This window comes from Pseudophryne corroboree, chromosome 3 (genome assembly GCF_028390025.1).
Source record: "Pseudophryne corroboree isolate aPseCor3 chromosome 3, aPseCor3.hap2, whole genome shotgun sequence".
Taxonomy (NCBI): domain Eukaryota; kingdom Metazoa; phylum Chordata; class Amphibia; order Anura; family Myobatrachidae; genus Pseudophryne; species Pseudophryne corroboree.
Window position 1 is genome coordinate 96,084,672 of NC_086446.1, and position 576,716 is coordinate 96,661,387.

The window sequence follows — 576,716 nt, forward strand, 5'->3', positions numbered from 1 at the left end:
AGGACTTTCTTTTGTTCCTACAAACAGACCGGACCGCTTTAAATGGATAGTTGACATGTATAAATTAAACAGATCCCTTAAGTTGAATGAACATTTTTTTCAAACATCCTGCTGCCACAACATGCCCACCAGGATACGTGGCTGGGCCAGAGATCAAAGTTCGAACACCAGTCGTCCAGCGCTTGGTTAAAAACTTTTCACAGGCTGCTGGAGGACAGTATTGATACGGGTGAAGTGTTCACTAGACACAACTTATCCTGGGAAGAGCGAGGAGCCCTCACTAAGCTACAAAGTCGTAAAGACATTATCTTGAGATCAACCGACAAGGGGGTCTCTATTCTAATACAGGACACAGCATTGTACATTGCAGAATGTAATCATTTAGTAAATGATTCTGCAACATATTGTAAGCTAGATCAAGATCCTACATACGCTTACAAACAGAAACTGGATGCCATCTTAAAACAGGCAAAAGATAATGGTTTGTTGCCTCAGGTAGTATGTGAAAAATTATCTACAGCCTACCCTATTCTACACGCTGCCCAAGATACACAAAAACGCGCACAGCCCCCCAGGCAGACCTATCATTTCTGCCCGGGGGTCTCTGTGCGAGCCGGTAGTGGTGTATTTGGATACATTTTTGCAACCATGCATTCAAAATACGTTCACATATCTTAAAGATTCAGGCACATTATTAGAGAAACTAAGGTTGATGCAAACGGTTCCCAAGGACATAACACTGGTTACGTTGGATGTAACCAGTTTGTATACGTCTATTCCACATAAAGCGGGGTTGGAAGCAGTGAGACGGTTCATTACAGGGAACTGTTTGTATCAGGGCCCAGATATTGATCTATTTCTCACATTGCTAGCTTTTACATTGGAACACAATTTTTTTTATGTTCTATGGTATTTATTACCAACAGCTAACTCATTCTCATTAACTCTGATTTTTTGCCACCGAATCCAGTCATGGACAATCCACCATCAACAAAGAGGACCTTCTTCAGAGAAAGGTTCAAAGCCCAACTTTCCACAAAAAGAAGCTACCCAGAAGAAGAGGCACTAGGGGCAGCGGCAGGACAAAACAACACAAACAAAAAGAGGTACCTACAGTAGATCCAAAGGAAAAAGGAATATTTAACTTGTCCAAACACACACTAAACACAGCAGAAATTTCATTACTAAGTAAAGGTTTAAAATTCACACCTTCCAACCAGATGAATAAATTTGATACTTTCATCGATCTCAACAAATTTGTAAGATCACTAACACTAAAAAGACACTTCGCGAGGAAAGATTCAGAAGCATTTAGTCCTCAACAGTCCAAATCAGGCCTAAAAAGAAAATCTAAATTTTATCCCTTGGAGTCAAAGGGCAACTATATCAACGTGTTCTACGAACTAGTGAAAAAGGATCTTTGTGAAGAGAACTTTGAGAAAAACAAATCATCCAACCTTAAAAACGCAAAAAAAGAAGCAATAAAACTTCTACAAGAAAATAAGGACATTGTCATAAAGCAGGCGGATAAAGGAGGGGGCCTCGTAATAATGGACAAAGTTGCCTATGTGAAAGAAGCTCTTCGCCTTCTGAACGATGATTCATCCTATAAAAAACTTCAAAGTGATCCAACAAATATGTTTGTGGATGAATTGAGAACATTACTAGTACACTACCTGCATAACAACGTACTCGAGAAAGATGAATTTCAATATCTGATGACATCATGTCCGGTTATTCCCATATTTTACTTCTTACCAAAGATCCACAAATCACTCGAAAATCCACCAGGCAGACCTATCATTGCTGGAATAGACTCACTGACTGCACACATGTCAGAGTATATAGATCTTTTTTTACAAAAATATGTGACACAGCTACCATCATACCTTAAAGACACAAGCAATGTGCTGGATATTATATCTAACATACAGTGGAAGGATTCTTACATCTGGGTCACCATAGATGTCCAAAGCCTATATACTTGTATTGTACACAAGAAAGGGATTGATGCATGTCGGAGATTTTTGGACAGAGATCCAGACTTATCTACATCTCATAAGAATGCCATCTGTGATTTCATTAAGTTCATCCTTCATCATAACTACTTCAAATTTCAGGACACCTTTTTTCTACAAACATGTGGGACGGCGATGGGGACAATTTTTGCGCCCAGTTTCGCAAATCTCCTGATGGGAAGCTGGGAAGAAGATTACATCTATTTCAATAACCCATGCATCAAACAGCTGATCCTATACAAGCGCTATATTGATGACATCCTCATAATCTGGGAAGGTAAAGAGGAAGACTTTAGGATATTTTTTGATCATCTATCAAAGAACGAATACAATTTGAAGTTCACACATCATGTAGACATATCCAAAATTGACTTTCTGGACCTCACCTTGTCAAGCGGTGATCAACAAATCAGCACTTGCAACTATATAAAAAAGGTAGACACAAATAGCTACCTACACTTTAAAAGTTGCCATGCAAAAAATTGGAAAAGTAACATCCCGTATTCCCAACTTCATCGGATCAAACGAAACTGTAGCAATCAAGAGGAATGCGACAGGCAACTCGAACTTTATGCAGGAAGATTCAGGGACAGACAGTATCCGGAGAACACCATCCAAAAGGCATTAGACAAAACACGTGGCACTAATATGTTGACTAAATCCAACAAAGACAGCCAAAATAAAAAAGAGAACTTTGTCGCCTTTATTACCACGTACAATTGTCAGGAACAAATCATCAAGAATTCATTCAACAAACATTGGAATCTTTTACTACTCGATCCTGTCCTCAAAGAAATCATCCCACCACGCCCAAAGATTGTCTTCAGAAAAACCAGAAGCCTAAAAGACATTCTAGCTCCAAGTCTCCTCAGAAAAGAAGAACCAACAAATAGAACAAGTTTGCCAAAGTGTAAAGGAAATTATAAATGTGGAAACTGCAACATGTGCAGGTTTGTACATCCGGTCAGAAGATCTTTCTCCAACTTTAATAATTCCAAGGAATATTCAATAAAGGATTTTATGAACTGTAATTCAACTATGGTGATATATCTTCTGGAGTGCACCTGCGGCCTTAAATATGTGGGTAAAACCAAACGAGTCCTTAAAATTCGACTACAGGAACATGTCCGTAACATAAAAAATAAGGTTGAAAACCACGCAGTGTCAAAACATTTCAAAGAAAAACACAACTCAAATCCCGAGGACCTGACATTTAAGGCCATTGAACAAGTAAAATCGGGTGAAAGAGGAGGAGACATACTGAATAAACTTTCCAGAAGAGAAATGTTCTGGATTTTCGAGCTTCAAACAATGGCACCTTTGGGATTCAACGAGTCATTTGAAATCGCTCCATTTTTATAAGAGTTTTTTTGCACAGATATTTATACCCCTTTTTTTATATAAAATATTTTTATAAAATACTTTTTACTATTTATCTCTCTCATATAAGCACTTTAATCACTACTTTTAATCATCACTTCTTGTTCACTAACCTAATACCTTATAATATAAGGCACTTTGGTCCACTATATTAATAAATTAATATTAAAAAAGATTCTTTTATTGTCCTGTTTTACATTTCACGATTAGTCCTGCATGATTCTACACAAATTACTATAGCACTTGTTTTAGTAAGGTTATACAGACAGATGCGATAGTGATCACACTATCATTCTCCCCTTTTCATCAATTTTTATTTTATTTTTATTTGTAATATTTAGTTATTTTTCAGTAGGTCCAGATTCTAGCCACTCGGCATTACAAGATCTTCATCCAGCCTCCATGGACACTATAGACTCAAGATAAAGTGTCCATGAATCTTAACGAACTTTTATGAACTTTGAAAACTTGGGACTATAGATTATTTACTGCCTGCCTATGGACTCCAGCATGACACCAAGTGTTTAAAATATTTAAAATATTTAAAATATTTATGTACACTATATTATTTTATGCATTTATGGTGCAATTCACACTATGCATTTTGATATCTATTGGTTTCTTGTATATGTACATTTTTATACATTTTTGATAACTGAATTTTTTTTTATAACTGATGTTCTTATATTTATATATCTATTTATAACTGGTAATGGTACTAGAATTTACGTCTTTTAAGATCCCTATACTAAGGGTATGATACAGTGTATATATTTCCCCTCTTTATGGAGCTCCTTTTACATTTCCCTATTGTGCGCTCCACCAGCTGTTTTTACATGTGCATCGTCATTAAGATGACGATGCGGTCCAGAATGCGCTCCACGAGCCGGCGGAAGTGATGTCCGGGAAACCGGATGTCGCGTAACGGAGCACACCAGGAAGTAGTGTGCGTTCCAGCATGCGGTCCACGAGCAGGCATAAGCGTGGCTCGTAATACCGGAAGTGACGTCGCGCGATGGAGCACACCAGGAAATAGTGTGCGTTCCAGCACGCATTACGGCGCTTCCTGGACAAACAATCTGCTTTTTAATAAAACTAAGCTAATAAGCACTTTTTAGTTTTAAATAAGACAGCAATTTTAAGCACATGCTATTGATTAAAGCCCCATACATTAGCCGAAATTGCTTTTACTGAAATTTTTCCTAACAGGAAGTGATGTCATCAATCACTTGGCCATGTGCTAGGTTCCCATTTTCTGTAGGTATAAATTGAGCTCCCTAGCCCACTGATCTTATCCCCATGATGAAGTCTGAATAGTGACGAAACGCGTTGGAATTGCTGCACCTGAACCTCCTACAAGGACAGATAAGCCTAATATATATCTATTTCTTGTACGTTTGCATTGCTACTATTTGTATGATCTATATGAAAAATATTTGACGTACCAGTTTTCCATGTGGACAGATAAGCCTGATTGAATTTTATATATTGTACGCTCACACTTCTACCATTTGTTTTTATGTGTTGTATTAAAATCTGTAAAAACCTTTTATCCCTGGCTGTGGATTTTAAATTACGGGGTTCATCCCTGTAAGGTTTTTTATATACAACCATATTTTTGCTGATTAATGGTATAAAAACGGTACGCGCTATGTTATATTTCCTTTATCTCTTTTATGTACCATTATTGGTCTTGTGACCGAAGAGAAATACATGCCCCAGATAAGTAGTGTCCACTTTTTCTTTCACATTGGGTATACACTATATTTATTTATCTAGACACTAGAAGGCGCCCTTATCTCTATTTTTTAAATATATATATATATATATATATATATATATATTGTGACAAGAACACTGGGATAGTGTTTGAGGGCAGGTATATTTGTCCCAGGTTCTTGTCTTACATGTTTTAGAAAATGTTAACTTCTAGGAAAAATGCTTTTTGTTTTGTCTGAACCTTTTCAGTTTGCTGTAAAAGCTGGGTAAAGGCTCTGAGAGAGAGATAAGGCGAGTTCTAGACATTGGGCCCAGTTCGGGTCTTTGGCCTCACAGAGGGCTAATCAGGGTTTCAGCTGTGTAAGAGTGTTATAGTGCTTCTAACCTGATTAGTATGGGCAGACTGCCTGGGAAGGCTGCAGGATCTGTGTGTGAGAGACACGCTTTCTGATGCAAGTAAGCTATACAGTATGTACTGAAGAACTCTGTGTTTTGTTTAGTGACAGTTAGGAATATCTTATGTTTAGTTAGTGCCGGACAGGCAAGGTATTTTTATTTTTGGGTTTTGTTTTATTTTCTGTTTCAATAAAACTGGCCGGGGTCAGTTGTACCAGAAACTGGACTTGTGTTGTTCCTCAGCTGCTGCGTGCGGCCATATTCCCCAGGAAAAGGCGCCTTGCACCCCTACAGTGTTACAACTTGGTGGAGAATGCGAGCACACCGTTCTGCGCATAAGTGAAAGCAGCAGCTTTGTGAGGCCTGCAGAAAACGGTGGTTTATGCAGATACAGCCCAGTGTGAAGTTACTGAGACTCACCCCTGAGGGTTTGATATATGTCCTGGGTGAAAGCAGCTACAAAGCCGCCTGAAAAATCTGTCGACATGGAGGATCTGCTTAAAGCCTTGCTGCAAGCTACAGCGGCTCAGCAGGAGGCCAACCGACAGCAGCAGGTGGCAATGGAAGAAAATAGGAGACAACAGCAGGTGGCAATGGAGGAAAATTGGAGACTACAGCAGGAGGCCAACAGACAGCAGCAGGTGGCAATGGAGGAAAATATAAGACAGCAGCAGGTGGCAATGGAGGAAAATAAGAGACAACAGCAGGCAGTTGTTGATTAACTTTACAGGCAACAGCGTCAGGATAGAGAGGCCTTAACAGAAGTGGTGCAGAGCCTTGCAGCCCGGATTGGAGATGTGGCCGTCAGTGCTCCGACCAGCTCTAGTTCTATACGGGCCAGTCACTTCCTGCAGAAAATGACAGAGGCTGATGATGTGGAGGCCTACTTGACCACGTTTGAAAGGACTGCAGAGCGTGAGAACTGGCCAAAAGCACAGTGGGCCAGTCTGCTGGCACCTTTCCTGTCAGGTGAGCCCCAAAAAGCTTACTTTGATTTAAGCCCTGCTGAGGCTCGGGACTATGATAAACTAAAGACTGAGATCCTGACCCGCCTGGGAGTCACGCTGTCAGTACGAGCACAACGGGTGCACCGTTGGCTGTACGCCATGGAGAAGCCTCCGCGCTCCCAGATGCACGACCTTATTCAGCTAACAAAAAAATGGCTACAGCCAGAGACATTAACTGGTCCCCAGATGGTGGAAAGAGTCGTCATGGACCGCTACTTGAGATCTTTGCCCATGGTCCTGCGCAAGTGGGTGAGCCATGGAAACCCGGGTACTGCTGACCAATTAGTGGACATGGTAGAGAGGTATTTGGCAGCAGAAGAACTACTGATGACCACCCAGCAACCCATAGATCCTCGACAGCGCCCTTCAGTAAAGACTGGTAAGACTGTTCCGTGGGAAAACGTTGCTGGGCGGTTAAGAGAACGCAAGGCTGGAGAGACTGTAAACACTGGCCCTGGAGACAGGCCAATGGGGCTAGAACGGTCTATGCTGCCCAAACGGGTTGATAATCGTGTGGTTAAATGTTTTAGGTGTGGTATGCCAGGTCATGTTATTGCCAATTGCCCAGTCACGCAAGAACCCATGCAATGTGATGCTGCCTTTGAATGTCGCAGAATGTCTTTCTTTGCTAGGTTAGCCTGTACTGTGGTACCTTCACCTGAGCTGGAAAAACAAAATGTGTGATGTGTTCTTAGAGGGTAACCGGGTAGAGGCCTTGCTAGATTCAGGAAGTTTAGTTACCCTCGTGAAAGCTGGGTTAGTGAACCCCTTAAAGGTCCAGCAAATACCTATTGGGGTAACTTGCATACATGGGGATACCCAACATTATGCCACTGCTGAGGTGAATATAGAAACTTGTTGTGGGTCAGCAATGGTTAAAGTGGGACTGGTCCCTACCTTGGTGCATGAGGCCATAATAGGGAGGGATTTTCCTCATTTTTGGAAACTGTGGGAATCACGGTTATCAACAGATGTGAGAAGTAAAAAGCCAGTTGATAATACCGGTGATTTTATGGATGTACGTGGGTCTTCGGAACTTTCTGGCCCTTTGCCTTTTGCTAGTTTGGCTGGGGAAGTGACAGATGGGGAGTCCAGTGAGGACCCTCTTGCCGGGAACAGAGACATAGTAGTTAGAACTGAAAGCGTGCCTGACCTGGAGGTAAAGAAGGATCTGTTTGCGTCTGAACAGTTAAAGGATCCTACCTTAATAAAGGCTAGAGAGAATGTTAAGATTGTTAATGGGGAACCTGTGGTACCAGGTGACAGGGTTACGTATCCCCACATGGCCATCTGTAATGAGCTCTTGTACCACATTGTCAAAAGGGGTGAGGATGTGGTGGAACAGCTGGTAGTTCCCCAGCCTTATCGGAGAACGGTACTAGATTTAGCTCATAGTCACGTTACCGCAGGACATTTAGGGGCAGAAAAAACCACTGAAAGAGTTTTACAAAGGTTCTTTTGGCCAGGGGTTTATAAAGAAGTGTCTGAATATTGTTCTTCCTGTCCTGAATGCCAGTATCATGCCCCTAGACCCCATTTCAGGAGCCCACTAGTTCCCATGCCTATTATAGAGGTCCCGTTTGACAGAATAGCCATGGATCTCGTGGGGCCCTTGTTAAAGTCTGCTCGGGGCCATCAGTATATCCTGGTAATTATGGACTATGCCACTCGATATCCTGAGGCTGTCCCTTTACGCACTATCACAACCAAGGCGATAGCTAGGGAGCTGGTGCAGGTATTTAGTAGAGTGGGAATACCAAAAGAAATTTTGACTGACCAAGGTACTCCATTTATGTCAAGGATCATGAAAGAGTTGTGCAAGTTATTTAAGGTCACTCACCTCAGGACGTCCATCTACCATCCCCAAACTGACGGGTTGGTGGAAAGGTTTAATAAAACATTAAAAAGTATGTTAAAAAAGGTTGTTGAGAGAGATGGGAAAAACTGGGATTGTTTGTTGCCCTACTTGTTAATGGCCATCAGAGAAGTTCCTCAGTCCTCTACGGGGTATTCTCCATTTGATTTGTTGTATGGTAGACACCCCAGAGGGCTGTTGGATATTGCCAAAGAGACGTGGGAAGGACAGCCCACTCCTTATAGAAGCGTTATTGAGCATGTAACACAAATGCAGGATAGGATTGCAGCCGTGGTACCTGTTGTCAGAGAGCACATGGAACAGGCCCAAAGTGCTCAACAGAGGGTCTATAACCGGAGTGCCAAGATACGGGAATTTGCTCCTGGCGATAGAGTTCTTGTTTTGGTACCCACTGTGGAAAGCAAATTCCTAGCTAAATGGCAGGGTCCATTTGAGATTAGGGAAAAAGTGAATGAGGTTAATTACAAAGTATACCAGCCAGGAAAGAGAAAACCCGAACAGATCTACCATGTTAACTTAATCAAACCCTGGAAAGATAGGTTGTCTCTGTCAGCGGAGCCTTGCCCTTCGGTGTCTTCACCCCGGTTGCTTCCCGCAGTGAAGGTGTCAGAGACATTATCAGCTGATCAGAACAATCAGGTTAAAGAATTTCTCATCCAAAATAGGGAGGTATTTTCAGAGCTGCCTGGCCGAACGACCATAATAAAACATGACATTGTCACAGAACCAGGGGTCAGGGTTCATTTAAAGCCATATAGGATTCCTGAAGCTCAGCGAGAAGCTATTTCTAAGGAAGTTAAAACCATGTTAGAACTGGGAGTCATAGAGGAGTCTAACAGTGAGTGGTCCAGTCCCATAGTGCTCATCCCGAAGCCCGACGGTAGCATACGCTTCTGTAGTGACTTTCGTAAGTTAAATGAGGTGTCCAAGTTTGACGCATACCCCATGCCCCGTGTGGATGAGCTTGTAGAAAGGCTGGGAACAGCCAGGTTTCTCACCACATTGGACCTGACCAAAGGTTACTGGCAAATACCTTTATCTGATAGCGCCAAAGAAAAAACAGCCTTTTCGGTTCCGGAGGGGCTGTACCAGTATAAGATGTTACCCTTTGGGTTGCATGGGGCTCCAGCAACCTTTCAACGGGCGATGGATAAAATTTTGAGGCCCCATAGAAAATATGCAGCTGCCTATTTGGATGATGTGGTAATTCACAGTACAGACTGGGGGTCCCATTTGGTTAAAGTACAAGCAGTACTGGACTCAATCAGAGAGGCAGGGTTAACTGCTAACCCAAAGAAGTGCTGCCTCGCAATGGAGGAGGTCAAATACTTGGGCTTCACCATAGGCAGAGGTCTGATTAGGCCCCAATTGAATAAAGTTGATGCTATTCAAAACTGGCCTCGTCCAGTGAATAAAAAACAGGTAAGGGCTTTTTTGGGAATTACTGGGTACTATAGACGGTTTATTCCTAATTTTGCGACCACAGCGGTGCCGTTGTCAGACCTTACCAAAGGGAAGCAGTCAAATGTGGTGAAATGGAACCCTGATGCAGAAAAGGCGTTCCAAGCGTTAAAAGTGGCTTTGTGTTCACAACCGGTGTTGATAACACCAGATTTTTCAAAAGAATTTGTGGTACAGACAGATGCCTCAGAGGTAGGGATAGGTGCTGTGCTGTCCCAAACCAGAGATGGGGACGAACACCCTATCATTTATTTGAGTAGGAAACTCAATGAGCATGAAAAAAGGTATGCCATTGTGGAAAAGGAGGCTTTGGCCATTAAGTGGGCACTAGATACCTTGAGATATTACCTCTTGGGTAGACAATTCAGACTAGTGACAGACCATGCCCCTTTAAAATGGATGTATGTAAATAGAGGCAAGAATGCTCGTGTAACTAGATGGTTTCTAGCGTTGCAGGACTTTAAGTTTACTGTCGAACATAGACCGGGAACACAATTGGCCAACGCAGATGCATTGTCTCGCATCTTCTGTTTGGGGGCTACAAGTGTTCCGGCCCCTAGGTCGAAACAGGGGAGGGGGATATGTGACAAGAACACTGGGATAGTGTTTGAGGGCAGGTATATTTGTCCCAGGTTCTTGTCTTACATGTTTTAGAAAATGTTAACTTCTAGGAAAAATGCTTTTTGTTTTGTCTGAACCTTTTCAGTTTGCTGTAAAAGCTGGGTAAAGGCTCTGAGAGAGAGATAAGGCAAGTTCTAGACATTGGGCCCAGTTCGGGTCTTTGGCCTCACAGAGGGCTAATCAGGGTTTCAGCTGTGTAAGAGTGTTATAGTGCTTCTAACCTGATTAGTATGGGCAGACTGCCTGGGAAGGCTGCAGGATCTGTGTGTGAGAGACACGCTTTCTGATGCAAGTAAGCTATACAGTATGTACTGAAGAACTCTGTGTTTTGTTTAGTGACAGTTAGGAATATCTTATGTTTAGTTAGTGCCGGACAGGCAAGGTATTTTTATTTTTGGGTTTTGTTTTATTTTCTGTTTCAATAAAACTGGCCGGGGTCAGTTGTACCAGAAACTGGACTTGTGTTGTTCCTCAGCTGCTGCGTGCGGCCATATTCCCCAGGAAAAGGCGCCTTGCACCCCTACAGTGTTACAACTTGTATATATACACACACATACATATACTCCAAATGTGCCGGCACTCTGTGCTAATTGAACAGCTGGTCCCGGTGCCAAAGTGCAGTGAATATTAGCATATTTCTATCAGCAGTTTTTTGTATATACCTGGACTTAACCATTTCATACTATTTCACTTATTACTGTGTGTGTGGTTTTTATTATGGAACCTAACCCTGAAGTATCAGTTACTCAAGATCCAGCTGGCTGTCAAGGTCTGAAAACACTCACTAGTCAGATCTTCAGTTTTACAACTGACCAAATAGAAGACATTCTGTTTAAGGAGACAGAAACTATTAATGATCCTGTCCATAATTTGGATGATTTACATCACCAATTGTTCAAACTGAAGCGGCGTGAGATCGACTATTTGATGCATGGATCCTCTTTTTCAGATTATTTTCGCGAACGGAAAATTCCACGGGGTTTTAGAGTTAATAACTCCTCGACTATTGGAAGACAGAATCCAGATTTTGTTCGCAAATGGATATGTATCTTGAATAAATGTGCCCTGGATCTGATGATCCTCATTATCGAGGAAGTTGGACGTGAGCTCCAGATTGCACGTACTAAGATACATAATCTTGAAAGAGAACACCAGAGTATCTTGGAAGATGAGGTGAATGCTGGCTAGGTCTCCAAATTACAACAATGTGAACAATACAGGAAGAATCTCATCAAGTTCAAAAAGAACAAAAAGCATACTGTAGATGCAGATTATGAAGAGAACCGCGTTTACAAGTGGTTATCTGGAGGTGGATCCGAAAGTCGCAGTAGGGCCTTGGAAAGGCGTAGAAGGCCATGGCAACAGAGATGTCCCCGAGTCGTAATAGAAACAGGGCTTTACATAATAACAATGATAGCGAATTTGCTACATCGGAGCCTGAGGAATCATCTACTTCAGCAGATGTCCCTTTAGACAAGGTGCCCGTTGCTTAAGCACATGAAGGAAGGCCACCCGCAGGGGCAAGCAATGTAAAAAGGTATGCAAAGTCAGGAGAAATCCATCTCACAAGAAAATAACCTAATCTTCAACCTGTCTAATAGGACTCTTTCTGATATGGAGCTGCAGGTGCTACGTAGAGGACTTTCGTTTGTCCCTACTAATTTTTTTGATGACTTTACCTGGCGTATGGATCATCATAGATTTGCAAGAAATCTTCGCCTGAAAGAACATTTCCAATATCAAAATAGTATACCTGACTCAACTTCACTTGAAAGCTTCTTGAGAGGTAAATCAAAATTTAGGTTTGATCCCGTCTCTACCAATCCATCACTCAAGACCTTCAATCGCCTATTAGATGAATCTGTTATGAGATTTACAGCTGCTCTGGGTATTGTTCATAAAAATCTTACGAATCGGGAATCCATGGCATTACGTGATTTAGGCTCCTATGATGATATAATTCGCCCCGCCGATAAAGGTGGAGCAATTGTGATACAAGATATACATAAGTACCGTATTGAAATTAATCACCAGTTGTCTGAGGAAGGAGTTTACTCACGGCTGCATGGTAATCCCACTAATCAATAACAGAAAGAATTAAATGGTATTCTCTCAACAGCTGTACATCAAAATCTTATTACAGCTAAAATAGCTAAAGCGTTACAGGTGGACCATCCCAAGGTTCTGGTATTATATACCCTGCCCAATCTGCATAAAAACTGTAGTGACCCTCCGGGCCACCCCATAATAGCAGCTTGTGGTTCTTTGTATCAACCTACTGCTCAACTTGTGGACCATCTTTTGCAGCCTCTGCTTTCAAACAGTTTTTTCTTAAAGACACTACTGATTTTTTGAAATTGCTTAATGGTGTTGGGGATATACCAGAAGGCACACTCATGTGCTGTCTCGATGTATGTAATTTATACACATTGATTCTGCACATGGGTGGATTGGCCTCTATGAAAAATTTCTTGTCACAATTACTGGACCCTAGTTTATTTAATCATGATCTGTTCTTGAGGTTACTTGAATTGACCTTGTATCGTAATTACTTTCTTCATGATGGTTGCTATTATTTACAGGAATGCGGGTGTGCGATGGGGTCAGTAGTGGCGCCGTCATATGCCAACGTGTTTATGTTTAACCAATAGGACAGTATGTTCTTGAATCGCTATGATGTCATTCAGTATATCAAATTATACACTAGGTATATAGACGACATATTTTTGTTGTGGACGGGGGGCGCTGACAGGTTTAATACCCTCATGCAGGAAGTTAACAATATGAATTCCTCTATTAAATTCACTTACTCTAGTAGTGAAGAGACAGATAATTTCCTGGATGTACGTGTAACCTTGAAAGAGGGTGTTATTTTGACAGAGGTATTCAATAAAGATGTTGACCGCAATACCTTCTTGTTAGCATGCAGTCATCATCCGGGCCCTCTTAAACGAGGGTTCCGTTATCTCAGATGATGAGGGTTGCCAAGATTTCTAGTGATCCCTCACATGCGTTGATAGCTATAGATGAGCTTATTTTGAAGTTTGTAGCAAGAGGATATGATCTTAAGGTCCTGGAAGAACAAAAATTACAGGTCTTACAAATGTCCAGGTCACAATTGCTTCAGCCTCATACCCGTCAGTCAGAACAAATTTTGCCTTGGGTGAGCTAGTCCGGTTATCAATCGTGCGACTAAAGCACTATGGCCAATTGTAGCCACAGAAAAAGATTTACCGGGGCTTAGTACTATGCGTCCTATGGCAGCATTTGGAAGAGGACGCAATTTAAGGGATAGATTAATGATTACTGATATTACTGGTAGAGGTATTCCCCGACAGCCTAACGTTTATTTTAAGCCACCAGGTTGCTACAGCTGTTATAATTGCACCACTTGTAAATTTATGGTCACTTGTAAATCATTTAGACATCCTCATCTGCCAAAAACTAATGATATTCGGTTTGTTCTGACTTGTACTTCATCCTTTGTGGTTTACGTTATTGTATGTCCGTGTGGCCTGTATTATGTGGGCCAGACGACACGTAAATTTCGTGAATGGATGGCCTTACATAGGTCAGCTATTCAGTTGTCATCTAGAGATAGATTGGTTGACCAGCCAGTGGCCCGTAATTTCGAGATGATGGGCCACCCATTAACATCTTTAAAGTATTTTATAATTGATCAGGTGCCGGAATCCCCCCGTGGTGGCGATAGAGCTAAACATCTATTGCTCACCGAATCTAGGTAGATTTTCTGCCTTAATTCTATCTCCCCGCAGTGTTTAAACGATAAGATTAATTGGTACAGTTTAATGTAATACACTACTATCCGCTGGTTTTATTTTTGGGTAATTAGGTCTGTTTTAATTTTCATATTAATTGTTGTAATAGCTTGTTGAGATACATGTCTTAGTATTAGTATGTTTGTAGTTATGTCTTTTCCGTATATTATTTATGTTTACTTTTGCTTTTTGTTTCTTTTGCAGCCCCTGCTCTACTGCACTGCCATCATCAGATGTGACACCGGGACTCCTCCACTGGGACGCAAGCTGAGTGGTGCTTGGCAACACCAGCCAACAGGTTACCAGAAAGTGAGCGGCCTGCGGACATCCGGCGGCGGTGACGCGTGGGGCTGTGGGCAGCGGCGGGAGCAGCTCGATGGAGCACAGGTATTTAAACTGTTTAAGTGTTTTATATTTTTTGTTACTGGTATTTCCTGAGGAAGAGGCTGGTGCCTCGAAACATGTTGAATTTTCTGCACCATTAAAAGACGTTTATATCGTGTCCCTGGAGTGACGTGCATCTTTGGAGGATCTATATATATATATATATTGTACACTACCCATTTGCTTTGAGTATCCTCCTTTGAGCTCACACCGTACGGTGAGGAGGTTATTCTTCAACACCATCTAAGCAATTTGGTGTGTATCCAATCGATTATGTGCTTTTAAAAAGTTATTATGTTATACAAGATCATGTATTAAAAACTCTTTTTTTACCAAGATTCTGTTATTAATCAGTTGTTTTTGTCGTGGGATTATCTTTCTCTGGTGAGTGGGTTTCTCTGTAGGCACAAATTGGGGAGCCACTAAGACGAATGGATTCCAAGAGAACCTTCGATTACGATTTGTGAAACTGAATAATATTCAATCATTGTGTATGGTATAGCGCACTCTATTTTGTATTGTGTTCATCTATTTTCAAGTTCCCACTAACAGGGGGATTTTCAGTAGTGCTGCTTACCTTCAGCGCAGGAAAAGTAGTTCTCTTTTTTTGCTTTCTATCTATATTAGTTAGATACCTAGTACTGCTGCTGTAATGCCGTTGTTCAAAGATAGATCTACGAGGTCTGCTAAATGTAGAAACATATTCTCAGAAGAGTCAACGTTAATTGAAATGGAAGGGAATGAGGAGGAAATTGCTTAATGGTGTTGGGGATATACCAGAAGGCACACTCATGTGCTGTCTCGATGTATGTAGTTTAGTTCTTTAAAATTAATGAATTTGTTAATCACAGAACGTAAAAAATAACTAATCCTTTTAGAGGAAGAATTGGGGAAACTAGAGGTAAAAGTAACCAAATACGAAAATGATGAGGACTTTAAAAGGGATGTTAATGACCTACAGTCCAAATTGGATAGAGAAGAGGACGATATAATACTAAGAAAGCAGAAAAAATTCATTAGGGATAAAAATGATTACCTAAATGGGAGAATTCATAATTGGTCAAATCAGTAGCCTGCTCGAGCTGAATCGAGACAAGTAGCCAAACGTGAACAATTCTCAGAATTTGTAGAACAACCTTTTAGAGGCAGAAGGCAAACCAGGCCCCAATACAATAGAGAACAAAGTATAGGGTGGCAACCAACCTATTATAGACAAAGAAGGAAGTCCTCCTATTATACACCCTACCCGCAACGTCAAACAAATAGATATACTGTACTGGCTATAGAGGGCAACAATTAAACAAACGTCAGTTTACACAAAACCGATATAAGGTATTTAGATCACCATCTCTGCCATCTAGACATCAACGTCAGCATTTTTTAGAATTCGCTCCCCATCCAGAATCCCCACATGGCCTAAAGAGAGGTTTCCTCATAGAAGACGAAAAAGAGGGTGGAGAAAAATCTCCAAAAAAAAGGAGACTATTGTTCCACCAACAGGACAACCTAAAACAAGTATCATCAATCTCACAGAGAGAGAGCTATCCAACCAATAGATCAAAGTTTTAGAAAAGGGGTTGAAATTTGCCCCAGACCAGCATGCTAATAACTTTGATCTGTTCGTTGACTTAAATAAATTTGTGAGAAATCTCACTGTTCAGAGACACTTTTTAAAGAATCCGGTCCCTCAGTCTCTAGTATTGTCTAAACCTAAACCTTTAGTGGCACCTCCCTCAAATTTTTACCCAGTCGAATCAAGGGGGAGATTTATTGATATCTTCTATAATTCAGTGAAGGAAGACCTTAGAAGTATTAAAGTCTCCCATAACAAATATAATACTAATTTGGATCCACTTGAAAAGAAAGCCCTTAAGCAATTGGTAAAGGATGAGGATCTAATTATTAGAAGCGCCGACAAAGGCGGCAGTGGTCTTACAGGATATATCTGCATATCTTCAGGAAGCTTACAATATTTTAAATGATACTCATACATATAAAAGATTATCAGTTAACCCCACGCCACTGTTTCAGGATGAACTCCAGGTCTTACTCTATGATGCAAAACGTAAAGAAATCATTTGCGAAAAAGAGTATGAATACCTTTTTGTAAAACATCAACCATAGCAATCTTTTACCATCTCCCTAAAGTCCACAAGGACAGAAATCGACCGCCTGGTAGACCAATAATTTCAGGAGTTGACTCCCTGATGGCTAATCTTTCCCACTACATAGATTTAAAGCTACAACCGTATGTAAAAAAAACAGTTATCATATCTAAGAGACTCCACTAGTCTATTGCAGGAACTTAAAGATTATATCTGGTTACCGGGAGACAAATGGTTATCCATTGATGTACAGGCCTTGTATTCTTCCATCCCGCATGAAGCTAGCTTGGAATCAGTGCAAAAAATTCTAAATCTTGATAAGAGTAAATCCTGTGAGGAGACCACCTTCATTCTGGACAGTATTAAATTTATACTACAGCATAACTTCTTCTAGTTTGAGGATGAGTTTTTCCTCCAACAACAAGGAACAGTGATGGGGACAAAATGTACCCCTTCGTACACGAACTTGTTCATGGGGGAATGGGAGGAGTCTTTTGTTTATAGTTCCAAGTTCAGATCAAAACACATCATGTTCTACCACCGGTATATAGATGACTTAATCTTTATATGGACTGGCGATTTAATAGGGGTGGAACTCTTTATGGCAGAAATTCATAAGAACACCATCAACCTAAAATTTACCCATGAAGTCCATGAGACAACTATGGACTATCTTGATTTGAAATTAGAAAGCACTGTATCAGAGAAAATTAAAAACTTCAACATTTTTTAAAGAGGTGGATGCAAACAGCTTCATACCTTCGGAAAGTTGTCATCATCCGACTTGGTTGAACAGCCTTCCTTATGCGCAATTTCTGCATTTATGCAGGAACTGCAGTGACATGGAGGATTTCCACTCTCAAGCAGTAGTACTGAAAGCTAGGTTCTTAACAAGGGGCTACAATAAATCTTAGACTGATGAGGCAGTATCAAGAGCTGCAGCCAGAAATTGGGATGATTTTTTGACCCCAAATCCCAAACCTAAGAAAGAGTTTGGGAGCAGACAATTTATCACTCAATTCAATAAAGAAAATTTCAAAATAAGAAGGGTCATTAAACGTCACTGGAACATTTTGCTTAAGGATCCCATTTTGGATCCAAATCTCCCCAAAAAAACTCAAATTATTTTTAAAAGAGCCAATAACCTTAAAAGTATCCTAGCACCAAGCAAGCTGAAACGAAAAAATTATCCGAGCGATTCCCATAAAAAAGACACTTTTCTACAACCCAAAACTGGATGCTGTCCATGCAACAAATGCATCTGTTGCAAACATCTAGAGAAAATTCCCTTTGTCTACACTTTAGACAATGGTTATATCTATAGGTTGAGAGATACTGTGAACTGCGACTCAAATTTTGTTGTTTACAGAATCACCTGTGGTTGTAAACTGTCATACGTTGGGAAAACCAAGAGGACTTTGAAATTGCGTATACAAGAGCATTTACGTAATATAAAAAACAAAATCATAACTCACAGCTTACCCAGGCATTTTGCCGAGTGTCATAATTCAGAAATTAGGGAGTTTTCATACACCATTCTAGAACAAATTAATCCTAACCCTAGGAGAGGGGAGGGGATAGGGAATTGACATTGTCAAGGAGGGAATCCTTTTGGATTTTTACCTTTGATACCCTTTCCCCAAAAGGTCTTAATGAGAGTATCGATATTGTTTATTTTTTATAAACATTTAATTACTGTATTAGTCATCCAAATGGCATTTTTTGTTGAATTTACTATGTAAAACTACAGGTGAGTTCAAATTTTCAAGTGGATTATTGGTTTCCCTTTATAAGCACTTAACCACTGTAATTGTCTTTTAAAAGATATTTACTGTTAAATTCCCAATGCTGTGTATCTTTATATGAAACTATGAGTTAGATTGAATTTCTTTTACTGTTCTAGATGCATTAGATGTTTCAACAAGAAAGAGAGATTAGATTTTTTTTTTAAATAAACAAATTCATATAATATCTGCAGCTGGGTTACTTTCATCTCAATATAGAATATATACTGCAGATCTGGATGAGCCAGTTAAAACTCTGGGGGCCCGTCGACTTTTTAATAATTCGAATTTGTGCCACTGTCTGGTGGCCTATCAATATCCTCTGACAACTATGTTCTGGTTGCTTAGCAACATGATGCCTATTAGGTTCAACCATCCGTAAATGACGAATATATTCCATCAAATACTTTAGGATTATCCCATGTGCCCTAATTGTTATGAACCACAAGCAGTGGTTCATTCCTGTTACTTTCTGTTCGTGTATTTTGTATTATAGTTCTGTTTACATGCCAGGATTTCCCCTGTACCTGTTTAGAAGACTCTTGCTGGCCGCCCGTGGTGAGTCGGTGTAATTGCAGCCTGTTTCTGTGTTTAGACTCACCTGCAGGTGTTTGTGCAATTACCTTGTGCCTGGCTTCCAGCCATCCTGATTGGAGTGTGTTCCCTTATTACCTAGCTGCCTCTGCAGTTCTGAGCTGGTGATAGATGTTCTGTTAAGATGCCAGTATGTTCCTGATTAGTGTCTTGTCCAGTATTGCATATGTGTTCAGGCCCTGTCTGATACTGGAATCCTGTGTACTCAGCTCTGTCAGAGTCCGGAGCTTCTTCTGAGCTGCTTTCTGTCCTGGAATCATAAGTTACAGTCTACCTTTGATCCTGTAAACCGGAGTCCTGGTTTCCTGTGGCCTGTTGTTGGAATTCTTCCAGCTTTCCATTCCTGTGAGCCTGTGCCTGCGGTCTCGGGGTTTCCGTTCACCTGCCTGTATTAGCACCGGTGTTGTGAGTAGCGGCTTTGCCGCACCTTACGGCCTTGGCCATATCTGTCCGTTATTTTCCTTTGGTATTTTCTGCAAAGGGTTCTGCGTACGCTGTCACTGCCGGTACACAACAGTATTGTGTCAGCGTGTGGACAGCATTTCCTTTGTTGTTGTTTGTCTTGGCGGCTGAGCCGCACATACTTTTGAGTTCTGTAGTTGCCCCTAATTCGGGTTTCTGTTTAGTTACAGGTTCCCCTTGTTCTTGCCCCGTCTCAGTTTACGCCTTGTCTCCAACTAAGACCGGGGGCATCGGAGTTGGGCAGACATAATCCGCCCTTCAAACGTGGCTGCCGTGGGCCCAAGCAAACATAGTCTCACAGGCGTAGACTGACCAGGCGGGTGGAACAACAGAGTCATGGTTCTGTAGGGGTTGCTGCAGAACTCCGTTCCCACTCCAGCATTACATTCCTGGTACTTGGGGCTCATCCGCCCAGTTCCAGGAGTTCCAAGTACAGTGAACGTAACACTAATCTAGTAGGATTATATTATATATCACGGGTCTGCGCGTCTCCCGCTGTGGGATGTGTTGTAGTTCCAAAGATATGTTAAGTGCGTGCTCTGTTTACATTGGGGCGTACACGATCATTGGGCTAGTGTGGCTGTGATGTTTGGCCTCCATTTGGCAGGATGCGCACGCACACACTGGGGGAGCGATTGCTCTCCGGGGCTGTGCGCGCATCCCATCATGACTAGAACGCACATGTCATCCGTAGGTGGAAAGCAAACAGGAAGCGTGTTCCCATGCTCCTGCTGGACGCCCACCAATCGTTTATATAGTTTAGGGGATATTCCGTCCTCACAGGACTAATGAATCAGCCCACTAAAGTGGGGGAGATTTATACACCCTAATAAAGTTTATGGGATGGCATGACTAACATTATTAGAAACCCATTGTTCACTAATTACCTATCAAACAGGAAGTGATGTAATGCAATAATTCAGATAAGGAGCCTGCTTTGAGCCCCTAGATTACTTCTCTCTTCCTGACTGACATGAGCAGATGACCCAGGAATAGGTGCAGTGAAAGTAAGTTCTCTGAAAGTTTTCCTCTCCACTTCTATACTTTGACCTCACTCATAGTTACTTATATCATATATGGCTGCATATGTTTGTGCTAGGTGACTGATATAACTCTGTTCAGATATAATCCCTTGTAAATACCAGATTTTTTGCATCCCACTAATTTGATGTGAAACATTGTGGCCACCATTTGTGATTTTTTTTTCATTTAGTTATGTAAAAAAGACTTTTCTAAAATGTATGTTTATACAATCTTTACATCATAAAAGAGGGTGTAATTCGATCATCTTTTGATGGGGAATGATGTAGTTATGTCTATATATAATGGCTATGTTGCATTTATAGATTAATATAGGCTCCCTCTATTTATTTTTAAAATTCAGGGGTGCCATAGTCGGTGCATGTTTGTAGATTATTAACCGTTTACAGACGGTTAGGTATTATTATGGATCTTAATGTATTATAAGAGATTGTGTAAAAAATACCATTATAAATTCATGTAACTTAAGAAATATTATTTCTGTTATTGAAGGTGTTAGCCATTGGACCTTTTTTGTACATATTCCTGTATGCAAATCAGTTATTCTTGCTGTGGTATGTATGTTTATGAATTTAGTTTTTACATATTTTAATAGTTTATAATATATCGATAAATCTTACATATATTCCCGTCTCTTATTATAGAGAAGAGGGATTTGCTTCAGATTTCGTGTAGGGTCCACTGCTGACTTTTTTTATTTTCCACTTTGTCTGAATCTGACTAACGTTTGGTGATATTTAGTGCGGCTCACTTATGGGTATGAATTATCAATTCCTGTTTACCCCAGGTATATATTAGGTAATGCACTGCTCAAAAAAATTAAGGGAACACTTAAACAACACAATGTAACTCCAAGTCAATCACACTTCTGTGAAATCAAACTGTCCACTTAGGAAGCAACACTGATTGACAATCAATTTCACATGCTGTTGTGCAAATGGAATAGACAACAGGTGGAAATTATAGGCAATTAGCAAGACACCCCCAATAAATTGTTCTGCAGGTGGTGACCACCGACCACTTCTCAGCTCCTATGCTTTCTGGCTAATGTTTTGGTCACTTTTGAAAGCTGGTGGTGCTTTCACTCTAGTGGTAGCATGAGACGGAGTCTACAACCCACACAAGTGGCTCAGGTAGTGCAGCTCATCCAGGATGGCACATCAATGCGAGCTGTGGCAAGAAGGTTTGCTGTGTCTGTCAGCGTAGTGTCCAGAGCATGGAGGCGCTACCAGGAGACAGGCCAGTACATCAGGAGACATGGAGGAGGCCATAGGAGGGCAACAACCCAGCAGCAGGACCGCTACCTCCGCCTTTGTGCAAGGAGGAACAGGAAGAGCACTGCCAGAGCCCTGCAAAATGACCTCCAGCAAGCCACAAATGTGCATGTGTCTACTCAAACGATCAGAAACAGACTCCATGAGGGTGGTATAAGGGGCCGACATCCACAGGTGGGGGTTGTGCTTGCAGCCCAACACCGTGCAGGATGTTTGGCATTTGCCAGAGAACACCAAGATTGGCAAATTCACCACTGGTGCCCTGTGCTCTTCACAGATGAAAGCAGGTTCTCACTGAGCACATGTGACAGACGTGACAGAGTCTGGAGATGCCAAGGAGAACGTTCTGCTGCCTGCAAAATCCTCCAGCATGACCGGTTTGGCATTGCGTCAGTTATGGTGTGGGGTGGAATTTCTTTGGGGGGCCGCACAGCCCTCCATCTGCTCTCTAGAGGTAGCCTGACTGCCATTAGGTACCAAGATGAGATCCTCAGACCCCTTGTGAGACCATATGCTGGTGCGGTTGGCCCTGGGTTCCTCCTAATGCAAGACAATGCTAGACCTCATGTGGCTGGAGTGTGTCAGCAGTTCCTGCAAGACAAAGGCATTGATGCTATGGACTGGCCCGCCCGTTCCCCAGACCTGAATCCAATTGAGCACATCTGGGACATCATGTCTCGCTCCATCCACCAACACCACAGACTGTCCAGGAGTTGGCAGATGCTTTAGTCCAGGTCTGGGAGGAATCCCTCAGGAGACCATCTGCCACCTCATCAGGAGCATGTCCAGGCGTTGTAGGGAGGTCATTCAGGCATGTGGAGGCCACACACACTACTGAGCCTCATTTTGACTTGTTTTAAGGACATTACATCAAAGTTGGATCAGCCTGTAGTGTGTTTTTCCACTTTAATTTTGAGTGCGACTCCAAATCCAGACCTCCATGGGTTAATAAATTTGATTTCCATTTATAATTTTTGTGTGATTTTGTTGTCAGCACATTTAACTATGTAAAGAACAAATTATTTAACAAGAATATTTCATTCATTCAGATCTAGGATGTTATTTTAGTGTTCCCTTTATTTTTTTTGAGCAGTGTATATTCACTTATATACAATTCTACCTCTCTTACAGGAGGTGGAAAAGTTTTTTTCATCACTACGATTCAAGTCTCACACTTGTTCATATTAATCTTGAGCATTCCTCAAATTTTTAGGTTAGTAAAAATCTTTTTATTTTCACATGATACTACTATATGTGAATTTATTTTTAAAATTCACTCATATATGTGTCTTTATTACAGAGGTGATAATCAGCCTCTTAAATCACTAAGGTTTGAATAATAGAACTGACTGTATTGAACACAATTAATCCATATTGGAAATCTAGGTCAGTATAAATTTCCTAACCATTGTAGAACTCATTTTTTAAGATTACACATTTAATAACTACCAATCTGTATCCAAAAGATTCAGCAATAGGCATCCTATTGGTCTTCTGTGAATCCTTTTTGAAAAAATCTGGGTAGCTCTCCATGTGGATCCCAGCTTGCTAACTTTTTAGGTGGGTACTTATTCCACAGTCCAAGTTAGTCCCAATCTTTGTATAATTCCCTCAGTTATTAATATACATTCTTATACATTTTTCCACCCAGACATCACATTATTTTATCCCCTGAAGAAGTCCATCAGGATGAAATGCGTAGGGTTTATCGATTATTGTACACTACCCGTTTGCTTTGAGTATCCTCCTTTGAGCTCACACTGTAAGGTGAGGAGGTTATTCTTCTATACCATCTAAGCAATTTGGTGTGTATCCAATTGATTATGTGTTTTTAAAAAGTTATTATGTTATACAAGATCATGTATTAAAAACTCTTACCAAGATTCTGTTATTAATCAGTTGTTTTTGTCAGGTGATTATCTTTCTCTGGTGAGTGGGTTTCTCTGTAGGCCCAAATTGGGGAGCCACTAAGAGGAACGGATTCCAAGAGAACCTTCGATTACGATTTGTGACACTGAATAATATTCAATCATTGTGTATGCTATAGCGCACTCTGTTTTGTGTTGCGTATATATATATATATATACACACACACACACATATACATACATACATACACACATACACACACACAAATATAAAACCACAGTACTCACCACCCCAGAAGCAGGGTGAAATGTCTGCACTCACCACTCATAGGGTGGGGTGCATGCAGCCCACGGCCAGCTACTTAAATATATACAAACAGAAAGTTGAGCACTCACCATAGCAAGCACACATATCCTCACAACATCAATAAATAAATGATGGGGGTTTAGTTAGTGAATTGGCCAATGCACGGAAGCCTGCAAACCAATCGCCAAGGTACCCCACCTTCATGCAGGTCCTACGCTATCACAGAGTCTTAAAAATTAAAACCTGGCAACTGTATCACACATAATATATCCATATATATGTGAGTGGTGCAAAATTTATGTGATTACCATTCTGAGATCATGGTCAATTATCGGAGCCAAAAAAGAAGGTTTGTTCTGAACTGTTCGCCCGTGTGGCGCAGTGCAGCCGTCCACTACAAATGCCAAAGTAAAAATCACCAATTTTACAAGATCAGTATATAATACGAGATGTGGGGTGGTATCTGTCTATGTACAGGGCGCATACAAAATATTTATAACGTGGAATACATCCCTTTTATTATTGAGAAGATGGTATATCCTTCGTATGACAACTTGATGGTTTCTTTGATTTCTCCTTCCTCCTCTCGTAGAGTCATATAATGATCCCAATGTTCATAAAAGACAGAAGTAAAGAGAAAATGTGTAGAACAGTTTTTCACCAATTGGTTATTTCCACAAATTTAGGAAATAAAAGGGCGTACCCCACTCACACAGAGACAAGTGAGTGGAAACCCATAAAGGTATCTTTCAACCAGATACATTTCTTTAGAGTGTTGAAGACTAAATTTCAGGAGCGTACCCAAAACTCACAATAGTGAAATGGTAAGAAATCATATAAAGGTATCTTTAAAATCTTTTGATCTGTCAGATGCGTACCCCAACCCGAGTTCTTGATAAAGGTCCTGCTATAGACCGAAACGCGTTGAACAAACAGTACTGTGAGTAGCCTGGGACGACCAGAATTGGATTCATTTTTTAATTTTTATTTTTTTATTTTTGCTATTTGTATTTCGACATCTGTTCTTAAGAAGAAATGTTTTTGACTTTTTAATGTATTTTGGAAATAAACCCTCCGTTTTAACTAAACAAAGAGGAATCCTTCCCTGTTTTCTTCGTGTATCTTGTGTGGATTAATTTCCTGAGACCGTGGATAAAGATACCATGATAGGAGTTGAACACCTCCATATCCAGTGAGTTGTGGTACGCATTTTCCTTGGTGGTAGAAAACTTAAAAGATACCTTTATGTATATGCTCCAACTGCAAATTGTGTAAGTTGGGGTACGCATCTGACAGTTCAAAAGATTTTAAAGATACCTTTATGTGATTTCTTACCATTTCACTATTGTGAGTTTTGGGTACGCTCCTGAAATTTAGTCTTCAACACTCTAAAGAAATTTATCTGGTTGAAAGATACCTTTATGGGTTTCCACTCACTTTTCTGTGTGTGAGTGGGGTACGCCCTTTTATTTCCTAAATTTGTGGAAATAACCAATTGGTGAAAAACTGTTCTACACATTTTCTCTTTACTTCTGTCTTTTATGAACATTGGGATCATTATATGACTCTACGAGAGGAGGAAGGAGAAATCAAAGAAACCATCAAGTTGTCATACGAAGGATATACCATCTTCTCAATAATAAAAGGGATGTAATCCACGTTATAAATATTTTATATGCGCCCTGTACATAGACAATTATCGGAGCCAGCCACTTATGAGGTGTTACAATCAGATCCGTCTGCGGAGTATAAAATGGAGTTGGATTCCATCCTTGACTAAGCTTACCAATGTGAATTGATTTAATCAAAAACTATGCCAAGCCCTGAAGCAAGGATTTCAAATAGCACCCTTACTTTTCACAGTACCTAAGATTAACAAGAATTTGATCAGGCCTCCGGGCAGGCCCATCATATCGGCCAACAAGTCATTATACCAGCCGATTTCCATATTTTTAAATAGTGTCCTCCAACCTTTAGTTCTGGAGTAACCTAACTTCATTAAAGACACCACAGCCTTTCTGAACAACTTGAGGTTGGTTGGTCCATTACCGGAGAACACATTAATTTGTACTATAGATATATGCAGCCTATACACCAGCATTCCACATTCATTGGGACTCAAATCCATCGAGAGTTTCCTCTGTAAGGAGAATGGAGTCCTTTAATTTGGATATCTTTCATTCTTCTTAATCTCACCCTCACTAGAAACTATTTCTTAGACGATGGCAAGTTTTACCATCAAAGGAATGGCTGTGCAATGGGCAGTAATGTCTCTCCATCATTTGTCAACATATTTATGCTGCAAGAGGAACAGGCCATGTTTTTTTCAAATTCCAACATCAGCCATCACATCATCCATTACTCATGCTATATAGACAATGTCTTTTTGTTGTGGACTGGTGGACAAACGGAATTTGACAAACTAGTAATGTCCATAAATAACCAGGACCTCTATCAAAATCACTGCATTGTGCAACAAAGAATCACTCAATTATCTCAATGTCAAGATCATTATCTTGAATGGCATTGAGGTTTATGATAAACCAAAGTTTATCATAAACCTACAGACAAAAAAACTTTGTTACGATTCAATATTCATCACCCGAGAGCATTGAAGAGGGGCATTCCAAGGTCACAGATTATGAGGAGTACAAGGATTACTAGTGATGTCAATCAGCTCGATAAGGCTCTTACCCAAACCATAGCATGGTTCGTTGCCAGAGGCTATAATCACAACATGCTCCTGAATATTAAGAAAGAGGCTGTAACCATACTTAGGGAAAATCTATTAGAGAAGACTAATAAGGATCTAAAGCCTATCATACCTTTTATCAGCAGGTATAATACCACCAGTCCAGTACTACCTAGGGAATTGAAGGCCTTATGGCGGATTGTCTCATCCGACAAGAGTTTGATGACCTTCAAGAACACGAGACCTATGATGTGCTATACCAGGGGCAGAAGTATTAAAGACATAGTATTTCACGCTGACATCATGGGATTCAGTGAACACACGACATTGACATCCTCTTTTTTTGAGTAAACCACCAGTATGTTATCGATGTCTCGATTGCAAAACCTGTATCAACATGTGCACAGGTTCCTCTTTTACGTATAGTTCTACTGGGAGAGTGTTAAAAATTAAACACATTCTGACTTGTACAACCACACACGTGGTATATGTGATCATGCGTCCATGCAACATTCAATATGTTGGAAAAACTATATGCACAGCCAGAGAAAGACTGACTATGCAAAGATCTGCGGTTAAAGCAGCACACTACTGGGTAAACCTTCAGATCAGCCTGTCACTAGACATTATGACAAAGTAAAACATTCCATCAATTACTTAAAGTTCCAGTTGATTGACTGTGTCCCCAAGACTTTGAGAGGAGGGGATTGTGCAGGAAAACTACTGCAGACAGAGGCACGATGGATTTTTCTGTTGGACTCCATGAGTCCAAATGGTCTCAACGAGAAGTTTCCATGGAATGTTTTTTGAGCATAGGTTTTCAGGAATTGAATTTACTGATATATGAGTGTTTATGGCACAGGTGACTTGAGTATGAGCCTAGTGGTTTTCAATATATGATAGGGTACAACAGTCATTTATTTGGTAATATATCTTACATCAGTAATAAGTATTTGGTTTAACCACTTACTGGTGTAGTCTCATAGTATATATAGTCATGTAGCCACAATAAGCATTTTTATGTATATTTATTTTTTACAGCATAATTCATATATCTATTAATTCATTACTGGTTTTTAATTAATTATTAGTTTATTGGACTTTGTGTATACATCACAGCGCCATGGCTGGGGCTTCTGGCGTCCAGTTGCTTGGTAACAAGGGCAGCAGTGACGTCCAAGGGCATTCACGTCATCACACACATGACACGGGAAGGAGGATGTTCCCTCCCATCCCCCGGTCTTCGTGCTTCTTCCCGCACCGTATTTAAGGTATGTCTTCACATTGTATTCTCACTCACTTTGACAAAGGGGCATTTTGGCCCCGAAACGCTGGCCCACAAGATGAATTAAATCTACACGTTTGTATCACATTAATGCCTGTGTCATATCTTGCAGTGCCGCCGCTTGTTTGTACGTATTGGAAAATATATATACATACACACATATACATATATACATACTGTGTATATGATATGGAATATTATTCAGCCCTAGATTGACCACCAGTAGGATGGGGAATAACCAACTTCTTATTTGGTTGCTTTTAACTTTGTATCTGTAATAGAGAGTCACAGTGGACCTACGAAACCACAGAATTAGCATAAATATTAAGAACAGAAGTTTTTACACTGGAAATGACAACGACCATTTCCACTTTATATTTAAATATTAGTGTGACAGAGGGCATGTAATATGAGGGTGAGTAAGCCAACACTGGAAAAACAGGGTTAATGTTTTTTCAGTAGCCTAGCTAGTTATGTTAGTTCATTGTTTAGGATTTTGGTGGGATGAGTTAAGGGTGTGTTCAGTGTAGCTTTGTGCTGGCTGGAATTTCTGGTTTCTCTTTGATTTCTGTTTGAGAACTGCAGGAAAGAATGGCTTCTGTGACTACATCATTAGATCTTGTGGTGCTAAACCTGTACAGGTTAGGCTGATTCTACCCTACTGGGATCAGCAGCTCTACTGGTCCAAGTTGGCCTTGTGAGTAGTGTCATTGGGAGGGAAGAGGGATACCTCAACTGTAGTATGATGGAAGGGCAAAAGGCCCTCATCCAGGCCTGATGTATTGTTTGAGGAGTTTTGGCTTATTGAGAGGAGTCAGGCCCTTCTTTCACCACCATATTATCCCATTTCATAAAAATGCTGTGGGTACATACTTTGTTCCCAGTTATGCTAACCTTTTTGTAGCGAAGTGGGAAGATGACATGATCTGAGAAAATAACATCTACAGAATGAATCACATCTATTGGCACAGATATATAGATGTTTTATTCTTCACATGGAACAGCTCCAAACATGATTTAAAGCATTTTATAGACTATATGAATGACAACACAATCAATTTAGAGTTCATCGCCACACAAGTAAGGAAATTGTGTTTTTGTTTTTGGACCTGGAATCTTCAGAAAGTAAAACACGATTCATACAAGACCATACATAAAGGAGGTTAATGGTAATAAAATGCTGCAAACAACTGGCAATCACTAGAAACAGATAAGAAATATTATGGGAGGTCAGTTTTGAAGAGTAAAAAGAAACAGCACAGAAGATGATTAAACATTTAAAAAACAGGGTCAAGCTATGAAAGAGAAATTCCTACAGAAACAAGGAACCATTTTTACAGGAAAAGATTATTAAAGTGATGCAATTAAATATAATACAAAAAGTGAAAAGAGAATGAAGACTTAAAAACATCATGCAATATAATAGTAATCATAAATCTATAGAAGAAATAAGTCAGAAACACAGGCATTCCACATAAACCAAAAATTGTTTATAGGACCGCAAAGAATCTCAAACAAGAACTCAAAACAAGTTTAACCCCCATAGAAGAGGGTGCTACATCAACAAGTAGGGGTTTCACTCCTGTCTCAATTGTACAGCATGTAAAAACTATGGAATATACAATACAAAAACCTATTTTGGAATTTCAGTCAAACCAATAAAGAAAATATATCAAATAAAAGAACAGACACTTGTAACATGAAAGGCGCAATTTATCTTCTTGAATGTCCATGTGGTCTTCAATATGTTGGCCAGAGGAAAAGAAAAGAGCAGAACAGAATTTCTGAACATGTATACAATATTGTAAAGAACATAAGTACCCAGTGTGTCACAACATTTCATTGAGGTCCACATCAAAGACCCAACAGGACTTATGTTTTTGGCTATGCAAAAAAATCATCCCTAATTGGAGAGGAGATATAGTTACACCCCATAAAAAGAATTAAACTAAACGGATCTACAACTTAAATAATCAAACCATTGGATCTCAATGTAGACAGAGTTGAATGCATTTTTATAGTCTTTTATTCAATAAACAGACTTATCAAATACTTTACACAATTTATCATTGAATAACTATTGCTTTTTTAAAATATTTTTCATATAACACATAAATAATGGTATCAAAAGTAAGAAGCAATTTGTACACTAACTTTCAATATACAATTGTCCGCATCAGCTTACAGCTTTTTTTTAAGTCATTTCCAGTTCAGTACTTAGTTTTATATTGTAAACAAAGTTTTTTGTGTATAAAAGAACTAACTCCTTGGTCACATTTTATCCTTAAAAGTACTGCAATAAGTGCAAAATGCATTGGAGACCAGCAACAGGAGACCGCCAGGACCATCACATTGGAAGTGTCCATCCCTAGGTGACATCAATGGCCGCTGGTGGCCAGTCACACCCACTCTGGCAGCCGGAAGTCCAGGGATAAACAGTGAACTCAGACTGTTGGGAACAAGGTAGTGTTATCTAGGAAAAGCTAGACACTGGCACACTTGTGCCCCATCACATGGAACTGGAGTCTACTGGACATCATCTGTAACAGGCTCCAACCAGAAAGTCTTAAATAGAAAAACTTTACTGTTTTTCGTTAACCATTGCTTTTAGTTTTACAGGTGCCACTATAATTTTAGCACTCGTTTTTTACTTATACAATCAGTTACCTTGACTAAGCAGCTACATTGACTCTTACACAGGGTTATGTATGCACATTTAATGTTTTGTTAACTGTCTGGGAAGTGTGGCTGACATCAGCCGATAAGTAGTTCAATAATTGGTTATGCTGTTTTCCACTAAGACAGTTTACAAGATTGAAAAGAGATTGATCAGAGTCAGTAGTTTTAGATCAACAAGTAGAAGAAATAAATGAGTATTCAAACAAAAAGGTTATTCAAAGGACAACTGAATAAGTCAAAAAATCAAAATGTAAATTGTGGTTAGATTAGACTTCCTAATCCAGAAGAAATACTCGAACCACCAAACAGATTTTTTAATGGATATTTGTCATCCAATATGACTCACACCATTCTAAATTAGAGTTGGTGAGGATTCTACTCCATCTAAAAATCACATTATCCACAATTTATAGGAGGGTGTCACAACTGAGGGCTGGTGACCCTGACTGGGAGCCTCAGCTGTAGGGGCTGACCGGGACTTGAACTTAGGAGGAGCCATGGGACTCCTGGACATGCGTAAAGACAGTAGCAAGGATGCCCGAAGGCGTGACCACGACAACTGGAAATATCTTTCAGTGATTTTATTAAATGAAAAGTCATAAAACTTGCAAAAACAATCGAAAGTCACAAGTGGAAATTTAGGCGTGCAACTGGTTAATACCAGTAACCTGGAATGTAGAGAAAAGTTCTGTAAACTGTAAATGAACTAGGGTTCGCTGAAAAACTGTAGTTGTTGAAGAGTGGCTGCTGGAAAGCCAAAGTTCAAACACAGGAATCAAAGGAGACTGTAAAGAGTTAACACTGGAGTGTCGGGTTACACTGCAGAGTGTAACACAGAGGAGTCAGGCTTGAATGCAGGAGAGTTCACTGGAGAATCTGTAGAAGACCGCACACAGGAACCACTGGAGACAAATGAAGCACTGCAGAGAAAGTCCATGGGAGAACTGTTCACTGGAAACACTGAAGACCATTGAAGCACTGACATCCTTCAATGCTGGGACAGGCTATTTAAACCCACAGGTTAGCAGGGATTGGTGGGCAATTAACCAGAGACCAGAGTGCAGCTGCTGTGTAATCAGGCTGGGAGCAGAGTGCAGCTGATTGGCTGAAAAGTAACATGTGATGAAAACAAACATGGCTGCGCCCATGTTTGAACTTGGAGGGAAAGACTGTTTGTAACTTGCATGTGAGTTTTAACCATGAAGCAGCCAGAATCACAGTAAAGAGATTTGAGACAATGAGATGCAGAATGCTGCACACAGACAGCGCAGATGGAATCCAGGCTTGGGACACTGGGACAGTCTCAGGAGGCATTTGGAAGGTAAATACTAATAAGGAATTACCTGGATCATGACAGTACCCTCCCCTTTAGGAGTGGCCCCAGGACACTTCTTAGGCTTGAGGAGGAAATCTGGCGTGGAAAGCCTGAAGCAACTGGATTGCTAGAAGTCCTCCCAATCTTCTTCATCTGAAAGGACTGAGGAATAACATGTAGAAGGTCCCTTTCCTGGATTAGAAGTACGAGAAAATCGTGCTTTTGAAGCTAGCACTCCAATAAGTCTTAAATTAAATCTTGTTCTAGAACGAGGACTTTTCATACAGAGACCTGTAGAGCTTTTTGGTAATTCTGGAACCTCTTCATGCGTGAAAGCGTAACAGGAAAGAGCAGGACCTCCCATAATGTAGCTTGAGTCATCAACAAATTCACCTTCGGAACCTGAATTGAATCCTGATGAACTTGAACTGGCTGGAACCAGAGGAGTCTTTGGACTGACGGATAGGACTTGATTAGATTCGAAGGTGCTGGAATCGGCTGGAACTGAAGGAGGCTTACTGGAATCGGCTGGAACCGAAGGAGTGTGAATCCGGTTGGAACCGGAATGAGTGGTATCTGAGTGTTCAGTTAGACCATCCTGGACCTGGTCCATGCTGGATGCCAACATGGTGGTGCTTTCTGAAGACGGCAAACAGGAGTTCATAACTGCATCTGTAGCACAAAAATTTCCATCTGGGAACTTGGCTCTGGATACTTCCCTTGGGGCTGAAACTTTGGTGACCCCTCCTGGGGTTGACGAATCAGACACCTCTCTCAGGGTTGTTTTCTCCAGCACCCCTCCTGGGGTTGACAGATCAGAAACTCCTTTTTGAGAAGACTCATATGCCCCTACTAGAGCTTGAACATTGGATACCCCTCCTGCGGTTGCAGAAACAGACGCCCCTTCTTGGGCTGTAGACACAGACGCCCCATCTTGGGCTGAGTAAAGAGCGTCATCATTCCAGGAAAATACAGACGCTAGTATCTGGAACTGTACCAGATATTTACCGACTGTTCGTGTCCCCTGACGTAGCCTGAGGATATCAGAGGAGGCAGAGGTCACACGACCTGGTTCATCAAAGATGCGCCTGAAGGTTGCCACGAAGTCTGCATATGAAGAGAGCAGGGCATCAGACTTCTCCCATAGAGGTGATACCCAATCAAGGGCGGAGCCACTGAGGAGGGAGATGATGTAAGCAACCTTGGTGCGGTCAGTTGGGAAACTGCCAGGCTGTAACTCAAAATATATCTCACACTGATTTAGGAAACCCCGACAGGCTTTTGGGGAACCATCAAACTTGGCAGGTGAATTTTAACCATGAAGCTGCCAGAATCACAGTAAAGAGATTTGAGACAATGAGATGCAGAATGCTGCACACAGACAGCGCAGATGGAATCCAGGCTTGGGACACTGGGACAGTCTCAGGAGGCATTTGGAAGGTAAATACTAATAAGGAATTACCTGGATCATGACAGAGGGCACCTACGGTAATTACAAAAAATTAGATAGAAGTACCCTGGAGCATACTAAAAAAAAAAGATACAGACCAAAGTTTTCTATAGGATGGTGTTGTATTTTATGTGTAAAACAGTGAAAATTAATAAAAGTAAATATACTGAATTTTTGTAGTGACACTCAGAGGATCTGGTCCAGTGGGTAGATTTTTGCAGCATTAATTCAACCTATCCAGAATATGTGTTCTAAATTAATGCGTCAACTTGAAGTGTCTAATACCGCTTTTCCACTGACTACAAAATCCCAGGTTTTTGCATGTCCCAGGATTTTTGCCAGTGCAAACACAACCGACCGGGACTAACTCCAGGATCGCCGACCCTGCTCCCGACCCTGCTCCTGGAGCAAAGACCCAATAAATTGTCAGAATAATAGACCCGACAATTTCCTGGGTTGCAGTGGAAAAGTGGTATTAGACAAGGTAGGAAAAGTAATAGCATAGCATTTATACTGCAGGTTTTTTGTAGTAGTATATATACAGCCTTATTATTTATTTGCTGGAAGATTGGAGTTGATGTGATCTAAATAGCAGGAAGAGGTGTAGATACAATGAAGCATCAAGGTATCTAGGAATATAGTATGGAAGTGGTGAGTCTATAATAACATATTTAAAGTAGAGATGAGCGCCGGAAATTTTTCGGGTTTTGTGTTTTGGTTTTGGGTTCGGTTCCGCGGCCGTGTTTTGGGTTCGACCGCGTTTTGGCAAAACCTCACCGAATTTTTTTTGTCGGATTCGGGTGTGTTTTGGATTCGGGTGTTTTTTTCAAAAAACCCTAAAAAACAGCTTAAATCATAGAATTTGGGGGTCATTTTGATCCCAAAGTATTATTAACCTCAAAAACCATAATTTCCACTCATTTTCAGTCTATTCTGAATACCTCACACCTCACAATATTATTTTTAGTCCTAAAATTTGCACCGAGGTCGCTGTGTGAGTAAGATAAGCGACCCTAGTGGCCGACACAAACACTGGGCCCATCTAGGAGTGGCACTGCAGTGTCACGCAGGATGTCCCTTCCAAAAAACCCTCCCCAAACAGCACATGACGCAAAGAAAAAAAGAGGCGCAATGAGGTAGCTGTGTGAGTAAGATAAGCGACCCTAGTGGCCGACACAAACACCGGGCCCATCTAGGAGTGGCACTGCAGTGTCACGCAGGATGTCCCTTCCAAAAAACCCTCCCCAAACAGCACATGACGCAAAGAAAAAAAGAGGCGCAATGAGGTAGCTGACTGTGTGAGTAAGATAAGCGACCCTAGTGGCCGACACAAACACCGGGCCCATCTAGGAGTGGCACTGCAGTGTCACGCAGGATGTCCCTTCCAAAAAACCCTCCCCAAACAGCACATGACGCAAAGAAAAAAAGAGGCGCAATGAGGTAGCTGACTGTGTGAGTAAGATAAGCGACCCTAGTGGCCGACACAAACACCGGGCCCATCTAGGAGTGGCACTGCAGTGTCACGCAGGATGTCCCTTCCAAAAAACCCTCCCCAAACAGCACATGACGCAAAGAAAAAAAGAGGCGCAATGAGGTAGCTGACTGTGTGAGTAAGATAAGCGACCCTAGTGGCCGACACAAACACCGGGCCCATCTAGGAGTGGCACTGCAGTGTCACGCAGGATGGCCCTTCCAAAGAACCCTCCCCAAACAGCACATGACGCAAAGAAAAATAAAAGAAAAAAAAGAGGTGCAAGATGGAATTGTCCTTGGGCCCTCCCACCCACCCTTATGTTGTATAAACAAAACAGGACATGCACACTTTAACCAACCCATCATTTCAGTGACAGGGTCTGCCACACGACTGTGACTGATATGACGGGTTGGTTTGGACCCCCCCAAAAAAAGAAGCAATTAATCTCTCCTTGCACAAACTGGCTCTACAGAGGCAAGATGTCCACCTCATCATCATCCTCCGATATATCACCGTGTACATCCCCCTCCTCACAGATTATCAATTCGTCCCCACTGGAATCCACCATCTCAGCTCCCTGTGTACTTTGTGGAGGCAATTGCTGCTGGTCAATGTCTCCGCGGAGGAATTGATTATAATTCATTTTAATGAACATCATCTTCTCCACATTTTCTGGATGTAACCTCGTATGCCGATTGCTGACAAGGTGAGCGGCGGCACTAAACACTCTTTCGGAGTACACACTTGTGGGAGGGCAACTTAGGTAGAATAAAGCCAGTTTGTGCAAGGGCCTCCAAATTGCCTCTTTTTCCTGCCAGTATAAGTACGGACTGTGTGACGTGCCTACTTGGATGCGGTCACTCATATAATCCTCCACCATTCTTTCAATGTTGAGAGAATCATATGCAGTGACAGTAGACGACATGTCCGTAATCGTTGTCAGGTCCTTCAGTCCGGACCAGATGTCAGCATCAGCAGTCGCTCCAGACTGCCCTGCATCACCGCCAGCGGGTGGGCTCGGAATTCTGAGCCTTTTCCTCGCACGCCCAGTTGCGGGAGAATGTGAAGGAGGAGATGTTGACAGGTCGCGTTCCGCTTGACTTGACAATTTTCTCACCAGCAGGTCTTTCAACCCCAGCAGACTTGTGTCTGCCGGAAAGAGAGATCCAAGGTAGGCTTTAAATCTAGGATCGAGCATGGTGGCCAAAATGTAGTGCTCTGATTTCAACAGATTGACCACCCGTGAATCCTTGTTAAGCGAATTAAGGGCTCCATCCACAAGTCCCACATGCCTAGCGGAATCGCTCCGTGTTAGCTCCTCCTTCAATGTCTCCAGCTTCTTCTGCAAAAGCCTGATGAGGGGAATGACCTGACTCAGGCTGGCAGTGTCTGAACTGACTTCACGTGTGGCAAGTTCAAAGGGCATCAGAACCTTGCACAACGTTGAAATCATTCTCCACTGCGCTTGAGACAGGTGCATTCCACCTCCTATATCGTGCTCAATTGTATAGGCTTGAATGGCCTTTTGCTGCTCCTCCAACCTCTGAAGCATATAGAGGGTTGAATTCCACCTCGTTACCACTTCTTGCTTCAGATGATGGCAGGGCAGGTTCAGTAGTTTTTGGTGGTGCTCCAGTCTTCTGTACGTGGTGCCTGTACGCCGAAAGTGTCCCGCAATTCTTCTGGCCACCGACAGCATCTCTTGCATGCCCCTGTCGTTTTTTTAAAAATTCTGCACCACCAAATTCAAGGTATGTGCAAAACATGGGACGTGCTGGAATTTGCCCATATTTAATGCACACACAATATTGCTGGCGTTGTCCGATGCCACAAATCCACAGGAGAGTCCAATTGGGGTAAGCCATTCCGCGATGATCTTCCTCAGTTGCCGTAAGAGGTTTTCAGCTGTGTGCGTATTCTGGAAACCGGTGATACAAAGCGTAGCCTGCCTAGGAAAGAGTTGGCGTTTGCGAGATGCTGCTACTGGTGCCGCCGCTGCTGTTCTTGCGGCGGGAGTCCATACATCTACCCAGTGGGCTGTCACAGTCATATAGTCCTGACCCTGCCCTGCTCCACTTGTCCACATGTCCGTGGTTAAGTGGACATTGGGTACAGCTGCATTTTTTAGGACACTGGTGACTCTTTTTCTGAGGTCTGTGTACATTTTCGGTATCGCCTGCCTAGAGAAATGGAACCTAGATGGTATTTGGTACCGGGGACACAGTACCTCCAACAAGTCTCTAGTTGGCTCTGCAGTAATGATGGATACCGGAACCACGTTTCTCACCACCCAGGATGCCAAGGCCTCAGTTATCCGCTTTGCAGCAGGATGACTGCTGTGATATTTCATCTTCCTCGCAAAGGACTGTTGAACAGTCAATTGCTTACTGGAAGTAGTACAAGTGGGCTTACGACTTCCCCTCTGGGATGACCATCGACTCCCAGCAGCAACAACAGCAGCGCCAGCAGCAGTAGGCGTTACACGCAAGGATGCATCGGAGGAATCCCAGGCAGGAGAGGAATCATCAGAATTGCCAGTGACATGGCCTGCAGGACTATTGGCATTCCTGGGGAAGGAGGAAATTGACACTGAGGGAGTTGGTGGGGTGGTTTGCGTGAGCTTGGTTACAAGAGGAAGGGATTTACTGGTCAGTGGACTGCTTCCGCTGTCGGCCAAAGTTTTTGAACTTGTCACTGACTTATTATGAATGCGCTGCAGGTGACGTATAAGGGAGGATGTTCCGAGGTGGTTAACGTCCTTACCCCTACTTATTACAGCTTGACAAAGGGAACACACGGCTTGACAAATGTTGTCCGCATTTCTGGTGAAATACTTCCACACCGAAGAGCTGATTTTTTTGGTATTTTCACCAGGCATGTCAACGGCCATATTCCTCCCACGGACAACAGGTGTCTCCCCGGGTGCCTGACTTAAACAAACCACCTCACCATCAGAATCCTCCTGGTCAATTTCATCCCCAGCGCCAGCAACACCCATATCCTCCTCATCCTGGTGTACTTCAACACTGACATCTTCAATCTGACTATCAGGAACTGGACTGCGGGTGCTCCTTCCAGCACTTGCAGGGGGCATGCAAATGGTGGAAGGCGCATGCTCTTCACGTCCAGTGTTGGGAAGGTCAGGCATCGCAACCGACACAATTGGACTCTCCTTGTGGATTTGGGATTTCGAAGAACGCACACTTCTTTGCTGTGCTTTTTCCAGCTTGAGTCTTTTCATTTTTCTAGCGAGAGGCTGAGTGCTTCCATCCTCATGTGAAGCTGAACCACTAGCCATGAACATAGGCCAGGGCCTCAGCCGTTCCTTGCCACTCCGTGTGGTAAATGGCATATTGGCAAGTTTACGCTTCTCCTCCGACAATTTTATTTTAGGTTTTGGAGTCCTTTTTTTACTGATATTTGGTGTTTTGGATTTGACATGCTCTGTACTATGACATTGGGCATCGGCCTTGGCAGACGATGTTGCTGGCATTTGATCGTCTCGGCCATGACTAGTGGCAGCAGCTTCAGCACGAGGTGGAAGTGGATCTTGATCTTTCCCTAATTTTGGAACCTCAACATTTTTGTTCTCCATATTTTAATAGGCACAACTAAAAGGCACCTCAGGTAAACAATGGAGATGGATGGATACTAGTATACAATTATGGATGGACTGCCGAGTGCCGACACAGAGGTAGCTACAGCCGTGGACTACCATACTGTACTGTGTCTGCTGCTAATATAGACTGGTTGATAAAGAGATGTAGTATGTATGTATAAAGAAGAAAGAAAAAAAAACCACGGGTAGGTGGTATACAATTATGGACGGACTGCCGAGTGCCGACACAGAGGTAGCTACAGCCGTGGACTACCGTACTGTGTCTGCTGCTAATATAGACTGGTTGATAAAGAGATGTAGTATGTATGTATAAAGAAGAAAGAAAAAAAAACCACGGGTAGGTGGTATACAATTATGGACGGACTGCCGAGTGCCGACACAGAGGTAGCTACAGCCGTGGACTACCGTACTGTACTGTGTCTGCTGCTAATATAGACTGGATGATAATGAGATGTAGTATGTATAAAGAAGAAAGAAAAAAAAACCACGGGTAGGTGGTATACAATTATGGATGGACTGCCGAGTGCCGACACAGAGGTAGCTACAGCCGTGGACTACCGTACTGTACTGTGTCTGCTGCTAATATAGACTGGATGATAATGAGATGTAGTATGTATAAAGAAGAAAGAAAAAAAAACCACGGGTATGTGGTATACAATTATGGACGGACTGCCGAGTGCCGACACAGAGGTAGCTACAGCCGTGGACTACCGTACTGTACTGTGTCTGCTGCTAATATAGACTGGATGATAATGAGATGTAGTATGTATAAAGAAGAAAGAAAAAAAAACCACGGGTAGGTGGTATACAATTATGGATGGACTGCCGAGTGCCGACACAGAGGTAGCTACAGCCGTGGACTACCGTACTGTACTGTGTCTGCTGCTAATATAGACTGGATGATAATGAGATGTAGTATGTATAAAGAAGAAAAAAAAAACCACGGGTAGGTGGTATACAATTATGGATGGACTGCCGAGTGCCGACACAGAGGTAGCTACAGCCGTGGACTACCGTACTGTACTGTGTCTGCTGCTAATATAGACTGGATGATAATGAGATGTAGTATGTATAAAGAAGAAAGAAAAAAAAACCACGGGTAGGTGGTATACAATTATGGACGGACTGCCGAGTGCCGACACAGAGGTAGCTACAGCCGTGGACTACCGTACTGTACTGTGTCTGCTGCTAATATAGACTGGTTGATAATGAGATGTAGTATGTATAAAGAAGAAAGAAAAAAAAACCACGGGTAGGTGGTATACAATTATGGATGGACTGCCGAGTGCCGACACAGAGGTAGCTACAGCCGTGGACTACCGTACTGTACTGTGTCTGCTGCTAATATAGACTGGATGATAATGAGATGTAGTATGTATAAAGAAGAAAAAAAAAACCACGGGTAGGTGGTATACAATTATGGACGGACTGCCGAGTGCCGACACAGAGGTAGCTACAGCCGTGGACTACCGTACTGTACTGTGTCTGCTGCTAATATAGACTGGATGATAATGAGATGTAGTATGTATAAAGAAGAAAAAAAAAACACGGGTAGGTGGTATACAATTATGGACGGACTGCCGAGTGCCGACACAGAGGTAGCTACAGCCGTGGACTACCGTACTGTACTGTGTCTGCTGCTAATATAGACTGGATGATAATGAGATGTAGTATGTATAAAGAAGAAAGAAAAAAAAATCCACGGGTAGGTGGTATACAATTATGGATGGACTGACGAGTGCCGACACAGAGGTAGCTACAGCCGTGAACTACCGTACTGTGTCTGCTGCGACTGGATGATAAATAAGGATATAAAAATTATATATATATCACTACTGCAGCCGGACAGGTATATATTATATAATGACGGACCTGCTGGACACTGTCAGCAGAATGAGTTTTTTATAGAATAAAAAAACACCACACAAGTCACACGACGAGTGTTTAACTTTTTCAGGCAATCACAATATAGTATACTATACTGGTGGTCAGTGTGGTCAGGTCACTGGTCACGTCAGTGGCAGTGGCACTCCTGCAGCAAAAGTGTGCACTGTTTAATTTTAATAATATGTACTCCTGGCTCCTGCTATAACCTATAACTGCTCCCCAGTCTCCCCCACAATTAAGCTGTGTGAGCACAGTCAGATATTATACATAGATGATGCAGCACACTGGGCTGAGCACAGATATGGTATGTGACTGAGTCACTGTGTATCGTTTTTTTCAGGCAGAGAACGGATTATATTAAATAAAACTGCACTGGTGGTCACTGGTCAGTGGTCAGTCACTAGTAAACTCTGCACTCTCTAGTACTCCTAAGCTCCAGTAAATCAAGTGTCTCTGTCTCAATCTCACTCTCTCTCTTCTAATCTAAATGGAGAGGACGCCAGCCACGTCCTCTCCCTATCAATCTCAATGCACGTGTGAAAAATGGCGGCGACGCGCGGCTCCTTATATAGAATCCGAGTCTCGCGATAGAATCCGAGCCTCGCGAGAATCCGACAGCGTCATGATGACGTTCGGGCGCGCTCGGGTTAACCGAGCAAGGCGGGAAGATCCGAGTCGCTCGGATCCGTGTAAAAAAAGCTGAAGTTCGGGCGGGTTCGGATTCCGAGGAACCGAACCCGCTCATCTCTAATTTAAAGCACTCTTATTGCTACTACTTCATTGGCAAGTAATGGCCCAATTGTTTTAATTGCAATCTTTATACTAAGATACAGTACTGTATGTTGGTGTTATTTGTGTTAATTACAAGCCTGAGTAATACTATAAATAGAGAGATGGGGACTAGAAATTCAATATATTCTAAATACTGTAGGGTAGTGACATGGTCATGTGAAGAAGTAGTGAAATCTCAGACTGAAATTTTCTTCTTGATATTACCCCTGACCTCCTTAATGTATATTCACAATCCCAGCCCCATGTGCTGGGGTTAATTAGACTGCGGAAATGTGACCAGGTTCTAAAGGTCTGCCAGCTGATGAACTGAGTGACATGCTGGATCAGGACTTCTGGACTGACTGCCTAATTAAACATTACAGTATTTGCGCTCTTTAGCAAGGACCACTTGTCTGATAAGGGATCGAATCCTCTTTGAGAAACTGTATTCTTCTCAGGTTGTGACGATTGCAGTCTAAATTGCTTGGCCAAAACTTGTTTTTGTGCATTAGGATTGTATACCGTCCTTTACCTGTATTGATGTAATGGTACTTAAACACGGAACACTAAATAAAAAATGTTTAAAAAAACTCAACCTGGGTTAATTTTTCAAGGACCATTTTACACCAAGCTGTGACCTGGGTAGATCCAGCAATAATCCAGGTCAAAATCTCAGTGTAAAAGGGGTATAAGGGTATTTTTTCACACATCTTTTATACTTGTAACACTGATCAGCTAACCTCACTTTCTAACACTGACACCTTACTGCTGTTCTCTAACACTCAGCAGCTTCCCTCACTTGCCCAACACTGATTTCTCACTTCTGTCCCTCATTTGTGTGAAGCCCTGGGGTGGTATGGCTGGGGAGTTTTGGGGTGCTCTGTGCCCCAGAGGTTAACTCCTATTATGTTAGGGACCTGTCCGATGAGGTCACCGCGAAGAAGGTGGACAGGCTCATATACTGGCCAATATATGCCAAGAACCTCGGATATGATGGTTGTTATATTTTTTAATGGTGTATGATGCCCCTGTACTCTTGTTTCTATATTGCAGTACTAAGTCCAAGCAAGGTAGCACATCCCATTATAAGAAGCTAGGGTGTGCAGTCCAGGCCCCCTCTCCACAATATATTCTATATTATGTTTGTGTGTGTATACACACCTGAGGGCATGGGACACCCTCAGTCTGGATTAGCACCCCACACACTGCCTCTTAGACTTTTAAACAGGGAACTAGCATATGCTGACTGTACAAAGGCTATAAGTAAGATCCTTTCAATTATATAGAAAGTCAGTTTGGGGGTGAACTTTTGGGGCGTGGGGCTCCTTTGATTACTCTGGCTGGGCCACTTTGGGGCATCACCACCTTACATTTATTTCTAACACATATCACCCTGGGTTTGTTTTTATTTATGTAGCATTTTTCACACATCTTTTACACTTGTAACACTGATCAGCTAACCTCACTTTCTAACACTGACACCTTACTGATGCCCTCTTCCTAACACTCAGCAGCTTCCCTCACTTGCCTAACACTGATTTCTCACTTCTATCCCTCATTTGTGTGATGCCCTGGGATGGTATGGCTGGGGTGGTTTGGGGGTGCTCTGTGCCCCAGAGGCGAACCCATATAAATGTTTGGGACCTGTCCGATGAGGTCACCATGAAGAAGGTGGACAGGCTCATATATTGGCCAATATACACCAAGAACCTCTGATATGATGGTTGTTATAATTTTTAATGGCGTATGGTGCACCTGCACTCTTCTTCCTATATTGCAGTAATAGGGGTATAAGGAATGTTGTGGTAAGAAGAGTACAGAGATCAGGGTTTCGTCATTATAATATAACGGTTTGTGGAAGCAGAGGGGGGGGGCGCCTCATTTGAGAAGTAGTTCATAGTGTGTGGAGGAATATTATATTTTGCCAATAAATGGTAACAGATCTCTCTTAAGGTTAAACCTGTGTGTGAGATATATACAAATATTCATAAAGAGGTGAATAATGTAGAATAACTGAAACCCACAGGTAATAGATTGTATGTGTGTACATTAAGTAGGGAACATAGACTCTATGCTCCAAAGGGGCAGGCACCGATGTGAATTACTAAATATTCTCTAAAGTGCAGCAGAGCTAGTTCAGCACAGGTGATGACAATCATAAATTAAGAGGAAAGCCCAGGAACAGAGCATTGTGTCCCTCCTGGAGAGGGTCATGCTGGGAGGTATGGAATGTGCCTGCACTATGTAAATAACTGGTAGTAATAATAATAAAGTGCAAGAAGGAATTAGTACAAGAATGAAATATGGCAAATCACACCTAGTAAAGGGAACATTGATTTGTTACATTGCTATTGGTATAAAGAAGTCTCAAGTCAGAAATAATTGCATTAAGTCACTATCATTTATTCATTAGTGCTACAAGTTGTAATAGCTGTACAGTATATTATTTATTACTTAGGCCTGATTAGTGTCCCACAGATAACATACGGTATACACCTGTCTTGCACTGTGTAAGAATGTTGCTGTAAACATCACAGTATAGAGAGGGAAAATGGAGGTTGATATTTTATTTTCAGATCTCTGAAAATGGTTTATAGTTAGTGCATTGATTGCAAACCAGTTACTTAGTATTGCCAGGTGATAGCAGACATGTCCTAAGTCCAGGACGGGAAACACAGGTGATAATACATGTCATATACCCGAGAATACTAGTACAACAAATTCCAGAGCCGCAAAACTTAGAAAAATGTAAAAAGTCAGATTTTAAGACTCCACAAAAGTAATGTATCCTCTCCATTAAAAGTTAATGGAATTATGTCTAAATAATTGACATATATTTTAGTAGAGAACAGTAAATGAAGATAGAACAATAACCGCCGATATTAGATAATATCAGTGGAGAATTTCCCATTAGGCACGTGCCTTTCCCATTACAGTTGTGCCTAGGGGCACCCTCATCCCTAAATCTGCCCCTGGATAATGTGTTTTATCTACCAGGAACAGAGGGACTGGGTCGTAGCTCATAAGATTAAAAACTTCTTAAAAAGTTTTTAAATAGACACAAAGATTTAGCTATATTGTTACTATGTCATAGAACACAACATGATAATTCCCACAACTTTATCTAGACTAAAAAATAAACTAGGGGCTTTCACATGTTTAACGGGTATTGATTAATAATTCAAGTTATGCTGTGGATACAGGGACCTACCACCCAGCAGGGGTGGCAATGCATATAACAATTGATGCATGTTACAATTTTTCATCTTTTAGAAAAAGGACTTAAACAGTAAAGCACTAAAGGGGATACTGCTGAGATGATAGTTGTAGTGTTATTTTGAAATGACTAAAATAAAAATAGTTATTAGTTTATATAAAAAAGAGAAAGGGATAAAGTAGTGAATTATTATTCAAACCCAGCCTGCAAAAACTATATTTACAAAAATACATAGATAAGAAAAACATTAGTGTGTAAAGCAGGCTGACAGATGTGCGCCCAATAAGCCTGACGGGGTTTAGACATGGAGGCTGAGATTGTAGGGGAGGGTGTAGGTGCTGGGTCACTGTTGGTTTGGTCTAATGGGTAATGGACATTTGGGTGGTTTTATGAAATACAGTAGCTTTGTGGGTTATTTGCCGTTTGATTTTCCCCCTCCTGATTCCCTAATGGATTTTATTGGGTTGTTATGACTGGGTTGTTTTGGTGCAACAGCTGGGTTTGACCCTCCTTCATAGTAAAGGCTGGCAGCTGCCATCCAGGGATCAGCTTCATCACATTTCCAGGTGGAACACAGTTTGTATATGATATGATATTAATAAGTGCCTGAAATCCTGATAATAGGCACCTGGGGTGTTCTGTTGCTTCCCCCCTTTTAGCCCCCTTTTCCCTCCAATGCATGTGATAGTTGAATAGGTCCCAAATAGGCAGGGCTGCTCCTTCCCCTGTTATCCCAATGCATGTCATTGTTGCGCTCAGGGCAGGATTAAGGGCCACATATGGCGGGGTCTGAAAATGATCAAGGGCCGATTTTGAGAAGCAGAGGAGGCGTGGCCATCTACACCACCTATATATTATCAGCATCAATGTTTCCCTAAATACATAAGAATGGAAACATTACATAATTATGTGAGAAAAATAGAAATACAATATTAGAAGTTATGATTTATGGGCGACCATGTGGCCAGCTGGTCACTATCATGCTGTCATGATGAAGGGCCTATTTTTATGTGGGACCCTGGAGCTGTAATCTCATTGTTAATATGACCCTGATTGACTCCTAATTTCAATGCTTGGAATAGTTACACTAATATATGCATTCCTTGTAGTTGATCTGATTCTGCAGCACTTTCTTCGCCAACATAGATAGAGGTAAATATTATATATAATATATATATATTTTTTAATCACAAGATGGCCTTAATCGCTATCCATCCTTGTCTTGTCATTTTATTTAGGGTTAATGCTGTATAAGTAGTTCAATAATCATCAGCCAGTAAGTAGCTTACAAAATATTTTATTCCTTTGTATTACTAGAACCAACATAATTCTATGTCATTGTGAATCCTACAGATATCAGGTGTGACACCAGGTTAGAGAGTACCTCTCTCAATATATAAACCACTAAGGTTTCTGTGTTTGCGTACAATTATAATAAAGAACTGCATATCCCTGAAAACAATTAAGCTTAAATATGGATACAGAATCCTATATGTACATTGCTGTGAACCACGTGGGGTGGGGGGGAGGGTTGCATGTTAATGGTGAGTGGCAATAAAATAATCATTCCTCCTGTAAAACTGAGCGTCTCAAATGTTGTACAGTAAAACATTCCTTCAGTTTACCCAATGTAGATACTTATACTGGGTATCAGGCTAATACACTAGCAGTTGTTTATATGCCTGGCTGTAACTGATCACTGATAAAACTATAATCCTGCACCATGGTACACCCAGTGAGTCAGCTGCACGGATATACACACATAGGATTGTTCTATGCAGCATCGAATTTATACCTGCGTACATGAGATCTTCATTTTAAAACAATCATAAAAGGATTATTTAGGTTTGCACACTGATCTTTCTCCTGTGTGAATGATAGAATCCATTCGGTAATGAATGTTATCAGATAGGTAGAGGTTCATCTTTGCACCAAAGCTGCTTCTCTTACGCCAGCTTTGGTGTATTTTCGGCTCATTTGTGCCGATTTTGGCTTTTCAACAGTTCAAAAGTGGCGTATGTACATTTCAAGTGTTTGGGATACATCACCAGTGGCTGCATTTTGAAACATTAGGTTTTAAATTCATGTTTGGTCCACTGTATAAAGTAAGTACAATGAATTTTACTGTATAGAGAATTTCTGTATTTTTCATTTTACTTTCTGTGTAACTAGACTTTAGCATTGAAATAAAAAAAAAATCTGCTAATTTCTCAAAAACAAATATAAATGTAATATTAAAACAATTTTTTTTAAATGTGTACACAAACATGGCTATCATTATATATATATATATATATATATATATATATATATATATTTTTTTTTTTTATTTATTTTTTAAAACCCAAGTAATTGCCCATACACATGGTGAGATTCGGGCTATGCCCGATTCTCATTATGCGACAGGGGCTAGGTCGGCACATAGTCAGTATCGCAAGCACACTCGGTATGTGCTTGCGATATTGGCTATGTGTGATTTTGGCTAAGTGTCAATTTTGACTATCTTTTCTATAGAGATAGTCAAAATTGACTTGCCTGCATAGTCTATCTATTCTTGCGATGCCGACCGCACGGGACCACGCATTGGCATGGCAAGGTGACTTTCACCTTGCGATCTGCTCTAACTTTTCTTACAATTTTGACTATATAGTCAAAATCGTAAGAAAAATGCTCATCGTGTTTACACGCCATAATTCTTGTACACAAACTTTTTCATAGCAGAAAGCAGATTATTATTTTTAACAAACCTTAGGTCTAGTCACTAAATAAAATATAAGCAAAAATACATTTCAGTGTATTATATACAGATATACAGTAGAGTCGTAGACCAAACATTGAATTAAAACAATTTCCAAAATACAAATACATAAATATTTTCCTTTCCTGGAAATGATGAGCTTGCTGCTAACATTGTGCTTCAGTTTGTAACTAAAGGCCCATATACACGGGAGAGATGTGTGCTGAGCGAACCGCTCAGCACACATCTCTCTCCCGCCGCTCAGCACAGCGCGATGTGTGCCGAGCGATGCGGGGGAGGACGGGGGGGCGCTCATTTCACCCAGCGGATGAAATGAGCGACGTGCTAGATTGGCTTGCATGCAGGCTCAATCTAGCACCGGCGATAGCGATGTGCAGGGCCGCGCATCGCTATCGCTGAGGGGGGTTACACACGAGTGATCTGTGCTTAAAATCTAAGCAATCTAGTCAGATTGCTTAGATTTTAAGCATGGATCTCTCCGTGAGTACCCCCTTAACAAAATGTGTCCCTTGTAGGAATGCTCACATCCCCCTAACAGAGGCTAACCTAGTTAGCATAGATTACACATAGATTACACATGCCACACTACATTTAGGTGGAGTATAACATGTAGACAGTAGATGGCAGTATCAGCACAGAAAACACAAAACACATATCCTGGTTAGCAATGAATATAGATGCACTGACCTGTTCTAAAATCATGTGTTATTATAGTGACCTTTGGTACTAAAACTTTATATAGTGGATGTCGGATTGCACGTGTTTGCAAAAGAACACTTTTAGTTGAAAGAAATAAAACACTATGTCAAATTCTTTGCCCAATCACTAACCACATAATGATCCGCAGATATAGTCCAGACAATGCTTACATCCCCCCAAATAGCCAACCTTCCTACATGAGAGATAATATATCAGTCACCTTTGGTACTAATGAACTCTGCAAACTAACAATTTTAGTTGAAATAAATAAAACACTATCATACCTCCCAACTGTCCCAATTTTTGCAGGACAGTCCTGTTTTTCAGGGTCTGTTCCGCTGTCCCGCCCGCGGGCCGCAGTGTCCCGCAGGCGGGGGGAGGTTGGGAGATAGCTCCGTCACTGTGCCTCTCTGCGTGTAGTGCGCATGCACGCACCATCCTAACGCTGCAGGAGAAACCACGGGCAGTCTCTGCAGCTCTGACCACTTTGGCCAAGCACCCTGTTCGCTGTTGGGAAGAGCTGATCATGCTGTAACGCTGGGGCTGGTTGGCAATCGGGGTACTAGTGCACTGTTGTTTTCAAACACACCACAATTTACACAGTACTAGGCTGTGTTATATAAGACCAGGATTGATTTTGCATATATATATATATATATAGATATAGATATAGATAGAGAGATACATCTATTAAATATATATGTATATTGATAATACATATATATGTAGTATATGTTCTATATTTATTTCATGCTATGATTATATATATATATATATATATATATATATATTTTCATATATATTCCCTTGTGGCAGCACTCCTGGGGCTTTAAGATTACTAAAAAGACCTACTTTTGGCCTAGACAACCCAGAATTCATCTCAAAATGGGATGAGATTCTACATAACTGTTCAATCAACCTTATGAAGCTAATTATTCTAGAGAAGCAGAAAGTTCTTACCAAAATTGAGGATGAGCTCAAAGCAAAAGAACAACAACTTGCCATACACAAAGATAAGTAAGAGTTCAAAGCAAACGATCTGACATTGACAAAAAAACTTGAACATATTGAGGAAGACGTCATTAAAGGTAAACAAAAGAAATTTTTCAGGGACAAACAAGACTATCTTCACAACAAAATACAGAATTGGAGTAGATTCCAGGATACCAAGTATCAACATATTCCTGTATATCAGGACCAAAGACAAAGAAAATGGAAAACAACACCCTATCGGAATAAAAACTCTCGCCCTCAAAATCGACAACAAATGTACCAAGAATAAGACAAAACTAAAATGCCGACCTCAAGATTTATCACTACAAACAATAGATTTTCAGCTCTCCAAAGATTAGAGTCTAATAGTGACTCCGATTTTTTATCGCCGGATCCAACAACAGAGAATCTATTCTTGACAAGGAAAACATTCTTCAGAGAGAGACTAAAAGGGACTTCCCCCATGAAAAGAGGCTTTCAAGAAGAAGAGGTACAAGGGGCGGGCATAGGAAGAACAAACAAACGACGGTATCTACCGTAACGAACCCCGTGGTACAAGGCATCTTTCATTTATCTAAGCATACCCTTAATGAGATAGAAATATCGCTATTAAGTAAGGGTCTTAAATTTGCTCCAGACAAACAAATGAATAGATTCGACACATTCATAGATATCAACAAATTCTCAAGAACCCTTACTCTAAAAAGACATTTTGCAAAACAAGAAAAGTCAATTGACCCAATTGAACCATCTAAATCAGGACTGAAACGGAAATCAACATACTACCCCCTGGAATCCAAAGGTAATTACATCAATGTATTCCAGGAATTGGTAAAAAAGGACCTTTGTGACATCGAACTAAAGAAACCATGCCATTCGAACCTGAAGAATAAGGAGAAAGAAGCATTGAAACAGCTACAAGAAAACAATGAAATTGTCATCAAGCAAGCAGATAAAGGAGGAGGGATTGTACTCATCGACAGAGATGCATATGAAATCGAAGCATTACGTCTTCTTCATGATACATTCTCCTATAAGTAGCTTCAACATGACCCTACTACCCATTTTGTAGAAGAACTTAGAGTTCTGTTGGTACATTACTTTCATAATAATACCTTGGATAAAAACGAATTCCAATACCTTATGATGGCAACACCAGTAATACCAACATTTTATTATCTCTCAAAAATACATAAAAATCTCACACAACCGCCGGGCAGACCAATCATCGCAGGAATTGATTCACTCACCAGTCATTTATCAGAATACGTTGACTTCTTTTTGTGCAAATACGTGATTTGCTTACTGTCTTTTCTGAAAGATACTAGCAGCATTATCAACATATCCTCAGTGGAATGGAAGGACTCCTATCTTTGGATCACAATAGACGTACAAAGCCTCTACACATCCATTATCCATGAAAAAGGAATAGAGGCCTGCAGGAGGTTCCTGGACAAAGACCCTGAACTATCTACAACTCATAAGAATGCAATCTGCGATTTCATGCAATTCATTTTGGGCCATAACTACTTCATGTTCCAACAGATATTCTATTTACAAACTTGTGGAACAGCCATGGGTACATCATTTGCGCCTAGTTTCGCAAATTTACTAATGGGTGCATGGGAAGAAGACTGCATTTACAATAACAACCCGTACATGAGTAATCTGATCATTTACAAGCGTTATATAGATGATATTCTAATCATCTGGGAAGGAGATGAAGAATCATTCAAGTCATTTTTTTCAATACTCACCACGAACCAATACAATCTAAAATTTACGTACAAGACCAGCAAAGAAAATGTACATTATCTGGACTTGACTCTTTCAAACGCTTCATCCAAGATCATAACGAGCAACTACATAAAAGAAGTAGATACTAATAGTTATCTTCATTTCGATAGCGGTCATGCTCAGAACTGGAAAACCAATATCCCATATTCTCAGTTTTACCGGATGAAACGCAACTGTAGTGATGAACAAGATTGTCAAAAACAGCTCACAACATATGCCACCAGATTCGAAGACAGGAAATATCCAGAACATGTGATCAATAAAGCATTGGAAAAAACTGCCAACAAACAAAGATCTGATTTATTCAATAAACAGGTACAAAAGAAATCCGACAACTTCACTCCCTTCATTACCACATTCAGTAACCAAGAACAAATTATTAGGAAATCCATCAATCAACACTGGAATATTTTGCTGATGGACGCAATACTAAGAGAAATCCTTCCACCAAAACCTGGCATCGTATTCCAAAAACCAGCAACTTGAAAGATATCCTGGCACCTAGTCATTTACGAAGCAAGAACAAACCTGGAAACAGTACCTTTATTAATTGTAAAGGTTGCTTTAAATGTGGAAAATGTAACATTTGTAAATACCTTCACCCAATCAGGAAAAAATTCAGTAATCACAACACAAAAGAATATAGCATCAAAGACTACCTTAATTGCAATTCAACAATGGTAATTTATTTGCTTGAATGTACATGTGGACTTAAATATGTTGGAAAAACCAAAAGGGTCCTAAAGCTAAGAATCCAAGAGCACATTCGGAACATCAAAAACAAGATTGACAACCATACGGTCCCCAAACACTTCATAGAAAAACATCAATCGAATCCTGAAAACCTCTCTTTCAAAGCAATAGAACTTGTCAAATCTGGAGAAAGAGGGGGTGATATCTTGAACAAACTCTCCAAAAGAGAAATGTTCTGGATCCATGAACTCAAGACCTTATCACCATTCGGACTAAATGAAGCCTTCGAGATTGCTCCTTTCCTTTAATTAATTTTTTTCCCCTCTCTCCTTTTTCCACACAATTCCTATTTTACACAATTTCCGTTTCTTTTTAAATCACTTAGATCTAGCACTCTTTATAGTAACTCTACTTTTATTTCAAATTAGACATCAATAGCCAATTTATGATTCCTTTCAGCAAATTACCAACCCCTTGCCTGATGTGGATAATAAACAAGACCGTCCTTAAAGAAGAATACACGATGCGCATTTAAAATGCGATAAGACTATGCACCTTTGCCGTAGGAAACGACTAATAATTACAACGCTGCTACTCTAAATATTCCCCTTGGGTCAGGTTTTAATCAGTTTATATCAGGTCTATTATGATCATCTTTTTTATGATATTGATTAACCTATTAACCTTTTAATTGCACTCAAAAATTATATGCACAATATCACCACCTTTCACGGTCTCTTATTAATTATTAACTAATTAATAAATTTTTTGTTTTTTAAAAGAATTTTATAAATATGCATACTTTATTTATTTACCCTGTTATACTCCATTCAGAAATTAACCCTATGGTGATATTTTCCAATCATTCACAATGGCGGTGCGTTCCACCGCTATTTGTCACGTAAATCCAACTCGTCACAGTAGTCTGCGTGACGTAATTCGCATTATAGCTGTGCGTTACACACAGCTACATTAGCATAAACCTCCTTTTTTTAAACGGAGGTTTAACTCTCTTTTTTAGATGCTTTTCACTGTCTCCCTATCTTTTTGCTTCCGTTTTCAGCGGAAGTTACGTCACGTATTTGCGTTCCACTCATAATTTACTTCCTTGTTTATAACGGAAGTCACGTGACCGTCATACTAGATGGACCACAATATCTTCTAACTCCACCATTAGTAACTCTCTAGCCCGGTAATCCATAATAACAAGGGCACATATGTAAATTCACTTTTACTAAATAGTTTAGACTCCTTTAACATCGGAATACGCCGACCGGAAATTACGTCAGCGCCGGTTACGGAAATGACGCATGCGTTCCACATGCGTTCCATAGACAATTCCGGACGCTCTTTTTGCCGATCATGTCACCTCTCCACCTTGTTTTTTCTTCCTCTTATTCCCTACTTCACTATATTATATTGTCACCCTTATTTTGAGTGCAAATTAAAACCTTTTTTAAAGTTTTCATAAATGCTCCAGCTAAAAGGCATCACAGGAAGTGATGTCATCATAAATTGCCCAAGGAGGGTATAAATAAAGCATGCCTGCTCTGTTTGTCTATCCCCTTGATGAAGTCCTGTTGATGACGGACGAAACGCGTTGGGACTACCTGCTGACATTTCCTCTCATGGACAGTTAAGCCATCTATAATTTTGAATTCTGTACGCATGCATTCCAGCCATTTATGGACAGATAAGCTTGATATAATCTTTTATTCTGTACGCATGATATACAGCTATTAATATTTTTATGTATTTTTATGTATTTTTATGTCATTACGTGTATTAAATAATTTTATCTTTTATATATACACTGCCCAGGCTATATATTGATTGCATACTTGGGAATATGCTGTTTCCCTAATTGAGCCTAATGATTCCTAGCCAGTGATATATTTCGATATTTGTTTTAAAAAAAAAAACAGTACACACTATGTTTGCTTTTCTTTTTTTCAACATGTATTAAGCGTCAAAGAAGCATTGCCTGAATTAAGCTTCTCTGGTTTTCAGTTAAGTTTTTTCTAACTGGTTTTAATATACCCCTTCTTGATACCTTCATTTTTATTCACCTTGTTATACAATTTACACTCTTGGGCGCTTATTTTCACCAATTCCTTTAAATCCTTATGTGTGCATGCCAAGCACATATGTATGTATTATAAGCTGCCACTAGCTTAATATATTGAGAAGTGTTTTTATTCTTTATTTATACTCTATTTTTACAAAAGGTTATTTTAAACTCAAGGTATAGACAACACAAAGCTGCACCTAAGCGCCGTAGTCTTTATTTATATATATATATATATATATATATATATATATATTAGTAGAAAGAAGAGGCGGCACTCCCAGCGCTTTAAAGTGAAAAAAATCTTTTAGTCAAGAACTTCAGAGTTCGGTTCCGAGCCCAGACCGTGTTTTCCCGCCTGACTTGGAAACCCGAACGCGGCAAAACGTAATCATTTCGCTGTTGGATTCTCGTGGAATTTGGATTCCATATAAGGAGCTGCGCGTCGTAGCCATTTTCACTCCAGTCTCAGAGAGTGTATTGAGAGGACGTGTCCTCAGTGTTCAGTGTCTGTGTGGGGGCGGGAAAGTGGGGTGGCGAGTCTTGTGCTGTGTTGTGCTGCTCAGTCCAGTCCAGTGTAGTCACAGTGTTGGTGTCCTCTGCTGCCATATATCCAGTGTAGCTGTATAAAGTGGTGCTGTGCTGTGCTGTCCAGTCCAGTGTAGTCAGTGTATTGTTGTGCGGCATCAGTACAGCCAGTCACAGTGTTGGTGTCCTCTGCTGCCACATATCCAGTGTAGCTGTATAAAGTGGTGCTGTGTTGTGCTGTCCAGTCCAGTGTAGTCAGTGTATTGTGCTGCATCTGTCCAGTTTAGTCAGTGTATTGTGCTGCATCAGTCCAGCCAGTCACAGTGTTGGTGTCCTGTGTTGCTATATATCCAGTGTAGCTGTATAAAGTGGTGTGGTGTGGTGTGGTGTTGTGTTGTGCTTTATCAGACCAGTGGTAGTGTCCTGTCTCATCAGTCATTCCAGTGACGATATACGCTGCTGCTATATGTCCACTGCTGCCGTATACTAATTATAACAACAACCACAAGTCCCTTACAGTGTTGCTTTGTTTGTGCTGCATCAGACCAGTGGTAGTGTCCAGTCTTATCAGTCATTCCAGTGATGAGGCAGTCACAGTGGCATACGCTGCTGCTATATGTCCACTGCTGCCGTATAATAATTAAAACCACCAACACAAGTACCTTACAGTGTTGCTGTATTTGTGCTGCATCAGACCAGTGGTAGCGTCCTGTCTCAGTCATTCCAGTGATGATATATGCTGCTGCTATATGTCCACTGCTGCCATATAATAATTATAAATACCACAAGTCCCTTACAGTGTTGCTGTGTTTGTGCTGCATCAGACCAGTGGTAGTGTCCTGTCTAATCAGTCATTCCAGTGACGAGGCAGTCACAGTGGTATACGCTGCTGCTAGATGTCCACTGCTGCCTAATAATAACAACAACAACAAGTCCCTTGCAGTGTTGTGTTGTGCTGCATCAGACCAGTGGTAGTGTTCTGTCTCATCAGTCATTTCAGTGATGATATACGGTGCTGCTATATGTCCACTGCTGCCGTATAATAATTATAACAACAACCACAAGTCCCTTACAGTGTTGTTGTGTTGCGCGGCATCAGATCAGTGGTAGTGTCCTTTCCATCAGTCATTCCAGTGCCGCATAATGTATCATATAAATGGAGAACCAAAATCGAGGCTAAAATAGGGAAAGATCAAGAAGAACCACTTCCTCCTAGTGCTGAGGCTGCTGCCACTAGTCATGACATAGACGAGGAAATGCCATCAATGTCGTTTGTCAAGGCCGATGCCCAATGTGATAGTAGAGGGCATGTAAAATCCAAAGAGCCAAAGTTCAGTAAAAAGAACCAAAAAAATAAATTTAAATCATCTGAGGAGAAACGTAAACTTGCCAATATGCCATTTACGACACGGAGTGGCAAGGAACGGGCAAGGCCCTGGCCTATGTTCATGGCTAGTGGTTCAGCTTCACATGACGATGGAAGCCCTCATCCTCCAGCTAGAAAAGTTAAAAGAGTTAAGTTGGAAAGAGCACAGAAAAGATCTGTGCATTCCGAGATGGTATCACAAATCCCCAAGGAGAGTCCAAGTGTGTTGGCAGTTGCGATGCCTGACATTCCCAACACTGGACGGGAAGAGGTGGCTCCTTCCACCATTTGCATGCCCCCTCAAAAGTGCAGGAAGGGGCACCCACAGTCCAGTTCCTGATATTCAAATTGAAGATGTCACTGTTGAAGTACACCAGGATGAGGATATGGGTGTTGCTGGCGCTGAGAAGGAAGGGGACGATGAGGATTCTGATGGTGATGTGGTTTGTTTAAGTCAGGCACTGGGGGAGACACCTGTTATCTTTGGGACGAAGAAACCCATTGTGATGCCTGGGCAAACTACCAAAAAAGCCACCTCTTCGGTGTGGAATTATTTCTCCACAAATCCGGACATCAGGTGTCAAGCCATCTGTTGCCTCTGTCAATCTGTAATAAGTAGGGGTAAGGATGTTAACAACCTAGGAACATCCTCCCTTATATGTCACCTGCTGCGCATTCATCAGAAGTCAGTGTCAAGTTGTGAAACTTTGGGTAAGAGCGTAAGCAGTCCACTGACACCTAAATCCCTTCTTCCTCCTGTACCCAAGCTCCTGCAAGGCACCACCAACTACCTCAACTTCAACTTCCTCCTCAGTCAGGAACATCTGTAGTCCTGCAGGCCATGTCACTGTCAAGACTGAGGAGTCCTCTCCTAACCGGGATTCCTCCGTAGGATCCTTGAGTGGTACGCCTGCTGTTGCTGCCGTTGATGCTGCTGTGAGTTGATCGTCATCCCAGAGGGGAAGTCAGAGGACCACTTGTACTACTTCCAGTAAGCAATTGACTGTCCAAAAGTCCTTTGTGAGGAAGATGAAATATGACAGCAGTCATCCTTTTGCAAAGCGGATAACTGAGGCCTTGACAGCTATGTTGGTGTTAGACGTGCGTCCGGTATCCGTCCATTAGTTCAGTGGGACATAGAGAATTGTTTGAGGTATTGTGTCCCCAGTTTCAAATCCCATCTAGATTCCACTTTTCTAGGCAGGCGATACCGAGAATGTACATAGACGTCAGAAAGAGTCACCAGTGTCCTACAAAATGCGATTGTATCCAGTGTCCACTTAACCATGGACATGTGGACAAGTGGAACAGGGCATACTCAGGACTATATGACTGTGATAGCCCACTGGGTAGATGTATGGCCTCCCGCAGCAACAACAGCAGCAGCAGCACCTGTAGCAGCATCTCGCAAACGCCAACTCATTCCTAGGCAGGCTACGCTATATATCACTGCTTTCCTTAATAGGCACACAGCTGACAACCTTTTACGGAAACTGAGGAATATCATCGCAGAATGGCTTACCCCAATTGGACTCTCCTGGGGATTTGTGATATCGGAAAATGCCACCAATATTGTGCGTGCATTACATCTGGGCAAATTACAGCATGTCCCATGTTTTACACATACAATTAATTTGGTTGTGCAGAATTTTTTGAAAAATGACATGGGTGTGCAGGAGATGCTGTCAGTGGCCAAAAAAATTGTGGCCCACTTTTGGCATTCTGCCACTGCGTGCCGAAGATTGGAACACCAGCAAACACTCCTGAACCTGCCCCACCATCAACGGAAGCAAGATGTGGTAACGAGGTGGAATTCAACCCTCTATATGCTTCAGAGGATGGAGGAGCAGCAAAATGCCATTCAAGCCTATACATCCACCTACGATATAGGCAAAGGAGGGGTAATGCACCTGACTCAAGCGCAGTGGAGAATGGTTTCCGTCTTGTGCAAGGTTCTCCAACCCTTCAAACTTGCCACACGTGAAGTCAGTTCAGACACTGCCAGCTTAAGTCAGGTCATTCCCCTCATCAGGCTTTTGCAGAAGCAGCTGGATAAATTGGAGCAGGAGCTAAGACGGACTGATTCCGCAAAGTATGTGGTACTTGTGGATGGAGCCGCCCTTCATTTGCTTTGCCAGGATTCAAGGGTGGTCAATCTGTTGAAATCAGAGGACTACATTTTGGCCACCGTGCTCGATCCTAGGTTTAAAGCATATGTTGTATCTCTCTTTCCAGCAGACACAAGTGTGCAGAGGTGCAAAGACCTGCTGGTTAGTAAATTGTCAACTCAAGCGGAAAGTGACCCGTCAACAGCTCCTTCTTCAATTTCTCCCACCACTGGGGCTGCAAGGAAAAGGATAATATTTCCTAGCCCACCCGCTGGCGGTGATGCAGGGCAGTCTGGAGCGAGTGCTGACATCTGGTCCGGACTGAAGGACCTGCCAATGATTACTGAAATGTCGTCTACTGTCACTGCATATGATTCTCTCACCATTGAAAGAATGGTGGAGGATTATATGAGTAACAGCATCCAAGTAGGCATGTCAGATAGTCCATATGTATACTGGCAGGAAAGAGAGGAAATTTGGATGCCCTTGCACAAACTGGCTTTATTTTATCTAAGTTGCCCCCCTCCAGTGTGTACTCTGAAAGAGTGTTTAGTGCAGCTGGTAACCTTGTCAGCGATCGGCGTAGGAGGTTACTTCCACTAAATGTGGAGAAGATGATGTTCATCAAAATGAATTATATATTCCTCTGGGAAGACTTTACTAGCATTTGCCTAGAGAAAGTACACAGGAACCTGTGATGGTGGATTCCAGTGGGGACGAATTAATACTCTGTGAGGAGGAGGAGGATGTACACAGTGAAAGGGGTGAGGAATCGGAGGATGAGTTGGACATCTTGCCTCTGTAGAGCCAGTTTGTACAAGGAGAAATTGATTGCTTCTTTTTTGGTGGGGGCCCAAAAAAAACAGTCATTTCAGCCACAGTCATGTGGTAGACCCTGTCGCTGAAATGATTGGTTTGTTAAAGGTTGCATATCCTGTTTATACAACATAAGGGTGAGTGGGAGGACCCAAGGACAATTCCATCTTGCACCTCTTTTTCTTCTTTGCATCATGTGCTGTTTAGGGACTAGTTGTTTTTTTTTTTTAAGTGCTATCCTGATCCTGTCTGTAACTGCAGTGCCACTCCTAGATGGGCCAGGTGTTTGTGCCACCCACTTGTGTCATTTAGCTTAGTCATGCAGCCACCGCGGTGCAACTTTTAGGCCTAAAAACAATATTGTGTGGTGTTCAGAATAGACTGAAAATGAATATTTTTGAGGTTAATAATACCGCAGGAGCAAAATTACCCCCAAATTCTGTGATTTTAGCGGTTTCTATGGGGTTTTTTCAAAAATCATCCAGATCCAAAACACGAAAGGGTGTTTTGGCAAAACCAAAACATGAAAATGGAATTAGAACTAAAACACGGAAAGTGCCAGCCGCACATCTCTTCATCTCTCTCTCTGTGTGTGTGTATAATATATATATATATATATATATATATATATATATATATATAACCAAACAAGCCGCACTCTCCACTAAAATGTTCTTAGAACTCTTTCATCACATCACCTCTCCTACATAGCAGAGAGATTATTCATTGATTTACATACATCACAATATTATCTCAGCAATACAGATTTTTTCACATATAGGTTACATTGGATATTGCATGGCTTTTACACGTCATATGGCAACAACATGATTAATCTGCCTCGCAAAGCAAAGCTTATGCTCCTCCGGAACAAAAGTCCTCAGTATCCACCCAAGTAACATGTGACCTCTGTTGCTGTTTTACAAAAATTATCTATCACAGTATATAGTTATGGTGCCTTTAATTTTTATACACCTCGCGCTGTGTGTCGGTCGACTTCGGCTGTCATCCGCGCCATTCAAGACAAAACACCTACTCGCAAAAAGACCGCGTGGCTGCCCCGTGTATGGACGCAGCTGTCAACCACATTGCGGCCGCATCCTTCCTTCATAAGATAGTGCTTTTGCACCGTGCAATCTATCTTACCACTAGAAATGGAACCCTACCCGGATCGGCTGATCATACAGTATGTGCAGCACATTTATTCCTCCAAGACACCTATTCATTCAATCCTTATCTGGAGTGGTGATGAGTGAATTGGGGTAAAAATAGAACAGACATTTTAAAACCTCCCTCCATTCTGACTGCTGTCACTTTATGCTTGTTTTTTAATTCACAGCTGGTTCTATTCCATTTTACGGTTGGCAATACTGGTCACTGTGTGACCAACAACCAACCACCTAGTGTTTCTGGAGGATAGGCTATCTTCGGCAGCAGCTCCTACTTCTGGACAGGAGGAAAATTACCAGACCTAAAGGCAAGATTCTAATTCAAGTATTGTGGACACTATTCAGGTGAGTGACCCTAGCTTGTCATACTGTCTTTGTACATCACCATTATACCCCTTTTACACCGCCAGCATATAACACGGGTTATTGCACATGAACGTGCATAACTCGTGTTGCTGGTTGGTGTAAAAGGGTCGAGTTGGAATAATCAGGGTCGAGTGACCCGATATTCCAACTCGGATAGTTTGCAGGGTTGAACACGAGTTCAACCCAGCAAACTGTGCAGTATAAATGGGAGCCGGGACGCATCGACCTGGCTTCCCATTCACTGTGATGTACCGCCCCCGCCACGTCATCAGCAACGTCACCGACCTGGCAATATGCCGGATTGGTGACTGCAGTGAGAAAGGGGGCTGATGTGGGTCGCAGCCAGGTAGCACCCGTGTCAGGCTCCCTTCTGCGACCTGCTATTTTAGTCTAAAAGTGGTATTACTTTCTTCTGGCTAAGGTATCTATCTATTAAAGGGAAAATATCCCTAAGTCTGGGGAAATCTATTCTTGCAGCCGGTAATGGCCAAATGGGTTGTCACTGGTGGAGGCGATCACAGTTGCATAGGGAAGCTGTTTTATGCATATTTCACAATGGCAGTAGCAGTTTCTCCACTGCCTTCTCTCCTCCTATTATATTGCCATCTCAGAATGCAGACAACAGACGTGAGAAAAAAAAATACATTATGATGAAAATATATTTATTGTTTACAGTAGATAAAAAAATTAGTTTTCTATTTTATCATTTTTTTTTAAAGTTCTTATAATCCACACCTCAAAGCCTGGGTACAAGGTACTGAGGGGGAGATGTATGAAGCAGGGATAACAGTGGAGCAGTTGCCCATGGCAACCAATCAGCTTCTACCTATCATTTTATAGAATGTACTTGATAAATGCTACCTCAAACCTGATTGTTTGATATAGGCAACTTGTCCACTGGCATACTTACACACTCTTACCACTGCTTCATCCATCTCTCCCACTGAGTTTGACAGATCTCACTGATTTCAGCATACTGCACATGCACCATAGAAAGAAATCCCTAACTCTCATGCGCCGGACTAAGCATTCAGTATGCTCCTGGGTCGAGAGTGGAAATGCAATTGCATTGATTAGTTCAATGGAGCACAGTCTCTGTTAAGCGGGGGTGTTTCTGGGTGGCAACTGAGCAGCAACCATATGATCGCACTAAACTGATCCATCTGATGACAGTGTGATTAGAGTGCCAGGAGCATGTAAGCTGACTTCCATGCTCGCTCATGGCATGCAGATGAGGATGGGACACCTGTCTCAGACAGATCCTTTGCACTCAACATGGAGTGGGTACAAGAACATATATTGAGGGCAACTGTGGACAACCAGGGGTGGGATACATGGGTATATTTATCATTCATCAGCAGATTATAGCATTCTAGCATAAAGAAGAAAGTACCGTAGGCTGCTGCAGCCATACCGAAAGGTGGCTGCAAATGTATCCGACTCAGAATCAGGCTGTAAATGTACATGATTAAAAGAACACAGCCGTCACTATAACTGAAAATGGAATACATGTGTGTGTGAGAGTATTTACTATAATTAAGTGTTGTGTTTGTGCTTTTGTTTCCACGATGATAGCTATCAGAGTATAAAGCAGGCATTTGTGATGAGTATCAGCCATGGCAGATGCGAATGAAAAAGCTTCAGTAAAGAAAAAAGAAAAAAGACTTCGCTTATATAAAGATTCTTGGCGAAAAAAGCACCCTTTCCTTCAAAAATCAAGGCAAGGGTCATCAATTGCTTTTTGTGAATTTTGCACATCTGATTTTTCTGTAGGTCATGGGGATATAATGATATCACCAAACATATAGCTACAGAAAAACATGGAGCTTCTGCTAGGGCAGTCACCCAAAACACACCCTTAATCTCTTTCTTCTCACCTCCAGAATCCAGATTAGCAGATAATGTAACAAAAGCAGAGGTTTTATTCACAGGGTTCTTGGTAGAACATAATATTTTCGATTGCTAGCAGTGATCATGTGAAGCACTTATTTAAAAAAAAGTTTCCAGACTCAAAAATTTCAGATAATTATGCATGTGCATCCACAAAAACAACCCACATCATTCAGGGTGCAATAGCACCTGAAGCACTTAAAAACATTAGAGCAGTTATTTCAGGATGTAACAAATATTTTGGCATTTCACTAGATGCTAGTTCTGAGAAATTTGATAAATATTTCCCTGTTCTAATTACTTACGAACACCCTTATACAAGACTTATAGCCAATGAATTTCGAGACATGGTATCTTGCAAATCAAACAAATCTCAAGAGCTGTTTGATGTTTTGAATATGATACTTAAAAAACACATCACTTGGAATAAGTGTGTCACCTACTCAGCTGACAATGCAGCAAATATGCAGGGGAAACATAACAGTGTTTTGACCAGAATAAGAGGAAAACTGACATCAGAACATAAAGTGTATGCTGCTGGGTGTCCCTGCCATCTGATTCATTTAATGGCCGAACATTCAGCTAAAATGCTTGCAATAAATGCTGAGGATTTAATAATAGATATTTATCATTTCCAAGAAAGTGCCAAAAGAGTGGCACCACTGCATGAATACATGGCATTTTGTAACACAAGTGTAAAAAAAATTGTAAAACACGTGAAAACTGAAAACACGCTGGTTGTCATTAGAAAAATCAGTTGAGTGCACTTTATTGGCTTGGGATGGGCTATGCTCTTACTTTGTGAGCACCTTTTGAAGTAGTGATGAGCGGGTTCGGTTCCTCGGAATCCGAACAGCCCCGAATTTCACCTATTTTACACGGGTCCGAGGCATACTCGGATACTCCAGTATTGCTCGGTTAACCCGAGCGCGCCCGAACGTCATCATCCCGCTGTCGGATTCTCGCGAGATTCGGATTCTATATAAGGAGCCGCGTGTCGCCGCCATTTTTCACTCGTGCATTGGAAATGATAGTGAGAGGACGTGGCTGGCGTCCTCTCACTTTGTTTCAGAACTTTCAGGGGGCTGCAAATATCTTTATTCTGGGGACCAGCAGTATTATAGGAGGAGTACAGTGCAGAGTTTTGCTGACCAGTGACCACCAGTATTATACGTTCTCTGCCTGAAAAACGCTCCATATCTGTGCTCAGTGTGCTGCATATATCTGTGCTCACACTGCTTTATTGTGGGGACTGGGGACCAGCAGTATTATATAGGAGGAGTACAGTGCAGAGTTTTGCTGACCAGTGACCACCAGTATTATACGTTCTCTGCCTGAAAAACGCTCCATATCTGTGCTCAGTGTGCTGCATATATCTGTGCTCACACTGCTTTATTGTGGGGACTGGGGACCAGCAGTATTATATAGGAGGAGTACAGTGCAGAGTTTTGCTGACCAGTGACCACCAGTATTATACGTTCTCTGCCTGAAAAATGCTCCATATCTGTGCTCAGTGTGCTGCATATATCTGTGCTCACACTGCTTTATTGTGGGGACTGGGGACCACCAGTATTATATAGGAGGAGTACAGTGCAGAGTTTTGCTGACCAGTGACCACCAGTATTATACGTTCTCTGCCTGAAAAACGCTCCATATCTGTGCTCAGTGTGCTGTATATATCTGTGCTCACACTGCTTTATTGTGGGGACTGGGGACCAGCAGTATTATATAGGAGGAATACAGTGCAGAGTTTTGCTGACCAGTGACCACCAGTATTATACGTTCTCTGCCTTAAAAACGCTCCATATCTGTGCTGCATTGTAGTATATAGTAGGAGTACAGTGCATAATTTTGCTGACCACCAGTATATAATATATAGGAGTACGGTACAGAAGGCCACTGCTCTACCTACCTCTGTGTCGTCAAGTATACTATCCATCCATACCTGTGGTGCATTTCAGTTGTGCGCAGTATATATAGTAGTAGGCCATTGCTATTGATATATTACTGGCATATAATTCCACACATTAAAAAATGGAGAACAAAAATGTGGAGGGTAAAATAGGGAAAGATCAAGATCCACTTCCACCTCGTGCTGAAGCTGCTGCCACTAGTCATGGCCGAGACGCTGAAATGCCATCAACGTCATCTGCCAAGGCCGATGCCCAATGTCATAGTAGAGAGCATGTAAAATCCAAAAAAATAAAGCTCAGTAAAATGACCCAAAAATCTAAATCAAAATCGTCTGAGGAGAAGCGTAAACTTGCCAATGTGCCATTTATGACACGAAGTGGCAAGGAACGGCTGAGGGCCTGGCCTATGTTCATGGCTAGTGGTTCAGCTTCACATGAGGATGGAAGCACTCATCCTCCTGCTAGAAAACTTAAGAGTTAAGATGGCAAAAGCACAGCAAAGAACTGTGCGTTCTTCTAAATCACAAATCCCCAAGGAGAGTCCAATTGTGTCGGTTGCGATGCCTGACCTTCCCAACACTGGACGGGAAGAGGTTGCGCCTTCCACCATTTGCACGCCCCCTGCAAGTGCTGGAAGGAGCACCCACAGTCCAGTTCCTGATAGTCAAATTGAAGATGTCACTGTTGAAGTACACCAGGATGAGGATATGGGTGTTGCTGGCGCTGGGGAGGAAATTGACAAGGAGGATTCTGATGGTGAGGTGGTTTGTTTAAGTCAGGCACCTTTTTTTTTCTTTGCATCATGTGCTGCTTGGGGACTATTTTTTAAATCTGCCATCCTGTCTGACACTGCAGTGCCACTCCTAGATGGGCCAGGTGTTTGTGTCGGCCACTTGGGTCGCTTAGCTTAGCCATCCAGCGACCTTGGTGCACCTCTTTTTTTTCTTTGCATCGTGTGCTGTTTGGGGACTATTTTTTTGAAGTGCCATCCTGTCTGACACTGCAGTGCCGCTCTAGATGGGCCAGGTGTTTGTGTCGGCCACTTGGGTCACTTAGCTTAGTCACACAGCTACCTCATTGCGCCTCTTTTTTTCTTTGCATCATGTGCTGTTTGGGGACTATTTTTTTTAAGTGCCATCCTGCCTGACACTGCAGTGCCACTCCTAGATGGGCCAGGTGTTTGTGTCGGCCACTTGGGTCGCTTAGCTTAGTCATCCAGCGACCTCGGTGCAAATTTTAGGACTAAAAATAATATTGTGAGGTGTGAGGTGTTCAGAATAGACTGGAAATGAGTGTAAATTATGGTTATTGAGGTTAATAATACTATGGGATCAAAATGACCCCCAAATTCTATGATTTAAGCTGTTTTTGAGTGTTTTTTGTAAAAAAATACCAGAATCCAAAACACACCCGAATCCGTCAAAAAATTTTCAGGGAGGTTTTGCCAAAATGCGTCCGAATCCAAAACACGGCCGTGGAACCGAATCCAAAACCAAAACCCGAAAAATGTCCGGTGCACATCACTACTTTGAAGATGAGCAAAGTGCTCAACTTGGCCCTAGAGAACAAAGAATTTCAAATACACTTAAAAATCCTTTGTCAAAAGTGTACCTCCTTTTCTTACACATAGTCTTGCCTATATTTACAAAGGTTAATGAACTGTTACAAACTGAGGCGCCTATGATCTATGTTTTGCACCCAGCCATGTTATCATTATATAGAGAAATAGTACTGAGATTTGTGCAGCCTGCAGTACTTGCTGGAGCTAACCACATAACAGACATCAATTACAGAGATCCTTCTGTACACTTAGCACCCAAAGAGCTTCTTCTGGACTTTGAAACAACAAATTATGCACAAAGGGAAAACTTAATAGACACAGATGGTTATAGAGGATTTCTGACAGAGGCTGTACAGTTCTTTTGCAAAGGCCTTGATTATATGAAGAAGGCAATGCCTTTGGAGGACGAAGTCCTCAAAAGCATGCAATTTGTAAATCCCAACAGTCGTTTGTCTTCAAACCTTGATGATGTTCAAGCCATCATTGCTAGATTTCCTGGTGTTATATGTGCTCATGAGATGGACACCTTGTTTTCAGAATTCAGGGATTATCAGACCTGCGATGTTCTACCTTCATTTGAAACTAGCATGAGGATAGATCAATTCTGGAAACAAGTTTCAGAAATAAAAGATCCTGTGAGTGGGCAATTCCGATTTTTGGTTCTTTCCAGGCTGTCTAAGTTTATTTGCCTTATTCCTCATAGCAATGCATCCTGTGAAAGGCTCTTCAGCATTGTGAGGAAAATAGTAACAGACCAGCGTACCTCTTTAAGCAAAAATCCACTTACCCAGCACCCTGGGTCCAATGTATATGAAGAGGCAAATTCAGTCAGAAACAACCTTTGCGCAAAATTAAACTTATTTTCACAGATGAAGTGCCACCAATGGCAGCCTTCACCGCTGTTACTGAAACAGGCAAAATCTGCCACATATGTTTATCCAGCAGGAGAGATCCTACTCCTGGTGCTAGTGAGGAATCACATTCCTCTGATATAGAGATAATGGAGAAAAAAGTTTCACTCCTTATTTTCAGAGCTAATTATACAGTATAGCAAGATAGTTCATGACCAAGATTCACTTTCTGTATGTTAATTTATGATGTAAATATGTTTAATAAAAGCCTTTATATAATAAATGTTTTTGCGTTACTTGTGTAGCCTAATCCTTTTAATCAGACCAACTTGACAGTATGACCAGATATGAAAAAAAGGTTTTGTAATACTGCTCACTTTATCAGACCACCCACTGGGTGTTACAAGACATGCCCAGTGGGTGTTACAAGACACACCCAGATGACAGGCCACACACCCCTCGGCGCGCCGTAGCTTTGCCGGGGCGCATTGTCCCTTTTTCCACTTTTCAAATTTTCGGAGGCATGCACTATGTCAAATTCTTTGCCCAATCACTTACTTTTTAAAAACATAATGATTGTGGCTTGTGTAGTGCCAACAGAGGTGGGATCATTTTTTTCTCATGTATATTATTTTTATCTGTATGTGTATGTGGATTGTTTATTGTCTGGTGTGCTGCACATTCCATTGTCTATGCTGTTTCTCTGTGGAGGCACTGGACCCAGTTACATGACTTTAATCAGGATTGCCGGACCATCTATATGTAATACATTACATCCATTGAAACCTGGTCATTTTCTGATGCTGATGCTGAATCAATCAGATTCAAGGAAGACTCGTGACCATAAGTGGCACTGACAGCAATGAACAACTCTTCAATAAACTTCTCAGAATGAAAAAGAAACATTTTGATTTCTACATGTACGGAGCAACGTTATCAGATTATCACCGACAGAAACAAATTCCTCGAGGATTCCGTGTACGGAATATGCAAACCCTAGGCAAGTACAATGTTGAGTTTTGCCGCAAATGGGTTGGCATACTGAATAAATGCAGTTTCGACCTTATCCTTTTGGTTATTGAGGAGGTAACTAGAGAAATTAACCTTCTGAAGGAGTATTTCTGGTTTTGAGGAACAACACATCGCAACCCTCCGCTTAGATACGGATAACAACTGGATGGAAAAACTGTCGACACAGGTCGACAAATATAAGCAAGAATTGATCCAGTTCAAGAAACACAAACTTGAACTGGTACAAAAAGACTATCAGGAGGGTCGCGTCTATTCTTGGGTGAACAACCCAGAGGGTAAACCTCAATTTAGACGGCATCCACGATCCCGCACTAGACAACGAGGCGGCCTAGATTCCTCCAGTGGCGGTTACACTTCTCAAAGTGAGGGGGAATATTCCGCGGGCACACAAGTGGGAAAACCCCCTTTAGGGGTGAATACCCGCGCAAAGCGCGCTGCCCACAAGGAAGATCCACCCGCCGCGGCCAGCAGCACACCAGAATCTTAAAAAAAAAATAATACAAAAAAAGCGTCAAAAACCAAACAAAAAACGTAGTCTTCAACTTATCCAATCGGCCTTTGACAACTGACGAAATGGCTGTTCTCAATAAAGGCCTCACGTTTATTCCTTCCAGAGGATTTGACGAGTTCCAATGGAAAGTGGACTCTTACCAATTGAACAGGAAACTACGTCTGCGGGAACATTTTGCCAACCATCCATCACGAGAGGAGCCCGATCTACCTATTACCAAATTAAAAAAATCATCCACTTTTGATCCACACACCAATAACACTGCCCTTAAATGCTTTGCACGCACCCTAGAGATGAGAGTACTACAAAAAGCTAAAGTATGTGGTCGACCACATAATAACTTGACTCAGGGTGAAAGAACAGCAATTAACACACTAAGACAAGATCCTTCTATTGTAATTCGTCCAGCCGACAAAGGCGGAGGAGTAGTGGTGCAGGACATACAGCAATACAGAACTGAAATATATAGTCAATTATCCGATGACACTGTCTACAAACAAGTGGCCATGGACCCGACTACTGCGTTTAATAAGGAGCTACGCTGCATTTTACACCAGGTAGTCCAGGACAATATCATTCCATCAAAAACTGCGGAAGCATTGCTACAAGAGTATCCTGTGGCTCCAGTCCTATACACTATCCCCAAAATCCACAAGGACCCCGTGGCACCCCCAGGACGGCCCATCATTGCGGCACGGGATTCCATCTATTACAAAGTTTCGCAATATCTGGACAGTCTCTTTCAACCAGTGATCCAAGCCCAGCCAACACACCTGAAGGACACTACAGAGTTCATCAATAGATTGAACCAATTGCCTGCCCTCACAGCAGATTGTATACTTTGTACTTTAGATGTGGTTAGCCTTTTATACGAACATTCCCCATGCGAAAGGAATTGAGGCGGCTCGTCGATTGTTATCCAATAACCTGGCGTATGTAGGTCCGGATATTTCATTTTTTCTGGAACTATTGGAATTGACATTATCCAGGAACTATTTCTTATTTGACAACAAACGGTATGTACAACTGCAGGGGTGTGCTATGGGGTCTTGTGTATCACCATCCTTAGCAAATTGTTTTATGTTTGAAATAGAAAAAGATCTGTTTTTCACAAATCCAGATATAGCCAGCAAAATTAAATTCTTTGTACGTTATATAGATGACCTGTTCCTCATTTGGCAGGGGTCGGTGCAGGATTTCAACGAATTGGTTGATGTGGTGAATACGTTAGATTCAACCATCAAGTTTACAGCACAAACCAGTACCACTCACATCAACTTTCTTGATGTTACTGTATCTATCAGTGATGGTCACTTACACACCAATTTGTACACAAAACCGACAGATAAAAATACCCTGTTACACGCAACCAGCTATCATCCACCTGCTAGCAAATACAGTCTCCCTTTCTCACAATTTCTCAGAATACATCGTACCTCTGACAATATAGTCAATACCACAAGGGAAATAGATAAAATGGCCATACAATTTAGAGAACGTGGATATAATTGGGAGAAATTAATGGCTGCTAAGAATAGGGTATTGGACATACCGAGGGCTGAAACTCTTAAAATTAAACCTAAATCATCTATGGGAAATAAGAAAATTCCGTTTGTACAACGGTACAGCCACATGTCCAAAAACATATCCCGCATCTCAAAGGAGACCTGGCCGATAGTTACCTCTGATAAGGATTTACAGATGTTAGCTCAACACTCGCTGATGGCCAGCTACACTCGCAACAAAAGTATCAAGGACCTCTTGGTCCGTAACGATATTTCAAATATAAAACCTGCTCCAATTCAAAATTTTCTATCTAAAAAACCTGGCTGCTACAAGTGCACGGGATGCACGACTTGCAGTTATTTAGAAACTGGCTCAAGTTTTGCACATCCACATTCGGGGAAACAGATTAAAATTGACAAAATACTTACATGTACCAGCACATGTTATTTATTTCATCAGATGCCCCTGTGGCTTATTTTACGTTGGCAAGACCAACCGCCAGTTCCGTGAGCGTATGGCTATGCACAGGTCAGCCATACGCTCAGCATTAGAAGGTGAGACTCAGTCTCAACCTGTAGCCAAGCATTTTCAAGTTTATAAACACCAATTGAACACATTGAAATATATAATCATCGATCAACAACCCCACAACATCAGAGGGGGGGATCGCAACAAAGCATTGCTACAGAGAGAGGCCAGGTGGATCAATAGACTCAGCACAATAGCACCTAGAGGGTTAAATGAACAATTTAGCCTTAATTGCTTTCTGTAATTGTATTATTGCTATTTGCTTTAACCAGGATGTATTGAACAATTGTTGCCATGTTTTCTGTGGATAAGTAATTTGCTCGTTATTATGTCCTTTGTTGTAAATGACACCCCGTATAAGCGCGTTCAATAATGTAACTTAAGCAGCAATATGTCATGAACATGCAGGTGGCGGTTTTCTTCTTTTTGTACAGGATATGTACAGCTTTTGTTTTGTTTATGTGTTTCTACGGCAGCCGGGAGTCTAGCGGGGCGAGCGTTCACAGACGTCACGAGTGAAGCTGTGACGTCATCTATCCCCGACCCGACCCCGTGGCCAGAAACAGAGTGCACATGTTTTAGGTGAGGGTATAAAGGTATGTCTTTTTGTATTGTATCATTTGTTCTGAAGAAAGTTAATCCAACTGAAACGTTAACATCAGCAGCTTGTCTGTGGAGTCGTAATTTCATTCGCTAAGTCCTGAGTGAGTGCCGCCACACTTTGCTTTCTAAATAGACCATTTGGTAACAGGAGGGCACCCGGGCATACTGGTGAGAGGGATTGAGTGCCGAGCCTACACTTCTTTATATATATATATATATATATATATAGTCACTGTGGTTCCTAGGGAGAAATGGCAGTCTCCCAAACCGAAAAAGAACCAGGCGGCACTCAGGGGACTTACTGCAAAAAGTATCCAAATTTAGTGAGAAAATCACATCTTAAAATGGCATAGCTTTGCCAACGTTTCAGCGCCGCGCAGGACGCTTTTGTCAAGGCTGTATGCTGTGCAAAGAACAAAACCCACAGTGTAAAGCACTTTACCTTTATGTGTACACACACCTGTAAGACCGCAGCGTCAATACAGAACCAATATTACACAATATACATCCAGTCATCAAGTGTTTCTGGATGATGCACAATATGCAAGCTACTGGGACAAATTGAATTCCCAACTCAGTAATTATAGACGTAATCTCATCGCCTTTAAAAAATCAAAGTTACAAACGGTTAATGCGGATTATGAGGACAATCGAGTATATAGCTGGCTTCATGGTGTTTCGGACAATCCCAGCATTAGGGGTTCCAGATGGCGTCCATCTTGGAGGGACAAACGGGCTCGATCAACGAGACGGACATACTCATCCAATTCGGACAGTGATTTCGTATGCCATGATTCTGAGGGAAGCAAATCACCCAGGAATGTCCCTTTAGGGGCAAACACCAGGGCACGAGCAGAAGTGCCAGGCCCTGGCCCACAAGGAGAGGTGGACAAAACCAGAGGCTCCAAAAAGCCGCCAACCAACCCCAAGGAGAAGAAAAAGAACTAATCTTTAATTTGTCATCTAGAGTACTTACTGACCCTGAGACGCAGGTCCTTAGCAAAGGCCTATCCTTTGTCCCCACCAATCCGCATAACAAGTTTAAATGGACAGTAGAACAATATCGCTTTTCCAGAAATTTACGTCTTAAGGAATTCTTTCAGCATCACCCCACATCCACTGAGCAGGAGTAGCGTGAGATACTTCCTTCCAGGTCAACGTTCGACCCTCAATCCAATAATGCCGCCATCAAGTCCTTCTCTAGACTTCTGGATACATCTATTTGTAAGTATGACAGTGCACAACCACACATATACCGCAATCTATCCAGGCAAGAACAGTCAGCGCTTAAGGATTTGGCTTCGTACAGCGACATCACTATCCGGCCGGCGGACAAAGGGGGTGCCATTGTCATTCAGGACAAAACCACATACATTCAGGAAATCGATCGACAATTGGCAGATACCACCACTTATAAAAAATTACGATACAATCCTACCACAGCATTTAAGACAGAAATTGATGCTATCCTGAAAAGAGCAGTACACGACGGACACATTAGTTCCAAATTGGCCAATTCATTGATGCAACCACATCCTGTTATTCCCATTCTTTATACGGTACCTAAGGTACACAAGGATAGTGTGAATCCTCCGGGGCGTCCCATTACATCAGCTAGGGGATCTCTTATACAGCCGATTTCACAATTCCTCGATCTTCTCATACAGCCCCTGGTCATCAAACAAAGTACTTACTTAAAAGATACATCACATCTACTCCGTCTGCTTCAGGAACTAGCAGTGGTTCCACAGAACATCATCATGTGCACCATGGACGTGCAGAGTTTGTATACTGTGATCCCCACGCTGATGGACTACTGGCCATGCAACAATTTCTACAGTCCGAAAATTTTCAGGGTCTTCACATTCCGTTATTTTTACAACTATTGGAGTATACACTTACGCATAACTACTTTCTTCATAATGGTGATTTCTACGTCCAGCTCACAGGCTGCGCCATGGGATCGAATGTAGCGCCAAGCTACGCAAACGTATACATGTTTGCTCAGGAACGCCAAATTTTTGGCACAGATGCCATACAGGCTAACATCTTATTATACAAGCATTACATTGACGATCTCTTACTGTTCTGGACGGGGGGTGCTTCTGCACTGGCCAGTATGTGTGATAACATCAATAGCAGGGACTCTCCGATCAAACTTAGCATTGAATCCAGCCAGACGTCGATACATTTCCTGGATGTACAAATAGATATCATTGACCACAGTATATGCACGTCTGTATATTACAAGCCGACTGATCGTAACACTCTACTGATACACAATAGTTTCCACCCTCCGGCACTCAAGAAGGGCCTACCCTGGTCCCAGGTGCTCAGAGTCGCCAGAATCACGAGTTACAGTCAACAATTGGAATCAGCACTGAATCACGTGATAACACAATTTGCATCACGAGGGTATGACAAGTGACAACTTGAACTTACTAAACAGGAAATCATGCTCATTTCACGTACAACACTTCTTAAGCCGGTGACAAGAAACAACATGAAAAAGGTCCCCCTGATCACTGAGTATACTACAGCTAGCTCAGTAGTAACTAGGGCTACACGAGCTTTGTGGCCCATAGTCAACACTGATCCTTCACTGCCGTGTTTCAAGCACACGGCAATTATGCCATGTTACAAGAGGGGACGCAGCTTACGGGACATTCTAGTAAAAACGGACGTCACGCAGATCAAGAAACCTATGCTGAAGCCGGGATGCCAGCGTTGTCTCTCTTGTACAACATGCAAATTCATGGATACGGGCTCCAGTTTCCAACATCCAAAAACAAAACAATTGTACAGCATTAAGCATCACGTAACATGTACATCTCAGTTTATCATTTATGTCATCACGTGCCCGTGTGGCTTGGTCTACGTGGGACAAACTATTCGGACTTTCCGTGAAAGGATGGCACTCCATCGTTCAGCTATCAAGGCAGCATTGGAGGGGAAACCTAACGAACAGCCGGTCCCCCGACACTTTAAGAACGCACAGCACCGGTTACAACAGCTACATTATATGATAGTCGACCACATTCCCCCACACAATAGAGGTGGTGATCGGTCCAAGTTGTTATCACAAAGGGAGATCGAATGGATCCATCGTCTGTCAGCATTAGCACTTGATGGACTCAATGAACACATTGCTTGGAGTGTGTTTTTATAATAGCAGCAGCATTTGTCGTCATGTTTGCCTCTCTACAATTGGGTCATGTGGGCCTTAACATCTTATTATATTTTCTTCCTTTCAGTCGACACCATATGCACGGCTTATAGCATGTGAGGGCTTAGTCAGTTGCTGGCATTATTTACATACATGTTCTATTATGGGCATGTTATCGATATAACATGTCTATTTACTCATCTCTTGCCCTGACTGATCTGTCTGCATGATGGCTCACAACCGCACACACTTTTTAACCTTTTTAATATTTCTCAGCTTTTATTTTTCATCTCTCTCACCTTTGCATTGGTGGTCTGGCCATCACACTCTGGTTACATCACGTAAAAATTGGGGTAGTAACTGATTGCACATTCTGGTATGACCATTCACTATATCCGTATCACCACCAGGTGGGTACACATGTTTCACGTTGCTATTAATTTGTGCTCTCATGGCCAGCAACACTTTGATATGTTTCTTATTTCTCTCCTTTTTTTCCACTATCTTTTTCTGACAGCTCCAGCGGGTTACCAGGGGCGGCCGGGACGCTCAGGGTCACCATGGATACCGGAGGATGTCACTTCCTGGCAACCGGAGGACGTCACTTCCTAGTAACCACAACCATGGACTTCCGGGAGCCCGGCCCCACGCCAGCACCCGCTGTATGACGCTGCGGTCTTACAGGTGTGTGTACACATAAAGGTAAGGTGCTTTACACTGTGGGTTTTGTTCTTTGCACATCATACAGCCTTGACAAAAGCGTCCTGCGCGGCGCTGAAACGTTGGCAAAGCTATGCCATTTTGAGATGTGATTTTCTCACTAAATTTGGATACTTTTTGCAGTAAGTCCCCTGAGTGCCGCCTGGTTCTTTTTCGGTTTGGGAGAGTGCCATTTCTCCCTAGGAACCACAGTGACTATATTATTTACATAGGAGGGCACCGGGGCAGTTGACTCTGATAACACGGAGTGCCGACCTACCGGAATTTCTATATATATATATATATATATATATATATATATACACACACACATACATACATACATACATACATACATATATATACACACACACAGTATATATATATATATATATATATATATATATATTGTCAAAGTCGAAAAATGTCATGATGCACACCCCTTGTACTCACCTCTCATGCACATGCACGCTGCTCGTGCACCTGTTCCCCCGTGCGTACACATACCCGCAAGTTGCGTAGGGGACGCTCCAGCATCTCGTGCGCATAAGATGTGTATTTACGGCGGAGTTTGTGAGCGTGTGACTCGATCATAGCATATTTAACCCAAATAGTGCATTTTGTAGTTAATATTCCCCTAGACCATGTCAGCGAGTATGATTAGTTTAAACTGTTCCTGGACAGAGAGATTCCTCTTTGCATGATAGGAAGGGTCAGATAAAGGTTGAAAGGTGGTGTCTAGTATCCAGCTGTAGGGTATTTTAAGGGTAACATTCCGATGTTAGTTAGGAAAGGATCGCTCGCTCCTGCGTATAGTTATGTACAGAAGTAGATTATGAACATTAACTGTATTTGCTGTAAATTACACATGCGGCGGGAATCCGGAGGATACCTCCCACCAGAGCAGTTGGGGAAAGACACAGCCCACCTGTTCAACTCCACCTATGACCTTTGCTATAATGTAGAGACACATCCCGGTGTCCAATGAACATTGAGATTACAGGGACCATTGTATTGTGAATGTATGTTGTGTATATAAAGACCACTGTTGCCTGGCCAGCCTAAGACTCTGAAGGCTTTCTACCTGAATAGCTGAGGACTGGATCCAGGTTGCGCTTGCGAATGATTTCCCACGTATGTATATTCTCTGTAGCCATTGTTCGTCTTATTCTCTGTTATTATGTTAGATTTCTGTGTTAGCTTGTAGTGTATAACTTGTACTGTTTTCCCCTTTTTCTCTGAATAATCCACGGCAGTGTTAGAGCTGCTGTGGTTTTAACTAAACCCGGTGTTGTGTTTTCACTTTCCTGCAAAGGGCTCTCTTAGCGTCTCAATCGCTCAAACAGCATACACATTGTTAAGGTTTTTAAGCGTTACATCATTACAGTATTTGACTACTAAGGTTTAGAGTATAAGCATATTCTTACTATGTTTTATTAACAAGGTTTAAAGGTTATCAACTGTGTGTGCGCCCGCTGTGTGTATTCCGTACACTCAGCGTAGCGTGTGTACGCCAAGTGCATACCACGTGCGGGACTCTGTACGCAAATAGCATACAAGGTGCGTAGCACGTGCACGTGGTCTAGCGGCCATAGCGGCTCCACGGAAATAGTGTATAGCTTTATGTTTGAAGATAATAATTGACATTATCAATTGGGAGCTCGTCCGGTTCTCCTCATATCCGCAGCCTAGCAGGACAAGGCAGACTTTTATCTATCAGCAAAGGGCGGGAAGGTAGTATCCCCTGTTAGCCGTTTTGTGGTCGGGGATACATTAGTGCTGATTAGATAAGCGTCTGCTCCGCTTGGTTTGAGGGGATGCTGGTGGGATCCGGAAGGTAAGAACGTAAAGCTATTGTTTGTTTTTTTTAATCTGTTTAATTTCTGTTTGGTGCCAACTGCGCACGCAACACACGTAACACACGCACACACCTGTATTTCATTTGTGTATTTTGCATATCTACTCTCTTGTTTGCCATTAGCATTGATCACGTGCTAAGAAAATTTGTTGCTATTTTAGTTAAAAATATTTTTTTAACTAAAAAAATAGTTAAAAATATATTTAAGGGAGTAATTGTAAAACACACACGCAGCCTGACCCAGTTATAAAGGTTTATACAGGAGATACTGTGTGGTGTTAGTAAGCGATTATAGTTGAATATCGTTTACATTTATAGAAGCGTGTTATTTGTGTTACTGTGGGTGTATCCGGCCTTTGTACACGTGTCTCGGACAGCGTGCGAGACTGCGTACGCAACGCAAAGGCCTACACACGTGGCGTATATTACGCAACGTGCGTACAGATACGCCCACTAAATACAAATCACACGATAGCATTGTTTTAGTTTAGGCAATACGGTAGCCACGCGATAATAGCACAAATTTGTTCAGTTTCCAAAATTTTAGTTTAAAAGATCCTTCTCTTATTGTGACACCTCTGGGATTAGCCTGTTTCACCTGAATGAAAGTAATTTTCTGTACAGAAAAATCGAAGTGTATATGAGTGAGCAAGAGTGAGTGTGCAAACAATAAAGGTTTTGGACCCTAGGGGATCCGGGATCCCAGAGAACACCAGTGAAGTGAACACTTGGTGGCGTGAGATTGGCTTGCTCACGTTAACGTTGAAAAGGTATAAAGGAGCAGAGTAGCAAGTAACAGCAGACCAAGAGGTCGGCGAAGTCAGAAATCCGCTGACTAGGTCAAGCGAAGCTCTGAAAACCCTGGCCTGAGAAAGGTCAGCGGTGAGAGCGCAGCCCCGGGGGTTTGCATAGTACCCATATAGGACCGTTAATACGCTCCGGCTGAGGTTTCGCAGCCTAAACAACCGATTCCATTGGTCATGCAACGGATAAGTAATAGTTACTTATACGCAGTGTGACTGTACCGCACGTTACTGTGTGCATTAGTTAGTTCCCCTTGATACCCATTACGCAATTTGCGTACAATCGCGGGGTCATAGACGCTAATTGTACACGTAACGTGATTTGTGTAACAGTTTTTTTATTTTAAGGGAGTTTCGCTGTTTACTCAGGAAATCTCCAGCAACTGATATTTACTGGGAGGGGTAGCATACTCCCACACGCTCTCAGTAAATAGAGGTTACACAGGGGCCCTAGGTCGGGTACGACCAGCACTGCGGACAGTGTGTAGGTGTATTGGCCGACGTGGGCGAAAGTGAGTGAGAGCACTTGTTGGACTTTCACCGTTGCCTTACCTCTGAGTAACTTGGTTTTTGTAGGAATTTGCTGAGAAGGCAATACCTGCAAAGAATGGGGGCCAGTTGCTCAAGTAAGGGACGATCAACCAGGGTTCAGGTTGATATCATTCCGTGGCCCCAAGGGTCGTCGAGGTACATAATGTGTGAAAAATCACACGCAGAGGTCAATGAATGGGAACGAATGACTGTGGATGATAGGGAACCGTTCCCTAGGGTAGGCAGTTTTAATCCTGAGGTGTTGCAAAAAATAAGGAGAAGGATATGTCTGATAAAATTCAAGAGACAAAGGATTAGACATTATGATTGTTTACAGTTATGGCAACAGGAGGGTGAGATACAGCGGGGATTAGCTCAAGCAGCTGGTTCCAACCCTAGCAGGAAACTGATAGCAACTGCACCACCGTACATAACTGGAGAGAAAATGGCTACAGAGAATGGCATACTGGTATAAGATAAAAGTACACTTAATAAATGTATTAATGGTGATAAGAGTAAAGTAGATAAGTGTATTGATGCTAATGCTAACCCGTGCAAGTTGTATCCCATCTTAAACTTCCCTCAGGACTGCGACCAAGAAGATGAGCCCAGCACGATATCGGCTCTCTCTTTAGCAGCCACCATACAAGATACTCAAGTGGGCACAGCCCAACCAGTAAGAGCAGTAGCAAAGGCCCCTGGTGGAGGGACAGGTGAGGTCGTGTCCACAGGTAAGTACGGTACTGTACATTATGCACAGACAATTGCACCTCACATTGTAGAGTAAGGATAATGTATATCATAGAGAGGTAGCGGTGTCCGTATTAATGGACGGGTTAAAGGAAGTGTTGAGAACCAGGGTACAAACCACTCAACCTAGCTGGAGAGGTATCTCTGTGGCTGCCTTGAGAGAGTCCGCTATTGAGCATGATCGGAACATCATTAGGCACAGGGAGTCACAGGGGGGACAAGCTGATAACAGTAAGTATACAGGCCCTTACAACAAGGCCTCATCAGCCTAAACCCCAGACCCCTGATGGTAAGTCGTATGTAGTCAAATGTTATAACTGCCATAAGGAAGGACATATTGCACGGAATTGCAGATTAAGAGACCCACATAAGGTATATCGACCCCCTAGACAAGAAAACGACCAAAGTTATGACGCATGTAATTGGAATCAGGGATCACATAGGGTAAATTTTGGGCTGCACCTGTAGTCTACAGCCAGTGAAATTAATTGCGAGCCTTGGAAGTAAACCTGAGGTCCCAAGTTGATGTAATTGGTAGGTCATTCCTTGTGGATACAGGGGCGGCCAGGTAAACTCTGTGATTTATCTTTAAATGTTTCCTCTTCATCTCTGATGTTCACCAGCAGAACTATATAGCTCAAACGTCACATGTCTACTTGGTCTTTTCAGAGGTCTGCCCAACCCCAGTATATCTTACCAGCATCATTGTGCCTGGCCATGCACAGAGGGTGGAGAGTGGAAATACAGGTGGGGGAGACTGTGCAGAGATACCAATAGACATGTTGGTGTGACAGCCTGATGGTGAACGGAAATCTGACAATTTTTCTCTTTTCTATTATTAACTCTCTTTTTGTTTTTTCATGTTCTACGGATGGTATGTCACACATCAGTTAAACAAATGGTAATGCAAGATTTATGCTCCCTACAGAAAGGTCGCTGACCCGGAGAGAACATCGTATCACTGGAGTGTCTGTTCCGGGAGGACTGGGAGACAGCACTGTTGAGACGGCATCTGAGCACAGAGAACAAAAAGACTAGAGGCGGTTGTCGCGCCAGTTTTCTTTCCCTTCTATTATTTTCTTTACCTCCCATTACCACTCTTTCTTTCTACTCCTGCAAGATGGACTTACCCCGAGAGACTGCATTCCGGGTTTTCCTGTTGACCCTGTTGACCAGAACAGTCTGTTTCGGTGAGAGTACCAGAGAGGTCGAGAAAGGATCTGGAATGGGTTCTGATGACAAGGACGGATTCGTAGAATTCCAAGAGCAACACAGTCACCGAGCAAAGGCGAGTATCAGAAAACGATCTGGTAGTCATGACACTAGGAGACATTGTGAAGGATTGTTAGCTGAAGAGAATTGTATCTGTAGGAATTGTGAAAACATAGTTGAGGACGGGTGCATCCAGAGATGTCAGTCCAGCCTTAATATCAACATGGACCGTCATCCATTGAGTGACTATCACTCATTAGTGGGAAAGGTTTTAAACCAAACGCAATGCTGGGTGTGCTCACAAGTTCCTCAAGGTCATAGAAAGTCAGGACTAGTGCCATACTCTTTAACAATAGATGAGGTACTTGAATTAAGGGGTGGGAGACCGGTGTACAAGAAATGTAATATTTCTAGGCCTCCTAGTTTGAAGCTCCACCAATATCATGTGGATAGGTCCTTAGTATGTTTTAACATTTCCAATCCCCGAAAGCCAGGAAATTGAGTAGTGACATGGAACAACCAAACCATGGCATTTTCACACAGAGCCGATAGAATGCCCGTAGACTCAGAACTTATACGCCAAATAGCCGACGGTGGGAGATATTTTCAGTATAGGTACACTCTAGGAAGTAGGACCATGCGGGTTGGAGAAGTATCTCCAGGGTACTGCGTGCATATCATACAGCCTGATACGTGTACTGAACAAATGAGAGAGTTAGGGATAGGATTTTTCACCTGGAAGGTTTGCAATATGGTGATGTCATATTCTGTCCCATATGTCCTCCCCGATGATGCATATTTCATATGTGGGAGGAAGGCTTATAAGTGGGTTGCCCCAAACTCAGAGGGATTGTGTTACATTGGAAGAGTGTTGCCAGAAGTAATGACCATTACCCATGATAAGATGAAAGACATTCACCGCAATGCTCAAGCTCCTTACACTCACACTCACTACGAACACATTGTTAAGAGACACCTTATAGATAGGACAGAGCACGCAGCCTCTGATTTGATCCACGAATCCACGGGGATTCAATTCCTACTCGCGTTAGATATCACCCATACCGCCAGAGGAATTATAAATTTTAGGTATATTAATGCGCTAGCGAACCTGATAGACAATATCACCGAGATGTATGATGACACCTTCAGGTATACTGGGAGGGAATTGCAAGCTTACAAAACGGAACTGATCCAGCACAGGATGGTTCTCAATTACATCACAGCAGTGACAGGAGGGTATTGTGTCACCCTAGCAACTCAGTATGGTGTGAAGTGCTGTACATATATCACAAACAGCACTGATGACCCAACCGAGGTCATAGATCAAAAGATGGACGATATCTTGCAATTGAAGTGGGAGTTCCGAAGGAGACACAACCTTACCCTTACTGCTGTGAGTAATGAACTGACTGGCTGGGTTTCATGGTTGAACCCACGCAATTGGTTCTCAGGTTTAGGAGAATGGGCTCAAAATGTTATTGTGAATGTAGGGAAATTTCTCCTTTGTATCCTGGGAGTTGTCATAATGATTGGTTTGATATTTAGATGTGTTCGGATTTTAATGCATTGCAAGCGCAGTACCAGAGTGATGAGTTTGAGGAGCGAGGGCATTGTTACAACAACTGGTTTAATTTATGACCCATCAATCGAGACAATGTTGTGATAAGACGTGATTCCACGGTCCGTTTCTTTCACCCATTTCTCCTTTGTATTTCTCCAAGGTAAAAAGACATCCACTCGGAAGAAGATTTTGAGGCACATTTCTACAGACCGATGATGAACATTTCTACAGACATTTGATGAACTTTTTCACAGACTTTGCGAGACACTTTAGAGACTTTAAAAGACTTTGTATGGACACTTCAAAAAAAATTTGCTTATCACCCACAGCAAAGATACACCTATCCGGACAAGACTTCGACAGACATCCAAGGACAATTACACACATCATATGAATGTATTTGTGACATATGGTTCTTATCTTCATCTCTACGATCTTCAGGTAGTGACACACATAGTCGACAGGTGATATAGGTAAATATATTAGCACTCACATATTTTCCCCCTCCATGTATCATCAACTAATGTGCACCCCATTTTTTGGAACAAGAAGCCGAAAAGAGCTCGGTAGTGTTTGGTAGCCCACTTACAGACCCTTAATACGGGATAAGAAGGATTTAATGTATACTTCGCAATACCTCGAAGCTTATCTAGAACACGTACGGCACGATGATACATGACCCCTCAGACATGAATTTCATACATACATGCTTTTACTATCCCACTAGGTCATACATTTCCCACCTTCTCCTCTCTCCACCCAATCATTTATAGGTATTTCATTGTATTGTATATTTTTCTGCTCAAGTGTTTGGATAGTGGCAGTTATTGTTGACTGCCAAAGGGTGGACTGTCAAAGTCGAAAAATATCATGATGCACACCCCTTGTACTAACCCCTCATGCACATGCACGCTGCTTGTGCACCTGTTCCCCCGTGCGTACACATACCCGCAAGTTGCGTAGGGGACGCTCCAGCATCTCGTGCGCATAAGATGTGTATTTACGGCGGAGTTTGTGAGCGTGTAGCGTGCGACTCGATCGTAGCATATTTAACCCAAATAGTGCATTTTGTAGTTAATATTCCCCTAGACCATGTCAGCGAGTATGATTAGTTTAAACTGTTCCTGGACAGAGAGATTCCTCTTTGCATGATAGGAAGGGTCAGATAAAGGTTGAAAGGTGGTGTCTAGTATCCAGCTGTAGGGTATTTTAAGGGTAACATTCCGATGTTAGTTAGGAAAGGATCGCTCGCTCCTGCGTATAGTTATGTACAGAAGTAGATTATGAACATTAACTGTATTTGCAGTAAATTACACATGCGGCGGGAATCCTGAGGATACCTCCCACCAGAGCAGTTGGGGAAAGACACAGCCCACCTGTTCAACTCCACTTATGACCTTTGCTGTAATGTAGAGACACATCCCTGTGTCCAATGAACAATGAGATTACAGGGACCATTGTATTGTGATATGTATGTTGTGTATATAAAGACCACTGTTGCCTGGCCAGCCTAAGACTCTGAAGGCTTTCTACCTGAATAGCTGAGGACTGGATCCAGGTCGCGCTTGCGAATGATTTCCCACGTATGTATATTCTCTGTAGCCATTGTTCGTCTTATTCTCTGTTATTATGTTAGATTTCTGTGTTAGCTTGTAGTGTATAACTTGTACTGTTTTCCCCTTTTTCTCTGAATAATCCACGGCAGTGTTAGAGCTGCTGTGGTTTTAACCAAACCCGGTGTTGTGTTTTCACTTTCCTGCAAAGGGCTCTCTTAGCGTCTCAATCGCTCAAACAGCATACACATTGTTAAGGTTTTTAAGCGTTACATCATTACAGTATTTGACTACTAAGGTTTAGAGTATAAGCATATTCTTACTGTGTTTTATTAACAAGGTTTAAGGGTTATCAACTGTGTGTGCGCCCGCTGTGTGTATTCCGTACACTCAGCGTAGCGTGTGTACGCCAAGTGCATACCACGTGCGGGACTCTGTACGCAAATAGCGTACAAAGTGCGTAGCATGTGCACATGGTCTAGCGGCCATAGCGGCTCCACGGAAATAGTGTATAGCTTTATGTTTGAAGATAATAATTGACATTATCAATATATATATATATAGATATATAGAGTACAATTTCGGACGTAAACCCTATTACCGCGCTAGCTATGTGGATAAGCTACAACCTCGGGAATTACCCCCTGTTAGGTGGGGTACAGAACAAAGATAATAAAAGGAATTTCTCAAAGGAGCTAGGACTAGTGCTCTGGTATATAACGGTATAATTGTACACTTAAATATTCTTCTTAAAAAAAAAAAAATTATTTTATAAAATACAACAAATAAAACTGTTTGAAATCATCAAATGACAGTCAATGATGCTTTATACATGCGATGATTAAGAACAATGTTCCATTCTAGTCATACAGCATTATGACAATAACTATTCTTTGAAGAAATGACAAGATCGTTGTCTCAGAAACCCAACACGTTTCGTCCTACGGACTTCATCAGGGGCTTTACAATCTAAGCAGTATGAAAAACATTTAAAAGCATCCAACTCTCATGTTTATGGTGTCATTATGCCACCTCACAGAGACATATATACATACCAAGAGACTTCAATACAGATATTCATCATAGCAAATCTTCGATAAGTAGACTAATTATCAGAATGGTATCAGATTATATTTCACCTCATGGGTTATCTATAAAATCATTGTATATATCATAAATATATCATAAATGAAAACACCATAAAAAGTAACAAATAAAAGTTCTATTAGGGCCAAGATACATTGGTAGGGAGGAGGAAAGGAAAATAAAAATAAAAAAAATACTGAGAAGGACTCACTTGAGCCTATATAGGCTCAAGATGTATATCATTTTAATTAACAAAAAATACACATCCTTAATTATATAATGACTGAATAGAATGTATTTATACATAAAATGATGCCAGGTATAATGTGAACTTCTTAAATGTATAATCACTACTCCTAGTGTATGCTAAAAAATGGTGGCTGATATTAATATTTCCACAATGATTTTACTTATATTAACACATATTATACATACCAATTAGCTTTTCAAAAGCTCATACGACAATTATTTCCCAGGATTGGGCCAAAATGATTTTACAAAGAGTTAGTACAAATTAGTGATGAGCGGGTTCGGTTTCTCGGAAACCGAACCCCCCCCCCGAACTTCACCCTTTTTACACGGGTCTGAGCCATACTCGGATTCTCCCGTATGCCTCGGGTAACCCGAGCGCGCCCGAACGTCATCATCCCGCTGTCGGATTCTTGCGAGATTCGGATTCTATATAAGCAGCCGCGCGTCGCCGCCATTTTCACTTGTGCATTGGAAATGTTAGGGAGAGGACGTGGCTGGCGTCCTCTCCGTTTATGTTGATGCATTGCAAATATTTTGTGCTTGCTTATTACTTAATTGTGGGGACTGGGGAGCAGCTGTATATAGGAGGAGTACAGTGCAGAGATTTGCTGACAGTGACCACCAGTAATACGTTGTCTGCCTGAAAAACACTCCATATCTGTGCTCAGTGTGCTGCATATATCTGTGCTCACACTGCTTAATTGTGGGGACTGGGGAGCAGCTGTATTATATAGCAGGAGTACAGTGCAGAGTTTTGCTGACAGTGACCACCAGTATACGTTGTCTGCCTGAAAAACACTCCATATCTGTGCTCAGTGTGCTGCTTAATTGTGGGGACTGGGGACCACCAGTATAATATTATATAGGAGGAGTACAGTGCAGAGTTTTGCTGACCAGTGACCACCAGTATATAATATATAGCATTACGGTACAGTAGGCCACTGCTGTACCTACCTCTGTGTCGTCATTAAGTATACTATCCATCTACATTCTATACCTGTGGTGCATTTCAGTTGTGCAGTTTGCTGACACAGTGACCACCAGTATATATAGCAGTACGGTACGGAAGGCCACTGCTGTACCTACCTCTGTGTCATCATTAAGTATACTATCCATCTACATTCTATACCTGTGGTGCATTTTAGTTTTGCAGTTTGCTGACACAGTGACCACCAGTATACTATATATAGTAGTACGGTACGGAAGGCCACTGCTGTACCTACCTCTGTGTCATCATTAAGTATACTATCCATCTACATTCTATACCTGTGGTGCATTTTAGTTTTGCAGTTTGCTGACACAGTGACCACCAGTATACTATATATAGCAGTACGGTACGGAAGGCCACTGCTGTACCTACCTCTGTGTCGTCATTAAGTATACTATCCATCTACATTCTAGACCTGCGGTGCATTTTAGTTGTGCGCAGTATATATAGTAGTAGGCCATTGCTATTGAAACTGGCATATAATTCCACACATTAAAAAACGGAGAACAAAAATGTGGAGGTTAAAATAGGGAAAGATCAAGATCCACTTCCACCTCGTGCTGAAGCTGCTGCCACTAGTCATGGCCGAGACGATGAAATGCCATCAACAACGTCTGCCAAGGCCGATGCCCAATGTCATAGTAGAGAGCATGTAAAATCCAAAAAACAAAAGTTCAGTAAAATGACCCAAAAATCAAAATTGAAAGCGTCTGATGAGAAGCGTAAACTTGCCAATATGCCATTTACGACACGGAGTGGCAAGGAACGGCTGTGGCCCTGGCCTATGTTCATGGCTAGTGGTTCAGCTTCACATGAGGATGGAAGCACTCATCCTCCTGCTAGAAAACTTAAAAGAGTTAAGATGGCAAAAGCACAGCAAAGAACTGTGCGTTCTTCTAAATCACAAATCCCCAAGGAGAGTCCAATTGTGTCGTTTGCGATGCCTGACCTTCCCAACACTGGACGGGAAGAGGTTGCGCCTTCCACCATTTGCACGCCCCCTGCAAGTGCTGGAAGGAGCACCCGCAGTCCAGTTCCTGATAGTCAAATTGAAGATGTCAGTGTTGAAGTACACCAGGATGAGGATATGGGTGTTGCTGGCGCTGGGGAGGAAATTGACAAGGAGGATTCTGATGGTGAGGTGGTTTGTTTAAGTCAGGCACCCGGGGAGACACTTGTTGTCCGTGGGACGAATATAGCCATTGACATGCCTGGTCAAAATACAAAAAAAATCAGCTCTTCGGTGTGGAATTATTTCAACACAAATGCGGACAACAGGTGTCAAGCCGTGTGTTGCCTTTGTCAAGCTGTAATAAGTAGGGGTAAGGACGTTAACCACCTTGGAACATCCTCCCTTATACGTCACCTGCAGCGCATTCATCATAAGTCAGTGACAAGTTCAAAAACTTTGGGTGACAGCGGAAGCAGTCCACTGACCACTAAATCCCTTCCTCTTGTAACCAAGCTCCTGCAAACCACACCACCAACTCCCTCAGTGTCAATTTCCTCCTAACCCAGGAAAGCCAATAGTCCTGCAGGCCATGTCACTGTCAAGTCTGACGAGTCCTCTCCTGCCTGGGATTCCTCCGATGCATCCTTGAGTGTAACGCCTACTGCTGCTGCTGGCGCTGCTGTTGTAGCTGCTGGGAGTCGATCGTCATCCCAGAGGGGAAGTCGGAAGACCACTTGTACTACTTCCAGTAAGCAGTTGACTGTCCAACAGTCCTTTGCGAGGAAGATGAAATATCACAGCAGTCATCCTGCTGCAAAGCAGATAACTCAGGCCTTGGCAGCCTGGGCGGGGAGAAACGTGGTTCCGGTATCCACCGTTAATTCAGAGGCAACTAGAGACTTGATTGAGGTACTGTGTCCCCGGTACCAAATACCATCTAGGTTCCATTTCTCTAGGCAGGCGATACCGAAAATGTACACAGACCTCAGAAAAAGAGTCACCAGTGTCCTAAAAAATGCAGTTGTACCCAATGTCTACTTAACCACGGACATGTGGACAAGTGGAGCAGGGCAGACTCAGGACTATATGACTGTGACAGCCCACTGGGTAGATGTATTGCCTCCCGCAGCAAGAACAGCAGCGGCGGCACCATTAGCAGCATCTCGCAAATGCCAACTCGTTCCTAGGCAGGCTACGCTTTGTATCACCGCTTTCCAGAAGAGGCACACAGCTGACAACCTCTTACGGAAACTGAGGAAGATCATCGCAGAATGGCTTACCCCAATTGGACCCTCCTGGGGATTTGTGACATCGGACAACGCCAGCAATATTGTGCGTGCATTACATCTGGGCAAATTCCAGCAGGTCCCATGTTTTGCACATACATTGAATTTGGTGGTGCAGAATTATTTAAAAAACGACAGGGGCGTGCAAGAGATGCTGTCGGTGGCCCGAAGAATTGCGGGCCACTTTCGGCATTCAGCCACCACGTACAGAAGACTGGAGCACCACCAAACAATCCTGAACCTGCCCTGCCATCATCTGAAGCAAGAGGTGGTAACGAGGTGGAATTCAACCCTCTATATGCTTCAGAGGATGGAGGAGCAGCAAAAGGCCATTCAAGCCTATACATCTGCCCACGATATAGGCAAAGAAGGGGGAATGCACCTGACTCAAGCGCAGTGGAGAATGATTTCAACGTTGTGCAAGGTTGTGCAACCCTTTGAACTTGCCACACGTGAAGTCAGTTCAGACACTGCCAGCCTGAGTCAGGTCATTCCCCTCATCAGGCTTTTGCAGAAGAATCTGGAGACATTGAAGGAGGAGCTAAAACAGAGCGTTTCCGCTAGGCGTGTGGGACTTGTGGATGGAGCCCTTAATTCGCTTAACCAGGATTCACAGGTGGTCAATCCGTTGAAATCAGAGCACTACGTTTTGGCTACCGTGCTCGATCCTAGATTTAAAACCTACGTTGTATCTCTCTTTCCGGCAGACACAAGTCTGCAGAGGTTCAAAGACCTGCTGGTGAGAAAATTGTCAAGTCAAGCGGAACGTGACCCATCAACATCTCCTCCTTCACATTCTCCCGCAACTGGGGGTGCGAGGAAAAGGCTAAGAATTCCGAGCCCACCCGCTGGCGGTGATGGAGGGCAGTCTGGAGCGAGTGCTGACATCTGGTCCGGACTGAAGGACCTGCCAACGATTACTGACATGTCGTTTACTGTCACTTCATATGATTCTCTCACCATTGAAAGAATGGTGGAGGATTATATGAGTGACCGCATCCAAGTAGGCACGTCAGACAGTCCGTACGTATACTGGCAGGAAAAAGAGGCAATTTGGAGGCCCTTGCACAAACTGGCTTTATTCTACCTAAGTTGCCCTCCCTCCAGTGTGTACTCCGAAAGAGTGTTTAGTGCAGCCGCTCACCTTGTCAGCAATCGGCGTACGAGGTTACTTCCAGAAAATGTGGAGAAGATGATGTTCATCAAAATGAATTACAATCAATTCCTCCGTGGAGACATTCACCAGCAGCAATTGCCTCCACAAGGAGGGGGATGTACACAGTGAAAGGGGTGAGGAATCGGAGGATGATGATGAGGTGGACATCTTGCCTCTGTAGAGCCAGTTTGTGCAAGGAGAAATTGATTGCTTCTTTTTTGGGTGGGGGCCCAAACCAACCAGTCATTTCAGTCACAGTCGTGTGGCAGACCCTGTCGCTGAAATTATGGGTTCGTTAAAGTGTGCATGTCCTGTTTATACAACATAAGGGTGGGTGAGAGGGCCCAAGGACAATTCCATCTTGCACCTCTTTTTTCTTTCATTTTTCTTTGCATCATGTGCTGTTTGGGGACAATTTTTTTGAAGTGCCATCCTGCCTGACACTGCAGTGCCACTCCTAGATGGGCCAAGTGTTTGTGTCGGCCACTTGTGTCGCTTAGCTTAGTCACACAGCGACCTTGGTGTGCCTCTTTTTTTCTTTGCATCATGTGCTGTTTGGGGACAATTTTTTTGAAGTGCCATCCTGCCTGACACTGCAGTGCCACTCCTAGATGGGCCAGGTGTTTGTGTCGGCCACTTGTGTCGCTTAGCTTAGCCATCCAGCGACCTCGGTGCAAATTTTAGGACTAAAAATAATATTGTGAGGTGTGAGGTGTTCAGAATAGACTGGAAATGAGTGCAAATTATGGTTATTGAGGTTAATAATACTATGGGATCAAAATGACCCCCAAATTATATGATTTAAGCTGTTTTTTAGGGTTTTTTGAAAAAAACACCCGAATCCAAAACACACCCGAATCCGACAAAAAAATTTCGGTGAGGTTTTGCCAAAACGCGTCCGAATCCAAAACACTGCCGCAGAACCGAATCCAAAACCAAAACACAAAACCCGAAAAATGTCCGGTGCACATCACTAGACTACAAATGGCTGTAGCAGTGCCTATGACAGAGAAAAGTATAATCATAAATTCAACACTAGTCATGATATATATTTCTTGTATAAACTCATAATCAGAATCAGAACTTAGGTGTCAATAATAGAATAAAAAATAGGGATAACTGTATTTTAAGGAGTTCTTTAAAAAATATATACAGAATAATTTTAGTGCAGATAGACTGACATCCATTACAGCATAGTAAAGGAATATGGGGGACCATGGAAAAAGCGTGCTTACCTCTCTGTAGTTCACAATGCTTCTAACAGCTGCATGAACTAAGGTCTAACCCTCTGGGTTTATAAACCCCTTGATACATGACATCACTTCCTGTGTAATTATCTACTTATATCTAGCCTAAACATAGGTAATATATATATATATACACATACACACACATACACACACAAAGTTCGGCACTCAGTAAAGCAAGCTCACTTATTTTCACAACATCAATAAATAAATGATGGGGGTTTAGTTAGCGAATTGGCCAATGCACGGAAACCTGCAAACCGCTCACCAAGGTACCCCATCTTCATGCAGGTCCTACACTATCACAAAGTCTCAAAAATTAAAACCTAGCAACTGTATCACACATAATATAACTGCAAATATGCCCACTTGGTTTACTGTGTATCTGCCACATACTCCATGGCTTTTAAAGGTACACTAGTGCATTGGCCAATTCACTAACTAAACCCCCATCATTTATTTATTAATGTTGTGAAAATAAGTGAGCTTGCTTTGGTGAGTGCTGAACTTTGTTTGTATATATTCAAGTAGGTGGCCATGGGCTACATGCACCCCACCCTATGAGTGGTGAGTGCAGACACTGCACCCCGTTTCTGGGGTGGTGAGTGCTGTGGTTTTATATTAGTTGGTATATATATATTAGTTCATTGATGAACCACTGTGTGCACTGTTATGTGATGGAGGGCACCGGGGCAATCCAGGTCTAGAGGTACTGAGTGCCGGTAACTACATGTGTGTATATATATATATATATATATATATATATATAGTAAGCTTATGAGCAGGGTCTTCCTACCTCTGTCTGTTTTGTTCCATCACTGTTGTTCTAATTGTAAAGCACAACGGAATATGCTGCACTATATAAGAAACTTAATAAATAAATATATTGATAGGGGGTCCCACATTTTTGTTGCCCTGGGGCCCCCACACATCAATACATGTTTGCAACCTACCACTTTGATTTAAAAAAAATTGATCTACAATTCTTTGCCCAATCATTCACTTTTTAAATACATAATAATCCCATCGCTAATCAATAACTGTGCATGCAAACATTGTGTCTTGTGTAGTGCCAGCAGAGGTGGGATTATTTGTTTCTCTTGTAGGAGGTTGTATGCTATTTTGGGGATGGGGGATGGGGCAATTCTCTGAAAAATAGCAACAAAGAATTTAACTACAGATAAGTATAAAGAGCTGTTCAGCCTGCACGTGCTTTTCTGAACTCATATGTGCCTCAGAATTTCACAGATTTTACTTTTATCATGGAGCATATCAAACATGTTTAAGTACTAATTAATTAATCTGTCTTTGTATTTTTGGACCAGTCTACATTAAAAAGTATTTCTATTTTTCACTTTGTTTCAGTGTAACTGGGCAGATAAATTCCCAGGGTACTGTGCTTCTTTATCTCTGTGTGTGTGTGTGTGTGTGTGTGTGTGTGTGTGTGTGTGTGTGTGTGTGTGTGTGTGTGTGTGTGTGTGTGTGTGTTAACCTTGACTTTAAATGAATTACTTTCCCTTAACAGTATAAAAAGAACACCTCTGGTCTGTGAGTTTTGCCTCAAAATATATACAACCCTGAGCACACATCTCAGGAGTGAATGCAGAAGAGGAGCTTCATTTACAGAAATTGCACAAATTTCTGATAAAGCCCGCTGCAGCGCAATTTCATTCCTGAGGAATGGACAAAGTCTTGATTATGAAGAATTGGTGAGATTACAGAGCACGGACAGCAAGGTCAGCTATATAGAGGCAAAGGGCAACGTTGTCAGGAATAAGCACATAGTAACACCAAGGTAATCATGATTTATATATGTGGTTATAGACGCAATTATGTATTTATAATATTATTTAACTTTTATTCTTTAGACCACCTGCATTTGTATCCAGTTCAACATCTATGATAGCCCATAAAGAAGAATCGGCTTTGGAAGTACCTGCTAACACCTGTGATGAAGAAGAGGGAAGGTCTCTACAATCGCATGATGTAGAAAGAAGACAGCAAGCCATGGAAGGCAATGATAAATTATCCATGTAGGTACTTGTTTAAAGCAATAAGAAAAATTAATCAATTAGAAACTTTTGGCCTAGGGGTGCCGTGAAAACAAAACCTTACACTCTAGGGTCCCATGATCCAAGGAAGTTTTGAAATCACTGTTTTAAACTGTTTCTACTATTTATTATACAAATCTCTATAGCAGATGTATCAATGAAACAGTAAAAAAGTCAGTGTGAGGGAGGAGGATGCCCATGTGTCCCTTCTCTGACAGTAATATCATGCCCTTGCAGGGGCATTTTCAGAGATGAGGGGGCCCATGAGCACCAGACACCCCGCGGTCATTATAAATATGGCAAAGGATGAAACATTTATGGATAATAATGCCAAACAGAATGGAAAGAAAGAGATGAGCTCCAAATTCATCGGTTTGAGAAGTGCATTCATTCATATAAGTGATACATCAAATAAAGAACACCGCAAAGCACAACAATATTAACAGATGAGTGAACATAGAGTTAAGTTAACATTCTTCATAATTACTAAAAATATTGATGTTGGTAGAGCAAAAAGTAATGGTGGCTATTAACCGATTATGCTTTTACCAGCTAATATTCCTAACCTATTCCCACACCAAACCATTAGGTCTAAATGGACGGTGATATGTCAGCAGAATATGTTTGTAAAACTCATTTCCACCCCTGTGTGTATACAGGCAGAAAATGTTGCACGATATTTACATTTCATGGACCCACAAAAAGCATCAATGGATTTTGTGAAAAACATAGAAAAAACTAATCTCTACATCACAAAGCTGAGGGAACTTGGTCTCTGTAGCCAAACAGTATTTAATTATTTAAAAAATATAAGAAGATTTGTACAATGTCAAACTACGGCCACCAATCTAGGAGCAAGTGACCCTGACCTATTTCAAGCCTGTCACCATTTTCTTCATGTCACTGATGCCATTCAGAAAAAAAACTGAGTAAAGGTGTATCACGGGAAACGGTCATCAAAAAGTAAGACCAATTCTTTAAGATTATTTGTGGGTTTTCATTTTAATGAGATCATTGTGAGTGAACATTTATCATCATCGTATGATTTGCAGGTACAAAAAATTGACAGATCACTTGCAGCACAGGAATGTCGTCAGCTGCTAGAAGTGACAATCAGATTTCCTGAATTGCATCAACAGGGCTGATATTTGTGAAAGACTGGCGGCCAAAGATAAGATCTGTATTCTGCATTATCTTGAGGCTTTGCTTATCCTAAAGCACCTCTAAAGTCCTGAAGTGGTTGCCAATATGACTAAGTACTGTTTATTATTATTACATTTTATTTATTAGGCGCCACAAGTGGCTCGCAGTGCCGTACATACAGCCCACATTAGAAGAATACAGGAAGTAAGTGAGGCACAGATGGCCAAGGAATAAACACGGAATTGGGAAATCTGCCTCAAGATAAGGTTATGTGGAAGGGTAGAATTTGATGAACAGGTGGATTTTTAGTGCCCATTTAAAGCTTTGCATGGTCAGGAGAGTCTATTGTAGTGAGGGAGCTCGTTCCAATGAAGGGGGCCGTACGGACAAAACCTTATACTACGTTAACAACTTGTTAATCTGAAAATATTATTGTGATATTTAATGTTGATATTGTATCTTCATATTCATAGGTTGAGGAATGGCATGAGAGGGTTCGTCACACATTCACATCAGACTGTATATCCGAAATCCGTGTTGTTGTAGGAGTTAAACACAAAACGGAAACCCATCAAGTGGTAAAATTTGCACTCACAGAAGAAGAAAAGGTTTATTGTAGATGTCTCATGATATACTCTGTGCTGCTGTCCCCCACAGGGGTGAAAGGTATTTCTAATTGTTTTAGTTGCCTCGGCCGTGTTTTAATACGCTCGTATGTAAAATTTCACGATCTTCGCTTGTATACTGTGGATTTGTATAGAAAGACAGAAGAACTAATTTTCGCTTTTATATAGTAGATTACAAAGAGCAGAGGCAGAACTAGGCCTATTGTGGGCCCCAAGGCTAATGTTTGTAATGCCCCTAAGTAACTCGGTTTTAAATATTTTCACCAGCGTCTGATTATGCCCAATGTCACTTGCAGTAACACTTAATTAGCCATTGCAATGTACACCAGTCCCAATAATGACATCTAACCATAAGTGTCGCAGGAAATCTGTCTTTTGTCTATCTATGCAAACCCTTCTACAACATGACAACAGCCTACAACAGTTCTGTGTAATTCTTACTTATGTTTATTTACATATCATTGATACAAAGTGTTTTTTTTTCTGTTTGCAGCACCACAAAATGACGTCCAGTTTAAGATTGACCTGAATTCCTGGATCTTGGTTTCTTGTATGGAGTTAAGACACTGGTTCTTCACTAGGACACCGAGTACTTTGGCGCCATTTGCAGTTTTACTGTACCGGCCATGTGTACTTACATGTGCATGGCTTAATCTTTGAGACAAGCGTATGCTACTGGCAGGATCAACCAGGTAGATCTCGGTGTCGGCCGGCTCCGCACAAGTCTTTCATCAGTCGCGGTGAATGTGAAATACAGTTCCGCATACAGCCAAATGTCAGAATCATGCTCTTTTAAAGAAGATTATATGCAGTATACTACATAGCAGTGGTTACACTGCTGTGTATTAAAGTGTTTCGGGCATAACAAGGAAATAAAATATATTATACAGCTCAGGGATTACATTGGTGTGTATGACCGTATCATACCTCCCAACATGACCCATTCCAGGAGGGGAAAAAAACCTTTGCTCCTGGACTTTCCTCTTAATCTATGACTGCCGGCACCTGTTTTGAACAGGTTAATGGATAAGAAACGTGTTTCAACACAGGTGATGGCAATCATAACTTAAGAAGGAAGTCCTGGAACAGAGCATTCTGTCCCTCCTGGAGTATGTCACGTTGGGAGGTATGCAGTATGGTAGGTGTAACAGTGATATAATATACAAAGAGGGAGGATACACTTGCAAATGAAATAATTAGTTTCACTTACGAATATTTTAAAATGTGTCACTAATGAGTTGACCTGTGTGACCTGGAAAACGTGAACTATTTGGGGTCCTGAGGACTGAGTTTAAGAAACACTTGCTTAGAGTATACAGGCTTTCACAACCTCAGTTCTCAAGGCACACTAACAGTCCAGGTTTTAGTGATATTCATGCTTGAGCACAGGTGACTTCATTAGTTATTCATATGTATTAAGGTCAGGAGGTTTATATTGGACCTGTTATTTATCTGAAATAGGTCATAGGCATGACACAAGAGACAGCAAGCACTGTAGTTGGCATCTGACAGATGTCTAATTATGGACAGCCTTCGAGGAGTGTTCAGCAGGCCCAGCACTCAGGCACATTTGTTGGGCCCTCTTTGACTCACTGGGCAATAAGCAGATGCTTGTCATATTATGACAGTGCCATAAGTCATATGTCATCACATTATAAAGCCCTCCACTTTATTGTATACCTCATTACAAAGAGCAGAGGCAGAACTAGGCCTATTGTGAGCCCCAAGGCTAATGATTGTAAGTGCCCCTAAGTAACTCAGTTTTAAATATTTTCACCAGTGTCCGATTATGCCTAATGTCACTTGCAGTAACACTTAATTAGCCATTGCAATGTACGTCAGTCCCAATAATGACATCTAAAATGAGTGTCCAGGATCCAGATTCCAGTCAACAGTAACTAGGACGACACTCTATGGAGTAAAGACACTGGTTCCTCACTAGGACACCCAGAGTACTTTGGCGGCATTCGCAGTTTCACTGTATCGGCCATGTGTACTTACACGTGCATGGCTTAATCTTTGAGACAAGCGTATGCTACTGGCAGGATCAACCAGGTAGATCTCTGTGTTGGCTGGCGCTGCACAAGTCTTTCGTCAGTCGCGATGAATTTGAGATACAGTTCAGCATACAGCCAAATGTCAGAATCATGCTCTTCTAAAGAAGATTATATGCAGTATAATACAGGGCTGTGGTTACACTACTGTGTATTAAAGTGTTTCGGGCATAACAAGGATATAAAATACAGTATTATACAGCTCAGGGATTACATTGGTGTGTATTACAGTATGGGAGGTGTAACAGTGATATAATATACAGGGAGGGAGGCATACACTTGCAAATGAAATAATTAGTTTCACTTATAGATATTTTCAAATGTGTCACTAATGAATTGACCTGTGTGACCTGGAAAAATTTAACTTATTGGGGTTCTGAGGACTGAGTTTAAGAAACACTTGCTTAGAGTATACAGGCTTTCACAACCTCAGTTCTCAAGGTACACTAACAGTCCAGGTTTCAGTGATATTCATGCTTGAGCACAGGTGACTTCATTAGTTATTCATATGTATTAAGGTCAGGAGGTTTATATTGGACCTGTTATTTATCTAAAATAGGTCATATGCATGGCACAAGAGACAGCAAGCGCTGTAGTTGGCACTTGGCAGATGTCTAATTGCGGACAGCCTTCCAGGAGTGTTCAGCAGGCCCAGCAGTCAGGCATTTTTGGTGGGCCCTCTTTGACTCGCTAGGCAATAAGCAGATGCTTGTCATATTATGACAGTGCCATCAGTCATATGATGTTACATTATAAAGCCCTCCACTTCATTGAATACCACATTACAAAGAGCAGAGGCAGAACTAGGCCTATTGTGTGCCCCAAGGCTAATGATTGTAAGGGCCCCTAAGTAACTTAGTTTTAAATATTTTCACAAGTGTCTGATTATGCCTAATATCACTTGCAGTAACACTTAATTAGTCATTGCAATGTACGCCAGTCCCAATAACGACATCTAACCATAAGTGTCCAGGATCCGGTCTCCAGTTGACAGTAACTAGGTCGACCACTATTGGTTGACAGGATTTCTATGTTGACAGGGTCTCTAGGTTGACGAGTCTAAAGGTCAACATGAGTTTTTCACAATTTTTTTATTTTTTTGAACAATTTCATACTTAACGATCCACGTAGACTACAATTGGGAACGGTAACCTGTGATGAGCGAAGCAAGCCATGTGAGGGGACACTGTGCACTGATTGGGGATCCCGGTCACTCTAAGAAGAAAACACAAAAAAATCATAAACTCATGTCAACCTTTTGACATGTCGACCTAGAACATGTCAACCTAGAGACCCTGTCAACCAATAGTGGTCCACCTAGACATTGTCAACCTAGTTACTACCTACCATCCATACCACCCCAAGTGTCCCAGGAAATCTGTCTTTTGTCTATCTATGCAAACCCTTCTACAACTATGATAACAGCCTACAACAGTTCTGTGTAATTCTTACTTATGTTTATTTACATATCATTGATACAAAGTGTTTTTTTTTCTGTTTGCAGTACCACAAAATTACGTCTAGTTTAAGATATACCCGACTTCCTTGATCTTGTATGGAGTAAAGACACTGGTTCTTCACTAGGACATCCGGAGTACTTTGGCGTCATTCGCAGTTTCACTGTACTGGCCATGTGTACTTACACGTGCATGGCTTAATCTTTGAGACAAGTGTATTCTACTGGCAGGATCAACCAGGTAGATCTTGGTGTTGGCTGGCACCGCGCAAGTCTTTTTCATCAGTCATGGTGAATGCGAGATACAGTTCAGCATACAGCCAAATGTCAAAATCATGCTCTTTTAAAGAAGCCACTTCAACCATAATTAGAGCATCTTCAAAATTACACATCTTATGTTTGAAACTCCCATTTACCTGATATATTTGCATATTTATAATTGAGGGGACTTCTTGCTAATCCCAGATTTGCTCACCCCCAATGTTTTGCTTTTCAAAATCATGACATTGAATAGATATACTGTAGTACTATGTTAAACGCAAGTCATCTTCACTCACTTTTGGTGGAATATTGATAGGTCATTGGCAGCATTATATATTTCTCCCATTGAGATGAAAAATATATACGGTCCTGTGCATTGTTTTGGGAAAACATGGACCTGAAAAAAGACATCAAACCACTGAAAGATAAGAGAAATGTTAGGGGATATTTCAATAGGAATGCTGAAAATATCTGTATTTCTTGGAGATTGTGGTACTTCATCACCATCTTCACACTCATCCCTGGTCCTTTTTTCTTACTGCTACATTCTCTGGGAAAGCAAATGTTTATACGTAGTAGTAATACTGTAGAAGTGACCCTATCAGAAAGGAGAAAACATGAGGTCTTAATGTTGGATTATTTTCTTGATTTTGTTCTATTTCCTCATAATATTTTTTGGTTGCTGTGGCTTCTAATTGGCTATGTTGCACATTCTAGGGATATTTTGTGTCTATCCCTGATGTTCAACATATCTGTCAACTTGGCTTTGCTCTGGAACCCTTGTCTGGAAATTTCCTGTAGAATAAAAAAAACAAGCCATAAAGCAAATAGAAGAGCATGACTATGAAACACATAGTACAAACTACAGCCAATCTTCTACAGGTGTGAAGAAAAGAAATCCATAAACTGAATTTGCTTATTTGGGGAAACCCCTTATAGGCCATACACACTGAGCGATTGGACTGCAAGATATGAATGATCGCGTTCATTAATGAATGAGAACGTTCATATCATGCAGTGTGGAGGCACCAGCGATGAACGATGCGCGGCCCCGTGCTCGTTCATCGTTGGTGTCCCGTCAGCTGTGCATGCAGGCCAATATGGACGACCTGTCCATATTTGCCTGCACTTATATGGAGCCGTGTGACGTGGGGAGTGAAGTAAATTCACTCCCCCCGTCACTGCCCCCCCGCCGTCGGGCAGCTCGGCAGCAGACCTTTAAATGTGTAGGGCCCTTTAGTCTATTTTGCTATGCAATGTAAAATTTCTTACCAATGATAACCTCCATTCGCATCTCTATGTCTTCCGCCACTTATCATGGCAATAACGACCACCTTCGGGAAGTTGCAGGCACTCTTGAAGTGATGGAGGTTCTCGGTCAAGGTGGAGGGGATATTTCAATAGGAATTTCGAAGAGATATGCATTTATTTCTTGTTAAATGAGCCAAATTTTGCATCTTCCTGTAAGGAACTCACAATTCTGAGAACTTATAATTAAGTCATCTGATTGTAAACCACAGGCATTAATAGTTGCATCACAATAATTTTTAGTCACCAGAGGGGGTAGCGGGAGGTCAAGGCTGTCCTGCCGGGAACCCCCAGATTGGTCTTGGACTGATAAATGCATGCATCCCTAGGGGTAAGCGCTCATCAGCAGGTATTTACTCTAGAATTACCATAGTTATCCAAGTACATTTTCTGTAGCCGATACTTGTTCAATGCAAAATGGAAAGTCAGAGTAAAAAATATTACAGACACACAACATACAAACTCCAAACAGAGTGGCCTCTGTGCGCATTACCGCCATGCGTACGCATACATGCAAGTTACGTACACAGGTTCACACGCCTTGCATATTAACGCATGGCAAGAGTATATACAGTAGCAAACGCATGCGCACAGTAAAGCTACAAAGACATATCCAATTTCTTATTCACATAGTGCATAATTTACACAGTCTTCATATACTGTACATGGTCAGCGACTTGCATATATGTTAAAGGTAAAGCAATGAAGCTAATCAGCTCTACATGGTGTGATGGGATGGAGCAGTCTTAGGACTTAGTGATTGGTATCCAGATGTGCAGTATTTTATGATCTACATTCCGGCGGCTGTTTCAAGTATATCACATACTTCTGCATATAGATATATGCAGAATGGGAATATTCACAAACTGCTATTATACTGTACTCATGATATTCGGCAGGAAACCAGATGCGAACATCTGCAAGTGCACCCTGGACCAAGCATCGCACACTGATTCAAACCAACCTATGACCCCTCATGTACTGTAAATAACTTGCCCTCTGACCTATGAAAGAAGAGCTTACATTTCCCATTGTACTGCATTTGGACAAACTGTATAAAAGAGAGTTCTCCTGATCCAGGATCCAAGTCCTTATACTCGGAGGTCATCTTGCCAAGACTTACTGAGTTCTGGATCCAGGAGCGCTCGTGTAAATGTATGTATTATTGGTTGTAGCCCTTCTCTGTATATTGTTGTACCTTTTATCTGTATATTCTCAAGTAAATACTGTTGATGCATTGGACCACAACATTACATTTCACTACTGGTGTCGCATTCCTTTCTGTTTGTGGTAAAGTGTATACATTCACACGCATCGCTATATTGTGCGCATAATGTATCTAAGTGTATACGCATGTATATAAACAGTGATTAAATGTATATGATTAGCGGCTGTAGCAGCGCAAACCACGTATGTGTTGCTTTCTGTTGTAATTTAAATGAACTTAACAGTTGGGGGCTCTGTCCGGTTCATCTCACACTTGCAGGGCCTTGCAGATGTTTGTCCAACAACAAAGGGTGGAGGACGCGTCTAAAATAAAACAATTTTGTTTTGTGTGAAAACTACCTAATGTTGTTAAACCACGTCCGTCTTGTATAGTCTCAGAGGTGCTTGTGCGAACCGAGGGACACCAAAGAAAAACTATTTTCTTTGGGTCTGGGTCTGTTAGCGCGATAATAAAATTGGATAGTTACTTGTTAATGTATAACTATAAGTGTACTACCTCTGGGGCAAGTAATCAATCAAAGGGAATTACTTTTTTTCTGTACAGAAAATATAAAAGTGTGGGTTGTTGAAAATTAAGTGTGAGTGTATTGAACCCCGGAAAACGGGATCCCATAGAGTGACACTCAGCAAGGAGATGCTCGAGTGCTGTGGTGGCTCGCAACCACACATTTAGTATAGAACAAAGTAAGGTTCCATTCGGACGAGGTATGGTAAACCGTCAAGTGGGTAAATTTACTAAGATGGGAGTTCTATTTAAGATGGGATGTTGCCCATAGCAACCAATCAGATTTCAGGTATTATCTTCTAGAAGGTGCTAGATAAATGAGAAGCAAAATCTGATTGGTTGCTATGGGCAACATCCCATCTTAAATAGAACTCCCATCTTAGTAAATTTACCCTCAGGTGTGGAGTTAGCCCATTTAAAAAAACACTCCAGGTGACAGTCATAGCCTACTGTAAAAAGTAAAATTGTCTTCATAATCGTAAGGCACACAAATAACAAGTATTTGTGAGTCTGCTTGTGTGATACGCATCGCAACGTGATACGGTTTTTGTGTCATTTTGCGCAAATAGCGTCATCATATGCGCGATGTTAGCATACACAGGGCTGATTGAGTATAGAGTTAAGAAAATTTGCTGCTCTCTCAGGAAGATTCTTGGTGGACATTCATTGGAATGGTGTGGCGACACTTCCCATATGGAATTCCAGTGGTAGAAACCCAAAAGTAGCAGTCCTGTAACCTCCACTGGAAAGTCATGGTATTACTCTGTTAATACATTTCATTCTCCCAGTGCCTGAGGGGCCTGATAGGGTCCTCTCTGATATATGCGTGTCATCAGTCAGTGGGGCGTGGCATACTCGGTAGAGAAGTAGTTGGTGAAAGAACTCTGAGGACTTTCACCATTTGCTCGTGTTGTCCATTTGGTGATTTTGTTAAAAGGTCCATGATGGGAGCCAAATGCACAAGTGAGAAACGTTCTGTAGCCAGGGTTCAGGCTGGAGGACAGGGGCCGAAAGGGTCCGCTGGTTATATTATGTGTAGGAAGTATGGTCCTTACACGGAGGCTTTTTGTGATGAATGGGTGCGAATGACTGTTGAAGATAGGGCATCATTTCCTAGGGTTGGTAGTTTTGACCCAGAGATGCTGCAAAATGTTAGAAATAGAATATGCCTGATCAAATCCAGGAAACGGAGGATCAGACATAACGACTGTTTAAACATATGGCAACAGGAAGGAGAAACGTAAAGGGAACTTGCTCGCATAGCGAGGTCAAAACCAGACAGGAATGTGAATGTGAGTGCACCACCACCGCCATATGTTGATGGAGAGAAGATTGCTACAACCAATAGCATACTAGAAAATGGTAGAAATGCAATTGTAACATGTATTAACCCTACCCCTTGCATATTGTACCCTGTCCTAAGTTCTTTCAAGGATCATAGTTCAGAGGAGGATGACAAACCTAGTCTGATCTCAGGTGGGACAAGCCGAAACGGTGAGAGTGACAACTTCTTCCTCTTCAGGTGAGATGGCCAGGATCAGAGCTACCGGTAAGTATGGGTCCATCCATTATGAAGAGACCGTGTATCCCCATGTTGATTCAGAAAGGAGTGATATAGCTGGGCTACACCCTGTCCACATAATAGCTGTCCCCAATTGGAGAACTGAAAGGGACGGGGTAACCCCCATAAGGAATATTGCAATGTATTACCTGTGGACCAGGTCTGAACTACAGTCATTACAGAATTCCCCCATCCTAGAAAGAACTTAGCCAAATGTCAAAAGTTCATTAGGGATCTGGGTAATGCCCATGAACCCACAAAGATTGGTGGACTGTGTTGCGAGCGTGCCTTCCCCCAAATATTGACCACCAAAAATTCATAAATGATTGCAAAATAGATAAAGATGAACCTCTAACTGATGAATATAACCAAGAGAATGCTAAACAAATGAATGTTCAATTGGGATTATATTTTCCAGTAGTGATGAATTGGGGTAAAATATTTACAATCAAACAAAAGGAAAGTGAAACGACAGCAGACTATTTCCACAGGGCAATAGTAGAAATGGCTAAGTACACTGGGATTGAGAATATTAAAAATGAGGCGAATCATATGGAGGTGGCTGTCTCGGAGTTAATGGACTTACTCAGAGAGGCATTAAAAGTCAGGGTACAGACTTCTCTGTGCAATTGGAGAGGGGTTACAGTGGATGCCCTTAGGGAATCCGCAGTGGAACATGTCAAAAACATTCAAACGGAAGGAGACACAGGGGGAGAGGTTGATGGTGGTGAGTATACAGGCACTCCAAGGGATATCCACCCAACCAAAACCCCAGACATTTGAATAGAACAGGAAAAAAGTTATCAAAAATGTTATATTTGCCAGATGGAGGAACATTTTGCCAGAGAGTGTAGGAACACAGGGACACATAGTAAGTATAGACCCCTAGACAAGAACACAAGCCACATTATCAGACATATAGATGGGACCAGAGAACATAAATGAGGGATAATGAGCCACACAGAGGGGAAACACAGAGGTACCCACCAAGGAAGGACTGGCAGGTCTCCGAAACTTTACAGATATTTTCCCCACACATAAAAGCTGCCAATATCCAGAATAGGGTCAGGTCATATCTTTGTTCTGCAGCCAGTAAGATTGACTACTGGCCTTAGAGATGAACCTGAGGTCATGGTCAATGTAGCTGGCACAAGACAACCCTTCCTTGTAGATACAGGGGCGGCCAAATCTGTATTAACCTCTTCAAAAGGAATAATGACCACGGGCAAAACTGTTTCAGCAATGGGAGTAATGGGAAAAGTGCAGCAGTATCCTTTGACTAGACCTGCAGAGGTTATATAATAGGGCCCTTGCATACCACACATTCATTCTTGTTGGCTGCAGCAGCTCTGATGAACCTACTTGGCAGAGACTTATTATGTAAGATGTGGTGTGTTTTATATATATATATATATATATATATTGTACCAATGAGGGTGTGTTTTTAGATATCCCTGAAAACCATGCACAGGAAGTACAAGATATGTTAGACACCCCTCAAAGGCTAATGTTGCACTCTACCATTCTAGACACATGTCCATCGCAGGTAGAGGAAATGATCTCGTAAATACCAGGTTCCTATGGACTAAAGATGGACAGGGCACTGGATTGATGGCAAATATAACCCCAGTAGTTGTGCAAATAAAAAATGTCAGGATAGCTCCAAAAATCCCCCAGTACCCTCTGAAGCCAGAGGTGGAATTAGTAGTATACCCTGTCATAGAACGGATGCTACAGCAGGGCATCCTAGTCAGGACATCCAGCACAGCCAATAATCCCATCTTCCCTGTGAAAAAGAGTGGGGAAGGGGTAACAGGCTAGTGCAGGATTTAAGGGGAATAAACAAAATAGTCGAGAGCCAATTTCCCTTACTGCCCAATCCAGCTGTCATTCTCATGCAGATTCACTCTACCTCTACCTACTTCACTGTAATTGACCTCTGCTCGGCTTTCTTTTCTGTTCCTCTTTACTCCGACAGCCAGTACCTCTCTGCTTTCTCTTACAGGGGAACCCAAGTATTTTCTCATAGGCCCTACATGACTGTTTGCAATCCTTTCAGCCTGAGAATGGGTCGGTGCGGATACAATATGTTGATGATTTGTTGTTGAGCTCTGATACATTTGAGTCCTCCCTGGCAGATACTAAACAGCTTCTGTTTCACCTCTCCCAGACAGGACACAGGGTTTCTAAGGATAAAATACACTTGTGCCGGACAAGGGTTAAATACTTAGGACATTGCTTGACACAAGGACTAAGACACCTGACCACAGACAGGATACAGGCCATCCATGACATGACTCTGCCGCAGACTCAGCAACAAATTCGCACATTCTAGGAATGTGTGGATATTGTCAGAATTGGATTCCGGGTTTCTCTATTTTGACACTACCACTGCAAGAAATGGTCTCTTCAAGAAAGCCAGAATGGGTTTCTCATTCTGAGGAGTGCAAACTGGCATGAGAGACTGAAAGAGTGTTTGTCAAAAGCACCAGCATTGGGGATGCCAGATTATGTGAAACCTTTTGAATTATATGGTAATGAAAGTGCTGGGTGCCCGAAAGGGGCCCTAACACAAAAATATGGTGTTGCCAGCAGACCGGTAGCCTACTACAGTGCACAGTTGGACACTATAGCACGGTCTCTCCCCACTTGCCTATGAAGTGTTGCAGCAATAGCTTTGTTGGTAAGTTAGAGTGAAGACGTAATGCTAGGGCATGACCTGACGATCCACACACCTCATGCAGTGTCAGCCTTGCTAAATTCTGCCCAAACCAGACATGTCTCATCAGCTCAGTTTACAAAATGGGAACTGTCAGGGATGTCCCCTGTAAACATCACCATAAAAATGTGTAACATCCTAAATCCTGCAACATGTTTGCCAAGTGTGCCTTGTCATGCACAAAGGGTGGAGGATGAGAATGATGGTAAAGGAGGATTTGGTACAGACGCTTATACACAACTGTATGGCATACTTGAACAAGACCTGCACTGCGAGACGTGACAGCCCACTAGAAGATGTAGACCTTACTGTTTACACGGACGGTAGTTGTCACAGACAGATGGAGTCAGGAGACCTGTGCACCGGATATACAGTTGTAGATGATGAAGGTATTATAAAAGCTGAACCCTTTGCCCCACCCCACTCCGCACAAGTCGCTGAGCTAATGGCACGGACCAGAGCATGTGAGTTGGCAAAGGGTAAATCAGCTAATATACACACGGACTCTAGATATGCTTTCAGATTAGTGCATGATTTTGGGGTCCTGTGGCGCCTCAGAAATTTTATGACGGCAGCTGACACACCTGTGGTGCATGTGTCACACATCAGAAGACTACTGACGGCCATACAGGATCCTGACAGAGTGGCTATTATCAAGTGTAAAGTATACACTTACAACCAAGACCCAATTTCACTTGGTAACAGCCAGGCGGACAAAGCTGCTAAAAGGGCAGTAAGCAGTATGAATGTATGACATGACCATGATGTTTCCAGTTTATGAATTAACAGTATCTGTATATATAAAAGGGTTTGGTAGATCAGATTTTAGTGACCCCATCAGAGGAGGGGATATTTTAATAGGAATGTTAAAAATATCTATTTCTTTTTTCTTCTTACTGCTACAATCTCTGGAAAAGCAAAAAGACAATGTTTATATGCAGTAGTAATGTAGAAGTGGCCCTATCAGAAAGCAGAAAATATGAGGGCTTAATGTTAGATTATTTTCTTGATTTTCTTCTATTTCCTCATGATTAATATTTCTTGTTTGCTGTGGCTTCCAAATGGCTGATATGTCGCACATTCTCTGGATGTTTCGTATCATCCCCGATGTTCAGCATGTCGGTCAATTTGGCTTTGCTCTGGAATCCTTGTCTGGAAATTTCCTGTAGAATAAGAAGTCCATTTTGCTATGTAGTAATGTAGAATTTCTTACCAATGATAGTCTCCATTTGCATCTTTTTCTGTGTCTTCTGCAACTTATCATAGCAATAACGGCCACCTTTGGAACAATATATGCATTTTTCCACCTTTTGAAAAGCTAAATCCTCAGCATATTGGATGAACTGATTCAGCTTTTCACAAATATCAAATAAGGTAAGAAGTGTTCTGTTTTAGTTTTTGGTTACTGTAATGTTAAGGTCTGTGCTTCCCTGTATTCTTGTGTGCTTTATGACTCTCGGTGTGTGGGTTTGTGCTACCTGCATTCCCCTCCTCACACCATGTCACTGGCCCTGTCACAAGCAGCCTGTCATCACGACATACATGCATGTACTAATATAGTCTGTGCTGCTGGAACACCCCTAGGAGTGCTAGTGGTGTGTTACCCCACAGAGTGTAAGTCATTTGTTTAGCAAGTTTGGTGTAAAATGCTCCAGGCATTCAGTAGCTATGCTGTCTCCACAAATACTCTGTGCTGCTGTCACACCCCTAGGGGGTGTCTAACCCCCACAGAGTTTAATCCCAGAGTGCAAGGTAAATGTGTACCAATTTTTGAGTACATTGCTCTAGCAATTCTGGAGTTATGCTGTATCCTGATATACTCTGTGATGCTGCCCCCCCCCCCCCCAGGGGTGCTAGGGATTTTTAATTGTGGATTTGTATAGAAAGACAGAAGGACAAACTTTTGCTTTTATATAATACAGATGTAGCCACCTTTATCTTGACTGGCTGAGGCGTTTGTCCCGATCGAGCATACGCAGCGTAGGGAGGCGCGCCTAGTCACAGAGAGGCGTACCTAATCGCACAGAGGCAGACAGAGCGTTTGGCGTTACCTTTACGTGTAATACCTGCGATCATCCACCAGATGTCGCTTTTTACAATCACCACTGAGCATGCGTGTGGTCTCCCGTAAAATACAATACTGAAATATATAATATGGACTACTTTACTAAGGCGTCTCATTACGCTGCATACAGTAAATACTCATTACGCTGCATTATTTAATACAGTATATACGATACAGACACAGATAGTACAGCATACAGTATATGATCCATCTACAGTACTTTATGAATATGTGAGCGTCCAAGTCCCGCAGACAAAACAACAGAAAACCAGTAGTGTACACTGTCGCAAATGGACGTGTTAGAAGTTCACTATTGCCTCTTGAGATTAGGAATTTTGTACAGTATGTTAGCGTCCTAATCCTGTAGTCATTACAGCATAATCAAAACCAATGGATTTATTCATCTGTCTGCGGCGAAGTGGTGAAGTGTTCCGCTTCCTATACTCAGAGTGCTGAGTTCGATTCCTAAAGTACAAATGCATGTTAGTTTTTTCCAGACACTTTATTATTTTTTTTATTCACATAAACCAGGGCAAAGCTGCATGAGCGGTTTTACTGTTAAGGTTCTATGCACCGTACAGTACACATACAATTCTGTAGCTGGGCAGACTCAATAGAAATGGCTACCACCTATGACTCCATGCCCCACAGAGGCCCTAGGCTACGGAGCAAGTAACAGTCCAGATTTTACAGGCTATGGGGCAATGCTGAAGGAGCGTCACAATCCCCTAGCTAAAATACACAGGGGCGATAGGGATAAGCTAGGTCTGCACATTACGGTACACCGGACTCACTAGTAGAACATAGAGTACAGAGATACTAAGGACAGTAATTTGGCATCCAGGAATTTAGGGAGGAGCTTTTACCTTGGTTACAATGGAGAGATTAAAGCTCCTCCCTAAGTTTGTGGATGCCAAATCACTGTACTTAGTATCTCTGTACAGTATGTTCTACTAGTGTACTAATTAGCACGAACAGCTTGTAACATACAGTGGCAATTTTAATCTTTCTATGTATAATATAGAGAGATAAAAGCTCCTCCCTAAGCTCCTGGTTGCCAAATCACCATCCTTAGTATCTTTGCATAGTATTTTCTATTAGGGTACTAATTAGCACAAACAGCTAATTAGTACACTAGTAGAACATAGAGTACAGAGATACTAAGGACAGTAATTTGGCATCCAGGAATTTAGGGAGGAGCTTTTATCTCTCTCCATTATACTTAGTATCTCTGCATAGTATTTTCTATTAGGGTACTAATTAGCACAAACAGCTAATTGGTACCCTAATAGAACATACTGTACAGAGATACTAAGTATGGTGATTTTGTATCCAGGAACTTATTGAGGAGCTTTTGTCTCTCTCCATTATACATAGAAAGATTAATCTTGCCGCTGTACGTTACAAGCTGTTCGTGCTAATTAGTACCCTAATAGAACATACTGTACAGAGATACGAAGTATGGTGATTTCGCATCCAGTTAAAAGCTGTTCGTGCTAATTAGTATACTAGTAGAACATACTGTACAGAGATACTAAGAATGGTGATTTGGCATCTGGGAACTTCCAGAGGAGCTTTTATCTCTCTCCATTTTACATAGAAAGATTAAACTTGCCGCTGTACTTTACAAGCTGTCCGTGCTAATTAGTACCCTAATTGAAAATACTATACAGAGATACTAAAGACGGTTATTTGGCACCCAGGAATTTAGGGAGGAGCTTTTATCTCTCTCCATTATACTTAGAAAGATTACAATGGAGAGAGATAAAAGCTCCTCCCTAAGTTCGTGGATGCCAAATCACTGTCCTTAGTATCTCTGTACAGTATGTTCTACTAGTGTACTAATTAGCACAAACAGCTTGTAACATACAGTGGCAAGTGTAATTTTTCTAAGTATAATGGAGTGAGATAAAAACTCCTCCCTATGTTCCTGGATGTCAAATTACCATGCTTAGCATTTCTGTACAGTATTTCCTATCTAGCCAGAAACCCTGTATCCTGTGCAAGCTAGGCGGACAACTGGAGGGGACCCGAAACTAGAGATGAGCGGATTCGGTTTTACTCGGTTTTACTCGGTTCTCAAAACCGAATCTTATTGGCTATCCAAAACACGTGACATCCGTGAGCCAATTAGATGCCGTTTTGAGAACCGAGTAAAACCGAGTAAAACCGAACCCGCTCATCTCTACCCGAAACACGGTTGCTTCCCGTTTCCTTTTCCAGTGTCACATAAACTAGTGGTTGGTCTGCCCCGAAAGCCAAGAGTCTCCTCTTTTGTATGGTACCAGTCCTGAGTCTCTGGGCTACCCAGAACCAGAGATATCAGTACGCAAAGTGGACCCATTTTCCCATAGACTATAATGGGACCGTTAATTCAGACCCACCATAGGTTCCGACGCTTGCCATGAGCCTTGTGGGGGTCACAGAAACTTGGGGTTGGTACCCTCCGGTAGCTAATTGTCTCCCCTTCCATACCAACCTAGTGATGAAGGCTCCCACCTCCCATGCTGAGAGTCACAAAGTGCCAACCTTTTTTTTCTATGTTCCCGTGACATTCACTTTATTATTTTTTTTCTTTGTTGTACATTCAATGAAAGGGTGCACACAGGTTTCACATAAATCAAAGTAAATCTGCAGCAGCGATTCATTCCGCTATATACAAATACACAGCGGTAATGAGTATAAATTAGTGTATTCCAACGCAACTAACTGAGCAACACAGTACTGTAGATCGTCAGCATTTGTGTATTGTACCTGACCTGAACTCCCTTCCCTGTCCACTGCATGACCTGTGCAGGCTCCCAGGGGGGAAGGGCGATGGGGGTAGGGAGAGGCGGTGGAAAACACTGTGCTTTTGAAATACAAGTATTAACGTCCGAGTCCCCTAAGGCATAAACCAACACCAATGGGAAGGAAGTGCCAATTTTTTTTTTATGTGTTCCTGTAACATTCACTTTATTAGTATTATTTTTCTTTGTTATACATTCAATGGAAGGGTGCACACAGGTTTCACATAAATCAGAGTGGGCGGTGGATTTTCCTACATACAGTAGTATACTGTTGCACATGTCTTGTAACCTGATCAGAACTCCCTCCCTGTCTACTGCATGTACTTTGCAGGCTCCCAGGGGGGGAAGGGGAAAGTGGGATGGGGGTAGGGTGAGGCAGTGGAAAATACCGTGTTCAAAGAAAAGGCATAATCAAAACCATGGGGAACTTTGCGGTGTATCGTTATGCGCAAAGACCTCACTTATCCCTATCACCCCTGTGTATTTTAGCTAGGGGATTCTGACGCTCCTTCAGCATTGCCCCGTGACCTACCAAATCTGTGCTGTTACTTGCTCCATAGCCGAGGGCCTCCATTGGGCGAGGAGACACAGGCGGTAGCCATTTCAATTGAGTCTGCCCTGCTATAGAATTGTATGTATACCATATGGTGCATAGACCCTAAACAGTACAACTGCTCCTGCAGCTTTGCCCTAGTTTACGTGAATAACTCCCTCCCTGTCTACTGCATGACCTGTGCAGGATCCCAGGGGGGAAGGGCGATGGGCAAGCGTGAGGCGGTGGAAAATACTGTGCTTTTGAAATGCAAGTACTGTATGAGTCTGAGTCCCCAGTAGCCTCCTGCTAGCCTATTGCCCTTCCCCCCTGGGAGCCTGCACAGATCATGCAGTAGACAGGGAGGGAATTCAGGTCATGTGCAATACACAAATGCCGAATATCTACTGTATAGTACTGTTTTGCTCACTTAGTAGCGTCAGAATACACTAATTTCTACTCATTCCCGCTGTTTAGTTGCATTTAGCGTAAAGAATCGCTCCTGCAGATGTACTCTGATTTATATGTAACCTGTGTGCATCCTTCCATTGGATGTATTAGAGAGAAAAAAAATTTTTTTTTAAATGAATGTCACGGGAACACAAAAAAATGGTTGGCATTTCCTTCCCATTGGTGTTGGTTTACAGTATGCCGTAGTGGACTCGGACGCTCATGTAATTGCATTTCAAAGGCACAGTACAGTATTTCCCATCGTCTCCCCCTACCCCCATCGCCCTTCCCCCCTGGGAGCCTGCACAGGGAGGGAATTCAGGTCATGTGCAATACACAAACGCTGAAGATCTACAGTACTGTTTTGCTCAGTTAGTAGCGTCAGAATACCCTCATTTCATTCCCGCTGTTTAGTTGCATTTAGCGTAAAGAATCGCTCCTGCAGATGTACTCTGATTTATATGTAACTTGTGTGCACCTTTCCATTGACTGTCTTACAAAGTAGATAAAATAATACAGTGTATTATTACAATAAAAAAAAAAAAAGAAGGCACATCACGTCTCGAACCCTGGACCCCCAGCGTGGGAGGCTTCACCCCTAGCCCACGACGCCTCATGAGAGACTCCCAATTTCATGTGTGAAAGTACTGCAAACAGCGCCCGGCCCCCACCCCATTGGTGTTGGTTTATGCATTAGAGGACTCGGACGCTCGCATTTGTAAAGCACAGTATTTTCCACCGCCTCCTGCTAGCTACTGTAGCCCTCCATTCCCAGACGCTCATGTATTTTAAAAGCACGGTGTTTATACATTGTCCTGTACATTCTTCCTTTTACACAATTACTGTTGTTGCGTCTCCATACACATACAGTACTCCATACTTTTTCCACCGCCTCCCGTTACGCCTACAGTATTGCCAGAGCTGTAGATCAATCCGCCGCTATACTGTACGATCGAAAGTACTGGATTAGTGGAGCATTAGCCACACAGTGGTGGAGATGTGTAATGCATGATGAGTATCTAGATCGCCTCAACGCGCCTACCTGTGATTAAACTCAGCTATTGCCTTAGCGTGACTAAACGCCCATCTCGGCGGAGAAACAGTCAAGATAAAGGTGGCTACATCTGTAGATGCTTACTGATTATATGCTTTACTCTTTTTACACTTTTTTTGTTCCACTGATCTATCCATTCCTTTCTACAGTGATGCCTATGCAATGGTGATATGTGTTTGCAGTTAACTTGTTTTAGTCTGTGTATTTCTGTTTACAGGGATCTCTGTAAGTAGGTTCTGGAAGTCCTTGTTCTTCTATGTCTCTAGAGCAGGCTTTCCCAACCATGGTCCTCAAGGCACACCAACAGTGCAGGTTTTAGTGAAATCCAGGCTTCAGCACAGGTGACTTAATTAGTAGCTCAGTTATTTTGATTTAACCATCTGTGATGCAGCCTGGATATCACTAAAACCTGCACTGTTGGTGTGCCTTGAGGACCGTGGTTGGGAATGCCTGCTCTAGAGTGACTGTCTTGTTGTCCTTCCCTGTTTGGAAATGGAACCAGGATGTATAATGCATATACTAAAGATAGTGATTTATATCTTATCACAGGTGTCAGGTTAAATATACAAAGTACTGTATATTGAAATAGGTGAAATGTTAACTAGTAAGAATGTATGACATGACCAATATGTTGCTTATCCTAGACTTACTTACCTCCAATATTTTGCTATTCCCAATCATGAAATTGAATAGATGTACTGTAGATCTATGTTACGCACAAGACATCTTCACTCACTTTTGGTAATCTGGAACTTTAGTTTCTCCAGGTCTAATTGGTCAGGTTCTTGTCTGGTTTGTGCAGTAAGAGTTTCAGACACTGGCAGAGATGTTTCCAGTTTATGAATTAACAGTATCTTTATACTGTATATTAAAAGGGTTTTGTAGATCAGATTTTATTGACCCCATCTAATGGTGTTTTCGGTCCAGGTGAAGGGGATATTTCCATAGAAATGATAAAAATATCTGTTTATTTCTTGGGGAAATAGTGAAAGGATAAATTCTGTGCTTACCTGTATTCTTATGTGTGCTGTATGTACGGCAAACCATTTGTGGCACCTAATAATAAATAAAAATGTAGTAATAAACAGTACTTACAGTCATATTGGCAACCACTCCAGGTCTTTGGAGGTGTTTTAGGATAAGCAAAGCCTCAAGATAGTACAGAATGCAGCCCTTATTTTTGACCGACAGTTTTTCACTAATATCAGCCCTGTGGACGCAATTCGGGAAATCTGGTTTTCCCACTTCTAGCAGCTGACTACATTCCTGTTACTGCAAGGGATCTTTTGTCAATCTACTGTACCTGCAGATCATATGATAATAAATGTTCATTCAATGATTTAAGTAAAATGAAAACTCAAGGAAGAACGTAGCATACATTACACGTATGCGTTCATACTGCACATTGCAACTGTACGATAGACTCAACATATTATACATGTAAAAATGAAGGCTGCTTTGCAGAGCAGCACCGAGTCATCTTTACTGATGGTCCGACGGAAGAGGTAATTGATCTTTTGAAAAATGAATCAAGGGCATCATACAGGGCCTTATCAGAATCGGCTTTATGACTTTTTTGGCACTTATAAGTTCTGCATGGAAGTCACAGATGTTGGGGTAATAAGGCTTACACCTATTACCAACACCTTAGTAGCCCTTCTGTCTTGGAGATTCATAGTACTTGACACAGCCGGCTGGAGAGCAAGAAATCACACTAGACACAGTTGTCAGTATAACACTGCTCTGTCCTGTCTATGAATGAGATCTTTTAATTGTTCAAAAAAGAAGTGGGCTTATCACATGCCCTCCAAATCACAGTGAAGTATAAAATCAGCTAATCATACATATTACAAGTTTCAATGACATAAAAGGAAGTATACAAAAATACACATTTCCAAACTATTCCGGGAGTCTGTCTTGTCAACGTATTAGGCGATTGCAGAGGATATACTATTTCTGTCTGTCTTAAGGAAAACACCTGTGGTCTCTAACACGCATACAAGCAACGATATCCTTACAATATATGTAAAGGGTCATATATACAGTATTTATAATATAGTGAAACATTAATACAGCAAAAGCATTTTAATCATTATTACTCTTACAAACCCCTCTTTTGATTAAAATCTTACTCTGATCCTGCCTTACACATATTGTAATAGTAATAATCTGAGCACTTCTGATACCTTATATCGCCTCATATGTCATCATAAGGACCACATACGGATGGATGACTAACAAACATTTGGTACACATACTCCGATTAAACTACGACAATACTATTCCTTCTTAAACCATTAGGGGATGTGAGCAATACATACATGTACTTCTATTTCCCATGTTAGGTCTTTTGCATTTACATGTTTCTTCCTTTGTGCTCACAACAAGCGCTTTTTACTGGGGTTATACTTCTATTAATCATTTTTCTGAAACTATAGAATAGATAACAGTTCCAAAGGACAAACAGAATCAATACTACTATTATCCCTGTCACTGGATGTATCAGAATGATATATGCTTTAGAGAATGATGGAAATTTACCTGTAAATATATCCCACCAATGATGCTGTATGTTTCCCTTTAATACGGCTGCTATTTGTACTAAGTTTTCTGCTTCTATAATTGTTTACATCTGAGCATGACAAGCTGAATAGTTTACTTTCTCTAGATGTAGTGCACATTTTATTGTCTTGTTAATGGCATTGATAATACCCTCAACCTCTTTTGAGAACATCATTTGTCCCCCTGGTGTCACCTGTTGTGTCTGCAATACCTTTAAATTAAGTATTGTTATTAACACGTAAAAAGGATTCATGGTGACTCGATCTTCACAGCCAGCTTTAAGAGGCATGTATTCAGGTCTCTTTTAGCTCAAGCTTGACTGCTGTAGGAGTTGTTAGCAGACCCTGGAATGGACCATCGAAGCGTGGTTCTAGTGCGTTCTTGACATGCCGATTAATATAGACCCAATCTCCTGGTTGTAATGAACATCCTCCTACAATGGAGACAAGATCTGGAAGAGATGCAAACACTGTATTGTGTACATTAGTCTTTTGTTTGCTTAACAAGGTAACATAAGTAACATAGAAAAAAGAGACCCCAACCTGGTCTGTGCAATAAAATTCACCAAGCAGCCCTGTTTTTCCACAAGAGGGGCAAACACAATCCCTTGATTAACCACAAAAACAACAGAGTGTAAAAAAACACTGGTGCTAGGTTCATAAGATGTATGCTAATGGAAGTGATTGTTGTTACCAATAAACCATTTGATTAAACCACAGTCTGAAATACCAAACAGACTTGTGTTTAAAGCATAAATGGATTTTATTACACTCAAGCATAACTATATATATATATATATATATATATATATATATATAAAGTTCCAAATGACCCGGCACTCCTCACGCTCCCCAGCGTTTAGCATAAACTGCTCCCGTGCCTTTCCTCCTGGAACTGCGTCCAAAGTACAGATGCTGGCAATAAGGACGGCACTTGAAGACTTTCAAAAGTGGAAAAACAACGTATGCTGTTTATTACAACGTTTCGGGGTCGCAGCCCCTTCGTCAGGATACATAACAGTGATAAAAACAGTGTTTAAATACCTGTGCAGAGAAGAGGTTCACCACGCCATCTCCGTCCACGCTGCCCGCCGCCCGGGTCCCGGAACTGACGTCACTCCGCCCCCCCCGGAAATGACGCAGCCCAGGCCCGTCCGGTCGGCGTGATGCAACGAGGACAGTGGTAACTAGGGAAACCAACAAACATTGCTGTGACCGGCCAATCCGGCCACAGTCTATTGTAAACAATAATAAAGTGACATGTGCATGACATCAGATAATCCGTGATACTTTTCCCTTATGATCCATTTAAACTAAAAACAAATATGTAGAATACACAATCAATCCTAACTACTCCCCTGCACCAGCTGATTTTTGCAGATAGGTGCTACAATACAAAACCTTGATGTAGGCATACTTAAGGACCTTAATAATGGGGAAACCCTTATCTCTCAATACAACCACATATTAGTGGTATTCCCTCGGTTTCTACCTACAATCACATTCCTGTCAGCATCCAGCTAGACATTTAGATCACTACAGAAAACATCTTAAACTGAGGGCTTCGTTTAGACCCTTAGGAAATTGTGTATTTAATGTAAAGATCCACTTTGCTTCCACCTGTAGAAGCTTTTTAGATCTATCACCCCCACGTATGGAGAAAGGCACTTGGTCAATTATTTTATAGCGTAGTGTCGCCATCCCATGTTTTGCTAGCAAAAAGTGGCGCGCCACCGGTTGGTCACTATTGCCAGATTTGATGGCTTCTCGAATGGCATAACGATGCTGTGCCATTCTTGTTTTAAAGGCACACTCCGTTTTGCCTACGTATGCCAATCCACATGGGCACGTGAGCAAATATATGACAAACTTAGAGTCACAAGACAGCGGGTATCTTATATGATATTTCTTCCCTGTATGTGGGTGTTGAAACGTGTCCCCAGCAACCAGGTAGCTGCATGTAGTACAACCACTACATTTGTGGCACCCATTTTTACGTTTAAGAAAATTTGAATTAGATTGGCCTCTACCTACTTTGGATATATCGGTTTTAACCACATAGTCCCGTATGTTACGGCTTCTAGAATAGCTCGATAATAATTTGGACTGATAAATGTCTCCTAATTCTCTATCTGACGCTACTATGGGCCACAGCTGTCTAGTCCGTTTAGCTAAATTTTTGCTGCTGGTACTATATCTTGTCACCCAGGGCACCCTCCCCTTTAGTTGTTTCTGTTCATTTTGTTTAAGTAACTGTTGTCGTGTGGTTTTTAGTGCTTTACTCCTAGCTTGTTCCAGGAGATCCAGCGGGTATCCCCTATCTCTAAATTTGGCAACCATCACGTCTAGTTGTCTATCTCTGTCTGCCTCAATGTTGTTAATGCGGCAGACTCGCAACAATTGAGAATACGGCAAACCCCATATAGTGGACTGCGGGTGAAAACTGTCAAACTTCAATAAATTGTTCCTATCTGTGGCCTTGGTGTATAATTTTGTGTTAATGACCCCCTCCTTGATCGAGATACATACATCTAGAAAATTAATTTGTTCCTCATTAACCTCTATAGTAAATTTAATGGGATCAGCACGTCATCAATATAACGCTGATATAGGCACAATTGTGACGCTATTGTTGTGTTTTGAAAGAATAATTCCCTTTCCACCTCCCACATAAATGTGTTGGCGAATGCCGGAGCTACAGCAGATCCTATAGAGAGCTCCTGAAACTACGCAAGAGAGAAATTGATTTTCTTTATCACGCCATGACCCTCTCTGATTACCATAGAGCTAAACAAATCCCTCGTGGATTTCGCATTCATAATATGCCAACCATCGGTCGTTATGATGTTAACTTCTGTAAGAGGTGGATAGCAGTCCTAAATAAATGCTCAATGGACTTGTTACTATTAGTAATTGAAGAATCCACCCGGGAATTAAATATAACCAGGAACAAATTAGCACTGTTCGAGACGGAACACGATCTGAAGAAGGTTCCGATACCAGATTGGCTAAACAAGCTCTCAGAGGAGGTTGAACAATACAAGGTAGACCTCATCAAGTTTAAAAAGCAGAAGAGGGTAAAAGTTCAGCAAGATTATTGACTATGTTCTGCAGTGTCCACGTGGCCTATTATATGTCGGACAAACAATTAGAATGTTTAAAGAGCGCATGGCGCTACATCGTTCAGCCATCAAAGCCGCGCTAGAGAATAAGGATAATGACCAACCAGTGGCACGACATTATAAAGCTGCGAAACACCTACTACATCAGATCAAGTATATGATTCTGGACCATGTCCCTGTCTATACCAGAGGAGGTGACAGGACCAAGAGACTGGCAAAGAAAGAGACAATGGATATACAGGTTGAACTCTCTGGCCCCACATGGGCTAAATGAACAGATTGTTTGGAATGTCTTTTTATAACATAACACAAATGCAATCCCGTATATACGTATATATTGTGTTATACACCTATAGTTATGCACAAATAGAACAGCCTTATGGCACACTGTTCTGATGACTACCCATTAGTGAATGTCTAGGTTTTGAGCAGATTTCCTAACGCTACTAATTACTTATTTGACCGTTGCAGCCTATTATGGGATTGTTTTTAACATATGTGTTTCACTGTCACTGTCACTTTTACATGTCCACATTATTGATTTTCACTATTTGTACGTTCACTGTTTTGTCCCCCTTGGTTATCCCTAGACACGGCTGAGAGAGGCTTCCAGCATCTGCGGTTGCCCAGCAACAGCATGACGTCACCGGATGTGACTCTTCCACCGGAGCCGCCCGGATATCCAGCCCACAGCCTGCGGACGGGAGCCAGCGTGATGGGGCTCTTACAGACACCTTTAAAAGGTAAGCGTGCACCTGCACTGTTTATTCACAGCATGTCACCTTGAAAAAAACGCCCTGCGTGGCGTTGAAACGTCGGTTGAATACCATGCTTTTTCATCTTTAATACACAAGTATTTTTTTCAAATCCAACGAGTGCCGCCTGGTTCCTGTTTGCCATTGGGGGAACTGCTATATGTCCGCCCAGGGAACCTCTGCCTGTATATACAATTCGAGGAAGGCACCATGGTTATTTTGATTTATTTGGAGTGCCTAATATGTCTATATATATATATATATATATATATATATAGATAAAGATATATATATATATATATATATATGGTGAATCCACACAACACTAGTATCCTTGTATTCTACGGGGGCCCGGTCAGTCAATTCAATATATAACAATCACCATGAGGCTCCAGCAGGGGCTGTGGTAAAGTAGAACCAGCACTCCTTTTAAATCCCATATCAGAAGGTATTTATTAACTCCATATCAAGGCAAGCAATAGGTGAATCAACTTTCCAATACTTATCAATCCAATACATGGACACCATCCAACCTGGGGAAGTTACACTCCTGCCCAGGGTTAGCTCCCAATGGCCGTTTCGGACATCGCCGTCATCAGGCGAGAATCCACTGTTTCACATAACACACAACACTTATATGCATAACCAATCACCCTAAGCTTGTGCTCACCTGTTACCCAGTGCTCACAGACTTCCTGCCTCAAGACAGAATGCACATGTCTCGCGGCTGCCTGTCCCCACTGGGCACAGCATTCTGATGTCACCCAAAGTGACGTCCGTTCTGCTCTCCCAGCATTGCTTGGCTACCGCTGAACACATTGTGATCTTTTGTGTCACCACTAGATGACGCATCTGCTGGTCTTGTTGCATCGGTTTGCTAGGTAATGCAACAAGACCAGCAGATGTGTCATCTAGTGGTGACACAATAGATGGGTCGTTGGGACAACCGTTATCTCAATTTATGGACTATTATCTCCAGCCTGTAGTACAAGATACTCCTTTTTTTTTTTATAAAGGAGACAACAGATTTTATCACCAAGTTATCCAACTGTGGGGAACCTCCACTGGGATGCTTGCTTGTGACCTTAGATGTCACCAGCTTATATACAAGCATTAAGCATTGTGAAGGTGTTGAGGATGTAAGAAATGCGATCACCACCAGTCCACAGTATATGGGTGCACCAATTGATTTTTTTGTTTTACTTATTAAAATTATATTACATAAAATCATTTTTTGTCCAATAATTAATTTTTTTTTACAGCTAAATGGGACGGTGATGGGGTCCAATATGGTCCCATTATATGCCAATTTGTTTATGTATAATTTTGAATGAACCAATATCATAGGGGATCTTACTTATTCAAAATATATTAGTTTTTATGTTAGATTTATTGACGACCTGTTTATGCTGTGGACTGGTGGTGAGCCGTTACTTAACGATTTTGTGGATAAGTTAAACAGTGGATCGGGGTCCATTAAATTCACTCACAAATATAGCTCTATCAGGATTGAATATCTTAATGTACTGATTGGCTTAAATGATGGCAAATTCACTACTGATGTGTTTAGAAAACAACTGATAAAAACACATTGTTGTTATCAACTAGTTTCCATCCACAACCCTTAAAGAGGGGTCTACCCTTCTCCCAGCTACTAAGAGTGGCACAAATTACTTCAGATGTGGCAAAACTACCTGAGGCTCTGGCTAAGATGGGGCAAAACTTTATCGACCGAGGATATGACAAACAGGAGGTACGTCAAGCAGTGATGAGATGCAATGTAAACATGAGGATCTGTTTACCCCCAGAAAGAGGGAAGATGACACAGAACATTTGGTCTTTGCGAGCACATATGCTATTACAGCTGGCATGGTCAAAATGTCCATATTAAAACATTGGCACATCCTACAAACAGATCCCGTATTGAGCAGATTTTGTGAAAAAGCTCCTTTATTCAGCTATAGAAGGAGTAGAAATCTGAAAGAACGAGTGTCCTATTTGGACATCAGTCCAAGAGTGAAACTAACACAGGATGATTGAATTTACGAGTTGGATCCTTCAAATGTGGCAACTGTGTCAATTGCTTCTTCATGTTGACCGGAAGCAATTTTTTACTCATTGTTATGGGTGAGTCTTACCCTTTACGACAGAGAATGAACTGTGAGACCAAATTTGTAACATATGCAATTATTTGCCCGTGCAAGAAAATATATGTTGGCAAAACGATACGCATGTTAAAAGAAAGGATTTCCATGCACCTATCCTCGATCAAGAAAGCAGCTCAAAAAATGGAATCCAGCATTCCACCGGTAGCTAAACACTTTGTTCAGGTTGGACACACGTTGAAGGATTTTAAATGTATACCCTGGATCATGTACCTCCATTGAGGAGAGGGGGTGATAGAAATAAAATCTTGTTCAGACAAGAAAGCAGATGGATTTAACGACTGAACTCTTTGGCTCTGGAAGGACTAAATGTGGAACTGTTGATGTCACCGTATTTATAGTAGTGACAATAGTTCTGAATGCGAGTGTATTGACCCTAATCCACTCTTAGATATATGATAAATTCTTGTATGGTCTGTAATTTTTTTTTTTTTTTAGAGGCAATGATTTGATCGACTTTTTCAGATATACCAATGTTAACACTCCATCATGTTTTAATAACTGTTTAAAATGTAGGTTGAATGTTTACATGCGTCATGCTTGTACACTTAAAACATTTTAATTGATCTTCCTTTAGGTTATTATGATCATAATATATTAGTATAGTATAATAATATTTGTATAGTTGATTACAATATGATGTGCATACAATGCCATGTCTATATTACGGTTTGCACCATTAGTGCTCAATATGGCCATGTTATCTATATGTTTAAAATACCAGTTGGGCCAACAATGGCAGATATGGTATTTAAAAGGTATTTACATTGACATTACGGTTGTTCCCGGACCTGTAGTGCCCACGATCTCCATGTAACAGACAGAATGAACTGCAGCGTTGGGTTGCTAGTTAATGCAACAAGACCAGCAGATGTGTCATCTAGTGGTGACATAATAGATCACATTGTGTTCAGAGATAACCAAGCAACGCTGGGAGAGAAGCATGGGTGTCACTTCTGGGTGATGTCAGAATGCCGCGCCCAGCGGGGACAGGCAGCAGCGAGACATGTGCGTTCTGTCTTGAGGTGGGAAGTCTGTGAGCACTGGGGAACAGGTGAGCACAAGCTTAGGGTGATTGGTTATTGCATGTAAGTGTTGTGACACAGTGGATTCTCCCCTGATGATGGCGATATCCGAAACGGCCATTGGGAGCTAACCCTGGGCAGGAGTGTAACTTCCCCTGGTTGGACGGTGTCCATGTATTGGATTGATAAGTATTGGAAAGTTGATTCACCTATTGCTTGCCTTGATATGGAGTTAATAAATACCTTCTGATATGGGATTTAAAAGGAGTGCTGGTTCTACTTTACCATAGCCCCGACTGGAGCCTCATGGTGATTGTTATATATATATATATCTATATCTGATGTAACAAGTATATAGGGCTGGACTATAGGACACATACTATGTCTCTATACAGAAGTAAAACTTACTGGATAGTATGTGATCACCTTACACCAATCTTATCCTACAACTTGTGACAGATATTTTCTACCGAGATGTATTCCTACAATGACCACTTTCCCCCACCTCCCTGTTTTCCACCCAAATACAACCAACAGACCTATCTGCAATTCCTACAATTTTTGTTGCTGCAAAGACTGAACTTTTAAGCAAAAAAACAAATGAAGTTCTAACATAAGTCTGGCAATCTAGGCATATAACACAAATGTCATACAAGACACCTTCCAAACATGAAGGACCCTGACCTGGAATCGCAGGTACGTATCCGGACACCTTACATAAGAATGTCCACATATCACTTCTTTCTCATGAGAATAAAGATCGTTAGACCCAGGGGCACCATTCCCAAAAGACAGGACAAGCCTTTAGGTAGCATTCAGGAAGGGGTAGTCTTTGGTCCTCTGATGAATTTTGCCAGCCTTTTATATTCATCTCATGTGCCAATACACTAATAACGAGACAATTTATACTTTAAAGACAGAAGGTTACTGGATTCCAATATCCCCGCTAGCCCATCCCCACTGAACCCCACCATACCTCAGTAAGAGCTGAAAGAGAGTAAGAAGGTGCCAATGCACTTGTCTTTGCTTACCCCACAGATTATTTCAGCTGGTTCCTGGGCATCAGCGGTTGGTCTGGTCAATGGTAGCAGGAATATAGGGGTATCCCGGACAAGACCCAGGAAATGTTGGGGTAATAAGGCGTACACCTATTACTAACACCTTAGTAGCCCTTCTGCCTTGGAGATTCAAAGTACTGAACTCAGCTGGCTGGAGAGCAAGAAATCACACTACACACAGTTGTATAACACTGCTCTGTCCTTGTGACAGGGAGATATTTTAATTATACCAAAAGAGAAGTGGGCTTATCACAGGCCCTCCAATCACAGTGAAGTATTCATGATAAAATTAGGTAAATGATACAAAGTACAAGTTTCAGTGACATAAAAGGGAGCATACAAAAAGACACATTTCCATACTATTCTCGGAGTCTGTCTTGTCAACGTATTAGGGATTGCTGAAGATATACTATTTCTGTCTCTCTCTGTCTTCTGGTTTCACATTCTTTCTTGTAAAGTATTTAAGGAAAATACCTGTTGTCTTCTAACACACATACAAGCAACGATGACCTTATAATATATGTAAAGGGTCATACATACAGAATTTAGAAAATATTGAAGCATTAATACAGCAAAAGCATTTTAATTAATATTACTCTTACATTACTGACATATTATGCATGTCATGATATAGTCTGTGCTGCTGGACCACCCCTAGGGGTGTCTAAGCCCCACAGAGTTTGTTCCCAGATTGTAAATCAGATGTGTACCAAGTTTGTTGTAAATTGCTGCAGGCATTCGGGAGTTATTCTGTCTCCTCAAATACTCTGTGCTGCTATCCCACCTTTAGGGATGCTAGGGTTGTCTAAGCCCCACAGTGTTTGTTTCCAAAGCTTAAGTCATATGTGTACAAAGTTTGGTGCAAATTGCTCCAGGCTTTCCACAGTTATACTGTCTGCTGACATACTCTGTGCTGCTGCCTCACCCCTAGGGGTGTCTCCCCTACCCACAGTGTTTGTACCCAGATTGTAAGGCATTTTGTGTACCAGGTTTGAGTACATTGCTCCAGCAATTTCAGAGTTATGATTAGAGATGAGCGGGTTCGGCTCTCAGAGAACCGTACCCTACCGAACTTCACCATTCGAGTCCGGTTCCGAGCCAGGCTCGGGTTTTCCTGCCTGACACGGATACCCAAACGAGGCAAATTGTCATCATCCCACTGTCGGATTCTCATGGGATTTGGATTCCATATAAGGAGCAGCGCGTCCCCGCCATTTTCAATCCGGCATTGGAGAGTGTACAGAGAGGACGTGTGTCCATTCTCTCAGTGTCCGTGGCTTGTGCTGAATCTGTCCAGTCACAGTGCTTGTGTCCTCTGCTGCCATATGTCCAGTGGTGCATTGTTGTGTGGCATCAGTTCAGTGGTGGTGTGTTGTGCTGCATTAGTCACAGTGGTGGTGTCCTCTGCTGCCATATGTCCAATGCTGCCCAGTGGTGCTGTGTTGTGCTGCATCAGTTCAGTGGTGGTGTGTTTGCTGCATCAGTCACAGTGGTGGTGTCCTTTGCTGCCATATGTCCAGTGCTGCTGTATAATAAGTCCCTCACAGTGTTGCTGTGTTGTGCTGCATCCGACCAATGGTAGTGTCCTGGCCATCAGCCATTCCTGTGCCGCATATTGTTATATAACTCCAGAAACATAATGGAGAAAACATTTTTAAAGGATAAAATAGGGAAAGATCAAGAACTACTTCCTCCTAGTGTTGAAGCTGCTGCCACTAGCCATGACATAGATGATGAAATGTGATCGTCGTTTGCCAAGGCCGATGCCCAATGTGATAGTAGAGGGCATGTAAAATCCAAAAAGCCTAGGTTCAGTAAAAAGACCGAAAAAAAGAAATTTAAATGGTCTGAGGATGCCATTTACGACACGGAGTGGCAAAAAACAGCTGAGGCCCTGGCCTATGTTCCTGACTAGTGGTTCATCTTCACATGATGATGGAAGCCCTCATCCTCCCGTTAGAAAAATTAAAACAGTTAAGCTGGAAATAGCACAGAAAAGAACTGTGCATTCTGAGATGGTATCACAAATCCCCAAGGAGAGTCCATGTGTGTTGGCAGTTGCAATTCCTGACCTTCCCAACACTGGACAGGAAGAATTGGCTCCTTCCACCATTTGCATGCCCCCTGCAAGTGCTGGAAGGAGCACCCACAGTCCAGTTTCCTGATATTGAAATTGAAATTGAAGATGTCACTGTTTAAGTACACCAGGATCAGGATATGGGTGTTGCTGGCGCTGAGGAGTAAGTTGACGATGAGGATTCTGATGGTGATGTGGTTTGTTTAAGTCAGGCACCTGGGGAGACACCTGTTGTCTGTGGGATGAAGAAGTCCATTGTGATGCCTGGGCAAACTACCAAAAAAGCCACCTCTTCGGTGTGGAATTATTTCTCCACAAATCCGGACAACAGGTGTCAAGCCGTGTGTTGCCTCTGTCAATCTGTAATAAGTAGGGGTAAGGATGTTAACCATCTAGGAGCATTCTTCCCTTATACGTCACCTGCAGCGCATTCATCATAAGTTAGTGTCAAGTTGTGAAACTTTGGGTAAGAGCGTAAGCAGTCCACTGACACCTAATTCCCTTCTTCCTCCTGTACCCATGCTCCTGCAAGCCACACCACCAACTCCCTCAACGTTAACTTCCTCCTCAGCCAGGAACATCAGTAGTCCTGCAGGATATGTCACTGTCAAGACTGAGTCGTCCTCTCCTAACCAGGATTCCTCTGGAGGATCCTTGAGTGGTACGCCTGCTGTTGCTGTCGCTGCTGTAGTTGCTGCTGGGAGTCTATCATCATCCCAGAGGGGAAGTCGGAAGACCACTTGTACTACTTCAACTAAGCAATTCACTGTCCAACAGTCCTTTGTGAGGAAGATGAAATATCACAGCAGTCATCCTGTTGCAAAGCAGAAAACTGAGGCCTTGACACTTATGTTGGTGTTTGACGTGCGTCCGGTATCCGCCATTAGAGCAGTGTGATTTAGACAATTGATGGATGTATTATGTCCCCTGTACCAAATCTCATCTAGGTTCCACTTGACTAGGCAGGCGATACCGAGAATGTACAAAGACGTCAGAAAGAGTCACCAGTGTCCTACAAAATGCGGTTGTATCCAGTGTCCACTTAACCACAGACATGTGGACAAGAGGAGCAGGGCAGACTAAGGACTATATGACTGTGATAAACCACTGGGTAGATGTATGGCCTCCTGCAGCAACAACAGCAACGGCAACAGTAGCAGCATCTCGCAAACGCCAACTCGTTCCTAGGCAGGCTAAGCTATGATCACAGCTTTCCGTAAAAAGGCACACAGCTGACAACCTCTTACGGAAACTGAGGGACATCATCGCAGAATGGCTTACCCCAAATTAGACACTCCTGGGGATTTGAGATATCGGACAACGCCACCAATATTATGCGTGCATTACATCTGGGCAAATTCCAGCATGTATCATGTTTTGCACATACAATTAATTTGGTGGTGCAAAATTTTTGAAAATGACACGGGTGTACAGGAGATGCGGTCAGTGGCCCGAAAAATTGTGGGCCACTTTCGACATTCTGCCACAGCGTGCCGAAGACTGGAGCGACAGCAAACACTCCTGAACCTGCCCTGCCATCATCCGAAGCAAGAGGTGGTGACAAGGTGGAATTCAACACTCTATATGCTTCAGAGGATGGAGGAGCATTAAAGCCTATACATCCACCTACGATATAGGCAAAGGAGGGGTAATTCACCTGACTCAAGCGCAGTGGAGAATGATTTCTGTCTTGTGCAAGGTTCTCCAACCGTTTGAACTTGCCACATGTGAAGTCAGTTCAGACACTGCCAGCTTGAGTCAGGTCATTCCCCTCATCAGGCTTTTGCAGAAGCAGCTGGAGAAACTGAAGGAGGAGCTAAGATGGAGCGATTCCGCAAAGTATGTTGGACTTGTGGATGGAGTCCTTCATTCGCTTTGTCAGGATTCAAGGGTGGTCAATCTGTTGAAATCACAGCACGACATTTTGACCACCGTGCTCGATCCTAGGTTTAAAGCCTACAGTGTATCTCTCTTTCTGGCAGACACAAGTCTGCAGAGGTGCAAAGACCTGTTGGTGAGTAATTGTCAACTCAAGCGGAACGTGACCTGTCAACAGCTCCTCCTTCAATTTCTCCCGCAACTGGGGCTGCAAGGAAAAGGATAAGTTCTCCTAGCCCACCTGCAGGCGGTGATGCAGGGCAGTCAGGAGCGAGTGCTGACATCTGGTCCAGACCGAACGACCTACCAACGATTACTGACATGTTTACTGTCACTGCATACGATTCTGTCACCATTGAAAGAATGGTGAAGGATATGAGTGACAGCATCCAAGTAGGCATGTCAGACAGTCCTTATGTATACTGGCAAGAAAAAGAGGCAATTTGGATGCCCTTGCACAAACTGGCTTTATTTTGCCCACCCTCCAGTGTGTACTCCGAAAGAGTGTTTAGTGCAGCCGGTAAACTTGTCAGCGATCAGCGTAGAAGGTTACTTCCACAAAATGTGGAGAAGATGATGTTCATCAAAATGAATTATAAATTCCTCCGGAAAGACCTTTACCAGCAATTGCCTCCAGAAAGTACACAGAGACCTGTGATGGTGGAATCCAGTGGGGACAAACTAATACTCTGAGGAGGAGGATGTACACAGTGAAAGGTGTGAGGAATCGGAGGATGAGTTCAAAATCTTGCCTCTGTAGAGCCAGTTTGTGCAAGGAGAGATTGATTGCTTCTTTTTTTGGTGGGGGCCCAAACAAACCAGTCATTTCAGCCACAGTCGTGTGGCAGACCCCGTCGCTGAAATGATTGGTTTGTTAAAGTGTGCATGTCCTGTTTATACAACATAAGGGTGGGAGGACCCAAGGACAATTCCATCTTGCACCTCTTTTTTCTTATCATCATGTGCTGTTTGGGGACTATTTTTTTTAAAGTGCCATCCTGTCTGACACTTCCGTATATGTCCAGTGGTACTGCTATTCATTTCCAGTGATTTGGACGTACAATTCCAGTGATTTGGACGTATAATTCCAGTGATTTGGAAGTATAATTCCAGTGATTTGGAAGTATAATTCCAGTGATTTGGACATAGAATTCCAGTGGGAACTGTTATTGTCACTTGACTTAGTCATACAGCTACCTCATTGCACCTCTTCAACATCTTTGCATGAGGTGCTGTTTGGAGGCTAGTTTTTGAAAAGTGCCCTCCTGTCTGACACTGCCATATGAGTCCTGGGGTACTGCTGTATAAGTCCACCAATTGCAGAATTTTTAAAAAATGACAGGGGTGTGCGGCCCACTCTCGACATTCAGCCACTGCGTGACACTACTAGATGGGCCAGGTGGTTGTGTCGCTTAGCTTAGTCATCCAGCTACCTCATTGCACTTTTTTCTTCTTTGCATCATGTGCTGTTTGGGGCCTAGTTTTTAAATCTGCCATCCTTTCTGACACTGCATTGCCACTCCTAGATGGGCCAGGTGTTTGAGCCGCACTCTTGTGTCACTTAGCTTAGTCATACAGCCACCTCGGGGAAACCATTTGGCCTAAAAACAATATTGTGAGGTGTGAGGTGTTCAGAATAGACTGGAAAGGAGTGGAAATGATTGTTATTGTGGTTAATAATACTGTAGGATCAAAATTACCCCCAAACTCTGTTATTTTAGCTGCTCTAATGTTTTTTAAAAAAAAACATCCAGATCCAAAACCAAAACTCGAAAGGGTGGTTTTGGCAAAACCAAGCCAAAACACGAAAGTGGAATTAGAACCAAAACACGAAAAGTGCCCGCCGCACATCTCTAGTTATGAGGTCTCATGATATACTGTGTGCTGCTGTCCTCCCCAGGGGTGCTAGGGATTTCTAATTGTTTTAGTTGCCTCGGACAAGTTTTAATACGCTGGTATGTAAAATGTCATGATCTTCGCTTGTATACTGTGGATTTGTATAGAAAGACAGAAGGACTTTTATATAGTAGATAACAAAGAGCAGTGGCAGAACTAGACCTATTGTGGGCCCCAAGGCTAATGTTTGTAAGGGCCCCAAAGTAACTCTGTTTTAAATATTTTCACCAGCGTCTGATTATGCCTAATGTCACTTGCAGTAACACTTCGCCATTGCAATATACGTCAGTCCCAATAAGGACATCTAACCATAAGTGTCCCAGGAAATCTGTCTTTTGTCTGTCTATGCAAACCCTTCTACAACTATGACAACAGCCTACAACAGTTCCGTGTAATTCTTACTTATGTTTATTTACATATTATTGATACAAAGTGGTTTTTTTTCTGTTTGCAGCACCACAAAATGACGTCCAGTTTAAGATTGACCTGACTTCCTGGATCTTGGTTTCTTGTATGGAGTAAAGACATTGGTTCTTCACTAGGACACAGAGTACTTTGGCACCATTCGCAGTTTCACTGTACCAGCCGTGTGTACTTACATGTGCATTGCTTAATCTTTAAGACAAGCGTATGCTACTGGCAGGATCAACCAGGTAGATCTCGGTGTCGGACGGTACCGCACAAGCCTTTCATAAGTCGCGGTGAATGTGAGATACAGTTCAGCATACAGCCAAATGTCAGAATCATGCTCTTTTAAAGAAGATTATATGCAGTATAATACAGAGCAGTGGTTACACTGCTGTGTACTAAAGTCTTTTGGGCATAACAAGGATATAAAATACAGTATTATACAGCTCAGGGATTACATTGGTGTGTATTACAGTATGGGAGGTGTAACAGTGATATAATATACAGGGAGGGAGGCATACTCTTGCAAATGAAATAATTAGTTTCACTTATGGATATTTTCAAATGTGCCACTAATGAGTTGACCTGTGTGACATGGAAAACATGAACTATTTGGGGAACTGAGGACTGAGTTTAAGAAACTCTTGCTTAGAGTATACAGGCTTTCACAACCTCAGTTCTCAAGGCACACTAACAGCCCCAGTTTTAGTGATATTCACAGGTGACTTCATTAGTAATTCATATGTATTAAGGTCAGGAGGTTTATATTGGACCTGTTATTTATCTCATATAGGTCATACGCATGGCACTAGATGGCAAGTGCTGTAGTTGGCACTTGGCAGATGTCCAATTGCGGACAGCCTACCAGCAGTGTTCAGCAGGCCCAGCAATCGGGCATTTTTGGTGGGCCCTCTGACTCGATGGGCAATAAGCAGATGCTTGTCATATTATGACAGTGCCATCAGTCATATGATGTCACATTATAAAGCCCTCCACTTCATTGTATACCACTTTACAAAGAGCAGAGGCAGAACTAGGCCTATTATGTGCCCCAAAGCTAATGTTTGTAAGGGCCCCTAAGTAACTCAGATTTAAATATTTTCACCAGTTTCTGATTATGCCTAATGTCACTTGCAGTAACACTTAATTAGCCATTGCAATGTACGCCAGTCCCAATAATGACATCTAACCATAAGTTTCCAGGATCCGGTCTCCAGTCGACTGTAACTAGGTCAACACTATCTAGGTTAACCACTATTTGTCGACAGGGTTTCTATGTCGATAGGGTCTCTAGGTTGACATGTTCTAGGTCGACAGGTCTAAAGGTCAACATGAGTTTCACCATTTTTTTATTTTTTTGAACCTTTTTATACTTAACAATTCACATGGACTACAATTAGGAACGGTAACCTGTGCTGAGCGGAGCGAGGCACCTTGCCCGAAGCATGGCGAGTGAAGCGAGCCATGTGAGGGGACACGGTGCACTAATTGGGGATCCCAGTCACTCTACGAAGAAAATACAAAAAAACCATAAACTCATGTCAACCTTCTGATATGTCGACCTAGAACATGTCAATCTATAGACCCTGTTGACCAATAGTCATCGACCTAGACACTGTTAACTTAGTTACTACCTACTTTCTATATCACACCCAAGTGTCCCAGGAAATCTGTCTTTTGTCTGTCTATGCAAACCCTTCTACAACAATGACAACAGCCTACAACAGTTCCATGTAATTCTTACTTCTGTTTATTTACTTATCATTGATACAAAGTGTTTTTTTTTTCTGTTTACAGCACCACAAATTGATGTCCAGTTTAAAATTGACCTGACTTCCTGGATCTTGGTTTCTTGTATGGAGTAAAAATTGCGCAGATTCTGTCATAAATGGTTACATGAAATTAAATAAAAGAGTGTTACTTCCCTTTTGTTTCTTTATGGGAAGAACAATAACTTCTCGGGTATCACCATAAACTGTAAGAAAATAATAACACAATAGTGCAGACATCCAATTCAAAAACACCAAAGGGTTTTTTAATATACACCACACTCACAATATGTCAATGGGTTGAAGGCATATAAGAGTCTTTAGCTTGAAGAAAAATATTTCTAAAGAATTCTTCTGATATCCACCTGGGCTTTAGGCTGAAACAGAATAAGGCGAAGCAATAGTGCAGACTCCCATTCAAAGGAAAAAGATTTTTTAATAATAAAATATGCACTCACAAACAAAAGAAAATTAAAAGCATGTAGTAACACTGGTGATAGAGATGGCTGTATACTCATCGATCCAAAAGGCCCCCAGAGTTCCGGATACTCCTATGGAGCAAATTCAGGATCAGTCCTATACCTCCGTCCACCAGGTAAAAAGAAGCCACACCGCCAATTTATTTTGTAAACAGTTGTATATGGAAAATTGGTGGATTTTTCCAAGGTGTATATGCTGCATTTTTTTCACTGTCTGTTTAGCGCAAAACAACACAAATTTTTTTTGGTATAAATTGTTTTATTCACCTTTTGTGTATTGCTGCAAAAATGTTTACATATAGAGAAGATAGAAGAGATTTATTGAAACAAACCTCCCTACCCACCACTGACATTAATGTCAGTGATGAAAGTTTGGAATCTGTTTTTGGTAAATTAGAGCCTATAATGTTAAAAGAGAATCGAATCTTTTGGGAAATAACTACATTGGAACAATATCAAATGTCCAAAATTATACCCAAGGGACTTAAAATTATAAAACCTCCTTCTTTTGCCATATCTAGTAGCTCCTTTAAGAAAGATTGGGAAGCTATTCTCAATGACTGTTCTTGTGCACTAATTGATTTAATTTTAAGAGAAAGAAGGGAAACACTTAAGTCATTAAATGTTGAAATAAATGATTTACAAACTATAATTCAACCCTATAAAGAACTAGAGGATTTTATAAGAGCAGAGAAAGATCTGCTTTATAAAATAAAGAAAAATACAAATGAGTTTCGGGGAAAAAAAACAAAAAAAGTATTAGAGAGATCTTAAACAAGTTGATGAAGATACCCATCAGTTAGTGACACAATCTAATGATCAAAAAATACTAAAAGGAAATACTGATTCCAATAGGAATATCAGCAAAGGGGTATTGCAGAAACCCCAAAAAATGATAAAATATCCCAATAGGGACGTTAAGATCAATGGGAGGTTTAATACAGAATCAGGTTATCAAATAACCAATTATAGACAGGATAATTGGAGGTCTAAAAATTATGAACATGATTTTTATAGACAAGCCAATTGGAGAAAGGATCGTTATCAAACTCCAAGGTTAAATAAGGTAGAATCTTGGGTACGCAAGTCTCCCAATAGGTTCCAACCAATTGAAAGAAACAGTTGGAGGAGAGAACAGTTCAGAGATGATAGGTTCATTGATAGGGATCGTAGGGTCTTGATAACCTCCAATAGGTATCAATTATTGGAACCAGCTACCCCAGTAGAACCAAGTTCTCCTTTTCAGTGGGATTACAGATCCACGAGAAGGAGATAAGTTCTAATATCCATAATAAAAAAAATAATAAGAAAAAAAGGGTATCCGTCCCAAAAAAATGTAAAAGAGGAAAAAGGGCAGGCAAGAAAAAAACCTTGCCTAAACCAAAACGGCCACCAAAAAAGATAGATTCTGATGGAAAGATTTTCAATTTAAGTAAAAGGGTTTTGACCCCTGTAGAAATCAGGGTGTTAAAGAAAGGGTTGAAATTCGCCCCCACGGGAGAAGTTGATCCTTTCGGGCTTTATATAGATACACAAAAATATATAAGAAAACTTACCCTTAAAAAGTTTTTTATGAATAAAAACAAAGAGGATCCTGTCCCTGGAGTGGAAATTCCGTCAGGACGAGAGAAATTTAAGAATAATTCCAGTTTTAACCCGACTTATGAAAGGGGGAAATTCATCAATTGTTTCAACGAAGTCGTTAGCGATGAGTTGGAAAAATTGATGAAACAGAAGAAGAAGGTAAAATGTAATCTATCTAAAAAAGAATATGAGGCAGTAAGATCATTAAAGGATGATAAGGAAGTCATCATTAAGCCAGCAGATAAGGGTGGGGGGGTTGTCCTTATGGACAAATCGGATTACATGGAGGAAATTATGAAACAATTAAATTTAGGGGATACTTACAAAAAACTGAGATCAGACCCTACGCAGAGGATTAGTGAAGCATTACTAACACTAACATCCAATGCGCTAAAGGATGGAGTAATCAATGAAAAAGAACATGATTTCCTTAATATAAAAGAACCTTCAGTACCAACTATATACGTCCTACCGAAAGTCCATAAGGACCCCCTACACCCACCTGGCCGCCCAATAATATCAGGGACCAATAGTTTAACATCTAATCTGTCAGCATTAATTGACCATTTTTTACAGCCTCTAGTAGTAAAAACAAAGGCGTATCTGAAAGATACGGGGGATGTATTGAGAAAAATTACTAATTTCCAATATACCAGTTCCACCATTTTGTGCAGTGCAGATGTATGCACTCTGTATACTGTTATTAAAAAAGAGAAGGGGTTGGAAGCCATCTCTTATTTTTTAAATAAAAGTGATTATGATGACTTAACCAAGAAATTTATTTTGGATGGTATCGGTTTTATTTTAGATAATTATTTCTATTTCGATGGGACGTATTATATCCAACAAGTGGGGACAGCCATGGGTACCAGATTTGCCCCCAGTTATGCCAATTTGTATATGGCATATTGGGAAGATCTCAACATCTTTGGAATGGATGAACTGGGGGCAAGTCTGGTATCCTGGCATCGATATATCGATGATGTCCTATTTTTTTGGAATGGACAGGAAGATGAGCTTTTAACCTTTACGGACAAATTAAATCAGAATGATTTTAATCTCAAATTTGTAATAACCAGTAGTTTAAAAGAAATTTCCTTTTTGGACCTATGTCTATATGTAGAGGATGACATCCTGAAGACTAAGACTTTCAGGAAGGTAACAGACTCTAATGGATACATAGAAATGGGTAGTTTACATCACCCCAACTGGCTAGATGGCATTCCATTTAGCCAGTTTACACGTATCAAGCGGAATTGTAGTGATCAAACTATCTGTAATGAACAAATACTGGAAACTACTAATAGGTTCATTAATAAAGGTTATTCAGTAGACCTTATTTACAAAGCAAGAATTAAAGTAGAAAATATCAATATGGATGAACTCTTGAAAGAGAAAGATAAAAACCTAAAATCAAAAAATGAAAGAAACAAGTGGGCCTTTATTAGTCAGTTTAATCCCTTGCATAAGGATATCGAAAGAATTTTTAGGAGAAACTGGTATTTATTACAGAAAGACCCTGTTATAGGAAAAGAAATCCCTGATAGACCCACCTTCATCTACAGGAAAGCACCATCGTTGAAGGATAAATTAGTAAGAAGTGCTATAGATGAAAATACGAGAGCTAGCACTAGAACTAAGGGGTTCCATAGATGTGGACAGTGTCTGATGTGCAGGACGGTTAAGAGTAAATCTAGTAAGATCACAGAGTTTACAGTAAATAATGACACATACAGAATTAATGATTTTATCACATGTCAATCAAAAAACATCATCTATGGGATAGAATGTGCATGTGGGTTACTTTATGTAGGTCGGACAAGTAGGAACCTAAAAACCCGCCTTGCGGAACATGTCTACAATATTCGGAAAGGGCTGGAAACACATTCCCTTTCAGCACATTTTAAAACCCATCATGAAAAAAGAGAATGTTTTATAGAAAGATTTTGGGGGATAGAACAGGTTAAACCCACATGGCGGTCCAAAGATCTAGAAAGGAGATTAGCTAAGAATGAAATGAACTGGATTTTTAAATTAAATTCCCTACAGCCTAAAGGATTAAACACAGATTTTGAGATGAAGTGGTTTTTATAGTGTATAATATTTATTGGAAGCTCATCATGTATTTTAGTAATATGTTCTCATTTATTTATCGATGATTCTAATCTAATTTTTAATAATCATTATTTATTGTTATAGATTGTTATTATCTTATTTTGTATAAATGTTATGGCCCTAAAATCATCTGTTTTGTTTTATGGAACCCGAATGAAAAATCCCCAAGGATCTTCTCATTTCTACGGTGGAAATGGACATACATATATATAATGATTGTGGTATTGTTCTGAATGATAGAGGAGGACTTGGAACGCACACTTCCGCATGTAAAGGAGACTGTGTTATCACGAGAAATGCGAGGGGCGGCGTTTCCTTTCCGACGTTGACGATGGGAACGTGAAGTGCTCACTCCGTATCATTCGCCGTGTATGGAACGCACACAATCAGGTGGCACGCATGACGTCATTTCCTGTCCGCCGTTGGCGGCGACGGAAGGGAAAGAGAGTTCCTCTCATTGGAGAACTATCACATCACCATCCCCCCCGCGAAATTTGAAAGCGGAAGTGGGAGTATGTGTACTTGGACACAGCTGATGGACATTATGAGGACTAATTAGACGGGTATAAATGTTTGATAATGTTGTCTAGCCACAAACGCTTCTGAGGAAGAACCCAGCAGGGTTCGAAATGCATTAAGCGGTGTGGCTTCTTTTTACCTGGTGGACGGAGGTATAGGGCTGATCCTGAATTTGCTCCATAGGAGTATCCGGAACTCTGGGGGCCTTTTGGATCGATGAGTATACAGCCATCTCTATCACCAGTGTTACTACATGCTTTTAATTTTCTTTTGTTTGTGAGTGCATATTTTATTATTAAAAAATCTTTTTCCTTTGAATGGGAGTCTGCACTATTGCTTCGCCTTATTCTGTTTCATCCTAAAGCCCAGGTGGATATCAGAAGAATTCTATAGAAATATTTTTCTTCAAGCTAAAGACTCTTATATGCCTTCAACCCATTGACATATTGTGAGTGTGGTGTATATTAAAAAACCCTTTGGTGTTTTTGAATTGGATGTCTGCACTATTGTGTTATTATTTTCTTACAGTTTATGGTGATACCCGAGAAGTTATTGTTCTTCCCATAAAGAAACAAAAGGGAAGTAACACTCTTTTATTTAATTTCATGTAACCATTTATGACAGAATCTGCGCAATTTATACACCAATTTATTTTGTAAACAGTTGTATATGGAAAATTGGTGGATTTTTCCAAGGTGTATATGCTGCATTTTTTCACTGTCTGTTTAGCGCAAAACAACACAAAAAATTTTTTGGTATAAATTGTATGGAGTAAAGACACTGGTTCTTCACTAGGACACCCGGAGTACTTTGGCGCCATTCGCAGTTTCACTTGTACCAGCCGTGTGTACTTACACATGCATGGCTTAATCTTTGATACAAGTGTATGCTACTGGCAGGATCAACCAGGTAGATCTCGGGGTCAGCTGGCCCCGCGCAAGTCTTTTTCATCTGTCGCGGTGAATGTGAGATACAGTTCAGCATACAACCAAATGTCAAAATCGTGCTCTTTTAAAGAAGCCACTTCAATCATAATTAGAGCATCTTCAAAATTACACATCTTGTGTTTGAAACTCCCATTTACTGTACCTGATATATTTGCATGTTTACAATTGAGGGGACTTCTTGCTAATCCCAGATTTGCTCCTCCCTAATGTTTTGCTTTTCAAAATCATGACATTGAATAGATATACTGTAGTTCTATGTTAAACGCAAGTCATCTTCACTCACTTTTGGTGGAATCTTAATAGGTCATTGGCAGCATTATATATTTCACCCATTGAGATGAAAAATGTATACGGTCCTGTCAAGGGCATTTTAAGAGTGGAGGCGGTCCATGTTCAGCCTCCTCCTTTTGGGCCCCCTCCTCTCTACCCAGAGCGCTGTAGAATCTGAGCACTAGAGGGCTCAGACTCTACTGCGCATGCACAGATCTCCGGGAAAATGGTGCAGTGGCCATTTTCCCTTTGATTTCTCTACTGCGCATGCGCAGAACTCAGTGAAACTGGCCGCTGAGCCATTTTCACAGCGTTCTAATAGCGCTGCAGATGCCGGCGCTGGACTTCGGAGGGGTGAGTATTTTAAAAATGGGTGCAGTGTGCGTGGTGGGGGCCCCCTCTGTACCGCACACACTGCACCCATTATAGAAACGCCAGTGGGTCCTGTGCATTGTTTTGGGAGAACATGGACCTGGAAAAAGACATCAAATCACTGAAAGAAAAGCAAAATGTTAGAGGATATTTCAATAGGAATGTTGAAAATATCTGTATTTCTTGGAGATTGTGGTACTTCATCACCATCTTCACACTCATCCCTGGTCCTTTTTTCTTACTGCTACAATCTCTGGAAAAGCAAAAGGACAATGTTTATACGTAGTAGTAATACTGTAGAAGTGACCCTATCAGAAAGGAGAAAACATGAGGGCTTAATGTTGGATTATTTTCTTGATTTTGTTCTATTTCCTCATAATATTTCTTGGTTGCTGTGGCTTCCAATTGGCTGATATGTCGCACATTCTTGGGATATATGTTGTGTCTATCCCTGATGTGTGAAGAAAAGAAATCCATAAACTAAATTTGCTTATTTGGGGAAACCACTTAGTCTATTTTGCTATGTAATGTAGAATTTTTCTGTGTCTTCCGCCACTTATCATAGCAATAACGACCACCTTTGGGAAGTTGCAGGCACTCTGAGTGATGGAGGTTCTCGGTCGAGGTGGAGTGTATATTTTAATAGGAATGTCGAAGAGATATGCATTTATTTCTTGTTAAATGAGCCAAATTTTGCTTCTTCCTGTAAGGAACTCACAATTCTGAGAACTTATAATTAAGTCATCTGCTTGTAAACCACAGGCATTAATAGTTGCATCACAATAAGTTTTAGTCACCAGAGGGGGTGGCGGGAGGCCAGGGCTGTCCGGCCGGGAACCCCCAGATTGGTCTTGGACTGATAAATGCATGCATCCCTAGGGGTAAGCGCTCATCGGCAGGTATTTGCTGTAGAATTACAACAGTTATCCAAGTACATTTTCTGTAGCTGATACTTGTTCAATGCAAAATGGAAGCTCCAACACTAGTCCACAGGATAAACCAAATGCAGCATTTCAGTATTTACCTTGATGTTGATGGCTGAGCTTGTTCCTCAGATCCCAGGTTGGTTGTTATACAAGATTCCTTCCATCCCCAGATTGTCTAAATTATTCAACCTGTAGGTGGTAGGTTGTTTCTCTGCATCACAAATACCTTTCAAATATACTCTTATCTGTATACCTAGATTACAAGTAGGTTTCTATGACATGGCGGATTTCCTGGCTTGTCACGGGTGTCAGATTAAGTCTAGAAAGTATATTGAAATAGGGGAAATATTAACTAGTATGAATGTATGACATGACCATGATGTTTCCAGTTTATGAATTAACAGTATCTTTATATATAAAAGGGGTTTGTAGATCAGATTTTAGTGACCCCATCTAATGGGGTTCTCTGTCCAGGTGGATGGGATATTTCAATAGGAATGTTGAAAATATCTATATTTATTGGGGAGTTTGTGTAGATGAGGGTGAAGATGGTGAAGTACCACACTCATCCCTGGTCCTTTTTCTTTTTACTGCTACAATCTTTCTGGAAAAGCAAAAAGACAATGTTTATATGCAGTAGTAATATAGAAGCGGCCCTATCAGAAAGCAGAAAATATGAGGGCTTAATGTTAGATTATTTTCTTGATTTTCTTCTATTTCTGCATGATTAATATTTCTTCATTGCTGTAGCTTCCAATTGGCTGATATGTCGCACAATCTCGGCATGTTTCGTGTCATCCCCGATGTTCAACATGTCAGTCAATTTGGCTTTGCTGCTCTGGAACCCTTGTCTGGAAATTTTCTGTAGAATAAAAAGTCCATTTTGCTATGTAGTAATGTAGAATTTCTTACCAATGAAAGCCTCCATTTGCATCTTTTTCTGTATCTTCCACAACTTATCATAGAAATAACGGCCACCTTTGGAACCATATACGAATTTTTCCACCTTTTGAAAAGCTAAATCCTCATCATATTGTATGAACTGTTTCAGCTTTTCACAAATATCAAATAAAGGATGGTAAGAGGTGTTCTGTTTTAGTTTTTGGTTACTGTAATGTCAAGTTCTGTGCTTCCCTGTATTCTTATGTTTGCTTTATAACTCTTGGTGTGTGAGTTTGTGCTACCTGCATTCCCCTCCTCACACCATGTCACTGGCCCTGTCATCACTGACATACCATGCATGTCCTGATATAGTCTGTGCTGCTGGCCCACCCCTAGGAGTGCTAGTGGTGTGTTACCCCCACAGAGTGTAAGTCATTTGTGTAGCAAAGTAGTAGAAAGAACAGCCTTTCATCAAACTTTGACAGATGCCACACACCCTTTTATAGTCCATCCCCTTTTATTTATGTTTAATATAAAACGGATGTCATATGATATAAAACTGATATCAAAGATAATTGATTCGCTATTGAGAAAAAAATGTCAGCCCTTAGACAATCGAAAAAAGCTGATGAAAAAGGCATATTACACTGTGTTAAACCCCCGGAAGTTGATAAATATTGTCGAAGTCAAAAATATTACATAGAGAGAACATACAAACTCCACACATTATGAGTCGCTATGCTTGCAAATACACGCAGTAAGCACAGCAATATATGGTAACATATGCATTTACACAGACATGCCACAAAGATAGATTCAACACATATTTCATACAGCACATAAATTGAACATATCAAGCGCCAGACATCATAAGGTTTTAAATTATATAATGGAGTAATGTCATGTATGTGTATCATTGGAGCAGAGCAAGATGGACATGTCGTGCTTGGTGTCAAAGTAATCAGATTAATGTGTAGATTTATTTGGTGCCTGTGATTAGGTTGTAGCACATTGCCATTAGAAGATATGATTAAATGTAGGAATATGAAGTCACTTTTACTGGAACAAAAGATATGTTCAAAAGAGCATGTGATCAGAGCCGGATTAAGGCCCCGGGAGGCCTGGGGTACTAAATTGCAGGGGGCCCCCATGGACTAAAAAACTAATAAAAAAAAATATATATATATATATATATATATTATTTATTATTATTATTATTATTATTATTATTATTTTTATTAGTTTTTTAGTCCACTGAAGGAGGAGGGATTTATATATATATATATATATATATATATATATATATATAATTTATCTAAGAATCCCTCCTCCTTCAGTTCAGCGTGCGGCGCGCCAATGACTGAGCCGCAGGCTTGCTGAGCCGGACAGCTGAGCCGTCGCTCAGCTGCCCTGACTACAGCTGTTAGAGCACTCTTCTTAGAGCTGTAGTCAGCGCAGCTGAGCGACGGCTCAGTTGTCCAATTGCTGTCTGGCTCAGCAAGCCTGCGGCTCCGTCATTAGTGCGCCGCACGCAGGGCCGTTTCTAGACAATTTGGCTCCCAGTGCGAGATTTCAAAATGCGCCCCCCCCCTTGCTATAAAAAAAATTTGCGAGCCCCCCCCCATATAGCCAGAAAAAGAAAAAGCATGCGCGCGCGCTCCCGACAAGGGTGTGTGGCCTGATTAAAATGGGCGTGGTCTCATTAAAGTGGACGTGGCCTCGTCTGATATCATCACACCCACCACAGGGGGAAAAAATAAAAATAAAAAAGTCCCCTTTTTACACATTACACAAGGCAAGTGTCCCCATATTACACAGTACGCAGGCAGGTGTTCCCATTTTACACAGTACGATAGGCAGATATCCCCATTTTACACAGTACGCTACGCAGGCAGGTGTCCCCATTTTACACAGTACGCAGGCAGGTGTTCCCATTTTACACAGTACGCAGGCAGGTGTTCCCATTTTACACAGTACGCAGGCAGGTGTCCCCATTTTACACAGTACGCAGGCAGGTGTCCCCATTTTACACAGTACGCAGGCAGGTGTCCCCATTTTACACAGTACGGTAGGCAGGTGTCCCCATTTTACACAGTACGGTAGGCAGGTGTCCCCATTTTACACAGTACGCAGGCAGGTGTACCCATTTTACACAGTACGCAGGCAGGTGTCCCCATTTTACACAGTACGCAGGCAGGTGTCCCCATTTTACACAGTACGCAGGCAGGTGTCCCCATTTTACACAGTATGCAGGCAGGTGTCCCCATTTTACACAGTATGCAGGCAGGTGTCCCCATTTTACACAGTGCGGCAGGTGTCCCCATTTTACATAGTACGCAGGCAGGTGTCCCCATTTTACATAGTACGCAGGCAGGTGTCCCCATTTTACACAGTACGCAGGCAGGTGTCCCCATTTTACACAGTACGCAGGCAGGTGTCCCCATTTTACACAGTACGCAGGCAGGTGTCCCCATTTTACACAGTACGCAGGCAGGTGTCCTTATTTTACACAGTGTGGGAGGTATCCCCATTTTACACAGTGCGGCAGGTATCCCCATTTTACACAGTGAGGCAGGTGCCCCCATTTTACACAGTGCGGCAGGTGTCCCCATTTTACACAGTGCGGCAGGTGTCCCCATTTTACACAGTGCGGCAGGTGTCCCCATTTTACACCGTACGCAGGCAGGTGTCCCCATTTTACACAGTGCGGCAGGTGTCCCCATTTTACACAGTGCGGCAGGTATCCCCATTTTACACAGTGCGGCAGGTATCCCCATTTTACACAGTGCGGAAGGTATCCCCATTTTACACAGTGTGGGAGGTGCCCCCATTTTACACAGTGCGGAAGGTATCCTCATTTTACACAGTGCAGCAGGTGCCCCCATTTTACACAGTGCGGCAGGTGCCCCCATTTTACACAGTGCGGAAGGTATCCTCATTTTACATAGTGCGGCAGGTGCCCCCATTTTACACAGTGCGGCAGGTGCCCCCATTTTACACAGTGCGGAAGGTATCCTCATTTTACATAGTGCGGCAGGTGCCCCCATTTTACACAGTGCGGATGGTATCCTCATTTTACACAGTGCGGCAGGTATCCCCATTTTACACAGTGCGGAAGGTATCCCCATTTTACACAGTGTGGGAGGTGCCCCCATTTTACACAGTGCGGAAGGTATCCTCATTTTACACAGTGCAGCAGGTGCCCCCATTTTACACAGTGCGGCAGGTGCCCCCATTTTACACAGTGCGGAAGGTATCCTCATTTTACATAGTGCGGCAGGTGCCCCCATTTTACACAGTGCGGCAGGTGCCCCCATTTTACACAGTGCGGAAGGTATCCTCATTTTACATAGTGCGGCAGGTGCCCCCATTTTACACAGTGCGGATGGTATCCTCATTTTACATAGTGCGGCAGGCAGGTGTCAAGTGGGGGGGAGGAAGGGAGGAGGAGGAAGGGAGGAAGAGAGAGAGAGAGAAAGAGAGAAAGAGAGAAAAAAAAATACTTACATCTTCCCGCTCTTCGGGTCCCACCGACTCACGTCCCTCGCGCCGGCCGCCTCCTCCTTCGATGCTTATCTCCTCTCCTCCCTCTCTCTCCCCCCGAGCGCTCCTGCTCGGGGGGCGGGGCTTCGCAGAATGACGCGCTAGCGTCGTGACGTCACGACGCAAACGCGTCATTCCGCGAAGCCCCCCCCCGAGCAGGAGCGCTCGGGGGGAGAGAGAGGGAGGAGATAAGTAGTCACAAAGTGAGCCGCTCGCCGCTAAACGGCACTGGCCGCACGCTGTACTGAAGGAGGAGGAGGGACAGGGCAGCTGGGAGCCGGGGCTCGTGAGCGCTGCACCGCAGATCGGATTGAAGAAAGATCCGATCTGTGGTGTGGCAGGGGGCCTTTTTGGAAAGGGGGGCCTGGGGTACGTATCCCCGGGACACCCCCTTAATCCGGCTCTGCATGTGATGGACAGAAAATCAGAGACTAGCAACCTTGAATAAAAGCTCTCACACTGACCAATGACTCATCTGAATGAGAACGTTCTCTCCACTAGACTAATAACAAGAGACCTGTGCACGCCCCCAACTCTCAGGGGTATAGCCGATCACACACAGAGCAGGCTGCCTTTTTTGTCCCAGATGATGGTGAAGATGATGTCTGTCCAGTGGCTGCATGATTTTACTGAGAGAGAGTGATATGGAGTGGAGACTGTATTTGAGCAAAATATGGTAATTGTATTGCTAGCCGTGTCTGTATTCGAATTAGTTTGTAATAACTGCTTTCTGTATAAACTGTAACCATGTAACTATATATATATACTGTACATTGTGATATATTGAATACATAACCTTTTAATAACAAATATATACATCAATGAGCTTTGGAACTCAGATAATGTGTGGGTGTATAGTTTTCTCTTATGGGATGTAGTGTATTTCGAAGTATAGCGCACATTCATAGCACATGGTAATAAGATGCACAGGTGTCCATAGTACATATTAGAGCTGGCATTTTACATATTTGTTAGAAAGTTATTTGACTTGAACAATATTATAAGACAAATAAAGACATTTTTAATAGAAGCGATGTTAAAAAAAATGGTTACAAGAAGTTGTTTATATGCTGCATAAACCGGCGCGAAAACCTATAACAGGAACATGATATGCGTATCGGATATAAATTAGAGATGAGCGCCTGAAATTTTTCGGGTTTTGTGTTTTGGTTTTGGGTTCGGTTCCGCGGCCGTGTTTTGGGTTCGAACGCGTTTTGGCAAAACCTCACCGAATTATTTTTGTCGGATTCGGGTGTGTTTTGGATTCGGGTGTTTTTTTCCAAAAACACTAAAAAACAGCTTAAATCATAGAATTTGGGGGTCATTTTGATCCCAAAGTATTATTAACCTCAAAAACCATAATTTACACTCATTTTCAGTCTATTCTGAATACCTCACACCTCACAATATTATTTTTAGTCCTAAAATTTGCACCGAGGTCGCTGTGTGAGTAAGATAAGCGACCCTAGTGGCCGACACAAACACCGGGCCCATCTAGGAGTGGCACTGCAGTGTCACGCAGGATGTCCCTTCCAAAAAACCCTCCCCAAACAGCACATGACGCAAAGAAAAAAAGAGGCGCAATGAGGTAGCTGTGTGAGTAAGATTAGCGACCCTAGTGGCCGACACAAACACCGGGCCCATCTAGGAGTGGCACTGCAGTGTCACGCAGGATGGCCCTTCCAAAAAACCCTCCCCAAACAGCACATGACGCAAAGAAAAAAAGAGGCGCAATGAGGTAGCTGACTGTGTGAGTAAGATTAGCGACCCTAGTGGCCGACACAAACACCGGGCACATCTAGGAGTGGCACTGCAGTGTCACGCAGGATGTCCCTTCCAAAAAACCCTCCCCAAACAGCACATGACGCAAAGAAAAAAAGAGGCGCAATGAGGTAGCTGTGTGAGTAAGATTAGCGACCCTAGTGGCCGACACAAACACCGGGCACATCTAGGAGTGGCACTGCAGTGTCACGCAGGATGTCTCTTCCAAAAAACCCTCCCCAAACAGCACATGACGCAAAGAAAAAAAGAGGCGCAATGAGGTAGCTGTGTGAGTAAGATTAGCGACCCTAGTGGCCGACACAAACACCGGGCCCATCTAGGAGTGGCACTGCAGTGTCACGCAGGATGTCCCTTCCAAAAAACCCTCCCCAATCAGCACATGATGCAAAGAAAAAGAAAAGAAAAAAGAGGTGCAAGATGGAATTATCCTTGGGCCCTCCCACCCACCCTTATGTTGTATAAACAAAACAGGACATGCACACTTTAACCAACCCATCATTTCAGTGACAGGGTCTGCCACACGACTGTGACTGATATGACGGGTTGGTTTGGACCCCCCCCAAAAAAGAAGCAATTAATCTCTCCTTGCACAAACTGGCTCTACAGAGGCAAGATGTCCACCTCATCTTCACCCTCCGATATATCACCGTGTACATCCCCCTCCTCACAGATTATCAATTCGTCCCCACTGGAATCCACCATCTCAGCTCCCTGTGTACTTTGTGGAGGCAATTGCTGCTGGTCAATGTCTCCGCGGAGGAATTGATTATAATTCATTTTAATGAACATCATCTTCTCCACATTTTCTGGATGTAACCTCGTACGCCGATTGCTGACAAGGTGAGCGGCGGCACTAAACACTCTTTCGGAGTACACACTTGTGGGAGGGCAACTTAGGTAGAATAAAGCCAGTTTGTGCAAGGGCCTCCAAATTGCCTCTTTTTCCTGCCAGTATAAGTACGGACTGTGTGACGTGCCTACTTGGATGCGGTCACTCATATAATCCTCCACCATTCTATCAATGTTGAGAGAATCATATGCAGTGACAGTAGACGACATGTCCGTAATCGTTGTCAGGTCCTTCAGTCCGGACCAGATGTCAGCATCAGCAGTCGCTCCAGACTGCCCTGCATCACCGCCAGCGGGTGGGCTCGGAATTCTGAGCCTTTTCCTCGCACCCCCAGTTGCGGGAGAATGTGAAGGAGGAGATGTTGACAGGTCGCGTTCCGCTTGACTGGACAATTTTCTCACCAGCAGGTCTTTCAACCCCAGCAGACCTGTGTCTGCCGGAAAGAGAGATCCAAGGTAGGCTTTAAATCTAGGATCGAGCACGGTGGCCAAAATGTAGTGCTCTGATTTCAACAGATTGACCACCCGTGAATCCTTGTTAAGCGAATTAAGGGCTGCATCCACAAGTCCCACATGCCTAGCGGAATCGCTCCGTGTTAGCTCCTCCTTCAATGCCTCCAGCTTCTTCTGCAAAAGCCTGATGAGGGGAATGACCTGACTCAGGCTGGCAGTGTCTGAACTGACTTCACGTGTGGCAAGTTCAAAGGGCATCAGAACCTTGCACAACGTTGAAATCATTCTCCACTGCACTTGAGACAGGTGCATTCCACCTACTATATCGTGCTCAATTGTATAGGCTTGAATGGCCTTTTGCTGCTCCTCCAACCTCTGAAGCATATAGAGGGTTGAATTCCACCTCGTTACCACTTCTTGCTTCAGATGATGGCAGGGCAGGTTCAGTAGTTTTTGGTGGTGCTCCAGTTTTCTGTACGTGGTGCCTGTACGCCGAAAGTGTCCCGCAATTCTTCTGGCCACCGACAGCATCTCTTGCACGCCCCTGTCGTTTTTTTAAAAATTCTGCACCACCAAATTCAAGGTATGTGCAAAACATGGGACGTGCTGGAATTGGCCCAGATTTAATGCACACACAATATTGCTGGCGTTGTCCGATGCCACAAATCCACAGGAGAGTCCAATTGGGGTAAGCCATTCCGCGATGATCTTCCTCAGTTGCCGTAAGAGGTTTTCAGCTGTGTGCGTATTCTGGAAAGCGGTGATACAAAGCGTAGCCTGCCTAGGAAAGAGTTGGCGTTTGCGAGATGCTGCTACTGGTGCCGCCGCTGCTGTTCTTGCGGCGGGAGTCCATACATCTACCCAGTGGGCTGTCACAGTCATATAGTCCTGACCCTGCCCTGCTCCACTTGTCCACATGTCCGTGGTTAAGTGGACATTGGGTACAGCTGCATTTTTTAGGACACTGGTGACTCTTTTTCTGAGGTCTGTGTACATTTTCGGTATCGCCTGCCTAGAGAAATGGAACCTAGATGGTATTTGGTACCGGGGACACAGTACCTCCAACAAGTCTCTAGTTGGCTCTGCAGTAATGATGGATACCGGAACCACGTTTCTCACCACCCAGGATGCCAAGGCCTCAGTTATCCGCTTTGCAGTAGGATGACTGCTGTGATATTTCATCTTCCTCGCAAAGGACTGTTGAACAGTCAATTGCTTACTGGAAGTAGTACAAGTGGGCTTACGACTTCCCCTCTGGGATGACCATCGACTCCCAGCGGCAACAACAGCAGCGCCAGCAGCAGTAGGCGTTACACGCAAGGATGCATCGGAGGAATCCCAGGCAGGAGAGGACTCGTCAGACTTGCCAGTGACATGGCCTGCAGGACTATTGGCATTCCTGGGTTAGGAGGAAATTGACACTGAGGGAGTTGGTGGGGTGGTTTGCGTGAGCTTGGTTACAAGAGGAAGGGATTTACTGGTCAGTGGACTGCTTCCGCTGTCACCCAAAGTTTTTGAACTTGTCACTGACTTATTATGAATGCGCTGCAGGTGACGTATAAGGGAGGATGTTCCGAGGTGGTTAACGTCCTTACCCCTACTTATTACAGCTTGACAAAGGGAACACACGGCTTGACACCTGTTGTCCGCATTTCTGGTGAAATACCTCCACACCGAAGAGCTGATTTTTTTGGTATTTTCACCTGGCATGTCAACGGCCATATTCCTCCCACGGACAACAGGTGTCTCCCCGGGTGCCTGACTTAAACAAACCACCTCACCATCAGAATCCTCCTGGTCAATTTCCTCCCCAGCGCCAGCAACACCCATATCCTCCTCATCCTGGTGTACTTCAACACTGACATCTTCAATCTGACTATCAGGAACTGGACTGCGGGTGCTCCTTCCAGCACTTGCAGGGGGCGTGCAAATGGTGGAAGGCGCATGCTCTTCACGTCCAGTGTTGGGAAGGTCAGGCATCGCAACCGACACAATTGGACTCTCCTTGTGGATTTGGGATTTCAAAGAACGCACAGTTCTTTGCGGTGCTTTTGCCAGCTTGAGTCTTTTCAGTTTTCTAGCGAGAGGCTGAGTGCTTCCATCCTCATGTGAAGCTGAACCACTAGCCATGAACATAGGCCAGGGCCTCAGCCGTTCCTTGCCACTCCGTGTGGTAAATGGCATATTGGCAAGTTTACGCTTCTCCTCCGACAATTTTATTTTAGGTTTTGGAGTCCTTTTTTTTCTGATATTTGGTGTTTTGGATTTGACATGCTCTGTACTATGACATTGGGCATCGGCCTTGGCAGACGACGTTGCTGGCATTTCATCGTCTCGGCCATGACTAGTGGCAGCAGCTTCAGCACGAGGTGGAAGTGGATCTTGATCTTTCCCTAATTTTGGAACCTCAACTTTTTTGTTCTCCATATTTTATAGGCAGAACTAAAAGGCACCTCAGGTAAACAATGGAGATGGATGGATTGGATACTAGTATACAATTATGGACGGACTGCCACGGTTAGGTGGTATAAAAAAACCACGGTTAGGTGGTATATAATACAATTATGGATGGACGGACTGCCTGCCGAGTGCCGACACAGAGGTAGCCACAGCCGTGAACTACCGCACTGTACACTGGTTGATAAAGAGATAGTAGTATACTCGTAACAACTAGTATGACGACGGTATAAAGAATGAAAAAAAAACCACGGTTAGGTGGTATATATTATAATACAATTATGGTTGGACGGACTGCCTGCCGAGTGCCGACACAGAGGTAGCCACAGCCGTGAACTACCGCACTGTACACTGGTTGATAAAGAGATAGTAGTATACTCGTAACAACTAGTATGACGACGGTATAAAGAATGAAAAAAAAACCACGGTTAGGTGGTATATATTATAATACAATTATGGTTGGACGGACTGCCTGCCGAGTGCCGACACAGAGGTAGCCACAGCCGTGAACTACCGCACTGTACACTGGTTGATAAAGAGATAGTAGTATACTCGTAACAACTAGTATGACGACGGTATAAAGAATGAAAAAAAAACCACGGTTAGGTGGTATATATTATAATACAATTATGGTTGGACGGACTGCCTGCCGAGTGCCGACACAGAGGTAGCCACAGCCGTGAACTACCGCACTGTACACTGGTTGATAAAGAGATAGTAGTATACTCGTAACAACTAGTATGACGACGGTATAAAGAATGAAAAAAAAACCACGGTTAGGTGATATATATTATAATACAATTATGGTTGGACGGACTGCCTGCCGAGTGCCGACACAGAGGTAGCCACAGCCGTGAACTACCGCACTGTACACTGGTTGATAAAGAGATAGTAGTATACTCGTAACAACTAGTATGACGACGGTATAAAGAATGAAAAAAAAACCACGGTTAGGTGGTATATAATACAATTATGGTTGGACGGACTGCCTGCCGAGTGCCGACACAGAGGTAGCCACAGCCGTGAACTACCGCACTGTACACTGGTTGATAAAGAGATAGTAGTATACTCGTAACAACTAGTATGACGACGGTATAAAGAATGAAAAAAAAACCACGGTTAGGTGGTATATATTATAATACAATTATGGATGGACGGACTGCCTGCCGAGTGCCGACACAGAGGTAGCCACAGCCGTGAACTACCGCACTGTACTGTGTCTGCTGCTAATATAGACTGGTTGATAAAGAGATAGTATACAATACTACTAATATACTGGTGGTCAGGCACTGGTCACCACTAGTCACACTGGCAGTGGCACTCCTGCAGCAAAAGTGTGCACTGTTTAATTTTAATATAATATTATTTATCATGTACTCCTGGCTCCTGCTATAACAACCTGCAGTGCTCCCCAGTCTCCCCCACAATTATAAGCTTTATATACAATACATTGATGTGCAGCACACTGGGCTGAGCAGTGCACACAGACTGAGTCACTGTGTGACTGTGTATCGTTTTTTTCAGGCAGAGAACGGATATATTAAATAAAACAAACAACTGCACCGTCTCTGGTGGTCACTGGTCACTGTGGTCGTCAGTCACTAAACTCTGTCTGCACTCTCTTCTAATCTACAGTATCACAGCAATCTCTCTCTCTCTCTCTTCTAAATCTAATCTAAATGGAGAGGACGCCAGCCACGTCCTCTCCCTATCAATCTCAATGCACGTGTGAAAATGGCGGCGACGCGCGGCTCCTTATATAGAATCCGAGTCTCGCGAGAATCCGACAGCGTCATGATGACGTTCGGGCGCGCTCGGGTTAACCGAGCAAGGCGGGAAGATCCGAGTCGCTCGGACCCGTGAAAAAAAAAGTGAAGTTCGTGCGGGTTCGGATTCAAAGAAACCGAACCCGCTCATCTCTAATATAAATCAGCAGTGGCAATGTGATCTGGTCTTGCCCATAGACCTCTAATGGTGCCCATACACGTGCGCGATGCCCCGCGACGCAACATCACGGGGCATCGCTCCGGCAGTTCAGGTGCGACGAAATCACACCTGAACTGCCAAAGTGATTACCATGCGATAGATCGCATGGTAATCACGAGAAGGGCTCGTCACCAGCGAGTGGGAGCGGCCTCTGGTTAAAAACACATGCGATCGCACTGCGATTTGATAAATATTAAGTGCAGCACATGCTATCTTGAGATGTGAGATTCGACCGGCGTACCCGCGCATCGCTTCGAAAGGTACCTAAAATGATCCTTCGATTTCTCTCACAGATGCGGTCAAAATCGAAGGTTAGTACTGATTATCTCACAAGTGTATGGGCACCATAAGAAAAAAATTATCTCTGTTAAATCATTTAAAAAGTGTTAAAAAATAAAAATAAATGTGCCTGTTATTAACAATTGTGAATGGTCTGTAGTAGGGGGGATTGCTTTCACATAATACCTTAGTTATTATGGGTGAGAACATAGCCTTGGGGTGCTCAACTAATCAATCTATCAGTAAGGGCACACAATGGCATCTGACTTTGTAAGTGGAACTAATATGCATGTGGTTATATTCAGAGATCACCTATTCAATTTTAAAGTTCACAACAAACAATTATTGTAAGTGGCACTATTGCATAGACTTGATGCATTGTCAAATGACATTAGCCCATGGGTTCCCAAACTGTTCGCCGCGGCTTCCTGGGGTGCCGCAGCGCTGTCACAGGGGTGCCGCCACAGCCTGAAGTTAGCCGGAGCCAGGGAGGATGGAAGGGGAGAGTGTGTGCTGCAGGAGCGGCCGGGCGGGCAGTGACTAGTCAGCCAGGGGAAGGAGGTGCGGGCGGCCATCCAGAGCATAGTTAGCCGGGGGGGGGGGAGAGTGTGGGCGCCTGGAGTGGCATCTAGTGAGTAAATAGTGGAGGGGTGCACGGGCGGCTGGAGCGGCTGTCAGTGCAGGCGTCAGTGCGGGCAATGCTCGCATGTGTAATCAGCTGGTGCCATGGGGGGAAAGAGCGTGCGGGATGTCTGCGGCTGGGCAGGCACAGCCAAACAGCCAAAGTCAGCCAGTTGATTGGCTGCGGGGGGGGGGGGGGATGTCACGGAGTCATCCGGTGGGGGGAGAGAGGAGGAAGAGAAGATGTTGTGCTCTCAGGTGCAGGGGGGATAACCAGTGACTGGAGTCACCCGGCTGGGAAGGGGTGGTGTTGTGCGGTATGTGCTCGTGTGCAGGGGGAACTTGTGAGTGTAATCAGTGGAGGGTGCGGATGCAAGCAGGCTGGAGTGGCCAAGGACTGCGCTGGGCAAAGATCCTGATGGCTGATTGAAGTCCTGGCTGGCGTGACAGAGGAGCTGGATGAGAAAGAGAGTAAAATAATAATATATGATACTGTATGTGAGATGCTGCATTGGGAAATCTATAGGAGGGGGTGCCTGCTGTAAGTGACTTAAGGGCCCTACACACTCGGCGAGCTGCCCAATGGCCAATATGGCCGTCAAGCGACCCGGCGGCGGAGGGGGAGGTGACCGGGGGAGTGAAGTTTCTTCACTCCCCCATCACCTGGCTCCATAGCCCTGCATGCTAATATGAACGAGATTGTCCATATTGGCCTGCAGGTCTGAACGAGCCGGCACCAACGAAGAACGAGCGTGGGGCAGCACATCGTTCATCGGTGGTGCCTACACACTGAAAGATATGAACAAGTTCTCGTTCATTACTGAACAAGAACGTTCATATCGTTCAGTAAAATCTTTAAGTGTGTATGTAGGGCCCTTTATATGAGGAAAAGCTGGTAAGTAGGTGGGGGGTGGGGGGCTGTTCTGGGTGCATGGATGCACAGGAGCCTTTTTAGATTGATTTGACTGCAAAAAACTATTATTTTATGCAAAGCCTGGGGGTTTTTTTGTTTTGTTTTTTATGGATGCAGGTGACCAGTATCGCACTGCAAAAACACATTGGCTTTCATTCCGAGTTGTTGTTCGCTCGCTAGCTGTTTTTAGCAGCAGTGCAAACGCTAAGCCGCCGCCCTCTGGGAGTGTATCTTAGCTTAGCAGAAGTGAGAACGAAAGGATCGCAGCGCTGCTACAAAAAAAGATTGTGCAGTTTCTGAGTAGCTGCATACCTACTCCTAGCTTGTGATCACTTCAGACTGTTTAGTTCCTGTTTTTACGTCACAAACACGTCCTGCGTTCGGCCAGCCACACCTGCGTTTCACTAGCACGCCTGCGTTTGTATCTGACATGCCTGCGTTTTTTCACACACTCCCCGAAAACGGTCAGTTACCTCCCAGAAACACCCACTTCCTGTCAATCACTCTGCAGCCAGCAGTGCGACTGAAAAGCGTCGCTAGACCTTGTGTGAAACTACTTCGGCTGTTGTGAAAGTACAGTACGTCGCGTGTGCGCATTGCGCCGCATACGCATGCGCAGAAGTGCCGCTTTTTTACCTAATCGCTGCGCTGCGAATGAAAACAGCTAGCGAACAACTCGGAATGAGGGCCATAGGGGAGTATTCATGTACGCTACGTAAAATAAATTGATACTTATCACTATAAATCGCATCGATTTGATGTCATATATAACTTCGGTAAGTAGCAATTCATGAATACTTACCTTTCCGGCAATGTGTGGTATCTCGGGCTCCAGCAGTGCTGTCTTCTCCTGCGGTCTCCCATTGCGGTGTTGGATTCAGCTGGTGGGTCCCTCTACACATGCAGAAGTCCTGGGATGTTGCAGGGTGGTCAGGGAGCAGGGCTATGGCTGGCTGCTGGGCAGAAATCAGGGAAGCACTCATGGTGCGATTCTCGGATGCATTTTGAACTTTTTCGTTCAAAATGCATCACTTGTAGTTCAAATCACACCATGTTTCTTTTGGCTTGTGATGCGCGCTTCAACGTAGTTTTCATCGTGAGCCAAAAAACTTTTTTTGTACTAGATCGCATCTAGTTCAAATCACACGCTGTCATAGCGTATCGCATGTGATTTGAACTAGATGCAATACGATCTAGTACAAAACGCACCTAGTACAAAATGTACCGTGTGTGGGCACCTGTAGCTTGCTTGCAATTTTTGCACAGATGTTCAGATTCCACCATCCTGCAATGGAAATCTAAACGCCATCTAACCGCTTTACATTCCATCATGAATCGCAATTACCATACTAATGTATCGTGATGCGATTCAGCCACAGAGCTGGAATGCCACTGGAGAAGTCAAGAACTTCTCCACGGTAACCTGCTCCATGAATAGCCTGAAGCACAGTAAAGCCCTCATTTCCACAAAATTTTCATACCATTGTCCAGCCTTAATTGTGCGACATTACATTTTCAGTGAGAAGTGTATTTGTATTGGATATTTTAATGGTAACGGGGCACTGTAATGTTCCAAAATGGGGAATAATTTGAACTGGAGGGCACTGTGAAGTGACACAGTATGAACTGGAGGGCACTGTAATGGGGCATAATAGTGAATTGGGAATACTGTGTGGCATAATATGTACTGGCAGCCCTACAGTGTGGCATCATTGTAAAGTATGGAACTACAATGGTTCATAAAATAAACTACGGGGCATAACATTAACTACGGCAGTACTATGATTCGGAAAATTTACCAGGGCACTATTAAGGGACATAATATTAATAACTGTTGCAGAGTGGTGTCTCTCAAGAACCATTGGGACAGAGACCCCATAAATATGTTGCTATGGGGCCCAGAAAGTTTTGGCTATGCTTTTTATGTTGCTGCTTTTTAGAAGCACAATTTTACTTCTCGTCTAGAAGCTACACAGGATTTGCCTTCAACTTAAATGAATTTATTGTGATTGCTCCAGTACAGAATTATTTTGTTGCACAAAAAATGGAAAGGTTTTTTAACACTGGAAAGAAGTCTGGTAGTGTAGAAAAGGAAACATCGCAGATATGACGATACTTACCTAGACATCTGTTTTACATCTGTAGATGTCAACCATGTAGAGCATCCACAGTGTGTACTTTGCCTGAAAATATTGTCAACAGAAAGCATGATTCCAAGCAAACTAAGATGTCATTTGGAGACCAATCACCCTAACATGGCTAAGAAACCGTGTGATTTCTTCAGCAGAAAGCTAAAAGAATGAAAAGGACAAAAAGGAAAAAATTTTAAACAAGCATCCATACCAAGCAATGCTTTGCTTGCATCCTACAAGGTGGCACATAGAATTGCGATGTGTAAAAAGCCTCACACCATCGCAGAAGAACTGATTTTATCGGCTGCAGTGGATATGGTTAACATTATGGTTGTGGAATCAGCTGGAAAACTGCTTTCAAAGGTACCTTTATCAAACAATACCATCAATCGCAGAATCCAACATATGGTTGAAGATCTAAATAACCAGTTAATTGAAAAAATGAAAGGGAAGGATTTTGCGCTACAACTAGATGAGGCAAAAGACAGTAAACAAGGATGCTCATTTAATTTGCTACACATGCTTTGTAGATTGTGACAATATTGTGGAAGACCTTCTCTTTTGTAAAAGTATCACCGCCGGTATAAAGGCACAAGATTTGTTTTGACACTTTTATGAGTGAAAACCAGTTAGACTGGACAAGATGCTTTGGTGTCTGTACTGATGGTGATTGTTCTATGTCTGGCTGTTATGGAGGATTGCAGGCACTCATACGAAGCAAAGCTGCTGATGCACTTTGGACCCACTGCATTATCAACAGGGAAGCCCTTGCATCAAAGCACTTGAGTCCGCCACTGAATGCAGTTATGTAAAGTGTGTTGAAAGTTGTGAACTATATAAAAACTCGGCCACAGAAGGAAAGGTTTTTTAGAAAAATGTGTGAGGATATGGGCTATGAGCACACATCTTTGTTGCACTACTGCAGCTCACGATGGCTCTCCCGTGGCAATGTACTTTCTCGTGTTTTTAAGTTACACCAGGAACTCTACTCATATCTTGTAGAAGAAGAACACGAGTGTGCCAATAACTACTTGGATACTGTTTTTTTGTCCAAGTTAGCTTTGTCCAAGTTAGCCTACCTGTGTGATATCTTTGATAAACTGAATGCATTAAACCTCTCACTGCAAGGAAACAACACCCACATTCTTAAACTCTCAGAGAAGGTATCTGCATTCAGGAAAAATTGTTTCTATGGAGAAGAAAATTAAATGAAGATTGTTACAATGACTGTTACCCCATGTTGCATCAATTTGTTACATCCAATGATGTTTGTTTGACACATGAACTTAAATCAGTTTTTGAGCAGCACCTAACAAACCTCAGTGACTGGTTTGAAAAATATTTTCCTGAAAATATGGAAGAGTTTGTATGGATCCATCATCAATTCAGTACTAGGGCCCCAATGGAATTTACTTCTGTAGAAGAAGAAAAACTAATCGAGCTCTCCTGTGACAAGACCTTGAAAGTAAAATTCAGCAGCATGGGACTTGCAGAGTTTTGGATATCCATTAAAGATGAATATCTAATGCTAAGTGCTAAAGCACAGCAAATCCTCATTCCTTTTGCAACAACATATTTGTGTGAAGCTGGGTTGTCAGCAGTTGCTGTAATAAAAAGCAAGTACCGTTCAAAAAACAATGTGGAACAGGAAATAAGGGTGGCAGTGTCCACGCTGATCCCAAGGTTTGAAAAGTTGTGCAGTGCACAACAGGCTCACATATCCCATTAATAAGTCCTGTCGTTTTTGAACACTAATAACTGCCTACATATTGTTTTATTTTGTTTGATGTTACACATGTTAATGAGTGCTGTCAATTGTTCTTTAAAAGAATTAAATAAATATATTTTTTCTTGGATTTATGTTTATTATTTTTACAAACAAGTTAATAAGTATTTTTTTCCCTCATCTAAATACTGATAGCATTGTTTTGACCCAACTACTTTCAAAAAGGGACAGTTTGGTAATTATTTTGGCGTAAGGGTGCCTTGAAAAAGTCAGGGAGACCCAAAGGGTGCCTTGGACTAAAAAAGTTTGGGAACCACTGCATTAGCCTAAGGCTGCAACTGACAGTAAACAGATGTTATAACTATTAGTGTTGTAATCCAAAGCAAGACATTGGGGGTAATTCCAAGTTGATCGCAGCAGGAAAGTTTTTAGCAGTTGGGCAAAACCATGTGCACTGCAGGGTAGGCAGATATAACATGTGCAGAAAGAGTTAGATTTGGGTGGGTTATTTTATTTCTGTGCAGGGTAAATACTGGCTGCTTTATTTTTACACTGCAAATTAGATTGCAGATTGAACACACAACACCCAAATCTAACTCTCTCTGCACATGTTAAATCTGCCTCCCCTGCAGTGCACATGGTTTTGCCCAATTGCTAACAGAATTCCTGCTTCGATCAACTTGGAATTACCCCCATTGTGTGGTGCAATGGTGCAATCTATCGGTTAGTGTGTGAAATTACAGGTGTTGTAACTAGGAATTTGTTTTTAGTTTTATATATAGATATTAGTATATTGAACGTGTGGCGCTATTTCTTCGGGTCTGCGGCACTTACGGGTCAGGGAGTATATATACTTCCAGGGGTTGGCTCTGAGTGGTGTGCAGCCCTGGCGAGCATGGTCCTCTGTACCAGCTGGTAAGGTTATACTTTATGGATGTGGCTTGTGGATATTTTTTGATCATCTGGAGATTCTGAAAATTAGGTACACTTGCCTTTAGAATGTTGGTGACCCCTGCCAGGCGTTGTTCCCGCACTGGATGTCTAGGTATTTATTTTACCACATATTAGTCTATTTATGTGTCTATTATCAAATATACCCTTGTTTGGCATTATATATCTTAAGGACACATGTTTTCTATTTAGCAATACAGGTTTTGGCATTGGATCTGATATTGTTGTTTTTGCCTGAGATCGCCGTATTGTGTCTTAAGATCATGATCTTTAAGTTGATTATTGAGTGATCTGGTGTTGCACGATTTTTGCATGCTTGGGTGAATTGATAACAGCACTATAAGATTGTGTTTTAACCTCACCTTATGTGCATAATGTAGAATTTATGGTGGTTTTGCTGACCTGCTGGTGATGTAATGGTGTATGTTACATACATACATTTGGTATTTATTACGTTACCATCTTTATGGGGCCTCGGAGGCTGAGTCGTTTTTCATTTTTTGTTTACTTTAGGCATTTTTTTTATACAAGTGTAAATATTTGAATACGATAACTCTGTACGACCTTTCTTGAAAAAGATCCCTGAGCAGGATCGAAACTTCGAATTTTGCCTAAAGGCTACAATAAAATCGATTAAGTATGAAGACCCTGTGTATTATATGTGAGAGTGCACCCTCCACTTTGTGGAAACCTGTTTATATCTAGTGGACTCTGTTCTGTTGTGAGCACCTACGCCGGGAATCTTATGATGAGAGTGCAGGACTCTCTCTGTGTGTATTAGCTGAAGACCGTTACAATTCTTCTGCTTCCCGACACCCATCTGTGTCTTTTGGAAACTCAATTTTGAACCTGACTATTTATGGGATACACACTATACATTGTTTTATGCAATACTTGTTTTTGATGTATGTATGTTGTTTTTACTTTAATTATTTTTTGTTATTGTGGTTGTATTAGTTTATTGTAAATATGACTCAAGAAGGAGCTTATCTCCTCGATGATGGTCTATTATCATTAGCTGAATAAGGAACAATATCTTTCACAGACGAGGAGGTTGAGAAGCTGTTATTTGAAAAAAAAAGGACTGACTCACTGCCCGCCGATACACCTGTCAATGTTTTATTCAGACTGCTTAAAGACAAAAGGAGGTTGATCAGAATACCATCGACGTCTGCAAATTCCTAGAGGATTCCGCATCACCAGTATCCCTACATTAGGCAGGAATAATCCCAAATTTTGTAGACGGTGGTGCGGAATCCACAACAAATTCTCCTTTGCCATTAGTCATTGAGGAGGTAGGAGTGGAGTTAAAAAATATTAGAACTGAAATTGAAGCGGCTAATATCTCAGCCATTCCACTTTTACTAGAAGACAAGTCACAAAATTGGGTGGATAAATTACAATCACAGATTGATAATTATCGCCGTGAGTTAATTTCATTTAAGCGTAAAAAACTTGGCGTGGTAACCAATGATTATAAAAATCACATGGTTTACCGATGGCTTCTGGGTAACATACAGAGCTATAATGATCAGGCAGGTAGACAACCTAGGAGGAGAAGAGCACCACCATTCCCGCATGAGTTCGGGTCCTCTATTTCCACATCTAACACCGACCTGAATGAGGGCTCTAATGGTTCTATGCGTTTTTTAGAAATGGGTTTCGAGCTCCCAACAACAACTGGAAATCTAAAAAGCGTCGTAGACCACCCCCGAGGAGGAGTTGGTATCCGAAGAAGGGGGAGACCAAGACGGACTTGAATGTGGTCTTTAATTTATCAAGCATTCAGCTTGATAAGTCTGACCTAAGGTTTATCCTTTGTGCCTACTTGTCAGCATAATAAATTTGAGAATACGGTTGACCAATTTAAATTTGGACAGTCACTGAGATTAAGAGTTCTTTTCAGGTAAACCTAGCATATGCCCACCCACCATATTTGAGAGGGCATCCAAGTTTGATCCTCCAACCCACAATGCTAGTTTGAAAACATTTCTGAGAGTGATCCAGTGGGACATTAGCAATTTTTCACCCCCCAAATGCTTTGATAATCTCTCACGGTCAGAAAGGAGTGCCTTGAAAAAATTGCGAGATAATTCCCAGCTTGTCATACGCCCTGCCGATAAAGGTGGAGCGTGGTGGTTCAGGATTGGTGGGACTATGACTGTGAAATTATGCATCAGTTAGCTGACCATGATATAAACAGGTTGAATTTAATCCAATACCTAGTATTAAACGTACTATTGATGAATCTCTAAAGAGAGGGTATGACAATGGATGGCTTGAAGAAGATTTATTTTTTATTTCTTTCTGTTGATCATCCCCAGTGTCCTATTTTATATACCTTACCTAAGGTACATAAAACCCTAGTCCAACCTCTAGGACAACCAATAATTGCAGCCGAGGGTTCCTTGCTGCAGCCTTTGGCAAACTATGTGGATAGCATTTTGCAGCCCATAGTGGTCAAGAGCAATAGTTATATTAAAGACACTGGAGATTTTCTTCAACAACTGATGGATTTAAAATTAAAATAGACATCTTTTCTATTGGCCACGATGGATCTGAATTCATTATACACCGTTATCACCCATGATGAAGGGTTGGAAACAGTGAGAGCAGCCTTAGATGTCTAATCCAGCACATAAAGTGCCTACTAAGTTCATCATTGAATTAACTGGGTTAGTTCTCAGACCTAATAAGTTCATGTACAAGGATATGTATTTTGTACAATTAGCGGGTACTGTGATGTGGTCCAATTTGGCCCTGTTGTATGCCAACTTGTTTATGACCAATTATGAATCCACTTATATTTTTCCCCAATATTGGCATCAAATTTTCTTTTACCGACGGTTCATAGATGATGTCTTTTTGCTCTGGCTTGACGCTGAGGCAGCCTTTCGTACTATGGTAACGCAGTTAAACCTATTGGAATGTCCTATTAAGTTTACCTCCACTATATCTCCTACTGAAATTAATTTTCAGGACGTTACCATTAGTAAAATTGGTGACTCTTTGGTTACTTCCCATTTTAGAAAACCAACTGATCGAAACCTTACCCTTCAAGCGATGAGTGACCATCCTCCAGCCTTGAAAGATAATTTGCCATTATCACAATTCTTACGAGTTCTGAGAATTAATTCCGAGAGTGGCAATACTGAAACCCAATTGGCTGAGATGACTGCACATTTTTTGGAATGAGGTTACACAACCCGGGTACTGTCGCGGTGTCTGGAAAAGGCTCTAAATATTTTTTCAGGGGCAGGTGTCAGTAGGAAGAATAAAACTGAGGATCGTATGGTATTTATGACTTGTTTTGACAATCATTCAGGGCATATGAATAAGGTACTAAAAAAGCATTGGCCTATTGTAAGTACAGATACCACACTACCATTTACATGCATGAAGCCTCCCATGCTGTCATACCGAAGAGGTCCTAACCTCAAACAGATGCTAATTAGGCCTGTGCTATATCCTGACACACCTGTCGCCACTGCACAATTGTTCCAACAGAAACCTGGAAGTTTTTCGTGTGGTAATTGCACGACGTGCCGATCAATGATGGTGGGACCGACCTTCACCCACCCCCACACTAGATCCAAAATAAAGATCAAATACCATCCACACTGTAGACTTGATTATGTTATCTATATTTTGAAATGTCCGTGTGGATTATATTATGTAGGTTTAACCACGCAAAACTTTAGAGATCGGATGGCTAATCATCGATCATCCATACATGTTGCTCTAAACAGTGGCGGGTCTGACAAGCCTATGGCTTGCCACTTTCTGGAGGCTAAACACCAGGTTTCGAGTTTAAAATGCAAACTTATTGACTGGGTACCCCCTATGGTCACGGGTGGAGACCGCTCACTAAGGCTGAAGCAACGAGAATGATTTTGGATCAACGAGCTGGATACAGTGTCTCCCAGGGGTTTGAATGAATTCAACCCCTTTGGGGTGTTTTTATAGATATGTTGATTATATATGTATGTGTATATGTTGTGTATATATACGTTTTGTTAGTATTGTCTGTTATGGATATATACTATCCTTTTTTGTAATGGTACAGTGGTTTAGTCCCATCCTCTTGGGTCCCTGATGGTAATTATTTAATCTTCAAATAAAAGGGTATCTTTATACCAAAAGGTATTAATGAGTTTATTGAGTTAATAGATTTATGTATGACCGGCCTGTGACATACACCCTTTTCTCCCCATGACTATGGATGTTTTATTATATTCACATCAAAGATATGCACATATACATGATGTGTAATTTGGACAGTAAAATTTACGTATTTTTATGGGGGTTTGGAACTTCTTGCCTTCTGTTCTTGTTTGAGTTAGCTTATGGATCTCCATTTACTATCTAAAGGCTTAGACACTGCCTTTAGACTTGGCATCATGGTTACTATGGCAACGGGCACGGTTGTGACGGGGGCGGTAGGCATGAATGACGATAGGTCAGCTGAATACACGCTGCCAATGGGATTCGATGTAAGGATCTCAATATAGACCTTTGTTATGTTTTGACCCCTGTTTGTTTAGTTTAGTTGCAGGGGACAGGGACTGAGACCGCTGTAGCGCAGTGGAACACATCCTCCTTTCAGGTTTCGGTATTTGGTACGCAAGGCGTTCCATTATTGACTTTATCTCTGTAATATTTTGGGTAGATATTGTATCTTAACTGAGGAGTACCCGATTGTAGAGTTTATATCAAGGAGCGTGTTATTATTAATTTACCCCCATAAATATTTGTATATTGAACATGTGGCGCTCTTTCTTTAGGTCCGCGGCACATCCGGGTCAGGGAGTATATATACTTCCAGGGGTTGGCTCTGAGTGGTGTGCAGCCCTGGTGAGCATGGTCCTCTGTACCAGCTGGAAAGTTTATACTTTATGGATGTGGCTTGTGGATATTTTTTGATCATCTGGAGATTCTGATGTTTAGGTACACTTTGCCTTTAGAATGTTGGTGACCTCATGGATGTCTGTTGTGACCCCTGCCAGGCGTTGTTACCGTAATGATCCTGCTGGAAGACTAGGTATTTATTTTATCACATATTAGTCTATTTATGTGTCTATTCCTTGTTTGGCATTATATATCTTAAGGACACATGTTTTCTATTTAGCAATACAGGTTTTGGCATTGGATCGGATATTGGTTTTTTTGCCTGAGATCGCAGTATTGTCTCTTAAGATCATGATCTGTAAGTTGATTATTGAGTGATCTGGTGTTGCACGATTTTTGCATGCTTGGGTGAATTGATAACAGCACTATAAGATTGTGTTTTAACTTTTAACCTCACCTTATGTGCATAATGTAGAATTTATGGTGGTTTTGCTGACCTGCTGGGGATGTAATGGTGTATGTTACATACATACATTTGGTTTTCTCCTCTATTCAGATATTATGGCAAGATTTGTATTTATTGCATTACCATCTTTATGGGGCCTCGGAGGCCGAGTCGAGTCATTTTTAATCTTTTGTTTACTTTAGGCATTTTTTACAAGTGTAAATATTTGAATCTAATCTCTCTGTATGACCTTTCTTGAGAAAGATACCTGAGCGGGATCAAAACGTAAAATTTTGCCTGAGGCTACAATAAAATTGATTCAAGATTGAAGACTGAGTATTATGTGAGAGTGCACCCTCCACTTGGTGGAAACATATACATATATATCTATATATATATATATATATATCTATATATATATATATATATATATATATATATATATATATACACACACACACACACACTGCTCAAAAAAATAAAGGGAACACTTAAGCAACACAATGTAACTCCAAGTCAATCACACTTCTGTGAAATCAAAATGTCCACTTAGGAAGCTACACTGATTGACAATTAATTTCACATGCTGTTGTGCAAATGGAATAGACAACAGGTGGAAATTATAGGCAATTAGCAAGACACCCCCAATAAAGGAGTAGTTCTGCAGGTGGTGACCACAGACCACTTCTCAGCTCCTATGCGTTCTAGCTGATGTTTTGGTCACTTTTGAAAGCTGGCAGTGCTTTCACTCTAGTGGTAGCATGAGACAGAGTCTACAACCCACCCAAGTGGCTCAGGTATTGCAGCTCACCCAGGATGGCACATCAAATGCGAGCTGTGGCTAGAAAGTTTGCTGTGTCTGTCAGCGTAGTGTGCAGAGCATGGAGGAACTACTAGGAGACAGGCCAGTACATCAGGAGACGTGGAGGAGGCCGTAGGAGGGCAACAACCCAGCAGCAGAACCGCTATCTCCACCTTTGCGCAAGGAGAAACAGGAGGAGCACTGCCAGAGCCCTGCAAAATGACCTCCAGCAAGCCACAAATGTGCATGTGTCTACTCAAACGATCAGAAACAGACTCCATGAGGGTGGTATGAGGGCCCGACGTCCACAGGTGGGGGTTGTGCTTACAGCCCAACACCGTGCAGGACGTTTGGCGTTTGCCAGAGAACACAAAGATTGGCAAATTCGCCACTGGCGCCCTGTGCTCTTCACAGATGAAAGCAGGTTCTCACTGAGCACATGTGACTGACATGACAGAGTCTGGAGATGCCAAGGAGAATGTTCTGCTGCCTGTAACATCCCCCAGCATGACCGGTTTGGCAGTGGGTCAGTAATGATGTGGGGTGGCCTTTCTTTGGGGGGCCACACAGTCCTCCATGTGCTCGCCAGAGAAACCTGACTGCCATTAAGTACAGAGATGAGATCCTCAGACCCCTTGTGAGACCATATGCTGGTGCGGTTGGCCCTGGGTTCCTCCTAATGCAAGACAATGCTAGACCTCATGGGGCTGGAGTGTGTTAGCAGTTCCTGCAAGATGAAGGCATTGATGCTATGGACTGGCCCACCCGTTCCCCAGACCTGAATCGAATTGAGCACATCTGGGACATCATGTCTCACTCCATCCACCAATGCCACGTTGCACCACAGACTGTCCAGGAGTTGGCGGATGCTTTAGTCCAGGTCTGGGAGGAGATCCCTCAGGTGACCATCCGTCTACTCATCAGGAGCAAGCCCAGGCATTGTAGGGAGGTCATACAGGCACGTGGAGGCCACACACACTACTGAGCCTCATTTTGACTTGTTTTAAATGACATTACATCAAAGTTGGATCAGCATGTAGTGTGTTTTTCCACTTTAATTTTGAGTGTGACTCCAAATCCAGACCTCCGTGGGTTAATAAATTTGATTTCCATTGATAATTTTTGTGTGATTTTGTGGTCCGCACATTCAACTATGTAAAGAACAAAGTATTTAATAAGAATATTTCATTCATTCAGCTCTAGGATGTGTTATTTTAGTGTTCCCTTTTTTTTAGCATTATATATATATATATATATATATATATATAATGTGTTTTTTCACTAATTGTCATTTGCACCTGTTTGTCTGCACAGTTGCACTTTAATTCACAAGACTTTTTTCACAATTAGTCATTTATTTTTGACATGTCTACACAAATTGATGCGGGTCTGGATGCCCTCATTGCTGCCATCGAATTATCACAGGGGGAAATGTTTAGCTACTCCGATACAGATGCAGCTAACATAAGGTTTAAAGAAATCCTGACCCCAACTGGAAACAATGTTGACAACATTCAACTATACAGAGAATTTCTTAAATTGAAGCGGAAAGAGCAAGATTATTACTATCACGGTGTCACTTTATCGGACTACCATAGGGATGGAAAAATCCCTCGCGGATTTCGAATTAAAAACGTCCCAACTATAGGACGCTTCAATGTCCAATTTTGCAAGAAATGGATTTCCATCCTAAATAAATGTTCGTACGATCTAATCCTTCTTGTTATTGAGGAGGTCACCTGCGAACGGTCAGCTATACGAGCCAAAATTGAGACTTTTGAACTCTCACACAAGTCCACCCTAGAAGCTGATGCTTCCGGTGAATGGTATAACAAAATTACCACCCAAATGGACAAGTACCGAAAGGATCTCATACAGTATAAAAGGAACAAGCTTGAAAAAGTTAACAAAGATTATGCAAAACGACTTGTGTACCCCTGGATCACAGGCACCCAACAAACCCGTGGGCCTTCATGCCGCCGCCCCTATAATCGCTCCAGAGTTACACAACTAGACACTGAAACCTCCACGGAGGGATCGGCGTCCGCAAGTGAGAATGACCCACAAGCCAATTTCCCAGCTCGTCCCCCTTTAGGGGCACGTACCCGAGCACAGGTGGCAGATCCCGACTGCGCTATACGAGGAGGGGCGGGCAGAACCAAAAGGCAGAGGAAGAGGCCGGCCACCTTATCTACGATGGAAGTAATATTAAACCTGTCTGAAAGAACTTTTTCCCCCATTGAAAATAAACTCCTAGCAAAAGGACTTAATTTTGTTCCCACTAATAGAATCGATCCCTTTGAATGGAAAGTGGAACAATATAAATTAGGACGCCAACTATGCCTTAAGGAGTATTTTAACTCCAGCCAACCTACAGTAACGGATAATACTACCCTTCCCCCCTCATTACGCAAAAAATCCAAGTTAGACCCATCATCCCAAAATCAGGCAATACGCACATACTGCAAAACCATTGATCATCAGGTACAGTGCAGTATTAAACAAGAACCTCCCGGTCACTCCAACCTTACAAAAGAGGAGTGGGATGCACTTGTCAAACTCAGCAACTATACTGATGTCGTATTTCGACCAGCCGATAAGGGGGGTGCCCTTGTGATCCAGAATACAGCGGGCTATGTGGCTGAACTTAGTCATCTGGAAGACAGCCACACTTACCGCAAACTAACCCAAGACCCTACAGCAAGATTCAAGCGTGAATTGGATCTCATCCTGACGAGAGCTTTAAATGAGGGACAGTTATCCAAAGAGCAGTGTGATGCATTAACAACCCCTTTTCCTGTTATACCTATCCTCTACTCTGTGCCCAAAATCCACACAAATAGCCTTAACCCACCAGCACGTCCTATTATTTCAGCAATAGGTTCCCTTTACCAATGTGTTTCCATCTTTTTGGACTTTTATTTACAGCCATGCATCCAAGCCAGAAAATCCTGCTTAAAGGACTCTACAGACCTACTGGTCCAACTTGGGAATATCCCAATAGTCCCTCCTAACTGTTTACTGGCTACAATTGATGTCAGTAACCTTTATACATGTATACCTCATGATCAGGGGTTGATGGCGGTGAAGACCCTGATCACTGAAAGTACACATTTTAAAGGCCCTAATATTGACATATTTATGGAGTTACTGCAACTTACTTTACAACTTAATTATTTCATGTTCAATAACCAGTTTTTCCTCCAATTACAGGGCTGCTCTATGGGCAGCAATGTGTCTCCTTCATTTGCAAACAGCTTTATGTTTCAAATTAGGGATGAGTTATTCTTGTCTAACAATGCAGTTCGATCCAATGTTTTACTATATTTAAGATTCATTGATGATCTGTTGGTCTTATGGACAGGCACAAAAGATGCCTTAGTCTCCCTACTTGATTCGCACAACGATTCGTCCACCCCTATAAAATTGACTTATTGTATCGATGAGACAAGTGTCAACTATCTGGATGTACAGATCAGGATCTGTGAACATAAGATTGTAACTGACATCTATGTAAAACCCACAGACCGCAATAACATCCTTCTCTCATCCAGTCACCACCCTGCACCACTACGCAGGGGACTCCCGTACTCACAGATGCTTAGGGTGCGTCGTATTGTGAGTGATTACGCCAGAATTGAGCTAGCATTGGATGATATGATACTAAAATTTGTAGCCAGGGGCTATCATCTCTCTGATTTGAAAGCTATAAAAACGAAGGTTATGAAAATACCCCGATCTAAACTATTACAACAGGCTAAGAAAAAAAACAGCACATGAAAAATTCATCTGGGTTAACAAATTCAATACTTTAAGTCATGAAATTAACAGTACCAGCAAAAACTTCTGGCCTATAATTCAGTCGGATAAACAGCTGAGTGCATTATCTAATACCCATCTAATGCCAGCTTACAAACGTGGACACAATTTACGCGACCACCTAGTTAAGACCAATGTTCAGTTCCCCCCTGCTTTGCCAGCAATAAAATCCTTTTTAAACCCCCATAAAACCGGGTGTTTCAAATGCCTGGGTTGCACCACATGCAACCATATGATAGTGGGCAATAGCTTTAGCCATCCCTACACTCGAAAGCGCTATAAGATTCGCCACAGACTTACATGTTCCACCAGATTTGTTGTATACCTACTTAGTTGCCCTTTTGAAAAGGGATTTGGTAGAATAAAAAAGGCGCTCCTGATAAATGAAGAGTCCTGCTGCCTCCCCTTTACACCACTGGATTAATCCCAAAAATAATCCAAGGAAGAAAAAACTGAAGGAGGTGTGTGGGTGAAAGGAGTTGGCGCTGGAGGGGGGTAGGGGAATGGAACTGATGATTCAGTTGGGAGAATATTGTTTTGAAAAGATGGAGAAAAAAATACTTATCTGTAGGATTTTTGATGAAATCTTGATTCTTAAAAAGGCGACGTTTTTCCTCCAGGAAACGGTGGTATCATAAGGTCTGTAGGATTTGTGATGAAATCCTGATTCTTAAAGAAGAGACGTAGTTCCTCCAAAAAGCGGTGGGATCATAAGGCGTGATGGTATGAAAAACACAAATTAGAGGATTTTTTTCAAAGTGGGAAATCTTCAAATAAATAAGGTAGATGTTAGGTGGTAATAGATGTATAAATGAGTTTCAGGACAGGTAGTCGTACCTCACTTACAATAAGTGAGCGAGGTTTAAAACATATAAAGGTTTCTTTGGAATACAGGTACTGGATTGGTTGGCGTACCTAACTTACAATATAAGATAGAGATAAAAACACATCAGGGTATCTTTATAGGCTGAGCTGCGTACCGGTACTCACTGGTAGAAGCGTGTTCCGTCTGCGCATCAAGGTATCTTTATCCAGAAAACATTCATAAATGGCCACCCGTGTAAAAAAGGGAATTTATTGGATAAAAACACATAAAAAAATTTCTACAGAGGGAGTGTTGGCCACGAGGAAGGGGAGCTGCCAGGCAGGGGAAACTGCAGGACCATCAAAATTGAGTCCAAAAAGGTCCGGTACCGATAGGACTTAAAAATAAATTAAGAGGGTTGTACCTTTCCCCCGCCGTGCAGGTGACAATCCAAGTGAGCAAGAAACCTCCTCCCAGCCAACGCGTTTCGAGATAACTCTCTTTATCAAGGCTGGTGCTACATTGCTGATGATACATATTTATAGTGAATCTAGAAAGTCCTCCAAGTGCGTCACTTCCGGTCCCAGAGCCGACCGGAAGTGAAGGTCTATTCGGTAAAACTCTCTTTCCACTGTATTGTGGTGACCTGAAAGTAAATATCAAGGTCTCCTAATCTCAGTGGTCCTGGGTCTCTATAAATAAATAGCCGTAGGAAGGTTAGAAAGTCCTAAATAAAAATATTCACGATCGCCCCCGGAAGTGGCCGCCGGGCGTTGTGGGTGATGTAGTCCGGAAGTCCCGTCGGCGGCTTGGAGTATGCCGCGGCCGGAAGTTGTCATCTAGCTCCGTGGATGTGGATGTGAATGGCAGGAGAGTTCTTGACCGGAAGAAGTCTCATGGACTTATGGGAGATGTAGTCTTATAGTGAATACTTGAGATTAATACTGTAGATGGATTCCTTATGAACTTAACCGAAAAAAGGCCTCAGAGACTTGTGGGAAATGTAGTCTTAAGACGATTTCTTTAGTTTGATGCTGTAAAATAGAGAAAAAGGGTTTCTATGTATTCTGAGTTAATAATCTTCAAAATATAATGGCCTGAAAAAAACAAAATGTGAATCGTAGGGATAATTAAATATAACAGATAATACTAATGTTAAATTTTAAAGAAAGTGAATTTTAAAGAAACCATTTTAATTCAAAATCATGGTTGAGTCCCTGTGGACTTAGCGTCTTTAATTCAAAGATGGTTCGCATTTCGGTTTGTGCTAGTTTTTTTTCTATGTTTTTATCTTTCCATGTTGTTTTCACATGTTTCAAACCTACAAATCTCTCTATGTGGTTGGTGGAACAATTGTGAACATTTTTAAAATGATTGGAGAGATGGTGGGTTGTGAGTCCTTTTTTTATGTTCCTTAAATGTTTAGATATTCGCGTTTTTAACGGTCTTGAAGTTCTTCCCACATATGAGAGACCACAGGAACATTCCACTAAGTAGATTACATTGGATGTGTTACAAGTGATGAAGTCTCTGATCTTAATTTTATTGTTATTGATATGTATTTCTGTATGTTTACTGGTGGTGTCACGGATGTTCCTACAACCTATGCACATCCCACATCTGTAGAACCCCTTACTACGTACTAAATTCTTGGTGGGTATGGGTAGTGCACTTCTGACCAATTGATTTTTTAGGTTTTTGGATTTACGGTATATAAAGGTGGGTTTTTCCGGGATGATCTCTTTCAATATAGGGTCACGTTGTAATAGATGCCAGTTTTTCCGGATGATACGTTCTACCTGTGAGTGTTGGGCATCGAATTGGGTGATAAATGACCATTGGAGCCCTTCTTTGGTGTCGGAGGAGTGGGTCTTTGAAGTTAATAGAGTATCTCTATCTCTATTATAGGTTTCTTCCATGATGTGATCCAGAGCTTCTTCTTTATACCCTTTATTCAAGAAATCTAATTTCATCTGTTCCATTTGTTCTTTGCAAATATCTTTCTGGCTGCAATTTCGTCGAACTCTCAGAAATTGGCTTTTGGGGACTCCCCTCAGCCAAAGATGGTGATGTTGACTATCAGTGGGTATATAGGTGTTACAGTCCGTGGGTTTCTTGAAAGTTTTGGTTTGGATAGTGTCATTTTCAATATATATGGTCAGGTCAAGAAAATTGATCTGTTTCTGACTGTAAAGTAATGAAAAATGTAGATTGAAATCATTGATATTCAATTCTTGAAAGAAGATATTGAGATCTTCTTCCCCTCCCGTCCACAGCAGTAAAACATCATCAATATAACGATGCCACTCTATCAAGTTGGTTTCCCAAGCTACGCCATTGAAAATGTGGGATCTCTCCCAATAGCTCATATACAAATTAGCGTAGCTTGGGGCAAACTTGGTTCCCATTGCGGTCCCTTTGCATTGTAAAAAGAATTCTCCATTGAAAAAGAAAAAATTATTTTCAAGAATAAACTTAATACCATCTATGATGAAATTCTTCCTTTCCTGTGGGTATTCTGATTGATCTAGAAACCATGTGATGGCTTCCAAACCTTTGATATGGTCTATACAAGTGTAAAGGGAGGTTACATCTGCAGATGCTAGAAACATGTTAGATCCCCATTTGAAATTCTTTAGTTTCCTGAGGGTGTCTCCAGTGTCTTTAAGATAGGACTGGGTCTGAATGACAAAAGGCTGAAGAAGAGAGTCTATTAATGCTGAAAGATTGGAAGTTAAACAATTAGTCCCGGCAATAATTGGTCGACCGGGAGGATCGGTTAAGCTCTTATGTACTTTGGGAAGTATATATATGGTGGGAGTAAGAGCATCTTGGACATTTGCATAATCAAACTCATTCTGCGTGATTCCCCCACTTTCCAGATGTTTCTGCAGAAGTTGGTGAAAATGTTCTGTGATGCCTTTAGATGGATCGTTCTTCAGTTTCTTGTATGTCTTCACGTCTTCTAGCTGTCTATAGACTTCTTTGACATAACTTTCCTTATTAAGGATGGCAATCCTGCCTCCCTTGTCACACGGTTTTATAATGATTTGATCATCCTCTGCAAGATTCTGTAATATTTCTTTTTCTTTTTTGGTCAAGTTGGATTTAATTTTGGGCTTTCTAAGGTGTTCTATTTCATCTAGGACAACTTTGGAAAAGGTTTCCAAGAAGTTGCCTTTATTATAGGTGGGATAGAAGACAGATTTTTTTCTTATTTTCTTTATCTCTTCATCATCTCCCTGGCTGGTGGTTTGATGGCCAGTTTCTTTCATAGCGAAGAATTTCCGCAAAGTTATTTTTCTGATAAACTTCTGGATGTCAATAAACTTGTCGAACTCTTTGGTATATGAAGTGGGAGCAAACTTAAGGCCCTTGATTAGTATACGTTCCTCATTCTTGGTCAGTATCCTACTGCTCAGATTAAAAATCTGGCTTTTCGCTTCCTCTGTGGTATCATGGTTTGTTGGTACAAGGTCTCCCATTGGAGTCGGCTTTTTATTGTTCTTTTTTTCCCCATAGATTTTTTCTTTTCCTTCTTTTTAAATCCTGCTCTACATCCTCTCTTCTTGTGGGTGGCTTTATTGGAATTGGTTTGAGAACTGATGGCCTCTATCTCCTGTATGGTCTCCTTCCTGCGTCCCAATTCCGGTTGGTCCAAAGTCTGTCCCTCCTTGGCCTTTCTCCTAAAAAAGGTGATCCTGAGGGCTGGTAGACATCATCCGATACAGGGATATTTCTTCTCTGATGGTCATAATCCTTCGGAAATTCTGGATTTCTGACTCTACTAGGGAATCTTCCTCGAAAAGAATCGTGCCTCTCATATTGATGGTGTCTTGATGGTCGGTTCCCTACGATTCACATTTTGTTTTTTCAGGCCATTATATTTTGAAGATTATTAACTCAGAATACATAGAAACCCTTTTTCTCTATTTTACAGCATCAAACTAAAGAAATCGTCTTAAGACTACATTTCCCACAAGTCTCTGAGGCCTTTTTTCGGTTAAGTTCATAAGGAATCCATCTACAGTATTAATCTCAAGTATTCACTATAAGACTACATCTCCCATAAGTCCATGAGACTTCTTCCGGTCAAGAACTCTCCTGCCATTCACATCCACGGAGCTAGATGACAACTTCCGGCCACGGCATACTCCAAGCCGCCAACGGGACTTCCGGACTACATCACCCACAACGCCCGGCGGCCACTTCCGGAGGCGATCGTGAATATTTTTATTTAGGACTTTCTAACCTTCCTACGGCTATTATTTATAGAGACCCAGGACCACTGAGATTAGGAGACCTTGATATTTACTTTCAGGTCACCACAATACAGTGGAAAGATAGTTTTACCGAATAGACCTTCACTTCCGGTCGGGTCTGGGACCGGAAGTGACGCACTTGGAGGACTTTCTAGATTCACTATAAATATGTATCATCAGCAATGTAGCACCAGCCTTGATAAAGAGAGTTATCTCGAAACGCGTTGGCTGGGAGGAGGTTTCTTGCTCACTTGGATTGTCACCTGCACGGCGGGGGAAAGGTACAACCCTCTTAATTTATTTTTAAGTCCTATCGGTACCGGACCTTTTTGGACTCACTCAGAGGTCCTGCAGTTTCCCCTGCCTGGCAGCTCCCCTTCCTCGTGGCTAACACTCCCTCTGTAGAAATTTTTTTATGTGTTTTTATCCAATAAATTCCCTTTTTTACACGGGTGGCCATTTATGAATGTTTTCTGGATAAAGATACCTTGATGCGCAGACGGAACACGCTTCTACCAGTGAGTACCGGTACGCAGCTCAGCCTATAAAGATACCCTGATGTGTTTTTATCTCTATCTTATATTGTAAGTTAGGTACGCCAACCAATCCAGTACCTGTATTCCAAAGAAACCTTTATATGTTTTAAACCTCGCTCACTTATTGTAAGTGAGGTACGACTACCTGTCCTGAAACTCATTTATACATCTATTACCACCTAACATCTACCTTATTTATTTGAAGATTTCCCGCTTTGAAAAAAATCCTCTAATTTGTGTTTTTCATACCATCACGCCTTATGATCCCACCGCTTTTTGGAGGAACTACGTCTCTTCTTTAAGAATCAGGATTTCATCACAAATCCTACAGACCTTATGATACCACCGTTTCCTGGAGGAAAAACGTCGCCTTTTTAAGAATCAAGATTTCATCAAAAATCCTACAGATAAGTATTTTTTTCTCCATCTTTTCAAAACAATATTCTCCCAACTGAATCATCAGTTCCATTCCCCTACCCCCCTCCAGCGCCAACTCCTTTCACCCACACACCTCCTTCAGTTTTTTCTTCCTTGGATTATTTTTGGGATTAATCCAGTGGTGTAAAGGGGAGGCAGCAGGACTCTTCATTTATCAGGAGCGCCTTTTTTATTCTACCAAATCCCTTTTCAAAATTTCTTCATATCCCAGTGTGTAGAACTGAGGCAGCACCATGTTCAGTCAGAGAAGAAAGAAAGAAAAGAACAGAAGAAGTTTTCAAAATCAACTTTAAGGAAGATGATATAGAAATGACTGATGATAACCTTGAAACTGCAATGGGAAGACTAGAGGAATGGCTTTTGAAAGAGAACAAACTTTGGTGGGAAGTAGCCACTCTAGAAAAGTATGTAGCGGAACAAATAATTCCGAAAGGACTGAGGATGAACAAACCAGCTACATTTCAGGATGCTTCGGACTCCTTTTGGACAGAGTGGGAAAAAACCCTTGAAACCTGCTCATTTTCCATAATGGAGATTATCCTAAAAGAACGGACAGCCAAACTTAAAGAGACTAGTGAAAGAATAGAAATCCTGCAGAGTCTCATCCAACCTTTCAATCAAGTCCCAATATATGAAAATTTGGAAAAAGAGATATCAGAAAAAATTCGGAAAAATACAGAATTTCTGATTAAAAAAAAGCAAAGTAAATTGCAAAGAGATTTCGATTATTATAAATTTGGCATAATTAGAAATAAAAAGAGATGGCAAAATAATCATAATACATCGGATAGACCAAGTTCCAGGGAAAGAAGAGAAAGATCACCTGTTAAAGATAAAATACCCAATAATCAAAATCAATACAGGGAAGGAAGAATCACCCACCGGCAAGATCAAAACCAATGGGAACCTAAAAGAAAATTTGAGTATACAAGAAGACCCGTCATCAATTTTGAAAGGGGACATCGATACAGGAGGCACGATTCAGGTGACCGCCACTGACCATCAAGACACCATCAATATGAGAGGCACGATTCTTTTCGAGGAAGATTCCCTAGTAGAGTCAGAAATCCAGAATTTCCGAAGGATTATGACCATCAGAGAAGAAATATCCCTGTATCGGATGATGTCTACCAGCCCTCAGGATCACCTTTTTTAGGAGAAAGGCCAAGGAGGGACAGACTTTGGACCAACCGGAATTGGGACGCAGGAAGGAGACCATACAGGAGATAGAGGCCATCAGTTCTCAAACCAATTCCAATAAAGCCACCCACAAGAAGAGAGGATGTAGAGCAGGATTTAAAAAGGAAAAGAAAAAATCTATGGGGAAAAAAAGAACAATAAAAAGCCGACTCCAATGGGAGACCTTGTACCAACAAACCATGATACCACAGAGGAAGCGAAAAGCCAGATTTTTAATCTGAGCAGTAGGATTCTGACCAAGGATGAGGAACGTATACTAATCAAGGGCCTTAAATTTGCTCCCACTTCATATACCAAAGAGTTCGACAAGTTTATTGACATCCAGAAGTTTATCAGAAAAATAACTTTGCGGAAATTCTTCGCTATGAAAGAAACTGGCCATCAAACCACCAGCCAGGGAGATGATGAAGAGATAAAGAAAATAAGAAAAAAATCTGTCTTCTATCCCACCTATATTAAAGGCAACTTCTTGGAAACCTTTTCCAAAGTTGTCCTAGATGAAATAGAACACCTTAAAAAGCCCAAAATTAAATCCAACTTGACCAAAAAAGAAAAAGAAATATTACAGAATCTTGCAGAGGATGATCAAATCATTATAAAACCGTGTGACAAGGGAGGCAGGATTGCCATCCTTAATAAGGAAAGTTATGTCAAAGAAGTCTATAGACAGCTAGAAGACGTGAAGACATACAAGAAACTGAAGAACGATCCATCTAAAGGCATCACAGAACATTTTCACCAACTTCTGCAGAAACATCTGGAAAGTGGGGGAATCACGCAGAATGAGTTTGATTATGCAAATGTCCAAGATGCTCTTACTCCCACCATATATATACTTCCCAAAGTACATAAGAGCTTAACCGATCCTCCCGGTCGACCAATTATTGCCGGGACTAATTGTTTAACTTCCAATCTTTCAGCATTAATAGACTCTCTTCTTCAGCCTTTTGTCATTCAGACCCAGTCCTATCTTAAAGACACTGGAGACACCCTCAGGAAACTAAAGAATTTCAAATGGGGATCTAACATGTTTCTAGCATCTGCAGATGTAACCTCCCTTTACACTTGTATAGACCATATCAAAGGTTTGGAAGCCATCACATGGTTTCTAGATCAATCAGAATACCCACAGGAAAGGAAGAATTTCATCATAGATGGTATTAAGTTTATTCTTGAAAATAATTTTTTCTTTTTCAATGGAGAATTCTTTTTACAATGCAAAGGGACCGCAATGGGAACCAAGTTTGCCCCAAGCTACGCTAATTTGTATATGAGCTATTGGGAGAGATCCCACATTTTCAATGGCGTAGCTTGGGAAACCAACTTGATAGAGTGGCATCGTTATATTGATGATGTTTTACTGCTGTGGACGGGAGGGGAAGAAGATCTCAATATCTTCTTTCAAGAATTGAATATCAATGATTTCAATCTACATTTTTCATTACTTTAGTCAGAAACAGATCAATTTTCTTGACCTGACCATATATATTGAAAATGACACTATCCAAACCAAAACTTTCAAGAAACCCACGGACTGTAACACCTATATACCCACTGATAGTCAACATCACCATCTTTGGCTGAGGGGAGTCCCCAAAAGCCAATTTCTGAGAGTTCGACGAAATTGCAGCCAGAAAGATATTTGCAAAGAACAAATGGAACAGATGAAATTAGATTTCTTGAATAAAGGGTATAAAGAAGAAGCTCTGGATCACATCATGGAAGAAACCTATAATAGAGATAATCTATTAACTTCAAAGACCCACTCCTCCGACACCAAAGAAGGGCTCCAATGGTCATTTATCACCCAATTCGATGCCCAACACTCACAGGTAGAACGTATCATCCGGAAAAACTGGCATCTATTACAACGTGACCCTATATTGAAAGAGATCATCCCGGAAAAACCCACCTTTATATACCGTAAATCCAAAAACCTAAAAAATCAATTGGTCAGAAGTGCACTACCCATACCCACCAAGAATTTAGTACGTAGTAAGGGGTTCTACAGATGTGGGATGTGCATAGGTTGTAGGAACATCAGTGACACCACCAGTAAACATACAGAAATACATATCAATAACAATAAAATTAAGATCAGAGACTTCATCACTTGTAACACATCCAATGTAATCTACTTAGTGGAATGTTCCTGTGGTCTCTCATATGTGGGAAGAACTTCAAGACCGTTAAAAACGCGAATATCGGAACATTTAAGGAACATAAAAAAAGGACTCACAACCCACCATCTCTCCAATCATTTTAAAAATGTTCACAATTGTTCCACCAACCACATAAAGAGATTTGTAGGTTTGAAACATGTGAAAACAACATGGAAAGATAAAAACATAGAAAAAAAACTAGCACAAACCGAAATGCGAACCATCTTTGAATTAAAGACGCTAAGTCCACAGGGACTCAACCATGATTTTGAATTAAAATGGTTTCTTTAAAATTCACTTTCTTTAAAATTTAACATTAGTATTATCTGTTATATTTAATTTTCCCTACGATTCACATTTTGTTTTTTTCAGGCCATTATATTTTGAAGATTATTAACTCAGAATACATAGAAACCCTTTTTCTCTATTTTACAGCATCAAACTAAAGAAATCGTCTTAAGACTACATTTCCCACAAGTCTCTGAGGCCTTTTTTCGGTTAAGTTCATAAGGAATCCATCTACAGTATTAATCTCAAGTATTCACTATAAGACTACATCTCCCATAAGTCCATGAGACTTCTTCCGGTCAAGAACTCTCCTGCCATTCACATCCACATCCACGGAGCTAGATGACAACTTCCGGCCGCGGCATACGCCAAGCCGCCGACGGGACTTCCGGACTACATCACCCACAACGCCCGGCGGCCACTTCCGGGGGCGATCGTGAATATTTTTATTTAGGACTTTCTAACCTTCCTACGGCTATTATTTATAGAGACCCAGGACCACTGAGATTAGGAGACCTTGATATTTACTTTCAGGTCACCACAATACAGTGGAAAGAGAGTTTTACCGAATAGACCTTCACTTCCGGTCGGGTCTGGGACCGGAAGTGACGCACTTGGAGGACTTTCTAGATTCACTATAAATATGTATCATCAGCAATGTAGCACCAGCCTTGATAAAGAGAGTTCTCTCGAAACGCGTTGGCTGGGAGGAGGTTTCTTGCTCACTTGGATTGTCACCTGCACGGCGGGGGAAAGGTACAACCCTCTTAATTTATTTTTAAGTCCTATCAGTACCGGACCTTTTTGGTCTCAATTTTGATGGTCCTGCAGTTTCCCCTGCCTGGCAGCTCCCCTTCCTCGTGGCCAACACTCCCTCTGTAGAAAATGTTTTATGTGTTTTTATCCAATAAATTCCCTTTTTTACACGGGTGGCCATTTATGAATGTTTTCTGGATAAAGATACCTTGATGCGCAGACGGAACACGCTTCTACCAGTGAGTACCGGTACGCAGCTCAGCCTATAAAGATACCCTGATGTGTTTTTATCTCTATCTTATATTGTAAGTTAGGTACGCCAACCAATCCAGTACCTGTATTCCAAAGAAACCTTTATATGTTTTAAACCTCGCTCACTTATTGTAAGTGAGGTACGACTACCTGTCCTGAAACTCATTTATACATCTATTACCACCTAACATCTACCTTATTTATTTGAAGATTTCCCACTTTGAAAAAAATCCTCTAATTTGTGTTTTTCATACCATCACGCCTTATGATCCCACCGCTTTTTGGAGGAACTACGTCTCTTCTTTAAGAATCAAGATTTCATCACAAATCCTACAGACCTTATGATACCACCGTTTCCTGGAGGAAAAACGTCGCCTTTTCAAGAATCAAGATTTCATCAAAAATCCTACAGATAAGTATTTTTTTCTCCATCTTTTCAAAACAATATTCTCCCAACTGAATCATCAGTTCCATTCCCCTACCCCCCTCCAGCGCCAACTCCTTTCACCCACACACCTTCTTCAGTTTCTACTTAGTTGCCCGTGCAGCCTGCATTATGTAGGCAAGACGGAATGCACCTTCAAGGAACGCATGGCAGGGCACCGCACTACCATTAGAGCAGCGTTATCAACTGGGAGAAGCGACCAACCGGTCGCACGCCATTTCGTGAATGCTAAGCATTCACTTGCTGTACTTAAACACCAGATCATTGACCATGTCCCCCCTCTCAAACGAGGTGGTGACAGGGGACTCATTTTACTCAAGGCTGAAGCAAGATGGATTTTCTTGCTTGATACAATGTCACCAAGAGGACTTAATGAACACTCTGGTCTACACTGCTTTCTTTAATGTTTAAATTGGTTTCTTTTACTTCATTTTACTTTATTGTAGTAATGGCTACGCATTTTCTTTCTAGGCCACTAGTCAAACATATCCTGTTCCCTTACTATAAGAGCTATAAGCCCCTATTTAGCAATAGCTGATTATGCATCATGAGTGTGGTACATCCAGATTTCTATATCACAGCTCTGCAGATCATAATCAAAAACTTAAGGGAGAAAAAATATGCATAAACTTCAATCCGCCGGGATTGTAACTATATGTAACTCCTCTATGTACATTTTTTAATCTCCAATCAATTTGTGATAACAATGATGTGTTAAGTACTATCAATTCCAGTCTTGTTTATTATGGTGCATGTATGTTGTTTATTTTCACACAGCGTTTGCTGTCAATTGTTAACACAGGTGTTCTGATGTTCTCCGTGACGCTGCGGCCGGCGCGTATACGTGACGTCATCTTTGATGGACTGACACACTGCGGACGGCAGGCGCCAGGGAGGACTCAGAATAAAAAATCCTTGTATGCACACCGACGTATCGGGAGGTCAACTCAATGTCACTCCCTGAGCGTCTGCGTGCAGACAATATCTCGGGCGCACCAATATACTAGCTCAATTAAATGTTGCCCTAATCACAATTAAGGAAAAGGAACTCATTTTTTATCGATTGCCACTTATTAAAAAACAAGCTGCTCCCACTTACGGCTAGAAGTATACCATACAACAATCACAAATAAATAATAAAAAGAGCGCTAAACACCTGCTATGTCTATAAATTAATTATATAAACAAAGAAAGATAATTATAATATTTTTTACAATATATAAAATTTATTACACATAAAAAGTTAAATATTATAATCTTTCATAACTTTTGCATTCATCATGGGTTCACATAAAATGAAAACTAGATATTGTAATCTTATCAATTTTCATATATATCACGGATTCACATTGATGGGAACACTCAAAGCGCTAGATGGTACCTGTGAATAGCTATTGGGACAGTCCTTGGTCTCCAACCCAAATAAAGTACATATGTTGCCACTCCTAGTAGCGAATTTTGTTTTGTATCACATAACCATAGTTAGTAATATTCTATCGTTAATTCCAGGGTCTGATTCCAGTACTGAATTTTTGATTAGTAGAATCAGTCAATTATGGCTCATGAGGTAGTTCAATGTCCCAGAATTTAATTGAGGGAATATTGTGAAATATTGTTGCTCACCTCCCGGACTTCAGACAGGTATAAAGGTATGTGCTGTCATTGTCTTTTTTATGTCCTGAGGAAAATGTTCACTTGAATAACATTGAAACGTTGACTACACAACGCTTGTGTCTTCTTTCATTACCTGACCGGGAGCCGTGAGTGCCGCTGACTACTACATTTATATATATTATATTTATATTTTATTTTAATTTTTTTTATAACATGTCCGGGCCTGTATATGCTTGAATCCTGTGTTAAAGTGGTAAAGTATAAACATTACAGTTTACAGTGTATACTGTATAGAGTTTACACTTTACAGTGTATACTGTATACAGTTTATAAAGTATAAACTTTATAAAGTGGTAAAGTATAAACAGCAATACATTTCATCAACAGTGGCCTATCCCAGCCAAACAGATTTCTTAAAAGTTTTAAAAAGTTCAGAATATCCAACAATCCGTATACTGTATGCATTACATTAATGCAATGCTTTCCTCATATCTCAGTTTGTGCCTCAACAAGAGCTGAAAATATATATATATATATATATATATATATATATATATATTAGTGATGAGCGGGTTCGGTTCCTCGGAATCTGAACCCCCCCGAACTTCACCCATTTTACACGGGTCCGAGGCAGACTCTGATCCTCCCGCGTTGCTCGGTTTACCCGAGCGCGCCCAAACGTCGTCATCCCGCTGTTGGATTCTCACGAGACTCGTGTTCTATATAAGGAGCCGCAAGTCACCGCCATTTTCACTCGTGCATTGGAGATGATAGGGAGAGGACTTGTGCAGCGTTCTCTCAGTTGTGTTCAGTGTGCTGCAAATATCTGTGTGCTGCAACTATCTGTGCTCAGTGTGCTTGCAAATATCTGTGCTCAGTTTGCTGTAGTGAAAATATCTACTTTCTCTGCCTGAAAAACACTTCATATCTGTTCTGCATTGTAGTATATAGTAGGAGGACAGTGCAGAATTTTGCTGACCAGTGACCACCAGTATTATATCAGTACGGTACAGTAGTCCACTGCTCTACCTACTTCTGTGTCGTCAAGTATACTATCCATCCATACCTGTGGTGCATTTAAGTTTTGCGCAGTATATATATATATATATATAGAAAAAACAATTCCTGAGTGCGCTAAAGTTCTTGTATAGATTGAACGGAAGTCCTTCCAAATGGATATATCTTATACTGTAGAAGATGGGGTTTTCGGGATTCCTACAGTGGATAACCCCTCACCAAAAAGTCACCCAAACAAACAATTAGAATAAAATTATTTAATAACAAAATTAATTCATAAAAAGCCTTATACAGAAGGTCTTATGAGCTATTGTACATGAAAACAAATTATTTTATGATTCCATAAATATCCAGTAGGTGATATGGATGTACGAACTTCCTCACCTTAACAAAGTGTAAACTTGGCACAAGGGAGCATTATCCTCAACTGGATTACTGATTTGTAGCTGATAAACCCAACGCATTTCGTCTATTTGACTTCATCAGGGGTAGCTTGTTTGGGGACATAGAGAAACTAATTATAATTCTTGAAAAAACTGATATTCTTAGGGTATATTATTAAGTGAAAAAAAGGAAATTAATGAGCACCTACCAAAAATGTTAGGATCAAAATATTACATCAATAGTTCTGCAGTAAAGATGTTTATAAAACAACCTAAGTAAAAAGAAGACTCATTGTCAGGGGTTGTGCCTTCCTTCAACTAAAAAACTGCTGTGAATAAATGGAATGAAATAAAGTACCTTTATATAAAGGCAAGCTCTTCATATATAAAAGGAAGAAGTCAGCTGTGACGAAACGCGTTGGGCTCCCTGTGGTGACCCCCCTGTGCCTATTTTAAAAGTTAAGTTTTATCTCCTTATACTTTTACTAAGACGCTTTTATAACTTCAGGATTTTTACTAATAATTTTGTGTGCTCAATAAAACTTGTTTTTATCATTTTATAGTTCTTTGGCTTTTAAATCAGTCTTTTAACAATTTTGCATTTTAAATCACACTAGTCGCCGGTACCTTTATTCCCCCATTATATATATATATATATATATATATATATATATATATATTAGAGATGAGCGCCTGAAATTTTTCGGGTTTTGTGTTTTGGTTTTGGGTTCGGTTCCGCGGCCGTGTTTTGGGTTCGACCGCGTTTTGGCAAAACCTCACCAAATTTTTTTTGTCGGATTCGGGTGTGTTTTGGATTCGGGTGTTTTTTTCAAAAAACACTAAAAAACAGCTTAAATCATAGAATTTGGGGGTCATTTTGATCCCAAAGTATTATTAACCTCAAAAACCATAATTTACACTCATTTTCAGTTTATTCTGAATACCTCACACCTCACAATATTATTTTTAGTCCTAAAATTTGCACCGAGGTCGCTGTGTGAGTAAGATAAGCGACCCTAGTGGCCGACACAAACACCGGGCCCATCTAGGAGTGGCACTGCAGTGTCACGCAGGATGTCCCTTCCAAAAAACCCTCCCCAAACAGCACATGACGCAAAGAAAAAAAGAGGCGCAATGAGGTAGCTGTGTGAGTAAGATTAGCGACCCTAGTGGCCGACACAAACACCGGGCCCATCTAGGAGTGGCATTTTTGTTCTCCATATTTTAATAGGCACAACTAAAAGGCACCTCAGGTAAACAATGGAGATGGATGGATTGGATACTAGTATACAATTATGGACGGGCTGCCGAGTGCCGACACAGAGGTAGCCACAGCCGTGAACTACCGCACTGTACTGTGTCTGCTGCTAATATATAGACTGGTTGATAAAGAGATAGTATACTCGTAACTAGTATGTATGTATAAAGAAAGAAAAAAAAACCACGGTTAGGTGGTATATACAATTATGGACGGGCTGCCGAGTGCCGACACAGAGGTAGCCACAGCCGTGAACTACCGCACTGTACTGTGTCTGCTGCTAATATATAGACTGGTTGATAAAGAGATAGTATACTCGTAACTAGTATGTATGTATAAAGAAAGAAAAAAAAACCACGGTTAGGTGGTATATACAATTATGGACGGGCTGCCGAGTGCCGACACAGAGGTAGCCACAGCCGTGAACTACCGCACTGTACTGTGTCTGCTGCTAATATATAGACTGGTTGATAAAGAGATAGTATACTCGTAACTAGTATGTATGTATGTATAAAGAAAAAAAAAACCACGGTTAGGTGGTATATACAATTATGGAAGGGCTGCCGAGTGCCGACACAGAGGTAGCCACAGCCGTGAACTACCGCACTGTACTGTGTCTGCTGCTAATATATAGACTGGTTGATAAAGAGATAGTATACTCGTAACTAGTATGTATGTATAAAGAAAGAAAAAAAAACCACGGTTAGGTGGTATATACAATTATGGACGGGCTGCCGAGTGCCGACACAGAGGTAGCCACAGCCGTGAACTACCGCACTGTACTGTGTCTGCTGCTAATATATAGACTGGTTGATAAAGAGATAGTATACTCGTAACTAGTATGTATGTATAAAGAAAGAAAAAAAAACCACGGTTAGGTGGTATATACAATTATGGACGGGCTGCCGAGTGCCGACACAGAGGTAGCCACAGCCGTGAACTACCGCACTGTACTGTGTCTGCTGCTAATATATAGACTGGTTGATAAAGAGATAGTATACTCGTAACTAGTATGTATGTATAAAGAAAGAAAAAAAAACCACGGTTAGGTGGTATATACAATTATGGACGGGCTGCCGAGTGCCGACACAGAGGTAGCCACAGCCGTGAACTACCGCACTGTACTGTGTCTGCTGCTAATATAGACTGGTTGATAAAGAGATAGTATACTACTAATATTATATACTGGTGGTCAGGTCACTGGTCACTAGTCACACTGGCAGTGGCACTCCTGCAGCAAAAGTGTGCACTGTTTAATTTTAATATAATATTATGTACTCCTGGCTCCTGCTATAACCTATAACTGGCACTGCAGTAGTGCTCCCCAGTCTCCCCCACAATTATAAGCTGTGTGAGCTGAGCAGTCAGACAGATATATAATATATATATAGATGATGCAGCACACTGGCCTGAGCCTGAGCAGTGCACACAGATATGGTATGTGACTGACTGAGTCACTGTGTGTATCGCTTTTTTCAGGCAGAGAACGGATATATTAAATAAACTGCACTGTGTGTCTGGTGGTCACTCACTATATAATATATTATGTACTCCTGGCTCCTGCTATAACCTATAACTGGCACTGCAGTAGTGCTCCCCAGTCTCCCCCACAATTATAAGCTGTGTGAGCTGAGCAGTCAGACAGATATATATAATATTATATATAGATAATAGATGATGCAGCACACTGGCCTGAGCCTGAGCAGTGCACACAGATATGGTATGTGACTGAGTCACTGTGTGCTGTGTATCGCTTTTTTCAGGCAGAGAACGGATTATAAATAAAAGTGGTGGTCACTGGTCACTATCAGCAAAACTCTGCACTGTACACTACTGAGTACTCCTAATGCTCCCCAAAATTAGTAAATCAAGTGTCTCTCTAATCTATTCTAATTCTAAACGGAGAGGACGCCAGCCACGTCCTCTCCCTATCAATCTCAATGCACGTGTGAAAATGGCGGCGACGCGCGGCTCCTTATATAGAATCCGAGCCTCGCGAGAATCCGACAGTGTCATGATGACGTTCGGGCGCGCTCGGGTTAACCGAGCAAGGCAGGAAGATCCGAGTCGCTCGGACCCGTGAAAAAAAACATGAAGTTCTGGCGGGTTCGGATTCAGAGAAACCGAACCCGCTCATCTCTAATATATATATATATATATATATATATATATATATATAGTAGGAGGACAGTGCATAATTTTGCTGACCACCAGTATATAATATATAGCAGTATGGTACAGTAGGCCATTGCTATTGATATATTACTGGCATATAATTCCACACATTAAAAATGAAGAACAAAAAATGTGGAGGGTAAAATAGGGAAAGATCAAGATCCACTTTCACCTCGTGCTGAAGCTGCTGCCACTAGTCATGGCCGAGATTATGAAATGCCATCAATGTCGTCTGCCAAGGCCGATGCCCAATGTCATAGTAGAGAGCATGTACAATCCAAAAAACAAAAAGTTCAGTAAAAAGAACCAAATCTTCTGAGGAGAAGCGTAAACTTGCCAATATGCCATTTACAACACGGAGTGGCAAGGAACGGCTGAGGACCACTCCTATGTTCCTCATGACTAGTGGGTCAGCTTCACATGAGTATGGAAGCACTCATCCTCCTGCTAGAAAAATGAAGAGACTTAAGCTGGCAAAAGCACAGCAAAGAACTGTGCGTTCTTCTAAATCACAAATCCCCAAGGAGAGTCCAATTGTGTCGGTTGCGATGCCTGACCATCCCAACACTGGACAGGAAGAGGTGGCGCCTTCCACCATTTGCACGCCCCCTGCAAGTGCTGGAAGGAGCACCCGCAGTCCAGTTCCTGATAGTCAAATTGAAGATGTCACTGTTGAAGTACACCAGGATGAGGATATGGGTGTTGCTGGCGCTGAGGAGGAAATTGACAAGGAGGATTCTGATGGTGAGGTGGTTTGTTTAAGTCAGGCACCTGGGGAGACACCTGTTGTCCGTGGGATTAATATGGCCATTGACATGTTTTAACTTAACTAAGGGAAAGGAATTAGGTATAGACTTTTCTCTCTTAAAAATATCTGTGAGGACACGGCATTTCATGGACCTAATGCAACCGGAAGTGAGCGATGACACGCATGCGTCACTTCCGATGTCTTCGAGAAAGTATGAAATAATTGGCCGCATGTTAAAAACTAGATATATAACAAGCCTTGCTCAGTCTATTTAAATTAAATGTTTGATGTTTTGGTATTCTACTAAAAATGGTTTGCTGGATATAGAGTACCTTATGGATGGAACGCAACCGGAAGTGAGTGGTGATACGCACGCGTCACTTCCGGTAGACAATCCCGTAAATTGGGGGAATTTTGAGTAATTAGCCCAATTAGAAGGGGTATAAATATTCGTTTGGCAGCAATCCATGTCATCCAAGCTTGATAAAGGAGATTCCTCTCCGAAACGCGTCGTTTGGACGACATGGATATCGTTTCTTGAATGCACTATTTGGACTCCCTACTGAGCCTCTAGAGGAAAAAGCTTTGTGCGGTGGTGCTTTCACCAACTCCATTAGGACCGGAATGCTTTTTGTCTAAAAAGCTCTCGGCCCACCGCAAATCCTAAAGAGGGTGAGAATCAATTGGGATTAGTGCAATATTTTGTGATGTTTTAATATGTTACTTTTTTAATATGTCATTTTGTCACAATTGTGAATAATAAAGTTATGTGTTTTTATTCATAAACACTTTATACTATTCATCTTTGTTATAAGGGAGCCTTTCTGCACATATCCATCTATTTTCTCATTGACATGCCTGGTCAAATTACAAAAATAAAATCACCTCTTCGGTGTGGATTATTGTAACAGAAATGCGGACAACTGGTGTCAAGCCGTGTGTCACCTTTGTCAAGCTATAATAAGTAGGGGTAAGGACGTTAACCACCTTGGAACATCCTCCCTTATACGTCACCTGGAGCGCATTCATCAGAAGTCATTGACAAGTTCAAAAACTTTGGGTGACAGCGGAAGCAGTCCACTGATGACTAAATCCCTTCCTCTTGTAACCAAGCTCCTGCAAACCACACCACCAACTCCCTCAGTGTCAATTTCCTCCTTAGACAGGAAAGCCAATAGTCCTGCCGGCCATGTCACTGGCAAGTCTGACGAGTCCTCTCCTGCCTGGGATTCCTCCAATGCATCCTTGAGTGTAAAGCCTACTGCTGCTGGCGCTGCTGTTGTTGCTGCTGGGAGTCGATCGTCATCCCAGAGGGAAAGTCGGAAGACTACTTGTACTACAGTCCTTTGCGAGGAAGATGAAATATCACAGCAGTCATCCTGCTGCAAAGCGGATAACTCAGGCCTTGGCAGCCTGGGCGGTATTAAACGTGTTTCCGGTATCCACCATTAATTCACAGGAAACTAGAGAATTGCTTGAGGTACTGTGTCCCCGCTACCAAATACCATCTAGGTTCCATTTCTCTAGGCAGGCGATACCGAGAATGTACACAGACCTCAGATAAAGTCACCAGTGTCCTAAAAAATGCAGCTGTACCCAATGTCCACTTAACCACGGACATGTGGACAAGTGGAGCAGGGCAGACTAAGGACTAAATGACTTACAGCCCACTGTGTAGATGTATTGCCTCCCGCAGCAAGAACAGCAGCGGTGGCACCAGTAGCAGCATCTCGCAACGCCAACTTGTTCCTAGGCAGGCTAAGCTTTGTATCACCGCTTTCCATAAGAGGCACACAGCTGACAACCTCTTACGGAAAGTAAGGAACATCATCGCAGAATGGCTTACCCCAATTGGACTCTCCTGGGGATTTGTGACATTGGACAATGCCACCAATATTGTGCGTGCATTACATGTGGGAAAATTCCAGCACGTCCCATGTTTTGCACATACATTGAATTTGGTGGTGCAGAATTTTAAAAAAAACGAAAGGGGCGTGCAAGAGATGCTGTCGGTGGCCCGAAGAATTGCGGGCCCCTTTCGGCATTTAGCCACCGTGTGCCGAAGACTGGAGCAAAAGCAAACACTCCCGAACCTGCCTTGCCATCATCTGAGCAAGAGGTGGTAACGAGGTGGAATTCAACCCTCTACATGCTTCAGAGGATGGAGGAGCAGCAAAAGGCCATTCAAGCCTATACATCTACCTACGATATAGGCAAAGGAGGGGGAATGCACCTGACTCAAGTGCAGTGGAGAATGATTTCAACGTTGTGCAAGGTTCTGCAACCCTTTAAACTTGCCACACGTGAAGTCAGTTCAGACACTGCCTGCCTGAGTCAGGTCATTCCCCTCATCAGGCTTTTGCAGAAGAAGCTGTATAGATTGAAGGAGGAGCTAAAACAGAGCGATTCCACTAGGAATGTGGGACTTGTGGATGGAGCCCTTAATTCGCTTAACCAGGATTCACGGGTGGTCAATCTGTTGAAATCAGAGCACTACATTTTGGCCACCGTGCTCGATCCTAGGTTTAAATCCTATGTAGTATCTCTCTTTCCGGCAGACACAAGTCTGCAGAGGTTCAAAGACCTGCTGGTGAGAAAATTGTCAAGTCAAGCGGAATGTGACATGACAACAGCTCCTCCTTCACATTCTCCTGCAACTGGGGCTGCGAGGAAAAGGCTAAGAATTTCGAGCCCACCCGCTGGCGGTGATGCAGGGCAGTCTGGAGCAAGTGCTGACATTAGTCCGGACTGAAGAACCTGCCAACGATTACTGACATGTCATCAACTGTCACTGCATATGATTCTCTCACCATTGAAAGAATGGTGGAGGATTATATGAGTGACCGCATCCAAGTAGGCATGTCAGTATACTGGCAGGAAAAATAGGATTTTGGTACTTACCAGGTAAATCCTTTTCTTTGAATCCATAGGGGGCACTGGAGTACTCTTGGGATATGGACGGCTTCCACAGGAAGTAGGCACTGAATAAATTAATTTTGGAACTATACCTCCCCTCCATATCCCTGAGTACCTCAGTGTTTTTTACTGAGCTGAACAGGAGCGATAGAGAGGTTGACAATGGAGCATTACATATAACATAACTGACAACAATAAAGTTGACCCAACATTACTGACAACTAAACAGTTGACACCATAACTTGTTAATCTGAACCAGTCGGTGAAAGTGTGTTACCATAAGATCTACTGAACCTACCACAAACCAGGTAAACTGCTCTGGGTGGGCGTCCAGTGCCCCCTATGGATTCAAAGAAAAGGATTTACCTGGTAAGTACCAAAATCCTATTTTCTTTTTCATCCACTAGGGGTCACTGGAGTACTCTTGGGACGTACCAAAGTTTCCCCCCGCGGGCGGGAGAGCTGTTTGGCACTTGTAACACTAGGCGGCCAAAGCTAGATGCTGATGCCGCAAACGTATCAAACTTGTAGAGGCGCACAAACGTGTGCACCGAAGACCATGTAGCCGCCCGACAAAGCTGTGTCGTAGAAGCTCCACGACTCGCTGACCATGATGTTCCCACAGCACGTGTGGAATGAGCTGTTATCGATGTAGGCGGCTGTAACCTAGCATGAAGGTAAGCCTGACGTATGGTCACTTTAATCCAACTGGATAAGGTCTGCCTAGAAGCTGGCCAACCCATCTTGGCAGCATCATAGAGAGCAAACAACGTATCCGTCTTACGAACGGTCGACGTTCGGGATACATAAATGCGTAAAGCGCGTACCACATCCAACCTACCAGAGTCTCCTGTTAACATAGGAACTACTATTGGTTGATTGATGTGAAAAGATGACACTACCTTTGGTAGAAAAGCAGAATTCGCTCGGAATTCCGCTCTGTCATCATGAAACACTAAATACGGTGGTTTGCACGACAAAGCACCCAATCTGAAACACGCCTTGCTGACGCTAAGGCTAAAAGAAACATTATTTTCCCAAGTGAGAAATTTAATATCCACTTGTTGTAAGAGTTCATAATAAAAAGACTAAGAAATCTAAAAACCAGATTCAAGTCTTATGGCGCAGTAGGTAGAGTGAATGGAGGCTGAACTCTGAGGACACCCTGCATAAAAGGTGTGAACCGACGGCAATAGGGCCAATCTACTATGAGAATAAATGGACAACTCAGATATCCGCACTTTTAGTGTGGATAAATTCAGACCTCTATCTAACCTAGGCACGCCAAATTCTGTAATAATGAGCTGCCGTAACCGGCTTCCTAGCTCGTAACATGGTTGGAATAACCGATTCTGGAATGTCCTCTCTTCTTAAGAGGGCTGTCTCAACAGCCACCCCGTCAAACGCGGCCGCGCTAAAATCGGGTAAAAGGAATGGACCCTGCTGTAACAGGTCAGAACGTAGTGGGAGCGGCCAAAGACCGACTGCGAGTAGACCGCGGAGATGCGAGAACCAAGCTCTCCGAGGCCAAAGAGGCGTCACTAGTATAACTGTGACGGACTCCCTTTGATCCGTTTTAGCCACAGAGGGAGCAGCGGAAACGGTAGAAATAGATACACGAGACTGTATGGCCACGTGATTGTGAGAGCATCCACCGCCACTGCCTTTGGATCTCTCATTCTGGACACGACCTGGGGCGTTTGATGATTGTGGCGAGATGCCATCAGGTCCACCTGCGGGTAACTCCACTTCTGGACCAGCATGTGAAATACTTCTGGATTTAATGCCCATTCTCCTGGATGAAAATTCAGACGGCTGAGATAATCCGCCTCCCAGTTGTCCACTACCGGAATGACTACTGCCGACAATATCATTTGGTGATACTCGGCCCAATAGAGGATTCAAGCTACAGATGTGACAACTTACATCTTCGCATTTTTTTTTTTTTTTTTTTTTTTTACAAATTTGGCACAACATGCAAAACACAGCTAAACTGTTTTTCATGAAAAGCGAGTGGATGAATTTTAAAATTTTTGTTTGCCATAAAAGAATATGTATAAAGTAACATATTAAGGAAGCAAATTTAAGAAAAAAAACACAAGACATGACTAAATCTCCGAGTATATATCATGCAAAACTGTGCCATACATGACGGGATATAGCAAAGATGTATGTGGACACATCTGTACTTCCCGCATTGCCATACGGCTTTTCGTTCCTCCTTGTTTGTTGATGTATGCGACTGCTGTCGCATTGTCTGACTGCACCTGAACAGCCTGAGCCTGCAGCCTGTGCACTACTTGTCATAGCGCATTGTAAATTGCCCGGAGTTCCAGGACATTTATAGACAGCAATCTTTCGTGATCCGCCCAGAGACCCTGGAGCTGATAATTTTGAACTACAGCTCCCCAACCTCTGAGACTTGCGTTCGCCGTGAGAATTATCCAATTCCAGGCACCGAACCGTTTCCCTGCGGTTAGATTCTGTACTTTGAGCCACCAGAGTAGAGACTCTCTGGCCCTTGGAGACAACCTCACTTCTGCAGTAAATCTGCAGATGCGAGCCCACTACTGTGCGAACACATCCAATTGAAAAGGACGTGAGTGAAGTCCTCCGAACTGAAGCGCTTCGAAAGCCGCCACCATTGACGTGTCTAATAGGCGAATGCACAAGTGAACCGAGACTGTGCGTGGCTTGAGCACTAATTGTACCAGATGACGAATTACCTGTACTTTCTGTTCGGGTATGTAAGTTCTTTGATTTACCGTATTGAGAATCATACCTAGGAATTGAAGTCGTTGAGACGGAATCAATCAGGAATTCGCGTAGACAATGGTAGGAAATCAGATTTTTCCTCCCCAAATGGTCTGCGATCTATCTCGTTTGGAATCGGACGCCGCCTGTTAGGAACGTAGCCAAAGTGGACGTTATGCGCTACTAGCGAAGCTGAAAACGCAAGAACCAACTGCCAACGTCCAAAGAAGCTGTAGGCAGCAAGAAGTGTAAGGTGGTCTTTATTTAGGGCAAACCTGAACTGGAATGCCCTGCCACTACAGCCTTGTTACCTCATCCCCTACCAAAGCAGGGCGAAGCAACAGCCCTACTGCTGTGTAGGGTATACTCCGATATGTAGTAAAACACCCAATAATTGCAATTGTCTCTGATTGGAAATTGTTCAGCCTTCGCTGAGAACCTGACGTACTGGCCTGGTGCTATGAGGGCTGGCGGCAAATCGACCGCAACAATGTAACTGAAACTGTCTGCTTTACGCAGAGTACTAACCACTATACGATCACGGCAACTTAAACGAGCCAGGTAGGAGACGACCTACAATCCTGTTATCCATAGTCAGATGCGTTATACATTGCGCCACTGGCCCAGATTCGTATTTGTCCGACACACTGTGTGACCGACTCTGCAGCGAAGCTGCTTGTTTGATTATGCCTTAGACTTAGTGATCATGTACTCCAACCAGTAAGTACACCACGGAAGTAACGTGTGTATAAACCTGCATTACCGTGCATGTGGTTACCAGCAATAGTGAATCTTCCTGTAGAGTCATGCTGTACAAAACAATTAATAAATTAAACTCCTAACAACACCCCGCTCCTTCAGAGTCTAAGTGTTGTAGGGCAGCAACTTCCGAGAAAGAACCAGGAAGTAACATTAAAAGCAAAAAATGGTCCTACCATGGCTTTTTTTTTTTTTTTTTTTAAAACACCTGTTAAACCAGGATCTGAACCAGTGTCCATGCAAACACAATGTTCACTGTGGCCGGAAACCTAACCACTTGGCTACAGAGCCACCTGTAAAACAATAAGCAAAAGCTGCTGCAGGTGTGGCCATGTTTGCAGTGCTCAACAGATACTGTTAATAAGCACTGAGTGCTGACCAATTATTCTTGCTTACTGCAAAATAGATTTTTAATGTCAGCATATTATATATATATATATATATATACACACACACACACACACACACACACATACATACAACAATGTATATTCACACATATTCAGACTTTAATAAATATATATATATAAATACATATATATATATGCATACATACACACTATATATATACACATATACACCTATCCTGATACACAGGTATAACACATTTTTACAAGTCTGAAACTAAATGTGACCTCACACAGGCTTAAAACCTGAGATGACTGCTGCTTGACCACAGCTTAGTTAATGGGCCCTTCTAGTGGCCGGCTCTGGAGAGCTATCCTGACTGTAAAACCTATGGTAGGTTTATATTGATAGTGTAAGCCCAAACTGAGCTATTTTTAACAGTTTAAACTAGCATGTATCACTGGTAGTACACTGGTGATACCTGTGATACATGTATGTAGGTGATCACTGGTGATACATGTGATACATGTATGTAGGTGATCACTGGTGATACATGATACTAGCATGTATCACTGGTAGTTGGATCACCAGATTCCCCCAGATGGCAAAACAGTATGCAACCCTTGCTTAGCTTCCAAGCTCAGATGAGTTTGTCCAGTGTGGTGTGGCTGTAGATTAAAAAATACCTACAGCACCTTGTACTCCCAGGTGGCTAAACAGGCCCAACCCTGCTTAGCTTCCAAGCTCAGATGAGTTTGGGCGTATCCAGTGTGGTGTGGCTGTAGATTAAAAATACCTACAGCACCTTGTACTCCCAGGTGGCTAATCAGGCCCAACACTGCTTAGCTTCCAAAATCAGATGAGATTGGTCGTATCCAGTGTGTGTGGCCAAGTGAATTAAGCCAAAGCTGCTGCAGGTGAGACCTGAACTCATACTGCTCCACAGATACTGTTTTATAAGCACCATGTGCTGACCAAATGTTATAACACAACAATGAACAAAGCCAGTATTTGGCTGCCACAACCATGATTCAGATTTGCAGTCTTTAGGATAATATCATTATAAACAGTTATGATATAAATAATTATGTATATCCATGTTTTAGACATGGCAAGGAAACTGCTTATTAGTAATTGCTGGTGTCTTACTCATGCAGACAGACAATACAAAAACAAAACAAAAACAAAGACAGACAACTTGCACGACTCAGTAATTATAGCACTAAGTTGTCTCTATAAATATATATCTGGCCAAGTGCAGTGCACGCCAGCCATATGCCTGCTCCCAAATTCCCCTTAACACCCCTGCGCCTTCAATGGAGGAGAGATGTACACAGGAAATTCTGGAAATACAACAGGAAACATGGTTAATCTTGTTTTAACAAAGACTTCATAGCCTATTGTAATACATATGCAGCGCTGCTGTATTCCCTTATCAATAAGAGTTGAATCATGAGATTTTATCCAGTGACCCTGACATTTCTGTGTGCAGGGAACATCACTGTGGCAGCAAAGTTACTCACTATAAGAAACCTGCCTTTTGACTCTCATTTGTGTGCCCCCCCATGCTCCGTATACCGTTCTCTATACACGGAGCCGGGCTATGGTGGAGAGGGAGCCCAAAGCGGCATCGAGGGCCTGGGCCACACACACACACATACACACAGTATCCCACACAGTGGGGCGGCAGCGTGAGCTGACCGCCCCGTTCAACATACCTGGACCCTGTGGTGAGGGCTATGACGGGCCTTCTCTGTAAGTTCCGTCCAGCTTTTACTGCAGGTTTTAGTCCTGCACATGGTAGTGAGGGAGCTCTTTTTAGAGAGGTCCGACAACCACAGCTGCTAAAGCAGCCTTCACTATCCCTGACCCACGCCTATTGGAAAGGAGGATGGGATGTGGTAAATCGTTGAAAAAAAAAAAACTTAGAAAAAATCCAATGAAATGTGGACCTCTGTGGCAGCAAAGCCACAAGCCTACTAACTGCGTCGAGCACAGAAAAAACACTGAGGTTCTCAGGGATATGGAGGGGAGGTATAGTTCCAAAATTAATTTATTCAGTGCCTACTTCCTGTGGAAGCCGTCCATATCCCAAGAGTACTCCAGTAACCCCTAGTGGATGAAAAAGAAAAGAGGCAATTTGGAGGCCCTTGCGCAAACTGGCTTTATTTTACCTAAGTTGCCCCCCTCCAGTGTGTACTCTGAAAGAGTGTTTAGTGCAGCCGCTCACCTTGTCAGCAATCAGCGTACAAGGTTACTTCCACAAAAGATGGAGATGATGTTCATCAAAATGAATTATAATCAATTCCTCCGTGGAGACATTCACCAGCAATTGCCTCCAGAAAGTACACAGGGACCTGAGATGGTGGATTCCAGTGGGGACGAATTAATAATCTGTGAGGAGGGGGATGTACACAGTGAACGGGGTGAGGAATCAGAGGAGGAGGTGGACATCTTGCCTCTGTAGAGCCAGTTTGTGCAAGGAGAAATTGATTGCTTCTTTTTTGGTGGGAGCCCAAACCAACCAGTAATTTCAGTCATAGTCGTGTGGCAGAACCTGTCGCTGAAATGATGGGTTTGTTAAAGTGTGCATGTCCTGTTTATACAACATAAGGGTGGGTGGGAGGGCCCAAGGACAATTCCATCTTGCACCTCTTTTTTCTTTAATTTTTCTTTGCATCATGTGCTGTTTGGGGACTATTTTTTGAAGTGCCATCCTGTCTGACACTGCAGTGCCACTCCTAGATGGGACAGTTGTTTGTGTCGGCCACTTAGGTCGCTTAGCTTAACCATCCAGCTACCTTGGTGCACCTCTTTTTTTCTTTGCATCAGTGCCTAAATTCTATACTGACTGATTTGAACTTCAGTTACAGACATTTTAGTATTGCTTGCTATATACGTTTTATAGTTTTTTCTCCTGATTTTTTTATGATAATCTTTGTATGATAACCTTTTTAACATTAGTATATTCTTTTTATAAATAAAGTCTATTCAGAATATATATATATCTGTATTAAAGAAAAGTAAGATAAAAGATGTTTATAAAAGTATGTATAAGATTGATAGTAATGTGTTACACCTGAATATATGATGTGAGCAATCAGTGCGTATAAAAAGACATCGCTGGAGACACTGACCACACCCCCTGACGAAGTCATACAGTGACGAAACGCGTTGGGCGTGGCCTAAACGAAGACGTGTTCGTTCCAACTAAGAACACTTGTTCCGTAAGCTGAGACGCTGACCTGATAATTGTTGCATGCCGGCAACCTGAGAGACGGACCGCTGTGAGAGACACTGGATACAGCGCTTTCGATTTCCATGAGCCGGTGATTTTAAACCTTGATGTATGTGAGCCTGTTACTTGTAGTAAATCTACTTTATATCTTGATTCACTGAGTGCGCCTTCATCATTCTTTTTCAGTTTACATTAACAGTGTGGTTACACTGTTCAGAAGAGCTAGCACCGACATCAGAAATTACATACGGATTGTATGGACTTTTAAGGACGTTAACATTGATTGCACAACCTCCTTCTTCATATATATATATATATATATATATATATACATACATACACACACACATATACCTAATGGCTAAAAATAATGGTTTCAAAGATGTATATTTTCAGAAATTGGTCTGTTGTGGTAGATTGCTTTCACATAACAGCTTAATTCAGTTAACACTTCAGCAAAATATAAATCTACTGCTGTAGTGTTGTCATCATATGTAGAAACATATCATGTTTAGACAGTGGTGCAAGTAGAAAAAATTTCTTACAGGTACTGTGCGCACGCCAAAAAATGGGTGTAGCCAAATGCCACATGGGGCATGGCCAATGAAAATGTGGGTGTGATACACATATGGGGGAGAGGCAGATACACATATGACACCCACAGTGCCAGATACACATATGACACCCACAGTGCCAGATACACGAATGCCCCCCACAGTGCCAGATACACAAATGCCCCCCACAGTGCCATATACACAAATGCCCCCCACAGTGCCATATACACAAATGCCCCCCACAGTGCCATATACACAAATGCCCCCCACAGTGCCATATACACAAATGCCCCCCACAGTGCCAGATACACAAATGCCCCCCACAGTGCCAGATACACAAATGCCCCCCACAGTGCCAGATACACAAATGCCCCCCACAGTGCCAGATACACAAATGCCCCCCACAGTGCCAGATACACAAATGCCCCCCACAGTGCCAGATACACAAATGCCCCCCACAGTGCCAGATACACGAATGCCCCCCACAGTGCCAGATACACGAATGCCCCCCACAGTGCCAGATACACGAATGCCCCCCACAGTGCCAGATACACGAATGCCCCCCACCCCCACAGTGCCAGATACACAAATGCCCCCCACAGTGCCAGATACACAAATGCCCCCCACAGTGCCAGATACACAAATGCCCCCCACAGTGCCAGATACACAAATGCCCCCCACAGTGCCAGATACACAAATGCCCCCCACAGTGCCAGATACACGAATGCCCCCCACAGTGCCAGATACACGAATGCCCCCCACAGTGCCAGATACACGAATGCCCCCCACAGTGCCAGATATACACATTGCCCCCCACAGTGCCAGATATACACATTGCCCCCCACAGTGCCAGATATACACATTGCCCCCCACAGTGCCAGATATACACATTGCCCCCCACAGTGCCAGATATACACATTGCCCCCCACAGTGCCAGATATACACATTGCCCCCCACAGTGCCAGATATACACATTGCCCCCCACAGTGCCAGATATACATTGCCCCCCACAGTGCCAGGTATTCATGAAGCAGCCCCCCCCCCCTTCCCCTGCTCACCACTGCTGCTGCCCTGTCTCCTGTGTGTGAGGGGAGGAGAGAGCGCAGCCTGCGCCTCTCCTTCCCCTCAGTCTCCAGCGGGTGAGTTCAATTCAGCACGATCCGTGAGCCAATCAAAGTTCCGCAAGCTCTGATTGGCTCACGGGCGGCGCTGATTTGAACGAAGACATTGAGGGGCAGGCTGCACTCTCCTCCCCTCCCATCAGCGGTAGCGAGCGGCCGAGCGGCAGGGCGGCGGCCCATCGGTGTGGGTACGGCGTACCCACGGTGAAATTCTTAAGGGAACGCCGTACCCACCCATACCTACTGTATCTACTGCATATTTAATTTATGCCTATTTTATTACTGCATATGTAATATGTTGTGTCACGTAATTGAATAAAGAAAAAATATATAAAAATAAGATTTTACTTACCGGTAATTCTATTTCTCTTAGTCCGTAGTGGATGTTGGGGACTCCGTAAGGACCATGGGGATAGACGGGCTCCGCAGGAGAGATGGGCAATTTAAGAAAGAATTTAGGTTCTGGTGTGCTCTGGCTCCTCCGTCTATGCCCCTCCTCCAGACCTCAGTTAGAGAAACTGTGACCAGAAGAGCTGACAGTACAAGGAAAGGATTTTGGTAATCCAGGGTAAGACTCATACCAGCCACACCAATCACACCGTATAACTTGTGATAAACTTACCCAGTTAACAGTATGAACAACAACAGATCAGGTCAACCCTGATGCAACCATAACATAACCCTTATTGAAGCAATAACTATATACAAGTATTGCAGAAGAATTACACACTTGGGACGGGCGCCCAGCATCCACTACGGACCACAAGAAATAGATTTACCGGTAAGTAAAATCTTATTTTCTCTAACGTCCTAGTGGATGCTGGGGACTCTGTAAGGACCATGGGGATTATACCAAAGCTCCCAAACGGGCGGGAGAGTGCGGATGACTCTGCAGCACCGATTGAGCAAACACAAGGTCCTCCTCAGCCAGGGTGTCAAACTTGTAGAACTTTGCAAAAGTGTTTGAACTTGACCAAGTAGCAGCTCGGCAAAGCTGTAATGCCGAGACCCCTCGGGCAGCCGCCCAAGAAGAGCCCACCTTCCTAGTGGAATGGGCCTTAACTGATTTTGGCAGCGGCAATCCAGCCGCAGAATGAGCCTGCTGAATCGTGTTACAGATCCAGCGGGCAATAGTTTGCTTTGAAGCAGGAGCACCAAGCTTGTTGGAAGCATACAGGATAAACAAAGACTATATTTTCCTGACCCTAGCCGTTCTGGCTACATAAACCTTCAAAGAACTAAAAAGTTGTGAATCCCTAGCAAATGGCGCAAAAAAGAGCAGCCCGTAGGCCGGTTCACCACAACAGAACCTCACCAAAAAGTTCAAATAACACAATTTTTAAATACAGATGTGTGGGACACCAGAATAACAGGCGCTTAACAAATTTAGATATCAAAGTATACTTAGTAAACGTCCCTGGAATGTACAGGAAAAGTGGAGCTTCAAATTGTCGTGTCGACGAGCGTGTTTGCCTTTCCTGAAGCGATTCTTTCTCCTCAACTCGATGTTAACATGAAAGAGATGGTGTTAGGCGCCGAGGGTCCGCCCGTCAGTGCGGCCCGGCGCCTAGCAACTAGGGACGCCGCAGGCAGACAGCCGCCGGCTCCCTAGCAACGCTAGACGCCGGGCGCACGGAGCCGCTCAGACCCTAGCAACGGGGACGCCACGGTCAGACCGCGTTCCCCGTTGCTGGGTCTTAATTAATCAGTGCTTGTGTATTCTGGCCGTGCAGCATGCAGCTGCACGGCATCATTATGTGATTACCCTGTCTGGATCATGATTGGAGGGCTCCCAAATTTAAGCACTCTCAGGACTTCTCACAGACGCCGGTGATAGCTTCCTGTTTGCTGTGTCAGTTACAGAGAGTTTCCAGTCCTGCTCAACCCGGTTGTTCCTGTCCTCAGTGATCCTGTACTCGGAATTTGTCATCTATTCCTGGAGTCCGACCGAGCACCTTTAACATCCTGTGGTGTTCGTGAGTCGCGGCGTAGCCGTGTGTTGCGGCTTGACCGCTACTATTTATTATTTAGTTTATTGTGTTCTGGAGCTTTTGCGGAGGATTCCGCTCCCACAAATCCACTCTGGTATCCAGCGGTGCTGGATAGGAGTAACGGATCAGTGGATCTTTGGTTGTCCTTTTCCCTGGCGGTTTGTCCGCACATACTTTTGGTTTAAGTTAGATAGCTTGTAACCCCTGGCCTGGTTGCTTAGTCAGAGGGCCCCTTGTTATCACCCTGTCTCGGATTTCCCTTTGTCTCCCATTAAGACCTGAGGGGGCATCGGGGTTGGGCAGACATAATCCGCCCTTCGAACGCGGCTGCCATGGGCTCAAGCAACCATAGTCTCGCAGGGGATTTCTGATAACACGGGCGAGACAACGGAGTTAGGGCGCCAGGGGTTACTAGGCTTTCCTGCTCCCGTACCAGCATATCCTTCCAGTACTCGGACCTCTGCCATAAAGATCTCCTCTGGTCTGGAGTACGGGAATCATAACATTATCACCGGCCAAACTAAAATTTAAAATTAAACAGGAGTTAATTTTTTCCCTTATTCTGTTGGGAGATTTGTCAGCCTCATGAATCCCTCCGGTGTTGGGCCAAATCCTGGCCAGCTTTTAGTTAGCCAGATTCAAGAGCTTACTCAGATGGTTCAAGATCTGTCCCTTCGGGTGAGGTCACAGGAAGATCTGTTACGGACTTCCCCGAGGGTCATTCCTGAACCAAAAATGCATCTGCCTGACCGTTTTTCTGGGGATAGAAAGCAGTTTTTTAATTTTAAAGAGTCTTGTAAACTGTATTTTCGTTTAAGACCAGTCTCCTCAGGTACGGAATCTCAGCGGGTAGGAATTATTATTTCTTTGCTACAGGGGGATCCTCAGACCTGGGCTTTTGGCTTAAAGACAGACGATCCGGCTTTATTGTCTGTAGACGCCTTTCTGGGGTCTTTAGGGCTATTGTATGACGACCCTGATAGAGAGGCATCCGCCGAGAGTCAGTTGCGTGCTCTCAGACAGGGTAGGAATCCCGCAGAGATTTATTGTACGGAGTTTCGCCGTTGGTCGAACGACTGTGGATGGAATGACCCAGCCCTGCGCAGTCAGTTTCGCCTCGGCTTATCCGAGTCTATAAAAGACAGTCTCCTTCAGTATCCCGCTCCTGAGACTCTCGATAAACTCATGGAGCTCTCTATTAAGATTGATCGTCGTCTCAGAGAGCGGAGGGCTGAAAAAGGAGCATCTGTCGGGTCTTCTCCTTGTGTTTTTTCCATTCCTGTGGACATAGAGGAGCCCATGCAGATAGGCCTCTCCAAACTGTCTCCTGAAGAAAGAACCAGAAGGCAAAATTCTGGTCTTTGTTTATACTGTGGGGGTAAGGGACATTTTGCCCGTAGTTGTCCGAACAAGTCGGGAAACGCCTCGACCAAGTGAGTTGTGAGGGGGTTCACTTTGGTCTGCAGCTTATCTCCTCAAATAATTCACTGTTGGTTCCAGCTAAAGTTTCCTTTGGCAGCCTCTGTTCCTCGGTCTCGGCTTTTGTGGACAGTGGAGCTGCAGGGAACTTTATGGATTTAACATGGGCTAAGGCCTTAGGTATTCCTCAATTAGCCTTGGGTAGGTGTATCACCATGCATGGTTTAGATGGGAGTCCCTTGTCCAATGGGGTTATTTCTCTCTGTACACCTCCTGTTCTACTTTCGGTAGGAGCTCTGCATTCTGAAAAGATTGAGTTTTTCCTTACCCATTGCCCAGCAGTTCCTGTGGTTCTGGGTCACCCTTGGCTGGCCTTTCATAATCCCATCATTGATTGGCAGTCGGGGGAGATCTTACAATGGGGTACCATCTGTAATAAGGAATGTATTACGCTTCCCATCAGAATAGCTGCTGTCATTCCCGCACCCATTCCTGTGGAATACCAGGATTTTGTTGATGTATTTTCCAAGGGCAATGCGGATATTCTGCCTCCCCATAGGCCTTATGATTGTGCTATCGAGTTAATTCCTGGTGCCACTTTGCCTAAGGGAAGGTTATATGCATTGTCCGGACCTGAAACTGTGGCCATGAATGAGTATGTTAAAGAAAGCCTAGGGAAAGGATTTATCAGGCCATCTAAATCCCCTTTAAGTGCAGGCTTCTTCTTCGTGGAGAAGAAGGATGGATCACTCAGACCTTGCATTGACTTTAGAGCCTTGAATAAAATCTCAGTAAAGAATACTTACCCTTTGCCGCTGATTTCTGTCCTCTTTGATCAGCTACGTTCGGCTGTGATTTTTTCTAAGATTGACCTGAGAGGAGCATATAACCTCATCAGAATCAAGTCAGGGGATGAGTGGAAAACGGCATTCAGTACTCAATCAGGCCACTATGAGTATCTGGTTATGCCATTCGGCCTGTCCAACGCTCCGGCAGTTTTCCAGGATCTCATTAACGATGTGCTCCGTGAATTTCTTGGAAGATTCGTTGTAGTCTACTTAGACGATATTTTGATATATTCTGACTCTATTGAACAACATGTTACCCAGGTGCGTCAGGTTCTAAAAAAATTACGTGAAAATCACCTATATGCCAAGCTGGAGAAGTGTGAATTTCATGTCACGGAGGTATCCTTTTTAGGGTACATTATTTCCCCTCGGGGATTCTGTATGGAACCAAAGAAGCTCCAAGCCATCCTTAGTTGGGCGCAACCCACCAATTTAAAAGCAATTCAGCGCTTTTTAGGGTTTGCGAATTACTATAGAAGATTTATTCACTCTTTCTCTGACCTAGTTGCTCCCATTGTGGCACTGACTAAAAAGGGAGCAGATCCTACCAACTGGTCACGTGAAGCGGAGTTATCTTTTCAGGCCTTGAAACAAGCCTTTGTCTCAGCCCCGGTCCTCAGACATCCCAACCCAGAATTGCCTTTCATTGTTGAGGTTGATGCCTCGGAGGTTGGAGTAGGGGCTATCCTATCTCAGAAGGATCCGGATTCCCTGGAATTACATCCTTGTGCCTTTATGTCCAGGAAATTCTCATCTGCTGAATCCAACTACGATGTTGGTAACCGGGAATTACTGGCTATTAAATGGGCTTTTGAGGAGTGGAGGCATTGGCTTGAAGGAGCCACTCATACCATTTCAGTTTTGACTGATCACAAAAATCTTCAATACATTGAATCAGCTAAACGGCTGAATGCCCGGCAAGCTCGTTGGGCTTTATTTTTTACTCGTTTCAAGTTCATTATCACCTTCAGGCCAGGTTCCAAGAATACCAAGGCAGATGCCCTGTCACGCAGTTTTCTTCCAGTTCAAGACAACAGTCCTGTTACTCCCATACTTCCGTCTTCAGTCATTCGGGCAGGTCTCACACAAGATTTATTTACCCAGTTAAAGCAGCTTCAACATCAAGCTCCTGGAAATACTCCTGCTGGTCGTCTTTTTGTCCCCGAGTTTTTGAGAGCAACGGTTTTGACGGAGTTTCATGATAGCAAGGTTGCCGGGCATCCGGGGATCGCTAAAACTTTTGAATTAGTTTCCCGCTTGGTATGGTGGCCTGGTCTTTCCAAAGACATTAAGGAGTTTGTTTTTTCTTGTCAGGTCTGTGCACAGCATAAGGTTCCCCGTTCCTTGCCTATCGGTCAACTTATGCCCTTGAATGTTCCTCTTAGGCCATGGTCTCATATTTCCATGGATTTTGTGGTGGACCTCCCTCTGTCAGCCGGATGCCGAGTCATATGGGTGGTAGTGGACCGTTTTAGCAAAATGGCCCATTTCATTGCTCTTCCCCGATTGCCATCTGCCCAGGGATTGGCAGTCTTGTTCCTCCGCCATGTTTTCAGACTCCATGGGTTACCCACTGATATTGTTTCTGATCGGGGTCCACAATTCATTGCACAATTTTGGAAGTCTTTTTGTGCCTCATTAAAGATGAAATTATCTTTAACGTCTGGCTACCATCCCCAATCCAACGGGCAGACTGAGCGAGTTAATCAATCATTAAAACAATATTTGCGTTTGTACTCGGCCAAACTCCAAAATGACTGGTCTGAGTTTCTTCCGTTTGCAGAGTTTGCTTACAACAATGCCTGTCATTCCTCCACCAATGTATCTCCATTTTTTACAGTTTTTGGTTTTCACCCCAGAGCTAATTCCTTTTTTCAACATTCCTCTGTCTCCTCACTGACCTTGACCTCTCATCTCAGACTCATTTGGAGAAAAGTGCACCTGGCTCTCAGAAAAGCGGCATTTCGGGAGAAAAAATTTTCTGACAGGCTCCGGCGGCCGTGCACTTTTAAAGTTGGAGATAGGGTATGGTTGTCGACTCGCAACATTAAACTTCGACAAACCTCAGCCAGATTGGGTCCTAAATTTATTGGACCATTTCATATTATCAAAAAAGTCAATCCAGTGGCTTTCCGGTTACGTTTACCAAAAACTTTACGGATCGGAAATACCTTCCATTGCTCCTTGTTAAAACCATATGTTTCGTCCAGTAGATTTCCTCGCAAGATCTCTCAGGGGAAATCACCAATAGATGTACAGGGTCAGCAGGAGTTCATAGTGGAGAAGGTTCTCGATTCCAAGTTGTCCCGGGGTCGGCTTTATTTTTTGGTACATTGGAGAGGTTATGGTCCAGAAGAAAGGTCTTGGGTCCTGGATGAGGATCTCCATGCCCCGAGGCTCAAAAGGGCATTTTTTCGAGAATTTCCTCAGAAACCTGGCCTTAGGGGTTCCTTGACCCCTCCTCAAGGGGGGGGTACTGTTAGGCGCCGAGGGTCCGCCCGTCAGTGCGGCCCGGCGCCTAGCAACTAGGGACGCCGCAGGCAGACAGCCGCCGGCTCCCTAGCAACGCTAGACGCCGGGCGCACGGAGCCGCTCAGACCCTAGCAACGGGGACGCCACGGTCAGACCGCGTTCCCCGTTGCTGGGTCTTAATTAATCAGTGCTTGTGTATTCTGGCTGTGCAGCATGCAGCTGCACGGCATCATTATGTGATTACCCTGTCTGGATCATGATTGGAGGGCTCCCAAATTTAAGCACTCTCAGGACTTCTCACAGATGCCGGTGATAGCTTCCTGTTTGCTGTGTCAGTTACAGAGAGTTTCCAGTTCTGCTCAACCCGGTTGTTCCTGTCCTCAGTGATCCTGTACTCGGAATTTTTCATCTATTCCTGGAGTCCGACCGAGCACCTTTAACATCCTGTGGTGTTCGTGAGTCGCGGCGTAGCCGTGTGTTGCGGCTTGACCGCTACTATTTATTATTTAGTTTATTGTGTTCTGGAGCTTTTGCGGAGGATTCCGCTCCCACAAATCCACTCTGGTATCCAGCGGTGCTGGATAGGAGTAACGGATCAGTGGATCTTTGGTTGTCCTTTTCCCTGGCGGTTTGTCCGCACATACTTTTGGTTTAAGTTAGATAGCTTGTAACCCCTGGCCTGGTTGCTTAGTCAGAGGGCCCCTTGTTATCACCCTGTCTCGGATTTCCCTTTGTCTCCCATTAAGACCTGAGGGGGCATCGGGGTTGGGCAGACATAATCCGCCCTTCGAACGCGGCAGCCATGGGCTCAAGCAACCATAGTCTCGCAGGGGATTTCTGATAACACGGGCGAGACAACGGAGTTAGGGCGCCAGGGGTTACTAGGCTTTCCTGCTCCCGTACCAGCATATCCTTCCAGTACTCGGACCTCTGCCATAAAGATCTCCTCTGGTCTGGAGTACGGGAATCATAACATATGGTATATATATACATGTGTAGTAATGTTTCAATAATAAATAAGTCTCTTTCAATGTCAGAAATATGCAACACAGGAAAGGCTATATTCATCCGTCGGTGAGGCGTACCCCAACTCACTTTCCAAACGAAAGAAGAAAGCCTATCAAGGTATCTTTTCCTATCCACCTCAGTGTTTGGAAATCACAGGTTTAAGTAGTGAACCCCTTTTGCCAAGGAAATGAGCGTACCTCAAAGATCTTTACTTCCGTGAGTAGGGTACGCCTTACATCTAACATACAAAGGATGAAAGATACCTTTATGTGTTACAACCACCCTCTTTCTGTGTGAGTGAGGTACACTCATTTCCTTGGCAAAAGGGGTTCACTACTTAAACCTGTGATTTCCCAACACTGAAGTGGATAGGAAAAGATACCTTGATAGGCTTTCTTCTTTCGTTTGGAAAGTGAGTTGGGGTACGCCTCACCGACGGATGAATATAGCCTTTCCTGTGTTGCATATTTCTGACATTGAAAGAGACTTATTTATTATTGAAACATTACTACACATGTATATATATATACCATCTCTTTCATGTTAACATCGAGTTGAGGAGAAAGAATCGCTTCAGAAAAGGGAAACACGCTCGTCTACACGACAATTTGAAGCTCCACTTTTCCTGTACATTCCAGGGACGTGTTACTAAGTATACTTTGATATCTAAATTCATAAACCTTCAAAGCCCTGACCACATCAAGCAACTCGGAATCCTCCAAGTCAGTAGTAGCCACAGGCACCACAATAGTTCAACACAAGTTCCTGAGAGACAGAAAGGATTATGAAAATGATAAAGTAAAGAAATGGACCAGAAATACAATCCAAGACAGAAGAAGAGGTAGACTACAAAGTAGATCGAAGGATCAAAGCTGGAATCGGACTAAACAAAGACACAGATCTACTTCTTTCAAAGGAACCCGTCCAAGACAAAATTCATAGAGGAGGAAGTCGCTATACAGTCCTTGATCGTCCCTCAACTAGTACAGCACAAGAAGAAGTACATGAGGACAGTTTTTTAGGCCACAGACAAGCGAGACCACACAGAGACAAGGAATACTAGGAAAAAATCAAAGAAAATATCTACCATGCATCTCCATTAAAAAGAAGGTTACAAGAAGGGGAAAGAGAGGAGGAAGAAGAAAACCCCAGAAAAAGAAACTCCCGATAACCGATCCCAAATACAAAGGCATTTTCAATCTTTCTTCCCACAGTTTAACACAACCACAGATCTCCCTACTTAGTAAAGGTATTACATTCGCTCCCACACATAAACCGGACAAATTTCAAATGTTTATTGACCTAAACAAATATGTGCGGAATCTAACCCTCAAGAGACATTTTGCAAGGAGATACAATCCTATCCTTGCAAACTATAATCCTACTAAATCAGGCCTCAAACCCCCATCAAAGTTTTACCCTTCAGAGTCTAAGGGTTCGCACATCAACAATTTTTATGATCTAGTTAAAAAGGATCTGATTGATGGAGAAGAATTCAAAGTAAAGAAATACAACCTGACCAACCATGAGAAACATGCACTGAAAGAACTGAGGGAGATTGAGACCATTGTTTTGAGACCGGCTGATAAAGGGGGAGGATTGGTAATACAGGATAAGGAAACTTATATCAAAGAAGCACAACGATTACTAAATGATACTTCTTCGTACAAACCACAACCGAAGGATTCAACGGAGGAATTCCTCGAGAAACTCAGGGAAGTACTGACCCCAGCACTCTACAAAAGTATAATCTCGAAAGACGAATATCAATACCTTCTGAATAATAATCCAATTATCCCAATTATGTACCACCTCCCCAAGATCCATAAGAGCTTGACATCACCACCAGGCAGGCCTATTATAGCGGGGATAGATTCACTAACCGCACATCTATCCGAATATGTGGATGTGTTTCTAAAACCACATGACCAGAATCTACCTTCCTTCTTGAAGGACACAACGAGTGTTTTAAACCTTTTAAAAGATTTTAAGTGGGAAAAGAACTTATTATGGACCACGATTGACGTACAGTCACTCTATACAAGCATTACACATGAAAAAGGACTTGCAGCTTGCTGTGAAATCCTTGAGACAGATTTAAATATAACAAGGGAGCATCGTGATTTTATCTGCACCCTTATTGAGTTTATTTTAACACATAATTATTTTAAATTCATGGACACATTTTACCTCCAGACCTGTGGCACAGCTATGGGTATGGTTTTTGCACCAAGTTATGCGAATATTTTGATGGGAATGTGGGAGAAGGAATTTATGAAAATTGCCAGTTCAAGAACAATATTTGCTTTTACAAACGGTATATTGACGATATTATTTTAATTTGGAATGGAGACGAGGAGGATTTCAGTGAATTTATGAAATACATCCAAAATAATGATTTTAACCTGAAGTTCACCTGCACCACCAACAAAACTGAAGTAGAATTCCTGGACCTAATTCTATCGCATGATGGAGATAAGATAATCACTAAGAACTTCATTAAACCAGTAGATACGAACAGTTACCTACACTACAGGAGTGGCCATACTCACAACTGGAAAAATAACATCCCCTATTCACAGATGTACAGGATTAGAAGAAACTGCAGTACTCCAGAGACCTTCACGGAACAGTCCCTAATCTACGCCAAACGATTTAAAGAAAGAGGATATCCAGATCATATTATTAATGAAGCGGTCGAAAGAGGTGCGAACCTAAACAGAGAGGAAATATTAAAACCGAAGGAGACATTGAAGGGTGACAAAAAGAAAATGTGTGCTCCATTTATCACAAAATACAACAGTAAAGAAATAAAAATTAGGAAAGTGCTCTCTAAACACTGGCACATTTTAAAAATGGACCCAGTACTTAAAGAACTGCTCCCTGAACGTCCAGAAATTATTTTCAGAAAGGCACAAAATCTGAAAGAAATTTTAGCATCAAGTTTGCTAAGGTGCACACGCAGCATTCCCACAGGCCTTCCGAAATGTACTGGCATGTACAAATGTGGGCACTGCAATATGTGTAAATTCGTTCACCCAAATCGGAGAATGTTTCACAATAGTAACAACACGAAAGAGTTCAAAATTAATGATTTCATCAACTGCAATACATCATCCGTGATATATATGATTTAATGTGGATGCCATTTGAAATATATAGGGAAGACAAAGAGAACACTGAAATTGCGAATTCAAGAGCACGTGAGGAACGTCAAGAACAGAATTGAAAGCCACCCCCTTTCTAGACACTTTGCTACGGCACACGGCTCAAATACAGATACTCTAACCTTTAAAGCAATAGAACATGTGAAACTGGGCCCATGAGGTGGTGACCTTCTAAAAAAAACTCACAATGTGAGATGTATTGGATTTTCACTTTGAACACTATGACTCCCAATGGACACAACGAGGGCTATGAAATAGCACCATTTTTATAAATAAAAGTTCTCCTTCGTCCATCCTTTAAATTCCAGCTATATGTAGGTAGAACGCACCATTCCAATTGTTATGCTTGTTTTTTATTTATTTATTATTGTCCCCTCTTTTACCACTTTTTTATGCACACACTTTTATCATGGCTTTTTTGTACTGATTTTGTTCCTGATGTCAGTCAAAAATCATTACCAACAATCTCTGGGGATTGCCCCCGGAATCTGTGCACCATTGCACTAACATATGTGATACATACAGATATTTCTGAAGCCCTCCTCAATATTAGAATATATCCCTAATAATGTTTTAACTATATGATAACTTATTTGGGTCATGCGCTTGTTATATACCAAGATATATGTGGTATACATATATGTATGCCTCTTCCACTATTGATTTTAAGAAGTGTTCTCTATTGTCCATGATTTGTATTCTCCTCTATATGTATATTTATGTGTGTATTTATACTCAATTTTTATATATATATTTTTAAATTTTTTATATTCATATACTTATACCTATGTCTATATTCTCTGTTGTTCCTATATTATTAATCAGCTGCTAAAAGCTCTGTCATATTACTTATGGCACAATAGCCTTCCACACAAATGAAACACATTTGGTGTGTTTACATATGCTAATGAGCCATGCGGCCGGAAAAGCTCCTCTCCACTGGACCCTGCCACATACGACTGCCGGGCGATGTCAGGGCGGATACGGACGAGCGCGGAACGTCACTTCCGGCGGAGACGCACTTCCGCCGGAAACCAGGCGCCGAACAGCGCTGAATGTAAACAGATCACTGTGTCAGATACCAGTGGTTCTGGTTTACATAATCCAACTATAACACACGCTGTGGCTACCAGATAGCCAATAATGCTCACCCAGGACACTATTTTATCAATTCTGTATTACTTTATAGTACTTCCGGTTTCGCAGATGATGCGAAACGGAAGTAATTTGCATAATGCACAGCTCATTGATGCAGGTATAAATAAGACCTCAATAGAGTATGATAGAATCTCCTGATGAAGCCCAAAAACGGGCGAAACGCGTTGAGAGAGTGACTTGCTGATTTGCTGACCTACTGAGAGAGTTACTTGCTGATTTGCTGACCTACATCTGCCGACATTTTTGTCAATTAAGCTAAGCTATTTATTTCTTATATATCTTTTGTTCACTTAATAAATCAGACTTTTTTTGATATAAAGTGTTGACTGAAGCATTGATATATTGTCCTAAGGCTATCCTATGACCACATCCCTCTGAAAAGGACCAAGATAAAAACACCAATACTGATATGCACGAATCATTATTTTATCTGGTACGCATGTAACCTTATGTGATATACTAAATTTGACCCCACTTGCTGAGTAATTAACTACGCTATATATCGATTCCTTGTCTCCTGACTCTATATAGCAGGGCTGGCCAAACCAGTCCTCGAGATCTACCAACAGTACACATTTTCCAGACCACCTAGCTGGTGCACAGGTGTAGTCATTACTAATTAAGATGTGCTGCATTCATTCCTAACTGACAATTCTACAGATCTCCAGGAGGCCTGGAAAACATGAACTGTTGGTAGATCTCGAGGACCGGTTTGGCCAGCCCTGCTATATAGATTCCGACAGAGACTTGGACTTAAAAGACCAGGGGATCGACAGGCACTGTGTCAAGCCGTAATCCGGTACGCAATATTATTCTTGCGTGTGACGAAAACTTCACTAAAACGATACTACACTATAGGCGCTCTGTTGTTTCTTCCTCTATTTTCAGACCACAATAGGTTGGTTTATATGAAAGGATGAAACCACTTTTGGCAGAAATTGTGGACGGGTCCGCAATTCTGCTCTATCCGCATGGAAAACCAGATAGGGGCTTTTATGTGACAAAGCAGCCAACTCTGACACACGCCTAGCCAAAGCCAAGGCTAATAGCATGACCACCTTCCACGTGAGATATTTCAACTCCACCGTTTTGAGTGGTTCAAACCAGTGGGATTTCAGGAAACTCAACACCACGATAAGATCCCAAGGTGCCACTGGAGGCACAAAAGGGGGCTGAATATGCAGCACTCCCTTTACAAACGTCTGAACTTCAGGTAGAGAAGTCAATTCCTTCTGAAAGAAAATGGATAGGGCCGAAATCTGGACCTTAGTGGAACCCAATTTTAGGCCCAAATTCACTCCTGACTGTAGGAAGTGAAGTAAACGGCCCAGCTGGAATTCCTCCGTAGGGGCATTCCTGGCCTCACACCAAGCAACATATTTTCACCATATACGGTGATAATGTTGAGCTGTAATGTCCTTTCTAGCCTTTAGGAATGACCTCATCCAGAATGCCTTTCTCTGCTAGGATCCGGAGTTCAACCGCCATGCCGTCAAACGCAGTCGTGGTAAGTCTTGGAACAGACAGGGCCCCTGTTGCAACAAGTCCTGTCTTAGAGGAAGAGGCCACGGGTCCTCTGTGAGCATTTCTTGCAGATCTGGATACCAAGTCCTTCTTGGCCAATCTGGAACAATAAGTATTGTTCTCACTCCTCTTTTTCTTATTATTCTCAGCACCTTGGGTATGAGAGGAAGAGGAGGTAATACATAGACCGACTAGAACACCCACGTTGTCACCAGGGCATCTACAGCTATCGCCTGAGGTTCTCTTGACCTGGCGCAATACCTCTGTAGTTTTTTGTTGAGGCGGGATGTCATCATGTCCACCTGTGGCAGTTCCCACCGACTTGCAATCTGTGCGAAGACTTCCTGATGAAGTCCCCACTCTCCCGGGTGGAGGTCGTGTCTGCTGAGGAAGTCTGCTTCCCAGTTGTCCACTCCCGGGATGAATACTGCTGATAGTGCGTTTACGTGATTTTCCGCCCAGCGAAGAATTCTGGTGGCTTCCGTCATTGCCACCCTGCTCCTTGTGCCGCCTTGGCGGTTTACATGAGCCACTGTGGTGATGGTGTATGACTGAATCAGAACCGATTGGTCGCGAAGCAGGTCTCCGCTTGACGTAGGGCGTTGTATATGGCCCTTAGTTCCAGGATATTGATGTGAAGGCAAGTCTCCTGACTTAACCACAGACCTTGGAAATTTCTTTCCTGTGTGACTGCTCCCCACCCTCGGAGGCTTGCATCCGTGGTCACCAGGACCCAGTCCTGAATGCCGAATCTGCGGCCCTCGAGAAGGTGGGCACTCTGCAGCCACCACAGGAGAGAACCCTGGCCCTGGGGGATAGGGTGATTAACCGATGCATCTGAAGATGTGATCCGGACCACTTGTCCAGTAAGTCCCATTGAAAGGTCCTCGCATGGAACCTGCCGAAGGGAATGGCCTCGTATGATGCCACCATCTTTCCCAGGACTCGAGTGCAGTGATGCACTGACACCTGTTTTGGTTTTAATAGGTTCCTGGCCAGTGTCATGAGTTCCTGAGCTTTCTCTATCGGGAGATAAACCCTTTTCTGATCTGTGTCTAGAATCATGCCCAGGAAAGGCAGACGAGTCGTAGGAACCAACTGCAATTTTGGAATATTTAGAATCCAGCCATGGTGCCGTAACACTTCCAGAGAAAGTGCTACGCTGATCAGCAACTGCTCTCTTGATCTCGCTTTTATGAGGAGATCGTCCAAGTATGGGATAATTGTGACCCCTTGCTTCCGCAGGAGCACCATCATTTCCGCCATTACCTTGGTAAATATTCTCGGAGCCGTGGAGAGACCAAAGGGCAACGTCTGAAATTGGTAAGGACAATCCTGTACCACAAATCTGAGGTACGCCTGATGGGGGTGGATAATTGGGGACATGAAGGTATGCATCCTTTATGACCAGAGACACCATAAAATCCCCTTCTTCCAGGCTTGCGATGACCGCTCTCAGCGATTCCATCTTGAACTTGAACCTTTTCAGGTACATGTTCAGGGATTTTAAATTCAATATGGGTCTGACCGAACGGTCCGGTTTCGGGACTACAAACATGGTCGAATAATAACCCCTTCCTTGTTGAAGGAGGGGAACCTATATATATGTTTACTTTTGCCAAAAAGAGGTCCAAATGCTGCCCAGGGCAACCCCCCCCCCCCCCCCTGCGCCCTGCACCCTTACAGTGACCGGAGTATGTGAGGTGTGTGGGAGCAATGGCGCACAGCTGCAGTTCTGTGCGTTACCTCAGTGAAGAACAGAGTCTTCTGCCGCTGATTTGAAGTCTTCTTGCTTCTCATACTCACCCGGCTTCTGTCTTCTGGCTCTGCGAGGGGGACGGCGGCGCGGCTCTGGGATTGGACGGCGGCGCGGCTCTGGGATCGGACGGCGAAGGTGAGATCCTGCGTACGATCCCTCTGGAGCTAATGGTGTCCAGTAGCCTAAGAAGCAGGACCTAACTTCAGAGAGTAGGGCTGCTTTTCTCCCCTCTGTCCCTCGATGCAGGGAGTCTGTTGCCAGCAGAGCTCCGTGAAAAAAAAAAAAGCTAACAAAATACTTTCTCTCAGTAAACTCATGAGAGCTCACTGAAAAGCACCCAGCTCGTCTGGGCACAGTATCAAACCGAGGTCTGCAGAAGGGGCATAGAGGGAGGAGCCAGAGCACACCAGAACCTAAATTATTTATTAAAGTGCCCATGTCTCCTGTGGAGCCCGTCTATCCCCATGGTCCTTACGGAGTCCCCAGCATCCACTAGGACATTAGAGAAATAATGTTTTTATTTGTTTAAATCTGTATACACAAGCTTAAATATTTTACAAATATATTTTAAAGGTATTTAAATGCATTTTTTATTTGATTAAATATGTATACACAAGGTTATATATTTTACAAATATATTTTAAAGGTATTTGTTATGCATAAAAACTGCCGAACATTTGAAAAGTATACTGTCTTTAATCCATTCACATTATACTTTTTTTTTATTTATTTTTTAGAAACCTACAGATCTGGATGTCTTTGATGACAATAGCACCATTGATCTTTCCGATTCTCTCAAAATTACAAGTTATCAACCTCTAAACTGTAAGAACTTTGGAACATATATTTGTTTCTTATTTTTAAAAGTTTAAAATGTGTGATCACAAATAGTGCACAAGATTTTATTTTATTATAAAAAAAAATTGAAATGTGTGATCATAACTAATTTGCAAGATTTTAATTCATTATAAAAATTAAATTTTCCCCATAATTATACGCAGGGTCTGTAAGCAACGATGGCTATGCTGAGATGGTTACAAACGGGTCATCTGGCACAGATTACACCAATGTGTGTGATAGTTATAATTTCCAGAACTATTATCCAACATACAGTGAATAGCCCGATTCAGAAAACAGTTGAGTAATTACGTTAAAAGGCTTTTGTAAAAATTTTTTTATCTTTTTAAAACTTGCTCATACTCGTACTCATTTGTAGATAGTCCAACTATACCAGCGGACCAATCAGACAGCCCGAGAATCCTAAATGATGCACTAAAGCCACCGCCACAAATGCACAGGACAATCGCATTTTATACAAAGTAAGTTACACAAACTATGCTATAGGCGTGTTAGCCTCAAACAATGTTTTTTCCACGGTGCAAATGTAAAAACAGCTGTATATCTAAATTTATTTTATTTTTAATTACAGAGTTCAGGACATCTAATGTAGTGACTTGTTGCAAACCGGCTACAACAGAGGACGATGTGTCTGCTGAGGAGGTGAACACGGTCAGAACATCACTACATCAGCCGGTCGACAATGATGAAAATCAACAAGTTACAACACCCCTGAAAATGCATCTAGATAATTCTAAACCAATGTTTATGAATCAGCTATATTGTAAAATCAAACCAAACAAACGTATGAGAGGTATGTCACGTACATCACTTTGTGGAAATGATCTAGCTTCTAACCAGGCTGCAGAATGTTTGAAGAGAAAGCTAAGCTATTCAGATAGTATTGAGCCAAAATGATGCAAGTTGACGCCAATGCAGGATATTTCAGACCTCTGCAATGTCGCCTACAGTGGAATTGCCACGTGTCTAAAGAGAAAGCTAACCTATGCAGCTTGTGTAAAACCTATAAAACGTTGGATACAAAATGTTTCAAGCAGATGTAATGACATCAATAATGCTGAAATACCTGTAACACTATGCGTAGAAACTAAGAAGGCGTCCAAGCATGCAGAAAGTGTTGTAGGCATCATAAACAAATTCCAGTGCAAGCAGTAATGCAGACAGCGAGATTATCACAATCCCAGACACACTGGTTAATGATCAAACAGTCAGTGATAGTATTAATACTACAGAGCATGCAAAAGCTAAGAAATTATGGCGGCTCTCAAGAAGGAGGGGTATCAACATTGTTACACAAGTGACACAACCAGACATAATTATAATACCGGACACACAGACTAGTCCAAATAGTATATTGTTAGGCGCCGGGGTCCGCATGGCCCGGCGCCTAGCAACTAGGGACGCCGTGCGCGTTCAGCCGCCGGCTCCCTAGCAACGCTAGACGCCGGGCGCGCTGAGCCGCCCGGACCCTAGCAACGGGGATGCCACGGGCGGACCGCGTTCCCCGTTGCAGGGCCTAATTAACAAGCACACACACTTGTCCTCTGGCCGTGCAGCAAGGCAGCTGCACGGCATTTATTCCCAATCAGGCTCTAAGCAGCTGATTGGAGGACTCCCTGTTAAATACCTTCCCAGTACTTCTCACAGATGCCGGTAATAGCTTCCTGCATGCTGCTTTGGTTTGCTGAGAGTCTGTTCCAGTCCTGCTGTATCCGGTCATTCCTGTCCTCAGAAGTCTTGTATTCGGGAGTTGTCATCTCATCCCAGGAAGTCGTTTGGTCCCCAGTTGTCCTGACTGATCACCTTTGTATATCGAGTGGTGTTCCGTGAGTTGCGGCTCTGCCATGTGTTGCGGCTCAGCCGCTTTATCTTTATATATTCTGTTTTTGGAGAATTTGCGGAGGGTTCCGCTTCCACAAGTCCTCACTGGAACTCGGCGGTGCTGGGTAGGAGAAGTGGACAAGTGGATATTTTGGTTGTCCTTTTCCCTGGCGGTGTTTCCGCACATATTCTAGTTTTAAGTTAGCTTGTAGCCCCTGGCCTGGTTGTTTAGTCAGAGTGCGTGGGAAAAATCCCTTTTGTATTTCTTGTCTAGAGTAACCCCCTCCCGCAGCACCTGGGGATTGTTACCAGCTTGATTAGAGCAGTTTTCCACTATTTATTGCAGTTCAGAGAGGCATAGATGGAGCCAGCATTAGGAGGGCATGCTGGGTCCTGTAGTGCCATTTGGAGGATACAGGGGTGCCTCCAGGTAAACTAGCTCTCAATCTGGATATGTTCTGTATGTGCCATTATCATGTGGCCATATATTAAGCAATTGTATGACCCATAGTGGATGTTATTATTATTATGCTGTGTATGGGTTTGGGGAGTGGTACCCCCCGGGTCTGGTGGGGCTGGGCCACCTTGGGGTAGCATGCCATATTATTTATTTAGCACTTATGTAACACTCCTATTTTTTCACTAATATTACTCTTTTGAGTATTTTATTAACACCCTTATTTTTGTAGCACTTTCTAACCCATAGCTTCTGCTTCTTTCTTAACACATATTAACACTTTAGTATTTCAATGGTGTGCTGCCCTGGGGTGGTCGGGCCTGAGCCGACTTTGTGGGGTCCAAGCCTTGGACCTATGCTTAGTTAGGGAAGTTCTTCTTACTAACAGCCAGCAGAGTGCGTGGGAAAAATCCCTTTTGTACCCCTTGTTATCACCCTGTCTCGGATTTCCCTTTGTCTCTCATTAAGACCGGGGGGGCATCGGAGTTGGGCAGACATAATCCGCCCTTCAAACGCGGCTGCCATGGGCTCAAGCAATCATAGTCTCGCAGGGGATTTCCGACAGCACGGGTGAGACAACGGAGTTAGGGCGCAAGGGGCTATTTTCCATTCCCGCTCCCTTCCCCAGCATTTCGTTCCAGTGCTCTGGTCCTCGCAAAAAGATCTCCTCAGACCAGAGTGCTGGAATCATAACATTATTACCGGCCATACCAAAAAATTTAAATTAAACAGGGCTTTAATTTTTTCCTCTCATTCAGTTTTTGTTAAAAATTTTTGGCCTCATGAATCCGACAGGTTTAGGGCCAAACCCTGGCCAGCTCTTAGTCAATCAGATTCAAGAACTTACTCAGATGGTTCAGGATCTTTCTCTTCAGGTGAGGTCGCATGAAGATCTTTTGCGAGCCTCCCCAAAGGTAGTCCCTGAACCAAAGATGCATTTGCCTGACCATTTTTCTGGCTACAGAAAATATTTTTTTAGTTTTAAAGAATCCTGTAAACTTTATTTCCGTTTAAGACCTACTTCCTCTGGTTCTGAATCTCAGCGGGTTGTGATTATTATTTCTTTACTCCAGGGGGATCCTCAGACCCGGGCGTTCAGTTTAAGGGCAGAGGATCCTGCGTTGTTGTCAGTAGACGCTTTCTTTAAGTCTTTAGGGCTTTTGTATGATGACCCAGATAGAGAGGCGTCCGCTGAAAGTCAGCTGCGCGCTCTCAAACAAGGAAGAAATCCTGCAGAGGTTTATTGTACTGAGTTTCGCCGTTGGTTGAACGACTGTGGCTGGAATGACCCAGCCCTGTGCAGTCAGTTTCGCCTCGGCTTATCAGAGTCTATTAAAGACAGTCTCCTCCAGTACCCCGCTCCTGAGACTCTCGATAAACTCATGGAGCTTTCTATTAAGATTGATCGTCGTCTCAGAGAGCGGAGGGCTGAAAGAGGAACACCTGTAAGGTCAAGTCCTTGTGTTTATTCCATTCCAGAAGACGTAGAGGAGCCCATGCAGATGGGTCTCTCCCGGCTGTCTCCTGAGGAAAGGGCCAGAAGGCAAAATTCCGGTCTTTGTTTGTACTGTGGTGGTAAGGGACATTTTGCTCGTAACTGTCCGAACAAGTCGGGAAACGCTTTGACCAGGTGAATTGTGAGAGGGTTCACCTAGGTCTGCAGCTTATCTCCTCGAATAACTCTCTTTTAGTCCCAGTTAAGGTTTCCTTTGGCAGCCTCAGTTCTTTGGTGTCGGCTTTTGTTGACAGTGGAGCTGCAGGAAACTTTATGGATTTAACTTGGGCTAAGGCCTTAGGCATTCCTCAGTTACCATTGGGTAGGTGTGTCACCATGCATGGCTTAGATGGGAGTCCGCTTTCCAACGGGGTTATTACTCACCGTACACCTCCCGTAGTACTTACAGTAGGAGTTTTACATTCCGAAAAGATCGAGTTCTATCTAACACATTGCCCAGCAGTTCCAGTTGTTCTGGGTCACCCTTGGCTGGCCTTTCATAATCCCACCATTGATTGGCGGTCCGGGGAGATTTCACAATGGGGTACTTTTTGTGCTAAGGAATGTATTTCGTTTCCAGTTAGAGTAGCAGCTATCATTCCAGAACTCATTCCTGTGGAATACCAGGAGTTTGCCGATGTATTCTCCAAAGGCAATGCGGACATTCTGCCTCCCCATCGGCCTTATGATTGTGCTATTGAGCTAATCCCTGGTGCCGCATTGCCAAAGGGGAGATTATATGCATTGTCCGGGCCAGAAACTTCGGCTATGAATGACTATGTTCAGGAGAGCTTACAGAAAGGTTTTATTAGACCATCAAAATCCCCTTTAAGTGCTGGTTTTTTCTTTGTGGAGAAAAAGGATGGCTCGCTTAGACCATGCATAGATTTTAGAGCCTTGAATAAAATCTCAGTCAAAAACACCTATCCTTTGCCGTTGATTTCTGTACTCTTTGATCAGTTACGTTCTGCTGTGATTTTTTCTAAAATTGACCTGAGAGGAGCTTACAACCTCATCCGAATTAAATCTAGAGATGAGTGGAAGACGGCTTTCAGTACTCAGTCGGGTCACTACGAATACCCGGTGATGCCGTTCGGCCTGTCTAATGCTCCAGCAGTTTTTCAAGACCTCATTAACGATGTGCTCCGTGACTTCCTAGGGAAATTCGTGGTCGTTTATTTAGACGACATCTTGATTTTTTCTGAATCGATGGAACAACATATCACCCAGGTGCGTCTGGTTCTTCAAAAGTTACGTGAGAATCATTTATATGCCAAGCTGGAGAAGTGTGAATTTCACGTCACGAAAGTATCTTTTTTAGGGTACATAATTTCCCCTCAGGGATTTTCCATGGAACCTAAGAAGCTTCAGGCCATCCTTAATTGGGCGCAACCCACCAATTTAAAAGCAATTCAGCGCTTTTTAGGGTTTGCGAATTATTATAGGAGGTTCATTCATTCTTTCTGACCTGGTTGCTCCCATTGTGGCTCTGACAAAGAAAGGAGCGGATCCTACCAACTGGTCGCATGAAGCTGAGTTGTCCTTCCGGGCCCTGAAACAAGCCTTTGTCTCAGCTCCAGTCCTCAGACATCCTAATCCGGAATTGCCCTTTGTTGTGGAGGTTGATGCCTCAGAGGTTGGAGTGGGGGCTGTCCTTTCTCAAAAGGATCCGGTGTCTTTGGACTTACATCCTTGTGCCTTTATGTCCAGGAAGTTCTCCTCCGCTGAATCCAATTATGACGTTAGTAATCAGGAGTTACTGGCGGTAAAGTGGGCTTTTGAGGAGTGGAGGCATTGGCTGGAAGGAGTAAAGCATACTATTTCGGTATTGACTGACCATAAGAACCTGCAATACATTGAATCAGCTAAACGGCTTAATGCCCGGCTGGCACGTTGGGCATTATTTTTTACTCGTTTCAAATTTATAATCACTTTCAGGCCTGGTTCCAAGAATACTAAAGCTGATGCCCTGTCACGTAGTTTTCTTCCGGTTCACAATAACAATCCTGTTGTTACCCCAATACTTCCATCTTCGGTCATCCGGGCAGGCCTCACACAGGATTTATTTACCCAGTTAAACCAGCTTCAACACCAAGCTTCTAGATTTACTCCTGCTGGTCATCTTTACGTTCCTGAATTTTTGAGAGCTACTGTTTTAACTGAATTCCATGACAACAAGGTTTCAGGGCATCCGGGAATCACTAAGACATTGGAGTTAGTCTCTCGCTCAGTATGGTGGCCTAGTATGTCTAAAGACGTTAGGGAATTTGTTTTTTCATGTCAGGTTTGTGCACAGCATAAGGTTCCCCGTTCCTTGCCTATCGGGCAACTTATGCCCTTAAGTATCCCTCTCAGGCCATGGTCTCATATTTCCATGGATTTTGTGGTTGACCTTCCCCTTTCAGCCGGATTCCGAGTCATATGGGTGGTAGTGGACCATTTTAGTAAAATGGCTCATTTTATTGCTCTTCCCGGTTTGCCTTCTGCTCAAGGGTTGGCAGTTTTGTTCCTCCGCCATGTGTTTAGGCTTCATGGGTTACCCACTGATATTGTTTCTGATCTGGGTCCACAATTCATCGCACAATTCTGGAGATGTTTTTGTGCTTCATTAAAGATGAAACTGTCATTAACATCCGGTTATCACCCACAATCCAACGGGCAAACCGAACGAGTTAACCAGTCATTAAAACAATATCTGCGCTTGTATTCAGCCAAACTTCAGAATGATTGGTCCGAGTTTCTTCCTTTGGCTGAATTTGCTTACAATAATTCCTGTCATTCCTCCACTAAAGAGTCTCCATTCTTTTCAGTTTTTGGTTTTCACCCCAGAGCTAATTCTTTTTTCATCATTCTCCAGTCTCCTCGCTGGCATTGGCCTCCCATCTCAGAGCAATTTGGAAAAAAGTGCACCTTGCTCTCAGAAAAGCGGCCTTTCGAGAAAATAAATTTTCTGACAGGCTCCGACGTCCTTGCACTTTTAAGGTGGGAGACAAGGTGTGGTTGTCAACTCGCAACATCAGGCTTCGACAATCCTCGGCTAGACTGGGACCCAAATTTATTGGACCATTTCTTATTATTAAAAGAGTCAACCCAGTTGCCTTTCGGCTACGTTTACCAAGATCTCTCAAGATTGGAAATACGTTTCATTGTTCCCTGTTGAAACAATATGTTTCTTCCAGTAGATTTCCTTGGAGGATCTCTCAGGGTAGATCTCCAGTGGATGTACAGGGACAACAGGAGTTCTTGGTAAAGAAAGTTCTTGATTCCAAATTGTCCCGGGGTCGGCTTTATTTTTTAGTTCACTGGAAAGGCTATGGTCCGGAGGAAAGGTCTTGGGTCCTAGATAAGGATCTTCATGCCCTTAGGCTCAAGAGGGCATTTTTTTGGGAATTTCCTCAGAAGCCTGGCTTTAGGGGTTCCTTGACCCCTCCTCAAGGGGGGGTACTGTTAGGCGCCGGGGTCCGCATGGCCCGGCGCCTAGCAACTAGGGACGCCGTGCGTGTTCAGCCGCCGGCTCCCTAGCAACGCTAGACGCCGGGCGCGCTGAGCCGCACGGACCCTAGCAACGGGGACGCCACGGGCGGACCGCGTTCCCCGTTGCAGGGCCTAATTAACAAGCACACACACTTGTCCTCTGGCCGTGCAGCAAGGCAGCTGCACGGCATTTATTCCCAATCAGGCTCTAAGCAGCTGATTGGAGGACTCCCTGTTAAATACCTTCCCAGTACTTCTCACAGACGCCGGTAATAGCTTCCTGCATGCTGCTTTGGTTTGCTGAGAGTCTGTTCCAGTCCTGCTGTATCCGGTCATTCCTGTCCTCAGAAGTCTTGTATTCGGGAGTTGTTATCTCATCCCAGGAAGTCGTTTGGTCCCCAGTTGTCCTGACTGATCACCTTTGTATATCGAGTGGTGTTCCGTGAGTTGCGGCTCTGCCATGTGTTGCGGCTCAGCCACTTTATCTTTATATATTCTGTTTTTGGAGCATTTGCGGAGGGTTCCGCTTCCACAAGTCCTCTCTGGAACTCGGCGGTACTGGGTAGGAGTAGTGGACAAGTGGATATTTTGGTTGTCCTTTTCCCTGGCGGTGTTTCCGCACATATTCTAGTTTTAAGTTAGCTTGTAGCCCCTGGCCTGGCTGTTTAGTCAGAGGGCCCCTTGTTATCACCCTGTCTCGGATTTCCCTTTGTCTCTCATTAAGACCTGGGGGGGCATCGGAGTTGGGTAGACATAATCCGCCCTTCAAAACGCGGCTGCCATGGGCTCAAGCAACCATAGTCTCGCAGGGGATTTCCGACAGCACGGGTGAGACAACGGAGTTAGGGCGCCAGGGGCAATTTTCCATTCCCGCTCCCTTCCCCAGCATTTCGTTCCAGTTCTCCGGTCCTCGCAAAAAGATCTCCTCAGACCAGAGTGCTGGAATCATAACATATATCTGATACACAACAATGCATGCATAGTGATGATCTTGTAACCAATGGTGATCAAGGCATAACTGCACAAGAATTGTATACCGACTGTATAGAGATACAAGCCACACAAGACAACCTAGCTGCATCTGCCATGCAAAACAACACTGTCTATGAGCAGTCATCAGAACATGATTCTGCAATGGTTGATGAATTTGTTGCAGAGTCATCAGGCCTGGTTATATCCGATGATGTTGTGACAACGTCATCGGGTATAGCAGGCGGGCCACAAATAATAGCTGACAAGGCCACAAGTACTGACCACAAACACAATGCAAAAGAAATACAACATTACGCATTGATAGGAAAGCTTTGGGGGCATATCAGTTGCATGGAACAGGTAGCTAATGATATGTCAACGCGATTCAAGGAGTTAATGTGCAGCAGCATTAGAGAGATACGTGTCTCTAATTAAAGAATATGCTGGTGAATTGATTAAATACAATTAACAGTCTGATGAAACATGGACATTCATAAGGGGGCAAAATGACTATATATGGTTTGTGGTGGATTGAAACATGATAAAGTTAAGTCATGCCGGCAGAAAATAAAAGCTGAAGTAATGAGACGCTCTGTTGTAATGGGGTTTTTGTCATGTTGTCGGAAGTTAAAAGTGAAATGTGCTAGAAAGCGGTTATTAAAATTGCAAAAAAATTTAGTTACTGGTCAGGGTTTGGATCCCCAGCTTCATGACCATGTTGACAGTGAATCACATCCACTAGCACCGGTAATAGACCCCGATCCTGTACCACCAGCCGTTGTTGAACAACCAACCGCAGCCATAGCACCCAGACCAGCATCACCAGCTAATAACAATGACACACACTCTGTTTTTAAAAAAAAAAACATTGATAGATTTGAAAGTCATTACCCCAATTTCAGAGCATCTGAATTCCACCATCATTTCTGGTTTGTCAATCTGGACAGGGTAGCATTGTTTGTAGACGCTGTGCGGTCAATACACAAAGCTATACAGGGGCTATGCTCGATAGTAACACGGATGATCTTGTTCCTAATGACTGTTTTCAGTTAAGGTTTGAGGGCAGCGGGCTACATAATGCCATCTTATGAAATGTAACCTTCGTCAACGAGATATTGCATCCCGTTTAGCTAAAAGTGAGATGCAACTGATATATGAGTGCAATACGCTACAACCACACGGTTTAAACAGCGACTTTGAATTAAAGTGGTTTTTATGATCGGATGTTTTTAGATTCTGTGTTTGTCACTTTTTTATTATATCCACTCATGCTGCTATATGTTGTTTTTGGTGTATTAGATGTGCATGTCTAATATACCCATTTGGGGTCATACTGCTGATTCTTTGTTTTTGTATATTTTATTTTAGGTAGTTCATCTTTTACAAATATATGAAGGACTAATATATGGACTTATAAAGTAGTTATTTTAATGTTTTATACTCATTGCCCAAATCACTTCCGCCAGGCTTATTTAAGTGAACTACGGATAATTTCCGCCAAGACTATAACGTCCGGATATTAAGAATGATGAACTTCCGGGCAAAACACCCGAACTTCCGGAAAAACACCACCGTTGTCCTCACTTCCGGCCAACACTAGTGTGCACCGCTGATGACACGCATGATGATAGGAGGAGTGGACGAACGGACGTTGCGGATGACGCACTTCCGGTCACGACGAACGGACGTTGCGGATGACGCACTTCCGGTCACGACGAGGATGACGCACTTCCGGCCGGGGGCGCACGAACAGAGGCTTTCCGATTGGCTAAGACTTACTTTTAAGGACAGGATGAATCAGACTCTGACACACTGCCTTGAGAAAGACCCAGCTAAAAAGGGTTGAAACGCGTTGGTGAACTGTGTCAGAGGACCCTGGTTTCCGGAGCTACCCTGAAGGTACTGGATGCTAGCCAGATTGACAGTATTGTTCCTGAGTTTCTGCCTACCCGGGTGGCTTTCCCTTTGGACCAATTAATAAGAGCTTGATTGAGAACTGCTTTCCATCAGTTCTCCATCCAATCTGGTAATTGTTCAGTCCCCCAGGGACACCACCGTGGAACACTTATTTCTATGTTATTTCTGTATGATGTCACATTAAATTTATTGTACTACACATGAAAAATTTATGTGTTTCTTCCCACATGTGGAGTTAATTATATGCTATATCTCGATGTGGATGAAGAGATTCATGGAACGACCATAAGGAATGTATATACATTTTACATTATTTTCTCTTGAGAGTTGGGAACACATTAATGAGGTGGCGCCTATTTGAGTAGGATCAGACATTGTTGCCTGTTTGTATATTTTAAAAGTGTTTTGAAGAGTCACTTTTCTTTCCTGGTTCTTACTCTACTTGGCTGCCCGTTACTTGTTTGCGCAGAGATTCATTATCCATAACACTATATCACACATTTACATAATGCCATCTATTCACACTGTAAGCCATACGAGATATTGGAGTGTCAGTTTTTTTTAATCAGATAACAAATATGTTGCAAAGTAATGCTGAATGTTTATTTGGCAGTGATGAGTTGAAAGTCGTTATCTCCGTTGTAAAGATATAGACAGGGGCTAATACTGTATTTGTGGTCTTTCAATCTTTATAGCGTTTAATGTACTTTTTATTCCTTCTGTTCCCATGTCTCTCTGGCTTGTGTCACTATTATTCCATGTGTGTGTTCATCCAATATCTTATATATTCTGAACTATGGCCCTCATTCCGAGTTGTTCGCTCGGTAAAAATCTTCGCATCGCAGCGATTTTCCGCTTAATGCGCATGCGCAATGTCCGCACTGCGACAAGTAAATTTGCTATGCACTTAGGAATTTTACTCACGGCTTTTTCATCGGTCTGGCGATCGTAATGTGATTGACAGGAAATGGGTGTTACTGGGCGGAAACAGGCCGTTTTATGGGCGTGTGGGAAAAAAACGCTACCGTTTCCGGAAAAAACGCAGGAGTGGCTGGAGAAACGGAGGAGTGTCTGGGCGAACGCTGGGTGTGTTTGTGACGTCAAACCAGGAACGACAAGCACTGAACTGATCGCAGATGCCGAGTAAGTCTCAAGCTACTCAGAAACTGCTACGAGGTGTGTAATCGCAATATTGCGAATACATCGTTCGCAATTTTAAGATGCTAAGATTCACTCCCAGTAGGCGGCAGCTTAGCATGAGCAAATCTGCTAAAATCCGCTTGCGAGCGAACAACTCGGAATGACCTCCAATAATCTTACCCAGGTAAATACAGGTGGGCTGTGACCTGGCACATAGTGATGTCATGTTATGTTATTTTAGGAGAATGTCAGTCTGTGTACGAGGTTACAAGTATCATGGATAATCCTGTGATCCTTATATGGTCACACAGGAAACCGATTTGAGGTCCAGGTAATGTCTCTCTGAAGCTTCTCCTCCACAGGGGACAATCAGAACTTAAACCAATTTCCATGTCATTGTTACTTCTGTTTACTGTTCTTTGTTAAACTCTGGTGTCTCACAGATAACTTGGAGCCTGACCCAGCATGTGGTCAGCTGGAGAATTCCAGCTGTGGGAGGGAGTAGGGAAATACCTGAGGTGGGGTCCCACCAATCAGGAACCTGTGTCTCCTCCCCAGGTGAGAGCGGCATGATGGGTATTTGGAAGGTTTTAAAAGAGGTTGCGCAGGTCAGCTCTGGATGTTAGTTGCAGGACTCTGGCTAAGGGGTGATACTCTGCCAGGGTACCTTGTGGAACGCATCACCAGTGCTGTGTGGACGTATATGTACTTACTACAGCATGGACTAATCTGCTATCACTGCTGTGTGGACTCAGTGATTGTTCTGCTGTGTGGACCTGTTTATCTGGAACTTCTGTGTGGAATTTCTGTGGACCTAAATACTCTACTGGGACTTACTATCTGGACCACTATCTGGACTGCTACCTGTATACTGTTTCTGGGCTATATTTACTTCTGTTTCCTGTGAATTATCTATTCCTGTGTGCTGTGAGAAATAAACCATCACTTTGGTTTCATCGGCTCTGTGTCTGAGTGATAAGAAGAACCCTGTATCCTCACATTTGGCGGCAGTGGTGGAATCATTCAGACACCAACCAACGACCGCAGGAAGCATGAAGGCCCAGCAGAGAACAGAGGATCAGGCCGTATGTAATGAAAGAGGATCTGCAGTGAGGTGGTAGCAAGTGAGCAGGTGTCAGTTCTGTGCAAGATAAAATGTTTCTAAGGAAAGAAAATAAACGCCTCAAGTCACCCAGGGCAGTGGAGCTCGTGGATGGAGGTGTGTCGGTGTATCGGCAGGCTGGTAAGCCGGATGTGTTATTAATTGTTACATAGATGCAGTACATTTGGGAGTACTGGAATGAAGCTAGGCAGATGATCAGTGGCTGGAGAGTATCCAGCATACAGGACAAGTTGCGTTACCTGGGGGGATGTATTCCTGCACTGTAAAAGCGAGGAAGCCTCATGTAATCTGCTGGGGGAGCCAGAGTTTGTAGAATTCAGAGGAAGTGATTGCTACAGTGACCCAAACGATGCAGAAAAATCAATATTCTGAGGCTGAAGGTCAAGTCCAGAATAAATTATCTTCTGGGTTAGAGCCAGAGGAAATATCCAAAATGGGGCCGCTGCAACCCGGGCAGATGATTGAGGGGTCCGTATTGCAAGTGCCTGTTACCAATGGAGAAGAGTTATTGTCAGCAGGGTCCATAACCACAGTGGAAGAAATGAGCATGGAGGAGCTGATAGACTGCCAGCTGCGAGGCATCCCTTTCCAATTCTGCACTTGCAGGGAAATCCTCCAGCTTAATCTCCAGGATCAGGGGGATCCAACAAAAGCGTTCACTGATTATCGGACATGGATCCTTCATCTCGGCCAAGGAATGAGTATGTGGGAACAGCTCGAGTTTCTGGAGGAGTACTTCATTGTGGCAGAGGAAGAGGCAATGGATCAGGGGCTCCTGGAGGATACCCCATCATGGTGAGACCAGTGTTGCAGGGTGGATGCAGAAAGGCACCATCTGCAACAGCTTCTCCCACACCCAAAGGAAGCAGTTGCCCAGTGTACTATGCTGGGAGAGGCTAGCGCTGAAGTGAAGAAGGCTATGCCCACAATACAGACATCCCAGGAGGAGCTGCGTTACACCTTCCCTTTTGCTGAGGTGGAAGATGTAGACCTAGTAACCAGCTGCCAGGGAATCTATGAAGACTGTGCCCAAGAGATCACCATAGTTGGCGGAGTATTGTTAAACGCCCCGACTATAAACACACCAGTCACGGATGGCCTCTTGCTCCAGGATGCCCAGCTTATTCAGCTCGTCTCCTTTACCAGGGTGAAGGCACAGTGCAACCCACACCCCTTTTATCTGCAGAACAAGAGGAAGTTGTGGAGATACTTGTGGAAGCTTCAGTTGTTAAAACACTCAGTGGTTCCCAGCTCAAGGGACTGGCAGGGGAGGAGGTTATCCAGGAGGAGGAGTTTGCAGGAGGAGCTGCAGGTGAGATACTGGCTTTTGAGGGGGAGCGCTGGCACAGGACCAGCCTGTGCTGGTGACTCCCCTGCAGCCACCAGCTGAATTGTTTCTGATGAAGGGTCCATCCTCAGCACTGGGCATCGTGACCACGTGCTGTACGGAAATTTGCCAGCCCCCTAGTTAGGGTTTGAGGAAGGAAGTACTGGACAGAGTTGCGGAAGTGCTGAAGGCAGAACCCCAACATTGGCCTACCTTTAGGCAGCTGTTCCTTGTGCAAGGGGGGAGGTGGAAGGTACTCCCTTCCATGTTGTGCCAGAGGCACAAGTATTAGTACACCCAATAGGTGGGCCGGGTGTAAAAGTTTGCAATGTTGCGGAGTGTGGATACCCAACATTTGAATTGCTAAATCCACTGCATGTGAAAATGAATGTGTCATATTGTAATATTGTCCTTGCTGGTTGTTTAACACTACTGCCTCTTACCACATGGGTCTGGTGTGACATCACCCTGTGGGACTCCGGTGGTACACACATGCATGATATTCTCTCCCCTGCACCCACTGCTCCTGGGTGGTAATGTTTCCTCAACACTTCAGAACAGGAATAAAAAGTAGAGGGAGGAAATGTAAAGATATAGGCAGGTGCTAACACTGTATTTGTGGTCTTTCAATCTTTATAGCGTTTAATGTACTTTTTATTCCTTCTGTTCCCATGTCTCTCTGGCTTGTGTCACTATTACCCCATGTGTGTGTTCATCCATTAGCTTATATATTCTGAACTATAATCTTACCCAGGTAAATACAAGTGGACTGTGACCTGGCACATAGTGATGTCATGTTATTGTAGGAGAATGTCAGTCTGTGTACGAGGTTACAAGTATCATGGATAATCCTGTGATCCTTATATGGTCACACAGGAAACAGATTTGAGGTCCAGGTAATGTCTCTCTGAAGCTTCTCCTCCACAGGGGACAATCAGGACCTAAACCAATTTCCCTGTCATTGTTCCTTCTGTTTACTGTTCTTTGTTAAACTCTGGTGTCTCACAGATAACTTGGAGCCTGACCCAGCATGTGGTCAGCTGGAGAAGGCCAGCTGTGGGAGGGAGTAGTGAAATACCTGAGGTGGAGTCCCACCAATCAGGAACCTGCGTCTCCTCCCCAGGTGAGAGCGGCATGATGGGTATTTGGAAGGTTTTAAAAGAGGTTGCGGAGGTCAGCTCCGGATGTTAGTTGCAGGACTCTGGCTAAGGGGTGATACTCTGCCAGGGTACCTTGTGGAACGCATCAATTATAATAAATAAATAAATTTTATCATGGAATGCATCAATTATATTCTGACGCACAATTATTTTTGGAATGACAATACATTCTATAAACAGAAAATAGGTGTGGCGATGGGTTCTTCATTCGCACCGAGTTACTCTAATCTTTTTGTGACTAGGTGGGAGGAGGAATTCATCTGGAAGAACAATCCCTTTCTTCCCCACATACTAATATGGAAGAGATATATAGATGATCTCATCTTTATATGGAAAGGTCCAGAGACCATTTTGAAAGAGTTCCTATCCTATATGGAGAATAATAATTATGGTTTAGAATTCACATTTACAATAAGTAAAGAAATGGTTATATATCTTGATTTGGAAATATTCATTGAGGAAAATAAAATACACACCAGAACACATACTAAAACAATAAGTGGCAATAACGTGCTTTCCCATAACAGCAATCATCATAACAAGTGGATTAGGAACATTCCAGGTGGTCCGTTTAGGAGACTTAGAAGAAATTCTTCTAAACATTACATTTTCGTGACACAAAGTAACTCTTTAAAAAATAAGTTTGGAGAAAGAGGTTATAATGAGACCAGTTTGCAGGAAGAAATAAATAAAGTCACAAACATAGATAGAAAAGATTTAATCCGTTATAAATCTAAAAATACGGAGAACTACCACCAACTAGCCTTCATCACTCAATACAATAGCCAGCACCAAGCTTTTGAAGAAATCATAAACAAACATTGGCACATTTTACAACTGGACACTAAATTAAAACCACTGATCAAAGACAAACCACAGATCATTTATAAAAAGGCACAAAATTTGAAACAGAATCTGGTTAGAAGTTACATACTATCTGATAATACAAAATTGAAGGAATATCAGGGAAGTTTCTTTTGCTTAAAATGTGTAGCATGTAAGACCACTAAGCAAACATCAGTGCAGCCCATAAAGAGATTCAATTCGAATATCACAAAAAAAGAATTTGACGTAAAAGGTAGAATTACTTGCGACACCGAGAAAGTAATCTACATGCTAGTGTGCCCTTGTGGACACCAATACATAGGACAGACTAAAAGAAAATTAAAGATCTGCATATCTGAGCATATACTAAATATTAAAAAAGGCTTGGAGACCCACAGTGTGTCCAAACATTTTTTAGACTGTCACAATAAAGATGCATCAAAACTAAAATTTATGGGCATAGAAAGGGAGGAAAACAATTGGAGAGGAGGCGATATTTCACAAATACAAAAAGAAACGAAATGGATTTATTTAATGGATACGCTAACTCCCAAGGGTTTAAATATTGACATAGAACTTAATGCTTTCTTATAAATCAGTATAAATAATTTACACACATATCATCTCATTAGAATTGCGCAAAACCATATAAACATCAAAAGAAAAAAGTAATTTATGGACTTCTTCTTTTTTCCTAATAAAAAATTAGGACACATGGTAACCGCCTGTTTTAATTCAATTTCCGTTTTTTTAATAAAGTTTTTTTCCTATAAAAAAAGGGATTGAGGATGTCCATCAGTTATCCTAGATGAAGGGCTTATGCCTGAAACGCGTTGGAACATACAGGAACCCCTACTGCGCACGGAATTTGCAATATCAAACTGTGCATCACGGACGGGGAACCAGCAAACCGGCCAGCCGGTAATTATAACCGCCAGCCGTCATCCAGCCTTCAGCCGCTCGGACAGGGAACTAGCAGTTAGCTGGCCGCTAATCAAAGCCGCCAGCCGCTCAGCTGCTGATCAAAGAGCAGCAAGATCTCTGCCGCCCGTTTCACAACAGCACCGTGTGCCACGAGTGCCTGGACCGCTGCCAAAAAGCATGAATGAATAGGGGTAAGATACTCCTTATACAAACATCAGTTTTTAACAACTTATGGACTGATTAGTATTTAGATAGGGGTAGATAGTTATCCTGATCTCTTTTGGCTGAACTACAATCCAATCTCAAGTAGTCCAAAAAAGGGCTGTAAACATTTTTACTAATCTTTCTTTTTTTACAGGTTTTGCGCATACATATATTCACACATATCAAGCGCTTTTTTATTTCCACATTATATGTACTTGCTACTGCATGGTCTAATCTGCTATCACTGCTGTGTGGACTCAGTGATAGTTCTGCTGTGTGGACCTGTTTATCTGGAACTTCTGTGTGGAATTGCTGTGGACCTAAATCCTCTACTGGGACTTACTATCTGGACTGCTATCTGTATATTGTTTCTGGGCTATATTTACTGCGGTTTCCTGTGAATTATCTATTCCTGTGTGCTGTGAGAAATAAACCATCACTTTGGTTTCATCGGCTCTGTGTCTGAGTGATTAGGAGAACCCCGAATCCTCACATCCGTTTTCAAGAATCGCCTCGGAGGCGCTCTCATAGTGCGCAGATTATGTACAAAACCGCAGACGTTTGTTATATGATTTTAATAACATCGGTAACAACCTGTGTATGGCCGCTAGCATCTGCAAACTTCTGGACAAAGATAACGCCACAGACCACATGATCCATGAGAGGACTCTCGAGCTTCATAAAGCATTGATGCTACCTCTTGATAAAGTGATCGGATTTAGTGACGTTGCTTTTTTAAAAAAATCACATAAAAGCAACAATTAAAATTCTTTATTATAACAACGATGAAAAGCGTTATTTTTGAACAGACAGCACAAATAAATTATTTTCATATTATGGCATGATGACCATTTCTATGGGATATTAGATATTAAGGCTTTTGAAGATGCCTGTTTTTTTTGTACGCATTGCCAAACAGCATACCACCTTAGAAATAACCACTCTTGTCTTTTCTTTTGTATGGCATGTCTCAGACAGGATTGTGTTGATACGGGTGCTGCAGCTCTTAGGTTCTCAGCGGCAGATGTATTAAGGCGGGTGAAGTGATAAAGTGGAAGGTGATAACGCACCAGCCAATCAGATCCTAACTTTCTTGTTACAGGCTGGGTTTGAAAAATGACAGTTAGGAGCCGATTGGCTGGAGCGTTATCACCTTCCAATTTATCACTTCACCAGGCTTAATACATCAGCCCCCCAGTGTGTAGAGTGTTTTGCAGGTCAAGTGAATGTTTAGAGGAGCACAAGTCTCTGGCACTATCTCACAAGATACAGTGTTTTAACAAAAAAAATTGTGAACAATGTGGCAAATTTACAACCCGGATGTTAAGAAGAGTCTCTTCACCAAATATCTGGCACAAACCAACTTGACAGCAGATCGACATTATAGGGAAAAGACATTACAGAATATGTCTTGGCTCAAGACTGGTCACCCAGCTTGGATGTGTGCAAATCAGTTGAGACACAAAGCAGCTCAAGGTGAAATATATTTCATTACATTAGTTCATTCTCCATGCCTTTACCATATTAATCCTGTCATTTTTAAAGCCTCGTATGATATAAATCACTATCTTTAGTATATACATTATACATCCTGGTTCTGTTTCCAAACAGGGAAGGACTACAAGACAGTCACTCTATAGAGACACAAGAAAAATGACTTGCAGAACCTGCTAAGAGGTCCCTGTAAACTTAAAACAGACCAACACAAGTTGACTGCAAACGCATATCACCATTGCATTGGCATCAAGTAGAATACAATGGATAGATCATCGGAACAAGAGTACAGAAAAGAATAAAGCATATCAGTAAGTTTAGCAATGTACATTAAGTATTTTTTTTTTTTTTTTTTTTTGTGACCAGCTTTAACATTGATTCTCACCCACTTATTGCACATCCACTAAGGGCTTTTAAGTAACTCAATTTTAAGTACATTTTCACCAGTGTCTGATTAGTCTAGGGATTTCTAATTGTTTTAGTTGCCTTGGCCGTGTTTTCATACGCTCGTATGTAAAATTTCACGATCTTCGCTTGTATACTGTGGATTTGTAAAGAAAGACAGAAGGACTAAGTTTCACTTTTATATAGTAGATTACAAAGAGCAGAGGCATAACTAGGCCTATTTTGGGCCCCAATGCTAATTTTTGTAAGGCCCCCTAAGTAACTCGGTTTTAAATATTTTCAACAGTGTCTGATTATGCCTAATGTCACTTGCAGTAACACATACATTAGCCATTGCAATATACACCAGTCCCAATAATGACATCTAACCATAAGTGTCCCAGGAAGTCTGTCTTTTGTCTGTCTATGCAAACTCTTCTACAACTGACAACAGCCTATAACAGTTCTGTGTAATTATTAGTTATGTTTATTTACATATCATTGATCCAAAGTGTTTTTTTTTTCGGGTCCTGCCTAGGTGGACTGTCCTCAATGCGTCCCTAACCATGCCAATGAGGTGGGAAGGCCAGGGGCCCACGGCAAAGTTGGTGGCCCAACTGACCCATCTTGAAACACAGACCAAGGAGTGTAACGTGCGAGTCGGAGGGCTCGCAACGAAACCCCACAAAATCCCATCAAAATGACGGGGAGTGAAGTTACTTCACTCCCCCCGTTGCACGGCTCCATAGAAGTGCAGGCAAATATGGACGAGATCGACCATATTGGCCTGCATGCACAGCCGACGGGGCACCAGCGAATAATGAGCGCAGGGCCGTGCATCGTTCATCGCTGGTGCCTCCACACTCAAAGATATGAATGGTATCTTATTCATTAATGAATGAGATCGTTCATATCTTTGACGATTATCGGCCAGTGTGTAGGGCCTATAAGTTTTGACCTCTTATTATCTGTGTGGCTCAGAACAGTTATTCCAGCATGCTATGTATACTTATATCCTTGGATTTTGTACAGGACATGGAAAAAACAATTAATTCCTTTAAGAAACTTAAAGAAATGGGACAGGCACACCAAACAGTGGCTAATTATAAGAAGAGTATGAACAAGTTTATATGGCAGACCAGCACCGAGTCAAGTGGCAAAACCAGATGTCATGTCATCCACACAAGGAATAAAGAAAGTAAAGACCAAGAGAGCTGTCCAGAAAGGTAACGTTATTTGACTGCCATAGAGAACATAAGTGCCATAAAGGCATAAAGCAGATTATGATAAGGCCCTGTAGGACGACTTTGATTTAGTCTTTCAAAAGATCAACTACCTCTTCCGTTGGACCATCAGTAAAGATGTCTCGTAGGAGATGATTTTGAAAAAGTAAGACTCAAGTTTCCCCTTCATCCCCAGCACTCTGTATCCCGTGGCATCCTCTTTACTAGTTTCTACTTTAAGAATTTATCCTTTAATATTGTTTAATTAAGAAATGTGACTGCAAAGATAACATTTTTCTCTTTCCTTTCAGTTGTTATGTCTATTTCCAGAAAATCAGACCCACGTTCTTCCTAAACAATGCACAGGACAGTATATAGTTAATTTCAACAACAGGTGAAATAATATATGTTTCCAATGACTTGGCAAGATTCTACCAAAGGTGGGTGAAGATGACTTGCATGTAATATAGAACTACAGTATATTGATTGAATTTCATAAATGGGGGTGAGTTTATCATCTGGGATAAGCAACTTATTTGTCAAGTCACATATTCATACTAGTTAGCATTTCCCATATTTCAATATATTTTCTAGATTAAATCTGATACCTGTGACAAGCCAGAAAATGTTCCGTATCATGGAAACCTGTGTCATCTAGGTATACAGATGATGACGAGGATATTTGCAAGGTATGTGGGACGCAAAGAAACCACCATGGAAAGGTTCTAAATTATTCAATCTGGTGATTGAATCCTGTATGGTAAACTACCATTGGATCTGAGGAACAAGCTCAGCCATCATCGTCAAGGTAAATACTATATATTAGGTGAAAATGCACTAGGAATAATATAATAAAATTAAATAGAATAATACAATCTATATTCCCTCCCACATGTACATGCACACAATCATGTTAGGGGTTTTTTTTGGGGGGGGATCCAAATAACCTACCAGTATATTCTTGGTTTGTGGGAGGAATCCGGAGTACCCGGAGGAAACCCACGCAAGCACAGGTAGAATATACAAACTCGACACAGTTAGGCCCATGTTGGGAATTGAACCCATGACCTCAGTGCTGTGAGGCAGTAATAATAACCATTACACTGTGTGTGCTGCCCAATATACTTTCGAGATTTAATCTGACACCCGTGATATGACATAAATCACTATATTTAGTATAAGTTTTCTTTAATGTCTGTGTGGTTTATGTTTTGACGAATTAAATCTTCTGTATTATGTGCATTGTTTGAGTTCAAGATGGTGCCGTGGATGGCTGCCTTAGTGCTTCTCTGCCAAGCAGCCTTTGTTTTTACATGTATAATTTGTCTAATATGTCAAATCTATTGTACAGTTGCGATGTGCAATATGAACACATATGTAAATGTATGTTATGTTCTTCCCCCTTCTTATGCTATGTTTTCCCCCTTCATGGTGTAGCATTAAGAAGAAAAAGCACCAGGGATGAGAGTAAAGATGCTGGTGAAGTACCACAAACTCCCCAAGAAATAGATTTTCATATACCCTCTAGCTGTACTGAGTGCCTGCATCTTCTCAAGTGGTGGAAGACACAGAAAAAAATGCAAATGGAGGTTATCAGTGGTAATAAATTGTATATTACACGTCAAAATAGACAAATTCACTTTATGGATTTATTTTCTTCACACCTGTAGAAGATTGTCTTTATTTTGTACTGTGTGTTTTATAGTCATGCTCTTCAGTTTTCTTCAGTTTTTTTTTTATTCTACAGGAAATTTCCAGGTAAGGGTTCCAGAGAAAAGTCCATACGCGACAATCATTGGTCAACTTGCCAAGGATATCCTGAGAATGAGAAACATATCAGCCAACTGCAGCAACTAAGATGATGTTAGGATCTCCTGCTCTGTGCTGCCACGTCGCCATGGCAACCGGGAGGCAAGTGTTAGCGAAGTAACCTGAGCGCAGCTGATACTCCGGTCCGGGTTTTTACTGTGCAGTGGTTACAGGCTCTGTGCACGGCAGGGAATCCGGCGCTGGTTTTGTGCTCACAGTCTGTGAGGTCTGAGTGGGGCGTGGACAGCACCTGCTATATAAACCATCCTCTCAGGCTAGGCAAATGCTGCTGAATCTTTGTTTGTTAGTCTGTTCCAGAGAGTTAGCTAGTACTGTGTGACTTTGTATTTACTTGTTGCTTACTGCAAATAGGCCTTGGGATTCGGTACTTCATTCTGCCAATCCGGACCTAGCAGTAAGACTGGAGTCAGTTGTTTAACCTGCTGGGGTTCTTTTGCTATTCTGTGAACCCAGCAGGTTTGCAGCTGTACTCTCAGACCTGCTTGCTTAATCCTCCCTCACTGTGCAGGGCGTTCAGGTGTCAGTTTAGTGGCAGTAAGCTGAACCTGTGCACTGCAATTGGGGGTTAGGACTGTGGATACTCTCCTTGTGTCTATATTTCTATCTCTGACCAAGGAGTTTATTCCAACACCCATTGGTAACCCTTTGGGGTTTTTTCTGTTGCTCTTAGCAACATCATTTCGGGTGCTCCACATGTTAAATCACTACATCTCGCTTCATTGTCCGCTCTATTCCATCTGAGCATTCCTGACACTAGGGAGACACCCAGTTCCTGAGCCTTTGGGCTTCTCTGTTCATACACCGGTATACTCCTGTTAGCACTGGTGTGCGTAACAGATGATTGATGGGTATGGACAAGCAGGGCAGCCATCGGGGGGGGGGGGGACTCTGGGGACTGGTGTCCTGGGCCCTTACAGAAGGGGCCCAGCCCTTGCTCCTACCGCCAATACCTGTACAGCTGCACCGGACTGTGAATCAGCAGCAAGCCTTCCTAAAACAAGCCTTATCTATGCATCAGTACTCTGTAAACTGTTCCTGTAGTTCCGGAACACTTAACCTATATGTAACATCACAATCTAGGACATTACATAGGGGTGGAGCAGTGCAGCAGAATCTTTTTGGGGGAAAGGAGGGCCCTTTCTATTTTGTCAGTCCCGGGCCCCACAATTTCTGGTGGCAGCCCTGTGGACAAGGATATCCTGAGAATGAGAAACATATCAGCCAACTGAAAGCCACAGCAACTAATACATATAAAAGATGACAAAATAGAAGAAAATTAATCAAAGAAAAAAAACCTAACATTAAGCCCTTATGTTTTCTACTTTCTGATAGGGCAACTTCTGTGTTATTACTGGTGGCCACAGAAGACCTCAGGACTGAGGAAGAATTTCTATTTAATTATGATACTAATAAGTTATCTTTTGGAGGGATATGAGTAGACTTGTCAAGGCTGATGAATGCTTTGGGTGGAGTTTGCAGGTTTTAATTATTATTATTATTATTATTATTATTTTTAACAGCCGAAGGACAATACGTTTCTGGAATTCCCTGCCTGAGAGTAGTAATGATGGACTCGAACATTGATTTTAAGAATGGGCTAGATAATTTCCTAATGGACAAGTCTATACATGGTTACGGTGGGTAAATTGTGCACTATAGTAAAAAAAAAATATATATATATATATATATATATATATAGAAGAGGAATAAACATAACAGCTACAAATTCATTACAGGTATAACTAATCTTAAATATTAAAATGTAGGAAATCACTAACAGGTTGAACTTTATTGACAAATTGTCCAGCTCTATAGGACTAGCCTGAGGTCATGGGGCATCTAACAATAATTGAGCACTTTGTGGAGAAGCGGATTGGGTTTTCATCTAATCACAAACCTACAAGAACCTGACCAATTAAACCTGGACAATCTAAACGGGGTTGGGGGGGTATGTCTTTATGTAAATTAGAATCAGCTTTATTGGCCAGGTATACTAGCGTATTGTCTTCGATTTGCTATACAACAGCCAAGTAGGTAACAGATAAGCAGGTGGGGTGAAGTGTGGAGGCAAGGAAAGTTATACAGATAGGCATACCGTAGGGACAGAAGTTAGTTACATGTACGTCTTGTCAGTCAATGTTCAGGAGTAAAGCCATTTTTAAAACCTGATATATGGGAAGACATTTCATGCTGAATCCTACAACACAGCATCAGATTACCTGCATCACCATTGGCTGGCTGTGTGGCCCATGGAGTTGTGCAAGCCAGCCTCCTCAGATCCATCAAATCCTGGCTTCATAACTCCCCCAAAAAGGTGTCAGCATGCCTCCAAATTGTCTAGTGTGTACTTACAGTGACGTGCAGTGGGGTGAGGCAGAGCCTTTCCTGTCATACAAACATTTGCACCAGAGTTTCCACTGTATAAAGTATATTTAAAATACAAAGAATATGTTTGAAATTTCCTATTTTGTATTCTAATCATTTTTATAGCCAAAACTCTGCAGTAAAAAGTTTATGGCAGGAGATGCAGTGCCTCACCTTGCAATCTCTTCCACACCTTTCAGATCAAAACTCACAATTTCCAGGGTAGTTATATGGCATCACAAAGAATCCACAGTGTCTGTTGAAGGTATAGTGTTTTACTAAACATTGCTGGGACTTTTTTCATTTTGCTAAATATTTTATTTTCTGTAAAATCTAATTATCCCAACCTAGAAAATCAGTGTGAACTGGGTCCTTTTCAGTATATAAGCTAGGTCAGACTCGCGTGTCTCTGCCGCTTTCGAATATTTAAGAGAAGACTGGGCCCATCTGTACTTTGATGCTAATTGTAGTAGTGTTTTTCAATCACATATATAGTAAAACACCTTTACTTCTGGTGGCAAAAATAGACACTTTGAAATGTAAAGGTTTTGACCTCTACACTTTAAGTTAGATCTACCCTTGGCTATCAGCTTTTTCTTCAATAGAACAAATTCCAGATTCAATTTTATTTGTAAATTAGCTCTGTGTAACCCAGTCTGCTCTTGATAACCGAGTTCACACCTTTCAGCCAATTACCCTACCAATACATTGTTTGTGTGGAGACAAGATCTGTTTCTCTAGAGGCAGCAGTAGGTAAAATTGTTATATTTATGGTTTTTATCTTGTATATTTAATCCAACATAAATGTGTAGCAAAGCAGATAGACATTATAGGAAGAAAACTTTACAGGACATATGTATTATATTTGGCTTAATTGTTATATTACTGTTTCTACTGTATCATTTCCTTACAATAAAACTTTTTTTATATTTACACAACTAATGTATGAGACAATTTGTACAACTTTCTACACTTAATGCACTGGCGTATCTATAATGGGTGCAGTGTGTGCGCTGCACACGGGTTCCTGGTTCCAGAGGGGGCCCACACCACACACACAGCACCCATTTCTTCTAAATGCTTACCTTTCTGGTGTCCCAGATGTGGGTCCCCTCCTCCCACAAGTCCGTAGACGTCAGCAGCGCTGTTAGTGCTCTATCTGAGCACTAGAGACTGGCACAGTGCCAGAGTCTATAGTGCATGCCTCCAGAAAGTGGCCATCATGCCATTTTTTGGAGACTTGTGCATGTGCTGTAGAATCTGGCACTGTGCTATTCTCTAGCACTCAGACAGAGCACTAACAGAGCTGCTGCCGGCTACGGGATGTGAGAGGAGGGGGCCCACTCACGGAGACTGCACACGGGTCCCGTCCTCTCTAGATACACCCCTTACTTAATGTTTGGACATTTTCTGACCATGTGTTCTGTAAAACCACTGCAGACCCAAATGGACTGTGACAGTGCGGGAGAATATGCACATTGCTGGAATGTATTCCAAGCATTCTTTGCGTACACCATTAATAAAGAGTTTCAGGAATTATTTGGTCAAGACATTGGAAGTGTGCAACAGCAAACAAGAGGTAATGACTTTCTTCTGCATACCATTTCCAATTGTATATGCTTCAGAGTGTGAAATATATTCTCATTGTTAATTTTCAACCTCTTAGCCTTCATTATCATTTAATTACCAGTAATGTATATAGTGCACACATATATCCTGCAGCACTTTGTAGAGAGTATTTGGCCATTCACATCAGGCCTCACCCAGTGGAGCTTACAGTCTATATTCTCTACCACTTGTACATGCACACACATTCATACTAGGGTTAATTTTGTTGTAAATCCGTTAACCTACCGGTATATTTCTGGATTATTTCTTATCTCACTTAAACTGCATACACACTGGAGATTTGTCCCGGAGATGTGTGCTGAGCAATCTAGAACACATCTCAGGATGCACGACACACAGTGTGATGTGCGCTGAGTGAGGGAGAAAAAAAGAGCTTACTTCAGCCAGCGGTGAAGGGAGTAATCTCTCTAGATTGGGCATGCACTCCTACACACGGAGAGATGTTTCCTTCATTTCTAAGCAATCTAGTCAGATTGCTTAGAAATTAAGTAAATATTGCTCTGTGTGTACCCCCCTTTATATTGGTATCCCTGATAAGTAGCACTGCATTCCCCAGAGTACATGAGATAAAAGGTTTAATGATTGAATCTACATAGGATGGGATGACAGTACTTTGACATGTTTTGATTTGTACATTTTATTTTATATATTTCTCTAAGGGTGGGTACACACTAACGCAGTGTCTGCATGATTTGCCATATCAGAATGACAAATCATGCATATCGCCTAATGAGTAGAGATGTGCACCGGACATTTTTCAGGTTTTGTGTTTTGGTTTTGGATTCGGTTCCGTGGCCGTGTTTTGGATTTGGACGCGTTTTGGCAAAAGCTCCCTTAAAAATCTTTGTCGGATTCGGGTGTGTTTTGGATGTGGGTGTTTTTTTTTCAAAAACAGCTTAAATCACAGAATTTGGGGGTAGTTTTGATCCTATAGTATTATTAACCTCAATAACCATAACTTCCACTCATTTCCAGTCTATTCTGAACACCTCACAATATTATTTTTAGTACTAAAATTTTCACCGAGGTCGCTGGATGACTAAGCTAAGCGACCCAAGTGGGCGGCACAAACACCTGGCCCATCTAGGAGTGGCACTGCAGTGTCAGACAGGATGGCACTTAAAAAAATAGTCCCCAAACAGCACATGATGCAAAGAAAAGAGAAAAAGAGGTGCACTGTGGTCGCTGGATGGCTAAGCTAAGCGACACAAACATCTCAATATCACAGGAATTATTAATTCTAATTAATGGTATTATTGGTCCAAATCACTGGAAGAAAATGACAAAATCACTGGAATTATTTGGCAAGATCACTAATTAATAATTATAAATCACTGATATTAATTGGTAAAAACTCGCTATCGCCTGCCTAGTGAAGTGGAATCTAGATGGGATTTTGTACTGGGCACACAATAACTTCATCAATTGTCTAAATCCCAATGCACTAATGGCGGAAAATGGGCACGTCTCTAACAGCACACGGATGATACTGAGCACTGATGATACTATGGAGAACTGACACTGAGCAGCGAGAACAGCACTGGACTATTGTACTATAGTATACTGGTCACCACAATGCAGCACTGACACCGAGCACAGATATTAAGCACTGATCAGGATACTAGAAGTGACACGGTGCAGCAAGGTAACGCTATGGCCTACTGTACTGTACTACTATATACTTGTGGTCACCACAATGCAGCACAGATATTGAGCACTGATCAGGATACTAGAAGTGACACAGAGCAGCAAGATACAGCAATGGCCTACTGTACAGTACTACTATATACTGCTGGTCACCACAATGCAGCACTGTACTACTATATACTGGTGGTCACCACAATGCAGCACAGATATTGAGCACTGATCAGGATACTAGAAGTGACACAGAACAGCAAGATACAGCAATTGCCTACTGTACTTTACTACTATATACTTGTGGTCACCACAATGCAGCACTGTACTACTATATACTGGTCACAACAATGCAGCACAGTACTACTATATACTGGTCACAACAATGCAGCACAGATATTGTGCACTGATCAGGATACTAGAACTGAGTCTGACACAGAGCTGCAAGATACAGCAATGGCCTAATGTACTGTACTACTATATACTGGTGGTCACCACAATGCAGCACACTGAGCACAGATATTGAGCTTTTCAGGCAGAGAACGTAGCCACGTCCTCTCCGCTCAATCTACAATGCACAAGTGAAAATGGTGGCAACGCGCGTTTCTTTATATGGAATACGAATCTCGCGAGAATCCGACAGCAGGATGGTGACGTTCGGCCTGATTCGGGTTAACTGAGCAAGGCGGGAAGAACCAAGGCTGACTCGGATCCGTGTAAACCACGTGAAGTTCGGGGGGGTTCGGATCTCGACGAACCAAACCTGTTCATCTCTACTAATGAGTAAACATTATTGCACACTCCCACTGGTTGCATATTATATTTATTGGTACACCATGCTGCACAGTTAACTGGAAGATATCACCTGCAACACAGTGCAGTGAAAGAAAGGATGGTATGAAATGTCATTCACTCGTTCATTACATAGGGTAACATGTAAAGCCAATCTCCACTGGTATCACCCTGATGTGTTCCCACCCTTAGGTAATAATATATTAAGGCAGATATTTTGCCTCTGTGGCTCCCAAGGTCTTTATTACCCATATGCAAGGAAACAATGTTTTTCATATAAATAGCATGTCTTGCAGTCAGTAATAAATTGATTCTCATACCATTGTAGTACAATATAACTCATCTAATAAGTAGTGATGAGCGGGTTCGGTTCCTCGGAATCCGAACCCCCCCGAACTTCAGCCTTTTTACACGGATCCGAGGCAGACTCGGATCTTCCCGCCTTGCTCGGCGCGCCCGAACGTCATCATCCCGCTGTCGGATTCTCGCGAGGCTCGTATTCTATCGCGAGACTCGGATTCTATATAAGGAGGCGCGCGTCGCCGCCATTTTCACACGTGCATTGAGATTCATAGGGAGAGGACGTGGCTGGCGTCCTCTCCATTTAGATTAGAAGAGAGAGAGTGAGAGTGAGACACTTGATTTACTGGAGCTTAGGAGTACTCAGAGAGTGCAGAGTTTACTAGTGACTGACCAGTGACCACCAGTGCAGTTTTTTTTATTATATTATTATTTAATATAATCCGTTCTCTGCCTGAAAAAAACCGATACACAGTGACACAGTAACAGTATACCATATCTGTGCTCAGCCTCAGTGTGCTGCATCATCTATGTATATCTGACTGTGCTGAGTGCTCAGTGCTCACACAGCTTAATTGTGGGGGAGACTGGGGAGCAGTAGCAGGAGTACATATTATTTAACAGTGCACACTTTTGCTGCCAGAGTGCCACTGCCAGTGTGACTGACCAGTGACCACTGTCTGACCACCAGTATATTGTGATTGTCTGCCTGAAAAAGTTAAACACTCGTTGTGTGGTGTTTTTAGTCTATAAACGCATTCTGCTGACAGTGTCCAGCAGGTCCGTCATTAATTATATAATATATACCTGTCCGGCTGCAGTAGTGATATATATCTATTTTTTATATCATTATCATCCAGTCTATATTAGCAGCAGACGCAGTACGGTAGTCCACGGCTGTAGCTACCTCTGTGTCGGCAGTCGCTCGTCCATCCATAATTGTATACCACCTACCTGTGGTGTTTTTTTTTTTTTCTATCTTCTTGATACTACTAGTAGCTTACTTTAGGAGTCTGCAGTGCTGCTGACAGTGTCCAGCAGGTCCGTCATTATATAATATATACCTGTCCGGCTGCAGTAGTGATATATATATATATATATTTTTTATATCATTATCATCCAGTCTATATTAGCAACAGACGCAGTACGGTAGTCCACGGCTGTAGCTACCTCTGTGTCGGCAGTCGCTCGTCCATCCATAATTGTATACCACCTACCTGTGGTGTTTTTTTTTTTTCTATCTTCTTGATACTACTAGTAGCTTACTTTAGGAGTCTGCAGTGCTGCTGACAGTATCCAGCATGTCCGTCATTATATAATATATACCTGTCCGGCTGCAGTAGTGATATATATATATATTTTTTATATCATTATCATCCAGTCTATATTAGCAGCAGACGCAGTACGGTAGTCCACGGCTGTAGCTACCTCTGTGTCGGCAGTCGCTCATCCATCCATAATTGTATACCACCTACCTGTGGTGTTTTTTTTTTTATATCTTCTTGATACTACTAGTAGCTTACTTTAGGAGTCTGCAGTGCTGCGGACAGTGTCCAGCAGGTCCGTCATTATATAATATATACCTGTCCGGCTGCAGTAGTGATATATATATATTTTTTATATCATTATCATCCAGTCTATATTAGCAGCAGGCGCAGTACGGTAGTCCACAGCTGTAGCTACCTCTGTGTCGGCAGTCGCTCGTCCATCCATAATTGTATACCACCTACCTGTGGTGTTTTTTTTTTTTTCTATCTTCTTGATACTACTAGTAGCTTACTTTAGGAGTCTGCAGTGCTGCTGACAGTGTCCAGCAGGTCCGTCATTATATAATATATACCTGTCCGGCTGCAGTAGTGATATATATATATTTTTTATATCATTATCATCCAGTCTATATTAGCAGCAGACGCAGTACGGTAGTCCACGGCTGTAGCTACCTCTGTGTCGGCAGTCGCTCGTCCATCCATAATTGTATACCACCTACCTGTGGTGTTTTTTTTTTCTATCTTCTTGATACTACTAGTAGCTTACTTTAGGAGTCTGCAGTGCTGCTGACAGTGTCCAGCAGGTCCGTCATTATATAATATATACCTGTCCGGCTGCAGTAGTGATATATATATATTTTTTATATCATTATCATCCAGTCTATATTAGCAGCAGACGCAGTACGGTAGTCCATGGCTGTAGCTACCTCTGTGTCGGCAGTCGCTCATCCATCCATAAGTATACTAGTATCCATCCATCTCCATTGTTTACCTGAGGTGCCTTTTAGTTGTGCCTATTAAAATATGGAGAACAAAAATGTTGAGGTTCCAAAAATAGGGAAAGATCAAGATCAACTTCCACCTCGTGCTGAAGCTGCTGCCACTAGTCATGGCCGAGACGATGAAATGCCAGCAACGTCGTCTGCCAAGGCCGATGCCCAATGTCATAGTACAGAGCATGTAAAATCCAAAACACCAAATATCAGTAAAAAAGGACTCAAAAATCTAAAATAAAATTGTCAGAGGAGAAGCGTAAACTTGCCAATATGCCATTTACCACACGGAGTGGCAAGGAACGGCTGAGGCCCTGGCCTATGTTCATGGCTAGTGGTTCAGCTTCACATGAGGATGGAAGCACTCAGCCTCTCGCTAGAAAAATGAAAAGACTCAAGCTGGCAAAAGCACAGCAAAGAACTGTGCGTTCTTCGAAATCACAAATCCACAAGGAGAGTCCAATTGTGTCGTTTGCGATGCCTGACCTTCCCAACACTGGACGTGAAGAGCATGCACCTTCCACCATTTGCACGCCCCCTGCAAGTGCTGGAAGGAGCACCCGCAGTCCAGTTCCTGATAGTCAGATTGAAGATGTCAGTGTTGAAGTACACCAGGATGAGGAGGATATGGGTGTTGCTGGCGCTGGGGAGGAAATTGACCAGGAGGATTCTGATGGTGAGGTGGTTTGTTTAAGTCAGGCACCCGGGGAGACACCTGTTGTCCGTGGGAGGAATAGGGCCATTGACATGCCTGGTGAAAATACCAAAAAAATCAGCTCTTCGGTGTGGAAGTATTTCAACAGAAATGCGGACAACATTTGTCAAGCCGTGTGTTGCCTTTGTCAAGCTGTAATAAGTAGGGGTAAGGACGTTAACCACCTCGGAACATCCTCCCTTATACGTCACCTGCAGCGCATTCATCATGTCAGTGACAAGTTCAAAAACTTTGGGCGACAGCGGAAGCAGTCCACTGACCAGTAAATCCCTTCCTCTTGTAACCAAGCTCACGCAAACCACCCCACCAACTCCCTCAGTGTCAATTTCCTCCTTCCCCAGGAATGCCAATAGTCCTGCAGGCCATGTCACTGGCAATTCTGACGAGTCCTCTCCTGCCTGGGATTCCTCCGATGCATCCTTGCGTGTAACGCCTACTGCTGCTGGCGCTGCTGTTGTTGCTGCTGGGAGTCGATGGTCATCCCAGAGGGGAAGTCGTACTCGTAAGACCACTTTTACTACTTCCACCAAGCAATTGACTGTCCAACAGTCCTTTGCGAGGAAGATGAAATATCACAGCAGTCATCCTGCTGCAAAGCGGATAACTGAGGTCTTGGCATCCTGGGCGGTGAGAAACGTGGTTCCGGTATCCATCATTACTGCAGAGGCAACTAGAGACTTGTTGGAGGTACTGTGTCCCCGGTACCAAATACCATCTAGGTTCCATTTCTCTAGGCAGGCGATACCGAAAATGTACACAGACCTCAGAAAAAGACTCACCAGTGTCCTAAAAAATGCAGTTGTACCCAATGTCCACTTAACCACGGACATGTGGACAAGTGGAGCAGGGCAGGCTCAGGACTATATGACTGTGACAGCCCACTGGGTAGATGTATGGACTCCCGCCGCAAGAACAGCAGCGGCGGCACCAGTAGCAGCATCTCGCAAACGCCAACTCTTTCCTAGGCAGGCTACGCTTTGTATCACCGCTTTCCAGAATACGCACACAGCTAAAAACCTCTTACGGCAACTGAGGAAGATCATCGCAGAATGGCTTACCCCAATTGGACTCTCCTGTGGATTTGTGGCATCGGACAACGCCAGCAATATTGTGTGCGCATTAAATATGGGCAAATTCCAGCACGTCCCATGTTTTGCACATACCTTGAATTTGGTGGTGCAGAATTATTTAAAAAACGAGAGGGGCGTGCAAGAGATACTGTCGGTGGCCAGAAGAATTGCGGGACACTTTCGGCGTACAGGCACCACGTACAGAAGACTGGAGCACCACCAAAAACGCCTGAACCTGCCCTGCCATCATCTGAAGCAAGAAGTGGTAACGAGGTGGAATTCAACCCTCTATATGCTTCAGAGGTTGGAGGAGCAGCAAAAGGCCATTCAAGCCTATACAACTGAGCACGATATAGGAGGTGGAATGCACCTGTCTCAAGCGCAGTAGAGAATGATTTCAACGTTGTGCAAGGTTCTGCAACCTTTTGAACTTGCCACACGTGAAGTCAGTTCAGACACTGCCAGCCTGAGTCAGGTCATTCCCCTCATCAGGCTTTTGCAGAAGAAGCTGGAGACATTGAAGGAGGAGCTAACACAGAGCGATTCCGCTAGGCATGTGGGACTTGTGGATGGAGCCCTTAATTCGCTTAACAAGGATTCACGGGTGGTCAATCTGTTGAAATCAGAGCACTACATTTTGGCCACCGTGCTCGATCCTAGATTTAAAACCTACCTTGGATCTCTCTTTCCGGCAGACACAAGTCTGCTGGGGTTCAAAGAACTGCTGGTGACAAAATTGTCAAGTCAAGCGGAACGCGACCTGTCAACATCTCCTCCTTCACATTCTCCCGCAACTGTGGGTGCGAGGAAAAGGCTCAGAATTCCGAGCCCACCCGCTGGCGGTGATGCAGGGCAGTCTGGAGCGACTGCTGATGCTGACATCTGGTCTGGACTGAAGGACCTGACAACGATTACGGACATGTCGTCTACTGTCACTGCATATGATTCTCTCCCCATTGAAAGAATGGTGGAGGATTATATGAGTGACCGCATCCAAGTAGGCACGTCAGACAGTCCGTACTTATACTGGCAGGAAAAAGAGGCAATTTGGAGGCCCTTGCACAAACTGGCTTTATTCTACCTAAGTTGCCCTCCCACAAGTGTGTACTCCGAAAGAGTGTTCAGTGCCGCCGCTCACCTTGTCAGCAATCGGCGTACGAGGTTACATCCAGAAAATGTGGAGAAGATGATGTTCATTAAAATGAATTATAATCAATTCCTCCATGGAGACATTGACCAGCAGCAATTGCCTCCACAAAGTACACAGGGAGCTGAGATGGTGGATTCCAGTGGGGACGAATTGATAATCTGTGAGGAGGGGGATGTACACGGTGATATATCGGAGGATGATGATGAGGTGGACATCTTGCCTCTGTAGAGCCAGTTTGTGCAAGGAGAGATTAATTGCTTCTTTTTTTGGTGGGGGTCCAAACCAACCCGTCATTTCAGTCACAGTCGTGTGGCAGACCCTGTCACTGAAATGATGGGTTGGTTAAAGTGTGCATGTGCTGTTTATACAACATAAGGGTGGGTGGGAGGGCCCAAGGACAATTCCATCTTGCACCTCTTTTTTCTTTCATTTTTCTTTGCGTCATGTGCTGTTTGGGGGGTGTTTTTTGGAAGGGCCATCCTGCGTGACACTGCAGTGCCACTCCTAGATGGGCCAGGTGTTTGTGTCGGCCACTAGGGTCGCTTAGCTTACTCACACAGCTACCTTATTGCGCCTCTTTTTTTTCTTCTTTGCGTCATGTGCTGCTGTTTGGGGAGTGTTTTTTGGAAGGGCCATCCTGCGTGACACTGCAGTGCCACTCCTAGATGGGCCAGGTGTTTGTGTCGGCCACTAGGGTCGCTTAGCTTACTCACACAGCTACCTCATTGCGCCTCTTTTTTTCTTTGCGTCATGTGCTGTTTGGGGAGTGTTTTTTGGAAGGGCCATCCTGCGTGACACTGCAGTGCCACTCCTAGATGGGCCAGGTGTTTGTGTCGGCCACTTGGGTCGCTTAGCTTAGCCATCCAGCGACCTCGGTGCAAATTTTAGGACTAAAAATAATATTGTGAGGTGTGAGGTGTTCAGAATAGACTGAAAATGAGTGGAAATTATGGTTATTGAGGTTAATAATACTTTGGGATCAAAATGAACCCCAAATTCTATGATTTAAGCTGTTTTTTAGGGTTTTTTGAAAAAAACACCCGAATCCAAAACACACCCGAATCCGACAAAAAAAATTCGGTGAGGTTTTGCCAAAACGCGTTCGAACCCAAAACACGGCCGCGGAACCGAACCCAAAACCAAAACACAAAACCCGAAAAATTTCCGGTGCTCATCACTACTAATAAGGTCAGCTGACTATTTTGCGAAACTTAATTCTCTCCTTTGCTTTATATACAGGTGGAAATGTTGCACTATATTTGTATTTCATGGACCCACAAAAAGCATCCATGGAGTTTGTGGAGAACATAGAGAAAACTAATCTCTACTTCACAAAGCTGGGAGAAACAGGTCTCTGTAGCCAAACACAATTTAATTATTTAAAAAGTTTATGGAGATTTATACAATATCAGACAACAGCCACCAATCTTGGAGCAACTTATCCACAGTTATTTCAAGCCTGCAAATATTTTCTTAAAGTATCAATGCAATTCAGAAAAACCTGTGTAAAGGTGTACCAAGGGAAAAGGTCATCAAAAAGTAAGATCAATGCTTTTGAATGACATGTCAGTTACTATGATCTCCATTTGTACCTTTGAACTTGTACCTGTTGAAATTGGACTTCATACATTAATTTGTGATTTTTCATTTTACTTCAATCATTTTTATTCAACCTTTTTATCATATCTGCAGGTACAAAAGATTGACAAAAGATCCATTGCAGCCGCTGGATTGTCATCGGCTACTAGATGTTGCAAAACCAGATTTCCTGAACTGCATCTACAGGGCTGATATCTGTGATAACCTGTTAGTACAGAATACAGATCTTATCTTTGACTATCTAGAGCAGGGGTGGGCAACATGCAGCCCACGAACCAATGCTGCCTTGCCCACTGTCCCCCACCAGTGTGCAATGACAAGCAGCCCGACTGGCTGAGCTGCTTGTCATTGCGCTACAGAGCTCTGAGATACGGCGCAGCTGAGGAAAGACCCGGTCACATCACAGGGACTGCTGACCGGTATTTCCTCTGTGACGTCAGGTGCTGGGCGGCTCTGGGGGTGGAGCCACGGCAGGATTGAGGATATGTGCCCTCTGCATCAGCGGCAGCAGCAGCGGGGCCGCACTGTCTTGTCTTTGATTGAATGCGCTGGTAGTGTATGTAGCTGTACGCTCAGCTCTGTGTCTGCTGAGCACACCTCTACATACATTACCCCGCATTACATCGGTGTGGCCAGCACTCATTGTCTGCCCCCTCTTCGCTGGGTCATCAGATATCCGCACTCCACAGGTGACATTAGTGGGGAGGCGATGCAGCTGCATGGGCACATGCTCCGCCTCCCTTCCCCGGCTCACTGATCAGTGCTGCCTCCTCCTCAGGCAGCTTGGCGCCACCACCTCCTCCTACTACGGGGAAACAGGATCCTGCAAGGTGAAAAATCATACACTCATGTCATGGGCATGAGTGTGTGGGGGACAAGTGATGTATTGTTGCTTTGGTTAAAAATTATTGGTATTTTGTACATTATATTAGTGTGGCTGTGGATGTCAACAGCCTTGAACTGCTTGCTCGCTCTCACTCTCGGACTCTGCTGCCGTAATGTGTAAAAAAGGGGGACTTTGCTGCCGTAATGTGTAAAAAAGGGGGACTTTGCTGCCGTAATGTGTAAAAAAGGGGGACTTTGCTGCTGTAATGTGAAAAAAGAGGGACTCTGCTGCCGTAATGTGTAAAAAGGGGGGACTGCTACTGTAATGTGTAAAAAGGGGGACTCTGCTACTGTAATGTGTAAAAAGGGGGACTCTGCTACTGTAGTGTGTCAAATTGTCTTGTATTGTATATACAAGATACTTTGTGTGTGGCCCTCGAATATTCACTGGAAGTGTTAAGCAGCCCCCCAGCTGAAATAACTGCCCACCCCTGATCTAGAGGCATTATTTATCCTAAAACACCTCCAAAGACCTGGAGTGGTTGCTAATATGACTGTAAGCAATATTTGACATTGATAGTTGAAACTTAAAATAATGTTAAATATAAAAAAATTCATGTGATGTTTAATGTTGGTATTGTGTGATTATAATCTCAGGTTGAGGAATGGCAAGAGAGGGTTCGTCACACCTTCACATCAGAATGTATATCCGAAATCCTTGTTATCATAGGAGTTAAAAACCATAAAACAGCTGCAAATCAAGTGGAGAAATTTGCACTCACAGAAAAAGAAGAAATGGTTTATATTTATTATCAGTTTTTTATTTAGCTCTGTATATTCCATTGTTTTTTACAGTTAGAAAAAGTGATAGAACAAAACTGGGTACTAACAGATTGACAGAGGTAGCAGGTCCCTGCTCACAAGCTTACAGCCTATAGGGAAATAGGCATTGATACACAAGGATAGATTTTAGATCAAAATGATAGAATTTGAGCTCTAGAAGAAAATTCAAACATTGATTATTAACATCATTTTTTTTTCTTAGCGGTTCAAAACTTATTTTGATGTGGTACGGAATTCATTAGTAAAAGAAGATATTCCCCAAGAAGCATTTTTTATTTCAACATCGGGAAATAAAATATATAACGTTTCTAACGACCTTCGTCACTTTCATGGAAAGTAAGTACAGTCTGGTAAATTATACACATTTATGGTGAACCAAATACAGTAACTATGCAGTTAATTGTAATATTTATGGTGCAACTTAACTGTAAATAAAGGATACTAATGCTAGATCAATTTTGTGTAATATTACACACATCTGCCTATATTTAGTTGCACTAGATACAATACACAATAACATACTGAGTTTGTCAACAGATACTGATCACATACCTCTTCCCATTGCCACCCATTATCTGCCCACACACAACATATATATGGCAGCATGTCCTGTAGTTATGAAGGCAGTAAACAAACATAACAAAAGAGAAATAAAAATATTACTTAAGTTTTTGTAACCTAAATATACTTTCCCTATAACACTTTTTAGGCATAGACTGCAAAATATTACAAGCCAGATGGTACAGAGGGCATGTGAAACTTGTATTTTAACTCAGTGCTCAGATGTTCAGAAGAGTCTCTTTGCAAATATCTGGGACATTATCTAAGCCCCACAGTGTTTGTTTCCAGAGTTTAAGTCAGATGTGTACCAAGTTTGGTGCAAATTGCTCTAGGCTTTCTACAGGTATGCTGTCTGCTGACATACTCTGTGCTGTTGCCTCCCCCCCTAGGGGTGTCTCCCCTACCACAGTGTTTGTACCCAGATTGTAAGGCATATGTGTACCAAGTTTTGAGTACATTGCTCCAACAATTCCAGAGTTATGATGTCTCATGATATACTCTGTGCTGCTGTCCCCCCAGGGGTGCTAGGGATTTCTAATTGTTTTAGTTGCCTCGGCCGTGTTTTAATACGCTCGTGTGTAAAATTTAATGATCTTCGCTTGTATACTGTGGATTTGTATAGAAAGACAGAAGGACTAATTTTTCGCTTTTATATAGTAGATTACAAAGAGAAGAGGCAGAACTAGGCCTATTGTGGCCCCCAAGGCTAATTTTTGTAAGGGCCCCTAAGTAACTCTGTTTTAAATATTTTCACCAGTGTCTGATTATGCTTAATGTCACTTGCAGTAACACTTAATTAGCCATTGCAATATACGCCAGTCCCAATAATGACATCTAACCATAAGTGTCCCAGGAGATCATGCTTTTGTCTGTCTATGCAAACCCTTTTACAACAGCCTACAACAGTTCTGTGTAATTCTTACTTATGTTTATTTACATATCATTGATACAAAGTGGGGTTTTTTTTCTGTTTGCAGCACCACAAAATGACGTCCAGTTTAAGTATGACCTGACTTCCTGGATCTTGGTTTCTTGTATGGAGTAAAGACACTGGTTCTTCACTAGGACCCCCGGAGTACTTTGGCGACATTCGCAGTTTCACTGTACCGGCCATGTGTACTTACATGTGCATGGCTTAATCTTTGAGACAAGCGTATGCTACTGGCAGGATCAACCAGGTAGATCTGTGTCGGCCGGTGCAGCGCAAGTCTTTCATCAGTCGCGGTGAATGTGAAATACAGTTCCGCATACAGCCAAATGTCAGAATCATGCTCTTTTAAAGAAGATTATTTGCAGTATAATACAGAGCAGTGGTTACACTGCTGTGTATTAAAGTGTTTCAGGCATAACAAGGATGCAGAATTGTTTTAGTTATGTCCGTAACAAACTATATGATAAACACAAAGGAAAGCGTTAAATGAAATCTTGTATACCTTCTTATTGGTCCAACTAGGTCATGTGGCCAGAAAACGCAGTCCCACATTAGAAGACAAACATAACACTACTTTTCTCTCTAGCAAATGTTGTTCAAGCCCTATGATAGGCACAGAGAGAACATGTGATTGGACCCATTCTGCATAAACTTGTCAGAATAGAGAATCATGCCGCGATTGGGCAAATCAATCACGTGACCGGGAATCCGCTCCGTGATTGACGCGGCTATACTGTGAAATTTGGGTTACAGATGACATACTGGTTAGCCCTGAAAAAACTTCCTGTGAAACGCGCGTTGGCGGTTCACATTGTATCAATGTGCTATTAACTCGTGCATGCTAATAACATGTGTTACTGACCTACGTGAATGTGATTTGAATGGAGCAATACACATCAAGCTTAGACTATGTATACTTGTAGCTCAAGCAATCCTGATACTGTATGAGACAGGCAACTTAATAACGCTATAGTTGGTGAGGGTATAATAGTATGCTGGGATACAGTGCTATATACACTTCTGCTGAGATACAGTGCTATATACACCCCTACACATTGTTATACAGGGGCTGGTGATACAGTGAATATAGCATTGATCAGCACTGCAAAATGTGAAGCTACTGCCTCCTCTCATTGAATGTAACACTGTCATTAACAGCACCCAGTGTGTGATCACATGCGGCTGTGTGTGACACACTGTGTTCAATATAACCCTATAGAAATCAAGGTTCAAGTGCATTAAGGGATTACTCCCTCCATTTAAAGCACTTTTAAAATACTTGGGAGGAATAGAACACATTTAAATCACTACTGTGTGCTCACAGCAAAATTTGTTACATGCAGTTGCTTTAGACATACAGAAAGCCACAGTGTAACAATAGAGGAATGTGGCAGAACTTGGATATCTTACAATTCATAGCATAACCTGCTTACTACCAGGCCCCACATGTAGTGAATACATATGAATTTAATAGTCAGTATTATAACAACATTGTTCAGAGTGCCTACAATTTATACCACTTGTTGTTAGAAATACCTATCCTTAATTTAACCACGACAATAGTGCAGTGGATCCCCTTCAGGACTTCTCCATACTAATCATATATGAAACAATTCTTCCAGTGTTTAATGCAACTGCAATACCTAAGATTAGAGGGCTTAATTGGTATTGAACCAGTGTCAAATGTACATGGAATATAGGTCACATTCACTGTAATAAAAGGCGAAGTATACCAACAGTGATATATGACACAATATATGCCCAGACAACGGATCTATGTGTGTCACTTAAAACGCTGACAACGAGGATTGAGAGCGATGATTAGTGACTATACAATTTACAATTGATCTGGTGCCTGGAATAATACTTACGAGAGCGAGTTTACACATTCACTCTGGTAACTAGGATTTATGAGTGCAAATCGCAAGTGAGAGCACCAGTCACTATCATTGTAATAAAAGATGGATAACACCAACAATGATATATGACACATAATATACATCCTAACTATGGATTTTTGCATGTTACTTTAACCGCTGACAACAAGGATTGAGCAGTGATTAGTGACTAAACTATTTAGTAGCTCATTTGGTGCCTAGGACTATACTCATAAGAGTGAATTTATACACTCAAGGTATTTATTAGAATAGACCAGATTGATATATAAGACCAATAGGAGCATTTTGGCATTGTTTGACTATATATTCAAAGTATAGAATATAGAGAAGCATGAAGGGGGAACGCTAGCTAGTGGTTAACATTCTCAATCAACATTCAAATCAGTCTAATTCAGAATATACCAGTAAATTTGTAACAGCATAGACTGAGACAATAATTACAATACAAGTTTTGGTTATCAATATTTATTCACATCAATTAAAGGGTCAGGACACATACTATTAATAGAGGTCATTGTACCCAAAAATCAATTATTATATATGAGCAGTGCACGACACATTGAGTACAGTGTGTATTTTTTAATACATGTCATACTTTGTCATGTCATTATATCTTGGTTTTTAATATTTCACAGTTTAGGTCTTAATCATAATAAATTAAAAGTTATATTTTATGGAATCATTATTTTTGTGCGCGACTAAAAGACCAATTCTTTCCTTTCTTGTTGTAAATAACAAGGATATAAAATATAGTATTATACAGCTCAGGGATTACATTGGTGTGTATTACAGGTTGGGAGGTGTAACAGTGATATAATATACAGGGAGGGAGGCATACACTTACAAATGAAATAATTAGTTTCACTTATGGATATTTTCAAATGTGTCACTAAGTAATGAGTTGACCTGTTTGACCTGGAAAACGTGAACTATTTGGGGTCCCGAGGACTGAGTTTAAGAAACACTTGCTTAGAGTATACAGGCTCTCACAACCTCAGTTCTCAAGGCACACTAACACTCCCGGTTTTAGTGATATTCATGCTTGAGCACAGGTGACTTCATTAGTGTTTCATATGTATTAAGGTCAGGAGGTTTATATTGGACCTGTTATTTATCTGAAATAGGTCATATGCATGACACAAGAGACAGCAAGTGCTGTATTTGGCACCTGGCAGATGTCTAATTGTGGACAGCCTTCCAGGAGTGTTCAGCAGGCCCAGCAGTCAGGCACATTTGGTGGGCCCTCTGACTCACTGGACAATAAGCAGCTGCTTGTTATATTATGACAGTGCCATAAGTCATATGTCGTCACATTATAAAGCCCTCCACTTCATTGTATACTACTTTACAAAGAGCAGAGGCAGAACTAGGCCTGTTGTGGGCCCCAAGGCTAATGTTTGCAAGGGCCCCTAAGTAACTCTGTTTTAAATATTTTCACCAGTGTTTGATTATGCCTAATGTCACTTGCAATAACAATTAGCCATTGCAATGTGCACCAGTCCCAATAATGACATCTAACCATAAGTGTCTAGGATCCGGTCTCCAGTCGACAGAAACTAGGTCGACCACTATTGGTTGACAGGGTTTCTATGTCGACAGGGTCTCTAGGTTGACATGTTCTAGGTTGACAGGTCTAAAGGTTAATACGAATTTTTCACGATTTTTTTCTTTTTTTGAATGTTTACATACTTAATGATCCACATGGACTACAATTGGGAATGGTAACCTGTGCTGAGCGGAGCGACTCACCTTGCCCGAAGCATGGAGAGTGAAGCGAGCTATGTGAGGGGACACGGTGCACTAATTGGAGATCCCAGTCACTCTACAAAGAAAACGACACCAAAAAAACAATCTCATGTCGATCTAGAACATGTCAGCCTAGAGGCCCTGTCGACCTAGACTGTCGACCTAGGTACTACCTTCCATACCACACCCAAATGTCCCAGGAATTCTGTCTTTTGTCTGTCTATGCAAACCCTTCTACAACTATGACAACAGCCTACAACAGTTCCGTGTAATTCTTACTTATGTTTATTTACATATCATTGATACAAAGTGTTTTTTTTCTGGTAACAGCACCACAAAATTATGTCCAGTTTAAGATTGACCCAACTTCCTGGATCTTTGTTTCTTGTATGGAGTAAAGACACTGGTTCTTAACTAGGATACCCGGAGTACTTTGGCGCCATTCGCAGTTTCACTGTACCGGCCATGTGTACTTACACGTGCATGACTTAATCTTTGCGACAAGTGTATGTTACTGGCAGGATTAACCAGGTAGATCTCTGTGTCGGCTGGTGCCGCAAGTCTTTTTCATCAGTCGTGGTAAATGTGAGATACAGTTCAGCATACAGCCAAATGTCAAAATCGTGCTCTTCTAAAGAAGTCACTTCAATCATAATTAAAGCATCTTCAAAATTACACATCTTGTGTTTGAAACTCCCATTTACCGGATATATTTGCATGTTTACAATTGAGGGGACTTTTTTCTAATCCCAGATTTGCTCACCCCCAATGTTTTGCTTTTCAAAATCATGACATTGAATAGATATACTGTAGCTCTATGTTAAACGCAAGTCATCTTCACTCACTTTTGGTGGAATCTTGATAGGTCATTGGCAGCATTATATACACTGCTCAAAAAAATAAAGGAAACACTAAAATAACACTACACTACACTAACAATACTTTGTTCTTTACATAGTTAAATGTGCTGACAACAAAATCACACAAAAATTATCAATGGAAATCAAATTAATTAACCCATGGAGGTCTGGATTTGGAGTCACCCTCAAAATTAAAGTGGAAAAACATACTATAGGCTGCTCCAACTTTGATGTAATGTCCTTAAAACAAGTCAAAAAATGGCTCAGTAGTGTGTGGCCTCCACGTGCCTGTATGACCTCCCTAAAACGCCTGGGCATGCTCCTGATGAGGTGGCGCATGGTCTCCTGAGGGATCTCCTCCCAGACCTGGACTAAAGCATCCGCCAACTCCTGGACAGTCTGTGGTGCAAGACATGATGGATGGAGGATGGAGCAAGACATGATGTCCCAGATGTGCTCAATTGGATTCAGGTCTGGGGAACGTGCGGGCCAGTCCATAGCATCACAATGCCTTCTTCTTGCAGGAACTGCTGACACACTCCAGCCACATGAGGTCTAGCATTGTCTTGCATTAGGAGGAACCCAGGGCCAACCGCACCAGCATATGGTCTCACAAGGGGTCTGAGGATCTCGTCTCGGTACCTAATAGCAGTCAGGCTACCTCTGGCGAGCACATGGAGGGCTGTGCGACCCCCCAAAGAAATGCCACCCCACACCATTACTGACCCACTGCCAAACCGGTCATGCTGGAGGATGTTGCAGGCAGCAGAACGTTCTCCTTGGTGTCTCCAGACTCTGTCACGTCTGTCACATGTGCTCAGTGAGAACCTGCTTTCATCTGGGAAGAGCACAGGGCGCAAGTGGCAAATTTGCCAATCTTGGTGTTCTCTGGCAAATGCCAAATTTCCTGCACGGTGTTGGGCTGTTAGCACGATCCCCACCTGTGGACGTCGGGCCCTAACATACCACCCTCATGGAGTCTGTTTCTGATTGTTTGAGTAGACAAATGCACATTTGTGGCTTGCTGGAGGTCATTTTGCAGGGCTCTGGCAGTGCTCCTCCTGTTTCTCCTTGCACAAAGGCGGAGGCAGCGGTAGTGCTGCTGGGTTGTTGCCCTCCTACGATCTCCTCCACGTCTCCTGATGTACTGAACTGTCTCCTGGTAGCGCCTCCATGCTCTGGACACTACGCTGACAGACACAGCAAACCTTATTGCCACAGCTCGCATTGATGTGCCATCCTGGATGAGCTGCACTACCTGAGCCACTTGTGTGGGTTGCAGGGAGGTCATACAGGCACATTGAGGCCACAGACACTACTGAGCCATATTTTGACTTGTTTTAAGGACATGTCAAAGTCGAAAAATATCGTTATTCTCATGCCTTGTACTAACCTTATGCGCTTGCCCGCTGCACGTGCACATTCTCTCCCGTGCGTGCGCATATTCGCAGTTGCGTGACGGCGCCTCCACGGGCGTGCGCTCAGGCGCGTGGTATGTGCATTTACGGTAGAGTTTGTGTGCGTCTGGCGGGCGACTCGATCGTTACATAATTAATCCAAATAGTGTATTTTATAGGTTATGGTCCTCTTAATAATATCAGTAAGTTTGTTTAGTGTAACTGGTTCATGGACAGAGAGATCCCTCTTTACATGATACGAAGGGTCAGACAGGTTTTGAGCAGTTGTGTTTAGTATGCAACGGTAGAGTATATTATTAGAAACATTCCGGTATTGGTTTGAAAGAGATTAATCGCTCCTGCGAATAGTTATGTTTATAAGAAGTTTATGGACATTTACTGTATTTGCAGTTCATTATACATGCGGCGGGAATCCTGAGATTCCCTCCCACCTGAGCAGTATGAAATAGTCACAGCCCACCTGTTCGAATCAACCTATGACCTTTTGTTATAATGTGAAGTCAGATTCCTGTGTCCAATGAACAATGAGATTGTAGGCCCCTTTGTAGTGTACTGTATGTAGTGTATATAAGGCAGCCAGTCTGGGCCAGCTCAGTCTACTCTCCACAAAAGGTTTTCATCACTGACTAACTTGAAAGCTGGTACCAGGACTGCGCAGCGATCATTCCCCAGTGTGTAAGTTTTTCTCTGCAACCAACTTATTCTCTGTTTGTATTTGCCACACTCTCTCTCTCTCTGTTATTGTTACGCTGTTGTATATTGTATATTTTCAGTTATTCTGTGTAGGTGTTTTATGTTAGTGCTGTAGTGTATAAGCTGTAACTGTTTTCCCCTTTTACATACTAAAATCATCTAGATAAAGGTTTTGGAACCTTACAAGGTATTGTGTGTTTTATCATTACATTGCGAAGGGTAATAGGAGTGTCTCAATTGCTCAAGCAACTTTTACATAACGGAGGTTAATCAGCGTTACATTGTGTTTCATACAAGGTTTACTGTGTGTCATCCTGTGAGCGTCTGCGCCGCTCGTGTTCCTCGGACCGCCTATAGCGTGCTCGATACCTAGCGTAAGCCGTGATCGAACGTGCTTCTCGTGCGTCTCGACCTCGGCCTAGCGTCTGCTACGCTAAGTGCGTACCCTTACGGTACCCTGTACGCCCATTGCGTACTGAGTCTCTTACCAGTATATAGTGAATGTTATAAGATAAATATTTATCAGACATTACATCAAAGTTTGATCAGCCTGTAGTGTGTTTTTCCACTTTAATTTTGAGTGTGACTCCAAATCCAGACCTCCATGGGTTAATAAATTTGATTGCCATTGATAATTTGTGTGATTTTGTTGTCAGCATATTCAACTATGTAAAGAACAAAGTATTTAATAAGAATATTTCATTCATTTAGATCTAGGATGTGTAATTTTAGTGTTCCCTTTATTTTTTGAGCAGTGTATTTCACCTATTGTGAGATGAAAAATATATATGGTCCTGAGGGGGGGCATGGCCTGCAAGGAGACCAGATGTACTTATACTGGGCTCCCACTGGCATCTCACATTTGCCCTCTTATGTGTGCCCAAACCCCTTGCTGACACCCCATTGCTCCTCCTTGACCTCCCTGGGCCCCCCCGAACCCGACACGCGCGGGCCACGTACCTGCAGTGCGCGGCCGCGAACACTTCCCACCTCTCCTGAAGCACCCGCAGACACCTCTGGACCCCTAGGCACTGAGCGAATACCTAGCCTGGCTCAGTGCACACAGGAGGAATCAGCGGCGGATCTGGCACCTGGGAGCCACGGCGGCCATCTTGAAGGCCCCTGCTGGCCCTAGGGCTGCTCTCTTCCAAACTGTCAGCAGCCCTGGGAGGAATTAGACACTGGCAGGCCCGTGGCTGGAACCCCTCAGGGAATAATACAGAGCCCCACAGCTTACAGGGTCATTCTCAGGTTCAGGGTGAGTGCCTCATTTATTACAAGTTATAGCCCAGTCTGTGTCATCTGTGACAAGCAGCTTGGTGGGATGCTGCAGTGAGTTCCTGATGTGATTCTCTCCTGTCCTCCTCCACCACTCATGTTAATTGTGTCCGACGCCTGACGGTCATCCGTGTTCCGCAACTTGGGCCTTTTTGGTGGGCCTTCTGAATATGACTACCTGCCACTTAGTCTACCCTGGTCTTTTGCAACAGCCTCTGGTCTCGTCTATTATGCCCCCTAAAAAGGTAAAAGGGGCACTGCCACCTAGAGTGTCTTTCCTATACAGAAATCACCTTTGGCCCCCTTCGTCCTCTCGGGGGAACGCCCTGCTACTTCCTCAGCCCCACTGACATCAAGTAACCCACTGAGCACCATGTCAATTGCTGGCATAGATGTGGACTCTGAGGAGCCCTTGATGGTGAAATCCCTAGGTCAGATCCTGTCTGCATTTAAATCTGATTTGGCCGCAGACCTTACAGTGGCAATCAGGGAAGTAAAGACAGACCTGGTTGAGGTTGGAAACCGTACGGATCATTTGGAGCATAAGTTAGAGGAACTTGTGTCGTCCCACAATGATCTCATCACTGCACATGACCAGCAGAGGGCCGACCTGGACGCGCTAAGAGATAAAATGGTGGATATGGAGGACCGTTCTCAATGGAATAACGTTAAAATAAGAGGCATACTGTACTCGGTAGCTAACTCAGAATTGGAAGGCTACACCATGGCCATCTTCCGTAAGCTGTTGCTGGATGCTGAAACTCGAGATTTGCTTATCGATCGTATACACCGTTTGCCTTGACCACGCACGGTATCAAATGATCTCCCTAGAGACACTCTTCTACGTGTCCATTTCTTCCCTACCAAGGAAAAGAGTCTCAGAGCGGCGAGGAGAGTAGGAAATTCTGATGGACTGGGAGGGCTCTGCATCTTTCTTCTTTGTCGGAGGCCCAGGTAGAGATCTTGAATGCTCCCTGGACCTCTGATGAAGTTGATGAGGTGATCAAGTCATTGCCCTCTGGTAAAGCTCTGGGACCAGATGGTTTCAGAAACGATTTTTATAAAGTACACCAAGGGCTATTGACACCTACATTGACCAACATTTTTAATGACATAACTGAGACAGGCGCTCCCCCGGGGAGATGCTGGAGGTGCAAGTGGTGACGTTGCCTAAGCCAGGGAAGGACCTCTCTTCCTGCCAAAATTACCACCCCATAGTGTTATTGAATGGAGACATTCAATTATTTGCTAAGATAATTGCCACCCGAGTGAAGCTTTTCTTGCCTACCTTGATCCACCAGGACCAAGGAGGGTTCGTACCGGGAAGCAGTGGCGGATCCAGGGGGGGGGCACTCGGGCCCGTGCCCTCCCTGTCATTTGTGGCCCCATCCGTCCCGTCCCCCGCTTGTGTCACTGAGACACGCTGCCGCTCAGTCCAGCGGCAGCGTGTCTCAGCTGTCAGGAGGAGAGCGCGGCTATCTGGCGGCGTGTTGCGGACTTCAAACCAGCCGCCGGTTCGTGAGCCAATCAGAGCTCGTGGACCGGCAGCCAATCAGGAGCCGCCGGTCCGCGAGCTCTGATTGGCTCACGAACCGGCGGCTAGTTTGAAGTCCTACACGCCGCCAGACATAGCCGCGCTCTCCTCCTGACACCCTCAGAGCCGGCAGAGAAGCAGCAGTAAGCAGCTGCAGAACTGCTGTGGGGGCATTTGTATAGTATACCTGCTGTGGGGGCATTTGTATACCTGGCACTGTGAGGGCAATTGTATACCTGGCACTGTGGGGGCAATTGTTTACCTGGCACTGTGAGGGCAATTGTTTACCTGGCACTGTGGGGGCATTTGTATACCTGACACTGTGGGGGCATTTTTGGATCTGGCACTGTAGGGGCATTTTTGGATCTGGCACTGTGGGGGCATTTTTGGATCTGGCACTGTGGGGGCATTTGTGGATCTGGCACTGTGGGGGCATTTGTGGATCTGGCACTGTGGGGGCATTTGTGGATCTGGCACTGTGGGGGCATTTGTGGATCTGGCACTGTGGGGGCAATTGTTGATCTGGCACTGTGGGTGCAATTGTGGATTTGGCACTGCACTATTGGGGGCATATGTCTGTGTATCACGTCTCATTTTAATTGGCCACACTCACTAAATGACTGCAGGCATAAGGGGCACCACTACTATGGGGTCTCTATAAGGGGCACTACCAGTACAGTGGACATTGCATAATGAGCGCTACAACTGTGGGCATTGTATAAGAAGCTCCACCTCACATGCACCGAAGCCGCACGCAAATGTACTTCCCCTTCCATGGTGCCCCCCCTATCATTTTCTTCTGGATTCGCCCCTGCCGGGAAGGCAAGCATCGGACAACACCCGCAGAGTCTTTAATTTCCTCGACTCTTTGCCATCTGATAGGGGTCTTCTCCTGCTATCCTTGGATGCGGAGAAGGCGTTTGATCGGTTGAGTTGGCCATATATGAGATCAGTCCTATCCAACTTTGGTTTTAGGGGTCGGATTTTCACCTCCATGCTTGCATTATACAATTGCCCCTCAGCTCGAGTGTTTAGTAATGGCTTCCTATCAGATGTATTTCCCATTACTAACGGCACAAGACATGGCTGCCCCCTGTCCCCGCTAATCTTTGCGCTAGCTATAGAACCTTTAGCAGCGAAAATCCGTCTCAGCCCCTTGTTCCCTGGTGTTTTACTTGGGACCCAATCGCATAAATTGTGTCTCTTCACTGATGATGTTCTACTATTTGTAACCGACCCCATAGAGTCCCTTCCCCACTTACATTCTTTATTGGATGATTATACTAGAGCCTCTTGCTACAAGCTTAATACTTCAAAAACTGATGCCCTGCCAATTAATCTCTCTGATTCTCTTGCTACCCTTCAATCAAAATACCCTTATAACTGGCAAACTTCGTCCCTCAATTATTTAGGTGTTTCCATATCCCCTAGTATAGATACAGTATTGGAGGAAAACCTTAAACCCCTTCTTGCTTCACTCACACTTTTAACCAGATCTTGGGTGCTATATGATATATCTTGGCTTGGACGCCTAGCTGCGTTTAAGATGTCCCTCCTTCCCAAACTGATGTACCTCTTCCGTACAATACCCTACTCCTTCCCTAACCGGTACCTTGATACATTTTTGGCCATTATGGTAAAATATATATGGGCAGCACGGGCCCCTAAGATAGCTCGCTCATGGATGGTTTTACCCAAGAATTTAGGAGGACTGGCGATGCAAGATCTTACACTTTACCATGAGGTGTGTACATTAGCACATGTAAGGATGTTTGGGGTTGCTGGATTAGAACTGGGATGGGCTTGTCTGGAGAGGGAAGCTTGTTCAGCTTAGCTGTTGGGGGATATACTACACACCCCTAAGAGTCTCCGACCATCTTCTTTACCAACACTTCCCTCTACTTGTGCATCACTGCGAACATGGGACGAATTAGCGGCGAAACTGACTGCTACACCACCCACCTTTACATCCATTTATCTTTGTGCCCCGATGAAACTAAATTTGAATATATCTCAATGGCATATTTATGGCCTCTCTAAATTGAGTGATCTATTAGACGGTTCAGTAATGATACCTTTCCCCACCCTGCAATCTAAGTTTTCCTTACCTGACTCCTCATGACTGAGTTATTACCAAATTAGTCATTGGTGGAGCTCGCTCCCTGTTGTCACCAGAGATGTTAAGCCATATACTCATCGGTTTTACGCCAGGCTGAATGTGACTGACTCTAAGGGCGAGATATCCTTTTGGTATAACACTCTCATAGCTTTATTGCCCAACCCTAAAGTCAAGGCACAAATTAAGTGGGAGGAGGATTTGGGCCTCAGACTGACCGATTCCCAATGGAGCAACATCTCTATGTCTTCACATAATATGTCTAAAGGTGCATATACACGGAGCGATATAACTGAGCGATTTTGACTATATAGTCAAAATCGCTCAGAAAGTTAGTGCATATCTCTCCATGTGTACACAGACAGCAATAGCAATACGCGTCGCCGCCATATCGCTATCGCTGCGAAAAACAGACTGTGCAGGCAAGTCAATTTTGGCTAGGTCACTGGAAAAGAAAAAGCATCCCCTTGCTTAAATGAGTTAGCCAAAATCTCTCAGTCAAAATCTCTCCGTGTGTATGCCCCTAATACCCCTTTCACACCGCAGCTTGAACCGGTAAAATGCCGTTTTTACTGGCTTCCTAAACGGTTCGAGCTGCGATGTGAAAGGGTCCCCTTCAATTTACCGTTTTCAAAATACCGGTATCTTGAAATGATAAAAAAAGCAGGGTCCTACCCGTTTCAGACCCGTTTCATTGTGCAGTGTGAAAGGGTCTGAAACGGTATTTGCAAGCCCCACAAGGTGATAGGCTGTCTCCATGTGTGATGTCAGCAGCCAGAACCAGGAAACTGGTTGTAAAACACAGGAGACACATGTGAGAGTGGCTTTAGAAGCGTTTAGACTGCAAATACATTATAAAATGACAACTTGGAGTGATGAAGAGGTAAGGGAGCTGCTAAGGATCAGAGGGGATGAGGAAATCTGCTGCCAAATTACTGGGACAGTCAAGGATGCCCTCATATATAAAAACATAGCTAAAATGCTTCAAGCTGCTGGGTTCCAACGTACAACAGGGCAAATTATTAATAAATTGAAGGCCCTTAAGCGTAACTTTCATAAAATACATGATCATAACCGGAACAGGAGTGGAGCTGGCCGCATTGACTGGCAGTACTACGAGCAGTGTTGCAGTATATTTGGCCGCACAGCACTTGCCACTCCGGTGAGCTTGTCATCAAGCATTGCAGCTGCTGAAACAAGGCAGGTACCAGTGGCGGAAACAAGCCAGTCCTGTGCTGCGGAATCCATTCCAGATCCTGTGCCACTATCTCAGTCCGTACCATCGTCCTTGCTGTTACTTGATGAGGATGAGGACACACAACAGACGGAAGCTGTTGTCACTGAGGCAAACATCGTGCCTGATACAAGACCTGAAGGCATCACAACAACAGCCAATGTGGCTGTGGAATAAACGCAGGCTGGGCCCAGTCAGCGCAGGATTCCAGGAACGACGCCCTTACGTGGAAACAGTAAGTACAACACTACAAAATACATAAATAATTAACATAACCTACTAACGAAAAACAACTACTAACTCAATAAAAGTCAGGCTCCATTCCGACATGAAGCCGCCGATCACCGTGCATTCCGACAAGTTGGGTTTCCCGACTTGTCTGAAAAAATAGGGCCGTAATGAATAGGTCGCAACCCCTTCCAACCTAAAACTGTTGGAAGCTGCCATCTTTCCAACAAGATGGCAGCTTCCGACAGTTTTTAAATATACCCCATTAAATTTTAAATCTGGCAGACTGTACGCAGTGTGTAGGTGGGAGGAGGGCACAAACATGTTTTCAAACTCTGCTGCTTTTGTAGTGTATTCTTGAACAATAAGGTTATTTTTTGTTTATTTTTTTGTCCACAGTATATAATGTGCCCGCAAGGAGACGCCGTCCCAACAAAACGGAACAAGCAGCTCGAATAATGACCACTGTCTTAGCAGAGAAACTTGAGCAGATGGATGCAGTCATGGCAGCTCGAGAGGATGCCCGCCTTGAGCGCTTCCTGCAGGCCCAGCAGGACATGAATAATACCCTGATGACCCACATGACTAAGGAAACAAGGGAAATGCAGTCATTTCAAACGTCATTATTTGAAAAAAAAATTACCATGAGGGAACGTCCACACCCAATGGCACCTCAGCAACCACATACAAACATCCCTCAACACTATCCACACTATGGCCCTTCATCCTACTATGACCAAACCCAACATCAACACACCCACCCTCAATTTACCCATCCTCCACAAACCTACCCTCAATATAATCAGCCTCCACAAAGCCATCCTCAATATACCCAGCCTCCACAAACCCATCATCAATATACCCAGCCTCCACAAACCCACCCTCAATATACCCAGCCTCCACAAACCCACCCTCAACACACCCCACCTGAATCTGACCATCCCCCACATACACAACCACCTCCTGATATGGAGACAACTCCTGACTCTCCTGTTTACAGGATGTTACCTTGAGAGGTTATTGTTTATATTGTTTATTTCTTTTAATATTTGATAATGCAAGTGTATTGCAAACAATGTTGTTGCAAAAGTTTTTGAAACCAAGGTTTTATATTATAAAAATGTATAAGGTCTATGACCGGTTCTTAAGCCTGTGTCCATGTCTATAATTTCAAATTGGGACAACACACAAACATTAAACATGTTTATTTGAACTGAACACACAAATGCCATGAATAAACAACAAAGGGGAAAAATTTAAGACAATAATGAGGAAAGGTTGCCCATTAGAGCAGCCCTCATCTGTTCTGCACTTCCAGAATTATCACCCATATATGTAGTGCATTCAGGTGCAGGGAGCTCAGCTGAGTCCTTAACGGCGCACTCTGGCAGAAATTCTTCCCTCTGAAATTCACAAAGGTTGTGAAGAATACAGCAAGCCGCAACAATGTTGGGCATGTTTGTAAGGTCCACATCATTGTGCTTCATAAGGCAGCACCAACGTCCCTTTAAGCGTCCAAATGCGTCTTCCACAACCATTCTTGCAGAGCTCAGGGTGTGCGTGAAGGCAACTTGAATAGATGTCAGCGTAACATGTTGGGTGTACCCCTTCATCAGCCATCTTCGTAAGGGGTAGGCTGCGTCACCGATTATTTGGACTTGAATTTCAACTCCATCCACAAATTTAGATTTCTAGTTTAAAAATAGAGAAAGATTCAAATTAGCAAACATCAATTGGTATATGCACATCATCACATGGGTGGCTTTAAGCTTGCCAACTGTCGGGATCCCGGCACACAGTATACCGGCGTCGGAAGCCCAACAGCCGGCATACCAACAGTTTTTCTCCCTCGTGGTGGTCCACAACCCCCCCCCCCCTGGAGGGAGAATAAATTGTGTGTTGTCTGTAGCGCGCAACTGTGCCCGCAAGGGCCTCATTTGCGCTTGCCACGCTGTCGGTATTCCGGCAGGTGGGCTTCCGGCGCCGGTATGCTGGTCGCCAGGAAGCCAGCCGCCGGCATACCATACCACACAGCATTACATTCCTGCTTCCGGGTCAATGGTCGTTGAATGACATTACATATCTCATGGGACTGCATCCTCTGCTGACCAACTGACTAGGAACTACACATCCCACCATGCCCTACTACATTTCTGCTATTAGACAATGCTATATCTGGGCCACAGCATACTGACAAATGTATTATCAAACTAGCTGGAGAGGCAACATTGTACAGGCATAATGTAAGCATTACTCATTCGTATATACCACTCCAAATGACCCATCCCATTTGGTATAAAGCAAATTGAAAAGCATGACTATGAAACACAGTACAAACTACAGCCAATCTTCTACAGGTGTGAAGAAAAGAAATCCATAAACTGAAATTGCTTATTTGGGGAAACACCTTAGTCTACTTTGCTATGTAGTAATGTAGAATTTCTTACCAATGATGGCCTCCATTTGCATCTTTTTCTGTGTCTTCCGCCACTTATCATAGCAATAACGACCACCTTTGGGAAGTTGCAGGCACTCTAAGTGAGGGAGGTTCTTGGTCCAGGTGGAGGGGATATAGGAATATCAAAGAGATATGCATTTATTTCTTGTTAAATGAGCCAAATTTTGCATCTCTCTGTAAGGAACCCACAATTCTGAGAACTTATAATTAAGTAACCTGCTTGTAAACCACAGGCATTAATAGTTGCATCACAATAAGTTTTAAGGGGGGTACACATGGCGAGATCCATGCTTAAAATCTAAGCAATCTGACTAGATTGCTTAGAAATTAAGCATACATCTCTCAGTGTGTATGCCATACAGCGATAGAGATGCGCAACCCGGTGCTGGTTGTCTAAATACTGGGGAATTTTTTCCCCAGTATTTAAACAACCAGGACCGGCTCAAAGAGCCTGAGGCTGCGAGGCTGGTTATACTTAGGAGGGGGGACCTCACGCATTTTTTTTTTAACCCATTCAAACCCTTCTCCATTAAGTTAATAGAAGCCTTGGACAACAAAATTGCATTCATGTCCTCCTCCCACTCCCTTCCCAGTCCCAAACACTTATTTTTTTTTTTTTTTTCTATAAAAATGTACAATATATCACAAGTATGAGCAGCAGGCAGGCAGCGGGCATTGGCGGCATCGGACTGAGATGCAAATTAGTGGTGGAGGGCTAGGTCAGTTGATGGTGGGCTAGTTTGTAAGCCATTGGCGGTGCAGCGGGCATCGGCTCAGAGGCAGTTTCGGGCATTGGCTCTGCGGCAGTAGGAGTCATTGGCAGGATTCGGCAGACATTACGGATGTAGTGCCTCACCAGCCACTGACCTCACCGCACGCCACTGGTGGTGGTGAGGGGGGGGGGGGGGGGGCAGGGTGTGTGTGCGCTGCATGAATTATGAGCTATAATCATATGGGGGAGTGTGGGCTGTATTAACAGCCAGGGGGGGTGTTAATAATTATGTTTTTATGAGGCTGTCCTGTGTAGCGAGCGATACATATATGGGGGAGTGTGATGTGGCTGCTGATAGTGGTCTAGGAGAAGATGGATGTATCCGTATGATTAGATAGGCTGTATTAACAACAGGAGGGATGGGGGTGGTATTATTATGTTTGCTATGAGGCTGTATTAACAGCGGGGAGGGATTGGGGGGTCTTATTATGTTTTTATGGTGCTTAATGTGCTTTGAGGCTGTATTAGCAGGCAGGGGGGTATGGGGGGTGTTACTATATTTTTGTGGCACTTAAGCGGCTTTACCTGGTGCAATGCGTGTATAAGCGGCTTTACCTGGCACAACGCAAGTATAAGCAGATTTACCTGGTGCAATGTGTGTATAAAGGGCTGTATTCACATCACGGTTTGGGGAGACGTGTGCCGAGCGAAACGCTCAGCACAGTGTGATGTGTGCTGAGCGTGTGGGGTGAGACGGGGGGTGCTCATTTCACCCAGCAGGTGAAATGAGCAACCAGCTAGATTGAGCCTGCATGCAGGCCAATCTAGCACCAGCGATAGCGATGTGCGGGGCTGCGCATCGCTATTGCTGTGGGGGTACACGGAAATATCACTGCTTAAAATCTAAGCAATCTAGTCATATTGCTTCGATTTTAAGCAGCGATCGCTCCGTGAGTACCCTTCTTAAGCGGCTTTACCTGGCGCAACGCGTGTATAAGCGGCTTTACCTGGTGCAATGAGTGTATAAGCGGCATTTCCTGGCACAATGCGTGTATAAGCAGCATTTCCTGGCGCAACGCGTGTATAAGCGGCATGGTTTTTTTTATGTGAGGGTCAACATGTTTTATTTAAAATTTTTGCTTGCTTGCTATTTAAATAGTGTTTTATTTTTCTCACAGCAATGGCTTCTTACATGGGCCGAGAGTTCACAACTGGATTCATTGATGTGTATTGGGCCAGCGAATGTCTGTGGAAGGTCCGCAGCAAGGATTTTTCAAACAGACAGAAGGAGGATCAGACCTACAGACAATTGGTGGAGTACAGCAAAGCCCATAACAGTGATGCTGATCTAATTTGGGTGGAGATAGAAGATAGCGAACTTGTGGACGGTGTTCAAGAAGGAACACACACGACTGATCGAGTCTCAGCGTTCAGGAGCCGGAACGGATGATGTTTACCAGCCGACGCTATGGTATTATGAACAGATGAAGTTTCTTTTGGAGAGAGAGTCGAAGGTACATGGACAGGGTAGCCTGGATAAAGAGTCTCCTAAGACGCCAGAGGAAGAGGGGACTATTAATCCGGTAAGTTAAAACACTGTAAAATGTTCAACTTTATCATTGTTTAATCAACGCCCTAATGTTTTCTTTGCTTTTTTTACAGGAATCTACCCCGGAGCTGGTAATGAACACTTCCGCAACAGAGGCAACAGAACTGGAGTTCAGTGGTGAGGAGTCAGCAGCATCTCGGTCAACAGCACCACTAAGGCGGAGACAAAAGACTTCATCATTGAGTTCCTATTTTGCATCCACCAGCACAGTTCAATTTATCCAGCGGTCGGAGGAAATGCTTAATAGGCCACCGGACTTCTTTAGTCAATTTTCAAATACGATAGAATCTCAGATACGTGTAATGCCCGAAACGGTTTTTAGAACTTTCAGCTGCATAGTATTTGATGCATTGAGAAGGGCCGAGGATAATGACCTATCCGATGACCTGGATCTAATGTCAAATCCTGTGCGGTGCACAAAAAATGCCCCAGAGTCCCAGTATCCTCATCACCAATCATACTATTATCCGCCGGTTAATCCTCTCCCACAGCGCCCTTTTTTCCGCCGGGAACCCCACCAACACCCACTCTGCCCAATCCTCCCACCAGCACTTTGTCCACTGGATTGTACTCAGCAATGCTGCCCCCACCCCCAGAAGACGAGGCTACTTTTTTAAATTATTAAATTTTAATGTTTTTAGTTTCCGTTGGATAAATTGTTCCATGTTTCCTCGACTCTTTTGTTGTCTTTTTCATAGTTACCATAGTGTCGTTTTTTTGTCCTGGACTTTTGAATGTTGAGATACTGGTCATTCTTATCGATGAATTCAGTTGCCTAAGTATTAAAAATTTATATATTTTTATAAGTAAATTATTTTTTTTTTAAAGTGTGTATTTTTTATGGTTTATCATTTTTTTTATTTTTTGGGGAGTTATGATAGGAATGCTGTTGGGCCAAATTTGTCCTCACTTATCCCCCCTTAAAAAACTTTTCCTGACATATTCTCCCCCTGTGGGTGTTCACGACACCCATAGAGGGAGACTAAAAATGTGGCAAGCAAAGCGAGCCACAAGGGGCTTCTTTGCGCTCGACCAATTGCCAGCATTCCGGTGACCGCCATCCCGACGTTGGAATTATGACTGTTCGGATGCCTGCTGCCGGGATATCATACTGATTCCCAGGGCCGGAGCTATGGTGTCCGGCGCCCTCCTGCAAACTGTCAATTTGCGCCCCTCCCTCAGACACAGAGGTGATACAGTGACTGGGACGGAATACAGGGGTGATGGCACACACAGGTACGCCTGACTTGGTCCACACTGTTGGATCCCATTTGTCCTCACTTATCCCCCATAAAAAAACGACGCAGTCGTGAAGTGTCCTGGGTATACTTGACCCCAGAGCTCCTCATGGCTACGTTGTTTTTTAATATACATGCAAAACATACACAGGTACATACTCTGACAGCAGAAGTTTAAAACAAGATACATTTTTATTTTGAAAATAAATAAAAAAAATACAATAAAATATAAAACCAATCAAGCATTTGTAATGTCTATCAAACATAAAAGCAGTTAAATGTAGGAGCCTTGCAAATCCACTGTACCTACTCCATTAAAAAAGGTCAGGTAGTCGTCCCTGGCCTTTCTAGCCTTTAAAGTGGGAATAGGTGTGGACTGTGGCCTTTCAAGTCCAGGTAACCTGGCAGAGTCCAGATCAGAGTTGTCGGCCTGAGCAGGCAACCTGGCAGAGTCCACATCACAGTTGTCAGCCTGAGCAGGCAACCTGGCAGAGTCCACATCAGGGTTGTCGGCCTGAGCAGGCAACCTGGCAGAGTCCACATCAGGGTTGTTAGCCAGAGTAGTAGATGGGGGGCATTTTGGACCAGTCTTGCGCCTTAGATAATTGTGTAGAACACAGCAGGCCAACACAATCCAGTCTATTTTATCCACCCTTAGGCCAATAGCAGAGTGGAAAATTCGGAACCTACTACTCAAGATCCCAAATGCATTTTCAACTATGCGGCGGACCCTTGAGAGACGATAATTGAAAATGCGTTTCTCCTTGGATAAGTTCCTTTGTGGGTAGGGTTTCATGATGTGCTCGTGCAGATCGAAGGCCTCATCTGCCACAAACACATAGTTCAAGCCATTCATGCAGTCCTCAGCTTTCGCTAAGTCCAATTGGTTGCAAAGCAGCGTCTCATAAAATACAGTATCTTTGATTGATGCGTCATCGGATGCTCTTCCATTTTTCCCCACATCCACAAATATGAACTCATAGTTAGCATTAACTATAGCCATCAAGACTATGTTAAAATAACCTTTATAGTTATAATATAGAGATCCACTTTTTGTAGGAGGAGAGATGCTTGCCGTCTATGGCACCTCCGCAATTTGGGAAATTCCAGCAATCCTCAAAGTCCCACGCAATATCTTTCCACTCCTCTGCTTTAGTGGGAAACTAGAAAGCAAAAGTAGAAATCATTATTAAACATTGCAATTAAAAACACGTGACAGCCGGCATTATTATGTGTAAACGGCATGCCCCTTCCTTATAGTAACATAGTTAATGAGGTTGAAAAGAGGCAAAAAGCCCATCGGGTTCAACCCGTATTCTATATTAAGCAGTGCACCAGCCAAAATAATGGTTTCGGACCTATTGTCAACTATATTTAGTATCACCCCCATATACATAATGTCAATATACACTGCTCAAAAAAATAAAGGGAACACTAAAATAACACATCCTAGATCTGAATGAATGAAATATCCTTATTAAATACTTTGTTCTTTACATAGTTGAATGTGCTGACAACAAAATCACACAAAAATTATCAATGGAAATCAAATTTATTAACCCATGGAGGGCTGGATTTGGAGTCACCCTCAAAAGTAAAGAGGAAAAACACACAACAGGCTGATCCAACTTTGATGTAATGTCCTTAAAACAAGTCAAAATGAGGCTCAGTAGTGTGTGCGGCCTCCACGTGCCTGTATGACCTCCCTACAACCCACACAAGTGGCTCAGGTAGTGCAGCTCATCCAGGATGGCACATCAATGCGAGCTGTGGCAAGAAGGTTTGCTGTGTCTGTCAGCGTAGTGTCCAGAGCATGGAGGCGCTACCAGGAGACAGTCCAGTACATCAGGAGACGTGGAGGAGGTCGTAGGAGGGCAACAACCCAGCAGCAGGACCGCTACCTCCGCCTTTGTGCAAGGAGGAACAGGAGGAGCACTGACAGAGCCCTGCAAAATTACCTCCAGCAAGCCACAAATGTGCATGTGTCTACTCAAACGATCAGAAACAGACTCCATGAGGGTGGTATGAGGGCCCGACGCCCACAGGTGGGGGTTGTACTTACAGCCCAACACCGTGCAGGACGTTTGGCATTTGCCAGAGAACACCAAGATTGGCAAATTCGCCACTGGCGCCATGTGCTCTTCACAGATGAAAACAGGTTCTCACTGAGCATGTGACAGATGTGACAGAGCCTGGAGACGCCAAGGAGAATGTTCTGCTGCCTGCAACATCCTTCAGCATGACCGGTTTTGGCAGTGGGTCAGTAATGGTGTGGGGTGGCATTTCTTTGGGGGGCCGCACAGCCCTCCATGTGCTCACCAGAGGTAGCCTGACTGCCATTAGGTACCGAGATGAGATCCTCAGACCCCTTGTGAGACCATATGCTGGTGCGGTTGGCCCTGGGTTCCTCCTAATGCAAGACAATGCTAGACCTCATGTGGCTGGAGTGTGTCAGCAGTTCCTGCAAGATGAAGGCATTGATGCTATGGACTGGCCCGCCCATTCCCCAGACCTGAATCCAATTGAGCACATCTGGGACATCATGTCTCGCTCCATCCACCAATGCCACGTTGCACCACAGACTGTCCAGGAGTTGCCGGATGCTTTAGTCCAGGTCTGGGAGGAGATACCTCAGGTGACCATCCGCCACCTTATCAGAAGCATGCATAGGCATTGTACGGAGGTCATACAGGCACGAGGAGGCCACAGACACTACTGAGCCTCATTTTGACTTGTTTTAAGGACATTACATCAAAGTTGGATCAGCCTGTAGTGTGTTTTTCCACTTTAATTTTGAGGGTGACTCCAAATCCATACCTCCATGGGTTAATAAATTTGATTTCCAGTGATAATTTTTGTGTGATTTTGTTGTCAGCACATTCAACTATGTAAAGAACAAAGTATTTAATAAGAATATTTCATTCATTCAGATCTAGGATGTGTTATTTTAGTGTTCCCTTTATTTTTTTGAGCAGTGTATTAAATGCTATAGCACTGGATACTTTTTTTAGCTAGAAAACTGTCCAATCCATTTTTAAATGCATTTACAGAGTCCGCCATTTTTATCTTCTCTGGCAGGGAGTTCCAAATCCTTATTGCCCTTACGGTGAAGAACCCTTTCCTACGTTGTGTATGGAATTCTCTCCTCCAGCCTCAGTGAGTGCCCATGTGTCCTATACAGACTTCTATTAATAAACAAATCCCCTGCCAAATCTTTTTATTGACCCTTTTCATATTTGAAGATGTTAATAATGTCTCCTCTGACTCCTCTTTTCAGGGGAATACATATTTATCCTAGTAAGCCTTTCCTCATACCCCAGTGTCTCTTACCCTTTAATAAATTTAGGAGCGCGTTTCCCGATATCTTTTTTTTAGAATATGGTGCGCAAAATTTAACACAATATTCCAGATGTGGACGTACCAGTGATTTATACAGAGGCAGGATTACATCCTCGTCCCTTGTCTCAATACCCCGTTTTATGCACGCAAGGACCCCATTTTTTGGAACGAGACGCGTACACTGTCCCTTGGAAAAGTAAAGTAGGGCAAAAATGTATACTTTGCAGGTGGGCAGTATCCTAGCACTGGTCCTACAGCAGATCTAAACATAATACTCACATGGGAGATGTGTGCTGAGTGAACCGCTCAGCTCATATCTCTCCCCCCGCTTAGCACAGCGTGATGTGTGCTGAGCAAGGGACAGGGGACCGCTAATTTCACCCAGCGGGTGCTAGATTGAGCCTGCATGCAATGATAGAGATTGCTTAGACTTTAAGCATGGATCTCTCCGTGAGTACCCCCCCTGTCTCTCCAGATGATGTGAAACTACAAGTCCAAGGTGGCCTTTATAAACTTTGGAAACAATTTAACTGTGACTAGGTATGATGGGACATGTAGTTTTTACGACAACTACACAACTGCTACTATACATGTTCTTACCTTCAGATACTCCTTTCAGAGGATGCTGTATAAGGCCTTGCAGGTCTTTGGAATGATCACTCCCAAAGCCTGTGCGGAGATCAAGGTGGAGAACTTTAGGTCCTGTAGTGGTCTCCCAGTAGCAGATGGCACAGGGTAGTGACCAGCTGTTCCTCAGCAGAAATGGCCCTGCGCATAACTGTGTACTGCTTCACAATGAGAGGCATCACAAGTCGCAGCAGCTCCTGGAACATGTCATCATTCATGCGCAGGTAATTCCTGTAGTCCTCAGGATTATTGTCCCGAATCTCACGTAGCAGCAGTTTTTGAGACATGGAGTCCCTCTCCAAAAGCCATTGCTTGGTCCAGCAAGACAGAGTATGTCTCCTCTCCCTCACCCTTCTCTCTCTGTCCAAATCAATCACTGCAACAGCCTGGCAGTACAATATCTACAGCTGGTACTCATCCATGATAAAAGGCAAGAAGCACTTTTAAATAAACAGCAAACTCTCAAAGTACAGTGCCGAAGGCAAACCAACTATACACAGAGCAATGAAGGCACTGATTTTAAAATGGCTACTGCAACTCCACAACAGAAAAAGACACACCCTCCCCTCCTCTATAGTACCAACCCACTATTTAAATATGTATTTTTTTTTTGTTTAGCACAGATCTTAAGTGTGTATGGGAGATCTAGACACCGGGATGTTCAAGGGACGTCTCCCGTGCTAAATTGCTCAGCACACATCTCTTGCAGAAATCTCTCCGTGAGTGTGGGCCTTTAGTCACCAGAGGGGGTGGCGGGAGGCCAGGGCTGTCCTGCCGGGAACCCCCAGATTGGTCTTGGACTGATAAATGCATGCATCCCTGGGGGTGAGCGCTCATCAGCAGGTATTTGCTCTAAAATTACCAGTTATCCAAGTACATTTTATGTAGCTGATACTTGTTCAACGCAAAATGGAAGCTCTAACACTAGTCCACAGGATAAACCAAATGCAGCATTTCAGTATTTACCTTGATGTTGATGGCGGAGGTTGTTCCTCAGATCCCAGGTTGGTTGTTATACAAGATTATCATTCCATCACCAGATTGTCTAAATTATTCAACCTGTAGGTGGTAGGTTATTTCTCTGCATCACAAATACCTTTCAAATATCCTCTTATCTGTATACCTAGATTACAAATAGATTCCCATGACATGGCGGATTTGCTGGCTTGTCACGGGTGTCAGATTAAGTCTAGAAAGTATATTGAAATAGGGGAAATGTTAACTAGTATGAATGTATGACATGACCATGATGTTTCCAGTTTATGAATTAACAGTATCTTTATAGATAAAAGGGGTTTGTAGATAAGATTTTAGTGACCCCATCTAATGGGGTTCTCTGTCCAGGTGGAGGGAATATTTCAATAGGAATGTTGAAAATATCTGTATTTCTTGGGGAGTTTGTGGTACTTCATCACCATCTTCATCCTCATCTACACACTCATCCCTCGTCCTTTTTCTTCTTACTGCTACAATCTCTCTGGAAAAGCAAAAGGGGGTCATTCCGAGTTAGTCCCTCGCTAGCAACTTTTAGCAGCACTGCAAATGCATTGTCGCCACCCACTGGGGAGTGTGTTTTTGCTTAGCAGAAGTGCAATCGCTTGTGCAGCAGAGCACCTGCAAAAACGTTTTGTGCAAAACAAGACCAGCCCTGTAGTTACTCTTCGTGTGCGTTGAATCTAACATTGGAGGGTTGGCTTTTTGATGTCACACACCCGCCCAGCCACGCCTGCCGTTTCCCTGGCACGCCTGCGTTTTTCTAAGCACTCCTCCCTGAAAATGGTCAGTTACCACCCAGAAACGCCCACTTTATGTCATTCATCCTGCATTGTGCCGTGCGAATGAAAAGGTTCATTAGAACCTGTGCACAACCACAACGTCATTTGTACCCGTACGTCCCGCATGCACATTGCGGTGCATGCGCATAAACGCCGATTTTTTGCCTCATCGCTGCGCTGCGAAAATCCGTAGCGAGCGATCAACTCGGAATGACCACCAAAAAGACAATATTTATATGAAGTAGAAGCGGCCCTATCAGAAAGCAGAAAATATGAGGGCTTAATGTCAGATTATTTTCTTGATTTTCTTTTATTTCCTCATGATTAATATTTCTTGGTTGCTGTGGCTTCCAACTGGCTGATATGTCGCACAATCTCTGGATGTTTCGTATCATTCCCGATGTTCAACATGTCGGTCAATTTGGCTTTGCTCTGGAACCCTTGTCTGGAAATTTCCTGTAGAATAAAGAGTCCATTTTGCTATGTAGTAATTAGAGATGAGCGGGTTCGGTTTCTCTGAATCCGAACCCGCCAGAACTTCATGTTTTTTTTCACGGGTCCGAGCGACTCGGATCTTCCCGCCTTGCTCGGTTAACCCGAGCGCGCCCGAACGTCATCATGACGCTGTCGGATTCTCGCGAGACTCGGATTCTATATAAGGAGCCGCGCGTCGCCGCCATTTTCACACGTGCATTGAGATTGATAGGGAGAGGACGTGGCTGGCGTCCTCTCCGTTTAGACACTTGATTTACTAATTTTGGGGAGCATTAGGAGTACTCAGTAGTGTACAGTGCAGAGTTTTGCTGATAGTGACCAGTGACCACCACTTTTATTTATAATCCGTTCTCTGCCTGAAAAAAGCGATACACAGCACACAGTGACTCAGTCACATACCATATCTGTGTGCACTGCTCAGGCTCAGGCCAGTGTGCTGCATCATCTATTATCTATATATAATATTATATATCTGTCTGACTGCTCAGCTCACACAGCTTATAATTGTGGGGGAGACTGGGGAGCACTACTGCAGTGCCAGTTATAGGTTATAGCAGGAGCCAGGAGTACATAATATATTATATAGTGAGTGACCACCAGACACACAGTGCAGTTTATTTAATATATCCGTTCTCTGCCTGAAAAAAGCGATACACACAGTGACTCAGTCAGTCACATACCATATCTGTGTGCACTGCTCAGGCTCAGGCCAGTGTGCTGCATCATCTATATATATTATATATCTGTCTGACTGCTCAGCTCACACAGCTTATAATTGTGGGGGAGACTGGGGAGCACTACTGCAGTGCCAGTTATAGGTTATAGCAGGAGCCAGGAGTACATAATATTATATTAAAATTAAACAGTGCACACTTTTGCTGCAGGAGTGCCACTGCCAGTGTGACTAGTGACCAGTGACCTGACCACCAGTATATAATATTAGTAGTATACTATCTCTTTATCAACCAGTCTATATTAGCAGCAGACACAGTACAGTGCGGTAGTTCACGGCTGTGGCTACCTCTGTGTCGGCACTCGGCAGCCCGTCCATAATTGTATATACCACCTAACCGTGGTTTTTTTTTCTTTCTTTATACATACATACTAGTTACGAGTATACTATCTCTTTATCAACCAGTCTATATATTAGCAGCAGACACAGTACAGTGCGGTAGTTCACGGCTGTGGCTACCTCTGTGTCGGCACTCGGCAGCCCGTCCATAATTGTATATACCACCTAACCGTGGTTTTTTTTTCTTTCTTTATACATACATACTAGTTACGAGTATACTATCTCTTTATCAACCAGTCTATATATTAGCAGCAGACACAGTACAGTGCGGTAGTTCACGGCTGTGGCTACCTCTGTGTCGGCACTCGGCAGCCCGTCCATAATTGTATATACCACCTAACCGTGGTTTTTTTTTCTTTCTTTATACATACATACTAGTTACGAGTATACTATCTCTTTATCAACCAGTCTATATATTAGCAGCAGACACAGTACAGTGCGGTAGTTCACGGCTGTGGCTACCTCTGTGTCGGCACTCGGCAGCCCGTCCATAATTGTATACTAGTATCCAATCCATCCATCTCCATTGTTTACACCTGAGGTGCCTTTTAGTTGTGCCTATTAAAATATGGAGAACAAAAATGTTGAGGTTCCAAAATTAGGGAAAGATCAAGATCCACTTCCACCTCGTGCTGAAGCTGCTGCCACTAGTCATGGCCGAGACGATGAAATGCCAGCAATGTCGTCTGCCAAGGCCGATGCCCAATGGCATAGTACAGAGCATGTCAAAACCAAAACACCAAATATCAGTAAAAAAAGGACTCCAAAACCTAAAATAAAATTGTCGGAGGAGAAGCGTAAACTTGCCAATATGCCATTTACCACACGGAGTGGCAAGGAACGGCTGAGGCCCTGGCCTATGTTCCTGGCTAGTGGTTCAGCTTCACATGAGGATGGAAGCACTCAGCCTCTCGCTAGAAAACTGAAAAGACTCAAGCTGGCAAAAGCACCGCAAAGAACTGTGCGTTCTTTGAAATCCCAAATCCACAAGGAGAGTCCAATTGTGTCGGTTGCGATGCCTGACCTTCCCAACACTGGACGTGAAGAGCATGCGCCTTCCACCATTTGCACGCCCCCTGCAAGTGCTGGAAGGAGCACCCGCAGTCCAGTTCCTGATAGTCAGATTGAAGATGTCAGTGTTGAAGTACACCAGGATGAGGAGGATATGGGTGTTGCTGGCGCTGGGGAGGAAATTGACCAGGAGGATTCTGATGGTGAGGTGGTTTGTTTAAGTCAGGCACCCGGGGAGACACCTGTTGTCCGTGGGAGGAATAGGGCCGTTGACATGCCAGGTGAAAATACCAAAAAAATCAGCTCTTCGGTGTGGAGGTATTTCACCAGAAATGCGGACAACAGGTGTCAAGCCGTGTGTTCCCTTTGTCAAGCTGTAATAAGTAGGGGTAAGGACGTTAACCACCTCGGAACATCCTCCCTTATACGTCACCTGCAGCGCATTCATAATAAGTCAGTGACAAGTTCAAAAACTTTGGGTGACAGCGGAAGCAGTCCACTGACCAGTAAATCCCTTCCTCTTGTAACCAAGCTCACGCAAACCACCCCACCAACTCCCTCAGTGTCAATTTCCTCCTTCCCCAGGAATGCCAATAGTCCTGCAGGCCATGTCACTGGCAAGTCTGACGAGTCCTCTCCTGCCTGGGATTCCTCCGATGCATCCTTGCGTGTAACGCCTACTGCTGCTGGCGCTGCTGTTGTTGCCGCTGGGAGTCGATGGTCATCCCAGAGGGGAAGTCGTAAGCCCACTTGTACTACTTCCAGTAAGCAATTGACTGTTCAACAGTCCTTTGCGAGGAAGATGAAATATCACAGCAGTCATCCTACTGCAAAGCGGATAACTGAGTCCTTGACAACTATGTTGGTGTTAGACGTGCGTCCGGTATCCGCCGTTAGTTCACAGGGAACTAGACAATTTATTGAGGCAGTGTGCCCCCGTTACCAAATACCATCTAGGTTCCACTTCTCTAGGCAGGCGATACCGAGAATGTACACGGACGTCAGAAAAAGACTCACCAGTCTCCTAAAAAATGCAGTTGTACCCAATGTCCACTTAACCACGGACATGTGGACAAGTGGAGCAGGGCAGGGTCAGGACTATATGACTGTGACAGCCCACTGGGTAGATGTATGGACTCCCGCCGCAAGAACAGCAGCGGCGGCACCAGTAGCAGCATCTCGCAAACGCCAACTCTTTCCTAGGCAGGCTACGCTTTGTATCACCGCTTTCCAGAATACGCACACAGCTGAAAACCTCTTACGGCAACTGAGGAAGATCATCGCGGAATGGCTTACCCCAATTGGACTCTCCTGTGGATTTGTGGCATCGGACAACGCCAGCAATATTGTGTGTGCATTAAATATGGGCAAATTCCAGCACGTCCCATGTTTTGCACATACCTTGAATTTGGTGGTGCAGAATTTTTTAAAAAACGACAGGGGCGTGCAAGAGATGCTGTCGGTGGCCAGAAAAATTGCGGGACACTTTCGGCGTACAGGCACCACGTACAGAAGACTGGAGCACCACCAAAAACTACTGAACCTGCCCTGCCATCATCTGAAGCAAGAAGTGGTAACGAGGTGGAATTCAACCCTCTATATGCTTCAGAGGTTGGAGGAGCAGCAAAAGGCCATTCAAGCCTATACAATTGAGCACGATATAGGAGATGGAATGCACCTGTCTCAAGTGCAGTGGAGAATGATTTCAACGTTGTGCAAGGTTCTGATGCCCTTTGAACTTGCCACACGTGAAGTCAGTTCAGACACTGCCAGCCTGAGTCAGGTCATTCCCCTCATCAGGCTTTTGCAGAAGAAGCTGGAGGCATTGAAGAAGGAGCTAAAAGGGAGCGATTCCGCTAGGCATGTGGGACTTGTGGATGCAGCCCTTAATTCGCTTAACAAGGATTCACGGGTGGTCAATCTGTTGAAATCAGAGCACTACATTTTGGCCACCGTGCTCGATCCTAGATTTAAAGCCTACCTTGGATCTCTCTTTCCGGCAGACACAGGTCTGCTGGGGTTGAAAGACCTGCTGGTGACAAAATTGTCAAGTCAAGCGGAACGCGACCTGTCAACATCTCCTCCTTCACATTCTCCCGCAACTGGGGGTGCGAGGAAAAGGCTCAGAATTCCGAGCCCACCCGCTGGCGGTGATGCAGGGCAGTCTGGAGCGACTGCTGATGCTGACATCTGGTCCGGACTGAAGGACCTGACAACGATTACGGACATGTCGTCTACTGTCACTGCATATGATTCTCTCAACATTGATAGAATGGTGGAGGATTATATGAGTGACCGCATCCAAGTAGGCACGTCACACAGTCCGTACTTATACTGGCAGGAAAAAGAGGCAATTTGGAGGCCCTTGCACAAACTGGCTTTATTCTACCTAAGTTGCCCTCCCACAAGTGTGTACTCCGAAAGAGTGTTTAGTGCCGCCGCTCACCTTGTCAGCAATCGGCGTACGAGGTTACATCCAGAAAATGTGGAGAAGATGATGTTCATTAAAATGAATTATAATCAATTCCTCCGCGGAGACATTGACCAGCAGCAATTGCCTCCACAAAGTACACAGGGAGCTGAGATGGTGGATTCCAGTGGGGACGAATTGATAATCTGTGAGGAGGGGGATGTACACGGTGATATATCGGAGGGTGAAGATGAGGTGGACATCTTGCCTCTGTAGAGCCAGTTTGTGCAAGGAGAGATTAATTGCTTCTTTTTTGGGGGGGGTCCAAACCAACCCGTCATATCAGTCACAGTCGTGTGGCAGACCCTGTCACTGAAATGATGGGTTGGTTAAAGTGTGCATGTCCTGTTTTGTTTATACAACATAAGGGTGGGTGGGAGGGCCCAAGGACAATTCCATCTTGCACCTCTTTTTTCTTTTCTTTTTCTTTGCATCATGTGCTGATTGGGGAGGGTTTTTTTGGAAGGGACATCCTGCGTGACACTGCAGTGCCACTCCTAGATGGGCCCGGTGTTTGTGTCGGCCACTAGGGTCGCTAATCTTACTCACACAGTCAGCTACCTCATTGCGCCTCTTTTTTTCTTTGCGTCATGTGCTGTTTGGGGAGGGTTTTTTGGAAGGGACATCCTGCGTGACACTGCAGTGCCACTCCTAGATGGGCCCGGTGTTTGTGTCGGCCACTAGGGTCGCTAATCTTACTCACACAGCTACCTCATTGCGCCTCTTTTTTTCTTTGCGTCATGTGCTGTTTGGGGAGGGTTTTTTGGAAGGGACATCCTGCGTGACACTGCAGTGCCACTCCTAGATGGGCCCGGTGTTTGTGTCGGCCACTAGGGTCGCTAATCTTACTCACACAGCTACCTCATTGCGCCTCTTTTTTTCTTTGCGTCATGTGCTGTTTGGGGAGGGTTTTTTGGAAGGGCCATCCTGCGTGACACTGCAGTGCCACTCCTAGATGGGCCCGGTGTTTGTGTCGGCCACTAGGGTCGCTAATCTTACTCACACAGCTACCTCATTGCGCCTCTTTTTTTCTTTGCGTCATGTGCTGTTTGGGGAGGGTTTTTTGGAAGGGCCATCCTGCGTGACACTGCAGTGCCACTCCTAGATGGGCCCGGTGTTTGTGTCGGCCACTAGGGTCGCTAATCTTACTCACACAGCTACCTCATTGCGCCTCTTTTTTTCTTTGCGTCATGTGCTGTTTGGGGAGGGTTTTTTGGAAGGGACATCCTGCGTGACACTGCAGTGCCACTCCTAGATGGGCCCGGTGTTTGTGTCGGCCACTAGGGTCGCTTATCTTACTCACACAGCGACCTCGGTGCAAATTTTAGGACTAAAAATAATATTGTGAGGTGTGAGGTATTCAGAATAGACTGAAAATGAGTGTAAATTATGGTTTTTGAGGTTAATAATACTTTGGGATCAAAATGACCCCCAAATTCTATGATTTAAGCTGTTTTTTAGTGTTTTTTGAAAAAAACACCCGAATCCAAAACACACCCGAATCCGACAAAAAAAATTCGGTGAGGTTTTGCCAAAACGCGTTCGAACACAAAACACGGCCGCGGAACCGAACCCAAAACCAAAACCCGAAAAATTTCAGGCGCTCATCTCTAGTAGTAATGTGGAATTTCTTACCAATGAAAGCCTCCATTCGCATCTTTTTTCTATGTCTTCCGCCACTTATCATAGCAATAATGGCCACCTTTGGAACCATATATGCATTTTTCCACCTTTTGAAAAGCTAAATCCTCATCGTATTGGATGAACTGTTTCAGCTTTTCACAAATATCTAATAGGGATGGTAAGAGGTGTTCTGTTTTAGTTTTTGGTTACTGTAATGTTAAGTTCTGTGCTTCCCTGTATTCTTATGTGTGCTTTATGACTCTGTGTGTGGGTTTGTGCTACCTGCATTCCCCTCCTCACACCATGTCACTGGCCCTGTCACATGCAGCCCTGTCATCACTGACATATCATGCATGTCCTGATATAGTCTGTGCTGCTGGCCCACCCCTAGGGGTGTCTAACCCAGGCATTCCCAACCACGGTCCTCAAGGCACACCAACAGTGCAGGTTTTAGTGATATCCAGGCTGCAGCACTGATGGTTAAATCAAAATAACAGCTACTAATTAAGTCACCTGTGCTGAAGCCTGGACATCACTAAAACCTGCACTGTTAGTGTGCCTTGAGGACCGTGGTTGGGAATGCCTGTTCTAACCCCCACAGAGTTTAATCCCAGAGTGCAAGATAGATGTGCACCAATTTTTTGAGTACATTGCTACAGCAATTCCGGAGTTATGCTGTTTCCTGATACTCTGTGCTGCTGCTAGTGCCTCCCCCCCCCCCCCCCCCTCAAGGATTCTAGGGATTTCTAATTGTGGATTTGTATAGAAAGACAGAAGGAAGGACTTTTGCTTTTATATAATAGATGCTTCCTGATTATGCTTTACTCTTGATACACTTTTTTTGTTCCGCTGATCTATCCATTCCTTTCTACAGTGATGCCTATGCAGTGGTATGTGTTTGCAGTCAACTTGTTTTAGTCTGTGTATTTATGTTTACGGTGAAATCTTTTAGCAGGTTCTGGAAGTCCTTGTTCTTATGTGTCTCTAGAGTGACTGTCTTATTGTCCTTCCCTGTTTGTTAACAGAACCAGAATGTATAATGCATATACTAAAGATACAGTGATTTATATCACATCACGGGTGTAAGGTTAAATCTAGAACGTATATTGATGGATTGATGGATCGTACATACGAAGATACTTTGATCATATTGACATTTGCAAGTGAAAAGACCATATTTAAACAGTGTAAGGTAAAGTCTCATATCATAATAAAAATACAATAAAGTAATACACAGTGTATGACAATTTATTACATTCATCCGTGTGTTGTTGATTAATACAGAAACCTTGAAGGGAGCCGCCAATAATCCCAAGCCCTCAAACCAAAGATATAGTCGGATCTTGTGCCTCCAACCTAGTTAAGTACCACGTGGTGTTCCTCAGACTATGATGAATTTTTCGTGTGGTAAGGGGGAGACTGGAAATATATGAATCCCATAAAGTGAAAAAACGACCCACTTGTGTACCCTTATCCACAATTGCCTCCACCCAATCCATCCGAAATAGGTGACGTAGTTTATTAAAAAATAGAGTTATCTGTGGAGGTGTGTTATCTAACCAACCTTGAAGTATAGTCTTTTTCCCCGCTGCACTAAGGGCTATCAACAGTTTTTTACACTCTGATGGCATCCGAAGATTAGGATGCCTAAAATTGCCCATTCAGGGGTAAATGGCACAACATTTATTAGTCTGGCTTCAACATATCATCTAATGAGATGCCAAAAGTACTGTACAATGGAACACGCCCATAAGCAATGATAGGTATCTGCCTCACTCTGATGGCATTATGGGCACAAATGTTTTTCCGTTGTTCCCATTTGGAAAAGCCACATTGGGGATAAATAAGTATTGTGATACACATTTAAGAACAATTCAGTATACATACTTGCCGACAGAACCTGTCGGGAGTATAATAGGGCTCTCTCTAATATGGGTATAGTTAGTGTAGGAAAATGAGTCAGCCACTTGGACATGCCGCCTGTTATTGTAGCATGATCCAATATTGTTATCAGAAATATGTAATGTATAGATATGGCTTTATGATTAGGTATGGGGTATGACAAGAGGCTGTCCAGTGAATTATTCCAATCTCCTTCCGTAAAATGTGTGAGGACATGTCCTACATAAAATCGTGTTTGCAAAAATGGCAAGGGATATGGATTAACCATGGCATATTTTGCAGATGCCTCAGAAAAGATTAGCCTACGGAGACCAATGATCGAATCAAGGTTATTCCTGCTTACCTCCGAGCAGCCATGCCATCCAAAAAAATCATGGTTTTGGATTAAGGGTAAATGTAAGGAATGATATTGGTTAAGTTTCGAATTGTGACGCAAAATGTGCCATATTCTCCTAGTGGACCACAAGAGCGGGTTTCATTTAATATGGTCTGGGATTTCCTGGTCATGTTGGTGGAGGAAACACGTTAAGTTTAGTTTGTGACCGGTAGGAAATTAGTAGATTTGGGCTGAGCAAGCTTACGCAATGCTATACGGGCACAGCCCCCTTTCCAAATAAAATTTCTGAGGAGTTTATTAATTGATTGTGTATCTGCTTTCGTCAATAAGACAGGGAGTGTTTGTAGTGGGTATAGTAGGCGTGGAATAGCTACCATTTTAAATAGGATAATAGTAAACGTTCCCATCCCCTAACATCATCAGTTAGGGTATGTATGGCTTTGCTCACATTAAGTCTGTACAAACCAGATATATTTCGTGGCACCATAATTCCTAAATACGAAATATGTGTCGATACCCAGTGTAGCGGAAAGAGTGTGGTCCAATGTGGACAGGTTTTAGTGCCATATAGCAGCAGTGCTTTAGATTTGTCCATGTTAATACTAATGCCTGAGATACAGCCAAATAAATGGATAATTTCTAGAATACATTGAAGAGAGTGATCAGGGTCAGATATATAAAGGAGGATATCATCGGCAAAGGCCGATAATTAAATTTCTTGTCTGCCCACTTTTATTCCCCGAAAGGACGACCAGTCTTGTAGTGTCCAAAGCAGTGGATCAAGAGCTAGATTAAATAATAGTGGTGATAGGGGGCATCCCTGATGGGTGCCCCTCTCCAAATAGAATCGCTGACCTTTGATCCCATTTAAAAAAAAAAAAGGCAGATGGTTCCTAGTAGATATAATGTATATAGTTAATGAATTCAGGGTCAAAACCTCTTTTTTCTAACACTGTAAACAAATGTGGCCACACGACCATGTCAAAGGCCTTATTAGCGTCAAGGCTTAGGAGCATGTTTGAATCCGTACATGGAGTTTGAGACATTGCCACTGCAGCCAAAGCCGTACAAGTTGCCTTGACTGCATGCCGGCCATTCACGAATCCAATCTGTGTTGTGGTGAGGAGATCTGGGAGTATAGATTGAAGCCATGTTGCCATTATTTTGGCTTGTAATTTATAGTCGACATTCAGTAGACTGACAGGTCTGTAAGAGGAGAGTAGGCACGTGTCTCCACCTGGCTTAGGTAAAAGAGTAATAAATGCTTAATTGAAAAAGGGAGACGGACAATTTCTTTCGTGTATGGCCTGAAACAACTCTAATAAAGTAGGAACAATGGAGGTCATTCCGAGTTGGTCGCTAAGGTTTTCGTTCGCACAACATAATCGCAAAGTTGCGATTACGTTGTAAAATTGCGAACGTCCGCCCCCAACGTATTTTTGCTATTTCGTACGCAGTATTACACAAGGTAGGCGTATGCCATATTACAACGCATTATAGCGAATCCAACGCATACACACAAACCTCATCGCAAAAATACGATGTCATTGTAGATTTACGCATTCCTCTTAAATATGCTAAGTTTTGTGCAAACAAACGCACAGCAATGGTTTTTTAAACCTAATTTAGATGACACCTTGCAATTCTAACTCAGCAAGCGTCCCTCAATTATAAATCCAATTAGTGTAATAATTGATTATGTGCATGACCAGTTAAGTCTGCAAAGAATACCTTAAGAAAAGTTTGTAGGCATAATTGGTCATTACCATGTTTTTTTTTAAAGAAGTGCAAGAGATGTATTAACTGTGCCTGACAGAAATGTAAATAGCATAATTTGGTGTGTATGTGTAGTGTGTGAATGTATGTGTTTACTTTTTTTAAAAATTAAAATAAGCTAACTAACCTAATTTGTATGTAATAAATAAGAATTAAACTCATAAAAAAAAATTTTGTTTTTTTGTTAGGTAACCAATTGTTGCTTAAAAAACATCACAAGCACATAACAGTAAATAATGATTGTTTATTTTGTCAAAATTTGTTGTTTTTCATTTTTTAAAACTTTTTTTTTTTAACTTAAATTAAATTTGCCAAATTATTGACTTCGGCCAACATGGCCTCCAATTGCATTCTCAAACGCCCAACGATGCCTGCCAGGATTGTGGGATCTCCAATGGCACCATCTGAAATGCAGAGTAAAAATGATTAATTAAAAAAAAAAACATTTCCTATTACATCACAATTCCACAAAGCACACTTTCATATCAAATGATATACATCATGTATGTATAAATGACTAAACAGTAGCATACCAACACACAAGCATACTCAGCAATGTTTGACATAGCAAAATTACAATGTGTAAAAGTCTACCACACCATGATGTACATTTACTAAGATGGGAGTTCTATTTAGGGTGTGATGTTGTCCATAGCAAAAAATCACATTCTACTTCTATTCAAGAAGGTGGTAAATAACTGTAACTTTGTTTTTGTTTGTTTGCTATGGTAAACATCCAATCTTGAATCACAACCCCAAATTAGTACATGTAACCCCATACTGGTCTTCATTCACATCTGTAGTGAAGCAGACTTGTTTTTTGTGCTGTTTTGACCTGCATCATCACACTGCATATCAACATCTTCAGGAGGACAACATATCCTAGCATGCCCACACTCCCTGAAAGCCTGCCTTACAAAATAAGTAAGGTCAAACAGATTTTAATAAAGCAAATAAGCATTTTGTGAGTGTAACTTTCATAACAAAAAAAACAAAAACTAAAAACTAAAACAAAAAATATCACTCAGGTCTAAATGTGTTGCAGATAATGTTTCACATACAAAGCTTGTTGTGCAGGCAAACCTGTCGACATAGTGATTTACAACCAGATGTAGACACTGTACATATAATGTCCCGCACACAAATGTGAATGCATCATCCATACCATGATGAAGAAGACAAGCATTTAACCTAGACAAAAGATTATCCACAGTACAACAATGCATTTTATTTTTTATTTTTTTTGTTGTTTAAAAAAAAAAAATAAAGGAATGTGTGCGAACTTACTATCCTCTGACACTTGGCAACCTCCCTCTAGTGGCTCTGGGGCCTCTGCTGCCCATTCTGTAGGCGTCGTTGGCTGGCTGGGGGATGGAGGCTGGATGGGGGATAGGTGCTGGCTGGGGGATGGAGGCTGGATGGGGGATAGGTGCTGGCTGGGGGATGGAGGCTGGATGGGGGATAGGTGCTGGCTGGGGGATGGAGGCTGGAGGGGTGAGGTTGGCTGGATGGGGGATGGGTGCTGGATGGGGGAAGGAGGCAGGATGGGGGAAGGAGGCAGGATGGGGGAAGGAGGGTCCAATTGTGTGACAGGATGTAAGGGGGAGGTACTTTCAGAGTGGGTTAAGGAATTATAGGGTGAGGGTGGTGGTGTGATTTTTATGGACACAGAGGGTGAGGGGGGCAGAGGGGGGAATTTTGAAAAAGTGTGGGATTGGGCTGGAGAGGGGGTGTGCGCTGGAGAGGGGGATTGGGAAAGAGAGTGGGCTTGGGCTGGAGAGGGGGATTGGGCAGGAGAGGCTGAGGTGGCTGGAGAGGGGGATTGGGCAGGAGAGGCTGAGGTGGCTGGAGAGGCTGAGGTGGCTAGAGAGGCTGAGGTGGCTGGAGAGGGGGATTGGGCAGGAGAGGCTGAGGTGGCTGGAGAGGGGGATTGGGCAGGAGAGGCTGAGGTGGCTGGAGAGGGTGAGGTGGCAGGAGAGGGGGTGTGGGCAGGAGAGGGGGTGTGGGCTGGAGAGGGGGATTGGGCCAGAAAGGGGGAGGGTGATCGGGAAGGGGATGGGGAATGTTGCTGGTGTGGACTCCCAGCACCAGCACCTTGCCGTTGTGCTCGCCCTATAATGACATATGTAAAATTATTTTAAAAACAATAAAAAAATGAACCACAGCATATTCCTATTACTCTGTTCTGTACCATGTTATAGAAACAGGGTTAACATGACTAAGTTAGTAATATATATTTTATGGTGATGTTGGCCTTATCAAACAAACAGATTAAAAGTAAACTATATTAAATACCGTCTATCCATTTAAAACTATATTCTCATTTTTTAATCTAAACAACATCCCCAGTGTCAAAATTGACCCACATTTTTAAATTAAAAAAAAGCCACTGAGCCGGTAATTTTTAAAAGTTTTCTGCCTGTGTATTAATTATGGCCAACAACATACAGTCAGTACCATACCTCCCAACATGAGTCTCTCCAGGAGGGACAGAATGTTCTGCTCCGTCACTTCACTCTTAATGTATGATTGCCATCACTTGTGCAGAGAAATCTTGAGATTAACAATTAAGTTACAAATACCTAAGCAGAGTTTTCGGTTCCTCTTGCAAAAGGTCATATTGGGAGTTATGCATCACTGCATAACCTACCTACACACACTCATGCAAATTTTCTCTGTGCAAATTTTGTCACTCACACTTAACGACAGTATGCAAAGGTTATGCGTTAATCCCGTCTGTGCACGAAATGTTACTTACTGCGGACACGTAGGGTCCGGATCTGTTGGCGGAGCTCCGCCAGGAGGTCTGGCGTGCGCCTCCGCAGGTCGCTCCAGCGCCTCTCTAGCTGGATGATGGTCCTGCGACTGCGGAGGCGGCTCCGTAATAGGCGGCGGACCTCCGCGTAGGCCTCGCGTTTAACCCTATTTGGGATAAAACGCCCAACGCGGCCTACGCGTCGGTCCATCACCGCCACTAGCAGGCGGAGTTCCCGCCGTGTGAACAGTGCAGCACGCATCATGGCAATGGCGTTTTCCTTGTTTAGGCATATATTTATAGTGTGTGTTGGCATGTTATTGGAGTAAAATCTATGCTGTCATTGAAATAAACTTTATTGATGTCTGCAATGCTGTGAAGAGCAGAGTGATTATTTCGCTAGAGCGGAAATACGCAGTCGCGGAAGAGCATGAAAAAAAAATTACTATTCTGACATAACCCCCAATACAAACACCCAAAGCAACACACACACACACACTTTGTATAAAATTAACACAAAACACAGTGTACTCACCACATTTGGTGTGATAAATCAGCTGCACAGTCACAAAATGTTCAACATTTAGTAACATATGTTGGTGTTTTTTACAAAGAAAACAGGATTATAAAAAACAAAACAAAAAAAATTAGCAACGACATTATTATATTCCCAGAAAAAACATTGTAAGCTTAACATTTTTAATTTTAAATGATCAAAAACATAATAATATATTCAAACACACCCTAACAATTACACAATGACCTTACAATAGCAACCTAAATGACATGTGAGCAAAATTACCATAAGCATACAGTGTTTTTTAGTAATTTCCAAAAGCAGAACAAAATACACTATACCTGAAATATTCTTGGACAATGCTTGCCCTTACTTGGCTTCCCCTCCGGGAAACACTCCCACCACCAAATCTCCGGCCAACCCCTGGCTCCTCATCTGGCAATTCCTCTGTGTCAGGAAGCTCAACGCGACTCCTTACCGCGATGTTATGAAGTATAGCGCACAGGACCACTATTTTACTTGCCATCTCCGGCGAATACATGATATCGCCACCAGTGCGGTGGAGCTCACGAAAACGTCCTTTAAGCACACCAATTGTGCGCTCCACCAGCTGTCTAGTGGCAGTAAGCGCGGAGTTAAATGCCGTCTGTGGTCCTGGCCTGGGATTACGGTAAGGAGTCATGAGCCAGGGGGTGCAAGGATATCCACGGTCTCCTGTTTGATGAGAACATTAAATTAGAATGAGAATATTATTTAGGTATAAAATACCAACAAAAAAAAAAGAACTCACCCAATAACCACATGTCTTGTCGTTGACTTGATCTTAATCTCTGCAATATCCCTGATTGTCTAATAACATGTGCGTCATGGGAGCTCCCAGGGAATTTAGCAATCAGGGACAGGATCTAGAGGGATGGCCCACAAACAACCATTACATTCAGAGAATGAAACAGTTTCCTGTTTCGATAAATTTCTTCATTATGTCTTGGTGGCACAATAGCTACATGTGTGCCATCCACAACCCCAATAACATGTGGGAAGCGACTACCACCTTCCTCAAATTGCTGCTTCACCACATCTAGGGCACCAGCATCCAAAGGCATAGCAATAAATTGCTTCACACGCTTTAGGAAAGCCTGGCTGACACGCCGCAGGACCTTACTGAACTGGCCCTGCGACATGCCAACCAGGTCTCCAACCACATGCTGGAATGACCCTGTGGCCACAAAATGTAACACAGCAAGGAATTGTGTCAATGGTGGTATTGCTGTAGGATACCGAATTGAAGACTCCAGATCACTCTCTATTATGGAGAGAGTGTCTAGGATTAGATGTGGTGGCAGCCTGTATCTACGCACAACCACATCATCTGGCATCCCAAAAAGTAGGACACGGGTGCGGAAAATTGGTGGCCTAGCACGCCTCCGTTGCCTTGGTTGATGAGGAGCCGGTTGTGGTTGGCGGGCTGGCGGTTGGGGTGGGAGTGCTTCCGTGGGTTGGGGTGGGAGGGCTTCTGCAGCCACAAAGACCGACATCACCAACTTAAAATAAAGATAATAATATTGAGAATAAGACAAATTCAAAAATCAAATGTACAACCTTAATCCAAATTAAATTTTCAGGGTGTAAACTTACTGCAGGAGCATACTACATTGTTTCTGGATTCAATTAGGGACCAATTATAAATTGTGAAAAAAAAGGGAAAGCACAAATTAAAAGGTATAAACAAACATAGTTTAACCAAAAAAAGTTGTCAACCAACAAAACAGACACATAATAAGAGCATCAAAAACATATCAAACACCTAAGTATAAATAATGATAATTATGTTATAAATCTAAACTAGATTCCACACCAAATTTAGTCCTTTAGTAGCTATTACAGGCAAGAACAGCACTACTTTGCAGAACAATCCGGGATAAAATAAGTTTTTTTTTTAAAAATAGTGATGACAAACATAATCAAAACACTTTGAACACACACATACTCCACAACACACAGGCCTAGGGGACTTACCTGCTCCTCAAAATAACACACTTGATTAGTGAAAGAAACTGGGCCAAAAAATAAACAATAAGTTGGTCCGAAAATAAATATGGATTACTTCTCCTGAAAAATAACACCTACAAGAGACACAAAATGAGACTAAGACCACATAGAGCCCATTAGCACAAACAGACACAAACACAGGCCTAGGGGACTTACCTGCTCCTCAAAATAACACACTTGATTAGTGAAAGAAACTGGGCCAAAAAATAAACAATCAGTTGGTCCGAAAATAAATATGGATTACTTCTCCTGAAAAATAACACCTACAAGAGACACAAAATGAGACTAAGACCAACATTTTTACATTAGTCCACAAAACAGAAACAATAAAGTACAGGTTAGGCCAAAATAATTTCACTAAAATCAACAATGAAAATAAATAAACAGATTTTCTAACAAAAAAAGAAAACCACCTGCATTGCACCAAAAAACATACTTGCATTTAACAACAAGACGATTGCACGAATACTCCCAAACGGAACTTCGCAAAAAATATGCAATACGGTCTATATGCTAAAAGCTAAAAAAACGGAAAACTGTATACTTGACAATGCTAAAATTACTCACTTTGCAAAGTCCAAAAGAGCACCTTCTCGCACGAGACAGAAACAAACTTCATTCATCACCAGTACACTCACAGCGTGCAAACCAGGCCCTTAAATAAGCAGTACAATCAGTAGCAAGATTAGCATACTGTACACCTGTGTGAATGAACGCGCCGCACGTAGGTATAAATAGGCACACACCTGGGCGTACAGACGACATCTGCAACATGGCTACTCGTGAGGAATTAGCAGCAGAGATGGAGCGCATTATGCAGCAGCAGATGGCATTGGCGAAAAAACGCATAGAGTGCCAGAGACGGATGATGGAATCCGCCTCTGCGGATTTTGAAGAGGCAGGACCCAGTACTCGGGAAATGTCAGCTTCTGAGCCCCAACAATTAAGTGGGGATACCCTGCCACACACACATACTGGCCAAACTGAGGGAGAATCATCAGTAGCCACACAAGCATAACAGACAGAAGCTGCTAGTGACGAGGAAGATGGTGAGGAGCAACAGGAGGAAAGCTCACAGGCAGCCAGCATTCACTAAGAGGGAGTTGCGTGTTTTGGTCACGCAGGCCATGTCCAAAATACATAGAGGACCCAAAAACATGGGTGCTGCTACGAAAGATCGCATCTGGAGGGACATCACACATTCTGTGAATGAAGTTGGCTCTGTCGTCAGAACATCACAGGAAGTTAGACGACGGTAAGTGCATCTTGCCAGTCCATTCTCTGTGCTAAGTTGTCTTAAAAATGTAGTTACATGTGATGTTATGTATAGCAAACAAAATCAGAACATGTGTCCTATATATTTTTAGACAGAAATAATAATACTCTACTTTGCCCCTATTTCCACAAACATATGTACTTGGGCCGACTTCAAATCCCGCCTGAAGGCAAAGAGGTCTGCGGAGTGGAATGCCTCAAGGGCTACAGGTGGAGGACCAGCTGTCGCTGTGGAGTTTACAGACTTGGAGGAGATGGCGATGCCCTGTATCAGTTATGAGGAGGCCCAAGGGGTGTCAAATATGGACACGGACCTGCCTGAGATCCTGACGGAACATGACTTGCCAGGTAAGTTTACACACGTATTTGTCTGCAATTTAAACTGTATGTTTTAAAAAAAAAAAAAATTTTATTGTACTCTTTTCCCACACATTCTTCTATTTGCTTGCCACAAAACACAGCACAGGGGGGTGATCAGTTTGAGTCACAGGAAGGTTATGTGGCTGAGGCTGAGGTGGAGGGACCTAGTGGGTCTGGGCGTGTGGGCCCACAAATCCCACCTCTGCAGGTTCCTACTGGCCCCCCCACCCAACCCTCTGCTATCCCGGAGATCCTGCTTGAAATAGCTAGGCATTTCAAGACGGGGTCCTCCGGGAGGTAAGCCAGATAGCTGTCCGGCTCAGTGAGCACCGAGCCAGTGTTGAGCAAGGTGTTGCTCAACTCTGCCAAGGTCTGGCAGAGATCAGACAGGGACAAGAACAACTTGCCTCCTCATTCCAAAGCCTTGCAACTAACATCTTGCAAGGGCTCCAGGCCATCGCTGTCTCCCTTGCCCACAGTGGCAGAGAGCCACCCACATCGGCTCCCTCCCCTGCCCCTGCCCAGGAAGAACAGCCCACTGGGCAGGCCCAACGAAGGTCGCTCCGCAGACCAAGCCAAGAAGAACAGCCTCAGGCGGGGCAAAAAAAAGAAAGTGATGTCTCTCCAGATGGGCAGCACCCATGTTTTTCATGTTGCCTCTATGTTATTTTGGAGTTGGCTTGTGTGTCCAGAATGGCTAACTCCCTCTTAGTGAAATGTATTATTAATGTTTGGAGGTATTGTAGCCTGTGAGCTTATTTTCAGAAACAACAGAGCCATCTTCCTGTTACTAGTGTGCTATGTATTGATGTGTTTGTGTGGTGGATCCTAATTCTTTCTCAGTTGGGTCCAAATTTTTGTGTGGCAGGGTGTGTAATTTTTTATTTTGGTACTTAAATTTCTCAGTTTGTCAGAAGCTGAATTTTGCCGAGTACTGAGTTCTGCTATATCATTTGTGTCAGTGGCATCTGCTTGTCCATCTCTGCCTGTGATAGTCACGTGTAGCCATGTTGTTTTGATGTTCAAAAATATTACTACAGTAATAAACATATAATATTTTACCAACAATTGTGCACTTTATTCAAGGTAATGCATTATGTAAATCTTAGTTCCAGGAAGATTATGTAAGCATATAGACACTTGTGTAACGAGGGAACAATCTGCAATTTTTTTAAACAATTGCATCTTCAAAAATACTACAGGTATGCCTTGCACCACACTTTAATGTCCATATTAATTAAACTGACACAACACTTTTTTGTTTTATCTATGGTCAACAGGACATCATTTAAAACATTGTCAGATATTATTAAAAAAAATAAACTATCATTTCTGGCCAAAATTAAGTGTATGCTGCATTATGTGGGTGTCTGTTTATTTAGGTAAAATGTTGCTGCTTGCAGTTAACATTTTGTGTAATTTCACTTGTTTGCATTTAGTAGTCTTACACACATTAAAACCTGCCCTTTACAAAAATGTTTACACACCAACTTTAACACAAACAACAACCTTATTTGGCAGTGTGTGAGATTTATATGTGAGTAGAATAAACATGTAATGTGGGTTCAGACAATTGCTGTTTGCTAACTTTCATCTGAGCAGTATTTAACAAGTAATTGGCCAACAGATGAATGTGCTCTCCAATTAACTGCTAATTACTGCATACACACTTGTAACAGCACTTCGCAAATGCAGAGTAACTGCAGACCTACTCGGCTGCTGCGTGAAGATTGCTATGGATTCCTATGTTAGTTTTAACAGCGACAACGTTTTATTGTGAAAAACACGCCCATTGCGAGTTGCATACTCCCACACTGTACGCCCACTTTCACGCCCATGTCGGACCATTGCGAAGTCTCGCCTCCGCCACTCCTCGTTTTCGTTTGTGAGTAACGTGTGTGTTTTTTTGTGGTATTTTTGCACCAGTGTCGTACGGCTGTGCTCGTGCATGCGTATTTACGCTTTTGCGCATGTGCAGTTAGTTAGTTTTTGCACATTTGCGATACGATGACTCTCTGCGATCAACTCGGAATGAGGGCCCATATGTGCTTGTAGTATGCGATAATAATCACCTGACAGGCCATCCGTACCCAGAGATTTACCATGAGGTAATTTAGAGATAACGGAATTAAATTTCCTCCTCTGTGATCCTGCCTGCAAGGGCCTCCCTCTGGTTTGGAGTCAGTGGGGGTAGTACATTATCCGTGAGCAATTGCACTTGTATATTAGTATTCACCTGTGACGAACTAAATAAGGTCTGAAAATAGTTATGAAATTGCATCGCTATTTCCAGAGAATTGGTAATAATATGGCCTGATATGGGGTGTTTCAGTGCAGTAATGGTATAATGTTTTTTGGGAGGTCGGGAAATGACCACTAGTAACCTTCCTGCTTTATTACACCATCTATAAAATTTATTCTTAGTGTAATCTAAAGAGTGTTTCGCCTGAGTTGCTAAGTTTCAAGCAACTGTCGCGCTTGTTTATAAGCGGTGAGAGTGTCATCTGTAGGGGTGTAAGTATAGGTTTGGAAAGCTGTCGACATTGCTGTTTTTAATGCAGTATATTCCATTTTAGCTTCCCTTTTTTCCCGTGTGACATAGCTGATTATATGACCCCTCATTACTGCCTTAGAGGCATTCGAAAAGATGTTGGTCGATCCCAATATTCTATGTTTTCATCAACATAATTAATCCAGTGATATGTAATACCCCTTTCACACAGCCCAAAATATCCCGGGTTAAAACACATGAATGCGCATCAACCAGAGAAATTTCACAGTGTGAAAGGGTACAGGGACAAAATACCGGGATTTCTGTCCCTACATTTCAACCCTGCAATCGACCAGGGTTGGTCCCGGGTTCTTCCCTGGAACCTGGGCAGTGTGAATGGTGCAGGGACATCAGTCACACTTTCCCGGGTTGCCTCTGCTGATGGGCTATTCAGGGCACTTCCTGGTCTTGTGTTTTTTTCTGAGACGCCCATTCTCAGAAAATGCAGGGCCATCCCGGGTCCAGTGTGAAAGGTGCCGACTCGGGATGTCCCGGCTTCAAATGCTGGTATAAACGGGCCCAACCCGGGAATGTCCCTGTATGATCCCATGGCAGAATTTCTGGGGTTTGCCCCTGCATTTCTGGTGTGAAAGGGGTATAAGATATAACCTAAAATCCTCTGAGCCAGCCAGATACTGTGGTAAACGCCATTTGCGATCCATTGAGTGCATGCGAGAGTGGGTAAGAGCCAATGAAACTGGGGCATGGTCAGAAATTAATATAACATGTATATCAACTTGACCAGTACTAGATATCAATTCATCAGCAACCAAAAATTTGTCGATACGGGACAGCGTCCCATGGGCCACTGATAAGTGGGTATGTGTTCTGTCACTAGGGTGCAGCAGTCTCAATGGATCAGAGAGGTCTAAAGAGTGTGTGTATTAATGCTTGGGGCATATAAATTAACTAAAGTAAATCTAGTATGGAAGAGTTCGAAATCCAGGATTATGTATCTGCCTTCGGGATAAACGATCTCTGCTAAAACAGTTACTGGAAGGTCTTTTTGGAAAAGTATGGCTACCCCTCTAGTTTTTCTACGAAAAGGGGCAGATATACAGGAACCAATCCAAGGAGCCTTTAATATATTTTCCTCGTTCGTTATCCAGTGCATTTCCTGCAGGAAAATCACATCTGGATGGAAACGTTTGAGGTGTGTGGCTTCACGTCGCAGTTTGACTGGGGAGTTCAGACTACCATCATTCCAGGAAATAAGTTGTAGGGGCTTTGGGGGCAAAATATCAGATGAAAAGGGAACTGAGGGCGGCATGGCTACTCAATCCCCAAAGGGGTGATGGATTGTCTGATAGTCAACCAACAATTGTGGATAAAAATTAGCAGCTCCCCTAAAAGCATAAACAATACTGTGACAAAGGATACAAAGTAATACAATACTGTGTTAAACATTAGCAAAGATCAACAATGACTCCTAACTCCATTTTCTAAAATTTCCCTATCAACCATAACCATGGTGGGCACCAAGTAGGCCTAGTGGTGCGCACACTAAACACTATTACAGGCAATCGCAATAAAATCACCATTTGAGTCCATGAGCGCTCATGAAAGAAAAGAATAAAACATACATAGTGTATACCATCTTCTTATTAAGCATTTCACTGTTAGGAAAATTTCAAATCTCCCGTACCAGAATGATTGGTCTACCTTAAATTGGTAGACAGACACACTTTTTGTAGAACTGAGGTATAGCCCGTCAGAATTTCTCCTTGTCAGGTCTCCTCATCAGCGTGGTACACCTGGAAAGAGAAATCCACTTCCTTCCGCTCCCCGGAAGTGGATTTTCTTGCGACTGTATCTAATCTGAAGTGATAGGCGACACTACCTTTCCATTTTTGAGAACAGAGGGCAGCCATTTTGGCGCACGGTATATTATTCAAAAATTCTTGTTCCATATTGTATTTTTCACCTATTGAATAATTGTGTGCTGCCAGTATGTTTAAACTCAGAGATGAGAGGTTGAAAAAAACTGCACAATCTATTTGATAATATTGAGAATGAGATTGTACCAGCTGAGGAAGATTTAGACAATTTATTGCACAGATTGGAAAATACCCTCATTAAAGAGAATAGGATTTGGTGGGAGGTAGTCACCTTGGAGAAATATTTAGCCTCCAAGATGATTCCAAAGGGCCTAAAAATAATTAAACAAGCCAGTTTCACCACATCCACAGAGGGTTTTAAACATAAGTGGGATATGATTATTGAAAATTGTTCCTTTGATCTGATGCAATTGATTATAGATGAAAGGAAAAATAATTTGAAAAATTTGGATGAGGAGATCCGTGAGTTCAAACAATTAGTGGTTCCTTTCTCTGATGTCTCTGACTTTAAGGAGAAGGAGAGAGTCATTGAAAATAAAGTTTTGCAGGCGGAAAAAATTCTTATCATGAGAAAAACAAAGAAATTTGCACGTGATAAGAATGTAGGCCTAGACTCAGATCCTCCCGATCCAGCTGCAACTAAAAACAAGTCAGAGAAAGCACTTTCCTTTAAAAATAGGAAGCAGAATCATTGGAATAGAGGCATTGATGAACCCCGTCCAAATGAAAGGATGACTGCTGCCAATCATAGGGGTGAAAGAATCCCTCCTCTCCAAGATTTTGGGAGATATCGGGGTAGAGGAGGCATAGACACCCCTAAAAGATTTGAGAGTGTGAATGAGAGAGGGAGGTGGGATTATCGGGATTGGGAAAATGTAAGAAGGAATGAAAGATGGGATTACCCTACTCCCAAGGAAAGGAGAATACATTTTTCCCATCCTAACCGATATAATCCTTTGCAAAATGGATATCCCCCTAATCCATCCCCTTTTTTTAGAGAGAGGGAGAAGGGCTCCCTTATGGAAATGAAGCACACACATAGGGGGAAAAGGGGAGGGAAAAAGCGATTTCAAGTAATAAATAGGAGGAAGAAGCAAAGAAATCGGAAGAAAAGGTTAAGATCATCTGAGGAATGCCCACAGAATGACCAACAGGAAAGGGGAGATGGGGAAGACAGAGTACATTTTTTTAACTTGAGTTCTCATCTCCTGTTAAAGGAGGAACGTACCCTCCTGGAAAAGGGACTCAAATTTTCCCCTTCCACTAGAATAAACCAATTTAACACCTTCATTGACATTCAGAAATTTATAAGAAAATTAACACTGAAAAAGTTTTTTAAAATAAAGAGTAATGAGGAGACCTTAAATGAGGTGTCAGAAATCCTTCCTTTTAGACCGAAGTCTAATTTTTATCCTTCTCATCTGAAAGGATGCTTTTTAGAATCTTTCAACTCACTGGTATTGGGAGACCTAGAGAAACTAGACTGCCTGAAAATAAAGAATAACCTCACATATAAGGAACGGCGGGCCCTTGAAACTCTTTCAAAAGACAGGGATTTGGTTATAAAACCGGCCGATAAGGGCGGGGCCGTAGTACTCATGGATAGGGTGAGATATGAGGAAGAAGTATTTCGCCAGCTGAATGATACTGGAACATATAAGAAAATTAGGGGTGATCCCACTAAGAAAATTAATTTGCAATTACATACCCTTATAGACAATTATAGTAAGAAAGGGGTGATCACGGACGGGGTATCCAAATTTTTATTAATAGAGTGTCCCATTATACCGACTATTTATATTTTACCCAAAGTACACATAAATATCTCCAATCCACCGGGACATCCGATAGTCTACGGTGTGGACTCCCTAACTTCCAACTTGTCCTCATTTATTGATTTTTATCTTCAACTATAAGTTTTAACGAATAAATCTCACTTGAAAGATACATGAGACGTTTTGAACCTCCTACTAACTGTAGAGTGGAGGGAATGATATTTCCTGGTAACGTCCGATGTTAGTTCACTATATACTATCATTGAGCATAGACAAGGGGTGGAGTCTGTACAAAATAAATTAAGACAGTCCAACATGGATTCCACCATGCGAGATTTTATTACTGATGGTATCAATTTTATTTTAATGAACAATTATTTTGTTTTTAAGGATGAGTTTTACATACAAAAGAGGGGGACCGCCATGGGCACTAGGTTCGCCCCAAGTTATGCAAATATTTTTATGGGGGAATGGGAGGACACTTCCATCTGGGCAAACAACCCATTTGGGGCGAACCTAGTGTCCTGGCGGAGATATATCGATGATATATTTTTTATTTGGAGTAGAGATAGGGAACAACTCGACCTTTTTTGCACATTTTTAAATAGGAATGATAGGAATATTGTTTTAACATTTGGAACCAGTCAAACACATGTGAATTTTTTAGATTTGACCATCTATGTAGAAGATGGGGTTTTAAAGACTAAGAATTGTATAAAACCTACAGACTCTAGATCCTTTATTAATAGAGACAGTTGCCCTCATGACCATTGGTTAGAATCCATCCCATCGGGACAGTTTAGGAGATTGAGGAAAAACTGTTCAGATAAAGAAGTCTTTCAGGAACAGGCAGAGGAGATGGAACAAAGATTCCATAAGTGCGGTTATGATAAAGAAAGAACTAAAAATGCCCGACAAGAAGCTTTAGAATTGGATAGGGCAGTCATTTTAGAAAAATCGTTGAGTAAAACAGCGAACAAGACAGATGAGAAATTTAAGTGGGCTTTTACCACCAATTTCTCATCACAACACAATAAGGTACAAAAGATATTTAAGAAACATTGGCAAGTCTTGAAAAAAGATCCAATAATAGGAGGAGATCTACCTGATAACCCTGTATGTATTTTCAGACGAGCCCCGAACCTTAAAGCCAAATTGGTTCGGAGCTTATGTCCTACATCACCAAAAAACCAGAGAATTACAAGCACTGGCTTTTACAGATGTGGAGCATGTATGGGTTGTAAAAAAGTCAAAAACAACTTTGGTATGAAAATGACAGAGGTAGGGATTAATGGTAGGGAGGTCAACATATCAGAGTTTATTACATGCCACACGTCGAATGTAATTTACTGCATTGAATGCACATGCAGTAAATTTTACATAGGGCGTACGAGCAGACCCTTGAAGGTGAGGATGGGGGAGCAGCTAAGGAACATCACGAAAGGCATGGAAACACATGCCCTTTCCCATCATTTTAAGGAAATACATAAATGTGATGTCTCTCAAATAAAGAATTTTTATGGTCTGAGACATGTCACTGGGGATGTTAGAGGAAATGACCTGGCTTCTAAATTGGCTCGGAATGAAATGACCTTGATTTTTAATTGTAAGACACTTGCCCCCAATGGATTGAATAAGGATTTCGAGTTGAAGTGGTTCATGTGATTTTAAATGATTTATTTATTCATATGATTCTTATAATCGTGATTTTAATGATGTTTTATTATTATTAAAATTCATTGTTTGACCTGGTTTTAAGCAAATTATGTGTTTAGTAATATTGTATTCTTAATCCCCTCTTGTATTTCCTTCCTTCTGAGGATTTAGTCATTCGGGAGACGGTGATTCGTTTGGGTTAAATTATAACTGATTTACCACTTTAAAACATCGAGTGGAGTGTTGGATAGTACACTTCCGGGTAGCGGAATGAAGTCTTGCACAAAGCACATCCGGGTGTAGAGGGCGGATCGTAACCGCCGGACGCCGGGATGACAACTTCCGGTAAAGATGCGGTTATGTGATGGCGACTTCCGGTTGACGTGTTTCCGGGCAGAACACGTGGACTACAAAGCGGGAGTTTTGAATAGTGCTGAAAGAAGGAGCGGATTTGTGGAATGGATATAATACATGTATAGGATGGGAATATTAGTTTGTAGAAGATCCATGTCTGGAAATAGGTTTGTTTATAGTGGAATTGGAATGGGTATAAATAGGTTCAAATTGGTAATCCTCACAATGCCTTGAAAAAGACACAGGACGTGTCGAAACGCGTTGGCGGGAGGATTGGCTTTGGGGAATATTTGTGATTTCACCATTGGATTTGTACTGCGGGTTCCAGGGACGCCTGTGCATATCATCTTTAACCTTGCTGTTTTGTCTGCCGTATGGTGGACCAATTCTATTGGTGAGAGACCATCTATATCTTCCATTTGCATGTTTTTTAATGTTGAATAAAACGGTGTTACACTATTGGAGTTTGATTTCTCTTTCCGGGTGTACCACGCTGATGAGGAGACCTGACAAGGAGAAATTCTGACGGGCTATACCTCAGTTCTACAAAAAGTGTGTCTGTCTACCAATTTAAGGTAGACCAATCATTCTGGTACGGGAGATTTGAAATTTTCCTAACAGTGAAATGCTTAATAAGAAGATGGTATACACTATGTATGTTCTTTTTTTCTTTTCTTTCATGAGCGCTCATGGACTCAAATGGTGATTTTCTTGCGACTGTATCTAATCTGAAGTGATAGGCGACACTTCCTTTCCATTTTTGAGACCAAAGGGCAGCCATTTTGGCGCACGGTATATTATTCAAATATTCTTGTTCCACTATTACAGGCAACTATAGAATTTATTAAGGAGGGATGCAATACCCAAAAACGTCCTTGTAAAAAAAAACAAAAAAACACAACCACCTGAGGTGAGAATACACGAGTTATCTAAACCATGGTATTCAATCAAGCGTTATATCTATTGGGTGACCGTGGCGGTGTCCTATGTGTCAAAGTGTGATTTCACTGCATCAGGGTCTGTAAAGAAGACTTGGTCGCCATTGTCCAAGACCTGCAGTTTAGCTGGATATAGTAAGGCAAATCGAATATTTTTATTATGCAAATAAGAACAAACTTCAGAGAACTCTTTTCTTTTTTGAGCCACAGCAACTGAAAAATCTTGAAATATTACGATTTTGTGACCCTTGACTAGTAAGTCTCTGGTTTCACGGTATGCAGTCAGAATTTGTTCCTTAGCCCTATAATCTAAGTATCGGGCAATGACCGGGCGAGAGTGTCTTTGTGCCTCATCTCGCATTGCCCCTAATCTATGAGCACTTTTAATATGCAGGACCTCAATATCATTTAAGATCCCCAACAACGTGGGGAGGTCTGTGCTAAGAAAAGAGTTAAGGGCCGATCCTGTCAAGGTCTCTGGTATACCTACAAATCTAAGGTTGTTTCTACGGGACCTATGTTCCAGGTCCTCTAATTTTTCTTGTAATTGCTATATGAATTTACCCTGGGTGGTCACCTCCTCTTGACAAGAGTGGACATGGTCCTCAGTATCACTCACTCTCGATTCTAGTGTTGAGATACATGTTGCATGCAAATCTATACGAGCCAGCCCCGCATCTAAGGGGGTCTGAAGATCATCAAATCGTTTGTCTAACAGAGGCATAAGGAAATCTGAAATTTCTTTAGTTGTCAATGGAGTAGTTTTACCACTAGAATCCACGTCAGGACTAGCAGGAGAGGGCGGGCCTGACTTGAGTTGTGCCTCTTTCCCCTTTCCCCATTTTATTGGAGGTGTTTGATTGTTTTGGAGACATGTTTTTGTCAAGGTAATTGTCCATACCCTTTGCGGTCAGTGGTTGAGGTTACTCGCGGTCAACCGCTGACCGCAAAGTTCACACTATTGGATACAATGGAGCGCCTATGCGCTACATTTTATCTCTGCCATGCGCAGCCTGAGTGACAGCTCAGGAGCGCACAGCCAATCAGGAGAGTGCCACGATGTGGCGCTCCCCGATTGGCTGAAGGGACCCTCTTTGACAGGAGTCACGGGGGTCCCGGCAGTCGGGGAAAGGGGTCCCATGTGTAAACATGGGACCCCTTTCAGTGCGTGGTTCAGGTTTGTCGGTTTGTTTTTTTGCCAAGTACGTGGATTACAAGTAGAAGAGGACCGATCTACACTGAATTGTGTGAGTATAATTTTATTCACAGGTACCCTGTGGATTCTACATGGAGAAGTGGACCGACCCTTGTGTGAACATAGGTAAGTATGTATGTATGTAGATGCTGTAGGTGCCATTACCAAGTGGCCTTACACTGGGAATTTAACCCAGATATATTTGTAATTATTTATGGGGTGGGGGTGGGGTGCGGTGGCCCCTGTGTCGGTATGGCTGGGCTGCTTCAGGTCGGCACACCCTAACACTTGATTAGCACTTATTATTTTTCCTATAACTTTGTATATATTATTTTAATCACACCACTTACATAGCACTTCTGTGCTTCTTATTAACCCCTATTAATTCTCACCTGTGTGCTGACCTGGGGTGGCCGACCTGTGCCGACATCGTGGGGTCCTGCACCCCAGGCCCATACCTAGTATTAGGGACCCCCAGTGACGGAGAAGCCTTGTCGATCGGCCTGGGGGCTTAACCCTATATCTGCAGATATACGCAACTAAGATCTCCGTATTATCTGACTATTATTATGCAGTAATATTATTCACTCGGTGTGCATTAGGGAACACAGTTTTTTCCTACACAGAATTACCCCTCCCCTTTTAGCACCTGAGTGACATTACAATCTGATTGAGCAGCTTTCCACTTTGTGTATTGTATATAGAGAGGCATAAATGGGTCAGCATTAGGAGGGATTGCTGACTCCAGAAGTGCCATAGGGGAAGCCAGGGGTATCCCCAGGTAAGCTGGCTCTCAGATGCTGTAGGTGCCATTACCATGTGGCCTTACACTGGGAATTTAACCCAGATATATTTGTAATTATTTGTGGGGTGGGTGTGGGGTGCGGTGGCCCCTGTGTCGGTATGGCTGGGCTGCTTCAGGTCGGCACACCCTAACACTTTATTAACACTTATTATTTTTCCTATCACTTTGTATATATTATTTTAATCACACCACTTACATAGCACTTCTGTGCTTCTTATTAACCCCTATTAATTCTCACCTGTGTGCTGACCTGGGGTGGCCGACCTGTGCCGACATTGTGGGGTCCTGCACCCCAGGCCCATACCTAGTATTAGGGACCCCCAGTGACGGAGAAGCCTTGTCGATTGGCCTGGGGGCTTAACCCTATATCTGCAGATATACGCAACTAAGGTCTCCGTATTATCTGACTATTATTATGCAGTAATATTATTCACTCGGTGTGCATTAGGGAACACAGTTTTTTTCCTACACAGAATTACCCCTCCCCTTTTAGCACCTGAGTGACATTACAATCTGATTGAGCAGCTTTCCACTTTGTGTAATGTATGTAGGTGTGCATGTATGTAATAAAGTGTTACTATCACGGTGTGTGTGTTCCGTGTTTTGTTGGGTATTAATTTTGTAGTAGTACTACAGGTACCAGCGGGCCCATTTTTCCACCGCATGCTGGTACTTGTGGTTCTCCAAGTACCAGCTTGTGGGGGAGGCTTGCTGGGACTTGTAGTACTGCTACAAAAAACAATATTCTTTTTTTACACTTGGCTATCAGCCCCCCATCCGCCGCCCTTGGATGGGGGCGAGACAGCCTCGGGCTTCACCCCTGGCCCTTGGGTGGCTGGAGGGGGGGACCCCTTGGTTTAAGGGGTCCCCACTCCTCCAGGGTACCCCGGCCAGGGGTGAATAGTTAGTGATTTAATGCCAGGGCCACAGGGACCTATATAAAAGTGTCCCCCGGCTGTGGCATTATCTCTCTGACTAGTGGAGCCCGGTGCTGGTGTTAAAAATATGGGGGACCCCTACGCTTTTTGTCCCCCATATTTTTGGCACCAGGACCAGGCGCAGAGCCCAGTGCTGGTTGATCAAATATGGAGGAACCCATGTCAATTTTTCACCAATATTTTTTCAACCAGGACCGGCTCAAAGAGCCCGTGGCTGGTTTTGCTTAGGAGGGGGGACCCCACAGAATTTTTTTTCTGATTTTTAACACTTTCCCACCCCTTCCCACTGTTAAAAATGCACGGATCTCATGGATACGTGCATGCTTATCAGAACACGGTAAAAAAAAAGCAGGTCTATTTTAAAACTGCTTTTTTTTACGATTTGTATTTTTTCAAGGCAGTGTTTGGCTATTGCCGGCAGTGTTTGTAAAAAAGAATTTTTAGTAAATTACCGAGTTGTATCAAATAACAGGTGTATTTGACAGATGGTGTATTCATTCGTATTTTTTTTTCTTTGACTTCCAAAAAAATACGAATGCCCTCATCACTGCCGAGATTTTAGTTCAGTAAATTCCCGAGATGACACTTTGAAGAAAAAACAGCAAATCGGTCAAAACCGGGACCTTAGTAAATATACCCCCCTATCTTTGGACAACAGTTTTTCACAAATATCAGCCCTGTGGAAACAATTCAGGAAATCTGGTTTTGCCACTTCTAGCAGCTGACTACAATTCTGTTACTGCAAATGATCTTTTGTCAATCTACTGTTCCTGCAGATCATATGATAAACATTAAATCAATGATCTACGTAAAATGAAAACTCACGGAAGAACGTAGCATACCTTACACGTATGCGTTCGTACTGCACATTGCAAATGTACGATAGACTCGACATATTATACATGTAAAAATGAAGGCTGCTTGGCAGAGCAGCACCAATAAATCTTTACTGATGGTCCGACGGAAGTTGTAGTTTTTTTTTTAAATGAATCAAAGGCATTGTACAGGGCCTTATTGATCTGCTGCAGGTTGGTGGATGTCATATTGTACTGTATAATGTCCTGTAGTCCTTCCCTGCTTGGAGACAGAACCAGGATGTATAATGCATATACTAAAGATACAGTGATATCATTTACCGGCCCCTGGAGATGGAAAGATATTTCTACAAGAAATTGCAGACACTGTTGCTGGCCTGGTTCTGGAATATCATAGATGGCTCATCCTCTGGGATTTCAATGCATGGGTGGATGATGAGCTCTTATGCCGTGGCCAAGACCTCCTGTGCACAATGACTGGTCTGGGCTTCACACAGGTCATTCCTCCTGCCACACATAAAAGTGGTCACACTCTTGATCTTGACTTTCAGATTGGATTAGAAGTGACTGACCTAAAAATAAACCCAGTCATCTGGTCAGACCACCACTCCCTTTGGTTCTCAGTTGCAATCCCTCAAATAAAATCTCTGCCTGTGGAGTTGACCAGGTATCGTCCAAGGAGTGGTATGACTCCCCAGGCTCTAACAGCAAATCTGGATCTCTCTGCTATACTGGGTGCCTGTGAAGATCCCTAGTCTGTTATTATAATAAGGATGTTATGGCGGCAATTGATATTATCGCCACTGTGCGTATAAGAACTCGTAAATCACAACTCCCTGGTTCGACAACAGTGTTAGTGAGCTCAAGAAAAGGGGGCGTAGACTTGAAAGACGATGGAGGAAGACTAACCTAGTGGATGACAAAATAAAACTAATAAAGCACAACGAAGAATATCAATCGACAATCACCTGTAAGAAATCACAGTTTCTGTTAAATGAGATCACGGCAGCAAACAATAGGCCAGCTCAACTTTTCCACACAGTGTAGATGCTTTGCAAGCCAGCATGCCTGCAGACTGATGAAACCCTCTCCCAGGCAAGATGCAACGAGTTTGTAAACTTCTTTGCAGATAAAATATCCACCATTCGGGCTGGAATCTCCACAGTGCCATCAAAGGAGTGTCAAACTACAAAACCTGCCAATATAAGCCACCTGCCTTCATGGACCAGCTTTAACCCAGTGGATGTAAAAGGACATTGCTGAAATTGCTCGGATTTTGTGTCCCACCACCTGTGATCTGGACCCTGCCTCAACCAAGCTTCTAATAGGTTGTATAGATATAATTGGTCCTGTCTTTGCTAAAATTGTTGAATGCTCTTTGCAGACAGGCATATTTCCTGGACCGCTAAAGGAAGCAATTGTTAGACCTCTTCTTAAAAAACCTAATTTAGATCCTGACTGCATGACCAACTATAGATACTTCTGTATTTTATGAAAAGCTGTTCTGTACTTCATTATTTTCTGTACTATATTATGCTATGCATCTCTTAAGCGGGTGTGGTATTGAAAGTCGACAGTAACTAGGTCAACAATGTCTAGGTCAACCACTATTGGTCGAGAGGGTCTTTAGGTCGACATGTTCTAGGTCGACATGAGTTTTTAATGTTATTTTGGTGTCGTTTTCTTCGTAAAGTGACCAGGAACCCCAATTAGTGCACCGCATCCCCTCGCATGGTGCCTTCGCTTGGCACAGATTACCGTTCCAATCGTAGTCCACGTGGAAATTTAAGTATGAAAAGGTTCAAAAAAAAATTGTGAAAAACTCATGTCGACCTTTTGACCTGTCGACCTAAAGACCCTGTCGACCTAGACACCCTGTCGACCTAGTTACTGTCGACCAATAGTGGTCGACCTAGACATTGTCGACCTAGTTACTGTCGACTTTCAATCTGGATCCCCTCTTAAGCGCCTTGAGGAGAAAGTATTATTATTATTTTTTATTATTATTATTATTATTATTATTATTATTATTATTATCATATCATATCATATCATGGGTGTCAGATTAAATCTATAAAGTATATTGAAATAGGGGTAATGTTAACTAGTATGAATTTAGGACATGAACAGTATGTTGCTTATTCCCAGATTTGCTCACCCCCAATGTTTTGTTATTCAAAATCATGAAATTGAATAGATATACTGTAGATCTATGTTACACGCAAGTCATCTTCACTCACTTTTGGTAATCTTGAACTTCAGTTTCTCCAGGTCTAATTGGTCAGGTTCTTGTCTGGTTTGTGTAGTAAGAGTTTCAGACACTGGCAGAGATGTTTCCAGTCTATGACTTAACAGTATCTTTTTATATATAAAAAGGGTTTTGTAGCTCAGATTTTACAGTGACACCATCTAGTGGGATTCTTGGTTCAGGTGGAGGAAATATTTCAATAGGACAGTTCTGAGTCAAGTATGACACCTAGGCAGAAAGCTTGTGGTGTGGGGTCGATTGTAGTGTTCTCAACAGTGATATAAATATCAGGTAACTGCTATTGGCCGGTGGAAATATAATTAACTGTTTTGGACATATTAAGTTTGAGGTGGGGAGAGGACATCCAAGATGAAATGGCAGAGAGGCATTCAGTGACCGACCCAATACAGATAGAGACAAATCAGGGGAGGATAGGTAGATTTAAGTATCATCTGCATACAGATGATACTGAAATCCAAAAAAACTGATTAGTTGGCCAAGAGATGAGGTATAGATTTAGAAAAGCAGAGGACCTAAGACCGAGCCTTGTGGTACTCCAAATGAAAGAGGTAGTGAAGAGGAGATGCACTGAAACTGTAGGGAGGCAGGCACAGGGGAAATTTGATGAAAAATGACTTCACAGAAAGGGTAGTGGACAAGTGGAATAGCCTCCCATCAGAGGTGGTAGAGGCTAAGACAGTAATTTAAACATGCATGGGATAGACATAAGGATTAGCCGTACAAAGAAATCAGGATCAAATAAGTTTTGAGATAAAAATATGGTTAAAAAAAAGAGCAGACTAGATGGGCCAAGTGGTTCTTATCTGCCGTCAAATTCTATGTTTCGGTCTTCATCCTCATCTTCATTGTCATCCCTTGTCCTTTTTCTTGTTGTTGCTTCAACGTCTCTTGATGATGCCTGAGGTTGTTCCTCAGAACCCAGGTTGTTTACCATCCTAGATTCCATCACCAGATTGTTTATTTTTTTTCTGTAGAACATCTGCATGGTGGTTTCTGAGTGTCACATATACCTTGCAATGTTCCTCACCAAATCAGCTACACACCTAGATGGCAGAGAGGATTCCGTGACATGGCGGATTTCCTGGCTTGTCACAGGTGTCAGATTAAATTTGTGGTGGAATCTTGCCAGGTCATTTGAAGCATTATATATATATTTTTTTTCCCCCTTTGTCGACATGAAAAAATGTTTGCTGTCCTGGGCATTGTGGAAGAACATGGGCCTGATCTTCTGGTAATAGACATCAAACCACATTTCCTCTTCCTATACAAGAGCAAAAGTAGCATCTTGCTGGGGGGAAGTTTTCTGGTTCTTCATATCAATAATAGCTGCCTTTACCACTTTATCCCACTCTTTATATCGATGGTGTCTTCTTTGATGCCACTCACTGTCATATTTTGCACAACACCCTGTCGTTGAAGGTGCTTCAGAATGATCACAGCTTCCAGATAAGTACAGGATGGTCAGTTTTTCTTTATCTGTAAGCTGTTGATCTGTTTTAACCTTTTGAATAGATTCAAGAAATCCATGCTTTGCCACCACCAGCAGTTGACGACACTCTTCTGGTTTCTTTATTTTATTCGACTGCAACTCCTTCCGTGTTCTATCTTCCTCCTCCATTCCATCTTCTACTTCACTATCTGTATCATGTGTAGGACTATTATCTGTGCTGTCTCTCTCAGACCCGGTTTGCGGAGCACCTGCTCTCTGTGAGGGTTTCCCTTTCACAAAAACACCACATTCCTCCAAAAAGTGCACCACCGCATCTGTTTCCACAGAAGTGAAATGTTTTAAGGCAAGGTCATCATCTCAATATGCTGAGATTCTCAACAAACTTCTTCATGTTGGCCCGAGCTTCTTCCACCCAAAGATGGATTTGCCTGCAATCTGCCTTCTTCTGGCATACTCATTGCAGATGGTCAGATAAGTGTGTGCTGAGTGTTTCACAGAATTTCCACACCAGTGGGGTTCTGTAAGCATTATGGTCCATATTCTCCATGATGAAATAAGTAGATGGGATATACTCCAGCAAATAGCGAATGGAGTCAGCAGCTGAGATACGTCTTAGTGCTAGGCCAGGACAAGACTGGTTGGATATCAGCCCTGTGGGCACAATTCAGGAAATCTGGTTTTGCCACTTCTAGCAGCTGACTACAATCCTGTTACTGTAAGAGACCCTTTGTCAATCTACTATACCTGCAGATCATATGATGATAAATGTTCATTCAATGATCTAAGTAACATGAAAACGCATGGAAGAATGTAGCATTCATTACACGTATGCGTTCATACTGCATATTGCAACTGTATGATAGACTCGACATATTATACATGTAAAAATGAAGGCTGCTGGGGGAGTGGCCTAGCTGGATATGTAGTAGGACGTGAGCTCCTAGCTCCCCCAACCTTCATACTCCTGTACTATATCCTGCTGGCCTGGGCAACTGTCCACTGGACCCTACACTACACTCTGAAGGGCCCCTGACCGCTCTGTGGCGTGTTGCAGGGTGATTTTATGACCTGTTACCTTGCTGGTGGCATCTCTGGGTGCTGTGCCTCCCTGGCCAGGCCTGGCCTGCATGCGGCCGGCGCCATCTTGTGATTCTCCTGCCCAGGTCTGTGGCCCTGTTTGTGCCCCCCAACCGGCCTGCTCTGCCCCGTTGGTACCTGTGGGATGAACCGCCGGACTACGCCGTCGTGAGTGCCTGGATATTTGGAGCCCTCAAGTGCTGGATCCCCGCTGCTGAGCCACTGCCTGTGTCTCCCTGCCAGGTGCCATATTGCGGTTGGCGGAGGTCGCGACCTCCGCCTGCTCTCTGCTTGACCTGCGGTCCGGCTCTCCCCCGGAGCGTGCTCTGCGGCTCCTGCTGTCCTTGGAGAGCTGTGCCCTGTCTCCCCCTGGTGCCTGATCTGCTGCTGGAGAGGCACGCTGCCAGTAGCTGGCGGGGGCCATCTTGGGACTGGCGGCGAGAGCGGACTTGCTCAGACTCCTCCTGCTGCCTGCCTTGTCTGGAGGGTCACTCTGACTCTCCTCCACTGTCTGGGGGAGTATTTCCCTCTGCCTGGACTGCTGTGGGGCTTTGCTGTGTAGGGGTCACCTGATCTCTCATTATATTTGCCCCTGTTACTTGTGAGGGAGAAAAGTTTCTGTGGCACTGCTGGGGATTATAGGTCTCTCCTGTAAAATGTGACTGGAGCTGTGGGTTTATGCGGGCTGTTGGTCCCTCTCCTGCATCTACTACTCCCCCACCCCCTTCTCCTCTGCTCCAGGGCTGTATAACTCACCGCTGACACACCTGTCACAGTGCATGCTCCTGTACTGGTGCTGGTATACCTGTGCCTTCCTTCTGCCTTTCTATGTCTCCGCCTAGCCTGAAATTTATAAAATACTTTCTGTTCATTGGACCCTGTCCTATAACCCTGATGGTCTGTAACCGTCGCTCCTCTGCTGCGGCCCATTTAGCGCAATTTGCTCACGTAGAATGCACTCCTGTTTCTCCTGCATCGTCACCGGCCCCCTCCTCTTCCCCCTTGTCCAGCATGGCGGAGGCTGCTGAGGTTACTATGTCTCAACTGTTGCAAGCCATTACGGATTCTGAGAAGCGGTTCGCGGATAGAGTGGCAGAAGTTCATATTGACATTTCCCTTATACGCCAAGATATGCAGAAACTCCGGAATAGAGTTGGGGAGACAGAGAACTGCATTTCTTCATTGGAAGACTCCTGTACACCTGTTCCCACCCGTCTCGCTTCCCTGAAAACGGAGATGTCTGCGTGCAAACTGAAGTTGACGGATATCGAGGGGCGTCTCAGATGAAATAATGTTCGTTTTGTGGGCCTACCAGAAAAGGCAGAGGGTTCTCAACAGGAACAATTCCTGGAGTCCTGGATGCTATCCACTTCCGGCAAGGATTCGTTAACTCCGCAGTTTGCTATTGAAAGGGCCCACCGTGTTCCTACACATCCCCTTCCTCCGGGCGCACCGCCTAGGACCTTCATTGCTAAAATTCTTCATTACAAGGACAGGGATACCATCCTACGTCTTGCTAGGATTAAAGGCCCACTGGAGCATGGCGGTCAGAGGGTGTCTCTGTTTCAGGACTTTTTGGCTGAGGTCCAGAAGTCCCGCGCGCAGTTTACGCAGGTTAAACAGCGGCTTCGTAATCTTCAGCTACAATATTCTATGCTATATCCCGCTCGTCTTCGGGTGGTGTCCGACAATCGCACTCATTTCTTTGATACACCCAGAGATGCATCTGCCTGGATTGATCTACAACCTCAACCTCGTGCTCTCCCACCCTGAGAGACTTATGTGTGATTTTTCTTGTATACATTGCTTTTCTCTTTTTCTAGCATTTATGTCCTGTTATTTGAGTGCTGGATTTTTGTAGGAATGTCTTTTACCAGGGTTATTGAATTTTTGCTATTGCCATGTTCCTGACGCTAGGCTGGGGACTTCATGTCCTAAAGGTTATGGGGTTTGATTGCCCCGCAAATAGTTTTTCTTACTTAATTTGACTCTCTTCTAGAGTCGATATAATTTTTGGGATTAGGTGTACCTATGTTTGGGTTGGTATGCGGGGAGGGGGTGGTTGGGTGTTGTTATTTTTCTTACTATTATTGTTGTGTGTTTTTTTTATATATGTGTTTTTATTGTGCTGTTGCTCGGAACGTGCTGTGCTATGTTTGTGTTGTGCTTGCGTGGGGGATGGCCAATGTCGCGCTGGGGTACCGATGGCCTCCTGTTGTCATACTTGAGTGTTATACGTCAATATGGTAAATGTTTTTTCATGGAACGTTAGAGGCCTTAATGATAGGGTTAAGCGTTCCCTAGTTCTAAAATATATTAAGTCCCAGAACCCTGGTTTAGTCTGTCTTATGGAGATGCACCTTACTGGTAGCAGAGTTCTTTCACTTAAGAAATCCTGGGTGGGGTGGGCATTTCACTCCAGTTTCCATTCCAATTCTAGGGGGGTTTCCATATTGATTCATAAACATTTGACTTTTGCCTGTACTAAGGTCCAACTTGATCCACTAGGGTGTTGTGTTTTTGGCTGGCACGATACAGGGGTCCGCATTTGTGCTGCTTGCTATATATATATATATATATATATACCTCCCCCGTTTCCCTCTGCCCCAGCTATATGCATAGGTGACTTTAATGCTGTTTTGAATGAGGCTACAGATAAATGGAGGCCTGCTGCTCGGAGCGTGGCTTCTGGACCCACCCCCTTTGCCTGTTTAATCTCTGAGTTTGGACTTGTGGATGTGTGGCGCTTGCATAATCCTTCTGTCAGTTGTTTTTCCTGCTTCTCTGGCTCATATGGAGTATTTTTCCGTATTGATATGGCATTGGTCACGCATTCCCTACTTCCCCGCGTGTCTTCGGTGAGTTATTTATCACGTGGGATATCGGATCATTCCCCTATATTGTTGTCTTTATGTTTCGATATACCTAGAGGGGCGTCATTTTGGAAGTTTAACCCCTTTTGGGTGACCCTGATGGGTGCTGCCTCTGAATTGATTGTGCTATGGGAGGAGTTTTTTGCTAACAACCCTATCTGTAATAACGCTTTGTTGGTGTGGGATGCTTATAAAGCCTTCTTGCGAGGTTCACTAATATCCAGAGTTGCCCAGTTAAAGATAGCTAGCAGGAAATCGGAGGAGGAGTTGGAGAGGAGGAGTGCTGAGCTCGAACAGACTTATTTGCGCAGTGGCCTTGCTGCAGATTGAGTGGAATGGCTAGTTGCTCACAGGCAATTAACGGACCTACTCCTTGATAAATCAAAAAGGTGTTTGCTGTTCCATGCCCATGATTTCTATATTCAGGGAGATCGCTCGGGGAAATTTCTAGCCTATTTGGCTAGACAGGAGATGCCCCCCCACCACTGTGCATAGCATTCTGAGTATGTCTGGTGCTGTCTCTACTGACACCCCCTCGATAGCTTCTAGCTTTTATACCTACTTTTTAGATGTTTATAAATCCAGAGCACAATATACGTACTCAGATTTATCTGACTATTTTGATTAAATAGATGTCCCTTCTCTATCCCCCCGAGTCCCGACAATTTTTGGACATGCTCATTACGCTGGAAGAGGTTGAAAATGCCGTCAGGTCCTTTCCCAATAATAAGTCCCCAGGGGTTGATGGTCTCCCTATTGAACTGTACAAAACCCACTTGGATTTTTTTGCCCCCAAACTCCTGTTGTTATTTGAATTACTGTTGCGGGGTGGCAAACTTCCCCCTTCTATGGCGGAGGTGCTGGTGGTGCTACTCCCGAAGCCGGGTAAGGATCCCCTCCTCCCTGTTGTCAACTGATATAAAGATTCTTGCCAAAATGTTAGCACTCCGGCTCAATACTGTGGTACTGGAGATAGTTAATTGTGATCAAACAGGCTTTATGCCAGGCAGATCTACTGCTGTCAATCTTAGACCATTATTTACGTACATGCAGTTGGCGGGGGATGAGTTGGACGGTGCGATAGTGGTTTCACTTGACGCCGCCCGTGCCTTTGACTCCATAGAATGGGCATTTCTCTGGGAGGCCCTTGCCAGATTTGGGATAGGCACGAATTTTCTGTCCTGGGTTAAACTTTTATATTCTTGTCCGGCTGCGAGAGTTGTGGTTAATGGTTTTACTACTGAGTCTTTTCTGTTAGAACGGGGGACTCGACAGGGGTGTCCTTTGTCCCCACTGCTTTTTGCTCTTGCTATAGAACCCTTGGCTTGCGCAGTTAGGGATGCAACAAATATAGCGGGTCTTAGGGTTGTGGGTCAAGAAGAAAAAATTGGTTTATATGCGGACAATATGATATTGTTTCTAAAAGATGTATTCCCCTCCTTACCCGCTCTCCTAGTCCTGGTCCGGGAGTTCGGGGTTTATTCGGTTATCTATATTAATTGGGGTAAATCAGTGGTGTTCCCGCTAAGTTCCTCTCTGTTACCTCCGTCCTCTTATGATTTTCCCCTTCAGTGGTGTACCCAGTTTAATATCCTTGGTATTCAAATCTCTCATTCCCCAAAAGACTTTGTCGCTTTGAATCTGACTCCCCAAATTGATAATTTGCGCATCAAGTCGCGAATCTGGCAGAAACTCCCCTTAACTGTAACGGGTCGTGTGAACATTATAAAAATGATTATTCAACCTAAATTTCTTTATATACTGCAGAATGCACCAGTCTATATCCCAGCCGCACAATTTTTGCTGATTTCCCGATATATTGCTTCTTTTATTTGGGGTGCTAAACGGGCCCGTATTGCCTATAAAACACTCTGTAGACCAAAATCGGAAGGAGGCTTGGCATTGCCTGACATACGTCTATACTACTTAGCTGCCCAATTGGTACAACTTAATGAATGGGTTGCTCCGGGGGATTACGGCAACCTACCGGTGGCTCTTCTAGATAAGGCTGGGCTCTCATTCTCTCCAATTCAGTTTCTGCTGGCAGGGTCCTCATTATCTTCCCTCCCCCCTTTACTACAGCAGGCTCGTAGGGTATGGCTGGTGACTGAGAGGCTGATGGGAGATTCCACTGTGGATCCTTGTTCTCCACTTTGGAATAATGTTACTTTTTCCAAGCTTTTTAGGCTGGAGGGTAGCTTTGTCTGGACTTCGTATGAGGTGACTGCAATGGGGCAACTTTATCAGGATGGGGTGCTCCATAGCTTTGAGTATCTGTCTACTACTTATGATATTCCTAGACGTTATTTTTTTTGCTATTTACAGCTCCGGCATGCGTTGACGGCACAGTGGCAGGGTTCTGCTCCACAACTCACTGAATCCCCTGTTCACAAGATAATTCGCACTTTGCCTTCTCGTGGGAGAGTCTCGTCCTCGTACTCCATCCTCCTCTGGATTGGATGGGCTGACCGCCCTCGGAGCTAAAAGGACGCAGGATTTGGGTGAAATCGATGAGGAGGATTGGAACCATATCCTGGCTTCCCCGCGTGCGGCCTTGATGACTCGGCGCATTTGCATATTCGGCCTTGATTTGAGGGAATGCCTCCCAATACACTCCTATCTTTATGTAACTATAGTCCTCGCATTGGCCCGGGTATGCATCGCTCGCAATTGGATTTCTTATGCTCCTCCGTCATCTGCTGAATGGATTGCTCTTGTAAATGCTACTCTTTCTCACAAACACTTTATGTATACTAAATGAAATTTACTACTGAAATTTGATAAGATATGGGGTTTATGGAGAAACTCCCAGTGTTCTATTGACCTCTCACCTTAAATATTGGTCATAGATACTGTCTGGAGGTGATGTGTTGCTCTTGTCGCGGGTTGGCCATCTCTACACTCCTCTTCTCCTTCACGCAATATAGCACGTATTTTATTTTGTCTGTTTTCCCCTGTAGTTGTTTAAGATTATTCTGACTGTGAAGTGGATGCTGCTCGGTATTCACACGACAACACAACTTTACAAAGGAGTCCTATGAATAGCACAAATTTGTCTTTGTAATAGTTTAACTGTAATGTTTATTGCACTGTTTTTCTTTTTCCTTTCATTGTCTTGGAAAAAATAAAAAAACACTTGATTTAAAAATGAAGGCTGCTTGGCAGAGCAGCACCGAGACATCTTTACTGATGGTCCGACGGAAGAGGTAATTGGTTTTTTGAAAGAATGAATTAAAGGCATCGTACAGGGCCTTAATGATCTGCTGCAGGTTGGTGGATGTCAGATTGTACTCTATAATGTCTTGTAGTCCTTCCCTGTTTGGAGACAGAATCAGGATGTATAATGCATATACTAAAGATACAGTGATATCATTTACAGGCCCCCTGGAGATGGAAAGATATTTCTACAAGAAATTGCAGACACTGTTGCTGGCCTGGTTCTGGAACATAAAAGATGGCTCATCCTCAGGGATTTCAATGCATGGGTGGATGATGAGCTCTTACGCCTTGGCCAAGACCTCCTGTGCACAATGACTGGTCTGGGCTTCACACAGGTCATTCCTCCTGCCACACATAAAAGTGGTCACACTCTTGATCTTGTCTTTTAGATTGGATTAGAAGTCACTGACCTAAAAATAAACCCAGTCATCTGGTCAGACCACCACTCCTTTTGGTTCTCAGTTGCAACCCCTCAAATAAAATCTCTGCCTGTGGAGTTGACCAGGTATCGTCCAAGGAGGGGTGAGACTCCCCAGGCTCTAACAGCAAATCTGGATCTCTCTGCTATACTGGGTGCCTGTGAAGATCCCTGTTTCCTAGTCTGTTATTATAATAGGGATGTTATGGCGGCAATTGATATTATCGCCCCTGTGCGTATAAGAACTCATAAACCACAACGTTGAGCTCCCTGGTTCGACAACAGTGTTAGTGAGCTCAAGAAAAGGGGGGGCGTAGACTTGAAAGACAATGGAGGAAGACTAACCTAGTGGATGACAAAATAAAACTAATAAAGAATAACGAAGAATATCAATCGACAATCACCCGTAAGAAATCACAGTTTCTGTTAAATGAGATCACGGCAGCAAACAATAGGCCAGCTCAACTTTTCCACACAGTGGAGATGCTTTGCAAGCCAGCATGCCTGCAGACTGATGAAACCCTCTCCCAGGCAAGATGCAACGAGCTTGCAAACTTCTTTGCAGATAAAATATCCACCATTCGGGCTGGAATTTCCACAGTGCCATCAAAGGAGTGTCAAACTACAAAACCTGCCAATATAAGCCACCTGCCTTCATGGACCAGCTTTAACCCAGTGGATGTAAAGGAAATTGCTGAAAGTGCTCAGATTTTGTGTCCCACCACCTGTGATCTGGACCCTGCCTCAACCAAGCTTCTAATAGGTTGTATGGATATAATTGGTCCTGTCTTTGCAAAAATTGTTGAATGCTCTTTGCAGACAGGCATATTTCCTGGACCGCTAAAGGAAGCAATTGTTAGACCTATTCTTAAAAAACCTAATTTAGATCCTGACTGCATGACCAACTATAGATACTTCTTTATTTTATGAAAAGCTGTTCTGTACTTCATTATTTTCTGTACTATATTATGCTATGCATCTCTTAAGCGCCTTGAGTCCTATTGGAGAAAGCGCTATATAAATAAAATGATTATTATTAATATTATTATGTCATATCATATTACGGGTGTCAGATTAAATCTAGAAAGTATATTGAAATAGGGGTAATGTTAACTAGTATGAATGTATGACATGAACAGTATATGTTGCTTATCCCAGATTTGCTCACCCCCAATGTTTTGCTATTCAAAATCATGAAATTGAATAGATATACTGTAGATCTATGTTACACGCAAGTCATCTTTACTCACTTTTGGTAATCTTGCACTTCAGTTTCTCCAGGTCAGGTTCTTGTCTGGTTTGTGTAGTAAGAGTTTCGGATACTGGCAGAGATGTTTCCAGTTTATGACTTAACAGTATCTTTTTATATATAAAAAGGGTTTTGTAGCTCAGATTTTACAGGGACACCATCTAGTGGGGTTCTTGGTCCAGGTGGAGGAAATATTTCAATAGGACAGTTCGGAGTCAAGTATGACACCTAGGCAGAAAGCTTGTGGTGTGGGGTTGATTGTAGCGTTCTCAACAGTGATATAAATATCAGGTTTGTAACTGCTTTTGGTCGGTGGAAATATAATTAACTGTTTTGGAAATATTAAGTTTGAGGTGGGGAGAGGACATCCAAGATGAAATGGCAGAGAGGCATTCAGTGACCGACCCAATACAGATAGAGACAAATCAGGGGAGGATAGGTAGATTTAAGTATCATCTGCATACAGATGATACGGAAATCCAAAAGAACTGATTAGTTGGCCAAGAGATGAGGTATAGATTGAGAAAAGCAAAGGACCTAAGACCGAGCCTTGTGGTACTCCAACTGAAAGAGGTAGTGAAGAGGAGATGCACTGAGACTTTAGGTAGGCAGGCCCAGGGGAGATTTGAGGAAAAATTACTTCACAGAAAGGATAGTGGACAAGTGGAATAGCCTTCCATCAGAGGTGGTAGAGGCTAAGATAGCAATTTAAACTTGCATGGGATAGACATAAGGATTAGCCTTACAAACAAAATCAGGATCAAATAAGTTTTGAGATAAAATATGGTTAAAAAAAGAGCAGACTAGATGGGCCAAGTGGTTCTTATCTGCCATCAAATTTTATGTTTCGATTTTTATCCTCATCTTCATTGTCATCCCTTGTCCTTTTTCTTGTTGCTTCAACGTCTCTTGACGACGCCTGAGGTTGTTCCTCAGAACCCAGGTTGTTTACCAGCCTAGATTCCATCACCAGATTGTTTATTTTTTTCTGTAGAACCTCTGCATGGTGGTTTCTGAGTGTCACATATACCTTGCAATGTTCCTCACCAAATCAGCTACACACCTAGATGGCAGAGAGGATTCCGTGACATGGCGGATTTCCTGGCTTGTCACAGGTGTCAGATTAAATTTGTGGTGGAATCTTGCCAGGTCATTTGAAGCATTATATATTTTTCCCCCTTTGTCGACATGAAAAAAGGTTTGCTGTCCTAGGCATTGTGGAAGAACGTGGGCCTGATCTTCTGGTAATAGACATCAAACCACATTTCCTTTTCCTATACAAGAGCAAAAGTAGCATCTTGCTGGGGGGAAGTTTTCTGTTTCTTCATATCAATAATAGCTGCCTTTACCACTTTATCCCACTCTTTATATTGATGGTGTCTTCTTTGATGCCATTCACTGTCATATGTTGCACAACACCCTGTCGTTGAAGGTGCTTCAGAATGATCACAGCTTCCAGATAAGTACAGGATGGTCAGTTTTTCTTTATCTGTAAGCTGCTGATCTGTTTTAACCTTTTGAACAGATTCAAGAAATCCATGCTTTGCCACCACCAGCAGTTGACGACACTCTTCCGGTGTCTTTATTTTATTCGACTGCAACTCCTTCCGTGTTCTATCTTCCTCCTCCATTCCATCTTCTACTTCACTATCTGTATCATGTGTAGGACTATTATCTGTGCTGTCTCTTTCAGACCCACTTTGCAGAGCACCTGCTCTCTGTGAGGCTTTCCCTTTCACAAAAACACCACATTCCTCCAAAAAGTGCACCACTGCATCCGTTTCCACAGAGGTGAAATGTTTTAAGGCAAGGTCATCATCTCAATATGCTGAGATTCTCAACAAAACTTCTTCATGTTGGCCCGAGCTTCTTTCACCCAAAGATGAATTTGCCTGCAATCTGCCTTCTTCTGGCATACTCATTGCAGATGGTCAGATAAGTGTGTGCTGAGTTTCACAGAATTTGCATACCAGTGGGGTTCTGTAAGCATTAATGGTCCATATTCTCCATGATGAAATAAGTAGATGGGGTATACTCCAGCAAATAGCGAATGGAGTCAGCAGCCGAGACAGGTCTTAGTGCTAGGCCAGGACAAGACTGGTTGGATATCAGCCCTGTGGGCACAATTCAGGAAATCTGGTTTTGCCACTTCTAGCAGCGGACTACAATCCTGTTACTGCAAGAGACCTTTTGTCAATCTACTGTACCTGCAGATCATATGATAAATGTTCATTCAATGATCTAAGTAACTTGAAAACGCATGGAAGAATGTAGCATACATTACACGTATGCATTCATACTGCATATTGCAACTGTACGATAGACTCGACATATTAAACATGTAAAAATGAAGGCTGCTTTTCAGAGCAGCACCTGGACATCTTTACTGATGGTCCGACAGAAGAGGTAATTCATCTTTTTAAAGAATGAATCAAAGGCATTGTACAGGGCCTCATTAATCTGCTGCAGGTTGGTGGATGTCAGATTGTACTGTACAAACCTGTGCGCACTCTTCTTATAATTTGCAACTGTCTGGTGTGCCAATATGGTGAAGGCATGGAGAATGAACTGATATTTCACCCTGAACTGCTTTCTTGTCTCTCCACCAATTTACACATACAGTATATCCAAGCTGGGTGAACAGTCTTGTGCTAAGACCTATATTCTGTAATATCTTTTCCCTATAATGTCGATCTGCTGTGAAGTTGGTATGTGACATATTTGGCGACGAGACTCTTCTGAATATGGTTTTGCAGGAACCCTTATCTGGAAATTTCCTGTAGAATAAAAAGTCTATTTTGCTATGTAGTTATGTAGAATTTCTTACCAATGAGAGCCTCCATTCGCATATTTTTCTGTGTTTTCCACCACTTATCATAGCAATAACGGCCACCTTTGGAAACATATATGCATTTTAACAGGTTCTGGAAGTCCTTGCTCTTATGTGTCTCTATAGAGTAACTGTTATGTAGACCATCCCTGTTTGGGAACAGAACCAGGATGTATAATGCACATACTAAAGATACATTGATTTATATTATATCACGGGTGTCAGGTTAAATCTAGAAAGTATATTGAAATTAGAGATGAGCGGGTTCGGGTCTCAGAGAACCGTACCAAACTTCACGCTCTGAACCCAGTTCCGAGCCCAGCTCGGGTTTTCCCGCCTGACTCTGAAACCCGAACAAGGCAAAATGTCATCATCCCACTGTTGGATTCTCGCGGGATTTGGATTCCATATAAGGAGTCGCGTGTCGCGGCCATTTTCACTCCAGTCTCGGAGAGTGTAGTGAGAGGATGTGTCTCCGTCCCAGTGTGGAGGTGGGAAAATGGGGTGGCGAGTCTGGTGCTGTGTTGTGTTGCTCAGTCCAGTCCAGTGTAGTCAGTGTATTGTGCTGCATCAATCCAGCCTGTCACAGTGTTGGTGTCCTCTGCTGCTATATGTCCCCAGTGCTGCTAGCTGCTGTATAAGTTCCTTGCATTTTTGCTGTGTTGTCTTGCATCAGACCAGGGGTAGTGTCTTGTGCAGCATCAGTCCAGTGACCAGTCACAGTGGTGGTGTCCTCTGCTGCCACATATCCAGTGTAGCTGTATAAGTCCCTCACAGAGTTGCTGTGTTGTGCTGCATCAGACCAGTGGTAGTGTCCTGGCCATCAGTCATTCCAGTGTCCAGGCAGTCACAGTGGTATACGCTGCTGCTATATGTCCACTGCCGACGACGAATAATAAATAAACAATAAAAATAATATTCAATAATAATATATAATAATAACAACAACGTCCCTCACAGTGTGGCTGTGTTGTGCTGCATCAGACCAGTGGTAGTGTCCTGTGCATCATCAGCTATCAGTCATTCCTGTGAAGCATATTGTTATAAAACTCCAGAAAAATAATGGAGAACAAAAATTTGGAGGATAAAATAGAGAAAAATCAAGAACCACTTCCTCCTAGTGCCACTAGCCATGACATAGATGATGAAATGCCATTGTCGTCTGCCAAGGTCAATGCCCATTGTGATAGTAGAGGCCATGTAAAATCCAAAAAGCCAAAGTTCAGTAAGAAGACCCAAAAAAAGAAATTTAAATGGGCTGAGGAGAAACAAACTTGCCAATATGCCATTTACGACATGGAGTGGCAAGGAACATCTGAGGCCCTGGCCTATGTTCATGACTAGTGGTTCAACTTCACATGATGATGGAAGCCCTCATCCTCCCGCTAGAAAAGTTAAGAGTTAAGCTGGAATGAGCACAGAAAAGAACTGTGCATTCTGAGATGATATTACAAATACCCAAGGAGAGTCCAAGTGTGTCGGCGGTTGCAATGCCTGATCTTCCCAACAGTGGACGGGAAGAGGTGGCTCCTTCCACCATTTGCACGCCCACTGCAAGTGCTGGAAGTAGCACCACAGTCCAGTTCCTGATATTCAAATTGAAGATGTCACTGTTGAAGTACACCAGGATGAGGATATGGGTGTTGCTGACGCTGAAGAGAAAGTTGACAATGAGGATTCTGATAGTGATGTGGTTTGTTTAAGTCAGGCACTAGGGGAGACACCTGTTGTCCAAGGGATGAAGAAGCCCATTGTTTTGCTTGGGCAAACTACCATAAAAGCCACCACTTCTGTGTGGAATTATTTCTCCACAAATCCGGACAACAGGTGTCAAGCCATCTGTTGCCTCTGTCAATTTGTAATAAGTAAGGGTAAGGATGTTGACCACCTAGGTCGGAACATCCTCCCTTATACGTCACCTGCTGCGCATTCATCAGAAGTCAGTGTCAAGTTGTGAAACTTTGGGTAAGAGCGTAGCAGTCCGCTGACACCTAAATCACGTATTCCTCTTGTACCCAAGCTCCTGCAAGCCACACCACCAACTCTCTCAAAGTCAACTTCCTCCTCAGTCAGGAACTTAAGTAGTACTGCAGGCCATGTCACTGTCAAGACTGAGGAGTCCTCTCCTAACCGGGATTCCCCCAGAGGATCCTTGAGTGGTGTTGCTGCTGGGAGTCGATCATCATCCCAGAGGGGAAGTCGGAAGACCACTTGTGCTACTTCCAGTAAGCAATTGACTGTCCAACAGTCCTTTGTGAAGAAGATGAAATATCACAGCAGTCATCCTGTTGCAAAGCAGATAATTGAGGCCTTGACACTTATGTTGGTGTTAGAGGTGTGTCCGGTATCCACCATTAGTTCAGTGGGAATTAGAGAATTGATGGACATAGTGTGTCCCCGGTTTTAAATCCTATCTAGGTTCCACTTCCCTAGGCAGGCGATACCGAGACTGTACAAAGACGTCAGAAAAAGAGTCACCAGTGTCCTACAAAATGCGGTTGTATCCAGTGTCCACTTAACCACAGACATGTGGACAAGTGGAACAGGGCAGACTAAGGACTATATGACTGACAGCCCACTGGATAGATGTATGGTCTTATGCAGCAAAAACAGCAGCAGCAACAGTAGCAGCATCTCGCAAATACCAACTCGTTCCTAGGCAGGCTACACTATGTATCACAGCTTTCCGTAAGAGGCACACAGCTGACAACCTCTTACGGAAACTGAGGGATATCATCGCAGAATGGCTTACCACAATTATACCCTCCTAGGGATTTGTGATATCGGACAACACCACCAATATTGTGCGTGCATTACATCTGGGCAAATTCCAACACGTCCCATGTTTTGCACATACAATTAATTTGGTGGTGCAGAATTTATTGAAAAATGACAGGGGCATACAGGAGATGCTGTTGGTGGCCCGAAAAATTTGCAGGCCACTTTAGACATTCTGCCACCGCGTGCCGAAGACTGGAGCGACAGCAAACACTCCTAAACCTGCCCTGCCATCAACTGAAGCAAGAGGTGGTAACGAGGTGGAATTCAACACTATATGCTTCAGAGGATGGAGGAGCAGCAAAAGGCCATTAAAGCCTATACATCCACCTACAATATAGGCAAAGGAGGAGGAATGCACCTGACTCAAGTGCAATGGAGAATGATTTCTGTCTTGTGCAAAATTCTCCAACCCTTCGAACTTGCTACACGTTGTCACACGCCAGAGGCGGCGTTCACCGCGCTTACCCCTGCGTGCCTGCTGGTCGGTGTTGCGGCCTCCGCCTTTGGTGGTCCACAGGCTCCGGCGTCTCGCTGGTGTGGTTCCCGGCGGTTCCCTGGGGCAGGGGTGCCGCCATTACACCCGGCATCACGTGGGCTGGGAGCAGGTGATGTCATCAGACTTCCGCCAATCCAGCGGAGGTGGGAGTTTCAAAGTCAGACGCCGGGCAGAGCCTCAGCGCCTGAGTATCGTCTTTTCCCCTGAAGTGGATGCCAGTGCTCTTGTTCCCGGCGAATCTCTCTGCAGTTGTACCCCAGTGTCTCCGGCATTTCCAGGTGTCAGTTGCTGCACAGTTTCCAGCGTTCCCAGTGGCTGGTGTGATCCTCTGCGGCCTAGTCACCAGTGCTTCTTGGAGTCAGCGTGGGCTGCGGGCTAAACACTGCTCTCAAGTTTTGCAAGTTACCAGTGTCTTTAAACACTGCTCTCAAGTTCCACGAGTTATCAGTGTCTTTAAACACCGCTCTCAAGTTATACAAATCGTCAGTGTCTTTAACCACCGCTCTCCAGTTCTACAAATCATCAGTGTCTTTAACCACCGCTCTCCAGTTCTACAAATCATCAGTGTCTTTAACCACCGCTCTCCTGCTCTACAAATCATCAGTGTCTTTAACCACCGCTCACAAGTTATACAAATCATCAGTGTCTTTAACAACCGCTCTCAAGTTCTACGAATCATCAGTGTCTTTAACCACCACTCACAAGTTTTACAAATCATCAGTGTCTTTAATCACCGCTCTCAAGTTCTACAAAATCATCAGTGTCTTTAAACACCATTCACAAGTTCTTCAAATCATCAGTGTCTTTAAAAACTTCACTCACAAGTTCTTCAATCACCAGTATCTTTTACCATCATTCACAAGTACTTTATTTACTAATATCTTCAACATTGCTTACAAGTTCTTCTATAGGCCTGGACATTTCCCCATACGTTTCTTCTCTGCTATGTGACATTGTGTTGCTCCCTTCCTTCAATAAAGTTCTTCAATATTTCACCAAGCCTTACTGTCAGAGTCCTGTATGAAAAAGACCTATATCAGGCCATCCCTGTTCCGACCTAACTGTAGTTCCTCTTCCCTACCATCGGAAGAACCCCCGAGTTCACAACACCCCCAACCTAGGTCAGTGACAGTATTCTCAGGCCTCATGGACCCGGGGGATCGGAGCCCAGAGGCAAGTACCATCCAGGACTTGGTTTCCCGAGTTCAAAGTCAGGAAGCAACACAGGGCCAGGTGATGCATTATCTCCAGGAATTATCTGGACGGCTGGATCAAATTCAGACTTCTCTGGCTTCAGTAGTGCCGGCCCCAGTTCCAGTACCCGCTCCAGTGGTTGTCTCTAGTAATGTTCCATCCTTCTCTGGAACCAGGTCATGCCTTCAGCTCCCTACTCCTTCTCGCTATAATGGGAATCCAAAGAATTGCCGTGGTTTTCTCAATCAGTGCGAGGTACATTTTGAACTCCTTTCACATAACTTCCCTACTGATCGGTCCAAGGTGGCATATATTATTTCTTTGCTTGAAGGTTCAGCGTTGGATTGGGTGTCTCCGTTATGGGCGCGATCTGATCCATTGGTTTCCAGTTACATCAATTTCATTACGTCATTCAGGAGGATCTTTGATGAGCCCGGCAGGACGACCGCTGCCTCTGCAGACTTGCTCCATGTCCGACAAGGCTCTTGTTCAGTGGGACAGTATGTGATTAATTTTCAGACCATAGCCTCAGAACTGCGCTGGAATAATGATGCCCTCCGGGCTGCCTTTTGGAACGGGCTCTCCGATCTTCTAAAGGACGAGTTGATCACTAGAGATTTGCCAGATTCCTTAGAACAGTTGATCTCGCTCTGTGTAAAGGTGGATCTTCGCATGCAGGAACGAGGTGGCGAACGTAGTCGGTCAGATCGGTCAAGGGTCCGATCTATTCCGTCTAAGCAAACGGTTATTCAGAGTCCTGACGAACCCATGTAGATTAATCGATCTCGGCTGTCCCCAGAAGAACGTCAGCATCGCCGTGAGGGTAGACTTTACATCTACTGTGGAGCCGCGGATCATTTTCTCAAGTTATGCAAGTCTCGCCCGGGAAACGGGTAGTCCTAGCTTGTTCCAGAGGAATTGAGCTAGGGGTTTCTTCTAAACCTTCTCCGACAGTGGACTGTTTACTCTCCGTGTCTCTGTTTTCTGAGTCTATAGCCAAACCCGTCAAGGCTCTGCTGGACTCTGGGGCTGCAGGGAATTTTATTTCCCTTTCCTGTGCCCAGAATCTGGGTTTTCAGTTACGGTCAGTCAAACGACCTATTACGTTGACTGCTATCAACGGTACCCAAATTTCTAACGGTCTGATTTCAAGTTGTACAGTACCAATCAAGCTGCAAGTGGGAGCTCTGCATCAAGAACACCTGGAGTTCCTAGTGATTCGGGAGATGCCACACGATCTGGTTCTTGGCCTTCCTTGGCTTAAACTTCACAACCCTCACATCGACTGGAGTTCGACACAAACAACATCTTGGAGTCCATTTTGTCATTCAAATTGTCTCACTCCTGTCTACCCGCTCCGTGTATCTTCCAAGTCAGATGAAGGGCTCATTCCGGAGGCCTATCGGGAGTTTTCGGACGTGTTCTTGGAACAGGCGGCCAATCAGTTACCACCGCATAGACCCTGGGACTGCCCCATTGAGCTCATTCCGGGGAAAATGCCACCTCGGGGTCGCACTTATCCCTTATCATTACCTGAGACCCAAGCTATGTCAGACTATATCAAGTCTAATCTGCAGAAAGGATTCATCCGCCCCTCTACCTCCCCGGCGGGGGCGGGTTTCTTTTTTGTGAAGAAGGAGGATGGAGGGCTGAGACGATGTATTGACTATCATGGTCTAAATGATGTCACCATTAAGAATAAGTATCCTTTGCCGTTCATCACAGAGCTTTTTGATAGAGTTCGCGGAGCCAGAGTTCTCACTAAGCTCGATTTAAGGGGAGCTTATAATTTGATACGTATCCGACAGGGGGACGAATGGAAGACGGGCATTACGAGTATCTGGTAATGCAGTTTGGCCGCAGCAATGCCCCAGCCGTCTTCCAGGGATTCATTAATGAAGTCTTTCGGGATATGCTATACCTATGTGTAGTGGTATATTTGGATGACATTCTGATATTTTCTAAGAATCTCACAGAGCATAGAATACAGGTCAAAGAAGTACTTCTTCATATGCGAGAGAATCATCTTTATGGCAAGATTTCCAAATGTACCCTTGAGGTCCCTTCTATTCCATTTCAAGGTTACATCATTTCGGGCATGTAGCTTTGTATGGATCCAGAGAAACTCACTGCCATTCGGGACTGGACTCAGCCTCTTTCCATGAAAGCGGTACAACGATTTCTGGGTTTTGCAAATTACTACCGGAAGTTCATAAAGGGATTCTCTACCATTGTGGCACCTATCACTGCCCTAACCAAGAAGGGTTCTGACCTAAGTCATTGGTCCTCTGAAGCTATAGCAGCATTCGCTCAGTTGAAGGCAGCCTTTATGTCCGCTCCAGTACTTCAACAACCACATTTTTCAAAACCATTCTTTTTGGAGGTTGATGCGTCCACGGTAGGCATAGGTGCCGTGCTTTCGCAGTACGCTCCAGATGGGAAGTTACATCCATGTGGTTTCCATTCTCGCAAGTTCTCTCCTGCTGAACGGAATTACACCATTGGAGACAAAGAGCTTTTGGCAATAAAATCTGCCTTGGAGGAATGGAGATATCTTTTGGAAGGTGCTAAACACCTAATTACAATTTTTACTGATCACAAGAATTTGCTGTACCTCAAGACGGCCCAGTGCTTGAATCCCCGTCAAGCTAGATGGGCGCTCTTCTTTACTCGGTTCTCGTTTGTTATTAAGTACCGGGCTGGGACTTTTAACACCAAGGCTGATGCTTTATCCCGTTCCTTAACGGCTTCAGATGAGGAGAATTCCATTGAGAAGGCTTTGATTCTCAGTCCAGTTTCTATGTCAGCGGCTCCCACCACTCTGGGTCCTGTGTCTGTGCCAGCTGAATTTCGACCAAGGTTGTTGCAGTGGGCTCATGTTTCCAAGTTTTCCAGTCATCCTGGAGTTCAAAAGATGTGGGAGTTTCTACGAAGATCTTACTGGTGGGACACTATGAAGAAGGATATTCAAGATTATGTCAACTCATGTCCGCAGTGTGCTCAGCACAAAATTCTTCGTCTGCCTCCTGCGGGGTTGTTGCATCCACTGTTCATTCCTAAGAGGCCTTGGACCCATATCTCTATGGACTTTGTCACCGAATTGACCCTCTCCAAGGGTCACAATACTGTCTGGGTAATTATTGACTGTTTCTCTAAGATGGCGCATTTTGTACCTTTGACCGGGTTACCATCAGCTCCCAAGTTGGCCTTGTTATTTATCCGAGAAAATTTCCATCTGCACGTGTTACCTCAGGAAATCGTCTCTGATCGGGGGGTACAATTCACTGCAAGATTCTGGAGAGCTCTCTGTACGGCCTTACAAATAAAACTCAAGTTTTCATCCGCTTACCATCCACAAACCAATGGGCAAACTGAATGCGTCAATCAAGATTTAGAGACTTTTCTCCGTGTTTACCTCTCTCCCTCGCAAGATGATTGGGTGGAACTGTTGCCATGGGCCGAGTTTGCCCATAATCATCTGTACCACTCTTCGACTGGTGAGTCCCCATTTTTCATTAATTATGGATTCCATCCTCAAGTTCCAGAATTACCCATTTGTCCTCAGGAGGATGTTCCTGCTGCACCCTCTACTCTCCGGCACTTCAGTCAAATTTGGAGTTGAGTTCATGCTAACCTCAAGAGTCTCCGACCGCTATAAGTTCTTTGCGGATAAGAAGCGACGAGCAGCTCCCCAATACAAGGTTGGTGACAGGGTATGGCTCTCTACCCGCAATCTTCGGGTAAGGGTGCCCACTATGCAGTTCGCTCCGAGGTTTATTGGTCCTTACCCCGTGTTACAAGTCATGAACCCGGTTGTCTGCAAATTGGGATTGCCTTCCCACCTCCGGATACCAAATTCCTCCCATGTATCTCTCCTTCGCCCCCTTATTTTAAACCGGTTCCATTCAAAGTCCCCGAGGTCAACCTCTGTAGAGACTGAAGCTGGAACGGACTTTGAAATCAAAGCTATTCTTGACTCTTGTTATCTTCACAAGAATCTACAGTATTTGGTGGAGTGGAAAGGTTTTGGCCTCGAGGAGAGGAGCTGGGTCAAGGCTACTGAAGTTATGGCTCCTCGACTGGTGCGGATTTTCCATTCCAGACATCCAACAAAACCTGGAAAGTGTCCGGGGGCCACTCCTGGAGGAGGGGGAACTGTCACACGCCAGAGGCGGCGTTCACCGCGCTTACCCCTGCGTGCCTGCTGGTCGGTGTTGCGGCCTCCACCTTCGGTGGTCCACGGGCTCCGGCGTCTGGCTGGTGCGGCTCCCGGCGGTTCCCCGGGGCAGGGGCGCCGCCATGACACCCGGCATCACGTGGGCTGGGAGCAGGTGACGTCATCAGACTGTTCCGCCAATCCAGCGGAGGCGGGAGATTCAAAGTCAGACGCCAGGCAGAGCCTTGGCGCCTGAGTATCGTCTTTTCCCCTGAAGTGGATGCCAGTGCTCTTGTTCCCGGCGAATCTCTCTGCAGTTGTACCCCAGTGTCTCCGGCATTTCCAGGAGCCAGTTGCTGCACAGTTTCCAGCGTTGCCAGTGGCTGGTGTGTGGTGTGTTCCTCTGCGGCCCAGTCACCAGTGCTTCTTGGAGTCAGCGTGGGCTAAACACCGCTCAAGTTTTGCAAGTTACCAGTGTCTTTAAACACCGCTCTCAAGTTCCAGGAGTTATCAGTGTCTTTAAACACCGCTCTCAAGTTATACAAATTGTCAGTGTCTTTAACCACCGCTCTCCAGTTCTACAAATCATCAGTGTCTTTAACCACCGCTCTCCAGTTCTACAAATCATCAGTGTCTTTAACCACCGCTCTCCAGTTCTACAAATCATCAGTGTCTTTAACCACCGCTCACAAGTTCTACAAATCATCAGTGTCTTTAACCACCGCTCACAAGTTCTACAAATCATCAGTGTCTTTAACCACCGCTCACAAGTTCTACAAATCATCAGTGTCTTTAACCACCGCTCACAAGTTCTTCAAATCATCAGTGTCTTTAAAAACTTCACTCACAAGTTCTTCAGTCACCAGTATCTTTTACCATCATTCACAAGTACTTTATTTACTAGTATCTTCAACATTGCTTACAAGTTCTTCTATAGGCCTGGACATTTCCCCATATGTTTCTTCTCTGCTATGTGACATTGTGTTGCTCCCTTCCTGCAATAGAGTTCTTCAATATTTCACCAAGCCTTACTGTCAGAGTCCTGTATGAAAAAGACCTATATCAGGCCATCCCTGTTCTGACCTAACTGTGGTTCCTCTTCCCTACTATCGGAAGAACCCCCAAGTTCACAACATCCCCAACCTAGGTCAGTGACACACGTGAAGTCAGTTCAGACACTGCCAGCATGAGTCAGGTCATTCCCCTCATCAGGCTTTTACAGAAGCAGCTGGATAAATTGAAGGAGGAGCCAAGACGGAGCGATTCTGCAAAGTATGTGGGACTTGTGGATGGTACCATTCATTTGCTTTGCCAGTATTCAAGGGTGGTCAATCTGTTGAAATCAGAGCACTAGATTTTGGCCACCGTGCTCGATCCTAGGTTTAAAGCCTACGTTGTATCTCTTTCTGGCAGACACAAGTCTGCAGAGGTGCAAAGACCTGCTGGTGAGTAAATTGTCAACTCAAGCGGAATGTGACCCATCAACAGCTCCTCCTTCAATTTCTCCTGCAAGGAAAAGGATAAGATATCCTAGCCAACCCACTGGCGGTGATGCAGGGCAGTCAGGAGCAAAAGCGGACATCTGGTCAGGACTGAAGGACCTGCCAACAATTGCTGACATGTCTACTGTCACTGCATAGGATTCTGTCACCACTGAAAGAATGGGGGAGAATTATATGAGTGACAGCATCCAAGTAGGCATGTCAGACAGTCCGTATGTATGCTGGCAGGAAAAAAAGGCAATTTGGATGCCCTTGCACCAACTGGCTTTATTTTACCTAAGTTGCTTTCCCCCCCCCCCCCTCCAGTGTGTTCTCCGATAGAGTGTTTAGTGCAGCCGGTAATCTTGTCAGCGATCAGCGTAGGAGGTTACTTTCACAAAATGTGGAGATGATGATGTTCATCTAAATTAATTATAAATTCCCCTGGAAAGACCTTTACCAGCAATTGCCTCCAGACAGTACAGAGGGACCTGTGATGGTGGATTCCAGTGGGGACGAATTATTACTCTATGAGGAGGAGGTGGATGTACACAGTGAAAGGGGTGAGGAATTGAAGGATGAGGTCGAAATCTTGCCTCTGTTAGTTAGTTAGTACAAGGAGAGATTGATTGCTTCTTTTTGTGGGGGCCCAAACAAACCAATCATTTCAGCCACAGTCGTGTGGCAGATGCCATCACTGATACCATTGGTTTGTTAAAGTGAGCATGTCCTGTTTATACAACATAAGGGTGGGTGGGAGTGCCCAAGGACAATTCCATCTTGCATCTCTTTTTCTTCTTTGCATCATGTGTTGTTTGGGGACTATTTTTTTTAAAGTGCCATCCTGTCTGACACTTCCATATATGTCCAGTGGTACTGCCATTTAATTCCAGTGATTTGGACGTATAATTCCAGTGATTTGGACGTATAATTCCAGTGATTTGGACATATAATTTTAGTGGGAATGGTTTGTGTCACTGGGCTTAGTCATACAGCTACCTCATTGCACCTCTTCAACATCTTTGCATGAGGAGCTATTTGGGGCCTAGTTTTTGAAAAGTGCCATCCTGTCTGACACTGCCGTATGAGTCCAGGGGTACTGCTGTATTAGTCCTGGGGTACTGCCATATAAGTCCACCTATTGCAGATTTTTTTTTAAATGACAGAGGCGTGCTGGAGATGCTGTCAGTGGACCGAACAATTGTGTCCCACTCTCGATATTCAGACACTGCGTGACACTACTAGATGGGCAAGGTGGTTGTGTCACTTAGCTTAGTCATACAGCAACCTCGGTGCACCTTTTTTTCTTCTTTTCATTATGTGCTGTTTGGGGACTAGTTTTTGAATAGTGCCATCTTGTCTGCAACTGCAGTGCCACTCCTAAATGGGCCTGGTGTTTGTGCCTCACACATGTGTCGCTTAGTTTGATCATACAGCCACCTCAGTGCAACTTTTAGGCCTAAAAACAATATAGTGAGGTGTGAGGTGTTCAGAATATACTGGAAATGAATGTTATTGAGCTTAACACCATAGGAGCAAAATTACCCCCAAATTCATTGATTTTAGCTATTTTTATGTTTTTTTTAAAAATCAAGATCCATAATTAAAATACTTAAGGGTGGTTTGGCAAAACCAAACCAAAACAGTAAAGTGGAATTAGACCCAAAACACGAAAAGTGCCAGCCGCACATCTCTAATTGAAATAAGGAAATGTTAACTAGTATGAATGTACGACATGACCAATATGTTGCTTATCCCAGAATAACTCACCTCCAATGTTTTGTTTTTCCCAATCATGAAATTGAATAGACATACTGTAGTTTTATCTTCATTCACTTTTTGGTAATCTTGAACTTTAGTTTCTCCAGGTCTAATTGGTCAGGTTCTTGTCTGGTTTGTGTAGTAAGAGATTTGGACACTGGCAGAGATGTTTCTAGTTTATGCCTTAACAGTATCTTTTTATATATAAAAAGGGTTTTGTAGATTAGATTTTACAGTAACCCCATCTAATGGGGTTCTTGGTCCAGGTGGAGGGGATAATTCAATAGGAATGTTGAAAATATCTGTTTATTTCTTGGGGTGCTCGTATAAGGATATGTTCTGTGCTTACCTGTATTCTTATGTGTGCTGTATGTACGGCACTGCAAACAATTTGTGGCATCTAATAAATAAAATGTAGTAAGGTGAGAAAGTTCAATAGAGATAAGAAATATACCCAATCACTTGAGGAGGGCATGGGGGTTTCAGATGAAGAAGAGGAGCTTGAGTCCCTCTGTGAGGAGTTTTCACTGAGGGTTAGAGAAAATTGCCCCAGTTTAGACTGGGCCATAGAAGAAAAATCAAGAGGGTTCCATCTGAAATAGAGACCCCTCCTGCTAGATACACTATAGAAACACCATATCAAAATAGAACAATGGAGTATAGAACAAAGGGATAGTCATAAGAATATGGGCACTTTCAAAGACTATAACGATTGGAAACATCAAGCTGGGAATTGGATAAATGCTAAAAAAATCAGTATGAAAATGAAAGGGGAGAGAAAGGGATTTTGAACCACCACAAAGATGGTGGGAGAGATATGTGAACTGGGGAAAACATTTTTTGAACACAAGGAAGGATGTAAGGGAAAACAGGGAAACACTCCAACTATGAGGCAATAAATACCAAGTTTTGTCAGACATGAAGGAAACACCATCTTTTTTATACAGGGGAAGAGGTCACCGACACTTAAGATAAGTACCAGAAGAGGATGTAGGAGATAAATTTAATAAGAAAAGGAAAAGGAAAAGGAATAAAAAATGAAAAGTTAGATTGAAACTAAAAAGGAATAATACACCACGGGGCAATAACATTGAGGAGAAAAGTTGGAAGGAAATGCAAAAATATTCAATCTAACTACACACGTTGGCAAGAGAGGAAATTAGTGTATTAGAAAAGGGACTAAAATACGCCCCTTCAGTACCCTTAAATAAATTCTCTACTTTTGTAGACTTGAAAAAATGTATCCGGAAACTTTCTATAAAAAAAAAAATTAATAAAGAAACTAGTGGAGAATGTACAGAGTCAGATATACAGGAAAGTCATTTTAAACCTAAATCAATTTTTAATCCCACATATATGCGAGGAAACGTCTTAGAGACTTTTCTAAGTTTGTGTACAGATGAGATACACAACTTGGGTAGTGGAGATATTAAACAAAATTTAACCAGAAAGGAAAGGTTGGCTTTGGAAACTTTGAGAGAGAATATAGAACCGGTTTTTAAGCCTGCAGATAAAGGGAGAGGGATAGTGATCATGTCGAGACTATGGTATGACCAGGAAGTCCTCAGACAATTGGATGATAGGAGTACTTATAAATTAAGAGTGGACCCTACCAATGGGATATTAAATAATCTAGAGATTCTACTGGATGAATATAAAAATATCAAAGTGTTGGAAGAGAAAAAAATATAAGTTCTTGTTAAATTCCGAATGGACCAAACCAGTATTATATATTCTCCCAAAAATTCATAAGAGTTTAACACAGCCCCCGGGTAGACCGATAGTCTCTGGAATCAATTCAGTCACATCCAACTTGTCTGAATATATAGATTTCTATTTGCAACCCCGGGTCTTAAAAAATCGTTCTCATCTTAAAAATACAAAAGATCTTTTGAATCATATACAAACTATTACATGGGAAGAAAGTTGGATAATGATAACTGCAGACGTACGTTCATTGTACACAATAATAGATCATGAACGTGGTGAAAAAGCTGTAAAAACCTCCCTGGGTGAAAGCCTGTTAGATATAAAGTTGCAGAATTTTTTACTTGATGGAGTACGATTTATTCTAACAAATAATTATTTCTTATTCAATGGTGATTTTTACTTACAGAAAAGAGGGACTGCGATGGGCACCAGGTTCGCTCCAAGTTATGCGAATATTTTTATGGGCATCTGGGAAAATGAGGTTATATAGAATGACAACCCATTTGGAGCAAACCTGGTGTCCTGGCTTCGTTACATTGACTATGAGTTTTTTATTTGTAAGGGGGATGTAGAATCCCTTGATATGTTTTATTCATACCTTTATTCCAATTATTATAACATTGAGTTTACATTTGAGAGTAGCACTTCTATATAGAGGAAAATAGGATACATACAAAATGTTTCACAAAGCCAACAGACTCCGAAACATACCTGCGGGCCGAAAGATGTCACCACCCGAATTGGTTGGGTTCGATTCTGGGGTGGCCAACTGAGGAGAGTGAAACGGAATTGTTCAAAGACCGGCAATTTTATAGAGCAAGCACGAGTAATGAAAAGCAAGTTCATATCCTCAGGAGAGCCATGTAGAGGAAATGTTAAACAAGGTGGGACATGTGGAGAGGAAGATCTATTATTAACTAGGCCCAAAATACCACCTGATGCATCAACATATGATTGGGCTTTTATCACCACCTTTAGTAGTCAATACAAGAACGTAGAAAAAATCCTCCTGAAATATTTGGGAATATTAAAGAAAAACCCCATCATAGGGGGTCAGTTACCGAATAAACCTAAATGCATCTATAGGAAAGCCCCGAATATTGGCTCAAAAGTGGTTAAAAGTATGCTTCCATCTAAAGAGGTAGGGCCAGTTATTAAATCAAAGGGGTTCTATAAATGCAGGACCTGTATAGCTTGCAAAGAGATCAAAGGAGATAATAAGAAGTTAATAGAAGTAATAATCAATGTAAAAACCGAAAAAATTTATGAATTTATTACATGTAACACTAAAAATGTGATATATGGTGTAGAATGCTCTTGTGGTTTATTTTATATCAGTTGCACGTCCAGACCACTAAAAGTGCACCTGGGTGAACACATGTGCAATATAAAGAAGGGCTTACAAACTAATAGTAATGTATCTTGGATTAAAAGGTTTTTTGGTATTAAATGGGTACCTGGCAACAGGAGGAACAGAGATCTTGCTAAACAGTTAGCGAAGGCGGAGATGAGATTAATCATTGAATTGAGAACACTAACGCCAGAAGGATTAAACTCTGATTTCGAGATCAAATGGTTTTATAACCACTAACCAGATATTCATATATGCACTTTAGTTAAGCACCTTCCTCCCTCTTTTAGATTGCACTCTTTTACCTGTAGTGTCACGGGATTAATCATTCCCCCTTTTATAAATACTCCCTCTTTTTTAACGATTTTTACATTTTTAACGATTTATACATCTTTTTAAATAACTATTTATACATGTTTGTTCACTATGTGTATTTTATTTGTAGTGCCATGGAGCTATTATTTTATGTGGAGCGATGTATTGTTTAAAAAAAAAAACTACATCGATCTCCGTTTGTGACGAGTAGTTGTGGACTGTTACTATGGGGATACCACTGGATATGACGCAATGGGAGGACCCAGCGGAAGTGATATAACATCACCAGGGGAACGCCAATGCCAATCGCAGCTAAGAATCATGGGACATGTAGTTGATTAATGTATAGGATCAGCTGCTATCGGCCGCGTTGGATTGACCTGCACCACCTATAAATATGTACTTTGGAGGGCTGCTCCACACACATCTTCAGGACTCCTTGAAAAAGACCCCAGCACTGGGGTAGAAACACGTCGGAGATTTGCTTATTGGACGCCGAGGGTGACTGCGAGCAGTGGATCCAGGGAATTCTTTACAGTGCGAGTAAGACCTGTGTGTGCCTGGGAATCACCTCATACACGCTGTTGATGAACTGAGGCATCAGTTCACATATTCTCTGGTAATTTCATATATCGCAGGCGCTTCAGACGATCCCTTTTTTTTTAAAAAGTGTGGAGCATTATTTTTTGTTATTGTGATTTTACCTGTATTGTGATTCACCTGTATTGTCATTATATGATGATTAAATTGTACTTCACTATACAATTTTTTCATTGCTTTTGGGTTCATCTGGATTTAACCCTATTGATCAGAAGGATATTCCAGGATAATTCCCATGATGATGTCATCTAGATCGTAGCGCGGGATAAGTCTTGCCTATTTTTTCTTTGCATGTATGGTGGAGGTATTGAGGAATCCTTTATTGGTTTAGATTTGTTCAGCTGCACATCGCTTAGCGCACTATTATTGGCCTCATCCTTTTTGTTTCAATTCTTGCAAACCATTTGTGGCACCTAATAAATAACATGTAGTAATAAACAGTACATACAGTCATATTGGCAACCACTCGAGGTCTTTGGAGGTGTTTTAGTTTTTCACCAATATCAGCCCTGTGGACGCAATTCAGGAAATCTGGTTTTTCCACTTCTAGCAGCTGACATATTCCTGTTACTAGAAAAGAAAAGGGGCGACCCAGCACTGATCTCAATATAAATGAAATAACAAATGATAAACAAACCAAAATTTGGACAATTAAGATATATTTAAGTAAATTATCAAATCTCTGTCCAATATGGTGGTGCGCCCAGAGCCAGAAGAAACATGTGTCAACAAAGGGAGAAAAAAGGAAGGCTCTTGTGTGGGCGCACTCTTAAATAGTTGAAATAAAGTTCAAATAGTTTTAATTATACATAGGAGTTAGTAAAATATAACTTTTATTGGATATAAATTATAAAAAATATATATCTCATGATTACCCATTAAGCAACCTAGGATCCAAAAAATTAATGTGATTTAAAATACGTATTAAATTGAAAATTTTAAAATTTAAAGGAATAGTTTTGAAAAAAATAAAGGAATGTCTGGTCCTGTCTCACAGAATGTGATAAGAAAGGATGTAGACACTTTGCTTTTCTGCATCCATTTCAGCCCGACCAGTACAGAAAATCTGTATTGTTGAGACCAAATTATGGTCAATTATCAAATGTGAAAAAGCTGGACAGGTCCAAATTATTTGATGTTAGCAAATGTTTGTTAGCAGGGTACTTTGCATATAATTATTGATGCCCTCTGCTTCCATTCTTGACTCTTTTTTTCTTCTTTCCGTGGACTATGATCCTGGATGCGTAATACCACCTATGTGGGACCTACTGCATCCAGCCTAACGTAGAAAGCAGATCCACACCTTTTGTGACCAAAATTGTCACATCTTCGTTTATATAGGTGCACTCTCATTGGCGTCTAACCCATCCATCTGCCTACTACCATACCACACTGCCAGTGCCCGATCTTGGAAGCTATACAGTGTTGGGCTGGGTCAGTACCTGAGGGGGAGACTCACAGGGAATACCCAGTGTAGTAGATTCTTTATCCCTGTGATGTGTGTTATCTGACGCCAACAGCAGTATCACCACTTGACTTCATTCTTTTCTGTAATATCCCTCTCTCGTAGGCATACTCTGTTTACACAATTACTCAAGACCCTTGATCTCTTTATTTACCAACAAATTATAGAGTGTACTTGGTTGGTGACTGGTGGGAAGTGGGTAATGTCTCACTATCCATTGCCGGACCTGTCAAGCTTTTTCACATTTGATAATTGACCATAATTTGGTCTCAACAATACAGATTTTCTGTACTGGTCGGGCTGAAACGGATGCAGAAAAGCAAAGTGTCTACATCCTTTCTTATCACATTCTGTGAGACAGGACCAGACATTCCTTTATTTTTTCAAAACTATTCCTTTAAATTTTAAAATTTTCAATTTAATACGTATTTTAAATCACATTCATTTTTTGGATCCTAGGTTGTTTAATGGGTAATCATGGGATATATATTTTTATAATGTATATCCATTAAAAGTTATATTTTACTAACTCCTATGTATAATTAAAACTATTTGAACTTTATTTCAACTATTTAAGAGTGCACCCACACAAGAGCCTTCCTTTTTTCTCCCTTTGTTGACACATGTTTCTTAATTGTCCGAATTTTGGTTTGTTTATCATTTGTTATTTCATTTATATTGAGATCAGTGCCGGGTCGCCCCTTTTCTTTTCTCCTGTCTATGCTGAATATAATTTCAGCCTCTGACCCATTGGCACGGCACTTTATCCTTTTTTCCATGCATGATCACAATTTTCTTTCCCTGCTCTGATTACCCAGTGATCCAATTTTAGCAGTCATTCACGCGTCCACCTAAACGGTCTTTGATTATCTAAAAATTCCAGTCCAACATCTTTCTCAACATCTGAAATATGACCACTTTTTCCTTAAAGACTGAATTATTAAGGCGTCAGAATGTAGAAAACTTTGGTGATCCCTTCTTAGAGACATTTGAACAGACCTCCCTCAATACGGACTGGAGAACTCCCTTCTCCAGATTACAAAAGAATTTGCAAAGAAGAGTCCGATTGTCGTGGGATGTGACTACCTTGGAAAACTATATAAAACATGAAATTGTCCCAAGGGGTTTACGACCTAAAATATTCCCGTCTTTCCCACTCGCCACGGATAACCTGAAGGTTGAGTGGGAAACAGCTCTTCTCAAATGCTCTAATGAACTATTACACATATTAGTAAAACATGATACTCTGATAATTGACCAAGTTGAGAAAGAAATTGTGGACTTAGGAAAAAGTTTGGAAACCTGGGAAAAAGACTCAGCCTTCCAATCAGCTTTTGAGAAGTTCAAGAAAGAAATTGACAGTTACGAACATAACATAGTTGATCAAAAACGAGGCAAATTCACACGAGATAAAAGGGACTTTGCCCGAGGAGGCATTTTCAGATAGAACCCCAGACTCCCCACCAATAGAAGTAGGAAACCTCGGGAAGATCCCACTCTGTCTGAATTTGAGTCCTCTAACAGCGGGGATTCCGCCAGTGAGAACTTTGACGCACCCAATTACCATCGGGAAGAGAGTGAAGATATTTCCCCACGTTTTTTAGATCAGGACCAGAGAGGGAGAGGCCGCATCAAGGTGCAAGGAATATAAGGCGAGGGGGAAAGAAGAGAAAAACCAAGAAATTCAGACTGGGATATACCAAGGACTCCCAGATATCCAGCACGCCAGAGAAAGACATTACGATAGATCAAGACCAGACATCACAATTACAGATTATCAATTTGTCCAACAGGACCCTGTCACCTGACCACATGGCAGTGCTTATGAAAGGACTTTCCTTTTCACCTTCAAGGTCGTTTAATAGATTCTCTTGGGAGAAAGATTTGTGACTTTTTGGGAGAAAGCTTCTCCTCAAAAAAATTATTTTCCAAACAAACACATAGGCAATTAGAAACAACAGTGGAATCTAATCTCACCACGGAAGATCTCAATGCCCTCCGGATGTTGGAAGAATTGCAAATGGAATCCAGCGATAATGTAACTTCTACATCCAGACCCAAGTGCAGACCGAAATCCTCCTTTTTTCCCCCGGACAATAACAGTCCGGAGATTAGAGTTTTCCTCAACCTTGTCTCAAAGGAATTTGACCAGATTTATGCCCAAACGCGGAAAGGCATCCATCGATTCCCTCAAAACTTGAGATTTAATGAAAGACAGGCATTAAGAGAATTACAAAGCTGGAGTGACATTATCATTAAGCCCTCAGACAAGGGGGCAATATTGTCATCTGGCCACAAGAGATGTACACTACGGAAGCCCATTGCCAACTCCATAACATTTCTTGTTACAAGAAACTTTCCAATAACCCAGCTCTTGATTTTCTTCAGCAATACAATTGTATGGTACAAGAAGCCACAACATATGGCACCATCACCCAACAAGAACTTAAATATCTAACAGTGGTGAATCCCAGAACACCTACATTTTACCTCCTGCCCAAAATACATAAGAACGTATCACGACCCCCTGGAAGACCTATCATGTCAGGCAATGGGGGCCTGTTGGAACAACCAAGTAAGTTTCTTGACTTGCATCTCCATGATTTTGTATTATCCTTACCCTCTTACCTACAAGATACTTCAGACCTCTTATGGAAAATCCATGACATCCACTTTGAAAGTGACTTTCTAATGGCAACATTAGATGTAGAGGCATTGTATACCAGTATCAATCACCAACATGGCCTTAAAGCAGTCAAATACTTCTTGGACCAGGGAGGGGAAAGTGAGTTTTCAACATTTCTTCTGAATCTGCTTAACTTTGCTCTTGCAAAGAATTATTTTGTCTTTCAGGATCAGTTTTTTCTACAAGTCAGGGGGACAGCAATGGGAGCAGCTTGCGCGCCCACATACGCGAATCTTTTTCTAGGATGGTGGGAGCACTTCTTTGTCTTCAATACCACCAATGAAAAGTATACCACACGTTACCCTGTGGCTCAGATATATCGACGATATAGTTATCATTTGGAACGGGAACAAAGAACTCCTTCTGGACTTTATCAGGACTCTGAACACCAATGATCTTAACATCTTGCTCACACATACCATCAGTTCAGAAAAAGTTCCCTTCCTTGATCTCAACATCTATAAATCTGACACAGGGTACTTGGCCACCGAACTGTATCGTAAGGAGACAGCGACTAATAGTATCCTCTTTCAGACTAGTTCACACTTCCCACCAACCATCGAAAACATCCCAAAAGGAGAATATTTAAGGTTGAGAAGGAACTGCTCTGAAGACCGCATTTTCAACAAAAAGAGTTGGGAATTGACTAATCGTCTCCAAGCTAGGGGCTACAGCAAACGCTCATTGAAACGAGCCCACGCAGCAACTAAAATGGTCCCAAGGGATAAACTGATTTTTGAAAAGAACGAGGCCATTTCCAAACAGGAGGACAGCATCAGATTTATTGGCACCTTCTGCCCAGAATGGAAATTGTTGAAGGACGCTATATCAAAACATTTACCGATACTACAACTTGACCCTGATCTACTTCTATTTGTCAATACCCCTGTTCAGATGAGTTGGCGCAGATCTAAAAATATTAAAGATCAACTGGTCCGCAGCCATTTCCTGACTTCACCTCCAAAGAAACCCACGATAACCGGCTCTTTCCCATGTGGCCACTGTAAGTCATGCCCACAGATGGTACAAAAACAGATGGTTACCGACAGATATGGACAAACGCTAAGAATACAACACTTTTTCAATTGCAACACACAGGCAGTTATTTACTGCATAACCTGTAGCTGCGAGTTGAAATACATTGGCATGACTACTCGGAAATTTAAGGAAAGGGTTCTAGAACATATGGGCAACATCCGGAATGCCCCGCAAGATCTCTTGCGAATGAAACAACTTACCTCGGTTGCCAGACACTTTCACTTTGCCCATAAAGGATCAACAAAAGAACTAAAGGTGTTTGGTCTTGATCGTATCCATCTGGGGGTTCGAGGTGGCGATATAACCAAAGAATTGTTGAAAAGGGAGAGTGAGTGGATCTTCCGATTGGGTAGCCTCAAACCATCCGGAGTTAATGAAAATATCAACTACGGTGCTTTCTTATGAGCTTATTTCATTTGCTTGATTGATGCATTGTAACTTTGTTTCAATTTCTCTCCCCTTGTTCCCTATCCCCTTCATCTTTTTCTTCTTCATTCTTCTCCTACTCCTTATCTATCCCCCATTCCCTCACCCTCTCTTTTCCCCATTGCCCTTTCTTCCCCCCTTTTTCATCCCCCCCCCCTTTTCCCCCTTCCCCATCCCCTTTCCCACCCCTACTCCATTTATGTCTTGATTTCCTGTTTTCTATCCCTTACCCCATTCATGTGTCATTTATTATTATTCCCTGTCACTTACATTAGCTTTTGTTCCATCACGGGACCAGCTATTTACCCATCTTTCTTACCTATAATTCACACTATTTTCCTTTTCTTATTTTAATACCATCACCTACCCTAGCCTATATACTACACACGGGTCTATGGTTACACTCATGCGGCTTACGTACAGTGGTGTGCACATTGACTAAGTGTCATTATACACTGCTGCATGCGATTTCATTAGAACGCATGCACATCTATCCTTCCCTTCTTCAATAACTTTCTCACTCCTTTTACTTGCCAGCTCACCACCTATTCAATTTACTCCTTTTATTTTTTATTCCATACACACCTTCCACTTAATTAACATTTCTTATCCACATTCATTATCTGCATTCATCTCTCACACCTTTTTTTATTTCCCAGTGTATCACAAGCTAATCTATCCACACACTTCACCATCACCCTCACCCACTGCCATTCTCTCCCTCCTTTTCACATCTCTATAATTACCACAGTTCACCCTCTTTTCACTTCTACCCTTAACATATGTCATTCACCATACCTTTCACAATTCTTATCTCCATCACGTTTTTATTTATATTCATTATTATTTTTATTTTCATTTGTATCATCATTCTCTCTTATTGTTTTTCTTTTTTTCTTTTCATTCCCTTCTCATGTCCATTACCACTCATCGTACATAGGTTTTAATGTCCCATTCCACAGCTCTCTACTCAGTTCCCCATTTGAGGCAATACTCGCTTCCTTATGTGGAAACTGGGCAAATTTGCCCTTTACCAATATGGCCCTTCTCATATTGTTCATATAACATTACCATTTTCCACACTCCAGCCCAGCCTCTATACAAGCCACTGAGAACAGCGGCTGGTCAGTGTCACTTTTATTTCCTGTACCCAGCAGCATCGACCCAAGCCTGTTACATTTAATCTATTTATGTTTGCTGTCATTCCGCATTATGGGCAATTTGCCCTTCTCTAATATGGCCATTCCACCTCCAGCCTCATGTTACCAAGGGGTCCCCGCCTCTGCACACTCTCTCATCCATACAGCTGCTCAATCATTCAGGCGACAGCCGCTGACGCACGCGGCTGTGACCTATCAGCGGCACCGTCATGCACGTCATCCCCGCCCCCATGTTAGACGCGCCAATCAGAGCCGCACTGCTAGTTACTCTTATATTGTCCAGAGTCTCTACTCGCACCTCCAGGTAGTGAACAAGCCCTGCGGGGTGAAACGCGTTTTCTGAGCCAGTGGGCCCACTGGCACCAACCACGTTATCTGAGGACATCTATGCTGTTGATCCAACAAAGGTTATTTACACAGGCAGCGCCTGTGTTGGTAATGTGGAACATTAATCATTTTTGATTTAGCAATTGCACCAGCGACCTAACTTTACTGTTGCATTCCCTTTCACTGACAAATGTGTTAAGAGATTGTCCATGTTATAGGCACATATAGGCTATTATTAGTTGTTCCTCTTGTGGCAGCAGCATTACCTTGTATGCAAATAATCACTGTCAGCAGCATTACATAATTATTTAGGGGATATTCTCACCAGCATCTTTTTATAATTATTATAATTGCTATTTAATCTAGGAACACAGCATAATTCTTCATTTCTGACATACACTGAGTCATTTCACTTATCCGACATCTAAGTGATATTATCAATGTCAACATGCAATTTGTATTATTATTTTTTGCATCTATTTTTGATGTTGGCAAATGTTTGTTAGCAGGGTACTTTGCATATAATTATTGATGCCCTCTGCTTCCATTCTTGACTCTTTTTTCTTCTTTCCGTGGACTCTCATCTATGATCCTGGATGCGTAATACCACCTATGTGGGACCTACTGCATCCAGCCTAATGTAGAAAGCAGATCCACACCTTTTGTAACCAAATTGTCACATCTTCGTTTATATAGGTGCATTCTCATTGGCATCTAACCCATCCATCTGTCTACTACCATACCACACTGCCAGTGCCCGATCTCGTCCGATCTTGGAAGCTATACAGTGTTGGGCTGGGTCAGTACCTGAGGGGGAGACTCACAGGGAATACCCAGTGTAGTAGACTCTTTATCCCTGTGATGTGCGTTATCTGACGCCAACAGCAGTATCACCACTTGACTTCATTCTTTTCTATAATATCCCTATCTCTCGTAGGCATACTCTGTTTACACAATTACTCAAGATCCTTGATCTCTTTATTTACCAACAAATTATACAGTGTACTTGGTTGGTGACTGGTGGGAAGTGGGTAATGTCTCACTATCCATTGCCGGACCTGTCCAGCTTTTTCACATTTAATAATGGATCATAATTTGGTCTCAACAATGCAGATTTTCTGTACTGGTCGGGCTGAAATGGATGCAGAAGAAGCAAAGTGTCTACATCCTTTCTTATCACATTCTGTGAGACAGGACCAGAACATTCCTTTAAATTTTAAATGTTCAATTTAATACGTATTTTAAATCACATTCATTTTTTGGATCCTAGGTTGTTTAATGGGTAATCATGAGAAATATATTTTTTATAATGTATATCCAATAAAAGTTATATTTTACTAACTCCTATGTATAATTAAAACTATTTGAACTTTATTTCAACTATTTAAGAGTGCGCCCACACATATTCCTGTTACTGCAAGGGATCTTTTTTCAATCTACTGTACCTGCCGATCATATAAAGATAAATGTTCATTCAATGATCAAAGTAACAGGAGGACTCATGGAAGAACGTAGCATACATTACACGTATGCGTTCATACTGCACATTGCAAATGTACGATAGACTCGACATATTATACATGTAAAAATGAAGGTTGCTTTGCAGAGCAGCACCGAGACATCTTCACTGATGGTCCGATGGAAGAGGTAATTGCTTTTTTGAAAGAATGAATCAAAGGCATCGTACAGGGCCTTATTATTCTGCTGCAGGTTGGTGGATGTCCGATTGTACTGTATAATGTCTCGTAGTTCTTCCCTGTTTGGAAACAGAACCAGGATGTATAATGCATATACTAAAGATACAGTGATTTATATCATATCACGGGTGTCAGATTAAATCTAGAAAGTATATTGAAATAGGGGTAATGTTAACTAGTATGAATGTATGACATGAACTGTATGTTGCTTATCCCAGATTTGCTCACCCCCAATGTTTAGCTATTCAAAATCATGAATTGAATAGATATACTGTAGATCTATGTTACACGCAAGTCATCTTTACTCACTTTTGGTTATCTTGAACTTCAGTTTCTCCAGGTCTAATTGGTCAGGTTCTTGTCTGGTTTGTGTAGTTAGTTTCGGACACTGGCAGAGATGTTTCCAGTTTGTGACTTAACAGTATCTTTTTATATATAAAAAGGGTTTTGTAGCTCAGATTTTACAGTGACCCTATCTAATGGGGTTCTTGGTCCAGGTGGAGGGGAAATTTCAATAGGACAGTTCTGAGCCAAGTATGACACCTAGGCAGCGAGCTTGCGGTGTGGGGTTGATTGTATAGTTCTCAAAAGGGATATAAATATCAGGTTTGTAACTGCTATTGGCCAGTGGAAATATAATTAACTCTGTTTTGGAAATATTAAGTTTGAGGTGGCAAGATAACATCCAAGATGAAATGGCTGAGAGGCATTCAGTGACCCGAGCCAATACAGATAGAGACAAATCATGGGAGGATAGGTAGATGAGTATCATCTGCATACAGATGATACTGAAATCTGAAAGAACTGTTTAGCTGGCCAAGAGATGAGGTATAGATTGAGAAAAGCAGAAGACCTGAGACCGAGTATTGTGGTACTCCAACTGAAAGGTAGCGAAGAGGAGATGCACTGAGACTGGAGGTAGGTAGGTTCAGGGAAAAATTAGTTCAGAGAAAGGCTAGTGGACAAGTGGAATAGCTTCCCATCAGAGGTGGTAGAGGCTAAGACAGAGCAATTTAAACATGCATGGGATAGACAAAGATTATCCTTACAAAGAAATAAGGATGAAATAAGTTTTGAGATAAAAATATGGTTAAAAAAAGGGCTGACTAGATGGGCCAAGTGGTTCTTATCTGAATCCTCATCTTCATTGTCATCCCTTGTCCTTTTTTTGTTGTTGCTTCAACGTCTCTTGATGATGCCTGAGGTTTTTCTTCAGAACCCAGGTTGTTTGCCATCCTAGATTCCATCACCAGATTGTTTATTGTTTTTCTGTAGAACCTCTGCGTGGTGGTTTCTGAGTGTCCCATATACCTTGCAATGTACCTCACCAAATCAGCTACACACATAGATGGCAGAGAGGATTCCGTGACATGGCGGATTTCCTGGCTTGTCACAGGTGTCAGATTAAAATTTGTCGTGGAATCTTGCCAGGTCATTTGAAGCATTATATATATATATATATATATATATATATTTTTCCCCCTTTGTCGAGATGAAAAAATGTTTGCGGTCCTGGGCATTGTGGAAGAACGTGGGCCTGATCTTCTGGTAATAGACATCAAACCACATTTCCTCTTCCTCTACAAGAGCAAAAGTAGCATCTTGCTGGGGTGAAGTTTTTCTGGTTCTTCATATCAATAATAGCCGCCTTTGCCACTTTATCCCCCTCTTTATATTGATGGTGTCTTCTTTGATGCCACTCAGTCACTGTCATATTTTGCACAACACCCTGTCGTTGAAGGTGCTTCAGAATGATCACAGTTTCCAGATAGTACAGGATGGTCAGTTCTTCTTTATCTGTAAACTGCTGATCTGTTTTAGCCTTGTGAATTGATTCAAGAAATCCATGCTTTGCCACCACCAGCAGTTGATGACACTCTTCCCGTGTCTTCATTTTCTGATAACTTAACAGTATCTTTATATATAAAAGGTTTTGTAGATCAGGTTTTACAGTGACCCCATCTAAGGGATTTTTTGGTCCAGGTGGAGGGGATATTTCAATAGGAATAGTGAAAATATCTGTTTATTTCTTGGGTTGTTAGTATAAGGATAAGTTCTGTGCTTACCTGTATTCTTATGTGTGCTGTCTGTACGGCACTGCAAACTATTTGTGGCACATGTAGTAATAAACAGTACTTAGTCATATTGGCAACCACTCCAGGTCTTTGAAGGTGTTTTAGGAATAGCAAAGCCTTAAGATAGTAGAGAATGCACACCTTATCTTTGGTCGACAGTTTTTCACCAATATCAGCCTGGTGGACGCAATTCAGGAATGAAGGAGGGATAAGAAAGTGGAAAATGATAGGATAGTGGGTGTCCCTTGTGGCTCACATTATACTAGAAGAGCTATATCAGAAAAATAGTAACATTTGATACACACCAGTTCCTCTTCCTTTTTTACACGCAAGTCCTCTTCACTCACTTTTGGTAATCTTGAACTTTAGATTCTCCAGGTCTATGTAAACCTGTGCAGACTTCTTATAATAAGCCACTGTCTGGTGTGCCTGTCCCATTGTTTTAAGTTTCTTAAAGTAATTGGTTTTTCCATGTCAAGTACATAATCCAAGAAAACTTTTGTACTATCCATGTAGTATAAGTATCTGGGTAGGAGTGGCCCTATCAGAAAGGAGAAAACATGAGGGCTTAATGTTAGGTTTTTTCTTGATTTTCTTCTTTCCTCATGATTAATATTTCTTGGCTGCTGTGGCTTCCAATTGGCTGATATGTCAATCATGTTGAAGCTGATCACATAAAAAAAATCTGTTAATGTACTTTATTTGCTATACTTACTGATATGATTTACTCCTTTCTTCCTCTGATGCATCCATTCCTTTCTACAGTCATGCCAATGCATTTTCAGTTTGTGTTTGGTCCCCATTTAAGGTCATGGGATATTTTTGACCCCAGGAATTTAAAGGAGTCAACCCGCGACACCATGCGGTCAGCAATCACGAGTGGGGGCAAGGCAGCAGGTTTCCTTCTGAAGTCCACTACTATCTTTACCGTTTTGAGGGGCTTTAGGTCCCGGTTATTCCTGCTGCACCACTGTCAGCCGGTCAACTTCACATCTGTCGGCAGACTCATACCCGTCCTCAATTAGAGCAATGTTGGTGGTGTCACCTTGAACTGCTTTCTTGTGTCTCCACCAATTTACACATATAGCCAAGCTGGGTGACCAGTCTTGAGCCAAGACATATTCTGTAATGTCTTTTTCCTATAATGTCAATCTGCTGTCAGGTTGGTATGTGCCAGATATTTGGTGAAGAGACACTTCTTTACATGGTTTGTGCAGTAAGAGTTTCATATGTGTTTGCAAACTTCCACTTTTGGTTTAAAGAAATAAAACACTGTAAACTTCTTTGCCCAATCACTTAATTTTTAAATATGGACACTGGCAAAGAAGTTTCCAGTTTCTGATGACTGGACAGTATAACATATATATATATAGACATAACATAAAATAACATAAAAGGTTTTGTAGATCAGGTTTTACAGTGACCCCATCTAATGGGGTTCTCGGTAGATGTGGAGGGGATATTTCAATAGGAATGTTGAAAATATCTGTTTATTTCTTGGGGAGTGAGTATATGGATAAGTTCTGTGCTGTGCTTCTCTGTATTCTTATGTGTGCTGTATGTACGGCACTGCAAACAATTTCTGGCACCTAATAAATAAAATGTAGTAATGATAAACATTACTTTTTTTAAACAGTACTTACAGTAATATTGGCAACCAGGTATTTGGAGGTGTTTTAGGTTAAGCAAAGTCTTTAGGTTCTGGGGGAGTATGGTTGCAAAGCTGAAACTTAAAGGAATTGATGGAAGGGCACCACCAGGAGTGGAGCCTGTGGCTTAATTTGACTTAACACGGGAAGGCACCCTGGCAGGTTATCCATTCCTTACATAGGAGTGCCGGTTTGTGGATTGTGATAGATAGATAGATAGATAGATAGATAGATAGATAGATAGATAGATAGATAGATAGATAGATAGATGCAAAATTTCTGTGATTACCATTCTGAGATCATGGTCCAATTATCGGACCCGGCCACTTATGAGGCGTTACAATCAGATCCATCTGCTGAGTATAAAAAGGAGTTGGATTCCATCCTTGACCAAGCTTGCCAATCCGAATTGATTTCATCAAAACTATGCCAAGCCCTGAAGAAAGAATTTCCAATTGTGCCCTTACTTTTCACAGTACCTAAGATTCACAAGAATTTGATCAGGCCTCCGGGCAGGCCCATCATATCGGCCAACAAGTCATTATACCAGCTGATTTCCATTATTTATTTATTTTGAAATAGTGTCCTCCAACCTTTAGTTCTGGCGCAACCTAACTTCATCAAAGACACCACAGCCTTTCTGAACAACTTGATGTTGGTTGGTCCATTACCTGAGAACACATTACTTTGCACTATAGATATTGTATATGCAGCCTATACACCAGCATTCCACATTCATTGGGACACAAATCCATCAAGAGTTTCTTATGTAAGAAGAGAATGGAGTCTTTAATTTGGATCTTTTTCTCATTCTTCTTAATCTCACCCTCACGAGAAACTATTTCTTATACGATGGCAAGTTTTACCGTCAAAGGAATGGCTGTGCAATGGGCAGTAATGTCTCTCCGTCGTTTGCCAACATATTTATGCTGCAAGAGGAACAGGCCATGTTTTTTTCAAATTCCAACATCAGCCGTAACATCATCCATTACTCACGCTGATGTCTTTTTGTTGTGGACTGGTAGACAAACGGAATTTGACCAACTAGTAACGTCCATCAACAACCGGGCTTCTCCTATCAAAACCACTGCATCGTGCAACAAAGAATCACTCAATTATCTCAATGTCAAGATCACTATCTCGAATGGCATCATTAGTACCGAGGTTTATCATAAACCTACAGACAAGAACACTTTGCTACGATTCAATAGTCATCACCTGAGAGCATTGAAGAGGGGCCTTCCAAGGTCACAGATGAGGACTGCAAGGATTACTAGCGATGTCAATCAGCTCGATAAGGCTCTTACCCAAACCATAGCACGGTTCGTCGCCAGTGGCTATGATCACAACATGCTCCTGAATATTAAGAAAGAGGTTCTAACCATACCTAGAGAAAATCTATTAGAGAAGACTAATGCTGCTTTCACATCCCAAACCCTGCTTTTAAAACATTTCTTAAAACGGGTCTTAAAATGGATCTGAGCAGTTAAACTCCTTTCACATCGCATGTTGTACCGGTATACTACCGCTTCATTACCGTTTTGGTACCTTTCACACTGAACCCGTTTCACCCATAGAAAAAAGTGGTTGTCATTTTAAATGGACTTTTCTGGCCCACACACAGAGGAGTCGGAACTGGGAGGGCAAGGGGGCAGCTCACCCCCCAAAAAAAATAGGAGAGGCGCCGCCGCCGATATACAGGAGGAGCGATGTGCGGTCTTTCAGCTGACCGCACATCGCTCCTCCATGCAGGGACTGAGCACCAGCGGCAGGATGCGGCTGTGTGCAGACTCTCCCCCTCCTCCCAGACTCAGTTCAACGGGGCTGCCCGCCGCCGTCTCACTCCCCTCCCCTTACCAAGGCTGGCTCACGCACAGAGAAGTGCCGCGATTCGCGGGTGTCAAAGGGGGCGTGGCCTAATGCCGAGAAGTACCTGCCTTCCCTTCATTACAGACCTGCTGTGGCTGGGACTGGGTTGAGTCAGGTAAGAGACTCTCCCGCCCGCTCCCACTGACCCATTCTCTCTCTCTCTGCCTCTCCCTCTCCAATGGCTAATGCATATAAAAACATCATATAAAAAAAGTCATAAAAAAAGTCATATAAAAAAAGTCATAAAAAAAGTCATATAAAAAAAAATACATATGTATATCTGATCAGATATAAAAAAGAAAAATTAGTTAAGGTGCAACAGGACTATGCGCAGCATCGGGTTTACAATTGGTTGCACACAGGCCACAGAAACCCTGGTGGCACACAGATGCGTAAATTCCGCAGGAGACGCCCATGGCAGGAACAATCAGGGAATTCCAGTACATAGGCCATTGATACAGAAGGTAACATCATGGAGGGGACACAGACTAATGCCCGTGCGGTCCCTTTAGGCGTAGACACCCGCAGGACGCGGGCAGATATGCGCATAAACGCACGCGACGGGGGGGGACAGTCGCAGAGGGAGAAGAGGAAACAAGCCCCCAAGGGGGAAGCGAGCTTAGTTTTCAACCTCTCAAAAAACCCTTTATCTGAAGTCGAATTACAAGTATTAAGTAAGGGGTTAAGCTTCATTCCCACCAACTCCCATAAACCTTTTCAGTGGAGGGTGGATAATTACAAATTTCAGAGAAAGCTTAGACTCAAAGAACACTTCAGTAAACAGAAAACTATCAAGGAGAGTGACCCTACCATCCCCCTTAAACTTGCAAGTTTGGAGCACCATCAACATTTGACCCTCAGTCGTTTAATCCAGCCATAAAAATCTTCTCCAGGATGTTGGAGCAATCCTCTGATGAAATCAAGCCAGCAGCAAGATTTAACCTTACTCGTGAAGAAAACCAGGCACTAAAGGCACTGAAAGCACGACGTGATATCATCATAAGAGGGGCGGATAAAGGGGGAGCAGTAGTTGTCATGGACTTGGAGATGTATAAAACTGAGTGCACCCGGCTGTTATCAGATATATCCACATATAAGCTATTGGATAAGGATCCCACTGAAGAATTCAAACAAGAACTGTGGAAACTGTTGGAATCAGCTGAAGAAAGAGGATGGATTAACACAGAAATCAAGACACTGCTGATGAGAACCACTCCAAGGACTCCAATGTTCTATGTGATCCCCAAGATACACAAGGACACACAGAGACCCCCAGGCAGACCCATCATTTCTGCAAGGGGGTCTCTGTGTGAACCTGCAGCAGCCTTCATAGATACATACCTACAACCATGTATCATGGAGACATTTACGCACCTTAAAGACACTTCGACACTTTTGGGCACTCTAGACACTTTCTCCACCATGCCTGATGGAATTGTACTTGCCAGCATTGATGTGGTAGGGCTCTACACCTGCATACCACACGATGCAGGCATTGAGGCAGTATGCAAACTCATTACAAGTAACAGTCACTATACAGGTCCAAATGTAAGTTTTATGATTGAGCTTTTAAGATTCATCTTGACGCACAATTATTTTATGTATGATGGCAAATTTTTTATTCAGACATCAGGCTGCGCTATGGGATCATGCGCAGCCCCGGTATATGCTAATGCATACATGTATTTGGTAGAACAAGAACTCTTCTTTTCAGAGGCCAATGTCACACAACAGATTTTTCATTATAATCGGTATATAGACGATATTTTAGTGTTGTGGACAGGTACGGAAGAGGCCCTTGATGAGGTGATTAGAGTGCATAATGAATCTCAATGCCCAGCAAAGTTGACACTTACCATGAGTAAAAATGAGATCAACTTCTTAGATGTAAACATCTCATGTATAGATCAGAAGTTGCACACAAAATTGTTTTCCAAACCCACAGATCGTAATACATTGCTTAAGTATGATAGTTTTCATCCCAAATCTACGGTCAGGGGATTACCATACTCTCAGTTCATCCGAGTATGTAGAATCAATAGTAATGTTATAGAGAGAGAAAAACAGCTTGATATCATGGTTAACAAATTTGTGGAAAGGGGGTATCCCATTCAAGATTTACTAACAGCAAGGCATGTGAGATTGAAAGATCTGTTCTACTACAAAATAAGGATGACACTGTCAATCCTCAACAAAAAGAGATGTTGCCCTGGGTAAACCAGTTTGATGTCAAAAGTAGTTACACCACCAAACGGGCTAAAGCCTTATGGCCAATAATAACAAATGATCCACAGTTATCAGCCTTAAAAAACACCAAACTGGTACCTAGTTATGCTAGGGGCCCAAACCTAAGGGATCTGCTTGTCAAAACAGACATCACAGGTATTCAACCCCCCAAAACCCATTTTCTAACAAAAAAGGGTGGCTGTTACAAATGTTCAGGCTGTGTAACATGCAGCTATATGACCGCAGGCCATAAATTTGCACACCCCCATACAGGCAAGATGTTGGACATCAAATATCCGTTATCATGTTCGTCGATGTATGTAATTTATTTACTTACCTGCCCGTGCGGTCTGCATTATGTCGGAAAGACAAAACGGCAGTTTAAAGAAAGAATGGACCGACATAGGGGGGCCATAAGGGCCGCTATCAATGAAGGGAAAAGTGACCAAGCGGTGGCACGACATTTCCTTTTGGCCAAACACTCAATGGCCACGTTGAGGTATAAAATAATAGATCAAGTCCCCCCAGATCTAAGAGGGGGAGACAGGGACAGGCAACTATTACAGTTAGAATGCAAATGGATACATCACTTAAACACTGTCAATCCAAATGGCCTGAATGAGTCAATAAACTTTAGCTGTTTCTTATAGTCCAAATCAGAATTATAACAAGTATAGAATGAGGACAGGTTTATAATAAAGTTTACAAAGATATAGCCTGTCACACCGTGGAATCTGTCACTACCCAAGAGGGATCAATTTACATATACCAGCCAGAGTGAGACATTGATAGTCCATATTAGTCTGTTTGTTTTTAATTTTTAATAGATTAGCACAATAAATATTTCACATTAGGGACTCCTAATTGAGCACATTGCACTTTATACATTGCACCCAGTGCACCTGCTTGGATAAGTGTGATTGTCCATCTTGTTATATTGTTTTTAGTCACTAGATGGCGATAAAGCGCCCTGTATTATTCAACATCACTGCATATGTTATTATTTTAATGTTTGCGTTTAGAAAATGTATATGAATTATTATGTTTGTTTGGAAAGTAATCATGTCTATATATTTCTCAGGCTACATAGCAATGTGACGCTTGCAGCCGCATCGCTATGGAAACCTATACAGCTGCGTCGATGTGGGCCGGCGAACGTCACTTCCGGCGTGACGTCACAGTTGGGACCGGAAGTGGGACGAAAAACGCCGAGACACACGATGAGAGGCGGTAAACGTGACTTGGGGACCTGTAAGTTTATGTATTTAAGCACTGTTTGTTTTGCACTGAGTGTTGTGTCCTGTTGACGGGCGGCAGTACCCCGAAACGTTGAAGATTAAAGCACCTTGATTTTTCACCGAGTTGGTAGTCCAGGAGTGACTATTATTTGGAGGATATGACTGAGGTTGGCAGGCCTCTAGAGAGCACCCTGGCAGGTTATTGATATTTTTCCGTGGAGTGACGGCTGTTCGAGTTGGGTATATATACATATATATATATATATATATATATATATATATATATACGTTGCAATGTAGCTTGGCACTCCGGACTCACGAAAGTTCAAATTAGGGGTGCCCTCCTAATCAAATTCATATTTACCAATGTCCTTGCTTGAAAGAACGAGGCGGCACTCCCAAATATATCCAAAAAACGTGTTGTATTCAATCAAAACAGCATTATATGTCAACGTTTCAAAGCCCGCAGGCTTTTTCGTCAGGACGTGAACAGTGCATAAAACAAAGCATATATTGGATATATTTGGGAGTGCTGCCTCGTTCTTTCAAGCAAGGACATTGGTAAATATATATATATATATATATATATATATATATATATATATATATATATATATATATATATATATATATACACACACACACACACACACACACTGCTCAAAATGGGCCGGCACTTCGAGCACTGACTGAAGAAGATCCCCGCCTCCGCATGTCACAGACATCTCTCAAACTGGTAGCCAATCAGGAGCAGCCGCACAGCCGCTCCTGATTGGCTGCCGGTCCGTGGCAGATTTTAAATAGTAGTGGCTGTCATAGGAACCACACCAAAGGTCGCCGACCACAGCAGTCTCCTCTGTTGCACTGCAGCCGCCATCTGCCTCCTCCACTGCATCACCGCTGCCCTCAGTTTCCTCTGCACCTATGCCAACTCCCACAGCCTCCTCCTCCGCATCATCTCGAACACCCACAGCCTCCTCATCCACAGCACTGCAGACCACAGCCTCCTCCGCATCGCCACTGCTCAATAGGTATTTTTTACTCTGCTGTCTTTCTCTCTCCCTTTATCCCTGCTGTCACTCTCCCAAACCCTCTCTCTCTGACCCTTTGTCACTCTCCCTGTCCATCTCCCGGGTGTTATGTAGGTTGCCGGCTGTTGGGATCCTGGCGCACAGTATACCAATTCCGGAATCCCGACACCTGTCATACTGACGCCTTTTCTCCCTCTTGGGGGTCCATGACCACCCCCTGGAGGGAGAATAGATATCGTAGCGCGCCACCATGCCCGCAAGGGGCTCATTTGCATTCGCCCAGCTGTCGGTATGCTAGCGGTTGGGATTCTGACTCTTGTATGCTGGCCGCCGGGAGCCCGGCCGCCAGCATACCATACTACACCCCCCTCTCCCTGTACCTACATCCCTGCTGTCACTTTCCCTGAATTGTGTCTCATTCCGTGTGCTATAATGTGAATTTCGGCTCATACTGTGTGCTATAATGTGAATTTCGGATCATTCTGTGTGGTATAACGTGAATTTCAGCTCATACCGTGTGCTATAATGTGAATTTTGGCTCATACCGTGTGCTATAATGTGTATTTCGGCTTCTACCATGTGCTATAATGTGAATTTCGGCTCCTACCGTGTGCTATAATGTGAATTTCGGCTCATACCGTGTGCTATAATGTGAATTTTGGCTCATACCGTGTGCTATAATGTGAATTTCGGCTCATACCATGTGCTATAATGTGAATTTCGGCTCATACTGTGTGTTGTAATGTGAAATAATAAATACATATATATATATATATAAAAATAGTATATATATATATATATATATATATATAAATAGTATGTATGTATATATATTTATATATATATATATATATATATATATATATATATATACACATATATAAAAATGGCCTCCATAGACCGGCAGCAAGACCCCCTTCCTCCCCTCCAGGGACTGATAGCACATAGGCACCACAACCATGACCCCACCACATAGACAATACACAGGCTGGAACCATGATCATTCCTCACTAACCCCCCCCCCCCCCCGCCACTTTCCCTGCACTCATGCTGGGCAAGGAGAGCATAATTCTTTATTAAATTCCAGCGCCTACCCGCCCCTGCCATGGACACATCACCTTGCTGATCTGAAGTCAGTGCTGTGACAGGGAGTGGAGATACGGAAGACTGCGCCACTACCATGCGCCTGGCTCTCACCTCGCAAGCTCTACCATGGGAGATCAGCCTGAGAGGAGTCCCCCTACATTTCATGATCGGTGGCCAGGGGGGCTTTTAGGTACTCAGATCCCCCTGCATGTGCGTATGCTTGCTCTCCCTAACACTCCCTCTCCTCTTGCACCTCTCTCCCTGACACTCTGTCTCTTGCTCCTCTCTCTCTCTCACCGACACACTCTTTGTTTCTCTCTCACTCCCCTGTCTCTGCTGCTACCCTAAGGGGAATTGTAATGGCAGTGGATGGGGATGTATGGGGTCGAGGTGGGGAAGGGGGCCAATAGATATCTGTGTACTGGGCCCCAATATTTCTGTTGCCGTCCCTGCCTGCTCCTGGCGGCCAGCCTCACCTACACAATGGTGCTTGCCAGCGCAATGCTGCAGTCCCATGCTCCTCCTTTCCCCATCACAGCACCTCCGTCAGTGGGACTCCCTGCCTCCATCTACATGGTGCTGCCTTCTGCCCACCATGGTGCTGCCTCCTTTTCATCCTCATAGTATCGCCTCCACCCCCAGGGGCGCCAAAATGAGGATCTATCTTGCCCCCTCCAACCTATAAATGGTCTGACTCCCCTGCCCACACATATGACGTTTTTACACAATACAGGAGGGGTGGGGAGTGCTTTGATCAGTGCAGCAATCATGGCAGACAGAGCACATGTATCCAGCGACTTTGTGATAGTTTCATCTGTACTACTTCTGGATTCTGCTTATGAGAGGATATTTGAGATTCTCGCATTATTTAGCTTGGAGAAGACTGCAGTGTTTATCAGAGTTTGGGAGGAGTATCCACAATATCTTGCAAGAGAGCCCTTTTATGGCTACAATACCTGTGCAGGAAGCGATCTTATACCTTGAAAAAGCTGCTTAGGCAGTGAAACGCGTCAGTGACAAGACTGGGACCTATACTCTGTTATCAGCCTGCTGCCTATCGATAGGGAACCACGGTCCATTTGGGACACTCTTTGGCAAGCCTCTGTGAAAGACCCTGCTGTGGTTGACTTGCAGCCTAATACCAGCATGAAAAAATTTAACCAGTGAGAGGATCTCCATTGCTACCCAGGAGTGCTAACCTATTGGAGGATCCATTCAAGTGGAACTGCATAGTACCAACATGAGAAAACATAACCAGTGAGAGGATCTCCAGTGCTATATACGAGTGCTAACCTATTGGAGGACTCATTCAAGTGGAACTGGTAATTTTGGTACAAAAATTTCCCTAAGAACCAGGCTTTTTCAAAATTATTTCCCAGCAATTGTAACAAGTTTTTTTTTAATAAAATATCTAGCAGTGTTGCTCCTTGCCCTACCACTATTGGTGATTTTTATTCATATTTTATTCATATTTTATTTTTTAATTTTTTCTGTTGCAACAGTTCATTTATATACATAATATTTTTCCTTATGTATGTCATATATATGACTAGGAATACCTTGTCTAATAAATATTGATTGTTCTTATCTTTAGCGCTGAATTTTCTCTTTCTTTGTTGTTTCACCTATGGGGTCTGACTAGCCCTTTATATTCAGCAGCTGGAAGTCTCACAGCACCTGTCAGCGCCAATTCTACCTTGGTAGTTTTTCTTCACAGGAGGTCTTTTATATCTGCTTCCATGAACACCATTATATGTTTAAATCTGGCGACACAGCAAAGATTGTGTGCTAGAGATAATCAGAGTGGTAATGTATTTATGCAGAGTGTCCTTAACTTTCAGGACGTGCAGTGGAAGGCTCACTTTAGAATGTGACGTGAAACATTCCATTACCTTTTGGATCTATTGACCCCAGCACTCAGTAGACAAATTACAAACTTCCGTCGACCATTAGAGCCAAGCAGGAGGCTTGCCATTGCTTTGTGGTGGTACGCCACTCCTGGTGAATATCACACAATTTCTTGTCTATTTGGAGTCGGGATATATACTGTTTGCAACACTGTTCATGAAGTGACCCGAGCTTTGGTGGACAATCTATACCATAGATTTATTTGTCTGCCACAAGGCCATCGTTTAGACGAGACCATTCAGGGGTTTGCTTCAAATGGATATCCACAGTGCGCTGGCACAATAGATGGAACCCACATCCCTATAATTGCTCCTGAGGACAATCCAGTGGATTACCATAACAGAAAAGGATGGCATTTAATTGTTTTGCAAGCTGTGGTTGATCATAAGCATTGGTAAGAATGTTCTGTCATTGTGTGTTTTTTATTAAGTGTATTTTTGCAACCTACTATAAAAAGTAAATATATACTTTATATTTAGCTTCACATATGTTTTCATTGGATGGCCGGGTCGTTCACATGATGCACTTGTGCTTGCAAATTCTGATCTATACCGTGTAGCAGAGGACAAGCAAGGTGGATGGCTTTTTCCAAGAGAGATATGTAAAAATATATATTCATTACAATTTTGAATTGCAGGGCCTGGTGTACATGTACTTTATTATAAATTGCCATAGCGTCAATATTCCATTCCAACACAAACTGCTCCAGGACTTTCCCCGTGTATGACCGCCATCACCCGTGTTGAAGTAGTTAATTGAGGAGACGGGTGTTTATACAGAGGTGACGGCAATCATACAGTGAGGAAAGCCCAGTAGCAGAGAATTTGGAACCAAATTGGATGGGTCATTTTGAGTGGTATATACGAATGAGTAATGCTTAGATTATGGCTGTACAACGTCACCTCTCCAGCTGGTTTGGTAATACATTTCTCAGTATGCTGTGGCCCAGATTTAGCATTGTCTAATAGCAGAAATGTAGTAGGGCATGGTGGGATGTGTAGTCCCAAGACAGTTGGACAGCAGAGGATGCAGTCTCATGAGCTATGTAATGTCATTCAACGACCATTGACCCTCATGCAGGAGTGTGATAATGTGCATATACCAATTCTTCTTTGCTAATGTAAATCTTTTTCTATTTTTATACTAGAAATCTAAATTTTGGGACGGAGTGGAAATTCAAGTCCACATAATCGGTGATGCAGCCTACCCCTTACGAAGATGGCTGATGAAGGGGTACACCCAACATGTAAGACTGACACCTAATCAAGTTACCTTCACGCACACCCTGAGCTCTGCAAGAATGGTTGTGGAAGACGCATTTGGACGCTTAAAGGGATGTTGGCGCTGCCTTATGAAGCACAATGATGTGGACCTTGCAAACATGCCGAACATTGTTGCAGCTTGCTGTATTCTTCACAACCTTTGTGAATTTCAGAGGGAGGAATTTCTGCCAGAGTGGGCCATTAAGGACTCCGCTGCGTACCCTGCACCTGAATCCAATACCTATATGGGCGAACATTCGGGAAGTGCAGAACAGATGAGGTCTGCTATAATGGCCAACCTTCCCTCATTATTGGCGTAATTTATTTGTTTGTTGTATATTCATGTCATTTGTGTATTCAAATAATGGTTAATGTTTATGTGCTGTCCCAATTTGAAATTATACACGTGTACACAGGCTTAACAATCAGTCATAGACCTTATAATTTTTAATAATAGAAAAGCTTGGTATCCAAAACATAAGCATTAACATTGTATGTAATATACTTGCATTATAAACCAGAAAATGTTAGAAACAATAGAAACAATTACCTCTCAAGGTAACATCCTGTAAACAGGAGAGTCAGGAGTTGTCTCCATTTCAGGAGGTGGTTGTGTATGTGGAGGATGGTCAGATTCAGGTGGGGTGTATTGAGGGTGGGTTTGTGGAGGATGGATAGATTCCGTTGGGGTATACTGAGGGTAGGTTTGTGGAGGAGGGTTATAGTGAGGTAGGGTGTGTTGAGGTTGGGTTTGTTCATAGTAGGAGGAAGGGCCATAGTGTGGATAGTGTTGTGGGATGTTTGTAGGTGGTTGCTGTGGTGCCATTTTGTGTGGACGTTCCCTGTTAGAAAAAAATCTTTCAAATAATGACATGTGAAATTACTGCATTTCCCTTTGACATGCCATTAGGAAGTCCTGCATTTCCCTCAGGCATTCCCTTGTATCCATATTAATGTGGGACATGAGGGTATTGTTCATGTCCTGCTGAGCCTGCAGAAAGTGCTCAAGACTGGCATCCTCTCAAGCTGCCATGGCACCATCCATCTGCTCAAGTTTCTATGCTAGTACAGTCGTCATTATTCGAGCAGCTTGTTCAGTTTTGTTGGGATGGCGTCTCCTTGCGGGCACATTATATACTGTGAATAAAAAATATATATAAAAAAGGCGTTATTTTTCAAGAATACATTACAAAAGCAGCAGTGTTTGCAAACTTGTTTGTGGCCTCCTCCCACCTACACACTGCGTACACTCTAGAAGATTTTTAATTTATAGTGGTCATATGTTAAGTTACTGTTAATATTAAATTTAGTTATGTTTATAGTTGAGATTCTAGTTTACGTTAGTAGTTAGTTATTGTTAGGTTATGTTAATTATTTATGTATTTTGGAGTGTTGTACTTACTGTTTCCACGTAAGGGCGTCGTTCATGGATTCGGATGCTGACTGGTCCCAGTCTGCGTTCATCCGCTGCCACATTGGGTGTTGTGATGACTTCATTACTTGTCTCAGGCACAACGGTTGGCTCAGTCACTACGGTTTGCGTCTGTTGTGTGTCCCTATCAAGTAAGAGCGACGACGATGGTGGGGACTGGGATAGTGGCCCAGGATCTCTAATGCACAAGGATCCATCAGCATAGGCCTGGCTTGTTTCCGCCACTGGTACCTGCCTTGTTTCAGCTGCTGCTATGCTTGATGACAAGCTCACCAGAGTGGCAAGCACTGTGTGGCCAAATACGCTGCAACACTTTTTGTAGTACTGCCACTCCATGCGGGCAGCTCCACTCCTGTTATGATTGTGTACTTTGTTAAAGTTACATCTAAGGGCCTTCAACTTATTAATAATTTGGCTAGTCGTACGCTGGAACCCAGCAGTTTCAAGCATCTTTACCATGTTTTTGTAGATTACTGCATCCTTCACCTGTCCCAGTGATTTGTCTAGCAATTTCTTCATCCCCTCTGATCCTAAGCAGCTCCCTAACCTCCTCATCACTCCAATTTGCCATTTTAAAATCTCTCTTTGTATAATAAAACAGCATAAAATGCTTCTTCACTCTGTTTCCTCCAGTTTATTTCCTGCTTCTGCCTGGTGACATCACGCATGGAGACAGCCTATCACCTTCTGTGGTTTGGAAATGCCATTTGGGCCTTTCACATTTCACAATGAAACTGGTCTGAACCGTGTAGGACCCTGCTTTTTAACAGTTTTAAAATACCGGTATTCTGTAACATGTAAATTCAATGTGGCACTTTCAGACTGCAGCTAGACTTGTTTTGGAAGGCTTAAAAACCGACAATTTACCAGGTTATAGCTGCAGTGTGAAAGGGGTATAATAAGGATCTAAAGCCTATCGTACATTTTATCACCAGGTATAATTATTACCAGTTATTTAGCACCAGTCCAGTACTACCTAGGGCATTGAAGGCCCTATGGCGGATTGTCTCATCTGACAAGAGTTTGATGACCTTCAAGAACAAGAGACCTATGATGTGCTATACCAGGGGCAGAAGTATTATAGACATAGTAGTTCACACTGACATCATGGGATTCAGTGAACAGACGACATTGACGTCCTCTTTTTTGAGTAAACCACCAGGATGTTATAGTTTTACTGGGAGAGTGTTCAAAATTTAACACATTCTGACTTGTACAACCACACACGTGGTATATGTGATCACGTGTTCTTTGCAACATTCAATATGTTGGAAAAACTATACACACAGCCAGAGAAAGACTGACAATGCACAGATCAGCGATTAAAGCAGCACTACTGGGTAAACCTTCAGACCAGCCTGTGGCCAGACATTATGCCAAAGTAAAACATTCCATCAATGACTTAAAGTTCCAGTTGACAGACTGTGTCCCCAAGACTTTGAGAGGAGGGGATCGTGCAGGAAAACTACTGCAGACAGAGGCACGATGGATCTTTCTGTTGGACTCCATGAGTCCAAATGGTCTCAACGAGAAGTTTTCTTGGAATGTTTTTTGATCATAGGTTTTTTGAGCATAGGTTTTCAGGAATTGAATTTACTGATATATGAGTGAGTGTTTATGGCATAGGTGACTTGAGTATGAGCCTAGTGGTTTTGAGTATATGATAGGGTACAACAGTCAGTCATCTATTTGGTAATATATCTTACATCAGTAATAAGTATTTGGCTTAACCACTTTCTGGTGGAGTCTTATAGTATATATGGTCAGGTTCACTAAGTTATGCCAGCGGTCGGGCTCCCGGCGACCAGCATACCGGCGCCGGTAGCCCGACCGCCGGCTTACCGACAGTGTGGTGAGCGCAAATGACCCCCTTGTGGGCTCGCTGCACACGCCACAATATTTTATTCTCCCTCCAGGGGGGTCGTGGACCCCCATGAGGGAGAATAAGTGTCGGTATGCCGGCTGTCGGGATTCCGGCGCCGGTATACTGTGCGCCGGGATCCCGTCAGTCGGCATACTGAAGACCACCCATATGGTCATGTAGCCGCTTACAATATAATGTATCAGTAATAAGCATTTTTATGTATATTTATTTTTTTACAGCATAATTCATATATCTATTAGTTCATTATGAGTAACTAAACAGGCCTCCAGGCATGCGTGTGCTGCACATTTAACACGGTGTGCACTCAGTAAGTTATATATTTTTAGGGAGCGTGCATGTAACACCGTGATGCGTGTCCAGCAGATGTATAGTTTTTAAATATCTGTCTAAATATCTTTTCCAACATTTTTTAACTTCATATGCATTTTTGTGTCTTAACAATTACCAATAAGACCCTGTACTGCAGTGCACTTTATTATTAAGTGTGGTACTAGTACATTTTATTTGTATATATATTAGAGATGAGCGGGTTCGGTTTCTCTGAATCCGAACCCGCCAGAACTTCATGTTTTTTTTCACGAGTCCGAGCGACTCGGATCTTCCCGCCTTGCTCGGTTAACCCGAGCGCGCCCGAACGTCATCATGACGCTGTCGGATTCTCGCGAGACTCGGATTCTATATAAGGAGCCGCGCGTCGCCGCCATTTTCACACGTGCATTGAGATTGATAGGGAGAGGACGTGGCTGGCGTCCTCTCCGTTTAGACACTTGATTTACTAATTTTGGGGAGCATTAGGAGTACTCAGTAGTGTACAGTGCAGAGTTTTGCTGATAGTGACCAGTGACCACCACTTTTATTTATAATCCGTTCTCTGCCTGAAAAAAGCGATACACAGCACACAGTGACTCAGTCACATACATACCATATCTGTGTGCACTGCTCAGGCTCAGGCCAGTGTGCTGCATCATCTATATATATTATATATCTGTCTGACTGCTCACACAGCTTATAATTGTGGGGGAGACTGGGGAGCACTACTGCAGTGCCAGTTATAGGTTATAGCAGGAGCCAGGAGTACATAATATTATATTAAAATTAAACAGTGCACACTTTTGCTGCAGGAGTGCCACTGCCAGTGTGACTAGTGACCAGTGACCTGACCACCAGTATCAGTGGCGTAACTACTGCCCCCGCAGCCCTCGCGGTGGCTTGGGGGCGAGGGGCTGCGGGGGCGCCACTGATTTACAGCAGACTGACATGCGGACGAGCGTCCGCATGTCAGTCTGCGGTCTGCTTCCCTCCGCCGCTTTTTGGAGGGACACGGAGGGACAGCTCGCCTCTCCTGTGTCCCTCCTGCATCATCTCCGGCGGCCGCAGGTCTAATAGGGGGAAGTGCCGTCCGTGAGCTCTAATTGGCTCACGAACCGGCACTTCCCCCTATTAGACCCGCGGCCGCCGGAGATGATGCAGCAGGAGGGACACAGGAGAGTCGAGCTGTCCCTCCAAAAAGCGGCGGCGGAGGGGGGGGGGGGGGCGGAAGAAATATCCGGCACTGGGGGCATATATGGCACTGGGGGGAATATCTGGCACTGGGGCATATATGGCACTGGGGGGAATATCTGGCACTGGGGCATATATGGCACTGGGGGGGAATATCTGGCACTGGGGGCATATATGGCGCTGGGGGGAAATATCTGGCACTGGGGGCATATATGGCACTGGGGGGAATATCTGGCACTGGGGGCATATATGGCACTGGGGGCATATTTGGCACTGGGGGGGAATATATGGCACTGGGGGCATATCTGGCACTGGGGGCATATGTGGCACTGGGGGAGAATATCTGGCACTGGGGGCATATGTGGCACTGGGGGAGAATATCTGGCACTGGGGGCATATGTGGCACTGGGGGGGGGGGTATATGTGTACCTGGCACATGGGGGGGGGCTATATTTGGCACTGGGGCATGTGAGTACCTGGCACCGTAGGGGAATATCTGGCACTGGGGACATATGTGGCACTGGGAGCACAGCCCTAGCAACGAGGACTACCGCCTAGCAACGAGCATGACACCCAGTGCATGAAACACCTGGCAACGAGCATGACACCCAGTGCATGAAACACCTGGCAACGAGCATGACACCCAGTGCATGAAACAGCTGGCAACGAGCATGACACCCAGTGCATGAAACCCCTGGCAACGAACATGACACCCTGAGCATGAAAACCCCTGGCACCGTGCATGGAACCAAGAGCATGAAACCCCTGGCAACGAGCATGACTCCCAGTGCATGAAACCCCTGACAATGAGCAGGTAATTGAAAAGTAATTAGAAGCCTTACTGTAGGACTTAATGTGTAATGGGCATTACGGTGTGTGGCATAATGTATCACGGACATTGCGGTGTGTGTCATAATGTGTCACAGGCATTACAGTGTATGGTATACTATATCGCGGGCATTGTGATATGTGGTATAATGTCTCAGGGTCATTGCAGTGTGTGGCATAATGTATCACGGACATTGCGGTGTGTGTCATAATGTGTCAGGCATTACGGTGTGTGGTATACTATATCACGGGCATTGTGGTATGTGGTATAATGTCTCAGGGTCATTGCAGTGTGGCATAATACATAACGGGCATTGCGGTGTGTGGCATAGGGTATAACGGGCAGGGCATTGCGGTATGTGTCACAGGCATTACGGTGTATGGTATACTATATCACGGGCATTGTGGTATAATGTCTCAAGGTCATTGCAGTGTGTGGCATAATGTCTCACGGACATTGCGGTGTGTGTCATAATGTGTCACAGACATTGTATGTGCTATAATGTATCAGGGGCATTGCAGTGTGTAGCATAATGTATAACGGGCATTGCGATTCCTGTCATAATGTGTCACAGGCATTACGGTGTGTGGCATAATGTGTCACTGGCATTACGGTGTGTGGCATAATGTGTCGGGGGCATTACAGTGTGTGCATATTGTGTCATGTGCATTATTGTGTGCGGCATAATGTCTAAGGGCCATTGCAGTATGTGGCATAATGTATACTGGGCATCACTATAAGGAGGAAAAATGACAAATAATGTAAGGGGCATGAATCAGGATTATTTTTCTTTCCTGTGGTGGCCAACGTCTGGGCGTGCAGGTTGCAAAACTGGGGTATAAGGTAGTCTTTTCCTGCAATACCACGCCCCTTTATGCGAAACCACGCCCATTCCAATGAAACCACGCCCCTTTTTTGCAGTGCGCGCCGAAGGCGCTCGCATATTTATCCCTTTCTTGCTCCCAATTATGGAGCATGAAGGGGGGCGGAGGGGGGGGGGGGGGGCGCCGAAGAATTTTTTGGCTTGGGGGAGAAAAATTTCTAGTTACGCCACTGACCAGTATATAATATTAGTAGTATACTATCTCTTTATCAACCAGTCTATATTAGCAGCAGACACAGTACAGTGCGGTAGTTCACGGCTGTGGCTACCTCTGTGTCGGCACTCGGCAGCCCGTCCATAATTGTATATACCAGTGACCTAACCGTGGTTTTTTTTTCTTTCTTTATACATACATACTAGTTACGAGTATACTATCTCTTTATCAACCAGTCTATATATTAGCAGCAGACACAGTACAGTGCGGTAGTTCACGGCTGTGGCTACCTCTGTGTCGGCACTCGGCAGCCCGTCCATAATTGTATATACCAGTGACCTAACCGTGGTTTTTTTTTCTTTCTTTATACATACATACTAGTTACGAGTATACTATCTCTTTATCAACCAGTCTATATATTAGCAGCAGACACAGTACAGTGCGGTAGTTCACGGCTGTGGCTACCTCTGTGTCGGCACTCGGCAGCCCGTCCATAATTGTATATACCACCTAACCGTGGTTTTTTTTTCTTTCTTTATACATACATACTAGTTACGAGTATACTATCTCTTTATCAACCAGTCTATATATTAGCAGCAGACACAGTACAGTGCGGTAGTTCACGGCTGTGGCTACCTCTGTGTCGGCACTCCGCAGCCCGTCCATAATTGTATATACCAGTGACCTAACCGTGGTTTTTTTTTCTTTCTTTATACATACATACATACTAGTTACGAGTATACTATCTCTTTATCAACCAGTCTATATATTAGCAGCAGACACAGTACAGTGCGGTAGTTCACGGCTGTGGCTACCTCTGTGTCGGCACTCGGCAGCCCGTCCATAATTGTATACTAGTATCCAATCCATCCATCTCCATTGTTTACCTGAGGTGCCTTTTAGTTGTGCCTATTAAAATATGGAGAACAAAAATGTTGAGGTTCCAAAATTAGGGAAAGATCAAGATCCACTTCCACCTCGTGCTGAAGCTGCTGCCACTAGTCATGGCCGAGACGATGAAATGCCAGCAACGTCGTCTGCCAAGGCCGATGCCCAATGGCATAGTACAGAGCATGTCAAAACCAAAACACCAAATATCAGTAAAAAAAGGACTCCAAAACCTAAAATAAAATTGTCGGAGGAGAAGCGTAAACTTGCCAATATGCCATTTACCACACGGAGTGGCAAGGAACGGCTGAGGCCCTGGCCTATGTTCATGGCTAGTGGTTCAGCTTCACATGAGGATGGAAGCACTCAGCCTCTCGCTAGAAAACTGAAAAGACTCAAGCTGGCAAAAGCACCGCAAAGAACTGTGCGTTCTTTGAAATCCCAAATCCACAAGGAGAGTCCAATTGTGTCGGTTGCGATGCCTGACCTTCCCAACACTGGACGTGAAGAGCATGCGCCTTCCACCATTTGCACGCCCCCTGCAAGTGCTGGAAGGAGCACCCGCAGTCCAGTTCCTGATAGTCAGATTGAAGATGTCAGTGTTGAAGTACACCAGGATGAGGAGGATATGGGTGTTGCTGGCGCTGGGGAGGAAATTGACCAGGAGGATTCTGATGGTGAGGTGGTTTGTTTAAGTCAGGCACCCGGGGAGACACCTGTTGTCCGTGGGAGGAATATGGCCGTTGACATGGCAGGTGAAAATACCAAAAAAATCAGCTCTTCGGTGTGGAGGTATTTCACCAGAAATGCGGACAACAGGTGTCAAGCCGTGTGTTCCCTTTGTCAAGCTGTAATAAGTAGGGGTAAGGACGTTAACCACCTCGGAACATCCTCCCTTATACGTCACCTGCAGCGCATTCATAATAAGTCAGTGACAAGTTCAAAAACTTTGGGTGACAGCGGAAGCAGTCCACTGACCAGTAAATCCCTTCCTCTTGTAACCAAGCTCACGCAAACCACCCCACCAACTCCCTCAGTGTCAATTTCCTCCTTCCCCAGGAATGCCAATAGTCCTGCAGGCCATGTCACTGGCAAGTCTGACGAGTCCTCTCCTGCCTGGGATTCCTCCGATGCATCCTTGCGTGTAACGCCTACTGCTGCTGGCGCTGCTGTTGTTGCCGCTGGGAGTCGATGGTCATCCCAGAGGGGAAGTCGTAAGCCCACTTGTACTACTTCCAGTAAGCAATTGACTGTTCAACAGTCCTTTGCGAGGAAGATGAAATATCACAGCAGTCATCCTACTGCAAAGCGGATAACTGAGTCCTTGACAACTATGTTGGTGTTAGACGTGCGTCCGGTATCCGCCGTTAGTTCACAGGGAACTAGACAATTTATTGAGGCAGTGTGCCCCCGTTACCAAATACCATCTAGGTTCCACTTCTCTAGGCAGGCGATACCGAGAATGTACACGGACGTCAGAAAAAGACTCACCAGTCTCCTAAAAAATGCAGTTGTACCCAATGTCCACTTAACCACGGACATGTGGACAAGTGGATCAGGGCAGGGTCAGGACTATATGACTGTGACAGCCCACTGGGTAGATGTATGGACTCCCGCCCCAAGAACAGCAGCGGCGGCACCAGTAGCAGCATCTCGCAAACGCCAACTCTTTCCTAGGCAGGCTACGCTTTGTATCACCGCTTTCCAGAATACGCACACAGCTGAAAACCTCTTACGGCAACTGAGGAAGATCATCGCGGAATGGCTTACCCCAATTGGACTCTCCTGTGGATTTGTGGCATCGGACAACGCCAGCAATATTGTGTGTGCATTAAATATGGGCAAATTCCAGCACGTCCCATGTTTTGCACATACCTTGAATTTGGTGGTGCAGAATTTTTTTTAAAAACGACAGGGGCGTGCAAGAGATGCTGTCGGTGGCCAGAAAAATTGCGGGACACTTTCGGCGTACAGGCACCACGTACAGAAGACTGGAGCACCACCAAAAACTACTGAACCTGCCCTGCCATCATCTGAAGCAAGAAGTGGTAACGAGGTGGAATTCAACCCTCTATATGCTTCAGAGGTTGGAGGAGCAGCAAAAGGCCATTCAAGCCTATACAATTGAGCACGATATAGTAGGTGGAATGCACCTGTCTCAAGTGCAGTGGAGAATGATTTCAACGTTGTGCAAGGTTCTGATGCCCTTTGAACTTGCCACACGTGAAGTCAGTTCAGACACTGCCAGCCTGAGTCAGGTCATTCCCCTCATCAGGCTTTTGCAGAAGAAGCTGGAGGCATTGAAGAAGGAGCTAAAAGGGAGCGATTCCGCTAGGCATGTGGGACTTGTGGATGCAGCCCTTAATTCGCTTAACAAGGATTCACGGGTGGTCAATCTGTTGAAATCAGAGCACTACATTTTGGCCACCGTGCTCGATCCTAGATTTAAAGCCTACCTTGGATCTCTCTTTCCGGCAGACACAGGTCTGCTGGGGTTGAAAGACCTGCTGGTGACAAAATTGTCAAGTCAAGCGGAACGCGACCTGTCAACATCTCCTCCTTCACATTCTCCCGCAACTGGGGGTGCGAGGAAAAGGCTCAGAATTCCGAGCCCACCCGCTGGCGGTGATGCAGGGCAGTCTGGAGCGACTGCTGATGCTGACATCTGGTCCGGACTGAAGGACCTGACAACGATTACGGACATGTCGTCTACTGTCACTGCATATGATTCTCTCAACATTGATAGAATGGTGGAGGATTATATGAGTGACCGCATCCAAGTAGGCACGTCACACAGTCCGTACTTATACTGGCAGGAAAAAGAGGCAATTTGGAGGCCCTTGCACAAACTGGCTTTATTCTACCTAAGTTGCCCTCCCACAAGTGTGTACTCCGAAAGAGTGTTTAGTGCCGCCGCTCACCTTGTCAGCAATCGGCGTACGAGGTTACATCCAGAAAATGTGGAGAAGATGATGTTCATTAAAATGAATTATAATCAATTCCTCCGCGGAGACATTGACCAGCAGCAATTGCCTCCACAAAGTACACAGGGAGCTGAGATGGTGGATTCCAGTGGGGACAAATTGATAATCTGTGAGGAGGGGGATGTACACGGTGATATATCGGAGGGTGAAGATGAGGTGGACATCTTGCCTCTGTAGAGCCAGTTTGTGCAAGGAGAGATTAATTGCTTCTTTTTTGGGGGGGGTCCAAACCAACCCGTCATATCAGTCACAGTCGTGTGGCAGACCCTGTCACTGAAATGATGGGTTGGTTAAAGTGTGCATGTCCTGTTTTGTTTATACAACATAAGGGTGGGTGGGAGGGCCCAAGGATAATTCCATCTTGCACCTCTTTTTTTCTTTTCTTTTTCTTTGCATCATGTGCTGATTGGGGAGGGTTTTTTGGAAGGGACATCCTGCGTGACACTGCAGTGCCACTCCTAGATGGGCCCGGTGTTTGTGTCGGCCACTAGGGTCGCTAATCTTACTCACACAGCTACCTCATTGCGCCTCTTTTTTTCTTTGCGTCATGTGCTGTTTGGGGAGGGTTTTTTGGAAGGGACATCCTGCGTGACACTGCAGTGCCACTCCTAGATGGGCCCGGTGTTTGTGTCGGCCACTAGGGTCGCTAATCTTACTCACACAGTCAGCTACCTCATTGCGCCTCTTTTTTTCTTTGCGTCATGTGCTGTTTGGGGAGGGTTTTTTGGAAGGGCCATCCTGCGTGACACTGCAGTGCCACTCCTAGATGGGCCCGGTGTTTGTGTCGGCCACTAGGGTCGCTAATCTTACTCACACAGCTACCTCATTGCGCCTCTTTTTTTCTTTGCGTCATGTGCTGTTTGGGGAGGGTTTTTTGGAAGGGACATCCTGCGTGACACTGCAGTGCCACTCCTAGATGGGCCCGGTGTTTGTGTCGGCCACTAGGGTCGCTTATCTTACTCACACAGCGACCTCGGTGCAAATTTTAGGACTAAAAATAATATTGTGAGGTGTGAGGTATTCAGAATAGACTGAAAATGAGTGTAAATTATGGTTTTTGAGGTTAATAATACTTTGGGATCAAAATGACCCCCAAATTCTATGATTTAAGCTGTTTTTTAGTGTTTTTGGAAAAAAACACCCGAATCCAAAACACACCCGAATCTGACAAAAATAATTCGGTGAGGTTTTGCCAAAACGCGTTCGAACCCAAAACACGGCCGCGGAACCGAACCCAAAACCAAAACACAAAACCCGAAAAATTTCAGGCGCTCATCTCTAATATATATATATATATATATATATATATTACTGGTTTTTAAATTACTTGTACGTTTATTGCACTTCGTGTTTATATCACAGCGCCACGGCTGGGGCTTCCGGCATCCGGTTGCTCGGTAACAAGGGCACCGGTGGCGTCCACATCATCACGCAGACACGTGACACGGGAAGGAAGATGTTCCCTCCCACCCCCCGGTCTTCGTGCTTCTTCCCACTGGCAGGTCTTCTTTACTGCACCGTATTTAAGGTATGTCTTCACATTGTATTCTCACGCACCTTGACAAAGGGGCATTTTGGCCCCGAAACGTTGGCTTGCGAGATTAATTAAATCTACACGTTTGTATCACATTAATGCCTGTGTAAAATCTTGGAGTGCCGCCGCTTTTTTTGTACATATTGGAATATATATATACTTGTACATGTGCTAATTCTTCGCGTCTGGGAGTGCCGCACCTGAGTACCTGGATATCACATTTCGTGAGGGCACCCAGATCGGCAACTGCAGTACAGGGAGAGCCGGACCACACATGGATTTTGGGATAAGTACTATTGATGGTATATGTAGTACTTTGTCAAGGCTCCCCTGCAATTTATATATTACATGAACTTCTCATTTATTGATGCAACGCTGTTGCTTGTTTTTAATGAACACTTCTTTTTTCTGTTTTATTCACGGAGCACACTGCACTTTATGCACACATCTTGCTGCTATTTGAACATCTATATGGACATATGAACTTTGGTCTTATTTGATGTAGCCTTGTGGAACGGTGAAACTGTGGTTGATATTGTATGCAGCCTTGATGAAATATGGGGCATAGAAAGCAGTTATACTAGTTAAGTGATATATCTTTTTTGATGCTTAATTAGTGACACTTTTTTCAACTACTTGCTCCTATATAAAAAAAACTTATTAACATGGCTGATGAGAAAGCAGCAGGTGTGAGTGGATATAACCCGATCACGTATGCTATTGGTGACCTCTACAGTTACTCAGAGTCAGAAGCAGAGGCAATCTTATATACTGAGGAACTGACTTGTGAGCTAGAGGTAACCACATGTGAAGACCTTTATAGAGACTTGCTTAAATTAAACAAAAAGGAAATGGATTACTACTATCACTGCATTTCATTAAGTTATTACCACAGAGCTAATTAAATTCCTAGAGGATTAAGAGTCAAAAGTGGCCCGACCATTGGGAGAAATGATGCAATGTTTTGAAAAAGTTGGGTGGCCATTACCAACAAATGCTGTATGGATTTGGTCTTATTGATCATAGAACAGTCAACTAAAGAAATGAATAGCATTAAAAATAAAATAACATTGTTTGAAAGCCTTCATAAAACCACACCGCAGACCGATTCAAAGTACTAATTGGTATGAGAAACTCACGGCACAAATGCAAGTATATAAGCGGGAATTAATTACATTTAAAAAAGAAAACGAATTAAGGTAGACCCGGATTATGCCAACAATACTGTTTATCAGTGGACTAGTGGCTCAAGCAGAATGAACGACCCCCGTAGACCATTCTTCAGAAGGGGACATGAGACAAATAATGCTTATGGCTCCTCCACCGAATTTAACTCATCGACTACAGATTCAGACAGACCGGGGCATAAACAAAGAACTAAACGTACATACGGCCCTTTAGGGGTAACAACACAGGCAAGATATGGGGTGACAGGAGGCGGCGCAGAAAATACAACAGACGTGGGCAACAGTGGCGTTGACAGAGATCGTGGAACAAGACCTCCACGGCAACAGAGAACCTAGTTGTTAATCATCATACCCACTGTCCTCCATTGAATCTAAAGTACTATCTAGAGGATTGTCGTTTGTGCCTACAAACATCTTAAAACCTCTTCAATAGCAGAACAACATCGCCTATGTCGCCAATTAAAACTTAAAGAATTTTTTGGACAAAGTGCAAATAAAGACCAAGATGATATTCCAGCTTCTGTAAGAAAATTACTGCCCAGATCTAATTTCAACCCTCCTTCGTCCAATGCAACAATTAAAACTTTTATGCGCGTGCTTGGGGATGAAGCTAGTAATAAATTTGAGAAATCGACATGACCTCTGCATAATTTAGATAAAGCGGATTACCAAGCCCTTATGAATTTAATCGGATAATCATTGCCTTACATTAAGACCAGCAGATAAGGGCGGAGCCCTAGTTATTCAGGACACGGAAAAATACATTAATGAGATTCAAAAACAACTTGCTGATACACTGACGTATCGCCCCTTGGATAAAGACCAGACTATGCTGTTTAAGAAAGAACTATTCAGTTTGCTTGATGAAGCAGCTAAAAGAGGAACTATCAATTAAATTGAGATATGCACTTATACCAGAATTCCCTAGAGTGCCTATAATGTACACCACCCCAAAAATACATAAAGCCTTAGTGGACCCCCCAGGATGCCCAATTTTCTCAGCGGTACCATCATTATTCCAACCTACATCAGTTTACCTAGATACATTATTCCAGCCATGTATCCAAGCACATCCCAATTATCTTTTGGACACCACTGCGTTGTTAAGGAAATTAAGTCTACTCCCAGTACTAGATGATATATGGTTGTGCAGTATTGACGTGTGTAGTCTTTACACCATTATTCCATACGAGGAAGGCATTGAAGCCGTTAGAAGATTTATGGACGACAATCCATTATTCCAAGGACCTGAGCTTAATCTATGCTTAGAACTGCTACGCCTTATTCTAACTAGAATTTTATGTTTGACGGTAGATACTATATACAATGCCATCGTTGTGCGATGGGTGCTAGCGTGGCACTGTAATATGCAAATATTTACATGTATCAGATTGAAAAATAAATATTCTTTGCGGATAAAAACATAGCAGATAAGGTGGTATTCTATAACAGGTTCATAGACAACCTGTTACTTTTTTGGCAAGGTACAAGGGAATCATTTGTTGAGCTTATAGAAACACACAATGCCTTAGGTCAACCAGTAAAATTAACATATACCACTAGTAAAACTGAAGTTAATTTCCTGGATGTCCATATAAACCAATAATAATGGGTTGTTATCCACCTCACTCTACACGAAACCAACTGATCGCAATAATCTTTTGCACAGAAGTAGTTTTCACCCAGAATCTTTAAAACGTGGTCTGCCATATTCCCAGTTATTACGTGTTAAAAGGATAACATCTGATCCATTAGATGGATCCAATAGCTCAGGAACAGATGGATGGTATGATAAGAAAGTTCCAGGAGAGAGGTTATCCACTGGACCTCCTCCAACAATCCAAGGAACGAGTCCTCATGCTAGATAGAAATACTTTAATACACACTACTAAAACTAGGGATACGGAAACCATTTTACCATGGGTTCAGGAATTTAATCATCTGGGCCATCTCATTAATAAAATCTCTAAAACATTATGGCCACTGGTTCAAAGTGACACAAATCTTAAAATGGGTGATACCCATTTAATGAATTGTTATACACGCAGTAGAAATTTGCGAGATATGCAAGTAAAAACTCATGTAAGGTCAGCACAGTCATGGAGAGCATATAACTTTTTGCCCAAGAAGATGGGAAATATTAAGTGTCAGTGTACCACTTGCCAATTTTTAATCCCAGGAGATACTTTTTGCCATCCAACGTTAGGTATTAAATATAAAATCCAACATCAATTTACATGTAACTCTAAGTACGTGGACTATCAAATTATATGCCCTTGTGGCAAAAGCTGTATTGGAAAGACGGAAAGATCATTCAAGGAGCATATGGTGGCTCACCGATATTGGATCAGATTAGTCATTGGTAAAGGATCCAGTGAACAACCAGTCGCTAGACACTTTAGCCAAGCTGCTCATTCCCTAACAACACTACGATATAGAATGATAGACCATGTACCACCGATGACCAGGGCTTGCAACAGACCTCTTAGATTGTTACAGTCCGAATGGATCTTTAGAATGGGCACATTAAGCTCTAAGGGATTAAATGAGCAACTCAGGCTTAACTGTTTTCTGTAAGGTCATTTTTTATGAAGTTGATTTGTATATTAACTCATGTTCGTGATAATTGGTGTTCAAGTTAGCTGACCTTATATATGTATGTGATAGGGATACTCTCGAATTATGTATTTATCTTAACTTCTGTTGTGATATTTTGGTTTATGAAGTATTCAGCATGGTTATTTAAACTATGAAGATATTGACTAGACCATGTTAAAGTTATGAACATATGTACCCATATGATGCGTTTTAACTAGCAAGTAATCTGATTTGATTTAGGCATTTATATACTTTATATGATACTAATATTGCATGATCGTTGTTCATATGATGCAGCATTGTTTGTTTGACACTCTGGGGTTTGTTTGTGTGTGTGTATATATATATATATATATATATATATATATATATATATACACACACACACACACACACAGATATATTACATCATCTTAGCCCCACCCATATGGGAAGTGGGCTCGGCTGAAGTCATCACTGACGTACAACCGGATGGGAGGGGAATCCCGACCCCAGTAATTGGTTCTCATGTATATAGGTGTGATTAGTTGTGTATGGTCATTGTATGAGGAAAGTGCCGCTGTACAATAAACGGGCACTGAAACGTTATACAATACAAGTGGGGGATATACAACCCTGGGCGCTTTAAAAGTTCATGTGTATGAGAATACGTTCCTTCTCTTTGTTATTGGGTGTCTTCGTGCTTCTCTCTTATTCCACTCTGCGCTTGATTCCACTCAAAGTGATGCGGTATGTAGTCAGAGTTTTGAATGAGAAGAAAGAGAAAAAGATATATAGTGTAATACAGTCTTTGTGCAGACTTCTGTATATATGAAACAAGGGGGTTTATAAACGAAATTCAATAGATGGAGCGTACCACACTCACTATAAACACATGGGGTCAAGCTTGTAAAGGTATTTTTAACCAAAAGAAGGTAGGCGTACCCCACTCACACTGTCACTGGAGATTATGAAGCGCATCAAGGTATCTTTCACATTCGTCCCCTTATATCTCCTCCGGTTATCCCAGTTTCAATATTGAACTCATTCATAGGGAAAAATAAAAAAATATCCAATGTGTAGTATCAAACATCTACCACTTTCTAGAATAATGTTTTTTCAAGAAGCTATGCGTACTTTTAATCAAATTTTATTCCACCACTGTGTGACAGTAGTGGCAAACGTACCCGACTTACTATAAATCGGAAAAGAACAAGCACATCAAGGTATCTTTAAAATTCTTTGAATTATGATCACAATCTGCGTACCCCAACTCACAGTGTTGTTTCTGTTATAAGCACATCAAGGTATCTTTTCCCTCAGTAACCTTCACCCGAAAGGTTCCTCCACGATTTTTTCTCCAGGAAAATATTATATCCACCAATCGAGTGTAAAATAACAGAATTTTATTGTACAAAAGTCCCAAAGTCTGGGAGGATCCAACAATTTAAGACACAGGGTAGAGTCCAAACGGCTCAACAGGTAAAAAAAATTACCATAAAAATACACCAAAGTTAAAATGAATAAAAAATAAAAAAATAAAAAAAATTGCCACACACACCTTGGCTGATCTCTGGGATAATTAGAAAGCAAAACTTATAGTCAAAAATTACCTTCCTTCCAGAGTCAGCAATCTGTGTTGGGATGGTGTGGAAAAAAGCTGGCTGTTCACACTCCTTCTGTCGTCAATGCATTTCGGTCACCAACTGACCTTTATCAAGACATGGGTGGAGTGTGAAACACCCAGTATTTAAACTATGAACAACCAATCATCATACACTGAAACGTTACTTGAAACTGACCGCTTGTACATGTGATAATTCTTCACGTCTGGAAGTGTCGCACCTGAGTACCTGGATATCACATATTTCGTGAGGGCACCCGGATCGGCAACTGCAGTACAGGGAGAGCCGAACCCACATGTGGACTATAATCTCGGCACGTAATTCGCTTTTTCAGCCTGTGTCACAGTAACTTGAATGCATTGTTCAGCCTTTGTTGTCCAGTAAGAAGTCGTTTCTTAAAGATACGACCTCATTCTTGAATCAATTGATGAATTTAAAGGATATCCCTGCTGATACCCTGATGAGTTGTCTGGACGTGTCCAGTTTATACACGTCTATACCTCACACAGGGGGTATGACAGCTATAAGAGATTTCCTGTTGCAGTTCTTATTGTGTTCTGATTTCGACCATGACCTGCTTTTGCATTTGTTGGAACTTACCTTGAACTGAAATTATTTTCTGTTCGATGGACAGTTCTTTCTTCAGCTACGAGGGTGTGCCATGGGATCTTCCGTGGCCCCCTCGTATGCAAATATTTTTTATGTTTCAACAGGAAGAGCGCATGTTTTTACATAATGAACATGCCAGTGACTATATATTCTGGTATACCAGATATATAGATGACATTTTTTTACTTTGGACAGGAGATGAGGAGAGGTTTGTGAACCTCATGGAGGAGGTCAATGCGTTGGACTCCCCCATTAAGTTCACTTACAAGTGTGACCCAGCTGAGGCAGTATTTTTGGATGTTAAAATAATGCTCACAAACGGCAGTTTTGAGACAACAGTTCATCATAAGCCTACAGATAGGAATACCTTACTTATGGCCTCTAGCCATCACCCAGATGCTTTAAAGAAGGGGCTTCCAAGATCACAGATGATGCGGTATGCCCGTATCACCAGTGATCCTGCAAAGTTATCATCCCTTTTGGATGGCTTAATTGAGAAGTTTGTCAGTAGAGGCTATGATTTGAGTGTACTTAAGAAACAAAAAGAGGAGGTTACCAATTTGTCTAGAGATGTACTTTTACAACCAGTCATTAGAAGGAATGACAAGATCCTTCCATGGGCTTCGGATTTCACGACTGCCAGCCCTATTGTAAAAAGAGCTACTACGGGGTTGTGGCCTATTGTGAAATCTGATTCTGATTTACATTGCTTCAGTGAGGTGAAACCAGTGACTGCCTTCTGTAGGGGACGTAATTTACGAGATAGGCTTGTGAAGACAGATATCACAGGTAGAAATATGCCTATACCCAGTAATGTGTACTTTAAAGCCCCTGGATGTTATAAGTGTACTCAGTGCACTACTTGTAGTCACATGATCCCTTGTAAATCCTTCCGACATCCTCATGTCGACAGGATCTATGATATACGATTTGTAATGTCTTGTAATTCCTCTTTTGTTGTTTACATTGTGGTCTGTCCCTGTGGATTATTCTACGTTGGTCAGACCACTCGTAAATTCAGTGAGAGGATGGCAGCCCATAGATCTGCCATACATCTGACTTCATTAGGCCGTGATATTAACCAACCTGTGGCAAAACATTTAAAAAAATTTAATCATTCACTGTCATCATTTAGGCATTTTATGATTGACCATGTCCCTCCACCGATTAGAGGTGGTGATAGAGCTAAAATGTTACTCATTAAGGAGTCCCAATGGATTATGAGATTGGGAACCATTTATCCGAATGGTCTGAATTAAAAAATTAATTGGAATATGCTATAAACTGCCATCTTCCGTGTTGTTTGTTGATTAATACATATGTTTGCTACTTTCTGTTCTCTCACGTTATAGCACTAATTTACATGTTTTTTTGTTAATATATGTTGTCATGCTCTGATTATGGGGCTGGTATTGCTTTTATTGTTATTGGGGTTCGGGTAGTAGAGTTCTCCCTGCGCTGTGACGGTGTTGCCGGGTGGAACGTGGAAGCAGAGCTGTGTGGAAAGCAATGTCGTTTCCATAGTGACCGCTTCAGCCCGCCGGATACAGCGTGGAACGCCGCGATGACGGTTGAGAGCGCGCTGTGCTGATCTCGGCTCAGGTGAGTATGATTACCTGTGTGGTATATAGGTGGGGTTCGTGGCTTATGTTATATGTTGGTGTGGTCCTGAGGAAGGGGCTGTGACCCCGAAAATGTTTGACGCTATTTGCCAATACAAGTTATTTTGATTAATTTACAAAGTCTCCGGAGTGCCTTTATTTGGAACGCTGTGTATCACTATTGGAAGTGCACCTGGAGCCATCGTTCATTTACTTTGAGTGCCGACTGATTTGGACTGTATGTATATATATATATATATATACATATATATAAAAAATAAAGCATGCGGTGCGGCACCGCCTGCTTTATTTGTAAATTTCTTTGTGAGGGCACCCAGTGTACTACCGTTACTAAGTGGCTGTGCCGGACCCCTGCCTTTTTATATATATATATATATATATATATATATATATATATATATATATACACACACACATGCAAACGTGGTAGAACCCAGCACCTTCTGTGTTATGTGGTATTCCAAGTGAAAGTGAAATATTATGCATACCACATCCCATAAAATGTTCAGGCATGTAGTATAGAAGGTGTCTCTCTTAATCGCAGTTTTCTGGCTTTCTCCAGTGGCTCCGTAAATGGACCATAAGGAGATTAAAAAAAAGAAGCAACAATAGTGTAGTATTGTAAACAAGGCGTGCTCATTTGGAAAATTTCAGATGTAATGAATAGTGAGGCAAAGAATAATGCACCCAGTGTTAGATATAAAAACAAGATGATTTCCCCACAGCTTGAGGTTGTTTAAAAATAAGTACCCTCAGGACTTGAAATTCTTGCATATAGTAGAATTCTTTGGGGTATTCTTCACCCGTAATTCAGAATTGGGAACTCCTATTAATAAAGTATAATCTCCCGAATGCGGGAAGGAAAGCCCATAGTGTAGTAGATTCTTTTTTTTTTTAATTTTAATATAAACAGACTAGACAAAAAATACATATAAAATGGACCCGTACAATGAGTGAAAAGTACAAAAGCTTATTGGAGATCCTCATCAGAGGAGTGGATATATATTGTCCAATGCGTTTTGTCCTTTTGCCAATTTGCTAGGACTTCATCAAGGGGTTTTAGGGGTGCCCTGCACCATTAGGTTATTTATAGAAATATGTATGCAGATTAGGATTACTAAAGGCCAATTGCGCATGAGCGGGACAGGTGTTTTCCCGCCTTTCATAATGTGCATGTGCGGGGAGCATTATCCCATGATAATACACCAGGTAATCCCGGGAAGTGGCACACACGCGCGGGAGCTTGTACTGCCACGGTAGCGGCAATATTCCCCACGCACGCGCAACAGGGACCAAACATGAAACAGACATCCGTGTGTTCTCGGGATGTAACGCGCATGCGCGAGAACTTGTAATGCCACGATCCTCTATGTAAAAAACTAGAGATAGTGCAAAAAGAGGTTATTAATAGAAAAGAGAAAAAATTCTGCAGAGATAAGATGGATTACACCAATAACAGAATCAAACTTTGGAATAAAAAGGATGACAGAAATGTCAGGAGACCTAAGAGAAATCTACACTATTATCAGGAAAAAAGGGACAAAGGGACGAATGGACGAATGGACGAATGGACAACGATACCAGATAACCCGCAAAGGCAACATTGGAAGAAGACTGAACTCTCCAGGCCTAATGGAATTAGCACAAGAAACAGATTTACACCACTAAATCGCTTAAACTCTGAAATGGAAAGCGATTTTTTATCTCCGAGTACCCCACATTAGAGGGACCGCTACAAGAAACACACCATCAAAGAAAGTATACACACGGCATCACCCCTGAAAAGACCTTCAAGATAGGAAGAAGAAGAGGAAGAAGAGGAAGAAGAGGAAGAAGAGCAGGAAAACCAAAATATGAAAAAAAGAAACAGATACTAGTATCAGAGATCGAATTGAAAGAAAAAGGTATATTTAACCTTTCTAGTAAAGTACTTACAAACTCAGAAGTAACTTTACTCAGGAAGGGGCTGTCATTTGCCCCTGCGGTAACACCCAACAACTTCCAATTATTCATAGATTTAAGTAAATACATTAGAAAATTGACACTGCAAAGACACTTCACAAGAAAGGAAAATACACAATCTACACCTTTTGATGTTACCCCTAATAAATCGGGGTTGAAAAATAAATCCAAGTACTACCCCCTTGAGTCCAAAAGCAGTCAGATAGAGATGTTCTTTGAATTAGTGAAGAAGGATCTGTGTAAAGAAGTTACCTATTAAGATGAACCTCACTAATTTTGAGAGAAATGCCATCAAAACTATTAAAGATGACACAAGCATCGTCCTGAAACCGGCAGACAAGGGTGGGGGCTTCGTGATTCTCAATCGGGAGTACTATAAAAAAGAAGCATCTCAGACTTCTGAGTGATAAGAACTTCTATAGGAAACTGGAGGGTGACCCCACATTGGAATTTGTATCAGAATTCAGGGATGTACTTTTGGAAGCACTGAAGAAAGGCATTATCATTAAGGAAGAATATCAGTATATGATCAGTAACTACCCTTTCATTCCGGTCGTCTACTTCCTCCCAAAAATTCACAAATGCCTAAAAAATCCCCCAGGTTGACCGATCGCTGCAGGCATAGAGTCCCTAACAGCAGCAATATCTGAATACATAGAGATATTTCTACATAAACATGTGATTACTCTCAATTCATATGTTAAAGACACCACAGCCATTCTGCAAAAACTAGAATCTTTCCAATGGCAAGAGGATTATAGGTGGGTTACTATTGACGTACAGTCATTGTACACCACCATTATCCACAAGAAAGGTAAAGAATTATGTAAGGAATATCTCCTCCAGGATCAAGATCTGACACCTGAACATAGAGAATTCATTTGTATATTAATAGAATTCATCTTAAAACATAATTATTTTAAGTTTCTTGACAACTTCTTCCTCCAAACTTGCGGGACTGCTATGGGGACTGTATTCGCACCTAGTTTCACGAACCTACATATGGGCAGCTGGGAAACAAGAAACATCTACCAAAATAACCCATTTATCGCCCATATTGATCTATACCAAAGGTATATAGATGATATCCTCATCGTATGGCAAGGAGATAGCACCATACTTTTGGATTTCATAGAACACATTGGGTGTAATGAATATAATCTTTTTACCTACAAAATGAGCAACCACGAAATAGAATATTTGGATCTAGTGCTGATGGCAGACGATGGACACATGGTAACCAAGAACTACATAAAAGAAGTTGATAAAAACAGCTATCTACATTATAAAAGTGGACACCTTGATAGGTGGAAGACTAACATCCCATATTCACAGTTCTGTCATATTAAAAGAAATTGTACCAGCAGTAATGACTTGGAACAACAACTGGATCTATATTCTAAGAGATTTACAGAAAGAGGATACCCTGCGGATATTATAAACAGGGCACAGAAAAAAATGCAGGATAGGGACAGAAGTAATCTTCTAACCTACAAAAGAAAGAAGAAAGATGAAAATAAAAATCTGGATTTCATCACTTCATATAATGCAGGAGAAAATTACTTCAGAAACACACTTAATAAACATTGAAACATATTGAAGATGGACAATATCCTCAAGGACATATTACCAGCGAAGCCAAGGATCATTTTTAGAAGAGCTCGGAACCTTAAAGAGATACTGGCACCAAGTATGTTGAAGCCACTCCATATAAGAAGAGAACCCAGTTGGAGAACCGACATCAAAGGCTTCTACAAATGCAACCATTGTTGTATTTGTAAATATGCACATAGAGATACTAAACGCTTTAGTAACTCAGACCGTAGCAAAAAACACAAAAACAAAAAGAAATGATGAATTGCTCTACTACTAATGTCATTTACCTCTTAGAATGCAGCTGTGGACTAAAATACATTGGAAAAACTAAGACCACTACGAATAAGAATCCAAGAACATGTTAGATCCATTAAAAACAAAGTTCCAAATCATACGGTGTCAAGACACTTTAATGAATATCATCTTGGAAATGCATTGAAAACGTCAAACTGCAAGAAAGAGGCGGAGACCTGGAAAACAAGCTCGCCAGGAGAGAAATGTACTGGATTCATACTCTAAATACCATCACTCCCAATGGCCTGAATGACTCTTACGAATTAGCTCCTTTTCTCTGACCCTGAAAATCCGAGTCTGAACTGATCTTATTCTGATTCATATATAAGACCTGCCATAATGAAATTATGTCATCTAGATTTTAATGGGTTAATATTTTCATCTCTAAAACCATCTTTAATGTTCCCTAAAGCAATTACTATAGACTAAAGCAGCACCATTTTATTTATGTACACTTTGTTATAAATGCTGTTACTTAATAGATATATGACTAGTCTCTATATAAAAATCTAAGGTTATAAAACTAGAGATTATATATTCTCATATAACCCTTTTCTTTGTCAAATGTTTAATCAGTTCGCTCCCACACACTAACATCTTGAAACTGTAATGTCTAATATATGTATCTTATTTACTGTGGTTTATAATCAGCTGTTTTATGAATTATGTCTGACCATTTAATATTAATGTCCCTCTTCAAATCCTGGACTACAAAAAAATGGTGTCGCGTCTGTCTAAATGACTTCTTTCCTCTGCCATTTAATATGCATAGTAAATTCCAGCAGCATCTAAAGAATCTATGCCGCTCTCATAGTCCCGAGCGTGCGCGACTATGACACAGACGTTTGTCCTTTGTCCGGGTCCCGCTTTGCACATGCGCGAGGAATCCTGCCGTGCATGCGCGTTACGTCCTGAGAACACACGGACGTCTGTTTCTTGTTTGGTCCCTGTTGCGCGTGTGTGGGGAATATTGCAGCTACTGCGGCATTACAAGCTCCCGCGCGTGCGTGCCACTTCCCGGGATTACCCGATGTATTATCGCGGGATAATGCTCCCCGCACATGCGCATTATGAATGGCAGGAAAACACTTGTCCCGCTCATGCGCAATTGGCCTTTAGTAATCCTAATCTGCATACATATTTCTATAAATAACCTAATGGTGCAGGGCACCCCTAATACCCCTTGATGAAGTCCTAGCAAATTGGCAAAAGGACGAAACGCATTGGACAAGATATATCCACTCCTCTGATGAGGATCTCAGATAAGCTTTTATACTTTTTACTCATTGTATGGGTCCATTTTATTTGTATTTTTTGTCTAGTATGTTTACATTAAAAAAAATGTTAAAAAAATCTACTACACTATGGGCTTTCCTTTCCACATTCGGGAGATTATACTTTATTAATAGGAGTTCCCGATTCTGAATTACGGGTGAAGAATACCCCAAAGAATTCTACTATATGCAAGAATTTCAAGTCCTGAGGGTACTTATTTTTAAACTACCTCAAGCTGTGGGGAAATCACCTTGTTTTTATATCTAACACTGGGTGCATTATTCTTTGCCTCACTATTCATAACATCTGAAATTTTCCTAATGAGCACACCTTGTCTGCAATACTACACTATTGTTGCCTTTTTTTGAATCTCCTTATGGTCCATTTACGGAGCCACTGGAGAAAGCCAGAAAGCTGTGATTAAGAGAGACACCTTCTATACTACAGGCCTGAACATTTATGAGATGCGGTACACATAATTTTATTTTATTTTCACTTGGAAAACCACATAACACAGAAGGCGCTGGGTTCTACCATGTTTGCATATTTTAACCTACTTGGACTTGGGAAATAAAGTCCACACAAGAGAACTCTTTTAGCTGCCCCCCAAAATGTGGGGAAGTGTTATTTGAAATTTTAAACTAAATATTTAATTTGCCTACTATTTTCTGAATATTGGCCTTGTCATTTAGGTAGCAGCGCTATTTGTACTATTGTTTTTATATATATATATATATATATATATATACACACATACATACACAGACACAGACACACATACATACATACATACATACATACATACATACACATACTGTATATATGATATGGATTATTCAGCCCTAGATTGACCGCTAGCAGGATGGGGAATCACCAACTTCTTATTTGGTTGCTTTTAACTTTGTATCGTAATACAAAGTCATAGTGGACATACGAAACCACAGAATTAGCATCAATATTAAGAATAGAAGTTTTTACACTGAAAATGCTAAAGACCATTTCCACTTTATATTTAAATATTAGTGTGACAGAGGGCATGTAATATGAGGGTGAGTAAGCTAACACTGGAATAACAGGGTTAATGTTTTTTCAGTAGCCTAGTTATGTTAGTTCATTGTTTAGGATTTTGGTGGGATGAATTAAGGGTGTGTTTAATGTAGCTTTGTGCTGGCTGGAATTTCTGGTTTCTCTTTGATTTCTGTTTGAGGACTGCAGGAAAGAATGGCTTCAGTGACTATATCATTAGATCTTGTGGTGCTAAACTTATACAGGTTAGGCTGATTCTACCCTACTGGGATCAGCAGCTCCACTGGTCCAGGTGGGCCTTGTGAGTAGTGTCATTGGGAGGGGAGAGGGATACCTCAACTGGAGTATAATGGAAGGGGAAAAGGCCCTCATCCAGGCCTGATGTATTGTTTGATGAGTTTTGGCTTATTGAGAGGAGTCAGGCCCTTCTTTCACCACCATATTATCCCATTTCATAAAAATGCTGTGGGTACATACTTTGTTCCCAGTTATGCTAACCTTTTTGTAGCAAAGTGGGAAGATGACATGATCTGAGAAAATAACATCTACAAAATGAATCACATCTGTTGGCACAGATATATAGATGTTTTATTATTCACATGGAACAGCTCCAAACATGATTTAAAGCGTTTTATAGACTATATGAATGACAATTAATTTAGGAGTTTATCGCCACACAAGTAAGGAAATTGTGATCTTTTTTGGACCTGGAATCTTCAGAAAGTTAAACACGATTCATATAAAACCATACACAGAGGAGGTTAATGGTAATAAAATGCTGCAAAAAACTGCCAATCATCACCGGAAATGGATAATATTCTGGGAGGTCAGTTTTGAAGAGTAAAAAGGAACAGCACAGAAGATTAAACATTTCAAAAACAAAGTCAAGCTATGAAAGAAAAATTCCTACAGAAAGGCTACAAGGAACCATTTTAACAGGAAAAGATTAATAAAGTGATGCAATTAAATATAATACAAAAAGTAAAGAGAGTAAAGACTTAAGAGCATCACGCAATATAATAGTAACCATAAATCTATAGAAGAAATACGTCAGAAACACTGGCATGCACTTCTATTGGACGAAGAACTGAAAACTAGGATTCCACATAAACCAAAAATTGTTTATAGGACTGCAAAGATTCTCAAACAATAACTCAAAACAAGTTTAATCCCCATAGAAGAGGGTACAACATTAACAAGTAGGAGTTTTACTCCTGCCTCAATTGTACGTAACTATGGAATATACAATACAAAACCTAATTTTGGAATTTCAGTCAAACCAATAAAGAAAATTTATCAAATAAAAGAACAGACACTTGAAAGGCGCGATTGATCTCCTTGAATGTCCATGTGGTCTTCAATATGTTGGCCAGATGAAAAGAAAAGTAAAGAACAGAATTTCTGAACATGTATACAATATTGAAAAGGTCATAAGTACACAGTGTGTCACAACATTTCATTAAGGTCCACATCAAGGACCCAACAGGACTTATGTTTTTGGCTATACAAAAAAAAATCATCCAACTGCATTGGAGATATAGTTACACTACTTAAAAGGAATGAAACCTAATGAATCTACAACTTGAAGACTCAAACCATTTGATCTCAATATAGACAGAGTTGAATGTGTTTTTATTGTCTTTTATTCAATAAAAATTGTCATTGAATAACTTGCTTTTCTAAATATTATTTTTCACATATCACATTAATAATGGCATCAAAAGTAAGAAGCAATTTGTACACTAACTTTCAATAGACACTTGTCCTCATGAGCTTACCGCCCTTTTTAAGTAATATCCGGTTCAGTACTTTGTTTTATATTGTAAACTAAGTTTTTTCTGTATAAAATGTGCAAAATAAGACCAGCAACAGGAGACCGCCAGGACCATCACATGGGCAGTGTCCATCCCTAGGTGACATAACCAGCCACTGGGGGCTAGCCACACCTACTCCAGCAGTAGGAAATCCATGGACTAAAGCTAGGTACACACAGGGGTTAAAGTGAGCCGGTACAGGGCGGAACTGCATTCAGTCAGTTCCACTTGGAGACGGAACACAGTTCCGCTTCCTCCGGCTCACCTCACCCCATGCGTCCCCAGCGCCGCACAGGGAGATGACGGTCGCTCGCTGAGATTGTGTTACCAGCGGGTGCCCGTCTCCATGCACAACGGCAGCCGGAGGAAGGGGCTCAGTACTGAGCTCCGGCTTCCGGCTTTGTCAGTGCGCACTATGGGAAAGACTTCATGATGTCTCTCCTATAGTGCCGAGGAGTGGGCGCACATTAGACTGCAGCGGCCAGACACGGAGCGGGGCTTGGTAAGTATGGTGTGTTGTGTTTGTTTGTTTTTTAATTTGTGTAGCGGCGCATCTACTGTGGGGCAAACTACTGGGGGGCACACTACTGGGACAAACTACTGGGGGGCACACTACTGGGACAAACAACTGGGGGACATTACTACTGGGGGGCATTACTACTGGGAGGGCATTACTACTGGGGCGGCATTACTACTGGGGCGGCATTACTACTGGGGGCAAACTACTGGGGGACATTACTACTGGGGGGCAAACTAATAGGGGCAAACTACAGGAGGGCATTACTACTGGGGGCATCATTACAGGGGCATTACTACTGGGGGCATAACTACAGGGGCTAAACCACTGAGGGCATTACTACTTGGAGGCATAACTACAAGGGGGCATAACTACTGAGGGCAATACTACTTGAGGGCATTACTACTTGAGGGCATTACTACAAGGGGGCATAACTACAAGGGGGCATAACTACAAGGGGGAATAACTACAAGGGGCTAAATGACTGGGGACATTACTACAGGCAACATTACTACTGGGGGCAATATTACACAGGGGCATTACCATAAAGGGCATTACTACTGGGGACACTACTGAGGGCATTGTAAAGGGGGCACTTCATAAAGGGCATCACTCCTGGGGACATAAGGTGCACTGCTATTGTGGGCATTGCACAAGGGGCACCACTGCTATGGGCTCTACATAAGGGGCACTACCACTGTGGGCATTGTGTAAGAGGCGCTACTGCTGCGGGCATTATGTGTATTATGGGGTGCTACTACTGTGGGCATTATTACTATTGCGTAACACGCCCTTTTTATGAGACCACGCCCCTTTTTGCAGCACGCACAATACCTTTGTTGAATTGGTGCCGTGGGGAGGGGGGTGAGTTCCACCACCTCTCTAGGACCACTTTAAGCAGTGGGTACACACTATACAATTATCTGGCAGATAATATGCCAGATCTAGAAAGGAAGTGTTTTCTAAGAAAACCTAGACACCTGCACACTTGTGTCCCATCACATGGAACTGGAGTATACTGGACATCATCTGTAACAGGCTCCAACCTGAAAGTCTTAAATAGAAAAACGTTACTGTTTTTCTTTAACCATTGCTTTTAGTTTTACAGGTGCCACTATAATTTTAGCGCTTGTGTTTTAATTATACAATCAGTTACCTTGACTGAGCAGCTATATTGACATCTGCACGGGGTTATGTCTGCACATTCAATCTTTTGTTAACTGTCTGGGAAGTGTGGCTGGCATCAGCCGATAACTCGTTCAATACTTTACGAAACATCGCAAAAATTGGTTATGCTGTTTTCCGCTAAGACAGTTTGCAAGATGGAAAAGAAATTGTTCAGAGTCAGTAGTTTTAGATCAACAAGTGGAAGAAATAAATGAGTATTTAATCAAAAAGGTTATTCAAAAGGTACAACTGAATAAGTAAAAAAATCAAATGCAAATTGTGGATAGATTAGACTTCCTAATCCGGAAGAAATACTCAAACCAACAGATTTTTTTATGGATGTGTATCATCCGGTATGAGTCACACCATTATAAATTAGAGTTGGTGATTAGGGAAAATGTGATAATTCTACTCTAAAAATCACATTATCCACAATTTATGTATAGGAAGGCACCTACGCCGGTAATTACATTTTTTTAGATGGAAATACCCTGGAGCATATTAAAAAGAAACCTATACAGACCAAAGTTTTCTATAGGAGGGTGTTGTATTTTATGTGTAAAACAGTGAAAATTAATAAAAAGTAAATATATCAAATGTTTTTAGTAGGACACTCAGAGGATCTGGTCCAGCAGGATGATTTTTGCAGCATTAATCCAACCTATCCAGAATATGTGTTCTAAGTTAATGCGTCAACTTGAAGTGTCTATTATATTAACCCTTTTCCACTGACTTCAAAAACCCAGGTTTTTGCATGTCCTAGGATTTGGGTCAGTACAAACACAACCTACCCATGGCTAACTCCCAGGTCACTGACCCTGCTCCCGACCGGGGTCACGGAGCAGAGACCCAGGAAATTGCCAGGTTGATAGACCCGGCAATTTCCTGGTTTGCAGTGGAAAAGTGGTATTAGACAAGGTGGGAAAAGTAACAGCATAGCATTAACACTCCAGGTTTTCTGTAGTAGTATATATACAGCCTTGTTATTTATTTGCTGGAAGATGGAGTTGGTGTGATCTAAATAGCATGAAGAGGTGTAGATACAATGAAGCAACAAGGTATCTAGGAATATAGTATGGAAGTGGTGAGTCTATAATAACATTTAGAGCACTCTTATTGTTACTACTTCATTGGCAAGTAATGGCCCAGTTGTTTTAATTGCAATCTATATAATAAGATACAGTACGGTATATTGGTATAATTTGTGTTAATTACAAGCTTGAGTAATACTATAAGCAGATAAATGGGGACAAGAAATTCAATATCTTCTAAATACTGTAAGATAGTGACATGGTCATCTGAAGTAGTAGTAAAATGATCTCAGACTGAAGTTTTCTTCTTTGATATTTCCCCTGACCTCCTTAATGCATATTTCACAATCCCAGCCCCATGTGGTGGGGTCAATGAGACTGTGGAATTGGGACCAGGTTCTAAAGGTCTGCCAGCTGGTGAACTGAGAGACATGCTGGATCAGGACTTCTGGACTGACTGGCTAATTAAACAGTACCGTATTTGCACTCTTTAGCCGGGACCACTGGTCTGAGAAGGGATCAAATCATCTTTAAGAAACTGTATTCTTCTCAGGTTGTGACGATTGCAGTCTAAATCGCTCGGCCAAAACTTGTTTTTGTACATTAGGATTGTATACTGTCCTTTACCTGTATTGATGTAATAATACTTAATAAACCCTGTACACTAAATAAAAAAAACCTCAACCTGGGTTATTTTTCAAGGACCCTTTTACACCAAGCTGTGACCTGGGTAGCGCGTCGAAGTCAGAAAAATAACACTTACAAACTACACACAGAGTGGTGTTTGTCGGTGTTGGCGTAGTTACACAAATTGATGTATGGAGACGCACCATGCGTCTTTACCACATGCTGTGCATGTTACCGCGTGGTGAATGTATATACGGTAAAAGGCACAATCACTGAGAAATGCCATAAAGACGCACACAAACACATAATTTACACAGTCAAAACACATCCAACACAAGATTTGTAGAATATTGTTAATATATTTAAGAGTAGAAAACAAGCCATGTATGCAATAAGGGGATGGAACTAAGTATTAACATCATGTTTAGGTTCATAATGTTCAGGATCACATCAGCGAAACTCCGGTGATTGCGAATAGATTGTCGCACATTGTGGCCACAAGTTATGAGTATTGCCAGATTAAAATGTATTATTGAAAGAGACAAAGGACAGTTTGAAATTGCTTTTCGGAGGGAACCCAATGTCAAACATCGGTACCTGCATCTTGAAACTAAACAACAATAACCCACTGTGAACAAGAAATGATCCACCCCTGGACCAATAGAAGAAGATGAAGCCTACAGTGTATACTCCCATCAATGTACTGTATAAATGTGGCTCCCCTGGTCTAGACATAGAGATGCTGATTTTATCGGTCATCTGGTGATGACTGTCCTCTGGGCCCAGGGAGCACTTGCGAACGTATGTATACTGGCTGTAACTCTGATTCTTATATATTGAATGTATTACTGTACTCTTGTAATGTTACTGGCATACCATTTTTAATTAAATCTATATATAACAGAGCATTGGACTTCAGCAAACTGTGCGACTACTTGCTTTCTCTAAGGGACATAGTGCTGCGACATTTAGCGCACTATTATTGTATAAAGTAAAAAGACGCAATTAGCGTCCGCAGTATATGATAGCACTGGTAATTTCATGTATGGTAAAAAGACTTAGGACTTCACAAGCGCCAGCAATAACCCAGGTCAAAAGCTCAGTGTAAAAGAGGTATAAGGGTATTTCACACATCTTTTACACTTGTAACTAGAGATGAGCGGGTTCGGTACGTCAAGATCCGAACCCCCCCGAACTTCACGTGTTTTACATGGGTCCGAGGCAGCCTCGGTTCTTCCCACCTTGCTTGGTTAACCCAAATGAGGCCGAATGTAATCATTCCGCTGTCGGATTCTCGCGAGATTCATATTCCATATAAAGAACCCGCATCACCGCCATTTTCACTTGTGCATTGTCGATTGAGCGGAGAGGACGTGGTTATGTTCTCTGCCTGAAAAGCTCAATATCTGTGCTCAGTGTGCTGCATTGTTGTGTGACCAGTATATAGTAGTACAGTGCTGCATTGTGGTGACCACCAGTATATAGTAGTACAGTACAGTAGGCCATTGCTGTATCTTGCAGCTCTGTGTCAGACTCAGTTCTAGAATCCTGATCAGTGCTCAATATCTGCTGCATTGTTGTGTGACCAGTATATAGTAGTACAGTGCAGCATTGTGGTGACCACCAGTATATAGTAGTACAGTACACTAGGCCATTGCTGTATCTTGTAGCTCCGTTTCAGACTCAGTTCTAGTATCCTTATCAGTGCTCAATATCTGCTGCATTGTTGTGACCAGTATATACAGTAGTAGTACAGTGCTGCATTGTGGTGACCACCAGTACATAGTAGTACAGTAGGCTATTGCTGTATCTTGCAGCTCCGTGTCAGACTCAGTTTTAGTATTCTGATCAGTGCTCAATATCTGCTGCATTGTTGTGACCAGTATATAGTAGTACAGTGCTGCATTGTGGTGACCACCAGTATATAGTAGTACAGTACAGTAGGACATTGCTGTATCTTGCTGCTCTGTGTCACTTCTAGTATCCTGATCAGTGATCAACATCTGTGTTGCATTGTGGTGACCACCAGTATATAGTAGTACAGTGCTGCATTGTGGTGACCACCACTATATAGTAGTACAGTACAGTAGGCCATAGCGTTTTCTTGCTGCACCGTGTCACTTCTAGTATCCTGATCAGTGCTTAATATCTGTGCTCAGTGTCAGTGCTGCATTGTGGTGACCAGTTTACTACAGTACAATAGTCCAGTGCTGTTCTCGCTGCTCAGTGTCAGTTCTCCATAGTATCATCAGTGCTCAGTATAATCAGTGCACTGTTAGATGTGCGCCCGTTTTCTGCCATTAGTGCATTGGGTTTAGACAATTGATTAAGTTATTGTGTCCCCAGTACCCATCTAGATTCCATTTCACTAGGCAGGCGATAGCGAGATTTTACCAATTAATATCAGTGATTAATAATTATCAATTACAGTGATCTTGCCAAATAATTCCAGTGATTTTGTCGTCATTTTCTTCCAGTGATTTGGACCAATGATACCATTGATTAGAACGAATAATTCCTGTGATATTGAGGTGTTTGTGTCGCTTAGCTTAGCCATCCAGCGACCACAGTGCACCTTTTTCTCTTTTCTTTGCATCATGTGCTGTTTGGGGACTATTTTTTTTAAGTGCCATCCTGTCTGACACTGCAGTGCCACTCCTAGATGGGCCAGGTGTTTGTGCTGCCCACTTGGGTCGCTTAGCTTAGTCATCCAGCGACCTCGGTGCAAATTTTAGGACTAAAAATAATATTGTGAGGTGTTCAGAATAGACTGGAAATGAGTGGAAATTATGGTTATTGAGGTTAATACTACTATAGGATCAAAATTACCCCCAAATTCTATGATTTAAGCTGTTTTTGAAAAAAAAACACCCGAATCCAAAACACACCCAAATCTGACAAAAAATGTTAAGGGCGGTTTTGCCAAAATGCGTCCAAATCCAAAACACGGCCGCGGAACCGAATCCAAAACCCAAAAAATTTCTGCTGCACATCTCTACTTGTAACACTGATCAGCTAACCTCACTTTCTAACACTGACACCTTACTGCTGTCCTCTTCCTAACACTCAGCAGCCTTCCTCACTTGCCTAACACTGATTTCTCACTTCTATCCCTCATTTGTGTGATGCCCTGGGGTGGTATGGCTGGGGTGGTTTGGGGGTGCTCTGTGCCCCAGAGGCGAACTCATATAATGTTAGGGACCTGTCCGATGAGGTCACCATGATGAAGGTGGACAGGCTCATATATTGGCCAATATATACCAAGAACCTCTGATATGATGGTTATTTTTAATGGTGTATGGTGCACCTGCACTCTTGTTCCTATATTGCAGTAAAAGGGGTATAAGGAATGTTGTGGTAAGTGTACAGAGATCAGGGATTTCTCATTATAATATAACTGATTGTGGAAGCAGAGGGGGGGGGCACTCATTTGAGTAGTTTATGGTGTGTGGAGCAATATTATATTTTGTCAATAAATGGTAACAGATCTCTCTCAAGGTTAAACCTGTGTGTGAGATATATACAAATATTAATAAAGAGGCAAATAATGTAGAATAACAAACCCACAGGTAATAGATTTACTGGTATGTTAATTGGCTGCCGACAAAAATTGACCCTAATTTGTATGTGTACACACTATTATATTCCCCCTCCAGGTCCACTGGGATGGTAAAGTATGAACAAGTCGGTTTCAATGAAAAACACATGTCGGTATTTTGACCTGTCGGCATTTTACATGTCGGTATTTTGACCTTGTCGGTATTTTAAATGTCTGTATTTTGTCCATGTCGGGATTTTGACCGTCGGTCAATTGCTGTCAGGATTTCGACCATCGGCATTTTGATTGGAGGTAAATTGACTGCATCCCGAACAGAGCATTGTGTCCCTTCTGGAGAGGGTCATGTTGGGAGGTATGGAATATGCATGCATTATGTAAAAAAAAAAATATATATATATATATATATATATATAATAATAATTATTAATAATAATAATAATAATAATAATTATTATTATTATTATTATAATAAGTGTCAGAAGGAATTAGTACAAGAATGAAATATGGCAAATCACACCTAGTAAAGTGAACAGTGATTTATTACATTGCTATTGGTATAGGTATATAGAAGTCTCAAGTCAGAAATAATGGCATTAAGTCACTAACATTTATTCATTAGCGCTACAAGTTGTACAGCATATTCTTAATTACTTAGACCTGAATAGTGTCCCACAGATAGCATATGGTATACACCCAATGTCTTGCACTTTGTAAGAATGTTGCTGTAAACATCGCAGTATAGAGAGGGAAAATGGAGGTTGATCTTTTATTTTTTATATCTCTGAAAATGGCTCATAGTAAGTGCATTTATTGCAAACCAGTTAGTTACTCAGTATTGCCAGGTGGTAACAGATATGTCCTAAGTCCAGGACAGGGGACACAGGGGATAAAGCATATCATATACCCTAGAATGATAGTACAACAAATTCCAGAGCGGTAATAAACTTAATAAAATGTTAATGGTCAGACCCGGCAATTTCCTGGGTTGCAGTGAAAAAGGGGTATTAAACAAGGTGGGAAAAGTAACTGCATAGCATATATACTGCAGGTTTTCTGTAGTAGTGTATATACAGCCTTGTTGTTGTTATTTGCTGGAAGATGGAGTTGGTGTGATCTAAATAGCATGAAGAGGTGTAGATACAATGAAGCAACAAGGTATCTAGGAATATAGTATGGAAGTGGTGAGTCTATAATAACATTTAGAGCACTCTTATTGTTACTACTTCATTGGCAAGTAATGGCCCAGTTGTTTTAATTGCAATCTATATAATAAGATACAGTACGGTATATTGGTATAATTTGTGTTAATTACAAGCTTGAGTAATACTATAAGCAGATAAATGGGGACAAGAAATTCAATATCTTCTAAATACTGTAAGATAGTGACATGGTCTTCTGAAGTAGTAGTAAAATTATCTCCAACTGAAGTTTTCTTTTATATTTCCCCTGACCTCCTTAATGCATATTTCACAATCCCAGCCCCATGTGGTGGGGTCAATGAGACTGTGGAATTGGGACCAAGTTCTAAAGGTCTGCCAGCTGGTGAACTGAGGGACATGCTGGATCAGGACTTCTGGACTGACTGCCTAATTAAGCATTACAGTATTTGCACTCTTTAGCCAAGACCTGTGGTCTGAGAAGGGATCGAATCCTCTTGAGAAATTGTATTCTTCTCAGGTTGAGACGACTGCAGTCTAAGTTGCTTGGCCAAAATTTGTTAATGTGCATTAGGATTGTATACTGTCCTTTACCTGTATTGATGTAATGGTACTTAATAAACACGGCACACTAAAAAAAAAACCTCAACCTCTGTTATTTTTCAAAGGACCCTTTTACACCAAGCTGTGACCAGGGTAGATCCAGCAATATCCGAGGTCAAAAGCTCAGTGTAAAAGGGGTATAAGAAATGTTGTAGTTAGAAGAGTAGAGAGATCAGGGTTTTGCCATTATAATATAATATAACTGATTGTGGAAGCAGAGGGGGAGGCACTCATTTGTGAAGTAGTTTAGGGTGTGGATCAATATTTTTTGTCAATAAATGGTAACAGATCTCTCAAGGCTAAAACTATGTTTGAGATATATGCAAATATTCATAAAGAGATGAATAATGTAGAATAACTGAAAATCACAAGTAATAAGTTTACTGGTAGGCTAATTGGCTGCCGACAAAAATTGACCCTAATTTGTATATGTACATTTGGTAGGGAACATAGACTGTATGCTCCAAAGGGGCAGGCACTGATGTGAATGACTAAATATTCTCTAAAGTGCTGCAGAAATAGTTCAACACAGGTGATGACAATCCTAAATTAAGAGGAAAGACCAGGAACAGAGCATTGTGTCCCTCCTGGAGGTGGGAGGTGTTGGGAGGTATAGGAATATGACTGCACTATGTAAATAACTGGTAGTAATAAAGTGTCAGAAGTAATCAGTACAAGACTGAGATATGACAAATCACACCTAGTAAAGTGAACAGTGATTTGTTACATTGCTATTGGTATAGGTATAAAGAAGTCTCAAGTCAGAAATAACTGCATTAAGTCACTAACATTTATTCATTAGCGCTACAAGTTGTAATAGTTGTACAGCATATTCTTAATTACTTAGTCCTGAATAGTGTCCCACAGATAGCATACGGTATGCACCCAATGTCTTGCACTTTGTAAGAATGTTGCAGTAAACATCGCAGTAGACAGAGTGAAAATGGAGGTTGATCTTTTATTTTCATATCTCTGAAAAAGGTTTATAATCATGCTGCTTTCAGATCGCAAATGCCGGATCCTACCCGGTAAGAGAAACGTGTCCTTACCGGGTGGGATCCGGCATTTGCTCTCTTCTGCTGGCTTTCCGACCCAGCAATATACCGAGTCGGTTGCCATAGCAGCGGGGGGCACAGCAGCAGCAGGGGCGGGGGTGGAGGCGGTGCTGGGAGATGAGCTCATCTCCTGCGCCACCTCTCCCTATGCTGTGAATGGAAGCCGTGTCGCATCGGAACGGCTCCCATTCACACTGCACCCGACGCTGTATTCAACCCGGTAATAACCCTTATTTTTAACCGGGTTGAATTACCGGGTCAGGCGACCCGCTAATTCGGGAAAGGCGCTTTCACATCGCACACTGACCCTTTTCGACACGGCAATATACCGTGTCGATACCGGGTTATTTGTGCGATGTGAAAGGGGTTTTAGTGTATTGATTGCAAACCGGTTACTCAGTATTGCCAGGTGGTAGCAGACATGTCCTAAGTCCAGGATGAGGAACACAGATGATAATACATGTCATATACCCTAGAATACTAGTACAACAAATTCCAGAGCTGTAAAACTTGGAAAAAATGTTAAAGGTCAGATTTTAAGACTCCACAAAAGTAATCTAACCTCTCCATTAAAAGTTAATGGAATTATGTCTAAATAATAATAATAATAAACATATATTTTAGTAGAGAACAGTAAATGAAGATTTAACAGTAACCCCCGATATTAGATAATATCAGTGGAGAATTTCCCATTAGGCACGTGCCTTTCCCATTACAGTTGTGCCTAGAGGCACCCTCATCCCTAAATCTGCCCCTGGATAATGTGTTTTATCTACCAGAAACAGAGGGACTGGGTCACAGCTCATAAGAATAAAAACTTCTTAAAAAAGGTTTTCAAATAGACACAAAGATGTAACTATATTGTTACTATGTCATACAACACAACATGATAATTCCCACAACTTTATCTAGACTAAAAAAGAAACTAGGGGCTTTCACATGTTTAACAGGTATTAATTAATAATTAAAGTTATGCGGTGGATACAGGGACCTACCACCCAGCAGGGGTGGCAATGCATATAACAATTGATGCATGTTAGAATTTTTCATATTTTAGAAAAAGGACTTAAACAGTAAAGCACTAAAGGGGATACTGCTGAGATGATAGTTGTAGTGTTATTTTGAAATTACTAAAATAAAAATCGTTAGTTTATATAAAAAAAGAGAAAGGGATAAAGTAGTAAATTATTATTCAAACCTAGCCTGCGAACACTATATTTACAAAAATAATACATAGATAAGAAAAACGTTAGTGTAAAGCAGGCTGACAGATGTGCGCCCAATAAGCCTGACGGGGGTTAAAGGCCCTACACACTGGCCAATAATCCTCAAATATATGAATGATCTTGTTCATTATTGAACGAGATAATGTTCATATATTTGAGTGTGGAGTCACCAGCAAGGAACGATGCACGGCCAGAGTCTGGAGACGTTCTGATGCCTGCAACATCCTCCAGCATGACCGGTTTGGCAGTGGGTCAGTAATGGTGTGGGTGGCATTTCTTTGTGGGGCCTCACAGCCCTCCATGTGCTCGCCAGAGGTAGCCTGACTGCCATTAGGTACCGAGATGAGATCCTCAGACCCTTTGTGAGACCATATGCTGGTGCAGTTGGCCCAGGGTTCCTCCTAATGCAAGACAATGCTAGACCTCATGTGGCTGGAGTGTGTCAGCAGTTCCTGCAAGACGAAGGCATTGATGCTATGGACTGGCCCGCCCGTTCCCCAGACCTGAATCCAATTGAGCACATCTGGGACATCATGTCTCGCTCCATCCACCAACGCCACGTTGCCCCAGAGACTGTCCAGGAGTTGGCGGATGCTTTAGTCCAGGTCTGGGAGGAGATTCCTCAGGAGACCATCTGCCACCTCATCAGGAGCATGCCCAGACGTTGTAGGGAGGTCACACACACTACTGAGCCTCATTTTGACTTGTTTTAAGGACATTACATCAAAGTTGGATCAGCCTGTAGTGTGTTTTTCCACTTTCATTTTGAGTGCGACTCCAAATCCAGACCTCCATGGGTTAATAAATTTGATTTTCATTGATAATTTGTGTGATTTTGTTTTCAGCACATTCAACTATGTAAAGAACAAAGTATTTAATAAGATTATTTCATTCATTCAGATCTAGGATGTGTTATTTTAGTGTTCCCTTTATTTTTTTGAAAAAAAAAAAAATATATATATATATATATATATATATATATATATATATATATATTTAGTAATCACAAGATGACCTTAATCGCTATACATCCTTGTCTTGTCATTTTATATAGGGTTAATGCTGTATAAGTAGTTCAATAATCATCAGCCAGTAAGTAGCTTACAAAATATTTTTATTCCTTCATATTACTAGAACCAACATAATTCTGTCATTGTGAATCCTACAGATATCAGGTGTGACAACTGGTTAGAGAGTACCTCTCTCAATATATAAACCATTAAGGTCTATGTGTACAATTATAATAAAGAACTGCATATCCCTGAAAACAATTAAGCTTAAATATGGATACAGAATCCTATATGTACATTGCTGTGAACCACGTTGGGGGTGGGGGTGGGGGGAGGGTTGCATGTTAATGGTGAGTGGCAATAAAATAATCGTTCCTCCTGTAAAACTGAGCATCTCCAATATTGTACAATTAAACATTACTTCAGTTTACCCAATATAGATACTTATACTGGGTATCAGGCTAAAACACTAGCAGTTGTGTATATGCCTGTAACTGATCACTGATAAAACTATAATCCTGCACCATGGTACACCCAGCGAGTCAGCTGCACTGATATATACACATAGGATTGTTCTATGCAGCATCGAATTTATACCTGCATACAGGAGATCTTCATTTTAAAACAATCATAAAAGGATTATTTAGGTTTGCACACTGATCTTTCTCCTGTGTGAATGATATAATCCATTCGGTAATGAATGTTATCAGATAGGTAGAGCTTTGTCTTCATGCTGCCTGTGTCAGGATAGAACACACAGCTTGCTCACTGACACAGCTGATGTAATGAGTGATAATATGTTCAGTGCTCACAGTACACAGCCATGGAACCCAATGCAAGCAGTGTCAGTATTACCTAGCTTAAACTCTTTAGGGGTAAATTGCAGCAATCTTGAGTAAAAGAAATTAAGAATTCACTAATAAATTATAAGAAGGTAAATCCTAAATATGTACAAGTACTGAATACATTTCAGTAACTTAATGTTACTATCACAAATATAATTAGCACTAAAATTGCTTCTCTGATCCCAAATCTGTTTTAGTGTCAGCTGTAGTGCAGTATAATCAGCCTTCCTTGTCAGCAGCCTTCATTAACATAACAAGTATGCTAATCTGTACATTCAGAGGCCTAAACTAAGATCTCAGCAAGTAATACCAAAGCATTGTTCCCTGAAGCTGCCTGAGGCATAATGTTAGTGATAGAGAAATAACCCTAATAAAAGGCAGGATTTATGAGTCTTATTTCATAGGAAACACATCATGCACTTCACAACTGGCTCATTCCTGAGGCAGCAATGAATGCTCCACTCTTTCCTGCTCTATTTAAAGCACAGTCATCCAATCATAGCAAAGAGATTAGACTGGCAGTTCTTCTGGCCAATGAGAACTGTTAGCACACTGGGAAGGAAAGTGATCATGGAAAAGATAAATGTGACATTGAGAAATGTTTTTAATTTACAATTAGAGTAAATATTAAGTGAATCAGTAAGGAGTATGCTTGCGTGTATGTGTGTCATATTAACAAAAAACACAAACATGTTAGGTGTTGTTAAAGTGGGGAAACACGGCATTAGGGGGTATTTATATTTTGTGCAACTGTTTTTTTTCTTAATGGACATTTTAGGTGCTGTTTTGAAAACGTAAGATTTACTAAAAGCAAACCCACACATAAAAATCTCATGTTGTGCAACCGCCATCACAATTTTGTCAATGGTCAGGTATACAATACAAACCATGCAATTTCTGAATGCATGGTTTGCTAAACCGCATATAAAATGAATTTAGACCTGCTTCTAACTAGCAAGATAAATCAAACTGCATACTGCTTCAGCCATCTATCCCATCAGAATGTAAACAAGAAACATTTTATAAAAAAAAAAACTGCATGCACAATCACACTTTAATACATTTCAGCTTAGCAGCTGCTGACCAAAAGCAGTGTTGCTGCCTCTTCAAGTCAGAGCTAGCAATTGTCCCGATTAAGGTGGTTTGAGAACGCTGTCCTGCCGTCCTTCCAAAAAGCACAGTTAGGAGTTTGCCCCTTCAATGCCACGTGTACTACTGGTGTGTGCAGCATTGAGGGAGTGATGAAATGGGCAAGAGAGAGTTACCAACCCCTTGGGAGTGCATGGCAATACCAGGCAAATTGGCATGCCCCAAAAAGATGTGGCACTGTGTAGCGTGACCAGGAGTGCTGACAGCTGTGCCAGGCCCAGGTACTGGAAGGAGGGCATGACCAATGCAGGGAGGTGTGGCCAGCCCCCCCACTAAGGAAATATAAAAAACAGTTTATCTGCGGCCACAAAGCGATCACACACGCCACACAGGGGGACACTGGGTAAGACCAATTGGCAGTGGGGGCAGTGGCTGAGGGGGAGAGAGGGTGTGATCACTCACCCCCAGCACATCATGCATGGAGAGAGGACATTGGGCCTAATTCAGACCTGGTCGCATGTAGGCTATTTTTTGCACTGCTGCGACCAGATAATCTCCACCTACAGGGGAGGGGGATTCACTGTGCAGGGCTGCAAACGCTTGTGCAGAGAGCTGCACAAGTCTCTGCACAGCTCAGGACTTACTCACTCGCTGCGATGAACCAGGACAGAGCTGACATCAGGATCCATCCCTGGAAACGGCCGGGCACGCCTGCGTTCACATGGACACTCCCTGAAAACAGTCAGTTGACGCCCACGAATGGCCTGTTCCTGTCAATCTTCTAGCAATCGCCGGTGCAACCGCTTTCTTCGTTAGATCCGGTGCTCCCTGTCGAGGGCCGTCGTGAGGGAGCGACACGCCTGCACATTGTGACCCATTCGCAGGCGTACTTTAGACCTGATCGCACCACTGCGAAAAATGGCAGCATGTGATCAGCTCTGAATGACACCCACTGCCTCTAACGTGTATGCTGGGCTTGGGAGAGAGGCTGCTGCAGCAGTCAGTTCTCTCTATCCTCACCCCAAGTGCCACTGTCTACAATGATGAGGGGGGCAGTGGAACCCAGGCCCAGGTATATAGTACCCACCCCCCTCACTCACTGAGCAGTACCACAACAACTTCTCATGTACACAATGGTCCAAGTGTGATAGAGTTGTGACAAGTGCTGAGGTTTTGGTAATGTAGCAGAAAGATTTAACAAAGGAATTTTTAAAAAGGTAAAACCAACATGATTATTGGGGTTAGGCTGCGGAGGAGAGGTTAAAGTTAGGCTGCAGAGGTGATAGGGTTAGGCACAATAGAGAGAGTTAGAGTACTCACCAGAATGCCAGAGGACTGGAGGTCTGACCATGAAGTCACAATCAAATGACCACTATTACCTGGCAGAAGCCACTGGAGTCACTGCAGTTGTCAGGAGTAGGTCATCGCTGGGCCACTAGACACAATATGTTGACATTTTAACACTACTGTCCACATTTGATCACTGTCTAAATGATTAATGTCAACATAGTCAATGTTGACATTTATTGTTTATTATTACCAGTTATTCGAGATGAGCTGGTTTGGTTCTCAGAGAACTGAACCCCCCCAAACTTCATGCTCCGAGCCAGAATCCGAGTCCAGCTCGGAACTTCCCGCCTGACTCGGAAACCAGAATGAGGCAAAACATCATCATCCTGATGTCGGATTCTTGTGGGTTTTGGATTCCATATAAACAGTTGCGCGTCACCACCATTTTCACTCCGGACTTGGAGAGTGAGGGAGACAGACCTCTGTCTCTCTGTGGGTGGTGGCATCAGGTGGGGTCAGTGTGTGCTTTATAGGGGTGCTGTTCCTGTCACTGTGTGTCACTGTGCTGTCCTGGCTGTCACTGGTATTTCATGTGCTGTTAGGGGTGCTGCAACTGGACATGGGTGTTGCTGTCACGACTGTCACTGTATTGGACAGGGGGCAGGGGCACTGTCCTCCTGTATGCTGTAAAAATACAGGGGTGCTGGCCCTGTCTTGTATGCTGTAAAAATGCAGGGTACAGTGAAAATAAATGTACACTGGCCATGTCTTGTATGCTGTAAAAATTGAGGGGTGCTGTTGTTAAAATAAATGTATCCTTGCCCTGTCTTGTATGCTGTAACAATTCAGGGGTGCTGTTGTTAAAATAAAAGTATACTGATCCTGTATGCTGTAAAAATACAGGGGTGCTGTTGTTAAAATAAAAGTACACTGATCCTGTATGCTGTAGAAATTCAGGGGTGCTGCTGTTAAAATAAAAGTACACTGGCTCTGTATGCTCTAAAAATTCAGGGGTGCTGTTGAAATAAAAGTACACTGGCCCTGTATGCTGTAAAAATAAAAGTACACTGGCTGTCTATGCAGTAAAAATACAGGGGTGCTGTTGTTAAAATAAAAGTACATTGGCCCTGTATGCTGTAAAAATTCAGGGGTGCTGTTGTTAAAATAAAAGTACCCTGACCCTGTGTGCTGTAAAAATTTAGAAGTGCTGTTTTTAAAATAAAAGTACGCTAGACCTGTATGCTGTAAAATACAGGGGTGCTGTTTTTAAAATAAAAGTACATTGGCCCTGTATGCTGTAAAAATTCAGGGGTGCAGTTGTTAAAATAAAAGTACACTGGCCATGTATGCTGTAAAAATACAGGGGTGCTGTTGTTAAAATAAAAGTACACTGGTCCTAGGACTTCCGGTGGGTGGCGCATCCAAGATGTCCACATCTTAATTGAGCTCTGCTCACGGAAGCCCCATCCACCACCATCTGCTTACTTCCCAGTCACCAACTTGCAATATATTTGTCAGCGTCTGGGGCCTTACCGGAACGCTGGGGCCGCGGGGCGGGCTTCACGGGCGGCCGGGCAGCGGCGGTGGAGGGCTGCGGTGCTGGGTTCAAGGGTACAGGCAGCGGTAATGGCGTTGAGGGGGTCCGCTCGTGGCGGCGGGACGCCGCTGCAGCAGCTCGCTCTCGCTAAGCCATTGCCTAGGAGACCAGGGGCAGTGAGCAGCATGTTGTCAGAAAAGGTCTGCATTACTGGGCGCTGCCATGTTGGAGACCAAGTCTCTGACATAATTCCTGTTCCTAGTTTTCCAGCCAATCCAGGGAGACTTCTTCCTATAAAAGGGGCTGGTTTAGGACAGGAATGCCAGTGCTTCAAGTTACAACCCTATTGTAGGTGCTTTAGCCTGTGCTCCCAGGATTCCTGCTGTATTCTGGTACTTCTAACCCTGCTTTGCCAGTTCTCAGTTGCTGCTGCAGTTTTACCATTCCTAGCCTGCTGCTGCCCGTGGAGACGCTCTTGGAAAACCTGGTTCAGTAAGACCCTTTGGGCACGGACGACCCCGGGTCTCTTGCCTCGTCCTCCAAGCCACAGTCCGCAGATTCTTGCTTTCAGCCAAGTCCTCGAACCACCATTCACAGTCCTCAGCTCGTTATCTCCAGCTTCATCTTTCAAGCCACAGTCTACAGTTCTTAGTCTCCAGTCACGACCCAAACTACCGTCCACAGTTCTCAGCTCCTCTACCGCAGTTTCATCTCATAAATCGCAGTCCACGGTTCTTGTCTTCAGCCTCGTTTTACTCTCACCCACAGTTCCACAGTTCTTTGTCTACGACCACGTTCTCAAGTCACCGTTCATCAACCTCAGTTTTCTACCTCTGCTCTGTACATAATAAATACTTTCCATTGATTCTCAAACTCCGCCTACATCCTTCATTGCTCCGTATCCCATGCAAAGGAACTATATCCAACCCCCTCATTTTGTTCTTCCCCAGCCTGCTACCTCCTTGAGCAAGTCTCAACTGCCGGATCCCCAAACTTTGCTAGACGTGACAGTAAGCACTGGCCCAATGGATTCGACGGGTGATCAGGCCTCAGGAGGAGATTCAACCGCAGATATCTGGTCTCGCTTAAGTAAGCAGGAGGCCACACAATCTCAAATTGTGCAGTTCATGCAGAGTATGTCCGAACGTCTCGATTCTCTCTGTGTTGCCATGATGGCTCCTCAAGTTCCTACAGCTTCTCCCACATTAGCACCTCCGGTTCCGCTTCCTCCTGTGCCAGGTCCACTTCCACGGTTGCATTTGCCATCTCCCAGTAAATTCGATGGGAATCCAAAGCAATACCGTGGGTTTCTTAACCAGTGTGAAATCCAGTTCGAACTACAGTCGGCCAGTTTCCCATCAGCACGAACCAAGGTAGCATATATAATTTCTTTACTAACTGGGCAAGCGTTGGCATGGGCGTCACCATTGTGGGAGAGGTCGGATCCAATCCTGTCTAACTACTCGGAGTTTGTAGCCGCCTTTCGAAGAATCTTCGACGAACCGGGCAGGACTTCTGCTGCCTCATTGGAGATCCTGCGCCTGTGTCAGGGCACGCGTACGGTCAGTCAGTACGTGATCCAGTTTCGTACTCTCTCCTCTGAACTGAACTGGAATGAGGAGGCTCTCATCGCAGCTTTCTGGAGCGGTCTCTCCGAGAAGATCAAAGATGACCTCGTGACTCAGGACCTACCTGATAAGTTGGATAAGTTAATTTCCCTATTTAATAAATTAGACTTAAGATACAGAGAACGCTGTATGGAGAAATCACGGTCAGATCGTCCCAGGCCTCGAGTCGTTCCTCCACCAACACCATCAACTCCAACTACTGAGGAACCAATGCAGATCAATTGCTCCCGTCTTTCCAACGAGGAACGTCAGAGACGGCGACAAGGGAACTTATGCCTGTACTGTGGTGCATCTGATCATTTTGTTAAATCTTGTAGCCAACGTCCGGGAAACGCCCGCTCCTAGCTTGTGCCGGAGAGGTCAAGCTAGGAGAATTCTCAGAATTACTTGCCAAGAAAGAGTCAGTCTTGTTAACCCACCTGGAGCTTCCTTCTTCCTCTCTTCTCATCCCTGCACTACTCGACTCCGGAGCCGCCGAAAGTTTTATTACATCAGCTCTGGTCAAACAATCTGGGATACAAACGGTCCGTTTGGATCGTACCATCTTAATTACTGCTGTTGATGGAAGTCATATTCCTGAGGGAATTATCACTCTTCGTACAATTCCTCTTAAGATGAAGGTTGGTGCTCTTCATTCGGAAAACATCTCTTTCCTAGTAATTCCCAAAGCCTCTCACGAACTGATCCTAAGATTTCCATGGTTAAGTAGACACAATCCCCACATAGATTGGCAAACCATGGATGTTCTTTCCTGGGGACGAAACTGCTTCCAGAACTGTTTGCCCTCTGTAAGACCTCTCTGCTCTTCTAGTCCTTCCAGCCTCCCTGCAGAATACCAGGCCTTCCAAGATGTTTTTAGTAAGCATGGGGCGGACACCTTGCCTTCGCATCGCACTTGGGATTGTCCCATTGATCTAGTACCCGGCAAGACTCCTCCCCGAGGTCGAATCTACCCGCTCTCACTCCCTGAGACTCAGGCCATGTCGGAGTATATCCGGGAGAACTTGGAAAAAGGGTTCATTAGGTCATCCACCTCTCCGGCTGGGGCGGGGTTTTTCTTTGTCAAAAAGAAGGATGGGGGTCTGCGGTCCTGTACTGACTATAGAGTGTCACAACTGAGGGCCTGAGCTGACGGGAGGCAGCCTCAGTTGTAGGGGCTGAGATGTACCGGAACCTGGGAGGTTGTATCAGACCCCTGGACATGTAAGTAACATGAATAATAACTGCCCGAAGGCGTGACCACGACAACTTGGATAAAAGTCAATGATGTTTATTATGACAACTCCGCAACACAGCAGCAGTAAAAGAAAACGTAAAAAGTCAGCAAAGAATAAATACAGTTCCTGGGTACTACAGGATGGCAGGAGCCACAGGGCACTGGTAGTGTGAGATAGTTCTTATGATCTTCTAGATGGAAAGTCCTTACCAGGCCCGACTGTAGCAATGGAGATAACCCAGGATTGTGCCAGCTGGTGTTCCAGGAAAAGCTGGGTTGCTGAAGATAAAACAGCTGCTGTGGATACTGGCTGGAACCAGACTGTTGTTAGCACGGAGTGGATACTGGCTGGAACCAGTTAAATAATAAATGAACTTGGGTGCGATGAAATATGAACTGAAATGTAGAACTTGAGAGCGGAGAAATAATAATACCGGTGGAGAGTGGTAAAGTGTAGAAAGGACACCGGCCCTTTAAGGGAAGCTGTACTCTGCTGGAAGCTGAGCTGGAAGCAGGTAATGTTGTAGCTGGAAACAGATGAATCCACAATGGATTGGAGAGTCAGGCTACACCGCAGGTGGAATGCTGGTGCGGGTCTCTATGGTGGAAGTCTTGAGACAGGAGCTGGAACCTGGAAGACAATCACAGGAGAGAGACAAACAGGAACTAGGTTTGACAACCAAAGCACTGACGCCTTCCTTGCTCAGGCACAGTGTATTTATACCTGCAGCAAGGAAGGGATTGGCTAGGCAATTATGCAGATTATCAATACTGAGAACAGATTGGTGGAAATGATCAGCTGACAGAATCCAAGATGGCTGCGCCCATGCAGACACTTGGAGGGAAGTTTGGTTTGTAATCCATGTGGTAATGAAAACAGTAATGGCGGCGCCGGCCACCGGAGACAGGAGGCGCCAGGCTGACAGATGCACATCCAACCACGCGGACACAGCGGAGGCCGCGGCTGACGTAATCGCCACTCAGACACTCTGCATGCAGAAGTTCAGGGACGGCGGCGGAGGCCGCGGGAGACGCCATGCCAGGTGTAATATGGCGTTTACTGTGACAGCGTCCCAGAGTGACAGGAGAGGATACAGGAATGTACACATCAGGATAACAGATGGGATCCGGTCCTGGAGCACTGAGCCAGCCTTAGGAGGCATCTGATGGGTAAGAAATGGCGTCCAGATACCCGGATCGTGACATAGAGGTCTCAATGACATTACAATTAAGAACAGATATCCATTACCTCTAATTCCAGAACTGTTCGACCGTGTTAAAGGAGCTGCTGTATTCACTAAGCTGGACTTACGGGGAGCCTACAACCTTATACGTATTCGCCCAGGTGACGAATGGAAGACGGCTTTTAATACCCGCGACGGCCACTACGAATATCTGGTAATGCCTTTCGGCCTATGTAACGCCCCAGCCGTCTTTCAAGAATTCGTTAATGAAATCTTCAGAGATCTCCTCTATGACTGCTTGATGGTTTACTTGGATGACATCCTCATTTTTTCTAGGGATCTGAAGACCCATCGAGAACAAGTCAAAGAAGTTCTAACTCGTTTACGGAGGAATCAACTATTTTGTAAGCTCGAGAAGTGCACCTTTGAAGTACCCACGATTCCATTCCTCGGTTACATCCTTTCAGGACAGAAATTGCAGATGGATCCCGCTAAAGTCCAAGCGATTCAGGATTGGTCGCTTCCAGCTTCCCTTAAGGAAGTTCAATGTTTCCTGGGGTTCGCTAACTTCTACCGAAGATTCATTCAGAATTATTCCTCTGTCATAGCCCCCATAATAGCATTAACCAGGAAAGGAGCCGATCCAGCCAAATGGTCTCCAGAGGCTTTAGAAGCCTTTTAATCATTAAAGGATGCCTTCATGACCGCTCCTGTTCTTCGACAACCTGATCTCAGTCGTCCGTTCCTGGTGGAAGTCGATGCCTCCACGGTAGGAGTGGGAGCAGTTTTATCTCAGCTCTTCGAGGACAAGAAAGTCCATCCTTGTGCGTTCTTCTCGTGAAGATTCTCCCCCGCTGAGCAGAATTACGCTATTCGGGAGCAAGAATTACTAGCAATTAAGTTAGCCTTTGAGGAGTGGAGGTATTTGTTGGAGGGAGCTCAGCATCCAATCTCGGTAACCACGGATCATAAGAACCTCCTGTATTTACAGTCAACCCGGTGTCTGAATCCACGTCAAGCAAGATGGGCACTCTTCTTTACCCGTTTCAACTTTAAACTTAGTTACCGCCCAGGGTCCCTCAACAAAAAGGCAGATGCATTATCTCGTTCCTTGAGTTCTGAAGAACCCTCTGACCGTTCAAAAGAACAATACATCTTAGACTCCACCTCTTTTTCAGCAACCAATACCTCTCCACTTCCTCCTCCAGGAAAGATCTTCGTTGCTCCAAATCTTCGCAAGAGACTGCTTACATGGGCTCACTCCTCCTCCTTCATGGGCCATGCGGGTGGTCATAAAATGCTCAAATTCATTCAGCGCTCCTACTGGTGGCCTCATCTCAGGACTGATGTACAGGAATTCGTGGCTGCCTGTCCAAAGTGTGCTCAGCATAAAAGTCCTAAAGGTCCTCCAGCCGGGTTACTTCATCCGCTACCTGTGCCGCAAAGACCATGGACACATATTTCTATGTACTTTATTACTGATTTGCCTGTGTCTGGCGGACGGAACACCGTATGGGTCATAGTTGATCAATTTTCTAAAATGGCACACTTTGTTCCCCTGGCCAGTCTTCCATCAGCATCCCAGCTGGCAAAATTATTCATAGCAGAGATTTTTCGTCTCCATGGATTACCGCAGGAAATCGTATCTGATAGAGGTCCCCAGTTTGTGGCCAAGTTTTGGAGATCCCTATGTTCTGCTCTTGGCGTGAAATTGAATTTCTCCTCAGGATATCATCCTCAAACGGATGGTCAAACAGAAAGAGTGAACCAGGACCTGGAGACATTTCTGCGTTTATTCATGTCCTCCTCTCAGGACGACTGGCTGGACTTACTCCCATTTGCAGAATTTGCCCATAACAATCTTTATCACTCTGCCACAAAATCTTCTCCATTTTTCATTAATTATGGTTATCATCCGAAAGTTCCTGACTTCCAACTTCTGCCTACACTCGAGGTTCCTGCCGCAGAGTCAACACTTAGACAGTTTACTGAAACCTGGAAACAAATTCACAAGGCCTTGCTCAAGACATCCAAGAAGTATAAGACCTACGCAGATCTAAAGCGAAAAGCGGTACCAAGTCTTAAAGTGGGAGATCGGGTTTGGGTTTCCACACGTAACCTAAGATTGAAGGTTCCTACTAAGAAGTTTGCTCCCAGGTTTATTGGGCCCTACCCAATCGAAAGAGTTTTGAATCCTGTGGCTTACAAGGTGAAGTTACCTCCACATTTAAGAATCCCTAACGCTTTTCATATTTCTCTCTTAAAACCATTGGTACTCAATCGATTCAGAGCTGCTCTACCTAAATCACCCAAGATCCAGTCAACACAAGGAGACGAATTTGAGATTCATAAGATCCTCGAATCCCGCAAACGATATGGTCGCCTCCAGTACCTAGTTGATTGGAAGGGATATGGACCTGAGGAAAGGTCCTGGTTAGAGGCAGAGGACGTCCATGCCCCAAGACTTCTTCGGACATTTCATGCCAAATTTCCAGCTAAACCTTATAGGTGTCCGGAGTCCACCCGCAAAGGGGGGGGTACTGTCAGCGTCCGGGGTCTTACCGGAACGCTGGGGCTGCGGGGCGGGCTTCACGGGTGGCCGGGCAGCGGCGGTGGAGGGCTGCGGTGCTGGGTTCAAGGGTACAGGCAGCGGTAATGGCGTTGAGGGGGTCCGCTCGTGGCGGCGGGACACCGCTGCAGCAGCTCGCTCTCGCTAAGCTGTTGCCTAGGAGACCAGGGGCAGTGAGCAGCATGTTGTCAGAAAAGGTCTGCATTACTGGGCGCTGCCATGTTGGAGACCAAGTTTCTGACATAATTCCTGTTCCTAGTTTTCCAGCCAATGCAGGGAGACTTCTTCCTATAAAAGGGGCTGGTTTAGGACAGGGATGCTAGTGCTTCAAGTTACAACCCTGTTGTAGGTGCTTTAGCCTGTGCTCCCAGGATTTCTGCTGTATTCTGTTACTTCTAACCCTGCTTTGCCAGTTCTCAGTTGCTGCTGCAGTTTTCCCGTTCCTAGCCTGCTGCTGCCCGTGGAGACGCTCTTGGAAAACCCGGTTCAGTAAGACCCTTTGGGCACGGACGACCCCGGGTCTCTTGCCTCGTACTCCAAGCCACAGTCCGCAGATTCTTGCTTTCAGCCAAGTCCTCGAACCACCATTCACAGTCCTCAGCTCATTATCTCCAGCTTCATCTTTCAAGCCACAGTCTACAGTTCTCAGTCTCCAGTCACGACCCAAACTACCGTCCACAGTTCTCAGCTCCTCTACCGCAGTTTCATCTCATAAATCGCAGTCCACGGTTCTTGTCTTCGGCCTCGTTTTACTCTCACCCACAGTTCCACAGTTCTTTGTCTACGACCACGTTCTCAAGTCACCGTTCATCAACCTCAGTTTTCTACCTCTGCTCTGTACATAATAAATACTTTCCATTGACTCTCAAACTCCGCCTACATCCTTCATTGCTCCATATCCCATGCAAAGGAACTATATCCAACCCCCTCATTTTGTTCTTCCCCAGCCTGCTACCTCCTTGGGCAAGTCTCAACTGCCGGATCCCCAAACTTTGCTAGACGTGACAATATTTGCGGGATTGTCTTCCTCTAGCCCTGGGGTACCCGCTATTGACTTTTCCGGACAGATTGACTGGGTGGGAGCCCTGTTCCCCGGAGTCTGGCCCGTGCTTGTGACGCCACGTGGCGAGTGTCCATACTCCCCACCCTCCCGTCTGAGCTACCCTGTGGCCATTACCGGTTGGTTTGCCGCTCCCCTACTCTGGCCTCAGTGGAGACCGCTGTCCTATCCCCTCGGACCACCATCTGCCTGCCGTCTGACCATGGATCCTGCCCGGGTACCTGTGGAGCTGCTTCCGGGACGCCTGATCCGCTGACGAGCCAGTGAGAGTGGAAGTCGGAAGAGGCGCCCACAACTATTGCCTTTCCCCGCTCCTGGGACTCCTGTGGCTGCTGGATTGGGACTGTGCCGACGGCCCATGGGCTGGGGTGATCGGGGCTCCGTCACCCTGGCTGTCGCTCTGCTCTCGCCCACCCTGCGGCTCACCTGCTGGGCTGATTGCCGCTGGTCTGGCCTCCTCCCGCACTAACCCGCTGGTCCCGCCACTCGGTTTGCTTGACTCTCCGGAGATCCCTCCCTGCGGACGCTGCCCTGATCCCCCTGGAGGACTGGTCGCTGCTCCCCATCCGGACGCCCTCGGTGGTGCGGGACTCCTGCTCTGGGTGGCACCCGCTGCTGTGGCCGGAGGCTCTAACCTGACCCTTCCACTGCTTCGTTTTAGCTGACGCCAACATTCTGCCCCTGGAGTAACGCTGCTGCGTCCTGGACATTTACCTTTGAAGTTGTGCTGTCTTCTCATAGCCCTGGGAGGCTCCTGATTGATGAGGCTGTCCATCTTGCTCCACAGAGACACCCGTGGAGCTTTTTCATTAGTGCTGTGACTGGCCCCGAAACCCTCTTGGACCCTATGGTGCTGATTTACTGCTCCTTACAGGGGGTCCGTTTGGTATCTATATTGCCCTTCCCACTTTCTACTCACTGAACGCTCCTTCTGCATTCTTCTGCCTCCTACTTTTTCTTGCCTCTCCCTTGAGCTATTCCCTTCTCTGTTACGGACCCTGCCCTCTTATTGTTTCCTTTCCCACTTCTCTGCTATTACCCCTTCCCTTCTTCCCCCCTACTCTGAACTTGCTCTGGCTGTGCCTGTCTCCACATTATTGTAGTGCTACAGGTGTATAGATCTATGGCTTTCCATATAGCCTTATAGCTTGGCTTGGTAGAAACTGACACCTTGTGGTCGTTTTATATTATAATTATTATTTTATTTTTATTTTCTTAATTGTTTTTGTTAGGTTTGCTCTGCTTTTATTTTATATCCGTCATAGGCATCATTGATCCTATCCACTATTTGCAGCGTCTGTATGTGTAATATTTTATTATACACTAACATTATTATTGTATATCTCTATACATACTCTATACATAATTATTTGCATTATTATTTACCGCTGCCTCAGTTACTCTATGCACAGCTGTTCCTCTGTATGTAATATTTAACACTTCGGTGTCAGCATTCCCTCCACTAGAGTATCAGGGATTGCTGTTCGTTGGTTTGTTGCTATGTAGTTAGGAGGTTTGTGATTCATATTTTGTTATGTGACATTTTATCTACCTCTTTGGGGCGTTATACTTTACGATTTCAGATGTATCTCATCTGATACTTCTATTTACTGGTGAACTGTGTCCAATCCTTTTGGATCTTTCCTAATAAGCACTTCATAATTGATGGAGAGGTTTCTGAATAGGACTGTTTCAGAAAATATGGTCAGAAGGAAGTCACATAAGACAGGTGGTTCTTCCCCTTCTCAGTCGCAGCCCGTGACGAATATGGCTGGGAACCTCGACCTTACGCCCCAACTTGACACGACCCCCCCAGTGTCCCAAACTGCTAAAGAGATTATTTCGGTTCTCATGCCCCATATTGATAGGAAATTAGATGAGTTTAGGGATTTGTTTCAGTCCACCCTACGAGAAGTGGCTTTGAATACTTCGATAATATCGGAGGTGGAGCAGAGAGTTAGTGACTTGGAGGACACAGTCCATACCATGGAGTCCTCGGCTGACTCGTCCATTGGCATGATTCGGGAGCTCCAAGACAAACTAGATGATCTAGAATCGGAGGAATAACCTTCGCTTTATTGGTATCCCGGAACATGTCAAACCCTCCCTCCTGGGTGACTACCTAGCATCTCAACTGATTCCTGCTCTTTGTATATCTGACAAGATGGAATTTCCCCAGGTTGAAAGGGTCCATAGGGTGGGGATTGAGAGGGATGGTCCTAATCCTCCTCCCAGACCGGTGGTGGCCCGCTACTTTGACTATAGGACGAAGGAAATAATATTACGAGCATATAAGAAATTGGGCAAATTGGTCATTGATGGTACCCGCATTTTGATCTTTCAAGATTTCTCAGTGGTGGTCACCCAAAAACGCAGGGCATTTTCACCAGTTTGCAAATTTCTAGTGGAATCGCAAAAACGTTTTGCCCTGCTTACCCTGCCAAGTTGAGGGTCACTGATAATGGGCGTACCATATTTTTTGATGACCCAGACGTGGCCCGTAGACACTTTTTGTCCTCTCCCTCCTCACTGAGTTCACCAGTAACATTGTCCCTGAGATCTCCCAATCGCTGAATGTGTATGCTAAAATAAGTGATGTTTTTCTTTATTAGTTCTATTTTCCATTTGGCAGCGGGGGACGGGGCCTTGTCTTTCATTCGCCCCTCCTTGGTTAATAGTTATTATGTTATCGTTTAGGAGACCGGCTCTCCTTATCCTATTTACTGTTTGTTTTTTGTTGATTCTAATGGTCGGTTGCAGTATCATTACTGTTACCCTCCAAGCAAATTTTTGGTTTGAGAAAATTCAGAAAAGGTTATTGAAGCATGATTTTCTGTCTTTTGGTAATTGTGACATGTTTAATCTACCATACTTTCAATTCTCTAGGTTACATTTTGGTGCATTGGTGGTGGAGAGATGGGAACACTTAGCCATGTCTATGTTTCGTGGGCTGCTCCCTGCTTGCTGGGATGGGGGGCCCCGCCATATATCAACGGGACTGTATTGTGTACTTTGCACAGCGAGAATTGGGATTGGATGATGGCGAATAATACACACAATTTACCATACTCACCCCCCCACGATTCAATTAAATGTCTTTCATGGAATGTGCGCGGGCTCAATTCCCCCATTAAGCATCAAAGGGTCTTATCCCACCTTAAGACATTTAGCCCAGACATCATCTTTCTACAGGAGACCAACTGGAGGGAGGGTGATGGTTCTTCTCTTCACGCTGGTTGGTTAGGTGACTGCTTTTCGGCCTCATATGTCAATAAGACTAGAGGGGTGGCCATCCTTTTTGCACGACACCTCCCATACACCATTTTGAACACTGTCCCGGACCCTAATGGCCATTACTTACTGATAGATGTTAAGATTAGAGATGCCACATACACCCTTTTGAATATATACGCTCCCAACACTAAAGTGTCGGAATTTTTGACTAAGGTGACCTTCTTGATTCAACAGCGGGAGGCTTTTCCACTGGTGCTCGGGGGTGACTTCAATACGGTGCATGACCCGACCTTGGATAAGACTCCAATTCCGTCCAACCGACATTCTGCTATTTGGTCTACACTTGTGAAATTTATGTTAGAGCTCCAAGTGACTGATGTCTGGAGACTCTTTAATCCATCAGATAAATATTTTACTTTCCATTCAGGGGTTCACCGCACGGTCTCCCGCATAGATTACTTTTTAGTAGCGGACTCTCTGATATCCGAGGTGACCTCCGCAAATAATGCTGAAATATTGGTCTCAGATCATGCACCGATTGAATTCTCATTTAGACTACCACACATGGGTCCCACACACCGCACTTGGAAATTTCCTGCATATCTATTCCAATCAGAAAAATTTAGGGAATACTTAAAGCGTAACTGGTTAGACTATGTTGATAACAACATTGCCCACTGGGATGACCCGATCCTTTTCTGGGAAGCATCGAAGTCTGTGATGCGAGGTAGTATCATCTCATATGTATCTGGTCGTAATAAAATCCAAAAAGACCAATATCGTTCCCTCTCCCATATGCTGCAGACTGCATTTGCTGAGTATGTGGCAGATCCCTCGGAGGACAAATTCACTATATACAATCAAGCTAAATCTGTATTGGAAAATTTCCTACTTTCCCAAGCTCAATCGCGTTTAGACTTCAAGAAAAATAAATATTATAGATGGGGTGCCAGGACGGGACGTTTGTTGGCCTCATTAACTAAAGGCTATAAACGAAGAAACCATATCGTTTCTATTAAAGAGACTGGGACTTCCCCTTATCTGACACGAACGTCTGATATATCAAGGGCCTTTCATGACTACTATTGTAATCTGTACTCCGCTAGACCATCGACCCCAGAGTCCTTAGACGATATCATCAGAGAGGCCAATCTGCCTAGTCTAGACCCAGATCAAATTGACCTTTTAGACTCGGAAATTACAGAGGAGGAAATAAGGTCGGCAATCTCTTCCCTACCTACTTGTAAAGTCCCGGGACCAGATGGCTTCTCGGGAGAATATTTTAAAATCCTGTCTACTGACATTGTACCGACTTTACTAGAACTGTATCGCACTATTCATAAAAAATGCCCGTACTATCCCTCTTTTAATGCTGCCTTTACTACCCTTATTCCGAAACCCGACCGCGACCCTACACTGTTGGGTTCCTATCGTCCCATTACTCTACTAAATGTGGATTTTAAAATTTTATCCAAAATTATGTCCTCTCGATTACAATTATTCTCCTTCTCCCTTTGCTCATCTCACCAACTAGGTTTCACCCGAGGCAGACAATTAGTTAAGGGTATTCGTACAGCCATTGCTTCCATTATTGCTTCCAACAACAATCCTACCGTCCCCAATATGCTTCTGAGCCTTGACGCTCAGAAAGCTTTTGATACGGTATCCTGGCCCTTTTTATTTAAAGTTTTATCGACTCGAAACTTCGGTCCAAATTTTATTAATCTTATAAAGTTCTTCTATAGCGCCCCCACGACTTTCCTCTTAGTAAACGGCATGAGAAGTGACCCTATTGTTATGTCTAGAGGTACCCGCCAGGGCTGCCCTTTATCTCCCCTACTTTTTAATTTGTCCCTTGACCCCTTACTTCGTATAATTGATTCCTAGCCAACCTTGAAAGGTATATCGGTGGGTTCGATGGAAGTGAAACTCACTGCATTTTGCGGATGATGTTCTGATTCACATGTCCAATCCTAAACACTCCCGTAGACCGCTGATAGAATTGCTTGATAGGGTGGGATCTCTTTCTGGCTTTTTTATTAATATTGAAAAATCTAGTGCACTCTATCTGAAACAAGGCTTTTATAGACCCTTCTGGGCGGCACAACTACCTTTGAATTGGGCTAAAAAGAAACTCCCATATTTGGGTATTCTCCTTCCCAAAAACATTGCAGATCTTTATGATATTAATATTGGGAAAACACTTTCTAAAATTACAGGGGATCTTGAGGCGATGGTCCATTTACAACTCTCCTTTTTAGGAAGGACGAATATAAATAAAATTATATATTTCCCAAAACTCCTTTACACATTACAAGTTCTCCCCCTTTTGTTATCTAGACAAGACCTCTTACAGATAACGTCGGCCTTTAGGAAATTTATTTGGAATAATAAGCGCGCGAGAATTGGTCTATTTAAATTAGGTCAGCCTAAAACCAATGGGGGAGTCAACTTTCCAGACATTCTGACGTATAGTTATGCTTCCCACGTTCGCTATATTAAAGACTGGTTGTCTAGTACTTAAACCTACACTGATTCACTTCTCGAACAAAATTTAATTCCTCATGTGATGCTGAGATTTCCACTGATTTAACTAATAATCCCCTCTTAATGACTACGAGGAAAGTTTGGCTATCCCTGAGGCATAAATATAAATTACACAAACACATATCTATCCATTTACCTTTTTTACACAATCCGGGTTTTCAAAATGGAGAGGCCACCTATCCTTTCCGCGACTGGAAATCGTTGGGAATTTGTAATATAGGACAGCTCATTAATCCTGGATCCCATAAACCATTCACATACGCGGAAGCCCTATCTAAATACCCATATATTGGCCCCCAGAACTTTGCTTTTTTTCAAGCCCAACATTATGCTAGCAAAATTTCCAGACTATTACCTGCGACTGACTGGGATAACCAACTGGACCGAATACTATTGCAACCGGAACAATCCAAAGGTGCCATTTCATTTTACTATAAACAACTCCACACTATACTAGACCATTCTGCATATAAAACTGGTATAGCCCAATGGTTAGTACATTTTCCTAACTTAGATGTTGATGGGTTACTGCACATGCTACATTTTTCAATAGCTATGTTCCCTGCTGCGAAATACACAGAAATGTATCTTAATATCTTTCACGGATCTTATATTTCTCCCCACAGAGGTTTTTTAATAGGCCTATTAAACGATCCTTCCTGTCCCAAATGTGGCCATCAATCGGCAGATCTTTATCACTGTTTTTGGGCCTGCCCACTCTTGAGACGGTTCTGGTTAGCAGTATGGCGCTTTGCCTCCCAACATTTAGTGAACTACATCCCTTTTACACCGGAATGGGCTATATTTGGTATCATACCCCCTGGTATTAGAGCTCCCAAACCCGTTAAAAAATTACTTTTAGCAATCTCATCGGCAGCCAGAAAAGCTGTTTTGCACATGTGGGTTCATAGTTCTGTCCCGACTCTAGAAATGTTTAGGGAAAAACTATTCTTTATTTGTCATATGGATTGGTTGGAGGCCTCACTTCAAAAAGAATCTCGCACCGAATCCTTCTTCGCAACATGGGAAAGTTTAATTGAAACACTTCCTACTCACACCAAAGAGGCCATTAGCTTTTGTTTTCGGAGCACACTCTGGTATGAAACCAGGATTTTTCTTAAAGACCCTCCCATCACTCTTGTTAGCGCTAGTTAGTGGTTGTGGCGTGTTCCCATCTCTTGGAAGGTTCATGGCGTATCTACAGATGCTATTTGCTATTTTATAATATTGTACAAATTATTCTTATTTGTGCTCCTCCTTATACCATGCACTATGTTTTGTATCTATTACATTATGTCTTTTCTGTTATTATCCACAATGTTCCTGTACTTATTGCTATTTTCTTTAAAGAAATGCTTCAATAAAGAAAGAAATGTAAAAAAAAAAGTACACTGGTCCTATATGCTGTGAAAATACAGGGGTGCTGTTATTAAAATAAAAGTACACTGGTCCTATATGCTGTAAAAATACAGGGGTGCTGTTGTTAAAATAAAAGTACATTGGCCCTGTATGCTGTAAAAATACAGGGGTGCTGTTGTTAAAATAAATGTACACTGGTCCTGTATGCTGTAAAAATACAGGAGTGCTGTTTTTCAAATAAAGTACAATGTTCCTGTATGCTGTAAAAATAAAGGGGTGCTGTTGTTAAAATAAAAGTACACTGGCCCTGTATGCTGTAAAAATGCTGGGGTGCTGTGAAAAAAAAATGGGCACTGTTCTTTGTGCTGTAATAATAAATGGGTGCTGTCCTGTGAAATGGAGAATGAAAATTTGGAGGAAAAAATAGTGGAAGATCAGGAATCACTTCCAGTTCCTATAACTAGTGTTTAAGCTGCTGCTGCCACCAGTCATGATATTTACGATGCAATTCCATCAATGCCGTCTGCTAATGACATTGCCCAATGTCATAGAGGGCATGTAAAATCCAAAGAGCAAAAAATAATCAGAGAAAAAAGAAATTGTCTGATGAGAAACGTAAAATTGGCAATATGCCATTCATGACATGAAGTGGCAAGGAAAGGCTAAGGCCTTGGCCTATATTCATGACTGGTGGTTCAGCTTCTCATGAGGATGGAAGCACTCAACCCTCTAGAAAAATAAAAAAAATAAGCTTGTTAAAGCACAGGAAAAAACAACTGTGCATTCAGAGATATAACAAATCCCCAAGGAGAGTCCAAGTGTGTCCGCGGTTGCAATGTCTAGGCATGACCTTCCCAAGACTATATTGAAAAAGGAAGCTCATACCACCATTTGCATGCCCCCTGCAAGTGCTAGTAGGAGCACTGCCAGTCCAGTTGCTGATATTGAGATTGAGGATGTCACTGTTGGATGAGGAGGATACTGGTTTAGCTGGCGCTGAGGAGGAAGTTGATGATGAGGATTCTGGTGGTGATGTGGTTTGTTTGAATAAGGCACCAGTGAAGACAGTTGTTGTCCATGGGATGAAAAAGCCCATTGTCATGCCTGGGCAAAATACCAAAAAAGCCACCTCTTTGGTGTGGAATTTTCTCTCCACAAATCCGGACAACAGCTGTCAAGCCATGTGTTGCCTTTGTCAATCCATAATAAGTAGGGGTAAGGATGTTAACCAACTAGGAACATCCTCCCTTATATGTCACCTGCTGCACATTCATCAGAAGTCATTGTCAAGTTCAGAAACTTTGTGTAAGTGCTTAAGCAGACCACTGACACCTAAATCCCTTCTTTCTGTTGTACCCAAGCTCCTGCAAGCCACACCACCAACTCCCTCAACGTCAATTTTCTCCTCAGTCAGGAATCTAAGTAGTCCTGCAGGCTATGTCACTCGCATGACTGATGAGTCCTCTCCTAACCAGGATTCCTCCGGAGGATCCTTAAGTGGTACGCCTACTACTGCTGCTACCGCTGCTGTTGTTGCTGCTGGGAGTTGATTGTCATACCAGAGAGGAAGTCGGAAGACCACTTGTACTACTTCAACTAAGCAAATGACTGTCCAACAGTCCTCTGTGAGGAAGATGAAATATGACAGCAGTCACCCTGTTGCAAAGCGGATTATTGAGGCCATAACAACTATGCTGGTGTTAGACATGTGTCCGGTATCTGCCATTAGTGCAGGGGGATTTAGACAGTTGATGGACGTACTGTGTCCCCGGTACCAAATCCCATCTAGATTCCACTTCACTTGGCAAGCGATTCCCGGACTGTACAGGGACATTAAGAATAGTGTCCTCAGTGTCCTGAAAAATGTGGTTGTACCCAGTGTCCACTTAACTACAGACATGTGGACAAGTGGAGCAGGGCAAACTAAGGACTACATGACTGTGACAGTCCACTGGGTAGATGTATTGCCTTCCACAGCAACAACAACAGCGGCAACAGCAGCAGCATCTCACAAATGCTAAGTTGTTCCTAGGCAGGCTACGCTGTGTATCACTGGCTTCCTTTAGAGGCAAACCACTGACAACCTCTTACGGAAACTGAGGGACATCATCACACAATGGCTTACCCCACTTAAAATCTCCTGGGGATTTGGGATATCTGACAACGCCGCCAATATTATGTGTGCATTACATCTGGGAAAATTCCAGCACATCCCATGTTTTGCACATACAGTTAATTTGGTGGTGCAGAATTTTTTTTAAAAATTACAGGGGCGTGCAGGAGATGCTGTTGGTTGCCCGAAAAATTGCACACTGGTCCTGTATTCTGTAAAAATACAGGGATGCTGCTGTTAAAATAACATTACACTGGCCCTGTATGCAGTAACAATTCAGGGGTGCAGTTGTTCATATAAAAGCACACTGGTCATGTATGCTGTAAAAATATAGGGGTACTTCTGTTAAAAAATAAAATTACACTGGCCCTGTATGCTGTAAAAATTCAGGGGTGCAGTAAAATAAATGTACACTGGCCCTGTCTTGTATGCTGTAATAATTCTAGGGTGCAGTAAAATAAATGTACACTGGCCCTGTCTTGTGTGCTGTAATAATTCAAGGGTGTAGTGAAAATCAATGTACACTGGCCCTGTCTTGTATGATGTAAAAATTCTGGGGTGCTGTTATTAAAATAAAAGTACACTGGCCCTGTCTTGTATGCTGCAAAAATTCTGGGGTGCAGTAAAATAAATGTACACTGGCCCTGTCTTGTATGCTGTAAAAATTCTATGATGCATTAAAATAAATGTACACTGGCTGTGTCTTGTATGCTATAATAATTGTAGGGTGCAGTGAAAATCAATGTACACTGGCCCTGTCTTGTATGCTGTAAAAATTATGGGGTGCTGTTGTTAAAATAAAAGTACACTGGTCCTGTATGCTGTAAAAATACAGGGGTGCTGTTGTTAAAATAAAAGTACATTGGTCCTGTATGCTGTAAAAATACAGGGGTGCAGTGAAAATAAGTGTACACTGGCCTTGTCTTGTATACTGTAAAATTACAGGGGTGTTGTGAAAATACAGGGGTGCTGGCACTGTCCATTGTGTCAATGTCTAGGCCTGACCTTCACAACACTGTATGGGAAGAGGAGGCTCCTACCACCATTTGCATGCCCTCTGCAAGTGCTGGGAGGAGCACCGCCAGTCCAGTTGCTGATATTGAGATTGAGGATGTCACTGTAGAAGTACCCCAGGATGAGGAGGATATGGGTGTAGCTGGCACTGTGGAGGAAGTTGACGATGAGGATTCTGTTGGTGATGTGGTTTGTTTGAATAAGGCACCAGTGGATACAGTTGTTGGCCATGGGATGAAAAAGCCCATTGTCATGCCTGGGCAAAATACCAAAAAAGCCACCTCTTTGGCGTGAAATTGTTTCTCCAGAAATCTGGACAACAGGTGTCAAGCCATCTGTGGCCTTTGTCAATCAATAAAAAGTAGGGGTAAGGACGTTAACCACCTAGGAACATCCTCCCTTATATGTCACCTGCAGCGCATTCATCATAAGTCTTTTCTCAAGTTCAGAAACTTTGGGTAATAGCGTAAGCACTCCACTGACATTTAAATGATGTGGTTTTGTTTGAATATTATTTCTCTGTGAGGATGAGGATGTAAACACTGAATGGAGGAGGGGGAGATCTGAGGATCAGGACAACATCTTGCCACTGTAGAGCCAGTTTGTGCAAGGAGAGATGAATTGCTTCTTTTTTGGTGGGGGCCCAAACATACAAATCATTTCAGCCACAGTCGTGTCACTGAAATGATTGGTTTGTTAAAGTGTGCATGTCCTGTTTAGACAACATAAGGGTGGGATTGTTAAAGTGTGCATGTCCTGTTTATACAACATAGGGCCCAAGGACAATTCCATCTTGTATGTCTTTTCGTTGCCACATCATTCCAGGGGTGCTGCCACTCTCCCCTATCAGTCCTGAGGTGCTGCCCCACTGCCGTTTAAGTCCAGAGGTGCTGTTGCCTGTGCTGTGTAATTCTCATGGGGTGCTGCCTATGTTTATAAGTCCAGGGGTGCTGGCGTATAATTCCAGGGGTGCTGCTGTACTTGATCCTAGGTTTAAATGAAAGCCTAGAGAAGTTATGAAACAAGCTTCAACATCACAAACAGATTTGTGAAAACAAAGTCGCAAAGGTGAAAATGGAAATTGCCGAAGGGTTTTTAAATAAAGTGGGGAGAGACCACATTTGTGGCCAAAGTCAGTGTGATTCAGAAGAGACTGAATCATAATCCAGCGCAACTGCTGGAGAGGTAAAAGTGATATTTTCTGCCGGAGCATTAGAGAGAGGTTCTTCTCAATTATGTCATGTTAGGGACTCACTCAAATGAATGGCTCCAATTAGTCAACCTTCATTTTGATTTATTATTGATGTTCCACATTTTGGGATTATTTATTTAGAAGATGCGCATTTGTTGTACAGGGATCTTCTTAACTTGCCCCATCTGGGGCTGCTGTGAGGGCTCAGGAGGGGCTTCTTTATTTAGAAATAAAATATTAATAAAATAAACAAGACACACAGGTATGCTCACATGCGTGTAACTGGGAGCTGTGAAAAACAAAAATAAGGCATCTGACATAAAATATGTAAATAAAAATGCAATAAAAAATGGGGAAAAAAGAAACCCACGAGATTTTCACAAAATAAGTCTCCAGACTCTGTGGAGGGGAAAATATCCAATCTTGATCCTGTGGTATACACCAGTTTATTTGCATCCCAGCATTAAATCCGAGATTATCTTAATCCCTGAACATGGAGAAGGGGGTACAATTTTGGAGGCTTTGGCCCCTAGTTTTTCAGTTTGTCCAGTAATGTGGTAATTAATAATTATAAATTTGCTTGGTTGAAGTCCTTTCTGTTCCACACCAATATAGGAGTGGAGGTAAAAGCTGTGTGTTGTTCCTGATTGCGTATGCCTCTCTAATTTTTAATCACCTTCTTGACACTGGCCCTCATTCCGAGTTGTTCGCTCGCTAGCTGCTTTTAGCAGCCGTGCAAATGCTAAGCCGTCGCCCTCTAGGAGTGTATCTTAGCTTAGCAGAAGTGCGAACGAAAGGATCGCAGAGCGGCTACAAAAATATTTTTGAGCAGTTTCAGAGTAGCTCCAGACCTACTCAGCGCTTGCGATCACTTCAGACTATTTAGTTTCTGTTTTGACATCACGAACACACCCTGCGTTTGGCCAGCCACGCCTGCTTTTCCCCAGGCACGCCTGCGTTTGTATCTGACATGCCTACGTTTTTCAGCACACTCCCTGAAAATGGTCAGTTACCTCCCAGAAATGCCCCTTTCCTGTCAATCACTCAGCGACCAGCAGTGCGACAGAAAAGCTTCGCTAGACCTTGTGTGAAACTACTTCAGCTGTTGTGAAAGTACATCACGCATGCGCATTGTGCCACATACGCATGCGCAGAAGTGCAACATTTTTGCCTAATTGCTGCGCTGCGAACGAAAACAGCTAGCGAACAACTCGGAATGACCCCCACTGTCCTCTTCCTCTTGCCTCTTCTCATAATGTGAAAAGTCATCAAAGAAGGAGGTGGTATGTTTGTAGCTAGCTATGATTCGGAGAATATGGCAAGCTTTTTCCAGGGGGACCACCTGTCTCTGAAATGTTGGATTTATTAAACTTGGCATGTCCTGTTTAAACAACATATGGGTGGGTGGGTGGGAGGGCCCAAGACAATTTCATCTTGCATAATTTTTTTCTTTTCATTATGTGCTCTTTGGGGCCCAGATTTTAAAACTGCCATCCTGTCAGACACTGCAGTGCAACTCCTAGATGGGCCAGGGGTTTTTGACGCCCACTTGTGTTGCTTATCTTAGTCATCCAGCGACCTCAGTGCACCACTTTTTTTCTTTGCATTATGTGCTCTTTGGGGCCTAGTTTTTAAAACTGCCATCCTGTCTGCCACTGCAGTGCCACTACTAGATAGGCCACGTGTTTGTGCCATCCACTTGTGTCGCTTAGCTTAGTCATCTAGCGACCTCAGTGCAACCATTTGGCCTAAAAACAATATAGTGAGGTGTGAGGTGTTCAGAAAAGACTGGAAATGAGTGGAAATAAATGTTATTAAGGTTAATAATAGCATTCGATCAAAATTACCCCCAAATTCTGTGATTTTAGCTGTTTTTTTTTTTTTTAAATCATCCAGATCCAAAACCAAAATCTAAAAGGGTGGTTTTGGTAAAACCAATCCAGATCCAAAACACAAGTGGGATCCAAATCCAAAACCAAAACACAGAACACGAAAAGTGTCCTCCGCACATCTCTAGTTAAAAGGGGTGAGATGATTATTGGGAATTTCCCTCTCACAGAGGAGAGTAAAGACAGCCCACTCAGCCAGGGCTATAAAGAATGCATGGTGCCGTGATACTAAGTAGCGGAGGGGGAAGACGACACAATGCACTATTCATGCACCTCCTTGCCAGTGGCAGTTGCAGAGCAGTCCATTATTCAAATAGGGGAGCCACATCAACTGCCAGCCCTAAACACTGTCAAACCACTGGGTGTGGCTCCCCCATTTGAATAATGGACTGCTCTGCAACTGCCACTGGCAAGGAAGTCCAGCCTTATGGTTCAGGAGATTTCTGGGTACAGCAAATAATCCCTCACCAAGGCCACAATGGCAAAGATGCAAGAGATGGTGCAAATTGTGAAGTCAGTGGTATTTGCCTTTTATATATATATAGATTTCAGATATAAGTACTTAACCAACCTATCTCCAGTCAGGAGAGGATAGTGTCTCAATTATCAGAGGTTAACCTGTCACTTGAACCAAACACTGCCGAACCTCTCAGAGAACAATAGGAGGAAATGAGAGATAGATATTTTGACTCTTAAATGCATTAAAGCATGGGTCTTCAAACTGTAGTCCTCCATATGCTATGGAACTACACATCCCATCATGCCCTGCCCCAGTTTTCTTATTAAGGCATGCTAAAGCTGAGACAGGGCATACTGGGATGTGTAATTCCGCAGCAGCTGGAGGGCCACAGGTTGAAGACCCATGCATTAAAGGAAAGCTTGATAGTCCCCAACTGCATGTGTGCTGTGTAAAGGGTACCGACAGCTCTCCCAGTGACCTTAACTGTTGTGCAACAATATTTAGCTTTTTACCTCAATGGAGGAGCCCTAAGGAGAGGGAAAAGCTAAGCAAGGAGGCCTAGGGCCATTTGGAATAGAGTCAGCCTATCCCTGCAAACCTTACATATTTAACATACAGCTGGCAGAGCTTGGCCTGTCATCCCAGCATTTACAGCACTGAGCAGGGAAGCATCAGAGGCGGGACAGGGCAGATAATGAGGCGGATTATTCTCATCAGGGCCCACCTTTTGACAGCATCAATCCGGCCTGGAGGTGCAGCCTGACAAAAATTGGCAGCGACGGGCGGAGCATGTCCTGTTGTTAATCTAATTGTTGATCTTCTGTGATAAACTAGCCAGTTAACTTGGTATATCCTCTTGTCCAGAAAATAAGACACAAATGTAAAAGCAGTATTCAATTTGCTTCAAAACCAGCGCTTTTCATCTCTTTGTGATTATTCTTGAAATTCGTAGCAAAGCACAGGTATTCATCTAGTACATAATATAGTAGTACAGTTATACAGGAATGGGGGATCCTAAGAAGAGTGGATCCCAGTGGGTTTATCCTTTCTTGAAGATGCCTGGTACCCACCTATCCAAAAACATGGGAAGCTGAGGAACAAGACAAGTAAAAAGACCATAAATTGTGCAAAATGAGGTGCATCACTGAATAGTTTTAAGTTAACCCATGGTTTCATCACAAACACCACATCATCTGTATGTTATATCTATTTGATACCTGTATCTTATATTGTAAAGTGACCTGATAATACTGTACTCATCTCCCAACTACTATTAATAAGTATGAGCCAATCACTGGTAAGACTGGACTTGTACTCTCTCAGTACAGGGGCCACAGCCCCTGTTCTCTTGCTTCGGTCAATTGACAATAGTTACACACATTATGAGCTTGTATAAAAGACAATGCCTTTATACTACCCCAAAAAATCTGTGCAACCATGCATATTAGGGGCTAGCTGAGCATTTACCCCTTCTCCACCCATTGTTGTACGTTGGGCTATTGCAAAAATAATACCCAAGTCTGCAGCTCATCGGAGTAATCCTGTGTGCCTTCACCAATTCCACCAACCTGGCTTGTAGAGACAAATGCAAAAAATTAAACAGAGGCACATGTCACAAAGAGAAATGCAATACAGCTGTGTTGCTTTATTGGAAATGGCTCCTGCAGGATATACTGTATTATACCAAGAGGTCAATTGCAGGATCTAGCATTATCCAGAAAACTAATAAAGAAATCTGAATGGTAAATGACTGATTTTGATTGGTAGAAGAAAAACAAAGCAGTGAACCACAGGGGTTGGGTTTGATTTGCTGGCATTTGGGATGCTGGCGGTCAGAATACCGACCGCGACATCCCAATGTTTGGAATCCCAACAGGGGAAGGTAAGTATACTTACTTTCCCCCCTTAGCCCCCTAACCCTAACCCACCCTCCATGCAGCCTAAACCTAACCCTCCCCGGTGGTGGCTAAACCTTATTCCCTCTCCCCAGAGCCTAAACCTAACCCCCCAACCCCCCCGCCAGCCTAACCCTAAACCACCCTGGGGGGTGCATAATCCTAAAAACCCCTCCCCACAGCCTAAACCTAACACCCCCAGGGAGCAGCCTAACCTTAACCCTCCCCCCACAGCCTAAACCTAACTTCCCCCTTTTCAGCTTACCTCTCCAGCAGCCTGGTGTCTTCTCGTTCGGCATCCCAGCTATCGGGATTCCAAAGCCGGGATGGAGATCCTAATCGGTGCCGGCAATCCGGATAGTGTCAGGATTCCGGCATCAGTAGTCTGACTATTGGGATCCCGACAGCCAGGATTCTGACCAGACCTTCAACCACAGAGCTGCTTTCTTAGAGAGATTGATAGTATCACCCATTTTTATTTGGTAACCGTCTTCCCTTCTTTTATGGGTCTTTAAACACAACCACCAATGACTTGTATTTGAAAAGGACAGCTTGCCATTTTTACTGAAAGGCATCCTAAGGAGGCAGGCGGGTGGGGGTGGGGAGGTGATGTCAGTGCCAATCACATTCAAATTCTTCCCTCCATTCAAGTTGTATGTACCCGGTTCAAAAGTGTATACTTCAGTATACCTTTCATAAAGAAAAGGGAGAAAGTGGAAATAATTCTTATGTATCCATGACTTTATTTATAAAACTGAACAAGACATCTTGACAAATGAGATCTGTCTCCGAAACGCGTTGATGCTGCAGTAAGAGCAGGTAGAGGAGAAGACGGACACTAGCATGGACACCTTAAGCCTGAGACTGTTGCCGGATCATACCTTCTGCAACCACCTGGACTTTTCAGATCAGCACACAGCCTCTTACATTAGAGGGTACTATATATATATACCCCTGTAACTGCCACTTGTTTTTTTAAATGAAAAATTTTTTCAAATGAGAAATAATGGATAATACTAACAATATCCCGAAGAAACCCGCGCTGTGGTTTACCGCTTTGTTTCTCTTGTAATTGTCTATTTAGTGCAGGTGTACACCTGCGGAGTTCTCAGCGGCAGACTTCTTTAAAGGTACAAGGAGAGGGCTTTTATTTGTTCAGTTTGATTTTGATTGGTGATTATCACCTATACCAACACATGACCGCTTAGTGCTGTGTCCAGCGGTCCTTTCTCTGCTTCCAAAGTATTTATAATGGGGTTTATGCCAATAACAGTGAGGAGAAAGGCATATGTCATTTAGCATACAGTAGAAGGAGGAGTGTCCAGGGTCGGACTGGCCCACAGGGGTACAGGAAAAAAACTGATGGCCCCACTGCCTGGGAGCCCACTCCCTCTTCTAGGAATCAGATTACAGACTGTGCACTTGAATTATACATTAAGCATATGTTATATTTTACTGCTTAGGACTATGGTGTATTTTCTACAGTGCATTGCTGTATTAATCTGGTACATGATCATGCATGCACTAGCAGTATAAACTCTTTATAATAGTTATCAAAGGCACAGACTATGCACTAATGGTTAGCCAAGATTCTATGCATGGGCCCCTACCACTGCATTTCCCTGGTCAGCCCTTCATGCACCAGTCCGATATTGTGGGTGTCTGTACATTTTGTCATATTGTGCTAATGATGATATCCCACTTCTTATTTTGTCTACCTTGTACTGTATGTCCTTGTTTCCTTGTTTTATGCAGGGCCATAACTTCAGCTTAGTCACACAGAGGCAGGACAGAGTCACATCCCCCGTCAAAAAAATCATATATTATATATATATATATATATATATAAGCAATGAATATCAACCGGCACTCCAAATGAAACAACCAAACAATATGCCGGGTGCCCTCCTCTTGTTGTATGACAATAAGGCAGAATTACAGGCGGCACTCACGGACTCCTTCAGGAACGACCAGGAACCCCAGGTCTGTGTACAACGTTTCGGATTTTATTATCCTTCGTCAGGTAACCTGACGAAGGATAATAAAATCCGAAACGTTGTACACAGACCTGGGGTTCCTGGTCGTTCCTGAAGGAGTCCGTGAGTGCCGCCTGTAATTCTGCCTTATATATATATATATATATATATATATATATATAGGCATGAGCAGACACTGACACTGGGGTGCTGCTCCAGACTTCCCCCTCCAACGCTTTATGGTCTACTCTCCCCCTCCCCCATATAGGGCATGGGCTGCTTACCTGGATGGCCCAGGTGAGCAGTCTTATGTCCCAGAGCAAGGGGTGGAGAAGGTAGTCCATTACCCAGTGGTGGGGGGGAATTCCGGAGCGGCACTCCCGTGTCAGTATCTGCACATGCCTATGTAAATATATATATATGAGCTTTATATTGTAAAAGCAATTACGTACATTAAATGTTTAAAATATTCAGCATGGAACAAGCCTTTTACAGCCACTGATCACGAGTGACCACACGGGGGATAGGGAGAAGCCGGGATCACACTCAAGTAGCGTCACCTGTCCACGCCTTAATGTGTTTCATCAAAGGAACTTCATTAGAGGCCGTGGCTCTGGTGACGCTGGGACTGGGGTGTAACAGAGCTTCTACCAATCACGCTCCATCACCCTTATTATTAGCATATGTAAACAGTAGTGGCGCCCTGCTCACTATAAACATTACTGAACAGCAGCTACAGGTCACATATTAGAAAATTGTTAAAGCACTACAATCCATTCATTAATATATAATATATTACAGTGGATTTACTGCTATGATATCTCCTTATAAATATACATAGCGCACTTGATTACAAAGAGCACATTCACAGGAAACACATTATTACCAAACGCATAAAATTACACATAAAACAATAAATTCAAGTAAAAATAAATTCATGTAAAGAGTATATTAGGCCCCTTGCAGGCTCGGTTCGCTTGCCACACTTCGGGATTGGTGCCTTGCTTTGCTCACTACAAGGATACTAAAGGTAATAGTTTGTGACATGGATAATTAATGACGCAAAAGTTGTAAAAGCATGAAAATATCATAAAAAACACATGTCACCCTTTTGACCCTGTCAACTTTTTGACCATCAACCATATGGTGTCAACCTAATGATTGTTTATTTTTTAACTGTCTAACTATACATTGGAACCAGCGGGAATTGAACCCATGACCTCAGTGCTGTGATGAAGTAACACTAACCATTACATCATCTGTACTGCCGTACTATAGACATTAAACATGCAAACCATCTATCTACCTTCAAATTCCTTATTAATCACTAAAAATACAAAAAAAGGGAAATATTTAAAAAGAGAACAGAAATCAATTAATAAATATACTTATAACTTATTACTCCTTATAACTTCATAAAAACTTTATGTATTAAATAAAAGGAGGTCTACCAGCAAAGGAATTATTCATTCAACATCAATGCTGGCGACATTCCTCCCTACCTTTATTGTACCATAATGAAACATAACAAAACTATAAAAAATTAGATAATCTCACAGCTTTCATTTAATTTTGCTGGAGCTAATGTATTTATTGTATATATCCAATATGTTTCTCTATGGTACAGTTGTCTTTGTTTTTTTTTAAAGTCGCCTGCTCTCTCATCTAACCTAACATGTTCACCATTTCATGAAGAGTTGTGGAAATCTGCAAAATGCTGGGGAACACTATGGGGGATATTCAATTGTTTGAAAGGTCAGTTGGGTGTCTGTTGTTTTTTTTTGTCTAATAGACAGGAAAAAACAGACACCCAACTGACTTTTCAAACATTTGAATTCCCACCTATGATTTGTTACCTTATATGTAATACTTGTGTGCTCTAATATTTGGATCTTTAACTGTCATTTAAATTTTCCTACTGTACTGTACATACTTTTTTCCACATTAATACTCTATCATGTAAATTACTCCAGTTGTTAGACAGTTCATTAGGCTTTCTATTCTTGGGTGTAATTACTATTCATGAATACCTTTTTTTCCTTACTACAATACCTACAAAGTTTACAATGCACACATGGATAGAACCCTTTTCTCTGCTCAATCCAATTATTTTTATCTGCATTGTCTTTTATTATCGGTAAAAGACTTGGAGCCAATATCTTTTTCAAAGTTGGGGCTCTCTTAAATATTACCTGTGGCTTTTCAGGAATAGCTCTCCCAAGGATAGGATCTAATGAAAGGATATTTCAATGTTTCCTTAATATAGCCCTTACAGTATTTCCTTTTCACAATTATTATACACTGTCACAAATGGGGCATAAAAAGTTTAATAGCTAAAAGTATTTGTTTTTTCTTTATACATTAACAGATCTTTTCGGTCTTGATTCTTAGCTATGTCTTTACTTTCCTTAATTAATTTTAAAGGATATTTCTTTTCTACAAATCTCTACTCTTACTATAAATATATTCTCCTGATAGTTAGATGTAAACTTAACATTAAAAGTATTATTCGCCAATTACATCATAAACTTACAGAAATCGTCCTCTGTACTTTTCCAAACAATTATGATGCTATCTATAAATGTTTTATATACTACTATAGTCTTAAAAAAGGATGTCTTGTACTATCATCAATGGATTCCTTTTCCCCATTGCTGTACCACGTCTATTCATTATAAACTGATTTTGCAATTTGAAATATTTATCATCTAATGGAAATTTCAGGCTCTCAACTATAAACTCTCTCATTTCTTTATTCATTTTAGGGTCCATATCTAAATATGTAGCTATTGATTGTATTCTTTTATGTGCAGTATGCTCATAATAGTGATTCTATATCAATAGTACACCATTTGCATTGAGTGTACCACTAAACAAGGCTAGAATCTGTGTTCAATCTTTAACATAGGAATTCAGATTACATATGTACTTTTTCAAATAAACATCTGTAAATTCAGACACATGTGAGGTAGCAGATTATATCCCAGATAGAATTTGACGTCAAGGTGGATTTTCAATTGTTTATGTATTTTTGGCAATATATAGAACATTTTATTCCCTGAGAACATGGTGTCTATGCCACTTTACATTGATAGAAAATTCCAGGCATTCTCCAACATGTTCCAAATGCAAACAATGTCCTTTCTGGTGAAGGTTCCCCCAACTGAATAGTCAGTGCCACTTCTTAGAAATAAATAGTTTATTGAAGATTTTTAGTATGGCATCAATACAAATGTGTCTTGATCATCTGGTACAGCATGTGATAAAATGTATGACTCTATTACATGCTGTACTGTAATGTGATGATCAAGACACATTTATTTTGAAGAAGTTGTACTGTTTAATTGGGGGAACCTGGTCCAGAAATCACATTGTCTGCATAAGTGATATGCAGTCTTGGCGAAAACATTCTGAGATTGGCCAAGCCTTAGTGAAAACGTTAGAACTGCTTAAAAGTTATGAAGTTTAATAAGTTCTGATACTCGTAAACATTGATGAAAGCCCAATTCAGGGTTCAAAAGGGAAGGTTTTTTTCCAGTTCAAGTCCTAGTAAAAGACTTTTTTGCGTTGGCATTGAACTATTCAGTGCAGAACCCAGATATAATGGTCTATTTACTATGCCTCAGATGTAGATAAAGTGGATGGAGATAAAGTATCAGCCAATCAGCTTCTAACTGCCATGTCACAGGCTGTGTTTGAAAACTGACAGTTGGGAGCTGGTTGGTTGTTACTTTATCTCCATCCACTTTATCTCCAACCTAAACTTGGTAAATTGACCCCATAATCCACTTATTCCATAACTGATGTGTAAAAAACTACAAGTCTTCTTCTTTGTCCCCTTCTGTGATGAAGAAACCAATGAAGTGAGTTTCTTGACTGCCAGTTTGAGTCAGTTAATACCCTTAATTAAACTACTGACTAAGCATATAAAGATTACCCAGTGCCAGCTGATGATATTTGAATACCTGCTGCCTCTTAAGTGGGTATACTCTTCCTACTGATTGTTAAACTAAAGGCAAAAAATTCTCCACTAGTGAAGAAAAAAGAAGCGCTGATATTCAAATATTGTTTGTTTTAATAATTATAATATAACATACATAAAAATAAACAATTGATATTGTAATAAATCAATGAGATAAATTACCGGCCGGTAAATAAAATATGCCCCACTTTAAAACAAGCACATTTAGAAAGTTCAAAAGAAACTACGATATGAGTGTCCTTTATATGAGTTTAAAGTGTCCAAATGCGGGTAGTTTATTTCACCTGACTAGAAGCCCAATCACAGTCTATACACAGTCCTCCCAGCCGCTGGTAGCTATTCCTTTATATGCGGACATATCCAGAGGTATAGTCAAAATGCCTTGTTGTAGTTAGTATAGGATAGCAGTAACTCACCAATGGTGTTTATTAGCATTCCGCTATTGTCAGGTACATCACACCTGGGACATAGAGACCAATCTCCTCTCTCTGGTCTCGGGCTATTCGCTAGCAATGCAGGAGCTTTCAACACTGTCTCAGGTAGAAACAACAGTATAGCGGTGAACGCTCACCTGCTCTCCATGTCGGGCTGCACGCCCTGTACGGACCACACAGCAAGCACTGCTCTATCTTTGGACACCACACCAATTGCAGGGCACAGGGGTCCAGTTCCTCTCCCCAATGCGGGGGGGGTAAGTAGAAACTAGCTGGTAACATATGGATAGTTGGTTAACACATTTCCCCACCTTAGAGTCAGATCGGCGGCTTCCTCAGAACATAGTTCTGAGGAAGCCGTTTGTGTGATGATGATGATGATGATGATGATGATGATGATGATGATATTAACAATGAAGAGGGTGATGATGACATCTTCCAAACTGTGAAGATGATTAACAACACTGTTCGCCTCCTTTAATTCATTTGTAGCATAGTTAAACCAAACCACCAAGATGTTTTTTATGGAGGCCCAAACATTCCAAGCAATTCATCCATAGAAGAGTCAGTTCCTGTTGTTGAAGTGCTATGTTTTTTAAACTGTGCATGGCCATTTTAATATACAATATAAGTATGAGTGGAACAATTTCATTATGCACTGCTTTTCATTATAGACAAGATTGTGTGTGTTTGACAGGCAGCATATAATATTACTGTGATTTAACAGGGCGTTGATGTTCTTCTGCAAGACCATCCATCACCAGCTTCTCATATAGGTGCATAGCCTTGTTTTCGACATCTTCTTTCCAGACACAGAGTAGTATCATTCTCCTTATCATCTTTTATTGTGTGTCAGAAAGATATGCAGCATATAATATATTATTGTTCTTAAATGGGTCATTAACAGTCTTCTGTATCTTGTGGGACCAACCATCTATCACCAGCTTCTCATCCAGGCTTACAGGCACCATTTCCTTTACCTTTTCCATGACTTTAACTAAGCTGTTGCTCTGCCTTGAATTGCCTGTACTAGCTTTGTGCCTCTTATCTAGTTCTTGAATAATGAAAACATTCTATCAGTGACTTCAGGCCTCTGATCTAGTTCTTGATTAAGGAACACATTCTATAGGTGGCCTTGGGCCTCTGATCTAGTTATTGATTAATTAAAACATTGTATAGGAGTGTATAGTTTATTAAACTGCAATCCGGTCTCCCACTGCTGTACCACTATCTATAAAACAAGCGCTTTTCTTCATATCTATTAGGGACATTTGCTGCTTCTATGATACTAACATTTCTGCTGCTTTTTGGATTTGTTTGCAAATTGCAAGGGATAGCATATTGGATATAGAAATACAGTCTGCTTATATGCCTAATTTTAAATTGTCTGCTTTATAGCAAACAAGTGCAGATCTATATATATTTTGATTAATTTGTTAACATTATTAGTGTGAATATGAGCAGCAAATAATAAACCTCTTGTTAATTGAGAAATCATATAAAGCAGATATTATTAGCATATACCACTATAAATAGTTAATAATATAAAATTAGTTTGTTACAAAGAAATATAAAATAAACAAGGTAATGTATTACTTAGGAGGCATAATATCAATGCAGATTTTTTGAAAATAAAGTATGTGAATATGCTGCCTCATAGACTCTCAAAGGGTGTTATGTTAAATGGGAAATGTTATTTTATATTATAATTGTATTTGTATAAGTATTTTATTTAATTGTCACCAGTTGATATCTTGATGTGATTTATTTAATTAAATGCATAGCATAAAACTTTTATAATTTTACATTTACTACTGTTTGCCAGCACTTACTTTCTTGTTTATTATTTAGAAAAGTTTCTTATTAGTGGGTATGGGGTATTCCCATTTTTGTGGGAAGCAGCAGGCAACCAGAATATCTCACTGGAATTTTAATTGGCGCCAGGTATTCCTTTTTCACTGTTTATGTTTCATAGATGTGCTATAATCTTTTAAACTACCATTTGTTTGTGCCGTTGCTCTGCCATTTTGCTTAGCCAGCCAGCTCGCTGCAGCCTTTGGCCAATATCTGTTATTTATATATTCTTTATTTAGCTATTAAAAAAGACACGTGAGTGGAAATCAGAAGTTGACCATAAAACCCTTGTCACTGCTTTATTAACTATAAAATCAAATCTTATTCTTTCTAAAGCTGTCACAAATGAAAAAACAAACACATTATAAAAATCTCCATAAGATATCAGCCACCCACACACTACAAATGACTGGCACAGAAATTATCAAAGCTAGTTGTCTCCAGGACTTCCTTACTAATAGAGACATTGAGATTCTGCAGCATTCTTGTAATGTGCTCAGAATAACTAACCACACTAAGGGGCATATTTCCCACAATCCACATTTCTAATATGCATGTGATAAATATTTTTCACCCCAATTCATAATTTAAAAAATTTCACACACATTTACTAATATCCTCTTGCCAGAAGAAGGTCCAATAAGATCCTGTCCTGGCGAAAAGCTTCTTTAGATCCTTCACCGCAAATGTTCATCCTCAGCCATCGGTAGGGGCATGAGTCACAAGGGGCCTACAGAGAGGGATCCAAGGGAAGGTCAGAAGACAGTCCATGCAGCTATTGAAGTTCATCAGATTACCTGTCACTGATTTGTGTGCTTTGAAATTTGTGACATTTCACATCCTAATGCGAAAATTAAGCTAAACTCTTTTGAGAATTTTGCTGTGAAAATGTTGCTCCTTTGTAAGTAGCAACTACCAAATTTAACATAACAAATTAATATGTGACATGTCAGTGAACCCATGTTTAAAATTGTGAAATATGCCATTAAGAATTCAAATGTTATTACTTGAACTCTAAATACGCGAAGCAGGTGCATATATGGCTAATTTAGAAATAAATTAGAGTTTCTATCTGCAGTCTAAGCAACCGCATTAACCCCATCCCCCCCTGCTGGCAAAAGCATGCATTTGAACTAGCTCTATCCCAGAATTACATCTTGCTCAACTAGATCACTCACATCAACATGTTTGGATCTAGCGTTTATCCTTTCACTGTCTACAAGCTTTATACATCCTGGAAGTCCTCAAACAATACTGTCAGTTGAGCTCCTGAGCTGACATAACCAAGCAACTTCTTGAATGGTGCAGGCCGCTGAAATGTATACAGCTTTTGTTGATGATGATAATATAACTGACATTACCTTTTTACTTGACCATGAGATTGGACTGTTCCCAAGCGTTAACAAGTAGGTACTTGTTGACTTGTGATCAGGCCTGCCATCAGGGGGGTGCTGCGGGCACAGATGTCCAAGGCCTGGCCTCTCTAACAGAGAGGAGAGGGCCCGGGCTGCTCATGCTGCTGTCTGCCCAGCGCGATGCTCCGCCCATTCATTACCGAGTTTTGGCACTGTCAAAGGAGGGGGAGAGGATGCTGCAAGCTTCTATTGTAAGCGTCCCTCCAAAAATGTCCGCCGCCTCAGAGGAGGCAGTTATTAAAGATACTAGAGGAACCTCCTCTAGTAACTTTAATAACTGTCTCCTCTGAAGTTGCGCAGAGACTTTTCAATAGAAGCTTGCAGCATACTCTCCCCCTCCTGTGACAGCGCCAGATCTCGGTTATGAAAAGGGGGCGGAGCAACATGGGACCAGGTTGCTACAGCTCCTGCCAGCCTGTGATAGGTAAGTTTAGGGAGACTGAGTGGGAGAGAGAAAGTGGAAGTGTGTGTATGTGTGTGTGTGTGTGTGTGTGTGTGTGTGTGTGTGTGTGTGTGTATATATTTTGTATGTTTTGTTTATATATATATATATTTTTGGGAGTCCCAGGCCCCAGAATGTCTGATGGCAACCCTGCTTGTGATCCCTATAGTCACCTTCCTAATCTGTATGTGCATATCCTTGTAATTCAAGTTTACCATCTGCTGACAATATTAGGTTCAAGTCCTGAGAGTGTATAAGGTGCTGCATTGCTCTAGTAATTGCATTCTAATCTCTTCTACATATATAAAGGGGATGCAGTCGGCATCCCAAAGGTCACAGCCATGACCATCAGAATACCGGCTTCATCATCTCCCAATTTTATCCTGTGGATAACCTGTGGACCCTGCCAGAGAAAGTAGAACAAAAAACCTTAATGTCTAAATTTATTAATGGACATTATTCAGTAATATTAAAATTAATTAGTATTAATATCAGTGTATGACACAGCTTCTTTACAAATCAAACCGCAAATTCATTTTGATATCAAATTTACTTTGATATACCCTAAATGGGATCCTGATGGATGAAAATGCTGACAATTTGAAACTGTAAGTATGAGGGTTAGGGTGAGGGTTATGCTGTGGGAGAGGTGTCATGGTTTGGCTGTGGTAGGAGAGGACTAGGCTGTGGGGGGCAAGATTAGGCTCCCAAAGGGAATGATTAGGGTTAGGCTGAGGGGGGTGGTTGTGGCGAGGCTGTGGGAGGGGTGGGTTAAGGTTGGGGTTAGGGTTAGCCATAGAATACTTACCAGAAATTGCCTGCATTTTCCCAATCAGAATCCTGCTGCCAGCATTCATATGATCTGTACCCAACACCTACAAAGTTGAGACAGAGTTACTGAATTATCTGGTCTTGCAGTAATTGCCACATATTAAAGTGCTTCCCTTTTTCTTCTTTTTATATGAATAATTGTTGTATTATGGACATTATTGGAATATAGAAAGAAGATAAAATAGAGGCGCTCATTTCATTTTGACACTGTAGAAATCTAAATTCATCACAACCAAGGGATAATTAAAATTGAATATTTATTCTTAAATTAAATGAATAAAAAATATACAAAACCACTTTGTTATGCACAGGGTTATATATAAAAATCACAATTGATATTCCCTATTCTCACAAATTTGCCACATATAGGATAAATCGCTCACATGGATTGCTTGTGCTGCTACAGCAAACAATTGAGAAAATGATACACACTAATCAGCTGCCGGCAGTCCGAGTGTATCAGCTGTTGTAACACTGTAGCCAAGACTGTTATAAACCACTATTTGGATGAAGCACAGTTACTGGATAGGAATGCATTTATTGAAGGAAATGAATTACTTCTTGTGAATGTTAGGATGTATGATACATTGTCTCAACGTTCCAGAAACCAATTGTATGGAAATATGTTGAATTACCTCTCCAGTAGGGCTACAGAACCCGAGCGTCCTCAGGTAGATACAAATTGCCCAATGAGCAGTAGATCGGAGGGTCTGTCCATACACTCCGGAATCCCACAGTTGTATGATTCTTCCCCTGGGCGTGCACCGCCCACTGCAGTGTGTGGGGAGAGACAGGTGTGCGGCTGATTAGATCGAAGCCGCTGTGGGGATCCGGCACTCTGTGATGCTTCTCCAATACTCTCTGGACGTATGCTGTCCGTGAATGCGTGACGAAACGCGTCAGGACTCCTCCCCCTTTCTCACATACTGGCCGCACGCTCTGGGATACTATCTACAGCTCCATTTCACCGGCTATAGGAGCGAACGGTGTACGTCTTAAACACAGGACGAAACCGCAGCACCAGCTCAGCATACGGACAGTGGCCGGACGTCATTTTCTCTCCCTCTCATTATTCACGGACAGCATACGTCCAGAGAGTATTGGAGAAGCATCACAGAGTGCCGGATCCCCACAGCGGCTTCGATCTAATCAGCCGCACACCTGTCTCTCCCCACACACTGCAGCGGGCGGTGCACGCCCAGGGGAAGAATCATACAACTGTGGGATTCCGGAGTGTATGGACAGACCCTCCGATCTACTGCTCATTGGGCAATTTGTATCTACCTGAGGACGCTCGGGTTCTGTAGCCCTACTGGAGAGGTAATTCAACATAATATTTCCATACAATTGGTTTCTGGAACGTTGAGACAATGTATCATACATCCTAACATTCACAAGAAGTAATTCATTTCCTTCAATAAATGCATTCCTATCCAGTAACTGTGCTTCATCCAAATAGTGGTTTATAACAGTCTTGGCTACAGTGTTACAACAGCTGATACACTCGGACTGCCGGCAGCTGATTAGTGTGTATCATTTTCTCAATTGTTTGCTGTAGCAGCACAAGCAATCCATGTGAGCGATTTATCCTATATGTGGCAAATTTGTGAGAATAGGGAATATCAATTGTGATTTTTTTATATATAACCCTGTGCATAACAAAGTGGTTTTGTATATTTTTTATTCATTTAATTTAAGAATAAATATTCAATTTTAATTATCCCTTGGTTGTGATGAATTTAGATTTCTACAGTGTCAAAATGAAATGAGCGCCTCTATTTTATCTTCTTTCTGTTTCATTAATTGTGAGAGTAACACATAACTCCCTATAGAGGCGAACGTACACATTTTTTGCACTGTAAAATCTCAGAATTAAGACACCAGTCTGGTATAATGTATAAGTGATTGACACAGGCGCAGCAACTTTTTTCTCCATTATTGGATTATAGTCATCAAAATAAAATAAAATGAAAATAGAAAGATACACAATTTTTTAAATTATTACGTTGCTTAAAATTTTTTAATTTTTGTATTTTTTTGTATTTTTAAAATATTAATTTAGTATATATGTGTAAATATTCCTTTGATGTATACTTATGAAATGTGGAAATTTCAGTTTATTTATAGTATTTGATAATAATATATTTCTTTGTATTTGTGATATAGAACTTTGCATTTGGATGCACTATAATAAATAACTTTGTCTTTATGATTTTCCTATATGCTTATATCACTTTATTGCAAACTGTTTGGAAATAATTTGTTTTACTATATGTATCGCTCCACCTCACTCCCTAGTTTTTGCATTGTGAGTGGAACACATGGAATACATTACAAATCCATAAGCTAGTGGCGGAGCGTATATGGAATGCATCTCACTTCTGGTTTTGGAAGTGAGAGGGATAAACTATTATGTTAGTGATGAGTTAGCATTATGCAAATTGAAAAAAAAAATTTTTGGAAAGAAAACCGGGTTTGGTGGAACAGTACAAGCTGGAAGTATTATTCCTAAGGGTTTAAAGATAAAAAAAATCACCTTAATTTACAACATCCACTGAATCTTTTAAAAATGAATGGGGAAAAATATTAAGAACATGTTAATTTTACCTTATGGAATTAATTGCCAATGAAGTGAGAAGTGATCTAAGGAGATTCAATAATGAAATAGTGATTCTTTCTAAAGTAGCAAGTCCATTTAGAGAATTGGAGGAAGGAAAGAAAAAGGGAAAGAAATTTAAATTAAAGTCCAGAAAAATGCGAAGAAATAACAGCTAAAAAAAAGAGAGAAGCAATTATTGATTAAAACCTATCCAAAATAAAACAAGGTGATTAAGGTGAATGACTCTCTTTTAGAGTTTAAGGATTTTTAAATATAACAAACTAGATCTGGAGTAAGATTCTTTTGAGAATTATATTTTGATCAGTTAGACTCCAAAATTCACCAAGGGTTTTTGAACAAGATGAGAATCATTGTATTATCTTAGAAATAACACAAAATATGAAGGCAAAAATAAACCTTACAAGGAAAATTACTTTTATCACTATGGATAGGAATGTAACCATACAGTAAGATGGAATACTTTAAAAAAGGTATCTAATAGTTATCAGAATCTACAAGATGAAAGGGGCATTTTTTCAGGAGGACAAATTAGTCATTAAAAATAGGGGGTGGGGGGGAAATGCTGAAATTGCATCCAAGAAAAAGGGAAGAATAAATAATTAAAAATTTGGAGGAATGTAAAGAGGAAAGTTTAGAGATTAATATATAACAAGTAATATATATAATTTAAGCTCCAAAATATTAGCAAAAGATGAACAATCTTTACTAAAAAAGTATTTAAAATTTGCCCCATCGACAGAAGCAAATCTATTCACTCTTTTCATAAATTTTAAAAAATTCATGTGAAATTGAATAATGGGCCAGATGTAATGATGCCCAAATTCGGCGGCCGTATGGCCGTTTTTAGAGGGGCAACCACTTACAAGGCCTGGTTTTGCCTTGCAAGTGATTGCCTCTTTAAAAAAGTCTGAGTTCAGCTGGTATCCCGCACAGCGGACAAACTCGGGCATCCTTACATCTGACGCTCTACTTTTTATTGCTATTCAAAATAAGGAAGCTAACTAAAATATTAAGGTAGAAGTACATAATTATGGTTTAAAGGAAAAATCCAAATGTTTGCCTATCACTAAAAAGTAGATTTTGTTGAAAGTTTTAATAAATTAGTTATAGAGGATTTTACAATAATTGGGCAAAAATCAGAAAAAGTGGAGAAAGTATAGGCAACATTTTAATTTATCATATGGAGAGACTATATTCCTAAGAAATGTAATTAATGATAGTATTATAAAACATGTGGACAAGGGGGATGTGATACTTTTGAATTAGGAAGATAATAAAGAATAATATATAGCCACTTGGTGATGAAACAACATACAAAAAACATTAAAAATTAGGGGAGAATATTAAAACTAAATTTAATAAATACAAAAAAACAGATGATAAAGTTATTTCAAAAAAGTAATTTGAATATATAATGATTAAGGAACCTTTAACCCCTGTTATTGGTATACTTCATACATTTTTTTAAAAATAAACCAACAGGCGAACCGATAATTTCCAATGTCTATAGTGTTACAAGTAACTTGTCTGCCTTTGTAGATTGGCAGCTACAATCATTAGTATCAAAAAATCATTCCATCCTAAAAGACACTACTCATTTTCTTTCTAAATGCCAATAATTAAATCTGAATTGGGGTTAATAGCTTCTTGATAGTTTCCCACGTACCACTAATAAGAGTGAAGGCTTAAAACTGTTTATTAGAGATAGTATTCAATTCTTTCTAAAGAATAATAACTTTTATTTTTATAGTTATTATTATTTACAGTCCATTAGTACTGCCATGGACCCATGTTTTCCCACAGCTATGCCAATCTTTTTATGGCCTACTGGGAGCTTTATAACTTTTTGCCCCAGTTAGAGCTGGTTGCCTAGAATAGGTTTATTGACTATGCTTGTTTTTTTCCATTTGGAGAGGGGATAAAACAAGTCCAGATAAGTTTTGTTCCTCTTTCAACACCAAAGATTTTTTTTCCAAATCTTTTTATTAGATGTTTCAATAGTACAAATAAAGTAGAAATGCAGCAGTATAAAACAACTTTGCATCTGAAGCAGATCATTCACACAATCAAAAAATGTACACAACCAATAATATAGCAGCAGTAACAATACACACCGGAATTGAGTACAATAAAGGATGAGGTAGCATCCAAAAGATATATAGAGTCAGAGTCCAGCTCTGGATGTGTCACACAATGAAGAGTAGTTCTGATTTGCGGAACAAATGATTAAGTAATATGATATTTATTTATTTATTAACAGTTTATTATATAGCGCAACATATTCCGTTGCGCTTTACAATTAAAGTAACAGTAATAGAACAAAACTGGGTAAAAGCAGACAGACATAGAGATAAGTTTAAATGAATAAAATAATAATGGGGGTAATATAAAAAACAGGAAAACACAAAAGAGTGGAGGGGAGGGACATAGGATAAAAAATATAAAACTACTACACCAAACATAAGTAAAGCACATAAATTTACTCAGTGGTAGTCAAGCCACTCAAGAACACAATCAAAGATATATTAGGAGATTTAGTATATCGGGACCTCAAGTCCCCCCCATTATAAAGTCTAAACAATCAAGTATTTGTCTCAACAAATACCAGGTGGTGGACTCAAATACCTGTAAAATTTGAGTTTGCGTTTTAGGTTGGATTTATTCAATATAGGGTCCTCACCTCTTGTAAAACCTCACAACTTCCTTCTCAACACCTGGAAGTGATGCCCTTCTATCAAAATATAAAATCCTAAGGGGTAAGTGTTGCACTGTCTTTAGGAAAGTTGGAGAGTTACTATTCCAGTGAAGTGAATTAGCCTTCCTAGCCACTGTCAATATTATTGAAAGTAATGATGTAATGGATTTACATTGTGGGCCTAGGGTCCAATTAGCATAATGGAGAGAGAGCAAAGCCAAAGGGCCTGGTTGTAAGTGCAGTGAAAAAAAATCATATTTATGAATACCACCACTTTATTCCAGACATGACGTATCTTGCAACACTTCCAAAAATTATGATAAAAGGAGGCCGTGAGACCACGACATTTAGGACAATTACCTGACTCATCAGCAACCATATGTTTCTTTTGGTGTGATAAATAGGCTCTATTTAAAACTCTAAAATGGACAACTTGAAGCATTGCACATCAGTACATCAGGACTTGGGAATAGAGGTATATCGTTAGACCAGCTAGTACAAGTAGCCTTCCACACATTGGAAGTACATCCTTTAATGAAAATAGCGTTTAAAATTTTACAATGATATGAATGGGATATCAAATACAATGTAAGTGAGACTAATGGATCAGTAGTAATCTGAACATAATGATGCAATTGAAGGTACATGTAAAATTGCTTATGGGGAATGTCAAAGGTGTCTTTAAGATCTTAAAATAACATTATACTGCCCCCAGCATCAAATACATAATTAATTAAACACCAACAAATTTAACGTAAAAATTTAATTTAACACGGATTTAGTTTCTGTACGTTTTTGGGATGTTACAGTTGACTTAAAGTCCAATAATATACATACTAAAATGATATACTTACTGGCTCAGAGGAATTTCTGGGGGTTAGTTTAAGAATGAAACAGAAGTGCACTGAGGAAGAGATATGTACTGTAAGCAACAAATAAAGAAAGCTTTTGAATGGGAAGGTCCTGACGGGGAGTTTCTAAATTTAACAGAAGAAAAAATATGTAAAATCAATAGGGAATATCTGTTGATCAAAATGGAAAAATCTATTAAAAATGTTGAAAATGTTCACAACTTTAAACTAGCAGTAATTACAACTTATCAAAATAAATATAAAACAAATTTAAAAAATAATTTCTTAATATTGATTTTTACTGCAAATAAGATTTTGGTTTGAATGAAATTGTTCCAGTGAAACATTTGATTTATACAAGAACTTGGAACTTAAAAGATAAAGTTGGTCAGTTTAGGCTTGTTTAGATGTGGTGATTGCAGGATGTGTAAATGTACAAAAGGGAATACCAAGAACATATATATTATGGAAATTAATGAAAAAGTGGTAACTATCATACTATTGCATAAATAATGTGGTAACTTTATGTAATTTGTTGTACCTGCAATTTTTTTTTATACAGGAAAAACTTACAGTTAATTAATAAATAAGAATGTCCAAACAAGAAATAATATAAAAAATGAGGCTAGAGACCCCTTCTCTCTCAGCCCATTTTAAAAGTATACTTTATACTCTATATCATTGTACAAAATAAGCTATTAAAGGTTTGGGGCTATTCAGTGTCACTCTAAAACCATAATGGTGTCATCAGATTCTGGACTCTTAATTGGGATCAGCCAAGATTAAGTGGATTTACTAACCTAACAACTTGTTTCTGGCTGGTCTCAACGCAAACTTTGAATACAAATGGTTCCTATAACCTATTTTAATAAAATATAATATTTGTTTTAATTTTTCTTGTTTCTATATTATAAATCACTTCAGTAATGTGGACATTTTTTAAATATATTCATCAAAATAAGATTCAAGTAAAACAAAGAGATATACACTTTTTTATTATTATGTTGTTTCAAATATTATTATTTATATATTTTTGTAATTTTTATATATTAAATTGTTATATATGTTTAAATATTCCATTGATGTATACTTACAGAATATGTAAATTTCCATTTATGTATGGTACTTGGATGTAATATATAACTTTGTATTTGTAACTTTGTATTTGTAATATAAAACTTTATATTTGACAGTAATATATAACTATTTATTTTTCTAAATGCTTTACTGTAACATTTGTAAACTCCCTTTACTGTAAAATTTGTAAACTTTTTGTATGTAATTGGTTTTATGTAATGGTCCACCTCATTCCGTTTTGGCATTGCAATTGAAAAACATGTGGAATACAATGAAACTCCTAGAAGTTGGAGGTAAATATAGGAAGTTTCTTACTGTGCTGGCCTCATGAAAAAGACTGACAAATTGAAACACGTCAAGATGCATAAGGTATCAAGTGCTGAACGCTATCTGTTACTGCAAAGGATAAGGGTGGATCACATTTCAACACGGATGACTGGACATCTACAGTATCTTGTCCCTTGCTTTTTTTTTATGTGTCCTGAATTTTTAAAATCTGGTTTGCAACTCAATCTGGTCACATATATATGTGTATTGCCTGTTTTTTTGTGTGGAAGTGTAAATCTGTATATTAAATTTCAGAACGAGTTCAAATACTTGCAGTTGTGCGCACCCCAGGGATACTTGGGCAATGGGATAATCAGTCTTTAAGTGGTCCTCTACTGTTTTACAATCTGTTCTCACATATTGAAATTCCTCCTCCAAATGATAAACAAACATATCAGTCTTCTTACTTCTGGTGGGTTGACCTACAGGGATTTTATGGTTCACACACACCTCAATTATGATGAAAGAGGCTATACAGTGAAGTACAGTTTTATTCATAACTTATAAAAACGTTTGTCCAAAATATGCAAATAATAATCCACCAATAGCAGGCAAACTTGCGTACCAGAGTTAATAGGGTGTCATGAAGATCCACCCAAATAAGCTTATGTTATGTTGCTCAGTTACCTCCTGGGCTTAGGTCCCTGGCTTAGCTTTTCAGGTAACACCTCCTTGGTCTCCTTTCTCGGTACTGTTAAGTCTGTCTGGTCTATCACTAAAGTGTTTCTGCTCACTTGGAGCCTTTCTCAAGGTGCATGGTGGACAGAGGTCTATGCCGTTTATAAACCTACTAGTATGACCTGATTGGTTGGGACTCTAATTAGCCTGATAAAACTTATTTGGTGGCCCAAAGATTCTTATAAGTCCCCATTGACGATAATCCATTCAAACTCCCTTTATATTAATGAAAATTAACAAAATAACTAGTCTAAAAAGTATTTTATTCTCAAAAGCCCCTCGCGTGCATTCCAAAGGCCATGGAGCGCATGCTTCCTCCAGTTTACTCTCACTTCCACTACACGAAAGAGCCATGTACTTCCGGTAGTTGGAACACAGCTTGCATTTCACTGCCGAACTTTCGGTTTTCGAAGCACAATGCATTCCACTCTTTCCGGAGTATAAAAAGTATAAAAACCTTATTAGCAGCATATCAAAACAGAAATACATACATAAATATCAACATATATATAAATATTTCAGCAGCATGTCTGATTCTTCATTGAATCAGTATGATATCTTGTCTCATAAATACATGATAAAATAGTTGTAAGATTAAAACATATTAAAAAGTACTTATATGCAACAATCTAAAGATACATTCAGAAGGGAAAAAAATTTTGAACAGCATATTCAAATCATCAGTACATCGGTCCTATATAGTATCTCATAAAGACCAGTAAGATACATCATCATCCATAACAAAGATCTAGGTTCCGATCTTAAAACATTTTTTCCATATTTTACAGGAACCACTTTCATTCAAACTCTGCATTTAACCCTTTGGGAGCTAAGGAACACATGTCATATATCCATTTCATTTCTGTCTGGGCTAACAATTCTTCAATATTATTTTTATGCCAATGGTTTTGTACAGCCTTGATTCCTATTACACTCCTTAAACCTTCACATTTACTTCTATGAATTTCTTTAAAATGGTTTGAGACGGAATGAGTTTCTAACTCTTTATTGATATTCCGCAGATGTTCAGCCCATCTTATTTTCAATGGTTTCGAGATCCGTCCAATGTATTGTAGTACACATTTACATTCCAATAAATATATGCAATTTTTGGTGTTACGCATTATAAAGTCCACTATTTCATACGTTTTTCCTGTAACTGTGGACTTAAAATTCTCCATTTTACTTTGCTGAGTATTGTGACTTCTACACATTTGACACAGACCACATTTGTGGAATGCAGTGGTTTTTATTCTACCTGTTCTTTTGGGGACAATCCCACTTTTCACCAATTTTTGTTTTAAATTTGGTGCTTTTCTATAGACAAACTTCAGGTGGTGGGGTATGACTGATTTCAGAACCAGGTCCCTTGAAAGGAGGTGCCAATGTTGTTTCACAATTTTTTTCAACTCTCCTATATTGGCCATTGAAGGACATGATGAATGGTAGGATAATTTAATCTTTATCTTGGTTCATCTTTGGTTTTACTATGTCATTCCTAACCATCTTTAGAAAATCTTCTATATGTTGATTCATTGGAGCTTCTTTGTACCCTTTGGCAACAAATTTTCCTTTTAGTTCCCCCACTTGTTTGAAGATCTCTACCTTGGTGCAATTACACCTCAACCTTTTATTCTGACACTTTGGTTCATGTTATCCAGTTTGGGTGATGATTACTTATGGTGGGTATATAGGAATTGCTATCCGTCAGTTTAAAAAATTATTTGGTATCTAAAGACCCCTATTAAGTATGTATTCCTGTCTTGCTGATGTTAAAAGTTAAATTAATATTAAAATCATTTTTTATTTTATGTCTTACAGAAGATCTCCAGATTATCCTCTTACAGCTCCCATATAAAAATAATGTCAACTATAAAACTATCCCACATTTTGATATTTTTTTTAAACTTTTTATTCCAAATATGAAGGTCCTCCCATAGACTCATAAAAAGATTGGCATATGAAGGGGCAAAACAAGTGCCCATAGCAGCACCCTGAATTTGTTGATAAAATGTACCATTGTACCAGAAGACGTTATTATTTAAAATAAATTCTATACCTCACTGCCTTTCTTTCCTCTCACTCACTGCTTGACCCATTCCAGTCTCGTTTCTGTTCTCTCCATTCCACTGAAACTGCCCTCACAAAAGTCTGCAATGACCTCCATGCAGCCAAATCTAAGTGCCACTACTCTCTGCTTATTCTTCTTGACCTCTCTGCTGCTTTTGACACTGTGGACCACCCTCTCCTTCTGCACATCCTTCACTCTCTTAGTCTGCGTGATACTGCCCTCTCCTGGCTGTTCTCCTACCTCTCTGATCGTTCCTTATCTGTCTCCTCTCATAATGCTACCTCCCCCCCACTTCCACTAACTGTTGGTATCCCCCAAGGCTCTGTTCTTGGTCCTCTCCTTTTCTCTCTCTATACATCCTCTTTAGGTGAACTCATTCGTTCTTTTAACTTCCAATACCACCTCTATGCTGATGACACTCAAATCTACCTCTCCTCCTCTGATCTCTCCATGGCTCTCCTCACTCGTACCTCCAACTGTCTTTCTGCTATCTCTTCCTGGATGTCCCAGCGCTTTCTTAAACTCAATATGTCTAAGACTGAGCTGATCATCTTCCCACCCTCCCGCACAACCTCACCTCCCACAATCTCATTATCCATTGATGGCATGACTATCTCCCCTAGCCCCCAAGTATGCTGTCTTGGTGTAATCCTTGACTCCTCCCTCTCCTTCAAACCACACATTTAGCACCTCTCACAAACCTGTCATCTTCATCTCAAAAACATTTCCAGAATCAGACCTTTTCTCACCCAGGATGCCACTAAGATCATTATTCACTCACTGATTATTTCCAGACTGGACTACTGTAATCTCCTCCTAACTGGCCTCCCTGACAATTACCTCTCTCCACTCCAATCTATCCTCAATGCTGCTGCCCCAGCTTATCTTCCTCACCAAACACACTACGTCCACCTCCCCTCTCCTACAGGCCCTTCACTGGCTTCCCATCCCTTTCAGAATCCAATTCAAATGTCTCACACTCACTTACAAAGCACTCACCCACTCCTCTCCCATTTACATCTCTGACCTTATCTCCCTTTACTCTGCCACCTGTCCTCTTCGCTCTGCTAATGCACACCAACTCTCCTGTCTTCTGATTACTTCCTCCCACTCCTATCTCCAACATTTTTCACGTGCTGCTCCCTTTCTCTGGAATTCTTTACCTCTCCCCCTCAGACTCTCCACCTCTCTACAAAACTTCAAACGGGCTCTTAAGACCCATTTCTTTACCAAACCCAGCCAAATCTCATCCTAACCCTCTGTTCCACGCTCTCTATGTACCCCATCTGTGTCGCCCCTGTCTGTCTACCCCTCCCCTTAGAATGTAAGCTCTCACGAGTAGGGCCCTCTTCCCTCATGTGCTTATACTTTTCTTACTTTAATAATCCTCAACTGCCCAGATCCCACAGTTTTTTGGCCACCTGAAACTTATCTCTATGTCATTTACTGGTGTAGCTATGCTTAGTTACCCTGTACTTGTCCTATATTGTCTTCAACTGTAAGTCACTGTTTTCCTGTTTTGATTATGTGCATATGTACTCTGTAATTGGGCGCTGCAGAACCCTTGTGGTGCCATATAAATAAAGGATAATAATAATAAATACCTTCTAAAATAAATGGGATCTTACTTGGTTCAACATTCCCCTTTTACAAATTCAGGGCTTGTCTTCATTGTGTATGATCAATAACCATATACAACCATATACAAGCTACTAACATCCGCTGTACCAAGGTAACAATTTTCTTTCCAATCTGTTTGCATTAACTTTTGTAGGATGTCTGTTGTGTCTTTGATCTAGTTTTTACAACCTCAGGTTGGAGATGGTGATCTAAAAAATTCAATAACTGTTACTGAATTCGTGCCAGCCACTATAGGTCTACGGGAGGGAAAAACATCAGGGACAGACTGATATTCTGCAAAAGGTACAGGATTAACCTGCGGAGGATTGGGGTAAAGTTTTTTTTTTTTTTTTCTGAATCCCCTTTCAGATTGATTGGGTCATATGGAAAAATGATTGTCCAGAGAAGGAAAGGTAAGAGCTACCATCAGTCCTGTGTCCTGTCAACAGTAAAGCATAATGAGACCATTCATGTGTGGGGTCACTTCTCAGCCAAGGGAGTAGACTCACTCACAATTTTGCCTAAGAACACAGTCATGAATAAAGAATGGTACCAAAACTTTCTCCAACAGCAACTTCTCTCAACCATCCAAGAACAGATTGGTGATGAACAATGCCTTTTCCAGCATGATGGAGCACCATAACACAAAAGTGATAACTTTGGCTTGGGAAACAAAACATTGAAATTTGGTGTCCATGGCCAGGAAACTTCCCAGACCTTAATCCCATTGTAAATTTGGGTAAATCCTCAAGAGGCGGGTGGACAAACAAAACCCACAAATTCTGACAAACTCCATGGGATGGTAGATATCAATGGTTAAAATAGCAAGGACCATTGATGGTATGTAACTATGACATGTCACACCATTGATGATTTCTACCATCAAATGTTACCACATGCGCAGAAAAGACAGCCGACAATGATGTAAAAAAAGAGTATCACTTGCAGTCGTGCCCATTGAAATCAATGGGGACATACTGATTGGCTGAGAGTGGCACTCCCACAACATCAGCCAATCAGCACACCCATGTCTCTTCCCTCTCCCAGGCAGCACAGCAGCAGATCCTGACTGCTCCTCTTGCAGGTGTGCAGTCCTGTATAAGCAGAAGAGGATTATGTATCCCGCACCATGAATACAAATATTAGTAACTACAAATAATATTATTATAAGAACTCAGTAAGTTTTCAGTTTGTTCAAGGAGAAGGTGCTACCCTACAGCTCTGCATCAGGAACTAACCAAAACAAGTAAAACAAAAAACTGATGTTGGGTGCACTCAGTCAGTGCTTTGGCTATTAAAATCTCAATTTACTAAATATACATTAAAAAGGGAAGGTTTATAATCTTCCTATCAAATGTCACACAAAAAAACACATACAGATGTATCCACCGTTATCTTGAGTAGTTTTCTGTGCCTAGTCACAACATGATTTATTAGCATAAACCCTTCAGCTATTGTTCTCAACTGCAATACAATACAGCAGGGGATTAAGTCATTACAGCAAGGGATTAATTCTGGCTGGCCAGTCACAGTTAATCCTATTAACCGTCAAGATAAATGTGGATACATCTGTAAAACCCACATTGTGAATAAATACAGCGTGAAATACAGAAATATAACCAATTATAAGCACATCCAGTAAAACAGCAAGATACACCCTACACAAGTCACCAATAACTTGATAGAAATAGCATATGTTCACAAAAAGAAGGAGATAACTATTCTGTTCCAAACTTGTTCCAAATGTCTGGGATTCAGATGTTATGTCTGTTTCTTTATAATGGTTAATAAAGCCAAACAGGTATGTGACAGCCCAGCTGGACTACTTTTAGGCACTCACAGTGTGGTATGTAGAAAGAGATGCTCACATTTATGCTTACATAAAAGAAGTGAGATATATTCCTATAAAGGTTTCTTTGTGATTCTTTTACATAAAAAAAAACTTCACTCAGGATTCATTGGAGCAATCTACATCATAAAGAAACTGACACAACATCTGAATCCCAGACATTTGGAACAAGTTTGGCACAGAATACATATCACCTTTTTGTGAACCTTTAAATACAGCTTATTGATTAAATTGTATATAAGAAACAATAACAGTGCAATAGCTTGTGCAAACACTACTAAATAAAAATAATGGGTGTGAGAATATATCATCAATAAATAATACTGACTACCATAAAAATTCTAAAAACAAAGCAGTTCATATATACAGTACTGATGTACAATACAGAGATTTACATAAATGGGTAATTTAGGGGTATAGACAACACATTATCTCTGTTTCTTGTAAGAAGAGTCCAAATGGCTGAGTGGCTTTGTAATGGATCTCAGAAATATCTCCGTAAATGAAGCTCCACTATATTAACAAATAAAGATGATTAATTAATAGTTCCTAGTATATAATCCATAGACATGGGGATAATGGACTGCCAGATGGATATAAGCTTCCCTGCAGTTATGTGCAGTCCCATGTGGGTTCTCAGAAATCCCCAGGCAAATTATGAAATACCCGCAATAAGGGCCTATTTAGAGCCAGAAAAGTTATTTGAGGATATAATGATATTCCAATGATCTGGCAATAAAAGGATAGCCACAGCCACATAAATATATATCCCACTTCAGTGGAACACATGTATAGCGCATTTCCATGTACCAGACAGCTTCGTCAGAGGCATTATTAAATTCTAGAATGGCTCATATAAGTACCTCACATAATTAAAACAATACTGCGCATGTGGAGGTCTGTGTCTGCAACTATGATCGCAATGCCCCATAAGCCGCAGCATGATTAAAGAGAGCCAGAAAACGGGAGCATATTCTTCATAGTCATCCTCTCGGTATGTTTCATATCAATTTTTTGTGATGGTTGCTTGATGTATGGAGTATATTGTTTGCATCCAATTATTTTGTGTTCACTTTGTAGTCTGTCATTCTTTATGAATATTTTTAGGACTAAAATTACACTATTTCTTTGCCGGTACCGGTGGTAAATGCTAGGCCTAGCTGGTTGGCATTGATATATTGGATGAATTCTATTCATTTGTTATCTGTGACTTTCCAAATAAAACACTCAATAATCTATATAACATCTCCAGCAGATTTAATTAAAATGTAATATTCTCCCAGATCTGCTAGTCCTCCTATTTTGCAACAGATACATTTGAATAACTCAGTGCAAATGATGTTCCCATGGCAGCCCCATTAATTTGTTTGTAGTATTCTCCTTGGTACCAAAATTAATTGTAATTTAATAATAAGCTTATGGTCTCGATTATGAAAATAATTTGTAGGTAGGTAGTGTCTTGTGTGGTAACAACCTATAGCATAATTGATACATGTGCACAGTGATTTCACATCCATTATGCACAAGGTGTATGAGTTCTTCTTTGAAATTGGTTGATGAACTGTAAAATTTGGATGGTATCTTTCAAATAACTTTTTTGTTGACATACTAGTCCTTGAATATAGTGATTATATAGTGGCACATATTTGAAGTTAGAGACCTGATCCCAGAAACTATTGGTCTTCCTGTGGGATTTTCTTTATCTGTATGGATCTTCAGTATCTGATAGATTACTGGTATCTTGAGGTTCTTGATGGGTAGATAGTCAAATTCTTTTTTCATAAGTATTTCCAGTTCAAGGCCTTCTTCTAGGTCCTATTAAAAATGCTCTTTTGGATCTTCATTCAGTTTTTGATATGTTTCTGAGTCTAACAGCAATCTTTCCAGTTCCTTTTGATATTTTTCTTTGTCAATAACCACCATCCTCTCCCTTTATGCGCTGAGTTTATTACAATTGTTTGGTCATTGTTCAATTCTGTTAGTGCTTTCTTTTCTTGAACTGGGAGATTATTATTTGGTTTCATTTTTTTCTGGTAATCTTTCTATTCCATTTCTACTAATCTTTTAAATGTGACGATGTGAGGTCCTTTTACTTGCTCTGTGTAAAATATCAAATTGGGTTTCCATGTGTTGTGTTGGTATTGTGATTGGGTCTTTGATAAAGATTTTTTTATGCAACGTTTCCTTATGAATTTTTGGGTATCTATATATAAATTGAATAAATTCATGGTCAAATGTGAAGCAAATTTTAGCCCTTATCTAACAGACTAATGTGTTCTCACTTTAAAGGGTTCTGGTTGAGGTTGACATTTTATTCTTTGGGGGTATGTTTACTGTAGGAGTGGTTGTTCTTCGATCTGTTCTACCTCTCATGCTCCTTTTTCTTAGCTGCTGTATTTCTTCTTTCCTATGTATGTTTGTTTTGGTGATTTGTCTGTTCCCTATATAAATTCTATTTTTTTCTATTTTGCTCTTTCGATGTTGTTCTTCTGGTACTTTAGTTTCTATGTTTTCCAATAATATATGGAGGCTATTTTCTTCCTTTTTTTTTTTTTTTTTTTTTTGCTGTTTCAGTTTCTAATTGAAATTAATTTGTATGGATAATCTTGTGTATATTGAAAATTTTCTATTCTACAGAACTTATATTTCCAAGGTTATTTTGGTGTTGATGGTCTTACTTTTATGAGAGGTTCTTTTCTCCCATACCAATTTTGTTCTGGTTTCTGGTGCCAAGATTTTTGTTTATATAAAAATAGTTTGTGTTTTCATAATTTTATCTTTCATTTTTGTTTCATTGTGTGTGTTTTGGTTGTGTCCTCCATGGGTTTTTTTGGGGGGGAGGTTTGTGTCTGTCAGGGTCTTTTGTTCATTCAAATCCATTTGGAATTTATTTTGTTTTTATTTTATTATGTCTTCTTCAAGTTTCTAATTTTTATTGCTTGTCATTGTAATTAAATTAGTATAATCTTCCATCTTTTCCAATATTTAGAATTATTTAATCAAAGTGGCATATGGTTTAATTCTTTGTAATTAACTCAATAATCAATCCTACCCCACAAGCTCGCTGCCTAGGTGTCATCCTTGACACTGATCTGTCCTTTGTTTCCACATTCAATCTGTCTCAAAATCATGTTACATGCATCTAAAAAAAATAACCAAAATACGACCATACCTTACACAAGACACTTCTAAAACTCTAATCCACTCTCTCATTATCTCCCGCATTGATTATTGCAATAGTCTCCTAACTAGTCTTCCCAAAAGGAGACTCTCACCACTACAATCCATTCAGAATGCAGCTGTGAGGCTATTCTTCCTCGCTAGACGTTCATCGTCTGCAGATCAACTCTGTCAGTCCCTCCACTGGTTACCTGTATTCTACCACATTCAATATAAAATACTTTTACTCACACACAAGGCCATTAACCAAACTACACCAACGTACATCACTTCGCTTATCTCAAAATATCTCCCAACCCAACCTCTTCACTCTTCACAAGATCTCTGTCTCTCATTACTCGCTCCCACTCACGATTGCAGGAGTTTATTCGGGCTGCACCCACTCTGTATAATGCTCTACCATGCACAATAAGACGCTCCTCTAGTCTCCAAACCTTCAAGTGTTCCCTGAAAACTCACCTCTTCAGGCAAGAGTATCAAATTCCAGAATCGCCCACATAACTTTCATAAACCTTCCTATCGAATTGCATCCACTCTGCACAGTCCACACACATCCTCACATGTCTTCTCATTCTTCACTTTCCCTTCCTCTCAACCCCAGTTCATCATTGCTGTGTGACCATATCATACAGCCCACAAGAACCTTTGGGATCTGGTGGACGACTCTGCAATAGATAGAACCTATCCTTGTGTATCCATGCCAATTTCCCTATAGATTGTAAGCTTGCGAGCAGGGACTTCCTACCTCTATGAGTGTTTGTTATTACCCAGTTTTGTTATATCAATGTGATTTCCAATTGTAAAGTGCAACGGATTTGCTGCGCTATAGAAGAAACTTCATAAATAAATAATAAATAAATAATATTTTTCTATCCTCTATTATTAATTGTATGATGTTTTTGAACATGTATCTAGGATGTTATTTGATTTATTCTAGAAATATAGCTCAGTGTGTTTGAAAGTAGGAATTTTAAATTTGTTTAGCCCTCTTAGTATATCAAATTCCACATATTGTATTTAGTCACAGTTGCACATTTTACCCCATTGTAATATTTGTTGCATGTTATTGTTTTCTAGTTTACATTTTTTTCTGCAGAGCCTATCATCATCTTCTGTAGTTTCCACTGGTAATTGATTTGTATAATATTCTCTAGATTGCTTTTCCTGTGATTATGTGTCATTAATGTGTGATACATAGTGTTAATTAGCTACAGTATACCTATTATTGTCAAGTAAAGTTCAAAAAATGTGTTCTGCGCTTGATACAGTGTGTATTTGAAGCTGCTCAGTCAGGGTATGATACATATATAGTTAATACTAATGCTGTGGTAGTGTATGTGTTAGGTATGAACTTGGGGATCCAAGTCAGGCCTCGGTTTTTCATGCTAGACTCGGATTTGAAAGTGAGGCAAAACATCATCATCCCACTATTGGATCTCGTGGGTTTTGGATTCTATATACAGTCCCGGTGATCAGTGCCATCTTCCCTCCGGACTTGGAGAGCACACAGTAAGGACGTGTTCCTTCTGTGCTGTTAGGGAAGGAGCAAGCAAGGAGAGAGCAAAGGGGGCAGGAGAGAGCATTGGGGGAAGGGGGGCAGGAGGGATCAGAGGGGTTGTTTTGCAGTAGAGTTGAGTTGGGTGCTTGGGTGTGCTGCCACTGTGTTAGGGCTCTGCGTTGTAGCATGCTGTAGCTGTAAATAGGACCAGGTGTTCTCTGTCTATAAAAGGGCTGGTACTGCCATACACTACTGCTATATATCCTCTGTGTGTGATCCAGAGCAAAAAATATATTTTTATCGGTGCATCACTCTGACTACTAGTACTGTGGCTGCCGAACACTACTGCTATATATTTGTGTGTGATCCAGACCCTATACTGACATCTCTGCAGCTGCACTTAACCTCGTGTTTCAGTGGCTTTATGTTAATTCCTTTATAGGATAGGATCCGTGCATGCAGTTCAGTACACCCACTTAATTACGATAATGTGTCATATAGTACACACACAGAAGATATAAATGTGAATGTGATAGTGTATGTGTACATCAAGCAACTTGATACAAGTACTCCCTACGATAGGAGCTCACAAGTGTATGCTGCTGATTATCTGAGTATATTATTAACATCTGCAGCAGAAACAGATGTAATTATAGGGTATAGAACGTGACATAATCTTTCTGTTATATAATATCTGTACCAAATACATCACACTCACAATACCTTAAGGGGTGATTAAATCAATTTTGCTCTATCACAAGCTCCTCTGGAAAGGGAAGAGACCAAGCCGCAGAAACTATAATAATGTGGCAGTATCTTATAACAGGATAGCAACATTGAATGATGCAATAAATTACAGCACGGCTCCCTTTAATTAGCCTTTGACAACAGACTTTATATGGTATATGCTCCTGTTACTGTGCTTATACTATATCAACACAGTACGGCCAGCAGGAGTACTGCATAGCAACATTGGTGGTCATTCCGAGTTGTTCGCTCGTTGCCGATTTTCTCTATGCTGCGATTTGGTGTTATTTAACTAAAAACTTAGCAGTTTTGCTGTTGATTGAGCGGCGCTTTCAGTTGCACTGCTGATCGGTGAGTGATTGACAGGAAAGGGGCGTTTCTGGGTGGTAACTGAGCGATTTCCGGGAGTGAGCTAAAAAAACACAGGCGTGCCAGGGAAAAATGCAGGAGTGGCTGGAGAAACAAGGGAGTGGCTGGCCGAACACAGGGCGTGTTTGTGATGTCAAACCAGGAACTAAATGGACTGAGTTGATCGCAATCTAGGAGTAGGTCTGGAGCTACTCAGAAACTGCAAGAAAATATTTATTAGCAATTCTGCTACTCTTTCGTTAGCAATTCTGCTAAGCTAAGATACACTCCCAGAGGGCGGCGGCCTAGCATGTGCAATGCTGCTAAAAGCAGCTAGTGAGCGATCAACTCGGAATGAGGGCCATTGTAACAAATTAGTTACACGCCAGCCTGCTCTCCTCCCTCCCTTCACAAGCTTGTGAAGGGAAAGAATTAAGCCGCATAAGCTACAATCAATGTTACAGCATGTAGCAATGAAATAGAAACAATGTATAAATAAATCTGCTACAGTGAGGTTCTTTTAATTCACCTTTAAATAACAGGCTGTATATGATGTGTGCTTCTACTACTTCAATTTAATTTGAGCTTATAAGTAGTCTTTATGATTGGAGTTATCCACAAATGAAATGAGGTGTTAAGAATGATTTATGAGCTGTTTATTTAACAGTTTAAACAACTGATCCGATGGAGAATCCGATGATGAGAAATGGTAATCTACCCCAATATTAGAGGAATATAGATTAACTCCTCAGCCAGATTAATCACTCAATACTGTAAAACACCACATACTTTACGAGTATGACTGTCACCCCATGGTATATATAAATAATGACCACAGGTATGTCACAAGGGACCAATGATCTACTATAACCCAGATCTAAGGGAAAAGATAGAACAGTAAACATTGTGACACATCCCACAATATTGTGATATATTCCACAATATTTTGTTGAATCTAAGACTGTATAGGCAACACTATTCGTGTTCATTAATACACTAAGAGTGGGAATGTGGTATCAATACTTAAAGGGTCCGAATTTATAATACATAATCATAACTATAAGATATATAACAACTATCAAAGGCATACTGTAAGAGATTCAAGATAGTTTGTGGAGTTCGAATAATATGCTCAATATTGTGATTTATCCCACAGTAATGTGTTGGACCTAAATTATACAGGTGGCACTACCTGAGAAAGTTGATTTACTATGATTGGGAGTGTGAGATCATCACTCAAAGGATCTGGTCTTATAATATAAGAATACAATTATAAATGACAGCAGAATACAGTAAATAAAACACAGTGAATACACTTTTTAATTGATACAGTATCTTTTATTTATTTGTTATATTTCTCCAATTCTCACCTACCCTGACTATGAAAAGCCATTCCAGGTGCACACTGATGCCAGCCATCGTGGATTAGGAGTTGTACTCTCCCAGCTGCAGGACAGTCGTGAGAGGGCTATAGCTTATGCCAGCAGAGGTCTGAGGAAGACTGAAAGGAATAATGAGAACTACAGCACCTTTAAATTGGAGCTCCTTGCCCTCATATGGGCTGTCACTGAAAAATTTAGGAATTACCTGACCGCCACACCTTTCGTGATCATTACAGACAACAATCCGCTAGCACACCTATCCTCTGCCCGCCTTGGAGCCCTGGAGCAAAGATGGATGGCATGGTTGGCGAATTTCAGATATGCAGTGTCTTACCAGAGCAGTAAGGCGAATGGAAATGCTGATGCCTTGTCTAGCCTACCGACTATGGACCTTGCGGAAGAGGAGTGAGACTGGACTGAAGACATTGAGACGCCCATGTTCAGACCTCCGATTACATGGAAACAAGTCATCCATTCAGACCCTGTCGCTGCCACTAGATACCGTGGAACTGATAATTCTGTGAGCATTTCCCCCAAAATTAACTGGGCGCAAGTACAGAGAGCCAGCCCCGTGATACAGTGCCTGATTGACCTTATTAGTCAAAAGAAACAGCTAACCAAGTCACAAAGAGTCAATGCTGACCCTGAATTGGTCAAACTATTACGCCATCGAGACCGAATTAGCCTCCGGGGGAACCTTGTCATCCACACCAGCCTTGATCCCGGTACTCACCAGCCTATCTCTCAGATTATAGTGCCCAGACAGCAGGCTGATCTGTTGTTATCTGCTTATCACGACCAGTTGGGACACTTTGGCACCCAGAAGACAGAAGCAGTACTTAGACAGAGATTCTTCTGGATTGGCATGAGATCTGATGTCAAAGAGTGGTGTCGGAGTTGTGTGACATGCAGTCTAAAAAGACCAGCCAATTCTACCCAAAAAGATCCTCTGCATCCAATTCAAAGCTCTCGACCACTCGAACTTGTTGCTTTAGACCATGTAAAACTCGAGCATAGCTCCGCTGGGTTCCAGTATGCCCTGACTATCACGGATCACTATAGTAAGTTCTTGGTGGTGGTACCGGCCCGTGGCTTGACAGCGAAAACAACTGCTGAGCTGTTCCTAAAACACTTTGTCCATCGTTACGGCTATCCGGATCAAGTTTTAACTGACCAGGGTCCCGCATTCGAATCCCAACTATTCCAGGAACTCTGTTCTTTATATGGGTGTAAGAAGCTGTGAACTACCGCCTACCACCCGCAGGGCAATGGTTTATGCGAGAGGGCCAACCAAACCGTGATTGGGATGCTCCGGAGTCTATCGGCAGAGAGACGTACTCAGTGGCCTAATCTTTTATCTGAACTGGCATATCTTTATAACAACACGGAGTATTGCTCCCCAGGATTCACCCCGTTTTATTTGATGTTCGGAAGGCAGGGGAAACTCCCAAAGGACCTAGAGTTGATGCCACTAGTGAATGAACCTACCATCAAGCAGACTGACTGGGTGCAAGAACATCAGCATCGAATAGAGACGGCAAGTCAACTGGTGGAGCATCGGATGGAAATGGTACATCATCATCAGGAAAAAATTATAATGCTGATGCCCGGCCAATGCCCCTTCAAGTCGGGGATATAGTCTGGAAAAAGAGGAATCAACGGTCAAGTAAACTAGATACCATGTGGGAAGATATTCCCTATGTGATTGTCCGAGTTCCAACTGATGGACTTTATACCTATCAAATCCAAAGACCCGATGACATTTGAGTACTGTTTCCCGCGACCAAGTGAAGCTCTGCACCGTTGAAATCCCGGCAGTAGAGAAGGACTCACCTCTGGCAGAGGGGCGGGAAACCCCAGGGGGCATTCCATTCCATGACCCCATTGAGCTCTTACTATTCATGGATAGCTCGATCCCGAGTTCTGTGAACTCAATTGCCCCAAGACCCAGGGAAGAGATATTTATCGAAAATGAAGACACAATTTGTATTGTACCTGAACTGGCCGAAGGGGTGCTTACCCCAATTCCTAAGAGGCTCGAACGTAGTACCAGAGGTACGCTACCTCTTTGATACCACGATTGAAATGTGTTAACACAACATGTTTTCATTTCTGATGTTTTTTTATATATACCTGTAAATACTTACCATTGGAAATGTATGTAATGTATGAACAGTTAATTAGAGTATGCTGCTTATGCTCATTATTGTTCTGCCACATCATAGACTTGCTGTGGAACTGCTGCTCAGAACTCTTGCCTTTGATGACTTTGCGTGAGGACACGCATGTTTTTAGCAGGGTAGATATGTGACACTCTGTTGTGTATGTACCCCTCAATTTGCCCTTAGTGAGCCTTTTTGCTTGGACCAGCTCAGTAACACTGAAGGGGTTAATACCCCTTCCTCCTAGTCCCTGTGTGACATCAGCTGCAGCCCCAAAACATGGGGGACACAAAGACCTGGGGATTTTCTAGATCGCCGCTGCCCAGAGCGGGAAACATCTGGGAATTTGAAAGAGAGCCTTTTTAAAAAGGGGCCACTGGGAGCCGTTGGAGAAGCGCTCAGGAGACATTGAAAGATAGACACAGCTGCTGCTGTGAGGAGTGCTTCAGCCGTGACGGACCACTGAGACCCGCCAGCTGCTGCTCCAGAGACCCGCCAGCCGCAGCTCCAGAGACCCGCCAGCCGCCGCTCCAGAGACTCGCTGGCCGCCGCTCCAGAGACCCGCCAGCCGCCACGGAGGAGAGCGACCAGAGAACAGCCGGACGCTGTGGTGAGCAAGCCGCCACTGTGAGGGGAGAAGCGAGCGCTGAAGAAACTGGTGCCGTGGAGGAAGAGAGCTGTCGGGCGCTGAGTAGACGGAGCCACCGCTAAGAGGGGAGCAGCTGATAAGTGAAGAGAGCTGGGACCGCACACTGTCGTTGAGGAGGAGGGAGCCGGAGGGAGCTGCCGCTGAGGTAATCGTGGCCGCTGAGGTGAGCACTGCTGCAAGGGAAGCCGCTGTGAGGAGACTAAACTAGTAATCAGCTGGGGAGCCCTAAGCATATACATATTAGCCAGCCACACCGGTATTGCTGCCCGCTGATCTGTACGGCAAGAGGGGAGAGGAGCAAAGCAGGATCTTTTGATCGCCAGAGAGGAGAGGGACCGCGGAAAGAAAGGTAGCATCCAGGTACCTGAGTAACCCAATTCCCCTCATGTTGCATGTCAGTGAACTGTCATTAAGTCTGTCATCAGCTTAAATAGCCAGTCACCTCAGGAACTGTCAGCCTCTAGATTCTATACACCTCTTACCACCAGGAAAATAACTGACTAATAAGAAAATAACTTCATTTGGCAGGGAATAAGAACAGCTGTTTTTTTCTCCTGTCATCCTTCAATGTCCTTCTGCTTGCTTGCCAAAGACATTTGCATATAACTCTTCCTGGGCACTGTAACTAACACCTGCTACCTGCGTGCTAAAGGATTTCTGTCAAATATTTTGGTACTTCCCTGTTACGCTTTAACTTTCACTAATCCGGTTGCTTTGAACTGTAACCTTTCTTGACTGCACACAAACTGAGTTTGCTTGTAGGGAACTTTTAAGTATAGCTTACGTTTATGCTAATGCTAATTATCTAACTGACTGTTTGAAAGACTGCCATTGTAAGCCCAACTCTTTTATAGGGTAGAATACGTACTAAGGAAACTACCTTCGCTATTACAGCAGCCTTAGTTAGAATGAACCCTGTTTGTCAGGGACATTCTAGGGTCACTGGTGATAAAGGTTATTTAAATGTAATTTTCCATGGCTAATGTTACTTATGTACTGAATTTAATCCTTATACTGAAATTGTGAACGTTGTTGCCCCTTTATACCCTAAATTGAAAGTAATAGCGGTGACCACTCTTCCTGATCCAGAATAATAAATCATCCAAACGTGTGGGGACCTGTGTTTGGGGTTGAGGTTCCTTGTTCCTCTGCCTAGGGTTCCAGCAGCTGAAGTAATCCCGGGTGAAGAATCCAGGTACGACCACCGACACCTACACCTGCAACCACATTCTCACTAGTTGAACCTGTTGCACTTATCCTTTTCTTACTTTAATAATCCTCAACTGCCCAAATCCTGGAGTTTTTAGGCCACCTTGAAACTTATCTCTGTCATTTACTGGTGTAGTTATGCTTAGTTACCCTGTACTTGTCCTATATTGTCTTCAACTGTAAGTCACATGTTTTATGTGCATACGTACTCTGTAATTGGGCGCTGCGGAACCCTTGCAGCGCCATATAAATAAAGGATAATAATAATATGTGTAAATAAATATATATATTCATTAACAGTTTTTTATTGAGTGCAGGAAATTCCATTGCCTATATATATATATATATATATATATATATAATTTGAGGGGGCCCCAAAGATCTCACTGTACCGGGCCCCAACATTTCTGGTGCAGTCCCTAAATGAAGTTACAATATCTCTGTGCAGTCTATAACTGGAATGGGGTGTCCCATGGGGTGTCCCTCTGTGAATACATATAACTGGTAAAAAAAAATTCTGTGCACTGTATGGCAGGCAATGGTGGTGCAAGCCCAGTTCAATCATTAGTAAGAGACTGGATACTCATGGTCGTAGCTATAAATGTATATCTTTGCAGGGGCGTAACTAGAACTTTGTGGGGCCCATAGCAAGATCTTGAAAGGGCCCCCCAGGGAGATAGAGAAAGTGAGAGAGGATCGAGAAAGAGAGGGCAAGAGAGAGAGGGTTTCATGTAAAAAGAGGGAATGAGAGAAAGAGAGGCGCGAGAGAGAGGGTGTCAGGGAGAAAGATAGAGAAAAGAATGAGAGGGGACAGAGAAAGAGGACATCAGGGAGAGAGAGGGTATCAGAGAAAAAGGGTGTCAGAGAGAGAGGGGGGAGGAGAAAGAGAGATGGACGCGAGAGAGTATCACGGAGAGAAAGAGGGAGAAACAGAGGGGAGAGAGAGGGTGTAAGGGAGAGAGGGGTGCCAGAGAGAGAGACATTGTCAGGGAGAGATTGTCACAGATACAGAGTGTCAGAGAAAGAGAGACAGCATCAAGAAGAGAGACTGTCGGGTAGAGAGAGAGACAATGTCAGGGGAAGAGAGAGAGGAAGAGAGTGCAAAAAAGATGTTGAGAGACAGTGTCAAGGAGGAAAGGTGAGAAAGAGTCAGGGAGAGAGTGTGAGAGAGGGGGCAGTGAAAGGGAGAGAGAGTGTGTGTGTCAGGGGGGAGAGAGGGAGAGAGACAGTGTCAGGGAGAGAGACAGGGTCTTGAGGGAGTGATACAGAGACAGTGTCAGGGGGAGAGAGGGGGAAAGAGATAGGGAGAGACAGTGTCAGGGAGAGAGAGACAGTGACAGGAAGAGAGTGAGGGAGATAGAGACAGTGTCAGGGAGAGATAGAGAGAGAGATGCAAGAGAGAGGTTCGGGGGAGAGAGGGAGGGAGGGGGAACAATAAAGAGAGATACTACCTCAGTGCCGCAGTGAGCCCAGGTCTCTGATGGGGGCGGACACTTCACTGCATTAGGCCCCGCCTCCTAAACACCTGCGAATCACTGCCCCTCACTGCTTTGCTATGGCTGCGGGGAGACGGCCAGTCTGTCCCAGTATTTGCTGCAGTGTGGGGTGGGGAATGCTATTAGCGGTAACCAATCTGTCTGGCAGATGGGAGGGCGAAGGGGGAGTGGCAGGCTTGGAGGCAGCCCGTTCCTGGGTGCAGGGGGAGCTGTGGCCACTGGAAACAACCTGGGCCCCATAGCAGCTGCACCCCGTGCACCCACGGTAGTTACAACACTGAATCCTTGTAAACATTCACCTATGCTGTAGTCTTCTCACCAAACTGCGTGTCTGTAATATGATTCTTCACTGTAATTGCAGAAAAGATGTAACATCAAGCAGATTTCACATTTCAGAAGCAAGCTTTGTACACCACACATATTTATTATTATTATTATTATTATTATTATTATTATTATAAAATACAAATGTATGTTAATCAATGCATATTATTATTTAATACAAATAAAATGTATGTTGATCAATACATATTATTATTATTATTATTATTATTATTATTATTATTATTATTATTATTACTATTATTATTATATACAAATAAAATGTATGTTGATCAATGCATATTATTGTTATTATTTAAGAACTGTTACGTTCGTTTAACTTTCAGGAAAAAGCAATACCTTAACACACAAGTGTTCGGGCCACTGCGACAGCTAAGTGTGTGTGATAAACCTCTATGAATGCGTACACGTCGCGTAAGCACGCCGACACGCTGTGAGCACAATGTAGCTACATGTGCGGCTGAATACACTTTAAAACCCCTAACAGGAATTGAATGCGACACCAATTGTATATGTTATGTTGTGGTCCAACGCAGCAACAAATATTTACTTAAAAGGGGGTACAACAGAAATACAACAATACAAAAGAACAGCTACAACCAATGGATACATACGTTTGTTCGCCTGTGCCACCCGGATCCGGTCCTCAGTCAGTCTAGCAAGATGACCTTCAGAGAATTAGACTGGGACCGGCCAGGAGGCTTGGCTTTTATACATTTGTTCAAAACATAGTACAAAGGAAACTGTAATTTCTTCTTTCATAGGTCAGAGGGCTGGTCATTTACAGTAGATGAAGGGTCATAGGTCGATTTGAAAAGGTGGGTGATGCCTGGTCCAGGTGTACTTGCAGGTGTCCTCCACTGGGTTTCCGCCAAATATCAGGAGTACAGTAAATACAGTGAAATATTAATATTGTATTCCTGAGCATATCTATGCGCAGGAGAATGTTACATTCTGCAAACTGCGATCAGAATATTGCCCTTGAAATACTGTACATCTGGATACCAAACACCATGTCCTAACCTAATTCTGTCCCCTCACATCCTGTAAAGTTGAATCCCTCTGTTGCTATACCTCTGAAATAAATGTAACTTGCTGGTGTGGTGCGTGCAGACTATGTGTAAATTATGCACTATGTTGATTAAATATCAGATATGTCTTTGTGGCTTTTCCATGCGAATGCATATGCCACCGTATTTACTCATACCACGCGCTAATATGCAGGGCTTCGTGAGCCAATGTACGCAGTGTGCGGGTATGCACACGTACGGCAGAACAAGCACACTCATGGAGGCCACTCTGTGTGGTATTTGCACATGATGCATGTGGGTATAATATTTTCGACTTCGACAGTCCACCCTTTGGCAGTAAATCAATAACTGCCACTCTCAACTAATAACACTGAAAATATTACATTTACAATATGTACAACATTCGGGTAACAGGGGAAGAGTTGTAGGTGGGAAATGTATAGCCTAGTGGGATAGGAAAAAGCGTGTATGTATGAGTAAATTTCTGAGGGGCATGTATCATCATGCCGTATATGTTCTAAGTAAGCTTCGAGGTACTGCAAAGTATACATTTAATCCTTCTCATCCCGTATTAAGGGTCTGTACATGGGCAGACAAACACTACCGAGCTCTTTCTTAGGCAAAAGCCATTAGTCCTCACCTTGTCTGGCTTCTTATAATAACAAATGGGGAGCACATTTATCTGATGATACATGTGGGGGGAATGTATGTGAATGCTATTATGTGTGGATAACATTTACCGACTATGTGTGTTATTAACTGAAGATTGCAGAGATGAGGGTAAGTCATATAAAAAATACATTCACATGAATTTGAGTACATTGATGTCGTTTCCGGTTGTGGATGTCTCTGGGTAGGGGGGAAAACAGAAATATGGTAAAAGAAACAGGCCATGAAATTCATTTGCATTCCTTATTACAACACTGTTTCTACGGTTGAGTCATATATCAAATCTGCCACTGTTACAACGCCCTCGCTCCTTAGACTCATTAAATTTGTCCTGTGTTTGCGCGGCATCAAAATTCGAACACATCTGAATATCAGACCGATAATTATGACGACACCCAGGATACAGAGGAGAAACTTTCCCACACTTGCAATTACATTTTGTGCCCACTCTCCTAACCCAGAGAACCATTTGAGTGGGTTCAACCATGAGGCCAAGCCGGTCAATTCACTACCCACAGCCGTTAAGGTAAGGTTGTGCTTCCTTCTGAACTCCCACTTCAACTGCAAGATCTCGTCCATCTTTTGATCGATAATCTCCGTTGGGTCTTCAGTACTGTTCGTAAGGTAAGTACAGCACTTCACACCATATTGAGTTGCCAGAGTAACACAGTACCCACCTGTCACAGCCGTTACGTAATTTAAGACCATCCTGTGCTGGACCAACTCTTTCTTGTAGACCTGTAGCTCTCTACCCGTATACCTGAAGGTGTCATCATACATCTCAGTGATATTATCAATCAAGTTCGCCAGCGCATGGATGTACCTATAATTTATAATTCCTCTGGCAGTATGGGTGACATCTAATGCAAGAAGAATTTGAATCCCGGTGGATTCATGGATCAAATCAGAGGCTGCGGGCTCTGTCCTATCTATGAGGTGTCTCTTGACAATGTGTTCATAGTGTGTATGAGTATAAGGAGTCTGAGCGTTGCGGTGAATATCTTTCATTTTGTCATGTGCAATGGTCATGACCTCTGGTAGTACTCTGCCAATGTAACACAACCCTTCAGAGCTCGGAGTAAGCCACTTGTACGCTTTCCTTCCACATATGAAGTAGGCGTCATCTGGAAGAACATAGGGGACAAAATGCAACAAGATCATATCACAGATTTTTCTTATGAACAAACTAGTCCACAGTTCTCCCATTTGTTCAATACAAGTATCAGGCTGGATGATGTGGGCACAATATCCCTGTGACATTTTTCCAGCCCACATGGTTTTGATCCCACATGTATACCTGTATCGGAAGTACCTCCCACTTGTGGCTATATTACATAAAAGTTCGGAGTTGATGGGTACTTTATCAGCTCTATGTGAGAAGGTCATTGTCTGATTATTCCTGTCACTTCCCAATCCTGGTTTCCTATCTACGTGGTACTGGTGGAGCTTCAAGCTAGGGGGCCTAGACATATTGAATTTCTTGTCCACCGGTCTCCCCCCATGTAATTCGAGTACCTCATTTACTGTTAAAGGGTATGGCACTAATCCTGACTTACTCTGTCCTTGAGGTACTTGCAAGCACACCCAGCATTCTAATTGGTTTAAGACCGTACCCACTAATGAGTGGTAAACACTCAAAGGATGTCTGTCCATGTTGATATTACTGTTTAACTGACATCTCTGGATGCACCCATCTTCGACTATGTTATCGCAATACCTACATATGCAGTATTTATCAGACAATAACCCTTCACATTGCCTCCGAGCTCCGTGACTACCAGATCTCTTATTGATACCAGCTTTGACCAAACTGATGGACTGATCCTGGGGTCCTACGAATCCATCCTCTCCATCAGAACTCATTCCAGATCCTTGCTCGACCTCTCAGGGGCCCTCACAAAAACAAATTGTCATGATCAAAAACAGAGTCACAAGAAAAAGCTGGAACACAGTCTCTTGGTGTGGATCCATTTCGGTGAGGAGAAAAATAGAAAGGGAGAAAAAAAAGAAAAATGCAGTGGGGGGGGGTGATTGAGGGAGAAAAAGAAAAATGTTACGACAACCGTCCTTGATTTTGCTGTTCACTACGCTCAGTCCTGCCTCTCAGCTTTCCCGAAACAGATTCTCTAGTGATACGAGTTTCTCTTCACCTTTCTCTTTGTCACAAGTTTTCTCCGGGTCAGTGACCTTTTTGCAGTGGGACGAGTGGACCCAAGTCTCTCTCTCTGCAATCTTCAGTGCTGTCATGCTGGTCAACAAAACTTGACACAGTCCTTCCCACCTGTCAATGAGGCAACCTGAGCGTAGAAAATTTTGAATCATCACATAATCCCCAGGTTCAATGTCATGACAATTACTGTTTGGTAGGTCAGGAATCGCCAGTTTCAGAATCCTTTGCTGGTTTCTCAGTTGCTGGCTCATCCTAACCAAATATTGCACAGTCATTTCATTATTGCACTTCAAATCATCCTGGGGGTCTATCATTACATGGGGTAGTCGTCCAAAAAGAACTTTGAAGGGTGATAGGTTAAGCGGTGACCTGGGAGTGGTTCTGCTGCTGTACAACACTAGTGGCAGTGCTTCTGGCCACAACAGTCCAGTTTCAGCCATCACTTTGCTCAGCTTGTTCTTAGTAGTGCTATTCATTCTCTCCACCTTCACACTGGCCTGTGGCCGGTAGGGAGTATGTAGCTTACTATTAATACCCATCAGTTTGCACATGACCTGAAAGACTTCATCTGTAAAATGGGTACCCCTATCACTTTCAATCATTTTAGGGATACCATATCTGCACACAAATTCCTGCACAATTTTCTTTGCAGTGCATTCTGCAGTATTTATGGCAGCGGGGAATGCTTCTACCCAGTTCGAAAAGACATCGGTACATACTAAAACATACTTTAAATTTCTACAGGGTGGTAACTGTATGAAGTCGATTTATATTACCTGGAAAGGTCCGTCTGTAGGAGGGATATGGGATGGCTCCGTTGGTATTGTCTTACCAATATTCTTCCTCAAGCAAGTAAGACACGTCATTGCTTTCTTGCTTGCCTGAGAAGAGAACCCTGGTGCACTCCCGTAGGCTCTTACCAATTTGCACATACCTTCCTTGCCCAGATGAGTCAGACCATGTACCGCCTCAGCTATGCTTGGCAGATATGCCCTAGGGGCCACTGGCTTACCGTGTCCATCTCTCCAAAGTCCTGAGGACTCCTGACCATATCCCTTCGCCTTCCAGACTGCCTTTTCCTGTAGGGAACACAAATTATGCATTTAGATTAATTGTTGCATGTTTACCGTGTTGAAAGTCATCAGTTGTGTGGTGTTAGTTTGTATGGTAGTGCTTGCTGCTGATTTTGCAGCTTCGTCCGCTCGGCTGTTACCAAGTGAAATTGGGTCTTGGTTGTAAGTGTGTGCTTTACACTTGATAACAGCCACTCTGTCAGGTTCCTGTATGGCTGTCAGAAGCCTCTTGATGTATGATGCATGTGCTACAGGTGTGCCAGCTGCCGTCATTAAATTTCTGAGGCGCCACAGGGCCCTGAAATCATGCACCACTCCAAAGGCGTATATAGAGTCTGTGAATATATTAGCTGACTTACGCTTTGCCAACTCACATGCTCTGGTCAGTGCTACCAGGATCAGCTTCTATGATAACTTCGTCATCTACAACTGCGTATCCGGTGCACAGGTCTCCCGAGTCCGTCTGTCTGTGGTTACTACCGTCAGTGTAGAAGGTAAAGTCTACGCCTTCCAGTGGGTTGTCACTGATGTCAGGTCTCGCAGTGAAAGTCTGGTTCAGGTATTCCATACAATCATGCGTATCAGTGTCTGCACTAAATCCTCCTTCACCATCATTCTCATCCTCCACTTTTTGTGTATGACAAGGCACACTCTGCAAATTTAGTGTGCTGCACCTCTTTATGGTGATGTTTACAGGCGCCATCAGTGATAGTTCCCACTTTGTAAACCGAGCGGATGAGACATGTCTGGTTTGAGCGGAGTTTAGCAAGGCTGATACTGCATGTGGTGTATGGATGGTCAGGTCATGTCCTAACACAATGTCTTCGCTTTTACTTACACACAAAGCTATGGATGCAACACTTTGTAGGCAAGTGGGGAGAGATTGTGCTACAGTGTCCAACTGTGCACTGTAGTAGGCTACCGGTCTGCTGGCATCACCATGTTTCTGTGTTAAGACCCCTACCGCGCACCCAGCGCTGTCGGTACCGTACAATTCGAAGGGCTTCTCATAATCTGGCATCCCCAATGCTGGTGCTTGTGACAAGCACTCTTTTAGTCTCTCAAACGCCAGTTCAGACTCTTCTGTATGAGAGAACCATTCTGGTTTGTTCGAAGAGACCATTTCTTGCAGAGGTAGTGCCAGAATAGAGAACCCCTGAATCCGGTTCCGACAGTACCCACACATTCCTAGGAAAGTGCGGATATGTTGCTGAGTTTGAGGCAGAGTCATGTCGCGGATGGCCAGTTTTCTGTCAGTGGTCAGGTGTCTGAGTCCTTGCGTCAAGCAGTGTTCCAAGTATAACCTTAGTCCGACATAACTGCAACTTATCCTTTGAAACCTTGTGTCCTGTCTGGGAGAGATGAAACAGAAGCTGTTTAGTGTCTGCCAGGGACGACTTGAATGAGTCAGAGCATAACAACAAGTCATCAACAGATTGTATCAGCACCGACCCATTCTCAGGTTGAAAGGATTGCAAACAGTCATGCAGGGCCTGGGAGAAAATACTTGGGCTGTCAGTGAAACCTTGGGGAAGACGGGTCCAGGTATACTGTACTCCCCTGTAGGTGAAAGCAAAGAGGTACTGGTTGTCGGGGTGAAGAGGGACAGAAAAGAAATCAGAACAGAGGTTGATAACAGTGAAGTAGTTGGAGGTGGAGGGAATCTGCATGAGGATGACAGCTGGATTGGGTACTACGGGGAAATGACTCTTAACTATCTTGTTTATCCCCCTTTAGATCCTGCACTAGCCTGTAACCCCTCCCCCCAGTCTTTTTCACAGGGAAGATGGGACTGTTGGCTATGCTGGATGTCCTGACTAGGATGCCCTGCTGTAGCAGCCGTTCTATGGCAGGGTATACTCCTAATTCCACCTCTGGTTTCTGGGTACTGGGGGATTTTTGGAGCTATCCAGCCATCTTTTATTTGTACTACTACTGGGGCTACATTTGCCATCAATCCAGTGTCCTGTCCATCTTTGGTCCAAAGGGAACACGGTATATGTGAGATCATTTCCTTTACCTGCGATGGACATGTGTCTATAACGGTGGAGTGTAACATTAGCCTTTGAGGGGTGTCTAATATATCTTGTACTTCCTGTTCATGGTTCTCAGGGATATCTAAGAACACACCCTCAGGGGTACAGTATATGACACACCGCATTTTACATAACAAATCTCTGCTGAGTAGATTAGTCGGAGCTGATGCAGCCAACAGGAATGTTTGGTATGCAAGGGCCCTATCGGAATCTCTGCAGGTCTACTCATAGGACATTGCTGCACCTTTCCCGTTACACCCATTGCCGAAATCGTTTTACCCGTGGTCGTTACACCTGTGGTGGATTTTAGCACTGATCTGGCCGCCCCTGTATCTACAAGAAAAGGTTGTGGTATGCCAGCTACATTGACCATGACCTCAGGTTCACTACCAAGGCCAGCAATCAATTTCACCAGCTGCAGACTACAGGTATGACCTGACCTCTATTGCGTTTTTGGACCCTCCTGCAGAGCATTGACAGCTACAATATGTGCGGGGGATAGCTGTGGGTTTTTGAGGGTCTGTCAGTCCCTCCTCGGTGGGAACCTCCTTGTTTCCCCTCTATGCGGCTCGTAATCTCTCCTATGTGTTCCCTGATCCCGTCTTTGTGTCTGGTAACGTGGTTCGTATCTGGTCTAGGGGGTCTATATTTAGTATGTGTCCCATTACTCCTACAATCCCTGGCCACGTGCCCTTCCTTCCTGCAATTAAAACATGTTATCGACCTTTTCCAATCGTCAGGGGTCTGGGGTTTAGGTTGGTTGGACATCCCTTCCAGCACCTGTATTCTTATCAGCATCAACATATCCCCTTGCGACTCCCTGTGCTTAGTGATATTTCGGTCGTGCTCTATTGCGGACTATCTCAGTGCAGCTACTATGATACCTCTCCAATTTGGCAAAGAGGTTTGCACTCTGGTCCTCAATGCCTCCTTTAGTCCGTCCATTAGTACAGAGACAGCTACCTCACTGTGGTTGGCATTTTCCTTTATATCCTCCATCCCAGTGTATCTATCCATTTCCTGTAGAGCTCTATGGAAATACTCAGATGCCGTTTCACTTTCCTTCTGTCTTATGGAGAAAATTTTGTTCCACTTAACAACAGTGGGGAAATACAATCCTAATTGTATATTAATTTGCCTTACATTCTCCTGGCTGTACTCATCAGTGAGAGGCACTTCTACATCTAGTTTGCAGTCAGTTATAAATTTTGGGATGTCAATATTAGAGGGTAGACTCGCTCTTAGCACTATCCGGCAATCTTTGTTTGTGGGCTCATGGGCATTGCCCAATTCTTTAATAAATTTCTAGCATCTGACTAGATCTTTTCTGGGATCGGGGAATTCTGACATAATTGACCTCAGTTCTGTTTGGGACCATGGACAATGCATTGCAATGTTCCTGATGGGGGTTACTCCCTGATTATCAGTCTTCCCATTGGGGACTGCAATCACCCTGACTGGGTTTAACTCAACCACTTCATTTCTGTTTGTCTCTATAATACGGGGAACTATTGTCTCTGCATAATGGACGGTCCCATACTTACCGGTGGATATGACCTCACTCGCTTCTCCACTGGGGGGCACCACCACTGTTCTCACTGGTTGGGCCGTGCCCACCTGGGTGCCCTGTACGGTGTCTGCTAGGGAGAGTGCTGATATCATGCTAGGCTCGTCGTCTTCCTCGCAACCTTGGGGAGAATTAAAAACAGGATACAACTTGCAGGGATTAGGGTTAATACAATTATTATGCATGTCGCTATTATTTACCGATGTACCATTGGTTGTAGCTGGTTTCTCTCCATCGACATATGGTGGTGGTGGTGCGCTCACAATCACATTCCTGTCAGGTTTGGAACTTGCTGTGCGAGCCAGCTCCCTTTACACATCTCCCTCTTGTTGCCATATATTTAAACAGTCATTATGTCTGATTCTTTGTTTCTTAGCTTTGATCAGACATATTCTATTCCTTACATTCTGCAGTACCTCTGGTTTAAAACTACCCATCCTAGAAAATGATGCCTTATCATAAGCAGTCATACATACCCATTCATCACAAAAAGCATCTGCGTGTGGACCATACTTCCCACACATTATCAACCTGGTGGACCCTCTTAGCCCTTCTTCTCCAGCCTGAACTCTGGCTGCCGAACGTCTCTCGCTTGTGCACTTGGCTCCCATTGTGGGCTTTTTTTGCACAAACACTAATTGAACAATATGAGCAGACAGTGAAAGTTCTTACCGAGCGCTTTCACTTGCTCTTGCCTCCGCTGGCCTGTACTACGACCCACTCCAACAGTGGAAAACCCGATGTACCCAACCTTAGGCTCCTATCAGACCTTTAAGCACCGTAATTTTTTTCAGTGGAGGTTCTGTTGGAATATTTTCCTGAGAGAGCCAGTGAAAAATTCCTTTTTGGTATCTTTCCACTGGAATTTTTGTAGGATGAAAAACACCTTATCGATCACCCTTTCCAGTGAATGTCCACTAGGGAGATTTCCTGAGGAGTGAAAAACCCCTTTGTTTACACAAATCTCGTCTGCGTATGCTCCACAAAGCGCATATGACACACCTGCGCAAAATAACACAAATGGTATCATGTTGCACCGCGTATAACACACGGATGCGTGGTCCAATCACACGGCCTATATATACTTGTTATCTATATGCCCTACGATCATGGGAGTCGAATTTAGCCGGAGCGTAACACAAAAACCTTAAACTTCACAATCTACTTATCACGCTCCTTTGCACGTTTTCACACAGTACGTGCCTCAATCCACTTAGTCAATACGTAAGGTTGCGACTCTTCACACGCCGCGAGCCTCTGCTAACTCAGCGTCTCTCACGGGATTACAGGTTTTCCTGGGGTTCAATACATCCACACCTACTTTCAACTCACACTAACACACAAGTTTTTTTTCTGTACAGAAAAATATCACTCCCTTTGATCGATATCTTTCCCCAGAGGTATTACACTTTAAACAAAATATTATAATAATCTGCTTTAAGATCGGACAGTTACTTGCTATTGTATAACTATGATTTCTATCCCACCTTTAAATTTATTCCTATTGTGTGGTTACACTTGCGCTCGCTACTCCACGCAACCCTGCGTGCTTACGCCACCGCGTGCATTCCTTTGCCACGTGCAACTCCATACGCTTACCTCACATACTGTACCATGTGTACACCGTGCGTTCGCAACTGACCACACTTCTCACGATCAATGTGAGCAAAATGCTACTGCTCACTACACAATACACTGGTTCCTTACACCCGCCGGAAGTTACCCCCAAAGGTAATCCTCCTTTGAATGTGTACCTAAATGTTTAGGCCAGAACTGCGTTTCGTGTTTTATAATTACTTCCTTAACAAAATATCAAATATATATAACAAGTAAACGTATCCGATCCTATACAGATCTATAATGACTATTATAACCTATGGCAACAATATGTGAGAATGTATGCAAAGTATCGGTACGCTTTGTGCACGCTTTCACGCCAAAAGTTACACACAAATAATAAACAGCTTTTTTCCTGATTGTCCCTCGGGTTACACCAGCACCGCTAAGACTATACAGAACAGACATGGTCTAACAACACAAGATGGTTTTAAACACAATACAAAATTACTTAAGACGCGTCTCCACCCTTTGTTGGTAGACCAAAGTCTGTTATGGCCTGCAAGTCCGTAAGTATGTGGCAAACCGGACGAGTCCCCAACTGTTAAGTTCACTTAACTTTCAGGAAAAAGCAATACCTTAATACACAAGTTTTCGGGCCGCTGCAACCGCTAAGTGTGTGTGATAAACCTCTATGAATGCATACACGTTGCGTAAGCACGCCGACACGCTGTGAGCACAATGTAGCTACACGTGCGGCTGAACACACTTTAAAACCCCTAACAGGAATGGAATGCGACACCAATTGTATATGTTATGTTGTGGTCCAATGCAGCAACAAATATTTACTTAAAAGGGGGTACAACAGAAATACAACAATAATACAAAAGAACAGCTACAACCAATGGATACATACATTTGTTCACCTGCACCACCCGGATCCAGCCCTCAGTCAGTCTAGCAAGATGACCTTCAGAGAATTAGACTGGGACCGGCCAGGAAGCTTGGCTTTTATACATTTGTCCAAAACATAGTACAAAGGAAACTGTAAGCTCTTCTTTTATAGTTCAGAGGGCTGGTCATTTACAGTACATGAGGGGTCAAAGGTCAGTTTTCTGGGAGTGTTTCTGGAAAACACAGGCATGGCCGGGAGTTTGCAGGGCGGGTTTCTGACGTCAATACCACGTCACTCGTAACTACAGGGCTGGTCTATTTTTTCACAAAATGTGTTTGCAGGCGCTCTGCTGCACAGGCGTTTGCACTCCTGCTATGCTAAAATACACTCCCCATGGGTGGCGACTATGTGTTTGCATGGCTGCTAAAACTAGCTAGCAAGCGATCAACTCGGAATGAGGGCTTGTATGTGGCACTAGAAGAGGAACGCTAATGTCCTGATGCAATATTTAAAAATAGCCACAAGATGGCGCTGCATACAAATTCAATATTATTCATAAATCAAAGCATGTACTTTCTCTTACTTATATGAAGATAAATTAAAAAAACATGATTGCATTGTGAAAGTAAATGTTAAGAAACCAGGTAATTTTTTTTTACACCTTCCAGCTGACTTACCAACCTGGAGGATGCCCTCACCTGCCTATTCTCCAAGAAGTTGTGGGACACTCCTGACTTTTTGGGTAGTCCCCTGAACCCCTGGAAGAGCCATGGACGGCCCGCCCGTTGCGCAGGTTACGCATAAGAGTAAAGCGCCACACTGTGGAGGGCGCCGGCAGCGTAGACCACGCTCCCAGCCCATGCTGCCTGCTGTATACCGCCAGCTCCGAGTCCTATGCAGTGTGTGGGCTCGCAGACAGAGTTCAGTAAAGGTGCCCCCGGATGCTGAGGCGGCCAGGGTGAGGAGGAGACGGAGCTGCGGAGCTGCGCTGTGACAGCGTCACAGATCGGAGCTCTCACCGATCTGCGGCACTGAGCTGCCCTTCCGGCTTCTCTTGGTTGCCCTGGCAACCTTACACCCGCAGCGCCGACCGCCAGGGTGTACAGGACAGCTGAGCGACGGCTCAGCTGTCCAATAGCCTGTAAAGCAGTGGCCTGCGGCTCGGTAATTGGCTGAGCGCGCAGGATGCATGGTAAAGAAATGTCCCTGGCAGTGGCAGGCAGCGTGTGGAGCAGCATGTAGCAGAGAAGAGTGAGCTCTCACTCTCCTGTCTCCTGTTCTGTATTACAGCAAAAGTAAGCCTGGCTGTTTTATTATTGTATATATTGGGCCTGTAATGACCACCCACTGCTTTTAAGTTAAGTTTTGAATTCCTGTCCTTTTATTACTTTTGTATTGTTTTATATAGAAAAATTTTCTTGTATTTTAAAACCCCCTTTTTTTAAACTGTTTTTACTCTCATATATATTAAAAATTATTTTTATAATTTTATAACATCTTTTGGCGTTTTTAAAACACGTAAAAAACACTGTTTTTAGCAGCACTTGTCGCCTCTATCCCTATCTCCCCATTTCCTATACTTTTTAACAATACTATACCAGTGTTGCATTTTTAGGGTTGGGCTGACACCCTTTTATAAGGTTACGTGGGCTTTTAGCGTGTTTATTGAAACGTCATAGTTTATTTACATAGCTTTTACTGAGATTTTTCGCCTCACAAGTGGCGCTATACCATCTCTTTGCACGTGTGTGTGTGTGTGTGTGTGTGTGTGTGTGTGTGTGTGTGTGTGTGTGTGTGTGTGTGTGCGTGTGTGTCTGTGCATATACTGTATGTAAATATATACTGTATATAAATGTGTATGTATATATAATACATACATACACCAATCGCCGGCACTCGGTCCGCCCCCTTGGGCTAGCTTGCTCTGGTGCCCTCCACTAGGGTGTTTTCCCCATATCCATGCGGCAAAGAATGAGACGGCACTCAGAGGCTTAAACTGCAAAGTGACTTTAGTGCAAACACTGCATAAACAGATCAATGTTTCGGGGTATTGGTACGGGATTGTCAATGGCGGAAATCAATGGACACGGGAGTCACACCTGTATTGTGTCCATTGATTTCCGCCATTGACAGTCCCGTGAGTGCCGCCCATTCTTGTGCTATGTATCTGGTGGGAGATCACCTTGGAGGGCACCTGGGCACTTAGTGTGACAAGCGGGTGGCATATATATATATATATATATATGTGTATATGTATATATATATATATATATATATATATATATACACAGAGAAAAAACCACAGCACTCACCACACCAGAGCGGGGCACAGCTATGCACTTACCACTCACAGAGTGGGGTGCATGTAACACAGCACTCTCCACCACAAAAGCGGGGTACACAGCTGTACTTACCACTCACAGGGCGGGGTGCATGTAGCCCATGACCACATCGCTCTAATAAATACAAACAAAGAACCCAGCACTCACCAAAGTAAACTCACTTATCCTCAACAATTCAATAAATAAATGATGGGGGTTTAGTTGGTGGATTGGCCAATGCACAGAAGCCTGCATACCGATTTTCAAGGTACCCCACCTAAGTACAGCTGTGTACCCCGCTTTTGTGGTGGAGAGTGCTGTGTTACATGCACCCCATCCTGTGAGTGGTAAGTGCATAGCTGTGCCCCGCTTCTGGTGTGGTGAGTGCTGTGGTTTTTTCTCTGTGTGTATATGATGGGGTTAATCTATGGTTAGCTCTTATTAACCGTTGGCACTAGCTTTCTCATGCACCCCTGTGTGGACTTTATTATCCTGAACCTGCCTCAGCTGTTCCTTAGCAATCATCTTTGAGTCAGTGCAAAAGGTGACTAGTGTACCTTTAAAAGCCATAAAGGTGTGGCAGGTACACATTAAATCTAGCAGGCAGTTGATGTGTTTAACAGCTGTGAAGTAGTCAGGTTTTAAGACTCTGTGATAGTGTAGGACCTGCATGAAGGTGGGGTACCTTGAAAATCGGTATGCAGGCTTCCGTGCATTGGCCAATCCACCAACTAAACCCCCATCATTTATTTATTGAATTGTTGAGGATAAGTGAGTTTACTTTGGTGAGTGCTGGGTTCTTTGTTTGTATTTATTAGAGCGATGTGGTCATGGGCTACATGCACCCCGCCCTGTGAGTGGTAAGTACAGCTGTGTACCCCGCTTTTGTGGTGGAGAGTGCTGTGTTACATGCACCCCACCCTGTGAGTGGTAAGTGCATAGCTGTGCCCCGCTTCTGGTGTGGTGAGTGCTGTGGTTTTTTCTCTGTGTGTATATGATGGGGTTAATCTATGGTTAGCTCTTATTAACCGTTGGCACTAGCTTTCTCATGCACCCCTGTGTGGACTTTATTATCCTGAACCTGCCTCAGCTGTTCCTTAGCAATCATCTTTGAGTCAGTGCAAAAGGTGACTAGTGTACCTTTAAAAGCCATAAAGGTGTGGCAGGTACACATTAAATCTAGCAGGCAGATGATGTGTTTAACAGCTGTGAAGTAGTCAGGTTTTAAGACTCTGTGATAGTGTAGGACCTGCATGAAGGTGGGGTACCTTGAAAATCGGTATGCAGGCTTCCGTGCATTGGCCAATCCACCAACTAAACCCCCATCATTTATTTATTGAATTGTTGAGGATAAGTGAGTTTACTTTGGTGAGTGCTGGGTTCTTTGTTTGTATTTATTAGAGCGATGTGGTCATGGGCTACATGCACCCCGCCCTGTGAGTGGTAAGTACAGCTGTGTACCCCGCTTTTGTGGTGGAGAGTGCTGTGTTACATGCACCCCACCCTGTGAGTGGTAAGTGCATAGCTGTGCCCCGCTTCTGGTGTGGTGAGTGCTGTGGTTTTTTCTCTGTGTGTATACGATGGGGTTAATCTATGGTTAGCTCTTATTAACCGTGGCCACTAGCTTTCTCATGCACCCCTGTGTGGACTTTATTATCCTGAACCTGTCTCAGCTGTTCCTTAGCAATCATCTTTGAGCCAGTGCAAAAGGTGACTAGTGTACCTTTAAAAGCCATAAAGGTGTGGCAGGTACACATTAAATCTAGCAGGCAGATGATGTGTGTAACAGCAGTGAAGTTTTGAAGGTTTTAAGACTCTGTGATAGTGTAGGACCTGCATGAAGGTGGGGTACCTTGAAAATCGGTATGCAGGCTTCCGTGCATTGGCCAATTCACTAACTAAACCCCCATCATTTATTTATTGAATTGTTGAAGATAAGTGAGTTTACTTTGGTGAGTGCTGGGTTCTTTGTTTGTATATATATATATATAATGGTGCTGGGGCGTTGGGTATGGAATCCTGGCTGCCAGAATGCCCGGCAGCGGGGCGAGCGCTAGAAAGCTGCGTTCGCCACATGCGGGTTCGGTGGCTCACTGTGCTCACCACAGATTCTTTTCACAGATTCTCCAGGCTATTGGGATAAAGTTATGCCACTGCGCACCAGGTATCTGTATAATATGTTCTACCCGGTGCAATGTGTATAACGTGCTCTACCTGGTGCAATGTGTATAACGTGCTCTACCTTGTCCAATGTGTATAACGTGCTCTACCTGGTGCAATGTGTATAACGTGCTCTGCCTGGTTCAATGTGTATAACGTGCTCTACCTGGTGCAATGTGTATAACGTGCTCTACCTGGCGCAATGTGTATAACGTGCTCTGCCTGGCGCAATGTGTATAACGTGCTCTGCCTGGTGCAATGTGCATAACGTGCTCTACCTGGTGCAATGTGCATAACGTGCTCTGCCTGGCGCATTGTGTATAACGTGCTCTACCTGGTGCAATGTGTATAATGTGCTCTATCTGGTGCAATGTGTATAACGTAGTCTACCTGGTGCAATGTGCGTAACTTGCTCTGCCTGGTGCAATGTGCGTAACGTGCCCTTCCTGGTGCAATGCGTGTAATGTGCTCTGCCTAGTGGAGCAATTTTTAACTTTATTGCAGGCAGTTGATTTCACCCATATTTCGCTTAATGCGCTTTAAGCTTTTGTATAATATTTTCCATCAACCATGGGGGGGGGTTTGGGGGCGCCAAAATCTATATTCGCTTACCAAATAATTTAGGCTTGGGCCGGCCCTGGGAAGAGCGGGTGAACCTCCTGCATCCCAACTGATTCCTAGTGAAGTGGGCAGGATGGGGAAATAACACTGGCTCCATTTTGAGGGGGCGGGGCTAAATGAAGCACAAATGCATCATTTAGCAATGTCACTTATTTGCAGACTTGCGAATCACGGCATCCTTACAATATGGGGGCAGGGCATAATGACATGATATAGCCAGAGCAGCTCCCAGAGAGGAGTGCTAAAAAGTAGGTAGACTAGATGGGCCAAGTGGTTCTTATCTGCCATCAAATTCTCTTGGAAAAAGATAAATTGTAGAAGTTGCTCATACCAACCAATCAGATTCTGTCAGTTTTCTAGTAAGATGACAGAAGTTGATTGGTTGGTATGGGTAACTTTTCCACTTTATCTCTCTCCAAGATTTGATAAATCTTCCCCCAGTCCAGTGTCCTTCTGCTTGTATAAGATGCACAAAGGTACACATAGGGCAGCAGAGACATGGGTGTTCCATTCCAATAGATAGAATCCAGACCAGCACAAGTAGAGCCATAACTCAGTATGCACTACAGTATGGTACAATACATTTTGGGCCTAATTCAGACTGGATCGCGGCAGCGATCGCAGTCTGAATCCCTTTGTGTGCACGCGCACCCTGGGAGTGAGATGCTAACAGCATCTCTGGGCTGCAATTGCCTCTGCCTGATTGACAGGCAGAGGTGGTCGCGGGGCGGGAGGGGGCATGCCAATGGTGTTAGAATGCCGTTGGCGCTTCATGGTCCGGACAACGCAGGCATGTCCGGACAGTTAGGGGGGCGGACTGCGGTGGCTGCCTGACATCACATGCAGCTGCTGCAACCCGGGACATGGTGGGTAGCGCCGTGCGATGCTTTTGTACCTGTGCGGGGGAGAGGGCCTGACATGCAGGGCGGACTAGCTCCATGCTGGGCGTCCCCCCGCACGTCAGAGTAAATGATTGTAGATGTGCTAAATTTAGCACATCTACGATTAGATCTGAATTACCCCCATGGTCATTTCCCAGCTAGTTAAGAAAGTGACTTTTCAAAGGGGCATTAAGTAGTACCGATGTTGTGTCAAATATTATAATCTATATGACATATCATGTTCCAGGTTAAAAAGGATGAGTAACTGTTAGATTCATTCATCCCTTTCGGGTACATACTGTCCAGTAGAAAAACCATTTTAGTCTTGAACTTAAGTAATTCCTGGTCCACGTCGCCACCACGTATTTTTATCTGTATATGTTTGAGACCAAATTATTTAAGGTCTGTTGGGTCACTATTGTGGTGATTTAGGAAATGTCTAGCGACTGGCTGTAAAGTTTTACATTTGGAAACCTCTTTCTTAGCATTATGTATGCTCCCAATGTGCTCTAAAAGTCGGATTTTAAGAGGTCAAATTGTTTTCCCTATATACTTCTTATGGCAGGGACATTCAAGGTGATATACAGTTCTCACTGTTGTGCACATTATTTTTGAGGTAATTGGCCATCTCTTGCCATATATATCAATGAAGTAGTCTGTGGGAACCATATGTTCACATGCCTTACAATTGCCACAGGGGGACTATCCCTTGTTGGTGACTTTGATCTCTGGGTGTTTTGATAGGTGGCTATGCACAGGCCTATCCCTGATATTCCTAGACCTTCTCCAGCTTGCTTGTGGTCTTGATGGTAGAATTTTAGCAAGATCAGTGTCTGTTTTAAGAATTGACCAGTGTCTCTGTAGAATATCAATGATCCCTTTCCAATGGGCATTAATGGTACCTACAAACCTTAATTGGTCTTCCTGATTTCTTCTGTTCTTAGGTTTTAGTAGTGTTTCTCTATCGTAAGTCCTGACTTCTTTGATGATCTTCTTATTCAGTCTTCTACTGTACCACTCGCCTGAAAATGTTTGCTTAGTTCATTTTGTCTAATGTGGAAGGTTTCGTCACTTGAGCAATTACTTTTGACTCTAAGAAGTTCTCCTTTGGGTATAGCCTTAATTGTTGTCGGGAGGTGAGAGCTGTTAGAATGTAATATACTATTCGTGGCTGTAGGTTTCTTATATAGGTCTGCCAGGATATTGCCTTCCTCATTAATTGATATTGTAATATCGAGGAAATTGATGGAAGTCTGGCTTGCTTCCAAAGTCATCTTTAAATTAAGGTCATGGGTGTTCAAAATACCTATGAATTCTTTCAGTTCCATTAGTGGGCCCTCCCACAGCATAAGTAGATAATCTATATACCTAAAGTATAATAGTATATTGACTATATACTCTTCAAAGGACTCTTGGAATACCACCTCTCTTTTCCACCACCCCAGGTAGAGGTTGGCATATGTGGGGGCACAAGCTGTCCCCATCGCCATCCTCCTAACCTGGAGGTAGTAGTACTCGTTACAGGTAAAATAATTTCTTGATAACATGAACCCCAATAGTTCAATAAGGAAATCATTCAGGTCATTTTGAACTTCCATATTCAAGAAATATCTAGTGGCATTAGTGCCATTCTCATGATCTATACTTGTATAGAGACGTTCGACATCACAAGTGACAAGCCACAACCCCGGTGTTACACTTAGGTTATTCAGTTTGTTCAATACATCCCTGGTATCATATATGTAAGATGGTAGTGACATTACATGTTTTCAAAGATGGTGATTAATAATGATACTAGCATTTTCCGTCAGGCTTCCCATTCCTGATAGTATCGGCCTCCAGGGTGGTTTACTCTCATTTTTGTGTACCTTAGGTAACAAATATAAAGTGGGGCTCTTAGGTTTCATCACTTTAAGGAATTAAAAATCTTTCTTGATTATAATACCATTGTCAAAAGCTGATTGAACTGTGGTGTTATATTGTTCAAGGAACTTGTTTGTTGGATTAAAGCTGAATTTTTGTAGTATTTAATATCATTTAGCTGTGTATTTAATTCTTCCAAGTACATGCATCTAGGCCAATGAACAATGTTTCTCCCTGATCGGAGGGTTTGATAATTGTATCCAGCCACTTAGATATTTCTTCCAATACAGCTCTTTCTCCCTTATTCAGATTATCCACATAACTTCTCTTATGGAGAAATAATTGGTCAAGGTCTTTAGAAACCAATTTTTGGAATACTTCTACCTGAGGGCAGATGTTAGTGTCAGGAAAGAATTTCGATTTTTTTTTTTTTTTTTTTAAGTTCTTAAGTTCGAGACTAAAATTATTTTTCTACTGGACAGTATGTACCCGAAAGGGATGAATGAATATAACAGTTACTCATTCTTTTTAACCTGAAACATGATATGTCAAATATTACAATCCATAAGACATAACATTGGTACTACTTAATGCCCCTTTGAAAAGTCCCTTTATTAATGTAAATGTTGTATATACACTACCCAGTATCTCTTTCAGTCAATATATCAAATATAACTGTGTGTTATATTCTATATTGGGAATATATACAAAATATACTTAAATTTGATTATATCATTACCCCTATCTACATATGAGGTAAATGATCCCCACACTGTTTTGCACCTGACTTAGAGGGCACTACTTATATGGATAACCTAACAAATGTAATGAGATATAAAATAACTTTTCTCTTGTTATCACCTATCACATATTATCACAATTTTCTGTGCTGTTTGTGATTATTTGACACTCAGGGGTCTTAGTATCTATTTTTTGGATTGTATTCCCCTTTACACCAATACAGTGTGTGTGTGTGTGTGTGTGTGTGTGTGTGTGTGTGTGTGTGTGTGTGTGTGTGTGTGTGTATGTATGTATGTATGTATGTATGTATGTATATATATATATATATCAGTTTACCCCGGCACTCCGGACTTACGTATAACTGGCTCTGGTGTCTTCCTCACAGGCGCTCAGATACTCCATGGCATAGGCGGCACTCAGAGACTCACAAACACTTGTTTAGTGCATAAAACCCAGCAAGGTGTGCTATTTAATTTGTGACATTTTGGGGTAACATTCCCCTTCCTCAGACAAACAATCAAATCCACAAAGTGCATTTAAATACTGTGTGTGACAGAATTTACTGTCCAAGGTCCATTCTGACTATGTTGTAGTAGCTATTGTCCTTAAACAGGGCCAGGTGTGACGTGTTATGCTGGACCAGTCACTAGACACTAATAACAGGAAGCTGGGAGCAGTTGGAGCCCTCTGAGGTCACAAATGACTATAAAAGGTAAAAACAGGGAGTGACTGGCTATCTTCCCCCATCACCAAGGGATTCATTGCATCAAGATCCCATTGTTCTTCCCTAGGACTGAGTCAGACACTGGGGCATGAGAACAGCAGGGGGGATCTCTGCATGACTCATCTCTTTTACAGACCCTCGTTTATCTCTTCCAATCAGGGAGGACCTTTCCTTAAAACCACCCTTGGCAGGAGGGACTTTGGTGGTGGAAATTGGAATGTTGTTTATAAAGGGAAGGCAAGAGATCTCCAGGGTGTGTGTGAGTTTGGCTTCAAAAAGCTACTAGTCCTGGAGTCTCAGCTCCTGCTAGTGTGCTGAGGATTTTGCCTGGGAGCATTGTGGCTACTGGATTACCAACTTTTCCCTGGATTTGCAGACTTGTTGGCTCTGCTGTATGAACACTGCTTGAAACTCCTGTGATTCTACACAATTATACTACATCCGGACAAGAGCATGTGGGAAAGTGCTGGGAAGTCTGACGGTAAACTTCTGTTTATTGGGACCTGTTGTTCTGGGGTTAATTTCAAATGTGTTTATCTTATAGTTGATTTAGAGAGATTGTACTAAGTAAATCCCTAATAAATATATTGTTATATCTTTATCTGTCTTCTGTCTGCGTGACCTGACCCAGAAGTCCTGGAGTACACTCTGAGTTTATGCTCTAATACTCCAGGTCTTCACACTGTGTCTACAACCTTACCCTCCTCAAGTCGCTCCCAGTGTGTCCCCAGGTGCTCCCGGCCACCATCACGCAGCAGGCACTTCCAGCCGTGGCACCCCTGTTCCGCCAGAAGTGACGTCACCCATCCGGCTCTGTGACGTCACCTCTATGGATTGCACTTATTGGACACCATAAAACACACTGTATCAACGCGTTTCAATGCTCTGCAATGTCTTTGTCAAGATTAAAAGTGTGAATACCACTGGTGTGCAGCATTCGACATCAGGTCATATGAATGCATGACATAGTGATACCCGGGTCATACTGTGTCAGCTTATTTCCATCATTGTTTCTGCTATGGTATGGCTGGTTATTCATCCATTTTTATGAAAAATATTAGAGTTTTGTGTCCTAATTGGCTCCCTTTTGGCTTTGTATTAATGACATGAGGGACATCTATCTTTCCTATACGAAGTGAAGAGTGACCAGAGGTCTTAAAGAAACCTTTATGTGCTTTACATCTTCCTGATACAAGTAAGCATACATGTCACTACATTCCTCTGACACTACTTCGGGTGCCCTTAAAAGAAGATGTACCTTGGATATCTATTGGGATTACCTACTATCACTAATCCTTCTCTGCACATTGGGAAGAACTCTATTGATCATACAGTATTACACTATGTTGTGTTTTCTGTTTTTCTGTTTTCTGTTGGTTTGAATACCATCTCATTCCATTGTGCGGACCATTGGATCTCTTGGACATTTGGAGCGCAAAGTGAGATTGAACCTTTTCTTTTTGCATTCTATTGTTTAATAGGTTGGTGACCTATATAGTACCATCTGATTCTGTTCCATATTGCAGCGCCATAGGAGAAATATTTTCTTTGCATTAGTACATAATTATAACTCTAGCAAAAACCTCAGAATTTAGAGAAAATGGGACAAACTCAAGGATTCATTAAGACCTTTGGGAGCCACACAATCTGAACGAAAGATCCATCGAGATTCCAACTGTAAAAGTCGTTTACCACGATCGCCTCCACGTCGTGAAGGAGGTAAATGATCATTTGCCTTATATTTAAGACTAGAAAGATTATGTTTAAATTGTGAAAAGTGATGAACCACCGGTTGTTCATTAGAACCTGTTAAAAGGGCTCCTCTGATAGCTGATCTATATTGTGTGAGTCGAACCTTTAATTGGCATTCAGTTTTTCCCACATAGTACAAGCCGCATGGACATACAATCAAATATACCACAAACTGGCTTGTGCAAGTTAGTGACCATATAATGCTAAAACGTTTTCCTGTATGAGGATGGGGAATGGAATCTCCTACTAGCATAAAAGAACAGGTTGTGCACCCAAGACATTTAAAACAGCCATTTTTGCAGCTGAGAAAGTGCTGGGGTGCAGGTAGTTCATTAAAACCTGTCACATTAGTTTTAACAATGAGATCTTTGAGATTCCTACCTCGCAAGTAGCTAAGCATAAGTCTAGTTTTGTGGAAACATTTTAACTCTGGGTCAGACCTAACCATTTGCCCCAGATTTTTTGCTTGTTTCAAAGTGTGTGGACTCTGTGTATTGTATTCATTGACCCATGATACTGTCTCCAATTTCCTAGATGTTGCTTTGGGTAATTTTTGTTGATGTACCCTCAAAGCTTTGTTGCGGGCTTTCGTAAGTTCTGGTAAAGAATAGCCCCTCTCCAAGAATTTCGTTACCATTTTGTCCAATTGTATTAATGTGGTACCGTGATCACTATTGCTTCTGCAGACTCACAAAAATTGTGAGTAAGGAAGCCCCCCGTATAGTTGTTTTGGGATAAAAACTGTCGGCATGCAAAATGGTGTTGCGATCAGTTGGTTTTGTATACAGAGAAGTGTGAATCTGTCCATTAATAATTTAAATAAAAATATCTAAAAAAAACAGATCTCGTTCAGGTTACTTGTGATCGCAAATTTAATGGGACCATTGGATGAATTCTGTATCTCAATGATGGACACAAGTTTTGATAACTCATGTTTCCAGAAGATCAGCAGATCATCTGCATACTGATAATAATAAATAAAGAAATAAATACTGCATCTGCAATGGACTGATCCTCAAAAAATATGCTCTTCTCTGTTTCCCACATATAGCAGTTAGCGAATGATGGAGCTACCGAAGACCCCATTGCACAACCCGTTAATTGTTTAAAAAATGTACCATTAAACATAAAATAATTGTGCTCTAATGTAAACAACAGGAGAGTTTAAAAAAATTCAATGTCAGGACCTTCATAAAGTGCATTCCCAGTAATCAGCCTTCGTACAGCCTCTACTCCTGCTCTATGTGGGATACAAGTATATAATTCTCTGGAATGGATTTTAAATGTGTTAATTTACCCAATAAAGTGGTTGAGTCTTTAAAGTGCGTGAAAGTATTCTGTACACATGGCTGTAAGAAGGCATCTAAATAGATCGACACCGGCTCACGCAGATAGCCCCGAGCCAAAATAATCGGTCTCCCTGGTGGTCTCTGTGTGTCCTTGTGGATCTTGGGCAGTGTATAAAAAATCTGAATAACTGGAAATGCAGTGGATAATTTATCAACTACTACCTGGGTCAATAGTCCCTGATCAACAATTTGTTTCAATATCATATCCAACTCTTGTTTAAACATTGGAGTGGGATCTTGCTCCAATTTACAGTATGTATTAGTGTTACTCAACAATCTATCACATTCCTGGATATACATCACTGTATCCTGTGTAACAATGGAGTCACCCTTGTTCGCTGCTCGGATGATGATGTATTTCCGGGTTTGTAGATTCTTAAGGGCACTATTCTCTTCCCGTGATAAGTTGTATCTGACTGGTTTTTCCATTACATTCAAGCTATCCTCCAGAAGCTGGTGAAACGTCTTAAGGGTATCTTTAGATCAGCGGTGGCCAACCAGTCAGAGACAAAGAGCCAATAAATCTTGTTAGGTACATCAAAGAGCCGACTTCGAGCTGAAGGCGCACTTGCAAAACTGGGGTGTGACCTTGTGCCTTCTAGGCTACGCCCCTGGTATAAATACATTGAAAAAGCCAGATCCAACATAAAATACAATGAAAAAGGCACTTCTACATCAAATAATTTAAAAAGCCAGATCTGCATAAAATATATTGAAAAGCCAGATTCACATAATACACTTCAGCTCCTCCACGTGTAACTCCAGCCAGCACCTGCCTGTGTCACTCCAGCCAGCACCCGCCTGTGTATTTGGCTCCCTCAGATGATTGTGGGTCAAAATTTGACCTAGGTCCCAGACGTTGAACTCTCTCTGGTAATGGTTTAGACGTGGACATGCTCAGTTGTTTAGAGAAATACTCTTTCAATTTAAGTGACCTGTTTAGTTTGTAAGTTTCCTCTTTCCACTTAAATTTATCTGGCCTATTCATCGGGATAAACTAAACACCTTTACTCAAAAGACGTTTTTCTGGTTCAGTAAGAGTATGGCCGGATAAGTTAAAAATTGCCTCTATTTGTGTTTCCACGGTCTACCTCCCTGTTTGCCTCCGCGACTGCCCGGGGTCGCCGTTGATGTAATATTGGAGGTATTTTGGGAGGTTTTTTTGGATTCTCTTGCAGAAATGCTTGAGAACCTAACCCTTTGTGGTTTTCTGTAGAACTGCGGATTTTGTCTTCTTTTGGTAAAACTTGAAGTTTGGTGCAACCAATTATAGACACGGTGCTGGGTGTAATCAACTTGTACTTTTTTATATTTTTCTTTCTTGTATCTCAGTAACTCATTTTTATATGTCTCCACTTGTTCTTAGAGCTTAGTCATCAGATTCACCGACTGATGTGTAGTAAGTGCTCCCAAGTGCTCCTGTTCAAATAAAGAAATTTTCTCCTTGGTGATATTCCATTCTCTGGTGGACTCCTCAATCACCAACAGGATCAAGTCCATGGAGCACTTGTTTAAGATAGAAATCCAACGCTTGCAAAAGTTCGTATTTTATCGGCCAATTGTGGGCATGTTGTGGACCCTAAAACCATGGGGTATTTGTTTGGCCCTATAGTAATCCGACAGCGTTACTCTATGATAAAGAAAAGCATTCCAAATGATTTTCAATTAAATGCTGTTATTTCACCTTGTGTTGGGAGTTTTCCTGAAGTCTTTTTTGTTCTCTCCAGCATATGGAAAAAATAAATAACAAACATCAATGTGTAGTATGTTCTAATGCTGTAAGTCAGAAAGAAGGAAAAGGGAAAGCGGGGTTCCTTATATCCAATGGTCTCCCAAAGGAAGTTATGCGTAACCCACTCACGTGTGTTTTAAATGGTTATGCGCATATAAAGGTATTTTTAGGGTGCCTTCTCATTCACTCCAAACGTGATGAAAAATCTGATCACTTTTATACCAGGCATAGAGATAGTAACAGGTGTCTTACATAAAACAGACATTATACTCATAGATAGTGTACCCCAAACTCACAGAATATGCATCAATCAAAGTATCAAGGCATCAAGGTATCTTTCAGTTTGTTTTACTCCATATGTCGCATACCCCAACTCACAGTTAGTAGTGCAGTGTTGTTCCTATCAAGGTATCTTTGTAGGAATTCCCCTAATATATCACCAGAGACTTCACTATGGAGCAAAAGGATGGTAAAAAAAAATTCTAATTTATTCATACGATAGCAACAGGATCACATAAAAATACTCCTGATGTCAACGCATTTCGGTCTGGTGACCTTTATCAAGACCTACCTGGTGTGTGAGGAGCTTGATATTTATGTGGCTCTTAACCAATCATTGAGTTGGACAAATTAACCAAACGTTATATGGCAGGAAATTATGTCATTCACTTATATTAAAAAAGTAGTTAATTACCACAGAAAGGATCCTATAACTTTTCACAGATACATAACATGCCGATTATAATATAAATCCAAATACCAGCACAAAGAAGAGAGTGCAATTGGCAACATAAATAAAATTACATTCAGATGCCGACTGTAAGTTGTCATTATCCGGGTTTGTGGGTATTGTAGTCCAGCCTGTCCACATCGCACCGGAAGTCGTCATAGCCGGAAACAATCAACAAAAGCTGTATTATTGGTTGCAGCTCCCGGAAATGACCACAACAGGATTCAAGGAGATGTAGTTCGTTCTGCCTGTATGATATGATGTAACAGGCGATCCGGACAAGCCGTTATTCCATTGGTTGCTGCTGCCGATGCCAGAAGTAATCCTACGCGCGCCACACTATCTATTCTCCCTCCAGGGGGTTCGTGGACCCCCAAGAGGGAGAAAAGGTGTCGGTATGCCGGTTGTCGGGATTCCAACGCCGGTATACTGTGCGCCGGGATCTCAACAACCGGTATACTGAATACCACACAATATTACATGTCTAAAAAAAATCCTCGTTTCAGATATTTACAGTATAAGAACCATTTCAGCTCAAAATCACAGTTCAATCCAGAATGACCTAAAGTGTTGTAATTATATATACACTGCATCTCTGTTCTAGCTAGTTGGGATGATATGTAACTATTTCACTGGCTTTCCTTTAAATGTTTGATTCCATAACATCTTTTTATGGCCATGACTGAACAGTTGTGTTTCATTTTAAAGTGTGAGGAGAGGAAGTGGCTGTCAAGCCCCTTTCTTATATTTCTAACATGCTCTCCAAGAGCGAAATTAGATGGATTTTTAATTTGGATACTTTAAAACCAAAGGGTCATAATGTTGACTTTGAATTGAGGTGATTTTTATATTAGTTAGGACTAATATGTATCGATTTTATTGTTTGTTTGTTTTAAAAAAAATGAATATTTTGTGCATACAAGGATTAACATTTGTTTTATATCTCTGTTTTCTTACATGAGCATTAGGAGACCCGCTATGGAGTGCCTGGAGACAGAAGGAACCCCACCTGGGTAATAGGGATGGACTAAATGGGAATACATAGTACCACAAAGTTAGGTCAGGTGTGGGTGTTCTCCTTCTGTCCCCGATATAGGCACGAATTACTTAAATCCCTCCTATTAATGGATTATTGGAATTTCCTCATCTATGGGTAAGGAGGAATGGATCCCTGAAGAAAAATGGCTGAACATGACAAACGCAGCACGTACTACATGTATATGGTATTGTTTACATATGATGCACTGCACTTAAATCTGGTTTCACTTTGTGTGAATAATTAATTTCAAAATAAGAACCCTCTATTAATGTACAATATGGTTTAATTTTTTATGTAAAAACCAGGAAGTATGGCATTGTGGGGCCAGCGTATAAGGAACTGGACTCAGTGATTGACACGCATAATATGTTATTTCCGGGAGGAAAGTCCGGGAATATGGAGTTGAGACATGATCTAAACAAACAGGTTGCAGTCACTGGAACACTTTTGGCTTGCATAACACGTCACTTTCGGGAGGAGTGTCCAGAAGTTTTAAGTTGATATAGATAAGATGAGTTACTGGAACGCATATCGCGTGACTTCCGGGAGGTAAATCCGGAAGTGCGGGAGGCCGGTGATTACATGCAATTAATCCCATTAGGAGGTGTAGAAAAAGACTGCTGTTAGGACCATACTCTATCCAATATTCATAAAGGTCATCTAAGAGACCGAAATGCATTGTTTGGGCAGTGGTGCGCACACCGGCAAGACCATGAGGACTCTAAGCTGATAAGTTTACTGTGGTGGTGCCTAAGCAATTCAGCCTGGGACCATATCTGCTTAAATATAAGCTAGCCCTCCGCAGCTTCTATATATGGTGAGAGATCTCCTATTTTTTGCACGAGTCACTTTACTTGGATATTCCTGGCCGAGTTGTACACGTATATATGGATTTTTAATGTGTATTGTATATTTTATTTATGTGAAAATAAATTGTTTTACTGTCATTTACCCCATGTCAGTGGGTGTTCTTTTCCTATCTATATTGTGTATATCAGCACCTATGCAAAAACTAGGTGTCATCTTTAAGGTATAGCGCCAATGGTGTCTTTTATATAGCTTCTTTTTATGCTCTCCAATTCTTACCTTAAGTGAACGTAACGTACATCCAATATAAACTAGATCACATACACCTTTAATGGCATAGACCACGTTTTTTGTATCGCAAGTTATAAAGTCTTTGTGTCAGGTCCGGGTGTTTTTGTGAATCCGTTAACCCGGGACCAACCACAGGTGTAGGTGCTGGGGTATGAAGAAAGCAGGGAGGACGGAGAAAGCTCCGTTTCATATATTTATTGAAAATAACAATTCAGTAAAGTGGTAAATGGCAAGTTATTAATCACCATAATATACTGACGTATTGCATGAATAATAGAAATAATATGCAGGATATATCTTAAAGAAAAAATAAAAGAAATGTTCATGGAATTGCGTTTAAAACAGGCTAGAGAATAAATGTTGAATTGTCCAAATATAAACAAGCTTTGATGCTGAACTGTAGAATGTGTTTAACTGGGTAATGCAGACATGAAGAAATAACTGTGAGGATTTGCAATGAAGTTTTGAGAGGTAACTGAGAGACTGTGAAGAATTATCCTTGTAATGGCAACATAGAAAGTAAAAGTACTAAATTGGGTTACTTGCGAGTTCCAGAGATCACTGTGAGACTGTAGCAGATGATATAAGTGATGAACGGGTTAAATGCAGAGCAGAACAAACGAACAGCTGAAGTTAGTGGAATCCTCCAAACTCTGTATGGTTGAAAGCAGGCAGACAGGGTTTCCTCATGCAAGACTCTGGGAATCCAATTGTTACCAGTAGGTGCGTGATTAACTGACAGCACAGCGGGGAGCCGGTGGATCTTTAGCAGTGAAGGCTGCAGACGGGCCTCTGGGAACGGAGGCGATATCTGGACCACGGGAATCACACAGAAATGCACGGAGAGAGCTCAGAGCTAGAGCACAGCGTTGATACAACAAAGCACTGGCCCAGAGTAACATAATCCCAGCCTACTTAAAGGCAGCACAAGCACGGGATTGGTTTACACCTGCCCACAGGTGTTTTCACAAGTGCTCTGTATTACCTATTTGGTCTCCAACATGGCCACCTCCTATACAGCAGACACATCGCAGTGCCTTAGGCCATTTGGTCCCCGCACTCCCAGTTCCCAGACTCTGCATTATCTGTGCCACTGATCACGCCGCGTCCCCACACGGATGCACAGCACCGCGAGCAACCGCACTGGCAACGGATGAACCCCAGAACCCGCAAAGGTGAGAGACCGGTTCGTGACAGTACCCCCTCTCCTATGGGTGGTCTCCGAACACCTTTGAACCTTATCAGGATTTTTGGAGAAGTATTTCTGTACCAGTCTTGGAGCATGAACATCTTCAGAGAAAACCCAGGATCTCTCCTCCGGACCGTAACCCTTCCAGTCGACCAAAAACTGTAAACGTCCATATCGGGAACGTGGGTCTACAATCTCTTTAACTTCAAATTCCTCATCCTGCACAGAGTCAACTTTAGGAGATTTGGACTGGGTAGTACGGAACTTATTGAGAATCAAAGGCTTCAATAAAGATGTATGAAAGGCGTTAGGAATTCTCAAAGATGGTGGCAACTTGACTTTGTATGACACAGGATTGAGTACCTTTACAATGGGAAATGGACCAATAAACTTGGGAGCAAATTTCTTAGAAGGAACTTTGAACCTGAGATTGCGCGTAGAAATCCAAACTTGGTCCCCCACCTTGAAATTCGGTACAGCTTTACGTTTTCTATCTGCGAAAGATTTATAACGAGCGGAAGTTTTGACCAACGACTTACGCACACAACTCCAGATTCTAGATAGACGTTGAAGTTCTTGATCTGCTGCTGGAACCTCTAGGGCTGGCAATGGATGGAACTCTGGCACACGAGGATGAAAGCCGAAGTTAATATAAAAGGGCGTAGATTCTGAAGATGAATGGAAGAGATTATTATGAGCAAATTCTGCCAATGGAAGGTAGTCAACCCAGTCATCCTGTGAGGACGATATATATAGCCGGAGAAATGTTTCAAGGTCTTGGTTGACTCTCTCAGTTTGTCCATCTGTCTGAGGATGATATGCAGAAGAAAAATTCAACTTGACATTTAAAGATGAACAAAGCGACTTCCAAAACTTGGCCACAAACTGTGTTCCCCGATCAGAGATGATCTCTCGAGGAAGGCCATGCAACTTGAAGATTTCAGAGATGAACAATCTGGCTAGTAAAGGGGCTGATGGTAACCCAGTTAAAGGAATGAAATGTGCCATTTTCAAAAATCGATCCACTATCACCCAAATGGTATTTCGCCCTTTTGATGGAGGTAGATCGGTCACGAAATCCATTGAGATATGAGTCCATGGTTGTTTGGGTATGGATAATGGATGTAATAAACCTGGTGGAGAACTTCTTGGACTCTTATGTTGGGCACATTTAGGACATGCTGCTATAAACTTTTGGACATCGGCTTTGAGACGTGGCCACCAATAAGACTGTTGAATAAATTTGAGAGTCTTTAGAACCCCAGGATGACCCATGAAGGAAGAGGAGTGAGCCCAGGTAAGCAGCCGTTTACGAAGATTTGTGGCGACAAAGGTCTTGCCAGGCGGAGGAACTGGAGAGGTTCGAGTCATTAAAAAGGACGTAGGATTCACAATGGCTTGATTCGTGGTAGCATCATTTGATTCAGAAGAAGCAAAGGACCGAGAAAGGGCATCTGCCTTTTTGTTCTGAGACCCTGGTCGATAGGTGAGCTTGAAATTGAATTGTGTGAAGAAAAGCGCCCATCTAGCTTGTCGTGGATTCAAGCACTGAGCTGACTGCAGATATAGAAGATTCTTATGATCAGTATAAACTGTAATGCGATGTTGTGCTCCTTCTAGAAGGTATCTCCACTCCTCAAATGCCAACTTGATGGCAAGTAATTCTTGCTCACCAATTGGATAATTACGTTCTGCTGGGAGGAACTTACGGGAGAAATATCCGCAGGGATGGACCTTTTTATCTTCAAAGACTTGTGACAACACAGCTCCTACTGCTTCTGTAGATGCATCCACCTCTAGTAGAAAGGGACGATTCAAATCAGGCTGTCGAAGAATGGGTGCTGACCCAAAGGCTTGCTTTAAATCAGAGAAGGCTTTGATTGCTTCAGAAGACCAGTTCGTAGGATTTGCTCCCTTGCGAGTTAGGGCTGTGATGGGAGCAGCTAACGAAGAATAATTCTTAATGAATCTCCTGTAGAAATTAGCAAAGCCAAGAAATCGCTGAATCCCCTTGAGAGTTGTAGGAGTGGACCAATCTCGGATAGCTTGTACCTTACCGGGATCCATACATAGCTCTGATCCAGAAATGATGTAACCAAGGAACGGTATGGAAGATACTTCAAAGGTGCACTTCTCTAACTTACAATAAAGTTGATTTTTCCTCAAACGTGTCAGTACCTCTTTAACTTGGTGACGATGAGACTTTAGATCTTTAGAGAATATTAGGATATCATCCAGGTACACTACTAGACACTTGTAGAGAAGATCACGAAAAAGTTCATTCACATAGCTTTGAAAAACTGCAGGTGCATTACTAAGACCAAAAGGCATTACAAGGTATTCGTAATGCCCATCCCGGGTATTAAAAGCAGTCTTCCACTCGTCCCCTGCCCGGATGCGGATTAAATTGTAGGCCCCTCGGAGATCCAATTTTGTAAACACAGTAGCTCCCTTTACCCGATCAAATAATTCTGGAATTAAGGGTAATGGGTACTTGTTTTTCACAGTGATCTCATTGAGTCCACGGTAATCTATGTATGGTCGTAACCCACTGTCCTTCTTCTTAACGAAAAAGAATCCGGCTCCTGCAGGTGAAGAAGATGGTCTGATAAATCCTTTGGTTAGATTTTCCTGTATATAATCAGACATAGCTTGCGTCTCTGGGATGGATAGTGGATAAATTCGTCCCCTAGGAGGGGTTTTACCCGGAACCAGGACGATTGGGCAGTCCCATTCGCGATGAGGAGGTAGAGAGTCTGCTGGTTGTTTACTGAAAACATCCGCAAAGGATTGATACACCGGAGGTAGGTCGGGAAGGCTAATTGACCGGAGAGGTACAATTGAGGCTAAACAGTCCTTGGTACAAGATTTTCCCCACGAAAGGACTTCCATGGTTTGCCAATTAAGTTGAGGATTATGTTTTTGCAGCCAAGGTAAACCAAGTATCACATCTTGAGAGGCTTTGGGAATCACGTAGAAGGAGACGTATTCGGAATGGAGCACACCAACTTTCATCTTGAGACATACTGTTCGATGAGTAATTATACCATCTGGAATTCGACTTCCATCCACTGCTGTAACAGCAACTGCTGCTTCCAGAGGCATGGTTTGAACTTTAGACCGTAAGACAAAGGCTGAGGAGATGAAGTTATCGGCTCCCCCGGAATCTAGGAGAGCTGAAACTTTCACTGTGGAACTTGGAACTTTTAATTGAATAGACAAGGTCGGCTCTTTCCCAGAACGTGATTCTAAAGTAACTCCTAGCTTAACCTCTCTTGAATAAGCTAGGAGCGAGAGTTTCCCAGTCGGAGTTTGCAGAATTTAACTAAATGTTCGGAGGACCCACAGTACATGCAGAGGTTACCCTGTCGACGATGGAGTCGTTCCTCCTCTGTGAGGCGAGAGCGCCCAATCTGCATAGGTTCTTCTGTCGTTACCGGAGACTGTGATGAAGAATCTTGTCGAGGCCTAGGATGATAACGTGGACTGGATCGCTCTGCCCTGGATTTCTCTAAACTTCGCTCCCTGTAGCGTAGGTCAAGTTTGTTACAGAGAGAAATCAATTCATCCAGTTTAGTTGGCACATCCCGGATAGTTAAATCATCCTTGATTCTCTCTGAAAGTCCATTCCAAAACGCGGCGATCAGGGCCTCCTCATTCCAGTTTAACTCTGAAGACAACGTGCGAAACTGAATAATATATTGACTGACAGGACGTAAACCTTGACGTAGACGGAGAATCTCCAAAGATGCTGAGGTGGTCCTGCCTGGTTCGTCAAAGATTCTCCGGAAGGATGATACGAACTCCTTGTAATTAGAGAGGATAGGATCACCTCTTTCCCATAATGGTGATGCCCACTCCAGAGCCTGACCGGAGAGGAGGGCAATAATATATGCAACCTTAGAATGAGCTGATGGGAAACTGGCAGACAACAGTTCGAACTGGATCTCGCATTGATTCAGGAATCCTCTGCAAAGTTTTGGAGTTCCATCAAACTTTCTCGGAGAGGGTAACTGCAAGCGGGACGTAGGCAGCGTCACAGGAGAAGCTGTAGTGGTAACTGGGACAACCGGAGTTGGAATCTGGACTTGAGACGTTTTAATAGCCGTATGAAGAGTCTCTAAACGGTCTGCCATAGTTTGCATAAACTGCACTATTTGTGTCTGTATAGACTCCTGGTTTTCCAGATGGGAAAGGATATCTGACGTAGCACCGCCTCCTGCGAATTGGTCACTTGACGGATCCATGTGGCCAGTGCTTACTGTCAGGTCCGGGTGTTTTTGTGAATCCGTTAACCCGGGACCAACCACAGGTGTAGGTGCTGGGGTATGAAGAAAGCAGGGAGGATGAAGAAAGTTCCGTTTCATATATTTATTGAAAATAACAATTCAGTAAAGTGGTAAATGGCAAGTTATTAATCACCATAATATACGGACGTATTGCATGAATAATAGAAATAATATGCAGGATATATCTTAAAGAAAAAATAAAAGAAATGTTCATGGAATTGCGTTTAAAACAGGCTAGAGAATAAATGTTGAATTGTCCAAATATAAACAAGCTTTGATGCTGAACTGTAGAATGTGTTTAACTGGGTAATGCAGACATGAAGAAATAACTGTGAGGATTTGCAATGAAGTTTTGAGAGGTAACTGAGAGACTGTGAAGAATTATCCTTGTAATGGCAACATAGAAAGTAAAAGTACTAAATTGGGTTACTTGCGAGTTCCGGAGATCACTGTTAGACTGTAGCAGATGATATAAGTGATGAACGGGTTAAATGCAGAGCAGAACAAACGAACAGCTGAAGTTAGTGGAACCCTCCAAACTCTGTATGGTTGAAAGCAGGCAGACAGGGTTTCCTCATGCAAGACTCTGGGAATCCAATTGTTACCAGTAGGTGCGTGATTAACTGACAGCACAGCGGGGAGCCGGTGGATCTTTAGCAGTGAAGGCTGCAGACGGGCCTCTGGGAACGGAGGCGATATCTGGACCACGGGAATCACACAGGAATGCACGGAGAGAGCTCAGAGCTAGAGCACAGCGTTGATACAACAAAGCACTGGCCCAGAGTAACATAATCCCAGCCTACTTAAAGGCAGCACAAGCACGGGATTGGTTTACACCTGCCCACAGGTGTTTTCACAAGTGCTCTGTATTACCTATTTGGTCTCCAACATGGCCACCTCCTATACAGCAGACACATCGCAGTGCCTTAGGCCATTTGGTCCCCGCACTCCCAGTTCCCAGACTCTGCATTACCTGTGCCACTGATCACGCCGCGTCCCCACACGGGTGCACAGCACCGCGAGCAACCGCACTGGCAATGGATGAACCCCAGAACCCGCAAAGGTGAGAGACCGGTTCGTGACACTTTGATTGGCACTAATTTACTGCTGATAGCAATATTCTCGATCTTATTTTTGCCTTCGCTATTCACATTTCTACATCCAAGGCAAGTCCCACATCTATAAAATTTTTGAAAGGACCCTTGGTATAGTTGATGCCCCTGTAAGGACACTTGAAACAAATTTTAGTTTTCACATTTGGGGCTTTACGATAGGTGTGTACTGTTCTCTCAGGAACAATTGTCCCAAGCACAGGATTTCTCTTTAAAAGTCCCCAATGTTTTTTTAAAACCTGTTCGATTAATTTGTGTTGGTCATTAAATTCCGTAATGAATGCCCATTCATATTTTGTTTCATTTTTCTTTTTGTTGTTACTAAGTAGGTCTTTCCGCACTACATTGGTCACTTCCTCCTTGGCCTTGTTGATCTTATCCTTGTTATATCCACAAGCCACTTTTTTTTTGTCATTTCATCTGCCTGAATTTTAAACATTGTTTCATCATTGCAGTTTCTTTTAAGCCTTTTTAGTTGGCCTATTGGAATGGAATTTAACCAATTTTCATGGTGACAGCTATTGGCCATAATATGAGCAGAGTCAGTTGGTTTTGAAACCGTTTTAGTATTGATCTTACCATCCTGAATATACACTGTCATGTCTAAAAAATTGATGGTATGTTTATCAATGGAAAATGTGAGGTGGATATTTCTGTCAATGGAGATTAGAAGTGAACAGAATTAATTTAAAGAACTCTCTCCTCCCCCCCCCCAAAAAAAAATAAAAAATATATAATTAATACAACGAACATAAGATTCGTGATCCCATGCCACAAGTACACAGCTACATTCCAGGTTCAAGATTTACATTCTCCAAGTTATTGAGTATATCCATGGAGTCCTTGATGTATGAAGGTAATTCCAAAATTAATTTTCTCATGCTCTGTGTTATGATGGGATGAACTTCTTCCTTGGAGGCTCTGTGTTGCTTGTCTTCTGGCAGTGACCCCTATACACCAGAGGTTGAGACTTATAGGCATGAAGACCTGCTGGGTGCATTCTATAAGAGCTGCTTTTCCCATAAGGCTTTATACATCTACCAGTACTGGGATGCCCACTAGGACTTAAGCCACTGGCGGTAGTAAGAGCTCAACACCTGAGTGACCTGAATCAAAGCCAATGAATGAAGGACCGAAAGAGGTTAGAAGCTACTCTAAGTCAAGAGACAGGAGAACTAGCAATAGACACTTAACACAGAACTCTCCCAAACTCTGGACAGCTTTCTGGCGAGGAGAGAACATAAAGTACGTCCACAGACAATACACTACAGAAAGAAATTAGACCAAAACAACACAGAGACAGAGCCACTGGCATAGGGTGTACTGAGGGTATGTAGGTCAGGTAGGTTACTAAGGAAACACAAGACAGTATAGCAAGCAGACGAGGAGTACTATAGCAAACATAACTAAAGCAATCAAGACAGATAATAAGACTGACACAGAGTAAGATGCTGAAGATTATGTACTGACACTGGGTTGGACACAGCAATACAGAGTTTGATGCTAGTAACTATATAACGGACCCAGAACTAGACACAGGTATAACTGAGTACAGAAACAGAAAAACAAACAAAGATTTCCACGACTGGATCCAGGACCTAGAGACAAAGGCTCCCACAGCAACCAGGATCTATGACCAGCATGGAGTGAGGGACAGGAAACACATATATAGCAGACAATTCCCAATCAGAGCAGCTAAGGAGACCAGGCTCTCTGAAGAGGAGACTCAATGCACATGTTCAGCTGCACACACAGACAAAACTCCTCATTATACTGCAGCTGAAGCTGAACGCACAGGAACATGCAGGAATCTGAAATTAACTAGGAATGAAGGAAAAGATGGCAAGCTGATTCTATAGAAACAGATCATAACACTCTGAGCAACAAATTCAATGCCAGAAATTATTGGCCTTCCAGGTGGACATTCCTCGTTTTTATGTATCGTTGGTAATATATACACAGTTGATGCCTTCAGATCTGTTACCGTAAGAGATTCAAATTCTCTTTGTAATTATTCCTCTTCTGCAGCATTACTGATTAAGTTGTCGTATTGTTTCAGAAAATTGGCTGATGGATTGAAGATTAATCTCTAGTATGTTGTGGTATCAGAGTTGTTTTATAAGCTTCTTTCAAATATAGGTCTTTGCTGCATAGCACAATATTCCCCCCTTTATCAGAGGGTTTTATTATACAGGTTGAGTATCCCATATCCAAATATCCGAAATACGGAATATTCCGAAATACAGACTTTTTTGAGCGAGAGTGAGATAGTGAAACTTTTGTTTTCTGATGTCTCAATGTACACAAACTTTGTTTAATACACACAGTTAGTAAAAATATTGTATTAAATGACCTTCAGGCTGTGTGTATAAGGTGTATATGAAACATAAATGAATTGTGTGAATGTACACACACTTTGTTTAATGCACAAAGTTATAAAAAATATTGGCTAAAATGACCTTCAGGCTGTGTGTATAAGGTGTATATGTAACATAAATGCATTCTGTGCTTAGACTTAGGTCCCATCACCATGATATCTCATTATGGTATGCAGTTATTCCAAAATACGGAAAAATCCCATATCCAAAATACCTCTGGTCCCAAGCATTTTGGATAAGGGATACTCAACCTGTATATATATATATATATATATATATATATGTGGACAGGGGATGAGGTAGTGGAGAGCGACCAATGGTGCCAATAGATTGCCAAAAGCAGTATATATATAAAAAAATATAGATGTATTGTAGTGGAACGCACTATACAAAATACTGGTTATAAAGACATGATTATAAAAACATATAAGTTCATAAAAAGAGTATATATATGACCCATACGAAAAATCAGTGAGATAAAAGAAAATTAAAAAATGGTATTTAAAATTTTTTTGGGGAATAAAAGGAAAAAAGCATGGTAACATAAAACCCTATGTGTTATTTAAAAACCTAAAAGTATCACTCCAGTATAGAAGGTACAAGATACTATACAGGTTAAAAAGGCACACGGGAATATAGGCTTTCAAAAACTTTTTTTAAAAATAGAGGAATCAGAAAAATAGCTTAGCTTTGTGGTGAGGTTAGATCAAGGAATAGCACCCAACGCGTTTCGTCCTATCTGGACTTCATCAAGGGGTTGTCACACATAAGATACTGCATCCGTGGCGCTGATATCTCTCCAGTACACAATATATATATATATATATATATATATATATATATATTCTCATATGGTATTTCATTTTTATGGATTTTCTCGTGCTGGGACAGAAAAAGTTGTTTAGGTTCAGTTGCATAGACTGCATGTGTGTATTCCAATGAGCACACAAATCTGTGAATTAGCAGCTCCACCATTGTGTGAGTGACAGCAATGTCACTCTGTGAGAGTGCTGAATCTGCACTTACCCACAGGCTGTGATGGCATACCATATCTGTATTGCGCAAGGAACACGTCCATTAAGGCGTCAGCCTTAATGATCGGAATTTCATTGCTTTTTGGAGTTTGAGTGGAAGAGTTACAACAGGTTTCTGAAATTTCGATCATGTCTAAGAAGCCTTAATGGGACATGTGAAACCGTAAGGTTTTTTGTCTATTGAATTTCATCGCTTTTTTTAAATTTATTTTTTTTATTCAGAAATGTAAAATTTCACTGTAAGAATAAACATTTGATTTTTTAAATGTTTAATGAAAATGTTCGTATAACATCACTGTTCTGTGCAAAATTATTTTATTAACCAAACCGAATTGTTTAAGGTCCATACACACTTAACGATTTAATGAGCAACGTCGCTCATTTTCCCCCTCCTTGAGCGACATCGCTCGTTTTATCGTTAAGTGTGTATGCCGCCAGCGATGAACGATGCGCGGCCCCGCAGGTCGGCAACAATCGTCGCTGTCGGTAGGTCATGCATGAAGGATGTGGACTGTCGTCTGAGGCTGGAGGTAGACGTGAAATGCATTGCTTGTATGTGTGAGTGTGTGGTGTCAGGTGCTGTGCGTGTATATGTGTGTGTGTGTCAGGTGCTGCCTGTGTATCAGCTCGTGTGTGTGTGTGTGTGTGTGTGTGTGTGTGTGTGTGTGTGTGTGTATGTGTGTGTGTCAGGTGCTGCGTGTATATATGAGTGTGTCTGATGGTGCGTGTGTATGCGTCAACTGCCGCACGTGTGTGTGTGTCAGGTGTTGCGGGTGTATATGTGTGTGAGTATCAGGTGCTCCGCGTGTGTACAAGTGTATGTCTGGTGCTGTGCATGAATACGTATGTCTGTGTCAGGTGCTGCGCGTGTACATGAGTGTGCGTCAGGTGCTGCGCGTGTACATGAGTGTGCATTAGGTGCTGCGCGTGTACATGAGTGTGCGTCGGGTGCTGCATGTGTACATGAGTGTGCATTAGGTGCTGCGTGTGTACATGAGTGTGCGTCAGGTGCTGCGTGTGTACATGAGTGTGCGTCAGGTGCTGCGCGTGTACATGTGTGTGCGTCAGGTGCTACACGTGTCTATGTGTGTGTGAGTAAGGTGCTGCATGTGTATGTGTGTGTCTGATGGTGTGCGTGTATATGTATGTGTCAGGTGCTGCATGTTTATTTTATTGTGTCTGATGCTACGTGTGTGTGTCAGGTGCCGCACGTGTATATGTGTGTGTGTCAGGTGTTGCGCGTGTATGTGTGGGTCAGGTGCTGCATGTTTATTTTATTGTGTCTGATGCTACGTGTGTGTGTGTCAGGTGCCGCACGTGTATGTGTGTGTGTGTGTCAGGTGTTGCGCGTGTATGTGTATGTCAAGTGCCGTTCCCCTTCTTCCCATCCCAGCTCTCTCTGTAGAATACAGCTCTACCCAGAGAGAGGGAAAGACCAGGGGGCTGATCACTGCACTGCTCACTTTTTGGTCATGAGTTCGGCCTCCTGTTTCTTCCAGTGCTGTGTTCCTGCAGCCCAGCCCTCCCTGTTGTGCCAGAGAATCAGCCCTTCCTTCCCCTGCCAGAGAGAGAGAGCCCGAGGCAGAGACACTCTTCCCGTAGCTGGCTTACCCCCAGTACTTCAGCACTGGCCATGCGGCAGTCAACAAAGGAGACCAGCAGGGGGTTCTGGCAGCATCAGCTGTGGCCGCAGCTGGATCGGGGAGGCCTGTAGTGTCTGAGGTGGGCAGCACTTCCTCCGCCGCTGTCACCTCCCCCTGCCGGAGAGAAAGCCAGAGACATACCCTTCCCGCAGCTGGGCTATCCCTAGTACCTCAGCGCTGGCCAGGCGGAAGTCTATGGAGGGGACCGGCAGGGGTTTCAGGCCGCAGCAGCAGCGGCCGCAGCCAGATCACGGAGGCCTGCAGGGTCAGAGCTGGGCAGCACTTCCACCAACACTGTCACCTCTGTGCTGGGCATGTAAGGACGGAGGTTTCCACAACAGGCAGCAGTATAATGAGTCAGACAAACTCATTACACGCTGCCCACTGCTGCGCCGCATGCCCTCGATGGAGGAAGCCTAGATGCGGTCCCCAGCGGCAGCAAGGAAGAAGGGTGATCACATCACCCTTCAACCCGGCACCTCACAATCAGCTGGGGATCTGCAGTAGCTTCATCTCTCTCTTCCTCTCCCTCTCTGACAGCACAGCAGCCCCTCTGGGTCCCATGTAGCTCTGCCCCCCTGCAAACAGTTCACTCGGCCTCTCCTGATTAAAAAGAAAATAAGAGCCTGACCTGCTGCTCAGATGCGAGGAGGGGACGGGCGGTAGGTCCTCTGTGAGTGCACTACACAGTCAAAATTAACTCTGACTCCTCACAACAGTGTGGACTGCGGGCGATGTCAGACGCCAATTTGGGTGTGCTTGCCGCACTACCTGCCCATCAAGCCCAACGTGGTGCCATGGTGCCAGCCCCACCCACTATACGGATTCCATTTTGTATTAGGAACCCTAACAGCATTCCGACATCCCTCCCTATGACGCTGCCATCCATACACTGCCGCTCTCATACATCCGTACACCGCCACTCTCATACATCCGCACACTGCCGCTCTCACACAACTGTACACTGCTGCTCTCATACATCCATACACTGCCGCTCTCATACATCCGTACAACCCCGCTCTCATACATCCGCACACTGCCGCACTCTTACAGCCGCACACTGCCGCACTCTTACAGCCGCACACCATCGCACTCTTACAGCCGCACACTATCGCACTCTTACAGCCGCACACCATCGCACTCTTACAGCCGCACACCATCGCACTCTTACAGCCGCACACCATCGCACTCTTACAGCCGCACACCATCGCACTCTTACAGCCGCACACCGACGCAGTTATACAGCCGTACATTGCCGCTCTCATATATCCGCACACTGCCGCTCTCATACATCCGCACACTGCCGCTCACATCTATACAAACATAGCCTCCATACATCTACACATCCAATCCCCGCGCAAGGGAACACTGAATCACTATCACTTTTGCCCGGGGTGTGACCACAGCCAGCCACTACTCCGGCCACCTTCTTGTGACACCAAAATGCATCTTACCTATCATCAGGGTGGTGCTGCTGCTGGGGGTGGGTTGCTGCCTCAGTCTCCAGGTTGGTGCTGCGATTGGAGGGGGTACTGCTTCCCTGTGCTGCCACTGTCTCCCGGATCATCGTACCGCTGGCTGAATTGCAGCTTGACGCTACTGCTGCCGGGAGTAACAGCTTCCTGGCTGTTGTTGCTGGTGGCTGCCTACTGCTCATTGCCGCCGGAACACTGACCGGCTCGGCAGTGATGCTGGCGGAGGAGTAGTGGCGGTGGGGTGGGGTGGGGGGGGGGTGCCTGCTCCCTTCCCTCGAGCATGCCGCAGTGTAAAAAAATAAATAATAAATAGAGAGCATACCAGGGTGAGAGTCTGTATGGATCACAGTGATTACACGGGGCACAGCATAAGGACACCTTGCTGTGAGGGGCTCTGCCCACACAGATTGCTGCACCCTCTCTGATGTCAGCCGCTGCCCTATCGTTCTCTGGGCGGCCAGTTCCAGTGTGAGGTAGGAGAGGAAGAGAACACACAGGAGAGCAGCCCTGATATATAACAGAGGTGGAAGTTCTATAGGCAGCAGAGACGGAGACCAGCCACCCAGTGCCCTGATCACTACACGCCGCCAGCACAGCATTACAGGAGGGTCCTATAGTGCTGCCCTGAGCTAACAGGTGTGTGTACCAAGTGTACCCCGTACAGTGTGCTGCGCCCTGGTGTCTCTGAGAGGGGTGAGGTCACCGTGCCGCTTTAGTATATGGCTTTTCCTTAGTACTGTACGTTACAGCCCTGCACTAGTAGTGGCAACTCTGCCCTATGTAAACCTGTGAGGTTATTTTCCTATTAACAGAATAACCGGGGAGAAGGCGGCCATATTGCGGCTCTCAAGTGAAGGCACTCTAGTAAACCCCCTGCTGGCGGCCACTGTGCAGACGCAACAAATTGAAATGCCCGATCTCTATAATGGGGCATATTTCTCTTAATTAAAAAAAACCTGTAACTTTCTGAAAAAAAAACAACCCCAAAAGGCACTTCACTGGGACATGCTCTATCTAATAAAACAAACCCCAAGTCATATACATACATATATATATATATATATATATATATATATATATATATATATATACACACACACACACACACACACACACACTCATGTATATACATGTATACACAAATACCCGTATGTACATGTTTATGTATGTATAATACATTGATACAGTACATTATATTTATGAATTAATTGCTTCCCGATTCTGCAGCAGCATCATCAGCACCACCAGTGTTACTCACAGTCACTTCACACTGACTGCTGCACAACACATCACTTAATTTCCGGGCCGCCCGCCACCTGGTGAAGAGACATGGGAGATGAAGGACCAGCAGTGCCACGTTGAGCGGAAGTATTGTGAATTAGTTACCCACACACTCCTTGTGACACCTGCTCCCCGTCTGCCCTCCCACCCGCCGCCTGCCGTCCGGAACCCGCACTGACAAGTAAGTCTCAGCAGAATGTGTCTGCCGGCGGCTCCCAGTCCCCCACGGCACACTAGGACTGAGAGACCGCAGCGGGAGGAAAGCACAGGTGGGCGGGAGGAGAGCATGGGCGGACATCACCACGTCACATTGCAAGGTGACGCCAGTCCCCCCAGTGAGGCCGCCGACAAATGCACTCAGCATAGTATTAGCAGCAGGCAGAGGGGGGGCGGGTGCAGCGGTGGTGGGAGGTACGGAAATGAGCTGCAGTCTAGGCTCCACCGATTACACACTCAGCGATCACTGTGCTACAGCAAGCGTGGCGTGCAGCGGTGCTGGACATTAGGGAGTGCCTGTGCGCACCAGGCACCCCCTGTACGCACGCCTATGCGCTACCACCCCCCATATGCCACACTACATCACTATGCTATAGCCCTCCCATATGCTGCACTTCATAATTACACTATACCCCCCATACAACATACTACATCACCACACTACACTACTCACAATAAAATTAAAACATCCCAGTTCCTCATTCTTAATGAGCTCACGTGAGTTCTCTCCCCAACGGAGCTCCAGACCAAGTAACAATGAAGACACCAGCAGCGTGTAGGGGGCAGGCCTGGTCCACTTGTCAGGAGAGAGCAGTCACTGGAGGGTAAGAAGGGGGCGGGGCCTAGTCCTACAGACGGGAGAGAGCACAGACAGGAGAGAGCAAGGTACAGGGGTAGAAGGGGATGGCTGATGTGAAGGGGGCGGGCCTATTCTTACAGGCTTTCAAAATTAGATTTTTTTAAAAATTCGACATTTGAAAAATTCGACTTTTCTGCAATGGTACAAATGCGGCAATTCGACAAAAGTATATTCAATTGAAGTTTGTAAATTCGACAACAGTGCTTTTAAACAGTAAATTCGTCATTTTCAATCCGCCACACTTTGCAGGCGGAATCTAAAAAATAAAAGGTTTTTTTTTTTGGTAATAGCATATCTATATTAGAAGGGATTAGGTACTTGGTTTGTCTTTTTTGGAGGCACAAGTATTATTTATATATTTTTTAAAAGATTATTATTATTTTTTAAATGGAATGTAAAAAACCCGTAAAAAAAAAAATTGCGTGGGGTCCCCCCTCCAAAGCATAACCAGCCTCGGGCTCTTCGAGCCGGTCCTGGTTCTAAAAATCCGGGGAAGAAACAGACAGGGGATCCTCCGTATTTTTAAAACCAGCACCGGGCTCTGCGCCTGGTGCTGGTGCAAAAAATACGGGGGACAAAAAGAGTAGGGGTCCCCCGTATTTTTTACACCAGCATCGGGCTCTACTAGCTGGACAGATAATGCCACAGCCGGGGGTCACTTTTATACAGTGCCCTGCGGCCGTGGCATTAAATATCCAACTAGTCACCCCTGGCCGGGGTACCCTGGGGGAGTGGGGACCCCTTCAATCAAGGGGTCCCCCCCCCCAGCCACCCAAGGGTCAGGGGTGAAGCCCGAGGCTGTCCCCCCCCATCCAAGGGCTGCGGATGGGAGGCTGATAGCCTTGAGAAAATTGAAAGAATATTTGTTTTTTCCAGTAGTACTACAAGTCCCCAGCAAAGCCTCCCCCGCAAGCTGGTACTTGGAGAACCACAAGTACCAGCATGCGGGAGAAAAACGGGCCCGCTGGTACCTGTAGTTCTACTGGAAAAAAAATACCCAAATAAAAACAGGACACAGACACCGTGAAAGTATAACTTTATTTCACACCTGCCGACACACACATACTTACCTATGTTGACACGAAGCAGTCGGTCCTCTTCTCCAAGTAGAATCCACGGGTACCTGAAAATAAAAGATAATTATACTCACCTGATCCAGGTTCCAGATTAAATCCACGTACTTGGCAAAACAACAAACCGAACACCCGGACCAGACGTGACTGAAAGGGGTCCCATGTTTACACATGGGACCCCTTTCCACGAATGCAGACATCCGAATCTCGTGAGAATCCGACAGCGGGATGATGACGTTCGGGCGCGCCTCGGGTTAGCCGAGCAAGGCGGGAAGGTTCGAACCTGCCTCGTGTAAAATGGGGTGAAGTTCGGGGGGTCCGGATTCCGATGAACCGAACCCACTCATCACTAGTATGTGCGTGTGTGTGTCAGGCGCTGCGTGTGCGTGTCAGGCGCTGCGTGTGCGTGTCAGGCGCTGCGTGTGAGTGCGTTGTGCGTGTCAGGCGCTGCGTGTGAGTGCGTGTCAGGCGCTGCGTGTCAGTGCGTGTGCGTGTCAGTGCGTGTCAGGCGCTGCGTGTCAGTGCGTGTGCGTGTCAGGCGCTGCGTGGGAGTGCGTGTGAGCGTCAGGCGCTGCGTGGGAGTGCGTGTGAGCGTCAGGCGCTGCGTGGGAGTGCGTGGTGAGCGTCAGGCGCTGCGCGTGAGTGCGTGTGAGCGTGTCTGTCAGTCGCTGCGTGTCTGTCAGGCGCTGCGTGTCTGTCAGGCGCTGAGTGTCTGTCAGGCGCTGCGTGTCTGTCAGGCGCTGCGTGTCTGTGTGTGTCAGGCGCTGCGCGTCTGTGTGTGTGTGTGTCAGGTGCTGCGTGTCTGTGTGTGTCAGGCGCTGCGCGTCTGTGTGTGTATGTCAGGTGCTGCGTGTGTGTGTCAGGTGCTGCGTGTGAGTGTGTGCGTGTGTGTCAGGTCCGTGTGAGTGTCAGGTGCTGCGTCTGTGTGTGTCAGGTGCTGCGTGTGTGTGTGTGTGTGTGTGTGTGTGTGTGTGTGTGTGTGTGTGTGTGTGTGTCAGGTGCTGCATGTCTGTATGTGTGTGGGTGTGTCAGGTGCTGCATATCTGCGTGTGTGTGTCAGGCGCTGCATGTCTGCGTGTGTGTGTCAGGCGCTGCATGTCTGCGTGTCAGGTGCTGTGTGTGTGTGTGTGTGTGTGTGTGTCAGGTGCTGTGTGTGTGTGTGTCAGGTGCTGCGTGTCTGCGTGTGTCAGGTGCTGCGTGTCTGCGTGTGTCAGGTGCTGCGTGTCTGCGTGTGTCAGGTACTGCGTGTGTCAGGTGCTGCGTGTGTGTGTCAGGTGCTGCATGTGTGTGTGTGTGTGTCAGGTGCTGCGTGTCTGCGTCAGGTGCTGTGTGTCTGCGTGTGTGTCAGGTGCTGCATGTGAGTGCATGTGTCAGGTGCGTGAGTGTGTGTGTCAGGTGCTGCGTGTGTGTGTCAGGTGCTGCGTGTGTGTGTCAGGTGCTGCGTGTGTGTGTGTGTGTGTCAGGTGCTGCGTGTGTGTCAGGTGCTGCGTGTGTGTGTCAGGTGCTGCGTGTGTGTGTCAGGTGCGTGTGAGTGTGTGTCAGGTGCGTGTGAGTGTGTGTGTCAGGTGCTGCGTGTGTGTCAGGTGCTGCGTGTGTCAGGCGCTGCGTGTGTGTCAGGTGCTGCGCGTCTGTGTGTGTCAGGCGCTGCGTGTGTGTCAGGTGCTGCGTGTCTGTGTGTGTCAGGCGCTGCGTGTCTGTGTGTGTCAGGCGCTGCGCGTCTGTGTGTGTCAGGCGCTGCGCGTCTGTGTGTGTGTGTCAGGTGCTGCGTGTCTGTGTGTCAGGTGCTGCGTGTGAGTGTGTGCGTGTGTGTCAGGTCCGTGTGAGTGTCATGTGCTGTGTCTGGGGACGGCGGGGGGGGATGGACGGACACACGGCGGGGAGGGCGGGGGGGGATGGACGGACACACGGCGGGGAGGGATGGATGGACACACGGCGGGGAGGGTGGGGGGGGGATGGACGGACACACGGCAGGGAGGGCGGGGGGGATGGACGGACACACGGCGGGGAGGGCGGGGGGGGGTGGACGGACACACGGCGGGGAGGGCGGGGGGGATGGACGGACACACGGCGGGGAGGGCAGGGGGGGATGGACGGACACACGGCGGGGAGGGCGGGGGGGATGGACGGACACACGGCAGGGAGGGCGGGGGGGATGGACGGACACACGGCAGGGAGGGCGGGGGATGGACGGGACACAGCAGGGAGGGCGGGAGGGGATGGATGGACGGACACAGCAGGGAGGGCGGGGATGGATGGACGGACACAGCAGGGAGGGCGGGGGGGATGGACAGACACAGCAGGGAGGGTGGGGGGGGGATGGACGGACACAGCAGGGAGGGCGGGGGGGGATGGACGGACACAGCAGGGAGGGGGGGGGGGGTGGACGGACACAGCAGGGAGGGCGGGGGGGGGGGATGTACGGACACAGCAGGGAGGGCGGGGGGGGGATGGACGGACACAGCAAGCAGGGAGGGCGGGGGGGATGGACGGACACAGCAGGGAGGGCGGGGGGGATGGTCGGACACAGCAGGGAGGGCGGGGGGGGGGGTGGACGGACACAGCAGGGAGGGCGGGGGGGGGGGTGGACGGACACAGCAGGGAGGGCGGGGGGATGGACGGACACAGCAGGGAGGGCGGGGGGATGGACGGACACAGCAGGGGGGATGGACGGACACAGCAGGGAGGGCGGGGGGGATGGACGGACACAGCAGGGAGGGCGGGGGGGATGGACGGACACAGCAGGGGGGGTGGACGGACACAGCAGGGAGGGCGGGGGGGATGGACGGACACAGCAGGGAGGGCGGGGGGGGATGGACGGACACAGCAGGGAGGGCGGGGGGATGGACGGACACAGCAGGGAGGGCGGGGGGGATGGACGGACACAGCAGGGAGGGCGGGGGGGGGTGGACGGACACAGCAGGGAGGGCGGGGGGGGGATGGACGGACACAGCAGGGAGGGCGGGGGGGGGATGGACGGACACAGCAGGGAGGGCGGGGGGGGATGGACGGACACAGCAGGGAGGGCGGGAGAAGTAGAAGAAAAATAAGAAATGATGGCATACATCCTGCCGACGCTCCCGCTGAGGTAAGTGGACCTGCGGCTATCTCCTCCCGCTGACACTCCTGAAGGGGACCCGGCTTCTTCCGGTGTGACTGCTCCGTCGTTCTCCTCCCCCAGTAAGGCTCCCTCCGTCGCTCACATCCCGCGATCTCCTCCGGATCTTGTAGACGCTCCCTCCTTCTCGTCCTCCCGCCGCCTGCAGCTGTCCTCGTCATGCACGAGACACTGCTTCCCGCTCGCTCCTCGTGCCCAACTGCCAGTACAAGCCAGTGAAGCTCATCTGTGTTCACCCCCTGCTGGCGGCCACTGCGCAGCCGCAACAAATTGAAAAGCCCTATCTTTATAATGGGGCATATTTTACTTAATTTAAAAAAAATTATAACTTTCTGAAAAACCACAGCCCCAAAAGGCACTACACTGGGGCAAGATCTATCTAATAAAACAAACCCCCAAGTCTTAATTTGTCCTCTATCCTGAGTTATGCCTTCCCAAAAAAATTCTGATTCACTCTATGGGAAAACGTTGTCAAAAAGCCACAGAGGAAATCGCAGAAAAAAACTGACAGTTGGAACTTTAGGTTACTCCCAATTCCTCACTTTTTATTATTTTGCCCTGAAATTTGGCATGCAGCACCGGGTGACGATTCTACGCGCCCATGCCAAATTTCAGCTCAGTACGTCCAGTCACTTTTGAGTTGTAGCCCCTCAAACACCATGCCCCCATCTCAGAAATTCCCTATGGGAGAATTCTGTTTGTTCGATTCAGCCTTAATATAAGGGCACGACCGTGCCCTAATAATTAATACACAACAAGAGAACAAGAATAAGTTCTGGATTGGGTGCACTTCCTCCCTAAATAGCAAAAAGGCTATGTATGATAATACATTGCAGCCAATCCATGTGCATTTAATGTGTATTCTTTGGGTTACAATGACATCAGCATGCTTGTGGCACATGCCTCCGACCGAGCGCTGTTACTATGGTTTCCTGACGCTGTGCACTCTGAGAAAAAAAGAAAACAAACACCTAATGCAGTGCACGGAAAGGGCCAGTAGATGGCAGTAGCTACATACGAGAGATAGCAGATTATAGCACTGTTACCAACCATCATATTAAACAGAAATATATTTTTATAGTCTAAATAAATATAAAGAAATAAGTCTCCTTCTCATACTTTTCTTCTAATAGGACTTATTTTGAGAGACCATCGTATTATAAATACAATACTTTACATCAAATTTGATAGTTATGAACTAACTGCGAATATGGGAAATTAATTACATTTTATTATTTATTTATTAACAGTTTCTTATGTAGCGTAGCATAGTCCGTTGCGCTTTACAATTACAACAACAGTAATAGAACAAAACTGGGTAAAAACAGACATAGAGGTAGGAAGGCCCTGCTCGCAAGCTTACAATCTATAGGGAAATAGGCATTGATACACAAGGATAGATGCTACCTATTGCATAATGGTCCACCAGATTGCTGGGTTCTTAATGGGTTGTATGATATGATCACCCAGCAACAGTGCCGTCACTACATGTGTGCCAGGTGTGCCTGACACACAGCGCAGTCGCACTGATGGCGCAGCGGTTTGTAATTAGTCAATTTAACTCATTACAAGTCGCCTGTGCCGGAGGAGGAGAGGGAGTAGCGGAGAAGGAGGAGGAGGGAGGGGGGTGAGGGAGCCGCAGCAGCGCTATGTAATTGGTAGCGGCGCCGTTGCAGCAGTCCCCTCTCCTTCCGTATTGGCTGGCCCGGCGCTGCTGTGAATGCTGGGATGCGCTTCCCTCATCCCAGCATTCACAGCAACGGTGGCCAGCCAATGCTGAAGGAGAGGTACAGCTGCTGTGGCTCCCTCCTCCTCCTTCTCCCCTGCCACCCGGAGCTGCCAGCACTGAGGAGCCTGACTGCCTGAGAGATGGTAAGTATCATCTATTCTATCTATCTATCTATCTATCTATCGGTCTGTCTACCTAATGTGTAAGGGGGACGCTGTCTGCCGTAATGTGTAAAAAGGGGGACGCAGTCTGCCGTATGTGTAAAAAAGGGACGCTGTCTGCCGTAATGTGTAAAAAGGGGACGCTGTCTGACGTAATGTGTAAAAAGGGGACGCTGTCTGCCGTAATATGTAAAAAGGGGGACGCAGTCTGCCCTAATGTGGTTATATACACTTACAATGTTAGTGCTGCTGCTGTGCCGGCTGATAACAGGTGGGCGGCCACGGCATCCCTGCTCCTCATCTCTTAAGGAAGAGGAGGAGCTGAGTAATATAGGAAGCACTCATCTGCAGCTTGCGGCACCGCCCTCCAGTGGTCGGCGCCCATAGGCAGCTGCCTAAAGCTGCCTAGTGGTGGCGCCGGCCCTGAGGTCCTTCCTACCTCTGTCTGTCTCTGTTTTTACCCAGTTTTGTTCTTTTACTGTTGTTCTAATTGTAAAGCGCAATGGAATATGCTGAGCTATATAAGAAACTGTTAATAAATAAATAAAATAAATAGTACTCATGGCATCAATAAATTCCTTTTCAGACCACCACTAGATGATTAATAGGTCATCTATATAGTGGGTCAGGAAGAAAAAAAATTTCCTGTGTCATCGGATTCAACAAAAATAAATCCTTTTCAATGCTGAACATAAACACATTCACGAAAGAAGCTGCCACACAGGAACGCATTGCACACCCTGGGGAGCAGAGAAAAGGAGGATGGATGCTGGCCGGCTTGCACTGTCTGAGATGAAGTCTTGCTGCTGAAAGATGAAACGCATTGGGATTTGCTGTACCTAAACACCTCTAAATGGACAGATAAGCTCATATATTTTGTAATCTTATACAATGTTTCTTACCATGTGTATGCCACTGCTTATATAAATCTTTTTCTCCTTTTAGTACCTGACTGGATTTTTATTGTGGTACTGGTAGGTTATTTACAATTCCGTTTTCATATTAAGATTGCATTGTTAAAAAATGGTGCACACTATGTCGCATTTCTGCTTTTGTTTTTAATATATCATGATTTCAATGGTGGTCATTTGATCAAAGATTTATATAGGGCAGATAAAACATGTGCAATGAGAGTTACATTTGGGTGAGTTATTTTGTTTCTGTGCAGGGTAAATACTGGCTGCTTTATTTTTACACTGCAATTTAGATTTCAGTTTGAACACACCCCACCCAATTCTAACTCTCTTTGCACATGTTATATCTGCCCCACCTGCAGTGCACATGGTTTTGCCCATTAGAGAACAATTTTGCAGCTGCGATCAGGTCTGAATTAGGCACAAGGTGTCCTTACCTGAGGTCGCAGGTGCGAGGATTCAGCAGGTCAGTCGTTAGACGCAAATGTGCTAGCTCAGAGTGTAATAGAATCATCTTTGGCTGTGGGGTCTGTAATGAAAGCACTTTCAAATTCAAAGAAGCATGCCTGAAAAGTCTGCTGTTGCATGGCCGAGACCATGTTGGTATGGCTGGTCATTCGGTTAGAGTTTAACATGTGCAAAAACAAAATACTGAATCTAGAAACAGGTGAAGGTGCACAAAAAGGTTTATTATACACAGCACATATGAAGGCAGGTGAATACGGAGCCCTTGAAGGCTGGAGAGCACAAACTAAATTCCAGATCCAGTCTATGGCAGCTTTCAAAACATGGGGGCAGATGTATGAAAGTGCGCTGTGGTTTCTGTTGACCACAGCGCACGTAAAGCCTGCATTTAGCGCTTCACTATAATGTATGAACGGCGTGTTAACTCCGTGTGCAATGCCAGCCGCATGCACCCGCCGCTTACCGCTTCCTCGCTGTGTTGAATGAGAGACAAAGGGCAGAGGCAATGTATGATTGCCTCTGCTGTCACTTTTCGCCTCCAAAGGCCGCCGGTCCGGAACGACTTTCCCGGCCAGGCGATGTGTGTTACCCTCAATCGTGGATGTTTTTTTTTTATTTTGTTAATAAAATTGAGACAAACAAACTTAATTGTCCCCAAACACTTCCTCAAACCACCGGCGGCGCATGTGCCGGAGGCCACCAGCAGCTCCTGGAAGCAGGGCGCATGCGCACAGACTACAGCACCGATAACAGCCTCGCCGATGTGACATGACGCCCTCCCACATCGGCAGGTATGCAAATAATACATTGTGGCAGTGGGTGGGGACGATAATGGTGATACGCCCCCAGGCACATAACGTCCGTTAGGACATTTTTCATACATCTCCCCCATAGTTGCCTATCCTCCCTCATTCTGCAGGAGCCTCCCTGAATAGTCCATCAATCTCCCTATTGCACCTTACCCCATCATATAGCTGTTACATTCTTGGGGGGAAATAAGAAGTCAGAGATACATACATTCAAATGGGATCATCAGTACCATTTCCCTGCACTGGGTATAAGGCACAGATGTATTAACCTGGAGAAGGCATAAGGAAGTGATAAACCAGTGATAAGTGCAAGGTGATAAAGGCACCAGCCAATCAGCTCCAATATGTAAATTAACAGTTAGGAGCTGACTGGCTGGTGGGTTTATCACCTTGCATTTATCACTGGTTTATCACTTCCTTATGCCTTCTCCAGGTTAATACATCTGCCCCATTGATCCCTATGTTACATGCATTTTAAATAAGGTTTCTCGTGGCCACTTACAGTATACCTCTTGTAAAACACATTACACAAACAAATCCTGAAAAATATCAGTGTCTTTTCTTCAACAAATAGATCTTACTAACTTTGGGACTCATTTACATTTGGATTTGGATGAAAGTCTCTCAGATGTAGCAGTACACATCCATGTTGATAAATGTTACTGTCACAATCTCCCTGAAATGCTTTTTCAAACGTAGGCAAGTATGTTTCAAAATAAACAGGCGTAAAACAGAATGTACTTGGTGAGTATAGGTAAACAGGAAACTTGGAAAAGCAGCAGAATACACTTGATAAATGCAAGTTCACCAGAATGACAATGGGACCAGCATTCTGTAGAGAAATGCTGCGCAGGAATTCTGGATGTCACTGGAAGATGAAACAGAACAGTAACATCACTGACCAGCCACAGACGGAGTCAGAGAGGAATAAGAGCCCTGTATAACAGGTAGAGATGAGCGCCTGAAATTTTTCGGGTTTTGTGTTTTGGTTTTGGGTTCGGTTCCGCGGCCGTGTTTTGGGTTCGAACGCGTTTTGGCAAAACCTCACCGAATTTTTTTTGTCGGATTCGGGTGTGTTTTGGATTCGGGTGTTTTTTTCCAAAAACACTAAAAAACAGCTTAAATCATAGAATTTGGGGGTCATTTTGATCCCAAAGTATTATTAACCTCAAAAACCATAATTTACACTCATTTTCAGTCTATTCTGAATACCTCACACCTCACAATATTATTTTTAGTCCTAAAATTTGCACCGAGGTCGCTGTGTGAGTAAGATAAGCGACCCTAGTGGCCGACACAAACACCGGGCCCATCTAGGAGTGGCACTGCAGTGTCACGCAGGATGTCCCTTCCAAAAAACCCTCCCCAAACAGCACATGATGCAAAGAAAAAAAGAGGCGCAATGAGGTAGCTGTGTGAGTAAGATTAGCGACCCTAGTGGCCGACACAAACACCGGGCCCATCTAGGAGTGGCACTGCAGTGTCACGCAGGATGGCCCTTCCAAAAAACCCTCCCCAAACAGCACATGACGCAAAGAAAAAAAGAGGCGCAATGAGGTAGCTGACTGTGTGAGTAAGATTAGCGACCCTAGTGGCCGACACAAACACCGGGCCCATCTAGGAGTGGCACTGCAGTGTCACGCAGGATGTCCCTTCCAAAAAACCCTCCCCAATCAGCACATGATGCAAAGAAAAAGAAAAGAAAAAAGAGGTGCAAGATGGAATTGTCCTTGGGCCCTCCCACCCACCCTTATGTTGTATAAACAAAACAGGACATGCACACTTTAACCAACCCATCATTTCAGTGACAGGGTCTGCCACACGACTGTGACTGATATGACGGGTTGGTTTGGACCCCCCCAAAAAAGAAGCAATTAATCTCTCCTTGCACAAACTGGCTCTACAGAGGCAAGATGTCCACCTCATCTTCACCCTCCGATATATCACCGTGTACATCCCCCTCCTCACAGATTATCAATTCGTCCCCACTGGAATCCACCATCTCAGCTCCCTGTGTACTTTGTGGAGGCAATTGCTGCTGGTCAATGTCTCCGCGGAGGAATTGATTATAATTCATTTTAATGAACATCATCTTCTCCACATTTTCTGGATGTAACCTCGTACGCCGATTGCTGACAAGGTGAGCGGCGGCACTAAACACTCTTTCGGAGTACACACTTGTGGGAGGGCAACTTAGGTAGAATAAAGCCAGTTTGTGCAAGGGCCTCCAAATTGCCTCTTTTTCCTGCCAGTATAAGTACGGACTGTCTGACGTGCCTACTTGGATGCGGTCACTCATATAATCCTCCACCATTCTTTCAATGGGGAGAGAATCATATGCAGTGACAGTAGACGACATGTCCGTAATCGTTGTCAGGTCCTTCAGTCCGGACCAGATGTCAGCATCAGCAGTCGCTCCAGACTGCCCTGCATCACCGCCAGCGGGTGGGCTCGGAATTCTGAGCCTTTTCCTCGCACCCCCAGTTGCGGGAGAATGTGAAGGAGGAGATGTTGACAGGTCGCGTTCCGCTTGACTTGACAATTTTGTCACCAGCAGGTCTTTCAACCCCAGCAGACCTGTGTCTGCCGGAAAGAGAGATCCAAGGTAGGCTTTAAATCTAGGATCGAGCACGGTGGCCAAAATGTAGTGCTCTGATTTCAACAGATTGACCACCCGTGAATCCTTGTTAAGCGAATTAAGGGCTGCATCCACAAGTCCCACATGCCTAGCGGAATCGCTCCGTGTTAGCTCCTCCTTCAATGCCTCCAGCTTCTTCTGCAAAAGCCTGATGAGGGGAATGACCTGACTCAGGCTGGCAGTGTCTGAACTGACTTCACGTGTGGCAAGTTCAAAGGGCATCAGAACCTTGCACAACGTTGAAATCATTCTCCACTGCACTTGAGACAGGTGCATTCCACCTACTATATCGTGCTCAATTGTATAGGCTTGAATGGCCTTTTGCTGCTCCTCCAACCTCTGAAGCATATAGAGGGTTGAATTCCACCTCGTTACCACTTCTTGCTTCAGATGATGGCAGGGCAGGTTCAGTAGTTTTTGGTGGTGCTCCAGTTTTCTGTACGTGGTGCCTGTACGCCGAAAGTGTCCCGCAATTCTTCTGGCCACCGACAGCATCTCTTGCACGCCCCTGTCGTTTTTTAAAAAATTCTGCACCACCAAATTCAAGGTATGTGCAAAACATGGGACGTGCTGGAATTGGCCCAGATTTAATGCACACACAATATTGCTGGCGTTGTCCGATGCCACAAATCCACAGGAGAGTCCAATTGGGGTAAGCCATTCCGCGATGATCTTCCTCAGTTGCCGTAAGAGGTTTTCAGCTGTGTGCGTATTCTGGAAAGCGGTGATACAAAGCGTAGCCTGCCTAGGAAAGAGTTGGCGTTTGCGAGATGCTGCTACTGGTGCCGCCGCTGCTGTTCTTGCGGCGGGAGTCCATACATCTACCCAGTGGGCTGTCACAGTCATATAGTCCTGACCCTGCCCTGCTCCACTTGTCCACATGTCCGTGGTTAAGTGGACATTGGGTACAGCTGCATTTTTTAGGACACTGGTGACTCTTTTTCTGAGGTCTGTGTACATTTTCGGTATCGCCTGCCTAGAGAAATGGAACCTAGATGGTATTTGGTACCGGGGACACTGTACCTCCAACAAGTCTCTAGTTGGCTCTGCAGTAATGATGGATACCGGAACCACGTTTCTCACCACCCAGGATGCCAAGGCCTCAGTTATCCGCTTTGCAGTAGGATGACTGCTGTGATATTTCATCTTCCTCGCAAAGGACTGTTGAACAGTCAATTGCTTACTGGAAGTAGTACAAGTGGGCTTACGACTTCCCCTCTGGGATGACCATCGACTCCCAGCGGCAACAACAGCAGCGCCAGCAGCAGTAGGCGTTACACGCAAGGATGCATCGGAGGAATCCCAGGCAGGAGAGGACTCGTCAGAATTGCCAGTGACATGGCCTGCAGGACTATTGGCATTCCTGGGGAAGGAGGAAATTGACACTGAGGGAGTTGGTGGGGTGGTTTGCGTGAGCTTGGTTACAAGAGGAAGGGATTTACTGGTCAGTGGACTGCTTCCGCTGTCACCCAAAGTTTTTGAACTTGTCACTGACTTATTATGAATGCGCTGCAGGTGACGTATAAGGGAGGATGTTCCGAGGTGGTTAACGTCCTTACCCCTACTTATTACAGCTTGACAAAGGGAACACACGGCTTGACACCTGTTGTCCGCATTTCTGGTGAAATACCTCCACACCGAAGAGCTGATTTTTTTGGTATTTTCACCTGGCATGTCAACGGCCATATTCCTCCCACGGACAACAGGTGTCTCCCCGGGTGCCTGACTTAAACAAACCACCTCACCATCAGAATCCTCCTGGTCAATTTCCTCCCCAGCGCCAGCAACACCCATATCCTCCTCATCCTGGTGTACTTCAACACTGACATCTTCAATCTGACTATCAGGAACTGGACTGCGGGTGCTCCTTCCAGCACTTGCAGGGGGCGTGCAAATGGTGGAAGGCGCATGCTCTTCACGTCCAGTGTTGGGAAGGTCAGGCATCGCAACCGACACAATTGGACTCTCCTTGTGGATTTGGGATTTCGAAGAATGCACAGTTCTTTGCTGTGCTGCTTTTGCCAGCTTGAGTCTTTTCATTTTTCTAGCGAGAGGCTGAGTGCTTCCATCCTCATGTGAAGCTGAACCACTAGCCATGAACATAGGCCAGGGCCTCAGCCGTTCCTTGCCACTCCGTGTGGTAAATGGCATATTGGCAAGTTTAGGCTTCTCCTCCGACAATTTTATTTTAGGTTTTGGAGTCCTTTTTTTACTGATATTTGGTGTTTTGGATTTGACATGCTCTGTACTATGACATTGGGCATCGGCCTTGGCAGACGACGTTGCTGGCATTTCATCGTCTCGGCCATGACTAGTGGCAGCAGCTTCAGCACGAGGTGGAAGTGGATCTTGATCTTTCCCTAATTTTGGAACCTCAACATTTTTGTTCTCCATATTTTAATAGGCACAACTAAAAGGCACCTCAGGTAAACAATGGAGATGGATGGATTGGATACTAGTATACAATTATGGACGGGCTGCCGAGTGCCGACACAGAGGTAGCCACAGCCGTGAACTACCGCACTGTACTGTGTCTGCTGCTAATATATAGACTGGTTGATAAAGAGATAGTATACTCGTAACTAGTATGTATGTATAAAGAAAGAAAAAAAAACCACGGTTAGGTGGTATATACAATTATGGACGGGCTGCCGAGTGCCGACACAGAGGTAGCCACAGCCGTGAACTACCGCACTGTACTGTGTCTGCTGCTAATATATAGACTGGTTGATAAAGAGATAGTATACTCGTAACTAGTATGTATGTATAAAGAAAGAAAAAAAAACCACGGTTAGGTGGTATATACAATTATGGACGGGCTGCCGAGTGCCGACACAGAGGTAGCCACAGCCGTGAACTACCGCACTGTACTGTGTCTGCTGCTAATATAGACTGGTTGATAAAGAGATAGTATACTACTAATATTATATACTGGTGGTCAGGTCACTGGTCACTAGTCACACTGGCAGTGGCACTCCTGCAGCAAAAGTGTGCACTGTTTAATTTTAATATAATATTATGTACTCCTGGCTCCTGCTATAACCTATAACTGGCACTGCAGTAGTGCTCCCCAGTCTCCCCCACAATTATAAGCTGTGTGAGCTGAGCAGTCAGACAGATATATAATATATATAGATGATGCAGCACACTGGCCTGAGCCTGAGCAGTGCACACAGATATGGTATGTGACTGACTGAGTCACTGTGTGTATCGCTTTTTTCAGGCAGAGAACGGATATATTAAATAAACTGCACTGTGTGTCTGGTGGTCACTCACTATATAATATATTATATACTCCTGGCTCCTGCTATAACCTATAACTGGCATTGCAGTAGTGCTCCCCAGTCTCCCCCACAATTATAAGCTGTGTGAGCTGAGCAGTCAGACAGATATATATAATATTATATATAGATAATAGATGATGCAGCACACTGGCCTGAGCCTGAGCAGTGCACACAGATATGGTATGTGACTGAGTCACTGTGTGCTGTGTATCGCTTTTTTCAGGCAGAGAACGGATTATATTATGTACTCCTGGCTCCTGCTATAACCTATAACTGGCACTGCAGTAGTGCTCCCCAGTCTCCCCCACAATTATAAGCTGTGTGAGCTGAGCAGTCAGACAGATATATATAATATTATATATAGATAATAGATGATGCAGCACACTGGCCTGAGCCTGAGCAGTGCACACAGATATGGTATGTGACTGAGTCACTGTGTGCTGTGTATCGCTTTTTTCAGGCAGAGAACGGATTATAAATAAAAGTGGTGGTCACTGGTCACTATCAGCAAAACTCTGCACTGTACACTACTGAGTACTCCTAATGCTCCCCAAAATTAGTAAATCAAGTGTCTCTCTAATCTATTCTAATTCTAAACGGAGAGGACGCCAGCCACGTCCTCTCCCTATCAATCTCAATGCACGTGTGAAAATGGCGGCGACGCGCGGCTCCTTATATAGAATCCGAGTCTCGCGATAGAATCCGAGCCTCGCGAGAATCCGACAGCGTCATGATGACGTCCGGGCGCGCTCGGGTTAACCGAGCAAGGCGGGAAGATCCGAGTCGCTCGGACCCGTGAAAAAAAACATGAAGTTCTGGCGGGTTCGGATTCAGAGAAACCGAACCCGCTCATCTCTAATAACAGGTGCAGCTAACGAGGCAGAGTTAACTCCTCACAGGTAAATCCCCATCAGTCAATACAGCAGCCTCCCCTGGTGAACTGCACAAACCACATACCCCCCAACATGACCCTCTCCAGGAGGGACACAATGCTCTGCTCCTGGATTTTTCTCTTAATTTATGATTGCCATCACCTGTGTTGAACAGGTTAATGGATAAGAATGGTATGTCAGCACTAGTGATGAGCGCCGGAAATTTTTCGGGTTTTGTGTTTTGGTTTTGGGTTCGGTTCCGCGACCGTGTTTTGGGTTCGAACGCGTTTTGGCAAAACCTCACCGAATTTTTTTTGTCGGATTCGGGTGTGTTTTGGATTCGGGTGTTTTTTTCAAAAAACCCTCAAAAACAGCTTAATTCATAGAATTTGGGGGTCATTTTGATCCCAAAGTATTATTAACCTCAATAACCATAATTTCCACTCATTTTCAGTCTATTCTGAACACCTCACACCTCACAATATTATTTTTAGTCCTAAAATTTGCACCGAGGTCGCTGGATGGCTAAGCTAAGCGACCCAAGTGGCCGACACAAACACCTGGCCCATCTAGGAGTGGCACTGCAGTGTCACGCAGGCTGGCCCTTCAAAAAACTACTCCCCAAACAGCACATGACGCAAAGAAAAAAAGAGGCGCAATGAGGTAGCTGTGTGAGTAAGCTAAGCGACCCTAGTGGCCGACACAAACACCTGGCCCATCTAGGAGTGGCACTGCAGTGTCACGCAGGCTGGCCCTTCAAAAAACTACTCCCCAAACAGCACATGACGCAAAGAAAAAAAGAGGCGCAATGAGGTAGCTGTGTGAGTAAGCTAAGCGACCCAAGTGGCCGACACAAACACCTGGCCCATCTAGGAGTGGCACTGCAGTGTCACGCAGGCTGGCCCTTCAAAAAACTACTCCCCAAACAGCACATGACGCAAAGAAAAAAAGAGGCGCAATGAGGTAGCTGTGTGAGTAAGCTAAGCGACCCTAGTGGCCGACACAAACACCTGGCCCATCTAGGAGTGGCACTGCAGTGTCACGCAGGCTGGCCCTTCAAAAAACTACTCCCCAAACAGCACATGACGCAAAGAAAAATTAAAGAAAAAAGAGGTGCAAGATGGAATTGTCCTTGGGCCCTCCCACCCACCCTTATGTTGTATAAACAGGACATGCACACTTTAACCAACCCATCATTTCAGTGACAGGGTCTGCCACACGACTGTGACTGAAATGACGGGTTGGTTTGGACCCCCACCAAAAAAGAAGCAATTAATCTCTCCTTGCACAAACTGGCTCTACAGAGGCAAGATGTCCACCTCATCATCATCCTCCGATATATCACCGTGTACATCCCCCTCCTCACAGATTATCAATTCGTCCCCACTAAAATCCACCATCTCAGCTCCCTGTGTACTTTGTGGAGGCAATTGCTGCTGGTGAATGTCTCCACGGAGGAATTGATTATAATTCATTTTAATGAACATCATCTTCTCCACATTTTCTGGATGTAACCTCGTACGCCGATTGCTGACAAGGTGAGCGGCGGCACTAAACACTCTTTCGGAGTACACACTTGTGGGAGGGCAACTTAGGTAGAATAAAGCCAGTTTGTGCAAGGGCCTCCAAATTGCCTCTTTTTCCTGCCAGTATAAGTACGGACTGTCTGACGTGCCTACTTGGATGCGGTCACTCATATAATCCTCCACCATTCTTTCAATGGGGAGAGAATCATATGCAGTGACAGTAGACGACATGTCCGTAATCGTTGTCAGGTCCTTCAGTCCGGACCAGATGTCAGCATCAGCAGTCGCTCCAGACTGCCCTGCATCAGCAGTCGCTCCAGACTGCCCTGCATCACCGCCAGCGGGTGGGCTCGGAATTCTGAGCCTTTTCCTCGCACCCCCAGTTGCGGGAGAATGTGAAGGAGGAGATGTTGACAGGTCGCGTTCCGCTTAACTTGACAATTTTGTCACCAGCAGTTCTTTGAACCCCAGCAGACTTGTGTCTGCCGGAAAGACAGATCCAAGGTAGGTTTTAAATCTAGGATCGAGCACGGTGGCCAAAATGTAGTGCTCTGATTTCAACAGATTGACCACCCGTGAATCCTTGTTAAGCGAATTAAGGGCTCCATCCACAAGTCCCACATGCCTAGCGGAATCGCTCTGTGTTAGCTCCTCCTTCAATGTCTCCAGCTTCTTCTGCAAAAGCCTGATGAGGAGAATGACCTGACTCAGGCTGGCAGTGTCTGAACTGACTTCACGTGTGGCAAGTTGAAAAGGTTGCAGAACCTTGCACAACGTTGAAATCATTCTCCACTGTGCTTGAGACAGGTGCATTCCACCTCCTATATCGTGCTCAGTTGTATAGGCTTGAATGGCCTTTTGCTGCTCCTCCAACCTCTGAAGCATTTAGAGGGTTGAATTCCACCTCGTTACCACTTCTTGCTTCAGATGATGGCAGGGCAGGTTCAGGCGTTTTTGGTGGTGCTCCAGTCTTCTGTACGTGGTGCCTGTACGCCGAAAGTGTCCCGCAATTCTTCTGGCCACCGACAGCATCTCTTGCACGCCCCTCTCGTTTTTTAAATAATTCTGCACCACCAAATTCAAGGTATGTGCAAAACATGGGACGTGCTGGAATTTGCCCAGATTTAATGCACACACAATATTGCTGGCGTTGTCCGATGCCACAAATCCACAGGAGAGTCCAATTGGGGTAAGCCATTCTGCGATGATCTTCCTCAGTTGCCGTAAGAGGTTTTTAGCTGTGTGCGTATTCTGGAAAGCGGTGGTGATACAAAGCGTAGCCTGCCTAGGAAAGAGTTGGCGTTTGCGAGATGCTGCTACTGGTGCCGCCGCTGCTGTTCTTGCGGCGGGAGTCCATACATCTACCCAGTGGGCTGTCACAGTCATATAATCCTGAGCCTGCCCTGCTCCACTTGTCCACATGTCCGTGGTTAAGTGGACGTTGGGTACAACTGCATTTTTTAGGACACTGGTGAGTCTTTTTCTGAGGTCTGTGTACATTTTCGGTATCGCCTGCCTAGAGAAATGGAACCTAGATGGTATTTGGTACCGGGGACACAGTACCTCCAACAAGTCTCTAGTTGCCTCTGCAGTAATGATGGATACCGGAACCACGTTTCTCACCGCCCAGGATGCCAAGGCCTCAGTTATCCGCTTTGCAGCAGGATGACTGCTGTGATATTTTATCTTCCTCGCAAAGGACTGTTGGACAATCAATTGCTTGGTGGAAGTAGTAAAAGTGGTCTTACGAGTACGACTTCCCCTCTGGGATGACCATCGACTCCCAGCAGCAACAACAGCAGCGTCAGCAGCAGTAGGCGTTACACGCAAGGATGCATCGGAGGAATCCCAGGCAGGAGAGGACTCGTCAGAATTGCCAGTGACATGGCCTGCAGGACTATTGGCATTCCTGGGGAAGGAGGAAATTGACACTGAGGGAGTTGGTGGGGTGGTTTGCGTGAGCTTGGTTACAAGAGGAAGGGATTTACTGGTCAGTGGACTGCTTCCGCTGTCGCCCAAAGTTTTTGAACTTGTCACTGACTTATGATGAATGCGCTGCAGGTGACGTATAAGGGAGGATGTTCCGAGGTGGTTAACGTCCTTACCCCTACTTATTACAGCTTGACAAAGGCAACACACGGCTTGACAAATGTTGTCCGCATTTCTATTGAAATACTTCCACACCGAAGAGCTGATTTTTTTGGTATTTTCACCAGGCATGTCAATGGCCCTATTCCTCCCACGGACAACAGGTGTCTCGCCGGGTGCCTGACTTAAACAAACCACCTCACCATCAGAATCCTCCTAGTCAATTTCCTCCCCAGCGCCAGCAACACCCATATCCTCCTCATCCTGGTGTACTTCAACACTGACATCTTCAATCTGACTATCAGAAACTGGACTGCGGGTGCTCCTTCCAGCACTTGCAGGGGGCGTGCAAATGGTGGAAGGCGCATGCTCTTCACGTCCAGTGTTGGGAAGGTCAGGCATCGCAAACGACACAATTGGACTCTCCTTGTGGATTTGTGATTTCGAAGAACGCACAGTTCTTTGCTGTGCTTTTGCCAGCTTGAGTCTTTTCATTTTTCTAGCGAGAGGCTGAGTGCTTCCATCCTCATGTGAAGCTGAACCACTAGCCATGAACATAGGCCAGGGCCTCAGCCGTTCCTTGCCACTCCGTGTGGTGAATGGCATATTGGCAAGTTTAGGCTTCTCCTCCGACAATTTTATTTTAGATTTTTGAGTCCTTTTTTTACTGATATTTGGTGTTTTGGATTTTACATGCTCTGTACTATGACATTGGGCATCGGCCTTGGCAGACGACGTTGCTGGCATTTCATCGTCTCGGCCATGACTAGTGGCAGCAGCTTCAGCACGAGGTGGAAGTGGATCTTGATCTTTCCCTATTTTTGGAACCTCAACATTTTTGTTCTCCATATTTTAATAGGCACAACTAAAAGGCACCTCAGGTAAACAATGGAGATGGATGGATACTAGTATACTTATGGATGGACGAGCGACTGCCGAAACAGAGGTAGCTACAGCCGTGGACTACCGTACTGCGTCTGCTGCTAATATAGACTGGATGATAATGATATAAAAAATATATATATATCACTACTGCAGCCGGACAGGTATATATTATATAATGACGGACCTGCTGGACACTGTCAGCACTGCAGACTCCTAAAGTAAGCTACTAGTATCAAGAGGATAGAAAAAAAAAACACCACAGGTAGGTGGTATACAATTATGGATGGACGAGCGACTGCCGACACAGAGGTAGCTACAGCCGTGGACTACCGTACTGCGTCTGCTGCTAATATAGACTGGATGATAATGATATAAAAAAAAATATATATATATCACTACTGCAGCCAGACAGGTATATATTATATAATGACGGACCTGCTGGACACTGTCAGCTCAGCACTGCAGACTCCTAAAGTAAGCTACTAGTATCAAGAAGATAGAAAAAAAAAACCACGGGTAGGTGGTATACAATTATGGATGGACGAGCGACTGCCGACACAGAGGTAGCTACAGCCGTGGACTACCGTACTGTGTCTGCTGCTAATATAGACTGGATGATAATGAGATAAAATTAAAATATATATATATATATATACATATATCACACTAGTACTGCAGCCGGACAGGTATATATTATGTAATGACGGACCTGCTGGACACTGTCTGTCAGCACTGCAGACTCCTAAAGTAAGCTACTAGTATCGAGAAGATAGAAAAAAAAAACCACGGGTAGGTGGTATACAATTATGGATGGACGAGTGACTGCCGACACAGAGGTAGCTACAGCCGTGGACTACCGTACTGTGTCTGCTGCTAATATAGACTGGATGATAATGAGATAAAATTAAAATATATATATATACATATCACACTAGTACTGCAGCCGGACAGGTATATATTATGTAATGACGGACCTGCTGGACACTGTCTGTCAGCACTGCAGACTCCTAAAGTAAGCTACTAGTATCAAGAAGATAGAAAAAAAAAAACCACGGGTAGGTGGTATACAATTATGGATGGACGAGCGACTGCCGACACAGAGGTAGCTACAGCCGTGGACTACCGTACTGTGTCTGCTGCTAATATAGACTGGATGATAATGAGATAAAATTAAAATATATATATATATATATATATCACACTAGTACTGCAGCCGGACAGGTATATATTATGTAATGACGGACCTGCTGGACACTGTCTGCAGAATGCGTTTATAAAAACACCACACGACGAGTGTTTAACTTTTTCAGGCAGACAATCACAATATACTGGTGGTCAGCAGACAATCACAATATACTGGTGGTCAGTGGTCACTGGTCAGTCACACTGGCAGTGGCACTCTGGCAGCAAAAGTGTGCACTGTACTTAAAATATGTACTCCTGCTATAACTGCTCCCCAGTCTCCCCCACAATTAAGCTGTGTGAGCAGTGAGCACTCAGCACAGTCAGATAATGATATACAGTATTACATATGATGCAGCACACTGGGCTGAGCACAGATATGGTATGTGACTGTGTCACACTGTGTATCGTTTTTTTTTCAGGCAGAGAACGGATTAATTAAACTGGTGGTGGTCACTGGTCAATCAGCAAGTAGTACTCCATCCTAAGCAGACAATCACAATATACTGGTGGTCAGTGTGGTCACTGGTCAGTCACACTGGCAGTGTGGCACTCTGGCAGCAAAAGTGTGCACTGTACTTAAAATATATTATTTATGTACTCCTGCTCTAACTGCTCCCCAGTCTCCCCCACAATTAAGCTGTGTGAGCAGTGAGCACTCAGCACAGTCAGATATACAGTATTACATATGATGATGCAGCACACTGAGGCTGAGCACAGATATGGTATGTGACTGTGTCCATAGGCGTGCGCAGCACATTTTATTAGGGGGTGCACGACTGGAGTGGCGTGCCTAGCACCACCTACTGGGGGCGTGCCTAGCACTGCCTACTGGACTAGTATATATATATATATATATATATATATATATATATTCCATAGACAAAAAACCTTACGGTTTCACATGTCCCATTAAGGCTTCTTAGACATGATCGAAATTTCAGAAACCTGTTGTAACTCTTCCACTCAAACTCCAAAAAGCAATGAAATTCCGATCATTAAGGCTGACACCTTAATGAACGTGTTCCTTGCGCAATACAGATATGGTATGCCATCACAGCCTGTGGGTAAGTGCAGATTCAGCACTCTCACAGAGTGACATTGCTGTCACTCACACAATGGTGGAGCTGCTAATTCACAGATTTGTGTGCTCATTGGAATACACACATGCAGTCTATGCAACTGAAGGTCTGAGCAGTTATGTGGTGCTCCCATCCCACACAGTCCTCACAACCATCCCATTCAGTCACAACAATCCCACCTTGTTACAACATCCTTCTAACTCCATACATCCATCTCATTTAGAATACACATTTAGCTCCCTCAAACATCTTGGTTAATTGCTAAAACTATAATACCACATCTACGGTCTATGCATCTACACTTACTTCCCCTACACCCCCATGCTGCTCTGTCTTCCCCAATCCCTACTGCTGTGTTCTCCCATCTGTGCTAGTCTGTACTAATTTATCTGTACCATCTGCCTTTCCCCACCTGTGCCTTGTCTGTACCACCGTTTCCTTCTCTCTGTGCTGCTCAGTGCTGCTCAGTTGATTGTAGATGTGCCAAATTTAGCACATCTACAATCATTTACTCTGACATGCAATGTGACGCCCAGCACAGGGCTAGTCCGCCCGGCATGTCAGGCCCTCCCCTCCCCCCGCTGCGCTCCCGGGTACGCACGCACAGTGCAGCCATTGTGCATTCGCACCCCACAAACTAATTCAGACTGCGATCGCTGCAGTCTGAATTATCCCCTGTGTTTCTTTGTCCCCCCCATTAGTGCTGCTTAGTCTTCCCTCTAGCCACACACTTTTGTTCCCCCATCCACAATGCTGTCTCCTCCCTCCAACCAACAACACTCTTACCTCATCCGAGCAGCTTTGTCTTCCGCTCAGACCTTCAGTTGCATAGACTGCATGTGTGTATTCCAATGAGCACACAAATCTGTGAATTAGCAGCTCCACCATTGTGTGAGTGACAGCAATGTCACTCTGTGAGAGTGCTGAATCTGCACTTACCCACAGGCTGTGATGGCATACCATATCTGTATTGCGCAAGGAACACGTCCATTAAGGTGTCAGCCTTAATGATCGGAATTTCATTGCTTTTTGGAGTTTGAGTGGAAGAGTTACAACAGGTTTCTGAAATTTCGATCATGTCTAAGAAGCCTTAATGGGACATGTGAAACCGTAAGGTTTTTTGTCTATGGAATTTCATCGCTTTTTTTAAATTTATTTTTTTTATTCAGAAATGTAAAATTTCACTGTAAGAATAAACATTTGATTTTTTAAATGTTTAATGAAAATGTTCGTATAACATCACTATTCTGTGCAAAATTATTTTATTTACCAAACCGAATTGTTTAAAGTCCGTACACACTTAACGATTTAATGAGCGACGTCGCTCATTTTCCCCCTCCTTAAGCGACGTTGCTCGTTTTATCGTTAAGTGTGTATGCTGCCAGCGACGAACGAATGCGTGGCCCCGCGGGTCGGCAACGATCGTCGCTGTCGGTAGGGCATGCATGAAGGATGTGGACTGTCGTCCACGACCTTCGTGCAGGGCTGGCGGGGGCGTGACGTCACTGAGCGATATGAGCGGTCATATCGCTCAGTGTGTACAGTCGGCCGCCGGCCCGGGAGGGGGAAACATTAGACGATGTCGCTCACAGATCGACATTGTTTAATGTGTATGGGCCTTTAGACTTTGGTCAAAATATTTTGCTGCCTTTGCAGCTGATGCAGGGAGGGGGGTAGGCGGCAGCAGCCTGTGACTGAGGCTGGAGGTAGGCGTGAAATGCATTGCTTGTACGTGTGAGTGCGTGGTGTCAGGTGCTGCCTGTGTATGTGTGTGTCAGGTCCTGTGTGTGTGTGTGTGTGTGCGTGTCAGGTGTTGCGGGTGTATATGTGTGTGTATCAGGTGCTCCGCGTGTGTACAAGTGTATGTCTGGTGCTGTGCATGAATACGTATGTCTGTGTCAGGTGCTGCGTGCGTCAGGTGCTGCGCGTGTACATGAGTGTGCGTCAGGTGCTGCGCGTGTACATGAGTGTGCGTCAGGTGCTGCGCGTGTACATGAGTGTGCGTCAGGTGCTGCGCGTGTACATGAGTGTGCGTCAGGTGCTGCGCGTGTACATGAGTGTGCGTCAGGTGCTGCGCGTGTACACGAGTGTGCGTCAGGTGCTGCGCGTGTACACGAGTGTGTCAGGTGCTGCGCGTGCACACGAGTGTGCGTCAGGTGCTGCGCGTGTACACGAGTGTGCGTCAGGTGCTGCGCGTGTACACGAGTGTGCGTCAGGTGCTGCGCGTGTACATGAGTGTGCGTCAGGTGCTGCGCGTGTACATGTGTGTGCGTCAGGTGCTGCGCGTGTACATGTGTGTTGCTTCAGGTGCTGCGCGTGTACATGTGTGTGTGAGTAAGGTGCTGCGTGTGTATGTGTGTGTCAGGTGCTGCGTGTGTATATTAGTGTGTCTGATGGTGTGCGTGTATATGTATGTGTCAGGTGCTGCGTGTATATGTGTGTGTGTCAGGTGCTGCGTGTGTATATGTGTGTCAGGTGCTGCATGTTTATCTTATTGTGTCTGATGCTACGTGTGTGTGTGTCAGGTGCCGCACGTGTATGTGTGTGTCAGGTGCTGCATGTTTATTTTATTGTGTCTGATGCTACGTGTGTGTGTCAGGTGCCGCACGTGTATATGTGTGTGTGTCAAGTGCTGCGCGTGTACACGAGTGTGCGTCAGGTGCTGCGCGTGTACACGAGTGTGCGTCAGGTGCTGCGCGTGTACACGAGTGTGCGTCAGGTGCTGCGCGTGTACACGAGTGTGCGTCAGGTGCTGCGCGTGTACACGAGTGTGCGTCAGGTGCTGCGCGTGTACACGAGTGTGCGTCAGGTGCTGCGCGTGTACACGAGTGTGCGTCAGGTGCTGCGCGTGTACCCGATTGTGCGTCAGGTGCTGCGCGTGTACATGTGTGTGCGTCAGGTGCTGCGCGTGTACATGTGTGTGCGTCAGGTGCTGCGCGTGTACATGTGTGTGTGAGTAAGGTGCTGCGTGTGTATGTGTGTGTCAGGTGCTGCGTGTGTATGCGTGTGTCAGGTGCTGCGTGTGTATATTAGTGTGTCTGATGGTGTGCGTGTATATGTATGTGTCAGGTGCTGCGTGTATATGTGTGTGTGTCAGGTGCCGCATGTGTATATGTGTGTGTGTTAGGTGCTGCGTGTGTATGTGTGTCAGGTGCTGCATGTTTATCTTATTGTGTCTGATGCTACGTGTGTGTGTGTCAGGTGCCGCACGTGTATGTGTGTGTCAGGTGCTGCATGTTTATTTTATTGTGTCTGATGCTACGTGTGTGTGTGTCAGGTGCCGCACGTGTATATGTGTGTGTGTCAGGTGCTGCGTGTGTATATGTGTGTCAGGTGCTGCATGTTTATCTTATGTGTCTGATGCTACGTGTGTGTGTGTCAGGTGCCGCACGTGTATGTGTGTGTCAGGTGCTGCATGTTTATTTTATTGTGTCTGATGCTACGTGTGTGTGTCAGGTGCCGCACGTGTATATGTGTGTGCGTCAGGTGCTGCGCGTGCACACGAGTGTGCGTCAGGTGCTGCGCGTGTACACGAGTGTGCGTCAGGTGCTGCACGTGTACACGAGTGTGCGTCAGGTGCTGCGCGTGTACATGTGTGTGCGTCAGGTGCTGCGCGTGTACATGTGTGTGCGTCAGGTGCTGCGCGTGTACATGTGTGTGCATCAGGTGCTGCGCGTGTACATGTGTGCATCAGGTGCTGCGCGTGTACATGTGTGTGCGTCAGGTGCTGCGCGTGTACATGTGTGTGCGTCAGGTGCTGCGCGTGTACATGTGTGTGCGTCAGGTGCTGCGCGTGTACATGTGTGTGTGAGTAAGGTGCTGCGTGTGTATGTGTGTGTCAGGTGCTGCGTGTGTATATTAGTGTGTCTGATGGTGTGCGTGTATATGTATGTGTTAGGTGCTACGTGTATGTGTGTGTGTGTCAGGTGCCGCATGTGTATATGTATATGTCAGGTGCTGTGTGTGTATGTGTGTGTCAGGTGCTGCATGTTTATTTTATTGTGTCTGATGCTACGTGTGTGTGTGTCAGGTGCCGCACGTGTATATGTGTGTGTGTCAGGTGCTGCGCGTGTACACGAGTGTGCGTCAGGTGCTGCGCGTGTACACGAGTGTGCGTCAGGTGCTGCGCGTGCACACGAGTGTGCAACAGGTGCTGAGCGTGTACACGAGTGTGCAACAGGTGCTGAGCGTGTACACGAGTGTGCGTCAGGTGCTGCGCGTGTACATGAGTGTGCGTCAGGTGCTGCGCGTGTACATGTGTGTGCGTCAGGTGCTGCGCGTGTACATGTGTGTGCGTCAGGTGCTGCGCGTGTACATGTGTGTGCGTCAGGTGCTGCGCGTGTACATGTGTGTGTGAGTAAGGTGCTGCGTGTGTATGTGTGTGTCAGGTGCTGCGTGTGTATATTAGTGTGTCTAATGGTGTGCGTGTATATGTATGTGTCAGGTGCTGCGTGTATATGTATGTGTCAGGTGCTACGTGTATATGTGTGTGTGTCAGGTGCTGCGTGTATATGTGTGTGTGTCAGGTGCTGCGTGTGTATGTGTGTGTCAGGTGCTGCATGTTTATTTTATTGTGTCTGATGCTACGTGTGTGTGTGTGTGTGTGTGTGTGTCAGGTGCCGCACGTGTATATGTGTGTGTGTCAGGTGTTGCGCGTGTATGTGTGTGTCAGGTGCCGTTCCCCTTCTTCCCATCCCAGCTCTCTCTATAGAATACAGCTCTGCACCCAGAGAGAGGGAAAGACCAGGGGGCTGATCACGGCACTGCTCACTTTTTGGTCATGAGTTCGGCCTCCTGTTTCTTCCAGTGCTGTGTTCCTGCAGCCCAGCCCTCCCTGTTGTGCCAGAGAATCAGCCCTTCCTTCCCCAGCCAGAGAGAGAGCCCGAGGCAGAGACACTCTTCCCGTAGCTGGCTTACCCCCAGTACTTCAGCACTGGCCATGCGGCAGTCAACAAAGGAGAGCAGCAGGGGGTTCTGGCAGCATTAGCTGTGGCCGCAGCTGGATCGGGGAGGCCTGTAGTGTCTGAGGTGGGCAACGCTTCCTCCCCCGCTGTCACCTTCCCCTGCCGGAGAGAAAGCCAGAGACATACCCTTCCCGCAGCTGGGCTACCCCTAGTACCTCAGTGCTGGCCAGGCAGAAGTCTATGGAGGGGACCGGCAGGGGTTTCAGGCAGCAGCAGCAGCGGCTGCAGCCAGATCAGGGAGGCCTGCAGGGTCAGAGCCGGGCAGCACTTCCACCAACACTGTCACCTCTGTGCTGGGCATGTACACCAGTCCGTACGGACGGAGGTGTCCACAACAGGCAGCAGTATGAGTCAGACAAACTCATTACATGCTGCCCACTGCTGCGCCGCGTGCCCTCGATGGAGGAAGCCTAGATGCGGTCCCCAGCGGCAGCGAGGGAGAAGGGTGATCACATCACCCTTCAACCCGGCACCTCACAATCAGCTGGGGATCTGCAGTAGCTTCATCTCTCTCTTCCTCTCTGACAGCACAGCAGCCCCTCTGGGTCCCATGTAGCTCTGCCCCCTTGCTCACAGTTCACTCGGCCTCTACTGATTAAAAAGAAAATCAGAGCCTGACCTGCTGCTCAGATGCGAGGAGGGGACGGGCGGTAGGTCCTCTGTGAGTGCACTACACAGTCAAAATTAACTCGGACTCCTCACAACAGTGTGGACTGCAGGCGACGTCAGACGCCAATTTGGGTGTGCTTGCCGCACTACCTGCCCATCAAGCCCAACGTGGTGCCATGGTGTCAGCCCCGCCCACTATAGGGATTCCATTTTGTATTAGGAATCCTATAACAGCATTCTGACATCCCTCCCTATGACGCTGCCATCCATACACTGCCGCTCTCATACATCCACACACCGCCGCTCTCATACATCCGCACACCGCCGCTCTCATACATCCGCACACCGCCGCTCTCATACATCCGCACACCGCCGCTCTCATACATCCGCACACCGCCGCTCTCATACATCCGCACACTGCCGCTCTCATACAGCTGTAAACTGCCGCTCTCATATATCCGCACACTGCCGCTCTCATACATCCGTACAACCCAGCTCTCATACTTCCGCACACTGCCGCTCTCACACAACTGTACACTGCTGCTCTCATACATCCATACACTGCCGCTCTCATACATCCGAACAACCCCGCTCTCATACGTCCGCACACTGCCGCTCTCATACATCCGCACACTGCCGCTCTCACACATCCACACACTGCCGCTCTCACACATCCGCACACTGCCGCTCTCACACATCCGCACACTGCCGCTCTCACACATCCGCACACTGCCGCTCTCACACATCCGCACACTGCCGCTCTCACACATCCACACACCACCGCACTCATACATCCACACACCAATGCAGTTATACAGCCGCACACTGCCGCTCTCATACATCCGCACACTGCCGCTCTCATACATCCGCACACTGCCGCTCTCATACATCCGCACACTGCCGCTCTCATACATCCGCACACTGCCGCTCTCATACAGCCGTACAACCCCGCTCTCATACATCCGCACACTGCTGCTCTCATACAGCCGCACACCGACGCGGTTATACAGCCGCATACCGACGCAGTTATACAGCCGTACACTGCCGCTCTCATACATCCATCCGCACACTGCCGCACTCTTACATCCATCCGCACACTGCCGCACTCTTACAACCGCACACTGCCGCACTCTTACAACCGCACACTGACGCACTCTTACAACCGCACACTGCCGCACTCTTACAACCGCACACTGCCGCCCCCATACATCCGCACACTGCCGCTCACATCTATACATACATAGCCTCCATACAGCTACACATCCAATCACTGCTCAAGGGAACACTGAAATCACTATCACTTTTCCCCGGGGGTGTGACCACAGCCAGCCACTACTCCGGCCACCTTCTTGTGACACCAAAATGCATCTTACCTATCATCAGGGTGGTGCTGCTGCTGGGGGTAGGTTGCTGCCTCAGTCTCCTGGTTGGTGCTGCGATTGGAGGGGGTACTGCTTCCCTGTGCTGCCACTGTCTCCCGGATCATCGTGCCGCTGGCTGAATTGCAGCTTGACGCTACTGCTGCCGGGAGTAACAGCTTCCTGACTGTTGTTGCTGGTGGCTGCCTACTGCTCATTGCCGACGGAACACTGACCGGCTCTGCAGTGATGCTGGCGGAGTAGTGGCGGTGGGGTGGGGGGGTGCCTGCTCCCTTCCCTCGAGCATGCCGCAGTGTAAAAAAATAAATAATAAATAGAGAGCATACCAGGGTGAGAGTCTTTATTGATCACAGTGACTACACGGGGCACAGCATAAGGACACCTTGCTGTGAAGGGCTCTGCCCACACAGATTGCTGCACCCTCTCTGTCAGCCGCTGCCCTCTCGTTCTCTGGGCGGCCAGTTCCAGTGTGAGGTAGGAGAGGAAGAGAACACACAGGAGAGCAGCCCTGATATATAACAGAGGTGGAAGTTCTATAGGCAGCAGAGACGGAGACCAGCCAGCCAGTCTCCCAGTGCCCTGATCACTACACGCCGCCAGCACAGCATTACAGGAGGGTCCTATAGTGCTGCCCTGAGCTAACAGGTGTGTGTACTAAGTGTACCCCGTACAGTGTGCTGCGCCCTGGTGTCTCTGAGAGGGGTGAGGTCACCGTGCCGCTTTAGAATATGGCTTTTCCTTAGTACTGTATGTTACAGCCCTGCACTAGTAGTGGCAACTCTGCCCTATGTGAACCTGTGAGGTTATTTTCCTATTTACAGAATAACCGGGGAGAAGGCGGCCATATTGCGGCTCTCAAGTGAAGGCCCTGTAGTACACCCCCTGCTGGCGGCCACTGCGCAGGTGCAACAAATTGAAATGCCCCATCTCTATAATGGGGCATATTTCTCTTAATTAAAAAAACCCTGTAACTTTCTGAAAAACCACAACCCCAAAAGGCACTTCACTGGGACATGCTCTATCTAATAAAACAAACCCCAAGTCATATATATATATATATATATATATATATATATATATACACACACACACACACACACACACACACTCATGTATAAACATGTATACACAAATACACGTATGTACATGTTTATGTATGTATAATACACTGATAGAGTACATTATATTTATGAATTAATTGCTTCCCGATTCTGCAGCAGCATCATCAGCACCACCAGTGTTACTCACAGTCACTTCACACTGACTGCTGCACAACACATCACTTCATTTCCAGGCCGCCCCGCCACCTGGTGAAGAGACATGGGAGATGAAGGACCAGCAGTGCCACGTTGAGCGGAAGTATTGTGAATTAGTTACCCACACACTCCTTGTGACACCTGCTCCCCGTCTGCCCTCCCTCCCACCCGCCGCCTGCCATCCGGAACCCGCACTGACAAGTAAGTCTCAGCAGAATGTGTCTGCTGGCGGCTCCCAGTCCCTCCTAGAGGAACACTGCCAGTGGTGTGGCGGCCGCGGCACACTAGGACTGAGAGACCGCAGCGGGAGGAAAGCACAGGTGGGCGGGAGGAGAGCATGGGCGGACATCACCACGTCACATTGCAAGGTGACGCCAGTCCCCCCAGTGAGGCCGCCGACGAATGCACTCAGCATAGTATTAGCAGCAGGCAGGGGGGGGGCGGGCACAGCGGTGGTGGGAGGTACGGAAATGAGCTGCAGGCTAGGCTCCACCGATCACACACTCAGCGATCACTGTGCTACAGCAAGCGTGGCGTGCAGCGGTGCTGGACATTAGGGAGTGCCTGTGCGCACGCCTATGCGCTACCACCCCCCATATGCCACACTACATCACTATGCTATAGCCCTCCCATATGCTGCACTTCATAATTACACTATACCCCCCATACAACATACTACATCACCACACTACACTACTCACAATAAAATTAAAACATCCCAGTTCCTCATTCTTAATGAGCTCACGTGAGTTCTCTCCCCAGCGGAGCTCCAGACCAAGTAACAATGAAGACACCAGCAGCGTGTAGGGGGCAGGCCTGGTCCACTTGTCAGGAGAGAGCAGTCACTGGAGGGTAAGAAGGGGGCGGGGCCTAGTCCTACAGACGGGAGAGAGCAAGGTACAGGGGTAGAAGGGGACGGCTGATGTGAAGAAGGGGGCGGGGCCTATTCTTACAGGCTTTCAAAATTCTATTTTTTTAAAAATTCGACATTTGACAAATTCTACTTTTCTGCAATGGTACAAATGCGGCAATTCGACAAAAGTATATTCAATTGAAGTTTGTAAATTCGACAACAGTGCTTTTAAACAGTAAATTCGTCATTTTCAATCCACCACACTTTGCTGGCGGAATCTAATAAAAAAATTTAAAAACGTTGTTTTTTTGCTGTTTTTTTTTTTTTGGTAATAGCATATCTATTTATATTAGAAGGGATTAGGTCAGGCATTCCCAACCGCGGCCCTCAAGGCACACTAACAGTGCAGGTTTTAGTGATATCCAGGCTTCAGCACAGGTGACTTAATTAGTAGCTCAGTTATTTTGATTTAACCATCTGTGCTGCAGCCTGGATATCACTAAAACCTGCACTGTTGGTGTGCCTTGAGGACCGCGGTTGGGAATGCCTGGATTAGGTACTTGGTTTGTCTTTTTTGGAGGCACAAGTATTATTTATATATTTTTTAAAAGATTATTATTTTTTTCTTTTTTTTAAATGGAATGTGAAAAAAACGGAAAAAAAATTGCGTGGTGTCCCCCCTCCAAAGCATAACCAGCCTCGGGCTCTTCGAGCCGCTCCTGGTTCTAAAAATCCGGGGGAAAAACGGACAGGGGATCCCCCGTATTTTTAAAACCAGCACCGGGCTCTGCGCCTGGTGCTGGTGCAAAAAAATACGGGGGACAAACAGAGTAGGGGTCCCCCGTATTTTTTACACCAGCATCGGGCTCCACTAGCTGGACAGATAATGCCACAGCCGGGGGTCACTTTTATACAGTGCCCTGCTGCCGTGGCATTAAATATCCAACTAGTCACCCCTGGCCGGGGTACCCTGGGGGAGTGGGGACCCCTTCAATCAAGGGGTCCCCCCCCCAGCCACCCAAGGGCCAGGGGTGAAGCCCGAGGCTGTCCCCCCCATCCAAGGGCTGCGGATGGGAGGCTGATAGCCTTGAGAAAATTGAAAGAATATTGTTTTTTCCAGTAGTACTACAAGTCCCAGCAAGCCTCCCCCGCAAGCTGGTACTTGGAGAACCACAAGTACCAGCATGCAGGAGAAAAACGGGCCCGCTGGTACCTGTAGTTCTACTGGGGAAAAAATACCCAAATAAAAACAGGACACAGACACCGTGAAAGTAAAACTTTATTTCACACCTGCCGACACACACATACTTACCTATGTTGACACGAAGCAGTCGGTCCTCTTCTCCAAGTAGAATCCACAGGTACCTGAAAATAAAAGATAATTATACTCACCTGATCCAGGTTCCAGATTAAATCCACGTACTTGGCAAAACAACAAACCGAACACCCGGACCACACGGACTGAAAGGGGTCCCATGTTTACACATAGGACCCCTTTCCACGAATGCAGACATCCGAATCTCGCGAGAATCCGACAGCGGGATGATGACGTTAGGGCGCGCTCGGGTTAGCCGAGCAAGGCGGGAAGGTTCGAACCTGCCTCATACCCTTGTAAAATGGGTGAAGTTCGGGGGGTTCGGATTCTGACGAACCGAACCCACTCATCACTAGTATGTACGTGTGTGTCAGGTGCCGTGCGCGTACGTACGTGTCAGTGCCGTGCGTGCACGTACGTGTGTGTCAAGTGTCGTGCGTGTACGTGTGTGTGTCAGGTGGCACGTACCTACATGTGTGTATGTCAGGTGCTGTGCATGTGTGTACGTACACGCGTGTATGTGTCAGATGCCGCGCGTGTACATGCGTGTGGTTGTCAGGAGCCGCGCGTGTAAGTACATGTGTGTGTGTCAGGAGCCATGCGTGTGTGTGTGTGTCAGGAGCCACACGTGTGCATACGTGTGTGTGTCAGGTGCCGCGCGTGTACGTGTGTGTGTGTGTGTGTGTGTGTGTCAAGTGCCGTGTGTGTACGTACGTATGTATGTATGTGTGTGCCTGGAGCCGCGCCTGTACATACATGTGTGTGTGTATGTCAGGTGCTGTACGTGTATGTGTGTGTCTCAGGTGCTGCACGTGTATATGTGTGTATCTCAGGTGCTGCATTTGTATGCGTCAGCTGCCACGTGGGTGTCAGGTGTTGAGCGTGTATGTGTTTGTGTCAGGTGTCGCATCTGTATGTGTGTGACTGTCAGGTGCTGCGCGTGTATGTGTGTGTCAGGTGCTGCATGTATATATGTGTGTGTTAGGTGCTGTTCATGTATGTGGGAGTGGCAGGTGCTGCATGTGTATATATGTGTGAGTGGCAGGTGCTGCGTGTGTATGTGTGTGTTAGATGCTCTGAGTGTATATGATTGTGTGTCAGGTGCTGTGCGTGTGTGCGTTAAATGCCACATGTTTATTTGTGTGACAGGTGCTGCCTGTGTGTGTGGGTGTGTCAGTTGCTGCATGTCTGTATGTGTGTGGGTGTGTCAGTTGCTGCATGTCTGTATGTGTGTGGGTGTGTCAGTTGCTGCATGTCTGTATGTGTGTGGGTGTGTCAGTTGCTGCATGTCTGTATGTGTGTGGGTGTGTCAGGTGCTGCATGTCTGTATGTGTGTGGGTGTGTCAGGTGCTGCATGTCTGTATGTGTGTGTGGGTGTGTCAGTTGCTGCATGTCTGTATGTGTGTGGGTGTGTCAGGTGCTGCATGTCTGTATATGTGTGGGTGTGTCAGGTGCTGCATGTCTGTGTGTGGGTGTGTCAGGTGCTGCATGTCTGTGTGTGTGTGTCTGTCAGGTGCTGCATGTGTGTGTCAGGTGCTGCATGTCTGTGTGTGTGTGTCAGGTGCTGCGTGTCTGCGCGTGTCAGGTGCTGCGTGTCTGCGCGTGTCAGGCGCTGCGTGTCTGCGCGTGTCAGGCGCTGCGTGTCTGCGCGTGTCAGGCGCTGCGTGTCTGCGCGTGTCAGGCGCTGCGTGTCTGCGCGTGTCAGGCGCTGCGTGTCTGCGCGTGTCAGGCGCTGCGTGTCTGCGCGAGTCAGGCGCTGCGTGTCTGCGCGTGTCAGGCGCTGCGTGTCTGCGCGTGTCAGGCGCTGCGTGTCTGCGCGTGTCAGGCGCTGCGTGTCTGCGCGTGTCAGGCGCTGCGTGTCAGGTGCTGCGTGTGCCAGGTGCTGCGTGTGTGCCAGGTGCTGCGTGTGTGTCAGGTGCTGCGTGTGTGCGTGTCAGGTGCTGTGTGTGTGCGTGTCAGGTGCTGCGTGTCTGCGTGTGTGTCAGGTGCTGCGTGTGTGTATGTCAGGTGCAGCGTGTGAGTGCGTCTGTCAGGTGTGCGTGTGCGTGTGTCAGGTGCTGCGTGTGTGTGTGTGTGTCAAATGCGCTGTGTGTCTGTGTGTGTCAAATGCGCTGCGTGTCTGTGTGTGTCAAATGCGCTGCGTGTCTGTGTGTGTCAAATGCGGGGGGGTGGCCGGACACACAGCAGGGGAGGAGGGTGGGTGGCCGGACACACAGCAGGGGAGGAGGGGGGGGTGGCCGGACACACAGCAGGGGAGGAGGGGGGGGTGGCCGGACACACAGCAGGGGAGGGTGGCCGGACACACAGCAGTGGAGGGGAGGGCGGCCGGACACACAGCAGGGAGGGGAGGGCGACCGGACACACGGCAGGGAGGGGAGGGTGACCGGACACACGGCAGGGAGGGGAGGGTGACCGGACACACGGCAGGGAGGGAAGGTGGTAGGGGGTGGCCGGACACAGCGGGAGGAGGGGGGGTGGCCGGACACACAGCAGTGGAGGGGAGGGCGGCCGGACACACAGCAGGGAGGGGAGGGCGACCGGACACACGGCAGGGAGGGGAGGGTGACCGGACACACGGCAGGGAGGGAAGGTGGTAGGGGGTGGCCGGACACAGCAGGAGGAGGGGGGGGGGCCGGACACACAGCAGGGGAGGAGGGGGGGGTGGCCGGACACACAGCAGGGGCGGGGGAGGGTGGCCGGACACACAGCAGGGGCGGAGTGGGGGGTGGCCGGACACACAGCAGGGGAGGAGGGGGGGGGGTGGCCGGACACACAGCAGGGGAGATGGGGGGGGGGGGGGCCGGACACACAGCAGGGGAGGAGGGGGGGGGGGTGGCCGGACACACAGCAGAGGAGGAGGGGGGGGGGTGGCCGGACACACAGCAGGGGAGGAGGGGGGGGTGGCCGGACACACAGCAGGGGAGGAGGGTGGGTGGCCGGACACACAGCAGGGGCGGGCGGGGGGGGGGGGGGCGGACACACAGCAGGGGCGGGCGGGGGGGGGGTGGCCGGACACACAGCAGGGGAGGGGAGGGAGGCCGGACAAACAGCAGGGAGGGGGAGAGGAGGGGGGGGAGGGGACACGGACACGGACACACACACACAGGCTTCTCTGGACTGTGGTGGTGGGATCCTCCTGATGGTGCGGTTCAGCGTGTCTCCTGTGTGTGTGGATATAAAACCCCCTCCCCTCTGTGTCCTCCTCACACTGTGCAAGTGCAGCACAGAGACTCCCAGCCCAGGGACCGGTGCACAGTATATATCCCCGGGCAGCCGCCGCTGGCACACGCCAGGCCCTCCCCAATAGTGTCCAGCAGCAAGGAGCGGGCAGCAGCTGTGTGTGCGGTGTCCGGGCAGCGGCTGTGAGGACGGAGATGCTGCTGCTGGGTGTATGACGCCGCATCCCTCCTCCGCTGCTCTGACGGGTCACTGGGTGACTCGCTGGCGATTCCACACTGACACCTCTGCCTGGCCGCACTCACACCGTACTAGCAGCAGGGCCGGGGAGCCGCTCATGCACTGCAGATACCTCTCATCACCCATTAGCCAGAGAGGTAGTCTGCACTCCTGTGCCAGCATTCCCCTCCCAGGTCAGCACACGCGGCGGCGGGGGGCAATATTACACCGCCGCACAGGGCGCCCGGTGTATAAATGAGCCACCTGCGCCGCTCACTTACTGCCCCTTTCCCCCCTCCCCCCGGATACCTTATTGCTGGCCAAGCGTCAATTTAAGGAGGGGACCGGCAGAGTGTTCTGGCTGCGGGGAGGATCGCAGATCCGATGTCCGCTTCTGTGCAGATGTCAGCCATATTTGTACACCCATTTGAAGCTACTGTTTGTACACCCCCTGCTGGCGGCCACTGCGCAGCCGCAACAAATTGAAAAGCCCTATCTTTATAATGGGGCATATTTTACTTAATTAAAAAAAACCTATAACTTTCTCAAAAACCACAACCCCAAAAGGCACTACACTGGGACATACTCTATCTAATAAAACAAACCCCAAGTCTTAATTCGTCCTCTATCCTGAGTTATGCCTTCCCAAAAATCTCCTCATTCACTCTATAGGAAAACCATGTCAAAAAGCCACTGAGGGAGTGGCAGAAAAAAACTGACAGTTGGAACTTTAGGTTACTCCCAATTCCTCATTTTTTATTATTTTGCCCTGAAATTTGGCATGCAGCAGCGGGTGACGATTCTACGCTCCCATGCCAAATTTCAGCTCAGTACGTCCAATCAGTTTTGAGGTGTAGCCCCTCAAACACCATGCCCCCATCTCAGAAGTTCCCTATGGGAGAATTCCGTTTGTTCGATTCAGCCTTAATATAAGGGCACGACCGTGCCCTTATAATATGTGTATATATATAGTTGCAAGTTTGGCACTCCGAAAGCTGGTAGCCACATCGCCAGTGCCTCCATAAATGAAATCTAAACATATGCAGATGCGGCACTCGTAGCATAAACAATAAAGAGACGGTACATCCAATGAAGGGTTAACAACATTTTAGTTGTACGAGCAACTGTCGTCAGGTTTTAAAAACCTGAGTGCCGCATCTGTATATGTATATATGTTAAAGAAAAAGGTTACACACACACACACACACTGTATATACACACAGAGAAACTACTGAATGCTTGGCTCAGCTAAATATATATATATATATATATATATATATATATATATATATACACACACACACACACACACACACACACACACACACACACACTGCTCAAAAAATAAAGGGAACACTAAAATAACACATCCTAGATCTGAATGAATAAAATATTCTTATTAAATACTTTGTTCCTTACATAGCTGAATGTGCTGCTGACAACAAAATCACACAAAAATTATCAATGGAAATCAAATTTATTAACCCATGGAGGTCTGGATTTGGAGTCACACTCAAAATGAAAGTGGACAAACACACTACAGGCTGATCCAACTTTGATGTAATGTCCTTAAAACAAGTCAAAATGAGGCTCAGTAGTGTGTGTGGGCTCCACGTGCCTGTATGACCTCCCTACACCGCCTGGGCATGCTCCTGATGAGGTGGTGGATGGTCTCCTGAGGGATCTCCTCCCAGACCTGGACTAAAGCATCCGCCAACTCCTGGACAGTCTGTGTTGCAACGTGGCGTTGGTGGATGGAGCGAGACATGATGTCCCAGATGTGCTCAATTGGATTCAGGTCTGGGGAACGGGCGGGCCAGTTCATAGCATCAAATGCCTTCGTCTTGCTGGAACTGCTGACACACTCCAGCCACATGAGGTCTAGCATTGTCTTGCATTAGGAGGAACCCAGGGCCAACCGTACCAGCATATGGTCTCACAAGGGGTCTGAGGATCTCATCTCGGTACCTAATGGCAGTCAGGCTACCTCTGGCGAGCACATGGAGGGCTGTGCGGCCCCCCAAAGAAATGCCACCCCACACCATTACTGACCCACTGCCAAACCGGTTATGCTGGAGGATGTTGCAGGCAGCAGAACGTTCTCCTTGGTGTCTCCAGACTCTGTCACGTTTGTCACGTGCTCAGTGAGAACCTGCTTTCATCTGTGAAGAGCACAGGGCCCCAGTGGCGAATTTGCCAATCTTGGTGTTCTCTGGCAAATGCCAAACGTCCTGCACGGTGTTGGGCTGTAAGCACAACCCCCACCTGTGGACGTCGGGCCCTCATACAACCCTCATGGAGTCTGTTTCTGATCGTTTGAGTAGACACATGCACATTTGTGGCTTGCTGGAGGTCATTTTACAGGGCTCTGGCAGTGCTCATCCTGTTCCTCCTTGCACAAAGGCGGAGGTTGCGGTCCTGCTGCTGGGTTGTTGCCCTCCTACTGCCTCCTCCACGTCTCCTGATGTACAGCAAACCTTCTTGCCACAGCTTGCATTGATGTGCCATCCTGGATGAGCTGCACTACCTGAGCCACTTGTGTGGGTTGTAGGGAGGTCATACAGGCACGTGGAGGCCACACACACTACTGAGCCTCATTTTGACTTGTTTGAAGGACATTACATCAAAGTAGGATCAGCCTGTAGTGTGTTTTTCCACTTTAATTTTGAGGGTGACTCCAAATCCAGACCTCCATGGGTTAATAAATTTGATTTCCATTGATAATTTTTGTGTGATTTTGTTGTCAGCACATTCAACTATGTAAAGAACAAAGTATTTAATAAGAATATTTCATTCATTCAGATCTAGGATGTGTTATTTTAGTGTTCCCTTTATTTTTTTGAGCAGTATATATATATATATATATATATATATATATATATAATATCAAATAATAAGGTTGTTATCCTTCTTTTCTTTTTATACAGAATTGTATCCCCCCTTTCCCTAGCTGGCCTGAACCCCTCTCTTTCCCTGGCTGCAGCACACAGTGAGTGGTTGGTCAAGTCTACTGTCTCACTCTGAATCAGACAGGCAGACTCAGCTCAGCTGCCTGCGACCACTGTCTTCTGTCCTGCTCCAGCGGCGCAGGACAAGGAGTCCTTTTGGCGTATGTAGGCAATGGCAGGGCAGGGCACACACATGGAGTGTAGAGACTAAGCACGGGAGGACAGCGCAGGGCAGGCAGGGAGGGAGGGGGTGCGGTGTGTCATCAGGACGTCACATCGCGAGGCGGTTGGAGCATGACGACGGGTGGGCTGTGCGGCCAGCCACCAGAGCCGGCCCTAAGCAATTTCATGCCCTAGGCAAGATTTTTGTTGGTCCCCCCTAGAAGATAATCCCACCACCAAGCTTTTTGCTTATACACGGACACCCAAAATAACACATTGGTTTATAGCTTATACATACATATATATATATATATATATATATATATATATATATATATATATATGCAACAATATAATTTCCAAAGGTCCGGCACGCTTAAAACGTCAAGATAATTTCCAAAGTTCAGGCACTCACATAAGTGTAGCAACTTGGCCCGGTGCCAGCACAGAGTAGTACTAGTAGATCCTCCCAGGATGCGGCACTCAGAGCATAATGATGATGAATAAACAGCGCAAGCCTTGTTACATCAATATTTCAGACTTTCAGTTCTTATAAACTGTTTTCAAGATAAAGACAAACAACAATAGCTCATCTTAATATACCCCCACCATCACCATGTGAATCACAGAAGCCACACCGAACGGCATCAGCGTCTTCCAATGACGTCATCCTGACATCATACATACACATATATATATATATATATGTATATATAAACACACACACCAGTTCTAGACCTTACAAATCTCAAGGCAACAGTTTCCCTTTGCTAACCTCTCCCCCCCCTAAATATTATAAAGCGTGATAGTGCGTGCCGCACATTGGTACCCCTTATACATGTTATGCCTCCCAGTAGAGCCCCTTATACATATCACACCAGTGTAGAGCCCCTTATTTACGTTACACCACAATTCCGATGCTTATACACATTACACCATAGTACATGTTACACCACAGTAGAGCCGCTATGGAAGGTGAGGACGGGAGAGAGAGAGAGGTGAGGATGGGAGAGAGAGGGATGTGAGGACGGGAGAGAGGGAGAAAGAGAGAGGGAGGTGAGGATGGAAGAGAGAGAGAGAGGGAGGTATGGATGGGAGAGAGGTAGAGAAAGTGAGGGAGGTGAGGACAGGAGAGAGAGAGGTAAAGCAGGATAGAGGGAGAAAGAGAATGAGAGAGTAAGCGTGAGCGTGAGCCAGGGCAAGTATACACCTGCACTCGCCCCGGCGGGGGCCGGCACACAGATCCTCCTGTCAGTGCTGCTGCTGCAGCTCCTGTGCTGTGCTGCTGGGGCCGGAATCCAGGAAAACCTTGGTGATCAGTCTCATCTTCGGGGCAATCAGGCTGCAGACCGGGTGATAGGACATGCGACCGCGTGTAATACTACGTGCCATCACCCAACACTGTGCAAATGATGCTCACCCGTCTTCTCTCGGTTAGGTCTAAAACCTATATGGGTAAGGGTCCCCTGACGTCACAAGCAGGTGACGTGTGACACCAGGGGGAGGAGCAATGTCTGTACATGGAAGTCTAATTTTACCCTGGCGGGCTCGCTTCGCTCGCCACGCTTTGGTTACTAAAGGCAATAGATGTGACGTGGATAGTTAAAGTGTTATCCCACCGACCTTGCTCCTCACCCTGCCAGCGCGTCACATGTTTGGTCGTCAGAGAATCTTTAGCCCACTAGGATTTAGCACCAACCGTCTTATTTCCCCTGCGACCGCTCCCAGCATGCCATGCGTGATGACATCAAGCCAACATTCTGGGAAGATGGGAGGGAAAGAAGAGCACAGCTGTAGGGATGGATGGGGAAAATATGACAGCAGGCGAGAGTGGGCACGTTGGCTGGGTGACTGCGGCCGTGCTCTCAGACCGCAGTGTCAGGCAGCTTCTCTTCCCCGGACTCAGGCAGGAGGTATGATTATTACCAGCAGCAGCGCAGCGCACACGCTTCGCTGTGTGAGCTGCCCTGCCAGAGCTCACATGGGACAACACTCCCATATCCAACTGTCAAGAAATCAGTTCCCTCCTAGATATCACCGGCAAGCAAATCATACTGTACATATAAAAATACTTAATAATAAAGAAAAATAAATAAATAAATAAATACACACACACATATATATATATATATATATATATAAACATGTATATACATATAAACATATATATATATACGCACACACACATGTGTGTGTGTGTATATATATATATATATATATATATATATATACGCATACGCACAGACACTTTTAAATACAAGTAAATTGCCTTACTTTATCAAAAAGAAACTGCTTGATGCGCTGGTCCATCCCTGAACCTTGTAGTGGAGGGTAGCAGGGTCCTGGCTCGGTCAGTGGTGGTGCAGTGGCCGGAGTCTGGCTGACTCCGCAAAGGATCACGGGAGGAGGAGCTGCAGCAGCCGGGCATGCGCAGAAGCCCTCCTCCCGAAGCAGTCGTCATATTTGTAAGGGGCATCTGATGACAGCATACACTGTCTGCCCCACCAGCAGTGCCGGCACCTCAACACGCTCTGCACCCGCTCCTGTGCTACCGCTAACCGCAGGCGGCTCTGCTCAGAAGTGCGAGTGCAGAGCCGCCGCCAACCATCGGATCGCGCCGCGGGTGTGACGTGCGGGGGGTACTGGACATTAGGGGGTGCCTGTGCGCACCAGGCACCCCCCGTGCGCACGCCTATGACTGTGTCACACTGTGTATCGTTTTTTTTTCAGGCAGAGAACGGATTAATTAAACTGGTGGTCAATGGTCACTGGTCACACTATCAGCAAGTAGTAGTACTCCAGTCCTAATATGCTCCCCAAAATTAGTAAATAGTGTCTCTAACTCTCTACTCTCTTCTCTATAAACGGAGAGGACGCCAGCCACGTCCTCTCCCTATCAATCTCAATGCACGTGTGAAAATGGCGGCGACGCGCGGCTCCTTATATAGAATCCGAGTCTCGCGATAGAATACGAGCCTCGCGAGAATCCGACAGCGGGATGATGACGTTCGGGCGCGCTCGGGTTAACCGAGCAAGGCGGGAAGATCCGAGTCTGCCTCGGACCCGTGTAAAAAGGCTGAAGTTCGGGGGGGTTCGGATTCCGAGGAACCGAACCCGCTCATCTCTAGTCAGCACAGGTGATGGCAAGCATATATTAAGAGGGAAGTCCAGGAGCAGAGCATTCTGTCCCTCCTCGAGACAGTGTCGGACTGGGGCATGAAGGGCCCACCGGGGGAATGCAGTGATAGGGGTCCATACATAGGGGTGTGGCCAGCCTACAAAGGGGGTGTGGCCAACCCCCACAGAGGCTTGAAATACACAATAGTCTTGTGCAGTGTAATTCAACATATCTACCATGTATAATACAAGTGCACAGTCTGGAACCTGATCCCTAGAGGAAGGAGTGGGGCCCACCGGTGGGTTCCCCTGTACCCCTGTGGGCCAGTCCGACCCTGCCTGGAAAGGGTCATGTTAGGAGGTATGAAACCATGATAGACAAAACCGAGTACTAACATTGAATTGGCCATTATTTTTTCATTAGGATCAGACATACTGTCAGCTTATTGTAGGTGATAATTGGTTCATATATTCATTCTTAAATGTATCTACATCCATTGTAACTTTCCTCCTTCTCTTTACCCGCATGCCTGATTGTCACATTTTTATCTTCTTTAAGGGATTTATGATTCTTTCTGTTTTTTATTGATATGGTTGCATTTGTATTTGTATATTTGTTCTCTTATATAATAATTCTATATCATCTAACAATACTCTATTAAAACCTTTGAGATATGGCCCTTTCATGTGATGGGTAAAAAGGTTGACTGTAAATTCTGTATTTATGTGCATTTTCCTCTCTATTTGACGCCTTTTCTCTTGTTTTTAAATTACCTTTTAACAGTTTTCATACATAATTCTGTACATCCAGATAAGTGTGGAGTCGAGTGATTTCAGCCATAGGGGCAAATGATAAACCTTTTTATAGGAGTGGCAGCGTATAATCTTTTAATACTTCTGAACTAGAGTTAAATGCTTTACCATCATTTGTTCTACTGAGTTTGCTGTAATAATGTTTTACTCCCCCCCCCCCCCCCCCCAAATGTTTATAAGTATAGAGAGAACAGGAGATTGCAAATGACCCATACCTTTTAATAAAACATATTCAGTGGTGATAGAGCATCTGCAAAATGTATTGATAGTCAAGTCATATCAACACACAAATGCACAGATAATATGTATATGTGCATACCTCCCAACTGTCCCATTTTTTGGGGACTGTCCCGCTGTCCCACCCGCGGGCAGCAGTGTCCCGTGGTGGAAGGGGGGGCAGTTGGGAGGCTCTGTTTCTCGCTGCTCTGCTTAACAGAGCAGCAGTGAATAGATGCTATGTACAGCCTCTATTCACTGGAGTCAGAGGGAGAGGGGGCATGCCAGCAGCTCACTGAGCGCTGGGCATGCCCACTCAGTGATGAAAACGGGGCATGGCTCGCGATCACGGGTCCTCCCGCGAAGCCACACCCCCTTTTCATAGGCCGCGGCCCTTTTCGGGAGCACGCACGGCGAAGTCCCTCTTCCAATGAGAACAAAGTTGGGGAAGTATGTATGTGTCAGTGTTTGCATAACACATGTGGGAGTACCCACTGTCTTGACATGCCATACTATATCAGATCTCTAAAATAAAGTGTGATAAAGGGGGGTACTCACGGAGCAATAATCTAAGCAATCTGACTAGATTGCTTGGATTTTAAGCAAGATCTGTCCGTGTGTACCCCCCACAGCGATAGCCATGTGCGGCCCCGTCCGTCGCTATCACTGGTGCTAGATTAGCCTGCATGCAGGCTTAATCTAGCAGGTCGCTCATTTCACCCGCTGGGTGAAATGAGCGTGTTCCCCCCGCACACTCAGCACACACTGCGCTGTGCTGAGCGGTTTGTTCAGCACACATCTCCCCCCACATCTGCCCGTGAATACCAGCCTTAAGAGAAAACCCTGAACACAATGAAGGCAAATAGGACAATGGGGCAGATGTATTAAGCCTGGAGAAGAGATAAAGCACTGATTAAAAAAAAAAGTAATAAGTGGGAGGTGATAACTCACCAGCCAATCAGCACCTAATGGTAATTTTTTCAAACCTGTAATGATTGGCTGGTACTTTATCAACTTGCACTTATCGCGTCTCCAGACTTGATACATCTGCACCAATATACATTATGTTACCCTGTTTCTCAGCTTTAGAGTAGGCACTGAAAGGGTTAATGCCAGACCCTTTGTGTAATGTTGCATCCATTCACTCAGAAGGTTGCTGCTCCCTTTGTGCAGCGGGTGAAAGCTAGGTCCGTGCTGCAGCTGCGGGATTGAAGGGTAATATGGGTCTCCGGTTCAGCAGATGGCACAGGTGGCTAGTGTGTGACTCTCTGTTCCATACTGCTGGTGGGATGTGTGCTATCAGCAATGTGGGAAGAGAGAGTGGGGTAGACAATACCACTCAGAAGTCCTAGAGTAACGGCCAGCCCATGCACCTCAGAGACTCTGGGGTTCAGTATTAGCGTGTCCATTTGTCATGTGCAGGCTTGGTCTCATCTCAGCATCCCCTCAAATGCCATCCCCCCTCAGCCCCCCCCCCCCCCTTAGTTACGGCCCAGCTACCACCCTTTGTAAATCTTTCAATTATTTTGATGGGTCAAATTTACCATTGATTTCAACTTAATGTTCCTGTAGTTTCCCATAAACAGGAAGATGGTCAGAATTTTAAGAGGTTTGAAATTATTATAGGCTCGGGGGGTTTTGCTAGCCTTGGAAACTTTTTTATTATAATTGTAGACAAATGATTTAATACTGTATAATATATTTTATTTTTCCTTCCATATATATTTTATCATCCACCAATATTTTTTCTTTTTATGTTTATAAAATTGACTATATCTTTCTCCATAAGGCGGAAGATGAATAATACATATTGGTTCAATAAGCGGCACTAGTGTACTGATATAGGGATCAATAAAGAAACTGTGCTTCCCTTAGTAGATGTTGATTGATTACCACCATATACAGTAGTACATGTGCCAGGGTTACTCCGGGATAGAACAGTAGTATATGTGCCTGGGTTACCCCGGGAGAGAACAGTAGTATATGTGCCTGGGTTACTCCAGGAGAGAACAGTAGTATATGTGCCTGGGTTACTCCAGGAGAGAACAGTAGTATATGTGCCTGGGTTACTCCAGGAGAGAGCAGTAGTATACAGTATATGCCTGAGTTACACTGAAAGAGAGAGCAGTAGTATATACACCTAGGTTACCCTGGGAGAGAACAGTAGTATATGTGCCTGGGTTACTCCGGGAGAGAGCAGTAGTATAGAGTATGTGCCTGAGTTACACTGAAAGAGAGAGCAGTAGTATATACACCTGGGTTACTCTGGGAGAGAACAGTAGTATATGTGCCTGGGTTACTCGGGGAGAGAGCAGTAATATACAGTATGTGCCTGAGTTACACTGAAAGAGAGAGCAGTAGTATATACACCTGGGTTACTCTGGGAGAGAACAGTAGTATATGCACCTGGGTTACACTGGGAGAGAGCAGTAGTATATGTACCTGGGTTACACTGGGAGAGAACAGTAGTATATGTGCCTGGGTTACTCCAGGAGAGAACAGTAGTATATGTGCCTGGGTTACTCCGGGAGAGAGCAGTAGTATACAGTATGTGCCTGAGTTACATTGAAAGAGAGAGCAGTAGTATATGCACCTGGGTTACACTGGGAGAGAGCAGTAGTATATGTACCTGGGTTACACTGGGAGAGAGCAGTAGTATATGTGCCTGGGTTGCTCTGGGAGAGAACAGTAGTATATGTGCCTGGGTTGCTCTGGGAGAGAACAGTAGTATATGTGCCTGGGTTGCTCTGGGAGAGAACAGTAGTATATGTGACTGTGTTACTCCTGGAGAGAGCAGTAGTATATGTGCCTGAGTTACACTGGGAGAGAACAGTAGTATATGTGCCTGAGTTACACTGGGAGAGAGCAGTAGTATATATGCCTGGGTTACATCGGGAGAGAGCAGTAGTATATGTGCCTGAGTTACACTGGGAGAGAGCAGTAGTATATGTGCCTGGGTTACACTGGGAGAGAGCAGTAGTATATGTGCCTGGGTTACACTGGGAGAGAGCAGTAGTATATGTGCCTGGGTTACACTGGGAGAGAGCAGTAGTATATGTGCCTGGGTTACACTGGGAGAGAGCAGTAGTATATGTGCCTGAGTTACACTGAAAGAGAGATCAGTAGAACATGTGCCTGGGTTACACTGGGAGAGAGCAGTAGTATATGTGCCTGGGTTACTCTGGGAGAGAACAGTAGTATATGTGACTGGGTGTTAAGATGGACTGTACACCTTCTTCAAAGATTCTGTGTTGCTTGCAGGTCTTCTGGCAGTGACCCCTGTACACCTGGGGTTGAGACTCATAGAACACACTCAGTAGGTCTTCATGCCTATAAGAGCCGCTTTTCCCATAAGACTTTATATGTCTACCAGTACTGGGATGCCCTCCAGGACTTACGCTACTCGCAATAGTATGAGCTCAACCCCTGAGTGACCTGAATCAAAGACAATTGAATGAAGGACCGAAAGATGATAGGAGCTACTCTAAGACAAGAGACTGGAGAACTAGCAATAGACACTTAACTCTCCCAAACTCTGGACAGCTTTCTGGCGAGGAGAGAACATAAACTACGTACACAGAAAATACACTACAGAAATAAGTTAGACCAAAGCAACACAGAGACAGAGCCACTGGCATAGGGAGTACTGATTGTATATAAGTGAGGTAGAGTATGAAGGAAACGTAAGACAATATAGCAAGGAGATGAGGAGTACTATAGCAGAAATAACTAAAGCAATCAAGACAGATAATTCAACTGACACAGAGTAAGATCCTGAAGATTATGTACTGACACTGGGCTGGACACAGGAATACAGAGTTGGATGCTGGGACTATATAACTGACACAGGTATAACTGAGTAGGATGCAGATCATACTTGCCTACCTGACCCTCTCCATGAGGGAGAAAATGCTCTGTTCCTGGACTTTCCTGGTAATGTATGATTGCCATCACCTGTGGTGAAACACCTTTCTTATCAATTAACTAGCTCACCACATGTGATGGCAATCATACATTACCAGGAAAGTCCAGGAACAGAGCATTTTCTCCCTCATGGAGAGGGTCAGGTAGGCAAGTATGATGCAGATGATTACATAACTTGACACGAAACTGAACACAGGTATAACTGGGTACAGAAAACCAAACAAAGATTTCAACAACTGGAACCAGGACCTAGAGACAAAGGCTCCCACAGCAACCAGGATCTATGACCAGCATGGAATGAGGGACAGGAAACACATATATAGCAGACAATTCCCAATCAGAGCAGCCAAGGAGACCAGGCTCTCTGATGAGGAGACTCAATGCACCTGTTCAGCTGCACACACAGACAAAACTCCTCATTATACTGCAGCTGAAGCTGAACACACAGGTACTGTACATGCAGGAATCTAAAATGAACTAGGAATGCAGGAAAACATGGCAAGCTGATCCTATAGAAACAGATCATAACATTGGGTTACACCAGGAGAGAGCAGTAGTATATGTACCTGGGTAACACCAGGAGAGAGCAGTAGTATATGTATCTGGGTTACACCAGGAGAGAGCAGTAGTATATGTGCCTGGGTTACACCAGGAGAGAGCAGTAGTATATGTACCTGGGTTACACCAGGAGACAGCAGTAGTATATGTGCCTGGGCATGTTTTTATTTATGCACAGCTTCCATTTTATAACAAAATATAAACATCATAATCATATTTACAATTGTATACATAATAAATAAATAGAGATCATTACATCATGATATTTACAGTTTACATAACTCAAATATGTTTTCCATCACTTTATAATACTTTAATTTTAAACATTTTCCTTGATCCACATAATTTCTGTGAATCCATTTCAGGGAACCCCCCCAACATTTCCCACTTAGCTGACTCAACATTTAACACACATTTATCCATCTATCATAAACCCTCCACCTCCATACACTCCCACATTTATCCACAATCCTACCTTCATTCATACCTTTCACCCTCCATACATACCGGACTACCAACAAATAATTATAACTAGAGTAACATATCTGCATATTTTAAGGTGTATGCAAACCCCTTCTTTAAAAAAAAATGAAACAACAAAACCTAATCAGCTGAGAAAAAGTGGCCAGGACACAAAAGAACCTGAGACTGAAAAGAGGATATCTTCCACCACCCACTAAGGGGGTTTCAACTGGCGCCACAATCTGGACCAGCTGACAGTGTCCAATCTCTTCTTCTCCAGATCCATCATCCGACTCACCTCATGAAGAATACGACCCACCACCTCTTCACAGGGAAGGACTTTTCCTCTCAAACTAACCAGACACCGTGCCTGCCACGTGTGGAACCTAACCGCTAAGCTGACTAAAAAAATTGTGCCTAAATCAAAGCCCCCATACCCTTTGAATGCCCCGTAGACCCATTCCGGGTAACTGAGCCCCGAAAGGCAAGGGATGCCTATGGCACCCGACACTGTTTTGTAAACCTTTATGTTAAAGGGACATCTGCAGAAGAAGTGGTCCATGGTCTCCTCCTCCCCTTGACATTCCTCCCGTGGGCAAACACGTTCATCGGCACTTCTAAATTTGATGTTTCCCCTAACATAAAGCCTCCCTTGAAAAGAGAACCAGGCAATATCCCTAAACTTCAGAGGTACCCTCTGGGAATTTACCAGATTCAATCCTTCTGTGAGAACATTACCTGGGCAGTCTTTCAGGGCCAATGGGACATAAGTGGGAACACAAGACCCTCTTCCCCAACTCCTTTCTCGAGAGATCTCTTATATCACCCACCTGCAGGCCCCATCGCCTAATCACTTTCAGACACTGGATCACATAGATCGGGAGGTAGCCTCTCTGAGCCCGAAAAATTCTCAGTCTGCCATCCTGTAACCATACTCTAATAAAGGGAGACACCCATTCCCTAAAGCCATTTACCCACCGAGGGGGCGTCTCTAAGCAGAGACCACCGACATTTAGCTTTAAAAAAGCTGTTACAAAGAAGACTATGGGGTTTACCATATCCAAGCCCCCTTCTGCCATCGGTCTGTAAGTGATACCTCTTTTCACAATGTTCATCTTGTTCCCCCACAAAAGCAGAAAAAACAAGGAATTCATTCTAGTCCACAAAGATTGCGGCAAAAAACATACATAGCTGACATACAAAAACATTGGGATCAGGTAAGTTTTACACAGGTCCACCCTTTCCCTCAGAGAGAACTTCCATCCTATCCAGCTCTTTACTTTACGGGTTGCACCATCCAGTTTCCCGACCCAATTTGTACTTGCATAGTCACCATGATCAAATTTGATGCCCAAGATTTTTATACATTGACTGGCCTTGGGGAGGCTGTCCGGAAGATCAAACTCGTTGCCATCCTCCCCCATCCAGAAAACTTCACACTTGTCCTGATTGATTATGGAACCAAAAGCACTTGAATATTCCATGATCGGTTGGTCTACATCACGTGCCTCTGCCACCGATGACAGGACTACTGTGACGTCATCAGCATAGGCTACTACACTCAAAGAAAACTCTGGGTTCAGCTGCACCCCTTCCAACATGCCGTCCTCAACCCTTCTTATAAAAGGATCGATTGCAAACACGTACAAAAGAGGGCTCAGGGGACACCCCTGACGAACACCTGAGTCTACTGGAAATGCAGGCCCTACCCAACCATTCACAAGTGGGAAGCTCTCGGCCTTTTTATACAAAACTTTCAACCAATTTACCGCCCTTATAGGGAAACCATACCTTTCAAGTAAGGCCCACAGGTACTCATGATTGACCCGATCAAAAGCCTTAGACTGATCCAATGCCAGCAGAAACTTATTCAACTTTCCAGCCCTGCACCTTTCAAGAGCCTCCCGGACACCAAGGACAGCAGTAAAGGTACTGCGGCCCTTTACAGTACAGTGCTGGGAAGGTGAAAGTACAAGCTCTGAAAATTCCCTTAGCCTGTTGAAAAAGATTTTTGCCAGAATCTTTCTGTCCGTATTGAGAAGAGCGATGGGGCGCCAGTTCTCAATATGGACCGGGTCCTTACCTTTGGACAGCAAAATAAGAGCTGACTGTCTCATGGAAGGAGGGAGTTCACCCTCACCCAGGCTAGTATTATATACTTCCGTAAGACGAGGAGCCAGGATATCTGAGAATTCTTTATAGAATTCAGCTGTTAAACCATCTGGTCCTGGAGATTTTTTGGGAGTTAACCCGCCAATTGCCTCTCTGACCTCCTCCACACCTATTTTGCTGTTCAAACAGTCAAAAGAAGCATCTGGCTCCACAAGACCAGGTGTCTCCCTCAGAAATGCATCCATCGTTTCTCTGTCAAGTGCCTTCGCAGACAAGAGTTCAGCGTAATAGGACCTGATGACTTTTAGGATGCCTTCCTCACCCTTCTGAAGCACACCCTCTCCATCAACAAGCCCTCTTATCTCTTTAACATCAATCCCCCTTCTACAACTCTGGTAGGGATCCGGGGAGTGGTACTTTCCGTAATCCCTCTCCAAAATCAAAGAAGATAGATGGCTATACTGATGTTCTCTCATCTGTGATTTCACCCGGGAGATTTCCCCACAATCCCCCTTTTCAGAGATCAGGAAATCTAATCTCCTTCTTAGAGTATAGTAGGTATTTTTTTTAAACCAATTTCTTTTGACTACTAGCCTCCTGAAAAGACTTCGGGCTCTCTTTTTAACTTCCTCCCACCACTCCGTCTACTCCAACCAGCCTCCAACAGTGACTCCTGCGCCTGAAAAAAACTCCCTGAAAGACTGTCTCACTTCCTCTTCCTTGAGAAGCTCAGCATTCAGACGCCACAGACCCCTTCCTTTCTGGAAGGATTGCGAGGCATTCAAAACAAAAAACTTAAGTACCCGTGATCTGAGAACTCTACAAACTTTACCTCTGAAGGTAAAGTGCTTGAGGACTCCTTAACAAAAAACCTGTCTATTCTAGATCTGCGCTGACCACAAAAGTAAGTGTAACACGTGAGGTCTGGTTGATGTTTAATGTGTACATCAACCATACCTGCCTGACTAGCCATACTAACTAAAAAATTCTCACCATAGCCCACCCTCAGTCCTTTGGAGCCTCCCCTGTCTTTTGGCCTAATGATGGCGTTGAAATCGCCCCCAAAGATGACTTGCTGGGCCGTGAAAAGAAAGGGTTTAACCATTTCAAAAAGACATTTCCTATCCCAGCGAGATTGGGGGCCATAGATATTAATAAGCCTAAGGTTATGTCCTCTTAAAGTGACATCCAAAATCATACACCTTCCCACTTGTAACTCAACAACCTTGCGCACGGTTACCATGTCGGTAAAAAGTACCGCCACCCCACCGTACGGCTCAGCAGCAAGAGACCAAAAAGAGGGCCCGCACCTCCACTCACTTTTAGCTTTGTGAAGGGCTGCTAATCTGTTGATCCGGGTCTCTTGTAAGAACAAGATGTCCACGTCCTGGTTGTCAAAAAACTCAAAAGCCAGATACCGAGCACGTACGGATAACACGGAAGCCACATTCATTGTGGCACATCGAATAGGATGGGGATCCATGGTTCCAGATTGTTGAAATGGACTATGCACATACATTACTCTAGTTATCTCCACCACCCCCACAGTCCATACATGCCACCCCATTCACTTCCTCAATCACAACCACATCCACACCAGCCACTTTAGGACCAGGGACAGAGGGGGTTCCCTTGCATCCAGTGACCCAAGGCTAGACTCATTATTTTGATTGATCTGACTCTCAGATTCACTCTCTGCTTCTTTCCCTATCACCATCACTTCCTCCTCAGCAGCAACCACCTCCACACCTACCTCCTCATCCTCAAACAGTGGCTTCCCAAACTCCACCTCCTCTTTTCTTTGCTCCAATTCAATCCTATTGGATCCCACTCTAAACTTTCTGCTGCAACATCCTCTATTTCACTGTCTGCATTCCCTTCTCCCTCCTCCCTCCTTCTCTTCCCTACCATCTTAATTACTTATTTCCTTTCTTTGTTCTTTCTTCTCTGTCTTCTAGGTTTAAGTCTTGGTTCCCCTTTTTCTAGAACCACTTCTCCCTCATCTTCCTCATCTGTCAATACTCCAAACCTATTTGAAAGAATCTCCTCTTCCTCCACTTTCCTCTTTGTTGTTGGTACACCTTTTTTTCCCACCTGAAACCAGGATTGGGACTGGGATTGAGGCTGGGATTGGGCCTGAGGCTGAACTTTGCTTCCTTCTGACACTATTTTTCCAATTTCCCATAACATTTCTTTCTCTTTGTTCACTTTAACTACTCCCCCCCCCTAGTAATTCTCATTTCTGAAGTACTACCTTCCTCAAAATTCATGCAACCCCTGTTGTTATGATTTGCCATGGGGCAACGACTGTAGGGATGTCCCATCTCCCCACAAAGGTTACATTTCACCTTATTACATGTTTTAGATGTATGTCGACTCTCCCCACACATCGAACATTTCACACCCCCACAGTCACCACTGAGGTGGCCAGCCTCACCACACTTAAAACATGTCCTTAGTTGACCAGTATAAAATATCTGCACCCAGTCTCGACCTATGTAAGCAGCAGATGGAATATGGTGCACACCGGTCTCCCCAGGATACAGACTTACACTGGCCAACCAAGCACCTCCCCACACTCCCATTGTGTGGTCCGTTTTCCTAATGTCAGATTGCAATTCACATTGCCTGCTTAACCAAAACCTGATATCTTCCACAGGTATGGATTCATTGTGGACAAGGATGGTCACTTTTATGTCATTTTGCTTCTCCATCAAATCCGCCTCATACTTACAGTAACCATTCTTGTCCTTGTTTACAGACCACTTTCTCCAAAAAATAAACAATGTTTCCTTATTATAAAAGCTGACATCATACTCAACAGATTTTATAGGGTGAATACAGGCATATAAATCTCTGTAAGTAACCCCAAGAGAAAAAATGAACCTTAGAAAATCAGTCTTAGGTGGGGGGTCACCATCACCCACCCACCTAAACTGTACTAGGTTCCGTCTCATTCTCTGGCCACCACTACCACCACCAAATCTTGTATCCTTATTTCCAGAATTTTTCCCCATATCTGCCGCCTTCTGTGCATAAGACATTTCAACAGGGTTAGGCTTGCCCGCACTCCCTCCACCCTCTGTCACTGAAAAGAAACAAGAGGAGCTAAATTGACATTTTCACTTTGCAGTTTCCCCCCCCCCACATTTTTATCCTTTCCTTCTGGAATGTCTTTAGAATTCTTTTTCTTTACTTCTGCACTGATTAACGACAATGCTTCCTTCACCCTGGCAGGAGCTGGAATGTTCTCATACATTGGCTCTGCAACTACTTTCTCACCAGCATCCAAAGTCTCTGGATCTAGAGCTGGCAGACCTTGAGCCAAACCATCAGTTATTACAGTTTTCCTTACTGCCATTCCCACACCTCCCTGCAATTCTTTGGACACAGCCTGCACAATTACACTAGGACCTGCATCAGATTCAAGCAAAATGTTAACAGGCTCATCCTCCATGCCACCCTGCACCCTGCATAGACCCGACGCCGGATCCTGCCCTCCGGTCCTCACCGGCCTGTCACCTATAACAGCATTTTCATTACTGCTACCATTGCCCGGCACCTATGAAGCCACGGGTAACCCCTGGGAATCCCCTCCTGACAACACCTGCACTGATCTTACCTTGCTTGGTGCGCCACCAGGGATTCCCGAGCCGCCGTCCGCTCCCCTCACCTCTGCTTCTGTCTCCATAGCAGCCGATGATGTTGTATCCAGAAAAACCAAAGCCTCTTCCTGGCCAGGCACACTCTGGAGCTCATCAATAGCTGGGGATTCCTCCATCTCCACACCCTCTTCCTTCTCCAGGTGAATCAACTCCTTTGATGAGGGTGTAACCTGAATTCTATGCACTGCAGTTAACTCCTTCCCTGCTGGTATGGAAACTTTTGCCTTTTTTTTTCTTTCCTTCAGGTTCCTTTAAAGATGTTATTCTGGCCTTTATATTGCACATGGTTGCTTGTATTTCATCCATTTCACCCTGGATCCTGACCCGCTCAAAATTGCCAATTGTATTACACTTTCTCTTGCGAGCATAATACCGGGATTTAAGTTTAGCAGCTTCTGCCATTAATTCCTTTATTCCTAAATGGACCCAGTAATCTTCCTCTGAAACATCATCATCACAGTCTGAGTCCTCTGCATCTGAGATATCTTCTGTTACATTGACATTAACCCCTTCCTTGCCTGGAAGCTCAGCCGCTGCGGCAACTGTACCGTCCCCACCAGTAATCTTACTGGCAGAGGTGCCTTCCACAGGCTTAGGGGTACACAATCTTCCTGCCAATCCCTGCAGCTTCACAGGGGCTGCGGCAACACTGCTGGTACTCCTTGTAATCCGTGGCTGGCTGGCTGATTCCACCATCCCTTCCTGTCCCCCAAAACCTACAGCTGGGGAAGGGGGTGGCGTGAGGGATGCCTGCCCCTTCTTCATATCTCTAGGACCCGAAGGCAGCAGCCCCGGGCCCGGGCCTTCCACCTGCTGAAACTTCCACTCTCCCCCTGCTAAGAGCAGCAGGAGAGAGCAGTAGTATATGCACCTGGGTTACATCGAAAGAGAACAGTACTATATGCATCTGGTTTACACTGAGAGAGAGCAGTAGTATATGCACCTGGGTTACACTGGGAGAGAGCAAAAGTATATGCGCCTGGGTTACAGCGGGAGAGAACATTAGTATAGGTGCCTGGGTTATACCGAGAGAGAGCAGTAGTATATGTGCCTGAGTTACATAGGGAGAGAACAGTAGTATATGTGCCTGGGTTACACCGAGAGAGAACAGTAGTATATGTGCCTGGGTTACACCGGGAGAAAGCAGTAGTATATCCGCCTGAGTTACATCTGGAGAGAACAGTAGTATATGCGCCTGTGTTACATCAGGAGAAAGCAGTAGTATATGTGCCTGAGTTACATCGGGAGAGAACAGTAGTATATGCGCCTGGGTTACACCGGGAGAGAGCAATAGTATATGTGCCTGAGTAATGCTGGCTATACACTTGTGTGATTGCATGTGATGTGATATTGGGCCCGATTTCCCTTGAAGCTCACATTGCAATAAATCGCATCGAAAGTGCTTGTTTGTGCATTCGATGTGCATACAGTCTTGTGATTTATCACATACCCCTTACGACAGGAAATCGGGTGACCAGAAATGGGTGGAGGGGAGTGTCCAGGAAGTGAGCTAAATACCTCACAGATCGCACATCGCAGTGCGATAAATCAAATGTGGTATAAACAGTAGGCGATCGTTCGTGCAATCCGATAAATATTAAGTGCAGCACATAAGATCTTGAGACGCGAGATTTGACCAGCGTGCCTGCGCATCGCATGGTACATAAGATGTGCATACAATCCTGTGATTTATCGCACAGATGCGGTCGAAATCGTAGGATTGTACCAGACATCTCACAAGTGTATGAGCACCATTACATCGGGAGAGAACAGTAGTATATGTGCCTGGGTAACTGGGAGAGTATATTTGTGGGGTGAGGGTATAGAGAGGATTGGAGCACTGGTGTCTTTGGCTAATCAAATTTTTTTTATTTTTTTTCGGATAAGAGGGGGCAGGTTTGTCCACTAATATTTGTATATAAATAGTACCTGGTAAGGTGTATCATATATATTTTTGTATGTGGAGGTGCTCCCTAGAGAGTAAAAGAGTATAAGTTACTGAGGCAAAGAGAAGAAAGTACTCTCTTGGTGGGGCACTCACCTACCCTGTTTTGGATTTTTGTGACTTGTTTTAAAACTTAACATTTACTAAGAATGATTAAAATAATTGGAGTGGATCAAGGGACAAGAGAAAGGCCCACAATTTCACACTTGACACTTGGGGGTTTAATCATGAAGCAGTGAAAAAAGTGGAGAAATAGACTAGTGGAGAAGTTGCCCGTGGCAACCAAGCAGCATCTTTCTTGCATTTTATAGAATGTATTTGAGAAAGGCTTCATTCAAAGCTGATTGGTTGCCATAGGCAACTTCTCCACTGGACCTTTTCTCCATTGTTTTCACTGCTTCATGAATAGACCCCTTGATCTCAATCCATGTGACGGCATTGGCATCTTCCATAGGCAAGAGGTCAGTCGTGTTTATGCTGGCCATATATGATCAGTGGCAACAATGAATCAGTGTAGTGGTTATTTGTCAGCAGACACTGCTCATTGGTAACAGATTATATATAATTGTCTCAATATTGTTGAGGATATTTGGTATGGTTATACTAGTTGTGCAGACAAGGTAATAGATATGGGGTGTGGTTCCTAGGGTCAACAGTGTCTAGGTCAACCAATATTGGTCGACAGCAACTAAGTCGACACCTAAAATTGGTCGACAGAAGCATTAGGTCGACATGAGCAAGGTTGACATGCCAACAGGTCGACAGGAGTTTTTTTTTTTTTAAATTGTGTAGTTTTCTTTGTAGAGTGACCGGGAACCCCAATTAGTGCACAGTGTCCCCTCGCATGGTTTGCGTCACTCGTCATGCTTCGAGTAAGGTGTCTCGCTCCGCTACCGCTGCGCTCGGCACAGGTTACCGTTCCCAATCGTAGTCCACGTGGATCGTAAAGTATAAAAAAAGTTTCAAAAAATAATTGTGAAAAACTCATATCGACCTAATGACCAAACTCATGTCGACCTAATGACCATGTCGACCTAATGTATGTCGACCAAAACTGGTCGACCTAGTGACTTTTGACCTAAGTGTGGTCGACCTAGAGCAGGCATTCTCAACCACAGTCCTCAAGGCACACTTGTTGAGAAACAGCATTCAATAGATTCAGACTTGATGTGTTACACAGGAGGGACAGCAGGTGGAGCTGTCGTATATATGTTATGTGTTTTACAGTCTCTGATGTATGTCTTTCACTTGTTTGTTCCTGTATTCTGAAGGTTGCATGAAGGAGAGAGATGGAGCATGCATGATGGCAGCTCATGCACAGATAAACTGTTTTGACTATCAGTTTGTATTATGATCCATTCCAGTATCAATATATAAAAAAGTTATACCACAAAGAGCTTTCCAGTGTGTGCCCACATGATTCAAAGATAGCTCAGAGGTGATCCTGACTGCGCTGGTAAAGTACTCTGTAATGACAACAGGTTATGGCCCCAGACAGAAAGAAGAGGATCCCAGTTACCAGGAGTAAAGATTACAAGGATCAAGGCACAAGAAACATCTCTGAGAGATCTGCACAGCAACTGTGAGTAAACCCAGTATTATTACTAAAGGGGAATAGCAGACAAACAGAAAGAGATGGCAAGAAGCACAGATCTTAGACTGACAGTAACCAAGCTGTCTAATGATAACTACCAACTGTGGAAATTTAAGGTTGAAATGCTGCTGACTAAAGATAATTTGTGGGAAGTTATAAACACAGCAAGACCAAATGTTGTTAACCAGGAATTGGGCAAGAAAAACAGACAGGCACGTGCAACTATAGGCTTATTAGTTGAAGATGACCAGTTAGTCCATATAAATCAACAAGACACTGCAAAGGGCATGTGGCATACTTGCCTACCTGACCCTCTCCACGAGGGAGAAAATGCTCTGTTCCTGGACTTTCCTGGTAATGTATGATTGCCATCACCTGTGGTGACACACCTTTCTTATCAATTAACTAGCTCACCACAGGTGATGGTGAGCTAGTTAATTGATTGAAATTATCGCTTCTCTGCCTTTTCGCTAAGATCAAGTGTAGTACCTGCTCTAGGGAAACGCTTGGTGGAGTACCTGTTCTTACACTAGGAGCGTGAGAGGTTCCTAGATGTGGAATGGAGAAACACCTTGTGAAGTACCATGCCGGGGTGTGGCAATGCCTCTGGTCGAGAGGGGAGAAAAACTGGGCTTAGTATCCACCGTCCTTCTAAGGGGATGAAATGGGGCCCCTTGCGTGGAGTGGAGAACGGCCTGGTCTAGTATCTTCTCTTGTACTGGGGGTTGACCCTGGCACAGAGTGGGTATGAAGCTTGGTCTGGCTGAGAGGTCGGGAGCAGCAAGAAGCTCGAGGTGTTTTGTGCCCCTGGAACTGGAAGGGACAGGGGTGCCGGAAATGCACTGGGGTTTCGAGCCACCTTTGAAATAAGGCACTTTAGCACTTAGCACTTCAACCCTTCCTGTCTGCACCCACTTCCTTTGCCCTGGCCTTTTGGCTAGGGCAAGGATAATTTTTTATACTCCCCCGGCCTTCTGGCTGGGGCTTATTTATTTATGTATTGCCCACGCACGTGTTTTGCACTTCTGCACAGCACTAGCACTTTTTTATGTTTTTTGTAGTGTGTCACGTCACGGTTTCGTTTGGGGTTTAGGTGAGACCCTTATGGGCCACCCTCTCTCCTAAGTTGCTGAGGCCATCTCCTTTTGGGGAGGGCCAGAGGCTGATTTCGGTCCCCAGGGGAAAGCTTCGGCCAACCCTGGGGATACACGAGGGTCCCTCCGCGCTTCGGCAAGGGGGGACCCCCACAGTCCCTTTTTTCCCTCAGTAGGCCTTTGGGCTCTGAGGGTTAGGGGAGTAATGGGGCCCTCCTCCTTTCGGAGAGGGTCCAAGAACCTACGCCCCCAGCACGTTTGGTCACAGACACTGGGTGATGAAGCCACGCGCCACAGGTGATGGCAATCATACATTACCAGAAAAGTCCAGGAACAGAGCATTTTCTCCCTCATGGAGAGGGTCAGGTAGGCAAGTATGGCATGTGGGATACACTGCAAAGGCTACATGAAAGAACCAGTTTAAACAGCAAATTATTCCTGCTAAGAAAACTTTACCAAATAAGATTTAGCAAAAGACAGACTATGCAAGAGCATATAAGTAAATTGCTAGTGATAGTAGCACAGCTCAGATTCATAGGAGAGGAGCTGAAATGCAGCCACACAGTAGCCATACTTCTGTGCAGTCTACCAGACACATACAGTGCACTGATAAACGCTTTGGAAACAAGACCTGAAACAGAACTCACACTAGACTTTGTGAAAAACAGGCTTATAGATGAATATCAGCGCAGAAAAGAAATCACACAGGATTACATGGACAGTGACACAGAAAAATCTCTCAAAGTTACAGATACTAGGGTGCATAACAAAGAAACAAGAGCATGCTTAGATGCAAGAAGATAGGACATTTAAAAAAGGACTGCTCTATATGGAAAGGAGAACAGCAGAAACTATTTTTAAAAGGATCCAAGCAGAAAGCCAAGACTACACTTACAGACATATGCACAAATAAGTGGAATAACACTTGTGACAAGAACACTGGAATAGTGTTTGAGGGCAGGTATGTTTGTCCCAGGTTCTTGTCTTACATGTTTTAGGAACAAGGAAAACTTCCAGGAAAATGTTTTGTTGTGTTAGAACCTTTTCAGTTTGTTGGAAAAGCTGGATAAGGGCCCTGAGAGAGAGAGAGAGAGAGAGAGAGAGAGAGGGCAAGTTCCAGATATTGGGCCCAGTTCGGGTCTTTGGCCTCACAGAGGGCTAATCAGGGCTTTCAGCTGTGCAAGAGTGTTATAAGGTTGCTAGCCTGATCAGTGTGTGCAGACTGCCTGGGGAGACTTCAGAATCTCTGTGAGAGAGAGACACGCTTTCTTATACAAGTGAGCCATACGGTATTTACTGGAAAACTCTGTGTTTTTGTTTAGAGACAGTCAGGAACGTCTTCTGTATAGTTAGTGCTGGACAGGCAAGGTCTTTTCTTTTGATGTTTATTTTATTTTCTGCTCAATAAAACTGGTTGTCGCCAGTTGCACCATAACACTGGACTTGTATGAATTCTCAGCTGCTGCTTGCTGCCATCTATCCCAGGAAATGGCATCCAGTTCCTCTACAGTGTTACAACTTGGTGGAGAATGCGAGCAATCCGTTCTGCACATAAGTGAAAGCAGCAGCTTTAGGAGGCCTGCAGAAAATGGTGGTTTATGCAGATTCAGCCCAGTGTGAAGTTGCTGAGACTCACCCCTGAGGATTTTGGTGAAAGCAGCTACAAAGCCGCCTAAAAAATCTGTTGACATGGAGGAACTGCTTAAAGCCTTGCTGCAAGCTACAGTGGCTCAGCAGGAGGCCAACAGACAACAGCAGGTGGCAATGGAGGAAAATAGGAGACAGCAGCAGGTGGCTTTTGACAAACTTTACAGGCAACAGCATCAGAATAGCGAAGCCTTAGCAGAAGTGGTGCAGAGCTTTCCAGCCCGGATTGGAGATGTTGCCATCAGTGCTCCGACCAGCTCTAGTTCTATATGGGCCAGTCACTTCCTGCAGAAAATGACAGAGGCTGATGATGTGGAGGCCTATCTGACCACATTTGAAAGGACTGCCGAACATGAGAACTGGCCGAAAGCACAGTGGGCCAGTCTGCTAGCACCTTTTCTTTCAGGTGAGCCCCAAAAAGCGTACTTTTATTTAAGCCCTGCCGAGGCTCGGGACTATGACAAACTAAAAACTGAGATCCTGACCCGCCTGGAAGTCACGCTGTCAGTACGAGCACAACGGGTGCACCGTTGGGTGTATGCCATGGAGAAGCCTCCTCGCTCCCAGATGCACGACCTTATTCAGCTAACAAAAAAATGGTTACAGCCAGAGACATTAACTGGTCCCCAGATGGTTGAAAGAGTCGTCATGGACCGCTATTTGAGATCTTTGCCCGTGGTCCTGAGCAAGTGGGTGAGCCATGGAAATCCGGATACTGCTGACCAGTTAGTGGACATGGTAGAAAGGTATCTGGCGGCAGAAGAACTACTGATGACCACCCAGCAATCCATAGATCCTTGACAGCACCCTTAAGTAAAGACTGGTAAGACTGTTCCATGGGAACGTTGCTGGGTGGTTAAGAGAATGCAAGGCTGGAGAGCCTGTAAACACTGGCCCTGGAGACAGGCCAATGGGGCTAGAAAGGTCTATGCTGCCCAAACGGGTTGATAATCGTGTGGCTAAATGTTTTAGGTGTGGTATGCCAGGTCATGTTATTGCCAATTGCCCAGTTACGCAAGAACCCATGCAATGTAATGCTGCCTTTGAATGTCGCAGAAGGTCTTTCTTTGCTAGGTTAGCCTGTACTGTGGTACCTCCACCTGAGCTGGAAAAAGAAATGTGTGACGTGTTCTTAGAGGGTAACCGGGTAGAGGCCTTGCTGGATTCAGGAAGTTTAGTTAACCTCGTGAAAGCTGGGTTAGTGAACCCCTTAAAGGTCCAGCAAATACCTATTGGGGTAACTTGCATACATGGGGATACCCAACATTATGTCACTGCTGAAGTGAATATAGAAACTTGTTGTTGGTCAGCAATTGTTAAAGTAGGACTGGTCCCCACCTTGGTGTATGAGGCCATAATAGCGAGGGATTTTCCTAATTTTTGGAAACTGTGGGGATCACGTTTAGCAACAGATGTGAGAAGTAAAGAGCCAGTTAATAATACCGGTGATTTTATGGATGTACGTGTGTCCTCTGAACTTTCTGACCCTTTGCCTTTTGCTAGTTTGGTTGGGGAAGTGACAGATGGGGAGTCCAGTGAGGACCCTCTTGCTAGGAACAGAGACATAGTAGTTAGAACTGAAAGCGTGCCTGGCCTGGAGGTAAAGAAGGATCTGTTTGCGTCTGAACAGTTAAAGGATCCTACCTTAATAAAGGCTAGAGAGAATGTTAAGATTGTTAATGGGGAACCTGTGGTACCAGGTGACAGGGTTACGTATCCCCACGTGGCCATCTGTAATGAGCTCTTGTACCACATTGTCAAAAGAGGTGAGGATGTGGTGGAACAGCTGGTAGTTTTCCAACCTAATAGGAGAACGGTACTAGATTTAGCTCATAGTCATGTTACAGCAGGACATTTAGGGGCAGAAAAAAAAACACTGAAAGAGTTTTACAAAGGTTCTTTTGCCCAGGGGTTTATAAAGAAGTGTCTGAATATTGTTCTTCCTGTCCTGAGTGCCAGTATCATGGCCCTAGACCCCATTTCAGGAGTTCACTAGTTCCCATGCCTATTATAGAGGTCCTGTTTGACAGAATAGCCATGGATCTCATGGGGCCCTTGTAAAGCCCTCTCGGGGCCATCAGTATATCCTGGTAATGATGGACAATGCCACTCGATATCCTGAGGCTGTCCCTTTATGCACTATCACAACCAAGGCGATAGCTAGGGAGCATGTGCAGGTTTTTAGTAGAGTGGGAATACCAAAAGAAATTTTGACTGACCAAGGTACCCCATTTATGTCAAGGATCATGAAAGAATTATGCAAATTATTTAAGGTCACTCACCACAGGACGTCCATCTACCATCCCCAAACTGATGGCTTGGTGGGAAGGCTTAATAAAACATTAAAAAGTATGTTAAAAAAGGTTGTTGATAGAGATGGGAAAAACTGGGATTGTTTGATCATTGTAAAGGAGCTTGTATTTTAAAGTGTTGCTTGGATTTGTAAGTGTACTTGAGTTGGAATCCGCAGAAGCAGGAGCCGGAAGCCGAGTGAAAAGGAGGTGCATTGAGCTGGAACAACTGCAACTGCTAGGTGGAGTATTGGTACTGCAGGAGAGGTCCCACTCAGATAAGTATTGATTACTTACTTATTGTGTATTGATTGTATTGGTTAGTTGGTTTTTATTCTCTTTATTGTACTATCGAAAGGTAATAGGGAGTTGAGTTCTCAAACAATGGGAGAGGCCGTGATTGAAAGTCTCACTCAGTGCGTGTCGTGCAAGATGTATGCGCACCTGGAGCAGCTGACCCAGGGCAAATACATATGCACGAGATGTGAGCGAACGGTTGCCCTGGAAGCCCAGGTAACTGATCTAGAGCAGACCGTTACACGACTGAGGGATATTTACAATCTCAAGCAAAGTTTAGATAGAATGGTGGAGGAGTTGCAGCAGGGGTCACTGGTAGATGAGGAAAATCAGGTAGGCAGTTGTGTCACTGTTAGAAGGGAGAAAAAGAGGGGGAGGCACAACATCTCGGATCTATCAAACCCGAACAAATTTGCCTGATTGGACGAAGATTCGGTGGATGATAGCGACGAAATGATGGCGCTGGAGGAGACTGCTCACTCTAGCAACCGGAGGAGTGGTCCCTCTGGCTCAGATGGGATGAAAGCTAGAGAGGCGCCCAGGCAGATGGTGGTGGTAGGGGACTCTATCATTGGGATCCGGATTGAAAGTTGTCAGTAACTAGGTCGACAATGTCTAGGTTGACCACTATTGGTCGACAGTAACTAGGTCGACAGGGTCTTTAGGTCGACATGTTCTAGGTCGACAGGTCAAAAGGTCGACATGAGTTTTTCACAATTTTCTTTCTTTTTTTGAACCTTTTCATACTTAACGATCCACGCGGACTACGATTGGAATGGTAATCTGTGCCGAGCGAAGCGGTAGCGGAGCGAAGGCACCATGCCCGAAGCATGGCGAGCCATGCGAGGGGACGCGGTGCACTAATTGGGGTTCCCGGTCACTCTACAAAGAAAACGACATTAAAAACGGGGCGTGGCTTGGACGCTGCACTGAGAGGCTGTGCTACACCAGAGTTCCTGCTAATAGAGGGTTAAAACGGCCGGTTCCGGCGGTACCCCTCATCTAAACCCATCCTAACTGACTCAACCCACGGCCGTGGGCAGCACCCTAGACGCGGGGACTCTGCTGGGAGGCCGCAGCACCCCTCTGACGACTGAGGCCTACAACGGGATCCGAGACCGGGGCCTTGAGTTTGGGGTCCACCCGACTTCGAGCTCCGGGTTCAGAACGCGCCCAGAATGGGACCCGTGGAGCCGTGCCTCTTCACCTGCGCCTGACAACACCACTCCCCAGCCTGATCCAGACCTCCAGCCACGAAAGGAACGAGGTAAATCAGCTGCTTCATCACGGGAGCGGCGACTCCTGCACAGGCTCCTCTACTCGTCCACTCGCCGGTGGCCATCTTGAAGCCCTCAGGGTAGTGTGCGGACGCTGCCCGGGCTTGCTGCTGCCCCACAGCACTTCACCCCTGTCGCCTCCATCGGCCTCTTCTCTCACCTCCCTACGTGCCTCACCCTCTGGGACTTGCTCAGCTCGTGATACGTGCCGCGGTCGACGGCCCGCCCCGCGGCCCCAGAACCTCAGCTCCATTTACCCCAGTAAAGTGCGACCCATGGCTTGCCCTGCCCTGTGGCTCCCCTGAGGCCCGGAGGTTGAGCCCTTCAGGTGAGGAGTTCGTCCGCCGGTGACACCCGTGAGGTGTGGGGTGCCGGCAATTATCCACCTCCGCCACTCGAAGCTTACATCCGGGGTGGTGCACGGCCGCTAGCTCCCTCTCCCACTCCAGCACTGAGGAGACATCGTATCTGGCCCTCTCCACTGCGGCCCCCCCTTATATGGAAAGAAGGGATCTGAGAATTGTGTGGCGCACACAGGGTGAGACAGTGCCGGCCTTTAAAGCTTCGGCTACCTCAACGTCCCCCAGGGCCTGGAGGACCGAAATTGCGGGACGTTCTTGCCTTGCTGTCCCCGAAGTGATTATCTCCACCCCTACAGAACTGTTGATCTGGTCGCTTCCCATAATGACTTGCTCTCATCCCACGATCACCAACAACAAGATCTGGACCAGTTTAAGTCTAAGTTGGCAGATATGGAGGACAGATCACAGCGAAACAACATCAAGATCAGGGGCATCCCTGACTCAGTCACCAACTCTGAATTGGAGTCCTATGCCACTGCTTTATTTAAGAAGCTCCTCCCTGCTGCTGATTCCACGGAGCTTTTAATTGACCGCATCCATCGACTTCCTAGACCACTCACCGTTTCATCTGACCTTCCTAAAGACACCCTCCTCCGAGTGCATTTCTTCCCTGTTAAGGAGCGTATCATGAGGGCCGTGTCACAACTGAGGGCCTGAGCTGACGGGAGGCAGCCTCAGTTGTAGGGGCTGAGGTGTAAAGGAACCTGGGAGGTTGTATCAGACCCCTAGACATGTAAGTTACATGTAAAAGAATTGCCCGAAGGCGTGACCACGACAACCAAAGTAAAAGTCAATGATGTTTATTATGACATACTCCGTAACACAGCATCAGTAAAAGAAAACATAAAATCAGCAGAGGATAAATACAGTTCCTGGGTACTACAGGGTGGCAAGGGCCACAGGGCTCTGGTAGTGTGAGATAGTTCTTATAATCTTCTAGTTGGAAAGTCCTTACCAGGCCCGACTGTAGCAATGGAAATAGCCCAGGATCGTACCAGCTGGTGTTCCAGGAAAAGCTGGGCTGCTGTGGATAAAACGGCTGCTGTGGATACTGGCTGGAACCAGACTGATGTTGGCACGGAGTGGATACTGGCTGGAACCAGTTAAATAATAAATGTAGCTTGAGAGCGATGAAATATGAAATGATATATGGAGCTTGAGAGCGGTGAAATAATAATACCGGTGATAAATGGTAATCTGCAGAAAAGGGAAGCTGGATGCTGAAAGCAGGTGGATCTGTAGCTGGAAGCAGATGAATCCAAATGGATAGGAGAGTCAGGCTACACCGCAGGTGGAATGCTGGTGCGGGTCTCTTTAGTGGAAGTGTGGAGATAGGAGCTGGAACCTGGAAAACAACCACAGGAGAGAGACAAACTGGAACTAGGTTTGACAACCAAAGCACTGACGCATTCCTTGCTCAGGCACAGATTACTTATACCTGCAGCAAGGAAGGGATTGGCTAGGCAATTATGCAGATTAACATTGCAAACAGCAGATTGGTGGAAATGAACAGATGACAGAATCCAAGATGGCTGCGCCCATGCAGACACTTGGAGGGAAGTTTGGTTTGTAATCCATGTGGAAATTAAAACAGTAATGGCGGCGCCGGCCACAGGAGACAGGAGACGCCAGACTGATAAGTGCACATTTAACCACGCGGGCACAGCGGAGGCCGCGGCTGACGTAATCACCACTCTGACATTCTGCATGTAGAAACTCAGGTACAACGGCGGAGGCCGCGGGAGACGCCATTCCGGATGTAACAGGCGTTGCGGTGACCGCGTCTCAGAGTGACAGGAGAGGAGGCAGGAATGTGGACATCAGTATAACAGATGGGATCCGGTCCTGGAACGCTGAGCCAGCCTTAGGAGGCATCTGAAGGGTAAGTAATGGCGTCCAGATACCCGGATCGTGACAGGCCGCTAGAGAATCCAAGAACTCGGATACTCTAGGAGGACTTCAAATATTCCAGGATTTCTCAGCTGCCACCATAGCAAAGAGGCGTGCCTTTACACCTATCACTCTCGCCCTTCGGTCCCATGACATCCAATACCGCTGGGGATTCCCGGTCAAATTGATAGTTGCATACGAAGATTCGACCTATGTCATCTCCTCCCTAGATGCGGGAGTTAAATTGCTGCTAGATTGGGACATAACTATCCAGAAGTCGTCTGCAACGTCTCGAGCTGCTGCCGTCCGCCAGGAATGGTCGACTACCTGAGCCACTAGATTACTGCATAAGGTCCTTTCAAATTCTGTTATCGTTTTCTCAGGTCCACTGAGGTTATAGACCTCTTCCCCTCTACTGAGAGGGGCAGGTTTTTTTTTTTTTTTCTAATATCATTGTATGCCTAATTACTTGACTCTTAATCAGGTCTATATGTTACGGGTTTACTCTTTCACATGTTGTTCAACAAATGTCTTTTATTAAGGGGTTCTAGTTTGTTTTGTCGATACTACCTGTCGATTATATGTTGTTGCCCCGTTTACACTCACCTGCTAATTAGTGAGGATTTACACTACATGTACGTGTTTTTGTTCTATCCTTCTTGATGTTATATTAGAGTGGCGGTGCATGTTCCTCCAGCCCGCCTCCACTTTTTTCTGTACTACTGCAAGTCCCTGAACCTTTTCCCCCTTCCCTGTAGTAGTCATGCAGGTCCAATATACCGGACCTTTTTTTTTTTGTTGTTTCCCTCCTATGTCCTCGATTTGAACCCCCCTTACCCACTCCCCGCATGCCCCCCTTCCCTTCGAGCTCCAGACATGGCTCACTCCTCCATTTACAGCTGCACCCTGGTAATCGGTACATTTGCACTAAATTAGTTCAATATAGATCTCTTTCTCTCATTCCTGATATGTGTTTCCAATGCTGAACCTTTTATCCCTCAATGTCAAGGGACTGAACTCACCTAACAAGCGTAGACTGGCCCTCACATTCTTCCACCAACAAAAAGCAGACGTTGTCGCACTGCAAGAAACGCATTTTTCTTCTGTTAACCCTCCTCTTTTTAAGAACAGCAACTTCCCTGTGGGATACTATGCTAATGGACCGTTTAAACGGAACGGGGTGGCTGTCCTTTTTAGCAAGAATGTCTCTTTTACCCTCCATTCCCAACTCTCAGACAAAAGTGGCCGCTACCTTATTCTTACCGGCCTGCTAGACGACAAGCTTGTCACATTGGTATGCCTATATGCACCTAACTCTAACCAAGTCCCCTTCCTGCGTAAATTGTTTCTCACCATACGTAAAACACTTAAGGGCTCTCTAGTTGTTTTGGGTGACCATAATTTGGTTCTAGACCCGAAATTGGACAAATCTCGTCATTTCTCCCAACCTATTTCGTCTGCTCACTCTGGCCCCTCCTCAGCCTTCCGCAATCTACTTACTGAATTCGATCTTTACGATGTATGGAGGACCCATAATCCCTCGGGTCGGGAATATACATTCCACTCCCTAGTCCATAATTCCTACTCTAGAATAGATTTCATTTTATGTGACAAATGGTCTCTCCAGAGAACCAAGGACGTTGATATCTTACCAATTACCTGGTCTGACCACGCTCCAGTTCTCTGGAAATGGAACCTCCATGATATCCGCAATCCACCTCGTCAGTGGCGCCTATACCCATATCTCCTAAATAACCCTGTGTCTAAAAAAAATGACTCTTGAATCCATTAACTCTTACTTAGCCACTAACTCCCCCCAGGACACCTCTACTATTAATCACTGGTGTGCATTTAAGGCTGTTACCCGCGGAGCTGCCATCCAAGCTGGTGCCACTCTCAAAAAACAGGCCCGCCAATTTCAGGTGAAACTAGAAGCTGAACTGTTAGACCTCGAAACCCAAAACATAGCCCATCCCTCTAGAATTCTTAAAAAGGAAATCTCCAATGTTCGGGGTCAACTTCAAAAACTGTTTCTCGCCCGCACCCAAGCGGCTTTGAATAGGATGCGTCACAAATTTTATCTCCTCGGTAATAAATCTGGTAGAATGTTAGCACGTAAACTGCGGGTTCAGCAAGCC

General features: G+C 43.3%; 1 pseudogene; it reads left to right on the top strand.

Moving 5' to 3' along the window:
• Positions 1–344,547: 344,547 nt before the first annotated feature.
• LOC134896665 (5S ribosomal RNA) lies at positions 344,548–344,666 on the top strand (annotated as a pseudogene).
• The last annotated feature ends 232,050 nt before the right edge of the window (positions 344,667–576,716 follow it).